Here is a 576716-nt window from a genome sequence, read left to right on the forward strand (position 1 = left end):
GATATGGTGGGAACTTCAGGGCAAGCCATTACTGGGGAAGGAGGGTTCCCTATATTAGAGGGATCCCCCCTTCCGGCCCTGTGAGTTCCACTCCAAGGCCAGATGGTGTGAGTAGTCAGGACCCTGGTCTCCGGTTGCTGTTGCTAAATGCCAGATCTGTGGTTCATAAAGCTCCCCTCGTCCAGGACCTAATTATAGACGAGGGGGCAGATCTGGCATGTATTACTGAAACCTGGCTGGGCCCGGAGGGAGGAGTCCCCCTCACAGAAATGTGCCCAGAGGGTTTTCAGGTGCTTCATCAACCGCGATCCCAGAGAAGGGGCGGAGGAGTGGCCATTGTTATCCGACAGTCTTTAGTTCCTCGTAGGATCCCTGCTCCAGAGCTTGTCGGGTGTGAGTCCTTGCTGGTGAAGTTGGACCTTGCAGGTCAAGTGGGCTTGTTATTGACGTACCTGCCTCCCAACAGTGTGACAACAGCCCTCCCCTTGCTCCTCGAGTCAGTAGCCAAGCTAGCAGTTGAGTTCCCCAGACTTATGATACTGGGGAACTTCAACTTGCCTTTGCTCGGTGAACACTCTGATGGAGCACAGGAGTTCATGGCTTCCATGACAGCCATGGGCTTGACCCAAGTAATCCAGGGTCCGACTCACTCAGCGGGTCACACACTCGACCTCGTATTTCTCTCGGAGCAGTGGAGTTGTGATCTTGGTTTGAGAGGTAGTGAGATCTTGCCCCTGTCATGGTCAGACCACTTCCTACTGAGGCTTGACTTTCGGAGACCAATCCCCCGCTGTAGGGAGGAGGAACCGATTAGGTGGTTCCACCCCAGGCGTCTTATGGATCCTCAGGGTTTCCAGACAGTGCTTGGCGTTATGTCTGATACTCTCCCCCACAGTCCGGTGGAGACCTTAGTTGCTACTTGGAACTCGGTAGCGTCTGAGGCTCTCCACCGGATTGCGCCTTTATGGCCGATCCGCAGCAGTGGATCCAGGAGGGCCCCTTGGTTTACCGAGGACCTCCGGGAGATGAAGCGCCAAAAGAGACGCCTAGAGCGCCGCTGGAGGACCAGTAAATCCGAGTCAGACCGAGCACTTTTGAAAACCTGCATCGGAGCATATCTATCGGCAATACGGACAGCTAAGAACAATCACATTGCCGCTCTGATAGCGTCCGCTGAGTCACGCCCTGCCGCCTTGTTTAGGGTGACCCGCTCCCTCCTAAATACGAGGGTTGCGGATAACCCCTTGCAAGGTAGAGCAGAGGAATATGTCCAGTTCCTCGCGGACAAAGTCGCTCGGCTTCGGATGGACCTGGACTCCAATTGCGCAGAGCCAGCCGGGGTACTGGGGGAAGGTCTTGAACAACATCTCTGGACTGACTTTCAACCTGTTGCTCCTGATGAAGTGGACAAGGCCATCAGAGTGGTGAGTACTGCCACTTGTGTACTGGACCCATGTCCCTCCTGGCTGGTCGCGAACAGCAAGGAGGTGACGCGGAGCTGGATCCAGGCGATGGTGAATGCTTCTCTTCAGGAGGGCTTCTTCCCACCGACACTGAAGATAGCGGTGGTGAGACCCCTCCTGAAGAAGCCATCGTTGGACCCAGCTAGTTTGAACAACTACCGGCCAGTCTCCAACCTCCCTTTCATTGGGAAGGTTGTTGAGAAAGTGGTAGCCTCTCAACTCCAATGGTCCTTGGAGGAAACCGATTATCTGGACGCCTTTCAGTCGGGATTCAGGCCTGGCTACAGCACGGAAACCGCTTTGGTCGCACTGACCGATGATCTCTGGAGAGCCAGGGATGGAGGTTATTCCTCCATCCTAGTGCTCCTTGACCTCTCAGCGGCCTTCGATACCATGGTATCCTTCTGTGACGGTTACGAGAGGTGGGAGTGGGCGGCACCATTTTTCGGTGGTTCTCCTCCTACCTCTCGGACAGGTCGCAGTCGGTGTTAGTTGGGGAGAGAGGTCGAACCCTAGGCCCCTGAAATATGGGGTCCCTCAGGGTTCGGTCCTATCCCCCCTTCTGTTCAATATCTACATGAAGCCACTGGGTGAGATCATTCGACGGCACGGGATAAAATACCATCAATATGCGGATGATACTCAGTTGTATCTGTCTGCCCCGTGCCAACTCAGTGAAGCGGTTTGACATGATGTGCCAGTGCTGGAGGCTGTCAGGGTCTGGATGGGAGTTAACAAGCTTGTACTCAATCCAGACAAAACCGAGTGGCTGTTGTGTTTCCCTCCCAAGAATTTGGCCAGTATTCCATCACTCAGGCTGGGGGGTGAAAATTTACGCCCCTCAGACAGGGCGCACAACTTGGGAGTCCTCCTGGACCCACAGCTGACCTTAGAACATCACCTGTCGGCTGTGACCAGGGGGGCATTTGCCCAGGTTCGCCTGGTGCACCAGTTGCGCCCCTACCTGAACCAGGAGGCACTCGCGACAGTCACTCATGCCCTTGTGACCTCAAGACTGGACTACTGCAATGCGCTCTACATGGGGCAGCCTTTGAAGAGTATTCGGAGACTACAACTCGTCCTGAATGCAGCCGCGCGAGCGATTGTGGGTGCACCTCGGTACACCCACACTACACCTATCCTCCGCGAGCTGCACTGGTTACCGATCGGTCTCCGGATACGCTTCAAAGTGCTAGTCGTAACTTATAAAGCCCTTCATGGTATTGGACCTGGGTACTTGAGAGACCGCCTTCTGCCAATTACCTCCCACAGACCCATTAGATCGCACAGAGTCGGCCTCCTCCGGGTTCCATCTACCAGCCAATGCCATCTGGCTACTACCCGGGGGAGGGCCTTCTCTGTTGCATCTCCGGCCCTTTGGAATGAACTCCCCGCGGAGATTCAGACCCTCACCCCTCTCCAGGCCTTCCGGAAAGCCGTCAAAACCTGGCTGTGCCGGCAGGCCTGGGGTTGATGAGTTCCCCTCCCCTCTCGACTTGTATGGCCGTATGACTCTTGTGTATTTTAATTATATGTATTGTGTTTGTATCCCCTTTCCCCTTTTGAGTTGTTCGCCACCCTGAGTCCCTCCCGGAGAAGGGTGGCATACAAATAAATTAAATCTGAAATCTGAAATCTGAAATCATCATCATCCTCATCAGTGGATTTCTGAATATTTCTTCTTTGCTTTATTTTCCTTATCAAAGAGACTGATTAATCAGTCATGTCTTTTGTCTCCTAGTTTACATTTCACCCTTACTAAGTCAGTGATAGTTTGCTCTGAAACTTTTTTTTAAGTATCGAGGGCAGAGGAAAAGATACGTGTGTTGGACTTATATTGTGTTGGGAATGTTTTGCAAATCAAACTGGTTATGGTATGAACAATTTACTATAATCTGAAAATAATAAAAAATGTAACAAGATAACCACGAATATGTTACTTTTTTGCAGGGTTGTGATGTGTTTTTCATATCTGGGGAATCTATTCCATTGTGTTTCACTTTATTGGACATTGTGCCTATTGATTTTAGAGTCATCAAGATTAATTACATATATTCCAAAAAGGGGGGATTTATTTTAAAAGTATTTGGAGGAAAGGAAACGGAAGGGAAGGGGAAGGGAGAAGAGAGAAGAGAGAAGGGAAAAGGGAAAAGAAAAAAGGAAAGGAAGAAAAATTGCTAGCTAACCATGGCATTATATATACACTACTTTACTCTTATGCCTATTCATCTCAGAAGATCTAAGGCCATATGTTACATAAAATAGGGTAGGGCAATTTCTATCAATTTCTCATCATGGTTCAGATGATAACAAAGAAACCTAGAGTTTCTTTATCTAACTGAAAATATATTGAGTTGCTAATACATTTTGCTCTTCAGAATTTTTACTTTTCAACCCAACTTCTCTTCATCTCAATGTTTGAGTTTTCTTCCTAGAGGAAAATTAAATATGAAACAGTGTTGCTTGCCTGAAGCAGAAACTTTGTTAGAAATTGTAGAGGCTAATGACACTCAGCTGTTTGAATTCCAACGGGTTTAAAGCAGTGCAGTACCCCTGAAATTTAGAGCCACACTAATAAATGTAAACCAAACAACCAATACTTCAAGACTCAACTTAAGTTTCTTTATTTGAATTATTCATTAGAAGCTAACTATCAAGCATTTTTTGACATGCCACTTATCATAGACTATGATGTAAAGGACAACAGTGAATATTTGTCACAAGATAACTATGTTTTCACAAAGTTTTCTTATATGCCTGGAGACATATAATCTTCTTGAAATTAATATAATTTTAGAATAAAATACTGTACCAGAAAATGTTTTTAAGCTCTAACATGTTCAAAAGTACATATATAAATACCTTTTATGCTCATACTCAGTGTACTTCTTTATTACTATCTATTCTGTAGAGATTGAGTTTGGTTAACAACCACATACTTACAATGGAAATGTCAGTCCCAATTGTGGTGGTAAGCCAAGGACTATCTGAAGTATGTAAATAAATATATACATTCACTCACATTTTGGAAGATATTTTTGTATTGTTGTCCCATTTAAATGTGGTAATTTAAAATCCTCAACAGAATCTAAATATCCTAAATAAGGTCACTATGATATGAATCCAAACTGATTGCAGACTGATATGAGCTGATCCTGTCTATTGGCTTTGACAAATTAGACAGTAGTTCTTAGTTTATGAAGGCTAGTATAAATAATAATTAATTAAATAATAATGAAAGATAAATAAAATTAATGCTCAAAAACAAAAAATCTTAAGAATTTTGTTGTGCTTTTATCTGATTTAGGATGTTTATGCTTTCAACATAAATCAGGAAAAAAAGCTTCAGTTCTCATGAGTATAAACATAGAACCAATTTTGTTGTGTACGTGATGTACAATGACAATAAAGACTACACTAACCCCACCTTTGCAGTTCGATAGAATTCTGCCTAAGCCTAAAAAAAATAATCGGCTAAGGACAACATTCTTTTTTGGTTTTCTTCAAAGTTACATGGATGTGCTTTAAGAAGAGTAGAGAGGCTGTTTATTCTTGCTTACTGTATATGTAGCCCCAAATATTTATTATAAATAATTTTGACTCCCAGATTCCTCCTCAGATGTCATCTCAGGAGAAGATGAGATGGCATGTCAAGAACTGAACTGATTGATGGTTCTGAACAGCTGTCCGGAAGAGATTTGTAGGAGGCTTCAGCTAGAGAAAGCTTGCGGAGGCAGATGGTCAGTGAAGAGAAGCAACTGCCTTCTGCAACTCATCCGAAAACACATTGGGCAGGAAAAGGCAGGAGCAGTGGAGGTCAGCCAGACTACTCAATAGGAGAAAGCCAGGGGTGGATTCCTGCCAGTTATAACCTCTTCTATAGAAGAGGTTCCACAAATCTACGGTGCTGTTTAGAACCGTTCCAGCTCCCTCCCCCCGCCCATCCGCATATCATCAAGATGAAGAGCAAGAGGAGGAATTCTGAGAGTTTAAGTCCACAGGTCTTAAAGCTGTCAAGTTTGAACACCCCTGGGATTTTTTTTTCTAAAGGGTTAGAGGTTCAAGGGTCTTGTAACTTGACAGCTTTAAGACTTGCACACTTCAATGCCAGAGTTCCTGAGTCAACATGACTGGAAGAGGAATTCTGGGAGTTGAAGTCCACAAGTCTTAAAGCTGTCAGGTTTGAACACCCCTGTGGTTTTTTTTTCCTAAAGGGTTAGGGGTGCAAGGGTCTTGTAACTTGACAGCTTTAAGACTTGCATGCTTCAAATGCCAGAGTTTCTGAGCCAACATTTTGGTTGCTAAGCAAGAACGTTGTTAAGGGAGTTTCACCACATTTTACAAGTTGGCCACATCCACCCAGTCACATGGCTGGCAAACCACTCCCACCCGGTTACATGGCCAGCAAGCCACTCCCATAAAGCCGGCCACACCTACAGAAGAAGTTCTAAAAATTTTGAAACCCACCACTGGAGAAAGCCCAGCCCATCTTGGTGGGCTGTACTGGATAGCTGGCTATATATCACAGCAGACAGATGGAGGTATTTCTGGGAACAATATTTGTGTTTTCTAGCTATGTGTTTTTGGTCGTCGTGTTTCCTGCTTCACTCTGGATTGACCCCATGTTTGGAACTGATTTGCACCTTGGAGAATCTGGACTTTTTCTGTCTCGTGAGCTCTCTTGTGTGTGGATTTAATTTTGTTTAGTTGGATTATTTTATTTGAGCAACCTTCAATTGCTTTGTGGACTAACCTTGGCCTGCTCTTGGCTGGACTTAACTCGGACATTCTGTGTTTTGGTGAAGGAAACTGCTGGGAAATAGTAATAACCTCACTAAACCACACATATGTGTTTGTGTGTGTGTGTGTGTGTGTGTGAGAGAGAGAGAGAGAGGGAGGGAGCTGTAAACACAAGTCCTATGGAAATGTGATGGCTCAGCAATTAAAAATGCTGAGCTTGTCAAACTAGAAAGCTGACAGTCTGAGTTTGAGACCCGAGTGCCATGAGATGGGGTGAGCTCCTATTATTGCCCATCTAGCAATTCAAAAGCATGCAAATGTGAGTAGATAAATAGGTACCCCTTTGGTGGGAAAGTAACAGCATTCTGTGCACTTTGGTGTGTACTGGCCACATGACCATGAACATGGTCTTTGGACAATGCTGGCTTCCTCAGCTAAGAAATGGAGATGAGCTGGACAGGGCAAACCTTTACTTTACCTTTACAAGTCCTAATCCAAACATTTAGTTTTTCTGCTAATGTCTAACACATCTCTACAATGGCAGTAGATTGCAATAGAATCCTATTGGAATAATAAAGAATTTAAAGTAATTTGGCAGTGAAAACAACAATAGTTTTTGAGCACATGATATAATATCCTATTTCTTGCTGGTTTAATTGTTACCATATTTTCAGCATACAGGAAATATAAGTTCTTCGGCTAAAGCAGTCAGCCTCATTGAAAGCAAATAGAGGTCATCTGGAGCATAACTGAAAGATTTGTCTGGAAGGAAATCTAACATATTTCTATGGCCAGTTTTAAATAGCTATCAAAACACAGAGGCTTCTTTTTCATGTGGCATCTTTCCCACTAATCTGCAAATAAGGGATCTGTCTGATAACAAAAAAGTATTCAAGAATCAACCTCAAGTAGCTTAGAGACTGCTTCTAAAAATAGAAAAATAGTTTCTCTATCACAAATTAATCTCATTTCAAAATTATTTTCAAAATACAGTTTATGCAATGCAAATCCCTGCTCCCAAAATAACCTGTAGTTGTGGTTGTTACGCCCAGTCAAGAGATAAATTACTGTTCAGTGAACTGTTTCAGGATGGCTACGTGAAGTGAAGTTAGGATTAAGGGAATTGATGAAGCATAATATACCATGAAGGAAATAAAAACATTTTATAGAACATATAGGTATTATTAACATGTTTCCTCTGCTTTTTCAAACACAATTATTTTTCTCAGTAGGAAACACTGTTTGAAAGAAAAAAAAAACACAAGTAATTCATATGCTGTGTAATGCATTGACACATGCAAATGTGTGTTGGCATCAAATTTACAGTATGTAATTATTTTCTTTTTAGTTTGCAAAATTTAAATATGGATATTTATTTTTTAAAAGATTTTTGTAAAAAATCTTTAAAAATACTTTTAAAATGCTTTATGCAGGTACTGTTCCAACAGCATATGGGTTTTAAATTAGTATATAAAATTTCCAAGGGCTTTGGTGGATACCTATTTCTTGTATTCTGTGTTTTATATGAGTTTGTAAAATATAATAATACTACCATTAGTTAAAAGTTACCTACACAACATTGCAGATTTTGTAACTGAAAAATCTCTAACAATTTACTGGATAGTATTATTATGAACAAGACTGATATTATATACTGCTGGGATATTAGAATAGTTGGACAATTTGTTGTTGTTACTATTCTCATCAAAAAGATATACCTTTCAGGAATAGATGATGATTAGGAATAAAGTATCATCAATTTACAGGAAGCATAAAATTCTAGACATTTCTTCTTATTCTTTTTTGGAAGATTCCAAGGTAACCTGTCCCAATGTATAGTTGGAAACTTTCCAAAACTTCCAAAAATAATATCTAAAAAATATACATGATTCCTTTTTCTTTAAAATTAACATATTTCACAAATTCAGGTTTATCCCATATTATTTTTAACAAATCTAAGGCAACAAATCATTCTAGAAGTAACGTACTATTCATGCAAAGTAACTTTCAAATGATTATCAGAAAAACTGATACACAAGAAAAACAAAAGTCTAACAGACAGGATCTGTACAGGGCCATATAGCTTAAGTTCCAGGATGCCCAGCATAAAACCTTTCTTGAAGCAATTTCTCTGAACCTTTCTTTTGACAAAAATAACTTTAAAAAATGGTTTATGCTGTGTCACCTATCTTCAATTTAAAGCAAGTAAGCAAGCAAACAAACTTAACTATTTAAAGTTTGTTGAAATAACCATACAGATATATCTTTCACTACTACCTCCTGATGTGTCCCAGCTGCAGCTATTTATTGGCTTAGTCAAGAGCTCTACTATTTTGCTCTAAAATGTCAACTTTGATTCATCCATGGATTCACTAGCTGTCAAACACTGTTAAACAGAACTGGAATCAGTACTCTACTTAGGTTTTCATTAAAACAGAAATAAAATCAGCTCCTTTTGTATGTTGAATTCAGCATTGAATCAGACATCAACTTTGATGGAGTAGATGCTAGTTTAAACCTCAAAATTTCAGAATGGTGACAAATCTTAATTGAATAAAATCTAAAATATTATTATAGGCAATCTGTTCCTCGCATCCAATAAAACTGGCCTTGTTTCAATTGCAGAAAAGTTTTAAAATTTCAGGAAAATCTAAAGAATAAGATATAAATTAATTTCCAGCAATGGTTCTCATTAAACTAGACAGCCTAGTACCTTCCAGATATTTTGAATGTTGACTTTCATAATGTCTTTCTTGCCTATATTGGCTAGGATTATTCTAATACCAACTTTCTCTAATATTTTATTTAGCTTACATGAAATCCTGGTCTGATAACTCTGCCTTCATTATACTGGCTAGTCATTCCTCTGTGTGTGACAGTGCTTTTCCCTGAGAATCCAAGTAAAGGATATGAGTACCTTAAGGCAGAGATAGGACAAAAGTAGATCTTGATCGAGGAGGAGCCAATGTCACGACAATATGGTTGTGTGCTCTCAATGCTCTGAGACCACAGCCAACACTTTTGCCGTTTGGTGGTCCAAATGGACCTAAACCGTCCCGAAGAGATGGTGAACAGGAAGAATACGTCTTGCTGATCTCGAGGATATTGCAAAATCCCTGAAAGAAGCAAGAGAAGTTCTTCAAGCTGGCGACAAAAAATCCAGTCAAGGCTGATGAAGTTGAGGCAGCTCCAAAAGAGAAAGTGAAAGTGTTTCCAACTGGTGAGGAATTTTTATTGTTTTTAAAAAAGAGATTGCCTATAAAAACTTAAAAATCAATTTAAATTGAAGAATAGAAGAACCAAGTGGCGGAATTACATTTGGAATGGTTTTGGACAGTGGTTATCTTACTTTTTAAAGGCTATTTTCATGGATCGAATCTATGCAAACCTTTTGAAATGGATAGATTAAGTTTTCTTCTTCTACCTTCTCTTTGTGACTCTCTGTAATCTATAGACTAAAGTTTTCCTCTTTTATTGCTGTGGGTATTTTTCTAATTCATTTAAAGATTGGACCTCTTTTTCTAACTTGAAATACAAAAAAATATACAAAAAGAAACTCTTTAACAGTGTTTCCACTCAGAGGCTGGGAGGTTTTGTTGATCAGAGCTTTGTGTATTCAAAATGGAATGTTTTTTTTTCCCCCGGATTGTTTTGACTTGGCACCACAAGGTTTTATTGTTTGGCTACAGAGTGATAAGAGCACACAGATGTCCCTTTGAAGTATATTTTCAACCAGAGAAAAGTGAAAATAACATTCTTTGGGAATCTATGCTTTAATTTTATTAACCTTCCAAGCTAGAGCAGCTGTGTTTGTTAGAATGACACAACCTCAAGAGAAAATAGAGGTCTTAACTTTGCAGAATATATTTTCAGAACTACAGAAATTATCAAATATAGTAGAGAAAAAACTGGAATACCTAGAGCACTTAACAAGAAAATATGATGAAAAAATTGAAAATGTTCATCAAATGCAAAACGGGGTGATTGAAACTCAAACAAATGAAGTGGAAAATGAATATAAAGAGACTAAACCTGCTGATACCTATGGTAATTGGTTTGTTCCTGAAAATGGAAAGAATGGAATACTGAAAGAGGAATTAAATGGAGAGGAAATCTATTCCAAAGGTCAGAAGAAGAAGATAAAATTAAAGAATCTATGGACTTAAAGAAAGAAATTCTATTAGCAAAAGCATTGATAACACTGCTGACAATCAAAGACAAGCTGAATAAGGAAACAGAAAGAGGGCATCAAGATTATATGAGAGATCTTATAAGCAAGAAGCTGCTAAGAGAAGTCCACACAAAGCTGATCAAGAAGATGATTAGAGGATTGCTACCACAAATGGCAGAAGATATGGGATTGTTTTGTTATTGGAAAGATACAAGTTGATAGATGGAAGAATATAACTTAAAACTAGTTAAACCTAGTGAAATTTAGTGATAATAGATATAGTTAAATAAATAATTGATAATGATAATAATGTATACAATGTGTAGTGTTATGATAAGTAATAATTGGATATGAATATTGAATGGTACCCATGAAAGGAAGATTAGAAATCCTTTTGGATTATATACAAAGGTTAATAAAAAAGAACTAAGTTAGAGACAGTTAAGTTTTGATTATTAGGGGAAAAATGTTATGATACAGGATATAGTCAAAAAAAGGAGGGATAATGATGACAACCTATATTTTATGATGAAGGACGTTTAAACAATTATTGTCAAATAAAAATGGAGGTATAAGGGTGACATGTATAAATATCTGAGTTAAAATACTTGAGTTAATATGAATTATGCTTGATAACTGTGGAAGAGATGCACGACAGCCTTTTGTAACCAACTGATATACTTTCTACAGTATGTAAAGAAGGAAGATTTTATGGGTTGTGTTTGTTTTGAAAATTAAAAATTAAAAATTAATAAAAAGTAGATCTTGATCAAATCTACTAGTGCAGTATGCATTTGCGTGATTTTCAACAAAAATTTAATGAATCTAGCTTCTAGATATTTAACAGTAGCTGGATATTTAACACGCTCAATATATATTAGAATGAATTTTTGTGAGGAAAGATTATGAGCTTGGTACAATTTTAATTTTAAGGTAGCCCTTCTCTAATATTATATTCAAAATCTGTGGTCTTCCTCTGATTCTTCATTTGTACAAAATATACTGAAAAATTAAAATATATTCTATGGTGCCTCTTATCTTAGTGACACATTTGTTAATGATATGCATCATGAGTGCCAAGATATTGTTGATATTAATGAAAACTATACACATAGTGGAATTTTAGTGAATTTTAGTGAATTTTATTTAGGACACAGGAAATTAAAGCACTGGAATAATCCCTGACTGAATTTGTATTGGCTTCTAAGCATAATGGAATATACAATATCTTGCAAACTCAATGATGTGATTGCTTGCTGTTTCACAATAAAACATTCAGGAGCAATTAGCATGATAGTTACCATTTTCTTCTCCCTTGTATAATTACAAAGAAATTATAAATTATTTCATGAGGTAATTAAAATGAAATTAAAAATATCTTTCAATTTTTCTCAAACATGCAAGACTGTAACTCTAATCTAATTCTATTTTCTACTTCCAGGGAGAAGTTCCCATTGATCTTAACAGAATTTCTGACATGATAACTGTAGGATTATAGAATGAGCATACTATGAACATTACCCAAACTCAGTGAAAAGAAATTGGTGGATTTTATAGATCTCTGTTGTGTATAAAATTGAAATAAGGCAAGCAAATATGTGCACTGAAACATGTGATTTTTCTTGTCATCTGAAAAAATTGCTTGACTTTGCTTGGCCCACTAGTAGTGCCACCCTATCAGTATTAACTTCCTTCCCTGTCTTTACTAGGCCACACTTCTCCAGTCTGAACGAATCTCAATGTCCTTATTGTAGATCTGTGTCAAGGGGATATTACCTACTTTCTCTCTCTACTATTGGCAGATATTTCAATATACCATTGCTGCTGGAGACTTCCGGCAGTGACATCATTGTGCTTAGAGCCGGGTAAGGGAACTCTCCTAACCCCTAACTCTAACCTCTTCGTTTGGGCTCTTTTTTTGAGCACTGCTGATCCCGAAGAGATCAGCAGATCAAAGGGGATACTCTATAGACACTGGGGTGATAAGGCAAATCCCCATGCGGATAGGAGAAACCCCCTAAACGGGCAAAGAAATATCTTACCTTTTGGTTAGGACCTTAGCAATGGCGGCCACATAGAAGGAAGAACAGAGATAGAAGCAGTTGAAGTCGGATGCTTGTTATTATTGCTGACAATCCAGAGAGGAGAGCAACGTGAAACTGGCAGAGAGGGTGTGCTGGAAGAAGAAGTAGCTGGGAAAGAGGCTGTTTCTACAGTACAATTTTGCCGAGAAGGAGCAGAGCAGAGATGCTGTATTAGAACAGACAGGAAGGGACAGCCGGAAGAGCCTAAAGATCAGCCACAGTAAGAATGAAAACCTGACATGGACTTCAGAAGATAAAAGTTGCCGAAAAGAGTTGGAAGGTTCAAAGAAGTGACTGCTTAATAGGTGGGTTGGTAAACGGAGCTCCCTTTTCTTCCTGCTCACCAGTCCTTCTGCTTCTGCGTTGAATTTTTAAGTATTTGATATTTATCTGACTAGGAGCTTGGAACAGAGATCTGTCTGGAAATAGACTTTTACTTCGTGGATATTAACAGTGATACTAAGGAGAGAGTGACACCTAGTGGACTGTAAATTTGAATGGTGAAGCTTGTCGTAAGAGAACATAGAGAGATTAATTATCAGAAGTGAATACTTGTATAACCGATAAAGTTCCTAAACATTTATTGATATAAGATAAGAGTGTGATATATAAATTTATAATATATATTAATCAAATTAATTAAATAGAATACTACTTAGGAATGTTTAAGTATTGAAAGGTGATATCAAGGAAGGTTAATAGTTGAATTGTTGCTGAATATTGGATTATACAATTATTTATATTATTGATATTACTGATAAAGTATAAGCAAGGTTAAAGTTATAGCCAATTGTGGGCAAGGACAAATAGGGGATTAAAAATGGCAACCTCAGTAAAATTAGGGAAAAAGACCATACCCAATGTGAGTTCAGCAACACCCCCCTCCTCAAACCAAAGGTCAATCGAGAGTGTGTGGGGGTTGGAGAAAGCTGAAAAGATGGCAGAATCAGCAGGATCAGTACTAATGATGCAGAACATGCAATCGATGCTCCAATTGATACAGGAGACTTTGACAAAAAGCCAAGAAGAGTCAAGGAAGAATCATAAAGAATTAAAAAATGAAATGGGAGAATTGAAAGGAACTATCAAGAATGTAGATGATAAAGTTGAAAAGATACAGAATGCCTTAGCAATCAATGAACAGAAAATTCAATGTATGGAAGAAAAAAATACAACATTCAGATCAGAAGATGGGAAAGATGGAAATACAATATAGACAACTTAATAAGGAATTAGAATTATCAATAATCCGACTTGAAAAACAAAAAAGTGGCATTCTACCTAAGATTTCAAAACATACCGGAAGAGAGGAGGAAGACATGAAAGAAAAAATGATTAATACCCTCACTGAATTTCTGCGAAAAAAAAAAGAACAGGAAGTGAGAGGGAATATTGATGAGGCTTACAGGGTGAATACTAACTATGCAAGAAGAAACAGGCTCCCGAGAGAAGTGCATGTAAGATTCGCTAAGAAAACTGCTAGAGATGAAGTGTACAATAAACTAGAGAAGAGACGATTACTACAGGGAAAAGAACTGACCACGCTTAAACAGATCCCACGGAGACTTCGGGAACAACGTAGGCAATACCAATTTTTAACAAACGAGTTAAATAAAAATAAAATAATGTACAGATGGTTGGTACCAGAAGGGGTTCTGGTATCTTGGTAAGGAAAAAGATATAAGATAGAGAATTTAGAAGAGGCACACAAATTCTATGAAGAACACTGCAATAGGGAAGGAGAACAAGGAAGCAAAGAGGAACTAGAATGCAGAAGTCAAGAGAAAGAAACATTAGAAGACAGCGGAAGAAGCAGGAGAGAAGAACAGAGACAAGAAAGAGAGAGAGCAGAGAAGGAAGGCGCGAGAGGGAAAAGTCAGATACAAATTAGAAGTAAAAGAAACAATCTCAACTAAAGATGGATCAAGTAATAACAATTATGTCAATAAACTTGAATGGACTGAACGCACACACAAAAAAAGCTCAGATGTTTAATATTCCTAAGAAATTGAATAGACCAGATATGGGTTAATTGGTATAGATGGATGGAGCAAAGAAATAAAAAGCAATGAAAGAATAGAACAACTCTCAAAAATAATAATTATGAGTAAAACAGCTGACATATAGACTGTAGAATGATAGAGAAAAAAGGAAATGATATGAAAAAATGGACTTGTGCAAATAACACCCTCAAGAAAACATAAACTGGATTTGAAAGAGACACCTATACAATAGAAAAAGAAAGGAAGGGAAGAAGGAAGGAAAGGAGGGGAGGAAGGAAGTAGGGAATGGAGGGACGAAGAAAAGGAAAGAAGTGGAGGGTGGAAGAGAGAGAGAGGGAGAAGAAGAAGAGATAGAAGGAGAGGAAGAAGAAGACATGTGGAGGAGAGGTAGGGGAAGAAGAAAGAAGTAAGGAGAGGTGGGGTGGAAGGGAGAGAAAGAGAAGGAGAGGAGGGAGGAAGAGAGAAAAAGAGAACGAGAGAGGGTAAGAAGGAGAAGAAAGAGGGCAGAAGTAGGGGAGAAGTAAGGGAAGGAAGAAGGGGAAAGAGAGAAGGAAGGGAGAGAGAAGGAAGGAGGGAGAAAGAAAAGAAAGAGAAAATAAGGGTGAGATGTGGAGGAGAGTAGGGGAAGAAGAAAGAGGTAAGGAGAGGTGGGTGGGAGGGAGAGAAAGAAAAGGAGAGGAGGGAGGAAGAGAGAGAAAAGAGAAGGAGAGGGGGGTAGGAAGGAGAAGACAGAGGGTAGTAGGAGAGAAGTAAGGGAAGGAAGAAGGGGAAGGAGAAGAGGAAGGAAGGAAGTAGAGAAGGAAGGGAGGGAGAAAAGAAAAGAAAGAGAAAATAAGGTGGTGTCATAGCAGGTGTGAAAGATGGTAAACAATACATTCCAAATTATACCTTATAACCTTTTAAATGGAATAATAATATAAGGATGGCAAAGAAAAAGAATAACTATGTGAATGTATACCTATAACTGTATGTAACAGAATAAATGACAGTAAAAATATAAAGCACAATATAGGTAAATAATACTTGATCATAAGTAGCTAAGTATAAAAAATAAAGAAATGTATATAAAAATGGATAATGAATAACGAGATTATGAACGCAAGATAGAAATGTATAGAAGGAAAACACTAATTGCAAAGAAACCGATTTGGAACTGCTGTATGACATACGATGGAACTTATTGTTCCTATGTTGTTTTTAAGTAATGTGGTTATTTTTGTTAATGTGTTTATTTGTTCTGTTGATGTGCTTATGTGTATAAAATAAAAATTCAAAAAAATATATATACCATTGCTGTTACTTTGTCATATTATTGTTTGTAGTCAATATGTGATCTTCTTGCATCAGATAACTAGGTAATCCATTGTTTTCTTTCAGCTTCCTTGCAAGATGGCATTTCCTGCCTGTTGTCTTCTTAATTCTTTGTAAACATTTGTTCTTATGATTGGTCTTTTACAGCAAGAATTGGTTCCTCTGTCCTCTTCAATTCCCTGTTCTTGGCCATTGACAGGTCTTTTTTCTTATCCAACTACTGCTAGATTTGTTTTTATGCACTGGTTATGTAATAATTTTCCCATGCATATTTTCAGTAAAAGTATAGTATTTAGTAAACCTTCATGGTGTACTACTTTCATTGAATCTTGTTCACTGTCTTTTGGATATTCTTAAAACGCCCACCCCACACTTTTTTTCAATTGTCAGGTGTACTTGTAACATGCCATGCCCACCTGTTGTTGTTGTTGCTATTATTAGTAATTTTGATATTACTATTGTGCTTATAGTGCACTATAATCTTAGTCATGGGATGCTTTAAAATGTACCGTATTTCATCTACTTTCTTCTTTTAAGATAGCAGAAAGTTCTATCTTTGTTATTATCTTACTTATACATCTCCTTACTTTTTCTTGAAAGCTATGTTTTCTGATGGAGGAAAGGAAACATCCTATGGAACAGTTCCTAATATCTTTATTGATGATGTATGTGATTCTTAAAAAACTGAGCACGTGGTGTTTCACAAAAACATAACACCTATACATATCCTCCAGCTACCTCAAAGCAGGCAAATGCAGGAACCCGCACCCAACAACATTAAATTCACTGAAAACTATTTCAGACTGAAGATTAAGACAGATTGAAATAGAATGTCAAATAGATGAATGGGGTTGAAGGTAGGGGTGGGGAATAATACACTTTTAATTTAAATAAATAGTATTTAAAAATTGTATTCTTTTAATAAAAACATTGAACACTGATCCTAAAGACTGATCAACATAACAATAGTAATGCACATATAGTATTACTAGTAGTAATAGTAACACAATAGCAGTACACATTTTGGACTCAAAGTCCCAAAATACAATGAAATAATAAAATGGTTTTGACAGATCAGTAAATTGATCTTCAACTATCATAGGAGAAGAAACTATAGAAGTCATATTGTGCTTCAGCATGTGGAAAGTAACTAAGTTTGACATGGCTGGAGCATTTCTCAAGAAAGAAACAAATAACTGTGACAGGCAAGGGACTGGAATAAGATCCCATAAAGAAACTATTTAGCAAACCTGCTAACAGCTGAGTAGTATGTTAGACAAGGAAGACCTATTCACTTGTGGGTCAAAAGAGGGAGATGTACTGCAGAAGATGACTGCTTTAGAATAACACCATTTTAACAATAATTTGCCTTGAAATTATTAATGCAGGTTAGTTCAAATAAGGGTTAAGACAATTGGAAATCTCTAGATATGTCTAGTTTATGTCCACAATCATTATTTGCTTCAAGATTTTATCTGTCCCATATGAACTCCTGAGTGTACAAGTGAACGTACTTCTTTCAAAAGAGAACAATATAAAAGTAAAACATAAAGCCTCATTTTAAATGCTGGACAGCAAGAAAAAGATGAGCAAAGAAATTAATAGATTAACAAAGCCACGTTTCATACCAATAAAGATCTAGGTTCAGTTTGTTCAATCATTTATATTTCCTTGCACTAATTAACATAGTTCTTTTTTTTAACTGCAGTTGTTTCAAGCATTAACCTGTACTAATGTTAAAATCAAGGCACCACATAATTTTTTAATGACGAAGGAGATGCCATATTACCACTTCAGTAAATAACACTTATTTGAAGTGGAAGAAGAGAACAGATATGGTGTGGCCACACTGACTTTGGGTCTTTTCTTGCAAGTTGTGAATTTGCTGCCAATCAATTTATGATTTAGGAATGATCATAACACAGCGAACATCATCCCCTTACAGTATGTAAATGATGGTTTCTGAGGTATGAGATCCAACCCACCATATAATCCATTCTCTCCAGAAGACTCAGAAGAGGATAGGTTCCACAGATAAGTGGCAGAGAGCATATTTGAAAGCCCCTTGATTAGGGTCTGTTACCAGTGGTGGGTTCCGGATCCCTTTCCAAGCGGTACGGTTGGAATGGGCCCAGTGTCACCCCCCATGGACGCAGTGCACACATGCAGCATACTTGCCTGTGATGCTGCCGCAAGCCTCCACAATGCTCCAGCTGCTCAGCAGAGTGTCGCACAGGCACTATATGTGCCATGCGCATGCACGGAAACACCAAGGCTTAAAGGATAGGTAAGAAGCTCAGGTGGGTGGGCGGGCCCTCCGGAGCACTGTACTGGAATGGTACCCGGTGCTCTGGCAGGCTACGGTACTAATTCATTTTTATTGTAGTGCTACATTGACAGGACTTTACAAGTCTGAAAGTACAATTTCTCCTGCTGTAAACTTATAGTCTATAGTGTACGGAGGGTTTCTCCCGAACCTTTACTGTGGCTCACTGTATAGCTGGGTCACATACTATCTCTTTTCTTATCATCCCCTAAACCAGAGGTGTCAACATCAGAAGATGTTAGCAAATCTGAATAAATGTTTTGGCAAACCACTGAGTATCATTATCACAATTGCTAAGCAAGACACATTTTGCTCAATCTTTAACAGGGAGCTATTTTAGGTGGATGGCGATATTAGTTTACAGTAGCCATAAATCAGAAGGAAGAGTTGGATAGAACTTTTTAAATTTGTCACCATTATTGTAAGGCATGAGCTTTGGTGAACTGAATTTCACTTCAACAGAGCATTTTATAATAATATTGTTAGCTTGATAAGATGTCTACCAGACTTTTTCTGATTTGGGGCTGGGGAAGAAGTAATTGTAAAGAAGGTCACTATGTCAACGCAATAAGACAAAAATATTATGCATTATTATGATTAATGTTTTATTTAAAACTATAATATACAGAATTATAATTTGTTTCAATGTTATTAGATTCTATACTATTCTATGTACCACAGATAACATTATTTGGACTTCTAAAATTGTGATCAGCGTGTGGAGAGAAAAAAGTTTTTTTCTGGATTGACCAAGACAATATTACTATTAGGTATGAAATAGATCACTTAATTGCGACATTCCATAAAGCAGAAGTGTACTGAATTAACTATCTTACTTTTATAGAATTTTACGTTGCCCTGGAAATAGCAGAATAAAGTTCATAGTAGGGATTTAGTTTCTATCACAGATTTGATGATCTCAAAGATGAGAAAATTAAAAAATAACCTAATTCTTAACATCATCCATATGTTGTTCTTTTACACGTGGGAGCTTTTTTGGCTACAGCTGAGTAAAGATGTTTATAAATATCAATCTGATCTAATTTCTCAATCTGTACAACTATGACATCAGATGAAGCAAACAAATTCCCATCTGAAGTCCTCTAATCTACAGTCTCTACTCATTCTCATGCCTAAAGTAGACCAGTACAAAATCAATGTAGAAATTATATTAAAAGTTAGCAAAAAACTAACCAAAGAGACAAATGTAACTAATTCACTGTTAAATTATCAACTCCATACAAGCAAAATTTAAAATTGAGAGTATGTCCTATTTCATGAATCACAGTGGCATCTACTAGAGACATAAACTTTAAATCAATGTTTTTAAAATAAGAAATAATGTCTCTCTGAAAATACTTATCCTATGTTTTCCACATTAAAATAATGTCATCTTTGAATACAGTAAATCACTTCAACTTAAAACATTTTTTCCTCTTCTTTTTTTCTTTTTAATCATTAGCTGTTGGATATATAATTATTTTTAGGATTAAGGGGAAACTCCTTAGGAAACTACAGTGGTACATGCTCCCATCTTTATATCCAAGGTCATGTTGATAGGGATTAGACTAAAGCTCATTCACGGGATTTTAAATATTTACTATGTATCTATTTGCACAAGCTCACTTAGAAGAAGTTAAACACTTGGCTAAATACTGACAGATACTCTTAGTGGTTCATTAAAGAAAAGTAAAGCAGTTGGCAAACAAGTGGAAAGAATTATCAAGTGTTACACCTAGGAGGGGAAAAAAGGAACAGCAATCACCATCCTTGAAATGAGACTAGGTTACATTTATATTGAAGTTTACATGTACAATATGTGAGAATCAATATCACTGCTGTTTCCTTTTTTCATATATTGGGTAGAGATAAGATACTATTCTGATAAAAAAAATTATTTGTAAACATACAGGCACTGAGGCAAATTTAAGCTAATCTACCAATGAGATAAGTATTGTGGGGGGAATTCACATGCAACTAGTATATGCTTAGTGTAAGATGTAGCAGAACTTTCTTATCTTTCAATACTTCAATACATAGCATATCACAGAACATATCCAACTTTGAACAGTGAAGATAGAAGTGCTCTATAGTTGAACCACCTCAGAACCTAAATCTACCAACCACCTTCTCCATTACTTTGAAGACCTGATAATCTGATGGAATTTCCAATTATTGTATCTTTAAACATTAGTGCACAAGGCTTTCTCTCCAATTGCCAATATTTTCTTTTCTTAATTAGTATGTGCTGTTTTGTGTTTAATAAATTCACACATTTTGTATTGTTTCTCCAATATAATTCTATGTACCAAGTATGAGAAAGGGGATGGATGGATGGAGGATGGAAGGAAGAAAGGAAGGAAAGAAGGAAAAAGGGGAAAAGAAAAGGGAAAGGGAAAAAAAAAAAACCAGTAATTGGAATGCATATGTCATCTCCTTTCCTAGGCATCTTAATTATCCATGTCACTTCAGTCCTCCTAGTCAATCTTCTTCATTTGTACCATCTAGTCCTCCAAATACAGTTCTCCTCAGATATAATTCTTATTGTATCACACTTTCTCTAGCTGATTTAACTTGAGCATGGATAAATAATAAAAAAGACTATTACATATCCTATCCTGAAAATATGGTCAATCACTTTCCATGCTGTGAAAAACTCTTGCATAAGGGTGGGGAATGATAGATAAAGACTTAATTCTTCTTCCCATTGGATTTTGTGTTTTCTCGATCAATAACAGAGGTCAATAGTAAGTTAGTCTTTGCAGATTAATGCACTAATAGTATTTACAGACTTTCATTAAATCATGGTTTCAACTTGTTGAGATGAGAACTTCCAGCTTTAATCAAAACCAGAAAGTTGGAAAGTAGGATTTTTTTTAAAAAAAATTCTTCAGTATTCTTTATTACCCACAAGGGCTAATATTAATAACATTTATCTAGCAATTTACCATTTTTATTAATGATTATATTTCCTTGCTCCACATATGTGCACATTAAATAGATCTCGCCTTCACCCATGTCCAGTTTAACAATTTCAAAGCGCATGCAACAGATCACATAGATTGGGCCTCCTCCGTATTCCATCGGCCAGCCAGTGCCGGCTGGCAACCACAAGGAGGAGGGCCTTCTCAGTAGTAGCCCCGACCCTTTGGAACGAACTCCCCGTGGAGATTCGTACCCTCACCACGCCCAGGCCTTCCGCACAGCCTGAAGAACTGGCTAGCCCGTCAGGCCTGGGGACAAGGATAGCCGCCCCTCCCGAATGATGAATGTATGGTTGCTTATTACTTTTATTATATGTGTCTATGTTACTGTTTGTATTCCCTTCCCTGATTTTATGTGAGCCGCCCTGAGTCCCCTCAGGGAAAAGGGTGGCCTACAAATATTAATAAAATCTAAAAATCTAAAATGTAACTGGCTTTCTTTGCTATGTGAATCTGCTCCATCAAAGGAATCAACAATTTTCCTATAATCATAATTTAGTTCTGTTGCAAGTGCAAGAATCTGTGGCTATGAATTGCAAAACAGTTAATTCTGAATGAATGACTTTCCAACTTCTACTTCGAGAAAAAATTTGAAATACAAAATATCATGTTTGAAGGGCTAATTCCATGTTGATTTACATGTATAGAGCTGGTTTATTACTCTTTGCTTGCCTATCCCAAGAGAGGACGATAGGATAAATTGAATTTGCATCTGAGTGTTTATTGTTTTTGTATTGTAATCTAATCTATATCAGATTGTGTAAATTTCTAGAAAGGTTGTGAAAAAACTCCTTCCCTTTGTTTTTCTACAGCAATTTATATGGCGAGAATATGCACTTTTTGGTGATTAATAAATGCATTTTACATTTTTGGAGAAATGTTGCTAAGTGGATGAAATCACATTATATCTGTGACTAATTGTACATTTTTGGGGACTTTTATGATTTCAAGGTTCTGTTTTTTAACTATTATATACCTATAATCTTCTATTGTAATATTTAATTCTTTACCAATTAAAATGGCAGTAAATAGTATCTTACGACCAAAAAAATGGGGCCCAAATTTTGTTTTAAAAAAAAGATAAAAGAAAGAGGAGGGCCAAACAAAAAGACTAACAGCCCATATGTAAATTTATTTATTTAAAGCATTTTTTTTTGTTTAGTCACATATTTTATACCAAACTCTGGGCAGCCCACAAATTAAGATAATATCAATAATAAAATGACATAAATATTAAAACTATTTAAACAATAATATTAAAAACAAAAACATATTATTAAATTAAACCTTCCAATATGAGGCCATCCCAATTTATCTCAGAGCTAAGGTGGTATTTGAGGTCATTAGCACTAATCCAATCCTCTTATTTTTGTTGTTATTAGCTTCAAACTCTCCTGTTTGAATGATGTTATATACACTTTTAATTGGATTTGTTGCATTTGTATTTTTTATGTTTTTAACCCTCTACTTAAATTATACTTAAAATGTTATAAATAAATACTTCTTTAAAAGCCCAAATACATAATATTGTTTCTACTGGTTAAGTTTTCAACTGAAACTTTCTCTGAATTGGTATTCATCATATAATGATTTTTTTTTTCAAAATATTTTTGATTAGGAATAACTATTACTCCAGCAATGCAATAAAATATCTTCATTCAGGTCAGTTTTATTTTATTTATAAATAAAGTTTGATTTTATCATTATAAATAAAGCTGAAAAAAACCTAAATTTTTCTATTATCTATCAAAGATGAGTAGTGATGGAAGCTTAAACCACAAGTTTTATGTGTCTTAATTCCATAAATTAAAGCAACTCAATATCAGAGGGGGGAAAAATCAAAAATAGATCCAACTTTTACACTTTAATTTTGCTTTCTTTTACTATAATCCAAATTTTACACCCTGATATGACAGCTATATTGTGTATGTGTCACTGTGTCTGTTTCAGTAGAAATAGTGATTACATTATGTTCCTTAGTCATCAGCTGCTTGCATACTTCTTCATTTCTCATCAAAGGGTAGAAGTTTAATGGTGGGGAGGGAAAACAGAAGTGTTCACATAACTCATCATTTGCTTTCATATAGAAGGTATAAAGAGAAGCTGCCTTTGCAGTCACATCAACTTAAGTACAGTTCTCATGATTCAGGACCCTTGCTGTAATCAGGTCCTGGAACATGCAGAGTTATATTCACATTCAAGCTAATGTAATTATAGATCTCCTTTTAGACTTTCCACTGGAAGCTGTAGAGAGGTGGGGATAGGGTTATGTGCATAGCTTCATTTTTTTCTTTTGTGAATCATACAATTCAGAGAAATCTTTGAATAGAGCTGCACAAAAGACAAAAAGACATTGATTAGTCCATACCAACCGTATTCTGTCTTGTTCAATAATTCTGTTTTGTCTATATTTGCACTAAACTTGTAACATCATCATAAGATTTAAGATAAAAGTTCTGGAGGGCACTTTTCTGTATTTGAGTGTTCATGAAAAAGAGAAAATTGTAAGATTAGCTCATGAAAATATAGTAGTATAAGGAGTACTGCAACTTGCTCTATTTATAACATACCAGTAGTTATGCTTAACATCCTCCTAATACCTCAGGATGGAATTTGATATCTTATCCACTTCTTTTACTAATCAAAATGTTTCCCCCTTTATTCCCTGTAATTAATTCACAACTTAAAATAAATTCATATTTCTTTGCCCAATCCAGAAATAGCTGCAAATTTAACTGGCACTTATTCATCTGGCAGTTCTTTGCTAATCAGGGATGTCAAAATCAGGGTTTTTAAAAGAGAAGACTGCAGAACGGTGATGTGATGCTGAAGGATGAAAATACTGTGTGCATGGTTCGTGGAAAACAGATGGAAAAGGCTGTCTTTTTAAAACAGATAATTGAAACAGATTAATTGCAAAGCTCAATGTACTGTAAGAAGCAGAAATAAGGAAGGGGAAAAAGGGCTTGGAATAATTCACTGTTTCAGTTTTGATAAAATAGGTCACTCAAGATATTTTTAAATTACCTTTATTTATTTATTTTTAAAAAACTATAAGATTCATATTTTCATATGCAGGTCAAAAGCCTCCACGGAGCTAAATAAACATTTTGTAAACACTTGCAAGAAAATACATTTAATGCTGCAGAGAGAATTCACTGAGCTGTCTAATTAGTTTTTCATTTAATATGAATTCAAATAAGAAGCACTTTGTGGAAACTACAGGGTGCATAAACACATCTACAGCTGCATTCCTGAGAAGGATAGATGTACTGACTGATTCTATATTCAAAACTAAAATCATACCTATAGCTGTATTAATATCATGAAACATTTTTAACAAATAAATTAGGGAGAAATGTAAGCCTTCTTAAGTACCCATATCCAAAGTCCATTTAAATGTTCAAGTGTTAATCTTATCTCCACCTTTTAAATGGTATTGCCTTAGTTGCTCACAAAACAAAAAAATAGTCTTTTCCTCACTGATCTTATTGTATAGAAATAAATAATATTCCAACTTTTACAAATTAGGATTTATAATTGAGATATAGACTCCTGAATTGTTGCATTACTGCATGGTAGAGTTCTATGTGTACTTGACATGGAACAATGTCTGAAGGGAATTTGTTGCTTTTTATGTAATTGTCAAAATTTTAATTCTCTAGTTTAACATTATAACTAGTACTTTGGATACTACATTGGTTTTAGATTTTTTTTTCCCCTGCCATTGTGGCATGTGAATATTGTATAGGAATCTCTATATGGCTTGGCATACCTGTACTTGTAAAAGTGATAGCCCTGGCTGGATTTTGCCCATTATGTGTTCTTATTCTATGATTTCTCAATCATATGCCAGTCCCAAGGCTGGATAAATAGGGAGGGTTAGGAAAGCAGTGGTGAACTACCCTGTACAAAAATTTCACCAGAATGCTTTTTTGACAATAACCCAACATGACTCAGATATAGATATTAATAGTGGAACTTTCAGACTGGATGGTAGCCTGTAAGCAAGGGCTACTTTTTAGTAGTCAGCGATTTTATGAGATTGTTGGAAGAAAGCCTTCAAGGGGCCCAACAATTCATAGTGCCCATGATGACAGAGATTGCTTATGCTGTAAAAGGTTATATCAAAATGGAACATGGAATGTTAGAGGCATGTCCCTTGAGAAACTCCAAAATTATTAGATTGATCATAGACATTCTTGATACCATTGAGTTACACTGGTCAGGCAGTGGTCAGTTCAAATCAGATGAGTTTATGGCTTATTTTTATGGTAATGATATCATCAGACAAAAAGGAGTTTCATTCTGCATAAGCAAACAAGTGGCTAAATGTGTTGAGATCACTGTATCACATATATTTATTTATCCAAATTTGAGGCAAGCCAGTCAACATCACCATACTAAAAATCTATGCTCCAACTGTGACTCAAATGATGATAAAATTGAATTGTTTTAAGTTGAGCTTCAATGTGCTATTAAACAAATTCCCTAAAAAGGATCTTTCGTGTATTAGAGGTGACTTCAATGCAAAACTAAGCCAAGGAGAAATTGCAAGAATAGTAGGCAAGCTTGGACTAAGTGAAAGGAATGAAGCTGGAGATTGCCTAGTGCAATTCTTCCAGGAAAATCATCTTAGCATAATGAATGCATGGTTTTTCAACACAAGCAACATTTACTTGACAGTACCAAATGGAAAGCATCGAAATTAGAAAAACATCATTTTATGCCAATAATGCTGGAAAGGTTCAGTTGAATTTTTAACAACTTCCTGATTGTAGTTACTGATTGTAATTCAGAACATTAGCTGTTAATAACTAAACTGAAGCTCAAACTGTACAAAGTAAAAAAAAAGATACTATCCCCAAAATTCAATATGAGCAGCACCTTATATATGTATGCCATAGAATTTAAGAATAGGCTTGAACCACTGAATCTAGAAGGGGAAGATCCAAATGAACGGTGGCAAGAGATCCAAGATAATATCATTGAAAGTGCTGAAAAATAAGTGTCATGCCAAAAAACAAAGAGAACAAACAAGTGGCTAGCTGATGACACCATCAAAGTAACTGATCAGTGAAGGCCAGCCAAAGCCTATGATAATAAAGATGAAGTTAAAAAGCTAAATCTAATTTGCAATATGAACCCGGGAAAGACAAAAATTGGTAGGAAGAGGAGCAGTGTCACACCTGGAAGAAGGGACATACTAAGGTCATGTTTGCCATAGTGAAAAAATGTGATCCAGCTTTTTAGCACAGAAAGAAACTATTAAAGACTGCAAAGGTAAAGTATAAAGTAGAAGATCAAGAACATGTGGAAGGAATATAGGATTCTACAGGTATAACAGTTTGAATGTGAAAGGAAGGAAATGGAAGTCCAGAAGTTAGCTTTCATGATGGTTGTATCACCTTTGTAGAACTGTATGCCCCCTGCAGTGCATAAAGTATCTAACCTTTAAGATAAGACCATCTTATCCTAGCAGAAGTCAAGCACATAAGGATAATGCTGGACCATCCATAGAATAGGTTGGATGTTCTATGAAACAAGGAATAGAACAATTATATTTGTTTCCTTTTAATTAGGTGTTTTATGTGGGTTTAGCCAGGCCTTTGTAGTATTACATGTTTAAAAAACATCTTGAATTTTGGAAATGTGTGGTATATAATTAATTGTCTAAATAAACAAATACTGAAATGTCAACTGAGGTTTACCCTTGGAAAAATCACATCTGCTTTAAGATGTTGCATACTGCTGTTGCACTAGCACTGTCACATAGTATAATTTTAATGATTCTTGCTTTAATAATAGCTTTGAATTCAAATAATATATTTAAATCTAATACAAATGCAAAATCGCCTAATATCTAATTGAAGAAATTGACATCAACAAAGACTGTAGCTACAAATAGAAATTACAATGGGGAAAAATACTAAAGTGAAGAATGCAAGCTTTCAGAAACTAGGAAATTAGTCAAATCTTCAAATCTTAGAAGGTGGGGGAGTAGACATAAAAAAACAATTCCACCCTATTTTTTACTCAATACCATTAAGCTGTCAAATTTCAGACTTTTCAAACCTCTTATATTGGATCACCTTCTGGAGGATCTTATTCATCCAATTAAAAAGAGAAGGAAATTTCTAAACTGACCTTCAAACCTTCTGCGGAAAATAAGTCAACAAGGCAGATGATAAGAACAAAAATACCATCAGAATACCACCATCTAAAGAAAGATAGGTATCTGGCTCATAAAATAACTTTGGAATATGTTGGTACATGGAAATTGATCTTTAATAATAACAGAGCAAATTAACTGGCACGCAAAGTTCAAGTGGGAGAACACTTTTTCTCATATTCTAGTTTCAGTTTATTTATGGTTTTAAACCTGTAGCATTTCATTTTTAGCTTGCAGTTAGCATGATACTGTACAATGAAGAATTCAAGGCACACAAATCCAAATACCAAAAAGGTTGCCATCATTCAGGTTTAGTTTGCTAAAAACAACCCTATACATACTGAGGTAATCTTGCTCATATAAAAATAAAGCAATATGTTGCTGAACTAACATTTTTCATTATTGCCTAGAACTTTTTAGAATATCTGAAAGGCAACATTAACACATTCCATCACTCTCAATATCCATACATCTATTTAATTTTATAATATTGGGGAGAGGCGATGACAAAAAAATTCACTTACCTTTGTAAGACATTTTTTGCCTAACCTGGGTTTACTAGATGTGTTGTACTGAACTATTGCCAAGTAAAGTTATTAGATGCCATATATATACTTCGTCGAAACATCGCCAAGACATCTCCAATTCTACGCGGGAGAAAACCCAAACAACTAGAGACCTACATACTAACACCCGCGAAAACCTCAGAATTTTATATATTTGTTATATTTATGCTGATAAATAAATAAAGGGAGACTAGTATAGATCTATTTCAAGCTATTTAGCTCTCATCAGCTAGCCACACCCTTGTTGGGAATCGAACCTGCTAAATAGCTTGCCCAAATATGGGAAGAAGTTCACTGCTTCCATTCTCTGTCCATCGGCTCGTCATAAGAGACCATCCAGACAGAAACCCAGTATTTTTACTGTTGCCTTTGTTATATTTGTGTTGTATTTTTTATTTTATTTATTTATTTAAATAAATATTTATTTATTTATCAGCACAAATACAACACATATGTGTGTGTGTGTGTTGTGTGTATATATATATATATACCTTTTAATTGCACATTCCAGAAAGTGTACCTTTCAAATAAAATTAGTATATGGTCATAAAAAGTTATAGAATACGAGAGAGGAAGTTGTAATGATCCACAAAGAATGCTTATATGATAACTTCGGTTCACTGACAAATGCGCGCCCAACAAATGCGCGCCCGACAAATGCGTGTCGACAAAACTGCCACAACAAAAAGGTGACGTTGAAAGCGAACCCACTAAAGTGCATCAACAAATGCGCACTGACAAAAGCGTGCCATCGAAAACAACGCAAAAGCAATGGTAACAACGTTAACAACCCTAAACCTAACCCTTACCCTTACCCTTACCCTAACCCTAACCCTAACCCTAACCCTAACCCTAACCCTAACCCTAACCCTAACCTAAAACCCTAATCACGCTTTTGTGGGGGCGGTTTTGTTGGCGCGCTTTAGTGGGCGTGCTTTCAACATCGCCGTTTTGTCACGGTGGTTTTGTCGGCGCGCATTTGTCGGGCGCACATTTGTCGGGTCAAAGATAACTTCATCTGTTGCATTTCCTGTCTTTAAAAAACACACAAATTTACAGGCATCAAAGAGATGAATCTTATTAATACAACTGGCACTCAACTGCTGCCTTAGTCATAATGACTTCTGTTCTGTGCTGTCACCTTAAGATTTGCTTACTATTTCAGTGAAATGCTGATTTGTCATCTTTATTATGGCAGCTTTGGTCTCTTAGTTAGTTATATGATCTTTCAGTTGATAATTGTGTACTCCAGCATATATGAAGAATTACCCATATTTGGGTTATTTCTGTATTCTCTTCTTATTTCTCTATTCTATTCTATTTTCTGTATCACACCTCTTTAAAAAAATCCATCTCATATTTTTTAAAAAAATCAGATTATTATTATTTCTTTTATTCATTTAAAATGAAACTCAGTCAACTGAACATTTAAAATGCATCACAAATATTGAGTGGCGCTGATGGTTGAAATGGGTTGCTGCCAGCATCCTAGGTATCAACCAAGTACCTTCTTAAGATGTACAATGTTCCGAACAGCACAGTTTTTTGCAGTTCTACTGATGTTATTACAGGATGTATTTTGTAAAATTCTTGGACATGGTATTAAATGGCCCGATGACAATGGGTTTCACTGTTACATGTTTCATCCATAATCGTGTAGTTTCGATGGTTGTGATACTTTGTGATTGTTTTCCAATTCTTTTTCTTAGACTCTGGTATTTCCTGGTACAGATATCAATAAACTGAATGCTTCAGCTCTTAACAACCATGATATCTGGCGTGTTGTGTTCCAAATGACGATTCGTCTGTATTCAAAAGTTCCACAAGATCTTCACCATCTCATTTTTGGTAGCTTTTTCCACTTTATGTTCCCATGACGTTTTGGATACAGGTTAGGGTGTATTTTTTACATAATGACCAGTGGATTAATTTAGCAACTCGATCATGTCTAGCTTTGTAATCAGTTTGTGCTGCATTCACATATTAAGTGTGAAACAGTTTCAACTTTGTCATTGCAAAGTTGGCAATTTGGATTGTCAGTAGATTTTTGTATCTTCGTTTACATGGCATTAGTTAGTAGTGCTTGTTCTTGAATTAAACCTTCCATTTCTTTCTGATTGCTCCTCTCTACCCATGTCATGTGGTTATCACATTTCCCTTCAAAGTTTTTCAAGTGCTGTCCATACAAGATTTGATTTTCCATCCATTTAATCAGTCATCCAGCTGTTCTTGCGTATAGTCTGCCTTTGTTTCTGTTGTTTTTATAATGTTCTCCATTTTCACAGCTTGCAGCATTATTTCTGTACTTTGGTTCACATAATCGTTAAAACTTCATTTTTATTCTTGTACAGTTTGATGGATTTGCAATAGGCCCCTGCCCCATATTCTTCTGGGCAGGTAACCTGTCGATGTCACTTCGTGGATGTAAAGCATGGTACATATTCAAAAGCTTGTGTATTTTACAGTCCAGGTTTTCCAGTTCAGCCACAGTCCAGTTGGTGATTCCAGCTGAGTAGCGTATCACTGCCCATGTATTAATGGCTTTAATTATGTTTCCAGCATTTAGCTTTGATTTTAATATTTTGCGGATCCTCCTGATGTATTCATTTTGATTTGACTCTTTGACTTTTCCATTCAAGATGTTATCTGCTTCCAAAATGCCTAAGTATTTGTAACCATCATCCTTTGCTAATACCAATGCTTCCATTTCTAAGTTCTATTCCTTCTATTTTTTTCCATTTTTCCTTGCTGCATGATAATATAGCACATTTTTCAAGTCCAAAGTTCATTTTGATGTTACTTCTGAACAGTTGAACTATGTTGAGTATTGATTTAAGTTCAATGGGGCTTTTCGCATACATTTTAAAGTTATCCATGTATAGTAGATGGTTTATCTTGCCATGTTGGCTTGAGATTTGGTATCCCAGTTTCTGTTTCATTGGATTATTGTCAGTGGAATTAATGTGATGTTGTGGTGAAATGAGTCCCCCTGGAAGATTCCTCATCTGATGTTAACTTCACCAATGTTATCACCATTTGCTGTTAGAACTGTTTTATATTTCTGCATATTTGCTTTCAAAAATGTACAAATATTTTTGCTGATTCCAAAGTTTTTCAGACAGGTGTTAATCCAGCTGTGGGTAATGAGTTAAATGCCTTCTGGTAATCAATCCATGCCATATTTAATTTTTTTCTTCTTTGTTTTGCATTTTTAGTACCATTTGTCAATGAGCAGCTGATCGTTTGTTTCCTTGTTTTTTTTTATAATTTCCTTTTTGTTCTACTGGATGCAAACTGTTTTCCATTAGATGATTAAATACTGAATTTGACAGTATTCTTGTAAAAAGTTTGAACCTTTTTGGCAGACAAGTAATTGGGCAATAGCTGTTTGGTTCTATGCTCTTTTCTGGATCTTTCATTATCAAGTATGTTCGACCAGCTGTTAACCATTCTTCACTTGTTGCATTTTGAAGCATTTGATCAAATTGAGTAGCCATGCGATGATGGAGGCTGGTCAGGTGTTTTAGCCAGTATCAATGCAGTTCATCCAGGGCAGGTGCACTCCAGTTCTTTACCTTCTTTTGCCACCATGTCAGTTTTTATTACAATATTTTCCATTTGGTTTCATGTTGTTTGTTGTTGAATATCTTTGATCAGGAAGCAGTTTTGTTGTGTTCCACTGGATTTTTCCACAGTTCTTTCCAAAAGTTCAAAGTTTTTTTCTTTACATGGAGAACATTAGTTTGGATTTGATTTTCATCAAGTGACCAGTAGAAAAGGTGTTGGTTTCTTCTGAATTGGACATTTTCATGATATTGTTTTATTTGTCCTTTGTATGTTTTAATTTTCTTTGCTGTTGCTATTACCTATTGTTTAATTCTTCCATGATTTCAGTATTATTTTTTCCTCCAGGTTGTATTTTTTTTATTAAAAAATTTTAAATTTTAATTTGAAACAAGTACAACATCTTTCTTTACATCTATAGAAAGTGTATCAGTTGATCACAAATAAACTTTGGTACATCTCCTCCACAGTCAACAAACATAGCTCATGTTAACTCAAGCATTTTAACTCAGATATTCATACATATCACCATCGTCATATATCCATTTTCATTTGACTGTAATTATTATTTAAAATATTAATAAAAGTAATAATCTTAAACAATACATGCCCACACCAGTGGGAAAAGAAAAAGTCAAAAAAAAAAAAACCAACAACAACAAAAAAACAAAAAAACAAAAAAAAGACAAAAAGGACAAAAGACAAGGCAGGGAAGAAAAAGAAAAAACAAAACAAAAAAAAGGAACATATTATAAAAAAAAAGTATATCAGCTGGTTACAACATGTTTTGGTGCATCTCTTCCATAATTCATATTAATTCAAATATCTTAACTCAAATGTTTACCATATTAACATCATTATACCTCCACTTTTAGTTAACTATAGTTATTTAAACTTCCTCATCCTTAACTATGCCAAAGAATTAATCCATAACACATGCTGACATTTCATTTACTGTTTGTAAAATCCTCTATTAACATCAAATCCTGATATCCTATTTTAGCTGAACATCCATAATATTTAACACAAAAATTCCATCTTTCATGCAATATAATTTATTATCATTCTCCCTTCTTTATGTAGTTATATCGTATATCATAACATTTTCCCCATATTAATTAACATTTAACTGTATATATTTTATTTAGTTTTTTAATAGTGATAATTATTGTGATTAATACCCTTTATATAATCCAAAAATATTTCCAACCTTCCTTTTCATATCCAATTATTATTTATCATATCAACTCCACATTATATACATTACTATCAATATCAATTATTATTCAGCTATATCTATTACAAATAAGAGTAATTAGATTTAGCTAATTTTCAATTGTATTCTTCAGTCTATCAGCCTATGTCTCTCCAATAGCAAAACTTCCTTAGTCCTCTTACCATTCCTAAAACAAATTCCCCAAACATTTTTATAAGCAAGTCCAAACGGAAATATCTTCGCACCTTTTTGCTTAGGGTGCCTCTGATGTAATAACGTTGTCCTTGGCTTGTTCCACTCAATTTGTCTTTGACTTTCAAGGGTGGTGTCGAAAATTCTGCAAATAATGTTTCATAAAGTATAGATTTTTTTAATGCTTCTCATTCCTCCTGCAATCTGTCTTTTGAGATAAGTTTTCTGTATGGCTCCCCTTCTTTCAAACATTGCATCTCTTTCTCTTTCTGCCTCCGAAGTAGAACAGACGCCCGGCGTGTCAGCAAGTGAGAGACTTCCTTTCTGACATTCTTCATTTGGATTTCAGGAGCACTCAAACATTCAACGTTCTGACTCTTTCCTTCATGTTTTAATGTTAAAAACACAAATAGTCCAGGTTTTTTTCAGATTTTTTTTCAGATTTTTCATAAGTATCAAACAACTTCTGAAAAGTGGAAAAATCTTTTGAAATGAATCACTTGAAGCAAGTATAGATGCCATGATGTGACGCAGATGAAATGCAAGTAGGGACACGCTGGGGCTATGCAGTCTTATCTGATCTTAGACCAACACAGCCAAAGCAGTAAAAGTGTCAGGTTATAAGAAGCCAAATTATAGTAAATTGGTTTACAGCCCACTTAAGGAGAGCCTGAGGGAGTGTTGAAGTAAATAAACTTTCCTTTATCCACGTAAACAGCATTCAAACATTTAAGAAATAGGGTAACCACCAGCCATAAATCCATTTAAAAAAACCAATTCGCCGCTAGATTCTTCTGTTCTTTGGTTTCAATTAGCTTAAATTTTAGTGCGGACCGTCTCTCTTTGAATAATAAAATCAGCTTACCAGTTGAATCCACTTATACCATTCTTAGGGGCAACCTGCAGTTTCGGTTAGCATACAGCTAATCCAGAAAGGAATTGGCAGGAGGGGTTAATTCCAAGCCCCCCCAGAGACTTTGCGAACGTCTCTGAGGTCACTGGATCTCCCCTCACCTTTCACTGTCTTCTCTGGGACAGCTAGGGTCCAACAACCCGTCCAAAAATCCTTCGGAATAGGGGAATTTCAGGAATAGCCTGAAACTCCATCTTCTCACTGCTAAGCCCCGCCTTCATCCCTCCAGGTTGTATTTTTTGTGTAAACTATTTTTCAGCTTTTTGTTATTTAGTTTTCTTTTTTTTAAGTACTTCAGATTGCTGACATCCACACACAGTTTTTTTATTTTATTTTCAAGTCAAATTTTCCACTTTGGTGTTCCAGTGGGTTTCTTTTGGCATTTTATAACCCAGTTCTGCAGTTATAAGGCAGCTGTGATATACATTAATTGATTGGTTTCAGGGCAGTTAACAGATTTTTCACTCGTTTGCTTCATGAATGGTAGGTAGCCTATTTCTTTTTCCTTTCTATGTTTTCTTGATGTGGTTTTCAATTTTTTCTTTCAGCATTTTTCTTAGATCACTTATCTCTACACTTTCGAGTTGTTGCACAGGAAGAACTTCATCCTGTATGTTGGATTATTATTATTAATGTACAATTGTATCACAGCGGCCAGTTGTTTCGCCGGATTTGGCATTGGTTACTAGTTGGGCCCCGCCCAGGGGCCTAGGACGTCCTAATGTATTTTCGTAATATGTGTGCAGATCCAAGCAGTGCGGCTTTTTGCATTTGACTGATGGTGATTTTGCCAATTTTTAACTGTTTTAAATGTAATTCCAGTGCTTTTGGAATAGCACCCAGTGTGCCAATTACCACTGGAATTACCACTGCTGGTTTGTGCCATAGTCGTTGAATTTCGATTTTTAAGTCCTGGTATTTTGCTATTTTTTCATTTTCTTCTCGGCGACCCTGCTATCACCTGGTATTGCGATGTCTATGATTGTGACCTTGTTTTTCTCAACCAGTGTGATGTCTGGTGTATCAGACAGTATTTTGTCGGTTTGTATACAGAAATCCCACAAGATCTTGACCATCTGATTTTCGGTGACTTTTTCAGGCTGATGTTCCCACCAGTTTGTTGCTGTTTTAATATTATAATTTTTGCACAAATTCCAATGGATCATTTGTGCTACTGAATTGTGCCGCAATTTATAATCAGTCTGCACGATTTTTTTTACAGCAGCTGAGTATGTGATCAACAGTTTCATCAGCTTCTTTGCAAAGTCTGCATTTGGCATCATCAGAGGATTTTTCAATTTTGGACTTAATGGCAATTTGTGCGGAGAGCTGTTCTGCGCAGCCAGGATTAGTGACTCTGTTTCTTTCTTTAATGTACCTGTTGTTAACCATAACCAAGTTTGTCACTGTCCACTTATCTTTTATTTTTTCCAGAAATTGGCCATGCAGTGCTTTGTTCTGCCAACTCTCCATTCTTGATTTATCACCTTTTCTGTATTCTTGTTTCGTCTGTTAGGCCTTCAGTAGATTTTTTTTCTTTTACTTCGATTAATAGATATTCTTGACTTTCTTTTAAAGAATCAGCCAGTGCATGTTTTTCTTCTTCAACTGTTTGCTTCACTTGCAATAATCCTCTGCACCTGATTTTCGGGGCAGATATAGTCTATCAGTATCACCACGTGGATGTAAACTGTAGTGCATTGTCATTAGTTTCCTGGTTTTTCGATCCAAAAGGTCCAAATCAGGTGTGTCCAGTAAACTATACCAGCTGTGTATCTATAACTGGTATTGCCCAGGTATTTATGGCCTTGATTGTATTTCCACATTCAATTTAGATTTTAAAATTTTCCTAACTCTGTTGGTGTACTCTCGCCTGACAATAGTTTTTACTTCTCCATGCTTGATGTTATCCAACTGCAGAATGCCTAAGTATTTGTCGGCTTCATTTTCTTTGCAATTTAATTAATTGGCCATTGGGCATTTTCAATTCCCTCACATGCAGTGATTTTTCCCCTTTTATGGATACAGTGGCGCATTTTCCATGCCAAACTGCATTGAATATCGGTGCTGAATAATCGGACGTGTTTTGTCAATGATTGGATTTCTATTTCTGACTTTCCATAGAGTTCAAATCATCCATATATAGTAATGTGAATTTTTTTCAGCTTCTTTGGCTGTTTGGTAGCCTAATTTCATTTTTTTTTAAGATTAACTGATAGTGGGATCTATTGCGATGATGAAGAGAAGAGGTGAAAGTGAATCACCCTGGAAAATTCCTTGCTTGATATTAACCATTCCGTAGATCTCATTCCCTACTGCCAACTCTGTTCTCCATTGTTTCATCGCCTTTTCAGTAAAGGATGTAATATTTTTGCTAATGCCAGTTGTTTCTAAGCATTTTATGATCCAACTATTTGGCAGTGAGTCAATGCCTTTTTGTAATCAATCCAGATCATATTCAAGTTCGTTTTCTGTTCATACAATTTTCTAATATCATTTTATCAATTAGAAGCTGATCTTTTGTGCCCCTGCTCCTTCTTTTGTTGCCTTTTTGCTCTACTGGCAAGATGTTGTTTGTTTCAAATAATCCATCATGTTATCTGCAATAATGCCTGTGAGTAATTTGAAGGTTGTGGCAAGCATGTTATTGGTCTGTAGTTTTCAGGTGTTGTTCCTTTAGTTGCATCTTTCTGAATCAAGTATGTTTTTCCAGTTGTCAACCATTCATCAATTTGGCCCTTTTGTAAAATTTCATTCAGTTGCCTGGCCAATATGCATGTAAACTGGTCAGATATTGAGCCAGAAACCATGTAATGGTCCTTTCCAGGTGATGTCCAATTCTTTACTTTTTAACACGATTTTTGACCATCTCAGTTGTTATTTCTAATACTTGCATTTGTTTGTTGCCAATGCTTTTCTCAAGTCATGTATCCACTTTGCTTCCTGTTGTAGTCCTTGCATTTTCCCACAATTCTTTCCAGAATTCAACTGTGGCCTGTTTTTCTGGTTTTTTCACTTTTGGTGTCACCATTACATTAAGACTTTGATAAAAACGCCGTTGTTCTGATCGAAATGCTGATTTTGTTTATATTGGATGATTCGTGCCTCATATCTTTCAATTTTTCTAGCTGTTGCTGTTATCTGCTGTTTTACAATCTCTACAGCTTCATTGATGTTTCTTGTATCCAATCTATATCTTCTGATTAGCCGATCTATCATTTTGTTGTTTTTAAGCCGTTGCTCATGTATGTTCTTTAAGTTACTAGCATCTGCCCTTAATTTTTTGACTTTTTGTTCTAATCGGATTTTCCACTTTGGCTTTGATGCTTTTTCTGTTGTGTGACTATGTACTTAATTTTAATGCCTAGTTCATTAGTGACTATTACAGCTGCGCTGTACATTAACTGGTTGTTCCAAGATGGATCCCGGTTCAATTGTTGAAAACACTGCATTAACCATTTTCATGATAGGGGCCAAAATTTTCTTAGGCACAGTTTTTAGTGATGGTAACGTTGCCTTTCCTCATTAAGCAGAAAATGCTCCATGATCTTATCCTTCAATTCTTTTTGTTTTTGAGTTAGTTCATCAGTGGTTCAGTGATAACTGGTTCTAGTGGTGGTGATGGTTATTTCCTCCCGAGAGCTTCTTCGGGAGTTCTACTATAATGTCTTTAGTTGTGTCTTGAATATCAGTTATTTCCGCTTGTGATATTGTTTTTTGGGTTTTGCAATTTGCCTGAATTTCCTCATGTTCAACTTCACTAAACACTTTATTCCGTATAATAAATCGCCTTTGATCTGCTAGTCGTTGTTCACTAACATTTGAATCTGGATATTGTTGTTTCCCTAATTCATACATTCGCTTTAAATAGCCTCTTTTTTCTGGCTCTGAGTTGTAGTAACAGGCCATTATGGCACGATTTCATCTGCACTATATTTTTGTCGTTTTGTTGGCTGGTCCACTTGTAGCCCACTTGTCGACGGATGTCCAGGGACCCCACATCCGCCGCGGCCCTTGTTAACCCGCGCGATGACTGATGCGGTATGGAATTCTTATTTGTTTTTTCACCATATTGTATGGGTTGGCAGGTTTTTTTTACGGGACCAGATTGCCAACCTGACCTAATCCTCCTCCTTTCTCATCCGGGCTTGGGACGGCAACGGCGGAGTTGTTATTATTATTATTATTGTTGTTGTTGTTGTTGTTGTTGTTGTTGCGGTTCTTGAGGCTCTCTGAGCGTTTGATTGCTTTCTTATAGGCATTCATACATTGCTAGGTAACATCATCAGTACTAGCTAACATATTTCTTCTATTGGTATCTGTGTAAATTATTGTGACAACCAAACTAGAAAATGGTCTTAGAAAGCCATATGAGTACCTATGAGATCTGTGAATGCAAAATCCAGACAATCCATAGCAGCAACAAAGAATTGTAGCTGATATTGTTTTTGTTTGTATCTCTTTGCTGTCATATTATGAATATGTGTAGTTTACAGACTAGATCTGGTAAACTGGTAAGACTGGTTTTAAATATAAATTTATAAGGAAGTCATACTCATTTCCATGTTATGGCCTTGATACAAAAATTATTATTAGAGGTAAAAGATATGAGAATAAGTTTTTAATTCTTTTTTAAAAAAAAACCTTTGAAGACACAAGGCGACACAATGGCTAAATAGTGGCATCCAGGGCAGGATAGAATATGATATGAATTTATCTAATTTGCAGTTTGTGAATTAATGGGAGTCAGAGTATAATTATTATTTTGTCATTTCAAAATTTTGTAAGATCGTTCCGAATTTGAAAAATGCATGTATTACAAAAATAAAGGTAACAAAAATCCATAAAATGTGGCCATAATCAAATATATATTAGAATATTTGCACAAATCACATGTGTTATGTCAGAAAAAATATATACAAAAATATTTCCATTTTTAGGCATACTAAAATGAGTTGCAGAAATGAAATGAATCTATTCCTACTTGGAAAATATATAAAGTAAGGAAAGCAGACTTAATGTTACAGATGAGTTGATATTTAGGAAGGAATGATATGATAGATCTGCCTTTCTGGGAAATGGCCACTTGATTCATTTGTTTATGTATGTACATGGATGAATCAAGGGTATATCTTTCACACTACATTTATTTCCTCACTGTGATCATTATATTGAACATATCTCCAGAGATAACATCATGTTTGTTATTGCACAATGATCCATGAGAGTACTTGTCAGTTACAAAATCTGATTTTCTTTCTCAGAGAAGAAGAATCCCAATAACAATTTTAGCCTCAGTTTTTGTGAAGCATATAGAATAAATTCAGTCAATATATAAACAAACAGGTGTGATCTTTGCTTACCGACTGCCTAGTTTAGTGATTATTTGAAATAATCACAGTGTAAAAATGGCATCTTAGCAAATAATCCTTAGGGCCATCACTGCATCCTATGGTTACATGATCCCCATTTGTCATTTCAGCACATTAAGACCACTGCAGCATCCCATGGTCACATAATTGCTATCTGCATGCTTCCCAGGAACCTTACTAGGTAGCTACATTAATAAATGTAGCATGTTTGAAAGTACAATTCTTCCTCATCTCCATCATAGCCTAAGAAATTAGGAATAATCTCTTCTGCGCCTCCTCTCCCCCTTTCCAGTATGGGCTATGCTGACTCTTACCTGATCATTCCCTAGGAAGTGTTTCTTGGCCCATTCTACCATGATATTCTCCACAAACTATTACATAAGCCAATTTAAGGGAAGTAAAATAATAAGTCACAGTAAGAAAGTTTTGCTCAGTAATCATAGTACCGTAATTTACTTAATAACCCAATAGAAAGTGATGTCATAAGTGGATCACAATTGCATGGTTTTCCCCTTAGCAATTGCATTGTCAGTCCAAATTGTGGTTGATAAATGACGTTTAATTATACAGATAAAATTTAAGAAAATATATTAACTACTTTTAATCTGTTTCTTAGATTTATACCCTGGCTTTCCTTTAGGAGCTCAAGAAAACAAATATAATAAATAAATAATAAATAATATATTCTCTATTTCTGTTTTCCCTCCACACAACCCTATAAAATAGATTGTACTAATAATGAATAAATTAACAAATTAATGTTATAGTAAGGTTTCATTACTGAAGATGGACTGTAATCTGGGTTTTTAACTATTGTACACAGAATAGATATCATTTCATAAATAATTATAATGTGTGCAAGGCTCCGAATAATTAAAAATGACTCTAATTTAATAAATGCATCTTAGAAATGCACTGAGTAAGGAGGTAAAATCAAGACAGGTTTATAATACCCAATGCATTTAAAAATTAATGGATTATTAAAGACATTCATCAAAATATCTTCCACTAGCAATATGTTTACTGGCTTATTTACAGTATATCAGGGCTTAATTGCATTAATTTTAAAAATCTTACATTTCTTATATTTGTCATATACTCTGATTTTAGGAGTTATATGACAAATTTTAGGAACAACTGGATAAAGACAAATGTGACTTCTGATCCTATACAGAAGTTGCTTTGACCAGGGGAAGAATCTTGGTGATTATTGGACACATCTTTGCTGCATCTTAAAGAAATTTTAATTTAGAATATACAGGAGACATCTATCCGTATAGAGCTTTATTGCTGCTTTCCATATCCTTCTACTTTATTAAAGTGGAGTTAAACTAAGGAATATGCTGCTACCAGAGGTGGTGATTAATGATACCAATTAACAGGCAAAGAATATCCAATTATCCAGGCGTTCCAATCTTAGAAATGCCAAGGTTTTCCTCTAGAGAAAAACAAGTGTTCTCTAAAGTATGCATTTTGCCTTAGGAAAAAAGTGACTTACTCAACCTGTCATGCAGTGTTGCTGTTACTGAATGAGTGGGTGGAGATAGATTTCATTTTAAATGAAAGATGGATTACTGTTGTGCTTTTGCTCAGATGCCTCAGGAGATGGCAGCAATGGTCCAACCTTCTAGAGGGTTTTGGGTCTTGTTTGAACTTAGAATATATATATTCCTCCCATAATTGGGGCTTACCAGGGGTTGTAAAAATCTAATAGATACCTTTCACCCTGGCTTCGCTGATAACGGATAAGAGCCTGTGGCCTAATGGCTAAGAAGTCTGCCTAGTATGTAAAAATGCCCAGGTTCAAATCCCAGTAAGGGTATGGCTAGCTGATGAGAGCTAAATAGCTTGAAATAGATCTATACCCTTTATTTATTTATCAGCACAAATAAAAAAACACAAATATAACAAAGGCAACAGTAAAAAACATTGGGTTTCTGTCGTGATGGACTCTTGTGACGAGCCGATTGACAGATGATGGAAGCAGTTAGCTTCTCCTCATAATTGGGGCTTACCAGGGGTTGTAAAAATCTAATATATATATATATATATATATATATATATATATATATATATATATATATATATATATATATATACATACATACATACATACATACATACATACTACATACATACATACATATATTATATATATATATATATATATATATATATATATATATATATATATATAATATATATATATATCCCTCTTCAGTGCAGGTGTGTGTGTCTGTGTGTGTCTGTGTGTGTGAATATAAACACATATGTGTGAAAAAATACACACAGACCACATATTAGAATGAAGAAGGCAGTTTGTCAAATGACTATCACTGCCAAGAAAATTACATTTATGTTTCCATGAAGTCATCAGGAATCAATAGTTTGATTGAAGGCTCACCAATGTCTTCAAGTTCATCCTCTTGCTCTAAGGAGAAGATAAAGATGAAAATATTAGGATGTATAATTAGAGATAGGAAAAAGAATTCAAAGACAATCCCCAAGCTTGGGGGAAGAAATCCTGACTTCAGTATAAATTTTTCTCCAACCCACTTTATTACATTTTTGACTTTCTACTTTTGATATTTACCAAATCAACTAATCTTTCTTTCTTTCTTTCTTTCTTTCTTTCTTTCTTTCTTTCTTTTCTTCTTTCTTTCTTTCTTTCTTTCTTCTTTTCTTTCTTTCTTTCTTTCAATTAGTATTAACTTGTCCTCCCTATAACTGAGTTTGTGCCAAAAGTCACACAGCTGGCCTGGTGCCTAAGTAGGGCTAGAAGTCACAGTCTGTCTATTTCTAGCCTGGTGCCTTAACTATTACACCAGATTGGCTCATGTAATACATCTTATTACCTCTATCTGCAATGATATATACATTATTTAGAAGTAAACTTAATGAACTATGCATAATTTTTTCAGACATGTCAATATAGCTGCTTGCCTTGATTGCTTTAATACTTATTCTGGCTTCTAATTGAATGTTAAGGTTGTAAATTATCTAGACCTCCAGACTGAGCTGTATAAGGTTGTAAATTAGGTTTAAATTACTAGACCTCCAGACTGAGCTGTATAAAGTAGACAGATAAAAACAATTTAAACTTAAGAAATATTTAGCACTTGACTGATGTTTAGAATTTACCAGCATTCACATTTTCTGAATACCAATTCCATATCTAATGTATTAATGTCACACATTGTCACACAAACTATGTAGTACTCATGACAGTACACAAATACAACAATAAACACATCAAATCAATCATGTTTATTATATATATATATATATATATATATATTATATATAGATATATATAATATATATATATATATATATATATATATATATATAATTATCAGCATAAATATAACAAATATAACAAAAAGGCAACAGTTAAAAAATATTGGGTTTCTGTCTGGATGGTCTCTTGTGACGAGCCTAATGACAGAGAGTGGAAGTGTGACCTTCCTCCCATACTTGGGCATACCAGGGGTTGTGACTTTAAGTAATACCTCCCACCTGGCTGGCTGATAAGGAGTCGTTCTCTGTAGCTCAAATGGTTAACTCCCTGCTGGGAGGCAATGGAGCACAGGTTCGATTCCCAACTTGGGTATGGCTAGCTGATGAGAGCTAAATAGCTTGAAATAGATCTATACTAGTCTCCCTTTATTTATTTATCAGCATAAATATAACAAATATAACAAAAAAGGCAACAGTAAAATATTGGGTTTCTGTCTGGATGTTCTCTTGTGACGAGCCTAATGACAGAGAGTGGAAGTGTGACCTTCCTCCCATACTTGGGCATACCAGGGGTTGTGACTTTAATTATAATATATATTATATATATTATATATATATATATATATATATATATATATATATATATATATATATATGTAAAGTCACAACCCCTGGTATGCCCAATATGGGAGGAAGATCACACTTCCATTCTCTCTCCTCGGCTCATCACAAGAGACCATCCAGACAGAAACCCAATATTATATATTAGCATAGCACATGTTCGATTCCGAGCAAGGGTATGGCTAACTGATGAGAGCTAAATAGCTTGAAATAGATCTCTACTAGTCTCCCTTTATTTATTTCAGCACAAATATAACATATATATATATATATATATATATATATATATATATATATATAATATATATATATATATATATATATTATATAGTATATATGTATATATGTCACTTGTGTTGGAGGCACCTTTGGTGGCCTGAGCACTCTTCAATGAAAAAAGTTTCCCGAGCTTTGTTTTTGGATGTGACAGCTTCCTGCAACCCTCTCCCAGTCAAAACAGGGCTCAAGAGCCTGGTTGTTTTTTTTCTGGCAGAGGTACTGCAAGCTGGTCTTTCACTGTTTCCAGGGCAGCCTGTGGGCCAGTTCTAAGTACCCCGTGGGGCAGATCTGTCACTGGGCCTTGGGTTTGACACCTCTATTTTAGAGATTGACCATGTAAGATATCTATCATGTCATGTCCTGCTTTGAACTTATTGAGTGTACTGTGTCCACTGAAGTAGATAAGCCTTTAATCAGGCTTATCTATATTATATTTAATCATATATAAATCCAGCAGGATTTATATTATGTTCTCAGGTTGAATGACTTATCAATTTTAGAGCAACTCATATTTAATTCTTAGCAGCCACAGTGTATAAGAGTATATAAAAGAACCCTGATGTCACAGTGGTTAGACTGCAGTATTGGCAGACAAACTATGTCCAAGAGTTTGATCCCAACTCTGGTTGACTCAGCCTGGTTGGTAAAATTACTGGCCACAAGAAAGGTTTATCTTCAAAATGTGGTAGCATTCCACATCGCATAAAACAAAATATGTTTTTTTAAAAAAAATCTTCCTATGTTTCTGTATCACTGTTTGTATCTTTCTCTTCATCCCATGAAGGAGCAAGCTATATCTCAGGAGAAAAAAAATATGTGTCAGCTTATATTATACTGTACACACCAAGCATGTTCATTTTACAACAGGACAAAGATACATATTGAGATTAAAAATGTATCTATCTCACTCAAATACTAGGAAACCAATAATTGATAAATGTCCCATTTTTCATCGAAAGTCATCTAAAGAAGAAGCATCTTGCCTAGATTTTAATTTTTTAAATTTTTTAATAAATTTTATTCATAAACACTGTCAGGATAAACCATTCACAAATAAAAAAGACCAAGAAGGAAGAGTGGTGTTAAACATTGACATACAAGCTAACAAAAATAATGATATGGTAACAATAGTAACAATATAACCAAAAAGCTTGTAGCTAAATTCTTCTTATATTAAAGTATTATCATTATTTACTTTCTTATTTTCAGTACTAACATTTATGATATTACTTTTTTCCCTACCTCTTGCTTCCATCATCATAGAATTTATTCTAAATCATATAATGTTCTGTATCATCTTGATCTTTAATTTTAAAAGTTAATCTAACTTTCAGCACAGTCTTTTTTTTTTTCAGAATTACAGCCTCCTCTAGTGGGGTATTCACATTTTTCCAATATTTAGTATATATGATCCTTGCTGCTGTCAGTATGTGTAAAACTAAGTATGCGGTCCCTTTATCATAGCCCTCTGGTAGTATACTTAGGAGACATGTTTCTGGTTTCAACTCAATATTCTGTTTGATTATAATTTCCTGCCAGTTTTACATTTTCTCCCAATATTCTCTTGCTTTACTACATATTGATTTACCATATATGGCAATAGGTTTCTGGGGTCTGACTGCTTTCCAACACTTAGCAGATAGGTTACTAAACATTTTTGCCAGTCTTGCAGGTGGCATATGCCACCGGTAAAACATTTTATAAAGTTTTTCTTTGTAAGCCGAAGCCATAGTCAATTTGTAGTCCTAAAGTTTTTGCTATTTCTCTGATTCTATATTATAACCAAAAGAAATTGCACAAACAATCATCATTTCTTTAATCTTGCTTAGATTTTTATAATGGCACATACACAAATATTTTTTTCTGTAAATTCCTCATTGTAAGTATAAATAAGTGCAACTACTTCGAATTAAGAAAGAAGTGGAAATAGATCAAAGAATGCAATGCAAGACATATCCATTAGATTCTTTTTGAAAGGTCATCCTTTACAGAAGTACTAACATCACTCAGAAAATGAAGCTACAAGGCAAGCATCTTTCTTTATGAACTTGCCTAAAGGTAACACTGATGTGAAAAGGCAGATGGTATTCATCACTATAAAAGATTTAAATACATTGAGATTCATTGATATACTCATATTGAACTCTTAATTGAACATTAAATTCTTGCAGCTATAGAGAAATTCTATTTTAACTTTTTAGCTGTTCAAGTGAAAGGAATGAAAATATCCCATTGAGGAACATATCTGAACTGGAAATTGCATATTATTCTTTATTGCTAAAGACTGATCAGACCTTTAATCAAATATATGAAGTTAAATTATAACTCTCACAAATTGAATTCTAGTTCACCTCCATTTGTTTCTGTTTCCTTCCTATATTTTAGCCTGTAGTTTATATATCCCCTTAAATCTTTACCGGCCAAACCATTCATCTGAACTAAGTTGAAATCAATGGAGTTCACTCTCCAAAATAATATATCTTATGACTTACGCTGCAGACCAGCTTCAATACATCAGCTTTGTGTGCTGCAATTAAGTATACTAGTTCCAAAATGTAGAATGTTTAACTTGTAATTCAATATATATTATATATATATATATATTATATATAATTATATATATATATTATATATAATATGTGTGTGTGTGTGTGTGTGTGTGTGTGTGTGTGTGTGTGTGTGTGTGTGTGTGTGTGTGAGAGAGAGAGAGAGAGATATACAAAAATCACTATATGATCTTTAGTATGCAATAGAGATGGTATTAAATGTTCATTAATTTGTGGAATGTTGTATGGCATTTTAGAATTTCCTGTTTAATTTTTTTAAGTTTTTATCATTGATAGAATTTCAAGAGATTGTTTCCATAATCAACAGTTTTTTTTAAGAAAACGCGTTAAATGGCAGAATGTCATGTTACAAAAATTTCTAACCCCTACAGAAATAAGCACAGCAGCTGAAATCAAATATATACAGCAATATATGGGAAATAATTGTTAAAAATGTTTGTAAAACATATTCAAAGCTTAACTCACTTTTCATATGAAAAATAATTGGTTTTAATGTATTTTACTTATTTGTCTATTGATCAAACTCTTTTCACCATTATTTCTCTATTTTTTACACAAGAAAAACTGAATATCTTGAAAATTCTGGATGAGTTATTAGGAATCAACTAACATTTTTTTCTCTGGCTTTCCAAAAAGGTATCAATTGATCATTAAAAAAAAATTATATCCATGAGACTTACTTTGTAGCTAAAACAATAGCTATAGAAATCTAACAGAGTAGAGGGAAATTGGCTATGAATTTAGTCTTTAGTCTTTGAATACTTCTCTTCTATATTTTTTGAAGTTTGCTTGTATTATTTAATATGTCATGGGGATTTTTCCCCTTCCCTATTCATGCTTAAAATCAAAATCAGATTTGTATTGTTGAAAACATGGAGCTAATGGATTCCTATAGAGGAAACACCTGTTACTAGTAAAGAATTAAGGAGATGTTCCATACCCCTGAAAGTGAATAAAGAGCTCAAGGCACTACTTAGACAAAAATACCTTCAACTAAATTCAACAAAGACCATCAATCACAGCAGAAAACCTTGATGAAATATTTTCATTACATTGTGAACAACAATAGGCATCTTCTGGGGATGAAAAAAGAAGAAAGAATCCTTGGGATATTTTGACTGATTAATTACACAAATAGATTGCCTCTTTAGTAACAAAGTGGTTGAAAACAAAATTACAAAAAACAAACAAAACCCCAAACTTCTTTGCATCTCACAAAGTATGAAAGTAATCCTTTGCATTTAAATAGCAAAGATTGACTTTCTTCATACTGAGAATACTGCAAACTTCAAGGATTATATGTGGAATTGTGTGTGTGTGTGTGTGTGTGTGTGTGTGTTTGTGTGTGTGTATTTTCTTGATGAGGTTTTTCTTTCTTCTACTCAGTTATATCATTTTTTTTATCCTACTCTATCTCTCTTATGCAGCACCATACCATGGTCAACTTAATGTTACTGTATGTCTTCCTTCAGGATAAACTCTGGAAGAAAATAAAGGTCCAAGTTGGAGAACTGCATACAGAAAATCACTTCTTGAAACAGTAAAGCTTTTCTTTTATTTTGTTAAGGGGAAATAATTCATGCCCACTTCTCAGCTACAAAAAGTACTTCTTAAATAGAAATCATCATCTTGATTTTAGCCATTGTCTATCCATTGCAGGATGAAGGTCTCTTCAGCATGCTTCCAACCAATACAGTTCTGAGCTTTCTTTTGCCAATTGGGCCTACAATACTGGCTGAAAATAGAAGTATATGCTATTTAGTTTCTAGTACTTAGAATGCTGTAAAAGCAGAGAATACAAGTAACCAAAAGTTGCCAAAATGAATTGCTCCTGAGTGAGGGTCACTTAATGAAAATTCCAAAAATATTTCACACGGTTGGTAACAAAAAAAAACCATACATAACATTAGAATCAATTTGTTTCCTGGATGATGAGGCAAATCTATCCATCAGAAAAATCTTACCCTCAAAATTTGAGATGACATGTTGTTTGGCTTTACGAGAGATGCAGCCAAGTTCTAACCAAATAATGATATTTGAAGTTTAGCAAGTTAATCAAACTTAATCAAACTGGACATGCACAGAGATATTCGTATATATACATATGTATATGTATGCATGAAGATCAACTTGACTTAAAGGACAGTTAATCAACATTATAAATATTCTTAACATATTATTGGGGACTGTAAAAAACACAATGAAAAACAAATTGTGTTCAAACTTGACAGCTTTAATACTTCTATAGAAGAGGTTAGAACTGGCAGAACCCACCCTGTTTGAGAGGGACTTTGATCCACTGAGACGCAGTCTGTTGTAGCGTTTAGAATAACAAAAACAAGCAATTTCATATCTACATTTCACCAAGTGTAGTGTAATTTATAGAATTATGAGAAAATTAGATCAGGAAATGAAATACATATTTAGTTTTCCATAGCAAATATGGAAGTCTTAACCATAACAATTTAATTTTTCAGTTGGAAGGTATGGGTAGCAGTAAGACTACAGTCTCATAATGAGGATAATGAAAATATGTATAGCAGAAAACAATCATACCACAGAAACACTGTCTCCTCTCTTCGAGCACAAAAGCATAAGCGAAAAGAAAAAAAATGAAGCAATTTCTTAAGTATCCAGAGGAAGAAACCACTAATATACATTATATAAACTCATGAACTTACTGGTACACATTAAGTTCTAATAGAAAAATATGTAGCTCAGGGATAAACTATGGAGTCCTTGATGCTCCCTGAGCTTGGTTGTTTGTTTGCAGATGTTTCATTCCCCAACTAGGTAACATCATGAATGTGAGGACTGCAAATCCCACAACTGCTTGCATTGATGTTACCTAGTTGGGTTATGAAATGTCTGCAAATGAACAATCAAGTTCAGAATAAGAGGCTTCACATTAGCTTCTCTCTCGACCAGAAATAGGCATTTCTTTATTCTAATCTGGATGGGTAATCATAAACCATACTGGGAATTATAATTCAACAACAAATAGAGGGTGTACATTATATTATACATTACAGTAACATTTCTTTATATTTCAGTACTTTTTTAGTCAAATGCCAATCTTTTTCTCTGGTGGCCTACCAGGGACCCTATGCTGGGGAATGGGACCAAAACAAAGATAAGATCAAGATAAAACCTAAATTAATTTCATCTATATACATTAATGTATAATAAAATAAATACAATGAATGTGATTGTTTTTATGTATATACTATTTTTCCTATTTTTGTTACATTAAAAGTTATAATTTGCAGACTTTGTTGAGTATAAGGGGGTTTCAGATTAGAAAATACTTATAGGCTTACTTACAAGGCCATTCATTTATTTAAATGAAAGTTTTCCAGGCATATTATTGAGGGAAGTCAATAAAAATGAAATTCTTCTCCTAAATGATACACAGAAGTTCCTTCTCCATCTCCTTTCAGTAGAATAAGAAAATTGCAGTGTAAATTATTTTTTTTCAGTACTTAATTAAAAATCATGTAAACAATGGCAGCTGAGAATTGAAAATAGATTTTCTGTAGATATATTAAGAGCGTAGTCATCTAAGCCATCACCTGATAAATGCCTCACACTGCAATAACATTGGCATAAGAATGTGGAAATATCTTTGTTTTAAGGATAAATTAAAGAAACATTTGAATAAATGTTAAAGAAATCAACCAACATAACATCTTTTTTTTTGCATAAGTAGTATGTAAAATGAAATTTCATCCAGTGCAAACAAAATAACAAATTGTCTTGAAGTTTTACTAGAGTGGGTTTTTCAATGTATATCAATAAAATTTGCTTAGTTATATGCATTCATTTATATTTCATCTATTTTTAAACCACCTGTTGCCCATCAAAGAACAAATGTATAAAATTAACATTTAAATTAAGGTTGGATTAAAAAATTAAAAAATATATAGAATAATGACATAGTAAGCTTTAAAAGGGTAAAAATTCCAAGATAGACATTTAACACTGGTTATTACCGTGGTGCGGGCCCTCTTAGGGCTAGCTAGGCTCACAGCTGCATGTTCTCTGTGCCTTTCACACAAAGCCACAGAGCCAACTTTAGATCCCTTTTCAGAAGGCCAAGAGAGGGGTGCCTTCTCACCTCTGGGGCAGCAACAGAGAAGGGTCTGTTTCTAGACTGCACCAGATGACATTTCTTGCCTGACAGGATCTGCAACATAACTTCCCTGTCTGAATGAGTGAGAAGGGTTGATGGGATAGGGCAAAGCCATTCTGTAGGTCCTATGCCATGTAGAGCTTTATAGGTAATGACCACCTCCTTGAATTAGACCATAAGCAGAACAACAACCAATGCAACTCACAGATCAGATATTATTTCATATTTATAGCTACCGTATTTTTCGGAGTATAAGACACAACAAGGTTTTGAAGAGACAAATTTTTTTAAAAAGGTTTTTGCACTCTGCAAACCACCCCAAAATGGCCCATTTCCCCCCCAAAAAAGGCATGAATAGCCTTTAAGGGGCTTGCAAAGTGCTCCTGGGGTGTGTGTCCAAACGAGCAAAAACCGGCCGGCTTTTCACAAAAACAGGGCCCTTTTTTGTCAAAACAATTGCATGCATAGCCTTTAGGAGGCTTATAAGGGTACTCCGGAGGACAGGGAGGGGGCAAAATTGAGCAAAAACCAGTCTGTTTTTCACTCATTTCTGCCCTCCCCAGCCCCCAGGAGCTCTCTGAAAGCCTTGTACAGGCTCTGCACGGCTATTTTGGTGAAGGGATTGGGCTTTGGGGGGCAAAACATGCTGTATTCAGTGTATAAGACGCACCCAGATTTTCAGCCTCTTTTTTGAGGGAAAAAGGTGCGTCTTATACTCCAAAAATACTGTAACTTCTCTTCTATGCTAGAAAAACTAAAGTAAAAAAAAGGAAATTCACCTGGGTAAAGATCAGGGGTGAAATCCAGGTTCTGGAGAACCGTAGCAGAAATTTTGAGTAGTCAGAGAACCGGCAAATCCACCCTCTGGCTGGTCCCAGAATGGGGTGAGACTGGAGATTTTACAATATCCTTCCCCTAGCCATGCCCACCAAACCATGCCCACCAAGCCACGCCCACAGAACAGTAGTAAAATAATTTGAATTTTACCACTGGTAAAGATAATTACTCAGATAAATTTCGATAAGGCATTTTTACCTAGGTACTATTTACTTATGTCCGCTCACTTCAGAAATAATGTCAAGAAAACTGCAGGGTTTGTCCAGGTAGACAAACAGGAGTCAACATTGATTTGAAGCATGCCTACACATCCCTCCCCCCATTTATTGTATCTAATTTATTCAGAAATCTTACCCATTGAATTAATTAATTGGATGTTCAAGTTAATATGTATAGGAATGCAGCCTTAGAATGTAAGAATATTGTACTATAAATTGCACTTGGAAATAAGCAAAGAAAACCTTAGTGCACCACCTGTTACTTGTAGCAGTGTTTAAATATTTATATAGCATTTGAAATATTTCATTCTTGAGACGATGTTCAACAGCAGTCCACATGATATCAATTACGGTGATCTCAGATTCAGTGATCAGAGCACAGACAACTTGGGCAGATAATACTTATGCAAGATTTTTTATAGCTGATGTCAACCCAAATAATGAAAATTGTTTCAAGATAAAACATACTCAGAGACTATTTCCCAGCTCTTAGCACATAACAGTCTAGGTGCATTTGGAGACTATTAGAAAGGAAAAGTCAGAGACAAGGCAGAAGAAATGGATTGACATTTATTTATATAGAATCTGATCAGTGGTGGGTTTCAAAAATTGTTCAAACCTACTCTGTGGGTGTGCCATCCTTTGTGGGAGTGGCTTGCTGCCCATGTGACCAAATGGGAGTGGCTTGCCGCCCATGTGACCGGATATGAAGATGCTGACAACACTTGTCAGAACCACTTAAATTACCTCCACACAGCACTGGCATGCATAAGAATATGATGTAACTTGTTTTTTTAAAAAGACATCTTTGGTTTGCGTTAAAACAACTTCAACACATGCAATGTTCTGATTGCACCACAAATGCAGTAGTCATCCTTACCTTTCACAGAGGCACTGAGTTTTTATAAATATGAGCATGATAGTGTAGAATAATCATATCCAAGGACCAGTGGTGGTTTCAAAAATTTTTGGAACCTCTTCTGTAGTTGTGGCCTGCTTTCCAGGTCCACTGGGTGGAGCCTCTTCTAACCGGTTCGGTAGATTTGACGAACCGGTTCTACCGAATAGGTGCGAACTGGTAGGAACCCACCTCTGAATCTGATGTACAATATATTTAAGACAATAGATTTGTGGATCAGTCACACAAATAGCATCACAGGATATAATAATAATGCCTTTGCAAAATAATATATTTGCCCCCAGCTTTTTAATATTTTTTTCTAGAAATCACTATAAATACTGCTAAAACCTAATTAACATCTGCCATGACATGATTTCATTCATATTAGGAACTTCTCTATGACACAGTTCTTAAAACAAAATTATATATTTAAAGAGCATAACTTACCTTTGAAATGTGGGAGTTACCTAATTAAACATCTGTTGTTTTCATTATGTCAGCTACTCTTTGATTCCATATTTTAGTCTTACTTATACTTGCACAATTTAAATATTTCATTAGATAAGACTATTTTGATTTAAGCAGTAGTCAGGAATTAGGTGACTTGCCCCAGGCATGTCATTAAGACATAAATTGTCTTGATATAATGAATAATTTAGTTTTAAATCCAGAATACTCTGTTAACTACTCAGTGGTGTCTTAAGGTATCAATGCCTACCATCCATATAGATTGTTCTTTATAATACCTTTGCAGCTACAAGAATATGTAGGAAGAATGCTAACACAATGATACTTAAAATGTTGAAGATTAGCATTTCCTCTGTTACAATCAAATCACTTGATTTTTATAGGTGTCCTTATCCAGATTGCATGCAGACAACAAAGATCTAGATTTTCATTTAGAGCTTAAATAAAGAAAAGAGAGAAAGAGAGATTAGCTTTTATATTTTCAAATCATTCTTTTCCAATTGGTTAGTGTTCAGTTACATTCATTAATATCATGACCCATGGAAATAGATTCAGTTATTTTACAGAATAAGCCCAATGAAAAGAGCTTTTTGGTAAATGCTTTAATAACTGATGCAGAATTGAGCAACATGGATAAATATTAAAACTAATGATTAATGGCAGATAATAAGTGTTCCCTCTCTGCCTGATCAGGTTGAAACCACTGAAGAAAAGTCCCTTAAAAAAAGTAGGTCTTATGCCATAAAGACCTTTATATGTGATAGCCAACACCTTGAATTGCACCTTAGTGTTTTATCAGAGATTTGACAAAGAGGAATTGGATAATGGTAGAGTGGTCAGCACATAGAACTTTGTCCCAAAGGTGCTTTTTCAAGAGGCAACTGGACTTTCTGGGATTATATTTTATAGAACTTTATATTTCCACGTAACAGTTGTCATCTGTGTAGAATAGAATGATCTTTCTCATCTTTAATTCAAAACCTTCATATGGTGACATTGTTACCAGGTATAAACAAATACACCTTAACCTTGAAGATCTCAGACTTGGCGAGATTCCTTTATCTTAAACCTCAGTGGTCTCATTTTTAGGAGGAATAGGCAAAACCTCTCAAAATATCATGAGGTTTATTTTCTTCATCACTAAAAATACAGTGAGATAAAGCCATTGGAAGCAGTAGTGGGTTCCGGCAGCTGCTATTGCCGGTACGCTCAGGGATGTGCCGCGTTTGTGCTTGATGCACACTGTGGGTGCATTCCACATTAAACAAAATTGCTGTCTGCTTGTGCAGAAGCCAAAACAAGATGGTGGCACCTATGGCACCACCCAGAGAACCGGTTCGGAGGCATGGCAGGCCTGGGTCACTGCAGTTCCAGCAATCCAGGCCATCAAGCTACTACGGTTCAGCCAAACTGGTCCGAACCAGTAGGAACCTACCACTGATTGAATAATTGTGATTAGAATCTATATAGTTAGTTAAAACCCTAGATGGTACAAGACTAGACTGCTTGTGGGATTGGTTCTCTCTGATTGTTTATGCTCAGCCCATCAGAACCAACAGGATGAATATGTTTCAGGTCCTGTCTGTCAAGCTTGTTAAACCCAGTAATCATACCTTCCTCGATACTCTGATGTATTACCCTTTTGTACATAGTCTGTGCTCTTAAGCATTGGGAAAAGGAAGTAAGCAAGCTTTGTTGGTTAACTTTTTTGCGGGGGGGGGGGGGGGATTTGTAATTATACATTATTTGGATTATTTGCATGTTTAAAGCCCTTTGGGGGAATGCATTTGTTTTAATTCTTTTCATTCTGCCAGAGTCATTTCTCAAAGATGGATCACTAATAAATTGTATAAATAAGCAAAGCCCGGATGGATAATAAATTCAGTGTTGCCATTGTTATTTAGTTGATTATTTAAACAAACTCATTTTGATTGAGGCAAAACTATATATTTTAGTTTCATCAGTTCACTGAGAAAAATGAAATTGCAGCTGCTAGAAAAAAGTGCATTTGTGAAATCTACAGCATCTTGTTATCAAATATATTCAGAGCACAGTTCAGACTTTAAAACCATTTCCTACATCTATATCTATTGAAGAAGTTTTAACAATGACCCAAATGTATCTGTGAATCTAAGTCAGCAATGCAAATAATCTGTTCCAATTAAAAGAAATTTACTAATATATAATCTAGGTACTCCAGAGAATTGATCTTGTAATTGATATAAAATACATTCCAATTATTTCAGTTGGAAAATTGGTCAGAGGTATAAAAATGCAGATCAAAAAAAAAAGAAAACTACAAAGCTTCATTATTTTCAAAAGGATGATGAAAGTATGAGAATGATCCTCGTTGGATCAATTTGAATACAGAACTGTTCCCTGGAGACAAAAGAGAAGGTTGAAGAGATTACTTTAGATTACTTTCCCCAAGAATTCTGCTGGACTGTCTAGATAGTCAATTGACAGTATAAGCAGCATTGATTATGGTCACAAAGGTCTCTAAATGGATAACTATAACTATAAATAACTATAGCACTAAAAACACCAGAATAATTTTTCATGTCCTGTCATCTTCTGATCAAATAAACTATAGCACCGAAGTCTTTGGAAATGTCCATTCTTATCCAGCACACATGGTCCTTTGGTTAAGAGAAACAGAAGTGTAGCCTTTTAGAGTTTATCTATGGAATGGAAGCTATGGCACTTTCTGGGAAGGAGAGAAGGAAACACTGGTGCTTCTTTCTCAATCTTCCTGGTTTTTTACTGGACAAATGTGAGAGGATAAAAGACAGAGTTCTGGAATTCGAACACATTCATTTCTGATTGAGTAAGAATGTGATGCTGCTGAAATAGAATAGGTGAATGAATATCCAAGTGATAATCTTGAGATATACCATGTAATGTAAAGGTAAATATTTCTTTCGTACATATGTGCTAGTCATTCCCGACTCTAGGAAGCGGTGCTCATCTCAGTTTCAAAACCGAAGAGCCAGCGCTGTCCGAAGATGTCTCTGTGGTCATGTGGCCAGCATGACTAAATGCCAAAGGCATTTGGAATGCTGTTATCCACCAAAGGTTCCTATTTTTTTCCACTTGCACTTTTACATGCTTTCGACTGCTAGGTTGGCAGAAGCTGGGACAAGTAATGGGAGCTCACTCTGTTATGTGGTGCTAGGGATTCGAACCGCTGAACTGCTGACCTTTCTAATCGACAAGCTCAGACCTAGCAATAAAAAAAGCTGGAATATATTTTGATTCCCTATTCCAGGGGTGTCAAACTCAAGGCCCACGGTCTAGATCTGACCTATGGGATGCTTAGATTCAGCCCAGGGACAGGCCTGGAAACAACAAAGGACCGGCCTGAACTACTTCTGCTAGCAAAAATGGACCTTGGGGCAGCAGGCAATCCCCCATGCCCCATGTTCGGCCGCGATGGCCTCCTGCAGTATTTCTCAACATAATATTATAATATTTAAACATGAAATTTTAGAAGGGGACTCTTTTAGAATAGGATATTCCTTGATTCTATTATTTTTTCATCTTCTAACTACCATTTTCCATAGTGAGAGTAAAGTAGGTAACATGACTGTTAGAATCTAAGCACCATAACTGAAATCCAGTATTTTTACAGTATACTCAAACAGCATCTCAAGTATACTCAAGCCCCCCTTGAGACACCTCACCCTTCCTTCTCTGTTTGGAGCATCGGAAGTGTAAGTGCTGCCTCTCAAGCTACTTTCTCCCAAGTGCCAGGCTTGGCTGATAACAATGGGGGCACTGGCCAGGAACCCAGGTTGCAGATCTGCCTCCATCTCAGTTCAGCTCCCCTCCCTCCTCCCTCCCTCCCTCCCTCCCTCCCTCCTCTCCCCTCCTCCCTTCTTTCCCTTTTGGGACATTCAATTTTTTACCGTTCTTAAATTATTTTAATTGCCATCTATTTAGGAACGGCATTTTTTAGCTGGTTTGCTGGGTGTATGAGTGTATGAATGTGAGAGAAAATGTGCCCACTTTTAATTTAATTTATTGTATTTTAACAATTATTGTGTGTCTGAAGAGAGTATTTGATTGGTGAATATGGTAGGACCGGGAGTGCGACCTGGAGTCCCCTCCACTGAATGCAGAAGCAGAAGTGGATGGGGGCCCAGACTCACCTCTCGTCCTGGTGTGAATGGAACACGTGGCCTGCCGGGAAGAATGGGGGCCATGGGGGGGTCTATGGGGATGGGGGGATGTCGGAGCATTTCGGTTATGACTGGGAGGGGCAGATATGGTGGGAGCTGTAGGGCAAGCCATTACTGGGGAAGAAGGACTCGCTACATTACAGCAATTGCTTGTTCCGGCCCCCCAGGCTCAACTCGAGGACCTGGTGTCAGAGGAGTACAAGGCCCTGGTCTTAGGTTGTTGTTGCTAAATGCCAGGTCAGTTGTGAACAAAGCCCCCCTCGTCCAGGATTTAATATTAGACGAGGAGGCAGAGCTGGCATGTATAATTGAAACCTGGCTGGGCCAAGAGGGAGGAGTCCCCCTCTCAGAAATGTGTCCAGTTGGGTTTCAGGTGCTCCATCAACCATGACACCAGTTAAGGGGTGGGGGAATAGTAGTTATCGTCCGAAGGTCATTAGTTCCTCGCAGGATCCCTGCCCCAGAGATTGTGGGGTGTGAGTCTCTCCTCTTGAAGTTGGACCTAAGGGTTCAATTGGGCTTGCTATTGATGTACCTGCCTCCCAGCTGCGTCACGTCAGCCCTGCCTGTGCTGCTAGAGGCAGTAGCCAGGTTGGCGGTGGAGTTCCCCAGACTAATAGTACTGTGGGACTTTAATCTGCCGTCTCTTGGTGAACACTCAGATGGGGCATAGGAGTTCATGGCTTCCATGACAACCATGGACTTGACCCAGGTAGTTCAGGGTCCGACTCATAGAACGGGACACAGGCTTGACCTTGTATTTCTCTTGGGGCAGTGGAGATGTGATCTTGAGTTAAGGGGAATAGAGACCTTGCCCTTGTCATGGTCAGATCACTCCTTGCTGAGGCTTGACTTCAGGACGCTACTCCCCCATTGCAGGGAGGTGGAGGTGATTAAGTGGTTCTGCCCCAGGCGCCTGATGGACCTGGAGGGATTTCAGAGGGAGCTTGGAGAGATACCTGACTCCCTTGTCAGCAATCCGGCCGAGTCTTTGGTCACTGCCTGGAACATTGTGGCGGCTGGAGCATTGGATCCGATTGTGCCTTTGAGGCCTCTCCATGGCAGTGGATCCAGGAGGGCACCTTGGTTTACCGAGGAACTCTGGGAGATGAAGCACCAAAAGAGCGACGTTGGAGGGCTAGTAACTCTGAGTCTGATTAAGAGCATTTATTAGGACTTATCTAGTGGCGATACAGGCGGCAAAATGTACGCATTTTTCCACTCTTATTGTGTCCGCGGAATCTCACCCAGCCATCCTGTTTAGGATGACACGCTACCTCCTGAAAGATGAGGAGGTGGGGGAACCCTTGCAGGGAAGAGCTGAGGAGTTCGTTCAGTTTCTATCGGATAAAATCACTCAGATTCAGACAGACCTGGACTCTGCTTGGGCAGTACCAGCCGAGATGCCGAGGGCTAGTCTTAATCAGAATTTTTGGGATGAGTTTGAAATTGTCACCCCTGAGGAAGTGCACAAGGCCATGGGAGCGATGAGTGCCTCTACCTGTTTACTGGACCCGTGCCCCTCCTGGCTGGTTTCGACCAGCAGAGAGGTGACATAAAGCTGGCTCCAGACGATTACCAATGCATCTTTGCAGGAGGGGTTTTTCCCGCAACCATTAAAGGAAGCAGTGGTAAGACCCCTCCTCAAGAAGCCTTCCCTGGACCCAGCTATTTTGAAAAACTATTGTCCTGTCTCCAACCTTCCTTTTTTAGGGAATGTTGTTGAGAACTCCAATGGACCGTGAATGAAACAGATTATCTAGACTCTTTTCAGTCTGGTTTCAGGCCTGGGTACAGCATGGAAACCGCTTTGGTCATCCTGACCGATGATCTCTGGCGGGCCAGGGATAGAGGATATTCCTCTATCCTGGTGCTTCTTGACCTCTCAGCGGCCTTCGATACCATCAACCATGGTATCCTTCTGTGACACCTGGAGGAGGTGGGAGTGAGAGGCACCATTTTACAGTGGTTCTCCTCTTATCTCTCTGACAGGTCGCAGTCGGTATTGGTTGGGGGGCAAAGGTCGACCCCTAGACCCCTCAAATGTGGTTTGCCACAGGGTTCAGTTTTGTCCCCCCTCCTATTTAACATCTACATGAAGCCACTGGGTGAGATCATGCAGCAGCATGGGGTAAAGTACCACCAATATGAGGATGATACTCAATTGTATCTTTCGGCCCCATGCCAGCTCAGTGTAGCGGTGGACGTGATGTGCCGATGCCTGGAGGCTGTTAGGATCTGGATGGGGGTGAACAAACTTGTGCTCAATCCAGATAAGACTGAATGGCTTTGGATGTTGCCCCCGAAGAACTGCTTGGACAGTCCATCCTTAACCCTGGGAGTTGAAAATTTACGCCCCTCAGAGAGGGCTCGCAATTTGGGAGTCCTCCTGGAATAGCAGTTGAAACTGGAACATCATCTGTCAGCTGTGACCAGGGGGGCTTTTGCCCAAGTTCATCTGGTGCACCAATTGCGGCCCTATTTGGATCGGGAGGCACTTCAAATGGTCACTCACACCCTTGTGACCTCGAGGCTGGATTATTGCAACACGCTCTACATGGGGCTACCCTTGAAAAGTGTTTGGAAACTGCAGTTAGTTCAGAATGCAGCCGTGCGAGCGATATTGGGTGTGCCGAGGTACACCCACGTTACACCTGTCCTCCGTGAGCTGCACTGGCTACCAATTGGTCTCCGGACTCAATTCAAGGTGTTGGTTATCATCTTTAAAGCCCTCATGGCTTAGAGCCAGAGTACCTTCGAGACCGCCTGCTGCCACATACCTCCCAGCGACCAGTAAGATCCCACAGATTGGGCCTCCTTCAGATGCCGTCAGTCAGACAGTGTCGGCTGGCGGGTCCTCGGAGGAGAGCCTTCTCTGTGGCTGCTCCAACTCTCTGGAAGCAGCTACCCCCGGAGATCCGGACCATACCGACTCTCATGGCCTTCAAGAAAGCTGTAAAAACTTGGCTGTTCCGGCAGACCTGGGGCTGTTGACCTCACTGTTGAGGTCCAGCCCCGATTAGAATGAATGTTGCTGTTTTTAAACTGTTTCTTTTCTTGTTATTCTTGTTTTTTTCTCTTATTTTTTGTAAGCCGCCTGGAGTCCTTCAGGATTGGGAGGCATATAAATATATTTAATTTAAAAAAATCACAATTAGAAAGAAAGTGCTCTGCAACATTGTGTAGGTATTATGACACAGTCTAAACCAAATCATTCCTTGTATAACTACATTGTGGATATAAGTCTATCTTACTTACTTATAATACACATTGACATTTCCAATTCTTTATCATTTATTATGTAAAAGTCTTGTGAGATCAATTTAAAAATACAAGTTTCTACTATTAAAGAAAAAAAACCCTGTTAACTTTGGGATAGGATTTGCAAAGGGGGAGGGATTTGCCAATTTAATATTTTACAGCAGTATTCAAGTAGATTTGACTAAGGAGGATAATCCATTTATACTTCTAATGCTAGCAGAACTCTTAAACCTGGATGCAGAATGTACTTTGGGAAGTATACTTCTTTTTTGTGGGAAAGTTCATGAAAGCTTATCTCCTGAAGCAGACACACAAGGTCAGCATCTGCTTATTATTAGGACTCCTTTATATTCCATGAGAGACTAAAAGTAAACCCTGAAGACATTTCTTCCTAGACTTTCAATTTTATATTAAAGTACTGAACTGAGGTTCCTGTACAAGCATACATTAAACAAGAGGAGAACTTTAAAGATGACACGAGAGACAATAGGATTGGAAAATTGTAGTGATGTTGCTAAAGAAATAATTTGTATGACACATTGGGAATTACAGATACTTGGACATTAATATTTATACTTAATAGTTACAAAACATTTAAAAGGCTAAAACATGGAGACTTTAATATTATAAGCTCTAAAGAAGTTCAAATATGCTAGATCTATGTTGATGAGTAGATGTATCTTGAATGTTGTCATTCTTCAGATCTCTCTGCTCAACATTATGTGATTAAATACATAATAGTCATTAAATGTTCATTTCATATTTTTCAAGATTCCTACAATTCTGAAATGACAGTATATTTGTGTTTAGTTTGAAGGGACCTATCATAATCACTAAAAGTTTTTCAGGAAGCAAAACATTTGAAAAAAATGGTTGTCTAGTATTATAATAATATTCAGCACATAGGAGCAACAGGCTAGGAAATGCAGTTGCTTTTAATTTACCTCTTGTATCCAACCTGTGGAGGTTCCAGGTAATCTGATTATCTAATAAAAAGGAAGCATGGTTTTTAAAATAGATGTCATGAGTCAAAATATTATATAAATGCAGAATTCAAGGTTAAAAGACAAGAACTTGAAGTTAAAGGATTGTAGTTAAAAAGGTTGACAATAGTTTTTGTAGATGTTTTTGAGAGGCTTCATAAGTAGTTTCAGGAGACTGAGAGTTGAATGTCTTTACAATAAGGTAGCATTATACACTTCCATGTCTCCTTTGAGTAGTGATTTCCACCCACTGAGTGATAAAATGAAAAATAAACGCAAGATAAAATGAATCTATTCAGAGGCGATTCAGAGGTGGATTGCTCCCAGTTCAGTCCAATTCGGCTGAACCAGTAGTGGAATTCAGGCCTGGGTCCAAGAACCAGCAGCGACTCAGGCCTGCTATGACCCCGAACTGGTTCCCTCACTGCCCCTGGGCTGCCGCCATTTTGGTTTTTGTGAGTGTGTTTCAGAACAATTGGCTATTATTATGAATAATAGGATAATTGAGAAATAGCAATATATATGTTAAATATGCACTGATATTTTATTCAGAACAAAAAAATCCCCAAATCACCAGGATATTTTTATGTATTTTTTTAACTTGGTTTCTGCTTTTCATCAATTGCTGAGATAGTAATATAAAAGTTCCTATAATTTTATATTCAATTTGCAATTAAATAAGGAACCATGGTGGCACAGTATTGCAGGCTAATTCTGATGGCTGCCAGGGGTTTCATCCTTACTGGCTCAAGGTTGATTCAGCCTTCCATCCTTCCAAGGTTGGTAAAATGAGGACCCAAATTGTTGGGGACAATACACTGACTCTGTAAACCACTTAGAGCTGTAAAGCACTGTGAAGTGGTACATAAGCCTAAGTGCTATTGCTCTTGGTATCAAGATTCAAAAAATGAAATTTGGTATAACAACCATATTATTCTTAATAATATCCAGTTCCACCCTAATCCTCAGCACTACATACATATGAATAGACGGGATATGGCAAACAAATTGTTTGATAATGTTTTTTATATCAAAGGTGGTCAAATGTCTTCTCTAATGCCTACATAGATTGTACAACATGTAATAGACAGTCCAATAAAATCAGAATTCAACTGTGGATTGTCTGCAAATTAATTTGATAGCAGTTCTAAAGAGTTTTAATGAAAGGTCAGTAAAAGAATTAGTGTAATATAGAATAAGGCTATCAATGATAATAAAAGCCAGAAATAAATCACATTGTTGAATGTTGATAGGTAAAATATAGTAACAATGCTCATTAACTGTGCTGTAGTGTAGGCATACCGTAAGAAATAATGCCAGTTATTCTATTATGTTTCATTTACCATTAATTAACTTGATTCTGCTTTATGTCTTCCTTTGATTCTTTCTCTTGTTTCAATGCATACATGAAAAGGAATGAATTGCAACTGTTGCAATACAATTTCTTAGAATAATATTTCAGAATTTCATCTCTGTATTTCTCTCTATGTGCTCTCTTGAAAGCCATAAGTTCAAAAATTCAACACCCTCACTGCTGGCTTTGATATTTCACTTACAGATGTCGATAACAAAATAAAGCAAAGTGGCCGACCCTGTCCTTTCCCAAGTCTTCTCGTGGGTCTTGAGGGGCTGGCCTATGGGCAGGGTCTCCAAGGAGTTCCGCCCCTTTAAAACTGCCAGTTGGAGCTGTCCATCCACAGCGGGTGTTTGCTTTGGGGGGATAGAGTCATCATTCCTCCCCTCCACTGCTAGGTGCTTGACCGCCTCCATGGGGACCACCCGGGCATAGCTTGCATGAAGGCGTTAGCTCACAGCTATGTCTGTTGGCCCCACATGGATGAGGAAATAGCAGCCCTGTGCCAGTTGTCCCACCAAACCCCGCCCACAGTACTGCCCCAGGACTGGGAGGTTCCTAGGGGACCCTGGTTGAAGCTCCACTTAGACTTTGCAGCTCCATTCCATGGGCAGATGTTCCTGGTGGTCGTGGACGCTTACTCCCACTGGGTGGAACTTATTGTCAGCCTCTGCTTTGCTGTTGCTTCGGCTGCCATGAAACGGGGAGGGAGAGCATGGTATTTGGGAGAGGTTACTCATTGTGCTGGAGGAAGGTTCTGGAGCTCAGCTGCCTGTCGGACTACGCATGCGTAGGAGATTCCCGCCAGGACTAACGGCACCGACATTCCATCTTCATGATGCCTGTTGAAGTTATCTCACACCTGACACTTGGGAGAATTATGATTGGACTGTAACTGTGATGCCAAGGGGTGGGGAATGGGCTATTCTATATATCAATCGCTTTCGCGCCTAAATAATCAGACTTCGCTTCGCTATGCCTTTAATCATTTATAATTAGTAAAAGTACACTTGATTTCTACTCATGGAGTCTCGTGGTCTTCTTTCCTAATTATCTAATGGAGAGGATCTGACAGTAAGCGAAGTCTCACTCACACCCCACCAGGAGATTTCAACCTTCCGTGGGGGGTGTACTTACAAGAAGGAACGAGGAAGATGTCTTTGCGAGCAAGCGATGAAGAGATTGAAAGGGAAACTGCAGACCCATCATTACCTGGGAGAATGGCTGGCCTAGGAATAGTGGACCCTGCGATTCCCCCTGGGGCAAAAAGAGGACAGCGAAAGTTGGGATGCTAGAGTTACTAGGAGAAAACAAAGGGTGAAGCCAGCCAAATTGGAAGAAACCTTGCCCGAACAGAAACCCCGAGAAAGAGACCAAACGGAAGACTTTGAACAAAGGTACTCTATGCAAAAATTTAGGGAGGGTGAAGAGGCCGAGGGAGGATGGGAGCAAACTAACCCAGAAACAGCTTCTCCCCCCCCCCCAGCCAGGGCGGCTGCCAGAGCAGGGGGGGCCCCCCAGAAGATGCAGAATGGCAAAAGTCCCTCCCTTACCTGTAAAATATGATGGGAATTCCAAGAAACTGGGTCTCTTTGTTATACAAATTTATAACTATATAGAAATTTATGGGCCCAATTTAGAAACAGATGAAATGAAAGTGCGAATGGTGTTACTTGCTTTGGAGGAAGAGGCGGCCGAATGGATGATCAGCTTGCACCAAAGCAATTCCCCCCTCCTGAGGAATTTTGATCCTTTTATGACTGCGTTTAAAAGATGATTTGATGACCCTCTAATTGAGAAATGTGGGAAGATGAAATTTATGGCCCTCAGGCAGGGAGATAGACCGGTCACTCAATATATTCAGGAGTTTCAACAGCTTGCTTGTTATATGAGAGGCTGGTCTCAGGATGCCCTTTTGGACCAGTTTGCATTAGGATTAAATTAGGACATTTACCAACAATGTGTTAACAGACACCTTCCCAAGCGCGTTACAGCTTGGTATGAAAATGCAGCAGACGTTGAGCTCGATTTGATTAGACTTCAACGTGCGAGAGAGGAGACAGCAGGAAGATGGCCCCCCACAGCTCAAAACCCCCCTTTCCGAATCAGGAGTGAGAGAAAGGGAAGCTCCACCGGCAAGGGCAAGCCGCTCACATGCTTCCGTTGTGGGAGGGGCGGCCACCGCACCACAGAGTGCCGCGCTAAACTTCCTACAACCGCCCCTCCCCCTGCCAAGAGGGAAGGGAAGACGAGCAGGGCCCCAGAGAAGAAGAAGAAGAAAGAGGCTGCCTTTGCTGCTGATATCACCCCCCCCCCCCGCACTTCAGACAGGAGATGGAGGAAGAAGCTGACGTCACCGCCAGCTCCTCTGATGACTCGGATGACGACACCTTGCCTCGCTGGGTGAGTTCAAATAAAGGCCCCATGTTGATCCCAATAGAATTAAGAGTACCACCCGATGGGGTGTCAGAACAGCTTCCTGCCCTCCTTGACTCAGGCTGTTCGAGATGTATGATCAACCCTGCAATGGTGGAAAAACTAGGCCTGAAATTAAGAACTTTGAAAACCCCTATTGTGTTTTGCCAAATCGATGGGTCCATTGCAGGGTTGGCCCAGCCCATTTCTATACTGAACTCCTAGAGATGAAAATGGGCACCCACGTAGAATTGATCTCTTTTATTGTGGCTCCTGGAATGGACAGACCCCTGATTTTGGGCCTCCCCTGGCTTCGTAAATGGAACCCTCGGATTAATTGGAGGGAGGGATGGCTGCGCATTCGCACCAGCACAGCTCCAGACGGGGAGGGCGATTCCCCAGAGCCTGCTGCCTCCAGCCCCGCATTGGCCGCCAGGGGCCAGGAGAGAATTCAGGGGGAAGAAAAGATTCCAAAAGAGTATTGGGACCTGAAAGGAGTTTTTAGTGAAAAATCTTCAGATAAGCTTCCGCCACACAGACCTACTGATTGCTCCATCGATATATTGCCCGGGGTTAAGCTTCCAAAGCCCCAAATATATTCAATGTCCGCTAGAGAGATGGAGGAAATGAGAAAATTCATTGATAAAAACTTGGAAAGGGGTTTCATCGAGCCAGCACGACCCAAGGTAGCTGCACCCGTATTGTTCAGAGAAAAGAAAGATGGCTCCCTGAGATTATGTGTTAATTTCAAAAACCTGAACTGTATCTCTGCTCAAAACCTGTACCCGTTACCGTTGATGAAGGACATGTTGGCCCAATTGGGAAAGGGCCGCATTTTCACTAAATTGGACCTCAGAGAAGCGTACTATAGAGTCCGCATAAAGGAGGGGGATGAGTGGAAGACTGCTTTCAATTGCCCCCTCGGTTGTTTCCAGTTCCGGGTGATGCCCTTTGGCCTGCAGGGGGCGCCTGCAGTTTTCATGCAATTAATTAATGACATCTTGCATGACCATCTTTACAAAGGCATTATCGTATATTTGGACGATATCCTTATTTACACTCAGACTTATGACGAAAACGTCACGTTGGTCCGCACTGTCCTGAAAAAGCTCCGGGCCGCTGAACTGTATGCCAAGTTGTCCAAGTGTGAATTTCACCAGGAGAAGATTGACTACCTGGGGTATCGTATCTCCCCCGCTGGTATTGAGATGGACCCGGCTAAGGTGAAGGCAGTCACTGAGTGGGAGGTGCCCCGTACACACAGACAATTGCAGAAATTTTTGGGTTTTGCCAATTTCTATCGTCAGTTCATCCCTTCTTTTGCCAAAATTGCGCTTCCCATCACTAACTTGTTGAAGTCCAAAGGTGAGCCTAAACCTAAGCCTAGCAAGCCGCTGGATTGGACCATGGAGTGTCAGGCTGCTTTTGAGAAGTTGAAACGTCTCTTTGCGGCGGAACCAGTTCTGAAGCATCCGGACATGGACAAGGCTTTCGTCGTCCAAGCTGATGCCAGCGACGTGGCTGTTGGGGCCGTTTTGCTTCAAGCCAACGACCAAGGTAATTTGCAACCATGCGCTTAAGCTCACGGACACAGAAAGATGTTGGGCAATCTGGGAGAAAGAAGCATTTGCAGTACGCTGGGCCTTGGCCACATGGCGCCACTTTCTAGAGGGCGCTAAGCACCCGTTTGAGGTGTGGACTGACCATAAAAACTTAGAGGCTTTGAGGACTCCAAGATGCCTCTCCCCTAAGCAGATGCGCTGGGCTCAGCATTTCAATCGTTTCAATTTCACACTCAAGTACATCCCAGGAGGGAAGAACTTCATGGCTGACGCTTTGTTCAGACTCCCTCAGTACAACTGCTCTAAGCTGAGGATTGTTCAGCCCGTAGTTCCCGCATCCAGCCTTGCTGCTCCGGTTGTCATTCGGCAGCAGGCGCACTCGAAAGTAGAAGTGCCTCAAGATTTCCTTTCTGACCTCAAACGGGCCCTTCCCCAGGATGACTGGTTCCAGCAGCATCAGGGTGAATGCACAATGAGGGACGATTTACCGTGGATTGGGGCTAAGCTTTACGTCCCCGCCTCTCTTCGTCTCATTGTTCTCCAACGGGCTCACGATTCCAAGTTGGCGGGTCCCTTTGGATTTGTGAAGATGCTGCATTTGGTGAAGAGGCAGTTTTGGTGGCCCTCTTTGAAAAAAGACATTGAACTTTATGTTGCCAGTTGTCCAGTCTTTGCAGCCTCTAAATGTCCACCAGGGAAACCGCAAGGCCTACTCCAATCTGTAGCCCGCCCTGTCGCCCCTTGGAAGGAAATTTCTATGGACTTTATTGTCGAACTTCCTGAGAGCCAGGGGCACACCGTCATATGGGTGGTTACTGACTTATTTTCAAAACAAGTTCATTTTATTCCGTGCCACAAGATTCCTTCTGCGAAGGCACTTGCTAAGCTCTTCATTTCTCACATTTACCGTTTGCATGGGGTGCCTGATCTCATCATTTCCGATAGAGGTGTCCAGTTCACTTCTGTTTTCTGGAAGGAATTTCTTAAGCGCATTGGCTCCGCCCAGGGTCTAAGCTCCGCCCACCACCCTCAGACTAATGGGGCTTGCGAGAGGACTAATTCTGTTCTGGAAGAATATTTACGTTGTTTCATCAATTATCAGCAGGATGATTGGGTGGACTTGTTGCTGCACGCTGAAGTGGCCTATAATAATTCTGTCCATAGCAGCACTGGATTCACTCCTTTTTGTGTCGTTTTTGGTCAGGACTTTGTTCCTATTCCTGAACTTCCCCTTGAGCAGCCACAAGTTTCTTCCGTCTCTGAATGGAGCGAGCGATTGAGCCATGTTTGGCCTTTGGCTCTTAGTACTTTGGATGCTGCGCATCATGCTCATAAGAAACAGGCTGATAAGAAGCGTGCGCAACCTTACCAGTACAGAGTGGGTGACCAGGTTTATTTGTCCACGAAATTCCTTCAAACTACACAAAAGTCTAAGAAATTGGGGCCTAAGTACATGGGTTTTCCAGGCCTGAACGCCTTTTTCCAGAGGACGGCCGGATGTCAGCCTCTGCTTTGCTGTTGCTTCAGCTGCCATGAATTGGGGAGGGAGAGCATGGTATTTGGGAGGGGTTACTCATTGTACTGGAGGAAGGTTCTGGAGCTCAGCTGCCTGTTGGACTACGCATGCATAGGAGATTCCCGCCAGGACTAATGGCACCAACATTCCATCTTCGTGATGCCTGTTGAAGTTATCTCACACCTGACACTTGGGAGAATTATGATTGGACTGTAACTGTGATGCCAAGGGGTGAGGAATGGGCTATTCTATATATCAATCGCTTTTGCGCCTAAATAATCAGACTTCGCTTCGCTATGCCTTTAATCATTTATAATTAATAAAAGTACACTTGATTTCTACTCATGGAGTCTCGTGGTCTTCTTTCCTAATTATCTAATGGAGAGGATCTGACACTTATTCTCATGTCTTCCACTACCACAGAAAGCACTTTGCGGGCCTTGTGGTGCCTTTTCGGAACTCATGGGCTGCCGGACATTGTTGTGTCCAACAATGGGCTGCAGTTTGCGTCTACAGCCTTCCAGGAGTTCCTGGCCATGCAGGGGATCTGCCACGCACCTACCCCCCTTACCATCCTGTTTGCAATGGCCGGGCGGAACGAGCTGTCTGCTTGGCCAAAGAGGCATTGGACAGGATGGATCGGGGTAACTGGTCAGCAAGGGTGGCTGCTTACCTCCTAGGTCAGCATTCCACCCCTTGCCGAATAAATAAAATAAAAGTCCTGCTGAACTGCTGATGGGCTGGTGCCTGCGAACCACCCTGGACAGACTGCACCCACTCTACTCAGGGCAACAGCCTAGCAACCTGGGGGCTCCTCCCCACACTTTTTGGGAAGGGGACCTTGTCTGGGCTCAGAATTTTACTGGGGATTCGAAGTGGGTGCCTGCCACCATCACTGCAGTAACCTGCTCTTACAGGGTCGCCCTCACAGATGGCACCGAGTGGAGGCGCCATGTGGATCAGTTGAGGTGTCGCCTTCCACCCGAGGCCTGCACTCAATCTGGCCTGTCGAGCCTGGCTGCTGTTGGCCAGCAGCTGGCCCCAGTTCCACCACGGCCCGCAATTCCTCCATCGAATGCGGCATCATTTGAGGCCTTCCTTACCCTGCTACCGCCTTCTGGCAGCCGTACCAAGTTCCATCTCCATCCGTCAACACTCCTCCTGGGTTTCTCCACCATGAGGCCTTTGCCCAATCAGGCTTCGCCTATCCTGCCACTGCCTTTCAGCAGCCACAATCTGGTTCGCCTCCATCTGATGCACCCCCTCGCCCAGTCCTACCTTTTCTGCAGGATCCGCCTTCAGGGGTAGGCCAGGATGATGTTGCCTGGAGCTACACTCCCTTCAGGGAGGAGCTACCACAGGGACCTCTTACCCCATCAATGACGCTGTTGCAACTGAGGTGTTCTGGGTGGGTCCGATGCTGGCCCATCTACTTAAGCGATTACGCATGCGCAACCTTCACTCATGCACCCTCACTAGGGGGGAAGGAGTGCTAAGTCCTCGACTTGCGACCAGTCCTAAAGTCAACAGCTGGCAACAGCTTAGCCACGCCTGATTGGCTAAGACACTGCTGGCTGACCGCGAGCTGCCAGAGGCACTCCTATTGGTCGCCCTGCTTGACAGCTCCCGTATAAATAGCTGTCAAGCAGGGCGAGGTGCTGAACTCTCTCTGTATATAATTAACTGTTGCTATTACACAATAAATAGCTGTTCGCTTATCTCAGCCACCTCATGCCTCATCTGTTCCTTTGAACTTCAACACAAAGCAGCATCCAAGAGTCTGCAAAGGAAGGAATTCAACTAGATTTCAAAAGAGAATATACTCCTATATATGATGCCACAGAAGCAAATCCCCCCAAATTCAGTGCTAGTGTTTATCTGCAACTGTATCCTAAGAAGCAGTTATATCGGCTGTTTTTATACAGTGTACATCCTTCATGGTATTTTCAGTTGCACGGTTCAGTAGGAAGCAGAAAGTGATCATTTTCATCCTAATTGGGGTTCTTTAGTCATGAATGTTATTCTATTTTGTTCTATAATGTCTTAATGTAATATATTACACCATATTGTGATATTCAAATGCACATTTACATTTATAGGGAAGTCATCTAAGGAGATTATGCACTGTAAATGCCCTCCTCTTCAAAAGGATACGGTGGATGGTGAAAGTCATGACAATTCCCATACATGAGAGCATGAAATAATATACTGTAACATCTATATTTGTTTGCTCTGAATGCTTAATGGAAAATGGACAAAATAATAATAAGAGCAATGTAACAACAATAGCCTATCCCAGGTGCTTGGGAAAGACTCAATAAGTGAATAAAAATTCCAAATCCAGTATAAATATCTGGCTGGCTACACAATGAATCACAATAATACTTTAATTTACACAAAGTAGAAATACCTGCAAATAACAGTAGAATGACTGTGGCAAAAGAAAGCAAATATATTACCATACTAATATGTGCCTCGTGCAATCCCAAAACATCTGGAGCATCACTTGAATATCATTGGCATTGATAAAATCAACACCAGTCAATTGCAAAAGGTGTTTTACATTTGGCAACAATATCTTTATATCATCAAACAACTGCCTATCCTAGGTTCTTGCTAGGTGGATAAAAATGCCAAATTTGTCTAAATATCTGGATTACTCTGCAACCAACCTTTTTCATAATTCTGATAGATTCTATGAAAAAAGGATATCTTGCATTTTACATGCTTTATTAAGCTATGGCTTATTCATGTTTTTTACTCTTTCTTATTATCCAAATTGGGATAAAATATCTTAAAAAGCCACTCTACTTTTACATGATTTATCAAGGATCACTTTCCAAAAGCACATAGTTTATTGGCCATAGGGAATGGTCAAGGGTAAAATGATGGGTAAAATATCTCTAAGGTTTTCATCAGTCTTTTGTTTCTTATACCTATGTCTCACCTGCCAGACCTCCAAAATATTGAAGTACTGTAAAGCCCAATATTTTAGCCCCAGCCACCCAGAAAAACAATGACAGCAAGTCATATCATAACACTGGCATATGTAGCTCAGTATATCACCAGTATATCGTCCTTTTACTTTCAGTCAGATTTTATAAATGAATAGTGAATTCATTTAATGAATATTGACAAACCTTTTGTCGAAGTACAGTATCTAAGAGGCAAAACTAATGGTTGGCAAAATTACCAATGATGTTTAAGAGATATAAAAAAGTCAGAGAGCAAAGGGGAAGAAATGAAATGTTAAAAATTAAAGGAATGATGTGAGTGAATGCTGACTCTTATAAACATATTTCAACATTATTATTATTATTTTTCTTTGCTTTAAATAGCTTTCTTAAATTTTAAAATGAAAAGATAAAAACTAACAGAAAATAACAATCAAGAAAAGTGGGGGAAAAGAGTAAAGGTAAAGAGAGAAGACAAGTGCAACAAAATGAAAAATAGAGAAGCAAGCAAGCAAGCAAGCAAGCTAGATAGAAAGAAAGAAAGATAGATAGATAGATAGATAGATAGATAGATAGATAGATAGATAGATAGATAGATATAGATATAGAGATAGAGATATAAAACACTTCATGTAATTAACATACAAACACCATATTTTCCCCAACAACCATTTGCACCAAATGCATGTATGTGTGCTGGAAAACTATCATTTGAATAGCTTTGATGGAATCTAGGAGTTATCTACATGGACTATTCACTTATGAACTCCAACAGGGCTTGTGTTTGGCTTTTGTGTGTGTTTCTATATTTGTATATTATCTTATTTTAATACTGACTATCTCTGTTGTAATAATGTTTTTCATATTTATGTGTAAGCCAAGGGGAGGGGAAAATATTGTGCTGGTTCAGAATTATGGGAATATAAACCAATAAAATTTAGGTGTGCCCAAACAGAGAAGACAGCTTTAATGGATGGTAAATCTTTTCATCTTTCCCATCCACTGATCTTATTTTCTGACTCATTGAGTATAATGGGAATATAAGCAAATCTACATTTTCATATATAATTCACAGCACATAGTAGATAACACTATGCTATCTTTTATATAGTAGAATCAGGTTTTTAGCCTCAGTGAGGGTTGTTAAATCTCTGAACTTAAGAAAGGATCTACAATATGTTTTTTATTCTAATATTCAGAGGATTACAAATTTTCATAGTGGCTTTTCTCCTTAAATAAATAATGTGAAAATCAGCATTTCTGATTCTTTTTGTTCTCCTGATACTTAAAATAATGCTTGCCCATTCATGCATAAAGTTTCCACTTTAATAGAGTAAAAAGAGTTTTCCAAGATGCATATTGGTGGCCCTGGTGGTTCTTTTTTCCACTGAAGGCATGAAACAATACTTCTTTAACTTTCTCTTGCATTTTTCTGACTTTTTATGCAATGTGGTTTATGCAATGTGGCAATGATCAGCCATTTTTTTTTCAGTCACAAAAACTCTTTAAAAAGTTGCCTGAAATGATGTAGGGTCTCCTGCTTAAACTTGGGGTTCACTAGAAGACCTCCAAGTTCCTTTCCAACTCTATTCTGTAACAAGCATAATTGGTTTTATAGAATTAGAAGCCCTTCACTTATGTTAGCTGTATAACTTTTTCTCTGTGTGTGCATGTTCTATCTTTTCAGATTCAACAAAATGCTTGCTTACTATTCCCCAAGAAAGCAGAAGGAACAGTATCTGTTCTGAAAGAATTACCGGCAGCTGGCAATTCAGTCTCCAATATGATGCACATGAAAGATAAAATGGTCAGGTAATCAAAGATGCTTCTTTTGTGAAAATCCACAGGAGCAGTGTTCAAATAATCCCAAGAAAGATAAAGCACCTATTACCAGAACAGAGTGTAAGTCGCTCTAAGCAAGGCTTTGCTATTTTGAATGACTGATACCATCTGGAAACAGAAGATCGACAAGCCAGAAGACAGTTCAAGATAACATTAGGGCACCTGAGATTCACTGTGGGTATTTATCAGTGTCTCGGTGTACAACGAATAGCACATACTACAAGTGTTTTGAAGTGTAAAGGATTCTCCTTCAGTAAGGTGACCAGACGTCCCGCATCTGGGGGACAAGCACGCCTTCCCATAATTTTTCCCACGTCCCTGGCCGTTCTCAAAAAAACCCGCTTTATTTTGGCACTCGCACCTCGCTCGCTCCCCCGCCCATCAGCTGCTAGCTCGCTCGCTCGCTTGTTCCGTTCTACACTAAAAATCTAAGCCAGCACAGCCTGCCGCTTACTGATTGGCCTGGACTCCAGCCAATCAGTGAGCTGGCTGGGATGGAAAACTTTTCCATCCCAGCCAGCTCACTGATTGGCTGGAGTCCACTTAGCTTAGCACGCCGCGCGAGTCTCCATTTCATTTCATCTTTGCCGTTTGCTTGCTGCTTAACTGGTGAGTAACGGTACTGGTGGGAATCGGGAGGCTTCACCGCTTCGGGTGGGCAGTGGCAGCCTTTAGCAAGGGAAGGACTTCCCTTGCGAAGGCCTTCCCTAGGGAGGCCGCGGTCTGGCTTCCCCCCCACCCTGCCTCCTCCACTAGCCTTTGTCCCTCCACAGTAGGGCAGCTGGGGGGAGGAGACGGCCCTCCTCTCCTTCTCCCCCTTTGCGGAGTTTCCCTGTGTCTCCCAGGTCGCGCCTGTCCCCTCTCAAAAGCATTTGGCTCCCTGTGTGCGAGAAAGGTGCCCGCTCGCCAGCCCGCCCACCCTTGGGCTCCGGGGGCAGCACCTTCCCAGTGCCGCCGCTGCCGCGCTGGTTCCTTTGTGCCCTGCGGAGTTTCCCTGTGTCTCCCAGGTCGCGTCCGTCCTGTGTGCGAGAAAGGCACCCGCTCGCCAGCCTGCCCACCCTTGGGTTCCGGGGGCAGCACCTTCCCAGCACCGCCGCTGCCGCGCTGGTTCCTTCGTGCCCTGCGGAGTTTCCCTGTGTCTCCCAGGTCGCGCCCATTCTGTGTGCGAGAAAAGCGCCCGATCGCCAGCCTGCCCACCCTTGGGCTCCGGGGGCAGCACATTCCCAGCGCCGCCGCTGCCGCGCTGGTTCCTTCGCACCCTGCGGAGTTTCCCTGTGTCTCCCAGGTCGCACCCATCATGTGTGCGAGAAACTCCGCAGGGCGCGAAGGAACCAGCGTGGCAGCGGCAGCCCTGGGTAGGTGCTGCCCCCGGAGCTCAAGGGTGGGCGGGCTGGCAAGCGGGCACCTTTCCCTGTGTCTCCCAGGTCGCGCCCGTCCTGTGTGCGAGAAAGGCGCCGGCTCACCAGCCCACCCACCCTTGGGCTCTGGGGGCAGCACCTTCCCAGCGCCACCGCTGGCTGCTGGCCAGCAGTGGCCGAAGCAGGTGGAGGGAGAGCGAGTGCAGGTTTTGGCGAGGCAGCCGCGGGAAGGACCAAGGGAGGAGGAGAGGACGGGGCTGCTTGGGAACGGAGAGGACCCGGGCACGGAGGGAAAGAGCAGCGTGTGCCACACCCAGCCCCGCTGCGTCTCTTCCCTGCAGTGGCGCGCCAGGCTGATCGGGTGCTTCATCAGGTCTGGAGTGCTGCTGGCCATCGCCCAGTTGCCGCCGCCGCCTCCCCTTCCTCCCTCCCTCCCCCTCGGACTCCTCTTCCCACCCCTGCCATCTCGGATTTGAAGGGCCGGGAGAGCGAGAGAGCGAGAGAACTGGGGAATCTCTCGAGGCTCACCGGAGCACTGCTCCTTTCCCAGAGTGAGGGCGGCGCGGGGAAGATGATCCGCTGGAGGAACCTTCCGAAGTGGCCCTTATTTCGCGCTAAACGGCTGAGCCAAGGTGGCGCGGTGGTTAAATGCAGCACTGCAGGCTGACTGCTAGATCAGCAGTTCAGCGGTTCAAATCTCACCGGCTCAGGGTTGACTCAGCCTTCCATCCTTCCGAGGTGGGTAAAATGAGGACCCGGATTGTTGTTGGGGGCAATATGCTGACTCTGTAAACCGCTTAGAGAGGGCTGAAAGCCCTATGAAGCGGTATATAAGTCCACTGTTATTGCTATTATTATTATTATTATTATTATTATTATTATTGCTATTCCACGCCCGGCGTTGGGGCACCGAGACAAAGCGCCCGAGGAGAGAGAAGGAAAGAAGGGGGGAGAGAAAAGGGGGTGCCCGAGCCCTTTCCCCACATCCCTATGCAGCGGGGAAAGAGAGGTCGCTCCTGGTGAAACATCGCCGCCGCGCTCGCTGCTTCTGCCGCAGCGACACCGAGGCCGAGACGGGATTCAGGGTTTTGACAGATGCCCGTTTCCCCCCCGCGCAGCTCCCTCCGGCTGGAGAGCCATGTAGATCCCTTGTAGGGGGAGAGGAGGGAGGGGAGGGGAAGAGGCTCTGCGGGTGGGGGGGGAAGGGGAGGAAAATGGGGGACGCTACAGAGGTCAAGGAGATGAAGAAGACCTATCCTCCGCGAGCTGCACTGGTTACCGATCAGTCTCCGAATACGCTTCAAGGTGCTAGTCGTAACTTATAAAGCCCTTCATGGTATTGGATCTGGGTACTTGAGAGACCGCCTGCTGCCAATTACCTCCCACAGACCCATTAGATCTCACAGGGCTGGCCTCCTCTGGGTGCCATCTACCAGCCAATGCCACCTGGCTATTACCCAGGGGAGGGCCTTCTCTGTGGCAGCTCTGGCCCTCTGGAATGAACTCCCCACAGGGATTTGGACCCTCACCTCTCTCCAGGCCTTCCGAAAATCTGTCAAAACCTGGCTTTGCCGGCAGGCCTGGGGGTGATGAGTTCCCTCCCCTCTCGACATGTATGGTTGTGCAACTGTTGTCTACTTTTATTATTTGTATTTTGTCTTTTTATGTTCCCCTTTTTTTCCCCCTTGAATTGTTCGCCGCCCTGAGTCCTCCCGGAGAAGGGCAGCATACAAATAATACAATACAATACAATACAATACAATACCTTCATTGTGCCAGCCATCAAACCCTTTGATCACTACGATTTCGCCGCCGCTTCCTCCTCTTCTTCTTCCCTGTCTGCGGTTCCAATTGCAGTTGCAAGGAGTGGAAAGGAGAGGAAGGAAGGAGGGAGGGAGGGGGGAAGGAAAAGAAGAAGGGAGGGGGGAGAAGATGGAAGGAGAAAAGATGGATGGAAGGAGAAAGAATGGAAGGAGAAGGAGGAAGATGGAAGAAGAATGGAAGAAAAAGAAGAAGGGAGGGAGAAAAGAGGGAAGGAGGTAGGAAGAAAAGGGGTGGAGAGGGAAGAGAGGGAAAGAGCAGAAAGACAAAGAGGATGAAGTTGATAGGCAAGAGGAAGGAGGAAGGAAGGAAGGAAGAAAAATGGAGGGAGAGAGGAAAGAAGAAAAGATGGAACTAGAAAGGAAATAAGGGAGGGAGGGAGGAAAGGAGAAGACAGGGAAAGAGCAGAAAGACAGAAAAGGTGAAGGTAGATAGGCAGAAGGAAGGAAGAAGGAAGAAATAGGAAGGAGGGAAGGTGAAAGGATGGAAGGAGGAAGGAACAGAAGCGAAGAGGAAGAGAGAAATGGAAAGAGCAGAAAGACAGAGAAGGTAGATAGGCAAAAGAAATGAAGCTGAAAGAATTGAAGGTGGAAGGAAGAGAAAAGGAGGAAGGGAGTGAGTGAGGAAAGAAGAGAGGATGGAAGGAGAAAGGAAGGAAAGAGAGGGAAAGAGCAGAAGATGGATAAGGTGAAGGTAGATAAGCAAGAGGAAGGAAGGAAGAAGTGAGGTGTCTTGAGGAGGGGGAAAACATTTAGTGACCAAAGTTACAATGGCATTGAAAAAAGTGACTGATGACCATTTTTCACACTTAGCGACTGTTGTGACCATTTTTCACACTTAGCGACCGTTGCAGCATCCTCATGGTCACGTGATCCAAATTTTGTTTTGCAACAGATTCGTATTTATGCTGGTTTCAGTGTCCTGGGGTGACCTTTTGACAAAATATAATTTTTTTAATCAAGCCCCCCCCCCCCCCGCGGTCAATGGTGTCCCTCTTTACCAATCTGAAAATCTGGTCACCTTATCCTTCAGTCTCATACATTTTGAGATTACCCAAATGTACTTCACATAGAAATGAAACAGAGTCAACATGATTATAAGATTTAATGAAGGAAAGTAACCAAACTGTAATTTCAGTTTAAAAAATCAGTATGCATTGTTTGATCAAATGTTTTCTAGATTTTTCTGAAGCAGAAAAATATAGTTGTATGTGTATTGTTTCTTTTGTGAGCTGCTTAATACAAACATTATTTGCTAACTTTGTGTTTGTGGTAGATAGGGTTAGCTAGTGAGTGAACAAATATTAGACTGGATTTGTTTTGTTTTGTAGCTTAATGCCTGCTAGATAGCATGTTAAACCAGCCATATAGGTTTTACAATATATGAAAAGGACTATGGATAAGAATGTCTCCCTACCTTCTTTCTATATTTTCTCATTACTACTGTAACCCTCCTCCCCATTATTATAATTACTATTACTTTGATGCTACAATGATCAAAACAAAGAGAATAGGTAGTTCCTTTAGTTCTATGTTCTACTGCAGACACATAGTAACACTGTAGCAAGAAATAATGGTTGATTCACCATTAAAGTAATATATAAGCATCCATTGCAATGCTGTAGTTTTATTCCAAAGTGTTTACATTACAGCTTAGGAAGCTGTAAATCATAGGAAGCATTACAGTTTCGGAAGCATACAAATTTGGAAGTGGAAGTTACTTGCTGGGAGTGCAAGAACTATGGGTGGCCCAGACTGGCAATGGAGAAATGAGAAACTAGTTGACCACTATCTGAAATGCTTCTAACAAAGCCCTGACAATGGCGACTCTTACAATAATACTGCTTTAGCTTTTTTCAGCCTACTTTTATAATGAATAGTACTTCAAAGCAGAGCTTACCAGGAATATTATGCATCCTCTAATTGCATTTATGATATTGGTAATTCTTCAGAAAGATGCCATAAAATCATCTAGAAGTGCTCAATAATGAATGCAGTTACAGTTGGAGCGGGAGAATGTGATGTGGTACTTGCTTTGCTCACTCTTCAGCAGGTCAAGTATAAAAGGGCAATAAATATTTCCAAGCATCTTGGTGGAGTTTCACAATAAGCTATTGTTTTCTGGGAACAGTGTAAGTAGACTTGCTGTGCATAATGAGACTCTAGCATTGTCAGGATATTAATTTATATGAATAATGAATGGCAGGAATATAGTAGCAGTAAAGAGGAGACTTCATAGTGAGACCATGGAAGCTGAAAGGCAATCCTTCTCTAATTAAGTTAAGATAGGGTTTTTTAGATAGATAGATAGATAGATAGATAGATAGATAGATAGATAGATAGATAGATGGATGATAGATAGATAGATAGATAGATAGATAGATAGATAGATAGATAGATAGATAGATAGATAGATAGATAGATAGATTATAAATACTATACACATATGCACAAAAATACCCCAAGCACAAATTATAACAGTTTTTTCCAAACTTATCAGCTTGTATTTTATTTTTCAGATGATGAAGTAGATGAAGCCAGATGGAACCTTATAACTATATTCAAATGTATATAAATGTATACTATATCTGCAGTTTGAGTATTTTAGTATTCATGAAAACTTTTCATAACAAAGGACTAAATTACTGAGCCACACATACTGTGATGATCTGAGACGTGGCACAAAAGCAACATAGCCAGATAACAGATCTAACTTCCCTTTATTGTTCCAACTTTGCCGCAAACGTCTTCACATTTCCTACAAGTCCTGGAGCAAACTCTCACATACACCTTCAACAGCCTCTGCATGCGAGTAGTCCAGTAAGCAAGGTGAACAAAACAGTAACAGGGCCAGCAGTCCAGTAAGCAAGGTTTGCAAAGCAGTAATCAAAGCAAGAAGTCCAGTTAGCAAGGTTAGCAAAACAGTAACCAAAGACAGAAGTTCAGTGAAGCAGGCAAACCGGGCAAGCCCCACAAGACAGAGCACAGTAATCTCCAGACATTGACAAGTGTACACGAGGCTCCACAGATTCAACATTTGTTCCTGACAAATGCCCCTCCACCTGCATCTCCTTACATCTCAGTCCCCAGGTGTGCCTTGTGAAGGGAGACAGTGTGTGTGTGTGTCAGTGACGTGCAGTGAAGTTTATGGCTGGTGAGGCACTTGACACAAATTTTTTTAGACTTGTGGACTTCAACTCCCAGAATTCCACAGCCAGGAATGCTCAGTTCTGATTTAAAGCGACAGCATTTGTTTTTTCCTTTGTGAAATAAGTTTCCTTCTTACTTTTTCTTCTCCCTTCCCCTCCTTCCTCCCTCTCTCCCTCCCTCCCCCTCTCAAACACACACAGACACAGACACACACTTGGATTGGAGGGAGTCAAGGAGACCACAGGAGGAGGCAGGAAACCAGTCAAAGAGCCATACTGGAGCACACACACACTTTCCCCCAGCCCCAGAAGGATCCAGCCCAGCTTCACTGATTACAGGTTTGAAAAGACAATGTGCCTCTGCCTGCAATCAAACTACACTTGGGGAGGGAGACCACTTCCCTCCAGTCTTTGCCCAAAGCCCCACACCAGAAGGATGAAGTTTGAATTCCTCCCCCTCCCTCCGACCCAAACGTACCTTTTCCAGCTGTTTCAGGGAGGATTTGAACTCTGCTCTTGCCTGCCATCATGAAAAGAAAAAAAATGTAAAAGGAAAAAGGAGAGAGCTGATGTCAGGCTGAGCTAGATGTTGCCAGAGTCACTGTGGATGACTCTGCTTAACTGTTTAAAAAAGCCTCTAAAAAAGTGCCCTCTACAGGAGGAGGCAGGAGAACCACGTGCCTCATCTATGTCAGGAATTTTTTGGCTTTTAATCCTTGCTTAACTCTGCTCGAGTGATCATAAAACGCCTAAAGTCAGACTAGATGAGGCACGTCGTTCTCCTGCCTCCTCCTGTAGAGGGTGCTTTTTTAGAGGCTATTTTAATCAGTTAAGCACTAAGCAGAGTCATCCACAGTGACTCTGGCAGCAACTAGCAGCTGGGTGGAGATGCCAGTGTGGCTGAAGAAGATTGGGCCATGTGATGGATTTATGGGTGTGGGGATAAGATCATGAACTTTCAACTGGGTGGAATCCCAGGAAGTTTTCAGAATTGGGATTTTTCACAGATGTGCCAACATGTCTGACTTATTAAACTGGAACTTTAAGGGTAGCTCTGCCTTGGACTCTGATTTAATTCTGCATGATATTTGGAATGCTGACACGGGCTTCTCTCATTAGGTTGTAGGCACACTGATTCCTGCAGCTGCGTTTCGCCTAGAAACTTGCTGTCCTGGCAATCCAAAGGGGACATTCGCCTAGCGGCAACTCTCTCAGGCAACTTTCTCTCTTGCCACGCAAGAACCTCCCACTCCAGCCTCCTCTCCTTACTACATTAAGATCCCCGGGCTTCCCATTCTTGCTAGAAGCATGCAAACCACGTGAGCAAGCAGGCGTGCGAGGCCCCCAATGATCTGATGGGAGCTGGGAGGAGGCAAACTGTGCCCAGCCATCCTTACTCCCTCCTGGCTAAGGGTGGGAGCATCTGAGATGCCGCTGGGAGACTATCCCCTTTAGGTTGCGGGGACAGCAAGTTTCAAGGCAAAATAGCTGCTGGAATCACCTCATTTCCAATTTGGAGGGGGAGAAATCCATCTTTCTCCTCCCTCTCCATGGAACCCCCCCAATTGGTAAGAGGCCGCTGTGAAAGACATAGGAGCATGCCCTGTGTGGCTTGTTCAAACAGCAGAAAAAGAAACAAGAGGGGAGTTCGGCTGTTTGAAAAGCCCCATGTGGAACTCCATGCGCTTCCGCCCTACCAGTTCTCTTCCTCCTCCACCTCCTTCCATCTGAATGAGGAAGGTCAGGACTGAAGAACTGGATCGAGTCTCCCCCTTTCAACTCACTCCCACCCCCGCCTCCCATTAGAAAGCCTAGGCAGAAAGAAAAGAACAGTTCCCAATCAGACAGTGCCAAGTTGGCCGCAAGATGGTTGCAGGCCAGACTTTGGACGGCTCCTCTCAGAAGAGGTGCTGGCTTTCCTAGAGCAAACTTCTTGTGCCTTCGTGGGGCTGCTTAAGAGGTGTTGGATGCCGCTGATTCTCTAGGAAGCTTATCTGTCTGACTCTCACCACACATTCATTCCCCTGCCCACCTGCCACTCTGCACTTTGCCAAATATACATTCTTTCTTGGAGTGGTGGGTGGGTGAACGAATGCATGGTGAGGGTTGGACAGATAAGCTTCCAGAGGCTCGGTGGCATCCAATCACCTGATCCTATTGCATGTCTTAGTTCAAACAGGGGGGACATGTCAAGCAATTGTATAAGAATGAAGGGCCTGCTGGAAAACACATTAAGGCTAATAGGCCATTTGTTATTTTCCAATTGGTGCTGTGTCACGCACTCCTTTGGGCCACATCTACAGCCATCTCAATTAGGGGGGATCCATGGAGAGGGAGGAAAAATGAATTTACCCCCCCCCCCAAATTGGAAACAAGGTGGCTGTCAAAGACAAGGCAGTGCGCCCTACATGGGTTGTTCAAACAATAGAAGAAGGAAGAGGAGAGAAATTCGACTGTTTGAAAAGCCCCATGTGGAACTCCCCTCCTGTACCTTCTTCTGCTGTTTGAACAAGTCACATGGGCAGTGCTCCCTTGTCTTTCACAGCCACCTCGTTTCCAATTTGGGGGATCCATGGAGAGGGAGGAAAACGAGGCAGCTGTCAAAGACAAGGGAGCATGCCCCGCATGGCTTGTTCAAACAGCAGAAGAAGGAACAGGAGGGGAGGCTTCACTGGACAAGCCCATGGGCACGCACTGCTCTCTCCACTGACAGCCGCCTTATTTCCAATGAAGGGGGTCAGGAATCCATGTGATTTCCTCCCTCTGCATGGATTCCCCACCACCTTCATTGGAAACGAGGTGGTTATCAGAGAAAAGAAGGCAGCACATGACACGTGGGCTTGTCGGGTGGCTCTGGAAGAACCAGTATGCTAAGGTATGCTAAATTTCACCAACCAGTATGCCCATACCAGTCCGTACTGGTTGAAACCCACCCCTGATACATACATACATACATACATACATACATACATACATACATACATACATAATACATACATACACTGTATTTTTCAGACTGTAAGATGCAACAGAGTATAAGACGCACAATGCTTTTGAAGAAGTAATTTTTTTAAAAAAGTTTTTGCACTCTGCATACCTTCCAAACCATATGCATGCCTGTTTATTTACAAGGGGGGGGGGGAGATGCAGAGCTTTGGGAGGCTTATAGAGAGTCCTTGAGGTTGGGGGGGGGCTAAAAATGAGCAAAAATAGGCTGTTTTTTGCTCATTGTTTTCCCTCCCCAGCCCCCAGGAACACTTTGCAAGCCTCCCAAACCCTCTGCATTTCCATTTTTGCAAAGGGGGCAGAGTTTCAGTAGGGCAAAAGTGCTCTATTCAGTGCAGAAGGTCCACCCAGACTTTCACCCCCTTTTTGGGGGTAAAAAGGTGCATCTTATACTCTGGAAAATATGGTGTATGTATGTACGTGCATATGTTTCTATGTGTGTGTGTGTCTCTCTCTCTATGTGTGTGTATGTATGTATGTATGTATGTATGTATGTATGTATGTATGTAGGTAGATAGATAGATAGATAGATAGATAGACAGACAGACAGACAGACAGACAGACAGACAGACAGACAGACAGACAGACAGACAGACAGACAGACAGACATTGAATCATAAAATTCTATTCTGATAGAGGGTAGAAGTGTGGTTTTTTTTGCAACATTTGATAAGAGTAGTACTGGAAGGTATCTGTAAATTCAAATGTGAAAGCTAACTACATAATATGTTATTTCATCTGTGCTTATTCTTCCTAGATTTATAATTTACTTGTTTATTTCTTTACTATTTAGTTTTATCTCTCTTTTTATTTACAAAATGCACAAATCCTGCTTAGATAACTAAGCAAGAAAATGGAAAATAACATACAAAGTAAAAATATATGGAATTTATGCAGTTGGTATTTTAAAAATTTGAGACACATGCTTGGATTGACATATATACTACACCAATACATTTTAAAAAATTAGATTCTTGGGAACTGGATATAAATGAAGAGAACAGCAGCTAAACAACTGGTAGCTGTGACTTCACATAGTATGAACAAATGATAATATTCTTAAGAATATTGTTTTGTGATATGTAAAGGTTTTCATCCTTCTTGGATTATCATTATCATTTCATCATAACTTTTTTTCCCCATTTTGTTATTCAATAACAAAAACAAAAGTCTAGCATACTCCTTTCTCAATAAAAGCTTCGTGTTTATGCATGTTTTCTTGCTTTCATAATGAAATTCTGTCAGTTGTTAGATTAGTGGTGACATCACTTTGTTCTTAGGAGTTATGATTTATTTCTGATTTCTTTTCCGTTACCTCTATATTTCTGAGAATTCATTTAGGCTGTAATTCTATTCTCACTTTTATGTGAGATTAATTTAAAATAATTTCTTCTGTATAGTCATTTATAGGGTTATACCATCAATATGGTTTTATAGAAACTTGACAGACTGAAGACAGAAAGTGAAATGAAAATTATCTCAGTTTGCAATAAAATGCTGCACTCATTTCATAACATTAAATTCAGAAACAGAAAATTCAGCAAAAGGAATACAAGATTAAGATTGATATAGGGCAAGTTTCAATCACTTCTTCAAAGACATTTTTTCTGGAGAGGAAAATAAAACTGAATACAAGTTTAGCTAGTACAAAAAACATTTTGAAGAAATTTCAAGAAAACATAATAAAAAACAAGGTAATCTTTTCTACGGTAACTACCTCTAACAATGAGGTAAAAAAGTAGAAGTACAACTAATTAAGCTTTTCTAATAATAACAGGAGGAAAATAAATTAATTTCATGCTGGAAAAATATCAATTATGTCAAACAATTTTTCTCAAAATATATTGGTTAATGTTTAGAAATGAAAGACAGATCAATTCTTGGTCAATATTAGAATCTGTGTCTCCAGTGATGGTACCAATTTCAGTAGGAACTAGGTTGTAGTCAGCAACTTTTATAGGTAATGATTTCAAGTTATAGTAGGCATACTATTTCATGCTTTCTAGAACAAAGTGGCCACATTGGGTTGTTGTTATGGTTTTTTTTATTGGTGAGCAGAACAGTGAGACTATTCTGATGGCCAAAAATGCAAAGGATCCACCACTCTAGTAATAAAATCAAGGATTATCACAATGAAAACAATGGCACTAAAGCTAAATATAAATAACATTGATTGAATGTTAATAGGTACAGTAACAAGTCTTAACATTGACAATGAAAATATGGTAGAGATATAGTTCCTGCTTTTTAGAATGAGCTATCAGCAAGAAAGGGGTGCAATGGCTCAGCAGTTACAGATTGTCAGATAGAAAATTGACAGCATTGCTTGAAGACCCAAGTGGTGTGTGATGGAGTGAGCTCCCATTACTTGTCCCACCTCCGGCAAATCTAACAGTTTGAAAGGTTGCAAATGCAAGTAGATAAATAGGTATCACTTCAGTGGAAAGTGTCTTCAGACAATGCTGGGTCTCTTGGCTAAGAAACGGAAATAAGCACCACTATCTAGTGGGACATGAATGTAAAGTAAAAACATTTACCTTTTATCAACAGGAAAGGGGAAAAAATGTCAACCACAGACAATCATTTGATAGAACAGCAATGCTTAGTAAGAATATTGAGATGCTGTGATGTGTTAGCACCTACAAAATCAGAACAAAGTAAGCAATTGTATTGTCTGTAATATTCTATGAAAGTCTAAGTTCAAATTGGAAGAGGCAGGATATAAAAAGTTTTGACACTTTCAAACTTTGTATTGGAGAAGATGCCTGAGAACACCATGGATAGTCTAGGAAAGAAAACTGACATATGAAAAATCAAACAAATCCCACAGTTTTTATTGGAGGTTGAATAACCAGGTTATTCTATTTTGGACATATTGCGTGAAGATCTAGTTCTCTATGGAAGAGTAGAAGGAAAGAGAAGCGAATATTAGCAGCAGGATAGATGGAATCAGTTAAAGAGGCAATGTAACTTTTAATTGTTTTAAATCTAAGTAAGTATCTAATCTAATCTTCTGAATCTAATCTAATCTTCTGAATATCCAGCCTCCTCCAACAGTAAGCCCCAGGGCCCCTGGACTCGCTGCCTTAGCCCCAGTCGCATTGACCATCACCACCCGCCACTGCCCCTGGAATACCATCTCGGACAGTACTTGTTTAATTCCGTTCATCACGGTGCCTTGGACTCTGGACGAGTGGGGGTACTCACAGCATGTAGGGAGGCTCTCTGCCACCTTCAACCGCACCCCTCAACCGCCCCGGACTTTTTGGACCTTTTTGGACCTTTCCAGGCCTACAGGAGAGGGGGAAGACGAGACACCCTCCTATGTGCCTCCTGTGGACCATTGCTGGGTTTCAACCATTTTAGCCATCTCAAACACTAAGAACTACTTGCACAACTTCTAAGACCGCGCGAACTGCTCTTGTATGTTGAATGCTTGTGGTATGTATGCTAGTGAATGATTCTACTCTTAACAAATTTTTAACTTTTTTGCTCTGTTTTACTGTAATTTATGCTTTTATTGCTATAGTGGGGCATGCATGCTGGGAATGACTGTTTAGTATATATGAGGGGACCAAGAGTGCGGCCTGGTGCCCCCCCCACTGAATGCAGAAGCAGAAGTGGGTGGGGGCCTGGACCCATCTCTCGGCCTGGAGTGCATGTGGTAAATGGCCTGCCGAGGAGATCTAGATCCCTTTCAGTCGGGTTTCAGGCCTGGTTACTCCACCGAAACTGCTTTGGTCGCGCTGACCATGACCTCTGGCAGGCCAGGGAGAGAGGACATTCCTCTATCCTGGTGCTTCTTGACCTCTCAGTGGCCTTTGATACCATCGACCATGGTGTCCTTCTGCGACGCCTGGGAGAGATGGGAGTGGGAGGCACCGTTTTATGGTGGTTCTCCTCTTACCTCTCGGATAGGTCGCAGTAGGTGTTGGTTGGAGGACAGAGGTCGACCCCTAGGCCCCTAAAGTATGGGGTGCCTCAGGGCTCGGTCCTGTCCCCCCATCTACATGGAGCCGCTGGGTGAGATCATTCGTCGGCACGGGATTAAATACCACCAATACGCAGACGATACCCAGTTGTATCTGTCCGCCCCATGCCAACTCAGCGAAGTGGTAGAAGTGATGTGCCAGTGCCTGGAGGCTGTCAGGGTCTGGATGGGAATAAACAAACTGGCACTCAATCCAGACAAGACCGAGTGGCTATTGATGTTGCCCCCCAAGAATGGACCAGATATTCCATCTCTCAGCCTGGGGGGAGAAACTCTTCACCCCTCAGAGAGGGTCCACAACTTGGGTGTCCTCCTGGATTCTCAGCTGACATTAGAATACCACCTGTCGGCTGTGACCAGGGGGGCTTTTGCCCAGGTTCGCCTGGTGCACCAGTTGCAGCCCTACCTGGACCGGGAGGCACTTCAAATGGTCACTCATGCTCTTGTCACCTCTAGGCTTGATTACTGTAATGCGCTTTACTTGGGGCCGCCCCTGAAGAATGTTCGGAGACTACAATTGGCGGCCGCATGAGCGATATCGGGTGTACCTAGGTACACCCATGTTGCACCTATCCTCCGTGAGCTGCACTGGCTTCCCATCGGTCTCTGAATGTGCTTCAAGGTGCTGGCCATTACCTTTAAAGCCCTACATGGCTTGGGACCTGGATATCTACGAGACCGCCTCCTGCCATATACCTCCCAACGACCCATAAGATCTCACAGGTTGGGCTTCCTCCAGCTACCGTCGATTGGGCAATGCCGGTTGGCGACTACTTGAGGGAGGTCTTTTTCTGTAGCTGCTCCGGCCCTGTGGAATGATCTACCCACAGAGATCTGGACCCTTCCCACTCTCTCGGCCTTCCGGAAAGCCATTAAAACCTGGCTGTTCCAGCAGGCCTGGGGCTGTTGACCCCAAAATACAGTCCAGCCCCATTTAGAACGGAGTGCATGGTGTGTTATTTTAAATCTATCTTTTCTTTCCCTATATATATTTTTTTATTTCTGTATTGTAAGCCGCCCGGAGTCCTACGGGATTGGGTGGCATATAAATGTTATTAAACTTGCAAACTTGCAAACTAATTAAATGTTTACCTTTTAACCTCAGGACACAGTTGTTATTGCTATAAATAAGCATATACTAAAGCGATTTCAACATTAAATTTTTACTAAAAATTCTTTTACCTGTGGAACTGAAAAAAATAATATTGTTTTCCTATTTAAGTATAGGTGCCTAATATTGGGCCAGACTCTGAGTTACCTTCATTCAGGATCGGAACAAAACATATTTTTCTTTCATTGTTTTATTAATTTGATAAGATCTTCACAGAAGAAATGTAGCATGGGTTTTGTTAAAAATACAATGGATTATAATACAGTGGATTATATATATATAGCCCAGGTTCAAATCCCAGTAAGGGTATGGCTAGCTGATGAGAGCTAAATAGCTTGAAATAGATCTATACTAGTCTCCCTTTATTTATTTATCAGCACAAATAAAAAAACACAAATATAACAAAGGCAACAGTAAAAATATTGGGTTTCTGTTGTGATGGACTCTTGTGACGAGCCGATTGACAGATGATGGAAGCATTTAGCTTCCTCCCATAATTGGGGCTTACCAGGGGTTGTAAAAATCATATATATATATATATATATATATATATATATATATATATATATATATATATATATATATATTCATTCAATAGGAAACAGTTTGAAACTTGGAGTCATTTATATACATAATTTGAAAACTGCAATATTTTTAAGTATTTTTATAGTGCTGGAGTAGCTACCATGTTTACCTGTGGATTTTAAATTCTAATTTATGACACAGAATGTCATTATTCTCTATAATAGTTACTGAAGAATATTGCCAGGGTAGTGGCAGATATTTATTTAGGTTTATTTATTTAGACCTCAGTTATAACTCTGCTTCCTTGGGGATAAAACTGATATCTTAGATAAGTAATTTGAGAGTATCCAGATTGCTGGAGAAATCTTTTTTTCACTGTTCGTTTTACTGAGAAAAGTGAAATTTTAACCTAGGCCCCAAATCTATGTGTTATTTGGCTCACCTCATGAATCTCAGTCGTGAATTTATATAGGACAGAATTTTTAAAGAAGTAGATTTTGTATCAAGTGTTTCCTTTTGCAAAAATTAGATAATGCTTTTCCATCTTCTCTGTCAAAATGCATTTTGCTTGACCTTTTTCTAATTTTCTAATTCTATTCTGCTTCTATCCTTCCAAATATATTTAAAAAAATTTCTTATTTACTCTTACTAAAGATTTTGTTTACTTATATTTCCTTCTTTCTATTTTATCTGTTCTGACTTCTTTGGATTTTCTCTGTTTCTCCTCTACCATGTACCTTCCTCCTTTCTGCATTCTGATTTCTTTCGTTGTTTGTTTGTCATTTCTACTCACTAATTTTTTCCAGTCTGTCCCATATTTCTTTTTTTGTGTTTCTTATCCCAATGACTCAAATCCCAATGAAGCTCCAAGAGCAGAGATGCCAGGAAAAGACCTTTTCATCAATGAATAAGGTCAACAACAACAAACCCATCTAGATTTCAATCTCTGTCCAGGAGAAATAGGAATAGTAGAACAAATATGAGATGGCCACTACTTCTTTGTCCTACCTAATTAATGTTTCTCCTGATATCTGAGCATAATATTTCCTCTGGTATTTGAATACTCTACAGTTGATAGAAAACAATCAGTCGCTAATCAATATTAGGATCTGTAGGAAGATCTGGAAAATACAGTTTAACCTATGCATATATACTTCCATATGGAATTCCTCACAATTTAAGGGAAATTTATAATCTGAAGCAGGAGATAAGGGACAATCCATTCTTATTCCTTTAACATTAGCAAAATAAATGCATATTTTATTCTTTCCCAAATGACAAATATAATATTATATATTTCTTGTGTAATAATTATCAAATAACATTTCCTACATTAGCAAAATGAAGCTGTTATATTTCATTACAAAATTTAACTTGAAATATAAACTTACTTGCAGAAAATATAAAGTTATATCTTACTTAATGTTATAGAAAACTTGAAAATGTATTTTTAAGGGGCAGTGAGGTTAATAGCATTTTCTATGTGACTGTGATCTCTTTCATGTAATGTGACTGACCAGTGGGTTATATACTAAAAAGTAGGAATAACAATGTTTTGGAAAATGGGAATGATAATGAATTAGGGTTAAGGGAAGGATTAAAAATTATAACTACAAATAAAGTAAAGCCTTTTTCACTACATCAATGGTAAGAGCAACTTTTTTAAACTACGTCTCTTTGCTTGAGAAACTACTGAAATTAAGAGCATAACAGCATGTAGGAAAGAGAAATATGACAATATTCCCATCTTAAAACATTGAAAAGTTCCTGATGAACTGTGATGCAAAGGTAAATCTATCAGGCTCTCAGATTTTCTATCTTCACTCTTTTCTCACTTCAGTTTTCTTTTTTTGTATACCTTAACATTGCTAACAAAACATGAGTGACCCCAGCTTGTAAAACATTACAGTCCCACAAACAAAATGTCAGTACAGTTTAATAAATTGCAGAGAAGAGGATTTGTGAGTTAAATATCATGGTAAGTTTGACAATGAGTTAAGACGGTCAGGTAATTTGAAAGATGGTGATATAAAAAATTACCAGATATAAACTTTATAGAAAAGACAGAGAAAAGCACACAAACTGTAGTTGTGACTAGAGCAACAATACAGATGATAGATAGATAGATAGATAGATAGATAGATAGATAGATAGATAGGTAGGTAGGTAGGTAGGTAGGTAGGTAGGTAGGTAGGTAGGTAGGTAGGTAGGTAGGCAGGCAGGCAGGCAGGCAGGCAGGCAGGCAGGCAGGCAGGCAGGCAGGCAGGCGGATAGATTTTTTAAGGTTCTTATACCGTGTTCCAATGTCAAAGGATTCTAAATGGCTTACCGTGTTAAAAAAAGAAGAAAATAATAGTATTACAATAATAATAGTTACACCTAGGAATTTCCAAAAGGTGCTTTTTCCAAAAGAAACTGGACTTTCTTGTTTTTGAAAACATTTCACTTTTCATTCAAAAAGCTTTTTCAGTTCTAACTATCTGAAAAAGCTTATTGGATGAGAAATAAAACATTTTCAAAGAAAAAAAACAAGAAAGTTTAATTGCATTTTTGGGGGGAAAACACCCCTGGGACAACAATGACCTGGATAATTGAGAATCTTAATGGGCCTAAATGCAGAATAGTATGAGAAAGTTAAAAATAGCATAGAACACAAAGATAAAATCCCAATAAAACACAATATAGTGGGTTTCATAATTCAGTAATATTTAACTATCATTTGACTTAAATACATTCAAATAAAGCAGCTATAACTTATTTGGGGAATTGCAGCATGGTGGGGGCTACTGTGGAGAAAAAAATATTTCATAGGGTAGGGGCCTACCAAAAGAAATAGGAACATGAGCTTGAGTGCACAACTGATTGTCACATATAAACACATACTGTTTTTAGCTGTAGTAGTCAAAGGCAATTTGAATTATTAGTATTATTTTTTAAAAAAGACTGAATAGATGAATGGAAAGTCAAACCAATACTGATGGCTATTAGCTATTGCACCATATAGATATGAACCAAAAGTATCATATATACATACATATATGCCAGAGGTAGATTGCTCCTGGTTGGGCCCGGATCGGGCAACCAGTAGTAGCAGCAGTGGGAGCACACCCAAACAGTAGTAAAAAAATTGGCAACCTACCAATGATATATAAATATATGTTATTACAGTTATATTATACATATTACAAATTCATTTCAATTTCTCAATAAATCTTTTATCTGGGGGACTATATTTGTAAAAGTAGATTTTTAATTAAAAATATTCTAAACTATAAAAAACAAAATAAAAACCTGAAAGTTTTTCTTTTTAGATTAAAGTTATAGAAGGACATTCTGGCAAATGAAATCTTGACATTGTCTTAGTACATTTTTATATCTAGAATAGCACAGTGTCCTGCTGCAAATTGAAGAAGTCTCAGGAAATTCTATAATAAATTGGAATATGGAGAAAGTATCTTATAATGTCAACACATTTGCAGCTTAAGAGTCTCCACTTAACTTATGCACTATGCCTAGCATGTAGGGAATGAAATGAATGGCTGGAATGAAAATATATTTCTAGACAATTCAGTATTCATATAGGGAAAAAAACATTCCTTAATAATATTAGATTGAATGGAAATAAACCCCATCTCACCTATAAATATTTATATGTGATTCTTTCATTTACAAGGCAGTGAACTAATAAGTACATGAGAATAAGTCCTTTTTGTAACTGGAGTACAAAAGTAGTCTATAGAACTGGTGATTAGATTTCATACATTTTCATGTGTTTGAGTGTGATCCTACCCCACTACATCTAGTTCTAGCTCTGATTTTCAGATGCCATGTTGTTTAGCAATCTTTATTGTTATATTTATTATTTATTCTTATTTGTAGCTGCTAGCGAGAAGTTCCCCGAGGATGGGCTCCAGCACGAGTCCGAAAGCTCGGAAGACAAAACCTCTGGAGCTGATGACTGACCCAGATGGGAATCTTACAACATTCTTTATTGTCAAATCTTGCAAAAGAATGCAATCATTTTTAAGTAGATCTTCCATCTGCTTAAATATCAGTTTCTGTCCACTGATACAGTCATATTCAATGTAATTCATGGTTCTTTTTATTTATTCTTAAGGCCATTTCTCCAACTATTTAAGTCATATTATAAATAAGATTAACTTTTAAAAAAAATCAGAATATAAAATAATGAAACAATGTTGAAAAAAATATGCACCAGGACACTCAGCTTAGGGATTTGTCAGCAAACCTTGACCTTTCAGGCTGATCTGCTTTTAAGAACATTGTGGACAATCCTGAAGCTGCCTAGTTCAACACATCACCTGCACTGAAGGCAGGAACCTTTCTATCTGAGAAGTAAATCTCCACTTTAATTCTTTGACATAAATGAGGATTATTCTCCATAAAACTTTCTTGTACAAATTTTCATGGCCCTGCTCCTTCCCTACCCCAGCCTTCTCTCTTACCACAAATATTTCAGCAGTCCTGGGAAAGTCCCATTAATGATTTTGCTTTGGGAGTCAAATCTGGGACTTAGTTCATGCTAAAGGTAAAGATAAAGGTTCCCCCGCAAATGCTTGCTAGTCGTTTCCAGCTCAAGGGGTGGGGTTCATCTCCATTTCTAAGCCAAAGCGCCAGCACTATCTGAAGACATCTCCATGGTCATGTGGCCAGCATGACTCAATGCTGAGGGTGCACGGAGTGCTGTTAACTTCCATCAAAATGGTCCCTATTTTTCTACTTGCATTACTTGTTCCAGAATCTGGGACAAATAATGGGAGCTCACCTTATTATGCGGTGCCAGGGATTCAAATTGCTGAACTGCTGACCTTCTGATTGACAAGCTCAGCATCTTAGCCACTGAGCCACTGTGTCATGCTAACATTGATTAACTTTTCTGTGACTATAGTATGTGGTATGATCTCAAACTATTTTTTTTAATTCTGTGTAATGCACAAACCTAGAAATAGGATAATATAATAATCAAGCTGAACAAGTTCTGTTCAGACAAAATGTATCAAAAAATCCACGTGATTAAAATGACTTGTCACTTTAGGTACTTGTAGAAAGTCAAATTCTAATTCTGAAGTAATAATGGAATTTCAGGCAGTATCACTGTAGCCTTGGTGTTGATGGAATATGTGCGTGATATAGTTTTGGATTGAAAAATCTTTATATGTTCTCATGAAAATGGAAATAAATGGGTTTAACATCATAGAACCTGTATATAGTTTTGGAAAAACATATTACCAGAATGTGCCACAGTCTTCAAAGAATGCATAATGGATCTTGACAGAATGACATTCTTTTCTTCTTTGCACCGGCAGAAATACATATGACCTGACAGCAAACCATAAAGAGAATAGAGTTTATATTTTCATGAATATGTATATAACCAAATTCTGCATGATAGAAAGTCTGTGAATAAATTGCTAAACCATGCTGAAATAAAATTAACTTAAGATAACACAAAATTAAAGAAGATAATTATCACAATGAAACTGAGTGGGCACTGATAGTATTACAAAGTCAAATGATGAAAAGTAATGTCAAGTAGCTATTTTATTTGTTAACTGAGTGATCTATAATTGTGTAGCTTCCATATCCCAATACATTCAGATCAGTTTACACTGTAGATTAATAGGGTAAAATAATTCTCAATCTGAAAGAGATAATCTAAAACAATGAAAGAAAAAAACAAATGGTTAAAAGAAGAATAAAATAAACAATAAAAATATTATAATTACATAAGCATATCATGTACACAAAGTCCAGATAGCATTGTGTAACATTGTGTAAAGTGGACAGTTGTGGAAAAAACTAAAGTTTAGTTCATTCTAACTAAGCTAAAGACAGGATCATCACTGGGAAAAAAACAGTTTGCTGATATGAAAACTATTAAACATATTCTGCAAGATTGCTTACAATATGAATTGTTTTGATTCTTAGAAGTTCTGCATGAAACAATGCCAGCGGCGATTGCCTGGATAACTGAATTGGACATCCAGTTATGACGCCACTGCCATAGACCCACAGAATTTTACTTATAATTACATAGACTGTGTACATATTTTACTGCTTTTATGTCATGTTCTCATCATACAATTAATAATAATAACAATCACTGCCTTAACTTTTTGTAATAAGCAGATAGAATTATTGGTATAGAAGTCCATAAAGAGAACATGGAAGAAATTGTTGGATAGACAACTGATTGGCAATATGGAGAACTTGTCACCCTATACAGCAAGAGTATGTTTGATAGCATGGACCTAATCCATATAGCTTTATTCTACAATAAAATATTGTACTATCTTGTATATTTACTATCTAGTTTTGAAAATCCATCCTTGCAGAGGGATGTGTGATAACTGAAGAAGGCAGAAAGCTACTGCTGCTCATATTATAGAAGATAGAGTAGGCAGAATTTGGTAGAAAACACATCATATTTAGCAGAAATATACAGCAACAATGTGGAAACAATTGCTCAAAACTTGACATAACCTGTCAATTGTTGACAAGTTGACGAGTCCCTGGCAATTATTGTTCATTTCCTGCTCAGAGACTAGGCCTCTGCTTTAAAATAAGTTCCCAGACAAATCACATATTAGTTTAAGGTGACCACATTTTCAGATTGGTAAAGAGGGACACCTTTGACTGGGGGGGGGGGGCTTGATTAAAAATTTTATACGGAGCAACAAAAATTTTCATACAACGCAAAAATAGTATTGTAATATTTTTTTTATTTCAACATAACTACAATTTACAAATATAAATTGTAACTGTTGCCAAACATCAAAATTTTGATCACATGACCATGAGGATGCTGCAACAGTCGCTAAGTGTGAAAATGGTCGCTAAGTGTGAAAAATGGTCATCAGTCACTTTTTTCAATGCCATTGTAACTTTGGTCACTATACCACCTTTCTTGCCCCAGTTCTTAAGTGAATAACTGCAGCTGGTATTTTGTATTTTGGATAGAATCTTTTTTAAAATAGTCTAAGACAATTTAAAAAAAGATTCTATCCAAAATACAAAATACCAGCTGCAGTTATTCACTTAAGAACTGTGGCAAGAAAGGTGATATAATGGGCTTAGTGGCCAAGGTTACAATGGCATTGAAAAAAGTGACTGATGGCCATTTTTCACACTTAGCGACCATTTTCACACTTAGCGAACGTTGCAGCATCCTCATGGTCACGCGATCAAAATTTTGATGTTTGGCAACAGATTCATATTTATGATGATTTCAGTGTCCTGGGGTCATATAATCACCTTTTGACAAAGTCAAATGGGGAAACCAGATTCACTTATGTTACTAACTTATCAGCTGCAGTTATTCACTTAAGAACTGTGGCAAGAAAGGTGATATAATGGGCTTAGTGACCAAAGTTACAATGGCATTGAAAAAAGTGACTGATGACCATTTTTCACACTTAGCGACCATTTTCACACTTAGCGACCATTGCAGCATCTTCATGGTCACGTGATCAAAATTTTGATGTTTGGCAACAGTTACAATTTATATTTGTAAATTGTAGTTATGTTGAAAAAAAATATATTCCAATACTATTTTTGCGTTGTATGAAAATTTTTGTTGCTCCGTATAAAATTTTTAATCAAGCCCCCACCCCCAGTCAAAGGTGTCCCTCTTTACTGAAAATCTGGTCACCTTGCTTTTTAGGATGCTGTATTCAGTGTATAAGACGCACCCAGATTTTCAGCCTCTTTTTTGAGGGAAAAAGGTGCGTCTTATACTCTGAAAAATACAGTAAGCTGCTGATAACTAAAAATCACTAAAAATAATACCATTAATAAAACTGCTCCCTTTCAAATAAAACAGTATAATAGATGTCTCTGTTACAGGTAAGTGACTCCACAAAGGTTGAGTTTGTCTCCAGACTTATTTCTCCTTTTATATCAGAACAGTAGGATACTAATTACTTAAAGCTATAAATATATTATTTGGTCCCATAAAACAAACTGTAAAGTGCTTTGAGCATTTTGTATTCCCGCAGATAAAAAAATAGTATTATCAATGTTCTGCCATATCTTAGAGAAAATCAGCATCTATTACTTCTTAAGATGCAGTCCACGCAGACATCCACCAAAGGGAAATTATTATTATTTAAATAAACTCTTTAAGAACTTATGGGGAAAAAACAACAAAGTCAACAAGTAATCTTGCATTCTATACCCTGATTTAACTGCACATGTAACACCAAGCAATAACGGGTTAAATTCCACAAAAATCCATGTATAGCATAACAGCAGAATATACTACTTGAGATGCTCAACTAACAAACAATGCAACACAACATTTTCATTTTCAAGTTCAACACTCAAAATTGCAGTAACCCATCTGATGGAAATGTATCTTTTTTCTTATAGCAACCTACCCCCCCCCCAAAAAAAAACAGTGCACCACAGAACAGAATTCATTATTATATCACAATCTATAAACTCTATTTTTCCCTTGAATTGAAAAAGTTTTGTATAACATAATACAAATCAATTTAAATTGATTTGTATTTATAGCTTTACTGGGAAGAAGACCTGCTATGATCTTATACATAATTATCCATGAACAAGACACACAAACCTAATGGGATTTCTTTCTCGCTCCCTGTGTTAAACATAAACATATAAGGTATTGGATCTGAACATTGTTTTAGTCAAAGGATCTGAACATTTGTATTTGTTGTTCATGGTGATAATGATCGCAATGAATTATTTGGCAATATGTTACATTTAAGGTTCCACCATGTAGACTACACAGGCAGAATAAATATTCATAATATCAACGATTAGGGATATAAATTGAAAAGTAATTGTTAATTAAAAGTTAATTGAAAAAAGACTGCCTTATCTAAAAGTTATGTCTTCATTTCAACTGAAGAAGGAGAATGGAGTGACTTCTGATTAGACATGAATACTGTAGCATCTGATACCATAAAACAAGGTTGCTTTCTGATCATATTTCATCTTGCCATGAAATTCAGGAGTATCTACACCGGATCACTCTTAAGCAACTCAATATATTTTTTTGGATTATGTATTTATGTATTTATTTACTATATTTCTATATTACCCTACATGTTTTGGAGAAACACTTTCACATTCCTGGCATAGACCTGCATAACATTATCCACCTAAGGGGAACTAAAATCTCATGTACCAGAGTACTTCCATGACTGCATCTATTCAGTAGTTTTAAATCCACCCCATCACATCTGATAAAGTAGCCATGCTCCACTACTCTCAATAAAGCAGTATCATTTGACAGTCCCCATAAACATGCCTTCTTTTCCACCTTCCCAGTGGAAAAGATTTCCTCCTTCCTTGGTTATTGGGATTAAAGTAGTACCATAAACATAGCAGGTCTAGTAGGGGTTGCAGTATCACATATCAATTTTACTGAACCTCAATACAAATGGCTTTTTAATGGTTTTTTGTTTTGTTTTTATCTTGTTCATTATATACATTAATAGTTACTATTAACGTAAAACAGACTTTTGTTGCAAGAGAAGTAGAGGATGAGATTTTTATTGGTATTATAAAGAAAGAAAAGTACCAGAATAAAATATCCTTCTTTTATGCCGAGATTCCACTAAACATTTATTTTTTTCATTCATACTCATAAACATTATATTCTGGAAATATTAAAAACAATGTGTATGTTTATTTTGTTGATGCTTAGAAATCTGGCAAATAAAAACTGAATGCTTTATTTTAAATTACTTTGATCTGGTTCAAAACATTGAAATAAGATTGTAAAGATAATGAAAACAAATAGAAATAGTTAATAATCTTGTTTTAGTATGCTTTTTTATTATGTTACCTTGCAAGGTAAATAAATCTATGAATGATTTAATTTTGTTATATTGAGCATAAGATTGAGTCCTTCTATAATTAAAAAAAATGGGTTTGATAAACCATAAACATATTTTATTCTTCAAAAGAACCATTGATCATTACATTTGCTTATTTTTCAAACCTATTTATCATTTAGATGAAAGACAGTGAATGATAGATATTAAAAAAAAATCCGTCACTGGGTTGAAATTTTTAAACAAATTTATAAAAAGGTTAGTTCATTTCTATGATCTATAGTTTCATTCTCTAGTGCCCTCTGGTGACAAATATATTTTAAAATCACTGGAAATTATTGCCCATTTCAATAACTAAAATAAACTGAATAGTGAATCTGTAATGGAAAGTGTGGATGACCTTGGAGAAGAAGGGGAAGAAATATTGCCTTGGAAACAATCAAACAAGACAGGCAATAATACCCACAGACTTAACAGTGAGGCAAAGAAATTTAGAAGATCAAGCAGTTAAAAAGGGCAGCAAGAAGTTTGTACTTTCAAACTTACAAGATTCTCTCAATGTAGCTTTACAATATGGTAGAATTAGTTCATTAAATCAGGTATCCTTCTTGGTTTACTTGGAAAGACTGACAGAATAATGGCACTCTGATTACACACAGGATAACTAAAAGTTTTTGTGTATGTGAGTATGAAATGGATGATAGATGGAGCGGGAATAGTAATAGAAATAGAGAGAGAGAGAGAAAGAGAAAATATATCAAATCCAAATGCAAATTGATTCACCATTTTTAAAAATATTATATTTTAGTAAATTCCTTACATTCACTGTTTTTTAAAAAACCTAAATAAGTTTTATGGGTATTTTTCAGAGGTGATATGCAGCCGGTTTGGGTCAATTCACTCCAACCAGTAGTGGAAATCAGCTCTATGCTGTCCTATTTAGGCACATTTCCAAGCCAAAGCACATGCGCGGAAGGCCAAGCACATGCATAGACAGGGCATGTGCACACATTTGTGAACTAGTAAGGAAAGTAAGTGAATACCACCCCTGGTATTTTTCCAATCATCTGAGTTCAGTTCAGAATATGTGTGAAAAAATAGCTAAAATTCTGCACTCTTTCCCCAGTGTTCTACCTATTTACCCATTCAAAACTGTCCTAGAGGATCCACAGTACTTAAGAACAGATTGTTTTGATATAAGGACTATATAGGAGAGAATAAATCCACATTTTTGTATGCTGCTGCAAAAAATAAATACTTGCACATAACCCATTAAAAATTCAAACTAAAATTAGCATATATTTTATTTGTCAGATTTATACAGCTGCTCATCTCATATAAAGTGACTCTGGGTGACATGCAATAAAACTGGAAATTAAAACATTCTATAAAACCGGTTAAAATGAGTAATGAACATAAATAAAGCAAGATCACAAGAGGGAAAATATTACATGTAATCCAACTAGGCTTCCTATTACCAGGGGATTCATAATATTTATATTTATGCTTGAGCTATTGGCAAAATGCAAGATATGTCTTAATTACTAAAGTTATCAGTATTTTGGTGATCTTTATTCTTTATTCACATATTTCTCATATGGAAAAGTAAAATATGGAAATTCATAAAGTGTTGTGAGAAATATTGATACATTTTGCATATTTAATATGATAGTATTTTCCCGTTTAATCTCTTTGAATTTGAAACCAAGGTAGCCAAATTTCATATTTTTCCGCATATTACTAGGATTTCAAAAAAAATACAGTAAAAGTAATGTTAATGTCAGGCCTGCAGCCGGTTCCTTTTAGGATCTTTGGCCTGCCACACTCTCTATTATTTTACTGTGCTTTTTCATTAATGGGGAATTGGGATGGGGAATAGTAAGGAGTAGAATGTGTTGTTGTCAAAATAAAAAAAAATCCTTCTAGAAACCAAGGTCATCCTTTGTCTCTACACCTCTGAGCCTGACCAGAACTGGATGGGTGGAACTACCAGTGTGGCAGTGGAAGATTGGACCATGTGATGGACTTGTGGATGTGGGGGCAAGTTCATGAACTTTCAATTGGGTGGGGCAACCTAGGAAGCTTTCAGATTCGGGTTTTCCACAGATGTGTCAACATGTCTCTCTTAATAAATTGGAAGTTTGATGAAAGCTCTGCCTTGGCCTCTGATTTAATTTTGGATTATATTTGGAACACTGACATTAACGCGAATCTCCCTTAAAATAAATCACCAGCAACTTTGGCAGGGTGTGCTGGTGAGGGCTCAGCGTAAAATATCAGTGAAAAATTAAGATAGAGCCTTTTGAGAAAGAAGCTAATGATGAGTTGGTTCTCTGCAAATCTTCCAGACTGCAGAGGAATTTGTGGGAGAGGAAATTTGAAGATTTATAGCATCTAGAAAGATATAGCCAGAGGAGGGTGGAAAGACTAATTCTACACATGACTGGAGGGGGCAAGGACAATCACCCAGTAGCTGACAAGATGGTTGGAGCCTCCAGACCAACTTGTACAGCCAAACGTGAGTGAAAGTTCCCCCTCATTCCCCAGCAATTATACTGGACTGGAGATAATTACTCCCTCCATACAGTGACAAATGAAATGACCCATTACCCTGCAGTTGATCCCCTATCAACATGGGGAATTCAACCCAGCCAGCAGGAAGAGATTTGGCCAACATCTCTCACTAGTCAGCCATCGATGTTTGGCCTGCAGCCTGTAAATCAAGCACCACCAAATTGGGCTTTCTTCCCAGGTCATGGATGGGAGAGAAGTCTGTGGCTGCCTGCTTGGCGCCAACATGGGGAATTCAACCAAGCCAGCAACTGATGTTTGGGCTGCAACCTGTGAATCAAGCAACCACAGAATGGGCTTTCTTCCAGGTCATGGATGGGCGAGATGCCAGTGGGCACCTGCTCTCCCTCAGCAGATGGCACCATGTCAGATTGGGCAGTGGCCAACCCAGGGATTGACAACCCCCCCCCACCGAGTCCAGTCTCACCTGCAATACCCCAACAGGTTCTTACCCCACCTTCCAACAGAGAAATGTTCTCAACAATGGAAGAAGGGATGAATGAGGGGGAAGCTGCAGGATGGATAGCGGAACAATGTGATGAGGCAGTTCCTAAGTTTAGAGGTGCAACTGGGATCCTTCCCTCATGGGGGCCAATACAATGCCACTGTTGCTGTCAACTTGGCCACAAAGCATCAGAGTGCTTGGCTCCAGCTCCAATATCACAAACATGTGCACCAACCACCAGTGCGGTAAAAAGAAGGCCCCAGATGCCACCAGAAAAGAGTCACCTGGATCAACAACCTCAGAAAACTGATCCCCAACCTAAGGTGATGAAGAGTCCACCCAATGGGGAAACTTTGGAAGAAGAGAATAGTGTAGATGATCCAATGGTGAGTACACCCATCCGTCCTTTTGCCTTCCAAGACATCAGCTTGAACGACAAAGGGCTTGTCCATCTCTGGATGCTTCAGCACTGGCTCCTCGGCAAAAAGTCATTTCAACTCTCAAAAGCAGCTTGACACTCCATGGTCCAATTCAACGGCTTGCTAGGCTTGGGTTTCAGCCCACCTTTGGACTTCAACAAATTAGTGATGGGAAGTGCAATTTTGGCAAAAGAAGGGATGAACTGACAATAGAAATTGACAAAACCTAAAAATTTCTGTAATTGTTTACGTGTACGGGGCGCCTCCCACTCAGTGACTGCCTTGACCTTAGCGGGGTCCATCTCCACACCTGTGTGGGAGATGCGATACCCAAGGTAGTCTATTTTCTCCTGGTGAAATTCACATTTGGACAACTTGGCATAAAGTTCCGCGGCTTGGAGTTTCTTCAGGACAGTGCGGACCAACTTGATGTGTTCGTCATATGTTTGTGTGTAAATAAGGATATCATCCAAATATACGATAACACCTTTGTAGAGGTGGTCATGCAAAACCTCATTAATTAATTGCATGAAAACTGCAGGAGCCCCCTGCAGGCCAAAGGGCATTACACGGAACTGGAAGCAACCCAGGGGGCAGTTGAAAGCAGTCTTCCACTCATCCCCCTCCTTTATTCGGACCCTATAGTATGCCTCCCATAAGTCCAGTTTAGTAAAAATGCGGCCTTTCCCCAGTTGGGCCAGCATGTCCTTCATCAAGGCAAAGGGTAGAGATTGTGAGAAGAGATTGAATTAAGGTTCTTAAAGTTCACGCACAAACGAAGAGAGCCATCTTTCTTCTCTCTGAATAGTACAGGGGCTGCTACCTTGGGTCTGGCTGGTTCAATGAAACCCCTTTGCAAGTTCTTGTCAATAAACTTCCTCATTTCCTCCATCTCCCTGGGTGACATAGAATATATTTGGGGTTTTGGAACCCAAAATGGGGTTGGAAGGGGAAGTTGAAGCAGTTGTGGACACCAGCTGCACTCGATGCTTAATCAGCATGTCAATTGTAAAGCAACTAGGCATATGCACAAGACCTCTAGCATGTCCCATTTGGGTTGAGAAGGTAAATGGAATGCTAATTGGGGGGGGGGGCTTACCATGATAATGACTGAACTGGTAAAGTTACAAGTAGGCTGCCACTATGAACTTCTCAGATTCATTGTGGTTCCAAAAATTCTGGAATTAATTATCTTGGGGCTTGCATGGCTTGACAAGTGGTTGCCTATGATAAAGTGGGAAGACGGTGGTAGGAAATTGATGATCACATTTGGGCCACTACCAATGGTGGAGCCAAAGGGCCACCCAGGGACAAGTGAACCCAAGAGCCCAGAATCTGCAGCACCTGCAGCAGAGACAAAATCCTTAGGTATCCAACAAGTACCAAAAACCTTGTTGGTGGATGTTTTGTCGAGAAAGCCGCAGTACGACAGTGAGAAGGGAGAAGTTGTTCACCCTATCCTTTCTTCCTCCCACTAAAAGGCAGCCCAGGTCACCACCTGAAGCCTGGATAAGCTGATAAATAGTGATTAAATCGACGCTTCCAGCAGACCGGGGCTCAATAATAACAAGGTTATCCTAACAATGAAAGATGGATTAGTGTGGAAGGGGTCCAAACTGTATATCCCCGTGGGGTTGAGATTGCAAATTCTACAGAAAATCATGATGCAAAACTAGGAGGCCACTTTGGATTTGTAAAAATGCTCCGCCTTGCCAGGCATCAATTCTGGTGGCCAAAGATGAAATCGGAGGTGGAAGATTATGTGAAAAGCTGTGCTACTTGTTCAATGATGAAAACACGGCCAGGGAAGCCCCCTGAATTACTTCAACAAGTGGCCAGCCCTAACTGACCATGGGAAGAGATCACAATGGACTTCATCATCGAACTCCCAGACAGGAGTGGATATAGAGTAATCTGGACAGTTATTGATTTGGTTTCCAAGCAGGCACACTTCATCACTTGTTGAGAGTTGCCGTCCACAAAGAAATTAGCAAAAATGTTTCTGAAACACAATTATCACCTGCAAGGGATGAATTTGAATTTGAATTTATTGCATTTATATGCTGCCCTTTTCCCCGAAGGGGACTCAGGGCCGCTCACAATCCAAGTCAGGGAAGGGGGTACAGATAAGGGATAAAAAAGACAAACAGAACAATACACAATTTAAAAGCACACAACAACCATACCATTCGAGGGGGGGCAAAAGCTCTTTAGCCCCAGGCCTGTTGGAACAGCCAGGTTTTAAGGGCTTTGCGGAAGGCCTGGAGGGTGGTGAGGGTTCGAATCTCCACAGGGAGCTCGTTCCAGAGGGTCGGAGCAGCCACAGAGAAGGCTCTCCTCCGGGTAGTCGCCAGTCGGCATTGGCCGGCGGATGGGATTCGGAGGAGGCCTAATCTGTGGGATCTAATCGGTCTATTGGAGGTAATTGGCAGTAGGCGGTCTCTCAAGTACCCAGGTCCAATACTATGAAGGGCTTTATAAGTGACGACTAGCGCCTTGAAGCGTATCCGAAGACCAATAGGCAGCCAGTGCAGCTCGCGGAGGATAGGTGTTACGTGGGTGAAACGAGGTGCACCCACGATCGCTCGCGCGGCTGCATTCTGAACAAGCTGAAGTCTCCAAATGCTCTTCAAGGGCTGCCCCATGTAGAGCGCGTTGCAGTAGTCCAGTCTAGAGGTCACAAGAGCACGAGTGACTGTTGTGAGGGCCTCCCGGTTCAGGTAGGGACGCAACTGGTGCACCAGGCGAACCTGGGCAAATGCCCCCCTGGTCACAGCTGACAAGTGGTGTTCGAAAGTCAGCTGTGGGTCCAGGAGGACTCCCAAATTGCGAACCCTGTCTGAGGGGCGTACTGTTTGACCCCCCAGCCTGAGAGATGGAAAACTTGGCCAATTAGTAGGAGGGAAACACACCAGCCACTCGGTCTTATCCGGATTGAGTACAAGCTTGTTAATCCCCATCCAGACCCTAACAGCCTCGAGGCACTGGCACATCACGTCAACCGCTTCACTGAGTTGGCACGGGGCGGACAGATACAACTGTGTATCGTCTGCATACTGATGGTATTTTATCCCGTGCCGTCGAATGATCTCACCCAGCGGCTTCATGTAGATATTAAACAGGAGGGGGGACAGGACCGAACCCTGCGGCACCCCATAATTCAGGGGCCTAGGGCTCGATCTCTGCCCTCCGACCAACACTGACTGCTACCTGTCCGAGAGGTAAGAGGAGAACCACCGTAGAACAGTGCCTCCCACCCCCACCTCCCGCAGTTGTCGCAGAAGGATACCATGGTTGATGGTATCGAAGGCTGCTGAGAGGTCAAGGAGCACTAGGACGGAGCCATGACCTCCATCCCTGGCTCTCCAGAGATCATCGGTCAGTGCGACCAAAGCGGTTTCTGTGCTGTAGCCAGGCCTAAATCCTGACTGGAAGGGATCTAGATAATCGGTTTCCTCCAAGGACCACCGGAGCTGAAAGGCCACCACTTTCTCAACAACCTTCCCCACGAAGGGGAGGTTGGAGACTGGACGATAGTTGTTTAAAATGGCTGGATCCAAAGATGGCTTCTTCAGAAGGGGTCTCACCACCGCCGCCTTTAAAGCAGGGGGAAAGAACCCCTCCTGAAGGGAGGCGGTAACAACCGCCTGGATCCAGCCCCATGTCACCTCCCTGCTGTTAGCAACCAGCCAGGAGGGGCACGGGTCCAGCACACATGTGGAGGCACTTACGGCTCCCATGGCCTTGTCCACGTCCTCAGGGGTAACAGCTTGAAAATCAATCCAGTGATGTCGATCCAGATTCTCCCTTAGTGCCTCGGCTGGCTCTGCGCAATTGGAGTCCAGGTCCGTCCGAAGCTGAGCAACTTTATCCGCGAGGAATTGGACGTAGTCCTCAGCTCTGCCTTGCAAAGGATCGCTCATATCCCTCCTGTTTAGGAGGGAACGGGTTATCCTGAACAAGGCGGCTGGGCGTGACTCAGCGGAAGCTATCAGAGAGGCAATGTGTGTTCTTTTTGTCGTCCTGATTGCCCGAAGGTAGACTCTGATGCTGGATGTTAAAAGCGCTCGGTCTGACTCAGACTTACTGGATCTCCATCGTTGCTCTAGGCGTCTCTTTCGGCGCTTCATCTCCCGGAGTTCCTCAGTAAACCAAGGAGCCCTCCTGGATCCACTGCCTTGGATCGGCCGTAAAGGCGCAATCCGGTTAAGAGCCTCTGCCGCTGCTGAATTCCAGGCAGCAACCAGAGTCTCCGCCGGACTGCGGGCGAGGGTATCAGGAACAACACCAAGCTCCGTCTGAAAGCCCAAAGGGTCCATAAGGCACCTGGGGTGGAACCACTTAATTGGTTCCTCCTCCCTACAGTGGGGGTTTGGTCTCCGAAAGTCAAGCCTCAGTAGGTAGTGGTCCGACCATGACAGGGGTAAGATCTCGCTACCCCTCAAACCAAGATCACAACTCCACAGCTCCGAGAGGAATACGAGGTCGAGCGTGTGACCTGCCGAGTGAGTCAGGCCCCAAATTACTTGGGTCAAGCCCACGGCTGTCATGGAAGCCATGAACTCCTGCGCTCCATCAGAGTGTTCACCGAGCGAAGGCAAATTGAAATCCCCCAGAACCATAAGCCTGGGGAACTCAATTGCCAGCTCAGCTACTGACTCGAGGAGCGAGGGGAGGGCTGCTGCAACGCTGTTGGGAGGCAGGTACGTTAACAGCAAGCCCACTTGACCCTTGAGGTCCAACTTCACCAAGGGTGCCCAAGAGGATCATTTTAGACCGTGGAGTCCAGTTTGCAGCCAGGTTCTGGAGAGCATTCCTGAGATCTATTGGGTCCACACAAGGACTGAACTCAGCGGTTCATCCCAGCATGAACCACACAGCAGAGAGGGCCAATGCGATGGTGGAACAATACATCAGGTGTTATGTGGACTATCAGCAAGACAATTGGTCAGACTTGCTACCCTTCACCGAAGTGATGTACAACAACGCAGTCCACAACAGCATGGGATTAATGGCTTTCCAAATTACCAGTGGCATGGAATTTGTTCCCATGCCTGAGCTGCCTAGAGAACCTCCCTCCTCCGTGTGTCTGACAGAATGGATGGACACACTTAAAAAAGGATGGGAAAATACGAAGAAAGCTGTAGCAGATGCGGCAGTAGCCTACAAGAAGCAATCTGATAAACATTGCTCGCTCCAATCCCCCTTTCATGTGGGGGACAAAGTTTTTGTATCTACCAAATATATAAAATTAAGAATGCCTATCAAGAAATTGGTACCAAAATTTCTAGGTCCATTCCCAATAATGAAGATAATTAACCCAGTTACAGTTCAACTCAGTCTACCCAAAAGTCTAGGGAAAATTGAAGCTTGTTGAAGCCAGTAATAGAGTCCAGTATAAGACCATCCACCAAAGCTTACCTTCCTTCTGTAGTGATAGAGGGGGAAACACTTTATGAGGGGGGAGAATTTGTAGACTCCAGGCTGCATAGGGGTTGCTTACAGTATTTAGTGCATTGGTAGGGGTACTCTTTATCTGAAGCTACTTGGCTAAAAAGCTGGAACCTAAAAGTGGAGAAGTTAGTAAAACAATTCCATGATAAGTTTCCTGAGAAGCCAAAGGCTCCCCCTGGGAGCGGGGAGAGGTGTTAATTCTGTTACATTAATCCCTATGTTATTATCTTTTCAGGAAACATTTTTCTTCTGAGGAGAGGCCGCCTGTCAGGCCTGCAGCCAGTTCCTTTTAGGATCTTTGGCCTGCCATACTCTCTATTATTTTACTGTGTGTTTTCATTAGTTGGGAATTGGGAGGGGGAATAGTAAGGAGTAGAATGTGTTGTTGTCAAAATAAAAAAAAATCATTCTAGAAACCAAGGTCATCCTTTGTCTCTACACCTCTGAGCCTGACCAGAACTGGATGGATGGAACTGCCAGCGTGGCAGTGGAAGATTGGACTTGTGGATATGGGGGAAAGATCATGAACTTTCAACTGGGTGGGGAAACCCAGGAAGCTTTCAGATTCGGGTTTTCCACAGATGTACCCACATGTCTCTCTTAATAAATTGGAAGTTTGAGGAAAGCTCTGCCTTGGACTCTGATTTAATTTTGGAGGATATTTGGAATGCTGACAATTAATATATGCTAAAAGTAGTTCAAACACATTTGTATAATCTGTACTATGACATATATTAGGTGAAAATAAATAAATAAATAAGAATATATTCCTTATCATTTTGCTAAAAAACAAGGTTTTTGAGAGACACCTTTTGTCCAATTACATCTAATCTTTACATCTGGTTCCACTGTTGTCTATTTGAATGCAGGAAAAGAGCATTTTCTGTCATGGCTGAACATTATCCCTTACCTGGAAGTCAGATTGGCTCTGAACTTTGTGCAAGACTCTGTGCAAGACTCTGAACATACAGTTTTGCTAACAAAAACGGATCTTGGGAACAATGGCTGCATTGATTGTTGATGTTGAATGGCAACTATCTTGACTATGAGTTTGATTGTACGAGTTTTTTAAAAAGGGTATATGTGTATATGTGTGTGTAAAAATTATATTGTAAAGCCTTTTAACACTGTTTTAATTGTTGGTCGCTGTCCAGATTAAGATTGAAGACTGTATACATTTGAATAATAAGTAAGTAAGCAAGTAATCAATGAAAATAATACAATCATACAATTTCTATAGAATAATTTCATTTTGTGAAACTACAAAAATAATTTAAGATCAGGATAAATTTATTTGTTAGCCAAAGCAAGTTGTTGCTTTAATTTAATTTGTTTAGTAAAAGGCGAAAGATTTATACGATCTGAAGAGAAACCAGACATCCTGAACCATCTGGACCCAAAGAAAGACCACAAGAAGGACAAGATAGACAGCAAACCACACAACTACCAGATAAGATGGATCATCTTTCTCTCCTAGAAGCGCAAGGAGCTATGGAACAAAGACCAAGCCGTATGATTACCAGACGAATGGAGCAACAAGCCAAAACACAACAACTTCAACAATCACCTGCTATCGGTCAAGAAGCTACAGTAACCAGTCCAGAAGCAGTGGGAGGAGCCAGGCCAAAGGTTAAACAGGCTATGCAGGCGGCTCTAAAAAAGCTTTAGCAAAGATGACAATTAAGATTCTAACATGGAATGTCAATGGATTGAACTCTCCACAGAAGAGAAAGAAAATATTTCACTATCTTAAAAAGTTCAAGAATGATATAATCTATTTGCAAGAAACCCATATTAAATCAACCGATCAAAAATATTTGATTAACCCAAGACTTGGTCAACACTTTGTAGCTTCTGCTATGGAAAAGAAAAATGGTATAGTTATATACTTAAGAAAAGATATGAAAGCTGAATTAATTGAAGCAGACCCCCATGGAAGATACATCGCGTTAGATTTGATCTTAGAAGGAAAAAAGACATTGATTTGGGGAATTTATGCTCCTAATCAACAACAAGATGGATTTTATAGTAATCTTCATGCTAAATTAGTACAGTGGGATTATAGGTCTTGCATACTATTGGGTGACTGGAATGGTGTTATAGATACCAAGAGAGATAAGAAAGTTTCTCGCCCAAACACTCAGATCCGAGCAAAGTTACCTAAATCCTTTTTCGATATGATGGATGACTTTGAACTGAGAGATATCTGGCGAGAAAGAAATGCAGAAGAATATGATTTTATCTTCTTTTCTGATAGGCATCAATCCTTTTCTAGGATTGAGTTTATATTAATTACTAATGATTTGCTTTCCAGGGTGAAGAAGACAAAGATTGCGGCTAGAGTTTTTTCGGATCATAACCCAGTTTGGATGGAGTTGGGAGGGGTGGTACAGGAAAGAAGGTCTTGGAGATTGAATGAAAACTTATTTAGATATGAGAAGTATATCAATGATTGTAAAAAATTGCTAACAGAATACTTTGTTTTTAATATGAATAAGGGTACACCTATGGAATTCGTATGGGATGCAAGCAAAGCGTATATGAGAGGAGTGTTGATAAATATAAATAAATCACATAGACATAAACAAGGGGTAAAACAAACGGAATTGGAAGATGAAATTAGGAGGAAAGAGCTAGAGTTAACATTAAACCCAGGGGATACAAAGGTTAAGGAAGCAATTACTATATTAAAGGCTCAATTCAATATGTTGATTTCATATCAGGTAGCGACTAGTTTATCATACGCAAAACACAATACTTTCTGCAATGCAAATAAACCTGGCAGATGGTTAGCATCAGATTAGGAAAAAATGGAATTCTTGAAACATATCTAAATTGATCTACAGAGGGAAGGAGGTGTTCCAACAGGATGAGATTCAAAAAGCATTCCGGGAATTTTTTATAGAGTTGTATAAGGGGTCTAGATATAGAGAGATATTTAGATAAAGAGAAAATACCCTTAGTTAAAGAAGAGCACAGGCAAAAATTGAATCAACCAATAACCTCGGGGGAAATTTTACAGGTAATTAAGCAGTTAAAGGCAGGGAAGGCACCAGGCACAGATGGCTTGACAGCAGCTTACTATAAAAATCTACAGTTAGAAATGGTAGAACCTCTTAGAGAATTATTTAATAAGATTCAAATGGAAGGTAAGGTGCCTCCATCTTGGAAGACAGCTTTTATATCTCTGATACCCAAAGCAGATCAAGATATTACTCAACCAAAAAACTATAGACCTATCTCATTACTTAATGTAGATTATAAAATCTTTACTAAAATACTAGCAAACAGGTTAATGTTGGTTATTCAACAATTGATACACACTGACCAAACAGGTTTTATTCAAGGGAGACAAATGAAAAGTAATGTAAGATTAATTATTAATGCATTAGAATATTTGGGAAAGAACAATCAAATTCCTGCTGCGTGCATATTTTTGGATGCTGAGAAAGCCTTTGATTGAGTTAATTGGCAATTCTTGTTGAAGACATTGCAAAAAATGCAAATAGGAGAAAGTTTTTTACAATCAATCAAAGCAATATATCAACAACAAACGGCTCAAATCATAGTTAATGGAAGTTTAGCAGACTCTTTTCAAATTGGAAAAGGTACAAGACAGGGCTGTCCCTTGTCCCCACTATTGTTTATTGTAACTTTGGAAGTATTGTTGAATAAAATATGGGGCTTGGAGGGTCTTAAAGGAATTAAGATTAGGCAGCAAGAATACAGAGTGCGTGCTTTTGCGGATGATCTGGTTATAATATTGAATCAACCGCAGGAATCTAGTATGATCCTAATGAATACGATTAATCAATATGGTCAAGTGTCTGGTTTTAGAATAAATTTAGGGAAAACAAAAATATTAGCCATAAATATGAATACTAAACAAAAGGAAGAATTAGGAGGAATGTTAGGATGTGAGATAGTCAAAAAGGTCAAATATCTCGGAGTTAATATCTCAATCTCAAATGGGAAATTATATAAGTATAATTATGAACCACTCTGGCATAGTATACAGATAGAGATGAAAAAATGGGATAAGTTGCACTTATCTTTGTTGGGAAGAATAGCGGCAGTGAAAAATGAATATCTTACCAAAATTTTTATTTCTTTTCCAAATGTTACCTATACTTAAAAAAGATGTGAATCTTTTAGAATGGCAGAAGGGTATCAATAAATTTGTATGGGCAGGAAAGAAGCTGAGAGTAAAGCTGAAAATAATGCAAGATGTACGTGAGAGGGGAGGTTTGAAACTACCCAATCTAAAACTATATTATGATGCAGTGGTATTATCCGTAATCAGTGATTGGATCGATTTAACCAATGATAGGATACTGAATATTGAGGGACATGACTTGGTATATGGTTGGCATGCTTACCTGTTATTTAACAAAAAACTGGACAAAAATTTTAAAAGTCATATTTTAAGAAATGCTTTATTGCGGCTCTGGAAAAAATATCAACATAAACTAAATGACAAGATACCCATGTGGGCAATTCCTAGACATGCAATTGAAAATATGAATATAGCACAAAAACAGGATAGAATTACTTACAGACAGCTTCTCACCCTGGAAAGGGGGATATTACAACTAAAATCCTTAGAGGTATTAAAAGAGGAGAAGTTATTTCAAACATGGTTCCAGTATGGGCAATTACAGGCCAGGTGGAAAATAGACCAAAAATTGGTTTTATCCTAGTTGAGGATAATCTATTTAAACAAATAAGAGATCACAGCTTAATGCATATAAAGAGGATATATAATGTATTAATACAGATGGATTCGGAAACAGAATTAGTTAAAGACTGCATGATAAAGTGGGCTCAAAATATTGAAGAACCAATAATGTTGGATACATGGGAAAGAATTTGGGTAAGAAATGTGAAATTTACACAAGCCCAAAACCTGAGAGAAAATTTCTACAAGATGTTCTATAGATGGCATTTAGATCCTAAAAAATTGGCCTCGATGTATTCGAATTTACAACCCAGATGTTGGAGATGTGGTTCTCTTGATGTTACATATTTTCATATATGGTGGACTTGCCAAAAGGTTAAGGCATTTTGGATAAAAATATGGTGGATTATACAAAATATTCTAAAAAAAAGGATAAAATTTACTCCACAGTTATTTTTGTTAGGTATAATTACCGATTGTACAGTGGTAGAGGTTAATCTGATTTTGCATTTAATAACGGCAGCAAGACTATTGGTGGCGCAACACTGGAAGAAGGAAGATTTGCCTACAATCCAAGAATGGACACTGAAAGTCACAAATTTAGCTGAGATGGCGAAAATATCTGCATATCTTAAAGAACATTCAAATGAGAGATACAAATGAGACTGGAAAAAATGGATCGATTATATACAAAATAAATATGAAACTAAGAAATTTCAGATAGCCTATGCTTAAGACTAGGAATGATTTGAACTGTTTAAAGTTAATTTAGCAAGGAGGAGCTAAGTCCAATGTAAAGAGGTTATTAATTTATTACTTCTATTTCTTATCAATATATCTTAGACTGTGGTTGTTAAATATCTATACCGTGTACGGGTTCTGGGAAGTCGGGGGGGGGAGGTTGTGGGGGGGAGGGGGGATTATTCCAGGTTTGATTTCAAAGTAGTATGATTGCACATGTATATTGTTTTCTCTTACAACATGATATTCTCTATGTAGTAATATACCTGTGATTATATGTTATGGAAATGAAAATAAATATTCTTAAGAAAATTTGTTTAGTACCCAATTTGTAAGTAAATTTGTACTGCAACTTCTTCATTAAACACTGCGATATTTGCTGAAATTTAGTATACATATTCCAGATGTAAAATGATGCTGAAAAGTCAATATACTAGTTCAGTTTCCACACTGTTTTTTTCCTTAGAAAATATCTGATATGTAATGCACTGTGACTGAGCTCGATCACCTTAGTTCAATTCAAAATTGGGTGTGTATGGTGGAGGTGGGGGATTAAGCTGAAAACAGATTGTAATGTATTTTATGCTGTGACACCTATTATGTTTTATAGAGTTTTTTAACACAAAAATAATAGCTTTCTTAGAAATGTGTGAACCCTGTGCATAGTAGAGCATATGTACTGTATATATTATTTTAGAAAAAATATTTCAGAAGAAAAACACCATCAAGGATTGTTTTAAAATAATTTTTTAACCTAGAAAACCAATCCTGTCCCTATGAAGCTGTTCTTGATCATTCTTTTTTTTCTTTGACCCAAAACTAAAAGATCACTGAGCAATTTGCCCAAATACTCTTTTAACCATATCTTCTTTTAGACTTTAGAGGCACTAATTTACAAAAGGGAAACAAGAGCACCATCATAAAAAGAAGATTAAGGAACAAAATAAACATGCTAACCAATCCTTTATCTACGTATAGGTTTATGATCTATTTTGTCTTATTGTGCCCATTCTCTGTCAGTTATACAATGATTTGAATCAGGGGTGGGTTGCTGCCGGTATTACTGCTGGTTCTCTCTATGCATGCTCACAATTGCCTATGCACAATTGCCTATGCTCATGCACAAAACATTAAAAAATGCCAAAAAAAAACAACAAAAAACAACCCACGCCGCGATGACCGGGGAATCGGTTCGAAGGTGTGGCCAGCTGGATCACTGCCAGTTCTGCAACCCAAGCCAACATTCCACTACTGGTTTGCCCAAACTGGTGCGAACCATTAGCAACCCACCTCTGGTTTGAATTATTTTACCAACCATGCATCTGTGGCTTTAGCACTTAAGAAGTATATACTTTACTGGCTTGCACAAAATCCCCATAATCCCCAGCAAATAATAAACAATTTTCAATTTTCTCTAATAAACAGACCAATCAATGTGAAAATCTCAGATTTCCTATAAATCTAAAAGTTAAAATATGTTTTATAAAAAATACATGACTTTCCTAGAAATGCATACTGAAAATATTATATTATTCTGCCGTTTGGCAGATATTTTTTCCCCTCTGTTTTCATGCTGTAATTCAAATGGTTTGGGAAGAAGAAAAAGTCTAACCAATCCATGATGGCCATATTCATATGTAAACGTCTGGGAAATTAACAATAAGCTTAGATGTGTTTAGAGGCCTTCTGGCCAGCTGGAATCTGTTGATATGCTCTTTGTATAAAGCCACTGCTGAGATGCAGTGAGAGAGAGGGAGAATCAACTAAAACTTGCCTATGGAGGTTCTCAGACATTCAGGTCGTTATTATCCCAAACATGTTTTTTCAAAAGGCAACTAGACTGTTTTTCCTTGAAGACATTTTGATTCTGTTCCAAGCAGTGACATGCGGTGAAGCTTATGGCTGGTGAGGCAAAAAGAAAGAAAGTGGCTTTTGACCCCCCCAAAATAGAGGCGTCCCGGGCCCCGCAGCTATGTCCGACCCAGCTGCGGGGTACCTCTATGTCAGACAGAAGCGGTGGGATGCTTTCTTTTGGCTTTTGTCTGCCCGCAGGGCCAACACTTCCACCTTGCAGGGGCTGGAGCCACAGGCCACCAGGAGTACGTCCCGCCCGCAGCAGAAGAGCGCCGGTTCCTGCCCAGGCTGGAGCGAGAGCCGCGGAGGTGAAAGGCGAAGAGGGGTGGGGGTGTTCCAACAGGCTCCCTCCCCTTTTGGCACACTGCAAGCCAGGCCCACAGCGGCAAGAGGCTCCACTCAGCTTCTATTCCCCCCTCTGCTCCAGAGAAGCTGACCACGGGCAAGTCTCCTCAGCCCTGGTTCCCTCTCCAAGCAGCCCCAGTAGGAAACGGGCCAGCCCTGCTTCCATACCCGGACTTTCCAGCAGTAGAGGACCGGCATTCCACTCCCTCTTCCAAGCCCTGAGTGGCCAGCCTTTCACCTCCGCAGCTCTCGCTCCAGCCTTGTCCGGGCTCCTCCTCGGCAGGCCTGCCGCAGCTCTGGAAGAAAGTGGCAGGAACCGAGGCTGGCCACTCGGGGCCTGGAAGGGGGAGCAGCATGTGGGTCCTCTGCTGCCAGAAAGTCTGGGGAGGGAAGCGAGGCTGGCCCATTTTCTCCCAGGGCTGCTTGCAGAGGGAACCGGGGCTGCGGAGACTCACCCGCGGCCAGCTTCTCTGGAGCAGAGGGGGGGATAGAAGCAGAGCTGAGCCTCTTGCCGCTGCGGGCCTGGCTTGCAGAGTGCCAAAATGGGAGGGGGCCTCTTGGAACACCCCCCCACCCCTCTTCGCCTTTCCCCTCCGCGGCTCTCGCTCCAGCCTTGTCTGGGCTGTGGGCTCCTCATTTGAAGAAGTCAGCTTCTTTTTACCACTTTAAATATTCTTCAGGGATTCAGGGAACTATTTCTGTTTCAACTAGTGAACCAACCAAATAATACATACATGTTGCAGTGAAGAGCGAGCCTCCTCCTTCTCTCCCACTCCTCTCTCCTCTGAAGCGCGCCCTCCGAAATAACCCGCCCAACATAAGCGTGCTGAACTGCCAACAAGGCATGATTCGCTGCTCCCAGATCAGGAGGCGGGAGAATCAGTGCCTCCTATGCATACAATTTTTTTTTTGCTTTTTAACCCTTTCTTAACTTTTAAAATGCGAAAAATTCCTTATGCAAAAGAGGCCCCGAGTTCTCTCGCCTCCTCCTATAGTTAACACTAAGCAAAGACTCCAAGTCACTGTGACTTGGAATCTGGTAGCAACTACTGCACGTCCCTGGTTCCAAGAAGCTTCTTCAGTTCTGACTGAATGGTAGAGAATGGAATAATTTGTATTCCTTGCATCATATTCCTCTGGTCTCTCTCTCTCTCTCTCTCCTCTCTCTCTCTCTCCTCTCTCCTCTCTCTCTCTCTCTCTCTCTCTCTCTCTCAGAGTCATTAAGGCTACTTGAAGGTTTATCTGTGACCTCAGCGTAACCTGAATGTTTGCATAATATAGGGCCTCAACGCTTCTTAGAAAAAGTGCTAACAACTAGATGACTGCAAGAAATATAAATCCTTTCATCCTCAACCGTTCAGTCAAAACTGAATAAACTTTTTGGATGAGAAGCAAAATGTCTCCAAGAAAAACAAAATCCAGTTGCCTTTTGAAAAAGCAGCTTTGGATCAGCTAAAACCTATTTCCCCCCTTTATTAAATGAAAGTCTTGTGAGTTGCAAGGATTGTAGGAACACATTTCTTGGCCAAACATTGGACTCTTATAAAAATTTAATGGATAAATTTATGTACACAAATATGGTTCCAAGCTGCACACTTGTTTCATTCCTTTGACAATTGTAATTGGGTTGACGATCTGACCAATTGCCTACATCTAATTTCAAGTCTTGCATTATTGTACAGATTTTTCAAGAAGTGTTCAACGGTTGAGAAATGATTTGTAATGTAATTTGCCTAAATCCTATTAATGTTGCTATAACACATACTGCCTGAAAGGGTGTTGTCTAATCTTAAGATATTTGTTATAACAAACAAGACTTATCCTTTCCCCCATTACACACACACACACACACACACACACACACACACACACACAAGACTAACCACCCTTTGTACTAGACAAGGTATGGTTAAACAAGAGTAATCATTGTCTAAATGAAAATTATTAGTCATCTAGGTTTCCTACATTAGCAATATATCAACGTTACTAACTAAGTCTATTAAAAGGACATCTGTGCTATGTAACAGAATCAATGACAAAGTACATTTTGCTGTTGCTTGTCAATCAATAGGGGTTATATCATTAACATCACCTTTGTTGATTATTTTAAATTCCTAGGTGGGACTGTATTAGAAACTTCCTTCCTTTTGAAGCTTTGTCTATTGTGTTACAGGATTTAATGATTATACTGTCTCAGGGTCAGTAGAATTAATACTGAATAATTCCCTGATCAGTACACTCTTGATTTCTTACACTAAGAATTTGCAAAAGGCAAGATGTAGTGTACAAGATGTATGATCTCTATTTGTTGGTCCCATTCTAATGAACAAGTTGAATTAAAGATACTAACAATTACAGAAATAAATCCAGAAATGAGTCCATAATCATCCTTGTGAAAAAACTTAATTAGTCATATTGATTGTTGAGTGTTACAATTTGTGATTGATTATCAGTGGAGAGTCAAAGTCTTCCTAATTTTGCAGACAAAATTTAGTACAGAGATACTACATTGAATAAAATCAATTTTACCTTTAAAAAAATGGTATTTCGCATATATTTTATTGGATGAGGTGTTATGCAATAGATCCGTGAGTCCATATAGAGCATGCGTCCTCAAACTATGGTCCGTAGGCCGCATGTGGCTGGCTAAAGCCATTAATCAGCCCATGCAGGACCACGAGGCTGTCCCGCTCACATTGCACCACCCACCCTTTGGTCTAGCACAAGACTTACTTTCACAAGTCCCTACAGCTGGAACTGAAAGGTAAGGCAAACAATTTTGTCCTGCAGAAATGTTTTGGTGAGGGAGGAGTGAAAAACAGGGCAAACAGACATCCCAGGAGGCCAACAAATTGGTGAAAATGGTCCATTTTTGCCCAAAAGGCAAGACATTTTCCCCTGTTTTTGGCCTGCAGAATGCTTCTGGAAGTGGGGGTGAAAAACAGAGTGCACAGACACTCCAGGAAGCCAACAAATGGATGAAAATGGCTGGTTTTTCATCTCTCCCATTTCCAGAAGATAGATGAAGAGAGAGAGATAGACAGAGAGAGAGGGAGGGAGGGAGGGAGAGGGAGACAAAGACAGACAGACAGACAGACAGACAGACAGAGACAGAGAGCGAGGGAGAGGGAGAGGGAGAGATAGAAAGAGAGAGAGAGATAGAGAGAGATTTCTCAAGCTCCTTGGGGCTGAGAGGAATTGCTGAAAACTGAGTTTCCTGAAGTGGACCACTAGACTCCAAACAACTGAAAAACGATCAAGTAAAAAGAAAAGGCAACCCAAAAAACAACATGTAAACAAAAGCAAATAAAACATTCCCAGGAGCAAAACAAATTAAAGTTTAATTTGTGTGCATTGTTCAATGTATTGTTAAATTGGCCATGCCTGCCCAGTTACATGACCACCTAGCCATACCTTTCTGTTCTGTCCCCCCCTTCACGGCTCGTTAACAAACACAGGCAGGCAACTTAAAAGGAACTTTTCTTTATCAGTTCACAGTTCAAACTGGCTTCGAGCCCAGAAATAACATGAATACAAATCTCCGATAAGAATTCAAAACAAAAGCTCTTACAAACGCTGCAGTTCTTCCACCTTCTGCACGGATCAGGTTTACATGAAACACCAAAGCACTTATCCATGTGTAACAAGCATAAATCACGATTAATCAGCAAGCAATGTTGTACAAACCAAGGGACGCACGAAGGAACGACGTTGACTCCAGCAACTAGGGCGTGGCAGCATCCGTCCTTTTATCTCCAAACCTGCCTCCCACAAGCCCCAGCTGCATACTGAATTCTGTATCCCGAAAAGACTCTCAGCAGAACTGCTGAGTCACAACACTACCCCCACCGCAGGGCCCTTTCCCCGGGGTCCGATGGTCTGGATGACGTGTCCCCAAGATGACCCGCACCCATTTCCCTTGGTGCATTTTTCATGAATCCCAAACCTCTGGAAGCATAGCCCCCTTGAATCGGAACTCTTTAGGTATCCGGTGGCCACCATGTTTCCTTCCGCCCTTCCTGGTGTCGACACCCCATCCAGGGTCATCCACCCTCCACAAGGTCAATCCACCAACCCACCTACTGTCAGAGGTTGATGGCAGCTCTACCGACTGTGGCCGAGCCTTCACTCCCTATCTAGGGTCCTCCACCCTCTGCAAGGCCGACCCACCAACCCACTTTACGTTGGAGGTTGACGGCAGCTCTACCAACTTCGGCTGAGCCTTAACTCCCTGTTTAGGGTTCTCCACCTCCTCCAAGGCCAACTCATATGCCCCCTCGCTGTCAGAATCCGGCGGCAGCTCCAGCGACTCCTGCCGAGCCACCACGCAATCCCCTCCCACAGAGCCCTTCCCCCGGTTCCTACGATCAGGGTGTGGCCCAGAAGGGTTGGTGACGGCCTTCCCAGAACACGGTCTAAGACACTGATACTCCGCTGGGAACCCAGAAACAAAGTCCAGTGCTGCGGGGACTGGAGTCGACAAAGGCTGGAATCTCGGCGGAGTTCTTGTAGACCTGGCCCAATGACACTGGGCACATGACTTCACGCACCTCCGTACGTCATTTTTCGGATGGGGCCACCAATATTGATGGGAGGCCAGGCGCAATGTCCGAACAAACCCCCAATGCCTTGCTGCAGACGTGCAATGAATCTGTACGAGCACCAGTCGACAGATGTGCCCTCCGGGAACATAGAGACAGCCCTGACACTTCAAAAGATCCCCTTCCAAAGTCCATGGGGACGCCAGCCCCACTTCCGCCTTTTGTCGCTCCACCCAGTCATCACCCCCCTGCGCATCCCATACCAGAGCCTGCATGCTCATGGGATGACAAACGGCAGTGCAGGAAGCAATGGGTAGAACAGTCCGAGGTGGAAGCGAGTTCGCAGGGTCAGTGTTCTTTACTTTACTCAGCAGGGCATCCGCCCTGGGACTCCACACCCCCCGAACACACGCTATCTTGTGTGAACAGGGTATCATGGCCACACCAACGTGCTGATTGTCTGACTTGATCATGCATTGCTGAGGGATGGCTACAGTCCGCGCAACCCTCCTGTTCTTCTTGGGGCAGCTCCCTGCCAAGTGTCCAAGATCCCCGCAGTAAAAACACAATCCCTCCGCACGTCTTCTGTCCATCTCTGTCCGTGACACCCGAGGTCGGACAGCACCCAACTCCATGCGCTCCTCCCAATCCACTGCAGTCTCTTGCTGAACTGGCATGCTGGTGGTTTCCTGGAATACCCAGTGAGGCCTTCGCCTCTGCAGCCGGCCATCTATCTGGAGACACAGGTGGACCAACGCGTCCAACGTCGGTGGCCTGTCCACCCTCGCCAATTCATCCTGCAAAGCCTCAGACAATTCATCTTGGAATGAGACCATTAAAGCTGGTTCATTCCATGTGGAATCTTGGCTACATAGCCTGAATTCAGACACATATTCTTGCAATGACCCAGTTCCCTGCTGCAGTGATTTCAAACTTCTGGCAGCTGTTTCCCCTTTGATCGGATCTTCAAACATCCATTTGAAATGCTGGCAGAAGCTCTGGAAGTCATCCAACAGAGGGCTCTGTTGCACTAACAGGGGCGTGGCCCAATGGGCAGCCATGCCTGAGAGCAAGCTGATAATGAATCCCACCTTCGTCCGGTCAGTGGGAAAATCCTCCGCTCTCAGGCTCAGGAACAGCTGGCATTGTCCCAGAAACGCATAAACATAGCTAGATGCCCCTCATATGTATCTGGCATGGCTACTGGGCACTTCCTCCTTGGCTGGGGTGTGTGTGTGTTGCAGCTCTCTGCAACTGCTGAATTTGGTCCGATAATATTGCTATTTGCTGCGCCATTAATCTACTTTCTGCCATGAGCTGCTCCATAATGACTGAGATTAAAGCTTGTCAGGCTGGAGTCAATCTGTTCTGTCCCCCCCCTTCACAGCTCGTTAACAAACACAGGCAGGCAACTTAAAAGGAACTTTTCTTTATCAGTTCACAGTCCAAACTGGCTTCGAGCCCAGAAATAACATGAATACAAATCTCCGATAAGAATTCAAAACAAAAGCTCTTACAAACGCTGCAGTTCTTCCACCTTCTGCACGGATCAGGTTTACATGAAACACCAAAGCACTTATCCAAGTGTAACAAGCATAAATCACGATTAATCAGCAAGCAATGTTGTACAAACCAAGGCATGCACGAAGGAACGACGTTGACTCCAGCAACTAGGGTGTGGCAGCATCCGTCCTTTTATCTCCAAACCTGCCTCCCACAAGCCCCAGCTGCATACTGAATTTTGTATCCCGAAAAGACTCTCAGCAGAACTGCTGAGTCCCAACACCTTTCCAGCTGGTCCAGCCCTGCAACAGACTGAGGGACTATAAATTGGCTCCGGTTTAAAAAAGTTTGAGGACTCCTGATACATAGAGTACAGTAGAACATGAGCTGTATTTTCAATAACTCCTTGTTCATAGGGACACAGTTTGTATGGAATAGTTTTATATCAGCCCTCTAAAACTGCTGTAGGAAGTACATTGCAGTGTGCTAAAGTTAAAGTTAATTTGGGAACAGTTATGTAAATATCTTATCACTTTGAAAAGAGGAGTTTGACTGTTTAAAAAAAATGTTCTTAGGAAGAGCAGACTGATCTTGTTGGGGTCCCAGGTCTTGGATATATTTGTGATGGTCGCAAATATCTGTAGCTCAGGTTTAGGATGAGGATGGAGGTTCCTTCTCCGAACTTGTAGGTTGGTTTCTGAACATTTCATTACCAGTCTAAGTAACATATTAATAGGAGCAATAGGAATTTAGGGGTTGTCAGTATCAGTGTTCCTCTGTTTGGAAACCCTTATAAACAGAGGAACACAGACACTGACATCCCTCAAACTCCACTGAAGATGCTACCTAGCCTGGTAATGAAACATTTGGAAACCAACCCACAAAGTTAGAGAATAAACCTCCATCCTTTGATACATTGTTTAAATGTACTAAGTACCCATTTGTATGCCATCATTAGCAGTGCTTCCCTGAAGAAGTAAAATATACCATTCTCCCATATAACCTACATCTGTATTACCAATATATCTCCTATTCTTTTCACCCCTTCCTTTCACCTCACCTGAGTTCAAATCCTATATCAGTCTATTAGCTTTATGCCTTTAGATTTAAATTTTTGCCTTTAATGTAATTTATTAGATGGGAATGCTGCAAGTATATTATTGATTTCTTATCACCAGGAACAAACAGGGCTCTCATCTTATAAATGTTTGATGGCCATTGTAAAGTGGGCCTAACTCCTCCTTATATGTTTTTTGAGAGTCTGAGAGAATTCTTGAAGTTTTTCCATTCCTTTTATCATATATATCAGGTGTGTCAAACTCGATTTCACTGAGGGCCGCATCAGGGTTGTGTTTGACCTCAGGGAGCTGGGATGGGTGTGGCCAGTGTGGGCATAGCCAGGTTGATGTCACTTGTGTCAGCGGTGCCTGTGGTGGTCCAAGCACTTTGCCAGTGAAAATGGTATGCTGAGTTCCATTTTCAGCTGTGACGGCTTCCTGCAACACTCTGCCAGTGAAAACAGAACTGGCAGATGCATTGCAAGCCAGCCCTTTGCTGTTTCCAGATTGGCCACTCAGCTAGATATAAGCACCCCGTGGGCCTTGAGTTTGACACCCCTGATATATATGCATATACGTGTATGTGCCCCCCTCTCTCAAACACACACACATTCATGTTTTTAAATTGTCTAACCTATGTTCCAAAAAAACTATTTTTGTAGCTAGGAAATTATGTTGGCTACATTTGCAGTTTGTGGTTTATCTCTTCAATGCTGACTATTAGATATACAAGTTATTTTATTTTGTTTATCTTATTGTATTGCAATAATGCACAAGTGACCTTTCATTTTTTCTTCCCAGTTATTAGATGACAATTGGAATGTTCAGCCTCATGGCCCCACTGTTGTGTGATTGGGTAATTATTTACTAACCAGAAAGAGAAATTGGAGAGTAGAAGAAAAGCCATGGAGTGTGGAACCTTTTTAAAGATAAAAGAAGAAAAATTAAACCTATCCTAATGGGACTTTTTTTCCTTTTATCAAACTCAAAGCAAAACTTTGTTCTCTTTCTTTTTTGTTCATTCTGCTTTAACTTTGCTTTCCATCTTTGCAAGAGTACAGCTAAAGCAGAGTCAATAACTGGCATACCTAAATATATGCTTTCCAAAAAGAGTTGTCTTTAGTAGTTAAACCAATATATTAAAAGAATGTGTGGTTAAAAAATAATCAGACCTATCTATACTTATGTACAGAAAAGTAAGATTTATGAGCACCACTTTAATATGCCTGTTAAATATTTTTTGATTTTTAACAACATTTTCTTCTATTATTATATCATCTTTACAGATAGTTCTTGACTTGCAACAGTTCATTTAGTGACTGTTCAAAGTTATAATAGCCCTGGAAAGAGTGACTTATGACCATTTTTCATCCTTATAACCAATGCAACATTCCTATGGTCACATGATCAAAATTCAGCTTAGCAAGTAGTTCATATTTACAACAGTTGCAGTGTCCTGGGGTCATGTGATCACCCTTTGAGACCTTCTAAGAAGCAAAGTCTATGGGGAATTCAGTTTCACTTAACAACTATGATACTAATTTAAGAAATGCCTTTTTCAATTCCTCTTGTGTAATTTCCTTATCAAGCATCTCTCTCATCTCCTCCGACAAGGCTGGAAGTTTCTGTTCTATTAAGTATTTTCTAATGTCTTGTTCACTAATTTCATCCGGTTCATATAGTTTCTTGTAGTAATTCTGTACAATCTTTTTCTTTTCCCTTATTTCTTGTTTCAAATTCCTCTCCTCGTCCCTCAGTTGTTTAATAGTTTTTTTTGCATTGTCTTTTCTTATTTTGTGAGCCAACCATCTTCCAGTTTTATTTGCATGTTCAAAGTAGTTCTGCTTCATTCTCTTAATGTTTCGGGCTACTTCTTCTTGAGAAATCAGATTTATTTGATGTTTAATTAAATCTCCTTTTTCCCTGTATTTGATATTGTCTGGCTCTTTCTGAATCAACAGTTCTATCTCTCTCAATTCTTTTTTCAATGTGTTGAGTTTTTCCCTATGCATTTTGTTTCTTCTTGCTATATAAGCTATTGATGTTCCCCTCACGACTGCCTTCTCGTATCCCAGACGTTTTGTGTTGATGTCTGCTCTTTACAGTTTTCTTGGAAAAAGTATCCCAATTCTTTTTCTATTGATTGTACAAATTGTTTCTCTTGTAATATGTTCTGATTTAACGTCCACCGAGATTTTATCTTTGTCTTTCCTTTCCATTGCCATAGAACTGGATGATGGTCGGCCCACTTGTTTGTTAATATTTCAATATTTACTGTATCCATAAGTAGTACTAGGTTTGACCAAACCATATCAATGCATGACCAAGAATTATGTGGTTGAGAGTAAAACGTGTACTGTTGTATCTTATCATTCATTGTTCGTCAGACATCATAGAGATCTAATTCCTTCACCATATTTGTATAGGCGGTCGGTAATTTCCTTCTGGTGTTTTTCTTATGTGTACCCTTATAATCAATTTTACTGTCTACTTCTGCGTTAAAGTCCCCTAAAATACATATATTTTGCCAATTTATTTCATTTATCCTCTTATGTAAATTTACATAAAATCTTTCTTGTTTTTGGTTTGGGGCATAAATTCCTACTAGTAAGATTTTTTCCTCATCATTCGTTATCTCCACCATTAATATTCTACCCTCTTTATCTACATATTTTAATTTTGGGTTTAACCATTCTTTTATATACATCACAATTCCTCTTTTTCTTCGTTTTAAAACTGTTTTATTTCATTTTCATTTTCATTTTATACAATCACTTATATACTGTGCATAGAAAAAAATATCAATAAATCTTCCACCATGGAAAACCAACATAACACTTCGATCCCCCATACACCCTTTCTTCTCCCCCTCCAACTTTCATTTCTCCCCTCCAACATTCCCCTCTTCTACTTCCCTTCCCCCTCAGACATCTCCCCTTCCCTCCATCTCACCCTCCTTACATTCCCCTCTCACTCCCTCTTTACTTCTCCCTCTTCTTTCCCTCTACTCCTCACTTTGGTGTATCTCTACAATTCATTAATCTATTCAGTTTATATTTTGCACTAAAATTAAGAAAAATAAAAAAAAGAGAAAAGAAAAGAGAAAAAGAAAAAAAGAAAAGAGAGCAACAGTATACAAGTGCATTCTTATTGTTCTGAAAATTGAAACTGTATTTCCACCCTCCCCCCTCCCCCCGGTAGACCCCCCTCCCTAACCCCCTTTCGACTTCCCAGGTCCCATACCCGGCATAATTCTTTATCAAGCACTGGAGTATATTAAAACCAACTAACTTTAAAGTTAAAAGATGAAAGATAAAGGAAAAACAAAAAAAGAGAAATAGTAAAAGAAATAAAAAGAAAAACAAGACACACACACAAAAAAGGAAAAACAGGAAAAATCAACAAACCCACTACATTAACTCAGCTTCCCATCATCTTTAAATCTTAAACAATGTACCTCATTCCTAATTTCAGTTATTTTATTACTTGCAGGATTTCAAACTATATTGGAACCAAGCAAGTTACTCAAATGGAATTCTCCAACTAAGGGCCTTATCACTTTATCTATATATCCAAACCTTTAATTTATCTCTTTTTTATCCAAATATCCAAACCTTTCTGTAAAGCCATTTAAAGACTCAAGTGCTTCTTTCATTTTTCATTTCCAACACCTCCCATCCTGCCCTTACCCACATCCACATATGAATTTTATACCTTCCATCCTGCCTTTACCCGTGTCCACATATATATTTTATCCTCACCCATTACTCCTCTCATATTTACTCCACCTTCCTGGAGACTCTCCAACTAATCTTTCTTAACCTTATATTCAAATAGCAATTTATACAAAAATCAGCTTACATTCTGACTCATAGTAATCTAATTGAACTTTCACTACTCTTCCATCTACCCCGCACCTCCAGACTCCATTCATCCCAAACCACAATTCAAGAAAATCACGATCTCCGCTCTCCTCGCCCCGAAAGATAATTCATGCGCAATTTAAATTAGAGTTCAAACGAGTCTTATATAGGTCCCATACAATATATGTCCAAAATCAGCACCGCTTCTTTCAGTCTCAATATCTCATCATCGATATACAGCTTTGCCATTTTATACCAGACAGGAATCATGAAATTTTATTCAAACTAAAAATTTAAAAAGTATTTTAAAGGCATCGCTGGATCTTTATTCTTTACTCTTCTGCCCTTCCGGAAGAGGAAAGCAACACCCTCCGCCTTGTAGCCACGTGTCCTGCTGCTTGTCTTCTCCTTCTCCTTGTCTTTCTCCAAGTCCGGATGATTCAGGAAGTCCCGCCCTCAGGATCTTGTAATAAAAATCTCGGGCTTCACAAACAGAATTAAGACGATGTTTTTGATTCTCAAATGTGACTGTAATACCAGTTGGCACTTCCCATTTATAATGTATCTGAGAATTTCTGAGTTCTTCAGTTAAGAAAGTGTAGTCTCTCCTTGCTCTTAATATTTGAGATGGTATTTCTTTAAAAACAATCAAGTCCTGTCCATCAATTCTCAGCTTATTATTGTAGAGCTTCTGTATTATCGCATTTCTGGATTCCCTTGTGGTGAAATATATAATTATGTCCTTCGGAAGCTGTCGCTGTTTTGCTACACACGAGTTCTGGCGATAAATTTTTTGAATCTGCCAATCAAAGTTAAGTCCCGGACTTCCCACCAATCGACTGAGAGCCTCAAAAAAGGTCTGTTTCAAATTCTCCTGTTCCTTTTCACGCAATCCTCTAACTCTTATTGCAAACGCAGTCTTATTATAATTTATCATGACAAGTTGTTTTTGAGCATTTTCAATTTCCTGTTGTAACGTTTGAATTTTAGATGTCAAATTAGAGTTTGTTTCTTCCAAAAGTTCCGATTTATCCTCCATTCCAGCAATATAGTCTGTCATAACTGTCATAATTCCGATCATATCCTCCTTTATTTGAGCAATTTTGGCATCAAATTTATCATATAAGTCCGATATAAGTTGATTGATTTCCTGTCTGAAATTTTTAAGGGTGTCAAAAAGAAATTCTTGCGTTAACAAGTCTCCAGTAGAGGGCGTAGGAGGCAAGGGCAGCGACTTTATAGCAATTTCTTGAGATGTGTTGTTAAGGAGGCGCTTGGACTGCTTCGATTTGGGAGCCATTATAAAGAAAAAAACGAACAAACAAACAAGCCAACAAGCAAAGTCTCTGCTCCCCTCAGTTTTAGATGGGATACTATTTGTAAACTTTTAACAGTTAATAAGGAGAAGTCTTCAGGAGAGTAGGGCTGATTGAGTATGTCACATATCAAACGCAGAAGCTATAAAATCGCCATCTTGTAACGCAGCTAGACAAAGAAGCCTTTTACAAAATTGAAGCTGGTATTTTGACTAGTAATAAAAAAGATTTCTCAGGGATGGTCCCCGCTCAAATTGATTTTAAATAGCTTAGCTTTGTCCTGAGGTGGGGGGGGCAACCTGCCTAGGGCTGCAAAAAAAAAAACAGCTGAGAAGAACTGGCTGGAGTAAAAGCTCAGCTATTGTTGAACCTCTTCTCCGTTCACAGCGGGGGAAAAAAAGCTGTGAATTACAAAGAGATCCTAATGACTGAACTTCTCCCTGCCCCTTTCTGCCAGAAAGGGGAGATATCTATAGATCTTATAAGATATACAGACCAGAACTCTGAGGGGAGCCCCCGTTGAGCTCCCAATGGCGACAGCTCCTCCCCCGGAAGTCCCCTCTTTTTCTTGTTTGTGCTGACGAACAGAATACTTTTCCTAATTTGGGGCATTTCAACAAATTATTGTATTTCTCTTTTATGTGGGTTTCCTGAAGACAGATTACACCTAACTTTCGTTTTAATAAGTCCAACAGTACACGTTTTCTTTTTAATGTTATGTTAAGACCATTTATATTTGCTGATAGTATATTCGTTTCCTATTCCTCCGATTCTTTACATGTTGTTTGCTTTAAGGGCACCTTTAGATCTTGTCTCAATTGGCGACCTTGATCTTCATTCTTCTCTGACATGTCTCTCTCGTTCTCTGACCTCTCTCGTCTCTCGCTCCTCCAGTTGGGATTCAGTTATAGTGTCTTCTTGTCTTCTACTTGAGGTTCCTTCTTTACTAAACCTCTCTTTGTCTGCAGTTAAGAATTCCTGAAATTCTTGAGCTTTCTCCAAAGTATCTATCCGGTATTTCTTTTCCCTCCATGTTACTAGCATTCCTTCTGGAAGGAGCCATCGAAACGGGATTCTATGTCTATTTAATTGTGAAGAGAGGAAGTTATATTTTCTTCTTTTCTCTCTAACTCTCCAGGGGATCTGCTTCAGAATAAGAATTTCTTTGCTTTTATATGTTAATGAATCTCCTCTTATTGTGTTTAAGATATCCTCTCTCAATTGTCTTCTTAGAACCCTCACATGGATCTCCCTTGGGAGTCGATGACATCTTGTGAAACTTGTGTTAATTCTGTAAACTTCGTCCAATTCATTGATGATCTCGTTTTTAGGTCTGTCAAGTACTAGTCCCAAGATTTCTGCAATCAGTTCCCGTAGATTTTCATCTCTCGCTTCTTCTACATTTTGTAGTCTCAAATAAAATGCTGATCTCTCTAATTCTAGGTGGATGATAGCCTCCTCCAGATTTTTATTTATGGATTCCAGTCTGTCCTCTGTCTTATCTATTCTTTTTTCTGTTATTTCCGTTCTCCTCTTAACTTCTTTTATTTCCTGTTCATTTCTTGACAAAGCTGCTTGGACAGCCCCTACTCGCTCTTCAATCCTCCCCATATTGTTTTTGACTTCACTCATTTTGTTTTTTACTCCCTCCAGGCCTTTGGTAATGTTTTCATTCATCTTCAAAATTGCTTCCTGTAGAGAGTCCATCATTACCTCCTGGCCTTGTGAGGTTGAGGCTGTCTTATCTTCCGTCAGCCTGCTCTCAGGCGACCTTGCCCTCACCGGAGTGGATAGAAAAGTTTGTTTTTTTGCTTCCTTTAGTTAAGGTTGCTATTCCTGTTGCCATTAGTATTAATTTAATTCAGCTATCCCCCTTTGATCTGTAGTTCCAGTACCTTCTAATTGCTGCTAAAGTATTTATACAATTCTATTACGTTAATCTATAATCTTTTTAAATATCTTATACTTAATTAATTAATTAATCAATGAGTTAAATATCTAGTCAATAGTGTTAATAATATATCAGTTACCCAAATCTCAATATATTGTTCAACAATTAATCAAGCAATCAGTTGAAATTTGATCTACCAGAGAATAATTAGTTATTAATCCATTAATAAAGTTGATCCACTATGATGAACACCCAAGAAAAAAAAGATAGTTAATTTAGAGCAGTACTATACAGTAGAACAGTTCTATAGTATCTAAGAGGAGTCCACTAGGGAGGGAGAGTACATTTCAATGTGGAGAGCCAAAAGACAGGAGAGGTCAGAGCTCAAGATAGTCGTTTCAAAGCTCACCCATCAATCACTTCTTGTTGTCAGTGAAATAAAGAAAGAGGCAGGGAGAAAGATGACTCTTTTTTCCCCCTCACCACTCAGTTTTCGCTTTCAAGATGTCTCCCCTCTGTTGTCTCTATCAGTATGTCTCGGCATCCGCCTCACCAGAGTTTTAAAGATAATTCAAACCCTTGTGTCTCGAAAATCTTCTTCCCCTTTTTTTCCACGAGGAGGGCAAATCCAACCGTATTTCTTTCTCTTCACCGTCTCGCCCACTGTTAATCCTCCAAACTTAAATATTCAAAAACTCAGTCCTTCTCTGTCCAATCTGCCGATCAGCTCTCTTAAATCTTTCCCTGTCAGTCTTTATTCGCCGCTTCAACCCAATGCACCAACTTACGTATCTGTGCTTAGATTATATAGTTTATTCAAATTTAGTCTCTTAAATCAAGGTCTTTTGTTTACCATCTTCCACAATCCGATATGTTTCCTGCAGTTGTCTTTCCCTTCCTTATTAAGGGCTGGCAGTCACGTCCTCTGGTCGGCCATTAATCAGCCGACCTCCTTTGCACTCGATCGCCTTTCTCCCTCCACTGCTCCGATGCTTCCCCTCTCCACTGGTCCTCGTACCTCGAAAAGACCTTGCCTGCTATGGCCACAATCGTGCAAAAGGCCGGGTGAACCGAGCAGAGGATCTGTCGGCAGCTCGCACCGGCGTGATGCCAAACTGGAAGCCTCCCATTTTCTAGGCCATCCAAAAACAAAAAAACAATAAAACACCCGGTCTGGATGGGCTTCCATCAGAAATCTATAAAAAATTCCAAAACACTTTAGAAGACAAACTATTAGAATTATTTAATGAGGTACTACAAAAAGGTAAGATCCCAAAACCCTGGGGAGAAGCTTTCATTACCCTAATACCAAAAGAAGAGGTGGATAACAGTAAAATTCAAAACTATAGACCTATATCCTTGCTAAACGCGGATTACAAAATTTTTATATCAATTTTGGTGGAAAGATTAAAAATAATATTAAATCAAAACATTCATTCGGACCAAAACGGTTTTCTCCCTAAAAGACACATTCGGAATAACACAAGAATAATAATTAACACTCTGGAATTCTATGAAACAAGATCTGAGAAACAATTAGCATTAATTTTTGTCAATGCACAGAAAGCATTCGATAATTTAGACTGGAATTTTTTAATCACACAACTAAAAATGATGAAATTCGGCGACAAATTTATTAAGATTATAGAAACCAGATACTCACAGCAATTGGCAAATATTATAATTAATGGAGAATTAACAGAGAGGGTACAAATCGGAAAGGGTGTCAGACAAGGTTGTCCGCTTTCCCCATTATTATTTATTATGTCGTTAGAGGTACTCCTAAACCAGATAAGATTAAATCAGGAAATTAGGGGTTTGACCATAAAAAAAGAACAATATAAAACACAGGCCTTCGCGGATGACATGGTCTTTATTGTTGAAGACTCTCTAACCTCAGGACCGAAATTAATGAAAGACATTGAGGACTTTGGGCGTGTGGCTGGACTAAAAATAAATAAGGAAAAAACAAAAATGATTATAAAAAACTTTCCCCAAAAACAGATAGAAGAACTAGAAAAAGCAATGGAAATTAAGGTAACCAAAAAGGTCAAATACTTAGGGATTTGGCTATCTGCGAAATGTTCTTCTATAAAAGAAGATAACTATAATAAATTATTACGAAACATTCAAAAAGATTTAAAAAATTGGTCGAAGTTACAAATATCGTTGATGGGAAGAATCTCAGTAATTAAGATGAATGTCTTGCCAAAAATACTTTATTTATTTCAAACGGCACCGGTTAAATTAGGAGAAAAATTGACTTGGATAAAACGGTACAAAACTTTGTGTGGAACGGCAAAAAGCCTAGAATTAAATATAAATATCATCAAGATAAAAGAACACAAGGTGGAATGTGTCTACCAGAATGGAAGACATACCACCAAGCAGCAACAACAATGTGGATAAAGGAGTGGGTAATATTAACCAATAAAAGAATCCTAACTATAGAAGGTTACGACTTGCAATGGGGGTGGCACAATTATTTATGGTGTGAGGGAAACAAAGTCCACAACTACTTTAAAAGACATCATCTAAGAGGGGTACTGATAAATGATTGGCTTGAAACTAGAAGGAAATTCTATATCCAACTACCCAAATGGATATCCCCGACGGAAGCCCTGATATACCCAAATCTGATAAACTTCGACAAAAATGTAATTTATAAACAATTGTTAGACAACCAAAATAGACTAAACTCCAGGGAAAACCTGGCTGAAAAGGGAATAAATATTGATTGGTGGCCATACTTTCAAATACAAAATAAGTATAAAACAGATCTAGCACAATTTGGCTTTCAGGACAGGGACCAGGAATTGGATAAAATTTTAATAGGACCAGACGAGAAATTAATCTCGAAAATATATAACTGTTTGCTAATTCGAAAAATGGAAACAGAAAGAGTGAAATAAGTTATAGTAACCTGGGCCCAGAATATTGGCCACACAATTAAGTTAGATGATTGGGAAAGGGTATGGGAGTGGAACCTGAAATTAACGATGTTGATGGCCTACAAAGAAAATGTATATAAAATGTTCTACCGCTGGCATCTCTCTCCAACAAGACTGGCAAAAATTTCCACAAAATCATCAGCCAAATGCTGGAAATGCAAAATAACACTACCACATGTGGTGGATGTGTCCGGTGGCTAAGATATATTGGAAGCGAATACTAAGGTGGCTAAATGAAATTATGTCAACTAAATTAAACCTCAATCCGGAATTTTTCTATTAGGCATAATAGATCCAAAAATAATCAAAACTAATCAATATTTACTCGTCCATATCTTGACGGCGGCAAGAATCGCATATGCGCAGTGCTGGAAGAAAGAAAATGCCCCCACTAGTACAATGGTTATGAATAAAATTTTAGAAATAGCGGAAATGAATTGATTGACAATGCTGATTAACAAAAAAGAAGACACAGACTTCTACAAAGTCTGGGAGAAATTATACGAATGGTTTGATAAGAAAGACAATGAGAATTAAGATATAAAATGAGATATTTGATTAACTTAAAATGACTTAAGTAACAATTTAAATATACAATATACAATGACTAAGTAACAAATGAGATAAGAAATGTATTAGAGGTGAGAATTCACCTACAAGTAATATCAATAGACTACAGTGTTGAAAAAACTTTGATGATCTGATAGGAAAAATCCGTTATAAATATCTGCATAGAATTAGTAACCTAGTTTTATACTAGGCAAGGTGAGATGAACTATGTATACATATGTATGAATCTTTGCTGTTTGCGCTGTAAATATGTAATGAGTTCTATCTCTTTTTTTTTGTATTTTGTAAATCTTGCCTTTTTTATAACCTTCAATAAAAAATAAAAATTTTTTTAACAAATGCAATAATTCATTTGGCAAGAAAAATTATAACATGGGGTAAAGTCACTTAACAAATGTTTTATTAGCTACACAAATTTTCGGCTCAGTTGTGGTCACAGAATTACCTATAAAGGGAATCATCTGTGAAATAAACAAAATAAAATGGGAATACAGTATTTTTGTTCTGCAAATGGTGATCATCAATAAATACATTTGGTAATGATTTATCCAAATCAGCCATATATACTACCGCTGTAAATTTGCCTCATATTCTGACAATAATCACATTTCATCTTAATAGCATTTCCCCCCTGTGTGCTTCATTGGAATTCACACAACTGTTCAGGTCAGCTGGCAGAAATATTTCTGTATCAGAAAGAATGTCATTGTCCATAATCTGATTCATTATTTCCCTTTTCTTTTTCTCCAAAGAAACACTATGGTTTATAGCCACAACATAGAGAAAAACATTTCAATTTTCTTTTCTACAATCCCAACATCTGTCACTTGCTTTCATGCCAAATATCAATGTTCTTATAATCAATGCCCAATATGTTTGGAAAAAATTGTGTCACACCCTGGGAAATATATGGTGAGATTTTAAAATATTGACTATTTACTTTCTTATCTCACTTACATATTTACAGAAAATACCTTACCATAAACAGAGGATTTATAAAATGGCAATATTTCAAATATTTAAGATTTCTATACAGATATGGGTTTACTCTTCTACAGTCTTTGGTATTTAAGTCTTGGTGCAAACAATATAGTCTCAAAGCATTTTTTAAATACTTCCAGACTTTTCTTCATCTGTCACTAATTCTTGCTAAATTCAAATTAAACTTATTAAATTTAAGGGTTAGGGCTAGGTAGGTAGGAATTGGTGCAGTCAACTTACATTAGATTGGTGCAGTCAACTTACATTAATTGTTACCATATTTTTCGGAGTGTAAGATGCACCTTTTTCCCTCAAAAAAGAGGCTGAAAATCTGGGTGTGTCTTATACACTGAATACAACATTTTTTGCCTCCAGAAACCCCACCCCTTCACCAAAATGACCATGCATAGCCATTAGGAGGCTTTTTAAATTTGCCTCCTCAAAATCTTGGTGCATCTTATACTCCAGTGCATCTTATACTATGAAAAATACGGTGTATTTTATCACATGTCTCATTACAATTTTTGCTTTGATTGATCAACATCTGTGATTCCCATATATTTCTATTTTAATCTCTGAGTAGTTAGTTTACTTTATTGATTAGCCCTTGGGCCATATCAAATTGCAGAGTCCAGACACAAATTATTACTAAAATCTGATAAAAACAATTTAGAATGAAATTAGAATAAACTATGATTTAAAATGAAATTGGAATAAATGTGATTTAAAATGAAATTGGAATAAAACATAATAATTCAATATACATATAAATAAAATCTCAAAATATATTATAAAGGCGATTTAGGTGATTAGGTAGTTATTGTTTTTACTGGTACACTGTAACCATCTACTTTTCCTCCCCTAACATAGTTGTAGGAGAGAGACAAGGACTTTTCTATTAATTGAAAAGAAACAAGGGCATGCTTTCTGAAGTATTTTACTATGTTACTACCTTAATCACAAGCTGACATCAAAAGTGCCTTTTAAAAATGTTACTCGGTGTTTATTAAAGATACAAAACAGCAAAACAACAAAGCTGTCAAACCTGTTGTCAGGCATAACAGTAAATCTTGACTGTTCATACTCCATACTCAAGAACCTACTTAATGCAGAAGCTCACACAACCCAGGTTACTTTACTCTTACTTTATTGAGACAAATTTATTTATTTATTTAGCGTATGGCAAATACATGGACTTATACTAGTTCAAATGTTAACGTCCAGTCCACCCATCCATTCACGGACAGGTAGTTATGTTGAAGAAAATCAGACATTGAGCCAGTGTAAGCTCTTGATAAATGTTCAGACACAATGTGGTGGATATTTTATTGAAGAGCACCACAGTCACACTGAGGGGTAGAGACAAGACCCTTCTTAAACAATGTCGTGGCAGATACCATGTTAGGTACGGATCCTGTTCAGAGTTGACCAATGCTGGTGAGGTAGGTCAAAACCTGTTACCTTTTGTATAGGGTCATCTACATAACTGCCTGTATCTGGGTGTTCAGCAGCCCATTTGGTATTCCACTGTGTTGATGTCAAAGTTGTTAGACAGCTGTTGAGTGAGTGCCAGAAAAGGCTTCCTAGATTTAAGCCTGCCAATTGATAGATGAGGAAGATCTCATGCACAGGAAGAAGTAAGTTTTTCATAATTTTGTTGTACTCCTTCACTACTCCTTCACCTTTGTAGGGCTGGTGGTGAAATATGGTTCAAGAAGGGGGGCCAGCAAGTAGGAGTAGATTTTATGCAACTGCTTATGATCCTCATAAGGATCCATTTAGTCTAGCATCAATCTTGCTGGTATGGCAGCTATTAAACCAAACGGGGACGCACATAAAGATTCTGAGTTCAGAGATGACACAGAAAGTCTGCTAACCCCATTACATAGAATTCAGAACATTTATGTCTGTCTGCTCCAGGATTTACATTTCAGTCTTTTCTTCCATCCTTTCTGAACCAACAGAAATGTTTTTCATGATCTTGATATTGGAGGCATGTGTTTATGTTTATATAATCATGCTTAGGAACCACTGATTCACTGTCTTTCCAGCGTCATTCCATATAGGTCCCACATAAAGCAGAGAATAAGATCAGGAAAATTAACTTTGTGATAGATTTTGAGCACATAAACAATAAGTAATGTCCATTGATCTATTAAATTTATTATAGCCACCCAATCCAATGAACTCTCTTCTATTTGTTTTCAAGTCTTGGAGGTGTTATAAGTCACAAGGATTTAACCACATGGAATTTCTGGATTGCTGATTCGAGATTGTTAGAGGCACCGTGTATCTCAACTCAAGTGATGTAAAAATTCTGCTATATTAACAAATATGAGTGTTCGCAAAGGTTTTGTAGCACATAGGATTTTTAATCCATAGAAGAAATAATCATCTCTCCATTATTATTTATAACTGTAATTCAGGGGTGTCAAACTGGTGTTCCATGGGGCAGATGCATAATGTGCAGGCCATGCCCACCCCAGCTCTGCGAAGGGAAAAACATTGTGATATGTCACATGATGGCAATGTGATGCCGCACATTTGACACCCAGGCAGTAAATACTTCAGTATAAAATGACCTATCCAATTTCCCCAGATGTTGGGAAATAGCCAGCCAGCCAGGGAGAAAGGATCAAGTAGGGAAGTAGCCTTGAGTCATTGCACAGCCCATAAAAGATCCAGGACAAATCTCTTTTCCCCCAACAACTTCCATGGAACCTTATTTATATGTTCCTAAGGAAAGACAAGCAGTCTGGGGTGATTTCTATATTATAGGCAAGTAAAGTAGTTAGCTTGAACTTTACGTGTGTAGATCTAGTTCAGTGGTGGGTTCCTACCGGTTTGGATCAGTTCAGCCGAACTGGTAGTGATTTGGCAGCCTGGATCGCTGGAACTGGCAGCGTCCCAGACCTACCATGCTTCCCGGACTGGTTGCCCAGGTCGGTGGCACCATCTTGTTTTTCAGTTCAGCATATGCGTAGAACAATTTTAATTGCAATGTGCATGCATGCCCACCGCACATGAAGTGTGCATGCACTCGTGAACTGCGCACATGAGGTAACAGGCAGTAGTGCCTTCTAGAACCCATCCCTGATCTAGTTGAATGTACTTGACACAATCTTGCTCATACCTTTAGATATATACAACCAGTATATCACTGATGCAAAGTTGAAATTATGATATAAAATGAAGAAAAATGTACAATAAAAATATTTTTAAAAAGAAATATATCATTATTGTTTGCCTTGCTTCTTTTCCTTTTAATGAATGATTAAATATATACTTCTTTGGGAATTATTCTGCGAATGGGTGATTCTAATAATGTATACATATTTTTTGTGTTTTTGGCTTAGGACTGGGAACCTATGAAGCTTGTTTCAGAGATAAGAGTTTGGCATTTTAACCCAAATCAAGGAGATTTGTTGCTCTTGTCAGTCACAGAATAACATTCTGGGTAAGAGCTTGGTTGGTGTCCCTTGACACCCAGACACTCAACTCACAAGTCAACCAGAAAGCATCAGTTTCTACATTTTACACATGAGTAGAAGCTGTCCAGAGTCCAAATGAGTAATTTCATGATCTTTCTTTTTTCAGAAATTCTGCAAATTCTGCCAGGCAGAATTTACCAAGCTCACTATAATGTCATCTATATTCCTTTAGGTATAAATAGCTTGCCATCAACGTGCATTGGAAGTTGCAACTTTTTTATGATTGCCTTTCTTACCTCCCCTCCCCCCTTTTTCTTTTTCTCTATACGTTCAAATCTTTGTTGTTTGTTTTTACTATTTATTAAAAACTTTGGTAAGTTTTAAAACTTTCACAAACATACAAAAGCACCATGCCTATGTCTTTATTTCCCAAATAGTCCTATTGCTTTAAAATTTGTAAAGTAATGCATGACAATGAATAATGTTTATAAAAACTAATTTCACAACAGTATGAGAAGGAAACTGTAAAACTGAAAAGAAAATTATTTCATCTATATTTGTAAGGGATACTAATTATGCTCTGCATATTAAATCAAGTCCATCCAGGGAGATGTTTAGTTAATTAATTTAATTAATTAACAGCCAGAAGAAGGAGCCATAGTTATCAAGAGATAATTGTACCCTTGGGACATGTTTTTGCACTAACAAGCATTCTTTTAAGCTAAGAAGACCTAAAATGGTTTATAAGAAGGTTGCACAACTTTTGTTGAATCTCACACCTTATATAGGCCACCATTTTTTCCTCATCTTCTTTCAAAAATTGATCTAAAGAAAATGCATGACATACACTTAACAAAGGAATTCTGGACAGCATAAATACATAATTCAACCAGTTAGATAGGGAGTATTGTATACAATTTGTGAATAATATAAAAATAAATTGAAAGCAAACTTGTAAATTTGCTTCTCAATAACAGTATTATGAAATTGCATTTAAATTAGTTTTATATTCATTCCATTTGCTCAGCAATAACTTCTTATAAATTTGGGCTAAAATATAGGAATAAATTTTGTCAATGGTGGAAGAGAGATAAATCACCAAAGAAGGGTACATATCTGAAATTATAGTCATGAATCAGGCTAAATTAATTATTGCCTGTATCTTGATAAAGGAAAAAAGGAGGATTCAGGGAATACAGTATATGTCATCAAGAAACTTAGGTCATAAAAATATTTATTTATTAATTTAGCAAATTTATATAGCCATCCATCTCATAAAATATAACTCTGGAAAGTACAGTACATACAAATAATGAAAACCACAAAACATTTAAATATGAATAAAACAGAAAAAAAATGAAAACATAAGATGTAAAACCCCAAGAAAGCAAGAGAATAATTGCCATTTGGCATCACACCACTATCTTGCTAGCTCCTTCTATGGTTTTGAATACTTTCCATGAAGTGAGCTGGGATTGGGGGAATGATGTTTCCAGGCTGCAGAAGAAAAGGCATGTCATCTGGGTGCCACCAAATGGAACTACTTAGTAGATAGAATTCACAGCATACTTTTCATGTTCTAACTGATGGACCAGTAGATTTAACCAGGGAGACATAATTCATAAATTACGTGGATCCATATCTTGTAGGTCTTTAAGGGATAAAACCAGTATTGTGCACTGTACCTGAGACCAAATTGAAATACAATGAGGCTCATGAACAAGAATGTAATATGCATACACAAAATTGTGCATGCATTTACATGCTGCACTAGTTGAACCTTCTTAATACTCTTCAAAAGTAGTCCTGTATAGAGCACATTAAATTGGTCCATTTTAAAGGTAATCATAGCATAAATAACTTGAGTAGAGCCTCATGATCCAGAAAAGAACACAATAGCATACAATAGTAAATTGTTCAAATACACTCCTAGCCACAGCTGCTACCTGCTCTTCAAGCAGGAGTGATGAATCTTCAAGGATCCCTATGTTTTCTAGGACAGTGTCACCCCATTCAGCACCAAAGATGGTAAAAATTCAAAAGCCCCTAAATCCAGAGTCACTCAGTCTTTTCAGAATTTAGCTATAGCCTGCCATTCCCCCATATAAACCTTTAAGTTTCCAGGCACTGGGACACAATATCAACTATATTGTTCAGTTCATTAAGGGAAGATCACTGGTGGGATTCACTTATCTTCGCTACAGGTTTCAAATGTGAGCACATTATACATGTGCAGAAGGTTATGCATTATGTTGGGGTGGTTGGGCAAAGCCTCCAGCAGCAGCCGCTACCAGTTTGTCCAAACCAGTAAGAACCAGCAGAATACCACCACTGGTGAAGATAGATGTACCTGGTTATCATCAGCATACTGATGATACTTCATCCTGTGACAGTAGATGACCTTCATGTAGCTATTAAATAGAAGTAGAGATAGTACTAAGCCCTGTGATACCCAGACCTCTCACACTTAATCAACCCCAAATGCTATCGGCATCAGAAAAGGAAAGCAGATAAGCACAATATTGTACTGCCCACTTCTAATCTAGGGAGTCAGTCCAGAGGGATATCACAGCTGATGGCATTGAAAGCTATCAGGAGGTAAAGAAGAAACAGAAAAGATGCACCACTCCTATCCTCTAACCAATTCTTCTCTGTTCCATGATCAGGCCCAAATCCTGTCTGAAAATGATCCAGATAATCTACTTCATCCAGGGTTTATTGAAGCTCATGCCCAACCAACTTTTTTACAATTCTCTCTTTAAAATGGAAGGAAACAATCAAATGAAAATTGTTGAGATTATATCCAATGAAGGCCTCTTAAGATGAGGACAAATTTCTGGGGAAGCAATAGCATACTGAAGATTTCTCTGCTTTCAGTAGAGCTAATGAGCACAGTAGAAAAAAGAGCTGGCAAATGTATCAGGGCCTTGAAATTTATCTCTGAATTAAAGGAAGGACCTGGGATAGGCCACAACTGGCATGTATTTATGAGAGTTGTAGTGTCCTGGGGTCAAGTGATGACCTTTTGCAACGTTCTGACAAGCAAAGTCAATGGGGAAGCTAGATTTACTTAACAACCATGTTATTAACTTAACAACTGCAGTGATTCATTTAACAAATGTAACAAGAAAAATTATTAATGGGAGAAACACTCACTTAGCAACTGTCTTGCTTAGCAACATAAATTTTGGACTCAGTTATGGTCATAAGTCAAGGACTATCTGTAACGATCCATTTAGTTTGATAGTTGTTCTCACAATAGTCAACCAAATGCACAAAAAAGCCAAATAATCTTGCAGCCGATGGCCTTCAGATGTGGAAAGAGAAAGAGAGTGAGAGAATGAGAGAGAGAAAGAGAGAGAGAGAGAGAGAGGGAGAGGGAGAGAGAGAGAGAATAATTATGGGCATTTATAATTAGCATGTGGAGCATATTCTACAAAAACAATGTACAGCCAGATTACAAATAGAATACCACAGTTTCTACATTTGTTGAGTTATTGTTCTTTGCTAGGCTAATTCCTACCTATATAGTCAAACATACTCTTTAAGGGTTGGAACCAGTGGTGAGATTCAGCTGGTTCAGACTGGTTCAGGCAAACTGGTACCTCCGACAATCAACTGGGATGTTAACCTGTTCACTCTGATGATCAAGTTGGCATGCTCACCCACCCCTGCATTTTACTTACCTATATCCTCTCAGCTGATTCGTGCGGTAGAGTGGATTGCCACGCCTCAGCTGTGTTATTCCCCAGAAGTAACATGGAAAGTAAGTTTTGCTAAAACTGCTGACGTGTGCGAAGCACGCAATCACCGAACCAGTTGTTAAACTGGCAGGATGCCACGACTGGTTGGAATCCCAGATTCAATGCTAATATGCTGGCTAGAAAGGCTAGAAAGACAGTAACTAAATACCTGTAGAAAATAGAATATGGGAAGGACTAGATAGTATCTTCCCTGTGCTGAAGCAGTTAAACTGTGAGGTTAGAACTAGAGAAAGTCAGATTTAAATCCCCAGTTTGGAAGGTCATTGAGATTTCTTTGGGTTAGTCAGTTTCTTCACAATCTGAATTGTTATGAGGATAAAATTGGAAATGTGTGAACCATATATGCTGCTTTGATCTACTTCAAGAATGGTTGGGATATTCATATGATAAATAATAAGACAGCTTAATATATATAGTTTGTAGGATTATTACAAATGTAAATTAAAAAGTCAGGAGAATGATTTAAACATTTGAAATATATTACGTTTGAAGTTTCTCCTGGTGCTTCAGTTTATCTCTTTATTAGCTGCTTCAATTTATATTATTTTAAGGGAAATGTTTTACTCCAACAATCAAATGTACTCATTCCAATAATTCCAGTAATCCTTACTCCTTCCTCATCTACAGCTTCACTGTCTTTTCTTTAGTACTGTTGCTTGTCCTTAACATATCTATCTACTTGAATATATATTCATTTTGTAAAATTAACACATTAAAGCTTTACATCAATCATATAGCAAAAATGAAATATATCTTTCATTTTCCATCATTTTATAAAGACAAAATCTCATAATTTCATTTTTAAGTAACTAGAGTCTGAATGAATGCAATTTAACAAACAATTTATACAATTTACTATTAGCTTTTCATCATGATGAATCCTGAACAGTGTCTCTTTCTCTCCCTCTTTTCCTCCTCATTTCTTTTTCTGACAGCATACCTTTGAATTTTATTTAAATAAAATCTGCCCTATGCTACTTTTGAAGATATCCATTTTTAACAGGATAGCCTTTTCCGATATGTAATTTAAGGAGAAAAGGATCAAACTTAGTACTATTCCCTTTGATATATGTGCTATGCTTTCTGGAAACTACATATTCAAAATAATAACATGAAGCAAACCTAATATGTATGCACATGTAGGCATGAAAGTTTCTTCCCAATGGAAAATAGGTTCAATTGAGTATTCAAATGTATAAGAAAGATAAGAAATTTCACTTTCATAATCCTTCCACAGCCTGGCCAGGAAAGGTCAGCAGAATACAATTAGCCTTCAGGGTTTTGGAATCTCATACAATTAGAGTTCTAGAAAGAAACCCACATAACCATACAGCTAGCCAGAATTACGCTTTCACTTCCAACTTTCTGACATAGAAAGGTTTAATGCTAAAAGGAAAAAAGGACTGGCATAGATGCTGCATTTTATCTTGCCTTCATACATTTTGGTAGTAATAACTGCTCTAGGGAAGGAGTCCTGAAGAAAGGGAAGAAATACCAAGAAGCCTACTCAGTTGGACTCTTCTATCCCCATCCTGAAAGCCAAGTGCCCTGTGGGGAAATTCTAGAAATGTTTTGGTATTTAAGTAAATAAATATACAATGCAGAGGTGGTATTCAGCAGGTTCTGAATTTTCTGGAGAACCAGTAGCAAAATTTTTGAGTAGGTGGAGAACTGGTAAATGCCATCTCTGACTGGCCCTGCCCCCATCTATTCTCTGCCTCCTGAGTCCCAGCTGATCAGGAGGAAATGGGGATTTTGCAGTAACCTTCCCCTGAATGGGGTAGGAATGAAGATTTTACAGTAACAATTTCATGCCATGGCCACCAAACCACGCCCACCAAATCATGCCTAAATTACCCACATGCATGCCCACATAGGGTAAGATAGGTAGGAAAGTAGGGACTTGAGATAGATGATAGATAGATAGATAGATAGATAGATAGATAGATAGATAGATAGAGATAGATAGATAGATAGATAGATAGATAGATAGATAGATAGATAGATAGAGATAGATGATGATGGATGGATGGATGGATGGATAGATAGATAGATAGATAGATAGATAGATAGATAGATAGATAGAGTACATTATGTACTTTTATAAGATAAAGGTTCCCCTCGAACATATGTGCTAGTCATTACCAACTCTAGATTGGCAGAATCTGGGACAAATAACAGGAGCTCACTCTGTTATGCGGTGCTAGGAATTCAAACCACCGGACTGCTGACCTTTCTGATCGACAAACTCACTGAACCATCACGTCCCTTCAATGTACATTTCTAATACATTATAATTGCTGGAGGGTTGCATATAGTCCTTCAATATGTTTTTTCTCTCTATTTCGCAGCAGCTCTAGAGTGCTTTTTTTGCATTGCAATTTTTAAAGTAGTTTTCCTGAAACATTTTTTAAAAATATATAAAACATTAAGATTTAATAAGTAAATTAGTAAATTATCTTGCCTTCAGCTATCCAGAAAAACTACCAAATCTACTCTATGTTGTCTATCACTTTTCAATTATATGACTGCTGAAGCCTTTCTTTCCAAAGGCTTCACAAAAGGCATTTGTTTCATTTGAATATTAATAAGCAACTCATCACATTTTTATTTGATATGATAAGAATAGGAATTACAAAAAGCAAAATGTACTAAGGAAGACTAGGCTAATAAATTATTTGCTTTAGTATGCAGCCTGCAAACCCAAGCTGTAAATGCACATGCTTTTGTTGGACTGTTTTGCCATACCAAACAGCTATTTGAATCTGAAAATAATTATATCATTAGCTATTCATATTTATTTATACATGAAATGGAAATGTGATGCTATGATAAATAAACTAGCTTTTCATTTTCTACCAAATTGTGCAAAGCAATTCTATGGATGAATAAATTATACTTGAAGTGACTACAAAAACTTAGGAATACTGGAAATAACATTTGATTGACGAAAATACCACTCCCCTCACACTCTACTCTTATTGTCTTTATAACACAGCTAGACTGAAAGTTTTCTTTGTATGGTATTTCTTTATCAGATATTTATTCATCTATGTGTTGAAACATGGAAAGCAAGGTTAGTTTTACAAACTCTCTTAATCAAGGTAGCCTATTCTTAAAATAATTAAATAAATGTTATTTTGTAACAGTATTTGATTGCCTCAAATTCAAATTCAGTTTTGACCAACAGGCTTCTAAAATATAGTTTATTTAAATTTTATTTAAATTTTGCTGCTATCATAATTTTCCTCTTGTATAAACAAGAAAAAATGTTATTTGCTGTACATTTACCTATACAATACTTACATATGGTAATAAGAATTTTTTCTCCAGATTAAATTTATAATTGTTTGAAAGTTAATAGGATGATTCTGAACTAGATGCTGTTTTTCAACTGTTTTCAACTCTGTTTTTCAACTGTTTTACTAATTTCAAAGCTATGTTTGAGAGATAATGTCACTGACCCATTGAATTCAACGTTGCATAAAATGAGTCTATTGTCTAATATTGCTTTGGCATTAAGGACCATTGTATTAATATAACTCCCCAAATGGTATGTTTAATCTTTTAATTGATGTTACAACAGTAATATAAACAAAGTATAAAAAAAGAATCCCAAAACTGGCATTTTTGCAGGAATTAGAATCAGCATATGCACTTTTATTCCATTTCTTTATCTCCCATATCAATATGTTCTGAGTCAGTGGGGAGAATCCAGAAGTGTAAACTTCCAATATAACAACATTATTATAGTTAAAATTAAATTCAAATTGGAATACATAATCACAATTATACTATTCCAGTTCAAGTCAATGGGCTTACCCAATGGTCAAACAAATACATTTCATCTTTCTCCACTTATTTCTCACCCCTTAATTTATTTGGAATCTTTGATAGCTGCATAAATGTGATCAAGTTTGGAGTTGTAAATTTTCTTTGAAATACCACTTGGCAAATTATATTGAAAACTGTCACAGGTTATACTTATGAGTAAGAAAGATAATATTTGTAGTGACTCATATAACTATATTTTAAGAATAGCTGAAGGGAACCAAAAGGTAAAGTGCTTCCTCTAAAGTGATAATTCACATAGTAATTCTTTTTCCATTTTAAAATCTCAACCAGATAGTCTTCTTAACCTTATAGTTACATATAGACGATACCAATAAATGCCTATCAGACCAAATTGATTAGTCAGTACTATTCTGTCCATAAAACCACTGTTCAGAGTTATATGCAAACCTCATAAAATTAAAGAATTGTACTTACTTCTGTCTCTTTCATAGCTTGCTGAACTTAGTTTGGTTGCTATCTGAAATTTTCTATTGCTAATTGTGCAGTGCCTTCACAGAGCAAACAGATCACATGCACAATTATACTGTAGTTTCAGTTCTTGTTCTGTAACATAGTTTATCTATTTTAAAAAAATAACAATCCAAATAAATGATTATTCACACCAAAATGATATTAAATCATATTTATTTTATATAATTCTAGGGGTTTTATATTTAATTTGTTGCTTTGAAATGATTTATAATGATTAGTATAAATGTAATATACTATTAATTCAACATTGCAGAAAGGTAGAGTGGTAGAGTATTTTCTAGTATTTGTATCCATCAGTAGTAATAATTTCAGTTTTTTATTTCTTTTTTAAATTTCATTTTCCATTTTCTTTTTTACAAATTGTGTGTGTGTGTGTGTTTATATATGTATATAATTGCTTTCTACCATCTAAAGGTTGTAATAAATATTCCCACAATATATTTCGAGTGAGTCTTTTTATTCTATAGTTTTCTATTCTAAATTTTCTAATTTATCTTAATGGCTTTGCTCTCTCTGTAAGTATGTTTTCAGCAGAATTTAAAAAATCCACTTATTTATGTTTGAGTCCATCAGGACATTCCCAAGTTATATGGAATATCTTATTTTTAAAACATATTAGATTCCTGGCTGTCCACAAGCCTATATAAGATTATATTACTATACCATAGAAGATGTAAACATTTATTTATTGCATTTATGCACTGTTTCACTCCTGATCTACAGAAGGAAGGAAGGAAGGAAGGAAGGAAGGAAGGAAGGAAGGAAGGAAGGAAGGAAGGAAGGAAGGTTTACTACTATTATTAACATCTCCTCTCTAAAAGCAATTGGTGGAAAGAAAAATGAGGTCGTCTTTATGCATATTGAAAATAAAAGCATCAAAATGCTTTGGATGAAATACTTTACACTTATGACAAGAAGTCCATCTGAGAAAATGTTATCTTTCCTGAGACATGAAGCATGCTTTCTTGTACATACACAAGTCATAATAACATCTGTCTACATCTTTGCACATGGTAGATAAAGTATATTAAGATTGAAGTGTATCCTTACAATAATGGGCACTGAACTTAGAAACCAAATAATATGAAGACTACAGATGGAAAAATTGTTTTTACTAACACAGTACTTAACTTTTTTTTTCATTTTCAGACACCAGACTTGTTCTTTATCCAGCATCAAAAATAATATATCCATTATTTGATATATAGACACTTGTGGTATACTAAAAAGACAGAAACAAATACAGTTTTCACATTTTTCAGACTGAGGCTCAGGGAGATTTCATGAAATATCAAAAGAAAAGAACATGTTTAAATTTCATTATTATTCAATTCACTTCTTCATGAAGATATAGCTAAGGCAATACTTAGGATCAAGAAAATAAAATAGATCTGGGGATAGCTGCAACATTTTAGAGAAAACATCTAAAGGTTATAGGATTCATTCAACCATCAAATAAGCCTTAGTATCATAAAATATTAGCAAAAGAAAAAAAGAGCTTACAAAGGTTTGAGTTAAAGAATAGGAGTTGAAGAAAAAGTACTCAGATGTCAAAACGGCAATTCCTACAGGTAGAAGAAATCCATTTCTTTGTCAGATAAATAATTGTCTGGTTCATATCAGTAACTGATTTGTAAACATATAATGGGAAAACTGCCAATGTGAAGACATTGTGAAATCTTCATTTTGATGTAGTGAGTTTTCATCTTGATAGCACCCCTTATCCTGCAAAAATGGAAGAATGGGAAATAAAGGGGAAATCCTGAATATGCTCAAAACAGTGTGGGTTCCTCTCCCTGTTGCTACCGGTACGCTGCACATGGGGCCAGGCTTCCTGGTCATGCACGCATGCTGCACATGCATGTACACTCCACCGCCCCTGTTACACCCAGCTGCTTGTTGGAGGTTGCAAAGGTGCTCCACACTGTTTGTGCGTGCTCAATTGGCCGGTTGCTTTAAAAACAGGTATGGAATGCCAGGGGCGGGGGGGAGGCAAACGAGCCACCGTACCGGTACAGTGGCCACTGCTCCTGGCTACTACTGGTACGGCCATACCAGCTGGGACCCACCACTGGCTTAGAAGGAATGGAATGCAGAGAAGGGAATGGCATGGAATGAGGCATCTGAAATCCACATGGAAACAAAATACAGCAGCCTTTTTTGAAATGTGCCTCTTGTTTTAATAATATAGTTATTTTTAACATATAGAGCAAGAATAGAACAAAAATAAAAGGAGTTTTTTTCTTTTTATTTGTTTTGAAATTATTATTATTTGCAATCTAAAAACAAGATCTTGAGGTGGAAAAAAATGAAACTTTGATTTTAGGTTTTATTGATTAGACAGATTTGTTATTATAGAAATGGCTAGTTTCTATTATTATGTAAATATAAAAAGTAAAAAGTTAATGCCTTATTTTACTGCATCAAAGGAGTCAGAAGTCAATGGGTTTTTTTTCTTTTGCCCTTGCTTTCTCCTCACTATCTACTTTCCTTTTTACTTTATTATTTCCCTAATATTTGCTTTTGTATTCTTTTTTTTGTCATGAACTAATCAACTAATAGCACTATGTAAAAAATAAAAAAATAAAACCAAGATCCCAAACTTAATCTACATAAATAAGGCAGTTTTAATAGAATAATTCATTAAGTTTATCTCTTGATTTAAAAAAAGGAAGCATTGTATCTCCTGTGAGTTTCCCCATCGACTATGCCAGCAGAAAGTTGTAAGGGATCCTTGCTTAATAACCTGTGATTTTTAATTAATGACAGCAAAAGGACTTCTGGGATTGCTGTCACTAAGCGATGAAGTCATATTACGTCACGCTTTTCAACTGCATCATTCTGAAATTTGTCTGTCTTTAATTTGGAAGTATTAGATCCTGATTTACAAGTTACATCACAACACTGAAAACGTCTAAGGAGACAAAACAGCAGTTTCTAAGGACTTTCTCAACCTGCATCCAATCATATCAACAACTTCATCTTTTCTGCCATGTCATTGTCTTCTTCTAACTTACAGCCCATTCTTGACAGATCTTATAGTTATCCATTTCTCTTTCCCATATTACAATTTTCCCCTTTCATCTTGCAACAAGACTGATAGCCATGAGAAATGTTTTGCAATCTTTTTATCAGTATGCCATTATCATTTTCTACTTGTTGGATGGACAGTGTTGCCCTGTGGCCATGAGGAGTAGCCCAGCCTCAGAGGCTCTTGGAGCACCTTCTTTATAGCAAGTTGTAATAGATGTTTCCTACTTCTTTTCTTCTTCTTGTGTATTTGCTTTCATCTGACTAATACACTTGGAAGGATCTCTTATACAAGGTATAACAACCCAATGAGGACAGCCCATGATGATGCAGCAATTATTGCCTTCAGTTGGCATTTCATGCCACCAACTTTGTTTGTTGATGTAGCCATACCCTTACTGGGATTAAAACCTGGGCTGCTTTTACATATTAGCCAGCACTCCACACACACCCCACCAAGATTTATAGAAAGACGGCAGCTCTGACCACGCTTTAAGCTGAAAACACCAGCCAAAAGATGGTGAGTGAGACCTCGCCGAAATGTGTGTGTGTGTGTGTGTGCACATATGTATATACATACACATACACATACACATACACACACACACACACACACACACACACACAAAATAACTGCTGCACAGGCATGGGCCTTCTAAATCATACTATCTTGTAAGGCATTTTATCAACTTTCCTCCTGTTCCATTATCCAAAATTAGGCAGAATGCAAAAATCAATTCTGGCACTGAAGAGCAGCAAAATAATTCATAAGATGATCATCCACATTTTTGCAGCCTAATTTTGTAACTCTAAAAATTTAGATTCTGCTTCGTCCAGATTGACAGCCATTAGTAAAAGAATAAAAATAAAAGCTTCCATCAAACTTTTATTTTGTTGTTTAAAGTTTGAGACAACAGGAAATGCTCAGTGATTTACCCAAAAGGCCCCGATAAATCTTCAATTCTAGAGGTAGATGGAATTGGTCTAAAATTACTGATCTAACGAAGTCTCTAGAAACTTGTACTGCTAAAAGTAACCATTTATTTGTAGTGCTTATAGTTAAACTTATGGACTGAGGAAAAATGATTGGCAGCTTCCAGTTCTGGCAAAAAAACTGATTTGTGAAGCAATTGCAAGTGTTAATCCCAGCTTTAATATTTCTAATTAATTAACCTTGGCTATAGCAACTGTAAACCACAAACCAAAGGATTAGTTTGAATTATCAGGGAATAAAATAAATCCATTATTTAAATGGAAAGAAGTATTTGGAAACAGTTGCTGTAAATCCACCAAAGCTTTAAATAATATTTAAACAAGAAAGCACATGTTAAATATCCTATTTGATTCCTCTAAGAAGCCCACCACAATTGTAATTAGAGAAAATAACTTTAGGTATTTTAGTAGTTACTTTGAGTTGCATGCATCCAAATCTCATGGATATAGACCTTGTCATGTGTTGAAACAGCAGGATAACTCAGTGCATATGAGTTTTACAGAGGTCCTATTGCCTATAGAAAGAATATACCAGGCATTTATTATTTAACTGCATTTAAATACATTATGTAAAAAATGTTTCTTTGATCCAAACTCTCCATACATGCTTGATTAACACCAACAACATGCCAAAATAGTAAATCTATTAATCATAATGCCTGAAGATAACAGAGGTTTTGATGCAGCACATCTGGAGGGTTCAGACAATGAACCATTACTTGATAACACCAAGTCCTTTTAATGCAGCTTCTTATTTCTTCAATAGTCAGTTAGATATCTGTGAGAAATCTAAAATACATGCAACAGCATTTTTGATCCTGAGAGCCTCTCGAGTAACATTATCTTTGAAATTTAAAGTTATATATAGTCAACGTGATTTGTAGCCAAGAACAATCTTTTTCTTCATGTACCTGCATGTGTAATTCATACATTTGCTTTTCTACTCTTCATCAGTATGCAGGGACTGCTGAACTATGTATGGATCTGCATACACTTTGCCACACATTATTTATTTTAATGACTTAATGCTAGAAAAAAAGTAAAAGCTTTCCACAAAATTGTCACAATCACAAATACAAAAACTGCAAATCTAATAATCATAAACAGATTATTGTACATATCAAATAGAGACACAGGAAAAGAATAATAAGGTCTGGGATTCTAAATATCTCAGCTGGCCCGTCAAATCAGATTCTGTGCATCTGCTAGCACTCAAACCATTTTAAAACAGCAAGTAATAGATTTTCACTTAAATTACATTAACTACATTTATGGACAGCTAACCTAACTAATTGAAGAGGCCACATTCAAGTAATTTAATGTACTTCTTTTCTAATATGATAGTCACCATCACATGAAATTTTCTATATTAATGTTCTTAATTAACTGCTGCTTTATGCACTCTGCTATTTAATTCAACCTTAGACTACTACATAAATTAGGTGTCCATGCACATACAGTATGCTATTCATAATCAAATATGTTAACATTAAGAAATAGTTCCCATATAAATATATAGATTTTTGTTAAGGCAATACAGTGTGTGTGTGTGTGTGTGTGTGTGTGTGTGTGTGTGTGAGAGAGAGAGAGAGAGAGAGAGAGAGAGAGAGGGAGAGAGAGAGAGAGAGAGAGAGAGAGAGAGAGAGAGAGAGAGATATGTTCATGAAAGAATATATAACAGTTAAATATTGTTACCTCCCATATAAAATGTGTGCCACAGTTGGAGCACACATAAACAAGTGCTATTTATATGATATGTATAGACTACCCCAATTATGAAACTGTAACTAAGATTTTAGAAAAGTTGGGGGGGGGATAACAAAAATAAAGATGCTATACAAAAAAGAACACTAATTGTCAGCCTCTGCTTTGCTGCTGCTTTGGCTGCCATTGAAATGGGGAGGGGGGCATGGTATTTGGGAGGGGAATACTAATTGTGCTGGAGGAAGATTCTGGAGTTTCTGCTGCCTGTCTTACTGCTCATGCGGAGGAGGTTTCCCGACAAGGCCAATGGCACTGACATTCCATCTGGGTGATGCCTTTTGAAGTTATCTCACACCTGACACTTGGGAGAATTATGTTTGGACTGTAACTGGGATGCCAAGGGGAGGGGAATGAGTTATTCTATATATCATTTGCTTTCACGCCTAAATAATCAGTCTTTCACTTTGCTACGCTTCTAATCATTTATAATTATTAAAAGTACACTTGATTTCTATCAATGGAGTCTCATGGTTTTCTTTCCTAATTATTCAATGGAGGAGTGCTGACAGTAAGCGAAAGACTCACTCACACCCCACCAGGAGTTTTCAACCTACCGTGGGGGGGGGGTGTACTCACAAGAAGGACGGAGAAAATGTCATTGCAAGCAAGCGATGATGAGGAGATTGAAAGAGAAACTGCAGAACCAACTTTACCTGAAAGGCTAGCTGGCCCAGGATAGAGAAGCCTGCGGTTCGGCCCCGATGGACTTTGGGAGTGGGGCAAAAAGAGGATTATGAGGATTATGAGAATTTGGATGCAGGAGTCACCAGACGGAAAGAAAGGAAAAACCCAGCAAACTGGGAAGAAACTATGACCGAGTGGAGGTCCCGAGAGAGAGCGATGGAAAGAGAGCAAATGGAAGAATTTGCACAAAGGTACTCCTTGCATAAATTTAGGGAGGGTGAAGAGACCGAGGGGGGATGGGAGCAAGCAAACCCAGAAACAGTCTCCCCCGCCCAGCCAGGGCTGCTGCCAGAATAGGGGGGGTCCCCCAGAAGACGCAGAAGTGCAAAAGTCCCTCCCTTACCAGTAAAATATAACTGTGATATGAAGAGGTTGGGTCCTTTCGTCATGCAGATTTGCAACTACATGGAAAAATATGGCCAAGGTTTAGAATCAGATGAGATGAAAGTGCGAATAGTTTCACTTTCTTTGGAGGAAAAAGCGGCTGTTTGGATGGTGAGCTTACACCAATGTAATTCCCCTGTCCTGAGGAATTTTAATGACTTTATAGCTGCACTTAAGAGGAGGTTTGATGACCCGCTGATTGAGAAACGAGGGAAGGTGAATTTTATGGCCCTAAAACAGGGAAATAAGCCAGTGGCTGAAGAGGTTCAGGATCAATTTGCATTGGGATTAAATGAGGACATTTACCAACAATGCGTTAACAGACACCTTCCTAAGCGAGTTGTTGCTGGCTAAGAAAATACAGCAGATGTTGACCTAGACTTGATTAGAATTCAACGTGTGAAAGGGGAAAAAGCAGAGAGCTCACACCCCCCCCCCAGCTCAAAGGGCCCCATTCCGCATCAGGGGTGAAGGGAAGGGAAGCTCCGCCGGCAAAGACAAGCCTTTCATGTGCCTCCATTGTGGAAAAGGAGGCCATCGAGCCATGGATTGCTGCATTAAACTTCCTCCGCCCGCCCAACCCCCTGCCAAGAGGAAAGGGAAGGCAAGCAAGGCCCCGGGGAAGGAGAAGGGAACTGCGTTCGCTGCTGAAAATACCCCCCAGTATTTCCAGCCGGAGGTGGAGGAGGGAGCGGACGTGACCACCAGCTCCTCTGATGACTCCGATGACAATGGCTTGCCTCAGTGTGTGAGTTCACATAAAGGCCCCATGTTGATCTCAATTGAGTTAAGGGTGCCATCTGGTTGGGAGACAGAGCAGCTTTCCGCTCTACTCGATTCGGGCTGTTCTAGATGTATGATTAATCCTGCAATGGTTGAGAAACTGGGCTTGAAATTGAGGACTTTGAAAACCCCTATTGTTTTTTGCCAAATCGATGGATTATTCCCAGAAGGAAGACTCTGGACCTGGGCTGCGGGTGGACAGATGATGGCAGCACTGTGTGTCCGCTCTGAACCCCCACAGGACCCTCTGACCAACAAAGTTATAGAAAAAGAGGAGGGTTATAAGACACTTCCCCATATATTCTTTTTGAACTATAACTGGCCCCCAGCCACTTCAACTCTGAACATTAAGAGCCAATCTCTGCCATCTGAACTCGCACCTTAAAATTTTAATCAATTGCGCAATTTTTAATTTCCTTCTTTTCTCTCATCTTTTTCTTCTTTCTTTGCATGGGATATGTATGAGATATGTATGAGATGAATGAATGTCCCACTTTTATTATTATATTGTTGTAAATTTTTTGTGTTTTAAATCTTGACGTGGGGATTGTTTGGGGGAGTGCATGGGTATGTATGATTCGGAGGACCTGCCGGGAGATGTGGGGGCCATGGGGGTGGTTGGGGGGACCAGAGACACGGGAGAGGGTCGGGGTATTACGGTCGTAACAGGGAGGGGCAGATACGGCGGGGACTTTAGGGCAGGCCATTACCGGGGAAGGAGGGTTCGCTATATTACAGAGATCCCTCCTTCCGGCCCTTTAAGTCCCACTCCGAGACCAGATGGCGCAAGTAGTCAGGACCCTGGTCTCAGGCTGTTGTCGCTAAATGCCAGGTCTGTAGTACATAAAGCTCCTCTCGTCCGGGACTTAATTTTAGACGAGAGGGCAGACCTGGCATGTATTACTGAAACCTGGCTGGGCCCAGAGGGAGGAGTCCCCCTTGTAGAGCTGTGCCCAGAAGGATTTCAGGTGCTACATCAGCCGAGAGCCCAGGGAAGGGGTGGGGGTGTGGCCATTGTTATCCGGGAGTCGTTAGTTCCTCGTAGGGTCCCTGCTCCGGAGCTTGTCGGGTGTGAGTCTCTGCTGATAAAGTTGGACCTTAAGGGTCAAGTGGGCTTGCTGTTAACGTACCTGCCTCCCAACAGCGTTGCAGCAGCCCTCCCCTCGCTCCTCGAGTCAGTAGCCGAGCTGGCAGTTGAGTTCCCTAGGTTGATGGTCCTGGGGGACTTTAATTTGCCATCGCTCGGTGAAAACTCTGATGGGGCGCAGGAGTTCATGGCTTCCATGACAGCCATGGGCTTGACCCAAGTAATTCAGGGCCCAACCCATTCGGCGGGGCACATGCTCGACCTCGTATTTCTCTCGGAGTAGTGGATTTGTGATCTTGGTCTGAGGGGTAATGACATCATACCCCTGTCGTGGTCAGACCACTGCCTACTGAGGCTCGACTTCCGGAGACCAAACCCCCACTGTAGGGAGGAGGAACCGACCAGGTGGTTCCGCCCCAGGCGACTTATGGAACCGTTAAGGTTCCAGACGGAGCTTGGGGTTATTCCTGACACTTTCGCCCACAGTCCGGTAGAGACTCTGGTTGCTGCTTGGCACTCAGCAGCATCGGAGGCTCTCGACCGGATTGCGCCACTGCGGCCCCTCCGAGGCAGCGGATCCCGGAGACCTCCTTGGTTCACCGAGGAACTCCGGGAGATGAAGCGCCGGAGGAGACGCCTAGAGCACCGATGGAGGTCCGATAAGTCCGAATCGAGCCGAGCAATGGTAACCACCTGCACCAAGGAATACACCAGGGCACTTAGGGCAGCTAAAAGATCCCACATAGCCACCTTGGTTGCGTCCGCTGAGTCCCGCCCAGCCGCCCTGTTTAGGATAACCCGCTCCCTACTGAATAAAAGGGAAGCGGGGGAACCCTTGCAGGGCAGAGCTGAGGATTATGCCCAATTCTTAGCGGACAAAATTGCTCGGTTTCGGTCGGACTTGGACTCCTCCCCCGCAGTTCCAGCCGAGGCACAGGAGGATCAGGTAGAACATCTCTGGGTTGAGTTTCAGGATGTTACCCCCGGGGATGTGGACAAGGCCATGAGGGCTGTAAGTGCCTCCACCTGTGTACTGGATCCGTGTCCCTCATGGCTGGTTACTAACAGCAGTGAGGTGACACGAGGCTGGATCCAGGCGGTTGTTACCGCCTCTCTCCGGGAGGGGAACTTCCCCGCCTCACTGAAAGCGGCGGTGGTGAGACCCCTCCTAAAGAAACCATCTCTGGATCCAGCTGTTCTTAATAACTATCGCCCAGTCTCCAACCTTCCCTTCCTTGGGAAGGTTGTTGAGAAGGTGGTGGCCTTCCAGCTCCAACGGTCCTTGGAGGAAGCAAACTATCTTGACCCCTTCCAGTCAGGCTTCAGACCCGGTTACAGCACTGAAACCGCTTTGGTCGCATTGACCGATGATCTCTGGAGAGCCAGAGATGGAGGACATTCCTCCATCCTGGTCCTCCTAGACCTCTCAGCGGCTTTCGATACCATCGACCATGGTATCCTTCTGCGACGACTGCGGGAGGTGGGAGTGGGAGGCACCGTGTTGCGGTGGTTCTCTTCCTACCTCTCGGACAGGTCGCAGTCGGTGTTAGTGGGGGGGCAGAGATCGTCCCCTAGGCCCCTAACATATGGGGTGCCTCAGGGCTCGGTCTTATCCCCCCTACTATTCAACATCTACATGAAACCGCTGGGAGAGATCATCCGCAGGCACGGGATCAGATACCATCAATATGCGGACGATACTCAACTGTATCTGTCCGCCCCGTGCCAACTCAATGAAGCGGCTGACGTGATGAACCGAGGCCTCGAAGCCGTTATGGACTGGATGAGGGTTAACAAGCTTGTACTCAACCCAGAAAAGACCGAGTGGCTGTTGTGCTTCCCTCCCAAAGATTCGATCAATATTCCATCAATCAGGCTGGGGGGTCAAACTCTATACCCCTCAGAGAGGGTTCGCAACTTGGGAGTCCTCCTGGACCCACAGCTGTCGTTTGACCACCACTTGACGGCTGTGACCAGGGGGGCATTCGCCCAGGTTCGCCTGGTGCGCCAGTTGCGGCCCTACCTGAATCGGGAGGCTCTCACAACAGTCACCCGGGCCCTTGTGACCTCTAGGCTGGAATACTGCAATGTGCTCTACATGGGGCTGCCCTTGAAGAGCATCCGGCGACTTCAGCTAGTACAGAACGCGGCCGCGCGAGTGATTGTGGGTGCACCTCGGTTCACCCACATAACACCTATCCTCTGCGAGCTGCGCTGGCTACCTGTCGATCTCCGGATGCGCTTCAAGGTGCTATTAGTCACCCATAAAGCCCTTTATGGCAGTGGATCTGGATACTTGAGAGACCGCCTTCTGCCAATTACCTCCCTGCGACCAATAAGATCCCATAGATTAGGCCTCCTCCGTATTCCATCGGCCAGCCAGTGTCGGCTGGCAACTACAAGGAGGAGGGCCTTCTCAGTAGTAGCCCCGACCCTTTGGAACGAACTCCCCGTGGAGATTCGTACCCTCTCCACCGTCCAGGCCTTCCGCATAGCCCTTAAGAACTGGCTAGCCCGTCAGGCCTGGGGACAAGGTTAGCCGCCCCTCCCGAATGAAGAATGTATGTTGTTGAATATTTTATTATATGTTTCTCTGTTAATGTTTGTCTTCCCCCTCCCTTGATTTTATGTGAGCCGCCCTGAGTCCCCTCAGGGAAAAGGGCGGCCTACAAATATTAATAAAATACAAAAAATACAAAAATGCAGGGGGAGGCCAGGCCCATTTCTACACTGAACCTCTAGAGATGAAAATGGGCACCCATGTGGAATTGATCTCTTTTATTGTGGCACCTGGGATGGACAGACCCCTTACTTTGGGACTCCCCTGGCTTCGTAAATGGAACCCTTGCATTAACTGGAGGGAGGGGTGGCTCTGCATCCAGACCAGCACAGCCCCAGATGGGGATGCCAACGCCCCTGAGCCTGGTGACTCCAGCCCCGCATTGGCCGCCAGGGGCCAGGAGAAAATTGAGGGGGAGGAAAAGATTCCGAAAGAATATTAAAGGGGTTTTTTAGTGAAAAATCTTTGGATAAGCTTCCACCCAACAGGAGCACTGACTGCTCCATCGAAATTTTGCCTGGAGTTCCGCTTCCAAAACTCCAAATTTACTCTATGTCGCCCAGAGAGATGGAGGAAATGAGGAAGTTTATTGACAAAAACTTACAAAGGGGTTTCATTGAACCAGCCAGACCCAAGGTGGCGGCCCCTGTACTATTCAGGGAGAAGAAAGATGGCTCTCTGCGCTTATGTGTGAACTTTAAGAACCTTAATTCAATTTCTTCTCATAACCTCTACCCTTTGCCTCTGATGAAGGACATGCTGGCCCAACTGGGAAAAGGCCGCATTTTTACTAAACTGGACTTAAGGGAGGCATACTATAGAGTCCGAATAAAGGAGGGAGATGAGTGGAAGACTGCTTTCAACTGCCCCCTGGGTTGCTTCCAGTTCCATGTAATGCCTTTTGGCCTGCAGGGGGCACCTGCAGTTTTCATGCAACTAATTAATGAGATTTTGCATGACCACCTTTACAAAGGCGTTATCGTATATTTAGATCATATCCTTATTTACACACAAACATATGAAGAACACGTCAAGTTGGTCCTCACTGTCCTGAAGAAACTCCAAGCCGCGGAACTTTATGCCAAGTTATCCAAATGTGAATTTCACCAGGAGAAGATAGACTACCTTGGGTATCGCATCTCACCCGCAGGGGTGGAAATGGACCCCGCTAAGGTCAAGGCGGTCACTGAGTGGGAGGCGCCCCGCACACGGAGGCAATTGCAGAAATTTTTGGGTTTTGCTAATTTTTACCATCAGTTCATCCCTTCTTTTGCCAAAATTGCACTTCCCATCACTAATTTGTTGGAAGTCCAAAGGTGGGCCGAAACCTAAACCTAGCAAACTGTTGAATTGGACCATGGAGTGTCAAGCTGCGTTTGAAAAGTTGAAGAGACTTTTTGCCGAAAAGCCAGTTCTGAAGCATCCAGATATGGACAAGCCTTTTGTCATTCAAGCTGATGCAAGCGATGTGGCAGTGGGGGCCGTTTTGCTTCAGACTAATGACCAAGGTAATCTACAACCTTGTGCCTACACCTCTCGTAAACTCACAGAGATGGAGAGACGTTGGGCGATCTGGGAGAAAGAAGCATTTGCTGTACGTTGGGCTTTGGCCACATGGTGCCACTTCCTGGAGGGCGCTAAGCACCCGTTTGAGGTGTGCACTGACCATAAGAACTTGGAAGCTTTGAGGACTCCCAGAGGACTCTCCCCTAAGCAGATGCGCTGGGCTCAGCATTTCAATCGTTTTAATTTCACACTTAAGTACATCCCGGGGGGGGGGGATTTCATGGCTGATGCTTTGTCCAGATTCCCTCAGTACAACTGCTCTAAGCTTAGTATTGTTCAACCCGTAGTTCCTGCATCCAGCCTCGCTGCTCCTGTTGTTACTAGGCAACAGACACGGACTAAGATGGACGTGTCTCAAGATTTCCTTTCCGACCTCAAAAAGGCCCTTCCTCAGGATGAATGGTTCCAGCAGCATCAAGGTGAATGCACAATGAGAGACGATTTGCCTTGGATTGGAGCGAAACTTTACGTCCCTGCCTCTCTTTGTCTTGTGGTTCTCCAACGGACACATGATTCCAAGTTGGAGGGGCACTTCGGTTTTGTGAAGACGCTGCATCTTGTGAAATGACAGTTTTGGTGGCCATCTTTGAAGAAGGACATTGAACTTTATGTTGCCAGCTGTCCTGTTGGCGCAGCCTCTAAACGCCCGCCGGGGAAACCACAGTGTTTACTCCAGGCTGTAGCTCACCCTGTCGCCCCCTGGAAGGAGATTTCTATGGATTTCATTGTCGAACTTCCTGAAAGCCAGGGGCACACGGTCATACAGACTTGTTTTCCAAGCAAGTTCATTTCATACCTTGCCCTAAGATCCCTTCTGCGAAGGCGCTCGCTAAACTTTTCATTTCTCACGTTTACCGTTTGCATGGTGTGCCTGACCGCATAATTTCTGATAGCGGCGTCCAATTCACCTCCGTCTTCTGGAAAGAATTTCTTAAACGCATTGGCTCCACCCAAGGTCTAAACTCCGCCCACCACCCTCAGACTAATGGGGCTTGCGAGAGGACTAATTCTGGTCTAGAACAATATTTACGTTGTTTCATCAATTACCAGCAAGATGATTGGGTGGACTTGTTGCCGCACGCGGAAGTGGCTTATAATAATTCTGTACATAGCAGCACTGGATTCACCCCTTTTCGGGTTGTGTTTGGCCAGGACTTTGTTCCTATTCCCGAAGTTCCTCTAGAGCTACCACAGGTCTCATCTATCTCCGACTGGAGTGAGCGGTTGCGGCATATTTGGCCTTTGGCACTTCACACTTTGGATGCTGCGCACCGTGCGAATAAGAAACAGGCTGATAAGAAACGTTCTCAACCTTATCAGTACAAGGTGGGTGACCAAGTTTATCTATCCACAAAGTTCCTTCAAACTACACAGAAATCAAAGAAGTTGGGGCCTAAGTATGCAGCCCCGTTTCCCATAATCAAGGTCATCAATCCTGTTTTGGTTCGCTTACAGCTACCCAAGCACCTCAACCGTGTATATCCTGTTTTCCACATTAATCTCATTAAACCTGTTCGTTTTTCATCTTTACGTCCGCCAGTGGATCCGCCACCTGCCCCCCTACTGATTGATGGTGAGCAGCATTTTGAGGTTCGGGAAATATTGGACCTTCGTAGACGGCGGAATCGCCTTCAGTAGCTAGTGGCTTGGAAGCATTTTCCTCAGTCTCATGCTGAGTGGGTGGACAAGTCCCATCTCTGGGCCCCCCAACTACTCCGCCAGTTCTATTCTGCTTATCCGGACAAGCCCTAGCTGACTCTCCTTCCTGACTTTCTCTTCCCCCCTATTTTTCTTTTTCTGTTTTTGTTGTTTGTCTGTTTGTGTTTTGTCGTTTTCCAGGCCTGACCACCTTTTTCCAGAGGAGGGCCGGGTGTCAGCCTCTGCTTTGCTGCTGCTTCGGCTGCCATTGAAATGGGGAGGGGGGCATGGTATTTGGGAGGGGAATACTAATTGTGCTGGAGGAAGATTCTGCAGTTTCTGCTGCCTGTCTTACTGCGCATGCGGAGGAGGTTTCCCGCCAAGGCCAACGGCACCGACATTCCATCTGGGTGATGCCTTTCAAAGTTATCTCACACCTGACACTTGGGAGAATTATGATTGGACTGTAACTGGGATGCCAAGGGGAGGGGAATGAGTTATTCTATATATCATTTGCTTTCGCGCCTAAATAATCAGTCTTTCGCTTTGCTACGCTTCTAATCATTTATAATTAGTAAAAGTACACTTGATTTCTATCAATGGAGTCTCGTGGTTTTCTTTCCTAATTATTCAATGGAGGAGTGCTGACACTAATCTTCAGTCAATTTAGGTGGGTGGAATAAAATTAATAAGCATGATAGAATGCCCTTTTTGTGGGGAATGTAAAGAGAAAATAATATGTATCTTCAGAAGAAGCCTACTCCAAAGTGCAGAAGCCACTTGCCCATCTGACCCTAACCTTTTCATGTGTGTGTTTATTGGGCAAGACTCCATCAAACTTTATTAAGATATTCAGATCAGATGTGGAAAATCATTTTGGATAAGACGGTGCCCAAAAACTCTTACTATGCCATTCAGGACTTTATAACGGATAAAGGCATGCTAAATAAAAGCCAAGACAGAATCCTATTTATAATTAGTGTAGCAACTCTAAAGCTGGTATCAATTAAAATGGCTAGGTTATCTCTCCCCACACCCACCCCTGAGGTTTGGCTGCTTCATTCTGGAGGCATTGCAGCTTTAGAGTCATATACAAAAAGCATCCCATAAAGTTGACACCGCGGTTCTCAACCACTTGCAATCAAGTAGACCAATCAGTCAACTATTTGACAATTTAATAGTTTAACTGCTTGACTATTGCTAGGGCATCTTTGTCCCAATATCGGTGTAACTGCTGCATCAGATGGTTTTGTTCCAAGTAACTAGAACATTCAGGAAAAAAAATCCAGTTGCTGCCTTTAGGAAAGGGGAAAAAAGCTAGTTATAAATTCTTCCTGAAACAGAAAAGCCAGAATTGCCGAGAAATGAAAAATTGAGTTTCAAAAGATTCAATCTAGAACAAAAGTTATTACATAAAAAACAACACATATTATGTTTTATTTGTTGTGGTCACTGTGTTGCAAACAGCAAAGAAAAAGATTGCAAGCTTTTGATTCAATGTGCTAAATTATCTAAGCAATGCCCACACAGCATTCTTGAAACTTGAACAAATATTCCAGTCAATCCATTTGTAGTCCTTGACTTATGACCACAACTGAGCCCAAAGGTTTGTTGTTAATAGAGACCATCGTTAAGTGAGTTTTGCTCCATTTTTTCAACTTTCTTGACACAGTTGTTGAATAAATCACTGCAGGTGATCAGTTAGTAACTCAGTTATTAAGTGAATCTAGCTTCCTCGTTGACTTTGCTTGTCAGAAGGTCACAAAAAGTGATCATATGATATTGGGACACTGCAACCATCATAAATAGGAACCAGTTGCCAAACACCTGAATTTTGATCACTTGATACTGAAAAGGTCTTAACTGTGAAAAATGGTCATGCCACATTTTTAGTGCCATTTGTAACTTTGAACAGTCACTAAATAAACTGTGGTAAGTTGAGGACTATCTTTATTATCTTTCTGTTCATTTCTGTCCTTCCCCACCATGGATGTCTGAAACTGTTCACCTACAAATTGTGCTCTGTTCTCACTCATGACTTTGGGACAACTTTTGTTGCAAAAGTTGTTTTTATACATCTATGGAATCTGCAACTATTGGTGCAGTCATTAGATACCTACTTCTGGCCACTTAAATCAGACATCAACTACAATTGGATTGTACTAATAGATCTGAAAAATATATATGATATTTTCCCGGGGAAGCATTGAAGAAGTACTGTTTATGGCATATTTTGGACATGACCAACCTGAACAATTAATTGCAGGTTAGTTTTTGTTTTAGTTTGGATTAACCACCTAAACAAAACCACTTACAAACAAATGCTTTTAGCTTTATTACTCTGAGATGTCCAACATGTATGTAGCTCTTCCAAAGTTCAAGTTTTCAGCTTGGACAATATGATAAACCTCATTCTGCACATCATGCAATCATTGTCAAAATAAGCATTTAGTTGTGCCATGTACTACAACCATTCTGGACTATTGCATTGATATTAGGCAATACTGAGTCTATATTAATTTGACTTCAAATAATCTCAGCTATAATAAGAAGACCGTAAACACAGATAAAATTCTCAAATTCTCTCCAAGTAAACAGGACAATCCATCCATATTTGCATGGTTTGTGTTTTCCTGTATTCCATATGTGTCTTTCAAAGAATAAAGACCAAGTGGTGAATTTGAGCAGTATAAAACTCCTTATGAGAAATAGCTGAAAAGTTAATTCCCTAAACCAATCTCAGTGCTTCTATGCCAGTTGCTCATAATTCCCTGCAGATATTAGTGGGTATGAAGCAAAAATACCCAGTGTTCATTGTTGTCTTTCATGATCCTTAACAGTCAAACACCAAAGCGCTGATCCACAGATTTCCAAACATTTAAGTCGAATCTCTCTTGCTACTTACTTAACTTTAAAGTACAACTTTAAGTTTTTGAATGTATCTACTTTATTCTAAATAATTCTGAAATGTTGCTCAAATTCATGCTGTGACATAATTGATATTGCCAAGCCAGTGTTCAGTTATATTAATATAGAGTACCTTTGCCATTCATTAATAGTGTGAGATGTCTTCTTATTTCACTTACTTGGCTATAGATTTCGAGGTTAGTGATCCCTATTTGCCCTAAGCAAAGGCTCTCTGAATTATTCCACTCTATTGCATTTTCTGTAGATTTTCTTTTAAATGTGCTGTTAATAGATCATGTTCAAAAGAACCATTCATCCATCATTTTGCTGTTGTAGTCCTCCTGCATGCTAGCTTTGCAGGAAAAGGAAAGCTAGAAACAGGACTGTTTTTGCTCATTACTCAAAATTCCTATGTAGCTTATTAACAAAAGGTTAATAGCAATAGCACTTAGACTTATATACTATTTCTAAGTGCTTTACAGCACTCTCTAAGCGGTCAACATATTTGGATCCGGCATCAATCTGGATCCTCATTTTACCCACTCAGAAGTATGGAAGTCTGAGTCAATCTTAAGCTCATCAGAATCAAACTGCTGGCAGTCGACAGAGTTAGCCTGCAATATGTCATTCTAGCTACTGCACCACCAGGGCTCTAATGGGGAAAGCCCTAATGTAGACATTAAGCACATGAACAGATTTAGACAGAAGCCTTGAGGCTTTACCCTGATTTAAGCCAAGAGTTAAAAGGTAAAACACACTTCAGGCAATTTCCTATTTTATATTGTAGAAAATTCACGTACAATGTTGTATACAGTTAACTCTGCATGTAGATTAACAGGGAGTGCTCTTACAGTGGGTACTAACTATTCTATGTATTGAAGAAACTAAAAAAGAAAGCAAGTAAAAACAACAAACTTATGCTTTGAAGAATATTGTTTACTGTGTGATGTATTTACTAAATTCCATTGTCCTCAATAATCATCTCTAGTTAGGACTGAGAAAAGGTGTAGCCACACCTTAACATGAAAATGCATTGGGCTGAAATGTGGGAACCTCTGCCACAATGATAGCACATTTTATATTCATCTTTAGCTTTCTTTTTGTATACGATTGATTCACGTTTGCTTTTATTCCTGCTTGGAAAGTACATATAGCAGCAAATTCCATAAAAACAGCAATTTCCAATGTTTCCTTAGATATTAAATCTGATTTTGTGAATGAAAAAAAATCTTTCAGATATTTTATCTGAAAGATAATGGCTCTCTCAATTTATATTTTATTCTTTGTCAAATCTGTGATGTTCAGATGCAGTAGCTCTTTAAATTCTGCAATAAGGCTGCAATGAATCTGTTCAATTCTTTTTCTCTGTGTGTGTCTCTTTCTGTGTGTGGCCCAGCTGATAAAATTTGAAATACTGTGAAATCAGTAATTTTGTGGCATCAAAATATATTCTGTTCTTTACTACTTCTACAAAGTTGAATTTTCAGGATACTTGTGAGTTAGTTAAGCTTTTTAATAAACCAGGAACTTAATTTTTCTGGGAGTCATTTTATATGACTCAATTTTTTTTAGCATTCTTGATATATGCTAATCATCTTTGGTACTATAAGCCTCATTAATCTTCTCAATATAATTCTTTTCTCCTGTTGTGGTATCCCCCTGTTTTTGTTTTGTTTTTTAGTGTATGTTCAAACTTTTGTTCTTTCTTTATTTTGTTGCTTTTATTTTCAATTCCTAAAGGTAAAGTAAAGATTGAGAGGTTTCCTTCTTTTTAATGAGTCACAGTGTTGTAACTTTTTAAGTAATGAAATATATGGCTTTAATGTCCAGAATTAGGTATATTAAAAAGCTCACAAGCAAGAGTGTTATTTTAGCCACAGTCAAGGACTCATTACAAGTTTTTATTATATACTAAAATAAAATAAGAGTAAGGTTCTACATTTAGGCAAGAAAAACGAAATGCACAAGTACAGTATAGATGGTACCTTGCCCAATAATAGTAACTGTGAGAGGGATCTTGGAGGCCTAGTGGACAACCATTTAAATATGAGCCAACAGTGTGCAGCTGCCAAAAAAGCCAACACAGTTGTAGGCTACATAAACAGACGGATAGAATCAAGATCACGTCAAGTGTTACTACCACTTTATAATGCCGTGGTAAGGAATACTGCATTCAGTTTTGTTTGCCACAATGTAGAAAAGATGCGGAGATTCTAGAAAGAGTGCAGAGAAGAGCAACAAAGATGATTAGGGGACTGGAGACTAAAACATATGAAGAACGGTTGCAGGAACTGGGTATGTCTAGTTTAATTAAAAGAAGGATTAGGGGAGACATTATAGCAGTGTTCTAATATCTCAGGGGTTGCCACAAAGAAGAGAAAGTCAAACTATTCTCCAAGGCAGCTGAGTGTAGAACAAGAAGCAATGGGTGGAAACTAATCAAGGAGAGAAGCAACTTAGAACTGAGGAGAAATGTCTTGACAGTTAGAACAATTAATCAGCTTGCCTCCAGAAGTTGTGAATGCCCCAACACTGGAAGTCTTTAAGAAGATGCTGGATAGCCATTTGTCTGAAACGGTATAGGGTTTTCTGCCTAGGCAGGGGGTTGGACTAGAAGACCTCCAAGGTCCTTTCCAACTCTACTATTGTATGTACCTGCGTGTTCCAATTATGTACAGTTATGTGCAGATATGATTATATAATAAAAACATGTATATCTATTGAGGTATTCTGTAATATATTTCAATTGTGTCCCATTATTCATATATATTGTGTGACTCGACAAATGCCCGCACAACAAAACCGCGCCGACAAAACCACGGCGCTAAAACTGCGACGTCATCAATGCGACGTCATCAACACGGCGACATCAGTGCTCTGACAGAAGCGTGATTTAAGTTAAGGTAAGGGTTAGGTTTAGGTTTAGGTTTAGGTTTAAGTTTAGGTTTAGGCTTAGGGTTAGGGTTAGGGTTAGGGTTAGGGTTAGGGTTAGGGTTAGGGTTAGGTTTACAGTGTGCTTCTGTTGCCGTGCTGTTGTTGCCGTGCTTCAGCGCTCATTCGTCGGCGCACTTTAGAACTCGTGGTTTTGTCACCGCAGTTTTGTCACCACAGTTTATTCAGGCACACTTTTGTCATTCGCCCTTTTGTCGGTGAACCATCTATTGTGATTAGAAAATAAATGGATTTTGTTTCTTCTGTACTGATTCTAAAACTAAAACTATTGGGATATACAGTCTATACCAGTTTATACAAAAAGACAAATAATTCCCAGTTCAAAACTAATAAAATAAGTATAATTATTATGTAGACCTTGGCTCTAAAATAACTTTGGCACCGCATACCAGCTTAGATCCTCAAATAATGATAATCCTGATTCAATCAAATAAAATTGTCTAGAATTGTACTTTTAGGTTGCCACTAACATATATATAGCAAGTCTTTTTACATTCTCCCATTGTTTAAAATATACCAGGAAATGAGCATTGGCACTTTTTTCTTTTTATTTTAAGATCAAAGTGAGTGGTTGAGAGAAAGAGGTCATAAAGAAAAATCAGTACAACAATTCTTTCAATGGTTTTCCCAATCTCAGCAGATGTATGCCTCAAGAGTAAGAATAATCACATAATCAGGGGTGGGCTGCTAGGGGTTCGCCCGGGTTTGGGAGAATCCATAGTTAATATCATGGCCACTTCAGAGAATCTCCAAATTCCACCTCTGGCTAGCCACACCCACTCAATCCCTCCCCTCAGAAGTCTCCACCCAGTCTGTTTGGATATGAGGTAAGTGCAGGGCCCATGTGGAGGCTCAGGGAGAGGGAAAATGGGCCTCCCAAATGTTCCAGAAGACCAGAAACGGGGCCATTTCTGACCATCAGAGGGCCACTGGAGCTGGGGGAGGCAGTTTTCACCCTCCCGAGGATCAAGGAAAGCCTCCAGAGCCTGGGGTAGGCTAAAACACCCCCTCTGCAGTGGTTCAGGAGGCCAATGCTCATCCAGAAATCATGGCCACTCTTACCCAGCAACTGGAAAGAGAACCTGTTGCTGAAATTTTTGAAGCCCATCCTTGCAAATAATCATTAACTATTCATCCAGAATTCATTTGCTGTAATTAAAATAATATCAAAAATAATCAACAATAAGGACCACCTTAGACACTTTCCTTACTCAAAGGAAAAATGGAAAACAATACTTTCTTGCTAACAGGATAAAGAATTTCTGGTGAACAGAAAGGCAAATATGAACATGACTTGTCAACAAACCTTTATGTTCATGATTACATCTTTAACCATAAATTAAGATGCCTGCAGTTCACAGAGGAAACTAAACATAGAATTTATATTTTTTCTATAGAGTGTGGTTTTTAATATACATACATACATGTCCCAAAGATTTAAAGTGCTCAATATTAAGAAATATTAGAGATGATAAATAAATACTTCAGAAGGTCGAGAAGAATGAAATTAATTTAAACGCACCCTTGTGTGCTAATGGAAAAGTATTTTTGTTGAGGAAGGTATGTATTCTAATACTGGAATAGTAGATTTAGATATGTTAGAGAGCAGGACTATTATGGCTCCTTAATAGCATACTTTATATCTTCTCCCTGTAATACATAATATCATGCATGGTATTTTCTTTGTTATACATTCTGTTCGTGGTAAAGCTAAAGCAATCTAAAGATACTGATCCTTTTAAGATGTAGTCAACACAGGTGTTACATTTCTCAGCTGGCATGAGATGCCATGAAATTTCTGTATATCTGTCATCTTGTCTGTTATTTCTTTTGCAGTCTGTCAGGAAAACATCAGCTTGTTCTTTTCTATTTGCTCAGGTGCAAATAGAAGTCTTTCTCCCCTCATAACTGTCAAGGGAAGCAGTCCACACAGTGCTAGCTATTTACACTGGAGTAGCATTGTTCAGGAAAGGAACATCCAGATGTGTAAATACTCATAATATTCACAATAGAAATAAATAAAAGTTGATATGGAATTACTCTTGCCAATTTTCCTGTGATATTTACTACAAATGTGATGAGGCAAACTCTGGAGTTCCTGGAGATCCAAATAAAAATAAAAAGCTCTTGTAATCCACTGATAAATAAGTATACAGGAACTACTATCAAAATTCAGGCAATGTTTCTGGTGTTCTACACAATAAAATAAATGTATCTAGTTCAACCGTTGTCCTAGTTAATGGGGCTTGGTTGGTAGTAGCATGTATATATTCTTGCATATGGATTGATGATATAATCATACTGTTTAATTTGTTAGATATTTTTAGATGCAAACTATGAGTATAAATCCAGTGTAGAATAATTTCTGATGAGACATTTACCCTGCTATTAATGAGAAGTAAGAAGAAAATAAAAGCTGGGAGAGAAACAAAACCTAATAAAAACTAGAGAGATATAGAGTAGAAGTGCAAAAAAATAGAGAAAATGTAAAGGAAAGGAGGAGGGATAGAAGGAAGGAAAGAAGAAGGAGGAAAGAAGGAAGGAAGGACAAAAGAAATTTAATTTAATTTATCTGGCTCTTTAATGATCCTTCTGTTACAAAATACCCAGAAAGATTTTGTGTTATACAAACTATATGGAGAAACTAGCAACTGTATCTTCAAGTAAATTTGAATATTTGAATATTTCATACAGAATTTTTTTGGAGGGGGTATGTGGAGGAGAGTAATCCAAATTCTAGCAAGGCACACTGTAATTGAAAGATAAAATCTGCAAAATGCTACAAAAGTCAATTTGATATCTTGATAATTTGGGGGCAATCCTAGCTATACTTGTGTAGCATAAAAATAGAAGAAAAAAGGAAAAAAATCTGAAGGCTGCCACAGACAGGAAAACATCCAAAGAGTTGTGACAATGCAAGTTTTCTACATGCTGATAGGAAGAGCCAAATAAATGAAAGTGATTATTATTTAGGCAGGAACAGAACTTGAATACAATGGAATAGAAATCAGTGTGTCAGCATGTTTTGAAAGTACTTATTTAGTCAGGCATCATCATTCTCACCATGTCTATTCTGCCTGTGACAGCCTTTTCAGCAGATGAAGAACATAATTCTGTAGCACAGAGTTGATTGGTTCTTTATTGCCCAACAGCAAATTCCATCAACAGACTCCTTTTAAAAAATGTTTAGATTTGACTACCTGTATTTTAAAAAAATTAACCCTGTCCAGGATCCTCCACATCCTCCATAGCCGACTCATAGGGCCCCTCACTGTCAGAGTCTGGTAGCAGCTCCAACGGCTCCTGCTGGGCCACAACAGATTTCTAAACTAAATTATAAAGTTACTGTATTTTTCAGAGTATAAGACTCACCAAGATTTTGAAGAGGCAAATGGAAAAAAAGTTTTTGCACTCTGCAGACCTCCCCAAAATGGGTCATTTTACATGAAAATGGGCCCATTTTTTAAAAAGGGACATGTATAGCCTTTATGAGGCTTGTAGAGTGCGCCTGGGGTGTGCCCCCCTCAAAAAATGAGCAAGAAATGGTCCATTTGTTTGTGAAAATGGCCCATTTTTTGTCAAAAAAGGGCATGCATAGCCATTGGAGGCTTATAGAGTGCTCCTGGGGGCTGTGGGGGACAAAATATAGAGTGATCCTGGGGGCTGGGGAGGTCAGAAATGAGCAAAAAAACGGGCCATTTTCTGCTCAATTCTGCCCTCTCCAGCCCCCAGGAGCAGTCTGAAAGCCTCCTAAAGGCTATGCATGGCCATTTTGGTGAAGGGGACAGGATTTAAGGAGGCAAAAAATGCTGCATTCAGTGTATAAGATGCACCCAGATTTTCACCCTCTTTTTGAGGGAAAAAGTGCATCTTATACTCCGAAAAATACGGTATATCTTCTACCATGATTATTTTTAAAAAGTGACATAAATAAAAGCTCACTTTTTATTAACTTTTTTAACCCACTATTTTTTCTCTGCCACTTCTCCAGTTGTCATTCCTTCAGGTCCTATCCCAGATACACCCAACTATTGCAGCTCTCGACTATCAGAAATGGAAAGGGTTTATGCAGCTGATTTCCAAATGTTACCTTCACTGTAAAAATATCTTATCCAGTCATTGTAGAGATCCAGAGAGATCAGGAACCATCAATCTAACCAGATTATGCCTTCTTCCCATAATAATCACCAGCCTCTAATCCATCGCTGCCAATATTTCACTATTAAATTATCCGTAAACTTCTATGTGCTCTGGGAATACTACTGTCCCTGTAGCCCTAAATTTCCTTAGCGAATCTTCCTGATTCAGTTTAACCTCATTCTAGCCCAATTCCATTCAACTTTTAACTTTCTATTAATATTCAATGTCCATTTTTACATGCATTTTAATATCACTCACCTTATGAAGTACTACACAGAAAAGAGATGTTTGGAATGTAAATGGGTTACCTATTGAAATTTATTGATACTTGAAAAAGCGGGATTTAAGATAAGACAAGAAAGTAACTAGTAATTGAAGGATTTGCTTGTGATTGGTTTAATTATTGTAGAATTTTTGAGTAAAATAACATTATTATGCTGTTTTTATTTGTGATAGTTTAATTTAAAAATACAGATGGGCATACTGTAATCTTATGGAATTTCATAGGTTTAAAATCATCGTTTTGAAAAAGACATGCATCCTAATTCTTAACCCTCCCTCTCCAATCTACAGAATTGTATGACATTGCATCATAATTTATCCTTGTCCTCTTGAAAGCTGCTAATGAAGTGAAATGGAAATAGGGCAAAGATGAAAACGTAATGTGTTGATGTCACAAAAAATTCTGATTTTGCTAAAGGATTGGTAGCTGGCAAGTTCAACATGAAATTGCTACCTTTAACAGGCTTCTTTTGTTTCTTATTTTATATTGTTCCCACATAAGGCAGTGGGATTTTAACAGTAGAAATAAGTTCAATGTTAAAGCAAAAAAGAAATTCTTCTATATCTTATCACTGGTACTCTCTTCTGTTAGAATCATATCTGGGGAAATTTGTTGTCTATTGGTTTCCAATGTCCAAGAAATAATCAAACTAATGGGAGCCACAGTTAAATAATATGTTTGCTTCAGTATATGTCACTGTTCTAATGTGTACATGAAAGAAACTGTCAAACTCCCAGCACAAAGGATTATTAAATGGATGCAACTTTCTTCTGAGCCTGTAATATACCACAGAAATAGAGGGAATGGATTCCAGATTAAACAGAAAACTGACAGCCTCCAGTTTTTGTAGAGTTCATGAAAGGTAGTTTTTCTTTAAAATAAAAATCAAGACATATACTAACTTCAGTCTCTAAGTTTTCCTGAATAAATCGAAAAGTTTATTCATAAGTGAATTTTCATCTGTAGAATGTATTAAAGGAAATATTTCATATTTTTCAATACAATTTTTAACTATCACCAATTAGTTATATTTCCTTCTACAAACAGAAATATTTCTCATGGCATTCATTCTCTATTATGTATGTGCTAAATATTTATATTTCTACTCAGTCATCTTTTAATGTCGGATGTAGAGTTGGCTTGATTTCCATGACTTTGTTTAACAATTAGGAAAACTTAATTGTTTTCTCTCTTTAAATAATTTCTCAGCAAGGATCTGTAAATATGTGAGTTCTGATTCTTAAATCCCCATTTAATACAAGGGACAGAAAAAGAGATGTGATATAAAATATTAGGTTTTCCTTAAATCAGATTTAATCAGAGATGGGTTAATGTGAACCATAACTCAATTTTATACATTTACTTTTTCCTGTATCATTATTATGTTTTCATTAGTGTAGTTGCTCCTTTGATTTATAAATATGTTTTATAAAGCATACATGATACAGTGGTTAAATACTTATCTTCTTTAAGTAAGGACTTTGGACCAATTATTCTATTCCCATCCTCAACATATCTCAAAGACATGCTGTAGAAAAATGGAAGAAGGCAATTACAGACTTCCTAAACAAAAGGCAAGATATGCATGTAACCAATAAATTTTTGTTACTGTTTTGAAGTACAAAAATGTCAGTATATGAATGAACACATTTGGAATTCTGAAAGTTTTATTACAGGTGTTCTCATAAAATGGCTATTATGAAAGTTTCCACTTTCAGAATATGGCACAGCCTATACCAAAATATCTATTTGCCATTTTTATCCTTTTCTTTTTTCCCTCACCCCACTGCCCAAACTTTCCTCCCACTTTTTTGGTGGCCATTCTTTAATACAAATCACTGGGCCTCTAACACCCACCATTTTTATTTCTAAAAATGCTTTCGAGACTGCATAAGTCTTAGAGGGAAAACATTTTGCTTCGTGCCAGTTCCTCATTTATTTTTTAAAAATATAAACTAAGAATGAATGAAGTAGAGAAGGAAGCCTAGCATGCACCAAAGAAATTCATGTGCAGTACATTTCGATGTCTCAGTTAATCTCATAAACTTCTCTATCCTGTATTGGAGTCATATATTTTAGTACAACTTTTTATTCATTTATTCAAGATGTGGCTTGTATTAAAGGGAAACATTTTCTATTTTAGGAGAAAAGTCATAACCTCCTTATGTCACATCTCCTAGTTAATACCATTGTCTGTTGGTTAATTACATTTTACCCATTACAAAATAATAATAAGTGATCCTAGTAATTTATAAAAAAAAAACCTGGTGCATAATGCAAAAGAGTTGCAACAAGGAAAATATGTAGTGAAATAAAATTGTAGATTTTAATTTTAACTGAATATTAACAGAAGAGTATTTCAAAAGACAAATGTAGGCAAATTTAAATTTTAAATTGTATCATACAGTAAGTGCTTGTCATGGATAATGAAATCGATAATATTCCTCAATAGTAGAATGTCAGTACTTGAAACTGCCCTAGCTAATTATCTTCAGAGATATTTACATCACAGGGACACAAAGAAAAATAAAAGTTTAAAAGGGAATATTATTAGACCAACTTTGATAAAAAGCATGGAATTCTGTGATGAAAATAATAAATAATACCATTACTCAGTCTCAGTTAAAACTTTAAAATTTAAAAGATATTAATATACAAATTAAATCTCTATCCTTTATAAACAATGCATTAAATTCTGCTAATGTAAAAATGTATTGTTTTTAAATATTCTGGAATTGTTGTTGCTTTTAAGGTTCTAGTGTAACTGCCAGGAGTTGTTCACAGGCAGTATATGAATAAAGAGAGAGAGGGAGGGAGGGAGGGAGGGAGGGAGGGAGGGAGAGAGAGAGAGAGAGAGAGAGAGAGAGAGAGAGAGAGAGAGAGAGAGAGAGAGAGAGAGAATACAAATCATTTGGCTCTGCTTCTCAAAACCGTGATAGTCAAAGAGTGCTTACTTAGAAGCCATTTCTGCCAGAATGCTTAATAATATAGGGAATTGCAAAGTTCTATGCTACAATGGTGACCTTTTAAATTAATAATGTAATAATTATATAGCTGAAGTCTAGGTGAAGTAATCATTGCATTAAAAGTAAATGATTCCATATATTTAAAAAAAAACATTTTCCCAATAATCCAAATATGCACATAATTCATTTCTGTGGTCGCTAACCATGTAAGCTTATATTTATATTTTTCTTCTTGTCTACCAATTTCAAGGTCAATAAAGTCCATGAATGTAACATCTGTTGGGAGTTTAGAATAAAGCTACATTACAGCAAACTAAAAAAAACAACAAGATACTCTCTCCTTCGTAATGTTAACTTTTTATTCACCACGGTATTGCTACAGACATTATGCTGTCTTCTCTGTGGCAGCACATGCCCTATGGATCAGCAAATATTTGGATGGTCCTGACCCTATTAGCCCTTCATAAGGTATTGGAGTCCTGGTTTTTTCTTGACACCTTTGGTTCAGAATGTTTGATAACTTTTGCTGCTCCTTACCTATTTTGGGTGATTGGTGTCATTGCTTTATCTTTGGGCACTGTGAGTTGTAAGATGTGATTCATGTTTTAATCCATGTACAACATCCAAGGCCACTATTTTGATATAGGTGACCATATAAATAATTTAAATAAATACATGAATTCTACCTACACCCGAAAAGATTTTCATTACAGAAGGAAATTCGGAATTATTATTTGGAAAACTATCTTCTGAGTTACAGAACATAAGATTATATTCAAAGACAGGAAGTGTCATCCAGGAAAAGTAATCCTTCAGATGAAATGGTCTTAACAGAACTGTGAAATGTTTTAAAGTTCAGCATTTTGAACAAAGGTCTAACCAAGAAAGATTTGTTTTTGTTTTTCTACTGAGAAAATCAAATGGATACTCATCAAATGGATCAACTGATACTAGAAAATAAGCCATTAGGTAAGAATTTATTTAATATTGTTTAGGTAACAGTGTATTGAGAGCATTGGTGGGCTACTGCATGGTTGTGCAGGTTTGGGCGAACCCTTAGCTTTGGTCACTGGCTGGATCCACCCACCCACTCTTCTGCTGAGCTGTCCATTTATAACTAACTTTCTGGCTTGTTCCCTCCACCCTCGCTACCCAGCTGAATTTCGCGCTGTCCCTGCTTTATTCACCTGAGCTGCCTGAGTTGATTACCTGCTTCTTTGAAGCTCCATTTCACTCCCAAAGGGGTACATTCGAGAGAAGCTAGTGCATATGCTCAGAACTTACGCTTGTGAACGTAAGTGCAGACCACCTCTGATTGAGATTCAATTTTGTGTAATAGTTAAGGCACCAGACTGGAAACCAGAAGACTGTGGGTTGCAATTCTGCCTTAGGCCAAAAACCAGTTGGATAATCTTAAACCAGTCACTTTCTCACAGCTCTAGGAAAGAGTCAATATCCATGGAAAACTATTTCTGAAAAATCTTTCCAAGAGAACTGCAGGAACGTGTCCAGGCAGTGTCTGAAAATTGGACGACTGAATGGAAGGGCGAAAAAAAGAATGCATTAATTTTTTGTGGAAGAGCAAAGGGCAAAACCGCGTATCAGTGATCCTTATGATGGGTTTGGATTAAAGCCAAAAGGGTTTTCAGTTATTTATGTGCTCAGAAGAAAATGAAAAATTCAGCCATTCAAAGATATATACTGTTGGTACTCTTGAACCAAAATAAACTTAATGCTCCCAAAGCGGAAATGTCAAGACTGAATATTGACATTCTAGAAATTAGTGAACTGAAATGGACTGGAATGACCACATCAGAGGAACATCACATCTTCTCCAGTGAATTGTGTTAGAAATGGAGTTAGATTAAAGAAAAAAACAATTGTCTCAGTTCATGGGAGATTGTGAGAAAGCAGGCATGAGGTGTTTGAAGATTTATTTTAGAAGAAGTAACTCAGTTCAGATGTCAGAGAAGTGGGGAAAAGCACTTCAAAGAGACTCTTCCTTAATAACTGACAATAACAGAGGCTGGTAATTTAGTCTTAGAGTTTTAAAGATTTTGTACTTACTCCATACAAGCATTAAAGATACCTTGCTAAAAATGTGTGGTTCCTTGATCTTGTCAGTTATGCAGGGGCTGACAGGCGTATAAAATGAAGCATGAAGTAAACCAATAGAGTTCTGACAAGAACATTTAATATTTATGGCATGTATACCTTCTTCCAACAACAGATAAGAGTCATCAACACCAAAGCCAAATTGATTGTGCATTTTTCAATAGAGAAGTCCTATTTTCTCAGCAAAACTAAAGTCTGCTTCTGACTATAGTTCAGATCATGAACCATTTATTGCATAATTACAACTTTAATTAAAAAAAATAATCAGGACAAGATACATCCTTAATCATACATGCAGTGAAAGTAGAAAAAAATCATTGAATTTGACTTCTAAAGAATTTTGGATTTACATTAGGGATATCATTAAAATTAATAAAAATATTTAAAAATGCAAAATGAAGTAAAATGGCTGAGTTAAGGTGCTGAAAATATAAAACCAAAAAGAAAAAAGAAAACACAGAAGAATGTGAGACCAAGTAATATTGTGTGCTATAAAAAGGAAACAAGAGTTACATCTGAATAAGCAATCCAAAGAATTTGAGATAAGAATCTAATTGAAAGGATAAAATATGTATTTTAGGAAAGTAGAAAAATTAAAAAAAATGTGTTTAATTGCAAAGATGAACATTACAAAATATAAAACAAGGTCTGTTGAATGAATGAAGAAGATATAAAAAGGATTGAAAACTAGAGCCAGGCATTCTGAAAAGTTAAATGAGTTTTGGATAATATCAACAATAAAGCTTCAAGTGTAAGGGCTGTGCACTGTATGCTGTAGATGACTCCTGTTATTTAGAATGTTTTGGAGTGCTTTAGTTGTGCTAGGTTAATGCCACGTGGTTGAAATTGTCTGTTAATGTTTTCTGATATTTTTGATGTTATCCTTTTCACAGCTTATATTGGTTGTGCTATATTTCAGTGGTCAGGCATTTTTTAAAATAAAACTAGTTGATAATCCAGTGTTGCCCGTAATTTCTAATGTTGGATTTTCCCCATTACCAGAGGGAGCCCCCTTGTGTACTACTGTGAAGCCATTGCCATGGTAATTAATGGTAACTAATGGTAACTAACAAAACTAATAAACAACAAACAACAACAAACAACTCCACTGTGCTGTATAATACATTTTACAGCAGTATAGTAGAAGCCTGAACACACACCCCGAAGGGTGTTAGGGATGTCTTACCCCCACAGTATTTTTTCCAGAGAGTAAGTCATCTGTGTATCAGGTTTGATTGATATATACATACACACACACAGAGAGACACACACACACATATAGGTAGGTAGGTTTTGCTGTATTCAGGTTTTTTCCCGTGTAAGATTGAGAGTATCTTGGTGATGTTTCGATGAGGTCCCACTCGTCATCTTCAGGCTGGTGTCTTCAGCCTCGTGCCTGTGCGAACAAAGCGTGATTGGAGCTGCCGTCCCTCTATAAATAAATATATTATATATAATATATAATATCTTTATGGTGTAGAACTCAACAACTCATAACCCACCTCATATTTTTCCTACAATAACTACATTGAGAGGTGGGTTGATCTGAGTGTGAATGGCTCAAAGTCACCCAGTTGTCAACCCTTAATAGACTAGAACTCATAGTGTCTCAGTTTCTAGTTTAACAACTTAAGCAAGTTACCTCTCAGTAGTATAATTAGTGTACTGAATCACTCAAATATTTTTAAAAGATATGCAGCTATGGCAAGATGTTGATGAAAAAGATAAGAAAATTCTAAGCAATTAAAATACATCCCTATATGTTTAAACAAGTTGCTTCTTTTCAGTACTAGTTTTAGTATGTATTCTTATTAAACATTTCTGCCCTCCTTTGGGCAGGTTTTTTTCCCCATAGTTACAAGAATTGATACTTCTTATGGAGTGAGGTCTCTTGTGGCATATATTTGCTGGAACACACACACAACCATTTATACATATCTTCTCATCTTCTCTCTAAAGTCTATTTCTCTCTCTCTCTCTCTCTCTCTCTCTCTCTCTCTATATATATATATATATATATATATGTGTGTGTGTGTGTGTGTGTGTGTGTGTGTGTGTGTGTGTGTGTGTGTGTGTGTTGTATTTGTGCTGATAAGTAAATAAAGGGAGACTTTATCAGCACAAATACAACACCAATGTAACAAAGGCAACAGTAAAAATATTGGGTTTCTGTCGTGATGGTCTCTTGTGATGAGCCGATCAACAGAGAATGGAAGCAGTTAGCTTCCTCCCATGTTTGGGCATACCAGGGGTTGTGACACTAAATACATACATACATACATACATACATACATACATACATACATACATATATATATATATATATATATATATATATATATATAGAGAGAGAGAGAGAGAGAGAGAGAGAAATAGACTTTAGACAAGATGATTTGAAGCCTTTTGAATCAGAGCTTCCCCTCCTTTTTTGTGAAGTGTTTAGATGAGACAAAAATCAAGGTAGCTCTTTCAAAATCCAATTCTTTTGAATGACACTGCAATTGTACTTTAAACGTTAAGTGTTGGTCAATATTTAAACCCAGGTTTTATCTGAAAGCAATATTTTGAAATTTTACAGCAACTAAAAACTTCCAGACCTGCAAACTCTAGATTCAGAAAATATAAGAATCATAGAATTATCCACATAGATCAGAAAGCAAATAAAGAAATCTTGAAATAATCTAATTTAATCTAAAATTATATTACAAAGACTTGGAAATACACTTGTGATGTGGAAAGCTTCAATATTAAAATCTTTCCTTGGACCAATTTCTTTGTAATGGTTAAGAATTTTGGTCATAGGTTCCGGGGGGCGTGGCCTGTTGCCGAGGAGGGCTCCACCGAACTCCTCAGAGATCTGGTCTGTATATCTAAATAAGATCATAGATAGCACCCCTTTCTGGCTAAGAAAGGGGCAGGGAGAATAGCCCCGTAGGTTAGGATCTAATCGTAAACCACAGCCTTTTTTCTTTTTTTGGCTGTGGAAAGAGATTAGTTCCGGCCGAAGCGGAGCTCTTATCTCCAGCCATTTCTTCTCAGCTGCCTTTTTTTTTTGGCAGCCCCAGACAGGCTAGCCCCCCCCCCAGGACAAGACAAAGTTTTTTTCAAGCTAGAATTGATACGGGCGGGTCCCACCCCTGTGAGATTTATGTTTTCAGTACTATCGTAAATACCAGCACCATTCGTCTTAGAGACTTCTTTGTCTAATTAGACCTCAAAATGGCGATTTCTCTCCGTGGATGATTGATATACTTAGCCGGTGTTATCTTCCTGCAGACTGCTCCTTAAGAAAATAAATTTTTCTTCTTTGGAAATAGAGGGGAGCGAAGCTCTGCTTACTTGCTTATTTATTATGCCATCCAAATCAAAGAAGCGTCTTGCTACAAAAGAATTTAAAGAATTTTCATTGGAAACACAGCCTTTGTCTCCTATGTCTTCTGCTGGGGAACTTTTAACACAGGAATATCTCCTTAAAATGCTTAACGCTTTTAAGAAAGAAATCAGGGAATTTGTATTGGAATTATTTGATGATTTACAATCTAAAGTTAATCAAATGAAGGCGAATACTTTTGCAGCTGTGTCTGCCCTGTCAGATTACTCTGCTGAAATAGAAAACAAATTGGAAAGTCTGGAGAAGGCTAATTTTAATTTGACTACCAATATTCAAATTTTACAAGAAAAAATTAGAAATAACGAAGAACAGCTTATGATACTAAATTTTAATAGGAAGGCATTTGCAATTAGAGTCAGAGGATTCCGTGAAAAGAAGCAAGAGAATTTAAAACAGACCTTTGCTGAAGCCTTCAGCCACGCGCTGGGAAGCCCGGGACTTAACTTTGATTGGCAGATTCGGAAAATCTATCGCCAGAACTCATTGATAGCGGAACAGCGACAGCTCCCGAGGGACATAATTATATATTTCTCTACAAAAGAATCTAGAAACGCGATTGTGCAAAATTTTCATAATAACAGGCTCCGAATTGATGACCAGGACCTGATTGTCTTCAAAGAGATTCCTTTCCAGATGTTGAGAGCAAGAAGGGACTACGCCTTTTTAACTAAAGAGCTTAGGAGTCAACAGATTCGATACAGATGGGAGGCCCCTGCCGGCATCACGGTTACACTTGAGAATCAAAGATTTCGTCTTAACTCTGTTTCGGAGGCTCAAGATTTCTATTGTAGGATTCTGAAGGCGGGACTTCCTGACGCGCTCGGAAGAGAGGAGAGACAAGCGGAAGGAGAAAGCAAACGGCTGGCCATGCGGCTGCAAGATGGAGGGGGCAGCCCCTCCTCCCTCGGAGAAGCAGAAGAACGCAGATCGAGAATTTAGATACTTCAAAAGACTTCCTAAAGTTGAGGACTGAATGGGGGTTTGAGACCTCTCTCCGGTAGAAAAAGTGGACTAAATTTTATCAGAAGGGAAAGCTGGACGAAACTACTTTGAGCTAGATTCTAAAGTAACGTTAGCATAAATTTGATAGTGGTTAAAAGAATGCGGAATGATTTATGTTGTTTAAACTTTGTTAGATGGGACTATTTTAAAATAGAAGGTTAACTGACTCTTGCTGAAAGTATTATTTGAAAATGATCCATGCTATTTAACTTTTATTTGAAGGGAAAGTTGGTTGTTATAGTTCTGAGTTACTTTTTAAATAAACGCTAGTATAAATTTGATAGTGGTAAATATTAGACAAGCAAGAGATGAGGGTAAAATGTATGTGGAATGAATTACGTTATTTGTGGTAAATACCAGACAAGCAAGGGAAGAGGGCAAAATTTACGTTGTTTAAAGCTTATTAGAACAGGAAGCCGCTTGGGATTATCTTAAGATAACTGTAAAAAGAATGCGGAATGATTTATGTTGTTTAAACTTTGTTAGAAGGGACTACCTTAAAATAGAAGGTTAACTGACTCTTGTTGAAAGTATTACTGGAATATGTGGAATGATTCATGCTACAAATCGCTCTGAGCTATATTTTAAACAAATGTTAGTATAAATTTGATAGTGGTAAATATCAGACAAGTGGGGGATGAGAGTAAAATGCATGTGGAATGAACTAAGTTATTTAAATTCTACTAGAAGGGGAAGTCGGTTGGAATTATCTTAAGATAGAAATTGATTCCTGTGTAAAGTAATATCTGATCTATGTTGCTTAACTTTACTAAGAAGGGGAAATCTGGTTAGATTATTTTGAATTACGGTTTGAAAAAGGGGTAAAGAAAGATCATTCACGTTGTTTAAATTTTACTAGAAGGGAAAGTTTGATTACTTGTCTGTAAAGTTATATTTGAATATATGGCAGGAACTATGCTGCTTAAATCTTATTGGAAGGGATCATGAGGTTTAGGAAGGGAACGGGAGAGTCTACAGAAGATCGGGGTAAATAGCAAAGAAGTAAGAGACGAGAATAAAATATAGATAGAATGATTTATACTATTTAAGCATAGATAAAGATGGGGGGCTGAGATCAACACAAAGAGTGGTTTCTTTTTTTTTCTTTTTTATATATTACTTTTATTTTTTAATCCATATGTATACAAGATATTTTAGATAGAAGGTAGTGCCAGGTGTGGGCCCTGGGAAGCCGGGAGGATTAGGGATGGGGATTGTGGGGGGTGGGGTGGGGGGGGGGTTAACATAATCTTAATAAGAACAAGAATGTATTTATATACGGTGGTTCCTTTTTTTTTTATTATTATTATTATCTTTTTTTTTTCCTTGGTTCATTTTACATTTATTAGATCAAACAACACTCGAATAAAGGCATACACCAAGGAGGGAGGTAGAGGGAAGGAAGAGGGAGGAGTAAGGAAGGAGTAAGGGGAATGTAAGGAGTATGTAAGGAGGGTGTCTGGGGAGTAAGGGGAGAAGGAAGGTTTGAGGGGAAAGGGAAGTAGGAGGGGAGTGTTAGAGGGAGAAAGGAAAGTTGGAGGGGGTAGATGGGGTGTATGGAGGATGCAAGGGTTAGGTGGGGTTGTGAATGATGAGTTGTGTTTCCTTTTTATTTGTTCGTTTTATTCCTTTTTTCCTTTTTTTTTTCTTCTTTTCTTATAGTAAATACCCTGTGTATAAATGATTGCAAATGGAATGTGAAAATTGAAAATTGAATAAAATATTTTACGAAATTAAAAAAAAAAAAAAAAAAAAAAAAAGAATTTTGGTCATAAATGTGAGCCAGTTGCCAAGCACCTGAAACACAATCCTGTTGTTGCAGCAGATTGAGGTTTGCAATCTACTTATGAAAGACAAGGACTCGAGACCACGAAGGTGCGAGAGAAACAGGTTTATTGATGCATTGAGTTCAGCATGTTAACACACCAAAATCTGAACTGCCTGGGCTCTGCCCAGGATGCTACTTTTATGCCGTGTTCCACACTGTGCATTCTCAAGGCGTTTCCATACATGAGACAAACATGACATTTCGAAAAGGAGAAGTTCATTTTGGAATGTTACAAACAGAGAAGTACATAGGAAAAATACAAAAAGAGAAGTTCTTATAATGTCTTAAGCTATCAGCTGTTTCACCTCTGTTCTATCTTACACCCACACCTGGCTTCCTGTGCTCCTCCTTTACAGCGTCTTGCCACACTGTTCCAGCACTATTTTTAATACTTAGGAGGAAGTTGGAGAGAAAGTTCACTCAAGCTAAAGATCAAGCTAATATGAAGTCATAGTTTTCAGCCTATTAGGACCACCTAACCTGGCCAGCCACTGGTGGGTTTACCTGTGCACCCCCTCCTGCATCACTGTGATCAAGGTTATTGAGAGGGGAGCAGTCATAACTTAAAAACCAGGTTGCAACTATTTTTATAAAGTCTGTCACAAGTTTCAGTGGTTGTTAAGTGAATGATCATAAGTCAAAGACTACCTATGCATTACAAAAATCTTCTCCACACTTATAATCTGCAATTAAAATATTCAGAGGATTCTAGCAAGACACTGCACAGATAAACTGCTGTTACTTTCCAGTTTTTTGGGAAAATTTATATCTTAGTGAATAAAGGCAAGATACTTTTACAGTTTTAGACATTTTCTCAATGATTTGTTGTTCAAAGTGGTTTACCAATATGCCAATGCTCGCTTTATAAATTTGAAACTTAAACATGTGAATTAAAAAGAAAAATTTCCTTTCTAACATACTGTATTTTCTGTTTTTGGAAAGAATTTTTATTTTCCTGTATACTTTCTTAATGTTCATAGTGAGACCATCAACAGACCTTGAATATCTATGTCTTTTCTTGCCTGTTTAATGTAACAGTCACTATTTTCCTTGTAATTAAGTCCTAAATGATATATTCTCTAGAAGTTCTTACATCAATGATCTTTGATTCACAACCTGCATTCCTCATAAACTGCAAGGATGCTAATCACAAGTATGTTTACAATTTTGCCTGTTCAAAGTGGGAAGCAAGGTCAAACTGTTGGAATAACAATTAACTTGATTGGCATTGACACTTTTCAGTGGCTAAGTACATTCTACATTAGAAAATTTCCTGATGCAAGGATTCAATAACCTTATATGTATTCCTTGTCTATTAAAAAAAAGATGATCAAGGTCATAGACACAATATGATACTCATATCTGCAACAATATACTGTATAACATCTTTTTTTTGCATTCGTCTTAACAGCAAGAGACCAGTGACTCACTATAACTTGTTAGATTTGACAATGGAATTTTTAGATCTCTCCAAATACTGGCATATTCTTAGGCAGTTTTTCTCCAGAGCTTTAAGAATATAGGGGAGACATCCTTGAAGTTATTCAAATATCTATGCAGAATGTTTTTAGATACAATAGTTGCTATTTGCAGAAATAGAAAAAGTTTGTCAAACTTGAATTGGATTATTACATTATGAAACAGTACATTTTAAAAACTCTTATAATTTTAAGGATATTGGGATGCAAAAGATTCCAATGAATGTATATTTATCAATACTTTTAAAATGTTGATGTACAGTGCATTCTAAAAGTATTCAGACTCTCTTCATTTTTGACAATTTTGTTATGTGGCAACCTGATTCTACAGTGGTTGAAATTCATTTTTTTTTCTCCTAACGTTAATCTTTGCTCAGTTCCCCATAACAACGGTGAAAATATAATTTTATTATTCAGTGTACAAATATTAAAAAGATGTAAAAAAACAATTGTTGTCTTTTTAATAGAAATGTTTTTAAAAACAAAACTATTACCAAAATAATCAGGAAATATTTCCAGTGAAGATATTTAAATTGTTTAATTAATAAAAATAGTTAGTATCCTATTCTAAGAGTTTGAGTGACTTCTTTGTCTACAAAAAAATGGAAGTTGGATTCTGCCACAAATCTTTACCAGTAAAATATCACAGAGGGTTGTAACAAGGTAATTCGGACAAGGCTGTATATTCTCTACTTATTTATTCAACCTGTATGTTGAATATATATTAAAGGAGATTGGATTGAAAAAAAGGTGAATGCAGTTTTAAAACTGGAGGAAGAATCATCAAAAATGTTGTCAGTGTTCCGGAAGAAGGCGGGGCTTAGCAGTGAGAAGATGGAGTTTCAGGCTACTCTTGAAATTCCTCTATACCGAAGGATTTTTGGACGGGTTCTTTGAACTCTAGCTGTCCCGGAGACGACAGTGAAGGTGAGGAGAGACCCAGGACCTCAGAGACACCCGCAAGTCTCTGGGGGGGGGTATTAACTCCTCGTGCCAATTCCTTTCTGGATTAGCTGCGTGCTAACTGAAACTGCAGGTTGCCCCTAAGAATGGTAGAAGTGATGTCATCTGGTAAGCTGATTCTATTATCCAAGAGAGACTGTTCGCGTTAAAAACTTAAGCTAACCTAAACCAAAGAATAGGAAAATTTAGCGGCGAATTGGCTTTTTTTAATGGATTTATGGCTGGTGGTTACTTTACTTCTTAAATGCTTCAAGAAACTCCTCGACATCCTCCCCCCTCTGACTCTCCCTAAGTGGATCGTAAAATTTATTTTCTACTAATTAGCCCGTCACGATTTGACATTTTTATTACTTTATTACTTGGCTCTGTTTACGATCAGATAAGATTGCACAGCCTGCAAGAGAATAAGAAAAGTGCTTCGAAGTCTGTGGGGGGGGAAAAAAAGAGCTTGCAATTTTTAACTGCGACACATCATGGCGTCTCAAAATACCTCTAAGATTTCATTTCAGATTCTTTTTTCCGCATGTAAAGGGCTTTTTGACTCTTATCAAAGGCTGGAAAGAAAATTGGATCATCTGATTTTAAAATATGAAGTAAAAACTGAGATCGTTGAATGTTTAAATGTTCCTGAAATACAAATGGAAAATGTGAGAAATGGTGTCTGGTCTATCTCAGAGGAAGAAAGGAGGGGGGGAGCTATAAAGAAGACTCATTTAAAGAGACAGAGTGCAGGAGGAATGGAAAATCCACCCTTGAGAATCAAAGTTAATTTGGAAAATTTTACAAGCCCAGGACAACATTATTATTTCATCACTGACATTCAGAGTCCAAAGGTGCGAAATTATCTTTGTCTGGATTTGCTTATGAAAACATTTGGTAAATTTATCCAACGCGTGGCAATTGGTTTAAGAAGATTTTGCTATTGGAGAGACACTGGCTGACAGATGGACACTGGAGAGATGGACACTGGAGAGATGGACACAGATGGACATTGGAGAGACACTGGCTGACAGATGGAAGAACGTAATTTAAAATTAGCTAAATCTGATTACCTTAATGTGTAATAGATATAGCTGAATAATGACTGATATGGATAGTAATATATATAATTTGGAACTGGCTGATAGATTGAAGAATACAATTGAAAACTAGCTAAACCTAATTGCTTTTTTTTGTAACAGATATAGTTGAATAATAATTGATATTGATAGTAATGTATATAATGTGGAGTTGATATGATAACTAACAATTGGATATGAGAAAACATCTTTAGATCATACATAAAGAGTATTAACTACAATAATTATCACTATTAAAAAAACTAAATAAAAAACATACAATCAAATGTTAATCAATACTGGGAAAATGTTATGATATATGATATAATTAAATATTATGGATGTCCAGCTAAAATAGGACATGAGGATTTGATGATAATAGAGGATTCTACAAATAAGTAAATGAATTGTCAGCATGTGTTATGGATTAATTCTTTAGCATAGCTAAGGATGAAGGACGTTTAAATAACCATAGGTAATTAAAATTGGAGGTATAATGATGTTGATATGGTAAATATCCGAGTTAAGATATTTGAATTAATATGAGCTAATGGAAGAGAAGCACCAAAGCATGTTGTAACCAGTTGATATACTTCTTTTTTTTTCATAATAGATACCTGTATTTTGTTTTGTTTTCCTGCCTTGTCTCTTGTCGTTTTTGTCTTTTTTTGTATTATTTTTATTTTTTATTTTTTATTTTAATTTTTATTTTTTATTTGCCCCTTTTTTTTATTTTTTATTTTCCCACCGGTGTGGTCAGGTATTGTTCAAGATTATTACTTTTATTAATATTTCTAAATAATAATTACAGTTAAATGAAAATGGATATATAATAATGCTTGAGTTAATATGAGTTATGTTGGTTGACTGTGGAGGAGATGTACCAAAACTTATCTGTAATTGATTGATACATTTTCTACAGATGTAAAGAAAGATGCTGTACCTGTTTTAAATTAAAATTAAAAAACATTTATTTTAAAAAAAAATGTTGTCAGTGTTCCAATAGCAAAATGTGAAAAGGATCTGCAAGATCTAATAATAAAAGTCAACAAACATAGTGAAAAATGTCTCTAAAATTAAAAATAATGAAGACTATATTAATGACAACAGGTATAACAACCATCCTTAGAAATGATAGTGAAGATACCAAAGTATCTATTAATAATGATCATTAACTATAAGAGGAGACAAAAAATATGCCACAGAATTATTAAAATTAAAATGCTATGATACAGTATGTCTATAATCTAAAAAGATATCTAAAAAGATCAGAATCATGCAAGCAAAGGTATTCTTTGTGATACCATAGGGAAGCAAATTGATGCATTTATATCTCGTGCAGAGGTGGGTTGCTACCCGTTCACACTAGTTCAGGTGAACCGAAAGTGGTATTTCGGCCTGGCTCGCCCGAACCAGTTCTCCGGTCTCTGCTGCCATTACTAGCAAGGTTTTTATTAGTCTTTAATGGTTCTTGCGCATGCGGAGAACCATTTACATTATACTGCATATGTGCAAGGATGTGTGCAAGCAATGCACAGCTGCCTTGTGTGCCAGCAAAGCAAGCAGTGCAAACCAGCAGCAACCCACCCCTAATGTTGGAGGAGACTTACAAGAATCCTGTGACAGTCAAGAAAACTAAGAAATGGATCATTGAAAAACATCACTTCAAAGCTGTGATCTGAGGCAGAAAGACTCACTACTTCAGATACGTATACCAAAACAGGTTCTAATAGACATGGACAAAAAAGAATAGGAAGATGATCAGAAACAAGGTGAATAAATTCAAATACAGCGCAAAAAGTATGTCATTGGAAGACATGAAAAACAGGTTGTGACATAGAGGAACATCATCATGGAGAATATTCATGGTATGTGATCACTAAAATTGGTAATGGTTTAATAGCATATATCATATAATATACATTTTATAAGAATATGGCAAATCTACTTGCTGTCTCTGTTTATTTTCTCTACAATATCAATACTTTGCAAAAGCCTTGCAGCTCTCATGATGCTTAATAGCAATTAACATGCAAGCAGAGCTATTAAGATGCAGACCCCAACCATGTTGGCTTTTCACAAACCTTTATAAACTTGTTCCAATCAGAAAAACATTCAATTATTAACAGAAAGGAATGGTCAACTATTATAATAGTTTTAAAACCAATAATATTAATTAAATAATAAGTGGAATTTTATGCACTTTAGTGTATTAATTTAGAAATAGTTTATTTTTATCCACACTACGAATGTTGAATAATGAATAGTAATAAAACTATTTGTCATTTTTTTAAAAAAAACTATTTATTAAAATATTTGGCAAAACATCAATTTTCATGAATACTAAACACTGAATTTAATTCACAAATCGGTCAATTGTGCCTACAGTTAAGTGTGTGTTAAGTATTACACATGCAAATAAATATTTGTGACATGGGTGTAAATTGACAGTGCTAGTAAAATGCAAAACACAACAGGATCACTATTTCAGAAAAATTATTTGAACTTTAGACCAGCAAATTTTGCTTTAAATCAACTTCATAAAAGAATATATTCAAGCCAATTTTAAATTTTAAATTCTTATGATGCCATTGATACAGTATACAGGAACCAGCAGATGGCAAATTCTAAGCATACTAGAATTATACGTCCATTAGATATGGGACTATATGGACCAATAGCCATTCATAGCTCAAGTGCTGATATGATTGTTGAGAGAAATTGCAGCAATTGTTTGGGAGGAGATACAAAGCTGTGCTGAGTTATTGTGATAAGGTAAGGGCTAGTCCAAGAATTGCTATAGCCTACATCAAATGACATAAGATTTAAAGCCATATAAAAATCTTATATTCTTGGTGATATGTGATTCAGAGAAAAACTCAATGAAGTACTCACACAGAATACACTTAAAAGAAAAGGAAATGTATTTATTTTTCCTGCTATTTGGAACTGTGTGGGAAAGAAACATTCCTTTGCCTTCTTTTAATTTATTCCATTTGGATTGTGAAAGATTTTTCAGTTGCCCTTGATTGGGGTCCTTGTAGACTATTGTTCTTCTGTGTAATCCTATTGCTACCTAATCTGTATATAAGTAAAACCCATCTGTTTGTTGATCTAATCTACTGTTTGTTTCTCTGTTTCAGTGTAGTTTTAGTTCTTTCTGTCCCTGAATGCATTTATTTTAATTTCTTTATTTTTTTTACTCCATCTAACCCCCCTCCCCCCACACAAAAACTTGTCAGCATCAAACTACTTGTATATTTTGAGTAAATTATCTTTTGCAACAGTGTGTTTTATTCATAATGGTATTGGTGTACACATCTTAGAGGTGATATGTTTTCAATGAATTGCAGAAGTCTCAAGATCATTTTGCAATTTCTAAATACATTGTGTGGCTTCTTATTATTTCAAATTGTTAAAAATCAGTTACAGAATCAACAGCAAACAAACTGAAAGTCAGTCTCCACTTTCAGTAACCAACAACTCTAACAGAAAATCACCAGCTAGCATTCTCAGCAGCAGTCAGTGGAATATCATCCTTTTTATCAACAATAGCTGGCAAACATTTCTACTAGTATTCATTATGAACAAAGAAGTTGGCATCCTTTATTAAATATTCGCTATGAGCCAGTTTGATGTAATGTTTAAGGCATCAGTTTACAAATCAGAGTACTGTGTATTCTAGTCTTGCCTTAGGCACAAACCTAACCTACTGACTTTGAGCGAGTCATTCTCTTTCAACCCTAAGAATAAGGAACAGCAAGCTACTTCTGATAAATACTCCCAAGAAAATTGTATGGATAGTAATTAGAAATCAAAATCAACTTGAAGGTCATATTTAGGTCTTTAGAATGCATATTAAATTATTTTCCATTTAAAAGCAATCTTTCGGCTTTTGACAAAAATCAGAGAATTCAAACTCATTATTTCAAGATCCATATTTTAAAAAACTTTCAGATTTTTCTAAGCTAGGTTATCAGCTGAGGAACTTCAACTGAATCTTCCAAAATTATTATAAACCGTGGAATTTCAAGCTGGTATCAAACAAAATAGCAGAAGTTAGGTTGCATAAACTGTCAGAAGGCACCTTTAGTACATCAAACTTCAAAGAAAGTTCCACAAAAGTTTTAAAAACAGATTAGAGCTAGCTTGATTATTGTAATGATATTGTAAGAGATTAAATCATATTGTGGGAACACTAATCATAGCTTTAAAGAGGATTGCAGTTTACCCCTTTTTTCCCTATAATTATCAGCCGAAGATAAACAGTTTGGCAATCTGAAGTTAAACAACAACAATTTAGTAAATAAGTAAAAAGTAATAACAATAATAATAAAAACAGGATATTTTCAGTTCATGAAAGAAAATTCAGCAGGAATAGTAGTTAGTAAAAGTGTTTATGGCTTTTCCAGTACCGTGAAATTATCTGCATCAATGATTTTAAAACATATATGCTCGGAATTCTTTTTACAAGCCAAGTTTCTCACTGTACAAAATATATTTTTATAGATCCTTATTATAACATGGGGGAAACGTGAAGTAAAACTTATTTTCCCATTCAGTAATATCATAAGTCTGAATTTCTTTCCATATTGAGAGTATGAGAAAATTCACAATAAGTGAACAACACTTGTCAGCTGTAATTAAAGTGGGTGGTTATATGATAGTCCCCCCCATATTTGACACATTATTTAAAGAAAATAGATTGATCCTTATAAAATTCTTTTTAAGTTCTTCCAACAGAGATATTTATTGTAAACTACATACAACCTGGCATTTGTATAGATAACAGATATGTTAATGTTTCTCATCTTTATAAATAAGACATAACATAGTTTCTTGGTTATTCAGGGCAGGAAGGGGTGGGAAGATGATAAAACAACATTCAAAAGCTTCCGGTTGGGCGGGGCCTGAGGGGGTTGTTGTTTTTAAAAGCTCCGGATTCTTGGCTGCGTTAAACTGTCTAAACAATATCCATCAACTGTTTGGCAGTTTGATTACCTCTTCTCCGGGCAAAGAAGAAGAAGGCGAGCAAGCTATATTTGGGCAGCGCTCCAACTAACCCCCCCAGAACATAAATCTGGGATGGGAAGTGGGAGCCGCCTGGCAACATAGTATTTCTCTGCGTCAAGAACCTCTTCTGCCTTTTTTGCAGAACAAAGGCATACGCTCACCCTCAGCACAAAGACTGATTTATTACTGATTTCAAAGTGGGTGGAACTAATACTGGTGAACTTCTAATTGTATGTATAAATCTTTAACTCCATTTTAAAAAAGAATTCCTTCTGACAATTTACTTGCTAGAAATACACATAAAATGGCGCCAAACAGCTCTGTAGGAGGGGTCAGGCTCTGTTGACATTTTTACGGAGCTCAGAACATTTAAAGATCAAGAAGTGATTTATTACCAAACTAAATAGTAATTGCTGGATAAGCGGCTTGCCTGGATTTACTAATTGGGTAGAGAAGATTAAATCTGGAATGGCTTCTAAGCAGCAAAAGTCCCCCCCCCCCAACACGTCGAAAAGCGCAGGAAATTCGCCTGTTCCTGGAACTAAATTACAGTCACTACTCCCCCCTACTCCTGCAGGGGAGCCCCTGACCCGAGAAATTTTGCAAAAAGAATTAGTTGAGGCTTTAAAAAATCATGCAGCTGCGATGGAAATTAAAATAAAGGAAGAGATATCTGCTGCTCATAAAGAATTGTCAGAAGAGCTTATGAATTCGGTTCAGATTCGGAACCAGCAAACTAGAGACGATATTCTTGTGGCTTTTAACTGCCTATCAGGCTGTATCTCGGGAATTGAAGATAGATTAGAAGATCTTAGTTATTCTAATATTAATCTGGTAACGAAAATGGGTGCGGTTCAACAAAAGGTTGGCAATGCAGAAAATGAAATTATAATGTTGCAGTATAGACAGATGGAATTTGCCTTAAGGATAAGAGGCCTTCAAGAGAAAAATCAAGAAAATTTGAAGCAGATCTTCTCAGAAGCCTTTGATCAATTGATGGGAAGGCCAGGAGGGAATTTTGAATGGCAAATTGACAAGATATATCGTGTTAACTCCTGGATTGCCAGACAAAAGCAACTCCCAAGAGACATTGTGGTGTATTTTACTATGAGAGACATGAGGAATTTGATACTGCAAGAGTCTTACAAAACTAAAGCTTCAAATTGGGGGCCAGGAGGTGACTGTTTTGAAGGAAATACCACCTAAAATGTTGAGATCAAGAAAAGACTATGTCTTCTTAGTCGATGAGCTCAAAAATCGTCAGCTACAGTTCAGATGGGAGGCTCCAGCTGGACTTGCAGTCACCTATCAGGGGCAAAGATATCGTCTTAACTCAGTATGGAAGGCTCGAGATTTTTACAATAATATATTGAAGGCAGTACCTCCTCCCCCTCCTGGACCCAGATAAAGAGAACAAGGACAGGATAGACAGCAAGCCACTCAAGGATCAACAAAGCTGGACCAACTTCCTCTTTCAGAGTTACAAGGAGCAAAGGAGCAAAGACAAACCCGCGTGATCACCAGGCGAATGGAACAAGAATGGAACTAAAAAAGCAATAAGCCTCACAACAAACACATGTTACCATCCAAGAAGCTACAGGTCTTAGTTCAAAAGCAGTGGGTGGAGCCAGGCAGAAAACCAAACTTCAGGATTTCCAGATGGCTCTTTAAAAGCTTCAGGGAGCTAAAGATGACAACTAAGTTCTTAACCTGGAACGTTAATGGTTTAAATTCCCCACAGAAAAGGAAGAAAATAAATCACTATCTGAAACAATTTAGGAATGACATAATTTGCCTGCAAGAGACTCAAATTAGATCAACTGATCAGAAATACTTGATTAATACAAGACTTGGACAACACTTTATAGCTTCTGCTCCAGAGAAGAAAAATGGTATAGTTATTTACTCAAGAAAGGACATGAAAGCCGAATTAATTGAAGCAGACTCCCAAGGAAGATATATTGCAATAGAACTGGTATTAGAAGGGAAAAGGATACTTCTATTGGGAATATATGCTCCCAATCAACAACAAGATAAATTTTATAAAATGCTCCATACTAAGTGAGTACATTGGGACTATAGATCTTGCATATTATTGGGTGACTGGAATGGTGTTATGGATACCAAGAAAGACAAGAAGGGTCTCTGGCAAAATATCCAAATGCGAGCGAAACTACCTAAATCCTTTTTCGACATGATGGACGATTTTGAATTGAGAAATATCTGGTGAGAAAGGAATGTAGAAGAATACGACGTCACATTTTTTTCTGATAGACACCAATCCTTTTCCAGGATTGACTTTATACTAACAACCAATGATTTGCTTTCTAGGGTAAAGAAGACGAAGATATGCTCAAGAGCCTTATCAGATCATAATCTGGTTTGGATGGAGTTGGAATTTGGGACACAAGCAAGAAGGACTTGGAGATTGAACGAAAACTTATTTAGATATGAAAAAAATATTAATGAATGTAAAAAATTGTTAAGATAATACTTTGTTTTTAATATGAATAAGGGTACATCTATGGAATGGTATGGATGCAAGTAAAGCGTATATGAGAGAAGTTCTGATAAATTTAAATAGGTTACATAGACATAAACAGGGGGAAAAGAGAATGGAACTAGAAGAAGAAATTAGGAAGAGAGAACAGGAGTTAATAGTAAAACCAGGAGACAAAAAGATTAAAGAAGCAATTACCTTATTAAGAGAGCAACTTACTATGCTGATGTCAGACCAGGTGGCTACTAATTTGCTATATGCAAAACATAACACTTTCTGTAATGCAAATAAATCTGATAGATGGTTAGCATATTTGATTAGGAAAAAACAGAAATCTCGCAATATATCGAAATTACATTATAAAGGGAAGGAAGTGTGTCAACAGGATGAGATCCAAAAGGCCTTTCATGAAATTTTTACAGGATTGTATATGAATGATAAAATACAAGTTTTAGATATAGATAGATACCTGGATAAAGAAAAAATACCTATAGTTAAAGACGAGCAGAGGGAGAGATTGAATCAACCAATAACTTCGGGGGAAATTCTCCAGGTAATTAAACAGCAAAAGGTAGGAAAAGCACCGGGTACAGACGGCCTGACATCAGCTTATTACAAAAATTTACAATTAGAAATGGCAGAACCTCTCAAGGAACTATTCAATAAGATCCAAATGGAAGGGAAGGTACCTACATCTTGGAAGACAGCTTTTAAATCCCTGATATCAAAAGAGGATCAAAATTTTACTCAACCAAAAATTACAAACCTATATCATTACTTAATATAGATTATAAAATTTTTACTAAAATACTAGTGAATAGGTTAATGTTGGTTATTCAGCAATTGATTCATAATGATCAAACAGGTTTTATTCAAGGGAGACAAATGAGAAGTAATGTAAGACAAATTGTTAATATACTGGAATATTTGGGAAAGAATAACCAATCCCTGCTGCGCTTATATTTCTAGATGCCGAGAAAGCCTTTGATCGAGTGAATTGGCAATTTTTATTGAAAATAATGCAAAAAATACAAATAGGAAAGCATTTTTTACAATCAATTAAAGCAATATATCAGGAACAAACAGCTCAAATCATAGTCAATGGAAGTTTAACAGATTCATTTAAAATTGAAAAAGGTACAAGGCAGGGTTGTCCCTTATCCCCATTATTGTTTATCATAACTTTGGAACTATTGTTGAATAAAATACGGGGTCCAGATGATTTACAGGGAGTCAAGATTAGGCATCAAGAATATAGAGTACGTGCCTTTGCGGATGACTTGGTTATAACATTAACCCAACCACAGGAATCTAGTAAGGTTTTAATGAATATGATTAATCAATATGGCCAAGTGTCCGGATTTAAAATGAATTTAGGGAAAACAAAAATGCTAATTACAAATATGAACACTAAACAAAGGGAAGAATTAGAAGGAATGACAGGATGTGAAATAGTTAAAAAGGTCAAATATTTAGGAGTCTATATTTCAACCTCAAATATAAGTATATAAGTATAATTATGAACCACTATGGCGTAGCATAGAGACAGAGATGAAAAATTGGGAAAAATTACAATTTTCTTTGCTGGGAAGAATAGCAGCAGTGAAAATGAATATTCTACCTAAATTTTTATTTCTTTTTCAAATGATACCAATACTTTAAAAAGATGTGAATTTGCTAGAAGGGCATTAATACATTTGTATGGGCAGGGAAGAAGCCGAGAATAAAAATAAAAATAATGCAAGATGTGCGTGCGAGAGGAGGTTTGAAATTACCCAATTTAAAACTATATTATGAAGCAGTAGTTTTATCGGTAATTAGCGACTGGATTAACTTAACAGATGATAGAATACTTAATATCGAAGGGCATGATTTGGTATATGGATGGCATGCTTACTTGCTATATAACAAAAAGGTAGATAAGAACTTTAAGAGTCATATTTTAAGGAATGCTCTACTGCGGGTCTGGAAAAAATATCAATAAAATTAAATGATAAGATACCCATGTGGGCAATTCCTAGACACGCAATAGAAAACATAAATATAGTACAAAAACAGGATGTAATTACTTACAGACAGCTTCTTACCTTAGAAAGAGGTGTACTACAATTAAATCCCTTGAATGTACTAAAAGAGATTAGATTAGATTAGATTAGATTACTTTATTTATATGCCGCCCTTTTCCCTGAGGGGACTCAGGGCGGCTCACAATTCAAGGGGAGGGAAGGACAGACAAGTTACAAACATGAAGACAATACATCGTTAAAAAGCGCAACAGTCATACTATTCGAGTGGGGTTGAAGTCTTTAGCCCCAGGCCTGTCAGGACAGCCAGGTTTTAAGGGCTACGCGGAAGGTCTGGAGGGTGGTGAGGGTACGAATCTCCATGGGGAGTTCGTTCCAAAGGGTCGGAGCAGCCACCGAGAAGGCTCTCCTCCGGGTAGTTGCCAGTTGACATTGGCCGGCTGATGGGATTTGGAGGAGGCCTAATCTATGGGATCTTATTGGCCTAGTGGAGGTAATTGGCAGTAGGCGGTCTCTCAAGTACCCAGATCCAATACCATGAAGGGCTTTGTAGGTGACAACTAGCACCTTGAAGCACACCCGGAGATCAACAGGCAGCCAGTGCAGCTCGTGGAGGATAGGTGTTACGTGGGTGAAACGAGGTGCACCCACGATCACTCGCGTGGCTGCTGAAGCCGCCGAATACTCTTCAAGGGCAGCCCCATGTAGAGCACATTGCAGTACTCCAGCCTAGAGGTCACAAGGGCATGAGTGACTGTTGTGAGGGCCTCCCGGTTCAGGTAGGGATGCAACTGGTGCACCAGGTGAACCTGGGCAAATGCCCCCCTGGTCACAGCTGACAAATGATGTTCAAAAGTCAGCTGTGGATCCAGGAGGACTCCCAAGTTGCGTACCCTATCTGAGGGGCATAGTATTTGACCCCCCAGCCTGAGAGATGGAACACTTGGCCAATTAGTGGGAGGGAAGCACAGCAGCCACTCAGTCTTATCTGGATTGAGAACAAGCTTGTTAACCCCCATCCAGTCTCTAACAGCTTCAAGGCCCTGGCTCATCACGTCCATCGCTTCATTGAGTTGGCACAGGGCGGACAGATACAATTGTGTATCGTCCGCATACTGGTGGTATTTTATCCCATGCCGTCGAATGATCTCGCCCAGCGGTTTCATGTAGATATTAAAAAGAAGGGGGGACAGGACCGAACCCTGCGGCACCCCATATGTTAGGGGCCTAGGGGTCAATCTCTGCCCTCCGATTAACACCGACTGCGACCTGTCCGAGAGGTAAGAGGAGAACCACCGTAAGACAGTGCCTCCCACCCCCACCTCCCGCAGTCGTCGCAGAAGGATACCATGGTCGATGGTATCGAAAGCCGCAGAGAGGTCAAGGAGTACCAGGATGGAGGCATGGCCTCCATCCCTGGCTCTCCAGAGATCATCGGTCAATGCGACCAAAGCGGTTTCTGTGCTGTAGCCAGGCCTGAAGCCTGACTGGAATGGATCAAGATAACTGGCTTCCTCCAAGGACCGCTGGAACTGAAAGGCCACCACCTTCTCAACGACCTTCCCCACAAAGGGGAGGTTGGAGACTGGACGATAGTTGTTTAGAACGGCTGGATCCAAAGATGGTTTCTTCAGGAGGGGTCTCACCACCGCCGCCTTTAAAGCGGGGGGAAAGACCCCCTCCCGTAGGGAGGTGGCAACAACCGCCTGGATCCAGCCCCGTGTCACCTCCCTGCTGTTAACAACCAGCCAGGAGGGGCACGGGTCCAGCACGCATGTGGAGGCACCTACAGCTCTCATAGCCTTGTCCACGTCCTCAGGGGTAACAGCTTGAAAATCAATGCAGCGATGACCTACCAGATTATCCCTTAGTGCCTCGGCTGGTTCTGCAGGATTGGAGTCCAGGTCCGCCCGAAACCGAGCAACTTTATCTGCGAGGAATTGGACATAAAGGTAATTCAAACATGGTTTCAGTATGGGCAGTTACAGGCCAGATGGAAAAGAGAGCAAAAAATCGCTTTCATGCAAGACAAGGATAATTTACTAAAACAAATCAAAGTTCAATGCATATAAAGAGACTATATAATGCATTAATAGAAATGGATTCGGAAACAGAATTAGTTAAAGACTGTATGATAAAGTGGGCCCAAAATTTTGAAGAACCAATAATGTTGGATACATGGGAAAAGATCTGGGTAAGAAATGTAAAGTTTACACAAGCCCAAAATTTGAGAGAAAACTTTTATAAGATGTTTTATAGATGGCATCTAGATCCTAAAAAACTGGCCTCTATGTATCCGAATTTACAAGCTAAATGCTGGAGATGTGATTGTGCTGATGCTAGTTACTTTCATATATGGTGGACTTGTAAAAAGGTTAAAGCATTTTGGATAAAAATATGGTGGATTATACAAAATGTTCTTTAAAAAAGGATAAAGTTTACCCCTTAGTTATTTTTGTTAGGTATAATTACTGATTGTACAGTTCTAGAGAGTAACCTGATTTTGCATTTAATAACCGCAGCTAGATTGTTGGTGGCGCAATACTGGAAGAAGGAAGATTTGCCTACTATTCAAGAATGGACACTGAAAGTAACAAACCTAGCTGAGATGGCTAAAATATCTGCATATCTCAAGGATCATTCAAACGAGAGATATAAACTGTAGTGGAGAAGATGGATTGACTATACTCAAAATAAATATGAGACTAAGAAATTTCAGATAGCTTATGACTAAAGAAACAAGGAATGATATAAGTTGTTTAGAGCAAGCCTAGCAAGGAGGGGTTAAAGCTCAAATGAAAGATGATATTAACTTTTTTTAAAGTTTATTTTAGAATGTTTTTGTTAAAGATTTATACCTTGTATTGGTTCTGGGAAGTCGGGGGGGGGAAGGTTGGGGCGGGGGTTTGGGGGAGGAGGGAAGTAAATATTTGTAAAAGTTTTTTTTTCCAAAATTTTCATTAAAAAAGTGTCTGAGAAAAAAAAAGCAACATTCAAAGAAATCAGCAAATTTTTGGAGCAAAAAAGGAGAATATAATCATTTGTTTTAGTCTTAGTGGTTTAGTTGCCGTTACTTATCATTTTCCATATTTCAAGCTAATAAAATTGAATAATATGCCAATGGTATGTAAAACATTGAAAGTCCTTGAAGGCTATGGGACTTCCCTTTAATAGTTCCCATCATTATTAAGTAAGTCAAAAGACTTAACCTACACTTCAAAATATCCTATTTGCTTTCCTCAGCCTCTTTATTTGTTTGTTTGGTTTTTTTTTTTTGTTTAATATGAACAATGAATTTTGGATGTATTTGGTATGTGTGTCAAGGAGAATAGTAAGCAAAGTGATTATTCTTATTTACAACAGTTCTTGCTTCATCAAATTTACTAACTTGGGGATAAAGGGAGCGAACTTGATCTTGAATTCATTGCTTTTAAAACAAACAAGTGAAAAAGGAAGAGCTTATTTTTACCCCATTTGAAAGTTTTTTACTTTAAAATGAAGTTTAAATTGTTTATAGAATAAGTTTAAATTCTCTATAGAATCTTTGCTGATTGTTTGATCTGGCTAAAAGAGTAGTGAACTTCTAGAATGAGAGGCTATTTGATCTAGAAGGTTATGAATTAAGATTTGGATGGCATGATTATTTATGGTATGATAAGATTAATGAAAATGTTGATTTTTAATAACTGGTTTGTTAGATGTTATTATCTTATTGTACTGCACCAAAGGGAGTTGGATGTAAATACTTTTTCTTTATTTTTCCTTTCTTTTCTATACTCCCCTTTCCTTTTCCCTACCCTAGTTTTCCTATTATTTGCTTTTGTACTTTGGATTTTGTATTATAAACTAATAAAAAAATATTTGCTGGATAATTTCAAGCTGCTATACTTGTATTATGTCAGCCTCTGCTTTGCTGTTGCTTCAGCTGCCATGAAACTGGGAGGGAGGGCATGGTATTTGGGAGGGGTTACTAATTGTGCTGGAGGAAGGTTCTGGAGCTCAGCTGCCTGTCGGACTATGCATGCGTAGGAGATTCCCGCCAAGACTAACGGCACCGACATTCCATCTTCATGATGCCTTTTGAAGTTATCTCACACCTGACACTTGGGAGAATTATGATTGGACTGTAACTGTGATGCCAAGGGGTGGGGAATGGGTTATTCTATATACCAATCGCTTTCGCGCCTAAATAATCAGTCTTCGCTTCATTATGCCTTTAATCATTTATAATTAGTAAAAGTACACTTGATTTCTACCCACGGAGTCTCGTGGTCTTCTTTCCTAATTATCTAATGGAGAGGTTCTGACATATTGTCTTTTTATCCTTGTCTCAGATTTTAAAGAGAAAGGTAAGAAGCTACTACAGTGAAACTGTTTTGAATATCTGTCTGAAATATGATAATATTACATACCCCTAGGGAATCTATCAACTTTGATATTTTCACCCCAATCTAGGAGGAAAAATAAAACAGGCTGTATTTTGATGCTTTCCTACAAAACTTAATAATATTAAAATCTTGAATCCTGAAGTGGTTCAGGTACAGCAACGCCGCCTGAGATTTGGATGCTTCCAAGCTTGTTTATATTCCATAAGGTCTGGAGCACCTGTGTGATTTTTTTTCAGCTATTATGTCACAGTATTGAGGAGCTTGTCTTGTAATTGTGTTGGGAATTGAGCAGAGGTGGGTGTTCCGGTTCAGCCTAGTTCGGCTGAACCATTAGTGGTGATTTGGCCTGGGTTGTAGAACCGGCAGTGATGCAGGCTGCCCATGCCCCTGAACCAGTTCCCCCATCTCTTCTGCCATTGTGGGCATGTTTCTGTGCATCTGCAGAACAATTTACAGTCAACTGCGCATGCGTGAGCAATGCGCAACATGAGCAAAATGAACCAAACCGGAAAAAGTGCATGCACACTGAACCGGTACTAACTGGTACAGGAACTCAACCCTGGAATAGAATCACAATTGTGGTTTGGCCTTGGTTTTACTGTTTTATATTTTTTCGTTTTATGTTTCTCTTTGTTCTGTTTTTTTAATCCTGTGCCTGTAGTTACAACAATCACAAGCTGAATGATCATAAATAAATGTTTAAATAAAGAGAAGTTGGGCAACTGGGAATGTCTGGCCTTGAGATGAAAAGAATGGAAGTGGGTGGGAAAGATTCAGTATAATGACATTCTTCAAATATTTGAAAATATATCACACAAGATCCATTTCTTTTTTTCCAGAGTATAAGCATACAATAATGGATTTAAATTATAGGAATTATGCAGTATTTAATGTAATTTCAGTAGCGAACTAAAAAAGAACACCAAATAAAACATAACTGCCCCCCAAAAAAGATTCCTAACAGGAAGAGGAGTTTAACAATGATCTGGTTATTCATAGAAGTGGTGAATTTCTTTAGACTGGATGAGTTCAAGAAATGCTATTTCTCCAGAATGTTTTAATGTAGTTTCCTTTCCTTAAAAGTTACATTATTATAGTACTGATTTGTAGCAGGGTTTTTTTGTAATGTCTTCTGTGCATTTACATGACATTGCAGTTACCTTATTATTCCCACTAACTGACCACACTAAACTACAAATAATTCATGAATATATCTTTAAAAGGAGCATAGTACTCCACTGGTAAATGCCTGTTTAAGACTGGTGTGCTAAGCAACCAAATGAAAGTCCTGTACAAATAAAGACTGGGAAAAAAACTTGAGTATATTTTGAACCATTTCCTCATTGATTTTTTAAATTGTGTTTATTATCAAATCCATCGCACCCTTTAAACCCTTGCTGTCTGAATAACTGTTTTGCTAATTCCTTCCTATCCTAGTGCTTTTAAACTGATAACGTCTTGTTCTCTTAAGTGAGTTTCTTTTTAAAAAGATGGTCAGCTTTTTTTTTCTTTCCAATTATTTTTATGTGCATGTAACCTTCAAGCAAGTTACATTCCACATTACAAAGTTCATTATTGCTTTTACCATCAATTCCTTCTCTAATATCTTACCATTTAATATAGAGTATTTTGCTTTCTTGCCAATTTTGAATGTAGCCCTCAGAACATTACTAACATTTCTGAAATTGGCAATAGGCACAAAAGATGAGAATCTCTATGAAAGCAACAAAATATAAATAAAAATCAGGGAATATTTTATACTTAAAAAGAGGAAGCACATTTCTTAAAACATTTATACAATATTATTTGGGATTAATTATAATGTATCTTTTGTCTGTACAATATGTTGATGAACTGTATCTCAAAGCAGTTAAGAAATATATTTCTATCTAAAAATATTGAGAGACATTATATTTGCTATTTTCACTTGATGTTTATAAACACTTGTAATCTTTTCAGGTTAAAAAGAATGTGTCCACAGATTAATATTCTAATAAGCATCCTTGGGAAGTAAGTATGATAAGTAAGTAAGTAAGTAAGTAAGTAAGTAAGTAAGTAAGTAGGGAGGGAGGGAGGAAGGGAAGGAAGGAAGGAAGGAAGGAAGGAAGGAAGGAAGGAAGGAAGGAAGGAAGGAAGGAAGGAAGGAAGGAAGGAAGGAAATTAATTAATTTTATGAATATGGAGAAAAGTTTCTCCAATTAACTCTCTTTCCCACTATTGACTTTTTGTCTGATGACTGTGGCCAATGAATGAAACAATGGGTCATGATATACTTTATGGAAATATGTTGTTCATACAATTTCTTAAAGGACTGCATGGATGGTATGTATAGATCAGTGTTTTCCAACCTTTTTTGTGCAAAGGCACACTTTTTTCATGAAAAAAATCACGAGGCACACCACCATTAGAAAATGTTAAAAATTTTTAACTCTGTGCCTATATTGACTATATATAAAGTATTTTTCCCACGGCACACCTTACACTATGTCACGGCACACTAGTGTGCCGCGGCACAGTGGTTGAAAAACACTGGTATAGATGTTTGCATGCAACCATTATTTTAGAATTGATCTTGGCTATATAAACCATTGATGGTACACTTTGTTAAGGGTTTCTATGGGATAGAAAAATAAGATTGTACATTCTCTTTATTCATAATTATTACAACTTTCAGTCCATACTTGGTTGTAAATCAAAACAAAATATAATATGCAATGCTTTCATATTTGGCTAACAAATATATCATTTAAAATATATGAATCTAATGGGACTCTATTCACCATTATGATGATGGAATAGGATAAACTTGAAAGGTTGGTTGAATTAGAATAATGAATGGAAAAATGAAGCCTTGTTTAAGGTTTAGAAAAAATTAGAATTTCTTTCTTTCTTCCTTCTTTCTTTCTTCTTTCTTTCTTCTTTCTTTCTTTCTTTTTTCTATAGCTATCACAATTTTTTTTACAGAGGAAAGAAAATGCTATGCATTTATCTGGAGTAATTATATTATTGAGGAAGGTGCTGTGCTCTTCTTATAGTAAACTTCTTATAGTTACTTACTTATTTTATATATCTAACTCTACAAAGCAACTCATCAATGATATTCAAATAATCATCAGCGAGATTCAAATAATGATATTTTTCTTGTTTGAATTGCTGTTTTATCTCTTTACCTATAAAGAAAAGACCAAATACTTAGCAATACTTTATGATGCAATAAATATATTACCAATAATCATATTTTAATTAATAATTTATAAACTTAATTTTAACTTTAAAATAAACATGGAGTTGAAAAAGTGTTCTACTGCAGTTGTACTTCTGAGCAGCTAAATTTGTTCTTAGTTTTACTAGGGGATGTGTAGCCTTAAGAAAAGACAATTGACAGGGGGCAGGATGGCACTTTTCAATTATCCAAAAGACTGTCACACAGAAAAAGGTCAAGATCTGTTCTCCTTTCTGAGTACAGAACATGAAATAATGGATTTAAGTTACAGAAAGGCAGATTTTGATTTTTTTTTGAAAAGCATCTTTATAACAGTAAAATAAGTCTGACATTAGAGCAAATTACTCAGGGAGATGGAGGCTTCCTTTCACTGTATATATTCAAGCAGATGGTTGGAGAACCATCTTTCCTGAATCCTTCTTTATATAGAGTATGGACTTAATGGTTAAATGGCTTTTTTCCATTTTGCAATTGATGAAAATTGCTTCAAAATTGTCTGTTTTAGATAACTAGTAAATATTACCCAACAAGACATATACAATTTAATTTGATGATTTGCTGTCTTGTTTAAAAGCTGGACACTAGAAGACTGTTGTATTTAGGCAAGTGAAAAAATGCAAGCTGATAAGATGTAAAATATTATAACAAAAAAATTACTGAAGCAGAATTTTGAAGAATGGTCAGAAATTAATATTCACAGTATCAAATAATGGCAACAATATTTTTCTATTAACAGAATATGCCCAAAATATGATACTGAAGAAATAACAGATGTAGAATAAGTTTTATCTGATAAGGTACAGAAGATGTTGAAAATGGATTTACAATCAGCAAGCCAAAAGAATGACTTAGAAAAGAATGATTTACTTGATTGACAAAAGAAACTAGCTGAGTTTTAACATTCAAAAGGGAAATATGAACAAATCTGGAAAAGTTTTTTTTCTATTAGATTTACAAAATAAGTTAGTTAAATCCTTGAAGAAATTCATGCAATGGGATAAAGAAGAAATGAATAGAAATCAAAACCTACAAACAGTATTTAAATAAATACTTCCATACCCATCTTCTCTCCTCATCTCTTTAAATTTAATTTGCATTACAATAAGCTATTATAATCAAAACTATATACAATTATATAAAATATGTCTATCACTTTAATAAATTGTTTCTTTCTATTTAAAATTATAACTAAAAATCTATTGAGGTATAGCAATTTCACTTTTCATCAGATGTATTAGATTGCATTTGTAGTTGGGACAATGGTATCAACTGCTAAAAGCAGTTTTGTGCTGACACTGTGCTAACTCTACCTCTTTTACACATGTGAAAGAGAAGCATCTCAACAACATAATGCTGCTTTTATCATTTTGGTAAAAACTTCAAAACCAGTCAGCTTCCTAGGCAGACCAGACAGGAAACATAACCAGATGGATTCATTCAACTTTATTCTAAGGCTGCATTAACAGAAATTTGTAAGTCTAATAGTACAAATCCACAACTATCTCTTTTACAGTAGCTCTTTTATAAGGTAGCAAGTTCCTTTCGAAGGAATACCTTCAATACCTTCATGGTATTGGACCTGGGTACTTGAGAGACCGCCTACTGCCAATTACCTCCACTAGACCAATTAGATCCCACAGACTAGGCCTCCTCCGAATTCCATCCGCCGGCCAGTGTCGACTGGCGACTACCCGGAGGAGAGCCTTCTCTGTGGCTGCTCCGACCCTCTGGAACGAACTCCCCTTGGAGATTCATACCCTCACCACCCTCCAGGCCTTCCGCATAGCCCTTAAAACCTGGCTGTTCCGACAGGCCTGGGGCTAAAGATTCGCTGCCCCTATCTCGAATGGTATGATTGTTGTGCTTTTAACTATGTATAGTTTTGTGTTCTTGTTAAACTGTTTGTATCCCCCCTTCCCTTTTTGAGTTGTGAGCCGCCCTGAGTCCCCTTAGGGAAAAGGGCGGCATACAAATGAAATAAAACTCTAAACTCTAAACTCTAAACTTTTTTCCTACTTCACTTCATAAATAGGATAATGTAAATACCTATATTTTATCAGCGAATGTTACTGCACAGAAATTATTGCCATCTATATTTGCTTTTAAAAGAAAGTTGATTCCCTTTAGATATATTATTACTATTAAAGAATGGAATTTTGTGTGTGTATAAGTATTTAGTTCAGGAATTACTGGGATATTTTCTTATGAGGATTAGAAAGCTTTTTTCATTCCATATGGTAATGGAAAGAAAAAAAACATTGAAGACAAGAATTCCTTAAACTTACACTATTATCCAATGTATCATTTATATTATAATATTTATTTGTATAAACAGAGGTGTAGAATCAAAATCGCATGTACTAGTACTGCTTGAGAAAACCTTAATAAGAGCACACCTGGAATACATCTGCATCCATTTTTGGTCATCACATTACAAAAAAGATGTTGAGACTTTGGAAAAAGTGCACAGAAGAACAACTAAGATGATAAAATGTCTGGATACTAAAACATATGAAGAACAGTTGCAGAATTTGGGTATGCTTGTCTAGAGAAAAGGGGTGTGTGCGTGTGTGTTTGTGTGTGTGTGTGTGTGTGTGTGTGTGTGTGTCATGATAGCATTATTCCATATTTGAGGGGCTGCCATAAAAGAAGATGGGGTCAATTTATTTTCAAAAGCACCAGAAGGCAGGACAAAGAAACAATGGATGGAATTAATCAAAGAGAGAAGCAACCTTGAATTAAGGAGAAACTTCCTAACAGTGAGAACAAACTTGCTTTCAGCTTGCCTTCAAAAGTTATGGATGCTTCATCACTGGAAGTTTTAAGAAGAGACTGGACAGCCACTTGTCTGAAATGGTATATGGTCTTCTGCTTGAGTATGCAACTGGACTAGAAGGCCACCAAGGTCCCTTCAAGCCCTACTTTGTATTAAAAGATTGAAAATACACAATGAGCATAGTATATCCTATATAAATGTGACTGGAAATAAGGTGAACTTTGTAAGAGCAAGAGAATGACACTTAAAGTTTTAACAAGTATTAACTCCAAATATATGAAGGTTTAAATCAGAGATGAGATCCATTGGTCTCATGCACTCATTTTGTAGTTATGAACATCTCAGAATCACATAACTGAAAATTCACAAGTAAAATATCAGTTTTGGAGTTCACAATTTTTGGACTTTAAATTCTCCTTTGAAGGAAAAATGAAGTTACAATAACAACAGTAATAATTTCCCACCACAGTTTTGAGTATAATCTATATTCACTCTGCATCTTTATTCTTGATCATTATCCTACCTCCTTAGAGAAAGTGGTGTGTTCTGAATGTGGAGAAAAATTAGACTTTAGTTTGTGTACATCCAAATTCACTTATGGATTATTTTTCAAAAAGGAAAAATCAAGCTATGTAAGACACTGATTCCTTTATTGTCGTCGTCGATGTCATCATCATCATCATTTTTTCTAAGGGAAAAAAGAAGGATGTGCTTAGAGATTGTCACTTATAATTCAGTCTTCTCCTGCCACTTGCCAGTTGTCTGGATAGAAGGTTTTAGAGACAAAAGAAAAAAAGATGGCTGCTAAATAAAAATGTTAACCATTTCTCTGCTTCAGAGAACCCACTTCAGGGTATAGATAATATAGGTAAGGTGAGATTGCTTTGGTGAGGCCTGATGAGTGTATAAAACTAGAAAAAAATATTTCCCACATTCATTGGTCTCATTATAAAGCATTATAAATTATATATTCAGGCCCAGTGAAGTGGACTATCATGAAAGCTTATGCTATGTGAAATTGGTAATTTTTTAAGTTGTCTTAAGACTCACTGGTTTTGCTACAAATTTGTTTGGCTAGCTTTCTGAAAATATTTTATGATTTCACACTAGTTTTGAAAGTTTGAGTTCATGTAAACTTTACTGCTATGTTAAAATCCACCTTGCACATTCTATTTCCCTCTTCTTATTTTTCCTTTGCAAAAATGTTTCTGTTTTTCTGCTTTCTGCTTGGAATATTTGAATACTTCTTTCAAATTTCTCTGGATATGGCTTTTTGAAGCTACTTTATTGTTGGAAAGAGCAGAGGGTGCTAATACTATTTTGGTTGCTTTATGTTACTTTTCTTTCCATGATTCTAAAGCCTAGCTAGCTGTTTATCTTTGTCAATCTGAAAATGCCCAGCAGAAGGAGTTCCTTCATTATATAGTTCCTGCTGTGTTATATATTCCCCTGGGATGTAACTGAACCAAAGGAAGCAGAGCAGGCATCAAAGGTCCCGGCAATGATTTTGCAATGAAATATGTGATCTTTATCAAGTCTTTTGTAATCACACAACTAAGAGCAAGAGGTCCAGATTTAGCCAATGAAAATGTCATTGAATTCTTTTTTTTGACAAATTTCATAGGAAACTTTTGTTTTATTAAATTGAATGAAAAGTATGAAAAATATAATAAAGATTGTTTAAAAAAAATGTTTGAAGGTGTGGTTCCATTTTGTTCTGTTTTGCATGGTACTAGGAAGAAGAATGAAGTCTACAAAGTGAAAGGAAGGAAAATGGTTGCTCATATAACGTATTTCATCTATTGCCAACTATAATAAAGATGTATTAAATATGTATTATATTATCTGAGAATATTAAAATGATTTGCTACAAGAAAAAAATGACCCATACAACCAGGTGCTAAGCTCAACCAGGTTCAGTTCAGGATCCCTTTGTTACATTTAGTATTAATGTATTTAGCTGAAGGAAGATTGCTGTCTTTCTGGTTTTAATTGACAGTTCAAAATATATGTACATTTGCAGGTTAACAATTGGATGGTTTCTTTTAAAAAATACATCCCAATTTTGAATTTTGTTCTTGTCATTTCAGCCTGTTTAAGAAATATTTTATATTTAAACAGCTCCACGAGGAACACCTGTATGAAAGTAAATATGAACAATAGTTATGATTGTACTAATAGTTATGATTGTATTAATATGATTGTACTAAGGAATTCCATTTGCTGTAAATAGGTGTAGGTAATATGTGCATTAACAGTATTAACTGTTAGGGTTAATGTTAGGGTCCCTAAAGTTATTAGTTCAGATAGTTCAGACTGACTTTTTTTGAAAATTATTTTTATTCTACTTTCAATTAACTGAACATTTCAAAATGTAACAAAATTCTGACAATGGAAAGTACAGTGAAGTTCTGAAGGATATATGTTTGCAATCGGTTGGTACTTGCATATAAGCAATAATGAGGCAATTGGGTTAGTCAATTTTGCCCAACTCTAGGAAGAAGGCAATGGCAGACTGCTTCCAAATATTTTACCTGGATAAATGCATGGACTATGTGTCACTAGAGTTCAAGACTGGCTCTAAGGTAACCCACTCTTTTAAAAAAAATGCATCATCTCTTATAGATGCAAATAAAAAAGCAACTGGTTATAACTATAGTGATGCCATTTTTATCTGTATTTTTTTTCCCATAACCATTAGTCCCACTAGGTTGACCAGACCAGACAATCAACTCCACAAAAAGGCTAAACCTACTTTGGTTGAGTTTTGCTATAACACAATCTGACAAGTTGATAGTGCTGTGTTCTGAACCCGCCCCCCTGCTCGTTCAGAAACTACAGCCAAACAAAACCTCAAAGGAAATATTTTTATCAGTCCCGGCTTTTGCTGGCTGCGAGCCCAAAATAAACACAGATATATTCTCTGGCAAAAAGTTAAACAGCAAATGCAAAAACAAACTCTTACAGCAAACCACTTCTCCAAGTTGGTTTCTCTGAATCATGAACATGAATGGGGAACCTTGACTAGAACAGGAACAGAACGAATGAACGAACATTGACTTCTGCAACTAGGGCGTGGCACCATCAGTCTTTTATCCACAGGAGAAGATCCTTAACGAGCCACAGCTGCTCGTTATCCTCTCCTGTGAGCAATCTGAAACCACTCACAGGAGGTTTCTGTGTCAGAGTCTGATAGCAGCTCCAAAGGCTCCTACCGAACCACAACACTATCCCTCACCGCAAGGCCCTTCCCCTGGGTCTGATGGTGCAGATGCGGTTGGGATGGGTTGTCCATAAGATAGGCCCGCAATCATTTCCTGTGTTTTTTCCTTTGTTCCTTACGCTGAGCAACCCTCAGCATGTGTGCCTCCTTATATAACTCCCAAATACCTTCAGGAACATTCCCCTTGATCCAATGCTCCCCCGGTATCTGGTGGCCACCACGTCTCTTCCCGCCCTGCGTGGCATCGACACCCTGTCCAGGGTCCTCCACCCTCCCCAAGGTCGACCCACCAGCCCCCATGCTGTCGGATTCTGGTGGCAACTCTAACAGCTCCAGCCGAGCCCTAACACCCTGTCCAGGGTTCTCCACCTCCTCCAAGGCCAACACACCAGCCCCCGTACTGTCAGATTCTGGCAGCAGCTCTAGCAGCTCTTGCCTGGCCACAACACCTTGTCCAGGGACCTCCACCTCCTCCAAGGCCAACTCATAAGACCCCTTTCCATCGGAGTCTGGCAGCAGCTCCACTGACTCCTGCCAGGCCACCACACTATCCCCCACCGCAGGGCCCATCCCCCGGTTCCGAAACTCAGGATGCGGCCCAGAAGGGTTGGTGACGGCCTCCACAGAACACAGTCCAAGACACTGGTGCCCTGCCAGGATCCTAGAAATGAAGTCCTGTGCTGCGGGGACCGGGGTTGGCAAGGGCTGGAATCTTGGCAAAGCACTCCTCGCAGACCTGGCCCATTGGCACTGGACACATGACTCCACGCATTTCTGCAGGTCATTTCTTAAGCGGGGCCACCAAAACATATGGGATACCAAGCGCAATGTCCGGAAAAAACACCAATGTGTCACTGCAGAAGCGCCATGAACCTGAGAGAGCACCCGACTACGGATGTGCCCTGCGGGAACATAGAGCCAGCCCCGATACTTCAAAAGATTCCCCTCCAAAGTCCATGGGGAAGCTGGCCCTACTTCTGTCTTTCGTCGCTCCACCCATTCGTCACACCGCTGCGCATCCTGTGTCAGAGACTGTATGCCCACGGGATGATAAACTGCAGTGCAGGATGCGACAGGTAGAACAGTCCAGGGTGGAAGCAAGTCCGCAGGGTCAGAGTTCTCTGATTTCCTAGGCAGGGCATCCACCCTTGGATTCCACACACCACGAACGCACGCTACATTGTGCGAGCGGGGTATCAAAGCCACAAACACGCTGGTTGTCTGACATGATAGTTCGTTGCTGAAGGATGGCCGCAGTCCGTGCAACCCTTCTATTCTTCTTGGGGCAACTCCCCACCAGGTGTCCAGGATCCCCACAGTAGAAACACAACCCCTCAGTACATCGTCTGTCCATCTCTGTACATGACACTCAAGGTCTGACAGCACCCAACTCCATGGGCTCCTCCCATTCCATTGCAGTCTCTTGGTGAACCAGCATGCTAGTGGTCTCCTGGAATGCATGGCAAGGCCTCCGCCTCTGCAGCCAGGCGTTCTATCCGGAGGCACAAGTGACCAACACGTTGAACGTCGGTGGCCTGTCCACCCTCGCCAGTTCATCTTACAAGGCATCAGACAACTCATCTTGGAAAGTGTCCATCAGAGCTGGTTCATTCCACGCTGAATCCTGGCTACACAGCCTGAATTCACTGACATAGTCTTGCAATGAACCATTCCCCTGCTGCAGTGACTTAAGAAATCTGGTTGCTGTTTCCCCCTTAATAGGATCCTCAAACATACGCTTAAAGTATTGACAAAAACCCTGGAAGTCATCCAACAACGGGCTCGGCTGGGTTAACAAGGGGGTTAGCCCAATGGACAGCTGTGCCTGAGAGTAAACTAATAATAAATCCCACCTTCTTCTGGTCAGTGGGAAAGTCCTCCGCTCTCAAACTCAGGAACAGCTGGCATTGCCCCAGAAATGCTGCAAACATGGCTTGATTTCCATCAAACTTATCCAGCATAGCCACTGGGCACTTCCTCCTTGGCTGGTTTTTTTTTTTTTTTGCAGCTCTCTGCATCTGAAAAATTTGATCAGCCAATACTGTTATTTGCTGGGCCAGCCTGGCATTCTCAGCGTAAAGCTGCTCCATAATTATATGAATGGAGGTTTGTCTGGGCAGAAGTCAAACTGTTCTGACCCCCACCTTGCTCATTCAGAAACTACAGCCAAACAGAACTTCAAAGGAAATATTTTTATCAGTCCCGGCTTTTGCTGGCTGTGAGCCCAAAATAAACACAGATAAATTCTCTGGCAAAAAGTTAAACAGCAAATGCAAAAACAAACTCTTACAGCAAACCACTTCTCCAAGTTGGTTTCTCTGAATCATGAACATGAATGGGGAACCTTGACTAGAACAGGAACAGAACGAATGAACGAACATTGACTTCTGCAACTAGGCGTGGCACCATCAGTCTTTTATCCACAGGAGGAAATCCTTAACGAGCCACAGCTGCTTGTTATCCTCTCCTGTGAGCATCCTGAAACCACTCACAGGAGGTTTCTGTGTCAGAGTCTGATAGCAGCTCCAAAGGCTCCTACCGAGCCACAACAGTGCTGTATCTCTCCCTCCTTCTCCTGTTTATTTGGCGAAGGGAAGAATTTGATATATGCTTCCAAACTACTGTTCTCATCTTTACAAAAGTTTCAGGCCCTTTTATCTAAGTGAATTCCTGCATATCTCCATCAAATCCATCTTCCTTGGATAATTGATATAAGTGATAAACTATATAGCATTAGTGATTTTAAATTTCCTAGTTAGCTGAGTAACTTAGAAATATTAGGAGAGGTTGTGGGACAAGTAACATATAATTCCAGTAACCTTTCATGACCATGTTTGTTTGAAGTGACTTCTATATCACTGTACCTTCTCTAAGGCTCTTGAGAACACTTAAATAATAAAATTTCTTAACAAGTATTCTTTTCTATTAAATGGAGAATATGCTTTATTTTGCTTCTGTAATTTAATGTTTGCAATGAAGACATTATTAAACCACTGTAGATTCTGTTTCTGCATGATAAAGATAAAGATCCATAGATGTGGAATTAATATTCAAGGCAGCAAAATCCAAAGGATTTCTATACCTCCCTACCAAAGCAATAAACATAATTAAATCATGGGATGTTTCCAACGTTTTTGGTCCATAACCATTTGAAAAAATTAGTGAAGCATCAGTATTACTTTAAATTAATTTTCTGGAGTATGTATGTAAGTATGTATTAATAATAGAGTATAAAAGATGTAGTACAAATTAATGTAGCAATAAAATAATCATGATGGGTATGAACTACACCAAAAATGTAGTAGTTAAATACATATTGCATTAAGTACATTTGGCAATTATTTTGCATTGCTATATGGGGTACTAGCTGCAAATGACCATTATGATTGAAATGAGATGGGGGTTTCTTTTCACAACATCCCCCATGAACTTGCAAATGTGATTCAGTTTCCCCACTTTATATAATCATGTCATATCCCAAGAAATTATTCCTGCCCCCAGACAAAGTTTTTTCTAATCTGTTCTTTGCTGAAAAAGAGAGATTTATGGTGCATTATTAACAATGACAAAATGAAATTGACCAGAGGCAGTGTTCTAGGCCCCTGCAATTGATTAAAGCATACCTTATAAAGAAATTGCATCAAAGTAATTGGACAATATGTGCCCAATACGATCAATGTTCTTTGGCTGGCTAACAAGAGACAATGATTATTTCCAGCATTGCTACCTGGTCTAAATTGTTTTTTCTTAATAATGAAATTATTATCCTTATACAATCAAACTGATTATGTACACAATTCACCTTACATAGCTCCAAATCCTGACCGAAATCAGAAACTCTAGAATTTCCAGTTCTACAATTAAAAATTGTTGTAAAGGTATTACTTTTCTATTGTTCTCTATTTCTCCGCTTGTAAAGTTAGAACCAAATGATTTGGGTTGACTATTTCTCTTCAGTGTTGTGTTCCTTTTTACCAGGCCTTTTTACCTTTTGGTTAAGTACAGGCATAGTATTACATGTACTATGTATTGTAAACATGAGTGCAATGAGTTCAACTTAATTTCATTACTTTTCATGAAAAAGCAATCCGAGATGAAATATTAACTCCATCTGTGGCCAAATAATTTGTATCATTAAACTTCTTTATGTTCTACACTGAGCTCTTATATCAAGAATGTTTTTCAAAATAGGTTCAAAATACAGAACTGACCTTAATAGTTAAAATATATTATTTTTTAGATCCTAATATTGAAAATCTGGGTAGGCAAATTGTGTTAAAGAGCAACATGTTATGAAATAATCTCTCCTCCCCCTTGGAGATATGTTTACCCAAACCCTGTATATGGCCACAATTTGCTCCTAAAACAAGCCCAGCCAGTTAACAGAACAAGTTTTGTCCCAATTCTATCAACTGTATTAGAACAACCACTTTGGGTATTTTGGATTACAATGTGATCTGTGATGTAATCTGATATGATTGTGACATGATACGATTTCTTGAGTTATTCTTATATCTATTATAACTATTAATAAAATCCATTAATATAGGATTTATTTTAAATTGTATCTGTTAGTGTTAATCTGCCTATTCCTATAAATAGCTGTTATGTAAAGAGAGGAGAGGAGAGAAGGGAAGGGAAAGGGAAAGGAGAGGAGACAGGAGAGGGGGACGGAAGAGGAAAGAAGAGGAAAAGAGATCACAAGTTGACTTTTTTTCCCCTGTTACCTTTAATGCTACAAAAGCCTCGTCAGAAATGATACTTTGGATTGTGTTTTCTCTTTATAGTGATTTCACCTACCAATTTTCTTCTCTCAGAACTGCACAATAGTTTTTAATCTTAATTTCTTAAATCAAACATGATATTTTTTTGGTCATATTTTCCCTTGGACACTTTGTTCTTCTAAACCAGCTACAGTTTAATCTCTGCTTTTCAATCCATTCCCTAATCTGATATCATTTATTTGCCATTTTCTCTTGGGCATTCTCTAAGGAACTATTTTCTTTTTCTTTATATCACACAATTATTGTATCATTACATGCTGTGAAACATTTTTTCCTCACTTACCTATATCATGCCGCTCCCCTTCCCTTCAGTAGGCTATTTGCTCTTTTTTTTTTCCTTGGGCCATTGTCTGCTTTGCATCATTGCTTCTACCAGCTTGATTTCCTGTCTCTCAGCTATCCTTTGTATTGGGGATTCTTTGCATCTCTGCAGCCCCTCCACAAATCTGCCACTGCATTTCCCCTCCTAATATTAGGTTTCAATTGCAGGCAGCCTAACATTTTCCTTCAAGAATGAATTGTTTTCTTCTGTGAACAAAAAAGTTACACGTATTTTGGAAAGTAATATAAATGTTAAATAGATAAGAAAAAAATGGTAATCTAAACTGTTTTCATGAATGGTAAAATTTTCAATGCTCCAAATAAATGTCATCATATGCATATTTTATATAAATCTAGTACAAATCTGACATGTTTAAGCTGGGTAATCATTTCACAATTGAATGAACTGCTTGTGCAATTTTCAAATGACACAAGTATTACATTAAATTGATAAAACCACAACAATGCCTACCATCTATAATTATATATTATAATTAAAGTTTAAATGAATTTAAAGTTTAAATGAGTTTAAAGAGCTATCATAAATATCTTATGAACTTGAATATACTAAAATTTATTAATTTTAACAACTTTTTCAAGGTCTGCAAGTATATGTTGAAATAGGACTATGAATTAACGGGAACTACAAAGCAGGCATAAACTAGGGAACATCAGGAAGTTTTTATTTATGTGACACAAACTGTAATGTAATCAATTCATATCCAGCATTTTAACAGAGTTCAGTTGATGTATAATGGTACTCTGCTGTATACCAAAGAGTTATATGAAGGCTAAAGCATAGGAAGGCTAAAACATATGAAGAACAGTTGCAGGAACGGCTATTTCTAGTTTAATGATAAGGATGACTAGGGGAGACACGATAGCAGTGTTCCAATATCTCAGGGGCTGCCACAAAGAAGAGGCAGTCAAGCTGTTCTCCAAAGCATCTGAGGGCAAGACAAGAAGCAATGGATGGAAACTAATCAAGGAGAGAAGCAATTTAGAACTAAAGAGAAATTTCCTGACAGAACAATTAATCAGTGGAACAACTTGTCTCCAGAAGTTGTGAATGTTCCAAAACTGGAAGTTTTTAAGAAGAGGTTGGATAACTATTTATCTAAAATGGTGGAGGGTTTCCTGCCTAAGCAGGGGATTGGACTAGAAGACCTCCAAGGTCCCTTCCAACTTTGTTATTCTATTCTATAAAATATTGGGATTTGGTCACATAAAATGCTTAGTAGAAAGGCAGAGAACTTTGAACGTTAGTGACAATAAGTAAGTTTATATGAACCAGCTCTCTGTAATTCCTTAGAGAGATCAACATCAGGTTCATGTGTCCAATTTGATGCTTATCTAAATGGTCCAGTAGCAGATAATGAATAATAATAATAAAACAACCAAGAATGCCAAGGTTGCGTATGAAGCAGGAAATTTAGCCACTACAGAAGCAGTTTTAGAGTTGGAAGGCAAACATTTTATGCTACCATTTTATTGTTCTTTCAGGGGGAAAAAACAACCACATATATGATGGCTATAATGTATCCCTCTTTGGATGGGTTTTTAAGTTATGTATGTTCATAAAGCAAAAGGATGTAACTGCACAATGGAAGATTTTTATTGAGAAGTTAAGAAGCTTTTTCAACCTCCTTCAGCTTTCCACAGTTTAGTATTATAAATGCGTTAGATCCCCATGGAAACAGAAATACTAATGGTCTACTTGGTTTACTTCTCCTTCAGGTCCTCTCCACCCTAACCAGAAAATGTCCACTGTGATGAATTTGGACCCAGGCTGGCAGGTTTATGTTTTCCTGCACACACCAAGTGCTTGCCTGGACCTATTTCTGGATCTTAAGATTTGATATCTGCTTTTTAGTCTCTTTTAGACAGTCACTGGATTCTTCTAAAGTGATTTAGCTGATTTTAGACACAAGGTGGCTGTTATTCCTTTCCCTTCCTTTGCTTTGTTCCTCTGGCCTCTAAAATCTTGATGTCAGCCTCTGCTTTGCTGCTGCTTCGGCTTGCCATTGAAACAGGGAGGGGGGGCATGGTATTTGGGAGGGGATTACTAATTGTGCTGGAGGAAGATTCTGGAGTTTCTGCTGCCTGGTCTTACTGCGCATGCGGAGGAGGTTCCCGCCAAGGCCAGCGGCACCAACATTCCATCTTGGTGATGCCTTTCGAAGTTATCTCGCACCCTGACACTTGGAAGAATTATGATTGGACTATAACTGGGATGCCAAGGGGTGGGGAATGGGTTATTCTATATATCATTTGCTTTCGCGCCTAAATAATCAGTCTTTGCTTTGCTACACTTCTAATCATTTATAGTTAGTAAAAGTACACTTGATTTCTATCAATGGAGTCTCATGGTTTTCTTTCCTGATTATTCAATGGGGGAGTGCTGACATTAAGCAAAGACTCACTCACACCCCACCAGGAGTTTTCAACCTAACGTGGGGGGTGTACTCACAAGAGGAACAGAGAAAATGTCATTGCAATGTGAGCGATGATGAGGAGACTGGAAGAGAAAACTGCAGAACTATCTTTACCTGAAAGGCTAGCTGGCCTAAGGGTAGAAGAGCCTGCGGTTTGGCCCCGTTGGACTTTAGGAGTGGGGCAAAAAAGAGGATTCGGAGAATTTGGATGCAGGAGTTACCAGAAGGAGACAAAAGAAAAAAACCAGTGGACTGGGAAGAAGCTATGACCGAGCGGAGGTCCCGAGAGAGAGCGAAGGAAAGAGAGCAAATGGAAGAATTTGAACAAAGGTACTCCATGCATAAATTTAGGGAGGGTGAAGAGGCTGAGGGGGATGGGAGCAAACAAACACAGAAACAGTCTCCCCCCCCAGCCAGGGCTGCTGCCAGAGTAGGGGGGGCAGAAGACGCAGAATGGCAAAAGTCCCTCCCTTACCAGTAAATATAACAGTGATGCCAGGGCCCTGGGTCTTTTTGTTATTCAGATTTGGAACTATATGGAACTTTATGGGCCTGATTTAGAAACAGATGAGATTAAAGTGCGAATGGTTTTACTTTCTTTGGAAGGAAAAGCGGCCGATTGGATGGTCAGCTTACACCAATGTAACTCCCCTCTCCTGAGGAATTTTGATGTCTTTATGACTGCTCTAAAGAGGAGATTTGATGATCCGCTGATTGAGAAACGAGGGAAGGTGAAATTTATGGCCCTAAAGCAGGGAGATAGACCAGTGGCTGAATATATTCAGGAGTTTCAACAGCTTTCATTGTATAAGAGGGGTTGGTCTGAAGAGGTGCTCCTGGATCAGTTTGCATTGGGATTAAATGAGGACATTTACCAACAATGAGTTAACAGACACCTTCCCAAGTGAGTTGTTGCTTGGTATGAAAATGCAGCAGACGTTGAGCTAGACTTGATTAGACTTCAACGTGCAAAAGAGGAAAAAGCAGAGAGATCGCCTCCCCCCAGCTCAAAGGGCCCCATTGCGCATCAGGGTGAAGGGAAGGGAAGCTCGGCCGGCAAGGCCAAGCCTTTCATGTGCTTCCGTTGTGGGAAAGTAGGCCATCGAGCCATGGATTGCCGTGTTAAACTTCCTCCAACCGCCCCCACCCCCTACCAAGAGGGAAGGGAAGACTAGCAAGGCCCCGGGGAGGAAGAAGGAGGCTGCCTTCGCTGCTGAAAATACCCCCCAGCGGTTTCCGGCAGGAGGCGAAGGAGGAAGCGGATGTGACCACCAGCTCCTCTGATGACTCCGATGACGATGCCTCGCCACTTTGGGTGAGTTCAAATAAAGGCCCCATGTTGATCCCAATTGAGTTAAGGGTGCCACCTGCTGGGGAGACAGAGCGGCTTTCTGCCCTCCTCAATTCGGGCTGTTCTAGATGTATGATTAATCCTGCAATGGTTGAGAAACTGGGCTTGAAATTGAGGACTTTGAAGACCCCTATTGTTTTTTGCCAAATCGATGGATCCATTGCAGGGGGGGCAGCCCATTTCTACACTGAACCTCTAGAGATGAAAATGGGCACCCATGTAGAATTGATCTCTTTTATTGTGGCACCTGGATGGACAGACCCCTTATTTTGGGACTCCCCTGGCTTCGTAAATGGAACCCTCGCGTTAACTGGAGGGAGGGGTGGCTGCGTATTCGGACTAGCACAGCCCCAGATGGGGATGCCGACGCCCCTGAGCCTGCTGGCTCCAGCCCCGCATTGGCCGCCAGGGGCCAGGAGAAAATTGAGGGGGAAGAAAAGATTCCAAAAGAGTATTGGGACCTAAAGGGTTTTTTTAGTGAAAAATCTTCAGATAAACTTCCACCCCACAGACCCACTGATTGCTCCATTGAAATTTTGCCTGGAGTGCCGCTTCCAAAACCCCAAATATATTCTATGTCGCCCAGAGAAATGGAGGAAATGAGGAAGTTTATTGACAAAAACTTGCAAAGGGGTTTCATTGAACCAGCCAGACCCAAGGTAGCAGCCCCTGTACTATTCAGGGGAAAAAAAGATGGCTCTCTCGTTTGTGTGTGAACTTTAAGAACCTTACTTCAATCTCTTTTCATAATCTCTACCCTTTGCCTCTGATGAAGGACATGCTGGCCCAACTGGGGAAAGGCCGCATTTTTACTAAACTGGACTTAAGGAAGGCATAATATAGGGTCCGAATAAGGGAGGGGGATGAGTGGAAGACTGCTTTCAACTGCCCCCTGGGTTGCTTCCAGTTCCGTGTAATGCCCTTTGGCCTGCAGGGGGCACCTGCAGTTTTCATGCAATTAATTAATGAGATTTTGCATGACCACCTTTACAAAGGTGTTATCGTATATTTAGATGATATCCTTATTTACATACAAAGATATGAAGAACACGTCAAGTTGGTCCACACTGTCCTGAAGAAACTCCGAGCCGCGGAACTTTATGCCAAGTTATCCAAATGTGAATTTCACCAGGAGAAGATAGACTACCTTGGGTATCGTATCTTCCCCGCAGGTGTGGAGATGGACCCCGGTAAGGTCAAGGCGGTCACTGAGTGGGAGGCGCCCGTACACGTAGACAATTACAGAAAATTTTAGGTTTGCCAATTTCTATCATCAGTTCATCCCTTCTTTTGCCAAAATTGCACTTCCCATCACTAATTTGTTGAAGTCCAAAGGTGGGCCCAAACCTAAACTAGCAAGCCGTTGAATTGGACCATGGAGTGTCAAGCTGCTTTTGAAAAGTTGAAAAGACTTTTCACCGAGGAGCCAGTTCTGAAGCATCCGGAGATGGACAAGCCCTTTTTTGTTCAGGCTGATGCCAGCGACAAGGAGGCGGGGGCCGTCTTGCTTCACACTAACGACCAAGGTAATTTACAACTGTGTGCCTACACCTCCCATAAACTCACAGACACGGAGAGACGTTGGGCAATCTGGGAGAAAGAAGCATTTGCTGTACGTTGGGCTTTGGCCACATGGCGCCACTTCCTGGAGGGTGCTAAGCACCCGTTTGAGGTGTGGACTGACCATAAGAACTTGGAGGCTTTGAGGACTCCCAGGCGGCTCTCCCCTAAGTACATGCGCTGGGCTCAGCATTCAATCGTTTTAATTTCACACTTAAGCACATCCCGGGAGGGAAGAATTTCATGGCTGATGCTTTGTCTAGACTCCCTCAATACAACTGCTCTAAGCTCAGTGTCGTCCAGCCCGTGGTTCCCACATCCAGCCTTGCTGCTTCTGTTGTTACTAGGCAACAGACACGCTCTAAGGTAGACGTGTCACAAGATTTTCTTTCTGATCTGGGGAAGAAGGCGGGGCTTAGCAGTGAGAAGATGGAGTTTCAGGCTATTCCTGAAATTCCCCTATTCTGAAGGAATTTTGGACGGGTCATCGGACCCTAGCTGTCCCGGAGAAGACAGTGAAAGGTGAGGGGAGATCCAGTGACCTCAGAGACGTTCGCAAAGTCTCTGGGGGGATTGGAATTAACCCCTCCTGCCAACTCCTTTCTGGATTAGCTGTATGCTAACTGAAACTGCAGGTTGCCCCTAAGAATGGTCTAAGTGGATTCAACTGGTAAGCTGATTTTATTACTCAAAGAGAGACGGTCCGCACTAAAACTTAAGCTAATTGAAACCAAAGAACAGAAGAATCTAGCGGCAAATTGTTGTTGTTTTTTTAATGGATTTATGGCCGGTGGTTACCCTATTTCTTAAACGCTTTAAGGAATTCTTTAACATTCCCCCCCTGACTCTTTCTAAGTGGGTTGTAAAACTAACCTATTACTAATTGGCCCTGCACGATCTGACACTTTTATTGCTTGGCTGTGTTGGTCTAAGATCAGATAAGATCGCACAGCTCCCAGCGTGTTTTTACTTGCAAGTACCTTAGAGTCTCTAACTGCGACACAACATGGCGTCGAATTATATTCCTAAGGGCTCATTTCAGATACTTTTTCTGCATTTCGGAAAGCTGTTTGATTCATATCAACGATTTGAAAAAAAATTAGATTATTTGACATTAAAATATGAAGGAAAAGGTGAGAACGTGGAATGTTTGAATGTTCCTGAAATACAAATGGAAAATGTGAGAAATGGCGTCTGGTTATCTTGGAGGAAGAAAGGAATGCTATGCTGGAAAGGGGAGGAGCTATAAAGAAGATTTATTTTAAGAGACAAAGCGTAGGAGAAATGAGAATTCCACCCTTGAGAATTAAGTCAATTTGAAAAGTTTAATAAGCCTGGACAACATTATTATCTCATCAGAGACATCCGAGCAAAAAGGTGCGGAGATATCCCTGTTTGGACTTGCTTATAAAACATTTGGTAAATCTATTCAATGAATGGCAATAGGACGGAGAAGGTTTTGTTATTGGAGAGACATAGGCTGACAGATGGAAGAATACAACTTAAAATTAGCTAAATCTAATTACTCTTATTTGTATAGATATAGCTGAATAATAATTGATATTGATAGTAATGTAGTATAATGTGGAGTTGATATGATAAATAATAATTGGATATGAGAAAGGAAGGTTGGAAATACTTTTGGGCTATATATAAAGGTTATTAATCACAATAATTATTACTACTAAAAAACTAAATAAAATATATACAGTTAATGTTAATTAATATGGGGAAAATGTTATGATATACGATATAACTACATAAAGAGGGAGAATGATAATAAATTATATTGCATGAAAGATGGAATTTTTTGTGTTAAATATTATGGATGTTCAGCTAAAATAGGATATCAGGATTTGATGTTAATAGAGGATTTTACAAACAAGTAAATGGAATGTCAGCATGTGGTTATGGATTAACTCTGGCATAGTTAAGGTTGAAGGATGTTTAAATAACTGTAGTTAACTAAAAGTGGAGGTATAATGATGTCAATATGGTAAACATTTGAGTTAAGATATTTGAATTAATATGAATTAATGGAAGAGATGCACCAAAACATGTTGTAACCAGCTGATATACTTTTTTTTAAATAATATATACCTGTGTTTTTTGTTTCTTTTTTTAGTTTTTTGTTTTTTCTTCCCTGCCTTGTCCTTTGTTCTTTTTGTCTTTTTTGTTGTTGTTGTTGTTTTTTTTTTCTTTTTTCTTTTCCCACTGGTGTGGGCATGTATTGTTTAAGAGTATTATTATTACCAATATTTTAAATAATAATTACAGTCAAATGAAAATGGATATATGACGATGGTGATATGTATGAATATCTGAGTTAAAATGCTTGAGTTAACATGAGTTATGTTTGTTGACTGTGGAGGAGATGTACCAAAGTTTATTTGTGACCGACTGATACACTTTCTATAGCACTGTAAAGAAAGATGTTGGTACTTGTTTTAAATTGAAATTAAAAAAAAAATTAATAAAAAAAAAGATTTTCTTTCTGATCTCAAGAAGGCCCTGCCTCAGGATGATTGGTTCCAGCAGCATCAAGCTGAATTCACAATGAGGGACGATTTGCCATGGATTGGAGTGAAACTTTACGTCCCTGCCTCTCTTCGTCTCGTTGTTCTCCAACGGGCTCATGATTCCAAGTTGGCGGGTCACTTTGGATTGTAAAGACACTGCATCTGGTGAAACGGCAGTTTTGGTGGCCATCTTTGAAGAAGGACATTGAACTTTAAGTTGCCAGCTGCCCTGTTTGTGTGGCTGCTAATGCCCGCTGGGGAAACTACAGGGTTTGCGCCAGACTGTAGCTCGCCCTGTCGCCCCCTGGAAGGAGATTTCTATGGACTTCATTGTCGAACTTCCTGAGAGCCAGGGGCACACTGTCATATGGGTGGTTACTGACTTGTTTTCCAAGCAAGTTCATTTTATACCTTGCCCTAAGATTCCTTCTGCGAAGGCACTCGCTAAACTTTTCATTTCTCACGTTTACCGTTTGCATGGCATGCCTGATCGCATCATTTCTTATAGAGGCGTACAATTCACTTCCGTCTTCTGGGAAGAATTTCTTAAGCGCATTGGCTCTGCCCAGGGTCTAAGCTCCGCCCACCACCCTCAGACTAATGGGGCTTACAAGAGGGCTAATTCTGTTCTAGAACAATATTTACATTGTTTCATCAATTACCAGCAAGATGATTGGGTGGACTTGTTGCCACACGCGGAAGTGGCTTATTATAATTCTGTACATAGCAGCACTGGGTTCACCCCTTTTCAAGTTGTGTTTGGCCAGGACTTTACTCCTATTCCCGAAGTTCCTCTTGAGCAGCCACAGGTTTCATCCATCTCCGAGTGGAGTGAGTGGTTGCGGCATATTTGGCCTTTGGCACTTCGTACTTTGGATGCTGCGCATCGCGCGCATAAGAAACAGGCTGATAAGAAACGTGCTCAACCTTATCAGTACAAGGTGGGTGACCAAGTTTATCTATCCACAAAGTTCCTTCAAACTACGCAGAAATCAAAGAGGGTTGGGGCCTAAGTATGTGGGCCCGTTTCCCATAATCAAGGTCATCAATCCTGTTTCGGTTCGCTTACAGCTACCCAAGCACCTCAACCGTGTATATCCTGTGTTCCACATTAATCTCATTAAACCTGTTCGTTTTTCATCTTTACGTCCGCCAGTGGATCTGCCACCTGCCCCCCTATTGATTGATGGTGAACAGCATTTTGAGGTTCGGGAAATATTGGACTCTCGAAGATGGCGAAATCGCCTTCAGTACCTGGTAGCTTGGAAGCATTTTCCTCCGTCTCATGCCGAGTGGGTGGACAAGTCCCATCTCCGGGCCCCCCAACTGCTCCCCCAGTTCTATTCTGCTTATCCTGACAAGCCCTAGTTGACTCTCCTTCCTGACTTTCTCTCCCCCCCCCCCTATTTTCTTTTTCTGTTTTTGTTGTTCGTCTGTTCGTTTGTGTTTTGTCATTTTCCAGGCCTGACCGCCTTTTTCTGGAGGAGGGCCGGATGTCAGCCTCTGCTTTGCTGCTGCTTCGGCTGCCATTGAAACGGGGAGGGGGGCATGGTATTTGGGAGGGGATTACTAATTGTGCTGGAGGAAGATTCTGGAGTTTCTGCTGCCTGTCTTACTGCGCATGCAGAGGAGGTTCCTGCCAAGGCCAATGGCACCAACATTTCATCTTGGTGATGCCTTTCAAAGTTATCTCGCACCTGACACTTGGAAGAATTATGATTGGACTATAACTGGGATGCCAAGGGGTGGGGAATGGGTTATTCTATATATCATTTGTTTTCGCGCCTAAATAATCAGTCTTCACTTTGCTACGCTTCTAATCATTTATAATTAGTAAAAGTACACTTGATTTCTATCAATGGAGTCTCGTGGTTTTCTTTCCTGATTATTCAGTGGAGGAGTGCTGACAATTGGTCTTTGTTCACATCTATTTCCATGCCTCCAAATCTCAAATTCTTTTTTTAAACTGTGATACCTTTTTCTACCTTGGTTTTCTGATGATTAGCTTTGATATTCTGGCTATTTGAATCAATTCCAGGGACGTTCAATTGGATGTGGGCAGAAAACAGAGTAGGGCTTCTTAGCAACTCATGGCAGATATCTGTCTCCATGCTGATGTGGGAGAAATGAAGGATTTTGATTTAGGCCAGATGGGGCTGAAATTTTTTTTTTGGAGCTGGCACATTGAGCAGTTATATCCTCTCACTTAACTTGACTCACTTATTTTCTAGGGTAAAATATCCATAAATTGAGTTGCATCAACCCAGGTTCTTGGAAGTCAGGATATGCTAGTATTCAACATAAGAGACAAATGGAACACTGGTGTATGGGCTATACTGTTTTGTTGCTATGGCTTCCTTGTGTCTTTGAACACTGTGAGTCCTTCTACTTTGCTTCAACTACAGAGATGAACAAATAATGATTCTATTTGAGACTATTTCTACTTAAATGGGTTACATCATTAAAGTGATCCCGTTACCTCAGATGACAATGTTTGAGTGTTATTTCATCTTTTACATCTTTTATGAAAAGGTTCAACCACATTCAGATATCTCTAAAGAAAGACTGGAAAGTCAGGATGAATTTGCCTGCTTCATTGTAAAGGAAACATCGCTAACAGACTTATAGCCTGACGAGACACTAATTGATGTTTTAGTTGATGTGATAAATGGGACTTTGTTAGCAACTCTATAATTATCCCTGCCTGCTCATATATTATATTAAATGTAGAGATATTTAGATCTTCACATTATTGCATTCTACCAGTATGAAATATTAGAATTTTCTTTATAGTAAACAGCCTCCTCATTAACATTGAATCCTATACCAAAATTTGACATACAGCAGCAAGCCTATAGTTGAATTATCTAAATCAATATCCTCTCATTCGCAGGCACAAAGATTTTATGATTTTGAAAGCATTAAAGTGTATGTTTTTTAATGGTTTGGTAGTTAATGCTATAGTAAAAATGTTAGAGGACAACTATAATGACAAAACACCCTGGGATAAAAAAAAAGTCAATTATTTCATTTTATTGCTATTGAGTATACCCACTGAAAAATACTATAGAGCATCAGGCTTTTTCATCACGTATTAAATTTCTTTTAAAAGAATGCAGCAGCTTCCCTTTTAAAGAATACTTTACTGGTTGAGAAAATAAATCTGTCTGGAATAGATTAAAACATGGGTTGGATGGAATTGTATATAGCAAGATTGAAATGGTAATATTAAAGTAACTACTTATAGTATTGACAAAGTGGGAATACAGAAAGAGTTAATATCATTTTAATTCAGATTTATTAGGGTGACATTAAAAAGATGGTATCCTTTTAGAGCATACTTCTAAAATTATCATCTAATCATATGCAAAATTATTTAGAATAAGGTCCTATTGTGCTTACTAAGTCTTCTGTGGATGGATTGCATTACTGTACTGATTTCTGAATTTGCAAAATAAATTCTCTCTCTCCACAGCAGTTTAGGGACCTAAACCTTTTTCTGTCTTTAATGTGAGATAACCATTTCACTGATGACCTAATGGAAATTAAATTTTACTTCTCAATTTCATTCTTGAACACAGTTGTTTATAATTTGGGAAGTAGATAAGTAAAAGCTTCCAGGAACATTCAGCTTGCCGAGATTGGCTTTCCTTTCATAGCTACTTTCATCACAAAACCAAATTTCATATTGCATTTGATTTCTTTATTTTGTTTATTATAGCGTTTTGTTTTAATTTTGGATTCTGCTATGCTTTCTGTTCTTGATCATTAGAAAAAAATATAAATCTTATCCTTTCTATTTCTGATTCAACATTTTTTTGATGTTTTGTAAAGCTTTGTTGATGGTGTTGATATTTGAGAAATAGTGCCTTACTCTATATCAGGGGTGTCCAACTTGATCACATTGCGGGCTGGGTCATGATGTATCACAATGTATTTTGCCTTTGCGGGACGCAAGTTTGACAGGCTTGCTCTATATAATGGAATCATATCTTGTTTATGTTTGGTAAGATGAATCCAACAAGCAGCATTTTAGAAAATGGATGTCTAATTTCAGCCTTATTGATCTGGATGTTTGATAAATTACCAGGGCACAGTATACTTTTTGTTGCCGTATTCCTATTGTTTTTTTTTTTGACCAAATACATCAATTTCATTATTAACATGCACAGTTGCTATGAAAGCAGTTAGTTTCTTATGGTTTAAGAACTTTGAAAAAAGCAGACATTGTTACAAACAAATGCTGTAACTGATGTGAATTCACTTCCCATGTGTTAAAAACCTTTTAAAATAGGTTTTGAAAGTAACAGGTGAATCCTTCAACAAGTCATTTCCTTTGAAAGGGTTCATTGTGAAAATGATTATTTCCTCTTCAATCCCACTTGTCCTCAGAACAATATAATTTCTAAATAGATATTGACTGAAAGAGGCGCATCACAAAAACTACAGCATCCCTTACATTTATCATTTCTGGCCAGGATTACTTGGAGTTTTGCCTCTAATATTTGAGATGGACTTTATCTAGTTAGGTTACAGAACTCTTTCTTTAGCTTCTATCAAAGAATAGGTTGTACCTATTAACTGGATGTTATATCAGATAACAATATAATTAATTTTATATACTTGATATGCAGCACTCCTCAACATATGACCACAATTGGAACCAGAATATCTGTTACTAAAACAGCTGTTAAGTTAATTGCAACCAATGTAATGACCTTTTTTGTTATTGTTGTTAAGCAAATCACTGCAATTGTTAACTGAATCATGTGGTTATATGAATCTGACTTCTCCCATTGACTTTGCTTGCTAGAAGACATCTGGGAAGGTTACAAATGCTAATGACATTGCACTGTTGTAAATAATGGTGGTTCCTGAATTTTGATTATGTGACAGTAGGGATACTGTAACAGTTCTAAGGGTGAATACTGCTTGTAAGTCACTTTGAACAGTCCCTAAATGAATCATTGTAATTCAAGAAATATCAGTATGTAAATGATCCCAAAATGCTGGTTTCAAATGTCAAACTGTCCCAAATAACTGCAAACCAGCAGAGTGTCTTGATGTTGCTTTGTTTAGACTGCAGCAACACAATGTTCTCTTTTGGAAAACAGAACATCTGTAAGCAAGCACTTTATCAAGTCAGTTGCAAACCATCATCAGCACAACATTTCTATGTAACTTATTAGTATCAAACAATGTTTGTCAAAAAGTATAAATAGTACCATAGTCAGACGCTATTATCCAAAAATTATTGTTTTTCTGCTCGTTTCCTTTTCCATATTCCTTATGCATCTTATTCCCTGATTATTTGTTTTTCTCTAAGTACATTGTTATTTATTTTTAAATAGATTTATGTTGCCTGTTCTCTCTCTTGATCTCTAAATAGCTTCTAGGTAAAGGTAAATATTCCCTTTGTAGATATTTGCTAGTTGTTCCCACTCCTAGGGGGCAGTGCTCATCTCTGTTTCAAAGCCGAAGAGCCAGCGCTGCCCGAAGACATCTCTGTGATCATGTGTCAGGCATGACTAAACACAAAAGGTGCACGTAACACTGTTATCTTCCCACTAAGGTAGTTCCTATTTTTATAGTGCTTTCAAACTGCTAGGTTCGCAGAAGCTGGAAGAAGTAACAGGAGCTCACTCTGTTACACAGTTCTAGGGATTCGAACTGCCGAACTGCCAACCTTTCTATTGACAAGCTGAGCCTCTTAGTCACTGAGCCAGCACATCCCCAAATAGCTTCTATGTTCTTCTATATGCCCTTTAAGACAGTTATTAAGAGGTTTCCTATGCTGATGCTGCCATTACTGAAGTCATTAATCATTTCTGTGTTACAAATGACATATATCTATTGAAAAAGATTTTTATATGATAAAGAGCTCTTGATAGCACATAGAGAATTAAATATGAATATGATTTCCATAAGTGGGTAGTTTAGATAATAACACCCTTTGGAAAATAATGTATGGTATAAACAGTTAACAACAGTTGTATCATCTTCATTAGAGTTTCCTTGATGGTTCTTTCCCCCCCCCCCTTTGAAGTTATATCTGGATGGATAGAATTGATAGAATTTGAAGGTATTTTGTGATTCATCACAAACTGCTGAATATATTCACTTCATTGGTGCATCTAATCTTAGACTCTTGCATGAATTCTCAGTTCCAGTCTGAAAAGCTGGATGAGGAAATCAGATGAAACAAATTCTTTAATCTTCCTGCCTGGTTCATATTATTCTATGCCACAGAAATGAAGAATGAATTTACCATGGGATTATGGTTGAAAGAGAACAGATATGAGGGTTGTGCTTGAAAAACAGAGGGAAATAAAAATAACCTGAATAAAATTTCCCTTTACAGTTCCTCATATCTCTAAAACCAAATTTTAATATACAGAAATAAGAAAACAAACCACAAATGCACAATCATTTCTGCATTGTCACCTCTGTAATCCAATTGTTGAATTTATTTTAAATTCCATGTACATCCAATGAAAGGTATTTTCTTCTTAATATTTATGGATGATATCATTCATTTTGGAAGTTATAATTGATTATGAATATTTTTTGTCAGTCTTCCAGATACTGAAGAATAATTCAAAATTTCAGTAAACTATCCAGAAGAACAATACCCATAAAACCTGAAAAGAGGATGTAATGACTATACTTTATTCTTGCTTTCTTTCAATATAAATAGGATAATTGGGACTATATTTATTTATTTATTAAAAAAATATTTTACAGCATTTGAACATATGCACACATGTGTTATAAACACAAACTTCTTCCATAGCCCAAGTTATTGTGTATTTAGTAGCTGTATGGAAAGCAGAAATTATGTTGAGGTGTTGTTGTTTTTTTAGTAAGTTGAACCATCAACTTTGGTTACTTCATGCCCTGCAGAGTATAAAAGTATAAAAGTCATATTAGAAAAATTATTTCTGTATAAACAAATTTAAATATAAAGACCAAATGACATATGATAAGACCAAAAGATAAATGTGTGAGTGCTTAAAATGTTGCATATCTATATCAGGCTTCATAAAGACAGACACAAGATTAGGATAGATAACATGGGTCTAAGGGAAATTTTTCACTGAGTATCATTAAAAGCAGCAAGTTACACGTTAATATCTAATCTTGTGTAATCTGAAAAGTTTAGAAAGCTTGGTTAGTAATTGAATCCGAGATGAGATTTCAAATTCCAGGACTGTAGACTAGAGTAGATGTTTTAAAATGAAAAAAAAAACGACTATTTTACTAATTGTAAAAACAGAAAAACCATAACAGCAATAAATTTGAAAATACCATGAAATAGAATATGTTGTGCACTTGTAAAAAGCGCATATTATATGGTAATAGGTATTATATATGCTAATGATGTCACACATAAATTCTATTGTCACCCATATGAGTCTTCCTAATCTTGGGTCCTCTATTTGGAACTTTGACAGTTCTGCATGGTCCTTATCTGTCCTAATACTACACTCTTCTGGACCAGAAAACTATGATGTTGTTCTGGGATCTGCTATACTCACTGTGCCAACTTAGGAGTCACAGTCCTAAGTGCTCCTACTGTCACTGGTACCGCTTTGGATTTTAATTCCATATACAATAACACTTAGACTTATACACTGCTTCATAGTACTTTACAGCCCACTCTAAGTGGTTTACAGAGTCAGCATATTGCCCCCATCAATCTGGGTCCTCAGTTTACCAACCTCAGATGAATGGAAGGCAAAGTCAAAATTGAGCTGCTCAGGATCAAACTGTCGACACTCAACAGAGTTTAGTCTGCAATACTGAATTCTAACCACTGTGTCACCCCAGGTCTAGATATCCTCTCTAGTTCCTCCTTGAGGCCATGGTACTTCTCCAGTTCCTTGTACTCCTTCTTCCTGATGTTGCTGTTAATTGGCACTGCTACATCCATCACCACCGATCTCTTCTGGTCTTTGTCTACCAGCATGATGTCTGGTTGATTGGCTAATAACTGCATATTTATTTATTTATTTATTTACTTATTTTTGGTCAACAAGTACAAGGAAACAAGTATGAAAACACATGAAAAAAGGCACAAATAAATGGATATAAAATAAGCAAAACATAACCATAAACACATAAAAAGAGTACATATAAATGGGACAGTAGGACAGGGACGGTAGGGATGCTGGTGAGCTTATTCATGCTCCTTTAGAAACCTCTTAGGAAGGTCCATGGTAGACAGCTTAAGGTAAAAGATATGGAAATAAAAGAACTAACAACAGGATCAGGTAGGGTGTTCCACACATTTACTACTCTATTGCTGAATTCATTTTTCCTGCAATCAAGATTAGAACGTATTACATTTAGTTTGTATCTATTGATAGCCCTTGTGTTATTGCAGTTGAAGTAAAATAGTCATTAACAGGTAGGACATTATGGCAGATTATCTTGTGCACTAAGATCAGGTCATAACATAGAGTTCAAACGTGTAGTTCAAGGTTATCCAGGCCTAAAATTTCAAGCCTGGTGGTATATGAATTTTATTACAAGCAGAGGAGTTGAGTACTCTTCTTGTAAACACCTCTGGACCCTCTCTAATGTTTTAATGTTTGAAATGCAGTATGGGTTCCAGGCAGATGAGCAGTATTCAAGTATAGGTCTGGCAAAGGTTTTGTATGCTCTAATTAGCAGCATAGCATTACCAGAGAGAAAACTGCATAAAATAAGGTTCACAACTCTGAATGTCTCTTTGGCATGTTATTACAGTGAGCTCTGGGGCTTAGGTCTTTCGAAATATGTACTCCTAGGTCTTTGACAGACTGTGGCTCATCTTTTAGATCGTTTCTGCCCAGGTTATATGTGATGTTTCTGGTTTTTATTGCCAATGTGTAGGACTGAGCATTTGTTAGCAGAGATTTGGAGTTGCCAATGTTTAACCATTCAGATATTAATCTAGGTCATTTTGTAGAGTAGTAGAATTGCCTGTGGTGTTAAATAGTTTTACATTGTCGGCAAAGAGGACACAGCTGCTTATAATAAGATCACAAAAGTCATTTATGTAAGTAGAAAGAGTGTTGGTCCTAGACAGAAAGAGTGTTGGTTCCTTGGGGAACACCACTGTTAACTGGTGTAGGATTAGATACAGCATTTCTAATTTTGACTACTTGTTGCCTATTTGATAGGAATGCAACTATCCACTTGTGCAAAGATCCAGAAATGCCATAAGAACTTAGTTTTAAGAGGAAGTTTGTCATGCACCACTGACTCAAAGGCTTTGCAGAAGTCTATGTAGATTGCATCTATTGCTTTATCCTGGTAGAGTTGAGAGGTCCAAATGTTTTGCAGTGTATGAGTTGCAGATTACAGGACAATTTTCCTGAAACCAAATTGCTTATTAGAGAGTAGGTTGTTTATCTCTAAGTGGAGGGTGATGGATTGATTTATGATGGTTTCCATGACTTTACAGGTGACGCAGCAAAGGGAGATTGGTCTGTAATTCTCAACAGGGCTGAGGTCTCCTTTTTTGAAGATAGGTATGACTGTTGCTAATGACCATAGGTCAGGCAAGGAGTTCATTCTAAAAGATACTTCATAGATGATGCTTAGAAGTTCAGCTAAGGCGGTGGAGAACTTTTTTAGAAAGTAGGCACATATTCCATCTGGGCCAATAGAAAGAGATGGCTTGAAGTTGTATAGTGCCCTTTTGATGGTATCTTCAGTAAAATCAATGTAGATTGGATAATTGTAATTGATTGTGGTATGAGTAGGAAATGAGGGAGAGATGCCATTGTTGTTTACAAAGACTGAACTGAAAAATGTTGAAGAGTTTGGTCTTAACAGTATTATCGTTACAATCTTCACCATTTTTCCCTTTTAGAGGTGGGATGGTTTTTGAGTGTTTAAGTTTGGTGTTAAGTATAGAAGACTCGGTTGGATTTCGTGTGTAACAGCACATTCTCCTGTTTGCAGTGGTAATGGTACATTCTGTTTTTATTTGGTGGCATAAGGTTTTGTATCAGTTTTTGAAGTTAGCTCCATAGCCACTTTTATTTTTCTGCCAAATGGATTTTTTTTTATTGGACTTTCCTTATTAATATTGGTAATTTGTTCTTTTGGCCTTGGGTGTTACAAAAGGTACATATAGATTAATGACTCTTTGGACTTCAAGTAGAAAGTGAAATAATAGTCTTCAGCAGTGTTGCATTCATTGAATAGGATTTGCCAATCTAGAAATGAGAGGTTGGCAGCTATGAGACGTACTTTGCTTTTTAAAGTTGTATTTAGGAGTCCTATTATGAGATTCTTTATATGAATGTAAATTTAGACAAAAGTCAATCATGCTATGATCACTGTTGGAAAAAGGCTCTTTGATATGAAGGCTATAAGTTATGTTAAACTGTTGCAGTTTTTTGCCCGGATCTGTTCTACAGGATCTTAGTCCTCTTATTCTCCCTTATTATCTCCTAAGATAGATGATAGATAGATAGATAGATAGATAGATAGATAGATAGATAGATAGATAGATAGATAGATAGATAGATAGATAGATACACGGATGGATGGATGGATGGATGGATGGACGGACGGACGGACATGGTTGGTTGATTGGTAGAGAACTTTTAAAATATTAAGAAACAAGTTTAAATGAAACCACATTTTTAAATTAGGCATAATTCCATTGTTTATTATGACAGTTACAATGATAAAGTTTGAACAACACTGAAAAAAGATATAATACTGACAATATCAGACTGGCATCTTAAACTTGGAAAATACAAGGTAATGATGAAATTAATTGTGTGTATACAAACATATACATAAACATAATAGAATTTTGTCTAAATTCAGACAAGAATGGTCTCACTGTATGTCTGTATATGTGTAGGTGTGTACATACCCCTCCACACAAATGTGTGTGTTATTCACACATTTTCCCAAAGACAGTTCAAGAGTTCTCTATTCATTTTTTTTCTCCTTTTAAATTTTTTTCAGAATGACTAGGCTCTGCTAATGTCTCTCTGACTTCAGTTAGATTTCCATTCACTAATATAAAATACCATTTTACAGGATGCTATTCTTTGAGATCAGCCAATCTAATTTTGAGTACCTTAACCATATTCTCTGACTCCTTGGTAATGAAATCATGAAAGTTAATAACTATATGATGGTTTTACAATTTTGCTTGAGCATGGCAGAGAGAAACAAATTGGTGGATAGGGGATAGCATGACTACTCAATAAACCTTGATTGAAAGATGCTGTAAAACTTTAGCATGAGTTTCTTTTATTCCAATTGTTCATATGAAAAAGATATTTAACTTTTTATTGAATTATGTATTTTTATGTTATATCAACTGCAATATGTGACTTTAGGCACAATTTCATTTTTGCACAAGAGGGTGTTTTTAGCTCTTTAGAAGTCAGTATCTGTATTTAATACTTCAATTTTATAACAGATGAGTCAAATTGATAAAATATTTGAAGGTACATACCATATACTGTATATGGATAGGATTGAGATGGGATTTTGCTTTAGATTTTGTCAATTCTGTTTCAGCCGATTATATGTTTCATACAGGAATTGGACTTTGATCTGTACTTCAAAATATTAGGAAACTAGATAGATATTTATGTATATTAACACCACTTAAAAGAAGAGTGCACTTACAAAAGGCATACCAGCGGCCATAATAGTGGAGGCATACATATAGTCCAGGGTTAAAGCCTGCATGAACTTTATGTAAACATGGGTGAAATGCCATTCATAGTTTTCTGGATGGGATAACAGACAGATTTGGTATGGAATTTGGAGTTCTCCTGGATTTGTGGCTTTTGGTGGAACAGCAAAATGTCTATGGAGATTATCAATCATGGTTATCCCAAAGGTGATTTTTCAAGTGGATTTTCTGGTTTTATCTGAAGATATTTCACTTCTCATCCAAGAAGCTATAATTGGATGGTGACTAGCTGTCTGCAAGGAATATAAATCCTTCTACCAAGACCCCACCATTCAGTCAGAGCTGAAGAAGCTTGTTGGATGAAAATTGAACCATCAAACAAAAACCAGAAAGTTAAGTTGCCTCTTGAAAAAGCACTTTTGTGATGGAACAGCAAGTGGCAACTATGGCCAGGAGGACTTTGTACATATTTATCTTGTGCATCAATTGGGCACATTGCTGAACTGGAAGGCCTTGGTCATAATCATTCATGCCAGAAGTCATGTCCCATTTGGATTACTGCAACATGCTCTACGTATGGGTGCTCTTGAACTGATCCAGAATAGAGTGGCATAAGGCAGTGATGGTTAACCTTTTTGCCATCACTTGCCAAAAGTGGGAGGAGTGTGGGGCAGTCATGTGTGTGCAGGCCCACACCCATAATTCTATGCGCCCCTCCCCCACATGCTTAACTTACAACATCAAGCAATTTAAATGAAGAAAGAAATCAGAAGTGAATACATCAAGAAAATGAAAAGGATCTTAAAATCAATGGAGAAAACACCATCATGGTAATTAATATCAGGCAATTTCAGTCATTAAATACACAGTTGGAATAGTGGCTGAACTGAAACCCTAGATAAGAAAACCAGAAAAGTAATGACACTATTATATGCTATTCATCCTAATAGCAATGTTGACAGACCCACTGTCAGCACCTCTCCATTAGATAATTAGGAAAGAAGACCACGAGACTCCTTGTGTAGAAATCAAGTGTACTTTACTAATTAATTATTAAAGGCATAGCGAAGCGAAATCTGAATATTTAGGCGCGAAAGTGATTGATATATAGAATAGCCCATTCCCCTCCCCTTGGCATCACAGTTACAGTCCAATCATAATTCTCTCAAGTGTCAGGTGTGAGATAACTTCAAAAGGCATCACGAAGATGGAATGTCGGTGCCGTTAGTCCTGGCGGGAATCTCCCACGCATGCGTAGTCCGACAGGCAGCTGAGCTCCAGAACCTTCCTCCAGCACAATGAGTAACCCCTCCCAAATACCATGCCCTCCCTCCCCATTTCATGGCAGCTGAAGCAACAGCAAAGCAGAGGCTGACATCTGGCCGTCCCCCGGAAAAAGGCATTCAGGCCTGGAAAACGAGAAAACACAAACAAACAGACAAACAACAAAAAACAGAAGAGAAAAAGAGGGGGGGGAAGTCAAGGCTTGTCAGGATAAGCAGAATAAAACTGTCGAAGCAGTCGGGGGCACGAACATGGGACTTGTCCACCCATTCGGTATGAGATGGAGGAAAATGCTTCCAAGCCACTAGGTACTGTATTCGATTCCGCCGCCGCCGAGAGTCCAATATCTTACGAACTTCAAAATGTTGTTCACCATCAACCAACAGGGGGGCAGGCGGAGGGTCCACAGGTGGACGTAAAGAAGAAACACGAACAGGCTTAATGAGGTTAATGTGGAACACAGGATAAACATGGTTGAGATGCTTGGGCAGCTGCAAACGAACTGAAACAGGATTGATGATCTTGATGATGGGAAACGGGCCCACGTACTTAGGCCCCAATTTCTTCGACTTCTGTGTAGTTTGAAGGAACTTCGTGGACAAATAAACCAGGTCACCCTCTCTGTGCTGGTAAGGTTGTGCACGCTTCTTATCAGCCTGTTTCTTATGAGCACGATGCACAGCATCCAAAGTACTAAGAGCCAAAGGCCAAACATGGCTCAAACGTTCGCTCCAATCAGCGATGGAAGAAACTTGTGGCTGTTCACAGGGAAGTTCAGGAATAGGGACAAAATCCTGACCAAAAACAACACGAAAAGGAGTGAAACCAGTGCTGCTATGGACAGAATTATTATAGGCCACTTCAGCGTGTGGCAGCAGGTCCACCCAATCATCTTGCTGATAATTGATGAAACAATGTAAATATTGTTCCAGAACAGAATTAGTCCTCTCGCAAGCCCCATTAGTCTGAGGATGGTGGGTGAAGCTTAGTCCCTGGGCGGAGCCAATGCGTTTAAGAAATTCCTTCCAGAAAACAGAAGTGAACTGGACACCTCTATCGGAAATGATGCGATCAGGCACCCCATGCAAATGGTAAATGTGCGAAATGAAGAGTTTAGCCAGTGCCTTTGCAGAAAGAATTTTGTGGCATGGGACGAAATGAACTTGTTTTGAAAATAAGTCAGTAACCACCCAAATGACGGTGTGCCCCTGGCTCTCGGGAAGTTCGACAATGAAGTCCATAGAAATTTCCTTCCAAGGGGCGACAGGGCGAGCTATGGATTGAAGTAGGCCTTGCGGTTTTCCAGGTGGCCGTTTAGTGGCCGCGCAGACCGGACAACTGGCAACATAAAGTTCAATGTCCTTTTTCAAAGAGGGCCACCAAAACTGCCTCTTCACCAGATGCAATGTCTTTACAAACCCAAAGTGACCCGCCAACTTAGAGTCGTGAGCCCATTGGAGGACAACGAGACAAAGAGAGACTGGGACGTAAAGCTTAGCTCTGAGCCACAGTAAATCATCCCTCATAGTGCACTCACACTGATGCTTCTGGAACCAGTCATCCTGGGGAAGGGCCCGTCTGAGGTCAGAAAGGAAATCCTGAGGAACCTCTTTCGCGCGCGCCTGCTGTCGAGTGACCACCGGAGCTGCAAGGCTGGATGCGGGAACGACAGGCTGAACAATACTCAGTTTAGAGCAGTTGTATTGAGGGAGTCTGGACAAAGCATCTGCCATGAAATTCTTCCCTCCCGGGATGTACTTGAGTGTAAAATTGAAACGGTTGAAATGCTGAGCCCAGCGCATCTGCTTAGGGGAGAGGCGGCGTGGAGTCCTCAAAGCCTCTAAATTTTTGTGATCAGTCCACATTTCAATCCACCCTGAATTGTGAGCCGCCCTGAGTCCCCTCAGGGAAAAGGGCAGCATACAAATAAAGTAAAATCCAAATCCAAATCAAAGGGGTGTTTAGCGCCCTCCAGAAAGTGGCGCCACGTGGCCAAGGCCCAGCGTACTGCAAATGCTTCTTTCTCCCAGATCGCCCATGTCTTTCAGTGTCTGTGAGCTTGCGGGAGGTGTAAGCGCAAGGTTGCAAATTACCTTGGTCATTGGCTTGAAGCAAGACGGCCCCAACAGCCACGTCGCTGGCATCAGCTTGGACGATGAAAGGCTTGTCCATGTCCGGATGCTTCAGAACCGGTTCCGCTGCAAAGAGGCGTTTCAATTTCTCGAAAGCAGCTTGACACTCCATGGTCCAATCCAGTGGTTTGTTAGGCTTAGGTTTGGGCCCACCTTTGGACTTCAACAAGTTAGTGATAGGAAGCGCAATCTTGGCAAAAGAAGGAATGAACTGACGATAGAAATTTGCAAAACCCAAAAACTTTTGTAATTGCCTGCGTGTATGGGGCACCTCCCACTCAGTGACCGCCTTCACCTTTCCAGGGTCCATCTCAATGCCAGCGGGGGAGATGCGATACCCTAGGTAGTCAATCTTCGCCTGGTGAAATTCACACTTGGACAATTTGGCATACAGTTCAGTGGCCCTGAGCTTTTTCAAGACAGTGCGGACCAATGTGACGTGTTCGTCATAAGTCTGAGTGTAAATAAGGATATCGTCTAAATATACGATAACGCCCTTGTAAAGGTGGTGATGCAAGATTTCATTAATTAATTGCATGAAAACTGCAGGCACCCCCTGCAGGCCAAAGGGCATCACCCGGAACTGGAAGCAGCCGAGGGAGCAGTTGAAAGCAGTCTTCCACTCATCCCCCTCCTTTATGCGGACTCTATAGTACGCTTCTCTGAGGTCCAGTTTAGTGAAAATACGGCCCTTCCCCAATTGGGCTAACATGTCCTTCATTAGCGGCAACGGGTAGAGGTTCTGGGCAGAGATACCGTTTAGGTTCTTGAAATTAACACATAATCTCAGGGAGCCATCCTTCTTCTCTCTGAATAATATGGGTGCAGCTACTTTGGGTCGTGCCGGCTCAATGAAACCCCTTTCCAAGTTCTTATCAATGAATTTTCTCATTTCCCCCATCTCTCTAGGGGACATGGAATATATTTGGGGCTTTGGGAGCTTGACACCGGGCAAAATATCGATGGAGCAATCAGTAGGTCTGTGGGGTGGAAGTTTATCTGAAGATTTTTCACTAAAAAACTCCCCTCAGGTCCCAATACACTTTTGGAATCTTTTCCTCTCCTTCAATTCTCTCCTGACCTCTGGCGGCCAAAGCGGGGCTGCAGCCAGCAGTCTCCGGGGAAACGCCCTCCCCATCTGGAGGTGTGCTTGTGTGAATGCGCAGCCATCCCTCCCTCCAATTAATGCGAAGGTTCCATTTTCGAAGCCAGGGGAGGCCTAAAATGAGGGGCCTGTCCATTCCAGGAGCCACAATAAAAGAGATTAATTTTATGTGGGTGCCCATTTTCATTTCTAGAGGTTCCGTATAGAAGTGGGCTGGGCCACCCCCAGCTATGGAACCATCTATTTGGCAAAAGACAATAGGGGTTTTCAAAGTCCTTAATTTGAGGCCCAGTTTCTCCACCATTGCAGGATTGATCATACATCGGGAACAACCTGAGTCAAGGAGGGCGGGAAGCTGCTCTGACACCCCATCGGGCGGTACCCTTAATTCTATTGGGATCAGCGTGGGGCCTTTGTTTGAACTCACCCAGCGAGGCGAGGCATCGTCATCGGAGTCATCAGAGGAGCTGGTGGAGGCGTCAGCTTCTTCCTCCACATTCTGCATGAACCGCGGGGGGGGGGATGGTGTCAGCAGCGAAAGCAGCTTCTTTCTTCTTTCTGTCTGGGGCCTTGCTTGTCTTCCCTTCCCTCTTGGCAGGGGGTGGGGCGGTCGTGGGGAGTTTAGTGCAGCATTCTGGAGCGCGGTGGCCCCCCTCCCACAATGGAAACATGTGAACGGTTTGGCTTTGCCTGTGGAGCCTCCCTTTCCTTCACTTCTGGCTCGGAAAGGGGGCTTCTGAGTTGGGGGGTATTTTTGTGCTCTCTCCCTCTCTCTCTCATCTCTTGCACGTTGAAGTCTAATCAAATCAAGCTCAATGTCTGCTGCATTTTCATACCAAACTGTAACACGCTTGGGAAGGTGACGATTAACACATTGTTGATAGATGACCTCATTTAATCCTAACGCAAATTGGTCCAAAAGCGCCTCCTGAGACCACCCTCTCATATAAGCAGAGAGTTGTTGAAACTCCTGAATATACTGAGTCACCGGTCTATCCCCCTGCCTGAGGGTCATAAATTTCAACTTTCCCCGTTTCTCAGTCAGGGGGTCATCAAACCTTCTCTTAAACACAGTCATAAAAGCATCAAAATCCCTCAGGAGGGGGGAATTGCTTTGGTGTAGACTTAAGCACCATTCGGCTGCCTCTTCTTCCAAAGCAAGCAACACCATTCGTACTTTTATGTCATCCGATTCTAAATCGGGTCCATAAACTTCCATAAAGTTATAAACTTGCATAATGAAGAGGCCCAGTTTTTTTGGATTCCCGTCATATTTCACAGTTAAGGGAGGGACTTTCGCCATTCTGCGTCTTCTGGGGGGGCCCCCAGCTCTGGCAACTGTCCTGGCTGGGGGGGGGAGAAGCGGTTTCTGGGTTAGTTTGCTCCCATCCCCCCACTGCCTCTTCACCCTCCCTGAATTTTTGCATAGAGTACCTTTGTTCAAAGTCTTCCGTTTGCTCTCTTTCTCGGGGTTTTCGTTCGGGCAAGATTTGTCCCATCTCAAGTGGCTTCGCCTCTTGTTTTCTCCTGGTAACTCCAGCATCCCAGCTTTTGCTGTCCTCCTTTTGCCCCAGAGTCAAAGACCATCGAGGGGGAATCACAGGGTCCGCTATTCCTAACCCAGCCATTCTCTCAGGTAATAATGGGCCAGCGGTTTCCTTTTCAATTTCTTCATCGCTTGCTTGCAAAGACATCGTCCTCGTTTCTTCTTGTAAGTACACCCCCCACGGAAGGTTGAAATCTCCTGGTGGGGTGCGAGTGAGATTTCGCTTACTGTCAGCACCTCTCCATTAGATAATTAGGAAAGAAGACCACGATACTCCATGTGTAGAAATCAAGTGTACTTTTACTAATTATAAATGATTAAAGGCATAGCGAAGCGAAATCTGAATATTTAGGCGCGAAAGCGATTGATATATAGAATAGCCCATTCCCCTCCCCTTGGCATCAAAGTTACAGTCCAATCATAATTCTCTCAAGTGTCAGGTGTGAGATAACTTCAAAAGGCATCACGAAGATGGAATGTCGGTGCCGTTAGTCCTGGCGGGAATCTCCCACACATGCGTAGTCCGACCAGCAGCTGAACTCCAGAACCTTCCTCCAGCACAATGAGTAACCCCTCCCAAATACCATGCCCTCCCTCCCCATTTCATGGCAGCTGAAGCAACAGCAAAGCAGAGGCTGACACCCACTTACCAAAGAAAATAGATGGACTTGGAATGTTGTAAGTGCATCTGTCAGTTAAAGAAGGAAAAAAGAAGAATAGCCAAAGGACAGTGAAGAAGATGCAATAAAACTAGTATGCCAGAAAGGCCTACTGGTTACCGGAGAGACCAAGAAGACCCACAAAAAAGGAAAAGTGAAGAACAAAAAAGGGGAAAGGGAAAACAAAGGATTACAGGAGTAGTACACTAAAAAATGTATGGAAAACAGATAATGGCAAAATCTGGTAATGGTCAAGTTGAAGAAAGAGACACAGGAAGTAGCCTTAAGAACAAATGCACACAAAGCCAGAATTGAGAAGACAGCAACACATAGCAAGTGCCATCTCTGCAAAGAAGCTAAAGAAACAGTGCATAGCCCAGTTAGCTACCACAAAAAGATTGCACAGACTGACTACAAACAACGGCATGAAAAGAAGCAATAATGATGCATTAGAAAATCTTCAAGAATTACCATTTCACTGCAAGGAGGGACTGGTGAGGCCATAAAATAGAGAAAGTCATAGAAAATGAATATGCTAATTGCTCCGGGACTTTAGAATTGAAACAATTGGCATCTGGCATATAACAGCCCAGACTTAACAACTGTCTATAAGAAAGATTAAAAAAAAGGCTGGATAGTGTATGTAGCAGTATCTGGAGACAGCAGAATAGAAGAGAAAGAATTACAGAAAATAATATAATACCTGAAAATAGAAATAGAATGACTCTGGCATAAGAGAGTCAAAGTAGTACAATTATAATACAGTAGGTGCCTTTGGTATAATCCCCAACCAAATGGGGCATAACTTGAATTCCTTTGACATTGACAAATTCATCATCAGTCAATTGGAAAAGGCTGTTTTACTCATAGCAATTTCTATCCTGCAACGATAAGTTTGACACATCAAAGACCCACACCTGCCAAAACCAGGACCTTGGGAAGAACTTGATAAGTTAATAAGAGTGCCAAATCTAGTATAAACATATGCTTAGCTGTGCAAGAAACCAATACTATTAATAATATACAAAGTATAAAATAAAATCCTAATAAAAATGAAAAACAAAAACAAAGCATATGGTCATATCTTAAATTTTATATAGTTGTATCAGTCTGTAGGAGGGACACAAAAGAATATTATATGAAAATGGCATATTATCAATCAATCTAGGAAGCTCAAAATAAAAAATAATAATTGCTGTAGATAACGCTTTTAACTACAAAAATAATTTAATGATAGGGATCTGCTGTTAATTTTGTTATTAAACTTCTGTTATTAAATTGCCTTTAAAGTCCAGTTGTTGGGTAGCAGAAGTGAGAATGTTACTGCAGTTAGGTCTTCTCAGATGACTTTCTATAAAAATGCAATTGTCTATCCTGAAAGAAAATATCAGATTATCATAGGTGTATTTAATTATTAAGAGCTAGCAAGATTATTCATAGAATGGGGGGAAAGTACTTAAGTCATTTATCTAAACTTCTAAAATGGTATAGCTGTTAAATATATTTAGCAACAGTAACTTATTAAAGACTTAATTATATAGAGATTTCAAAAGCCGAAATTATACACCACTCTACAAAATGGCAAAACTGCTTCTTATTAGCATGTAAAGCTTTAATGCATTAAAAATTTATGTAGCAAAAAAGCCATCCTGTAATAGAAGCTTCAAGTAACAGTATATTGCAACAAATGGCATTATTTGACAATGCAATTGTATGAATTATTTTAAATAAATTCAGAAAGGAATATGGAATGAAAAATAATGTTATAATTATAGAAAATAGAGGAATTTTTAATACGGCACTTTTTCTTTTCTGTTCTAAGGAGCATGTTCAATCCTCACCAGCCAAACGTGAGACACACACGATATATTCATAATTTAAAACTTTTATGTTTTTTACCATCACATTTTTTTCTGTTGCAACAATCCACACTGACAACAAGGTGACAATTTTCCATAACCAATTAAATGTAGATGGGATAACAGAGTGCACTAAGAGGTATATACATTGACAAATGAAAATTGAGTTTTTAATAATAAACACATTGGAGAAAGTTATTCTAAGAACTGGAGACTGAAATGAAGGCCATTTTACAGGGATTTCAAAAATTTACATATTAATGAGACTCTTTTCCAAGGCCTGATATGCTGTGTTTTCTGGTTATCTTCCTCCAAGCCCTGACAATAATAATATTCTTTTAAATAGATGCTATCCAAGTACTAATATTACTATAGGAACTTCAGAGATGATAAGATCCATCAAATGGCTTGTAGGCTTTACAGTTCTGGGGATTTCGTGATGCTATGTGAGTGGTATTTTGCTTTTATATATATAGATATGCTTATAGGTATAATGTCCCTATAGATCCAGGTTAAATATACAGCACTTGTTCAAAAATATATGTAATTCTAACAACCATTTTGAATTAATTGAGTGAAGTAATCATCAGCACTAGGAATAAAGAATACTGCAGAAGCTATTGTTATAAATTTTAAAAGAAATATATAAAATTGAAGTTGCATTATCTTTGTTGTACAAATCCAGATAATTCTTACGCATTTGTGCAGCTGCAATAAGACATATTGGCCTGACCAGATTACTTGCATCAGGTTCCTGTTATAGGTACTTTTTCAAGACATTTATTTGCATAAATTGGTTTCTATTTTAAAAATGTAATGTGAGCTGAGTAGGGCTTCAGGGCTTCAGGGCTTCAGAGGGGATATTGATTTGGTATGAATTGCTTAAAGTAATACCCATTATACCACAAATTTGTAAATTCTCTAGCTTTAGATTCTCTCCAATGGTCATTACACTGTTTCCCAGAACTGGTTGGAATTTGAAAACATCATACTTCTTGTGAGTGAATTATTCATGTCAAATATCAAAGAGATTTCCTAAAGGCAGCATGTGTGGATAAGTATGTGAACCAAACATTTTTAAAAAAAAAATTGATTAAGGAGATCTTTCAATCTAACTTCTTCAATCATTGTGAAAAAAGAAGAAACTGCTAAAAAGCCATATGCTTGTTTTCTTGATAAAACTATATTATATAAAAGGGGGGAAGATATTGAACAAATAGAAAAATATTTGATAGATACTTAAAAACAATAAAATTAACCAAACCATACCATACCAACAAAGGGGAATACATATATTACAATTAGATTTTTTTTTAAATGTGTATCATGTTGATAGAAAACCATTTCAAAAACAGAAAGTAAATACATGTATTCATTCTTGAATTTTACATCTAATTGTTTCTTTCCAAATATGCAAATCTATTTTTTTAGGTAGATTCTGATCCTGACAAATTTGAAACTCTCATAAATATATTCACAATATTTATTAAATATAAAAAAGAACTTCCCAAACAGTGGGGAAATTCATTTTTTTCCCTACCAGTTCTGTGGGTGTGGCTTGGTGGGCATAGCTTGGTGGGGTCATGTGACTGAGTGGGCATTACCAACTTGATGTCACTCATGCAACCCACCAAGCCACACCAACAGAACCAACAGAAAAGTTCAGCGGCCAAGTCCATCTCATATTTGCTCTGTTTGTATGAGCCTGAGAAGGAGGAGAGAAGCAGCCATGTTGAATACTGTGGCAGAGAGAAGACAAATTTTGTCCTTCCCTTCACAGTGGAGTTGCTCATAAGGCATTCACCAGCTGCAGTCTGTCTCTTTATGGTTCTCCCCTCCCTCCTGGGATCATAACTTAAAGACTGTGGTGAGCAGCTGCCTTCTGAGCAACTCCACTGTGACGCCGTCCCAGCAGCTGCTGCCATTCTTTGAGGGACAGCATCACAACAAAGCTGCTCAGAAGGCTGTCAAAAATGACTATTGCCAGATGTAGGCATCTTGGCATGAAAGGCTTGCCACCGTGGTGTGAAGGTAGGTAAGCAAAACAGGCAGCAAGGGGGTGGTGGCTATGGAACTGGAAAATGGTGCATTCTCTGACCTGCCTGAGGTGGGCAGTGAGTGGGTGGCAGCTCCAGGGCCTCAGGAAATTGCACATCCCTGGGTCCTGGCCCCAACCCAAGGTGAAGGGCAAGCAGGCGGCATGCATTGCTTATCTTTGGTGATCTCAGCAGAGCTGGCAAGGTGATTAGCTGGGCCATATGACTAAAGCAACATATATAGGGTGTGGATGGTGGGCGGGGGAAGTGGTGAGCAGCTGAAAAGGGTAAGCAGTGAGAATCCAAAAGGGGTGAGCAGTGCATGGCTGGAAGGGGCGAGTGGCCGGAAGGGGGCGAGCGGTGACCAGGTGACTGGGCTGGCATGGGCAGGTCCAGTCAGAGGTGATATTTATCAGTTTGGTGAACCAATTCAAATCACCATTACTGGTTCACCTGAACTGGTCTGAACTGGTCGAATACTGACCCTGCTGCCACAGAATCACATTCACATATTTAAACCTAACTTTTCTTCTTAAAAAACTCTAACAATAACAAGATTATTAAAGAAAAATAGGAAAAGTGTTGAGCTACTCTCTCCTCAAATGCATTTCTTCTCTAGCATAAACTGAGAATTATTCAATCCTTCTTAAATATCTGATAAGATTCCAATAAACATTAAAATTATAGATGGATTAACAAATTTTAAGCTCATAAATATATTTAAATTTCTTTAAATTTTAAGATTATTAATTTATTAAAATAAGATACTTCAAATCTATTTCAATTTTCTGCAAATTGACAATTTCTATTAATAATTATATTTAGTTGTCTAAAGTGAGCTCTAAGTTTACACCCATCTAAGACACTTCATAGAAGAAATATAAAGTATATAAAATTTAAAAGGTAAAGATGGAATAAAAATCAGTGTGGAACTTTATTAAAAGATGAAGAATGGCTTTCAGGGTGCTAATCAGTCTCATTGCTGAAAAAATCCTATGTGTGCTTCAAGTAAGGTTGCAGAGCCATGTTGTTGGGCTTTTTTTTACACCTTTCTGGAAAGCCAGGCTGACTTCATATCTATGGAAGGAAAGTATGTTTCGTAGGTGGAGGCAATGACAGAGAAAGCTCTCTTCCTGGACACTATCAGTTGGAATTCTTTTACAGTTTGACTTCCTAACATCCCTCCCTGTCTGGAAATAAACTGAATATAATGGACTGAAGATGATTCTGCAGGTAACTTGACCTCATGCCATTAAAGTCTTTAAAAGTCATAACCTGCATCTGGAGTTGAACCAAACTGGTACCCAATGCAGAAAAATTGTTACATGGGCTGTTCTTTGAGCACCCATTATTTGCCCAGGCAGCCACTTTCTGTACCAGCTACCAGCTAAAGCTTCTGGATAGTTTTCAATAGTAGCCTCATGTTGAGCACATTTTAACACTCCAAACAGAGATGACCAAGGCATTAGTGATTGAACAGAAAGCATACTAGCCAGGAAAGAGCACAATTGTTGCACTGTGATTATCACAATTATGCATTTATATTCATTCTGGCACCATAATGGTTTGTTCTGGGGCCCGCTTTCTTCTTGGCATTTTTGACTCTATCCTTTACTAGACTTGTAGCATTTTTATTTATATCTTATACACTTTTACAACAATTACATTCTCTAAATATGAAATGTCCTATTAAAGTGCTGGAATCAAGCTATCGAAAGTTAGTTTTACATTACTTCCATTTCAATTTAGGTTGGTAGATAAAAACAGTTACTTTATGAATTGTTTTTATAGCCACCAAAGTACTGAGCAGTTTTAATGAGCAAATCAGATGTGCTTCATTTATTAAATGTAACCAACTATATACAAAATTAAACATATCAAACACAGTTAAAAAATAAACAAATAAACATATCTGGATACTTAGAAAGAGGAGAAAATTGTTTGTGTGTGTGTATGTGATGGTCTGATCATCTGTTAATTTATTGCTATATCTAATGATAGAAAGTTCCACTGTTTAATTTTATTTTGTATAAAAAAATACCTTCGGTTTATTGATACTGAGCCTCTCTAAATTAATTTAAGTAGATAAGCCAGATTCTAAAAGAGGCATATTTTTTTCTCTTGTTATATCTTCCATTCCATGAAATAATTTATATATGCATATCATACACAAAGCTAAAAAAAATATACACTGCAGGGATAATTTAATAATTTTGGTTATCTTTGGAGCAAGCTACAAGTGTCCATTTGAGATGTGTTGACCAAAAGGGTCATATTATATTCCAAATATGCTTAAATGTGATTATATTGAGCTAAATTCCACTCCTAATGATTGCTGGAATAACTTCACTTTGTTCTAAAACTTTCAACTGAAATGACATTTCCATTAGAGTATCTAACATGACTATAAGATTATTTTCTGGTCACTCCTATTCCATGTGAAGATATATTACTTGCTCCAACATACATCACGTTGCACTATGCTTTCAGAGAATAAAAAGGATGAGTACCGGCTTTGGTCCTCTCTAGTAACCTAGACCGTAAGTTTTCAACAATGCAATTCAATGTCCTAAATCCATCTCTGGACATATTGGATAATAGTTTTGTGTACTGAAAAATGAATACACTTTCTATACTGCTTCTTTAAAGTCCAACTTTCTGTTCCAAAGAGTTTCACAAGAAAAAGCATGGTTAACATAATCTTTGCAGCTATAGATGGTCGCAGAATATCTTTTCCAATGCCTTAACTAGTACCTAACAAAGATAGTCTATAAAAATGATGGTGAACCTATGGCACGTGTGCCCAAAGTGGCACATGGAGCCATATTGTCTGGCATGCACGACATCACTCATTCCTCTTCCAGGTTTCCGGCGCACATGCACGTGTGATGATAGCTGGTTTTTGTGTGTGCAGTAGAGCCGGAAACTGGAAGAACTTGTCTTCCATTAATCCAGTGTGAGCATGCATGCTGGCCAGCTGATCATCGCACGTGCATGTGTGCCAGAAACCAGAAGACTAGCCGACAGGCGAGCATGCACATGCCAAAAACCAGAAGTTTATTTTCTGGCGCATGTATGCCCCATGGACAGCTGTTCTTCTAGGATATATCCAGAAGAGCATGTGCACTCCCTTTTCGGCACTCAGTGCCAAAAAGGTTCTCCATGACTGGCCTCTAACATATTTCACGGTTTCGGTTTCCTTTATTGTTGATAGGCAATCCCAAAGGCAAAAATAAAAAAAATAAAAAAGCCACAATTACAATAACTTTAATAGTGGATGCACCAGGAATCCTAAAATGTTCAGCCTGTGCTACATAAAATCCTCTACTAATAGAAAATTTTCATTATTAGTTCAAGACTGTATGCTTTACTTATTATTTTCATTTTCTTAATATTCAGACCTGGTCATATTTTTACTGTATTCCATGACTTTCTCTACTACAGATTGCAGAACATTTTTAGCTATCAGAACAGGGTCATCAACATAGTGCAGGTTATTTTTTCCTCTCCAATTTTAAAACTATATTTCTCTTTTTTCAATCAAGTTTTTCTCAGTATATTCCGCCTATAAATTGAATTAATAAGTGGAAAGTATATGCAGATAAATATACTTAAAACAATTAAATATCCACTCACTTCTTTGCCAAACTGGAGCCAGTCATTTTATTGTAGTAGAGAGACAATTATCCCAGGAAGTTAGTCATTATTTTTGGCATATTATGATTGCCAACTGCAGTTGTATTCAAGTCAGACAACTTGTAAAGAATTCAATGGTAAATTCAATTATTTCTAAGTATTCAGTTGAGTGTAAAGTTTCTATTATTTAAATGTGCACATCTGTTAATTGAATGCAGGCTTTAATGTCAAACAGTATGTGATATCAATTATTACAAATAGCAAAGAGTTTAGATACATTTTTAACATGAGACTGTATTAAAACAAAAAATTGTCAGAATGTATAAAATAATAAAGTGTAAGTGAATAACATGATAAACTAGGGATAAGATTTTTATTTAGATAATACAAAAACAGGCAAGTATGATATTGCATTTATTCTTCACATTTTTAAAAGTATAAAGTCGAGAAGGATTAATGTACAATTTCCCACCAAACTATTTATTGCTACCACAAATGTTTCCATTTGAGACTGATTTTTTTCCTTATTAAAATATGTGAGATTTTTTTTTAAAAAAAGTTGATTTTCCCCCTCTCCCAAAACTATATGTGTCTTGGGATTATACATCAAGGCTTTCAAGAAATCATAAAGTTCAAGGAATCAAGGTTGTTAATTTCAAAGGGAGCCCTCAGTATTTTCACCATAATTTGCAGACTCAGAGAATGCCTTTCTGGTCCCCAGAATAGACACAGCGATCTCCACAGATTCGTCAAAACTGAAAGTCACCATTAAGCTCAAAACTATGGCATTCATCGGGTCACAATTTAAGATATCAATACCATACAGATATTTCCTGCAACAAAGTAGGCTCAGGTAGAAAAGTTTGAACTTTGGGGTCTGTAGTCTATAGTTCTTTGACTTGGCAGACCTGGTTTGCTGTAGAAACTCACTTTGAAAGTGTCCCTGTCATTAGTTGACTTCCTGAGGACCTTTGATCAGGTCTGATCAATATGTATCATCACACATTGTGATGTCGTACATCACAAAAGAAGAAATCATTCCAAGTTAGCATCTGTAACAAAACAAGTTCTAGTATTCCACATTAAGAACTGTCTACACAATATATTAGGAGAATCAATATAGTAACAGTTGAAGTCTGTTACCTTCATTTAAACCCTAAAAATCAATAGAAATTACACTAAACTATTGCTCAGAACAAGGAAACAAACAAACAAAAATAGCAGCTGCACATAGAAACACATACACACACACAAATACATACACTGGTTTTAACACATTTATATTAACATACAAGAAACCAGAATATTCTTTAGGAAAAATATGCATTTTAAACGGGTTTCCCATTGAATTGTAAAGAGTGTCTTGAGGCAGGAAGTAGAATACGTAACCACGATACTTTTTAAAGACTTTCTCATTTTTGGAAGAAAAAAATCTCTCAATGTGTCATCCTCAGAGAACAAGATGTAATGAACATAAAACACACATAGGGATGCGTTTACATATTGTCAGTGATAAAAATGATAATCACTTCAAGACAAAGCAGAATGATAGATGAAAGAAACCAATGGAACATAGCCTGGGGAACCTCCTGGGGCCAGTCAGAGAGCAGAGATACACCTGCTGTATTTGCATTGAATAAAGCCCTAACTCTGTTCAGTAATGAATGTTGAAGTTTCCCCAATGAATCCACTCTATTTGGAAGTACTGCATAAATTTTCAATTTGTCTCTCTCTCTGTGTATACAAGCACACATAGGATGCATATTTTATCTGTTTTAGAAAAAAAACTTCCCAGTACCTATATTTTAATTTATTCATAGAGATATGCAACATTTGGTGTAGAAAATGTTTCATTCAATTTGATCCAAGTGAACTTGTTTTACAAATTCATGAATGCAATGTTCCTGGATTAGTTTATAAACAAGATGCAGCAGGCTGTTGTGTGAAGGGCTGGTCTTTCAATTTACAACCATTTCGGCAGTGGTATGAATTGCTTTGTTTTGCAATTCCACCTTGGATTTCATTTGGATTTCAGTTAAATTCTGAAGAAAGATTTTATAAGGAAAGTCTCATTGAACTTTTTCAGAATCAGTGCTACTATCATTGCTACATGAGAAGTGTTGCCCTTAAAATAGTTGATCTTTTTTCTCTTTGAAAATCTAAGAGAAACTGCCTAACCACTATCTCTGTAGATAAACTGTATAGAGAATTCTAAAAGACATTTTTAGCTCTGCTGTATATACATGTTATATTTGAATGATCAGAGAAGAAAATAAAATGTCTTATTTTCTCTGTATTTAGTATATATGTTCACAATGTCTCTTCCTCCTACATACATGTAGATGTCCATTCTCCTACACACAGACACATATGTACATGTCTTTTCATGTCCCTTGCCTAAAGCTAGAGGATAAAAGACGGCAATAGTGTAGAAAAGCTCCTTTCATGCTATTTGCTTTCTCCGAATCTGAGTGACTTTGTCCAACAGAAACTGAACAAATTCCTCAGCTCTTCCCTGTAAGGGTTCCCGTGCATCCCTCCCTTTCAGGAGGGAGCGGGTTATCCTAAACAGGGCGGCCGGGCAAGATTCTGCGGACGCAATAAGAGCGGAAAAATGAGTACATTTTGCCCTCCGTATCGCCACTAAGTAAGTCCTAATAAAGGCTCTTAGTTGTGTTCGGTCCAATTCAGAGTTACTAGCCCTCTAGCATCGCTCTAGGCGTCTCTTTTGGTGCTTCATCTCCCGGAGTTCCTTGGTAAACCAAGGGGCCCTCCTGGATGCACTGCTGCGGAGAGGCCGCAAAGGCGCAATCCGGTCTAGTGCCTCAGCCGCTGCTGTATTCCAAGCAGCGACCAAGGACTCTGTCGGATTGTGGGCAAGGGAGTCAGGTATCTCTCCATGCTCCGTCTGAAATGCCGATGGGTCTATCAGGTGCCTGGGGTGGAACCATTTAATCGGCTCCACCTCCCTGCAGTGGGGGAGTAGTTTCCGAAAATCAAGCCTCAGTAGGAAGTGATCTGACCATGTCAAGGGTGAGATCTCTATGCCCTTCAGTTCCAGTTCACGTCTCCACTGCCCCGAGAGAAACACGAGGTCGGGCTTGTGTCCCGCTGTATGAGTCGGACCCTGAATTACCTGGGTCAAGTCCATGGTTGTCATGGAAGCCATGAACTCCTGCGCCCCATCTGAGCATTCACCGAGAGATGGCAGGTTGAAGTCCCCCAGCAGTATCAGTCTGGGGAATTCAACCGCCAGTCCGGCTACTGACTCTAGAAGCGCAGGCAGGGCTGTTGTAACGCAGCTGGGAGGTAGGTACATTAGAAACAAGCCCACTTGACCCCCTAGATCCAGCTTCACCAGAAGGGACTCACACCCGACGGTCTCCGGAGCAGGGATCCCACAAGGGACTAATGACTCTCGGATGATAGCTGCCACTCCCCCACCCCTTCTTTGGTGTCATGGTTGGTGGAGCACCTGAAACCCTTCTGGGCACATTTCCGAGAGGGGGACTCCTCCCTCGTGGCCCAGCCAGGTCTCAGTAATACATGCCAGGTCTGCCCCCTTGTCTAATATTAAGTCCCGGACGAGGGGAGCTTTATGAACCGCAGACCTGGCATTTAGCAACAACAACCTGAGACCAGGGCCCTGACATCTCTTGCCACCTGGTCCTTGAGTTGAGCTATCGGGGCCGGAACGAGGGATCTCTGTGACATAGCGAACCCTCCTTCCCCGGTAATGGCTAGCCCTGTAGCTCCCATCGTACCTGCCTCTCCCAAATGTAACCAGGATGCTCTGGCCCGTCCCCATTCCTGTGGACCCCTCCTCCCCTCCCACGGCCCCCGTTCTCCCTGGCAGGCCATTCATACCATGCACTCTGGGACGAGAGGCAGATCCGGGCCCCCATCCACTTCTGCTTCTGCACTCAGTGGAGGGGGCTCCAGGCCGCGTTCTCAGTCCCCTCATATATACCAAACAGCCATTCTCCACATGCCTACCCCACTATAACATTAAAAACATATAGGTACAATAAAACAGGGTGTAAAAATTAAATTAATTAAAAAAGTGGGATCATTCATCTACATGCATACAACAGACATTCCACATACAAAGAAGGTTCATGCAGGTATTAATAATTGTGCAGGTGACTCTTAGAGTTCAAAATAGCTGAGAACAGCGGTGGTATACAGGAGAGTGTTTCGTCTTCCCCCCTCACCTGTAGACCTGGAAAGATATAACAGATGGGTCCAAAGTCTGGGGTGATTGAGGCAGATCAAAGAAGAGGGGGGGGTACATCAGTTTAAAAAATGTTAAGTCCCCACCCGTATTTCCGCCATCTTCCATTGCTCCTTCCATTGAACAAATGCACCAACGATCAAACTGTAGGTGTCACCGACATGTCAGAGGGCCTCCACACTCGCTGTAAGTGCCCCCACCTATCCAAAGTCCATGGCGCCGTAATAAGGTGAATTGAGCGGGTGCTATCCGAGATGGTACTCCAGATGGTACTCCAGGGGCAGTGGGTCGAAAGGCATCGCAACTGCCGAGAATCGCTGGAAAACGCTGCCGTCATCAGTGTGGTGTTGCCATCTTCACTGCCAAAGAGCATAGGTTACGCGAAAGTCGCTGAAGGTTGCATGGTCCGGGGCCGCCCGAAAGTGGCAACCCCTCCCAGATGTCTGGTCTCCTCGGGTCCCCTGAATTGCAGTCATCCCCAGGGACCCTTTTCCAAATGGTTACAAAGTTAATTCTAGGAGTTTCCAGCGCTTTTCGCCTGATTAATTTAGAGCGAAAAGCCTGGCAGCCATTCTAATCTTGCACATGCGCAGATTGTGTTCCCTGCTACTAGAAAAAAAAAAGAAATATAGAAAACCAGAAAGTTTGGTTCTTTCTTCTTATCTTCTTATAAATTCTTCTTATCCATTTTCATGCCTACACACAAAAAAATTGAAGTATCAATTTACTATTATTTTAGTTACTAATAGTACATTCAAAGAAACAACATTTTGTTTTTATTTTCAGTCTGTAGAACCCTTAGGCGGAATGAAGGATTCCAAATATTTTCAAAATTGTTATTAATGAGTCCTGTTTTCAGGAAAGGAAAATGAGTGGGATTTTTTAACTGACATAATACTAAAGTAAAAGCCTTTGAAAGTAAGTATTGATCTCCAAATCACAATAGAGGATAGAGAAGGATCATGTGTGTTATTTTGCACTTGCTTGTACAAACAACATCATTTCTCCTTTCCCCATACTTCCATTTTTTTTACCCTCTAACAAAATGTTTGTTTTTGTTATCTTGAACAACTAGTAATTACAGCCTGCTCCCTAGATTTCTTTTAGTACACATTGATCCATTAGCTTTGACAAAAACATTGCATCTGGTAACATTCACTTTCCTCCAACATTGACAGTATGAGCTTGCTACACTCACCTACAAGTCACCACATTAAAAAACAAAGCCAAAGAAGTTTCTGCCCAGAAGATTGTCTCATTGGCAGGCTGATGATTGATGTCACTAGCAATGCAATTCAATAAGATAGAAGAGTAGGTAGAATTTTTGGGATGACTTCCTTCTTTAGACATTCTTATATACTTCTGTTTCCTATGCCATGCTGTATTAACGAAAGATCCTAATTCCTGTCTCATGCAAGTAATTTAACAATTTATAGTCATTCAATGGACATTACCCCTTTTTCCTCCAGGGCAATTCTCCTATTATTCAAATTGCATTCCACGGCTCCATGAGAGACCAAGGTTTTTAAAAAAAGGTTTGCTCAACACAACTATTGGTATCCATAGCAATTTTCTAAGGCACCACAGAAATATAAGGCTTGGCAAAACTCCAGTGCTTCAAGGAAGACAATGAAAGATAATTCCTATCTCCTTCATCAGGGATGCTAGGATTTTTTTTTCTTTAATTAACAAATTCTATAGTCTGAAAAAGTTTGAAAATTCCCAATTGATATTCATTAAGTCAAGTTCTCCGTTTCTGCACCTATCCTTTCTGACATTTCAGACACTCCAGGCAAATATTATAACAATTTTATTTGCATTGCTTACAAAAGTTTTTCTAGGCCACTGATATTTGCTTTTTTCTATTTGAATAAGCAACCATAAGTCCTTTTGTAGGTCTTTGAGAGTGGAAAATTCTAATTAGGTGACAACAGTGCTAGGATTTATTAATGGTATGAAGAAGAAGAATGAATTAGGTTTAGCAGGAAAACCTAATTCATTCATTCCTTGACCAGGAAAAAAAATGCAATTCCTTTCTTTATTAGCAATATAACCAGGATAGAAAGGTATTCATTTTTTTAGGACAGATTGGGATTTTTTTCGTATTACTTTTTGCAAGAACCATTCAGCTTCCCATCTCTCTTTTGATTCTCATCTGAATTGTTTGTGATCTAATTGCACTATAATTTTGAAATTAACTCTCTCTTTACTATCAATAATGTTGCCTCGGCTAAGTGCTTACTCTAGTTGCTGCTAAATTCTGCAAAAGTTAATCAAGGACTTTTATTAAAACTTAGTTGGCAACCACTCATGGCAAACACAATCACAATAATGTCTTTTGTCTCCTTGGATTATATTTTTCCTCTGGATATCAGTACTGAATAGAATCCCACAATACCTTGTCTTTTTCTTACTTCTTTGGTCTCTTTACTTGCAAGCCATTTTTCTCTTGCTTTTCAATTTAATTCCAACTGTTTTCTCCCAGTTCCTTAATTCATCTCTTTAGTTTATTTCAAAATTCTTTTTTTTTAATTGTTTTTATTTTTTGTTACACAGACAACAATGGGAAAGGGAGAGGATGGGGAAAAAAAGAGTGGGGGGGAGGGGAAACCCATCTTCACATACAATATGTCGTTTAATCACAGGTGCATCCCTACTAAGTTTATACATCCCGTATCTCTCTATTGTATATTTAATAAGCACCACAATAAGCTAGGGTTTTTTTTAAAAAAAAGGGTGGGGGGGGAGGCCAAAAAGGACAAAAAAAGGTCCAAGAAGGAAAGGGAAAAAAAAACAAAAAAACCATCATCACATGCAGCATGTCGTTTGATTACGGTTGTTTTAACATCTACATCTTCAAATAATGTTTACCATCTCAGATATTTCCTCTAATGTAACTAAAGGTCTCATTTCCTTCTACCATATATATTCAGTTAACATTAGCATTGTTTCCCCCAGAGAATATACTTCTATTCATTGTTAATCTTGCATTTCATACCTTCAAACAGAGATCTTATTCCTTCATTGTTCAACAAGGCATCGCTGCCTATATATACCAGTTTCATTTGTTCCCCTATTAGAATTGCCTTATCAGCAGCGAAATATCATTATAATAAGTTCTTAACCTTATACATTATATCACCAGACCTTATATTAGTACTTCCTTATATCATTGTTGAATTATTTCACATCATAATTATCATCATAGACTTTTTCCAATTAAAGCATAAGTGTATCATTTTTCATTTCCAAAATTTTGTTTTTTTTCCCTTAGCCATTGATAAAACAAGTCCCATATCTTATAAAATTGTTCATCCTCTTGCTCTCTAATTTCAAATGTCAATTTACTCATTTCGGCACAGTCCATTATTTTCGAATGATTTCTTCCTCTTTTGGTATTGTTTCATTTTTCCAGTTTTTTGCAAATACAATTCTGGCTGCTGTTAACACATTTACAATCAAATATTTTAAGTCTTTGTTGTAGGTTCTGGTAAAATTCCCAATAAAAGACCTCTGGTTTAAAGTCTATTTGTTTGTGTATCATTTTCTCCAACCACATGTGGATTTTAGTCCAGTATCTTTTGGCTTCAGTGCAAGTCCACCACATGTGGTAGTATGAGCCAGGTATCTGGTGACATTTCCAACACTTTTCTGATTTATTCTTGAACATTCTTGCGATTCTGGTCGGGGGTAGATGCCACCTGTAAAACATCTTATACAAGTTTTCTCTATATGCAGTAGACATTGTCATTTTATAATTTTGAGACCACAATTTCTGCCAATTCTCTAAATCAATCCCATACTTAAATTTTTCCCCCCAAGCAATCATAGTTTCTTTAACTTGTTCTTCGTGCAATTTAAATTCCAATAAATATCCATATAGTTTTTTAATTACTTTTTCATCGGTACCTGTTAGAATTTTGTCTAGCTCAGTCATTTTATTATAGAGACCTTTAGTTTTTCTATCTTCATTATATCTAGATTGTATCTGTACATATGAATACCAGTTCATTACCATCCCTTCTTGCTTCAACTCTTGACTAGATTTGAGCTCACCCTCTGTATTCAATAATTCTATATATCTAACTGTTTGTTCCTTTTTATGTATTATCGGATACGAGAATGCTCAATTGTTGATGTCCAGACTGGAATTTTTAAATAATGTAATTTTTTAATCTTTTCCCAATTTAACAACAACGCCTCCCTTATATAATGTCTTCTAAAATAACCATGTGGTTTAGTTCCCTTATACCATAAGAAAGCGTGCCATCCCAACAGCAAATCGTAACCTTCTACGTTCAATAATCTAGAGTTTTTTAATGATATCCACTCCTTAATCCACATCAGGTTTGCTGCCTGATAGTATAGCTCCCAATCGGGTAAACCAAAACCTCCTCTTGATCTAACATCTTGTAGTAATTTAAGCTTTATTCTAGCTTTTTTCCCTTGCCAAATAAATTTCAAAACTATTTTATTTAAGTCTAGAAAAAAACCCTTACCCAGTCTAATTGGGATTGTCTGAAACAGATATAGAATTCTAGGTAGAATGTTCATTTTAATTGTGGAAATTCTTCCCATCATTGATAAATGCAAGTTTTCCCATTTCTCCAAATCGATTGCTATTTGTCGTTTTAATCTGGTATAATTATCCTCTTTAAGAGTGCTACATCTAGGTGATAAATGTATCCCCAAATATTTAATCTTACTTGTGTTTTGAATCTGCAACATTTCTGACAACTGTTCCTTTTGTGTAGCTGGGATATTCTTTGTCATGATCTTTGTTTTATCTTTGTTTATTTTCAAGCCTGCTACTTCTCCATATTCCTCTATTCTTTCTAACAATTTGGGTGCGGTTTCTAATGGATCTTCAAGAATGAAAACTAAGTCGTCTGCGAACGCTTGCAGTTTATACTCTTCTCTCTTAATTTTCATTCCTCTTATTTCTTCTTCTTCTCTGATCTTTCTATTTAAGACCTCTAGTGTTAGGACAAAGAGTAGCGGTGATAGTGGGCAGCCTTGTCTTGTACCTCTCTTTATTTCAATCGGTTCTGTTAGTTCTCCATTTACCATTATCTTTGCTGCTTGTTCTGGTATATCGTTCGTATACTTTGAGTGAATTTCTTGCCAAAGTTCATCTGCTCCAGTTGCAAAAAACATAAACTGCCAATTCACATTATCAAAGGCCTTCTGCGCGTCGAGGAACATCAGTGCCAATTGTTTTTCTGGGTGGGCCTCATAGTATTCCAAGGTATTCAAATTATTCTCATATTGTCTTTGATTTGTCTTTTAGGTAAAAAGCCATTTTGATCTGAATGGATGAAGCCATTTAAGTATTTTTTAAGTCTCTCAGCTAGTATAGATGCAAATAGCTTGTAGTCTGAGTTTAATAAAGAAATTGGTCTATAATTCTTGATTTGTGTTAAATCAATCTCTTCCTTGGGTAGTAATGTGATATACGCTTCTGACCATGACTTCGGTATTTGGTTCTCAGTCATCACTTCATTCATGACTTGTAAGAGTGGGAGGGTCAATATTTCTTCAAATGTTCTCTAGAATTCCACGGGTAGGCCATCTGGTCCTGGGGCTTTCCCATTATTTTGTTTTTTAAGTGCCTCTGTTAGTTCCATCATTGTTATTTTTCTTTCTAACATTGTTCTAGTTCATCTGGTACCTGGGGGAGATTGGCATCTTGTAGATGCTTTTGACTCGTCCCTCCTCCACCTTCTCTTGTTCATAAAGTTTAACGTAGTAGTCATGTATAATATATTTTTTTTCGGTATTTCCATATTGAATTTCTCCTTGTTTATCTCTTAGTTGAAGTATTTTCTTTGTTTCTCTCTCTCTTTTTCATCTTATATGCTAACCACCTGCCTGGTTTGTTCGCATTTTCAAAATAATTCTGTTTGGCACCTCTAATTTTTTGTGCCAGTTCTTCCTTTTCTAATAGGTCCATTTTGTGTTTAATTATGTCCATTTTTATTTAACATCTTTTTTTGTGGTGCTCTCTGTAGGTCTCTTTCAAGTATTTTATAGTCATTGTCTAAAGCTTTATGCATTTGTCTTTTTTTTTAGTTTCTCTTCCTTGTGTAATCTATTGTCAAACCTCTGATAACAGCCTTCATTGTGTCCAGAGATTCTGCAACGACGTATCTTCTTTCCTATTTTCTTTAAAAAAAAGGACTAGCTCTTTTTTCCATTTTTTGTACAAACTCTTTTTCTTTCAATATAGTGTTATTTAGTGTCCATCTAGATCTTGCCCTTTGGCCTTTCCATTTAATTAAAATTGGATTGTGGTCCGCCCAGGTACTTGCTTCAATCTCAATTTCTTTTATGTTGGAGCTCAGCTCCGCTGAGACCCGTATCATATCTATTCTAGAGAATGAAGAATGTCTATTTGAGTAGAAGGTATATTGTTCTTTTTTAGCGTTTCTTTCTCTCCATATATCTTTTAAATTTAGTTCATCTGTCATCCTAAAAAAAAGATTTCGGCAGAGGCTTCCTATTTAATTTTTTTGTTTTATGTGTTTTATAGTCCATATTTTGATTCACAATGCCATTAAAGTCTCCCATCATACAAATATCAGCATAGTCTAGTTCCAAAACTTTTTTGTGTAGTTTTTTGTAGAATTCATCTTGTTTTTCATTGGGGGCGTAGATTCCAATTAGGAGTGTCTTTTTGGTATCCATAATTTCCACCATCAAAATTCTTCCCTCTTCCTCTGCGTATACTACTTTTGTTGGGATGTTGCCTTTAATATAGAAGACCACTCCTCTTTTCTTACAATTTGCCAATGATGAAAACATTTTCCCAAGCTTTGGTTGGGTTAGTAAATGTTCATATTTCTTTTGAATATGTACTTCTTGCAGACAAATTATGTCAAGTTGTAATTTCTCTAATTTATGGAATACTTTCTTCCTTTTAGTTACCGAATTGAGTCCATTAATGTTAATTGTAATCATTTTTCTTTCTTCCATGTTTATACTTTATATACAGGGTTTATCGCTCTAGTGGATCTAGGTTCTCATTTTTCTTTGCGGCTCCCATTCCCTGTCTCCCCTTCTTTCTCACTTCCACCTACTGCTCCTTCTATTTTTTCGGTCGCGGTTACAGGTGGTTCCAGTATTTGTATCACTGCATCGTCTTTCCCAGCTTCTCTCCGCCGTTTCTCTAAAGTATTCTTCGTAGAAAGCTTCTGCCTTCTCAGTTGTATCTATCCTGTGTCTTTGTCCTTGCCAAGTACATAATAACCTTCCGGTATGAGCCATCTGTAGTTAACACCTTTTTTATCAATACTTTGGTCAGAAATTGATATTCTCTTCTCCTCTCTCTCACCTCTCTTGGAATTTGTTTGAGTACTACAATCTCCTTACCTTTATATTCTAATTTTCTATCTCTCATTTTCTGTAAGATTTGTGATTTAATTGTTTTCTTAGTAAATCTTACATGCACTTCCCTTGGAAGAGCATTTCTCATTGCATATCTTGTGTATACTCTAAAAGTCTCATCAATTGTTTCTTTTATTGGTCCTGGGACATCCCCAGAACATCTATCAAAATATTTGAAATTATCTGAACTAATCCTCTCCTTTTTCTTCTTCTATGTTTTGAAATCTTAAAAAAAAATTCAGACCTGTCCATCTCCCATCTTATATTCCACTGCTCTCTCTTTCTACATCACTTAGTCTGATCTCTAGCTTTTCAGTTTTCTTCTCTCCTTCTTGAATCTTATTTTCAATTTTTTGAATCCTATTTTCATATTTCAGCATCCAGTTGTGTATACTTTCTACTTTTCCTTCCATATTATCAACTTTTTGCACTATGCTTTGGTTTTGTTGTTCCATTGCCTCCATTTTTTTTACAAGGGTATCGTTTCCTGCTTGCATTTTCTGCATCATTTGTATAAGTGTTTCAAAGTTGGCTTCCTTCTCTTTTTCCTGATGGGACATCGTCTGTGTTGTCCTCTGGCCTCCCGCAGGTGAGGGGGCAGGGGTTGATGTAAAGCCAGAGGCAGCTGCTTTTCTACTCATAGTCAATTAGTATTAGAGGGTGGAGGGTTATAAGTATGGTGGATTAAGTACGTAAAGTACACAGAGGAGAGGGGGGGAGATAAGAAAGGGGGGAAAGGAGAAAGGGAAGGAAAAGAGAGAAGGGAGAGGAAAGGAAGGAAAGAAGAGGAAACTTTTTTTTTGTTTCAAAGATGAAATGCAGTAGAATGCAATAAGAAATATATATATAAATAAGAGAATATGAAATAGTAAAAAAGAAAAGGAAGACACCCCCCCTCCAAAAAGGGGAGAAGGGGTGCTTCAGTTACAAGTGAGAAAAGAAAGAAGCAAAAAAAATGTAAATAGTCAAGAGGTGATCCAAAGGTTAAAAAGAATAATCAAAACAAAAAAGAAAAAAAAATGTAAAAGATCAAAAGGTCGATGGTGATGATCAAAAAAGAAAAAACTCAATGTCGATGTCTCCACAGCTGGTAATATGAGAATGGTGTTGGGAGATGAAAGGATGCCAACAAGCTAAAACAAATGATTTTTTCCAGACTCTTTCCCCCCCACCCCTAAGATAAGAGTCTCTCCAAGGTCACTCTCAGCTTTGCTGTTTTATCTCACAGGTTCCCAGCTGCGTAAACACGTAAATCAAATGCATTACAGGGGGGATTTTAATAACAAAGTTCGAGTCCACAAGATGGCAGTGTTGGCTTGTAGTTTGTAGTTTACAGCTTGTTTTAGTCCGTTCCGTCGCGTTTGTTAATTACTAATTGTTAAAAAAAAACATCAAAAGGGCTAAAAGGCAACGAAGGAAAAAAAAAAACCAGATCTTCAAAGCACTTTAAGTTTAAGATTTAGTGCCCCATTAGATTCGAAGTTAAAGGTATCGACAACAAAGAGAAGGAACGCAAAAAGCCCATTCAAATTACAAGAAAGTCCAGCCCGGCTTCCAGGAATTAAAAAAAAGGAACAGAAAAATAAACTTCCAAGTGGCAAACATTTATCACCGCCGCTTTTCTCACTTATCAGCCTTATTTTAAACTAAGTTTCCAAATTTAGAGTGTTCTCTTTCCAACAAGAAAAAAGGATTTAAAACTCACATCAAACGACATGTTCATATTCAGCTCTCTCTCTGGGCCTTTGCAGTTGCAGTCGGCATCAAGCCGATCCAGAAGTCACTGGATTAGGAAGGCTTTCCTTAGGTTCCCAGAGATTTTGCGAACATCTCTGGGACCACTGGAGTTCCTCCCACGTCACTGTCTCTACGGGACAGCTTAGATTCAAACGAATCCTCCAAAAAAGACTCCGGTATAGATGGTCATTCAGGAAATGCCTGAAAGTCCGTCTTCTCACTGCTAAGCCCCGCCTTCTCCCTCAGTTTATTTCAAAATTCTGATGAATAAGTGGCATAGACAGACAGAGGACTTTATCTGTAGGATTTTAGTGTTATGATGTAACAATTAGCCAATAGTTCCGTTTTATTTCACACATTCAGCACTTTTAACAATACCCCTAATCCAAGAAACTAACAAATATGTGAATGTAAAACTTACCTTTATGTGCAAACCAAGCTAACCAGATGATATATCCATTTAGAACAAATTTATTCATATTTAAAATATTAATTCAAATTTTGGAAATGAAGAACCCCATGTGAACTTATTTTTTCTTGCTAATTGTCAAGCCAAGTATAGTATAGTTGTACATATATCTGTGTATGATTCTCATTCAAAATCTCACAAGCTCAAAAAAGCAAATAATTCACTAGATTCACTTTCCAATTTATTGATCTTTACATATCACTGAATAAGTTACTCTCAGATTTAGCATGTATAAACATAATGCTTCTTTTTATGCTTATCTATCCATAAATGTATTTTTACAAATTTGCCCACTGCATTTTATTGTTGTTCATTTCCCCCAGCTGTGTGAAAATCACTAATCATTTTACAGGCTTCCAGAATGACCTCTTTAGAATGCCTGACTGGAATTAGAACTAGATTTGTGGGGGGAAAGTGAGCTGTTTGGATATTGCACCAGAGAGCACTGTACTTTTAATCCTCCTCTTTCCATTTTAATTCCTGAAGTGTTTGAATTGACATCTGATTATTTATTAATGTAGGTAACCAAATAACAGCATGAAATTGATGGCTTTTATACTCACAATTCCCAAACTTGGTCCTTCTCAATTATTAAACACAGTTGATTGACAGACTGCTGCTAAAAATAAATATTTTGGGACAAGAAATAAATATGACGAGAATGTTGGCTGTTGCATGAAAATCATACTAAACTTCTAGAAGAATAAATAAAATGGAATGCCAAATTAAACAATTCTGTTCAATATTCATTTATTTACTTTACTTACCATATTCCCACCCCACCAAAATCCAATCTATTGGCTGCTTACATAGATGGCAAAAATCAAGTAAAAACATCCAAAGTATTAAAAAAAAACAGTCAAACACTACCTAACATTAACTTTTATTCTTTATAAACTTTAAAATGAAGATAAATCAAGTGAAGTGGTCCAGAACAACTCTGCCTTTAATTTTTAAAATGTCCCAAAGAGGGGAAAAGTCTAATCTCTATATAGAGATTGATCATGGAAAATCAGCATCTTCTGACTTCAGCTACCCCTCCAGTTCTCTAAAAATGTCAAATGATTAACAGTTTATTTCCGTTTGACATAATGGTTTGGCAATAATGATTGAAGCAGGTGATCCTGTAGATATCCAAGCAAGAAATTATAAATTAAATTGTACCTGGAAAATAATTGGAAGCCAATGATAAATCAATAAAATCAGTGTTATATGCTCCCAATGATGTAAACTAGAAATTATCTGGGCTATTATATTTTTAACCAATTGTGGTTTTGAATCAGCTTTAAGAAATCCCCAAATAGCTCACATCTCATTTATCTAGCTAGGTGATGATAAGGGCATGAATTACTATAGCTAGATCTAGGTAGGTCACAACTGACACAACAAATGAAGGTAAGCATAGGTCCCTTTGGTCATATTCTACCTGATATTCCAGCAGAAGGACATCCAAATCACAAAACTGCTTTCTGAAAAGTAGTGCTTATCCATCCAAAAACAATTATTGTAGCTACAGAGAACACCAATATACCCACAACACACACTTACTAGGGTTCAAAACTTCAGTCTGTTTTCTCCCAAGACCCAGACAACTTGTAGGCCCCATGAAAGGACATCAAACCACATTTACCTCACAGCTTTGGATAGCAATGTATAGCATATGTTCATGGAAAACCTTTCACAGAAAATTAAAATATGTATATAATAAATTACTTTGTACATTAGTCAATTTGAAGTATTCATGGAGCAAAGTTTATTCCTCTTTATCAACATTGGGGCTATATTGAAATGTTATATGCATGCTCTTCTGGGCTACAGACAGCTTATTTGACAGTCGGAAAGAGAGGAAGGTTATGTTTATAAATACCAAACACTTTTTATAAGCATGTTTGTTTTCCTATTTCACATTTATTGTATATTACAAGTGTAGGGCAATGTATAATAAAAATGTTAAGAACATAACAACTATGGTTTCATTTACCTGTGATAAAATGGCAATCTAGAGAATAGTTCAAACAATGGTACAAGTATTAAAAATGACATTTAAAAAAGGCTTGCAAAAATGAATAGAAGGGATTTTACACCTATGCTTATACAAAGCCCTGAATATGGTGCACTGTCCTTTTGTTAGCTCTACCATTTATGTATGATTATTTAAAAATCCTTTTTTCCCTTACATCTATGAGAGTATAAGAAATCCAGCTACAATGCTAGATTCAATCTAAGTCTATTTAAAGATAGTAAAAAATGGCCAAGTTTTAATAGATTGGGCAAATATTTAATGATTTGGGTATAACTGGGACTGGAAACAGAATCAGCTTCACAGAAACAACAGTAGAAAACATTTCAGAGTTCAGGGCACAAGCCATTGCTCAATCTTTCAGGAAGCACTCAAAGCCATCACATTTATATGATTACATGTGGTGAATTTGGGAAAGGAAAATATCTGGAAAATGGTTAATTTTGAGTAACTAGAAAAAAGAATATGCCTCATTGACTGCAACATTTCATTTTCAAGCAATCATCAGAGATTCAGGGAGTTGAGAGTAGATAGCCATAAGGCTACCTCCCATTCCATTTTTAACTGGAAAATGTCAAAATAGTGTCAAATGAATTCCATAATTTAGTTGCCAAATTTTAGCATTTGAACTTGGCAATTTGAGAGATCCAGGAATGGATTTTTGGTAGGGAATTGTGGCTTGTATGACAAAGAGATCCCAACCATTTGGGAGGCAGAAGTTGAGTGCTATGGTCAATAAGTTAAATTTTAAAGCAAGTGCTTCTGTGCTTAGGGATGCTTATTATACCTAAGACAGGTACTGAATCTAAATGTTTAATTTTCTTTATTTTGTAATTTTATTCAAATTGATTAAAATTAAGTTGATTATCCCCCAAGATATGGATGTAGTCAGTTTTTTATTATTTGTATTATTGTTTTAGCACGAATATGTAATAAGAGTTACTTAGTGATGAGGTGGAATACATACCTACATAATATAAATAATGGTCATTTCTAAGTTATATGTTTCCTTACTTCCAATTAAGTATGCTTAGGATTGCAAGTGAAGAAGCAAATTCAATTTTTTAATTATGATAGAGCTGTGGTGTAACAATATTTCAAATATAGAGTTAAGTAAATTAAAATTATTTTTATCATGATTGATAAGAAACTTTTAGGATTAGGGGAGAGGGGTTGAGCAGGTGTTTACTTGTTTGAAATATATCCTAGCATTACTTAGCTTTTGGCCATGTCTTAAATATACCACTCATTTGAGTCACTTGTATCTTTATCCTTCTCTCATTTTTCTAAACCTCAACATTTTTTTTAGTTTCATCCTGTCATTTACAAAATGCATCTTTTTCACTTATACAGAAGTTATCCCATGTATGAGTGTGTTGTATGTTTATATAGAGAGTTTTGCACACCCATGTAGGAAATGATCATTGAAAGTTATTAATGCATGAGGCTTTTTTAATTAAAGCACTGTAACATTCACTGATTATTTCAAGAAAATCCATTGTAAAGTAGGGTGATTTAGCATTAGGCCTGTATGATCGGGATTACCTTTGCCTTGATGAGATTAACCAACATTATGTAGGTAACATTTTTTCTAACTGGGATGACAAGGATGTGACTGTTAATATCAACCTGAAACATCATCCAGCAGGTTCCAAAACTAGGAAATATTTCTGTGTATATGCTGTACTTATACAGAAATCTATTTTGGTTTTTGGAATTACTATGGAGGAGATCTAAGATGTAAGGACATTCATTCCAGTAAATACCCTTATCTCTTTGCACATTTTATATTTATTTTATTTCATAAATTGTTTTTATTATGTAATATGCATACTTTACATATAATTAGTTTGAAAAATGCAATAATTGTTTACTTACTAACATTTATCCATCTTGATGTCACAAAATGTATTCAAAAGTTCATTTTTTTTAAAGTATGTGTTCTCTATTTTTCTCATTTTCTATGGACATAAGCATAGAAACAAAACATGTCATTTTGAAATATTTAATAATAAACTGAGAAAATTCATCCAAAATGTTAGATCTTATTTTTTTTCTTGGCCCAATCTAATTCTGGGGAAATATATTCTTGAAAAAGTTAATTCACCATGATTTTATGTCTGCTTTGGTTATCCCTCAGATCATTTACTCAACCAAAGTCTAAGACTTTCTAAATAAAATCAATATTTTTTTAATCTTCCTCAGTGACATATGGTTGGCAAAGAACAAAGCATTGGGCTTTGATGTGTATCCATGTTTTGAGAAAATCTTCACAGGTACACCATGGGTCTCAGATGTTCTTAAAGATCTAAGACAACAGAACCTTTCTCCAAACCATCAAAGTTTGAAGAGCAAGATAACAGATGTTTATTCCTTTCATTTAATATTTCAGGCAGCTGTGTAATTTCACTATGTTGTTTTGTTCATTTCTTTTTGCTCCCTTCTAAAATTTAAAAGCTAAGCTGAATTTAAGGTCAAAACTAATGACAGATTGAACCAGTCTGACAGCTGTTTAAATGTTTGTGACATTTGTCTCATGTGTTGGAACTTCAATCTTTCTTTATAATCCTGGATGACATGCAAAGAATGTTGTTTTTTCACTTATTTTAACAATATATCTCTGAAGTACTATGAAGTCATGAAAGTTCCATGTTGCTGTTAATCTGCATATTGTTTTTATAATTTAAATTGTATTATTTATTAATAATTGATTACTCCAGTTCAAATAAGCATAATGTTACATATTCATTAGTTGGGTAATGAATGCTTCAATAGAAGCTAGCAACAGCCCTGCTGCTCCCTGATTGGTTGGGACGCAGCAGAGGCTGTTGCTGGCCTCAGATCCTACTTGATTGGCCGGGGTACTGACGTCAGCGGTTGCTGCCCAGTCCCCGGCCGCTGATTGGTTAAATAAGTAATATAAATACCTTGGCGCGCGGTTGCCGCATTTGAATCGCTGTCACTTCGTTCCGTTGTTATAATAAACCTGTTCTCGTTGCAACCTTGGCATCTGCGTCGTTCCTGCCTCGAACCACAAAACTGGCAGCAACCGCTGACGTCAGTACCCCGGCCAATCAAGTAGGATCTGAGGCCAGCAACAGCCTCTGCTGCGTCCCAACCAATCAGGGAGCAGCAGGGCTGTTGCTAGCTTCTATTGAAGCATTCATTACCCAACTAATGAATATGTAACATTAACCAACTAATGAATATGTAACACCCCTTCCCCCCAGATCTGCGCATGCTCCCTGGTGGAGCATGCGTAGTCGCTTAAATAGGCGGGACGGCACCAGACCCACCCAGATCTCCTCAGTTCTACAGCAGTCGTCGTCGGAGGTGGACCTGCTCGTAGTAGCTCCTCCCCGAAGGGAGTGCAGCTCCGAGGGACGCCATCTTGGTACGACCCAGAAGGCGGGCTCAACAACGCAGGTAGGCCTGGCCGGGGTGGCGCGTCCCCAGCTGTAGGATAGTTCATTGGAGGAGAGTCTCGGGGGGTAGGAGTGTAAGGCGGTGACTCTGCGATGGCGGCTTGAGCAGTCTGTTGCGCTCCTCGATAGGAGGAGCTTGGGTAGGCTGGGTCTGGTGAAGAGAAGGCCCGTTGTCGCAACTCATCGGATTGAGCATTGTTACTGTCTGACGGTGGATAGGCGAGGCCTGGATGTGCAAAGGCCTCTGATGGCAACCCCGGTTGTGCAGTGTTGTGTTGTCCTGAGGAGTCCGGGTTGCCGAGCTCTGTTGGGAGGCGCCTCCTCAATTGATCCAAGTGGCGCCTCCACTCGGATCCATTGGCCAGTCCGACCCTGAAAGAACAGGGGCCGGTCAGGGCGGTTACAACAGCTGGGACCCACCGGGGCTCCCCAGAGAAAGACCGGGCCCACACCAAATCCCCCTGTCTAAAGGAACGGGACGGGAGGACCCCCAGGTTGCACGGCTGGTCCCCCGAATAGAGCGGATGGAGTCTATCCAGGGGGGTCCACAGGCGCCGGCCCATCAAGAGCTCCGCGGGGCTTTTGTTGGTCGTTGGGCAGGGGTTGGAATGTTGGCTTAGCAAGTAAGCCGCCACCCTCGACTGCCAGTCGCCCCGGTCCATGCGGCCCAGTGCCTCCTTGGCTGAGCGGACCGCCCGCTCTGCCCGGCCATTACTGGCCGGGTGATACGGGGCTGTGGGCGCATGCCGGATTCCTTGCTCGGCCAGAAATTCCTGAAACGTGGTGGCTGTAAACTGCGGCCCGTTATCCGAAACGACTATGTCCAGCAACCCGTGGGTTGCAAATAATTTACATAGGGCCCGGACCGTACTCTCAGCCATGGTGGAGGTCATTAGCACCAGTTCCACCCACCTAGAGTAGGCGTCCACCACAATTAGGAAATTCTGGCCGTGGAAGGGACCAGCGAAGTCTACGTGGAGGCGCGACCACGGGCCTCTCAGAGCCTCCCACTCACGAGCAGGCCCGGCTGGGGGGTTAGGCCTAGAAAGTTGGCAGGTGGAGCAGCGGCCTACGTAGGCCGCTATCTCTGTGTCCAACAAAGGCCACCAGACATAGCTGCGGGCTAAAGCCTTCATCTGCGCTATGCCTGGGTGATCCTTGTGGAGCAGAGGCAGAACTTGTGGCTGAACTGCAGCAGGGATCACAACCCGATCCCCCCAAACGAGACACCCCCCATGGAGGGAGAGCTCCGCTTGCCGAGCTTGGGCTGGAAGCCCTCCGCCACCTTGTCTGCGGGCCTTAGTGTAGGCCGCGACATCCGCAGCTGAAATAGGTAGGCCGGAAGACGCTATGGAAAGAACCGAGAGGGCTGGGACGGGGGCGGTGTCAGTCTCCGGCAGGGGGCAACGGCTAAGGGCATCTGCATGCCCTAGCTGCTTGCCCGGACGGTATTGCAGCGTATAGGAATACGCCGCAAGGAATTCCGTCCAACGTGTCATGCGGGGGGAGAGAATGGGAGGGGTCGGCTTGTTGCCTGCCAAAAGCCCAAGGAGAGGCTTATGGTCAGTGACAAGGGTAAAATGCTGACTGTAGAGGTAGTCGTGGAACCTCTTAATCCCGGACACTGCAGCCAGAGCCTCCTTGTCTATCTGGCTGTAGTTGCGCTCCGCCGAGGAGAGTGTCCGAGAGTAAAAGGCGACAGGGGCCTCCGAGCCATTTGGGAGGACATGGCTCAGGACCGCCCCTAGACCGTACGGGGAGGCATCACACGCTAACGTCAGAGGCATCCTGTCATTATATTGAATCAGGACGGCCGATGACGTCAGCGTCTCTTTGACAGCCGTGAACGCATGCGCTTTGCGGCTCTCCCAGGGCCAGGCCACAGATCGGTTGAGCAACCGATGCAGCGGCTCGACTAGTGACGCCTTATGCGGAATGAATGGCGCATAGAAGTTTAGTAGCCCTAGGAACGCCTGCAGCTCCGCCTTGGAGGTGGGTGCAGGGGCGTTCCTAATGGCTGCGACCTTAGAAGGCGTGGGGTGGATGCCTTGGGCATCAATCAGGAAGCCCAAGAATTCCACCTTAGGAACAGCAAACAAACATTTGCTGCGCTTAAGTTTTAAACCCGCGCCCCTGAAACGTTGGAGGACCTTCCGTAGTATCTCGATGAGTTCTGAGCGGCTGGAAGCAGCGATCAGAACATCATCGAAATACGGAACTACGCCAGGAAGCCCATGGAGCAACTGCTCCATGAGGCTTTGGAAGATCCCCGGGGCCACGGAAACGCCGAATTGTAGGCGGCGGCAACGAAAAGCCCCACGATGGGTGACGATGGTTTGGGCAGCCGCCGCATCATCATCCACCGGGAGCTGTTGGTAGGCCTGCGCCATATCCAGTTTGGCGAATGTGCAACCCTGCCCCAGGGAATGGAGCAGGTGTTGCACTACAGGGACTGGATAGGGGTTTGCCTGAAGGGCCAGGTTGATCGTCGACTTGTAGTCGGTGCAGATCCTCACCGACCTGTCCGGTTTGACTGGGAGGACAATGGGAGTCTCCCAGCGAGAGTGGTCTACATGCTCGATGACTCCCTGCGCCAGGAGCTTGTCAAGCTCGGCGTCAACCTTGGCCCTTAAGGCAAAAGGCACCCTGCGGGCCTTAAGCCGAATTGGCGCAACCTGGGGATCGAGGCTAAGGGAGATGGGGGTGCCTTTATAACAGCCCAGCTGGCCGTCAAAAACGTCGGTGAATTCGGCTAGGACGTCCTCCAGGGAGGAGGAGACCACCTGGTGCACCCCCCCTATAGACAACCCCAGGGGAGGTAACCAATCTAGACCCAAGAGGGCTGGAAGGGAGTTTTTGACAACTAGAATAGGCAGTTTTCCCCTAAAAGAGCCGTACTTTACAGAAATAAGGAAGGACCCAAGGGTGGGAATTAGGTTCCCTTGGTAGTCCTGCAGGGTCGTTTTGGCAGGCAACAGCTGGGTTGGGGAGACTTTGGGGCAGAGACGGGAGAACACGGCCCAGGAGAGTAAAGAGCGGGACGAGCTGGAGTCCACCTCCATCTTGCAAGGCTGACCTACGAGCTGGACCGAGGCCGCGACCTTCCGGGCGCCGGCGGAAGCTTGGCTGACAGTGCCCTCAGATGTTGGCGGCAGGCAGATAGTGTAGCAGTCGTCAGCCCGCCGAGCGGGCCGCGGTGCTTGGCGGCGCGGCTGCGCTTGGGGCTGGACAGCGGCTTGCAGGAAGGATGGGGCAGGCAGAGAGGCCCGGCACACTCGAGCGAGGTGACCCTGCTTGCCGCAACAGCGGCAGGTCGTGTTGCGGAAAGGGCAAGCTGTGCGGGCATGGCGGCCGCCACAGCCGAGGCATGTAGTACTGGCAGCAGGAGGTGCAGCTGACTGTGGTTGAGGTTTGCGTTTTGGCTGTGCCCTTAGCTGCCCCACGATTTCATCAGAAGGGTCCTCTGGGGGCGGCATCTCATCTACCAGGCTCGTTTGCGAAGGCTGGCCGGCAGACGTCTGGTCAGGAGAAGCTAGTTGTAAGCGCTCGATATCGGCCGTGGATTGCTCAGAGAGTTCGGCTGCTCTGGCAGTCTCCACGGCCTGGAGCAAAGTGATGTCTTGATGGCGGAACATTCGGCTCCGCAGGTTGACATCCCGCACTCCACAGACAAACTGCTCCACCAAGTTTTCTTCCAAATTGGTGAAATCGCACTGAGCCACCGTTGTTCGGAGCGATTCTAGGAATTGGCTTATAGATTCGTAAGGCTTCTGCACACAGTGGCGGAAGGCGGAGCGACGTGAGATTTTTGATGGGGTTGGGGCGTAATGGCCTTTTAGTTTCGCCATCAGGTTGTCCCACCCCAGCTTGTAGGCTGGCCTCAGGGAGGCCAGGGCTCTGGCTGAGGCAAACATCGCGGGCCCGCAGCAGGACAGGAAAAAGCTACATTTTTCCTCTTTGGGTTGGCCGTGGTTCTTGGACGCAATGAGGTAACACTCAAAGCATTCCATAAAGCCTTCCCAAGTCTCTCCAGCCGAGCCGAAAGGAGCGAAAGGTGGTAGTGCTGATGCCATGGTGGCAGTAGTTAGCACGGAGCGGGAAAAAACGTAGAATTTTCTCCAATGGCTTCACCAGCGCTTGCGTGCCTGCGGAACTCGCGGCTAGGCAGCTGGCTTAGTGTCTTCTCGTGTTTCACCTAGGCACTACGGGAATCGCTGAATCCCACCCTCGTCGCCAGTTTTGTGGTTCGAGGCAGGAACGACGCAGATGCCAAGGTTGCAACGAGAACAGGTTTATTATAACAACGGAACGAAGTGACAGCGATTCAAATGCGGCAACCGTGCGCCAAGGTATTTATATTACTTATTTAACCAATCAGCGGCCGGGGACTGGGCAGCAACCGCTGACGTCAGTACCCCGGCCAATCGAGTAGGATCTGAGGCCAGCAACAGCCTCTGCTGCGTCCCAACCAATCAGGGAGCAGCAGGCCTGTTGCTAGCTTCTATTGAAGCATTCATTACCCAACTAATGAATATGTAACATTAACCAACTAATGAATATGTAACACATAACTTATTTAATAATTGATTCATTATGACATATTATAGCAATAGTGTCCTAGCAACCCACAAATTGTGTATTAGAAGGCTTATAGAAGTTGTGCTGAACCAATGAAGGAAGTGTCTTTTTTCACAATAAAAGTTTTTTTTAAAATGTCTTGCTAAACATCAAGAAATTCATAACCTCTACCATTTGCTTCTTTGGGCTGGCCAGCTTGTGGCATGTCCTGCTGGCAAGGTTAACCTCTTGCAGAAAAGACATATCCTATGCTCATTCTATTACTTTTTAAGTATGCCACTCACATTGAGAAGTATGTACAATTTGTTCAGATTCTAGAAACTGCTTGGATGTGCAATGAAACATCTCAAACCAACCACAACAACTGAAAATTAGTTCAGTTGCCATAATTCAATCTTTAGACAACTTTATCTGAATGTTTGAGAATCTTCATTGACATCTATGATGCACAGTTTCTAACAACAGGCATTCTGTCTCTGAGTCAGAAAATAAAAGAAATCTCAGAACAAAGCAAGATATATAAGTAACAAAAAGAAAAAAATATATTTTCTGGAGCAAGAGATAAGATGAATGAAAGAGGAAAGACAGGATTTAATGTGCAAAAGATTAGACTGTACTTGAGGACTAAGATATTGTGCTGCTTAATCTTACCATTGAGAAGAATAAGAATTAAAAAATAGAAGAACTTTCAAGAAAAATCAAACTTTTGTGTGAGAAGAGCACAAAATAAATCTAAAATCTTCCTTCTTTTTCCTTCATTTTTCAAGGAAGACTAAATATTGTATGAAAACAAAGTTACATAAACAGCAGAAGAAACATGCACCCTTATGGGAAGTTTTCATAAAGCTTTGAAATTTCTGGATCTCTGTTAAATCTCAATGGAATGATTCAAAAGCATCAAATTCAATTCATAACTTTGAATCCATCTGAAGATGTTGTTTGAAGCAGTGATTCAACTCAATTTCACTCAAATCAAATAAACTCTTGAAAACTTCACATGGCCATACCATGTATTTATTTTTGGAATTATATACATAGTATTTTTGTTAATAATTTTGGAATGCTATAATTTCCAGATATTTCTCTTATTGATGAGATTGGGGTAAATCTTTTTGGAGTTCCCTTTTTCAAGAAATTGTTTCCATTGGATCAAAGCCCAGATTGCTCCCTCCCCCATCACATAACCTTGTCAGTGATAGCAGCAACATTTATTTCATGCTAGGAAAATTGCTACTGACAGACCAGATGTTAAAAGAAATAAATTCTATCCAATTGGAAACACATGCAGATCTGGAATGGGATTCTATAGAGACATCATAGATGTCTCTATAGATATTTTAAAAATATTGGAAATAAATTCAATTTTGCTGGCAAGGTTAACCTCTTGCAGAAAAGACATATCCTATGCTCATTCTATTACTTATTATAATTAGCAAATTATTTGCTAAAACAATGTATACATAGATATTCTAAAGCATGTTGCTTTCAGCTGAATTATCATAAACCGTGTCAAAAATTGCAAGCATGTTTATTAAAAAAAACTACACAATTTGGCCTCATTTATTGTCAATAGAAGTTCTTAAAACAGAACAGGAAAAATAAATTATAGAAAATATTTTAGCATAAATGGAAATAGAAGTAAATGATACTGTATATTGAAACAAATATAACATCTTTCTAATATTCAGTCAACAGCAGCTCTTTGCGTCCCCAAAAGTTTTTAAAATTTCAGTTTTATAATTTTCATAAGAGAGGCTAGTTTGCAGAATATTTAAATATGTTTGGGCTGTTTAATATGCCTGAAAAATAAATGTCCACACTGCAATAAGCTGAGTCCATACATGCTGACAGTAATTAAAAAAGGGTTAATAAATAAGGAAAATATCCACAAAGCCAGAAGCCATTGTGCTTTTTTGCCTATTTTTGTTCTCAACAGTACAGTGGTTTTCATTTTATTTGTGTCATATCAAATTGCCACCTTGTTGATTGAACCATTTGGGAAAATTATTCTCTCTCTCTCTCTCTCCTCTCTCTCTCTCTCTCTCTCTCTCTCTCTCTCTCTCTCTCCCTCTCCCTCTCCCTCTCCCCCTCCCTCCCTCCCTCCCTCTCCTTCCCTCCCTCCCTCTCTCCCTCTCTCCCCGTTTGTGTGTTTGTGTATTTGTGTGTATGTGTGTGTGTATGCTTCTATAGGATGTAGTGCATGTAGTGTATGAGGGTGTTTTTTTTTACTGACAACAGCAATGTCAAGTAAGACATTGTCAACTAAGACATATTTTGTGATACTGCTAAGTGTCAGAGAGGAAGAAGATAAATTACACTGAATTACAATCTAACAGAATAAATAATAATCTCACTATCAGCACCAGTTTCTCATGTTTTTCTGTGACTCAACATATCTCTGTGTGTCTTTTTGTCTTTTTAACTCCAAACAAAATTCACATGACAAATTAATTCATGTATATACACAGGAAAATAGTATGATTGTTCAAAAGCAAAGAAATCTACTAGCATGTTTGGGCTTTTCAAATCTAAATATTATTTATTTCCTATGTATAATTTTGTGGGAGAGGTGAAGGGGTGAGGGGCTGAAAAAACAAATTATGTTATAAAATATACCTAGAGCAAAAAGAAAAAGGCAGCTTCCTTTAAAGAGACTGAAATTCACGAGAAATTTCCATACTGGATAGATAAAACATTTTTAAGGAGTTATAAGGAGTTTTGACATAATATAGTTTCCCTTTTCCTTTATTTCCTTGATAAGATGTAGTAATTCACACTGAGAATCATTCTTGTTCCCAAACATTATATAGACAGTGACAGTTCGGTATCATGCTAACAGAGTTTATAGGCTTTAAAGCACAGCGTTTATGTTGATTTTGCTTTTCTTTGCTTGGCATAAAGTTTAATCATCTTTAGCCTTAGAACACATGTATTATGGGAACACGCAGCTGTGAAAGTAACTATCCAATTTTAGGAGAATTACAGAAGCAAATTCTAAAGCAGAAACCATAGAAATGTAGCCCCACATCATCCCAAAATGTTTCCATTTTTTCCTGCCTGACTTCTTGCTTTATGCCCTAGTACTTCCTGCCGCCATCCATTCTGCATTATTCCCGTCATTTGGTGACTTTTTCTTTAATTCTGCCCATGCTATCATTCTTTTTTCCTGCCATACAGTCCCTGTATATCTTCCTTCGATCCCAATTACATCCTACTGCATTTTCTATTCATCTCCCTTTTCCTTTTCTTCTGACTTTGTCTTGCTAGTCCCTGCTATGTTCCTTTTGCTTCCCAATGTCATATTTACAGCAAGAAAAGCCTTTAGTATGAACTTACTGGTCAATTTCAGGCAGCACTGCCAGTTAGCCAGAGCTTCTAATCAACTAATTAAGATCACAGAGCTGAGTTTGTTATCTTGTGGCTAGCCCTTTTTAGGCAAGTGCTGTGCTGTGGAGAAAAGCAATTCAGTCCACCTTGTGAGAAGGCAAAAGAAAAGTGGGGGAGGGGAGTAAATGTGTCAGGCACATTAAAAATTGTTTAAATGAGCTGGCATATCTCCCTCCCTCCTTATCTCCCCTCCCCCCATTCCTCCTTCCCTCTCTCCCTCTCTCCTTAATGACCACATTGGTTAATAACCATTTCACTGAAACCAATTGCAGTCATTGAACAAAGTATGTTTATTTCCTCATTTATTTCACTGCTTTCTACCATTCTTTTCTTGCTTTTCATAATGTTTGCCTAAAATTTGCCTTTATTTTTTGCCCCACTGAATTCCTGTTTTCCTCCTTGCCAGTCCTTTTGTTTCTCAATTCCGACCTATCACAACTATGCTATCTTAGGACTGAACTCTCTTTTTGCTCTCTATTTATTTTCACTGCTGTAGGATCTCTATTTTCTCTGTACTCTCAGTTCCTGCCACACCCCTTTGATGTCCTACCATATACTGGTAGTCCTTGACTTACTACCACAATTTTGTAATGAGCCTACATTTCTTTTGTTAAGTGAGAAATCTATTAAGTGAGTTTTGCCCCATTTTATTACCTTTCCTGCCACATATGTTAAGTAAATGAATGCAATGGATAAGTTGGTAACCCTGTTGTTAAGTGAATCTGGCTTCCCTATTGACTTTGCTTGTGAGAAGGTCACATGATCTTGGAACACTGCAAAGATCATAAATATGAAGCAGTTGCCAAGCATCTGAATTTTGATCATATGGTCATGTGTATGCTGAAAATATTGTAAAACAGTCATAAGTCACATTTTTCAGTACCATTGTAACTTTGAACGTTAACTAAATGAACTGTTGTAAGTGAAGGACTACGTGTACCATACTGCACACTACACTAATACTCATACCACCCAGTCATTCTCTTTTGCTTCCCTCTGTTTCCCCTCCCTTCTGTCATTACCCTTTCCCACCATTCCTTACCCCATTCTGCCTTCTGTGTTGTTTGAGATCATGTCATTTCTTTGCACTTATCAGCTTTCTTTTAACCATTAGGGCCAGTCGTAGGAATAAAATTTGGTGAAGGATCTCCTATGGCTTGTTATTAACTTACTGTTTGATAATGCGTTCATGGAATTAGGTGGCAAAGGATCTTTCTTTTGTGCTTACACAAATTGCTCTTCAAGAATACAGAAAAATAGAATTGAAAGGGACCTTTGAAGTCTTCTAGTCCAGCGACCTGCTCAAGCATTCTACACAAATGTCTGTCCATCTCTTTTTAAAAACCTCTAGTGATGAAGTAAGCACAACTTCAGGAAGCAAGCCAGTCTGCTAGTTAATTATTCTCATCGTCAGAAAATTTCTACTTAGTTCTAGTTTGGATATCTCTTTGATAACGCTATCTGTTACTTCTTGTCCTGTCTTCATGTGCTTTGGAGAATAGGTTGACCCTTCTTTTATGTGACAGTTGCACAAATTCTGGAAGACTGGTATCATATCAGCTCTAGTCCTTCTCTTCATTATGCTATATATATATAAGGTGACCAGATTTTAACATTGGTAAAGAGGGACACCATTGACCGGGCGGAGGGGTGGGGATGTTCTTGATTAAAATTTTTTAAAAAATCTGGACTTTTTAAAAATGCCGCAGGACACAGGACAAATTGTTCAAAAGCGGGACTGTCCCACCAAAAGCGGGATGTCTGGTCACCTTAATTTAGATGCCCCTCAAAGGCAAAACTCAGGGAGCTGAATTCTGCAGGGGGAGAAGTAAAGGGGGTGATTTGAGAAGCAACCCAAAGCACCTCTGTCTAAATTTGCATCAGGCAAGCAGTAACATTTTCATAAACCATGATCAGAGGAGCAGTTGATCCTATGGAGAGACTCCTCCTGCATTCAGTCCCAGGCCTACAAGTGGAAGTAGCCCTTCCTTCCTTCCTCCTTTCACCTTCCTTCCTTCCCTCCCTCTTTCTTCCTTCTAGCTTTCCTCCCTTTCCATCCTTTCTCCTTCCTTCCTTCCTCTTGCTTATCTACCTTCTGTCTTTCTGCTCTTTAGATCTCTCTTCCCCTTCCCTTCCTTCCTTCTTCCATCCTTTCACCTTCCCTCCTTCCTCCCTTTCTTCTTTATTTTTCTGTTCTTCTCTTCCTTTCTTCTTCCATTATTTTCTTCTTTCCTCCCTCCCTCCCTTCTTTTTCCTTCCTCCTTCCATCCTTCCTTCTTCCTTCCTTCCTCTTGCTTATCTACCTTCAGCTTATCTGTCTTCTGCTCTTCTTCTCTTCCTTCCTTTCTCCTTCCATCCTCTCTTCTTTCCTCACTCACTCCCTTCCTCCTTTTCTCTTCCTTCCTCCTTCCATTCTTTCAGCTTCCTTTCTTTTGCCTATCTACCTTCTCTGTCTTTCTGCTCTTTCCATTTCTCTCTTCCCCTTCGCTTCTGTTCCTTCTTCCTTCCATCCTTTCACCTTCCCTCCTTCCTATTTCTTCCTTCTTCCTTCCTTCTGCCTATCTACCTTCACCTTCTCTGTCTTTCTGCTCTTTCCCTGTCTTCCCCTTTCCTCCCTCCCTCCCTTCTTTCCTTTCTAGTTCCATCTTTTCTTCTTTCCTCTCTCCTTCCCTTTTTCTTCCTTCCTTCCTCCTTCCTCTTGCCTACCAACTTCATCCTCTTTGTCTTCTCTTTTCCTCTCTTCCCCTTCTCTTCCTACCTCCTTCCTTCTTTTCTCCCTCCTTTCCTCTTTTTCTTCCTTCCTTTCTTCTTCCATCTTCTTCCTTCTCCTTCCTCCTTCTTCCTTCTATTCTTTCTCCTTCCTTCCATCTTTTCTCCTTTCATCTTCTTCCCCCTCCCTTTTTCTTTTCCTTCCCTCCTCCCTCCTTCTTTCCTCTCCTTCCCACTCTCTCCTTGGGAGGGGACAAAACCCAAGGGCTAATAGGGTTGGGGGTGGGGGGGCAGCAGAGACCAAATAAAGTCAGAAGATCTTATTAAAACTTTCCTATTTGTTGGATCGCATTGCTGCGAACATATAAACCAAATCAGGGGAACATTTTGCAACTGAGGGTGCTGCAAGGAAAGGGGGGAGGGAGGTGGCCCTGCCATTTCCCCAGTTTTGCAAGGAATGAGAAATGGTGCTTTAATCCAAAGCAAAGGATGACTGCAATTGGAACCGCAGACAGGGAAAGAAAGAAAGATCCACCTGTGCATGGTTGTGAGAACATAGGTAAAAGAAAAAAAAAAGGCACAGTGTCCCTCCGCCCTCTGAATAGGACTCAGCGTTACTCGGATTTGAATACAAGCACATGGAGCCGGGTGGGGAGATAAGCACCTTCATTTGCATTCTCTGCGACCATGATGCTTTGCAAGGAACAATCCCCGGGGTTCCCCATGACTTTTTGCAGATTTTTCCTTTCGTGCTTAAAAAAAATTGGGACTTTTTAAAAACTCCGCAGGACGCGGGACAAATTGTTCAAAAGAGGGACTGTACTGCCAAAAGTGGGACGTCTGGTCACCTTATATACTTGCAACCTGGTCATCATATGTTTTAGCTCCAGCTTTCAATCATCTTTGTTGCTCTTCTCTGCACTCCTTCTACATTCTTTTGTATCTTTTTGTATTCTAGCGACCAAAACTGTAAGTAGTATTCCAAGTGTGGTTTGTCAAAGCAGTATAACTATTACCAACATTTTACATAAACCTGATGCTATCCTTCAGGCTTTTTTGGCAGCTGCAGTTGACACATGTTTAAGTGGTCGTGCAATAGGCTTCTTAAATCCTTCTCACAGTTACTTTTGTTGAGCCCAGTACCATCTATTCTATGACTGTACATTTGGTTTTTCTTGTCGAAGTGTAAAACTTTACTTTTTTCACCACTGAATTGCCTTTTGTCAGAGAGGGTCCAGTTCAAGAAATGATGTTTTTCTATCATCATATATTTCAATTAGCTTTTGCTGTAAATACAACGAATGTCCATTCATATATACTGAAGCTAGGCTAAGCACATGTGTCTGTATTAGTTAAAACTCTATATTAGAAACAAAGAACCTTCTTCTTTCTTCTATTCTCATTCTATATATCAATGAGATGTTCTACTGCTTTTTGTTATTGCTTGCTTTTTTAAAAAAAATGTCAGGATTTTTTCAGCACTTTGTGTATCTTTAGGAGCATAACATCTTATTGAAGCTCCTGCTGAATTCAAATCATACATTTGTACATTTGAACACTTTCTGTAAGTCATGAATTTGTAGGTGTGCCTTTTTATTTAAGTGTAAATATTGATGTGTAGAAGTGAAGAGTGTTGTTGGTGAAGATTCACACCTCCCACTTGGAAGGTTGAGAAATCAATTCTAGGTAGCAGCAGGTGTTTCTCTTCTAGAGTGCAAAAAACATATTTGCTGTGAACACTGCATGGCAGCAGGAAGGGCATCCGGCTGATAAAAGCTAAGCTCCATTGAGTTGTCCAAACTCTACCTGAATTAAAAGATAATAAGATTCTAAAAAAAGAGTTTTTACTGATGTATATGAGTGTATATTTGTATGTGCATAAATTTAGTATTTTAGTATTTATTAATACTTATAGGCCGCCCTTTTCCCTGAGGGGACTCAGGGCGGCTTACATAAAATGAGGGGGGGGTATACAGACAATAGACACAAACAATACATAGAAGTAAAATAATAAGCAACATTCATTCATCATTCGGGTGGGGGCAGGTTATCTTTGTCCCCAGGCCTGGCGGGCTAGCCAGGTCTTAAGGGCTGTGCGGAAGGTCTGGACGGTGGTGAGGGTACGAATCTCCATGGGGAGATCGTTCCAAAGGGTCGGAGCTACTACTGAAAAGGATCTCCTCCGTGTAGTTGCCAGTCGGCACTGACTGGCAGATGGAACTCGGAGGAGGCCTAATCTATGTGATCTAATTGGTCGCAGGGAGGTGATTGGCAGGAGGCGGTCTCTCAAGTACGCAGATCCACTACCATGAAGGGCTTTATGAGTGACAAGTAGCACCTTGAAGCGCACCCGGAGATCAACAGGTAGCCAGCGCAGCTCGCGGAGGATAGGTGTTATGTGGGTGAACCGAGGTGCACCCACGATCACTCGCGCGGCTGCGTTCTGGACTAGCTGAAGTCGCCGGATGCTCTTCAAGGGCAGCCCCATGTAGAGCACATTGCAGTATTCCAGCCTAGAGGTCACAAGGGCCCGAGTGACTGTTGTGAGGGCCTCACGGTTCAGGTAGGGTCGCAACTGGCGCACCAGGCAAACCTGGGCGAATGCCCCCCCTGGTCACAGCCGTCAGATGATGGTCGAAAGTCAGCTGTGGATCCAGGAGGACTCCCAAGTTGTGAACCCTCTCTGAGGGGTATAAAATTTGACCCCCCAGCCTGAGCGATGGAACACTGATCAAATTATTGGGAGGAAAACACAACAGCCACTCGGTCTTCTCCGGGTTGAGTACAAGCTTGTTAGCCCTCATCCAGTCCATAACGGCCTCAAGACCCCGGTTCATCACGTCCACCGCTTCATTGAGTTGGCACGGGGCGGACAGATACAACTGAGTATCGTCCGCGTATTGATGATATCTTATCCCGTGCCTCCGAATGATCTCACCCAGCGGTTTCATGTAAATGTTAAATAGTAGGGGGGATAAGACCGAACCCTGCGGCACCCCATATGCTAGGGGCCTAGGGGTCGATCTCTGCCCCCCCACTAACACCGACTGCGACCTGTCCGAGAGGTAGGAGGAGAACCACCGTAACACAGTGCCTCCCACCCCCACCTCCCGCAGTCGTCGCAGAAGGATACCATGGTCGATGGTATCGAAAGCCGCTGAGAGGTCGAGGAGAACTAGGATGGAGGCATGGCCTCCATCTCTGGCTCTCCAAAGATCATCGGTCAATGCGACCAAAGTGGTTTCTGTGCTGTAACCAGGTCTGAAGCCTGACTGGAAGGGGTCGAGATAGCCTGCTTCCTCCAAGGACCGTTGAAGCTGGAAGGCCACCACCTTCTCAACAACCTTCCCAACAAAAGGGAGGTTGGAGACTGGACGGTAGTTGTTAAGGACAGCTGGATCCAAAGATGGCTTCTTCAGGAGGGGTCTCACCACCGCCGCTTTAAGTGCGGCGGGGAAGTGCCCCTCCCGAAGAGAGGCGCTAACAACCGCCTGGATCCAGCCTCGTGTCACCTCACTGCTGTTAGCAACCAGCCATGAGGGACACGGGTCCAGTACACAGGTGGAGGCACTCACAGCTCTCATGGCCTTGTCCACATCCCCAGGAGCAACATCCTGAAACTCAACCCAGAGGTGGTCTACCAATTCATCCTCTTGTGCCTCGGCTGGAACTGCTGGGATGGAGTCCAAATCCGACCGAAACCGAGCAATTTTGTCCGCTAAGAATTGGGCATAATCCTCAGCTCTACCCTGCAGGGATTCCCCCGTATCCCTCCTATTTAGGAGGGAACGGGTTATCCTAAACAGGGCAGCTGGGCGGGACTCAGCAGACGCAACCAAGGTGGCAATATGAGATCTTTTTGCTGCCCTAAGTGCCCTGATGTACTCCTTGGTGCTGGTTGTTAGGATTGCTCGGTTCGATTCGGATTTATCAGACCTCCATAGGTGCTCTAGGTGTCTCCTCCGGCGCTTCATCTCCCGGAGGTCCTCAGTGAACCAAGGAGGCCTCCGGGATCCGCCGCCTCGGAGGGGCCGTAGTGGCGCAATCCGGTCAAGGGTCTCCGATGCTGCCGAGTGCCAGGCAGCAACCAGAGTCTCCACCGGACTGTGGGCGAGAGTATCAGGAATAACCCCAAGCTCCGTCTGGAACCTCAGAGGCTCCATAAGTCGCCTGGGGTGGAACCACCTGGTTGGTTCCTCCTCCCTACAGTGGGGGTTTGGTCTCCGAAAGTCAAGCCTCAGTAGGCAGTGGTCTGACCATGACAGGGGTATGATCTCATTACCCCTCAGACCAAGATCACAAGTCCACTGCTCTGAGAGAAATACGAGGTCGAGCATGTGACCCGCTGAGTGAGTTGGGCCCCGAATTACCTGGGTCAAGCCCATGGCCGTCATGGAAGCCATGAACTCCTGCGCCCCATCAGAGTGTTCACCAAGCGAAGGCAAATTGAAGTCCCCCAAGACCATGAGTCTAGGGAATTCAATTGCTAGCTCGGCTACTGACTCGAGGAGCGAGGGGAGGGCTGCTGCAACGCTGTTGGGAGGCAGGTACGTTAACAGCAGGCCCACTTGACCCTTGAGGTCCAACTTTACCAACAGAGACTCACACCCGACAAGCTCTGGAGCAGGGATCCTACGAGGTGCTAACGACTCCCGGATAACGATAGCCACACCCCCACCCCTTCCCTGGGCTCTCGGCTGGTGCAGCACCTGAAATCCCTCTGGGCACATCTCTACGAGGGGGACTCCTCCCTCCGGGCCCAGCCAGGTTTCAGTAATACATGCCAGGTCTGCCCTCTCATCTAAAATTAAGTCCCGGACGAGGGGAGCCTTGTGAACCACAGACCTGGCATTTAGCGACAGCAGCCTGAGACCAGGGTCCTGATTACTCGCGCCATCTGGCCTCAGAGTGGGACTCATAGGGCTGGAAGGAGGGATCTCTGTAACGTAGCGAACCCTCCTTCCCCGGTAATGGCCAGCCCTAAAGTCTCCGCCATATCTGCCCCTCCCTGTTACGACCGTAATGCTCCGGCCCTCTCCAGTGTCTCTGGTCCCCCCAGCCACCCCAGTGCCCCCCGCATTCCCCGGCAGGTCCTCCGAATCATACATACTCATTCACTCACCCAGGCAGTCCCCACGTGGTAATTAAAAACACAAAAAATACAACAATGATAAGTAGTAAAAAGTGGGAGCATTCACTCAATCACATACATATCCCATGCATATCCCATACAAAAAGAAAGAAGAAAAGAAGAAAGAAAAGAGAAGAAAAGGTAAAATTGCGCAGTTGTTAAAAATGCAAGTTCAGGTAACGTAACTGGCTCTCAGCGTTCGAGATGGTTAGAGTAACTGGAGTCCAACTGTAGTCCAAATAGGATATATAGGGGAGTATCTCGTATCCCCCTCTTCTTCTGTGGGTCTGAAAAGGTCCAACAAGTCCGGAACAGTCAAAGATGGCAAAGGGCTTTCTTGCACAGGCACTGTCCAAAGCAATGCCCCAAGGGTAATAGCAGATGGTAATGGTGGCAATAATCAGGGCCAGATGGAGGCGTGCCAGTGAGCCTAGGAATCCAAAGGCCGTGACAAAAGGAGGCCAGATGTTAAAATGCCACAATAGAGGATAGTCAAGTGCCAGGCAGAAAGCACAGAAGGAAACCTCATAGCAGTGGGGACAGGTAAAGAAGGAGTCACAACTGAAGGGCCACCTAACCAACCAAGAGCGGAGAAGGGAGGGGGCAATGGCGGAATGAAAATGGGGCCGAATAGGGAGGAGAGCCATCCGGAGGGACTGATGCGGCACTAGACAAGACCAGCCGCCCAGCTTCATGCTAGAACTATTTAATTATGTTTGGAACATTTCAGCTATTTTGCATATTTGTAAAATCGTGTTTCATTAACAACTGTTGCTCTGCAGGCAAGCAGGTTCTATGGCTAACTAGGGTAAGGTTTTCAAATATCTCTTTGGTATGTTTAAATTTTCCATTCATTACAAATGTATGCTTAAAAACAAAATTCAGAAAAAGATTTTTAAAAATTGTGGGTTTGGGGTTTTTTTAAACGAAACATCCTTTCTAAAAATACTGATACTGGTTTAAGCATGGTAGTCCTCTTTATGAGATGAAAAATGGAGCTTGTAGTGTTAATTGAAACTCCAGCCTATCCTCACAAGGGAGGGGGGGAGAAGTAACGTCTAGCTTCCTTTTGGTTTGCATGCGTCTATTAAAATAGATGGAATGGAAAAAAGGTAGCAAAAAAAATGATGAAGGTAAAATTGGCGAGAAACCTATCACCAATTCTGTTCTTCTCCAATATAGCCTGTTGATGTGAAAAGAGCTTTTATTCCCTTCAACCAATAAACTGTGGAAAATGATAGTGCTAGAGGAGTGTAACTAGTGTTATTTTCCTAATAGTTTTTCTGAGGCTGAGAAGATTTTCAAGCAGATACATTTGTACATTTCATTATTTCCAGATTACACATGAGTATTTCGAACTTTTAAAATCTATGTTTGAATTGTCGCATTCTTTCATCTGCTCCTAAAATGCAGCAACATATACAACAAATATGAATAATATTTGTAAATGGGGTATTGCTTTCTTGGGAAACATTTTTGTTTTCATTTTAGTGCCTATACCCTTTGTTACCTGTTGCTATTTCATCAGCCATCTGTTCTTGAAACATCTTTTCTTATTCCTCTCATACTAATCTGTTTACTCTCTATGAATTCCTATAACAAATAGCATTGAACATATGCCCAGGTCCTTCTTTTTAATTTCAGTGTTCCTTATAGCATGCTATATCATGTTGACTATCTGCAGAATTTACTTTAGGAAGATTCCAAGGATTGGGTTTACTAAGTGGGAACTTTTTCAAAAAAAGCAATCCCATAACTTTTTACAAATGAATTTTGCAACCCAGCTGAATTTCAAAAGAACTTCTCTGGAAAGTTGATGCTCAGAAATTAATGTCAAAAGTCCTATTAGGCATCAGGCTTAGACATATGGTTTCCTGACTGTGACCATATTGCAATATGCTAAATAGCTTTAACCACATTAATTAATGAACAACATATTAGTATATTAATACACTATATAATCATCAGTGTGTAGTGTCAATAATTATGTTATGCCAAGGCATAGTGATACTGTGTATTTTATGCCATCTATTCCTGTGAGTGGATATGATTAAGAATATGTAAGATTCATTCCAAGAAGGGCAAAAGACCCAAAGGTCTGTACAATATTTTAGCTTGTATAGACTATGGAAAAGTACAGAGTGAAGTGATTGAAGAAGGTACCGTGAGTTATGGTTCCCAAACTAACAGATGTTTCATGCATATGTATGAAGCAATGTGCTCTGGTGGAAAAGTATAAAAAAAGTTTGCAAAGACTGTGAATCTGGCCCACTTTAAATGGAATGGTAAAACTTGTTGGAAAATGTACAAATGTACTATAGTGATTGAAATCCACCATTTACTGTAGGGTAAGCTTTCTGTGTTAATATGCTAGTGTAAAATCTTTGAGAACTCAAAACTAGTCAGACAAGAAGAATTTGGGTAAGGCAAATATGCATATGCATGTGTATATGAATGAATGCCACTTTTAGTTCATAAAGTGACTTATAAGACTTGCAAACTTCAATTTGTTTCTATGGAGCTGAGGCTCTAGTTAATTAAAAATTAATTAGTATTGAACATATGGCCCTTGATGTGATACCATAGCCTATAGTTAATATTAACAATGAAAACATACAAAAGTAATTATTACATATACAAGAAAATCTTATAGTAGCAAAAGAAAATAACTATAAGGAATTCTGATTCCTGGATGACCTAGAAATGCAACAAATACATTAGTTTAATGTTATAAAAAGAAGCTCTGAAGCTATCATTTTTCAAACAAAGAAAAATTGGGGTCGATTGAAAAGAGGAAGCATGCTTAATTTTTTTCTTCCCCAGTTATTTGTCCACTTCAAAATGTTCCTACCATGCTGTGTTCCTCAGTATCCTTCAAAGACAAATAATGGAATTCAAATGACAGGATTAGAAATTGAAATGTGTCCATAATAAAATATCACCTCTTGGTACAATTAGAGCAAAGTAATTAACAGTAGAAAATTTACTTTTTAAGAAAGAAAAAGAGAGAAGATGGAAAACTTATACTGCATGCAAAGGGACAGGAAGTAGTTTCAGAAGTCATTTATTTTCAGATTCTATCTGTTAAAATTGCTGCCCTGGTTCAATTTTAAAAATCACAGGGTAGCAAAAATCTGTTTTCATTTTTATCTGATCAATTTAGACAGGAATATTTCTTTTAAAAATCTGACTCTATCATCTATCTATCTCAATCATTTATCTGCCTGTATCTATCTCTATCATTTATTATTGGTGCTCTCTGAGCTTGCTTGTTTTCTTTCAGATGTTTCATTACCCAAACTAGGTAATATCATCTGTGCTAGTAAGACCTCAATTTATATTCAGTATCAGTGTTGATTGGATTAGTCTTTATGATTCTTTGGTTTCTCTGCCATCTGTTGACTGCTGGAGAGGAAATGGTTTGGTCTTTTTGTTCCCCTTTTGCCTTGTTGATTCTCTTTTGCACACTATGTAGATCAGTGGTAGTCAACCTGGTCCCTACCACCCACTAGAGGGTGTTCCAGCTTTTATGGTGGGCAGTAGGGGTTTGCTGTAACTCTGCTTTATAAATTATATAAAGTAAAGTTACTTCCCTACTTTATAAATCACCATACTGTGGAACTGGTAGGCGGTTAGAAAATTTTACTACTAACAGAGATACAAAAGTGGGTGGCAGATATAAAAAGGTTGTTTATGTCTATATGCCTGTTCATGGCCAATTTGTCACAGATGCATTCTTCTAGTCTTCTGCCTATTTATCTTATGTAGTGGCTGTTGCAGTCTTTACACCACATGTTTTTGCTTCTTTAATTTACTTAAGATATTTTGATGGACTTTAAGTCAGTTTGTGTGCTACACTGGTGTCATGTGGTTGTAATAGTCTATTGGTAGTTTCTGAGAAGTTTTTGATTGTTGGTAAAGTCAAGGTAAAGGTTTCCCCTGTCCATTTTTCTGACTCCAGGGGGCATTGCCCAATTCCGTTTCTTAGCTGAGGAGCCAGCATTATCTGAAAACTTTTCCATGGGCATGTGGCATGACTATATGACAAGTCACACAAAACTCTGTTACCTTCCCACCAAAGTGGTATCTATTGATTTACTTGCATTTGCATGCTTTCAATCTGCTAGGTGGGCAGGAGTTGGAGCAAGTAATGGGAACTCACCCTGCCATGCAGTACTTGGGTCTCAAGCTCAAACTGTCAGCTTTCTAGTTACAAGCACAGCATCTTTAACCACCGACCCATCACAGCCCAAAGGTAAAGTTAAAAGTTTCCCATTAGTCATTTCCAACTCGAGGGGTGGTGCTCATCTTCGTTTCTTATCTGACAGAATCAGTTTGCCAATGATTATTGGTAATGTTATCCTTTTCATAGTTTGTGTTGGTTATGCTATATTGGATTGAGTGGTCAGGTACTTTATGACGACACCTTTACCATAATAAGAAACAGAACATCTATAAAACCATCAACAGCATTTTCAGAGGAATCCAATTCACAAGGAAGAAAACAACATGCTACCTTTCCTGGGTATTCTCATCATAGATTGCAATGCAAAGTAGAAACACAAGTCCCATGAAAAACCATCCATACCAACCAAGTGCTCCACTACCAAAGTAATAACCCAACCTAATAACATTATTCAGATGAGCACAAACACAATGCAGCAATCCTGAACATCAGAAAAAGGAAACAGATCATCTATACATTATTTTCAAACAAAATGGATAGTCATGCAACTTCATCAAAAAGTTACTTCATTATTATATTTGCTCAGAGGTGGGTTAGCCATGAATGCTTTTTGTGTTCATGTCTATAAAACCTATACACCAAGTATTTTAAAATAAAAAGAATTATTTTCAATCACAACCATTCCAATTTATTTATATTGGAATACATTGTTACTTTGTCATAGAATAATACGACAGTGATATTACAATTCATGTCAATTAAGAATTATTGATTGTGTATTATGAAACCAGAGCAGTACAATTAGCAAATTCCTATGTATTTTAATATTCTGGAACGTTTGATTTGAGAATTTGAAATTATAGTTATAATTTCTATAATTTAATTGTAGAATTTATATAAATTCTCTGTATATAAATTTATATTTATTATAATTATATAATGGCACAGTGGTTAGAAAACAGTACTGCTGACTGCCAGCTGACTGCAGTTTGGCAGTTCGAGTCTCACCAGCTCAAAGTTGACTCAGCCTTTCATCCTTCTGAGGTCAGTAAAATGAGGACCCAGATTGTTGGGGATAATATGTTGTAAACCATCTGCAGAGAGGGCTGTAAACCACTGTGAAGTTGTATATGTCTAAGTGCTATTACTATTTCTATTGCTATTTTACTGTAATCCCACTTTTTATTCCTTTTTCTAAAAAAAAATCACCTCTTATAATGAGACTATTAATTCCTATTGAATAGAACACTGAATAAAACTCCACAAACACTTCAACTGAATTTTATAAGATATTCTTTAATATACACTGTAAACTGTTCTGAACCCCCGTCCTGTGAATAAACCAGAACACAGGTTTGGCTGTTTGCCACTGTTTAATTACTGAGATAACAAATCCTTTGGCTGAGGACCCAGGCAACTCACGTTCAATACAGTAGCTCTGCAGCAACCCAGATAGTTCAAATGAAGCAACACAGATAGTCCAAACGAACAGACATGGCTAGAATACACAGATAGATTTTCTTAACTACTAATTCGAATGATTGTTTCCTGAAAATGACCCCTCCCAATGCCTCACCTATAATCTCTCTTGGGAGGGGCCAATCAACAACCACCTGTGCTTAATCATCTTCTGTGAGTCTGCGTACGGAGTTGCTGCTTCCGTTTCTCAGCCCTTCTCAATCTAGCATCAGGGACAAACTGCCTTTGATCCTCGCCACTGCTCAATGCTTCAGGTGCCTCCTGGTGACCAACCAGCCTCTCTGGTCCCTGCTCTGAGTCTGAACCCTGCCTAGGGTCCTCCACATCGTCCAGGGCAGACTCATATGGTTCCTCGCTATCCGAGTCTATCAGCAGCTCAACCGGATCCTGCTGGGCCACAACAGTAAACTATGTCCAAAATATCCTTTATAAATAAATGCAGTCTTTAGTTAAACACTAATTAGTGTATATCATAATTAACTGTCACCTAATATATTTACTTAAAGATAACTCCTTAAAAACTCAATTACTTTAACAGGCCATTTTGTGTTTAATAAACTAATAAGAATGATTCTTTTTTCATAATTGTTCCAGTAATAAGCTAGCTGCTGTTTAATCCCTTATATTAAACATTTGCAATTAATAAGTGTTATTATCTCAGTTGTGCTTTCATTTAGTAAAATACAATCAAAATCACTTTAGATCATATTTCATTGCATAGTTTAGCTATCTTTAATGAAGTGGTATGAGAGATTTTCAACAGGTATAAAGCTTTTTATAATGCCTAAATCAAGGATACAAAAATAACTGTTAACATCTTGGAAATGTTTTATATGATCATCATTCTGAAATATAAATGGTAATGATTCAAAAAATAATTAACTTCTGAGAAAACTATTTAATTAAAGCATCAAATAATTACCATTTTCAATGATAATCCCTATCATAAAACAACATCTTTGCATTATACTTTCAATTATGGCTAATCAGAATACACACAAGAAATCTTTACCTTTACTTTTCCTTTTCCACTTTCCTTTTTTTCTGCATAGTCAAAGCACAGCTATCAGTTTACCCACATAGTTATCAAAGCACAAAGCAAAATTTCAAAATTAAAAATTCATGATACACAACATGAAGAACCCTACTAGATTAGGTCAATAGATAATCTAATCTAGCATTCTGTATTACACATAACCCAGTAAACATGAGGATCTTTGTTTCATCATCTACAATTAAGGTATTCTGCCTGTGATTTAAAAAAAATCAATTTATCCAATAGCAATTAACAAATTCCAGTTAAACTTTGTCATGTATAAATAAATAGTTTTGCTATCTTTGATTCTGTTAATGCTGTCCATCTTTTGCCAAGTCTACCTCTTGAGAATATGTATAGAAATCTGTACAAGAGCTTTCATCCCCTTAAATAGATTATGAAATTTAAGATAGATTAACCTCATAGCTTCCCTTTCTTTAGTTTTGGCAATGCAGCATCTTTCTCACTTGCCTGCTTTCAGAAGATGAAAGCTAAGATAGCAATAACTTTGGGTTTCTATGCCAAAATTAGTTTATAAGAAATATATCAGATTTTGCATTCTAGAAAAATTCAATGATATGCCAATTTAATCTTAGGTAATTTACTTTGGTTAATTTGATCATCATAGTTGCCAAAATTAGCTTTACAAATGATAGCTTTTGAACACATAAAGTATTGATATACAGGAGAGTTATTTTCCAAGTAAGACAGGTAGCTTCAATCTTCTATGTAGCCTCATGTCCCATTTGGTTTTGGTTGCAAATTGAAGCACCACCTTCATCTCCATAGTTAAGGATGAGTCAATCTGTTATTTTTTATTTAAGTTTCTATTTTTGTTAACTATAAGAAGACTCATTAGCATCATCTATAGGTGTGTGTATGTCTATGTATGCGTGAACATTCTGGAGTTTCTGGAGAAGAAATAAGAAACTGAAATGGTTCCACAAAGAGTTGGTAAGTAGTCTGGTGCTTTCCTCTCTAGACAAGGAGAGGACATCAGATCACCCACAAATGTTCCAGGCAGATGCTGCTCATGAGGGTTCCACAAGATAGAGGTCTCTGAAGTGTGCAGAGCTTTGAGAAATGAGAGGATTAACATCTTGTTAAAACCACAGAGGGCGCCTTTGAAAAGACATTAAGTGTGCATACTTGCTTTACTAATCACTTTTTGAAATTGCTTCTTAACTGTCTTTCAGCTATTAAGAACCTCTGGATCCACATGTTTTTCAGTCCTGGCTGAGTTTCCCTCAATCCCCAGTGAAAGAAATTTAACTACAAGTTTAAGAACTTGAAAAACTGGAATAAAAAGCAAAAAGGTTGTTAAAACTTTAATTTAATAAAGTTACAAATGGACAAAAGTCCCAGATAAATTTGAAACATTTGAGTTAATTATAAATAAACCTTCCCATGGGGCGATACTTTTGTTTTCATTTAAAAAAAAACTTTAAAAATTGAACTAGAAATTACAATTAAAATCAAAACCATCTTTTTAGTTTATATTAGTTTTTACTATTGTAATTAAATCATTAATAAGACTGCAGTATATCTTTAAAAATGCATAAACTAGTTGTATACACACTTTCACCAATAAACATACTTTTATAAATAACTTCTGAGTTGTGAATAATACTGTAATACACTGAAAATGTGGGGTAAAATGCATTGCCATTCAATGTGAAAGTATGAAAAGTAGATACCAAAAAAGGCCAGATCAGAATAGTGGGAAAAAACAGTTTAAGAACCTTTTTGTCATATTATGACTTTTATTTTGTTTCTTTAAATGTATTTAGAGTTTATAATTTTCTTCAGTAATAATTCATTTAGAGATTCTGAACTAAACATCACAAAGTTATTATTTTTAGCTTTGTGACCAATGGTATTCCTAAATTTATTTAAGCCACAACTTTAATCTGCTCTAATTTTTATTCTTTTGTTTCATTTTCTATCCTTATAGTAACTATCTAAGTAAAAGATACTTTCTAAATAATATTACGTACAATATATTGCTAAATAGATTAGAATAGGTTGGAGTTATTTCATACTGTAGCTTTGACCTTTATTGAATCATGAATATGAGACATACCAGGGACGTGCAGTCACTAGAGGCAAGGGAGGCGGAGCCTCACCAGTCTCCTCAGGAAAAAGAAAGAAATTTAAATATTTTTTTTTAAATAATTAAAGCCAAGATAGTTGCTACCAGATTCCAGCTCACAGTGGCTTAGTGTCTGCTTAGTGTTAACCAAAGGAGGAGGCGAGAGAACTTGGGGCCTCTTTTCCATAAGGAATTTTTCGCCTTCTAAAAGTTAATAAAGAGTTAAAAGGCAAAGAAGTTCAGATGGAAAAGAGGCACTAATTCTCCCGCCTCCTGATTTGGAAGCAGCCAATCGTGTCTTCTTGAGCACGCTTACGTTGGGCGGGGCGTGCTTCAGAGGAGAGAGGAGTGGGAGAGAAGGAGGAGGCTGCCTCTTTGCTGCAGACCTGGGCGCTTGGCGGCTCCCGCGATGCAAAGTGCCCCACCATCCCCGATGCTGCTGCCCGATGCCCCGGCCTGCTTCTCCAGGCTCCGCCGCTGGAAGTCCCGGATCGCCTCTGGGGGAAGGCTGGGTGAGAAGCGGAGCGAAGCTTCTCTGCGGCCTCCCGGCGCTGCGCAGAGGCTCTCACAGGAGCACGTGTCAGCGGCCGGCGGCCTGGAGCAGCCCCGGCTGTGAGACAAGGGAGCGCTTAAAGCAGCCGCTGCTGCCACCACCACCACCCCTCCTTCACCCGGCGGGGCGGTGGTGGCGGCAGCGGCAGCGGCAGCGGCTACTTTAAGCGCTCCCTTGTCTCACAGCCGGGGCCACTCCGGGCCACCGGCTGCTGGCACGCGCTCCTGTGAGAGCCTCTGCGTAGTGCCGGGAGGCCGCGGAGAAGCTTCGCTCCATTTTTCACTCAGTCTTCCCCCAGAGGCGATCCGGGACTTCCAGCGGCGGAGCTTGGAGAAGCAGCGGACGCAGGCCGGGACAGCAGGGGGGGCAGCGGGGCACTTTGCATCACGGGAGCCACCAAGCGCCTTTGCTGCAGACCTGGGCGCTTGGTTGCTCCCGCGATGCAAATCCCCCCCCCGCCGAGGCCGACTGCTGCCCTGCTGAGCCTCACCAGGTATCAACCTCACCGCACGTCACTGAGACATACATAATATTAATGCTTAAAATATCTATCTTATCTATCTGTACATTGAGAAGACTGCATTATATTTGTTATAGGTAATAGTTAGTATGCTGGTTAAAATTGATTTTGGATAATGGCTTTGTAATCCTGGATGACATAAAAATGACAGTAGAGTTCAAGCAGTAAAATAGCCTTTCTTGTTACAGTGAGATAATATGTGGAATGTTATTATATCATATAAATAAAGTAAATTATAAATATTAAGTTGTTTAATCTGCGAAGCAATCTAAGCATTATCTTTCATCAATAAAGCTAAGTGGATATGGTTGCAGAAAGAATAATTAAATTAATGCACTGTCTCACAGAATTTCTTTAGACTGATGAGAGTTAAGTTTGCCTTTCATTATACAGTTAAATTCTTCAGGGATTTATCCCATATTCAAGCTATGTTAAGCTTCACCAAATATACCTGCTAAGAGATAATGGCAAGCTACTTTTCAAAAAGTCAATATATTCATTTCTTTTTTAAATCTACACTTGTAAAATGATAATTATTTGATCAAACCATTTCAACTACAACAGCATTGTATTTTTTTAACTATTTGTTTATTTCCATCCATAGGCAGTCCATATCAAATATGATTCTGACCAGTTACTAATTACATTATAGTAATTCAACAGATAATATATTTGTTATGATTGTCCACTCCAATAGATTCTGGGTGACTTAAAAAGTTCAAACACATAGTTAAAACATATATAATGTGTCACTACAATATCAATATACAAATATAATTTTAAAATGAAGGTTTAAAATAGTATGCAAAAATCAAAATATCAACTAATTAAAGTTTGATCATATCTTCTGTACTATTAATATGGACTTTTATAGACACATGGATGATGGTAGCATGACTGAGCTTAACTTTGTTTGCTGATTAAATGAACACGAAAATTATTAGTTTGAAGGGATGCCTGAAAAATCCAGTCTAATTCTCTCAAACTAACAAAAAACCTAACAAACACACAATAAACAAAAAGAGATCTTCTTTCATTTATTTTTCAATGATTGTAGTAGTTATACTAATTATAATGGGGGGAAAAGATTTTATTATAAATGTAGTGGACCAGCCAACAAAATGACAAAAATATAGTGCAGATGAAAATTGTGCCCTAATGGCCTTTTATTACAACTCAGAGCCAGAAAAAAGAGGCTATTTAACGAATTATGGAAACAACAATATCCAGATTCAAATGTTAGTGAACAACGACTAGCAGATCAAAGGCGATTTATTATACGGAATAAAGTGTTTAATGAAGTTGAACTTGAGGAAATTCAGGCAATTTGCAAAAATAAAAAAACAACATCACAAGCGGAAACAACCAATGCTTAAGAAACAACTAAAGACATTGTAGTAGAACTCCCAGAAGAAGATGTCGGGGAGGAAATAACAACACTACCACCAGAACCAGATATCATTTAACCAACTGATGAACTAACTCAAAAACAAAAAGAATTGAAGGACAAGATCAGGGAGCCTTTTCTGTCTAATTAGGAAAGGCAACGTATACCATCATTAAAAACTGTGCCTAAGAAAATTTTGGCCCCTATTATGAAAACGGTTAATGCAGTGCTTTCAACAATCAAACCGGGATCCATCTTGGAAAAGAATCAGTTAATGTACAGTGCAGCTGTAATAGTCACTAAAGAACTAGGCATTAAAATCAAAGCACCTAGTCACACAATGGAAAAAGCATCAAAGCCAAAGTGGAAAATCCGATTAGAACAAAAAGTCAAAAAATTAAGGGCAGATGCTAGCAACTTAAAGAACACACATGAGCAACGGCTTAAAAACAGCAAAATCAGAGATCAGCTAATCAGAAGATATAGATTGGATACAAGAAACATCAATGAAGCTGTAGAGATTGTAAAACAGCAGATAACAACAACAGCTAGAAAAATTGAAAGATATGAGGCACGAATCATCCAATATAAACAAAATCAGCAATTTCGATCAGACCAACGGCGTTTTTATCAAAGTCTTAATGTGAATGGTGACACCAAAAGTGAAAAACCAGAAAAACAGGCCACAGTTGAATTCCTGAAAGAACTGTGGGAAAATGCAAAGGACTACAATAAGGAAGCAAAGTGGATACATGACTTTGAGAAAAGCATTGGCAACAAGCAAATGCAAGTGTTAGAAATAACAACTGAGATGGTCAAAAATCGAGTAAAAAAAGTAAAGAATTGGACATCACCTGGAAATGACTACTTGCCTGGTTTCTGGCTCAAATATCTGACCGGTTTACATGCAATATTGGCCAGGCAACTGAATGGTTGACAACTGGAAAAACATACTTGATTCAGAAGGATGCAACTAAACGAACAATACCTGAAAACTACAGACCAATAACATGCTTGCCAACAACCTTCAAATTACTCACAGGCATTATTGCAGATAACATTATGGATTATTTGGAAACAAATAACATCTTGCCAGTAGAGCAAAAAGGCAACAAAAGAAGGAGCAGGGGCACAAAAGATCAGCTCCTAATTGATAAAATGATATTAGAAAATTGTAAGAACAGAAAAACGAACTTGAATATGGTCTGGATTGATTACAAAAAGGCATTTGACTCACATTTGATACACAGCTGGTATAGTTAACAGGACACAAGCTGATTTGGACATTTTGGACCGAAAAACCAGGAAACTAATGACAATGCACTACAGTTTACATCCACCTGGTGATACTGATAGACTATATCTGCCCCGAAAATCAGGTGGCAGAGGATTAATACAAGTGAAGCAAACAGTTGAAGAAGAAAAACATGCACTGGCTGATTATTTAAAAGAAAGTCAAGAACATCTATTAATTAAAGTAAAGAACAAAAATCTATTGAAGGTCCAACAGATTAAACAAGAATACAGAAAAGATGTGATAAAATCAAGAATGGAGAGTTGGCAGAACAAAGCACTGCATGGCCAATTTCTGGAAAAAATAAAAGATAAAGTGGACAGTGAAAAAACTTGGTTATGGTTAACAGTAGGTACATTAAGGAAAGAAACAGAGTCACTAATCCTGGCTGCGCAAGAACAAGCTATCCGTACAAATGCCATTAAGGCCAAAATCGAAAAATCCTCTGATGATGCCAAATGCAGACTTTGCAAAGAAGCTGATGAAACTGTTGATCACATACTCAGCTGCTGTAAAAAAATCGCGCAGACTGATTATAAATTGCGGCACAATTCACTAGCACAAATGATCCATTGGAATTTGTGCAAAAATTATAATATTAAAACAGCAACAAACTGGTGGGAACATCAGCCTGAAAAAGTCGCCGAAAATCAGATGGTCAAGCTCTTGTGGGATTTTCACATACAAACGAACAAAATACTGGCGCATAATACACCAGACATCACACTGGTTGAGAAAAATAAGGTTACAATCATAGACATCGCAATACCAGGTGATAGCAGCGTGGACAAGAAGGAATATGAAAAAACCGCGAAATACCAGGACTTAAAAATCGAAATTCAACGATTATGGCACAAACCAGCAGTGGTAATTCCAGTGGTAATTGGCACATTGGGTGCTATTCCATTTAAAACAGTTAAAAATTGACAAAATCACCATCAATCAAATGCAAAAAGCCGCACTGCTTGGATCTGCACGCATATTACGAAAATACGTAACGCGTCCTAGGTCCCTGGGTGGGGTCCAACTAGATATCAATGCCAAATCTGGCAAAACAACTTGCCGCTGTGATACAATTCTGTTGTTGCAATAATAATAATAATAATAATAATAATAATAATAATTGTACATACACTGTATTACCGCTAAAAGTATGGAGAAGCTTAAATTATAACACCAAAGATATACATTTCTTGTCAGCACCAAGGTGAGCTGACATCTTTCCCAATTCTTCTAGCCAGCAACACAACCTTTGGAAGAGAAATTGTGGCTGGATGCTGGATCCAAGCAGGCATAATTTCTCCAGAACAAATGAGAAATCATTGAGATCTAACACATGATTCTGGACAGCCACTTCTCATGGACCATGAAAATTCCCCTTTTTACTGTTGATTTACAGATGGAGTGGCTGGAAATCAAGACTACATTTCTCACACGCTTGCAAACCAGCATTTAAGAATATTATACTTGACCACTTGATATTATTATTATTATTATTTTAAGTTTTATGTGTATTGGAGAGATTAAGAACCTTTGGACTGGCAAAGTTTTACTGTATTCATTGGATATGTTTCTTAAATCTCAAATTTATATGCTGAAGGATGCCAATGGACTGATTCAAAAGAAACTAAAGGAGGAAGATAGGAGTATACAAAAATTATGCGGTACAGATATAGCTTAGAAGATGTTCCTTATTTACAAAACCTCAAAAAATACAAGGTAAAGATCAGCACTCCCATCATTACCATGTTGGAAGGCAACAGTCCTGTTGAAATATGAGTAAAAGAAGAATAGGTAAAAGTTCTAAGTAGGTTATATCAGGAATCGAGATAATGACACAGTTGTCAACATATTGGAAATGATTAACTTATGTTGCAAAATTTTAAAAAAGTGATTTAACAGGGTGCATCTCTCATATAATATCTTTAATTTTACATGCAGGTAGAATAATGTTTAGGATCATGCAATGCAGGCTAAAGCAGTGGCTAACCTTTTCCGGACTGAGTGCCCAAAGTGCACATGCACAAATGTACGCATGAGCTTATGTGTCCCTGGACTCCCCAAAATGAAATATGTATGCATGCCCATGCATGCACCCCACACATGCATGCGCCCAGCCCCATGCATGCCCAGCCCCCACATGCATCCCGTGCATGTGCAGCAGAGACCCAGCAATCACCTGGCTGGTGGTAGGCGTGTGCACAAGAATGGCAGAGCTGAACTGGGGCAATGGCTCCCGTGTTCACAGAGAGGACGCTGCATGTCACCTGTGGCACATGTGCCATAGGTTCACCATCATGGGGTTAGAGCATGGACAAAGAGATGCCAAACATTCAAGCTATCTTTAGAAAGGGTCAAGGGACATAAGACATTATTGATGATGTAGCTGGATAACTAAGAATGCGAAAGAAATCAATAAGTGCTTCATTAACTATAGAAAGAATTACAGAAAATTGTAGGTTTTCTTTATATATAAAAGTATTGCTGTTTGGTTCACAGTAAAAATTCAGTTAGCGTTCTATGGACACCAATGTATATTTCTGAATTTGTCTTGGATTAAATTGTTAAGAATTAATATTTTTAATTATTTTTTAATTGTTAGTAAACAGTGTATGGATTACATTTGGATAATTGTTATGTATTCTGTTTTCTTTTTATCATTCTTATATATCAAGAAACAGCATTACTTCTCCTGGGAGAAGTAGAAAACCATGAAAATTTCTATCAATTCCTGCACAGTGCTTTAGGTTATTTTTTCCCCTTAGAAATATAACTTCTAAGGACAATAATAGAGAGAGAGACTTGACAGTAATGGACAATACCAACAAAGGTAATTCACTTTTCAAAGTAATCCTTGAAAAGGTAGCTTGCTATCTAATTTTTTGCTTGCAGAGGAAATGCACTAGTAGCTTCAATCATAAAAGAACAGAAAGTGCAAAAAAAATTCTATCTTTCAGGAGAATAAAAATTCTAGTCCTCTTCATTCTTTTAAAAAAAATAGATTTCCTTGGGTCTATTGCCCAAACTTTCTGAGTACTAGTTCAGTTTTCCTGAGTGTATAATATTGATTTATATTGAAGAAATAATTACTTCTCACAACAGTGGCTTAGGATTCCTTGTAAGCAGGTTATTTTCATATTCACAGCTGCTTTGTTTTATTAATGGAAGTGTTGCTTCTACATGCGCAACAGACATATTGGGCAGGGGTGGGTTGCTGCCAGAATTACTGCCAGTTTGGCATGCAAAAAAAATTTGCGCATGCATTTGCACATAAAAAGGTCTGTGAATGCGCAAAATGTTTAAAAAATAAAAAATACATTTCTTCAAAGAAAGTTGTTCTGTGCATGTGCAGAGCCGAAAATCAAGATGGCACCACTGTAGGAGAACCAGTTTGAGGGCGTAGCAGGCATGGGTCACTACTGGTTCCAGTGAACCAGGATGCCAAGTTACTACTGGTTTGGCCGAACTGGTCCAAACCAGTAGGAACCCACCTTTGATACCGGGCAACTTTTATAATGGTGGCACCAAGATGTCTAGAAAACCTGGCTGCCTTAAAATTAAGAGTTATACTGGGCTCCAGGGACATGCAGTCAGGGGAGGCAGGGGAGGTGGGGCCTCAACAGTCTCATGAAGAAAAGAAAAGAATTTTTAAAATAATTAAAGGCCAAGGTAGTTGCTGCCAGACTCCAAGTCACAGTGACTCTGAGTCTGCTTAGTGCTAACTGTAGGGGGAGGCAAGAGAACTATGGGCCTCCTTTGCATAAGGAAATTTTCGCCTTTTAAGAGTTAAGCAAGAGTTAAGGCGAACAATTCTGTATGCAAAGCAGGCACGTCATTCTCCCGCCTCCTGATCTGAGAGCAGCAAATCATGCCTTGGCAGCCTTGCCTAAGTAAATTGCTTTTTTATTTAATTTTTTACACTTTCATCATGGTGGGTGGACAAGAGGAGAGTTGAAATCCATAGCTGGAAAAGGTATGTGGATCGGACAGAGGGAGGGGGGGATTCAAAATTATTTGTAATGTAAGTAATTGTAATTTGTTTTTATTTTGTGTGTGTGTGTGTTTTTGTGTGTGTGTGTGTGTTTACCCGCCTCTGCTGGCGCGCGGGCTGGCACATTTTACTTTATTTTATTTTTTAAAGCCTGCCACCTCACATGCACTTTAAAGTGCCAGCATGCCGCCCGGCCACAAACCAGGACATGTTTCGCTGTATGGCAGGCCGAGGTGGCATGCACTTTAAAGTGCCGGCATGCCTTCCAGGCCAGCCATTCAGCGGGAATGGCTGGCCCAGAAGGCATGCAGGCACTTTAAAGTGCCAGCATGACTGTCAGCCATACAGCGGGCTTTTTCTCTGCTTTAAGGGGGCTTTGAGAGGGAAGGGGGAGGCTCTGCTTGGCTTTCCCCCCTCTCCTCAGGTGCAGCTGGGATGAGGAGTGGATGGCGCATGCGCGTGCACTATTCTGGCTGGTGGGGCAGGAGGCAAAATCCTGCCCTCTTGCCTCACCGGCAGTGAACCTCACCGCATGTCACTGCTGGGCTCTAATCAACATTCTTCATGAAATAGTTTACAAATAGCTTGAACCCACTCTAACATTTCCAAAATTGCCAACAATTAGATCATGTTTGATCACTGACATTCCTAGGCTTATAATCTGTGTCACAATATTAACTGGGAAGCCATGTTCCTTACAATAATTATAGGCAAGACTGAAAATTATCTGGTGAACTCCTCTGGTAAGGATTATATATTTTGACTCTTGACTGAAATATTGCCAAATGATCAGTCGCTAACATAACATATCATAGTCACAAGCACTAACATGTTCCTTCCAAACATCCTGATAGTCAGGGTAAGGGTTGATTTAAAGATTGAAAGTGGTGATTTGAACACATTTCCATTGATTGAAAGGCTGCATAATTTTAGTTTCCTGTGAAAGTGAGAAGCTGCTGCAAAATTGCCATCCTGCAAAACTCCAAGAATCATTAAAGTGAGGCTGAGCTTTATATTTTAAAACTTCTTCATTGGTAAAGACATCCTCCCTGGATAGCTGATTGCATTTAAAAATCAAATACAGCTAAACAAAATTGAAGAGAGTGAAGTTTATGCTTGCAGGGTGAGTTTTAACACTTTTTCCTGATGCTGAAACAGGCTGGTAAGTCAGTCCATGATGCTGCCAGAATGGAGTGAGCTATAACAATCCAGTTAAAGTGAAATAATACCTACTTAAGAAATTTCTGCAAAATTGGTACATTTGTTATTAGAATATATGTGACATTTTATACTGATATTACAAAGTTCCAGGAATCAGGAATTAATGACAGAATTTACAGAAACTTTTAGCATTACAATATTTCAGCTTACACTTCAATAATTGTTAATGTTTTTAAAATGCTTTCATATTTATTATACTGATTTGTAGCAGGAATGAGTCCAATGCAGTAAATATCTTGGAATGGAGCTTTCATACTGTGTGGATGTTGATGGATCAGACATATAAACATGCAAGAGTTTTCTGTTTACTTCCTTGCCCCTTGCCCCAAAAAGCAACACTTAGAGGGTGAATTCTAAATATTATGATCTATTCAACCTATTTTTGGACTTTCTCTACACTTTTATTGTCTTTCTAATTTTGATATAGTTGGAAAATGTTCCCATGCAGACCTGGAGCTTCCTTTGGCTCATCCCTGATTTATAGTCTTTGCTTTGTGCCTATCTGCCTATCTGATTTCCTTTCTTGATTATAAAAAACATTGATGTGGTCCTGTTTGTTTTCCTCCAGTAACCTTTGAAAGATGGAAAATGTAGATTAAAAAAGAAATAGGCATTATCTAATATTATTTGAAAATTTAAAAATAATTAGAGTTAAAGTTTAAAAAGTGCTATGCATAGGGTGACCAGACGTCCCGCATCTGGCGGGACAGGCACGATTTTTCATCATTTTTCCCGCGTCCCGCCCACTTCTCAAAAAACCCCGCTTTATTTTGGCGCTCGCTGGCTCCCCCGCCCATCATCAGCTGCTGCTAGCTCGCTCGTTCCGTTCCCCCATCTATTCTATCTACACTAAACATCTAAGCCAGCCCAGCCTGCCGCTCACTGATTGGCCTGGACTCCAGCCAATCAGTGAGCTGGCTGGGATGGAAAACGTGGCGTGCTTAAAGTTTTCCATCCCAGCCAGCTGGAGTCCGCTTAGCACGCCTCATGAGTCCCCCGCCCATCCGTTGCCGCTCGCATGGGCGGGGTAGCGTAGCGAGTGAGCGGGGAGCGAGCTCGCCTTTCCAGCTCCACTTCCGGACAAGCCGTGGGAAAGCCTCTGCGAAAAGAGCCACCTGGGGCCGCCGCTTCTTCTCCGAACTCAGAGTAAGTGACGGGCGGGGCGAGTGAGAGGGGGGGATGGTGGTGGGATCGCCGCCCGCTGCACTGCAGCTGACTCACCCCGGGCCGGGCGGGCTGGGAGGCTCTGGGCGTCAGGGCAGGAAGAGCGCAGAGGAAAGCAGAGCGGCACTCGACGCGACTCTGCTATTTCTGCTGGAGGAGCCCCTAGATAGGGAAGGTGGGTGGCGAGGCGGAGCAAGGGAGCGCAAGCAGCAGACCCCGGGCTCATATGCAGAGGGAGCTCTCCAGGCACAGGAGCGCTGGAAAAGTGCTCCGCTCATGCACCCACCAGGACGGAGCATGCTCGCTCGCTCGCTCCAGCCCTGCCTGCCGGCACAACTTTGAAGTACTGGCTTGCCGCTTGCCTTCCACGTCAGCCTGCGCGGAAGGCAATCCAGTCCTTTCAAAGTCATGCCGGCAGTTTAGAATTCGCCCGCCATTCAGCGAATGATGTTTCTCTGAATGGCGGCCGAGGGGCACGCTAAAGTGCTGGCATGACTTTGAAGGGCTGGCTTGCCGCTTGCCTTCCACGTCAGCCCGCGCGGAAGGCAATCCAGCCCTTTCAAAGTCATGCCGGCAGTTTAGAACTCGCCCGCCATTCAGTGAAACATCTTTCGCTGAATGATGGCTGACGGGCACGCTAAAGTGCCGGCATGAGTTTGAAGGGCTGGCTTGCTGCTTGCCTTCCACGTCAGCCCGACGAGCCATGTAGATCCCTTCTTATTTTCCTTCCCCCCTCCCTCCTTCCTTCTTCTCCTTCCCACTCCTTGCAACTGGCGGCAGCGAAATTGTAGTGATCCGAAGGGTTTGATGGCTGGCACAATGAAGGTCTTCTTCATCTCCTTTACCTCCGCAGTGTCCCCCATTTTTCTCCCCTCCCCCACCCGCGGAGCCTCTTCTCCTCCCCTCCCCCTACAAGGGATCTGCAATCCACGCAGGAAGTTTGGGGGCAGGGGGTTGCATTTTTTCCCTGGCTTCTCCGAGCTTCGTTCCTCCCACTTCCACTCCTTCAGCTGGAGACAATTACACACACCCCCCCAAAGAATCCTAGGCACACAAACAAGCAGCTTCCCCACCGTGGGCTTTGTTCTTAACCGACAGCGGGCAAAGGGAATAGAGAGAGGCAGCGATGAGGCTACCTTTTGCAGGGAGAGCAGGAGCTTGGCCAACTGTGGAAAGGTGCCCTTGGGCTGGGATCCAAGGTGCGCTTAACTAGGCGAGGAACTTGTGTGGACCCGCCGGGGTGTGGGAACTGAGAAAAAGAATAGACAGGGGACACGTGTGGAGAAGAACAAGTGTGCTGAGTCCTAAGACACTGGCGATCTGGGGCTGCTGTAAGCAGGTGCTGGGCTTCGGGGGAGGGGGGATGTGCAACCCCCCCTCCTCTAATGCTTCCGGCTCTTCTAAAGAAGGGGGTCGGGGGGGTTGTGCAGACCCTCCTCCATATTCCCGCATCTCCTTGCAGGAACCCCCAATGGCCAGTGTCTTAGGACTCCAAATCCCATCGCAGGAATCCCCACTCGCCAAGATCGTAGGACTCCAAGTCCCATCCCATCTGCTTCTAGATCTCCCTCGCAAGCTTCAGCAGCCCCGAAGACAGCTCGGCACGCTGCTTGTTTGTGTGCCTGGGATTCTTTGGAGTGTGTGTGTATAATTGTCAGCTCCTCTCCATTAATTAATTAGGAAAGAAAGACCACGAAACTCCATGTGTAGAAATCAAGTGTACTTTTACTAATTAAGAATGGTTAAAGGCAAAGCGTAGCGAAGTCTGATTATTTAGGTGCGAAAGCAATTGATATATAGAATAGCCCATTCCCCACCCCTTGGCATCATAGTCCCAGTCCAATCATAATTCTTTCAAGTGTCAGGTGTGAGATAACTTCAAAAGGCATCACGAAGATGGAATGTCGATGCCGTTAGTCCTGGCGGGAAACACCCACGCATGCGTAGTCCGATAGTCGGTGAACTCCAGAACCTTCCTCCAGCACAATGAGTAACCCCTCCCAAATACATGCCCTCCCTCCCCGTTTCATGGCAGCTGAAGCGACAGCAAAGCAGAAGCTGACATCCGGCCGTCCCCCGGAAAAAGGCGATCAGGCCTAGAAAACGAGAAAGCACAAACAAACAGACGAACAACAAAAGAAGAGAGATGGGGGGGGAAGAGAAAATTAAGGCTTGTCAGGATAAGCAGCATAAAACTTCTGAAGTAGCCGGGGGGCACGAACATGGGACTTGTCAACCCATTCCGTATGCGAGGGAGGAAAATGTTTCCAAGCCACCAAGTATTGAATGCGATTACGCCGCCTGCGGGAGTCCAGTATTTCACGAACTTCAAAGTGCCGTTCACCATCAATCAACAAGGGAGCAGGTGGAGGATCATCAGGCGGACGTAAAGTTGAAACATGAACAGGCTTAATGAGGTTAACGTGGAACACGGGATGAACACGGTTGAGATGCTTAGGCAGCTGCAAACGAACGGAAACAGGATTGATGATCTTGATAATGGGGAAAGGACCAACATACTTAGGCCCCAACTTTTTGGATTTTTGTGTGGTCTGAAGGAACTTTGTGGACAAGTAGACCAGGTCACCCTCCTTGTACTGATAAGGCTGCGTACACTTCCTATCAGCTTGTTTCTTATGAGCGTGATGTGCAGCATCCAAAGTAGCAAGAGCTAAAGGCCAAACACGGCTCAGACGCTCACTCCAGTCAGCGACGGAAGAAACGAGGCAACTCAGGAATAGGAACAAAATCCTGACCAAAAACAACCCGGAAAGGGGTAAAACCAGTGCTGCTATGAACAGAATTGTTGCAGGCCACCTCAGCGTGCAAGTCAACCCAATTATCCTGCTGATAATTGATGAAACAACGTAAATATTGTTCCAAAACAGAATTGGTCCTTTCACAGGCCCCATTAGTCTGAGGATGGTGGGCGGAGCTAAGGCCCTGGGCGGAGCCAATGCATTTAAGAAATTCCTTCCAGAAAGTTGAGGTGAATTGGACACCTCTATCAGAAATAATGCAATCAGGCACTCCATGCAAACGGTAAATGTGGGAAATGAAGAGTTTAGCAAGAGCCTTAGCAGAAGGAATTTTGTGGCAAGGTACAAAATGAACTTGTTTCGAAAATAAGTCCGTAACGACCCAAATGACGGTGTGCCCTTGGGTCTCGGGAAGTTTGACAATGAAGTCCATCGAAATTTCCTTCCAAGGGGCAACAGGCCGTGCCACAGATTGGAGCAGTCGTTGTGGCTTTCCAGGTGGCCTTTTAGCGGCAGCACAAACCGGACAACTAGCAACATACAGTTCAATGTCCTTTTTCAAAGAGGGCCACCAGAATTGCCTCTTGACTAGATGTAAAGTTTTGACGAAACCAAAATGACCCGCCAACTTGGAATCGTGAGCTTGTTGGAGGACGACGAGACGAAGAGAGGCGGGGACATAAAGCTTGGCTCCGATCCACGGTAAATCATCCCTCATCGTGCACTCATCTAGATGCTTCTGGAACCAGTCATCCTGGGGAAGAGCGCGTTTGAGGTCAGAGAGAAAATCTTGAGGCACCTCCACTTTCGAGCATGCTTGTTGGCAAGTGACCACCGGAGCCACCAGGCTGGAAGTGGGAACAACAGGCTGAACAATGCTCAGTTTAGAGCAGTTGTATTGAGGGAGTCTGGACAAAGCGTCCGCCATGAAATTCCCCCCCCCCCGGGATGTATTTGAGTGTGAAATTGAAATGGTTGAAATGTTGGGCCCAACCCATCTGTTTAGGGGATAGATGGCGCGGGGTCCTCAAAGCCTCCAAATTCTTGTGGTCAGTCCACACCTCAAAAGGGTGTTTAGCGCCTTCCAGGAAATGACGCCACGTGGTCAGGGCCCATCGCACTGCAAACGCCTCCTTCTCCCAAACGGCCCAACATCTCTCAGTGTCCGTGAGCTTGCGGGAGGTGTAAGCGCAAGGTTGTAAGTTACCTTGGTCATTGGCTTGCAGTAAGACGGCCCCAACGGCGACGTCACTGGCATCAGCTTGGACTACGAAAGGCTTGTCCATGTCGGGATGCTTCAGGACCAGCTCCGCAGCAAAAAGGCGTTTCAGCTTTTCGAAAGCAGCTTGGCATTCCATGGTCCAATCCAGTGGCTTGCTAGGCTTAGGTTTAGGTCCACCTTTGGACTTCAGCAAATTTGTGATAGGAAGTGCAATCTTGGCAAAAGAAGGAATGAACTGACGGTAGAAGTTAGCAAAACCCAAAAACTTTTGCAACTGTCTGCGAGTTCGGGGCGCGTCCCACTCAGTGACCGCCTTCACTTTCCCAGGGTCCATCTCAATGCTGGTGGGAGAGATGCGATACCCTAGGTAGTCAATCTTAGCCTGGTGAAATTCACACTTGGACAATTTGGCATAAAGTTCAGCGGCCCTGAGTTTTTTCAAGACAGTGCGCACTAGAACGACGTGTTCGTCATATGTGTGAGTATAGATAAGGATATCGTCTAAATATACGATAACGCCTTTGTAAAGGTGGTCATGCAAGATCTCATTAATTAATTGCATGAAAACTGCTGGCGCCCCCTGTAGACCAAAAGGCATCACCCGGAACTGGAAGCAACCAAGAGGGCAGTTGAATGCAGTTTTCCATTCATCTCCTTCCTTTATACGGACCCTATAGTATGCTTCCCTGAGGTCCAGTTTAGTGAAAATGCGGCCTTTGCCCAATTGGGCCAACATGTCCTTCATCAATGGTAGCGGGTAGAGATCATACCCCTGTCGTGGTCAGACCACTGCCTACTGAGGCTTGACTTTCGGAGACCAAACCTCCACTGTAGGGAGGAGGAACCGACCAGGTGGTTCCGCCCCAGGAGACTTATGGACCCCTTGAGGTTCCAGACGGAGCTTGGGGTTATTCCTGATTCTCTCGCCCACAGTCCGGTGGAGACCCTGGTTGCTGCCTGGAACTCGGCAGCGTCGGAGTCTCTTGACCGGATTGCGCCACTACGGCCGCTCCAAGGCAGTGGATCCAGGAGGCCTCCTTGGTTTACCGAGGAACTCCGGGAGAGGAAGCGCCGGAAGAGACGCCTAGAGCACCTATGGAGGTCCAACAAATCCGAATTGAGCCGAGCACTTCTAACATCGTGCATCAAGGAATACATCAGGGCAGTTAGGACGGCAAAAAGAGCTTATATTGCCACCTTGATCGCCTCCGCTGAGTCGCGCCCAGCCGCCCTGTTTAGGATAACCCGTTCCCTCCTAAATAGGAGGGTTACGGAGGATCCCCTGCAGGGTAGGGCTGAGGACTACGTCCAGTTCTTAGCGGACAAAGTTGCTCGGTTTCGGTCGGAGTTGGACTCCGATTCTGCAGATCCAGCCGAGGCACAAGGGGATAATCTGGTAGACCACCCCTGGGTTGAGTTTCAGGATGTTGCCCCTGGGGACGTGGACAAGGCCATGAGAGCTGTGAGTGCCTCCACATGTGTACTGGACCTGTGCCCCTCCTGGCTGGTTGCTAACAGCAGGGAGGTGACACGGGGCTGGATCCAGGCAGTTGTTACTGCCTCCCTTCGGGAGGGGGTCTTTCCCCCCGCACTTAAAGAGGTGGTGGTGAGACCTCTCCTGAAGAAACCATCTTTGGATCCAGCCGTTCTTAACAATTATTGTCCAGTCTCCAACCTGGGAGGGAGCCGAGGTGGCGCAGTGGTTAAATGCAGCACTGCAGGCTACTTCAGCTTACTGCAGTTCTGCAGTTCGGCTGTTCAAATCTCACCAGCTCAGGGTTGACTCAGCCTTCCATCCTTCCGAGGTGGGTAAAATGAGGACCCGGATTGTTGTTGGGGGCAATATGCCGACTCTGTAAACCGCTTAGAGAGGGCTGAAAGCCCTATGAAGCGGTATATAAGTCTAACTGCTATTGCTATTGCTATAACCTCCCCTTTGTGGGGAAGGTTGTTGAGAAGGTGATGGCCTTTCAGCTCCAGCGGTCCTTGGAGGAAGCTAGCTATCTTGACCCATTCCAGTCTGGCTTCAGGCCTGGCTACAGCACAGAAACCGCTTTGGTCGCATTGACCGATGACCTCTGGAGAGCCAGGGACGGAGGCTACGCCTCCATCCTGGTTCTCCTTGACCTCTCAGCGGCTTTCAATACCATCGACCATGGTATCCTTCTGCGACGACTGCGGGAGGTGGGGGTGGGAGGCACTGTTTTGCGGTGGTTCTCCTCTTACCTCTCGGACAGGTTGCAGTCGGTGTTAGTTGGAGGGCAGAGATCGACCCCTAGGCCCCTAACATATGGGGTGCCGCAGGGTTCGGTCCTGTCCCCCCTACTTTTCAACATCTACATGAAACCGCTGGGCGAGATCATTTGGCGGCATGGGATAAAATACCACCAGTATGCGGACGATACCCAGTTGTATCTGTCTGCCTCGTGCCAACTCAATGAAGCGGTGGAAGTGATGAACCAGGGACTTGAAGCTGTTAGTGACTGGATGAGGGCTAACAAACTCGTGCTCAACCCAGATAAGACGGAGTGGCTGTTGTGTTTCCCTCCCACCAATTTGGCTAGTATTCCATCTCTCGGGCTGGGGGGATCAAACACTATGCCCCTCAGACAGGGTCCGTAACTTGGGAGTCCTCCTGGACCCACAGCTGACTTTCGAACATCACTTGTCAGCTGTGACCAGGGGGGCATTTGCCCAGGTTCGCCTGGTCCACCAGTTGCGCCCCTACCTGAACCGGGAGGCTCTCACAACAGTCACTCGTGCCCTTGTGACCTCTAGGCTGGAATACTGCAATGTGCTCTACATGGGGCTGCCCTTGAAGAGTATTCGACGACTTCAGCTAGTCCAGAATGCGGCCGCGCGAGCGATTGTGGGTGCACCTCGTTTCACCCACATAACACCTATCCTCCGCGAGCTGCACTGGCTACCTGTCGATCTCCGGGTGCGCTTCAAGGTGCTACTTGCCACCCATAAAGCCCTCCATGGTAGTGGATCTGGATACTTGAGAGACCACCTACTGCCAATTACCTCCACACGACCTATTAGATCTCACCGGTTAGGCCTCCTCCGAGTCCCATCTGCCGGTCAATGTCGACTGGCAACTACGCGGAGGAGAGCCTTCTCGGTGGCAGCTCCGACCCTGTGGAACGATCTCCCCGTGGAAATTCGTACCCTCACCACCCTCCAGACCTTCCGCACAGCCCTCAGAACCTGGCTATCCCGTCAGGCCTGGGGTTAAGACTACAACCCGCCCGAATAGTATGAATGTTGTGTTTTAATTATGTATTTGTCTTATATGTTAAAAGTTTGTCTCCCCCCACCTTTTTAAGTTGTAAGCCGCCCTGAGTCCCCCCAGGGAAAAGGGCGGCATATAAATAAATTTTAAATAAATAAATAAAAAAAATTTTGGGCTGAGATACCATTAAGATTTTTAAAATTAACACACAGTCTCAGGGAGCCATCTTTCTTTTCATGGAACAACACAGGCGCAGCGACTTTAGGGCATGCAGGCTCAATGAACCCCCGTTCCAAATTTTTATCGATGAATTTTCTCATCTCTTCCATCTCCCTAGGTGACATGGAGTATATTTGGGGCTTTGGGAGCTTCACCCCAGGTAAAATGTCAATTGAGCAATCAGTGGGCCTGTGGGGCGGAAGTTTATCTGAAGACTTCTCACTAAAAACTCCTCTCAGGTCCCAATACACTTTCGGAATTTTTTCCTCTCCTTCAATCCTCTCCTGCCCTCTGGCGGCCAAATCCGAACTGCAGCTAACAGGCTCTGAAGAAATGCCCTCCCCTTTCGGAGGTGTTTTCGTGCGAATGCGTAACCAACCTTCCCTCCAATTTATGCGAGGGTTCCATTTTCAAAGCCAAGGGAGGCCCAAAATGAGTGGCCTGTCCATCCCAGGAGCCACAATAAAAGAGATTAGTTCAGTGTGGGAGCCCATTTTCATCTCTAGGGGTTCAGTAAAGAAATGGGCGGGTCCCCCCCCTGCTATGGACCCATCTATCTGGCAAAAAACAATAGGGGTTTTCAAAGTCCTCAATTTGAGGCCCAGTTTCTCCACCATAGCAGGATTGATCATTGAGCGGGAACAGCCTGAGTCAAGGAGGGCAGGAAGGCTTTCTGACCCCCCCCCCCCATCGGGCAGAACTCTCAACTCTATCGGGATTAGCATGGGATTTGAGATTTGAGATTTGAGTTTATTTATATGCCGCCCTTTTCCCTGGGGGGACTCAGGGTGGCTTACAACTTGAAAAGGGGGGGGGGAAACAAACATTTAACACGTAGGACAGTACGTCATTAAAAAACACAACATTCATACCATTCAGGTGGGTTACAGTCTTTAGCCCCAGGCCTGACGGGATAGCCAGATTTTGAGGGCTGTGCGGAAGGTCTGGAGGGTGGTGAGGGTACGAATCTCCACGGGGAGATCGTTCCATAGGGTCAGAGCTGCCACCGAGAAGGCTCTCCTCTGCGTGGTTGCCAATCGACATTGACCGGCAGATGGGACTCGGAGGAGGCCTAATCTATGGGATCTAATAGGTCGAGTGGAGGTGGGGCCCTTGTTTGAACTCACCCAGGGAGGCGAGGCGTCATCATCGGAGTCATCAGAGGAGCTGGTGGAGACATCAGCTTCTCCCTCCAGGCCTGGCTGAATTGCGGGGGGGGGGGGTGGAATCCACAGCGAACGCGGCTTCCTTTTTCTTCTTGTCTGGGGCCTTGCTGGATCTCCCCTCTCGCTTGGCAGGGGCCGGGGCGGTTGTTGGTAGCTTAGCGCGGCATTCTGGCGCGCGATGGCCTCCCTTCCCACAACGAAAGCAGGTAACCAGTTTGGCTTTTCCAGAGGGGCCTCCCCTCCCTTCGCTTCTCACTTCGAAAGGGGTTTTGCGGTGAGGGGGGGAAGATCTCGCTGCTTTCTCTCTTTGCTTCTCCCTCTCCTCCTTTGCACATCGGAGTCTAATTAAATCCAGTTCAATGTCAGCTGCATTTTCAAACCAACTAGTGAGGCAGTTGGGAAGGTGGCGATTAACACATTGTTGATAAATATCTTCATCCAAGCCCAAAGCAAATTTATCTAAAAGGGCTTCTTCACTCCATCCTGTCATATAATTACAAAGGTGTTGAAACTCTTGAATGTACTGAGTCACCGGCCTGTCTCCCTGCGTGAGGGTCATAAATTTCAGTTTGCCCCGTTTCTCAGTCAGGGGGTCATCAAAACGTCTCTTGAACGCTTCCATAAACGCATTAAAATTCCTCAGGAGGGGGGAATTTGTCCGGTGTAACCCTCCCCACCAATCAGCAGCCTCGTCTTCTAAAGCAAGCAAAATCATGCGAACCCTCATGGCATCTGACTCAAAATCGGGCCCATAAATTTCCATGTAGTTATAAACTTGCATGATGAAAAACCCCAGCTTCTTAGGATTTCCATCATACTTTACAGTTAAGGGGGGGACTTTAGCCATTCTGCGTCTTCTGGGGGGTGGGGCCCCTGGCCTGGCAGCACCCCTGGCTGGGGGGGGGTGAAGCTGCCCGTGGGTTTTCTTGCTCCCACCCCCTCTCGGCCTCTTCTCCCTCCCCGAATTTTTGCCCAGAGTACCTCTGTTCCAAGTAATCAGGTTGACCTCTTTCCTGGGGTCTTCGTTCGGCCCCTGGTTCGAACGGTCTTTCCTGATGTTTCCTTCTGGTAACAGCCGCATCCAAGTTCGCACCATCTTCTTTTTGTCCCACTGACAAGGACCAACGGGGGGGGGGGCTCTCAGGGCTCGTTATTTCCAGCTGGGCCATCTCCTCGGGTAATAATAGTTCAGTGGGTGCTTTTTCCATTTCTCCATCGCTGGCTTGCGAAGACATTTTCTCTGTTTCGTCTTCTTGTAGTTTCACCCCCCACGGAAGGTTGAATTCTCCTGGTAGGGTGTTTATGAGACTTCGCTATCTGTAAGCTCCTCTCCATTAATTAATAAAGAAAGAAAGACCACGAGACTCCATGTGTAGAAATCAAGTGTACTTTTACTAATTAAGAATGGTTAAAGGCAAAGCGTAGCGAAGTCTGATTATTTAGGTGCGAAAGCAATTGATATATAGAATAGCCCATTCTCCACCCCTTGGCATCATAGTCCCAGTCCAATCATAATTCCTTCAAGTGTCAGGTGTGAGATAACTTCAAAAGGCATCACGAAGATGGAATGTCGGTGCCGTTAGTCCTGGCGGGAAACACCCACGCATGCGTAGCCCGATAGTCGGTGAACTCCAGAACCTTCCTCCAGCACAATGAGTAACCCCTCCCAAATACCATGCCCTCCCTCCCCGTTTCATGGCAGCTGAAGCGACAGCAAAGCAGAAGCTGACAGTAATTGTCTCCAGCTGAAGGAGCGGAAGCGGGAGGAATGAAGCTCAAAGAAGCCAGGGAAAAGATGCATCCCCACCCCAAACTTCCTGCATGGGTTAAAGTAGAGACTCGGGATGCCTTCATATGGAATCTCCCCCCTTCCTCTCGGCTTTGACCTAGGGAGATCCCAGGCACTCCCGCCACCCAGCTGGAAAGGAGGAAAAATGTGTGGTTGGGGAGAATCAGTGAGCCGGAGAAGGCTGTGGGTGTCTCCGCCATACACTCAGGCGCCAGCCCTGCTGCTGATGCTGCTGCTACTGGGCAGAAGCCCGGCAACTGACAATGGCAATCCGTCTTGCTTTCCCACTCCGCTCCTCTTTCCCAATGCAAAGATAGACGAATGGAGAGATAAGGCAGAAGAAGGGAGGGTAGCCGATGCCTCTGACAAGAGGCACGTCCTCCGCACCCTTAAAATCCCCATTTTCTCCCCACTCCAGGGGTAGGATACTGAAAAATCCCCATTCCCTCCCCCCCTCCAGGGGAAGGATACTATAAAATCCCCATTTCTCTCCCCACTCCAGGGGTCGGATACTGCAAAATCCCCATTCCCTCCCCCCTCCAGGGGTAGGATACTGCAAAATCCCCATTTCCTCTCCCCTCCAGGGGAAGGATACTATAAAATCCCCATTCCGTCCCCACTCCAGGGGTAGGGTACTGCAAAATCCCCATTCCCTCCCCCCTCCAGGGGTAGGATACTGCAAAATCCCCATTCCCTCCCCCTCCAGGGGTAGGATACTGCAAAATCCCCATTTCCCCTCCCCTCTAGGGGTAGGATACTGCAAAATCCCCATTCCCTCCCCCTCCAGGGGTAGAATACTGCAAAATCCCCATTTCCTCTCCCCACTCCAGGGGTAGGATACTGCAAAATCCCCATTCCCTCCCCCCTCCAGGGGAAGGATACTATAAAATCCCCATTCACTCCCCACTCTAGGGGTAGGATACTGCAAAATCCCCATTCCCTCCCCCCCTCCAGGGGTAGGATACTGCAAAATCCCCATTTCTCTCCCTACTCCACGGGTTGGATACTGCAAAATCCCCATTCCCTCCCCCCTCCAGGGGTAGGATACTGCAAAATCCCCATTCCCTCCCCACTCCAGGGGTAGGATACTGCAAAATCCCCATTCCCTCCCCCCTCCAGGGGAAGGATACTATAAAATCCCCATTCCCTCCCCACTCCAGGGGTAGGATACTGCAAAATCCCCATTCCCTCCCCACTCAAGGGGAAGGATACTATAAAATCCCCATTCCCTCCCCACTCTAGGGGTAGGATACTGCAAAATCCCCATTCCCTCCCCCCCTCCAGGGGTAGGATACTGCAAAATCCCCATTTCTCTCCCCCCTCCAGGGGTAGGATACTGCAAAATCCACATTTCCTCTCCCCTCCAGGGGAAGGATACTATAAAATCCCCATTCCGTCCCCACTCCAGGGGTAGGGTACTGCAAAATCCCCATTCCGTCCCCACTCCAGGGGTAGGATACTACAAAATCCCCATTTCCTCTCCCCTCCAGGGGAAGGATACTACAAAATCCCCATTTCCTCTCCCCTCCAGGGGAAGGATACTATAAAATCCCCATTCCCTCCCCACTCCAGGGGTAGGGTACTGCAAAATCCCCATTCCCTCCCCCCTCCAGGGGTAGGATACTGCAAAATCCCCATTTCCCCTCCCCTCTAGAGGTAGGATACTATAAAATCCCCATTCCCTCCCCCTCCAGGGGTAGGATACTGCAAAATCCACATTTCCTCTCCCCTCCAGGGGAAGGATACTATAAAATCCCCATTCCGTCCCCACTCCAGGGGTAGGGTACTGCAAAATCCCCATTCCGTCCCCACTCCAGGGGTAGGATACTGCAAAATCCCCATTCCCTCCCCCCTCCAGGCAAAGGATACTATAAAATCCCCATTCCCTCCCCACTCTAGGGGTAGGATACTGCAAAATCCCCATTTCTCTCCCCACTCCAGGGGTTGGATACTGCAAAATCCCCATTCCCTCCCCCCTCCAGGGGTAGGATACTGAAAAATCCCCATTCCCTCCCCCTCCAGGGGTAGGATACTGCAAAATCCCCATTTCCCCTCCCTTCCAGGGGAAGGATACTATAAAATCCCCATTCCGTCCCCACTCCAGGGGTAGGGTACTGCAAAATCCCCATTCCCTCCCCCATCCAGGGGTAGGATACTGCTAAAATCCCCATTCCCTCCCCCTCCAGGGGTAGGATACTGCAAAATCCCCATTGCCTCCCCCCTCCAGGGGAAGGATACTATAAAATCCCCATTCGCTCCCCACTCTAGGGGTAGGATACTGCAAAATCACCATTCCCTCCCCCCCTCCAGGGGTAGGATACTGCAAAATCACCATTTCTCTCCCTACTCCACGGGTTGGATACTGCAAAATCCCCATTCACTCCCCTCTCCAGGGGTAGGATACTGCAAAATCCCCATTCCCTCCCCACTCCAGGGGTAGGATACTGCAAAATCCCCATTCCCTCCCCCCTCCAGGGGAAGGATACTATAAAATCCCCATTCCCTCCCCACTCAAGGGGTAGGGTACTGCAAAATCCCCATTCCCTCCCCACTCAAGGGGAAGGATACTATAAAATCCCCATTCCCTCCCCACTCTAGGGGTAGGATACTGCAAAATCCCCATTCCCTCCCCCCCTCCAGGGGTAGGATACTGCAAAATCCCCATTCCCTCCCCCCTCCAGGGGAAGGATACTATAAAATCCCCATTCCCTCCCCACTCCAGGGGTAGGGTACTGCAAAATCCCCATTCCCTCCCCACTCAAGGGGAAGGATACTATAAAATCCCCATTCCCTCCCCACTCTAGGGGTAGGATACTGCAAAATCCCCATTTCTCTCCCCACTCCAGGGGTTGGATACTGCAAAATCCCCATTCCCTCCCCCCTCCAGGGGTAGGATACTGAAAAATCCCCATTCCCTCCCCCTCCAGGGGTAGGATACTGCAAAATCACCATTTCCTCCCCACTCAAGGGGAAGGATACTATAAAATCCCCATTCCCTCCCCACTCTAGGGGTAGGATACTGCAAAATCCCCATTCCCTCCCCCCCTCCAGGGGTAGGATACTGCAAAATCCCCATTTCTCTCCCCACTCCAGGGGTCGGATACTGCAAAATCCCCATTCCCTCCCCCCTCCAGGGGTAGGATACTGCAAAATCCCCATTTCCTCTCCCCTCCAGGGGAAGGATACTATAAAATCCCCATTCCGTCCCCACTCCAGGGGTAGGGTACTGCAAAATCCCTATTCCCTCCCCCCTCCAGGGGTAGGATACTGCAAAATCCCCATTCCCTCCCCCTCCAGGGGTAGGATACTGCAAAATCCCCATTTCCCCTCCCCTCTAGGGGTAGGATACTGCAAAATCCCCATTCCCTCCCCCTCCAGGGGTAGAATACTGCAAAATCCCCATTTCCTCTCCCCACTCCAGGGGTAGGATACTGCAAAATCCCCATTCCCTCCCCCCTCCAGGGGAAGGATACTATAAAATCCCCATTCACTCCCCACTCTATGGGTAGGATACTGCAAAATCCCCATTCCCTCCCCCCCTCCAGGGGTAGGATACTGCAAAATCCCCATTTCTCTCCCTACTCCACGGGTTGGATACTGCAAAATCCCCATTCCCTCCAGGGGTAGGATACTGCAAAATCCCCATTCCCTCCCCACTCCAGGGGTAGGATACTGCAAAATCCCCATTCCCTCCCCCCTCCAGGGGAAGGATACTATAAAATCCCCATTCCCTCCCCACTCCAGGGGTAGGGTACTGCAAAATCCCCATTCCCTCCCCACTCAAGGGGAAGGATACTATAAAATCCCCATTCCTTCCCCACTCTAGGGGTAGGATACTGCAAAATCCCCATTCCCTCCCCCCCTGCAGGGGTAGGATACTGCAAAATCCCCATTTCTCTCCCCACTCCAGGGGTCGGATACTGCAAAATCCCCATTCCCTCCCCCCTCCAGGGGTAGGATACTGCAAAATCCCCATTTCCTCTCCCCTCCAGGGGAAGGATACTATAAAATCCCCATTCCGTCCCCACTCCAGGGGTAGGGTACTGCAAAATCCCCATTCCGTCCCCACTCCAGGGGTTGGATACTGCAAAATCCCCATTCCCTCCCCTCTCCAGGGGTAGGATACTGCAAAATCCCCATTTCCCCTCCCCTCTAGAGGTAGGATACTATAAAATCCCCATTCCCTCCCCCTCCAGGGGTAGGATACTGCAAAATCCCCATTCCCTCCCCCCTCCAGGCAAAGGATACTATAAAATCCCCATTCCCTCCCCCCTCCAGGGGTAGGATACTGAAAAATCCCCATTCCCTCCCCCTCCAGGGGTAGGATACTGCAAAATCCCCATTTCCTCTCCCCTCCAGGGGAAGGATACTATAAAATCCCCATTCCGTCCCCACTCCAGGGGTAGGGTACTGCAAAATCCCCATTCCCTCCCCCATCCAGGGGTAGGATACTGCTAAAATCCCCATTCCCTCCCCCTCCAGGGGTAGGATACTGCAAAATCCCCATTCCCTCCCCCCTCCAGGGGAAGGATACTATAAAATCCCCATTCGCTCCCCACTCTAGGGGTAGGATACTGCAAAATCCCCATTCCCTCCCCCCCTCCAGGGGTAGGATACTGCAAAATCCCCATTCCGTCCCCCCTCCAGGGGAAGGATACTATAAAATCCCCATTTGCTCCCCACTCTAGGGGTAGGATACTGCAAAATCCCCATTCCCTCCCCCCCTCCAGGGGTAGGATACTGCAAAATCACCATTTCTCTCCCCACTCCAGGGGTCGGATACTGCAAAATCCCCATTCCGTCCCCACTCCAGGGGTTGGATACTGCAAAATCCCCATTCCCTCCCCCTCCAGGGGTAGGATACTGCAAAATCCCCATTTCCCCTCCCCTCTAGGGGTAGGATACTGCAAAATCCCCATTCCCTCCCCCCTCCAGGGAAAGGATACTATAAAATCCCCATTCCCTCCCCACTCCAGGGGTAGGATACTGCAAAATCCCCATTTCCCCTCCCCTCTAGGGGTAGGATACTGCAAAATCCCCATTTCCCCTCCCCTCTAGGGGTAGGATACTGCAAAATCCCCATTCCCTCCCCCCTCCAGGGGAAGGATACTATAAAATCCCCATTCCCTCCCCACTCTAGGGGTAGGATACTGCAAAATCCCCATTCCCTCCCGCCTCCAGGGGTAGGATACTGCAAAATCCCCATTCCCTCCCACCTCCAGGGGTAGGATACTGCAAAATCCCCATTTCCTCTCCCCTCCAGGGGTAGGGTACTGCAAAATCCCCATTCCCTCCCCCCTCCAGGGGAAGGATACTATAAAATCCCCATTCCCTCCCCACTCCAGGGATAGGATACTGCAAAATCCCCATTCCCTCCCCCCTCCAGGGGTAGGATACTGCAAAATCCCCATTTCTTCTCCCCTCCAGGGGAAGGATACTATAAAATCCCCATTTCCTCCCCACTCCAGGGGAAGGATACTATAAAATCCCCATTTCCTCAATGTGACCACTGTCTGTGATTGGTTCGTTATGGAAGGAGGCAGGAAAGCGCGGGGCAGAGCTCACCCAGCTGTATTTCTTTCGTTAATTTATCCATTTCGGCACAGTCCATAATTTGTCTGTATATTTTTTTCGTATAACATTTTTGATCAAGTCCCCCCCCCCCCCCGGTCAAAGGTGTCCCTCTTTACCAATCTGAAAATCTGGTCACCTTAGCTATGCAGCAATTATAGTTTAAATAGAAAAGAAAAGCAAAATTGTAAGCAGATTTCTCCTAAAATGTAGCTGTACCTACTGTTGGTCAGGAAACAAACTCCACAAAAATTACAGGCATTCTATGAATGATTTCAGATTATCAGAAAAAAATATTGAAAACCTGATAAAATTGTCTCTCCCACCTCCTATAGCAGAGAAATCAAGTTCGGACAATTTAAAGTTTCTTTCTTATTCTGTTGTCTCATTTGTGGCTATGTTGTATTTACATAACCACCCTTGCATTTCTTCTTCAAAAGAACATCCATGTTTCTCTAAAGCTGCAAAGAGAAATTTGAAGCTTCAGGATAGTTTTCTTTAAAAAAATCAATATCTAGAGTGGTGGTTTAAATTACATTTCTAAAAATGGCTAATCTCTCACTGACTCAGAGATAATTATATTCCAATAACTGCATTTCCATTTTGTTTAAGAGGAAACCTGAAAGATAAATTCTGAATGGTGGACTTCAAAATATGAAGCAAAAGAAACATTATGTCATATTACCTTAGACCAATATTTTTATTTCTTATATTTTGATACATCAGTATATTTTCCTACTTTCCAGCTTACTATATTCAATTATTCCAATCAAATCGATACTATCAATTAGTGTTGGATATGTTTAGTTGTCTGACTCTCTGTTTTCCTTCTATTTAAAAGTTATTTGGAAAAAAATCTATACTTCTTGGGTTCCCAAAGACATAGCCTTTTCATTCATTTTGTACTAATGCAAGCTCCCCACTTCTTGTGAGAGTGACAGTATATAAATTTGATTGATAAATAAAATAAATAAATAAATACATTTCCTCAAAAATATTTTTTTCTGGAGATCAAATCGAAATGTTAAATCTAATATTTTCACCAGGGAAGCAGTGGCTCAGTGGCTAAGTCACTGAGCTCATTGATCAGAAAGGTTGGCAGTTCAGTGGTTCAAATCCCTAGTGCCGTGTAATGGAGTGAGCTCCTGTTACTTGTCCCAGTTTCTGCCAACCCAGCAGTTTGAAAGTATGTAAAAATACAAGTAGAAAAATAGGAACCACCTTTGGTGGGAAGGTAACAGTATTCTGTGCGCCTTTGGCATTTAATCATGCCAGCCACATGACACAGAGATGTCTTCAGACAGCGCTGGCTCTTCAGCTTTGAAATGGAGATGAGCATGGCCACCTAGAGTTGGAAACAACTAGCACATATGTGAGAGGGGAACCTTTACCTTTATGTAATATTTTCTATTTATAAATTGCCACTCATCACCAAAGTGACACTGTCTTATGCCACTAAAACATAAAATAAGAAGCTTGTTTTCTTTTCACCATTATAAAATTATTGAGTCCAGCAATTTTTATAAACTTTTTTCCTATATTGGATTTTGTTTAAAATGCAAGAACCATTCCAGCTCATAGTTGATGGGTGACATTTACCTTTCCTCATCTTAAGTATGATAACTTTAATTTGAATTTAAATGATTGAGAAAATGAGTTTTGACCATGTGAATCATACAGAACTGGGATAATTTCATATAGTCCAATGATAAAACTGGAAAGTTAAATTCTTTCTACTGCTACAAATTTTCAGACAAACCAATACAGAGGTACTATTTCATTCCCTCAGCTAATTTTACATTACTGCATTAAAGTTCACACCTAAGAATGTGACAGGTTAAGACAAAGGAAGTACTAAAGGAGCTTTGAAAGGATAATCATTTCATTATTTCACCAGATCCGGAAATTTAGCAGGTATATGATAAAAATGTTGTCTAACAATTAAGCAAGATAAATTTTATTCTTGCCTAGTATTGAAATGTCATATCGATCCCCTGAAGTGCCTGCTTGGGACAGTACTCATATATTATTTCTGTGAAATGCAATCAACTGTTTATCATATACCAAGGACCAAATAGATGTTCTTTGCATTTAACCTACTATGCAAAACAGCCCAAGATAAAATTGCAACAGGAATGCATTTTAACTGGATAAAGGTAAACAAGATAGTTACCTACAGTTTTTAAACTGCTTAAATTACATTTTTAATATTAAGAAAATAGTTAATTAGAGCAAAAAGAATGATCAAATTTCCATTTTTATGCAGATAATTAATTTTCTGAAGCATCTTTGAAATATAGATGCTTAAGCAATTAAAAAGAAAGCATATCCATCTGCTACTATATTATGACAACATTCCCTTAAATAAGAAGTTGATTCCATTTCATTTACTGTTAATGTCAGCCTCTGCTTTGCTTGCTTGCTATCAGCTGCCATAGAAATGGGGAGGGTGGGGACATGGTATTTGGGAAGGGAATTATATGGTACTGGGGGAGTATGTAAAAGGGGTTTTGTTCTCACCATCTTCTGCGCATGCTGATGACTGATGTTTGGTTTTGGTCAAGGCCAACCATCTCGCATACCAACCTGATGAGGCCTTTTGAAGATGCACTCCATATGACACCTTAGGGAATTGCAGATTGGAACTGGACTGGGGTATTTGGAGAGAGGGGCTGGGTAATCATTTGATATATACTTGTACATGCCTTTTGGGCTCAGATCTTGCTTTTCTTTTGCTGCTATCTTTTCATAACCAGTAAAAGTATCTTTAATTCCATGAACAATGGAGTTGGGAGTTTTCTTTCTTGGTTATTGATGGAGGAACGTCTTACATTAAGCAAGATCTCTTTTCGCACTCATCCCGGAACAAACACCTTCCAAGGGGAATGCACATAAATAAAAATATTTTAAAAATTTACTTTTTTTTTTAAGAATCTCCAAAGAATAATGTCCAATCCATGCAGTGACCAGGAGGACATGGGGGATACCAGATCAATTTGCTATATTGCACAATTTTTATAATTTTTATAAATTTGTAATTTTTTTTGTAATTTTTGATTGTATGGAGAGTGCGTGGTATGACTGTGGTTGACTGAATGTTCCCACTTTTACTATGATATTGTTGTTTCCCTTGTTTTAACTTGTTTGTGGGGATTGATTGATTGTATGTGTGTGTATGTGTGGTGGGTCAGGAGGATAGCTGGGTACCTCCAGCACTGAGTGCTCTGGCAGAAGTGTTAGGGGGGCCCAAGCTTAATCCGGCCCTTGGATGTGTGTGTCGAAGGGCCTGCTGGTGAATCCGGCGGCCTGGGGAGAGGGTGGAGGGACCATAGATGCGGGAGTGGGCCGGAACATTGGGGTCATATCAGGGAGGGGCACTAACCCTGTTAGTTCCACTCCAAGGCCAGATGGCGTGAGTAGTCAGGACCCTGGTCTCAGGTTGTTGTTGCTAAATGCCAGGTCTGTGGTTCACAAGGCTCTAGGACCTAATTTTAGATGAGGGGGCAGACCTGGCATGTATTACTGAAACCTGGCTGGGCCCAGAGGGCGGAGTCCCCCTCACTGAAATGTGCCCAGAGGGTTTTCAGGTGCTTCATCAACCGCGACCTCAGAGAAGCGGTGGGGGAGTGGCCATTGTTATCCAAAAGTCTTTAGTTCCTCGTAGGATCCCTGCTCCGGAGCTTGTCGGGTGTGAGTCCTTGCTGGTGAAGATGGGCCTTGTGGGCTTGTTGTTAACGTACCTGCCTCCCAACACTGTGACGACAGCCCTCCCCTCGGTCCTCGAGTCAGTAGCTGAGCTGGCAGTTGAGTTCCCCAGACTTATGATACTGGGGGACTTCAATCTGCCTTCACTCGGCGAACACTCTGATGGAGCGCAGGAGTTCATGGCTTCCATGACAGCCATGGGCTTGACCCAAGTAATCCAGGGCCCGACTCACTCAGCCGGTCACACACTCGACCTCGTATTTCTCTCGGAGCAGTGGAGTTGTGATCTTGGTTTGAGGGGTAGTGAGATCTTGCCCCTGTCATGGTTGGAGCACCTCCTACTGAGGCTCGACTTTCGGAGACCAATCCCCCGCTGTAGGGAGGAGGAGCCGATTAGGTGGTTCCACCCCAGGCGCCTTATGGATCCTCAGGGTTTCCAGATGGCACTTGGTGTTGTGCCTGATACTCTCGCCCGCAGTCCGGTGGAGACCTTAGTTGCTGCTTGGAACTCAGCAGCGTCTGAGGCTCTTCAGCGGATTGCGCCTTTACGGCCGATCCGCAGCAGTGGATCCAGGAGGGCCCCTTGGTTTACCGAGGACCTCCGGGAGATGAAGTGCCAAAAGAGACACCTAGAGCGCCACTGGAGGTCCAGTAAATCCGAGTCAGACCGAGCACTATTAAAAGCTTGCATCGGAGCATACCTTTCAGCAATACGGACAGCTAAGAACACCTTTATTGCCGCTCTGATTGCGTCCGCTGAGTCGCACCTTGCCGCCTTGTTTAGGGTCATCCGCTCCCTCCTGAATGGGAGGGTTGCAGATAACCCCTTACGAGGTAGAGAGGAGGAGTATGTCCAGTTCCTTGCGGACAAAGTTGCTTGGCTTCGGATGGACCTGGACTCCAATTGCGCAGAGCCAGCCAGGGTACCGGGGGAGGATCTTGAGCGACATCTCTGGACTGACTTTCAACTTGTTACTCCTGATGAAGTGGACAAGGCCATGGGAGTGGTGAGTGCCGCCACATGTGCACTGGACCCGTGCCCCTCCTGGCTGGTCGCGAACAGCAAGGAGGTGACGCGGGGCTGGATCCAGGCGATGGTGAATGCCTCCCTTCAGGAGGGCTTCTTTCCTCTGCCGTTGAAGACAGAAGTGGTGAGACCCCTCCTGAAGAAGCCATCTCTGGATCCAGCCATTTTGAATAACTACCATCCAGTCTCCAACCTCCCCTTTGTTGGGAAGGTTGTTGAGAAAGTGGTGGCCTTCCAGCTCCGACGGTGCTTGGATGAAGCTGATTATCTGGATCCCTTTCAGTCTGGATTCAGGCCTGGCTTCAGCACGGAAACCGCTTCGGTCGCACTGACCGATGATCTCTGGAGAGCCAGGGATGGAGTTCATGCCTCCGTCCTAGTGCTTCTTGACCTCTCAGCGGCCTTCGATACCATCGACCATGGTATCCTTCTGCGACGGTTATGAGAGGTGGTTCTCCTCCTACCTCTCGGACAGGTCGCAGTCGGTGTTGGTTGGGGGGCAGAGGTCAACCCCTAGGCCCCTGAAATATGGGGTCCCACAGGGTTAGGTCCTGTCCCCCCTCCTGTTTAACATCTACATGAAGCCGTTGGGTGAGATCATTCGGTGGCATGGGATAAAACACCATCAGTATACCGAGTTGTATCTGTCCGCCCCGTGCCAACTCAGTGAAGCGGTTGACATGATGTGCCAGTGCCTGGAGGCTGTCAGGGTCTGGATGGGGGTTAACAAGCTTGTGCTCAATCCAGACAAGACCGAGTGGCTGTTGTGTTTCCCTCCCAAAAATTTGGCTAGTACTCCATCACTCAGGCTGGGGGGTGAAATTTTACGCCCCTCAGACAGGGTTCGCAATTTGGGAGTCATCTTGGACCCACAGCTGACCTTAGAACATCATTTGTCAGCTGTGACCAGGGGGGCATTTGCCCAGCTTCGCCTGGTGCACCTACCTGAACCGGGAGGCACTCGCAACAGTCACTCATGCCCTCGTGACCTCAAGACTGGACTACTGCAAATCGCTCTACATGGGGCATGAAGAGCATTCGGAGACTTCAGCTCGTCCAGAATGCAGCTGTGCGAGCGATTGTGGGTGCACCTCGGTACACCCACGTTACACCTATCCTCCGCGAGCTGCACTGGTTACCGATTGGTCTCCGGATACACTTCAAGGTGCTAGTCGTCACTTATAAAGCCCTTCATGGTATTGGACCTGGGTACTTGAGAGACCGCCTGCTGCCAATTACCTCCCAAAGACCCATTAGATCACACAGATTAGGCCTCCTCCCAGTTCCGTCTATTAGCCAATGTCATCTGGCCACTACCCGGGGGAGGGCCTTCTCTATGGCGGCTCCGGCCCTTTGGAATGAGCTCCCCACAGAGATTCGGACCCTCACCTCTCTCCAGGCCTTCCGAAAAGCCGTTAAAACCTGGCTGTGTCGGCAGGCCTGGGGTCGATGAGTTCCCTTCCCCTCTCGAATCATGTGGCTGTTGGTTGTTTTAAATGCCCTGTACTTTTTGTTGTAGTTTTTGTGTTTCCCTTCCCCTCCTTGGGTTTGTGCGCTGCCCTGAGTCCCGCTGGGAATAGGGCGGCATATAAATAAAATGAACCTTGAACCTCGAGATCCCCCTATTCCCTGGAAACAGAATAGATGGCTGAACTGGATTTGGAGGAAAGATTTGTCCATCCCAGATGGTCGTTGGGAGTGGGGCAGAGGAGTGATCCTGAGAAGATCCCTGCCAGAGTTACTACCAGCCGACGCCGATGACCAGAGGCTGCGTGGCAGGAAACCGAACAAGAGGACCTCAAGATGACCCATGCTTTGAAACTTCTTCTAGAGGTGTGGGAGAAACGCTATTTCTATGAAAGCCATGGTGAGAGGGAGGCTGAATTTGCTGAGCAAGAAGAGAGATGTGCAGAAGACCTGTCTAACCCTGAGAGGGCCCTGGGGACAGAAAGCAGAGCTGATTGAGATGGGGGAGCCCCAGCCTCAGCAGCAGCAGCTATCTGAGCCCTTCCAAGAGGGGGAGGGCCCCCCGCAGACGCTGAATGCCAAAGGTCTCCCCCTTGGGGTAAAGTACAGAGGAAACCCCAAAGACCTGGGATTTTTCCTGTCCAGGTCTGGAATTACATGCAACAGTATGGAGAGGATTTCCCAACAGAAGAAGCCAAGCCAAGCTGTTACTATGGCATTGGAGAAAAAAGCGGCAGCCTGGATGGTTGCTTTGCATAATGATGACTCCCCCCTGCTGAGGGCTTACGATGTGTTTATGGTTGTCCTGAGGAAGTGCTTTGATGACCCCCTAGCTGATCAGAAGGTGAGAACCAAGATGAAAACTTACTCAGGGAAGAAGGCCACTGGCTGAGTATACCCAAGAGTTTCACTAGCTGTCTGTGCATATGCGGAGATGGTCCGAGGAGGCTTTAATGGAAAGTTATAAGGATGGGCTGAATGAGTACCAAATCTGTGTGAATGGGGGGGGGGGGCACGCAACCTGCAACACTGGTATGAGCTGGCCACAGATTTGGTAATTGACCTGGCCAGGAATAAATACCAGGGGGGCAGAGTTAAAACCAAAAATATCCCACCTACCACCAAAAGAAGCTTCTAGAGGAGGAAAGGTATGGTCTGCAAGCAAGCCCCAGTCTACTGCTTGTTTCCAGTGTGGGAAGGAGGGCCACCAAGCTGCTGCTGCTACTCAAAAATTGGCCCAAAATCCACAGCTGCTGGAGAGAAGAATCAGACTGGCAGCCAGAGAAGCACAAAAAAAAACAAAAACGCTTTGAAAGGGATGGAAGCTGCTGAGGATTTTCCTCCCACCCAAGAGGGAGAAGAGCCCTCCCTTCTTTGGGGAGAAAGTGAAACTGACTCTGATGATGACCACCTGGTAAGTCCCTGCTCAGGCCATTCCAATAGAACTTAAAGTGCCCTTTACTGGAGCCCAAAGGAAAATGATGGCCCTCTTAGACTCTGAATGCACCGGATATGTAATTATCCCAGAAGTGGTGAAGAAAATGGGGTTAAGACTGAAAGTGCCCATTGCCTTTTGCCAATTGGATGGGTCGGTGGCTAGGGAGTGGGGCACCCATTTTACAACTGAACCAGTGGAAATGTGACCCAACATGACACCTTAGGGAGTTGCAGATTGGACACTAAACTGGGGTATTTGAATGGAGGGGGTTGGGTAATCATTTGATATGTACTTGTTCACACCTTTTGGGCTCAGATCTTCCTTTTCTTTTGCTGCTATCTTTTCATAACCAGTAAAAGTATCTTTAATTCCATGAATAATGGAGTTGGGAATTTTTTTTCTTGGTTATCGATGGAGGCACACCTGACAGTTAATTGTGAAGCAAAACCAATTCTATTGCACCAGTTCAGTTGTCAGAGAAAATTAAGACAACAAAATTTAAGTTGCAATGTAAATGAATTAGATTTGTGGCTATTGTGCTTTGTTTCAAATAATATTATGGCAAAGAATTATTTAATTTAAGATCTCTAGAACTCAGAATAGGTACAATACACTGGTACATAATATTTAGCCCAAGCATATTTTTAGGCTGTAAGACCTAGTAATCAAGAAGAATTGCTTCACAAGAAGTCAATATTTAGGATAATAACACAGCTTTCCATCTATGCAACTCTCCATAATTTATTAAACAAAGAAAATGACTGTTTTAATCCAGTTTTCAGATTTGTATGTTTTCCAAGTAAAATACAGATCTATAGTTATATATACCTAACTGAATCATCAAATCTCTCCACTTTGTAGTTTGTAAACTTTGTAAATTATTTCGTAATTGTGAATTGTGATCTGGATTGTAGAATAATGCAGAGCCTCATTGAGTCATCTAGATTTTAGCTATCTTCATGGAAATATTAACATAGTTTTCTTGGCATCATATGAAGTCTCTGGGCATTATAAGCCATTTTGATGAAGAGGAAGGAGGGAGGGAGGGAGGGAGGGAGGGAGGGAGGGAGGGAAGGAAGGAAGGAAGGAAGGAAACTAGAATATGCAATTCTGCTTCTGGGTTTCACCTAGGAATCAGGGGTGCGATTTTTACCGGTTTGGACTTGTTGGGGTGAGCCGGTAGCTCCGATGATCAGCTGGGAGCAAACTGATTCACTTCGACTATCAGATGGGTCCTCCCACCCTGCGCTATACTGACTTATTTCTTCTCAGCTAATTCGCACAGCAGAACAGAGCAGATTGCTGCACCTCAGCTGTGTTACTCCCCAGCACTAACACAGAAGGTAAGTATTTTAAATATGTGCCAGTTGTTAAACCAGTTGTTAAACCAGCAGAATCCCACCACTGCTAGGAATTTGTACTTTAATGCTTACTTAGGAATTCATTACCTTATGTCATTTTTATGAAAGTTTTTTGAAAAAATTTACTGAATAATTCAGAAGCGTTCTTTGTAATTCTTGCAAACATAAGATATTTCTGTGTACAATAGAATTGTTTTCTAAATGTAAGTTTCCTTGATGCATGTTTTACAACATAGTTTCATAACTTTGTTTCTCTAAGCTCTTAGAGAAAAAAGTATCTTTTTTTTTACAAATACAAACAAGCCCCAGTGCATACAACACTTCTGAAAATATACCTTCAGTTTGAAGACATCTTCCAAATATGCTTGCATTTTTAATTGGATAACAGTTGATGCAAGAGTGTCTAGTTGAATGCTGTCAACTATGTAGGAGTATATACAGGTAATTCTTGACTTACAACTCTTTATTTAGTGACCATTCAAAGTCATTGGAAAAGTCACTTATGACCATTTTTCACACTTACAACCATTATAGCATCCCATTATCATGTGTTTTAGATTCAGATGCTTGACAACTAACTCATGTTTATGATAGTTTCAGTGTCCTGGAGTCATGTGATCACCTTTTGTGATCTTCTGACAAGCAAAGTCAATGAAGAAACCAGATTCACTTAACAATGGTGTTACTAATTTAACAGTGATTCAGTTAACAAATGTGACAAGAAAAGTCATAAAAGGGGCAAAGTTCACTTAACAAATCTCTGTCTTAACAACATTTTGGGTTCAATTGTGGTTATAAGTTGAGGACTACCTCTTACTACCAATCTGGTCCACATATGTATAGTGATGTCTTTTGCATTCCAGCATCATGCAAGTCCAGACATAAAAATAAAAAAGCAACTCTACCTTGCCTTACCTTTGATCATATTTCAACTACCTAGCATATTATGTGAATGTTGTTGAATCCATCTATGATTCTGCCATCCACATGACGGAAGTGCTGAAAGATATTAGATCTCTCTTATTTGATCCCTAGGAAACAAAGGCTGTAAAACCTTTGTTTCATTTTCTTACTGGCATTTATATTAAACGATAAGAAGTTTGGTGTGTTTGCTATTACAAAATGATACTTTTTATGCAGAAGTTTAACATTTAGAGTTCAGATATCTTAGATTTTTAATGATAATTTAAAATATCTTTTTCACAATAGCCACATACCAGACACCACTGAGCTGAAATAAATATGCTAAAATATTCCAATTCCAATAAATGCACCCGCAAAGGAACAATCTCTGTGTCCCACCATCACCACCATCACCCCAGGTATGGCGAGCCCCGAATCGGGAGTCAACAGGCAGCACCCCGCTACCAGGACCGCTCCTGGAAGATAGGAGACAGAAGGGTTAGGCACAGCACTCCGACATACATCTCTACCCGGTTTGACAGGAAATCCTAGATAAAAGCCGCTAATTGTAATTTCACTTTACAGATTTTGTATTGTGAAGACTCATTTTGGTTTTCTTTATCTGTAGTATTTTACACATGAGTTTGATTTTATATACTGGGAAATGCTGAATAACCTTTAGGGTTTCATGTAGAACAGTGTTTCTCAACCTTGGTGACTTTAAGATCTGTGGACTTCAACTCCCAGAATTCAATTCCCCAGCCAGTTGGGAAATTCTAGAAGTCACCAAAAGTGAGTAAAAAGTAAGCAGTATGGATGGAGTATTAACTGTGAAGAAGTTAATCTCAGGATATAATGTGCCTGCAGGGTATTTATAATATGATTGAAAATTTTAAAGCATTATCTTATTTCATATTTTTCAACGACAAAAAAATAAGAAGTTTTAGAAAAGTAGCTACAACTTTCATTTCAGATCTGACCAGAGGTGAAATCTCAGTTTATTGATCTGAAATTAATGATGGTACAAAATGGTAAAACATTTCCCAAGCATGTTTCTTTGTTTCATTGTGCATTCTTAGCTTCCTGTTACATTCTTATTATTACAATTAAACAGAGCAATGTCTTTTTCAATCAATGAGTGCAAATTTACTATTTAAATCCCAATGACAGGAAGATAAACTTCCCATCCTACACTATTTTTAAATTTTGTTTTAATATATTTCCTTCTCAGATACCATTAGAAAAATATTAATCTATCACATAACTCTAAATTGTGAGCATTCTTAGATGCTACTATACTAACCCATTCCAAGATCAAGCCACATTCATTTTGTCTTGGTCTCTCTGGTGCAGCATCTCAATGGATCAATTTTTTAAAACTGAATATGGGGATAAGTTTCTGGCCTTGCTACATTCCCCTTTTTGCATAATGGCTAGTCTTCTTCATTCTAAACCTGGCACTTCTTCATTCTAAACCTGGCATTAATTTTCATCTGCATCCTCATGATATTGTAGGAAAGTAGCACTCACCCCTCTCCTAGAAGAATGAAATATTCTAGGAAATATTAAAAAGGCAGAATACTGTGTTTCCCTGGATGAGAAAAGGAGAATTTTGTTTTAAAGACAAAGATATCTCCCTGCATCTCCCTGCCCCCCATTCAGCTCCAGGGTGATGGGATTAAGATATGGCCTTCAGGATAGGATTAGCCCTCTACCTATATCATCACATGGCACCTGGGAAGATTACATCACCCAGCAAGGCTCAACCAAGCCTGGGACACAGGACAGCCTACAGAGTTGCTCCTGCATGTGCTCATGGGATCTGACAACCAATCAGAATACAAGCTCAAATTAAAAAGCCTAGAGAGGGCATAAAATTGAGGCACTCTCAGCATCTTGGCCCTTTTTTTCTTTACCAAACATCTTCAAGGCATGTGATCCTGTCCACCATTAAAACCATCTTTCCAAAAGCCACCATGTTTCCAGTGTCTTTCTCCCCACTTGGAACTGAACCCAGAAGGACATTTCTTCCAACGGTTTAATGGTGTAAAATACTTTTACACTCAAGGTGTAAATGCAGCCATAATATATTTTTCCACCTCAAAAAAGGATAGATTAGGCTTATGTTTTCCATTTATAAACTCTCTTACCTCTTACCCCCTCATAAGCATCAGGGCATCCATAATAACAATAAAGTAAATGAAAAGGCTCTTCTGACAGAATCACAAATCTCAGCTATTAATTTGTAAGTTTTTATCTTTTCTGTATGTTCTTATCAATTTTCTAAAAAAAAATCTATTAACATTAATTTCTTTATGGAAAAGATTCAAAGTTTGTATATTTTTACTTTGATTTTCATTGATAACTTGTATTTTTTAATCTTGTTCTTAACACCATTTTGTAAGTTTAATTTGTAATTTGTAAGTTTACTCATGTGTTTTTTGTTGTACTATGTTGTACTATGTTGTAATAACTTGGTTTTGAGATGCGTGTTACAGAAATTAAAAAATAAAAATATTATGAGGGATTTTTTTGTTTCTTTATTGTTTATTGTTAATTCTGGCAAGTGTGGCCTTTCATATATTTCAATAAATGTGGCTAAGCAAAACTCATTATGAAAAAAAATCATTCATTCATATCTACCTGTAAACATTTAGTGAACCTTCCTATGTTAGTTTTGAAGGTGAGAAATAAGTCATTTTTCTATTGTCAGTTTAGAGATAAGCTATTATGCCTATCCTATACTTTAATTGAAATTCCTTATTATTGTATGTTTATCCCATGTATGGTAGCAAAATATAGAACAGTAAATCTCACTATTCTCAGGAGAAAAATGTATGGAATTGTCAGAGAAACAATTGACTTTTTTCTTTCTTTCTTTCTTCCAATAATTTCTCATACACACTGAAAAATAGGATATTGTCTTGTTAGTACTTATTCTGCTTGTGCAATAGAATCATGCTGCAGATATAAAACAGCACATAAGGGAAAGAAGTGTATCTCATTATTTTTGTTGCTTGTTAATCAATTGTAGGGCATACCCTGTGAAATCTATTCTACCATATTATCTTCATCTCAATCTGTGCTATTTTATTCTGTATTCATATACATTCTAGGAATATACAAATCATTTGATTTCTGTTTTGAAAATAAGTACACTCGCTTATCAATTACTCATTCAGCAATCCTTCAATATTGTGATGATGCTGAATGAATGGTATTTATGACTGGTCCACAAAGTTCCAACTATTGCAGCACCCCCACATCATGTGATCATGATGTTGGCAACTGGCTCTCATTTACTTCACCCAACTCAAAGGAGAAAGGATTGGAGGAATGGGGGAAGAGAAGGTTGCAAGTCACATGTGTAAGTCTCCCTCACCTGGCAACAGTTACCCCCAAGCTGAAAACATGCAAATCAGTGGTGGGTTATGACTGGTATGCCCCGGTACGGGCATACTGGTGCCTGCTGGGAGCACCAGGTACTGTTCCGGTTTGGTGCTGCGGAGGACTCACCTGCCCGCCTACTCTCCTTTTTTTTAGTACAAATCTTTTTTATTTCCATTTCATTCTATACAATCACATGTTTACTGTGCAACCGAGGCATATAACATTGGGTAATAAACACAGCCCTCACTTTTATAGAAAATGCCCCCTACAATACAAACCCAATATACCGCCTTAGCCCACCATACACCCTCTTTCATCCCCCTCCAACTTTCATTCTTCCTTCTCTCATACCCCTCTACACCTACTTCCCCTCCCCCTCTATCTAACCCTAACCCTATCACTCCCTCTCTTAATCCATTCCCTCCCTTCCTTCTCCTCCTCCTCTCTCTCACCCTCTCTACTCTCCTTCTTCTTTCATTCAGCTCCTCCGTTCGGTATACTTCTATTACTTTCCAATATATTCAGTTTGTTCTGTTTTGACACTAACATTAAAAAAACCACAGTATACAAGTGCAATCATGCTTTAAAATTTAACACATATTATATTTCCCCCCTCCCCCCTCCCCCTAGATCCCTGCCTCCCTTCCCTCCCCCCGACTTCCCAGAGCCCATACATGGTATAACTTTTTGACAATCACAGTCTAAAATATCTCTACATTGAACTCAGCTTCTTGCTGTTACCCAAATTTTTAACAATTTAAGTTATTACTAATTTTAAGCATAAGCTATCTGGAATTTCCTAGTCCCGTATTTGCTTTGTATATAATCAATCCATTTTTTCCAGTCTTGTTTATACCTCTCATTTGAATGTTCTTTAAGATATGCTGAAATTTTTGCCATTTCGGCTAAGTTTGTAACCTTCAAAGTCCATTCTTGAATTGTAGGCAGGTCTTTCTTCTTCCAGTATTGCGCCACCAAGAGTCTTGCTGCCGTTATTAAGTACAGAACCAAATTAATCTCTACTGCTACAAAGTCAATACATATACCTAGTAAAAACAGTTTGGGAGTAAATTTTATCCTTTTTTTGAAGATATTTTGCAGGATCCACCAAATTTTTATCCAAAATGCCTTAACATTACGACATGTCCACCATATATGAAAATACGTAGCATCAAAAGAACCACATCTCCAACATTTAGGCTGAACATTTGAATACATAGAAGCAAGCTTTTTGGGATCTAAGTGCCATCTATAAAACATCTTATAAAAATTTTCTCTCAAATTTTGTGCTTGTGTAAATTTTACATTTCTTACCCATATTTTTTCCCATGTGTCCAGCATTATAGGTTCTTCAATATTCTGAGCCCATTTTATCATACAATCTTTAGCCATTTTGGTTTCTGAGTCCATCTGTACTAATACATTATATATCCTCTTTATGTGCATTAAACTTTGATCTCTTATTTGTTTAAACAAGTTATCCTCAGCTATTACAAAACCTATTTTTTGGTCTATTTTCCACCTGGCCTGTAGTTGGCCATACTGAAACCACGTTTGAACTACCTTCTCTTTTTTAAGTACCTCTAAGGATTTTAATTGCAACACCCCTCTTTCTGTAATAAGGAGTTGTCTATAAGTGGTTCTATCGTGTTTTTGTTCTATATTCATATTTTCAATTGCGTGTCTAGGAATTGCCCACATGGGCAATTTGTCATTTAGTTTATGTTGATATTTTTTCCAAACCCGCAATAAGGCATTTCTTAAAATATGATTTTTGAAATTCTTATCCAGTTTTTTGTTAAATAACAAGTAAGCATGCCAACCATATACCAACTCATGTCCCTCAATATTCAATATTCTGTCATTGGTTAAATGGATCCAATCACTAATTGCAGATAAAGCCACTGCATCATAATATAATTTTAAATTTGGTAATTTCAATCCTCCTCTTTCACGTACATCTTGCATTATTTTCATCTTAACCCTCGGCTTCTTTCCTGCCCATACAAATTTGTTGATACCCTTCTGCCATTCTAAAAGGTTCACATCTCTTTTGAGTATTGGTAACATTTGAAACAAAAATAAAAATTTTGGTAAAATATTCATTTTCACTGCCGCTATCCTTCCCAACAAAGATAAATGCAGTTTCTCCCACCTTTTCATCTCCATTTGTATACTATGCCAGAGTGGTTCATAATTATGCTTGTATAATTTCCCATTTGAAGTTAAAATATTAACTCCAAGATATTTGACTTTTTTAACAACCTCACATCCTAACATCACTCCCAATTCTTCCTTCTGTTTGGTATTCATATTCATTGCTAATATTTTGGTTTTTCCTAAATTGATTTTAAATCCAGAGACTTGACCATATTGATTAATCGTATTCATTAAAACCTTACTGGATTCCTGCGGTTGTTTCAGTATTATAACCAAGTCGTCCGCAAAAGCGCGGACTCTGTATTCTTGCTGTCTGATCTTGATCCCTTTTAAAGCCTCCAAGGCCCGTATCTTATTCAGCAATACTTCCAAAGTTATAATAAACAATAGTGGGGACAAAGGACAACCCTGTCTTGTACCTTTTTCTATTTGAAAGGAATCTGTTAAACTTCCATTAACTATAATTTGGGCTTTTTGCTGCTGATATATTGCACCAATTGACCTTAAAAAGCCATCTCCTATCTGCATTTTTTGCAGTATCTTCAACAAGAATTGCCAATTGACTCGATCAAAGGCTTTCTCAGCGTCCAAAAATATGAATGCGGCAGGGATTTGATTATTCTTTCCCAAGTATTCTAAAGCATTAGTAATTAACCTGACATTGCTCTTCATCTGTCTGCCCTGTATAAAACCTGTTTGATCAGTATGTATCAGTTGTTGGATAACCACCATTAACCTATTTGCTAATATTTTGGTAAAATTTTTATAATCTACATTAAGTAATGAAATAGGTCTATAATTTTTCGGCTGAGTAAGATCTTGGTCTTCTTTGGGTATCAACGATATGAACGCTGTCTTCCATGAAGGGGGCACTTTACCTTCCGATTGAATTTTATTAAATAATTCTCTAAGAGGTTCTACCATTTCTAACTGTAAGTTTTTATAGTAAACGGCTGTTAAGCCATCTGTACCTGGTGCTTTCCCTAGCTTTAATTGTTTGATTACCTGCAGGATTTCCCCAGAGGTTATTGGTTGGTTCAACCTATACCTATGTTCTTCGCTGACTAGGGGGCCTAGCGCCTACTCTCCTTACCTGTATTTGACACAACTGGGTCATTTGCACATGCGCACGGAGTGTACGGTACCTGCGTGATGCTCCGCCGAGCAGCTTGAGAGTCGCAGGCGATGGGTACGCATACACGCGCTGTGCATATGCATGTGGTGGATGCCTGGCCCCGTTGCAGCATACTGGTTGCAATAGGATCCGGAACCCACCACTGATGCAAATACGCCATTGCAACTGCCCATACACCCTCCTCCATATTGGTGTCAGTTACCGTAATTAAGCAAGCATTATCTGTATCATAATTTATTTCAGATTTCCTATTCAAGAATCAAAGACAACAAATTGTTTATAATATATTATTGTCCCATAAACTAGCACTGTATCTCAGCTTCAGCTGTCTAGTTAACTGGAAAGGATTATCTTCTGGTAGGAAAAAAGAGTATATTTCAATGTGTCCAAAAGTTGTACATTCCAGGAAGGTAGGCAGGTAGGCAAATACAGTAGTATCAACTTAAGAAGAATTAAAATAACTCAGCCAAGTGAAAATGCTATGAGCTACTGCACAAAGTAAATAAAACAACCAAGCAGAATGATAAGCTAACCTCACCAGCCATAATATTCTTTTACGACTCTTTAAAAATGATGATCAAACTATACCATGAGTACAGGAAGAACATACCATGATTCCCCAAAAATAAGCGCTTGCCTTATTTTTGAGGAGGTCTTATTATTTTTGAGGTTCAGGAAGCAGCAAGTGTGGTTACCTCATGGCTTCTGCTGTGTTGCAATATTTTTGGGGCGGGCTTATTTTCAGGGGAGGGCTTATTTTAGTGCATGTGCTCAAAAGCCTGATTGGGATTATTATCCAGAGAGGTCTTATTTTCAGGGAAACAGGGTAATTCCAGTATATGTCACTCCAATATTTATATTATATTTCTATTTTTATATGAAAATATATACTACAGATTCCCTCATCAGAACTACTTGGGTGTAGTATGTATATTTGTGTGTGGATATGTGTGTGTGTTTTAAATAAAATATAAATTGAAAGTATCAGTTTCCTACACATATTTTATCTACTGTATTATACAAACACTAGGAAGATTTGTGGAGTTTTTCCTCTCTTCTTCTCCCATACTAATTTAACAATTGCTCAAGGTCTTTTGATGTCTACAAATAGCTTATTAACAAAGAATGTATTACACTGCATGTAAATTTTCTTCCAAAAATATATGTTATATTCACACCTGTCACCTGGTCTATTTAACAGCTGTCTGTACTATACTATCATGATATTATCCTGGCAACCCCATCTGTTTCTCATTTAATCTCTATGCTAAACTGACTGATCTGCATTACTTGTTACTTTAGAACTGTTTCATTCATTATTTATTGCTCACAGATGTTGAAAGTAAACAGATGTTTTGCATGTGGCACCTATGTTGCTGGTGGTATTATCAATTCACAGTGTGTAAATAACAGCTATTTTAACATACCACTTCAAGACAACTTTCCAGCTCTTATGACACACTGATTAATGGATTAAAGGCTTAAACATCTGAAGTTCTTATTGAAAACCTGCCATTAATTACTAATTTGCATAGTGACAGTTTACAGCACACATTTATTTGGAGAACAACACTAAGTCCTGAATTATAAGAATCCTTACAATCAAAATGATAATTCCTAAGTGAAACTTCCAACAAAACAAACAATGAATGGCACTATCATTAACTGTTCACATATTTTCAAAGAAGATAGAGAAAGAGGGAGAAGGAGGGAAAGAGAGAGCTAACCTGAAAAGATTTCTAGTAAGATGGAAAGTCAAATGGAATGAATAAATGCCAGTTTCAGCTTTGATAAATCTAAGACAAATTTCAACATCTGGGACCGAATAAATCTCACTTACATAAGCAAAACTGATGTGTTGGAATGGGAATGCTGAAATGCATTATTTACAAAATGGAGGCTGCAGACCCACAAGTATAATCAAAAATAATGTTAAAAGATTGACTTTGCTTGTCAGAGTGTCGCAAAAGGTGATCACATGACTCAGAGACACTTTAGTATTATACATGTATCCTTGACTTATGATCACAAATGAGCCCAAAATTTCTGTTGCTAAATAAGACAGTTGTTAAGTAAATTTTGATACATTTATGACTTTTCTTGCCAAACTTGTTAAGTTAGATGTGATAATGATGACTCAAATAAGCAGGAGATCATTTTCCAAAATGAACAACTTCCTTCCGAAAGGCGAAAGGGTGAACCATGTATCACACATCAATCGCACAAGAAGAGCAAGTTGTCCAAAAAAAGAAGTAACCTTCTGGTTGGTGATTCAATTGTAAGAGATTTAGGAAAGGATATGGAGGTTTTGAAAGAGGTCAGGTGTCTTCCAGTTGCTACTGCTAGCAGAGACAAGATAGTCAAGAATGCAAGTCTGTGATATTGATGCTATTATACATCTTGGCACAAATGATCTGTCCCAAAAAGATGTACTTTCTGTGCAAAATGATTTCCAGAGCTTGGGGTATGAACTTAGTAATATAGAAAAGACTTATTTTTTCAGAGGTTTTACCAGTATATAAGGAACAAAAAGGGAAGGGGCAGCGTGCAGCAGAGTTTAATGTGTGGCTAAAGGAGTGGTGTAAAAGGGGAGGCTTTGGTTTTATTAATCATGATGTCTGCAGCTGGTCCAATGAAAAAGCTGTAAAAAACAGATGGTCTGCACCCATCCAAGAAAAGGTTGGGTTACTTGGCATTAAATTTACAGATTTTCTGGATAAACATTTAAATTGAACAGCGGGGACAGATAATTAATTGATACAGAACATTTCTGTCCCCAGCAGTCTAAAATTCATAGGGTTATCAGTGCATGTAACATAGATGTTTGTGCGGGTAAGATTATTGCTCCTGCTGTCAAGCAAAACCAAGCATTTAATAATGTGTGCCATACCATGTGCACAAATCATACAAATGGCAAGAAATTAGGTGCAGTCAGGCATAACACAGGGTATGTAGACAGTAAACACAGGGTCAATCAAAATGGACTGAAATGTCTATACACCAATGCACAATGTATGAGGAATAAATGGTGAATTAGAAATTCAAGTAAATGAGGGCAGATATAATATTGTTGCCATTACAGAAACTTGGAGGGATGAAACCCACAAATGGAACATACAGCTAGAAGGATTTAAATTATTTAAAAGAAATAGACCAAATAAAAGAGGAGGTGGAGTTGCACTATATATAAGAAATAACTACATCTCTACAGAAATAGAGCACAACAATGATGAAACTAACTTGAATGCATTTGGGTCAATATTAAAGGGGGGGAATGACATTGCCATAGGTCTATACCAATTTTGAAAAATGAGATTATAAAAGCCCAGTCTCTCACAATACCAATGAGGAAGAAAAATAACAGCTCCTAAAAGAAACCAGTGTGGCTGCATAAAGAACTCTCTGACAAATTGAAAGACCAAAAGGATAAATATAAAAAGTGGAAAGTGGGGGACATAACTAAGGCAGAATATCAGCAAATAGCCCGAGCCTGTAAAGATGAAGTGAGGAAAGCTAAGGCTCACAATGAAGAAAGGTTTGCGACAAAAGTAAAAAATAACAAAAAAAGCTTCTTCCAACATGTTAAAAACAAGAAAAAAGTCCATTGCTGGTCCATTGCTGGGAGAAAGTGGCAAGAAGGTGACAAGCAACAGGGAGAAAGCAAAACTATTTAACTCATTTTTTTTGCATCCGTCTTTACACAAAGGGGGGGGGAGTCCATCCTATCAAAAACAGCAACACAAAAATCAGATTAGGAACCTGTTCTGACCCCCACCTTGCCCATTCAGAAACTACAGCCACACACAGCTTGCAAAGGAATGTTTTTATCAGTCCCGGCTCTTGCTGGCTGCGAGCCCAAAATAAACACCAATAAATTCTCTGGCAAAAGTAAACTACAGCAAAACAGGTTTATATAAATCAAATCACTTATCCAAGTGCTTCTTCTCGATGATTGCAAAGAAACAAAGACTGGACTAGGACAGGAACGGAACGGAATGGAACGAACGAACGTTGACTCCTGCAACTAGGGCGTGGCACCATCAGTCTTTTATCTGCAGGAGGAGATCCTAATGAGCCACAGCTGCTCATTATCCTTCCCTGTGAGTCGGCCAGCCATGCATCCCAAAACAACTCACAGGAGGTTTCTGCTGAGTCACAACAAGAACCCAAGTTGAAATAGGGAAAAAAATGGTAAGTGAGCACCTGTCTACTCTAGATGAGTTCAAATCACCAGGACCTAATGGATTGCACCCCAGGGTTCTGAAGGAACTGGCAGAAGAGATCTCAGAACCACTGAACTATATCTTTCAGAGATCCTGGAGCACCGGGCAACTGCCAGAGGACTGGAAAAAAGCTGATGTGGTTCCTATCTTCAAAAATGGGAAAACTACAGACCTACCTGCCTGACCTCAATACCAGGGAAGATTCTGGAAAAGCTAATCAAGCAACAAATTAGCAAACACCTAGAAGTAAATAAAGTAATAGCCAAAAGCCAACGTGGGTTGTCAAAAACAGATCATGCCAGTCTAATCTTATTGCATTCTTCAACAATGTGACAAAATTAGTGGACCAGAGGAATGCCATCGATATAATTTACTTGGACTTCAGTAAGGCATTTAATAAAGTAGACCATAACCTACTACTAGATAAAGTAGAAAAATGTGGGTTATACAGCATCACCACCAGATGGATTCGTAACTGGTTGACCAACTGTACTCAACTTGTAGTCCTCAATGGAACTGCATCTACATGGAGAGAAGTATGCAGTGGAGTACCCCAAGGCTCTCTTTTAGGCCCAGTATTCTTCAACATCTTCATCAATGATTTGGATGAGGGGATAAATGGGGAACCCATCAAATTTGCAGATGACACCAAGCTGGCAGGAATAGCCAACATCCAGAAGACAGGCTTAAGATACAGAAGAATCTTGATAAACGTGAATATTGGGCACTATCTAACAAAAGAAATTCAATGGTGAAAAAGTAAGGTTTTATATTTAGGCAAGAAAAACAAAATGCACAGGTACAGTATAGGTGGTACGTTGTTCAATAGTAGTAACTGTGAGAGGGATCTTGGAATCCTAGTGGACAACCATTTAAATATGAGCCAGCAGTGTGCAGCAGCAGCCAAAAAAGCCAACACAGTTCTAGGTTGTATATACAGAGGGATAGAATCAAGATCACGTGAAGTGTTAATACCACTTAATAATGCCATGGAAAGGCCACACTTGAAATACTGCATCCAGTTTTGGTCACTACAATGTAAAAAATATGTGGAGACTCTAGAAAGAGTGCAGAAGAGCAACAAAGATGATTAGGGGACTGAAGGCTAATGTATAAGAAATGTGATGACATTAGACATAAGTTTATTAGGAAATGTGTGTATGCATGTATACACATTCACACATTGATAATGCTTCACTGTTGGTTGAAATTAGAGTATTAGTTCATATGACATAAAAATATGACATTTAAGAAGTAAGGTTGTACAAAAATGACCAAAAAAATGAAATAGATGAATTCACTAAAGAAAATAGATGGATAATACAAGCAAATATTACTATAATTAATAGTGACTAGTAAGTGAATAACTGCATAAATGGTTATAAAAGTGTGCTTTGTTACTTGGTATTGAGAGTTTGATATGAGGAGAAAGAGAAATTCAAATATTTGAATTAAGTTCAATTAAGAGGGAATAGGTTATCTGTGTAGAAATACCAGAAGTGATGCAGTCAGAACTGAATTAATGCTAAATGAATAAATATTGAATACAAAAGTGACTGATAGTATCTCACAAATATTTTGAAGTTTTTTGGTCATGTATAAAAAATGACAATTTATCTGTAGAACAAGTATATGAAGGAAGAGAGAATGGTGTTAGAGAAAGTAGATAACAAAAAAGTCATGCTTAGATGGAGTAGGTGAGATCCACAGAAAGGGATGGATGAGTTGTTCATCAATGAAGGACAATGAAATGATTTATGGAAGTAATGGAAACAAGGATGGTTTGCAATGACATAAAAGTAAGAGCCAGTGGTGGGTTCAGGATCCTGTTGCAACTGGCACAGCGTGTGCATGTGTACCCACCGCCAGCAACACTCAAGCTGCTCAGCGGAGCGTCACGCAGGTGCCATATGCTCCGTGTGCAAATGGCTGGTTCGGTCAAATACAGGTAAGGAGAGCAAGCGGGTGGGTGGGACCTCCGGAATACTATACCGGAAGGTTACCTGGTGCTCCCAGCAGGCACCGGTATGCCTGTACCGGAGCGTACTGGTCGTAACCCACTACTGGTAAGAACAGATATAAAAAATGATATTGGTGTAAATTTGGGCTGGGCAATTAATTTTCCAAGGGGCCACATGAGTAACTGGACTGTTTTAAAAGGTCTCGCTGCCCTGTCCCCCAATGTCCCACCCCTACCACTCTACTCCCTCCACTGTTGCTGCATCAACACCCCACCCAATGATACAGGCCAGTTGTTGCCTTCAGGACATAAAATGCTAAGCTCTCATGTAGAGTAATTTTAGTGACATTTTTGCTTTTTTTATATCATGTCTTTAATTTCCTTGACATATTATTGCTTATTCTTTTCATGTGTTTTTCATAGCAGTGTTGTTTTAAAGTGAATAATCTGATGGGTATGTTTTTATCCATGTATACACATACCTTCTGAGATACATCTTAGTTCTGATTTGTCTACTTTATACTTAATTAATTCTTACATTACAAAAGAAGCAGGAATTTAGGAAATGAACGGATTAAGATTTCTGATACCTGTTACTGAAAAATTAAATAATCAGGATTTCTGTAAAATATATAAACATTTACCTCAGTAATTATGAATAGTATACCTAAAACAACTTGTTAAATTAATGCCTGGCAGATGTTTTGGGCCACCAAATCCATAATGATTTGCTTAATTTAAATGAAGATGAATTTCCAGTATGCTAGTTTCCCAGTATAATGTTGCAGCTTCTAATCTGGGTTGTTCTCTGGGATCAGAGCTTTTGCCTCCAAGCTTTCAGACTCATGCTGGAGCCCATCTCCAGAAAACTTTTCTCTCAGTATGTGCTATTCTTTGTGTGGTATTTATATTGCCCATGGTAAGTGGCTCTTTAGATGTTGATTGGGAAGTTTTGCTGGCTGGCTTTTAAGTCATTAGCTGTTGTTTGCTTGTGCTACCTAGCCTTTGCCTCCTAAGTAGTAGCCATTACCTTCTAAGTAGCAATAGCAAAGACATTTAGATTTATATACTGCCTCAGAATGCTTTACAGCTCTCTCTAAGCAGTTTACAGAATCAGCAGATTACCCCCAATAATCTGGTTCCTCATTTTACTAACCTCAGAGGGATAAAGGTTGAATCAACCTTCAGCTGCTCAGAATCAAACTCCTGGAGTGAGTAGTGAGTTAGCCTGCAGCACTGTATTCTAACGACTGCATCACCGTGGCTCTTAAAACTTGATAAGCTGGTGGTAAATCAGCACTCCTGTTGACTGACAAGGGGCCTATTTCCCAGGCTTCATTCACTTCCCTGGCTATTTTTAAACACTGCAATAAACAAGGACACACATTCAACTTTGCACAACTAAGATTGTTGGACCAGCAGGCACAAAAACAGCCAGAGAAGTGATTGAAGCCTGCCCCTTGTCAGTCAACAGGAATGCTGATTTACCACCAGCCTAACAAGTTCTTAGAAAGTGAGGACTGGGCAGCACAAGCAAATGACAGTTAATGACTTAAAAAACAGACAGCAACACAGCCCAATCAACACAGTCCAATCAGTTTGGAAGATAAAACTTCTGATCCCAGTGACTAACAGATTGGACCTTGCTTAGCATGCCTTAAGGTAGAAGTGACTGAGCCAAAATATCTTTGAATATGATCCTATGCCTAAACTGGTTTACTGTGTAAGTAAAACATTTTCAGCATTTATTTTCTTACATATGCAATTAAAATTGGAAGGGGACATAGGTACATATGTAAAGCCATATGCAACTTCCCTGTGTGTTCATTTCCCTTTAGCATAGTGCATACAATTGATTGTGTTTACTGAATATATTTGTGCAATATGTGCTATATTGACAAATTGCTGATATCTATGATTAATGTTATATTTGGATTAGTTATATAGGTACATTAATTATGCATAAATAGTTCTTTCACTTTAAACTTTAAGTCTTGAGGTTTTAGTATAAAGATAATATAAAGACTTAGTATAAGATAGTATAAAATTAAAAAATTTTGTAGAAAGATCTATTTCAAACAATTATTGCATACAATTTTGTGGTATCTTTAAATGAAACAGATTTGGAAAATTTAGTCAAGAATCATTATCAGTGACAGATTAATAGGGAAAAAAGTAACCTGCTAAAGGAGATATTATTTCTTCAGAAATTATGCATTCACAGACAGATTCTAATTACCAGAGCACTTTAATCTCAAAATATATACACAAGTGAATTAATGAAATAAAAAGTTTAATGGTCACTTCAAAATATGAAGATTCAGCAGTTTTGTATGTCTTTTGTTTTAAGATACTAATTTATATATTTGTGTTGAAAAGGGTTTTCTTATATTTTAACAGGCTGAAAGCTTCTCAAATGGTAACATTACTACTATGCAGAACATTAATATTAGTAGGTGATATATTGTATAGTGGGACTAGACAATAAAAGGTTGCTAGCACAGAAGAATCAAAATTTCCTGAAATAGATAATTTCCCATAATTATGTCCCTATTTGTAGTTAATTGCCATTATTAACAAGCAATTCTTCAAAGGAGCATGATGTTTGCTTCTCTCTCTCTCTCTCTCTCTCTCTCTCTCTCTCTCTCTCTCTCTCTCTCTCTCTCTCTCTCTCTCTCAAAAATTGTAATAATCAACAGAATCACTTCTCTTCCACCCATTTATTACATTTTAGGAAAAAATGTAAAAATGTGTGTGTGTGTATGTATGTATAAAATTGCATTGTTAATTAAAATATAGTTTATCTTGTATTTTCAAACTCAAGTCTATTCATATAAATATAAAACTTTCTGAAATGCATTAAAAATGCCTTTCTAAAGTCGAGCCATCTATTCTACATCTAGACTACTTATAGACTTTGGACAGCTTTTACTCTGTTTTCATTTTCCCATTCCCCACTCTTACCCGACAAGCACAGGGAAGTCAACATTTTAAATACACTTTATTCCTGACTGAAATGCTGAGAACACGCAGAAAATATTATGAGTTAAAGAGTTCTTCTTGGTTCTAGTGAAGCTCTCTTTTCTTCTATTTTAACTGCTTTTCTTCTTATTGCCACTGAAATATTTATGGTCCAAAAGTGAAAATGTGTCAGTTATGACAATGGAAATTGAAGACAAGCATCTCCTCCTGCCTATCCATTATTTTGTTTTTCTCTATCTTTAAGACTTCAGTTCCAGTTAGCTATTCATTGCTACAGGTATACAGTCTGATTCATATTACTCTTACCTTAATATTTTTTGTAAAATCACCCATTATCTAAGCAATCAGCATTCCTATGAAGGTCCAGTCTGATTGGTTAATTAATTTTACTATTTTTCAGATGCACTTTTATCAAAGAAAAAAAATCTATTTTCTCCACTTATTTTTTTTTATTAAATCACAATCTTAAGCTTTTTGCTTTTGAGTCAAAATTCTTTAATGGATTATTTAAGTCCAAAAAGGCAACTCATGGAATGCCTTTATTTATTCCTGCTAGCTAGAAGATGTATCTTATTTTGTAAGTTAATTTAATTCAAAAGTATTTAAGAAAATCAGGCTTTTGCAGATCAAATAAACAATATGTTGTCAGCAGCCCTGAATATTATAGCAACCACTTGGCTCCCAAACTGCTCAACCTATTAAGTCTCCTCATGAGTAGCCACTATCTAGAGCACAAGTGGGAAATTTCTTGATCTCTTCTTCTCTGGAAAAAATTGCATTGGCTATCATTCACTGCCTGACCACCAATCTTTTCCACTTGCAGAGACATCAAACATGCCATAGGCCCACATCAGTAAGCTCAAATTTTGTATTTATTGCTATTGAAAAATGTGTCTATAATATTTCACTATTCTTTTTCAGTGTATTTGTTTGTAGTATGTGCAAGTCTTTCTTTTATTATTATTTTTAATTTTTAATTTTCAAAACAAACACAACACATAAAATCTTCCTTCTTTACATACTGTAGAAAGAGTATCAGTTGGTTACAAAAGGCTGTCGTGCATCTTTTCCACAGTCATCAAGCATAATTCATATTAAGTCAAGTATTTTAACTCAGATATTTATACATGTCACCCTTCTACCTCCATTTTTATTTGACTATAATTGTTTCAACATCCTTCATCATAAAATATACCAAGATTTAATACATAACCATATACTGGCATTTCATTTAATATTTCTAAAATCCTCCAATAACACTGAATCCTTATGTTCTATTCTAGCTAAACATTCATAATATTTAATAACAAACTTTTCTAATCCTCCTTTCCAAATCACTGTTTGCAATTTTCATCCAGTTTCCTTATGTTGTACACATACATACATACATACATACATACACACACACACACACACACACATATGTTGTCATCATTATCCCTCCTTTATTTGACTATATCCTGTATTATAACATTTTCCCCCTAATAATCAAAACTTAACTGTATCTAACTTAGTTCTTTTTTATTAACCTTTGTATATAATCCAAAAGGATTTCTAATCTTCCTTTCATGGGTACCATTCAATATTAATATCCAATTATTACTTATCATAACACTACACATTGTATACATTATTATCATTATCAATTATTTATTTAACTATATCTATTATCACTAAATTTCACTAAGTTTAACTAATTTTAAGTTATATTCTTCCATCTATCAACCTGTATCTTTCCAATAACAAAACAATCTAATCTCTTCTGCCATTTGTGGTACCAATCTTCTAATCATCTTCTTGATCAGCTTTGTATGGACTTATCCTAGGTGGCGCAGTGGTTAAATGCAGCACTGCAGGCTACTGCTAGATCAGCAGGTCAGCGGTTCAAATCTCACCGGCTCAGGGTTGACTCAGCCTTCCATCCTTCCGAGGTGGGTAAAATGAGGACCCAGATTGTTGGGGGCAATATGCTGACTCTCTGTAAACCGCTTAGAGAGGCCTGAAAGGCCTATGAAGCGGTATATAAGTCTACTGCTATCTTAGCAACTCCTTGCTTATAAAATCTCTCATATAATCTTGATACCCTCTTTCTGTTTCCTTATACAGTTTATCTTTGATTGTCAGCAGTGTTATCAATAATTTTGCTAATAGAATTTCTTTCTTTAAGTCCATAGATTCTTTATTTTATCTTCTTCTATATCTTGACCTTTGGAATAGATTTCCTCTTCATTTAATTCCTATTTCTGTATTCCATTCTTTCCATTTTCAGGAACAAACCAATTACCATAGATATCAGCAGGTTTAGTCTCTTTATATTCATTTTCCACTTTGTTTTTTTGAGTTTCAATCACCCCATTTTGCATTTGATGAACATTTTCAATTTTTTCATCATATTTTCTTGTTATGTGCTCTAGGTATTCCAGTTTTTTCTCTACTATGTTTGATAATTTCTGTAGTTCTGAAAATATATTTTGCAAAGTTAAGACCTCTATTTTCTCTTGAGGTTGTGTCATTCTAACAAACACAGCTGCTCTAGCTTGGAAGGTTAATAAAATTAAAGCATAGATTCCCAAAGAATGTTATTTTCACTTTTCTCTGGTTGAAAATATACTTCAAAGGGACATCTGTGTGCTCTTATCACTCTGTAGCTAAATAATAAAACCTTGTGGTGCCAAGTCAAAGCAATCTGTGAAAGAAAGAAAAAATCCGTTTTGAATACACAAAGCTCCGATCAACAAAACCTCCCAGCCTCTGAGTGGAAACACTGTTAAAGAGTTTCTTTTTGTATATTTTTTTGTATTTCAAATTAGAAAAATACCCACAGCAATAAAAGAGGAAAACTTTAGTCTATAAATTACAGAGAGTCACAAAGAGACGGTAGAAGAAGAAAACTTAATCCATCCATTTCAAAAGGTTTGCATAGATTCGATCCATGAAAATAATATTTAAAAAGTAAGATAACCACTGTCCAAAACCATTCCAAATTTAATTCCACCGCTTGATTCTTCTATTCTTCAATTAAATTTATTTTTGAGTTTTTATAGGCAGTCTCTTTTTTAAAACAATACAAATTCCTCACCAGCTGGAAACACTTTCTCTTTCCGTATCCTTCCAGTTTGGAACTGCCCCGACTTTGTCAGCCTTGGCTTGAAGAACTTCTCTTGCTTCTTTCAGTGATTTTGCGATATCCCCAAGGTCAGCAAGATGTACTCTTCCTGTTCACCATCTCTTTGGGACGGTTTAGGTCCATTTGGACCACCTAGTGGCAAAAGTGTTGGCTGTGGTCTCAGAGCATTGAGACCACACAACCATATTGTCGCAACATTGGCTCCTCCTCAGTGGTATGTGCAACTCTTGATTTTCATATATTGTGCATAAATTTATTATACTGTATTTTAAAAACATGATTTAAATAAGTATCCAATCAGTTTATAGTGGTGGCATATTATATAAAGCAGTTTTGTCCAGTCATTACATGGGGTTGGAAAGTAGATATAGTACTTTGGAAATAATACAGCAAGTTTAATTTAGTTTTCTTTCAAGGGAGAGTTTACATATTATAACTATATGAAATATTTTTTTTACAGAAAATAAAACAAAAGAAAAAGAAAAGAAAAAACCATAAAAATGCAAGTTACAATGGTAAGAAAAAAAGATGAAAACATGTTGCTACATTTTGAAATTGCAGAAGCATCCTCAGGTTTAGCATGGAGTGTTTAACGCCTTGACAGCTCTTATAGAGAATCCAATAGAAGAGAAGAGAATTCTTTATTGGCCAAGTGTGATTGGACATGCAAGGAATTTGTCTTTGGTGCCGAGGTGGCGCAGTGGTTAAATGCAGCACTGCAGGCTACTGCTAGATCAGCAGTTCAGCAGTTCAAATCTCACCGGCTCAGGGTTGACTCAGCCTTCCATCCTTCCGAGGTGGGTAAAATGAGGACCCGGATTGTTGGGGGCAATATGCTGACTCTCTGTAAACCGCTTAGAGAGGGCTGAAAGCCCTATGAAGCGGTATATAAGTCTACTCCTATTGCTATTGCTATTGCTATATGCTCTCAATGTACATAAAAAGACAGGTACATTCATCAAGAATCATAAGGTAGAGCACAATGATCGTTATATGGTACAAATAAGCAATCAGGAAGCAATCAATATTGTAAATCATAAGGATACAAACAACCAAGTTACAGTCCTGCAGTCATAAGTGGGAAGAGATGGGTGATAGAAATGTTGAGAAGATTAATAGCAATAGTAATGCAGCCTTAGTGAATGGTTTGACAGTGGTGAGGGAATTATTTGTTTAACACAGTGATGGCGTTCAGGAAAAAAAATGTTCCTGTGTCTAGATGTCTTGGTGTGCAGTGCTCTATAGCATAGTTTTGAGGGCAGAAATTGAAACAATTTATGTCCAGGATGCAAGCAGTACATACAACAGTTGAGCATGTTTTCATGTCTTCTGTTTGGTATTAATGTAGAAGATTCCTAGGAAATCATTGCTTCACTTTGAATAAAAGTTCTGAGCACCACAAATCATCACAGAGCTACGATAACTTGCAGATTAAACTGCCTTTGCATTTAATTGATTTACTTATGGCAAAAGAGTTATACAACTAAGCAAGGCTAATTAAAGCAACTTTTTGGTACTATTGTTGTTGTTAATAGCTGTGAAGTTGTGTTCGACCCATCACGACCCCATTGTGTCCTTGGGTTTTTCATGGCAAAGATACTAGAGTGGGTTGCCATTTCCTTCTCCAGGTTTTAACATTGAAGAATAGAAGCTTCTTGGGTGGGAGGTGTTATAAACTAGCAGGGAAAATGCCACATAAATGGATGGGAAATTGTTTGTTTTTGTTTTTCCTGATTGGTGGGGAAGCTTTGTTTATAAGTTTTTAAGGCTCAACTTTAAAATGTTTTATCTATCTATCCTCTGTCTGTCTGTCTGTCTGTCTGTCTGTCTGTCTACAATATCTATCTATCTATCATCTTTCTATCTATCTATCTATCTATCTATCTATCTATCTATCTATCTATCTATCTATCTATCTATCATCTATCTATAATTTATGTATAATTAAAAAGAAAAATGCTGCTAATATATTCAGTGGTTTATTGGTTGGAATCCTAGCAGCTGTAAGAAAATAAATTTTAGTTACCGGTTGCTCAGATTTCAGTAGGGCATTATAGAATGGATGTGTAGGACAAGTAAAAGACATTTGGCAGCCAACAGCTAAAAGCAAGATTCTTATCAAATCTTTAATAAGATTTATCAAAGTGGAAAGAAATTAAGATTCAGAAATTCAGTTTCTTAAGGTAGTGACTTCTTTCTAAACTTCTATCTTTACTTGCCTACTTCCCAGGCAGGCACAGTTTCTTATATTTTATATATAACTGCTTCCTAAATCCTTATCAGGCAGAAAACACACCTTCATAACTACTATGGAATTGTGATCTAGTAATTGCCTGTGTCTCCATAGAGAACCAATTGCATAAGCTGAATGATTGTGTTGGATACAAAATTGGACACTCTAGAAACATTATGGAAACAGTCATAATTTCTTTAAGAAACACTGTATGGCACAATAGCTTCCTAATAAACAATAATAGTGAAATTATCTGTAATGAATATTATTCATGTGTACAAAAATACTAAATTTTGAAATATCACATGAAATCCTTCCCTGTTAAAATTTGAGCAATTCTTCATGATAAATGTTTTCTATAAATTATGAATGCAATAAAATTAGTTTGCATTTCCAATTACTTAGCACATTACAAAATATTTCCTATAATTATATAAATCTTTGCACCTGATATTGATTAAAACAGCTAGGCCAATAATCATATCATTAAATTCTTTGCTTATAATAATTCTTTTGATCTGGTAAAATTAACATTATTTCAGCTTCATTTTCTTCCTCAGATCTCAGATTCTTTAATGTGGTTAGCTATATGCTTTAATTTAGCTCTGTCTTATGCTAATGAATATTTCCTCCCCAATCTAGCCAAACATAACTGAGAGCTCAACTTAACTCGTGGTATACTAAATTGGGGTTCAAGATTGACCTTATTTTTAAATGTTAAATTCTGAGTAGAGCATAAATGTTTCTTGACAATATAGTAGATCATGGTTCCATTAAAGAGGTTCCAGCCTAACACTTAAAAATAGTGGTTCAAATGTTTATTACTCTTGAAATAAGATGGGATGGCAAGGCTAAAAAAATGTTTCAGTTGCTTTCTCTTTGGCTTCTCTATCTTTGCATCATTGCATCTCATTGTTACAATCTGCTTCTGCTATCACTCCTAGCTAATTAAAATAATACAGTTACCAGCAAGCTATAATCCTGGCCCAATCAATTTCTACTGTCATAGGAGGCCCATTTCCAAGAACAAGGCTTGTCAACCATTCATATCAAACCTCCTGGCTAAACAAAATCTCAGTGATCACCGAATGCATATGATTCATTGAGTGAAACCAAGTCATTTTGTTATGATTCAAAATCATGCCCAGAAGAGTTCAGTCTTTGCCAGAGTATCATATGCTTTGCAAATGGGTTTAGCACCAAGGTCAGTGATACTTTTTGGAGTATTCAAGCTTGCTAGCTATGGCAAATCCCTAAAACTAAAGCAGCACAGCACAACCCAGTTCCCCCCTCCAAAAAAAGTTTGTATTTTTAATTTGGAGCAGGATGTTTTCTATATTTATTCAGCCAAGTTCTCTATGGATTTTTGCTAGATAATTGGGAAACTGCCATATTTGTCATCTCTAAGTCTATCCTAAAAAAACGTACCAATACAATATTTCAAATTTGTACTGTGATAAATTTCTTGAAGGTATCTAGCTGAAACTTGACTAGATTAAAATTCCTAAAAAATCTACTGTCTCTCTAATTTACATCTGATTCTGCAAAAAAGTTAATCAGATCAAGGAATATTGAAATTTCTCTATTAGAACTGTGAATGTGTCTCTTTTTGAAGTGAATCTCAGTGTGATTCAAATCAGGGCAGGTTCTTGATGAAACACTTGTCAGAATCCTATCTTTGCCTCTTCAAATTTCAAATCTTATGTTTGAATCAATTTAGGCTATTTCACATCAGTTTGCTAGAAATACTAACCTTGAAGTGGATTCTGTATATATAATTTATTGTAAAACCACAGACTTTTTCTCAGATATTTTTTCTACTTTAGTATTTAGGCCAATTTCTAGCACTACAGAGCTCTGGCAACAGTCATTTATTCAGAAGATGAATAATTAAATCCCTACTGATATTGCCAAGAAAACTTACTGTAAGGAAAATAACAAAAGATATCAATTGTCAAATAGAAAGGACAAACCTAGGCTTCATCCTGTTTATAGAATCTATAATATTTATATGGCTTTCAATATTTCTTTAGGACTGCATTGATGATATTGGAATTACAACTACTACTAGTTGGATGAGAAACCTGAATTATATAACAGTTATCATTTTACCTTTCATTTATACTGCACAAATTAGTCGTACAAAAATATTGATATCTATCTAAGGTAATAATTATAATTTCAATACAAAAAACCCAGTAGTTTCTCATTAATGAGAAATATTTTTAGGAAGAAGATCCCAAAGCCATAATTTATTTTATTTACCTTTTCTGTATGAAATATTTAGCATGATTAACTTCAAAGATGGCAAAGAAGATGAAGAACATATGAATAGAATATAAAAACATGCAGACAAAAACTAGTGCTTTCTTCAAATACATCAAATTAGCAATAGCAATAGCAGTTAGACTTATATACCGCTTCATAGGGCTTTCAGCCCTCTCTAAGCGGTTTACAGAGTCAGCATATTGCCCCCAACAACAATCCGGGTCCTCATTTTACCCACCTCGGAAGGATGGAAGGCTGAGTCAACCCTGAGCCGGTGAGATTTGAACAGCCGAACTGCAGAACTGCAGTCAGCTGAAGTAGCCTGCAGTGCTGCATTTAACCACTGCGCCACCTCGGCTCTTCTTGATGATGAATTACTTAGATATTGAAAAACTGTCACAAAGCTAAATGAATGCATTACCTAAGAAAAAAAATGAAACAAAGGAAAATCTATTGGAATTAATCAGGTATTGTATGTCTTCTGTGACAGGTAAGACCTGCAAAGTGGTTTTTCTCTAAGATTATGGCAAGGTTGTCAGATTATTATTATATTAACACAATATAACAAAAAAATCATGGTGCATTCACTAGATCTGGAAAAGTATGTTTAAAAATAACTTGACTTGAAGTACAGATAAATAATAAAGGTAAATCTGCCTTTTTAAGGAGTACTTTTAACAAGATAATGCATCTGATTTTTTCCCCAAGGAACATTGGCTGCCTTAAGTTTGTATTTTACATCTTGCTTTTATTGATCACTATACATTCAAACTAGATTTTCCTTTCAAATTTCTGAAAATAAACAATTACTTGCCTTTATCAAACTGCTAGTATCTTGAATGCTGATTATTTAATGAAGAAATAATAATAGTAATAAAATAACTTCAGTTTTGGCCATCATATAACTTCTGTGTGTACCATCACAGGCATTAAGGACAGTTCTAAGTTTAGCACAATTTGTAAAATGGAAACAAATCCTAAGATTCATACAATATGATGCCCATATTGTTGTTAGTTGCAAAGTCATGTCCGACCCATTGCGACCCCATGGACAATGTTCCTCCAGGCCTTCCTGCCCTCTATCATCCTCTGCAGTCCATTTAAGGTCATGCCTACTGCTTCAGTGACTCCATCTAGCCATCTCATTCTCTGTTGTCCCCTTCTTCTTTTGCCCTCAATCTTTCCCAGCATTAGGCTCTTCTCCAGTGAGTCCTTCCTTCTCATTAGGTGGCCAAAGTATTTGAATTTCATTTTCAGCATCTAGCCTTCTAAAGAGGGTTGATCTCCTCTAGGACTGACTGGTTTGATCATTTTGCAGTCCAAGGGACTCTCAGGAGTCTTCTTCAGCACCATGGTTCAAAGACTCAATTGTCTAGATGCAGAAGTATAAAATTCAATTTATCAGAAATGCAAGGCAAGAAATATAGATTTTTTAAAAAAAAATGGTTTAAGAAAGTATTATTGAATATTCTTGAATATCTAACCAGTACAATTCAGCTTAATCATCAGTACTAAGATTTTAAAAAAAATGATATGGTGAAGTTTCTGAAGTAAGTAGTTCTACTCAATTATAGGATCTTTGTAAATAAGACTAGAGAAGGATAGCTTCTTTTGAAAGAATTTCAAAAATGACAAATTATACACGTGAATATTTTTAAAATTCAGATATGTATAAAATATATATTTACTGATTTACCCAGGTTATACACTATTTAGTTGTTCAAAAAAGAACTGAAATTTATTTTTTTTAATTTAAAAATTTGTTTAAAATTTGTGTTTAAATAGATGAGTATCAACTACATACCCTTTTCCTGAAGAACCTTTAACTGATAGTTGGCAATGATGTATCATATTCATATATACTTTAAAACCAAATCATACAAAATTCAGAAATTATTTCATAAGCAAAGTGAAAATAACATAATTTGAATAATTCAAAATAATTGATTATTTTAAAAAATCAACTTTAAGGATTAAGACTTTATTAATGATTTGACATTATGTTAGCTCAGTTGGAAGAAAATCATATATAATATTACATTTTCACTTATTGAATTTGGGAAAATAATTTACATCCCAAATCACAACAACATAAAATTGTACAAAAGTGCAAAAATGAATAAAATTAGCATGCTAATTTCTCAGCAATGTAATTAAAATCTATATTAAGTATTTTATATTAATATATTAAAAGGGTTGCAATTTATTATTTTGAATCAAAAGTATAAGTAACAGCAATCAATTTCTAACTCAATTTAGTGTGGCACCTATCACCTTGTTCGCATTCTCCATTTGTTTTTGACAAGAGCCGAGGTGGCGCAGTGGTTAAATGCAGCACTGCAGGCTACTTCAGCTGACTGCAGTTCTGCAGTTCGGCTGTTCAAATCTCACCGGCTCAGGGTTGACTCAGCCTTCCATCCTTCCGAGGTGGGTAAAATGAGGACCTGGATTGTTGTTGGGGGCGATATGCTGACTCTGTAAACCGCTTAGAGAGGGCTGAAAGCCCTATGAAGCGGTATATAAGTCTAACTGCTATTGCTATTGCTATTAATTCTTGAACCATTAGCAATCATTGTTAGTCACTGATAATAATGGGATATTATACTGTTGCTTTCAGAGTATAAATTATTTTGGGGGAAAATATTTTATTAGAATTTTCAAATACAAAAATAAAGGACCAATATAAACTATGAAAAATATAAAAAGAAAATGAAATGTTTAGTCTGAAAAGAGAAAAAATAAGGAAAAATGTATATAAAAGATGATTCTTGCATCCTTCTAAAAAAGTAAATTCAGTAATTTACATGCTTATACAACATCTTGTCTAATATTTCAATTAAAAAATATTTTCTTCTCCTACATCAGGAGAAGAAAATACCTTATTATTCAGCCTACCTTATTATTCAGCCCTGATCAGCAAATGTCTATTAAAAGGTACCAGAGATAGTAATAAATGAAGGCAAATATATGTGTCCCAGAATAATGTCACAGGATCCAGTCTTGGTTGGTCAACAGGACCAGACAAAACCTCTGATCCAGATTGGATCCTGCAAATTATAATGAATTATTTAATTTAAAGTAATATTTTTTAGACATAGACATAAAATAACTTTGTTACTTTGAATGTACACTAATCCACATACATTAAAATGAAATTTCATTGCATACAGTTCTCAAAGGATCACCACCTCCAATATACATTACATAAACATGGCTATAAATAAATAAATACAACCTTATGCATATATACACATATATTATATGACCCAGAGAAAGAACACAGTCTAATTCAGATATATACATGTGCATGGCGAGAATAATGAATCTTGTGAGTTTACTAGACAGATGGCATAGGAAACAAAGCTGTTACAGAATCAGGTAGTCCTGCTAGAAATACTTCGAACCTCCTCCTATAGGGGAGCAACAGAAACAGACTGTAAAGTGGGTGTATGGGGGTCTCTAACAATGCTTTGAGTTCTAAGCATATAGTGCTTATAAGCAGTATCCTGAATAACAGGAAGTAAGCTTCCTATAATCTTCTCAGATGTCCTTACCACTCTCTGCATGGACTTTCTATCTGAGGCACTGCTGCCACCAAACCAAACAATGATGCAGTTTGTTAAAATGCTCTCAATTGTGTGTCTGTAAAAAATGGCTAGGAGAGAAGAAGAAAGATGTGCTCTCCTCATCCAACACAGGAAATGCAAATACTGGTTTGTACACTTCTCTAAGTATAATGTATGGAGAGAGCAATTCAGATTGTTAGTTATCTGCAACCCCAAATACATAATACTGTTGACCACCTTTACAGCTGCATTCTTGATACTGAGTGGAGTATGAGTATCTTTCTAAAATCCACAATTATCTTCTTTGTTTTATTAACATTTAAAAACACTTTTATTGCACCTGTCCACCAGAGCTTTCACCTCTCCTCTATAAGCATCTTCATTGTCATCCTGAATAAGATCCACCATTGTTGTGTCATCCGTATACTTCACAATATGATTTGTAGCAGATTTGGCACAGCAGTCACAGGTCATCAAGGTGAACAGTAGTGGACTCAAGACTGTGGGGAACCTGTACTCAAGGAAATGGAAACTTTTCTTCCAGGCTTAGTTTGTTCATCAGATGCTGAGAAATTATTATATTGAAAGCTGAACTAAAATCAATAAACAGCATTTGCACATGAAAATGCTTCTCCTCCAAGTGCGCAAAACTAAGATGAAGCACATAGGAAAGTGCATCATCTACAGAACGGTTCTTCCAATAAGCACACTGTAATGATCCAATGTAGGGGGAAGGGATAAAACCATATGATCCTTTACCAATCTCTAAAAACACTTCATCGGAATAGAAGTGAGTGCAATTGAATGGTAATCACAAAGGCATGTGATTATGTTTGGGGGGGGGCACTGGTACAATGATTGCAGTCTTAAAACATGATGGAACCACGACCTGGTGCAACAAGAGATGGAAGATGTCTGTGATAACAGTGGACAGCTGGTCAGAACACTCCTTAAGTACTTGCCCAGGGATATTATCAGGACCAGTAGGTTTCTGAGTATTGACTTTCCACAAGTCCTTCCAAACATCAGTTATATCAAACTTGAGCACCTACTTATCAGGAAGAGGAACAGCATTCCTTGCTGGAACATTCTTTGTGGCCTCAAATCATCCTAAAAATATGTTTAGCTTGTTTAGAGAATCCATGTCATCCTTACATGTCAGGAAAGCTGCTGTCACTGCCCCTTCATTTAATAACCCAGAAAGAAACCACTCAATTCCATATTTCAGAATTAAGTGTACTTTTACTGGCTACAAACGAAAAGAAGCAAAGCAAAGCTGAATCTGAATAAAAAGGCATGAAAGCAATAGATATCAATACAAGATTCTTTCCCCTTCCCTTGGTACCCCAGTCCATAGTCCAATCATATTTCACCCAACTGTCAGGTGGGAGACATCTTCAAAAATCATCATCAGGATGGAATGCTGGACAGTTGGCCTTGGCGGGAAACTCCCTTCCTTCCACATACGCAAAGAGATGGTGAGAATAACTCCCTAATAAACAGTCTTCCAGTACAGAATGATTCCCTTCCCAAATACCATGCCCCCCTCTCCGTTTCAATGGCAGCCGAAAAGCAGCAGCGAAGCAGAGGCTGACATCTGACCCTCCTCCAGAAAAGGATGGTCATGCCTGCGGAAACGAAAGAACACAAACAAACAAACAAACAAACAACATGACATAGAAGAGAAAAAGGGAAAGGGGGAAATTAGAAATCTGAAGTGAGGTCAGGGTTTAGCTGGGTAAGCAGAGTAGAACTTGCGGAGCAGACGAGGAGCCCGCACATGGGATTTATCAACCCATTCAGTATGAGAAGGGGGGAAATGTTTCCAAGACACAAGATACTGAATACGGTTCCTCCATTTACGAGAGTCCAAAATCTCCCGAACCTCAAAATGTTGCTCACCCTCAACCAGAAGTGGAGCAGGTGGAGGCGGAAAAGGAGCCCTCAATGGAGAAGTACATTCCGGCTTCAGGAGATTAACATGAAAAACAGGATAAACACGGTTGAGATACTTAGGCAATTGGAGATGGACGGAGACAGGGTTGATAACTTTGATAATCGAAAACGGGCCAATGTATTTAGGACCCAATTTTTTAGACTTTTGAGTTGTCTGAAGAAACTTAGTGGATAAATAGACATGATCACCAACTTTATAGTCTCTTGGTTTTTCCCTTTTCCTATCCTCCTGTTTCTTGTGTGCATGGTATGCAGCATCTAGCGCCTGGTACGTTAAAGGCCACATCTCTCAAAGGCGATCACGCCACTCGGAGAGGGATGACACCTGTGGTTTCTCGCGAGGGATCTTGGGGATAGGCACAAAATCATGTCTGTAAACCACCCGGAAGGGTGTAAAACCTGTGCTACTGTGCACTGAGTTGTTGTATGCCACCTCAGCATGAGGTAACAATTCCACCCAATTATCTTGCTGGTAGTTGATGAAGCAGCGAAGATATTGTTCCAGCACAGAATTGGTCCTCTCGCAGGCCCCATTAGTCTGAGGGTGGTGGGCGGAGCTTAACCCCTGGGCAGAGCCAATCAGGTTCAGGAACTCTTTCCAAAACAATGAAGTGAACTGGACCCCCCCTATCAAAAATGATGTGGTCCGTAACCCCATGCAAGCAATAGATATGTGTGATGAACAACTTAGCCAGGGATTTGGCGGACAGGATCTTGGAACAATGAATAAAATGAACTTGCTTGGAGAATAAGTCAGTGACAACCCAAATCAATGTATTCCCCTGACTCTCTGGAAGCTCAACAATGAAATCCATAGAGATCTCCTTCCACGGGGCTTCAGGGGGTTTACCCAGTGGGTGTTTTGCTGCAGCACAAGTGGGGCAACTAGCCACATAGGATTCAATGTCTTTTTTCAATGAAGGCCACCAAAATTGCCTCTTGACAAGGTGTAGGGTTTTGACAAGCCCAAAGTGTCCGGCCATGCGAGAGTCATGAGCACGTTGAAGGACCGTGGGTCTAATGGATGTAGGAACGTACAACTTAGCACCAATCGAAGCACCAATCCAAGCAAGTCCATCTTTCATGGTGCACTCATTCATATGTTGTTGGAACCATTCATCATTTGTAAGAGCCCCCTTGAGGTTTGTGACAAGGTCTTGTGTGACCTCCAACTTAGAGGTCGCCTGACTTCTGGTGATAACAGGAGTGGCCAGACTTCTTGTAGGTATGACAGGCTGGACAACACAGAGTTTTGAACTGTTGTACTGTGGAAGCCTAGACAAAGCATCAGCCATAAAATTTTTCCCACCTGGGATATATTTCAAAGTGAAATTGAATCTATTGAAATGCTGTGCCCACCGCATCTGTTTGGGAGACAGTTTTCTGGGTGTCTTTAACACCTCCGAGTTCTTGTGGTCAGTCCATACTTCAAAAGGGTGTTTTGTGCCCTCTAGAAAGTGACGCCAGGTCATCAAAGCCCATTGAACAGCAAAAGCTTCTTTCTCCCAGATAGCAAGCATCTCTCAGTGTCGGTTAGCTTACAAGAGGTGTAAGCACAGGGTTGTAATTTCCCCTGTGCATTTTCTTGAAGCAGTACAGCCCCCACTGCAACATCACTAGCATCAGCCTGGACCACGAAAGGTGTGTTCATGTCTGGGTGATTGAGGACTGGTTCTTCTGCAAACAGACGTTTCAATTTCTCGAAAGCAGCCTGACATTCCATAGTCCAGTTTAAAGGTTTGCTAGGTTTGGGCTTTGCCCTGCCTCTCGACTTCAGGAGGTTTGTAATTGGCAGAGCGATCTTAGCAAAAGAAGGAATAAATTGATGATAGAAGTTGGCAAACCCCAAGAAGCTCTGTAACTGTTTATGTGTGCGTGGGGCTTCCCATTCGGTGACTGCTTTAACCTTTGCCAGGTCCATCTCTATCCCTTTGTGGGAGATTCAATAGCCCAGGTAATCTACCTTCTCCTGATGAAATTCGCACTTGGATAATTTGGCATATAGTTCTGCTGCACATAGTTTTTTGAGCACTGTGCGAACAAGTTTCACGTGTTCCTCACGTGTTTCCGTGTAAATAAGGATATCATCTAGATAGACCATCACGCCTTTGTAAAGATGGTCATGTAAAACTTCATTAATCAATTGCATGAAAACCACTGGCGCCCCCTGGAGTCCAAATGCCATAACTCAAAATTGGAAACACCAAGAGGGCAATTGAATGCAGTTTTCCACTCATCTCCCTCTTTAATTCTGACCCGATAGTATGCTTCCCGCAGATCCAATTTAGTGAAGATCTTCCCCTTCCCTAGTTGTGCCAGCATGTCCTTCATCAGTGGTAAAGGGTAGAGATTTTGGGCAGAAATGCAGTTAAGATTTTTAAAATTAACACATAGACGGAAGGAGCCATCTTTCTTCTCTCTGAATAATACTGGAGCTGCTACTTTGGGTCTAGCTGGTTCAATGAAACCCCTTTTCAAGTTTTTATCAATGAATTTTCTCATTTCGTCCATCTCCCTAGGGGTCATTGAATAAATTTGGGGTTTGGGGAGTTTCACACCTAGTAGAATATCAATGGTGCAATCGGTGGGGCTGTGAGGGGGCAACTTATCAGAAGATTTCTCACTGAAAACATCTTTCAGGTCCCAGTATTCCTTTGGGATTCTCTCCTCCCCCTCAATTTTTTCTTGCCCTCTGGCCGCTAGTTTGGGGCCTGCCTTATCTGATTACAGGTCCTCCAGTTTTTCCTCAGGGGGTGCGGCTGACTGAATGCACAACCACCCATTTCTCCAATTTATGTGTGGGTTCCATTTACGGAGCCAGGGGAATCCTAATATAAGGGGCCGGTCCATTCCTGGGACCACAATAAAAATTATCATTTCTTGATGGGTCCCCATCCACATTTCAATGGGTTCAGTAGCAAAATGAGCAGGACTTCCCCCACAATAGAGCCATCTAATTGGCAAAATGCAATTGGGATTTTCAAAGTTTTTAGTTTCAACCCCATTTTTTCAACTATTTCTGGGCTTATAATGCAACGTGAGCAATCAGAGTCTAAAAGAGCAAGAAGTTTCTCTTGCGTGCCAGAAGAGGGCACTCTAAGTTCAACTGGGACAAGCATGGGCTCCGAACGGGAACTTACCCAGCGGTTCGTGTCCTCAGAGTCACTGTCATCAGACGAACTGGGGCTTCCACTCCCTCCTTCCTCTGGGTCAAAGCATTGAGAAATCTCCTTCCCCGTCAAAACTGGTTCCTTCTTCCTGCTGGGAGGCTTCTCTGGCTTTTTCTCTCTCTGGGGGTGTGTGAAGCGGTGTGGCTGATCTTGACTCGGCAATTTACAGCACGGTGCCCCTCCTTCCCACAGCGGAAGCAGATGGGAGGCTTGGGTTTGCCTGTAAATCCTCCCCTTCCCCCTTTTTGCATCTTTGGGAGGGGGGATTTGGTGGGAGGTGTGGAATCCTCACTTTCTCCTTCTCCTTTGTAATGAAGTCTGGCTAAATCAATTTCAACATCTGCTGCTGCCTCATACCAAGATTGCAATCGGCAGGGGGCCTCCTGTTTACACATTGCTGGTAAACTTCTTTGTTCAAGCCATCAGTGAAATGGTCTAGCAAGGCCTCTTCAGACCATCCTCTCATATAAGTTGACAGTTCCTGGAATTCTTGCACATACTCAGCCACAGTTCTTTTCCCCTGTCTAAGGGTTGTAAATTTAATTCTAGCCCTACACTCAGTGAGAGGATCATCAAAGCGCTTTCTCAAAGCTGTCATAAACCCGTTAAAGTTTCTTAGGAGAGGGAAATAATTATTATGTAATCAGACCATCAGTCAGCTGCCTTCTTCTCCAGAGCCATTAACACGATTCTTACTTTAGCTTCATCTGAGTTCAGGTCTGGTCCATACATTTGCATATAATTCCAGACCTGAATTAAAAACAACCCAAGTTCTTTAGGATCCCCGGTGTATTTCACACTTAGAGGAGAGACCTTAGCCATCCGGCGTTGGCGAGCCCCCCCCTTCTTGGAATGTCTCTAGCCGCCAGAGGTGGGGTCAGCTCTGGGTCATCTTGTGCACATCCCCCTTCAGCTCCCCCAGCCTCCCTTAAACTAGGCAATGTGTACCTTTTTTCCAGTTCTTCCTCAGGTTCTTTGTCGCCCCCACTCTCTCAAGTCCGGCGTTTTTCCCATGCTCCTTTGAGAAGTTTCATGGCTTGGGCCATCATGAAATCCTCCTCTTCAGGACCCCGCCATTCAGCTGCTGGTTTTTTTGGTCTCCTCACTGTAATCCAGTTAACGGTTTTTCAGTTTCCTCTTTCTGTCCCACTCCCCAAGTCCACCTGGGTTGAACAGTCGGTTCTTCCACTTGCAGGTCAGCCAATAATTCCATTAATGTAGGAGCTGCAGCTGCTCCCATATCCTCCTCTTGATCACTGTTGTAGAGGGACATTTTTTCTTTGGTTGCACCCCCCTCGGAAGGTTTTCGCTCCGGGACGGATGCGAGGTGAGATTCAGCTTAATGTCACTGCCCTTTCATTTAATAACCAAGAAAGAAACCATTCAACTCCATATTTCAGAATTAAGTGTACTTTTACTGGCTACAAACAAAAAGAAGCAAAGGAAAGCTGAATCTGAATAAAAGGGCGCGAAAGCAATAGATATCAACACAAGATTCATTCTCCTCCCCTTGGTACCCCAGTCCATAGTCCAATCATATTCCACCCAACTGTCAGGTGGGAGACATCTTCAAAATCATCATCAGGATGGAATGCTGGACAGTTGGCCTTGGCGGGAAACTCCCTTCCTTCCACATACGCAAAGAGATAAACAGTCTTCCAGTACAGAATGATTCCCTTCCCAAATACCATGCCTCCCTCCCCGTTTCAATGGCAGCCGAAAAGCAGCAGTGAAGCAGAGGCTGACAACTGCCTTATAGTCAGTAATGACCTGAATACCTTTCCACATACATTTCAGGTCCATAGGATCTTGAAAGAAAGTATGACTATAGGCCCGCTTTGCTGTCTTTATAGCATCAAATCAGCTCTTGATATTCTAAATATTCAATGCATATAATGGAGTAATGTGCTTTGTGTGCACAAATTAATGAACCTAAAATTACTTTTCAGACAGTCTTTCATGGGTACATACTCTCAAAATTCATGAATCATTATTATGGAACTTAATTTTCAGATGATGCAAATGAGTTAAACTATTAAAATATATTGTTAGTTATTTCTATGATGTACCAATTAGTACTTAAATGTACCAATTAAGAACTATGCTTAAACTATGAATTTTGGGAATTGTTTTTATTTGTTTAGAAGAAATGGTATGCCATCAAAAAAAATAAACAATAGTTCTAGCATCAGTCAGGTATTCAATTGATGCATTAAAAATTGCAACTAGATAAATAAAAGCACATACACAATGTGTGTGCATGCACCCACACGCGTGCACACACACACACACACACACACACACACACACACACACACACCTTCCTTTTTCTGATTTCCATATAACCTAGAGAAGAGCTATACTAAGGTTTGGTTTAATTTTATTATTTCAATCTATATGATTATGAAAAAGCATTCAGAAAATGCAAGAAGCTTTCCTCTTAAGGAGGCTGGGAAGTTAGTGACAATGGGAGCAAGCCTTTATGAACCACACCATTTTTTACCTAATATAAATTTTCAGACATTCACCTGAAGACCTCAAAAGAACAAGATTGTCGGGCTTCGAGGGGAGGAGCTGCCGCCGTCGGGAGCTCAAAAAAGCTCCTGCCAGGACTCTGGTTCGTATATCTTATAAGATCTATAGATATCTCCCCTTTCTGGCAGAAAGGGGCAGAGAGGAGGTCAGTCGTTAGGATCTCTTTGTAATTCATAGCTTTTTTTTTGCTGTGAATGGAGAAGAGATTCAACATTAGCTGAGCCTTTACTCCGGCCAGTTTTCCGCGCTGCCTTTTTAGCAGCCTAGGCAGATTGCCTCCCCCCCCAGGACAAAGCTAAGCTATTTAAAAGCCAATCCGGGCGGGGACCATTCCCGAGGAATTTTTTCTATTACTATTTAAAATACCAGCTTCAATTTCGCAAAAGGCTCCCTTTCTTTTTTAGCTGCGTCACAAGATGGCGATCTCGTAGCTTTTGTGTTTGATGTGACGTACCTAGTAAGCCCTACCCTCCTGAAGGCTTCTCCGTACTAATTGCTAAAAGATTAACTGAGGGGAGCACAGACTTTGATTTTTGGCTCGCTTGATTGCTTGTCTTTTATTCTTATTCTGGAATGGCTCCCAAACCTAAACAGAAGCGCTTCCTTAATAACATATCTCCAAAAAATGCTATGAAGTCGCTACCCTTGTCTCCTACACCCTCCACGGGAGATTTGCTAACACAAGAATTCCTTCTCAAAACGCTTAATGATTTCAGACAGGAGATTAATCAACTGATATCGGATTTATGTGATCAATTTGATGCTAAAATTGCTCAGGCAAAGCAGGATATGATCGGTGTAATGACAGTCATGACAGATTATATTGCTGAAGCGGAAGACAAATTGGAACTTTTGGAAAAAACTAATCTTAATCTGATATCAAAAATCCAAACGTTAGAACAGGAAATTGAATCTGCCCAAAAAGAACTTGTCATGATAAATTATAACAAGGCTGCCTTTGCTATACGAGTTAGAGGACTGCGTGAAAACCAACAGGAGAATTTGAAACAGACATTCTTTGAGGCTTTCAGTCGTTTGGTGGGAAGTCCGGGACTTAACTTTGATTGGCAGATTCAAAGAATTTACCGCCAGAATTCCTGGGCAGCAAAACAGCGACAGCTTCCGAGGGACATAATAATATACTTTACTACAAGGGAATCTAGAAATGAGATAATACAGAGGCTTTACGGAAAGAGGTTGATAATTGATGGGGAGGACTTGATTGTTTTTAAAGAGATACCATTTCAAATATTAAGAACAAGAAGACAGTACGCTTTCTTAACCGAAGAACTCAGAAATTCTCAGATTCCATACAAATGGGAAGTCCCAGCTGGTATCACAGTTACATTTGGCAACCAAAAACACCGCATTAACTCCGTCGGTGAAGCCCGAAAATTTTACTACGAGACCCTGAAGGCGGGACTTCCTGATTCATCCGGATCTGGGGAGAGGCAAGGAGAAGGAGAAGACAAACAGCGAGACACGTGGCTACAAGGCGGAGGGTGTTGTTTTTCTCTTCCGGAAGAGCAGAAGACTAAAGAATAAAGACTAAGCGATGTTTTTAAAGTTTTATGATTTCTGTCTGGGATAAAATGGAAAAGTGGCATATCGATGATGAGACATGGAGACTGAAAGAAGCGTTGCTGATTGTGGACATATATTGTACAGAAGTTTTATCTGAACTCTAACTCAAATTGTGCATGAACTATTTTTTTAGGCGAGGAGAGCGGAAATTGTGATCTTTTTGAGTTGCGGTTTGGGACGAACGGAGTTGGGAGGTGTGTGGGAGAGGGAAGGGCAGCGAAAGTTTAATTAGATTACCTGGGGCTAGAACGCAAGCTGATGTTTGTTTGAGTTGCTATATCAATATAAAGTTAAGAAAGATTGGTCGGAGAATCTTCAGGAAAGTGGAGTAAACATGGGAGGAGCAATGAATGTGGATAAAATATATATGTGGATATGGATAAAGGCAGGGTGGAAGGTAAAAAAATTTATATGTGGAGGTGGGTAAGGATAGAAAGGGAGGTGTTGGAAATGAAAAATGAAAGAAGTATTTGAGTTTAATGGTGTTATAGAAAGGTTTGGATATTTGGATAAAAAAGAGATAAATTAAAGGTCTGAATAGATAGGCAAAGCAAGGAGACTTTTAGTTGGGGAATTCTAATTGATCAACTTACCTGGCTCTAATACAGTTTGAAACCCTGCAAGTAGCAAAATAATCGAAATTTGGAATGAGTCACATTGTTTAAGATTTACAGATAATGGGAAGCTGTGTTAACGTAGTGGGTTTATTGACCCTTTTTGTTTCTTTCTTCTTTTTGTGTGTGAGTGTGGGTGTTTTTTATTTCTTATTTTCTACTATTTTTTCTTTTTCTTTTTGGCTTTATTTTTATTTTATTTTTTTAATTTTAAAGTTAGCTGGCCTTATTATACTTAAATGCTTGTTAAAGAATTATGCCGGGCATGGGACCTGCGAAGCCGTAAGGGGGTTAGGGAGGGGGGATTATGGGGGGGGAGGGGGGAGGGTGGAATTACAGTTTCAATCCTTAGAACAATAAGAATTCACTTGTGTACTGCGGCTCGTTTTTCTTTTTTTTTCTTATTTTCTTTTTCTACTTTTATTGTAAAAAACAAATTGAATTGTATGGATACACCAAAGTGAGGAGAAGAGGGAAAGAGAAGGGAGAAGTAAAGAGGGAGTGAGAGGGAATGTATGGAGGGTGAAATGGAGGGAGGGGGAGATGTCTGAGGGGGTAGGGAAGTAGAAGAGGGGAATGCTGGAGGGGTGAAAGGAAAGTTGGAGGGGGAGAAGAGAGGGTGTATGGGGGAATGAAGTGTCATGTGGGGGTTTTTTTTTTTTTCCCTTTTTTTCTTTTTTTTTTATGCACAGTATATAAGTGATTGTATAAAATGAATATGAAAATGAAATAAAGATATATATGAAAAAAAAAAAAAAAAAGAACAAGATTGTTTCCTGATTTTCTGGGATACTATAAATAAAATTCAGATTGTGTGGGAGTCAACACAGAAAGGAAAGGGCTTACTGATGCAAATATAACTCCGTAACATATTGAGGGGCATAGAAACAGTAACAGAGGGGATGGTATAGAGCTGACTTTATATTAATTCTAATTTGTATATTCATTGTAGCTACAGCTAAAATGTCAGAAAATAGTAAATAATTCATGATGGTAGTTCATGTGTTTCCATGGGAATGACACAACCATCCTAAGATTTGATCTTAAATATATTTAAAATGTCTAACTTTCCATTACTTTTTGTACACTTATTGTTGCTAAGTCCTCAACCGGGCCTAAAGTCCTTGACTTATGACCGGCCGCAAGTCCTCGACTTACAATTGACAGCAGGCAACAGCTTAGGTGCGCCAGATTGGCTAAAGCGCGGCTGCCTGAGCGTGGGCTGCCTAAAGCATTCCTATTTGTCGCCCTGCTTGACAGCTCTCGTATAAATAGCTGTGAAGCAGGGCGAGGTGCTGAATCATTGTACATAGTTATCAGTTCTGTTTTCCAAATAAATCGCTGTTCACTTACCTCAGCCGCCTCACGCCTCATCTGTTCCTTCAAACTTAACACTGGCGACGAGGATGGGATGCTGATGGTTCCTGCCTGAGCAGCCACTGAAGACAAGGAAGCTTAATTACTTTCCTTCTTTTCAAGAGGAAAACTTGTTTTTTAACCTCATGCTGTAATAGTCATGGCTTCACTCCTGCTGTTCAGACCTTTTGGAACTGCCAGCGAGTCATGGGCTGGCTTTTTGGAATGCTTCGAATGCTTCCTAATAGCAAACAACAATCACAGCCTACCCTCGGACTGCAAGTGTAGCTTCTTCATAAGCTTGTGCAGTCCCGAGATGTTTAATACGGCCAGGGTTCTCGCTTCGCCTTTGGCCATGTACGAACTGAGTTGGGACATGTTAATCAACAAACTTAAGAACCACTATGCCCCTACGCCTTCGAGGATAACTCGCTGCTATGCTTTTCAGCAATGCATTCAGAGAGACTCCAAGACTGTAAACCAATTCTTACAGTCTCTCTGAACAGCAGCTATCCAATGCGAGTTCGTTGACCTAGACGACTCCCTCGTCGAACAGTTTGTCTGTGGGGTTCGAGATCTCTGCCTGAAGCAGAGGTTACTGGCTAGGGCAGAGATCACCTTACAGCAGGTGGTAGAGGAGGCTAGAGCCGCTGAACTGTCATAGCAATTCACAGCTGAGATGCACCGCATCCAGCTGCCTCCTCCTCTGCCACAGAGAACCTGCCTCATCGATGAACTGGTGCCCCTAGACAATCTGAAGGAGGACCAGATAGACCACCTAAGAGCCCTGCCCAGATGACTGCCACCTGAACCGGCCAACCGCTCTGCTTTCACCACCTGTTTGGGTTGCAGGGGCAACCATGCTCGCTCTGTGTGTCCTTTCAAGGCGGCCATTTGCCACAGGTGTAACAAGAAAGGCCATCTGACCCAAGTATGCCACACCACATTACCACCTGCCCCACAACTGGAAGCCCGGCCACCGCTTTACAGCCAGCTGGTGCTGCCGCGCCTCCAACAGACTCACCGCCTGCAGCAGCGGAAGGACGACTGCTTCGCCATCAATAAAAATCTTCCGGACGCCCCTGCAGTGTCGGTCAGCAAGGCATTGGCTGACTCTAAGAAAATCACCATGTCCCTATTGCTGGAAGAATTGCCCTGCACCATGGAGGTTGACTCTGGCTCCTCCCGTTCCCTTCTCTCTTGGGCCACCCTCTCCCACTTGTGCCCAAACGTCACCTGAGACCACCTGACACCACCCAATACTACTCTCAAGGACTACCGGGGGACTCAAATTCCCACCCTGGGTTGTTATTCTGTATGGGTAGATTATGGGGCTTTCCACGGTAAACTCCCCATTCAGGTTGTGGAAAAGCCACTGCCTGCCCTGTTGGGCTTTGACTGGTTCCCCTTGCTGGGCCTGTCCCTCTTAGGGATGCATCAAACCATGGCCACTTCCCCTAGCATTGAAGACGTCATTTCAGACTTCACTGACGTCTTCGACGGTAAGCTGGCGGAATACAAGGGGACCCCTATTTCCCTGAATTTGGACCCCAGGTTGCCCCTATTAGGCTGAAGGGTCACAGGGTGCCTTTTGCCTTGAGGCCAAAGGTTGATGCGGAAATTGACAAACTGTTGGCGCAGGGAGTCCTGGAGCCTGTGGACCACTCCAAGTGGTCCCAGTTAAGACTGATGGGTCTATCAGGATCTGCGCCGACTATAAGTTGACCATCAACCTTGGCCTCCAGGCAAACCCCTATCCAGTCCCTGTGGTGCTCCATTCCTTGGCACAGGGCTGTATCTTTGCCAAACTGGATATGGTGCAGGCCTACCAGCAGCTCCCGGTGGATGATGAGGTGCAGTGGCCCAGACCATTGTCACCCACCGCGGGGCTTTCCGTTGCCGCCACCTTCAATTCAGCATTTCTGTTGCCGTGGTGATCTTCCAGAGCCTCATGGAGCCCTTGTTCCATGGGCTCCCAGGTGTAGTCCCCTACTTCGATGACGTCCTGATCACTGCTCGCAGCTGTTCAGGTCTCATCAAAGTCTTACGGAAGGTCCTCGAGTGTTTCAGGGGCACGGTCTTAAAATTAAAGCACAGCAAGTGCTCATTTGCTGTGCCAAGAGTGGAGTTCCTGGGTTTCTTAATAGATGCCCAGGGCATCCACCCTACCCCCTCCAAAGTCGCTGCTATCAGGAACACCCCCATGCCCACTTCTAAAGCAGAGCTACAGGCGTTTCTTGGCCTCTTGAATTTTTATGCGCCATTTCTACCTCATAAGGCATCACTAGCCGAGCCGCTGCATCGGTTGCTCGACCGATCCGCAGCCTGGTTCTGGGACAGCCGCGAAGTGCATGCATTCGCAGATGTCAAAGCTATGCTTACGTCAGCAGCTATCTTAGTACAGTATAGTGGCAAGCTGACGCTGGCATGTGACGCCTCCCCTTTTGGCCTAGGGGCGGTTCTGAGCCATGTCCTCCCCTATGGCTACAGCCAGATTGACAAGGAGGCTCTGGATGCCGTGTCCGGGATTAAAAAGTTCCATGACTATTTATACGGATGGCATTTTACGCTCTTCTCTGACCACAAGCCACTCCTTGGGCTTCTGGCTGGTGACCGTGCTACCCCTCTCATCCTCTCTCCTCGGATGACCTGTTGGATGGAGTTCCTTGCAGTGTATTCCTATATGCTGCATTACTGTCCGGGCAAGCAGCTAGGGCATGCTGATGCCCTCAGCTGCTGCCCTCTCCCCACTACAGACCCACAACCTGTACCCACCTTATCTGTGCTGTCCATTGCCTCTCTCGACCTACTACTGATTGCCTCGGACATGGCGGCCCACTCTATGGCCGACGCTGTCCTTTCCCAGATCTTCTCATGGGTTTTGAGGGGTTGGCCTATGGACAAGGTCTCTGAGGAGTTCCGCCCCTTTAAAACCCGCCAGTTGGAGCGGTCTATCCACAGCAGGTATTTGCTTTGGGGGATAGGGTCATCATCCCTCCCTCCCTCTGCCACCAGGGGCTTGACTGCCTCCATTGGGACCACCCACGCATAGCTCACATGAAGGCGTTAGCAATGTCTGGTGGCCCTGAATGGATGAGGAGATAGCGACCTGGGTGGGCCATTGGTCCCCATGCCAGTTGTCCCGCCCCACTCCACCTACAGTGCCTGCCCAGGAACCCCTAGGGGACCCTGGTCAAGACTCCACTTAGATTTCGTGGGTCCGTTTCATGGGCAGATGTTCCTGGTGGTCATGGATGCCTATTCCCGCTGGATGGAACTTATTCTATTGTCTTCTACCACCATGGAAAGCACTTTGTGGGCCTTGCGGCACCTCTTCACAACCCATGGGTTGCTGGACATTGTCGTGTCTGACAATGGGCTGCAATTTGCATCCATGGCCTTCCAGGGATCCACCACGCACCTACCGCCCGTACCATCCTGCTTGCAATGGCTGGGCAGAATGTGCTGTCTACTCGGCCAAAGAGGCACTGGACAGGATGGATTGGGGCGACTGGCCGGCAAGGGTGGCTGCTTACCTCTTGGGTCAGCACTCCACCCCTTGCCCTGTTTCCAACAAAAGTCCTGGTGAGCTGCTGATGGGCTGATGCCTGCGAACCACCCTGGACAGACTGCACCCACTCTATACGGGGCAACAGCCTGGCAACCTGGGGGCCCCTTCCGGCACCTTCAGGGAAGGGGACATTGTCTACGCTTGGAATTTTACTGGGGATCCGAAGTGGGTGCCTGCCACCAGCACTGCAGTAACCGGTCCCTGCTCTTACAGGGTCGGCTTCCCAAATGGCAGTGAATGGCGGCGCCATGTGGATCAACTGAGGCTCTGCCTTCCACCCGAGGCCTCCACTCAATCTGGCCATCCGGTCCAGCCGCCATTGTCCAGCAGCTGGTCCCAGTTCCATCACAGCCCATGATTCTAACAGTGAACGTGACTCCATTTGAGGCCTTCGCCCAGTCAGGCCTTCCCTACCCTGCTACCACCTTCCGGCAGCCATTCCAAGTTCCACCTCCTTCCGTGAACGCTCCTCTCAGTTTTCCCCCAACCTGAGGCCTTCACCCAATCAGGCATCGCCTATCCGGCCACCGGTTTCCGACAGCCCCAACCAGGCTCACCTCAATCCGATGCGCCCCCTTGCCTGTACTTACCCTTTTCGCAGGATCTGCCTTCAGGGGTAGGCTGCAATGACGTTGCCTGGAGCTACACTCCCTTCAGGGAGGAGCTACCACAAGGACATCTTACCTCGTTGATGATGCCTCCACAACTGAAGCGTTCTGGGTGGGTCTGACGTCAGCCCGCCTACTTAAGCGATTATGCATGCACTTCGTTCGCGCAAGTACCCTTGCTAGATGGGAAGGAGTGCTAAGTCCTCGACTTGTGACTGGCCACAAGTTCTCGACTTACGATTGACAGCAGGCAACAGCTCAGCCACGCCTGATTGGCTAAGGCGCGGTTGGCTGAGCACGGGCTGCCTGAAGTATTCCTATTCGCCACCCTGCTTGACAGTTCTCGTATAAATAGCTGTCAAGCAGAGTGAGGTGCTGAATCATTGTACATAGTTATCCATTGCTGTTTTCCAAATAAATTGCTGTTCACTTACCTCAGCCGCCTCATGCCTCATCTGTTCCTTCAAACTTAACAATTGTTATGTGGAATAATGTATAAATTGACACTTTTCACTTTTCATATCAATATTATCTAAACAGTATCTTGAAAATGAAGAGATAGATAATTTTTAAAAATGCATATTTGTTATTTTTAATAAGTACTTTAAAAGAAATGCATTTAAGATTATGCATTTTGAAAAGAAAACAGACAAATTTGTTTATACTGATAATTATAGGAATTTAAAAAAAAACAATTAAAGAAGGGCATATGAGACTGGCTAAGATCAACCAATTCATTCAGGTCTACATAAATAGTGAGAAGTATGCAAGTACTTCTGGCATATAGGTATAAGCATTAAATAAGCTGGTTTAAGACAATATGCATGATTATCAGCTACTTAGGAGATTTCATTCTATGCTAGATCATGGTAAACATGCTGTGATAAAACTAGTGAATACTATTTAAGAATGCTTCTGTTATGTGACTATAGTCATAAATATAAAATGATTCAGTAATTTTAAATAATAGAACAGAATAGAATAGGATTTATCATTACAATTAGGCTTTTATAGTCTCTTCAATTAAGTCACTACAAATAGAAGACCTGAGCAATTTATGCACGTTGAGAATACGAGCTTAAATTTTAAAGTACTATATAGCCTTTTAAAAACAAAACATGAAAAATGAAAATAGTAAAAGTTCCAATGGTAGCTGCTGGAAATGCCATATTTCTTTTAAAATTCTCTGAGTTGGGGGACACTATTTATGATAGTATATGAATACATCAGTGGTGGGTTCCTACCGGTTCGGACAGGTTCAGTCAAACTGGTAGTGGCTTGGTAGCCTGTGTTGCTGGAACCGGCAGCAACCCAGGCCTGCCATGCCCCTGAACTGGTTCTCTGAATTTTATCAACTACTGGGGGGGGGGGGGGAGTTGGTGCTGTACTTCATAGGAAAGGGATAATCCAGTCATTCTGACTCAAGGGGACAGTGCACATCCCTGTTTCTGAGTCATGGCCAGCATAACCATATACCAAGGTGAATGGAATTCTGTTATCTTTCCACCAAAGTGTGAGAATTGCAGTAGAAATATAAGTAGTATCCTGTTCACATAAATGATCAAGAGATTTCTTAATAATATAATAGCAGAGTCGGAAGGGACCTTGGAGATCTTCTAGGCCAACCCTCTGCCTAGGCAGGAAACCTTATACCGTTCCAGACAAATGGCTATCCAACATCTTCTTAAAGATTTCCAGTGTTGCGGCATTCACAACTTCTGGAGGCAAGCTGTTCCACTGATTAATTGTTCTAACTGTCAGGAAATTTCTCCACAGTTCTAAGTTGCTTCTCTCCCTGATTAGTTTCCACCCATTGCTTCTTGTTCTGCACTCAAGTGCATTAAAGAATAGTTTGACTCCCTCTTCTTTGTGGCAACCCCTGAGATATTGGAACACTGCTATCATGTCTCCACTAGTCCTTCTTTTCATTAAACAAGACATACCCAGTTCCTGCAACCGTTCTTCATATGTTTTAGCCTCCAGTCCCCTAATCATCTTTGTTGCTCTTCTCTGCACTCCTTCTAGAGTCTCCACATCTTTTTTACATTGTGTTGACCAAAATTGGATGCAGTATTCCAAGTGTGGCCTTTCCAAGGCATTATAAAGTAGTATTAACACTTCATGTGATCTTGATTCTATCCCTCTTTTTATACAACCTAGAACTGTGTTGGCTTTTTTGGCTGCTGCTGCACACTGCTGGCTCATATTTAAATGGTTGTCCACTAGGATTCCAAGATCCCTCTCACAGTTTCTATTATTGAGCAAGGTACCTGTACCTGTGCATTTTGTTTTTCTTGCCTAAATATAGAACCTTACTTTTTCACCATTGAATTTCTTTTGTTAGATAGTGCCCAATATTCACATTTATCAAGATTCTTCTGTATCTTAAGCCTGTCTTCTGGATGTTGGCTATTCCTGCCAGCTTGGTGTCATCTGCAAATTTGATGGGTTCCCCATTTATCCCCTCATCCAAATCATTGATGAAGATGTTGAAGAATACTGGGCCTAAAACAGAGCCTTGAGGTACTCCACTGCATACTTCCCTCCATGTAGATGCAGTTCCATTGAGGACTACAAGTTGAGTACAGTTGGTCAACCAGTTACGAATCCATCTGGTGGTAATGCTGTATAAACCACATTTTTCTACTTTATCTAGTAGTAGGTTATGGTCTACTTTATTAAATGCCTTACTGAAGCCCAAGTAAATTATATCGATGGCATTCCTCTGGTCCACTAATTTTGTCACATTGTTGAAGAATGCAATAAGATTAGACTGGCATGATCTGTTTTTGACAACCCACGTTGGCTTTTGGCTATTACTTTGTTTACTTCTAGGTGTTTGCTAATTTGTTGCTTGATTAGCTTTTCCAGAATCTTCCCTGGTATTGAGGTCAGGCAGGTAGGTCTGTAGTTTTCCCATTTTTGAAGATGGGAACCACATCAGCTTTTTTCCAGGCCTCTGGCAGTTCCCTGGTGCTCCAGGATCTCTGAAAAATATAGTTCAGCGGTTCTGAGATCCATCTGGTCCTGGTGATTTGAACTCATCTAGGGTAGACAGGTGCTCATTTACCATTTTCTTCCCTATTTCAACTTATGTTCCTAATCTGATTTTTGTGATGCTATTTTTGATAGGTTGGACTGTTTTTTCGAGGCACAAGGGAATAATCTGATAGACCATCGCTGGGTTGAGTTTCAGGATGTTGCCCCGGGCGATGTGGACAAGGCCATGAGAGCTGTGAGTGCCTCCACTTGCGTACTGGACCCGTGTCCCTCCTGGCTGGTTGCTAACAGCAGGGAGGTGACACGGGGCTGGATCCAGGCGGTTGTTACCGCCTCCCTTTGGGAGGGGGTCTTTCCCTCCGCACTTAAAGCGGTGGTGGTGAGACCCCTCCTGAAGAAACCATCCTTGGATCCAGCCGTTCTTAATAATTATCGTCCAGTCTCCAACCTCCCCTTTGTGGGGAAGGTTGTTGAGAAGGTGGTGGCCTTCCAGCTCCAGCGGTCCTTGGAGGAAGCTAGTTATCTCGACCCATTCCAGTCCGGCTTCAGGCCTGGTTACAGCACAGAAACCGCTTTGGTCGCATTGACCGATGACCTCTGGAGAGCCAGGGATGGAGGCCACGCCTCCATCCTGGTTCTCCTTGACCTCTCAGCGGCTTTCGATACCATCGACCATGGTATCCTTCTGCGATGACTGCGGGAGGTGGGGGTAGGAGGCACTGTTTTGCAGTGGTTCTTCTCTTACCTCTCGGACAGGTCGCAGTCAGTGTTAGTTGGAGGGCAGAGATCGACCCCTAGGCCCCTAACATATGGGGTGCCGCAGGGTTCGGTCTTATCCCCCCTACTATTTAACATCTACATGAAACCGCTGGGCGAGATCATTCGGCGGCACGGGATAAGATACCATCAATATGCGGATGATACCCAGTTGTATCTGTCCGCCCCGTGCCAACTCAATGAAGCAGTGGACATGATGAACCGGGGCCTTGAAGCTGTTAGGGACTGGATGAGGGCTAACAAGCTTGTGCTCAACCCGGATAAGACCGAGTGGCTGTTGTGTTTCCCTCCCACTAATTTGGCAAGTGTTCCATCTCTCAGGCTGGGGGTCAAACATTACACCCCTCAGACAGGGTTCGCAACTTGGGAGTCCTCCTGGACCCACAGCTGACCTTTGACCACCATTTGTCAGCTGTGACCAGGGGGGCATTTGCCCAGGTTCGCCTGGTGCGCCAGTTGCGACCCTACCTGAACCGGGAGGCCCTCACAACAGTCACTCGTGCCCTTGTGACCTCTAGGCTGGAATACTGCAATGTGCTCTACATGGGGCTGCCCTTGAAGAGCATCCGGCGACTTCAGCTAGTCCAGAATGCGGCTGCGCGAGCGATTGTGGGTGCACCTCGGTTCACCCACATAACACCTATCCTCCGCGAGCTGCACTGGCTACCTGTCGATCTCCGGGTGCACTTCAAGGTGCTACTTGCCACCCATAAAGCCCTTCATGGTATGGATCTGGATACTTGAGAGACCGCCTCCTGCCAATTACCTCCTCATGACCAATTAGATCACATAGATTAGGCCTCCTCCGGATTCCATCTGCCAGTCAGTGTCGACTGGCAACCACGCGGAGGAGAGCCTTCTCAGTAGTAGCTCCAACCCTTTGGAACGATCTCCCCGTGGAGATTTGTACCCTCACCACCCTCCAGACCTTCCGCGCAGCCCTTAAAATCTGGCTATCCCGTCAGGCCTGGGGCTAAAGATTGTAATCCATCCCCACCCGAATGGTATGAATGTTGTGTTCTTTTAATTATGTATTGTGCTTATGTGTCATTGTTTGTATCCCCTTTCCCTACGAGTTGTAAGCCGCCCTGAGTCCCCCCAGGGAAAAGGGCGGCCTATAAATAAACTTTTCCAATTCCAATTCCAATTTCCAATTTTTCCCCTTTGTGTAAAGATGGATGCAAAAAATGAGTTAAACAGTTCTGCTTTCTTCTTGTTGCTTGTCACCCACTTGCCACTTTCTCCCAGCAATGGACCAATTGTTTCCTTAACTTTTTTCTTGTTTTTAATATGTTGGAAGAAGTTTTTTTTTTTTTTTTTTTTTACTTCTGTCGCAAGCCTTTTTTCATTGTGAGCCTTAGCTTTCCTCACTTCATCTTTACAGGCTTGGGCTATTTGCTGATATTCTGCCTTAGTTATGTCCCCCTCTTTCCACTTTTTATACTTATCCTTTTTGTCTTTCAATTTGTCAGAGAATTCTTTATGCAGCCATGCTGGTTTCTTTTGGGAGCTGTTATTTTTCTTCTTCACTGGTATTGTGCTAGACTGGACTTTTATAATCTCATTTTTTCAAAATTTCCCAAGCTTCTTGAGTTGTTTTCCCCTTGAAGATTCTCATCCATGGAATCCTTCCCAAACTCTCTTTAGTTTTACTGAAATTCGTCTCTTAAAGTCCAAGACTCTAGTTTGACTTTGTTCTACTACTTGTGTTTGCATAATGTTGAATTCCAATTTTGCATGATTGCTTGCACCCAAGGTTCCTGTAGCTTTAACACCTTCTATCATTTCCTCCTAAGTCCAATATGGGAGATCCCCTTGTTCCCTTATCTACTTTTTGGGAAACAAAGTTGTGTGCTAGGTTTGTTAGGAACCTGTTGGATCTTCCACTTGGTGCAGAGTTTGTTTTCCAGTTGATGTCAGGGTAGTTAAAATCCCCCATTACTATTGTGATGTGCTTCCTACATACCTTAGTTATCTGACTAGCAAAGAGTTCATCTACTTCCTCTGCTTGGTTGGGTGGCCTGTAGTATAGACCTATGGCAATGTCATTCCCCCTGCCCCCACTTTAATATTGACCCAAATGCATTCAAGATAGTTCTCAACATTGTTGTGCTCTATTTCTGTAGAGATGTAGTTATTTCTTATATGTAGTGCAACTCCACCTCCTCTTTTAATTGGTCTATTTCTTTTAAATAATTTAAATCCTTCTAGCTGTATGTTCCATTTGTGGGTTTCATCCCACCAAGTTTCTGTAATGGCAACAATATCGTATCTGCCCTTATTTACTTCAATTTCTAATTCACCCTATTTATTCCTCATACTCTGAGCATTATTGTATAGACATTTGAGTCCATTTTGATTGACCCACTCCATCTAGTCATCTTTACTTGACAACACATAATCTCATATAAGCAGTTAACCAAGTAATTCCAAGTATTACAAAGCCTGTAAGTCACCATAACCTCGATCTCTGTTTTGTGCCATTTTTTTCTTTTTTCTGAATGGGTCAGACAAAATATCTTCATGTGATTTGTTATGTGTAAGTTAAATGTGGTTATAACTATGGACAGGGGAAAAGGAAGGGGAAGCATGACAATCTTCAGAGACAAACATTAAGACAGATACTTAAAGTAATCCAATTTTTATAGACTACATAGCCAAGGTGGCGCAGTGGTTAAATGCAGCACTGCAGGCTACTTCAGCTGACTGCAGTTCTGCAGTTCGGCTGTTCAAATCTCACCGGCTCAGGGTTGACTCAGCCTTCCATCCTTCCGAGGTGGGTAAAATGAGGACCCGGATTGTTGTTGGGGGCAATATGCTGACTCTGTAAACCGCTTAGAGAGGGCTGAAAGCCCTATGAAGCGGTATATAAGTCTAACTGCTATTGCTATATATTGGAAAAGAGGGGATAGACTCTTTATACACTTCATTGCAATTATCATTATCAATAGAAATAGTTCAACTTCCATTAAGAGCATTCATAATACAATAAGATTCACATTAACCTGAAGACAGCCAAGACCATTGGGGACTATATATGAATGCTTCATGATATATTAGCTACAATATATTTATTAATTGTATTTGAAGTTTTCATGACGCTATTCCATATTAATGTAAAATGTATTATGCAAGTGGAGTCTCTCTATATTTCTTCAATTATATCTATGGTGCTGAAATAAACATAGCCCGTGTGTATACACATGTATTCGCATCATAAAGCTGCATAGGGTAGCATATATCCCCTTCACTATTTTTTTACCCACAAAAATTACCCTGTGGTGTAAGTTGACCTGCCAGACAGTGTATAACCCAAACTCTTTTCATAAGTTTTTATGGGAAAAACAGTCTTGATCCTAATTCTTTGCATGTTCTTGCCCCTGTCTTAATGATTTGCTTATCTTTAGGAGACATTCCATATGCTAACAAAAACTCATTGTTTGGAATGAGTTATGTATTCAAGACTTTAAGTAGAAAATACAAAAACACAGATACACATCATTTAACATGAAAGTGGAGATAGGTTACAGAGGAGAATGGCTAACTCCAAACAATTAACATATCATTATAGGTTCCACCACAAAACCGTGCTCGACTAAACCGCGTCCGACTAAACCACATAGCTGACGTCATCAACAGGGCGACAACAGCGCAGAGACAGAAGCACGCTGTAAACCCTAAACCTAAAATTAACCCCTAAACCTAAACCTAACCCCCCTAAACTTAATCCTAAACCTAACCCTTAACCTAACCCTAAACCTAAGCCTTAACCTATCCCTAAACCTAATCCTAACCCTTAACCTAACCCTAACCCTTAACCTAACCCTAAACCTAACCCTAACCCTAACCCTTAACCTAACCCTAAAGCTAACCCTAAAGCTAACCCTTACCTTAAGTTGAATCGGCTTGCTTTCAAAGCGCTATTTAAAGCACCCTTCTTTCTCTGCGCTGGCTGTTGTCGCCCTGTTGATGACGTCAGTGACGCAGTTTAATTGGGCGTGGCTTAGTCGAGTGCGGTTTTGACGGGTCACAATCATTATATAATTAGAAATACTTGATAGAAACATAGATTTTATTGTATTTCAGAACTGATTTAATAAACAGTTGACTTTGATAACTGATTTCTCAGCAAGATAAAATAATAAACCTAATCTTATTCACCATGTTGTTGTATTGTAGATAAATAGCAAAGACTTTTTAAATATCCCATTAGTCTATTCATAATAGCCAATGAAAATAGATATAATGTGACAAGTCAGTGAAATGTTGGAAATGTCAACAAGCAACAAGTTCATATTATCATATGTGGTGGATATGTGCAGAAGCAAGGAAATATTCGACTAAAATAAGAGCATGGTCAGAGAAAATGTTACAAGAAATAGAATTTAGACCAAAGGCATTTTTATTGGGTATTGTCCCAGAGAAATATAAGAAAGAGGATACCTATTTGATTATATATGAAATTACAGCAGCGAGAATTTATTTGCCCAAAATTGGATATAAAATAGGTTAACAAAAAAAGAAGAGATATTTAAAAAAATTACATTGTGCAAAGATGAACAGGTTGACATTGAAAAGGGAGCGAAGAGGAGAGAACGAGAGGAAGAGGAGGGAAGGAAGAAAGAGGCAAGGAGAGGAGGGTGAAAGGGAGAGAAAGAAAAGGAGAGAGGGTAGGAAGGGGAAGAGGAAGAGTAGGAGGAGGGGAGAGGTAAGGAAAGAAGGAAGTGGAAGGAGAGGAAAAATGAAAAAAGCAGACAAGGGATGGAGGGAGAAAAGCAGGGGTGGGTTGCTGCCGGTCCTCGGCGGTTCTTGCGAGCTGGTTCATGACTGGACCCAGAAGTAAGCCTGACCCGCTCCCAGCCCTGTATACCCATCCCAGCCAGATGGTATTTTGTCCCTTCTGTCTCCCCGTTGCTCAGAAAAGCAACTTCGGGAAGGTCCTTTGCTAGCAGGCAGGTTCTAGGACGCCTGCCACCACCAAAGGACCTTCCCAGAGTTGCTTTTCTGAGCAACGGGGAGACAGAAGGGACAAAGTGCCATCCATTTTCCCCGTGCCAAGGGGGCAGCAGGAAGATTAGGACAGGGATCTCCTCTCAGATCCAGCCTGGGAGAGAAGCAGCAGAGAAAGGTAAACCAGCATTTTATATTTTATTTGCTTTCGGCCTGAGCGGGGTGGGGAAGGCTGGAGAACTCTTTCTGAAGAGGGGGTTTGGGAACTGGGCGGGCGAGATTGGAGCAGGCAGGGAGGGAGCACACTTGCTCCCCTTTCCCATGGCCCGCCTTTCCCCACAGAGCCTGTGGATGTGGCTGCTGGTTATACAGGTGGTCTGGAGGGAAGCCCCGAACCTCCTGGCATGGACCTGGCATTTGAGATCCGCGTTTCCAAAGCATAGCATTATTTCACTCCTCTCCCGTTTTCTAGGGGGGTGGAGCTATGAGAAGCGGGTGGTGGCCAATTGGGGAATATTTGTGTCGCAGGGAGATCTGCCCTTCCCTTGCTTAACATCTCGGCATTTTTCGTATCGGGGCAGGCTGAAAGAGGGAGTAAGTGAAGACCTTTTCCGGATTGCTGGTGGTGGAGGTGCGGGCCCATCGCCCCCGCTCAGCAAAGCAAGTCTGGGGAAGTCCTTTGCACCGGCTAGAAAAGGTCTTCACTCACTCCCTCTTGCAGCACGCCCCGATGCGAAAAATGCTGAGATCAGCACACTTGGGGCTGCTGCTGCTCCAACATCCAGGGAGGCTCCACTGGTCTGGAACCCATCCATGGGGGGAGGGATCCCCTTCGTGTTACTCATCTTCCCGGATGTGCTGGTAAGGGGATAGAAAAGATTTTTCTCCAGTCTCAGGTTTCAGCTTCTTGGCTTCAGTATCTCTTACAAGCTTCTTTTGTTGAGCCTCTAATTAAGGATCTTTTTTATGTCTTAGGAAAGATCACCTGGTTAAAAAGAAGGAAGAGGCTCCGCTGGTCCGGAGCCCATATGCAGGTTGGGAGGGAGAGACAGACAGAAAGACAGACAGACAGAGACACAGAGATACACACACAGAGAGAGTGAGTGATTAAGTGAGTGAGTGAGTGAGTGAGTGAGAGACAGACAGACAGACAGACAGACACACATATACACACAGAATGACAGAGAGAGAGGAAGGGAGGGGAGAGAGATAGAGAGAGAGGTGGGAGGGAGAGAGACAGAGAGAGACACACACAGAGTGAGTGATTAAGTGAGTGAGTGAGTGAGTGAGAGACAGACAGACAGACACACACACACACACACACACATACACACAGAGTGACAGAGAGAGAAGAAGGGAGTAGAGAGAGATAGAGAGAGAAGGAGGGAGAGAGAAAGAGAGAGACATACACAGAGTGAGGGAGAGACAGACAGACAGACACACAAACACAGAGTGACAGATGGGGGAGGGTGGAGAGAGAGACAGCGAGATACAGAGAGTCAGAGAGACAGACACACAGAGAGAATGACAGAGAGAGACAGAGAGAGACAGAGAGAGAAGGAGGGGGAGAGAGACAGATCCACACGGAGACAGACAGACAGACACAGAGAGAGAGAAAGAGAAAGAGGGAAAAAGAAAGGAAGAAAGAAAAAAGAAAAAAGAAAAGAAAGTGGGCGAGAGAGAGGAAAGAAAGAAAGAAAGAAAGAAAGGAAGAAAGAAAGAGAACGTATGACCACAATTGAGCCCAAAATTTTGGTTGCTAAGCAAGAGTGTTGTTAAGTGAGTTTCATCACATTTTCCAAGTTGGCCACTCCTACTCGGTCACATGGCCGGCAAGCCACTCCCATCCAGCCACATGGCCAGCAAGCCACTCCCACAAAGGAGGCCACACCCACAGAGTAGGTTCCAAAAATTTTTGAAACTCACCACTGGAGAAAAGAAAGGGAAAATAAGGTGGTGTTACAACAGGCAGAAGGGATGGTAAATAAAGCAACCCAAGCTCTATATTATAACCTATTAAATGGAAAGAAGAATAACAAAATATGTGAATGTATACTTACAATGGTATGTAAGAGAATAAAAAATTTAAAAAGTTTTATTAAAAAAAGAAAATATATATCATGTGATTCTGTATCATAAACAGACAATATGAACATTGTTTCAGCTTGAACAGCTCTTCAAAGCTTTCTAACATTTCAAAGGTCTCTTGTTAACAAAATAACCTTTGAGTTAACAAATAACCTTTAAACACTAAGATGATCTGAACTACAACCAATTTTAAGATTATCAGATTTTTTTCTTGATTGTGCCCCTAAACCCCTGAAGCTTTTACAAGTGCAGATCCAGAAGCACAAAGTATATTAGGAAAAATATCTGGAATAGTAGTAAGAAGGGACACTACATGTAGAAGTTGGCTCACGAATAGATTTTGATTTCAGGAAATCTAAGTTTGACAAGAATTTCTGATTCTACTTCACACCAGCAGACTCAATGGATATCCCAGCCTCAGTAAACAGGAATCCCTACTTGTGAAGACTCTGACCCCTTCTTTTCCTTATATAAGCAAGTCCAACAGCTCTATTCAGTGCCTGACAAATAATCTAGATTCCAACCAGACAGGAAGAGTCTGGGATAATATGTTTACACAAGGCTTGATAGGGGGATTTCAAGCACTTCCTCACTCTCTTCTCTTTATCACCATTGTCTACATTGCTTCACCTACTTCTCCAACCTCCACACCTGCCTTTGGGCACAGCAGCCTTTAAACCTAGCAGGCACTTAAAGTCAGGAGCTGTGACTTACTTAGAAAAAGTTGGTGCTTTCTTTATGAGGAAAAAGATAAACCAATGTCTTCAGACTTTAAACGCTGCTATCTCTTATTGTCCAGACAGATTCCCTCTGAGATGAATTGTTATCAAGATGGATGCCTTTGTGTATTCTCAGGATTCAGGTACAAGTTCATGATTATTATTTTGTTCTGTTTGTGTTGATTGCATTTAAGCATACTTATATTTATGTTGCTTGAAGATTCTGAAAATGTATTCTTTATTTGCTCATTTATTTTATAGAGGATGAAGAGTTTACTTTGTCAAGCTATCATCAATTATGTAAATAGTATAATACCCCTATTTTTCTCCTAATACTGAGATAGTATTTGATCAAACTGTACCTGCTGATAATTAAATGAACCCTTTCTGGCTGTGGTAACAATAGAAATGATGCATAGATGTTTCTTTTGCCTACGGGAACATTTCAAAGCAATATAAAGTGCCTTACTGCTTTTTGCTTCAACTAAGAGAATCAAATTGGCTCTGTGGTATGATGGACCACAAAATAAATACAAAGCTGAACCATCTTGCATGGGCCAAGTGAATTAAACTTTACTGAAATTATGTTGTGACTGTTTTTAATTAATAGTTACTTTTACAATTTGTACAATATTTTAATCAGAAATGTTAAAAAAAATACATACTAGTATTTTGAATCTGAGTTTTAAAATATACTAGGAAACCTATGTCTCATTATGCCAAAAATATTTCCTTACTTAAACAGAGAAATAGAAGCAGGAACAATTTTTCATCTTCCTTCCAGCTTCCCCACTGTGTTTCCTTGTGGAAATCTGGCAGAGAGCATCAGAAATTTCTCTTCCCTTCCTTTCCCAGCAAGCAAATAAGTGGCTGCTGCTGTGTGAGAAGGAGTGAAGGACTGCGAGACTAGCTGGGAAACTGTCACAGAACATTGAAAATGAAGTTCATGTGAACGCAGCAGCAGCCCAGCATGTATTTGTATTGTTTAATCCATTGCGTACTTCTGTATGTTAAGACTACTGAGTTTATTACAGTTTATAAAATACAAAGAACCAGGATGCTTATCAGTTTTGTTAATATAATTCCCTTGCATATTTTTTATTCTGTCTAAAATGCTTTTACAATATTAGTACAAAACATTTTGATCAGTTTTCATAATGCTACAAATGGATTGTGCAAATGAGCAGTAAGTAATCCCTTTATATTAAGGTGACCAGATTTTCAGATTGGTAAAGAGGGACACCTTTGACCGGGGGGGGGGGGTTTGATTAAAAAATTTATACGGAGCAACAAAAATTTTCATACAACGCAAAAATAGTATTGTAATATTTTTTTTATTTCAACATAACTACAATTTACAAATATAAATTGTAACTGTTGGCAAACATCAAAATTTTGATCACATGACCATGAGAATGCTGCAACAGTCGCTAAGTGTGAAAATGGTCGCTAAGTGTGAAAAATGGTCATCAGTCACTTTTTTCAATGCCATTGTAACTTTGGCCACTAAGCCCATTATACCACCTTTCTTGCCACAGTTCTTAAGTGAATAACTGCAGCTGATAAGTTAGTAACATAAGTGAATCTGGTTTCCCCATTTGACTTTGTCAAAAGGTCACAAAAAGCAATTACATGACCCCAGGACACTGAAACCATCATAAATACGAATCTGTTGCCAAACATCAAAATTTTGATTGCGTGACCATGAGGATGCTGCAACAGTCGCTAAGTGTGAAAATGGTCGCTAAGTGTGAAAAATTGTCATCAGTCACTTTTTTCAATGCCATTGTAACTCTGGTCACTAAACAGCCATGTTCCTGACTTAACAACCACCATGATTCACTTAACGTGGCAATAAAAGGTCGCAAAATGAGGCAAAAATCATTTAACAAACGTCTCCCTTAGCAACAGAAATTGGGGGATCAATCCTGGTCGTAAGTCGAGGATTACCAGTAGCCAATTGCAAAAGGCAACTTTACTTGGAACAGGTGAGATTGTGCCCGGATCCCTTTCATGCCAACATCCCATCCTGTTCTTGGGGAGAACTCCACAGGCGGACAAAAGCCCCCAAACCCCTCTCAACCTCCAGCTGACTCTGCCATCCGCCATAACCACACATGCCCCTCAAAGGCAAAACTCAAGGGGCTGAATTCTACAGGGGGAGGAGTAAAGGGGGGATTTGAGGGGCAGCCCAAAGCACCATCTGTCTAAATTTGCATCAGGCAGGCAGTAACATTTTCATACACCATGATCAGAGGAGCAGCTGATCCTATGGAGAGACTCCTCCTGCATTCAGTCCCAGGCCTACAAGTGGAAGTACCCCTTCCTTCCTTCCTTCCTTCCTTCCTTCCTCCTTTCACCTTCCTTCTTTCCTTCCCTCCCTCCCTCTTTCTTCCTTCTAGCCTTCCTTCCTTTCCATTCTTTCTCCTTCCTTCATTCCTCTTGCCTATCTTCCTTCTGTCTTTCTGCTCTTTAGATCTCTCTTCCTCCTTCCTTCCTCTTTCCATCCTTTCACCAAAAATCAGGATGTATATTAGCATCAGCATCATTCTGCTGAAAATGCCAGATTCTGTGGTACTTCTGGATGAGATTTAGAAAATTACAGAGACATGAGGAATCATTATATAATTTCACTTGGCAAAACTCTGATATAAATAATAGCAACAAAATGTAAGGTTTTTTAATTTTAAAACTCTAGCAAAACATAGATTTATTTCCAGTTTAGTTAATTAATGTCATTATAAAAAGGAATGCAATTGATTAAATAAAAATGACTTTTTCTTTTATTAAGAATACTTATTCTACATTAAACTAGAAAATATTGCATACGCCCTTCAACAAGCTTGTTACAAGTTTTCAGGAATGCATGCATTCTTGAAACTGATACCATGTAATGTTAAAAAGCAGATGGCTAACTAAGTACACTAAAAACCATGTTTAATTATTTGCTACTTGAGGCCAATAGCAATGATGAAGAAATTTCTGTCATCCTCAGTGACAATATTTTTAGGGCCAAAAAATAAAACTCTGAGAGGAGAGCCAGCCTGCAGACAGCAATCACAAGGCAGAATGTAGCTGAGAGAATGGGTGCGGGGGTTGGGAGAAGGCATGGGACGGGCTCCCAGCAACGGCTGCTTGGATTTGCCATTTGAGAGAGAGAGAGGGAGGGGGGAGGGGGAGAATGCGAGTGTGTGTATCCCTCCTTCCTTCAGCCCAACACTCTCGCTGGCATTCCGGCCAGACGAGAGGGACTGCAGAGGGTCTAGGGCAGCGAGTCATTCGATGGGAAACTTGCCTCTTGGAAGGAATGACCCGGCTTGGCTGCCGCTTTCAACGACTGAACGGAGAAGCGAAGAGGCAGGAGAGACTAAGCGGGAGCCAAGCCGGGTCATTCCTTCCAAGAGGCAAGTTTCCCATCGAATGACTCGCTCCCTAGACCCTCTGCAGTCCCTCTCGTCTGGCCAGAATGCCAGCAAGAGTGTTGGGCTGAAGGAAGAAGGGATACACACACTTGCGTTCTCCCCCTCCCTCCCTCTCTCTCAAATGGCAAATCTGAGCAGCCGCTGCTGGGAGCCCGTCCCATGCCTTCTCCCAACCCCCGCACCCCTTCTCTCAGCTACAAAAGCAGGCCTTTTTCCATTTCAAGGAGCTGCCGCTTCTTCCACCGCCTCCTCCCCCCCACCTCTTAGAAGTCCAGCCAGCTGCCCGCCAAGCTCTCCGCGGAGACTCACCCAGAGTTTTCCCTGCGATTTGCCTGGTGAGGGGAGGCGGCAGGTTGATGTACACCAAATCCACAGTATAATAAATACAAGTATAATAAATACCTTCCTCCTCCTTCTCCTCGCTGCGATCTGGATGCCCGATGCGTCTTCCTTTCCTCCGCATTCGACCCTTTCGTGTGGAGCCTCAAGATTATGAGCAATGCAGGGTTGCTACGTTAAGGGCGCCCGGTCCCAACTGGGAACTGCTGCTGCTGCGGCACCCAATCCCTGGCTGGCTCTGCTCCCGGCTGTGGGCCCCTGCCCTGCCGCGTCCAGCATGATGTGGCATCCCAAGAGGAGCTCCCCCCCACCTAGCTGCATTGCGCACATGCGCGGGGATCCAAGGAATCCTGCCAGATTACTTGAATCCCTGCGCGTGTGCGCAACGCAGCTAGGCGGGCTCCGCTTGGGATGACCTGGATATGGAGGGCATATCCGGGTCATCCCAAGCAGAGCTCCCCCCCCCGCCTAGCTGCATTGCGCACACGTGCGGGGATTCATGGTATCCAGCCGGATTACTTGAATCCCTGCGCGTGTGTGCCACGCAGCTAGGCGCGGGGAGCTCCGGGTCGTGCACATTTGGGATTACTTGGCCAGGGAGGGGCAGAGGCAGCGAGCCAGGCGGGCAACCCGCTTACTGTTGAATACACGCTGGATGCGGCAGGACAGGGGCCCGCGGCTGGGAGCGGCTTCTGGCAGCTCCCAGGCGGCGATCCCACCACCATCCGCTTGCAGCTCTTCCCGCCCGAACGCCCAAAGCCTCCCAGCCTGCCCGGGGTGAGTCAGCTGCAGTGCAGCCGGTGGTGGGCAGGAAGGCTTCTGGCGGCTCCCGGGCGGCGATCCCACCGCCATCCACCCGCTCACTTGCTACGCTACCCCGCCCATGCGAGCACAGTGGATGGGCGGGGGAGCGAGCGATCGAAGAAGGCGCCAAAATTAAGCGGGATCTTTTGGGAACGGCCCGGGACACGGAAAATTATGAGAAAGCATGCCTGTCCCGCCAAATGCGGGACGTCTGGTCACCTTACTTTATATGCCATTCTTTTTATTTCATTCCTTCCTATTATGTTTTTCATTTAGATTTTTATTTCAGACAAATATTTGTAGGATATATATGTGCAAGTGTATGGGTGAAACTTTGCATATACAAACTCAAAATATTTTTTCCTTAAGAAAACCTCAACTGGATGACCTGAAATTTATAATGTCCCTTTTTCTGCCTTTTAGAATTCCTGAGAATTCCTATGTTTTATCCCCAAATTTAATTGCATAAATAGATCTTTCAATTTTTTTAAAAAAATATAAAACTTTAAAAATGACAGATAGAGTTTCTAAATGTATCTTTATTTATTGAAATCTCTATATAACTGTGTATCATATTATTTCTGTAGCTGAATCTAATAAAGTTTCAATTTTTTGATTGCATGAGAAATACATTTTCTCTGTGTTTGTAATGACTAAAACTGATAGGGTCAGTATTATAAAGAAAATCCACAACTGACTTGCCAGTGGCATAAATCCACATTGTTGTCCCAGAAAAATGCTGGGTTCATCAGCTGGGTTCATCAGGAAAAAGGGCAATTGGGAAATTGTTTTACCAAGTAAGTAAACTGAATTTTACAAGTTACAAACTGTTTTTTAAACAATTTATAATCAGAATTCATGATAACATTTGTAAATGCAATCTTATTGGTAAGTGCAGGTAAGGATATGTTCAAAAGTGAGTTCTGTTGTTGAAATAAAATAGGACTTATTCTAAATAGGACTTTATTCTAAAAACATCTTGTTTGAATTTTCTTTGATAAGTGGGGTGGTGGTGATGGGAGGCAACTAGGGAGGAAAAACTTAGACTTGGTGATTTGGCCATACAATTTTCAGTTCTGGTTATTACTGTAATTCACTTGACTTTTAGTAAAATATACATTTCTTAATAAATGGAATTAAGGATCGTTGTTACTTAGAAGTTAAAGCTAAGGCAGGTCTGACAAGTATATAATGACTATACCAAACTCTTTGCAAGTTACATTCTTCTGGTAATATTCAAGTTTCTTCAGGAAGAGAATTGAATCCAGATTTACATGTATTGAGTGTATGTTTTATTTAAATACATAGGACTTATATTTACTGCTTTATAGCCCAATGGAATCTTAATGTGCTTCTGGGACAGAATTGGGATGAAGCCCAATTTACTTTATGTTGTCAGAAAGTGTAAAGATTTTCTGCTTTCAGAGCATACTAATGACCAGCAGACATTAGAGATAAAACAGCATTTGCCAGATCTGTTTTGAACAGCAGCCAGGATAAAGAAAGAGAAAATTTACACCATATTGTATCACTTCTGACACAGAGTTAGCCCAAAGCAGAGTCCTAAGCCATTCCAATGCACTGATATCAGTGGGATCTAAAACATAAAAAAATAACAAAAATTAATTTAAATTAATAATTAATGTTACTTTCTAAGAAACCTAGTCAATGTTGTGCTTGTGTTCAGCCATCAGAACTACTACAACATCCATTGTTTTGTATATCTATTTTATATAGTATACTCCCACATACAATGCCTTCATTTTTTTCAAAAGGAATTAAACAGAATCTTTTAAAAATTATAAAAGATGGTAAATAATGAACAGTTCTGAAAAACAATACTCACACATAATTTGTACCTGTCAATAAATGTCAAGATTCTTCTCGCACATATATGCTAGTCGTTGCCGACTCTAGGGAGCGGTGCCATCTCCATCTCAAAGCCAAAGAGCCAGAACTGTCCGAAAACATCTCCGTGGTCATGTGGCCACATGACTAAGCACCAAAGGTGTACAGAACACTGTTATCTTCCTCCTAAAATGGTCCCTATTTTTCTACTTGAATTTTTACATGCTTTTGAACTGCTAGGTTGGCAGAAGCTGGGACAAGTAATGGGAGCTCACTGAGTTATGCAGCGCTAGGGATTCGAACCATTGAACTGCCGACCTTTCCGATCAACAAGCTCAGTGTCTTAGCCACAGAACCACCACATCCCGGTAACTGTCAATAGAAGGAACTATATTATAGGAAGCAGTTTTGTTTTATACAGTGCAACTATGAAGGTATCAAATTATGAACTCAGCCGAAATACAGGAAGAGGTTTTACAGATGATTCGTTCATGTATGAAGTGTCCTAATTTGCTAAAATCTTGAAACCTGGCAGGAATTTCCCAGTGTTTGAATACTAACTATTTTCTGCAACTTGTGATATTTTAAGCTTTTTGAAATTGGCAATGCCTATTAAAAGCTTACAGAATATATTGGTTCTTGTGCCACTTTTTTTAAATTTACACATTCTTTTTTGAATCATGGTTTTTTGGGGAGCTTCTCCATAATTTATAAGAAGCAACCATAATACTATAGAAAATTGAAAATGTTGTATATACTATTTATCCAAAATAAAATCCATATGATAAAAAGATGTCCACCGCAGGACAATCCCTAAAACAAGATCAATCATTATATTTCCACAGCTAAGACTAAATCAGTATCAGTCCAAATGTTTCATCTTCATTGGATTTGAAAACTAATAGAAAAACATATTTGCCTTTCTGAAGTTATTGAAATTGATTTGTTTATTATATTTATAAATTAAGTATTATATAACCACATTAATTTGCTAATCTAGCTTTAAATTCTATAGTATCAGTTCATTGGAGAAAGTTGCTTTAAAATATGAAAGTCAAGAGCACAAATTTTATATTAATTTTATACATTAAAAACAGTTTAATACCAACATTAGGTTAAATAGATTTTTTCCTCTTAAATTTTTAAGTCTTATATAATCCATTTTATTAGTCAATTCTGAAAGATATTGAACAAACTTGTGTGAATGAAAAGAATAGTTGGTAACAAATAGTTTCACATGACTATTTTCCAAAATACTATTAAAAAAGAGAAAATATATGTTATATATTTGTTTTTCTGACAGAATGAGAAGAATAAATATTTATGTAAAAGCAAAATTTCATAGAACACATATTTTAAATGTGCTTTTGTGCCTATCTATAACAAAGTTTTTCAATAAATGAAGAAAAAAAGCAATAACAAGTTAAATTGCTCTAATACATAAAATTCCATATTTTTTCTTTTTTGAGTCATAAAATGATTAAATTTTAAATTAATGAAATTTTACAACACTAGGAAATATCTGAATTATTTTATTTATTTTTTAAACTTTTAGTGCAAAGGTAAGGCAAGAAATGATATTTGTTCTTATTGAATGCAGGGAAATTTTGTTGATAGTTGAGGTTAGGAAGAAGTTTTAATAATTTATTTAAACCAGTGGTGGGATTCACTTACCTTCCCTACCAGTTTTCAAATGTGAGTATGTGCGCACATGTGCACGTTTTGCTCGCTCATGTTGCATCTGTGCATGCACACTGCCTTCTACGCATGTGCAATGCTCACACATTACATCGGGTATGCGGAGCCTCCCGCAGCCACTGCTACCAGTTCACCCAAACAGGAGAGAACTGGCTGAATACCACCTTTAATTTAAACCTACTTACGTTAAAAGAAACCATAGTCTTTTAAACTGTCATATCGATAAAACAGATTTAAAAATACAGTAGTCATGAAAAGAAATGGAAATCACTGGTGAGAGGTTTTTTTGTCACTGGATAAATAATTTCTGATTTCATTAATCAGGTTAGGAATCAGTATTCACATTTAGTTAGTGTACAGTTTGTCTTTATATATTGTATCTTAAAGAGACAGTGATTATAAATTGAAACAAGGATCCCTATTCCTATTTAAGCAGTAGGAGAAAATTAAACTTTCCCAATTGTAGTGGTTTTTATCTAGTTAATAATGTTGCGTCTGAGATTCTGTTGTTGTCGTATTCCTTGAATAACCTACTGTAAACTTCAAATTCCAACTAAACATTTTTCTAGACTACTATCCCATTTCTCCTCAGTTTTCCTGCTCATGAAAAGTATCATTATCTATCATTATATTTGTTCCAGAAAAGTCTTACTGTTAGGGTGTCGTTTTCTGAAGATTTCAAAGTCTCTAAGTATTTTCTCTCTGTCTATGTATTTCTCTCACAGAAACTAAAACCTGTTTTTTAAAAACAAAATCAAATGGCAAATATAATACAAATTAAAACACAAGTTTTCCTTTAAAAAATCAGAGCTCACTTTTTATTATGTTTAAACATGATTCGTTCAATGTATTTTGTAAGACAGATGTAATACAAAAGAGGGGCTAATTGCAAATAAAGCCAAAAGAAAAAAAAGAAAGAAGAAAAAGGTCGAGGTCAGTAATAGAGAAATAATATATTTGAAAAGGAAAAAAAATCCTGGTGCAGGTCAGCAAGGGGAATCAAATAAATCCCTCTGATTCATGCAGAGCCATGCATTAAGCACTTGAGATTTGAAAGGAAAAGATTTGAAGACTTTTCCCCTTTCCTGCACAGATAATTGCCTTTAATAGCTAAGTTGCTATTTTGGCTTCAGAATATCAGCTTTCCAAATTAGTTGAGTTCTGAAGGTCCTCTGGAGCATAAAATATCTGATTAAACACTTTCTAAAGTTCATCCTATGGGTAAAAGTAAAAATTCCATTACTTTAAAAGGAAGAGTCATATCAGATTCATCAAAATAGTAATACTAGGAGGGAACTGGAATAAGTGGAGGCAGCTTCCTCTATAATAAATAGTTATCAAGGAATTCTATTTATTTAAAAAGGGTTATGATGTTGCACAATAATAAAATGAATCATAACATTATTATATGCTGCCTTAAATCCAAATAATGTTATATTAATTTCAAAGTTACTGGTACTACAAAACCAGTATTTTAAAGACCTTGTTCCTTTTCCTCCATCTCTTTCTCTTCTGTCACCCACCCTGATCAGATATTATGATAGGTTTGCTCTCATATAGATGTTACCATGTTTCCTCTAAGACAGAGCCTTATTTTCTTTTGACCCCTGAAGTATGGTGTTGGGTGGACTTATTGTTTTAGGGGTGCAGGAGAAAGTGAGCGTGGTCACCTCACTGTTGCAACAACGCCACACAGCCATTCACCCCTGAGATTGTGCCCACTTCCTCCTGTCCCCATGACAGGCTCTTCGGGAGCCCACTCACAAGAGAGCACCCAGGAAAGAGTGTCTTCCGCAAGCTGGGCCACAACCATAAAGTGGGAAGCGCACTCCCAGAGTGGCCACTGCCGGAAGATTCTGCCCCGGCTCCCAGAAGACTCAGCAGCAGACTACCGGAGTTTGGAAGTTGCAGAATAAGCTATCCTCAGTGCTTGGATGGTGGTGGCGGTGTCCCTGGGCCTGCAGGGAGAGCTGGCCCAAGTCATGGTGAGGCTGGGAGGCACGTGAGTGGGCATGGAACAGGCACTTGTGCAACCTGTCTCTCTAGCCTGGTAGATGCTACTCACTGACCCAGCGGTATCCTGAAGGTGCCAAGCCACACAAGCACCTGTCCCCTCCGGCTCCCACAGCTCAGTGGCTGGAGGGGCGGGTTGTCCAATGGGCTTATTTTCAGGGGAGGGCATATTTTCAGGAAAACATGGTAGCTATTCATTGAATGGGAAAATAAAGTAGGTGGGATGGGTGTGCATAATTTGTACATTGTCCAATTCAATATTTTCTGTGGATTCATCTGTGTTGTGCTGTTTAGAATCTTAGTGGGCTGGAAGAAGCAACACTGTATAAAAACAGTAGGAAATGAGTGCTATGTGTTCCCTATTGCTCATCAAATGTCTTGAGATGGGGACAGTAGGAGAGGAGGGAAAATAGGATGCAGGAATCAACATATGTCTGCTGAAATCAAAATTTTATTATTGGACAGCCCGTGCATTGGAAAAAGAATTATATAAACTTGTTTTCACTACAACCTCTGTATCTACATGTGTGGTTCTGGGTAATGAGGTATTTTTTATGAATCATCAATATAGTTCAACTTTATATTGTTTCCTTCATTCCCTCCTCCACAATTATAGCCCCCTTTAGTTGTAAACATTTGCTAATTTTTATGTAGCTACTCTATTATTTTAATCTATCCCACAAATCATTTATTAACTGGTTCCAAGTTTTTAACTTAGAAATTGTAAACAATGTATTTATCATCTTGCCTACCTTCATCTGATCCTTAAGAATCTCTTCATCTGACCCATTCAGATGGCTAGAGATACATACTAGGCCATGTCCCCAAAATATCAAACACTGACAGAACAAGGCTGTATTCCAGGAATGTAAAAGTCAAGGCCTGCAGGCCAGAGCTGGCCAGCCTGCAATGTCAGATCCTGCATGTGGGGCTGTCCTGGTCTACCCAATGTGAAGAGGAAAGATTGGGTCAGCGTGGCTTTGGCCCAGTCTACCCAATGGGAAGAGGAAACATGCCAGCAGTTTTGGGAGCAGTGTCGAGCTTGTCATGCCCACCCAGTTGGCCACACCCATCCATCCATCCAGCCACACCCACCCAGTCAGCCACCCATACCCAAGGTCAACCACAGCTCTGATGTGGCCCTCAATGAAATAGAGTTTGATGCCCCTACTCTATTGTGTTGCAATATAGTTAGTGGAATCTGAGGTAGAAATTATTTTCCAATATCAAAATTCAGTATAATCTGAAAATGCATAATTACATGTATTTAGCATGTTTATCATATTATAATGTTCTACTTTTTAATGGTAAAAAGAAAACAAAATATAAAAGGCCAACAAACAACCAAAAACTCATGTAGACTTTTAATAAACCTGATTTTATGTGAGTGAAACTCAAAGGTTCCTTAAAAAAGGCTATAGTCTTATTTTGAACCAGTTCATTAAAGTTATTTCTTTGGATAGTGATTTGGCAATATATAAATTTAATAAATATGTAAAAATAAATAAATCAACAAGGACAGCTGAAAGAGTAACTCTTTCTGTGATTCTCCCCTTCTAAATCTGATTGTCACCTTTACAACCCCGAGCAGGAATGGATAGAAAGAGAATTTCCTCTCCCTTAGGACTGAGTTGCATACTTAAATCTTCTAAAAGAAAGTTCTCCATGGGTTTTTTTGTCATCACTAATTATGCTCTGGCCCCAGTTGAGATAGCAATGGGCTTCCAGGTGTGTTTGTTTGTTTGTTGGGACAGAACAAATACTGCCTTTATGAAAAATGAGGCACTTATCTTAGATACCAGATTTAGGATAAGATTGAACCCCAAATTGTTATTGTGGTTATTATTATTACTATGAGTAGTAGTTATTGTAGTAATGTTTTTACCCCCTCTTGAGAGTTACTGCCAAAATATTTTTGGCAAGCATTCATACTGAACTTTGATTTGAAATGGAATCAATACTTGTTCTTTGACCTCAGAAAAACAAAAGAGTGAACAAATAATTGTGATAGGAGATAAGTGTTACAGTAACTCAAACATGCTCACAAAAGCTATTTTTATAATGTATTTGAACCCACTTCTTATGAAAGGAGGAAAGTGTTATTTTTTTAGTTGTTTTACTCGTGAAGAAGTATGAGGAAATTGGTTGCTTATGGTTTAAAATGAATGCTTCAAGGTCAGTGTCCATATTCTGATATTACTGCTTTTTAAAATCAAATGCTACTTATCATTCACAATAATTTCAGGTATTGTACAAAATAAAAATACAATATAAACATATAAAGTAATATAAGGTTAAAGTAATGGATGGATTGAATGAGATTAAAATATGATGACAAGAATAAAATCAAAAATAGTTTCCTATATTTAATACATTGTTATATTTAATATATTACTGAAAAGCAAGCTGTCATCAATGGAACAGTCTATTTATTTTAAATACATAGATGTTCAAGACATATATGTTCTTTCTTGTACTCACAGTAAGATCATTACCTGAAAAATTCAGACAGCCATTAGATGACAGCAAAAAGTTAAAAATAATCTGTTTATACAACCCAGATCTGGTAGATCATTTCATAGAACTTGATTTAACAACAGATTACAGGTAAATGAAGCAAGAAAAAGTAGGAAAAATATTTTAAATAGCCACTCTTTCACACAATGCCAATTTGACAAATTCACTTGATAGTAAATCTTACAATATATTTAAGTCATTAAGAAACAAAACACAGCAGAAACTGAAGCATTACAATTGAAAGAGACATTTGCTATTCCTACAAGACAAAGTAGGCAAAAAGTTCTTCAACAATTAATTAGTTTATTGCCTGAGGCTGAAAGAAGTGGAAATTTAAAATACACTTGACAGAACCAAGTTTCAAGCTTAAAGTAAAGAAGGTGAAAAATAATGGGTTCATTCCGAAACAGTCTTTTACAAATCTGTAAAGAACTTATTATGTTCACAAAATGGATACTGATCACTAAAAAAATGAGGAAAGGTAGATATATTGCTAATTTGTACTACTCCTTTAACCATCTTTTCTATCAAGCCCCTTGGCCCTATAATACATTACATAATTTTAGACTTCAGACTTAATAGGCTCTCATCTCATAATAGTAATAATTATTCCAAGATGAAAAGCTAACCTAATTGGGATGATAGCCTGAATTATTTTCATTCAGTTCATTACACTAAATACAGACTAAAAGAGTTTGCCCAAGCACATCAGTATCTAGAAGTATGGAGCACAACCAGAACTGGTTACACCTAGAAGGGAGACTTGTAATTCTGTTGTTCTACCAATTAAAAGATCATATGATGAGAACTGTATACAGAAATACTTTAGAACTGTATTCAGAAATACTTTAGATTTATCCCACTGGCTTGTGTTTGTAACTGTTCCAATATTTGCAGAATGAATCCTATTTAAGATTAATTAAGGTCAATATAATCTTCACCTGCATTCAGGAACTTTACATATATTCTACATATTCACATAAAAATTATGTACATTTTTTCTGAAGACAAGTCTAATGTTCATTCTGCTAACTAGAATCTGCTTACATGAATATAGGTTTATTACCTAAAAAGACATGAATGTAAAGAAAAATTCTGCCATGTTAAATTAGTTTTGAATATTTCTGAGGTCAAATTATTCAAACTGGTCAACAACTGAATTATTATATCAGTATAACAACAATACTGCTTACAATACTTGTAAGACAATCCTCCAGGAACTTATGTACAGAACTTTCTTCGGGAAATGGTTTGGATATATCAATACTGGATAAAAATTGCCTCAAGGAGAGACTTAATCCAAGAGAATTTTTTTAAATTCTTAAAGAAGATTGATCTTCTGGGAGAAAATATCAAAATACCTATGTCAGAATGTTCAATATGTTACAAAATAATAAAAAGTCTCTTGCATTCTCTACAACTGTTCATCAGTATGGATATAAACAAAGCCAGAAAAAAAGTTGCATTTTATCACACATAAAACTGATTACAACTGACTACAATTAACAAACTTTATTTGGTGAGGTGTTATATAACTCCCATATTGTACTATGGTTGTATAAAGGGAAAAATATTATAGGTGACCCATCTCATATATGTTTGGTATATACTAACTTTTAGGAGCTCTTTTTTGTTTTGTATTACTTCTTACTTTTGCAACATTGAATTGTTTAAGTTACGAATCCATATCCTTTATTGACTGCTTACCTTACCTAAACAAACACACTTTACAAAATGTATTCACGTGTATAATAATCATATATAAGAAAAGATATATTGAGAAGCATCACAGCAACACTTTCCTGACCTGCATGTGTTAATGATAATATCTGCATAGTAACCTTATATATCCAATTGTCTCTATTTGTAAAGGCTGGATTTCAGCTCAGTAGTGCAATGTTGTTTCTTCAAGAGGAATAAGACAACTTGCCATGGCCAACTCCACCATAGCCAACTCACTGTGGCACAACTTGCCACAGGACAATTCAACAAATACAAAAGTTAAATTAATTTCATTGGAATTTTATTATTTTTAATAATAAAATTTAAAAAGTCAATCCAGAAATAAAATTATTACAATAATTGTGATAAAAATGTGATCACCAATAATAAAAGTAATTGAATGAAATAATTAATACAGCATTGAATTGTCTTGCAGCAAGTTGTCCAATGATGAGTTGGCTGTGGCAAGTTGCCCTAGACCCTTCTTTGAGATATATCCCATATATAATGTACACCTTAGAGTACAATTTATAAGTAGTCAATAAAGGTAATTTTACAATCTCTTACATAACAATAATACAGATGGATAGATACAAATATATTGGTACTATCGAGACATAAATACTCAGCCTAACTTTTACTTCCTTCAATTAAAATAATATGACCATATCATATTCCTAACTTTTTTCTTTCAATACAGAATTTAAAAAAAAAACATTAATACATTACTTTGCATCATTCACACCACTCAATTTTACATAGTACTAACCCTGATTGTAATCCTGATCAGACTTTCCTTTTCTTTGCACTTCACTTCTAAGCATATTTAGCTGAAAACATGTCCTTTTGATTTCAATGTAGAATCCCTCTCCCTCTCTCTCTCCCCCGCCCTCCCTCCCTCCCCCCTCCTCTCTCTCTCTCTTTCCCTGGCTATCTCTCCCTGGCTCTCTTTCTTTTTCTCTTTCTTCTTTGTTTACAGACTTGAAAAGATATTAAAACTCCAAACGTGTGAATACAATATTCTTTCAATAAATAATGTATTATATTATCAGTGAATGTTTAATCAACCTAACAGGAAATAATTTCCCATTTCAAACCAGAACTAAAGAGTGTAAAATATGTAGCAACTTCTTCTGAAGCATATACAAATTATAATGAGCATTAATATTTCTCTACTTTTCTATTGTCTGAATATAATAAATATTTAGCACACTGAAAAAAAGAACTTAATATAAGATAAGGGACATGTGTAAAGCTGAAATGAACAAAGATTTACAGGATCAGGGAAAGCAATAAAGCTGTATTCAGTTCCAAATAAAAAAAAACAGGTACATAGTGTTAGCCACTAAGGTAATACCTATTAAAAAATACTACTTGCAATGTTTTAGATAAGCATCTTTTTCAAATAACAAGAGAATTAGCTCCATAGAGAATAAGATTACAGCTTGTTGGTTGTTTGTAGCAGTTTTATACTAAACAATTCAGGTGTTTGAATCAATATCTAATGGCATGAATGTATGTACTTGCAGTTTGCCCTCTCTGCTCTGACCTTTGGTGTTGTCAGAAAAGATTTGGAGTTATAATGTCATCTAAATGTAATTATATGTTTTGAGAGACTGGGAATCTTGTGCAGAATGCTAGGTAATATAAACCATGTACACTTAAGAAATACAAATCCTTTACAGGCCTTCATTGCATGTTTATGTCAAGAAAGGAGTACTGTAAAAATAGTGCATAGTTTCTTATATTTCATTTTATCATTACATACAGTATTTTAAAATTGAATAGGGTGTGGGTGATCATAAACCACACCCTGTGTTCTAGTCAGGAACGTGCAGTCAGGAGAGGCAGGGGAGACAGAGCCTCACCACTGTCATCATGAAAAGAAAAAAAATGTAAAAGGAAAAAGGCTGAGCTAGTTGCTGCCAGAATCACCATGGATGACTCTGCTTAGTGCTTAACTGTTTAAAAAAGCCTGTAAAAAAGTGCCTTCTACAGGAGGCGGCAGGAGAATGAGGTGCCTCATCTAGTCTGACTTTATGATCACTCGAGCAGAGCTAAGCAAGGGTTAAAAGCCGAAAAATTCCTGACGTAGATGAGGCACGTCGTTCTCCTGCCTCCGGTAGAAGGCGTTTTTTTAGAGGCTTTTTTTTTTCAATTTTATTTTATTTTTTGTTACATAGACAACATAATCACATAACAATAGAAAAAGAAAGGCAAAGGGAAAAGAAAAAAAACCCACACACAAAAAAAAGGAAAAAAAAACCCCATCATCCCATACAATATGTCATTTGATTACAGGTGCATCCCTACTACGTTTCCCCCCATACACACACCCCGTATCTCTCTGTTGTATATTTAATAGACACCACAATAGCCTAGGGTTTAAAAAAAAAAGGGAAAAACGACAAAAAAGAAAAAAAAACCATCATCACATGCAGCATGTCGTTTGGTTACAAGTGTTTTAACATCTGCATCTTCAAATAATATTTACCATCTCAAATATTTCATCTAATATAACTAAAGGCCTCATTTTCATTCTACAATATATATTCAGTTAACATTAGCATTATTTTTCCCCAGAAAGTATACTTATATTTATTGTTAACCTTGCATTTCATACCTTCAAACAGAGATCTTATTCCTTCATTTTTCAACAAAGCATTGCTGCCTATATATACCAGTTTTCATTTGTTCCCCTATTAGAATTGCTTATCAGCAGCGAAATATCATTATAATAAGTTCTTAACCTTATACAGGGCGGGGCATAACCTTTTCCTAGGGGGTCACAGCAACACTTGTAATAACAACACAAATAATTCATACACCATTCGAAAGCCCATCAAAAACTGAGTTTATTGACACGATTTAATAGTCAGTATGACCACCATTAGCCCTTCGAACAGCATTCAAACGAGGTGGATAAGAACACAACAAATCTTCAAACAGTTCCGTTCGATTTTCCAGATTTTTCAACACAGTTTCCAAATTCATTCTCAAAGTTTCAACCGAATATCGATTTTGACCTTGCTCCTGAATCATCAGAGCTTCCACTTCATCCTTAATTATGGCCCCAATGTTCTCTGCCGGATTGAGATCTGGCGAATTTCCCGGCCAGACGTCATTGCCCCAAAATTCGACATTGTTTTCCTTTAACAATTGCTGAGTCGCATTTGCACGCATGCAAGGAGCTTTGTCATGAAGAAAGACAGCCTCACCAACCACCAAGACATTGTCTGGATCACTGAGAAATGGAATGACATTCTCCAATAAAATTTTCTCACGGAAATAACTGCCATCCCAGGATTCCCCTTTATCCTTCAAAACCCAATGCAGTTTCTTGGCTGTGAAAATGATGAAAATCCCGATGCAAGTCGGATTGCGAACGATTTGTCGATATTGTTCATGTTTGGCGATGTCGTCGACGTCTTTAGCCCAAATTCGATCGTTCTGGAAATTCGGTTTTCGAATGGCATAAACGAAGAATTCGTCAGATGGCGCCAAATGAAGAAAATCTTCCTCGGTCCATTCAGACAACCAATCGCACAACCAATGCCAATCTTGAACGTGTGTTTGAGTTTTCAATGGTTTGCAAATGATGTGGAATGGCTTCAAACCTTCTCGTTCTCGATATCGGCCGATTGTCCTTTGATCAACTCGTTTTCCACGAATTTGAAGGATTTCTTGGGCCACTTTTCGGTTTCCTTTTCGTTGTTTGCGACTGCCAGTTGCAATGATGGCTTTGCTTTCTTGGGACAGTTGCAGAGGACGCCCTTCTCCAAATTTTGTGAAACATTCTTGGGCTGTTTTGTTCCAATTATCAGTAACCCAATCCGGATGACATTTCAATTTGTTTGCAATCCATTTTCGATTGATAAACGTCGCTCCAGCATCGCGAGCCTCTCGAAAGGCAATGCATTTTATTCTGTCAATGATCCTTTGTTCTTCCGAATCGAATTTTCCAGCCATTCTTAAAGCAAATTTAACATTTAATAGCTCATTCAATTCAGTTTTTTATGGGCTTTAAAATGAGGTGTCGCGGAAGTTGTAAACTGCTGTCGATCTTGCTGTGACCCCCTAGGAAAAGGTTATGCCCCGCCCTGTACATTATATCACCAGACCTTATATTAATTCTTCATTGTGTCATTGTTAGATTATTTCACAGCATAATTATATCATCATTTACTTTCTTCAATTAAGGCATAAGTATATCATTTTTCATTTCCAAAGTTTTTTTTCCCCCTAGCCACCGATAAAACAAATTCCATATCTTATAAAATTGTTCATCCTCTTGCTCTCTAATTTCAAATGTCAATTTACTCATTTCAGCACAGTCCATTATTTTTCGGATAACTTCTTCCTGTTTTGGTATTGTTTCGTTTTTCCAGTTTTTTGCAAATACAATTCTGGCTGCTGTTAACACATTTACAATCAAATATTTTAAGTCTTTGTTGTGGGTTTCTGGTATGATCCCCAATAAAAAGACCTCTGGTTTAAAGTCTATTTGTTTGTGTGTCATTTTCTCCAACCACATGTGGATTTTAGTCCAGTATCTTTTAGCTTCAGTGCAAGTCCACCACATGTGGTAGTATGAGCCAGGTATCTGGTGACATTTCCAACACTTTTCTGATTTATTCTTGAACATTCTTGCGATTCTGGTCGGGGGTAGGTGCCACCTGTAAAACATCTTATACAAGTTTTCTCTATATGCAGTAGACATTGTCATTTTGTAATTTTGAGACCACAATTTCTGCCAATTCTCTAAGTCAATCCCATACCTAAAGTTTTTTCCCCAGGCTATCATAGTTTCTTTAACTTGTTCTTCATGCAATTTAAACTCCAATAAATATCCATACAGTTTTTTAATTACTTTTTCATCAGTGCCTGTTAAAATTTTGTCTAACTCAGTCATTTTATTATAAAGACCTTTAGTTTTTCTGTCTTCATTATATCTAGATTGTATCTGTAAATATGAATACCAGTTCATTTCCATCCCTTCTTGTTTCAACTCTTAAATAGATTTGAGCTCACCCTCTGTATTCAATAATTCTATATATCTAACAGTTTGTTCCTTTTTATATATTATTGGATATGAAAATGCTTCAATTGTTGATATCCAGACTGGAATTTTCAAATAGTGTAGTCTTTTAACCTTTTCCCAGTTTAACAACAACGCCTCCCTTATATAATGTCTTCTAAAGTAACCATGTGATTTAGTACCCTTTAGAGGCTTTTTTAAACAGTTAAGCAGAGTCATCCACACAGTGACTCTGGCAGCAACTAGCTCAGCCTACCTCAGCTATTGCCTTTTTCCTTTTACATTTTTTTTTCTTTTCATGATGGCTGGCAAGAGCAGAGTTGAAATCCTCTGTGAAACTGGAAAAGGTACGTGTACGTGTGGGTCGGAGGGAGGGAGAGGAATTCAAACTTCATCCTCCTGGTGCAACTTTGTGTGTTTGTGTGTGTGTGTGTGTGTGTGTGTGTGTGTTTGAGAGAGGGAGGAGGGAACATATTGAGACAGTTCTTTAGTTTATGCACTATGTAACACTCTAATACTATGCCTTTGGGTCTTCAGAAATTTTAATTATCCAATCATAAGCAAAAACAATGTTTTCAGTAGAATGAATTTCCACTTCTACTTACACCTGCCAGCCAAAATGCTGCTAGTGGTATTGCTAACATGGGCTGAGGAGGAAAACCTAAATTTTCTGAATCCTGGTCCAACTTTGTGTGTGTGTGTGTGTGTGTGTGTGTGTGTGTGTGTTTGAGAGAGGGGGGAGGGAGGGAGAGTGGGAGGAAGGGGGGAAGGGAGAAGAAAAAGAAAAAAAAGAAGGAAACTTATTTAGCAAATAAGTTTAGAAAAACAAATGCTGTCGCTTTAAATCGGAACTGAGTATGCTTGTCTGTGGAATTCTGGGAGTTGAAGTCCACAAGTCTAAAAAAAATGCTGCCTCACCAGCCATAAACCTCACCGCACGTCACTGGTTCTAGTTGACAACTGTGTGTCAAATCTAAGATGAAATTGATTCACTAAAAATAAGTTTGGAAGTTCTATATTTGTATGTGTATGATATAAATGTGAAAAACCTCTAATTCCTGCACAGGTTATTGGCATCAATATCACTAGATCCTATTTTATGTGTAATCAATAATAATTTTCCAAATAACAAATGCTGTCCAGTAAGCCCATAAAGTTACATTTAAATAAATGTGCCTCTAATCAATTTACAATTTTATTTTGTTTTGTATGATGCAAAACCTGTTTCCCACTTCCTTTTTTTCAAGTTCAACAGTACAGCTACTGAACATAATATAAGATTAAAGTATAAAATTCATATATCAAATGTCTCATTATTAATTAATTTTATAATCAATAATACTGCAATTCTAGCCTTCCTTTGCTGCTATGCATGTTTATTTTATTTCTGTTGTTGATTTTTGCATTATATACCATAGGTTTGAGCCAGGTTTTGACATAGTTTATCCAAAATTTTCAGTGTCCTGGAATGATAACTTATGTTGGGAAAAGGACAAGGGAAATAAAAGTATTATTTGCCTGGACTAGTCAATATCTTTCCATTCTGTTGATTACAATGACCTCAGTAAATTTGAAGTCTCTATTTTTGATGGTTTTAATCCTAGCTCATATGGGTTGCTGTGACGAGTGATTTTTTATATATGATAAATAAATAACTCAATTTTATATATAACTTGATTAAAGTTGTAATAATAAACATGTGTTTGAATGAGAATAAATTGAAATCCAATAGTAACAAATAGATGTGCTCTTTGTAGCTCGATTAGCATTCAGGGAACTAGTGTTCAATTGTTTTTAGATATGTCTCACTGCATTTTTTTTTTTTTTTTAATTGGAAATTTATATGCCGCCCTTTTCCCTGAGGGGACTCAGGGCGGCTTACAACAGTGAAGGGAAGGGAGTGCAAGACAAGACTTAAAAAGAAAAGAATCGTGATTAAAAGAAAATTGATCATAAAAAACACAACATTCACTCAACATTCGGGCGGGGTGAGAGTAATCCTATCCCCAGGCCTGACGGGATAGCCAGTTCTTAAGGGCTGTGCGGAAGGCCTGGACTGTGGTGAGGGTACGGATCTCCACGGGGAGGTTGTTCCATAATGTCGGAGCAGCAACTGAGAAGGCTCTCCTCCGCGTAGTCGCCAGTCGGCACTGACTGGCGGATGGAATTCGGAGGAGGCCTACTCTGTGCGATCTGATGGGACGCAGGGAGGTAATTGGCAGGAGGCGGTCTCTCAAATAGTCAGATCCACTACCATGGAGCGCTTTATAGGTGGTAAGTAAGACCTTGAAGTGCACCCGACGATCAACACAGTGGCTCCATCTAAACACCAATAATATGTAAACTATTATATCTAGATTCAATAAACTTCCAGATTAAATCACATTATAAGGTTACTGTTATGGGAAATGAAATTTAGTCAAAAGGAAAGGTAGAATTACCCCAAAATCAGTGAGCTAAAATTTTGAGATAAATGTGATTAATTGGGAGAGATAAGGAAAAGCTTTAATTGTTATAGAAAATGAAAAAGCTCTTCTGTCCAAAGCTGCCACTTTCTCATTAAGCAAGAACCAAGAGGTTTAGGATGACCCCCCCAAATTATATGCAAATAAGTTCTGCCTTGAAAAGCAAAACTCCATCATGAAATTATGTTAGAAAATTCCTGGAAATGGAATAATAGAAGATCCCATTTCAGCCAGTTACATAAGACCTGCCCAGACAGAATCCAACTCCAAACAAAATGAAGAATTTTATCCATCAGACATCTGGAATATTATTCATTGTAGCACTTCAGGTGTTCTTTGTGAAATTATTTCTATAAAGGAATCTGGGTTACTAAAAAGAGCTATTAGTCAGCCATTTTCATGTAAGATAAAAGCAGAAAATTACTCATGGCTACAGTTTAGACATTTCTTTTGTTGATTTATCTTTCAAACTTCTTCAGAGAACCAAGGAACACCTCCAGCAACCCTTAGTACATAGTAAAAGGCCACTCAGATATAATTCTACCAAGGTCACTGCCATCACTTCACTCTAGAAATCAACTTTGCCTACATTGGGCCGGCATCAAATTGATGATCTAAATTAAGTTGTTTAATATAAATGTGATAACCTGTCACCTGTTTGGTCATTCTTTCATAAATATTTATAACTAGAGAAACAGAATGATCACATGAGGGCAAAAAATCAGTGGAAGTTGGAACAACTTCCTATCAAGTTCCCCTTTCCTCCCTTCCCAGCAGGCAAATAAGTACCTCTTTCCTTGCCTAGACTGGCCTGGCCTTTGTGTTAGATAGGGTGAATGGATGAGGCAGACTCAGGCTTCAGCAACAAACAGCTCTTTATTAAGAGACAACTATGTACAATCCAGCAAAGACACTGTCTAGCAGCAGCCCTTTTATAGGGAGCTATCAGATCTATTTGTCCAATCACATTCAAGTATTGTTCCTGCAGGAACAGAGGACCTGAGTGGAAACTACCATACTGTTTGTCAGTATGTAACACTTCTCCCCTCTTAGTTGAGTTCATCCAGCTTGTAACGTACTCACACAGGTAGGTGGGTTTTCTGGTGGCTCACCCAGACCTGCGCAGTTCAGTTGGTGCTGGATTTTTGGTCAGATTGGATGGACCTGTTGTCTCTCTAGCTTTGTCTGGTGGGAGCTCCTGGAACTTTCCACAGGGCACAGCTGGAGTTTCTGGAACATTCTTGCGATTCTGGTCGGGGGTAGGTGCCACCTGTAAAACATCTTATACAAGTTTTCTCTATATGCAGTAGACATTGTCATTTTGTAATTTGGCTGTAGTTCCACTTGACGGGGTTCTTGAGTAGTAGGCGATGGGTACCTCAGCTCCATTTGGCATGCGATGGCTGAAAATGGCCCCGAAGCCACAAGGGGAAGTGTCAAAAGTCAGCACAAGTGGCAGAGTCTGGTTGTACTGGACCAGGAACATGACTGTTGACAGCAGTCTTTTCACTGCAGCAAATGCAGCAGCTTTAGCTCTGCCCCAGGTCCATTTCGTCTGTTTGCTGAGGAGCCAATGCAAAGGCTCAGTAACCATAGCTTTATGTTTAAGAAAGACTCTGTAGAAGTTAAACAGCCCGAGGAACAGCTGTAGCTTGGTCTGATTGGAAAGTCTGGGGACATCCTAGATTGCTTTAATTTTTTTGTTTATAGGGTAAATCCTAGAGCCATCAATCAGGTACCCCAGAAATTCTACCCTAGGAACATTAATTTAACATTTTTCTCTTTTTCCCTTTTTTGCTAATTCTAGTCAAAACAGCCCTTAGTCTTTTCAAAAGTTGCTCCTTATTTGCAGCCAATACCAAAATGTCATCAAAATAGGGATGACTCCTGGTATCCCCTGCAAAAGCCGTTCCATGATGCTTTGAACTGTCCAGGGACAATACTAATGCCAAATTGTATCCTGGTGCATTTAAAGGCACCCCTATATGTCACAGTGGTTTGGGCCTCCACCATGGCGCCATCTACAGGCAACTGCTGGTATGTGTGTGCCATATCTAATTTAGCAAACACCTTTCCCGGCCCAAGGGAATGTAGTAGGTGCTGTACAATGGGCCCAGGATAAGCTCTTTGTTGTAAAGTTTTATTTATTGTGCACTTTTAGTCTGTGTAGATGCAGACAGACCCATCAGGCTTGACTGGAGTTACTATAGGGGTCTCCCAGTGTGTGTGATCAACTGGCTCTAGCATTCCCTGGCCAATTAATTTGTCCAATTCAAGATCAATTTTGGGGTGGAGAGCGAAAGGGATTCTCCTGGGCTTTAGCCTAATAGGGACTATGTTGGGGTGCAAATTAAAAGAGATTGTATTTCCCACATACTTGCCACATACTTGCCTAGACTGGTGCCGAAGACATCCTCAAACTCCTTAAGGAGCTCTTCAGTGCTGTCATCGTGAACAGTGTTGATTCCGGTCACTCCCAGGCCCAGGAATTCGAACCAGTCTAAGCTTAAGAGGCTCTGCAGGGCTCCACTGACCATCACCACAGGAAGCAGTCCGTTGAAGGACATGAATTGCACTTGGAAAGTGCCTTGGCCCAGAACCGGGATTCAGTTTTTCTAAGCTCAGGCATAAGTCTCGAACCCTCAGCTTGTGCCTCCTCAAGTTGGGGACAGCCTTCTTTAGCGTGGCCCAAGACATGATGGTCAGTGATGACCCGGTGTCAATCTCCATGAAGCATGGAGATCCCTCAAGGAGGATAATGATTCTCAGCTTTTTGTTCCCCGGGATGCTTGCTTGACTGATGGTGGTCTGGAAGGTTGCATCGGCTTCTTCCCCAGGCTGCTTTGGACCTGTTTGCCATAAGCCTTGTCTTGGCAGTCTCGGGTGTGCAGGTTGGCCCTTCAGTTGCTTTGGGGTTGCAGGGAATTCACTTCTGCAGACCCTGATGATGTGGCCCTTTCATTTGCAGCGCTGGCAGATGGCATCCCAAAAGTGGCAGGCAGATTGCTGGTGGTTGCCTCCATAGCTGGCACAAGGTGGGAAATGCATTTCAAATTTTCATGCCAATTCTTTGCAATCAGTGCACATGCGATAGATTTCGTCCTCGCTATGTGAGGCCTCTGGCTCTGTAGTGTTGCAATGCACTTCTGCAGTTTTGCGCGCACTTTTTGGACTGCTCTGCCTTTGTAGCATCTCCATCGAATTGGCTGAAGATTTGGTAGCCCTGGCTTCGTCCAGGGTGATCTGCAGAGTGGGGTTTCTCTTGGCGAGCAACCTCCTCTGTAAAATTAATGTCCTGAACACCGCAAATGATTCTGTCCAGCAATAGTTTATCTAAATCCCTGAATTCGCAGTAGGTCACAGCCTTTCCAAGTATGGCAAAATATTAGTTTATTGTTTCTCCTTCCTTCTGGTTGAGGAGGTTGAATTCGTGCCTCTGCACGTATTTAGATGGTCTGGGAGCATAGTGAGTCCACAGTGTCTGTTGTAGGATTAACCAGGCGACTGACTGGATCAGCATTGGTTCGGACAAGTCTTTAGCAGTCTCGAACACATCTGGTCCTCAGTAGCTCAGGAACATTGCTTTCTTCCAGCCTTCAGACAGGCCTAAAAGGTTGTTGGCTTCGAGGAAGCATTCGTACCTTATCATATATGAGTCCAAGTGCTCGGTGGCTGGGTCGTACAGAGCTGGTGGGGTGTGCTAGTCATCTTGTCTTGGCAAGCAGGTTTGAATTTGCCACTTTAATATAGCTGCTCGATATGCTGTGCTTCGCTCTGGGCTGGATTAACTTGCTGTATTTGCTCTTTTTGGTGCCTTGTTGCCTTCTGATCCCACCCTCATTGCCAGTGTTAGATAGGGTGAAAGAATGAGGCAGACTCAGACCTCAGCTCTTTATTAAGTGACAACTATGTACAATCCAGAAAAGACTCAGAAAAGCAGCCCTTTAAAGGGAACAGTCAGACCTCTCAACCAATCACATTCAGGTATTGTTCCTGTCAGAACAGACAACCTGAGTGGAAACTACCATACTGTTTGTCAGTATGTAACACCTTTTTTTCTTAACTTTCTTTCTCCTTAACTTTCTCCCTGCAAATGTCCCACAAGCAAAGGCTTTCATAACAATCAGGAAAAAAGGCACATAGGAACATCAGCAATCATATCAGTTCCTTTTGTGTTTTCTATTAACTTGTAAGGAATAGGGAATATTTAAAAAAAAGGATCACGAGACTGTCTGTGTAGAAGTATGTAGCAGCACTGAACAGCAGAAGTGCAGGGGTGCTAAAGCAGCAACGTTTTCTCCAGATTTCATTCCCTCAGAGGAATGAGTTCTGGCATTCCGTAAATTAGCCCATTTAAGGTACCTTTGTTGACAAAGTTTTCCCCTATGTTTCACCCAGTTGAAGGCTATAAAATATCAAAACGTATGAAAATTTTGATAGTATAGAGATGACAGTGTGTTAAAAGAGAATTATAACTCAAATCAACTGTAGTCACATATGCTGCTATTCTTCTTTTCCACATCAATAACTCTATTCACAGTATCCAAGTGTGTTCTAAGGATTAAAGTGTTAACATTTTTTCCCTTTCCAGTTGTGATCTTCTCAAGGGGGTAATGTTCAAGGCAGCCTGTTTTGCCTGAGACATGTTGCTGTCATCATGTAGCCAGCATGAAAATAGGGAATGTGGTAACCTTCCTGCTGAAGTGGTACCTATTTAGGTACTCGCATTTACATCTTTTGAACTGCTAGATTGTCAGGTGCTGGGCTAGTAAAGGAGCTCGCCCTGTTATGCAGTGCTTGGGTCTTGAAACCAGGCTGTCAGTTTTCCAGTTGACAGACTCAATATCTTAATTGCTGAGCCATTAAGGCCTGAAAAGAGTGTATTCTCGTTAACCCAAAGTCTCGTTATATTACTCTTAGCTAATAAAATTATTGAGGGCCCAAATACTGATAAAAGAATTTCATAATTATCTTAGTTGTTTATTTTCTTAAGGTGGGAAAAGAAACAGATTTCTGTAGGCAATGTATTGTTATGAGAGAAATATCAAGACATATTCTTTACCTTAATATAAAATTCTCTATATAGCAATATTTTGTATACTTATCTATGTGCCTATCTTCTCACATAACAAACCTCTTTCTTCCTGTATTTTTCATCATTACTAAAGCTTTTCTATTCTTTCTCTTCTCTACTGCGGCTTCTACTGTTCCTTCTTTATTCATGTGAATCTAGGCAGATGCAACTGCCATAGCCACAGTGTTGTGTTTTGTTTCCAGTCATAGGAGTTATGACTGTGGGCTTCAGGGAATTGTGCTGGAATCATCAGCAATGGCTTACTATGATGCTATGGCAGGGCAAAAAAGTGGATATGTCAAGTTTTTGTTTTGCTGTGATATTTTATGACTTCTCTCAAATACCCATTTTTCATCACAGAGTAAGTCCTGGAAAGTGTGGAACAGACATTATGATGCTCCATTTATAATGCATAAATTTGATTCAGTTTGTCCAGGTATGACAAACACAAAAGAAATTAGATGAAGTGGTTTATAGACATAATAAAGCAAGGACCGAAAGGTTTGGAGACATAATGATATTAGTGTAAACTAACTTGGTTTTTTCATGATTTTATCTCCTGCTTTTAATTTCTGTGGATTATGTCTTATTCTGTGGTCACCATAACCTTGCTGTACCCACAGAATAAAGTGAAATGTATGTATGCATTTCAGTGATGTTTCTTATACTGTCTTATTTCAAAAGCATCAAAAATTTCACACAAATAGTTAATATTTTAATTTTAAAATTATCTAACTACTGAATTAGCAACTATGGTTTAATTGCAATCTCTTGCATGATTAATAGGTTAGTTTTCAATCCTTAATTGTATCATGCAGTCAGTTAAATATGGCCTTTTTGTCAAACTATTTTAATTTCCTGAGAGATCCTGTTTCATATGAGTTGCATTATTTTAACACCTCATGTCATTATTTCTAATTTTCATATCTATTTGATTAATGATTTACTTGATCCATCTTATGCGCTAGAAGTCACAAGTCTTTATTTCATCAAGCAGAATTTTCCAGATGGGGAAAGCATGCTGATGTGTTGTGGAACAAAGAAGCTCACTGATGAGATTTACAGGGTAAATCAGACCATAAGTAGCATATATTACATCCGCTGAACTCTTTTGGCTGATTTAAATTATGCCACTGTGATTTAAAATAGTATTTGTTGTTCTGTCAATTGCTTGCCTGTACATACTGGAAGGAAAGTGTGACTGATAGTGTGGATTCAACTTATCTGGCTGTGTAACTTTATATTCAGAAGACTGTAGTCATCTTTTTATCAACTTGCTAGAAGCAAGTTGGATAAGTGGATTAAGCAGACCCACTTTTGATTAAAATTCACTAAAATAAGCTATACAATAGTTACTATTCCTTAATTGCTTTTAAAATATCTGCATATTTGCAGAACATCTTTCTATGATTTGGAGTAGTACAGAATAGCTGTAGCCCATGGAATGTAGTAAAGCTTTGAGTACTGCTTATAAGCTACTTGGTAAAGTTGTTAACAATAGAAAAGGGAGTGGTAATCTTCAGTGGGATTTTTGAAACAATTCTAGAGGGCTTTAACAAGCACCATAGAAATACAATCTGCAGTTTTATTCAAAAAAGAGAAAATTAATTTATTTGTTGGGTGGGGAACACTCAACTATTGCAGTTTGCTAGTAAAGGACAATGGTAGAATTTTTGCTTTTCCAGATCATTGAGAAAACATTTAACTTTATCCAGAAAGAGTTTTCAAACCCCTAGTAACTTTGGAAAGTCCACGTACTATTATATTGATGTGGATGGATTTTAGAATAAATTTTAAATTTCCCTCTCTCTCTTCTATGTATGTATGTACAATATGTACAGTATATACAAACACACACACACTTTAAAAATACATGAATATGAACTGCAGATATAAATGTATGTTTTTGTTTTTTCCCCCCTTTGGCTTTATTTTATCCATTTCTTCTCTTCCTTACTACAGAATAAAGCTGTAGAGCTTTATTGTTCCAGCATTATGCAGCATGTCTGCATTTGTTTTAATTAAAACATTTTAACTACTTAAGTTAAACAAATAGACATTTGAAACAACATCTCCAATAAAGGGACCAATATTCAGAGATATGCACAGCTGAACTACAATTATTTCCTGTAGAAAGTTTAATTTAATCTCAACAAATATCTTTTAATTTCACTGCTTTTATTCCTAATGTGCTTTTATTTATGACTGTGAAGCTGTTATATCTTTTTATTATTGTCAGGCAAACCCATGGTAGCTGAAGGAAATGATATACATTTGGTCTATTTCTGAATTTTTTTCTTAATAACTATAACAATAACTTTGGAGTTCTGCAGCAGCTTTGCTATTGTGTTTGATTCTTATGGCAGTAGCATTTTTTGTAATACATTCTGTATAAATATTGGGAGAATAATAGCTGCTCGAAAGGTTATATGACCATAATAATGAACTGTAGATATGATGAACTGCAATGTTTGCAGGGATTATCTGTGTGGACTCTGCTGTTATAATCTTATCTCTAGTGTCTCTTATGACTCTCACTGAAAGTATTTAACACTCACGGCAGAACTCTGATTTGGTTTATGTCGCTGGAAATTTTCTCAGGGATTTAAATAAAATCTTATTCCCATATATTTATTTATGTATTTATACATTCATACATGCAATTTAGAGATCACCTGACCATACATAATTCCAGATTATACTTTAAATGAAAGAAACAATATAATAAATGGATCAATTGTTTCAGAAACAAAAACATACAAACAAAATATTCCCCCATGCCTCAAGGTCTTAAACAATGAACTTCAAATGACTTTCTGAATATCATCAGCCTGGGAGCCATATAGATCTCTGCAGTTGATCTGTGACATGAATATTCATCTGAAAGGCCTTATGATTCAGGAATGGGTACTGTATCAATCTGTGAAAAGGCATTCTTCCCACAAGAAAGAGGTCTACAGTTGCTCAATCTTGTCATGATTGAGCCTAAATGTTATCCAACTATCTTTTCCCTCAAATCGTCCTTGAAAAAGGTCAGGTTGGAAACTAGGTAAAATTGCCCCAAATGATTGGATTGAATTATGTCTTTTTGAGGAGGGGGCACACTAGTGCCTCACCCTCCCCCCCAAAAAAGAAACTGTAATATCACTGAATTGATTCAATCACAGTTCACCTCCTAGACAGCTTCAGTAACTCAGAACACACTGGGATCTAATAGGCAGGTGCTTAAATTCACAGTCTGAATAGCTTTGTATACTGATTAGGAATCACAGGGTCAGATTTGCTTCAGACAACTTCCAAAGAATCTGTCCCACTTTGAATCAAAATCTGAGCAGATCCAACAGACTTTGTCTATGAGACAGCTTGCATGGTCTTTTTAGTGACCTTGTATCAAAGTTAGTTCATTGCATAAAGATCCAACAACCTGATAAAATGAATGAGTGTTGAGGTCTGGCTATTAGGACTGTTCTAAAATAGAGGTTCCAGCAACCCTGATTGTAACCCACTTTCATATTCCAACTGTACGTATCCCTGAACCTCACAATTTCAATGTTCCTGTCAGTCTTCTCTCATTCATTCCAATTTTGTTATCCTTAGATCCCCCTCTTCCAGTACTTGTATTTATTACTGAACCTCTATTCACATTTCCCAATAACACCCCCCCCACACACACATAATTACAAGTATGATGATCTATGGATGAGTCAGTTAAAATTGGAGTCAACAACCATGGGAAGGATAATTTTTGTGGGCTTCTTTTTTAATTTTTTTCTTTTACTATTTCTTTTCCCTTCTCTTTAGGTTTTGTTTGTGTTAGAATTTAATATTACAATCAAAACTCTTAATAAAATTTAATGTTGAAAAGTGTGTGTGTGTGAGAGGGGGGGGAGAGAGAGGTGTTTTCTTAGAAGCCATTTTGCATAGCAACCATTTTTATTTCCAATTTAGGAAACTTTGGTGGTCATCTCAGGGATTTTAAAGGATGGAATAAATTGCTTAAGCTTCTGCAAGATTTAAAATATGATTGTACAAACACCAAGGGTACAGTGAGTTGGAGCCCACATGAACAGCAGCTCCTAGGATCTCCTTGCTCTGCTCCCATCTTCATACCTTCAATTACCCCCTCCCTGAGATAAATGTGTCTGGTTATGTGTCATTTATAGACATACAGAAATATAAAAATGGGGGAAGAGGGACTTGTTGCTACACTCCCTTTTTTCTATGGCTGTTCCCAAGTTAGTAACATCACAGTAAAGAACAGTATTAGCAGTTCTACCACCTGCTTCAGTACTTGTTCTCAACATTTGAGGAAGGGTGACTGAGACAGTAAGAAGAGACCTGCTTTCCACATGATTACCTTAACAAACATTGTCAATGTACAGTTTTCAGGATAGAAACTATTGAAGACTAGGTCGAACATAGGCGTCGGAGTCACTGAGGTACTTTAACAGGCTTTATTTAACAGAGAACACAAGCTCAGAACAAAAGCAGCAACTTCAGCACGTTGCCCGCTTGACAGCTATTTATACAGAAGCTGTCAAGCAGGGCAGCCAATAGAAACCCTTTAAAATCCCACTTTCAGCCTGGCACATCTAAACTAAAAGGGACGAGCCTTTGGTTGCTAGGCTGTCACTTGTAAGTCGAGGATCTGTGGCTGGTCATAAGTCGAGGACCTAAGACCACTGTTCCCTCTAATTTTTTTTCAGTGTGAGCGGAAAAGTACAGTGTGTGAGCGGCACAGTTTCATGCCTGAGCACCTAAGAGAGCCACAGTTTGAACTGCTGTCGCGTCTGCTGGACATTTGCGCAACATTCCAAGCGTCAAGCGCCAATTGCGAGCGAGGTTTCAGCCCGATGAATGCCAGACATGAAAAGTGCCACTCAAAGACTATACTTTTCCGCTCACCCTGAAAAAAAAAAGGCTCTCTGCTCAGCTTTTACATTGTTAGACTGGCTAGAGAGAGACATGGCACCAACAGGGTCCTGGGTCCTGGCATTTTGCAGGCAACCTGTCCTCTCACATTCTTTGGAATGCAACCCATCACATGTGAATTAGATTTTGCCAATTATCCTATTAAAAGATAATCCTATTCTAAAATACGACTAACTCAATATTAAAAACTGTAAATATTTGATGCTGATAAATAATAGCAGTAATTGTTATTTAGTATGAGTAAAATCAGTATTGATATATCAATATAATATCTATCAAAATTGACAATAAACACTAAAATAACAATACAAATATATAATGTGAAATATAAATGTAATAAATATAATATATAAATGCAACATAAATGTAATAAAATAATTTATCATGAAACTCTCCCCCTTTAAAGTAGTAAGATCAATTAAATAGTCTAGCAAGTTTGGACAATATGCTATATGTTATGTTACTTAAGAATATATATACCTCAGAGTCAGATACAACATCCACATCATTTCCAACTGAGTCAATAAAATCATATGCCATGCCAAAACTATTTTAAATAAAGATATGAAATTAATCAAGTATTGCATTTATTTTTCAAAATGAATGTACATTTTTTTATAATTTAAGTTTTGTACCCTATCTTTTCTAACGTTAACTTTAAAAAGATGTTACATCAGACTACAATACAAGTAATTAAATGAAGACTAAAATAAGTGTTTTGGCATATTGAGCTTTTTATATTTCTTTCTAATATTTCTTCCTTAGTTGAGAACTTCCTCCTCAGCTTACTTACGCATTAACTGTTTGTTGCTTTTATGGTTTATTCATTCACTGCTCCATCTTCAGTTTTTTTCACAGGGGCAGGGCTTCCTTCCTTCCTTCCTTCCCTCCCTCCCTCCACTCCTTTGGCCACCAATTTTGATCCAATTCTCTCTCTCTCTCTCTCTCTCTCTCTCTCTCTCTCTCTCTCTCTCTCTCTCACACACACACACACACACACACACACACACACACACACGTTCTTTGGGGGGGGGGTTGAATTACTCCGCCTCACTGCGCAAAGTCGGCTCAGCATGTGTTCAGCCCCCACTTACGCCGAATCAAATCCGCGGCCGGCGGGACCAAGGCAGGGGTTGCATTTCAAAGCCGCCAGTCCTCTTGCTTCTCCTTCACCAGCAAAGCTCCCGCTGGCTTCCCGGCCCATGGCTTTGGCGTCTCTCCCTCCACGCGGAGCACCTGAGCTGGCTCCCGCGTTATCCCTCCCCCTTCCTCCTCTGCCGTGCTTTTGAGGCCGCGGGAGCTAGTAGCAAAGCGGCGGAGGCTCGGCCGCTTTCCTACTAGCTCCCGCGGCCTCAAAAGCACGGCAGAGGAGGAAGGGGGAGGGATAACGTGAGAGCCAGCTCAGGTGCTCCGCGTGGAGGGAGAGGCACCAAAGCCATGGGCCGGGAAGCCAGCGGGAGCTTTGCTGGTGAAGGAGAAGAAGCAAGAGGACTGGCGGCTCATCAAAACAAGTCTGGGGAGGTCCTTTGCGGGCGGCCAGTTCTAGCCGCCTGCAAAGGACTTCCCCACGTTTGCTTTGGTAGAAATCTCTGCGCGGCAGTTAGAAACCTCTGCGCGGGGATTTCTTTTTATGTGCGCGGCCGCGCAGGCGCGCACCTTAGAGGGAACAGTGCCTAAGACCGGTCGCAAGTCGAGGACTTCACACTGCTTCCCCCCAAGCATGCACAAAGGTGGTGAATGCATAATCTAACAAGTAAGCGGGATGCCTCCAGATCCGCCCAGAATGCCCCAGTTGCAGCTCATCAGCAGAGGAGGTAGGATATCCCCATAGTAGCTCTTCCCCAGCAGGAGTGGAGATCCAAGTAATGTCATGCAGGCCCAACCCAAGAGGCAGGCCCAGCTCTACAGGTAAGTCCTGCAGCAGTGGCGATGTGGCTTGAGGTGTAGTTCTTTCAGGCTGCCAGAAGGCGATGGCTGGTTGCGGGATATCACAGGATAAGCCTGACTGAGGAAAGGCCTCAGTTGGAAGGCGATACCTCAATTGATTGATGTGGCGCTGCCATTCTCACCCATCTCATAGGACAACCCAATAGGAACAGAGGCCCATTAATACAGTTACAGTGGTTGGCACCCACTTAGGGTCCCCTGTAAAATTTCAGGTGAAAATGAGGTCCCCCTCCCTAAATTGGCATGTAGCCATTTCTAGGGTTCAGCCTTTGAGTTCGTATAGTAGGGGTGCAGCCGATCCAGGGAGTCTGCAGGGACCTGCCCATTAGCAGGTCTGCTGGACTTTTATTTGTAGTGGAGCACTGAGTGGAATGCTGCCTCAGGCTGTCATCTTGTCTGGCCATCCTTCTTGGCCCATCCGCCCAGGGCTTCCTTGGCCAAGCGAACAGCCCATTCAGCCCCGTCATTGCAAGCAGGATGGTATGGGTAGATAAGGGCATGGCAGATTCCTAGGCCAGCTAGGAACCCCTGGAGCCCTGTGGCCGTAAACTGGGGTCCATTATCAGACACCAAGGTGTCAGGCAACCCTTGAGTGGCAAACAGTCATCGAAGACCACGGATAGTGGCCTCAGGGGTGGAGGACTGCATAAGAAGCAATTCTACTGACTTAGAATAAGCGTTCACTACCACGAGGATGCGGTGGACATGGAAGGGCCTGCGAAATCCACATGCAGCCTGGACCAGGGGCCTCTAGGCATCTCCCAGTCTCTGACCGGTGTGGGGGGGCAGTTGAGATTCCTGGCAGCAGTGGCAGCTAGTTACCCACCTTCTGATGGCCTCATCTTGGGCCACCAGACATAGCTGCAGCCGAGGGCCTTCATGTGAGCTATGGCTGGGTGGCCCAAATGGAGGCAGTCAAGCACCTGGGCTCACAGGGTGGGGAGAATCACCATCCTATCCCCCCAGAGGAGGCACCCACCCTGGAGTGAGAGCTGCAGTTGGTGATACTTGTAAGGTCTGAGACCTTGCCTAAGGGCCACCCCTGCGCACCCAGTTAATGACTTGGGAGAGGAGGAGGTCAGCCTTGGAATGGTGGGTGACATCCATAGCAGATGTTGGTAGGTCAAGGTCCTCAATGGACAAGACCATGGGGCCTGGGGCAGGGTTGTGGCCATCTGAAGGGAAGACACAGAGGCTGAGGGCATCAGCATGCCCCAACTGCTTTCCAGGCCTATATTGCAAAGAGTACTGGTAGGCCACCCTAAATTCAGTCCTCCGAGACATGTATGGTGACAAGATGGTAGGGGTGGGGCATTCACTGGCCAAAAGCCCAAGGAGAGGCTTGTGGTCAGTGAGCAAGGTGAAGTGGAAGCCGTACAGGTATTCACAGAATCTTTTGATCCCGGATACTTCAGCCAGAGTCTTCTTGTTGATCTGATTGCAGTTTCTCTCCATTGCAAAGAGAGTCCGGGACTAAAAGGCAATGTAAGTCGAGGACCCAAGACAGGTCATAAGTTGAGGACTTATGGTCGGTCGTAGGTCAAGGACCTAAGACCGGTTGCAAGTCGAGGACTTCACAGAAATGCTGGACACAATGTTTTTATTATTGTTGTGTTTATATAATCACATTAACAGGCTTTTTATTTCTTTATTTTTCTTTGTTTCTTTCTCCATTTTTAATGCTTTTTTTTTTCAGTTCAAATAAGAGTCTCTCCACCTTTTCAAATATTCTGTTCTTTGACAAATCTGCTTACAAGGAGGAATTGCAGCAATATAATTTGGACCAAGAGAAACATAATTTGAGTGAAGATGGAAATATGCACGTGGTTTTCCAGGGCCTGAAGCTAAGGTTACCTCTTTCTCTGGCTCACTGTCTCATCCCCCCATATATTCTTTTGCTAGAATCCCTGAACATTTTCTCCTTCAAATTAAGTCTGGCTCTTCTTTAATGTCTTGATTGATGTTTTGCTTTCTTTTACTTTTTCTGTATAACTCTTAGTGATTAATGTTAATGTTTGAAACAAGAATACTTTCTTACAAAAAACATGAGTCATCTTCATTAGCAGCATTGCAAAGACCTATTATCCTCCTATTATCTAGATGTATACTGATCTATCTCTGACTATATACAATTTATAATGCTTCTGAAAATAAATAAATCTACTTTCACAATGGCCATTCCTCTCATTCATCGTAGATGCTTGTGGCAATTGCATTGGACATTTTTAAAATTAACAGGTTTAAACATTTCTAAAGATTAAACATTCAGCTCAGAAAAATCTAGCCACCAGCTCTTCCATTCAGTCTGAGTTCAGGTGCATTATTTCTAAACTTCTAAACTGTTTAAAAGTTATATTCTCTCTTAAGTTTGATTTCAGTTAAGGACAATGCTTTTGAGGACACATTTCGCCAGGAAAGCATCACTAAGGACCAAGCAAAATGTGGTTGCTATAGAGTTCAGCAATTTATAGACTTCATGGCAACTATGAGTTTTCTCCAGATTATTTCTTGCCTGTTGCATGAGAGTAAGTATACATTAAAAGAAATCTTCATCTCAGAGCAATTAAATGTTGATAGGAATATGGAGAAGGTGGCATAATTTGAAGCTGTGATGCTGGAGTGGTTAGGATGCAGTATTTCATGCTAACTCACTGCTTACTGCCAGGAGTTCGATCCTGTTCGGCTGAAGGTTGACTCAGCCTTCTAACCTTCCAAGAACCCAAATTGTTGGGGAAAATATACTGATTCTTTAAACCACTTAGAGAGGACTGTGAAGTACTATGAAACAGTATATATGTCTAAGTGCTATTGCTATAATAAAAACAATAAAAACATATTAAAAAATCTGAATGGACATTAGATGTTTCTATCTCATGTTTCTAACCCATTAACTTTCTAAAATCTTCATTTGAGTGGATTTTTGCTTTGTTTTTTCCAAAAGGTAAGCTTTACTTTTTAATTCTTAAATTTACATTGGAGCTTCTTTTATCAAGGAAATTTCCTCATGGCATGCTAAAACTTGACATTTGGAAGGTTCTTAATTCCAAAGAATTTAGTAACAAGCTGTTTCCTAAAGTAGTTAAGAGAGGAAGTAAGCAAATCCAGCAATTCCTAGCCCTAACCCTTTCAAAGGCACTGACTCATAAATTAAGGATTATTATTAGCCCAGCTTCCACCTTCAGAAAAGGATTCTGAGCAACCAATCCATTCATTGGCTCCCGTTTCTCCACAATTGTTGGCAGCTGTGCTTAGTCAGCTATGCATCTCCAAAACTTTCTTTTTCAATTGAGATTTTGTTGAGGATTATTATTGATTGTTTGGCAATTTTTTAGAAATGTATAGTTTATTTATCACTAGCCATAGATAGGTAAAGGTAAAGGTTCCCCTCACACTTATGTGCTAGTCACTCCCGACTCTAGGAGGCGGTGCTCATTTCTGTTTCAAAGCTGAAGACCCAGAGCCATGGTCAATGGACCTAGAGACCCCAGAGTGTGATGGAATCGATCAAGTGTCTTTTTTAATTGATTGTCAGATAGATTGTTGTCACTAGGAGGGTTATTGTTTTTTATTGGATTTTTATCTTGTAAACTGCTTGGAATCACTGGGAGTGAGTTCGGAATCCATATAAATTTTCAGCCTACACCCCAAAATACAATTCACTATGGAAATAGAAGCAAACAACCAACTTCCCTTTCCAGACATCCTAATTACAAAAAACCCAATGGCTCCCTAGGACACACCATCTACTGAAAAACACACACACACACACACCAACCACTATTTAAACGCACAATCCCATCACCACCTTGCACAGATCAACTCTGTAGCCAAGACCCTCATCTCTAGAACCAAATGCCTAGCCAACAAAGATCACCTGAAAACTGAATTACACACTCTCACAAATGTATTAATCTCCAACAGATTCTAAAGAAACACAATTACCAACCTAATCCAAAAGGAGAGGTTCCACCACAAAACCGCGCTCGACTAAACCGCGTCCAACTAAACTGCGTCGCTGATGTCATCAAAAGGGCGACAACAGCGCGGAGACAGAAGCACGCTGTAAACCCTAAACCTAAAATTAACCCCTAAACCTAAACCTAACCCCCCCTAAACCTAATCCTAATCCTAAGCCTCCTAAACCTAACCCTTAACCTAACCCTAAACCTAATCCTAACCCTTAACCTAACCCTAAACCTAACCCTAACCCTTAACCTAACCCTAAACCTAACCCTAACCCTTAACCTAACCCTAACCCTTAACCTAACCCTAAACCTAACCCTAAAGCTAACCCTAAACCTAACCTTTACCTTAAGTTGAATCGGCTTGCTTTCAAAGCGCTATTTAAAGCGCCCTTCTTTCTCCGCACTGGCTGTTGTCGCCCTGTTGATGATGTCAGCGATGCGGTTTAATCAGGTGCAGCTTAGTCGAGCGCGGTTTTGACGGGTCACAAAAAGGAGATATGCCCCAAGAACCGAGACACAGAACAGGACAATGGCATTGCCCTCCTCCCTTACATCAAAGGCACCAGAGATAAAATCAGCAAAATTCTCCACAAACACAATATCAAGACAGCCTTCAACACTGACCAAAAAATAGCCAACATCTTAAGAAACCCCAAAGACAAAATCCAGCTAGAAAACCAAGGAGTCTGTTAAATACCATGCAAAATCTGCCCTGCAACATACATAGGACAAACAAACAGGAGAATAAATGCACGCATCGCAGAACACAAGAACCACCAGCCGCGATCCCAGGAAAGAGGTGGGGGAGTGGCCATCATCATCCGAAGGTCATTAGTTCCTCGTAGGATCCCTGCTCCGGAGCTTGTCAGGTGTGAGTCCCTGTTGGTGAAGTTGGACCTTGAGGGTCAAGTGGGCTTGTTGTTAACGTACTACCTCCCAACAGCGTTGCAACAGCCCTCCCCTTGCTCCTCGAGTTAGTAGCCGAGCTGGCGGTAGAGTTCCCCAGGCTTATGGTGCTGGGTGATTTCAACCTGCCTTCGCTCAGTGAACACTCTGATGGGGCACAGGAGTTCTTGGCTTCCATGATAGCCATGGACTTGACCCAAGTAATTCGGGGTCTGACTCACTCAGCGGGTCACATGCTTGACCTCGTATTCCCCTTGGAGCAGTGGAGGCATGATCTAGATTTGAAGGGCATTAAGATCTTGCCCTTGTCATGGTTTGATCACTTCCTATTGAGGCTTGACTTTCGGAAGCCAATCCCCCGCTGTAGGGAGGGGGAACTGATTAGGTGGTTCCGCCCCAGATGCCTGATGGACCCTATGGGTTTTCAGACGGCGCTTGGAGAAATACCTGTCGCTCTCACCCACAATCAGGTAGAGTCGCTGCGTGGAATACAGCGGCGGCGGGGGCTCTAAACTGGATTGCGCCTTTATGGCCTCTCCAAGGCAGTGGATCCAGGAGGGTTTACTGAGGAACTCCGGGAGATGAAGCGCCAAAATAGACATCTAGAGCACCGCTGGAGAGCTAGTACCTCTGAATCTAACCGAGCACTGATGAGAGCCTATATCAGGACCTATCTCGTGGCAATACGGGCGGCGAAATGTGTGCATTTTTCCGCTCTTATTGCATCCGCTGAATCGTGCCCAGCCACCTTGTTTAGAATAGCCTGCTCCTTCTTGAAAGGGAGGGATGTGGACGACCCTTTGCAGGGTAGAGCTGAGGAATTTGTTCAGTTTCTAATGGATAAAGTCGCTCAGATTCGGACGGATCTAGACTCCAATTGCATGGTACCAGCCAAGGTACCGGGGGAAGGTCTTGAGCGGATTTTATGGAGCGATTTTCAACTTGTCACTCCTGAGGAAGTGGACAAGGCCATCGGAGCGGTGAGTGCCTCCACTTGTATACTGGACCCATGCCCCTCCTGGCTGGTTTCGACCAGCAGGGAGGTGACACGTGGCTGGCTCCAGATGATACTTAACACCTCTCTTCGGGAGTGATCCTTCCCGCACCTTCTAAAGGATGCGGTGGTGAGACCCCTCCTGAAGAAACCTTCTCTGGACCCAGCCATTTTGAGTAACTATTGTCCAGTCTCCAACCTCCCCTTCGTAGGGAAGGTTGTTGAGAAAGTGGTGGCCTTTCAACTCCGACGGACCTTGGATGAAACCGATTATCTGGATTCCTTTCAGTCAGGTTTCAGGCCTGGCTACAGCATGGAAACTGCTTTGGTTGTGCTGATCGATGATCTCTGGCGAGCCAGGGATAGGGGTCACCCCTCTATCCTTGTGCTCCTTGACCTCTCAGTGGCCTTCGATACCATCGACCATGGTATCCTTCTGCGATGGTTGCGAGAGGTGGGAGTGGGAGGCACCGTTCATCGGTGGTTCTTCTCCTACCTCTCGGACAGGTCGCCGGCAGTGTTGGTCAGAGGGCAGAGATCGACCCCTAGGCCCCTCAATTATGGGGTGCCGCAGGGTTCGGTCCTGTCCCCCCTCCTATTTAACATCTACATGAAGCCGCTGGGTGAGATCATATGACGTCACGGGATTAAATACCACCAGCACGTGGACGATACGCAACTGTATCTGTCCGCCCCGTGACAACTCAGTGAAGCGGTAGAAGTGATGCGCCAGTGCTTGGAGGCTGTTAGGGTCTGGATGGGAACGAACAAGCTTGCACTCAATCCTGACAAGACTGAGTGGCTATTGATGCTCCCTCCCAAAGATGGTCCAGATAGTCCATCTCTTAGCCTGGGGGGTGAAATTATACACCCCTCAGAGAGAGTTCACAATTTGGGAGTCCTCCTGGATCCCCAGCTGATGTTAGAACATCACTTGTCGGCTGTGATCAGGAGGGCCTTCACCCAGATTCGCCTGGTGCACCAGTTGCGACCCTATCTGGACTGGGAGGCTCTTCGGATGGTCACTCATGACCTCATCACCTCAAGACTGGATTACTGTAACACGCTCTACATGGGGCTGCCCTTGAAGAGTGTTCGAAGAATCCAGTTAGTCCAGAACACAGCCATGTGAGCGATTGTGGGTGTACCTAGGTACAGCCACGTTACACCTATCCTCCGCGAGCTGCACTGGCTTCCCATTGGTCTCTGGACACCCTTCAAAGTGCTAGTCGTTACTTTTAAAGCCCTACATGGTATCGGACCTGGCTACTCGAGAGACCGCCTCCTGCCAATTACCTCCCTGAGGCCTATAAGATCGCACAGATTAGGCCTCCTCCGGATTCCATCTGCCGGTCAATGTCGGCTGGCGACCCCCCGGGGGAGGGCCTTCTCTGTTGCTGCTCTGGCCCTATGGAACAATCTCCCCATTGAGATCTGGACCCTTACTACCCTTCCGGCCTTCCGTAAAGCAACCAAGACCTGGCTGTTCCGGCAGGCCTGGGGCTGTTGAATTTGTCCAGCCCTATCCTAAGTTGTGAATGTTGTGATCTTTTAATGTTGTCTTGTTTGTGTATGTCCCCCCTCCTATTTAACATCTACATGAAGCCGCTGGGTGACGGCACAGGATTAAATACCACCAGTACACGGACGATACACAACTGTATCTGTCCGCCCTGTGCCAACTCAGTGAAGCGGTAGAAGTGATGTGCCAGTGCTTGGAGGCTGTTTTTGTTTTGTAATTTTGTTGCATAGTTTATTCTTTTTTTAATGATAGCACAATATATTATTTTAGTCAGCACCTACTGTATAATGCATTAAAAAGGTTGTCCTATAGTTCAAATTTTGGGATCAAGGTTTTATTAAATAGATATGTCCTTCCTTCCTTCCTTCCTTCCTTCCTTCCTTCCTTCCTTCCTTCCTTCCTTCCTTCCTTCCTCTATAATATAGCAATAATAATAATAATAATAATAATAATAATAATAACAGTAGACTTATATACCGCTTCATAGGGCTTTCAGCCCTCTCTAAGCGGTTTACAGAGTCAGCATATTGCCCCCAACAACAATCCGGGTCCTCATTTTACCCACCTCGGAAGGATGGAAGGCTGAGTCAACCCTGAGCCGGTGAGATTTGAACCGCTGAACTGCTGATCTAGCAGTCAGCCTGCAGTGCTGCATTTAACCACCGCGCCACCTTGGCTCATATAAAAACAATTTGGAAACCGTAAGTACAGGGGGAGATTATACGGTTGATTACTATTAACAATTTAGCTAAAATACAATTACTGAATAAAATAATATATAGTATAGTGCTGGGAAACAGAAGAATGGGAAAGAAAGAACCAAAGGAAAAAAAATCTGCAAATAGAATGACTGTGGCAAAATAAAGCAAAGATAGTGCCAATAGTAATAGATGCTTTAGGTGAATCTAATAGGTACAATTTCAAAACATATGGAGGTCCACCATCTACATTGACACAATCAACATCAGTCAATTGCAAAAGGAAGCTTTACCTGAACTGGCTATATGCTGTGATTAAACCTTTAACACCAGGAAACAGGAAACAATAACATCTTCCTTCTCCAGTCCTTTAGTTTAGTAGATGGATAGAAGTGTCATAGCCAGTCTGGCTGACTGTAACCAACAAGAATAATAATCATTTTTGTAAAAGTGTAATAACTGGAAAAGACCAAAATTAATCATGGGAGGAGGAGGGGCAGGAGAAGGAAGGGGGAGGACAAGGAGAACAATACCAATTCATAGGAATACTTGAACATTGTTGAAAAAATGTTAAAAACACAAGATGAGAAAAAATTATATGATGGAGAATATTTCATAAAAACACTAGTTTATTCCTGAATATATATATATAAAAGACTTGGCAGTCCTAGCCCACAGGTAGACAAATTAAGAAAGACAAGGGGGAAATGTAGACATCAGTTTTTAACATCACAAAATACCTAGGGCTATGCAGTGCTTCCAAGTCAAAGAAAAAACTGCTTTGGAGTTGCCAGAATCACTCATGTATCACTTTTCAGCAACTCCCTGAGCGGTTGTATCTTTTATTGGGGGTTGTCCCTTCCTCCCACAGATTTCAAAATATAGTCCTGATTTTTTTTTCTTGTGGTACTGTCAAGTCTTCAGCAGCTGAGACATGTAAGATACAATGGGTACTTGGCTTTGGGATTTTCTTTTTTCTTCTAGTAGGGTAACAGAACCTTGAAAGCCTGTTAAATCAATTTTCCTGCTGAACTTGTGTTTGGTATAATTAAGTTAGACTTGTCCTGAGTAACCTCATCATAATTTCCACCTCCCAGGCTGAGGTGTCTGCTTTGTCCTGGTTCCTGCTCAGGTTTTCCAGAGTTTGTTAGATATTCCCTCACAATTATAGCCTGAGAGAATAGCCAAATTGTACATCTGAGATGTGGTCCTAGAAGCTGAGTGCTTTACCGAGAAGAACTGAATATATTGCCAATAGCCATCAGAATTATTACAGTCTGAAACACTAATACTTCCAAACCAAACAGTAATGTAATATATGATAGGATGTGTTCAATTGTCCCTCAGTAGAAAGTGGTAAGGACAGAGGAAGGAAGGTTTGCTCTTCTCATACAACACAGAAAATGCAGCTGCTGCTGTGCTCACTTCACAGTATTTCACTGTTGATTGACCAAGCTGCACTTGTTAGCTTCACATCCAGAAACCTGATACTACTAATCAATTCCATAGTTGAATCATTAATACACATTATTGGCATGCATAGAATCTCATTATGCCTGATGTGGTGTAGCAGGCAGAAATCATGTATAGACGTAGTTCCACAGTAGCCTGGTCCCATGCTGTGCAGAGCTTTAAAGGTAATAACTAGCGCCTTTAATTTCACACAGAAGATTACTAGAATACAGTGCAAGTTACTGTATATATCAGTGGTATTATAAAGGCATATGATAGTGCATTCAAAACTATAAGTCTCACTGCATTGTAAACCATCTGGAGTTTCCAAATCCTCTTCAAGAACAGCACCATGTAGAGTGAATTGGGATGCGGCTAAGGGCATTAATAATTATGAACTGTACTTTATTATCTAACAATGGCTACAACTGGCACGCAATATATATTTATGCAAAAGTGTCTCATCTGCAGTTTAGGGCGGTCTATTTCCTTTGTATTCAGAACTTCTGAACACACACACACACACACACACACACACACAATAAGCAGAGTGTGGTCGCTTGGAGGTATTTACGGCACGTGAGAAGGCTCACACACTTGTTAAGGACATTCCAACCCTCCCCTTTCCATCTTGATCCGCCCCTGCTACTTGCTACCTTTGGACCTTTGGACCTGGCTTATAGGAGAAGTCAGATTTTCTCCTACTTACCACTCATTGCCATTGCCAGTTCTCAATTGTTCCGCCTTTTTCCGGACTCTTAGACTTATATTGCACACTATTTAAGATCTGAGATCTGTGCAACTGTTTTTGTATGAGGAGTGTGTGTGTGTGCGCATGTTAATGAATGAGTCCACTTTTTATTAATTTTTAACTTACTCCCTGCTTTTATTGTACCTATTGTTTTTATTGTCATAGTGGGGCATGTATGTTAGTATGGTTGCTTGGTGCATATGAGGGGATTGAGTGTGCAGCCTAGGGCCCCCCGCCGAGTGCAGAAGCAGAAGTGGACGGGGGCCCGAACATGCCTCTCATCCCGGAGTGTTTGGGGTGAATGGCCTGCCGAGTAATGTGGGGCGCATGGGTTGGGTAGAGGGGCCTACAGATAGGGGGCTGAGCTGGAGCATCCCGGTTACATTTGGGAGAGGCAGGTATGACGGGAGCTTCAGGGCTGGCCATTACCGGGGAAGGAGGGCTCGCTACATCACAGTGATTCCTCGTTCCGGCCCCGATAGCTCATCTCAAAGACCATGTGGCAAGAATGATAGCAATAGCAATAGCAGTTAGACTTATATACTGCTTCATACGGCTTTCAGCCCTCTCTAAGCAGTTTACAGAGTCAGCATATCGCCCCCACAGTCTGGGTCCTCATTTCACCCACCTCGGAAGGATGGAAGGCTGAGTCAACCTTGAGCTGGTGAGATTAGAACCGCTGAACTGCAGATAACAGTCAGCTGAAGTGGCCTGCAGTACTGCACCCTAACCACTGCGCCACCTCGGCTCTGTGATCAGGGCCCTGGTCTCAGGTTGTTGTTGCTAAATGCCAGATCTGTGATTCACAAGGCTCCCCTCGTCCGGGACCTGATATTAGATGAGGGGGCTGTTGCGGGGTTAGGACTAGGGTCAGGGTTAGGGCTAGGGTTAGGGTTAGGGTTAAGGTTAGGATTAGGGTTAGGGTTGGGATTGGGATTAGGCCCAGGGTTAGGATTGGGATTAGGGTTAGGGTTAGTGCTAGGGTCAGGGTTAGGGCTAGGGTTAGGGTCAAGGTTAGGGCTGGTTAGGGTTAGGGTTAGGGTTAGGGTTAGGGTTTAGGGGTGGGGTTAGGGTTACTAGCCCGATGGTCTGCTGGCTTGCTGACGCCGCCTGAGAACGTTGCGGCTCAGTTGTTGAGAGGGGTTCCCCCACCTCTCTCCTCCCCCCTACCCCGCTGCCTTCGTGGACTCAGGAGGGCTGTGCTCCAACCATTGGAATCCTGGCTGTTTGTTGACCATGACCGGCCTCTCGGCTTCCACTTTTATAACTGTTGCCATCTAGGGCTTTCTTGCCTCCTGGCCATCCCTGCCACTGCCTTCGTCCCTGGACCACCATTGTGGAGTGAGCCGGGACTTTTGATTCTATCTCCGGCTGCCCTGGGACCCCTGCTTGTGCTCCTGTTTATTATTCTGCGTTTCCATCCCGGCAGAAATAGAGGGCAGGGGGCAAAGAGGACGTGTGCAGGGAGTCTGCTTCTTATCTCCCTCCAATTGTTATTAATGTACCACCTGTTTCAGACTCTTGGACCTTGTTCTCCCTGTTGGAGAAGATTGGAACATTAGCCTTCCTCTTCCATACTAGGACGATCTTGTACGAACTCAATTTTGCACTATTGCGCAATTTTTAAATAGTATGGGGAGTGTATGTGGCATGAGTGTGACTGAATGAATGTGCCCACTTTTATTACCTATCATTGCTGTATTTTGTGTTTTTAACTGTTACGTGGGGATTGCTTGGGAGTATGGATGTGTATGTTTGAGTGGGCTGGGACTACAACCTGGTGCCTCCTGCACTGAGTGCTGTTGCAGAAGTGTTAGGGGGGCCCAGGCCCAATCCCAGCCTTAGAATGCTTGAGTTAAACGGCCTACCGAAGAATGTGGTAGCTATGGGGGCGGGTGTGGGGACTACGGACATAGGAGTGGGCCAGAACATTACGGTCATGACGGGGAGGGGCAGGTATGGCGGGAACTTTAGGGCTAGCCATTACCGGGGAAGGAGAGTCTGCTACGTCACAGCGATCCTTCCTTCCGGCCCTATTAGTTCCACTCCAAGACCAGATGGCGTGAGTAGTCAGGGCCCTGGTCTCAGGCTGCTGTTGCTAAATGCCAGGTCTGTGATTCACAAGACTCCCCTCATCTGGGTGGGACCTAATATTAGATGAGGGGGCAGATCTGGCATGTATTACTGAAACCTGGCTGGGCCCGGAGGGAGGAGTCCCCCTCACTGAAATGTGCCCAGAGGGTTTTCAGGTGCTTCATCAGCAGTGACTCCAAGGAAGGGGTGGGGGAGTGACTATCATCATCCGAGGGTCTCTAGTTCCTCGTAGGATCCCTCCTCTGGAGCTTGTCGGGTGTGAGTCCTTACTGGTGAAGTTGGACCTTGGGGTCAAGTGGGCTTGTTGCTAACATACCTTCCTCCCAACAGCGTTGCAACAGCCCTCCCCTCGCTCCTCGAGTCCATAGCCGAGCTGGCGGTTGAGTTCCCTAGGCTTATGATACGGGGGGATTTCAACCTGCCTTCGCTCGGTGATCACTCTGATGGGGCACAGGAGTTCATGGCTTCCATGACAGCCATGGACTTGACCCAAGTAATTCAGGGCACGACTCACTCAGCGGGTCACACACTGGACCTCGTATTCCTCTCGGAGCAGTGGAGATTTGATCTAGATTTGAGGGGTATTGAGATCTTGCCCTTGTCATGGTCTGATCACTTCCTACTGAGGCTTGACTTTCGGAGACCAATCCCCCACTGTAGGGAGGAGGAACCGATTAGGTGGTTCCACCCCAGGCGCCTGATGGACCCTATGAGATTTCAGACGGCGCTTGGTATTATACCTGAAGCTCTCGTCCACATTCCGGTGGAGACCTTGGTTGCTGCTTGGAATTCAGCGGTGGTGGGGGCTCTAAACCAGATTGCTCCTTTACGGCCTCTCTGAGGTAGCGGATCCAGGAGGGCTCCTTGGTTTACCGAGGAAGTCCGGGAGATGAAGCGCCAAAAGAGACATCTAGAGCGCCGCTGGAGGGCCAGTAACTCTGAGTCAGACCGAGCACTGATGAGAGCCTACGTCAGAGCCTATCTTGTGGCAATACGGGCAGCGAAATGTGCGTATTTTGCTGCTCTTATTGCGTCTGCTGAATCATGCCCAGCCGCCTTGTTTAGAATAACCCGCTCCCTCTTGAAAGGGAGGGATACGGATGACCCTTTACAAGGTAGAGCTGAGGAGTTTGTTCAGTTTCTAGCAGATAAAGCCGCTCGGATTCGGACAGACCTGGACTCCAATTGCTCAGAGCCAGCTGAGGTACAGGGGGAAGGTCTTGAGCAAAATTTATGGATTGAGTTTCAACTTGTCATGCCTGAGGAAGTGGACAAGGCCATCAGAGCGGTGAGTGCCTCCACTTGTATACTGGACCTGTGCCCCTCCTGGCTGGTCGCGAACAGCAGGGAGGTGACACGTGGCTGGATCAGGACGATAGTGAACACCTTTCTCCGGGAGGGATCCTTCCCACTCCTTCTAAAGGTGTGGTGGTGAGACCCCTCCTGAAGAAGCCGTCTTGAGCAACTACCGTCCAGTTTCCAATCTCCCCTTTGTTGGGAAGGTTGCTGAGAAAGTGGTGGCCTTTCAACTCCGGCGGTCCTTGGATGAAACCGATTATCTGGATTCCTTTCAGTTGAGTTTCAGGCCTGGCTACAGCACAGAAACTGCTTTGGTCGTGCTGATCGATGATCTCTGGAGAGCCAGGGATAGGGGCCACGCCTCTATCCTAGTGCTCCTTGACCTCTCAGTGGCTTTCGATACCATCGACCATGGTATCCTTCTCCTGCGGTTGCGGGAGGTGGGAGTGGGAGGCACCGTTCTTTGGTGGTTCTCCTCCTACCTCTCAGACAGGTCACAGTCGGTGTTGGTCGGAGGGCAGAGATCGATCCCCAGGCCCCTCAATTATGGGGTGCTGCAGTCCTGTCCCCCCTCCTATTTAATATCTACATGAAGCCGCTGGGTGAGATCATATGTCGGCACGGGATAAAATACCACACGGACGATACTCAGCTGTATCTGTCTGCCTCGTGCCAACTCAGTGAAGTGGTTGAAGTGATGTGTCAGCGCCTGGAGGCTGTCAAAGTCTGGATGGGAATGAACAAGCTTGCACTCAATCCCGACAAGACTGAGTGGCTATTGATGCTCCCTCCCAAAGATTGGCCATGTACTCCATCTCTCAGGTTGGGGGGTGAAATTATACGTCCCTCAGAAAGGGTTCGCAATTTGGGAGTCCTCCTGGACCCACAGCTCACTTTAGAACATCATCTGTCGGCTCCGGACACGCTTCAAGGTGCTCGTTGTTAGTTTTAAAGCCCTGCATGGTATTGGACCTGGGTACTTGTGAGACCACCTCCTGCCAATTACCTCCCTATGACCGATCAGATCCCACAGATTAGGCCTCCCCCGAATTCCATTGGCCAGCCAGTGTCGACTGGCAAATTCCCAGGGGAGGGCCTTCTCTGTGGCTGCTCCGGCCCTCTGGAATGATCTCCCCGCTGAGATCCGGACCCTCACCACCCTTCCGGCTTCCGCAAAGCCACTAAGACCTGGTTGTTCCGGCAGGCCTGGGGCTGATAAATTTCCAGCCCCACTTGAATTGTTGCGACTGTTGCTGTGTTTTAATTTGTCTGTCTTTTGTTTTCCTGTTTGTATCCCCCCTTCCCCTTTGGTTGTTAGCCGCCCTGAGTCTCTCGGGAATAGGGCGGCATACAAATTGAATAAACATCCAAACATCCAAACATCCAATACGCGGACAATACTCAACTGTATCTGTCTGCCCCATGCCAACTCAGCGAAGCTGTGGAAGTGATGTGCCAGTGTCTGGAGGCTGTTAGGGTCTGGATGGGAGTGAACAAGTTGGCACTCAATCCAGACAAGACCGAGTGGCTTTTGATGTTTCCTCCCAAGGATAATCCAGATTTTCCATCTATTAGCCTAGGGGGTGAAAGTTCACACCCCTCAGAGAGGGCTTGCAACTTGGGTGTCCTCCTGGATCCACAGCTGACTTTAGAACATCATCTGTCAGCTGTGACCAGGGGGGCCTTTGCCCAGGTTCATCTGGTACACCAGTTGCGACCCTATCTGGACCAGGAGGCACTTCAAATGGTCACTCATGCCCTCGTCACCTCAAGGCTCGACTACTGCAACACACTCTACATGGGGCTGCCCTTGAAGAGTGTTTGGAGACTGCAGCTGGTCCAGAATGCAGCCGCGCGAGCAATATCAGGGGTACCTCGGTACACCCATGTTACACCTATCCTCCGCGAGCTGCACTGGCTCCCTATTAGTCTCCGGATGCGCTACAAAGTGCTGGTGATTACCTTTACCATGGCACTGGACCTGGATATCTGAGAGACTGTCTCCTGCTACACACCTCCCAACGTCCGATAAGAACTCACAGGTTAGGCCTCCTCCGGGTGCCGTCTGCCAGACAATGCCGGCTGGCGACCACTCAGGGGAGAGCCTTTTCTGTTGCTGCTCCAGCTCTGTGGAATGAGTTACCAACAGAGATCTGGACCCTCCCCACCCTTGCAGCCTTCCAAAAAGCCACCAAGACCTGGCTGTTCCGGCAGGCCTGCAGTTGCTGACTCAAACCAGGTCAACCCCCAATTAATCCGGATGTATGTTGTGTTTTTAAAATGTTTGTATTGTTTTATGTTCTTTCCCTGTGTGTTATTTTATTTTATTCGTACTTGTAAGCCGTCCTGAGTCCCCCCCGGGATTGGGTGACATATAAACCCATTAAATTGAAATTAAATTGAAAGTGGTGAAATTCAATTATTTTTACTACCAGTTCTGTGTGTGTGGCTTGGTATGAGGTCCTGTGACTGAGTAGGCATGGCTAACTCGATATCACTCATGGCTGCACCCACTCAGTCACATGCCTCCACTACCACAAGCCACACCCACAGAACCTGGTAGGAAAAAAATTTATATATGAGTCCATTCATAGCGGAGATATTGCTTCCTTTATAGTCCCCCTTGGTTCCCTCCCTCCTGGGGGTTGAAGTGCCTTAACGAGACAGGTTGAAGAAGCCCTGTGAATGGAGGGAAAAACTTTCAGATTGTCTCTGCCACATAATTCAACATTAAATTCAGCAAAGACAAACTGAACGTTTCTCCCTCCGTTCACAGTACAGCTGCTGCAGCCTGTCCCTTTAAGAGGGGACCATAAAAGGAGCAGCAGCTCTGATATGAATAGAGGGAAAATGTTCAGATTTTCTCTGCCACAGAATTCAATATTAAATGCAGCAGACACAATCCAAACATTTGTCCCTCAATTCACAGTGGAGTTGCTGCTCCCTTTATACCCCCCACCACCTCTCTTCCTGGGTCTACCTTAAAGGAACAGGCTGCATGGAGAGAGAAATGTTCTGATTGTGGGGGGAAGAAGTGAGTGGTGACCAGGCAACCAGGTGACTGGGCAACTAGGCAACCAGGCAGGTGTGGGCAGGGCCACCAGAGATTTTTACCACTGTTTTGGATAACTGATGCCAATCGGCCCTACCGGTTCGGCTGAACCAGGCCAAACCAGGAGGATTTCACCTCTGACTATATGCATTGATAATTGCATTTAAAAAGACACACAGCTTTATATTTCCACATATATCTTATCTGCCCCATCTTCTCCATTGAACTAGCATTCAATGAACAGATAAGGCATTCAAACTCTGAGTCCTCTGATGACAGATGATACCTATACCTATCATCTGTCATCAGGTACCTATCATCTATCATCCGAGAACTCAGAGTTTGAATGTCTTATCGGCTCATTGAATGCCAGTTCAATGGAGAAGATGGGGAAGGAAGGAAGGAAGGAAGGAAGGAAGGAAGGAAGGAAGGAAGGAAGGAAGGTAGGTAGGTAGGTAGGTAGGAGTAGTGGGTTCCGGACCCTAGCACAGCCAGTGAGCTGCACACAGGGTTGGGCATCCTAGACGGGCACGCGTGCTGTGACACCCATCTGCTTGATGGAGGTCATGCAAGCATTGCATGCTGTACACGCATGCACAATGGTCGCATTATAAATGGCCATGGAACGCAGCAGGGTGGGTGGGCCAAATGAGCCACTGTACTAGTATGGTGGCCACTTCTTCCGGCTACTACCGGTACAGCCATACCAGGCTGTACCACCCAGAACACACCATTGGTAGGTAGGTAGGTAGGTAGGCGATAGATGTTAGAGACAGACAGACTAATTTGACTCAATTCAGAAGGCCAGAATGTCATACTTTAAATATACAATTATAAATAACAAATTTATAGACCATATTACATAATGTTCACTTCTTCATTAAAATAAACTCCAGCTTATTACAGAAAAAGTAAATGTGGTTGATCTCATAAAATAAAAGTTTAATTGAAAAGTTATTTGGAATAATCAACAAAGTCCTATAATGGAAGATTTGGCTTCCGTTGATTTCATTAAAGTAATTCTTAACATAGCCATATTCCTAGCCCCTGCAATCAATGCCTTCAAATCTGGCTCCATGTGTCCATGAGAGAATTGTAATTGCATGTTGTTGATATTTTATACAACCAGATTGTAAGAAATCATTAATTCATGTTAGTACTGAATTAATATTTGAAAAACTAATATCAGCATGTATTTGATCAGATTTCTAGGGAATATCTTATTTGTTGTTGTTTGTTGGACTTGAAATGGTCTCACTCAATAACAATAAATTTAAATTTATTACCCTGATGTTTGTGAGATCTGTAAATTGTTGTGTGAACATTATAACAAGCTTTTAGAATTAAAATCCAAATGATCTAATTTGAGCTTGAAAGTAACTCTTGTGCAAAGCAATGTCTGTTTGACAATGCATTCCATTTGATTTATGACAAGAACACTGTTTGATGCTCAAAAGATAAGAAACAGAATAAATAATTCCTGTATCTTAAAATATAATACATTAAAGTTAAAATTATATTCTGTAACAACATATAAATATAACTCATTTTAAGAGGTGGAATCTTTTAGTTACATTTTTCTTTCCCCCCAAATCATTACCATTTGTTATTCTAAATGTAGTTTACAAATCTTTAAATCAATGTTCTGATTATTATTACTACTAGTGTACATTCTTTTTTATTGACAGGTAACTGACATGAAATAAATAAGTAGTACAGTTTCAAATTTGAATAGAACTTAAAATATTTATTCCAATGTTGCTTTTCATTTTTTTGGGAAAAAATCTATATGAAAGAGCCACACATAGCTCTTTCTCTCAATATAATAATTTCTTACCCAAATAGTGGCATGTCCTATATTTTGATATCACCCTGAGTTTGAAGTGAGATCATCCCAATGTTTCACAATTGGTAAACTATTGAAAATAAGATCTTTATGCAACTGATAGTAATTTATTATTTTATGCTTTTTATTGTGCCTGTTTATATACAGTATATTTATTACTGTAAATTATCAAGTGTCTAGTCATTGTGGAGATTAGTATATCAAATAAATTACAAACACTTTTGGGAGCAATGACTTGATAATATATTACATTTAAAAAAACCTTTCCTTTCTTTTATAATTAGTAAATGTATTAGTAGATCAAGTATCACCCTTGTCTCATTTTGATTTAAAGGATATAAAAATCCTTCAGGATACTATAAACACAAACAAAATAACTGTAAGCTTTCAAAGATTCATTGAAACAAACAAAGCAGAGCAAACAACAGATTAAACAACAATCTAAAGCAATGTTTCTTAATCTTGACAATTCAAGTTGGAGTTGAAAGACAGGTCTAAAGAAATGAAAGTTGAATGAGGATTCCCTGCTGAATTCACTTACCAATATAATATTAATTATGGTAATCAGCAAGGAAGGCCTACACATGTGATCATATAAGGTAAATATCTTTTCCTGCAATTGTCAATATCACCACCACCACCAAAATTTATAAAATAAAATAGAATCCACTCTAAGAGAGACATCACTACTGGATGGACTCCACTATTTGTCCCCTTTCATAAATCTACAGTCATGAGAGGCCCATTTAGAAACAGAATGCATTCATGTGAATGGCATACAAGAGCTAGAAAGAATGATCATGCAGTAAGGAAATTTACATAATAAAGAGCAATAACAATACAAAGAGATTTCTGGAGGAAATTAAATTTAAAGCTACATAAATCAGTGCAAGCAGTGCAAAATGGTTTCACTCTACATAAATTTGTCAAAGTAAATAGTTGTGAGAGAGTGTGTGTGTGAGTGTGTATGTGTGTGTGGACTAAATTTTTTAAAAATGACAAATCAGAATATTAGTTCACTAATAGTTATTGACTTCCGCACTTTCATTGGGAATAGGGAGATGGGAATGTAGGACAATATTGGAGAAGGTGTTTGCTTGATTTCTGTTGGTGGTGTTTATATTTAATAGTTTTTTTCAAGCTAAATATTTGAGCAAGGCTATGTAGGTTCTTACAAGCCTAAATCAAAAAGAATATGGATGTTACCTAGACTTAAAATATGGCAGAAACAATACTATGGGTAAAAAAGCATGAGGAAAAGAGTACTAAAATTAAAGCACATAAATTTATGTCTATATAAAGATGGCAATTAGCTTAGGATCAGCAAAGTTCACAAATAGATGCATAATGGAGGAAAACAAATATCTGAACTAAACCTTTCCAACTATCAAGGCTGATGAAGTCAAGTAAGCCTCCTTGATACCTAAGGTGACCAGATTTTCAGATTGGTAAAGAGGGACACCCTTGACCGGGGGGTGGGGTGGGTGGGGGGACTTGATTAAAAAATTTATACGGAGCAACAAAAATTTTCATACAACGCAAAAATAGTATTGTAATATTTTTTTTTCAACATTACAATTTACAAATATAAATTGTAACTTGGCAAACATCAAAATTTTGATCACGTGACCATGAGGATGCTGCAACGGTCGCTAAGTGTGAAAATGGTTGCTAAGTGTGAAAATGGTAATCAGACACTTTTTTCAATGCCATTGTAACTTTGGTCACTAAATGAACTGTTTGAAAGTTAAGGCTAGCTTGCATTATAATGCCTTATGCTGGCTTACATTTTCAAGAGAGAGAAGCTAAACTCCTTGTTAGAATTGAAATAGAAACGAATAGAGTAGAGTAAAATAGAATAGAATAGTTTATTAGCCAAGTGTGATTGGACACACAAGGAATTTGTCTTTGGTGAATATGCTCTCAGTGTACATAAAGAAAAATAAAATAGTAAGATAGTGGGATCCTTGCTCACCAAGCTCAGAAAACAGCGATCCCACAATCTGCCTGACACCTCCTCTTTCCTCAAGAGGTGGTGGGGTGGGGGATCCTTGCCAACCAAGCTCAGAAACCAGTGATCCCACGATCTGTCCCACACCTCCTCTTTCCTCAAGAGGTGGTGGGGTGGGGGATCCTTGCCAACCAAGCTCAGAAACCAGTGATCCCACGATCTGTCCCACACCTCCTCTTTCCTCAAGAGGTGGTGGGGTGGGGAATCCTTGCCCATCAAGCTCAGAAACCAGTGATCCCACGATCTGTCCCACACCTCCTCTTTCCTCAAGAGGTGGTGGGGTGGGGGATCCTTGCCAACCAAGCTCAGAAAACAGCGATCCCAGGATCTGTCCCACACCCCCTCTTTCCTTAAGAGGTGGTGGGGTGGGGGATCCTTGCCCATCAAGCTCAGAAAACAGTGATCCCAGGATCTGTCCCACACCCCCTCTTTCCTTAAGAGGTGGTGGGGTGGGGGATTCTTGCCCATCAAGCTCAGAAACCAGTGATCCCACGATCTGTCCCACACCTCCTCTTTCCTCAAGAGGTGGTGGGGTGGGGGATCCTTGCCAACCAAGCTCAGAAACCAGTGATCCCACGATCTGTCCCACACCTCCTCTTTCCTCAAGTGGTGGTGGGGTGGGGAATCCTTGCCAACCAAGCTCAGAAACCAGCGATCCCACGATCTGTCCCACATCTCCTCTTTCCTCAAGAGGTGGTGGGGTGGGGGATCCTTGCCAACCAAGCTCAGAAAACAGCGATCCCACGATCTGTCCCACACCCCCTCTTTCCTTAAGAGGTGGTGGGGTGGGGGATTCTTGCCCATCAAGCTCAGAAACCAGTGATCCCACGATCTGTCCCTCACCTCCACTTTCCTCAAGAGGTGGTGGGGTGGGGGATCTTTGCCAATCAAGCTCAGAAACCAGTGATCCCATGATCTGTCCCACACCTCCTCTTTCCCTAAGAGGTGGTGGGGTGGGGAATCCTTGCCCATCAAGGTCAGAAACCAGTGATCCCACGATCTGTCCCACACCTCCTCTTTCCTCAAGAGGTGGTGGGGTGGGGGATCCTTGCCAACCAAGCTCAGAAACCAGTGATCCCACGATCTGTCCCACACCTCCTCTTTTTGCCTCTCTTCCCGGGTGGCACAAGCCCGGGAAGCGAGTGGAAGTTTTCTGCGCGACTGAAACAGAAGCCGCGGCAGGAGAGCGAGGCTGCTGCCAGTCGTTTCACCTCGCACAGAGAACTTCCACTCGGTCACGGAGCTTCTGCCGCCCGTGGTGGCACAGCACAGGGGCTGGCTGTGACGCGAGGAGGTGAAATGAACTCCGCAAAGGGGGAGAAGGAGGAGAGGAGGGCTGTCTCCTCCCCCCAGCACCTCCCGATTCCCACCCGTACCAATTCATAACATGATTACTCACCAGTGAGTAAGCGCAGCTGCAACCCCAAAAGACGAAATGAAATGGAGACTCGCGCAGGCGTGCTCAGCTAATGGAGTCCAGCCAATCAGTGAGCTGGTTGGGATGGAAAATTTTCAGCATGTGGCATGCTGAAAATTTCCCATCCCAGCCAGCTCACTGATTGGCTGGAGTCCAGGCCAATCCAATCAGTGAGCGGCAGGCTGGGCTGGCTTAAATTTGTAGGATAGAATGGAACGATGAGCCAGCCCAGCGAGCTAGCAGCTGATGGGCGGGGGAGCGAGGGAGCTGCGAGCACCAAAAAAAGTGTGTTTTTTAAGGAACCGTGCGGGACGCGGGAAAATTCATGAAAAAGCGTGGCTGTCCCACCAAATGCGGGACGTCTGGTCACCCTATTGATACCTTGCTTAGTATTTGTAGATGCTGGCTCACAGGTCATCTGAAATCAACCCCTGTAATAGTTATTTGTTTGTTTATTTGTTTGTTTATTTGTTTATTATTTTTATATCATTATAATTATGTAGCCATCCATATCACAAAATAGGACTCTGAGCAAAGTACAGTAAAGTAATAAATAAAATAAATAATATTTAAAAGCATCATTTGGTGTTACTATTGATGTAGAACATGTCTGATTGTAAGCAACCCAGATTTTCATAGCTTGGAAGACAGGTACTCTTCTGTTCTACAGTCATATATTTGTAAAAATTTTAACATTCCTGTCTTGCAAAAGTGATATTGAGGTGGTACCTAACACCACATTAATTAAATCAAGAAGATGGTAAATATATAAATATTTTTGGAGGTACAAGAAAGAGGTTGGAACACATAAACTTATGTGATGGGATTGTGATAATGCACAAAAAAGTGGGACATGTTGTTTAGAGAAATTAGAGCACTTTTAAATATAAATTTAGATATGTCACCGAGGATTGCATTACTGTTACTGGTAGATAAACAGGATATAAATGAAACAAAAAAGGAATTGATTGTAAATTTGCTAAGGGCAGCTAGATTAGTTATGGCTAAGTATTGGGGACAAAATGGGATATTTAAAGAAATGAGTGGCATAATGAAATTTTGAGTATGGCAACAAATGATAAATTAACAACAGAAATTAAATTTAAAAAAGGATGATTAAATAAAACAATTATAATGAAATATGGGGGGAGGATTTATAAAAATAGTGTTGGTGGAAGGCAAATGGAATAAACCTACTCAAGAATATATGTTATTTTAGAGGGGATAAGGCCACAATTGGAATATATTTTATACCTTTTAGTTGTTATAGAAGAAGAAATGTAAGGGAAAAAATTGTCTCCGGGGAAGGGGTGCACTGCAATATATGTATGTATGTATGTATGTATGTGTGTGTGTGTGTGTGTGTATACATACACACACTTGTGTGTGTGTGTGTGTGTGTGTGTGTGTGTGTGTTTTCGTAGATTTTCATGGGTGTAGGTATGCTGGACTTGTTGTATTTGGGTCTTTTCCTGTGTAAGATTGAGATTATCTTGGCAATGTTTCTGTGAGGTCTCACTCACCATATTCAGGCTGGTGTTTTCAGTTTAAAGCATGGTCAGAGCTTCCGTCTTTCTCTAAATCTTGGTGGGGGGGTGTGGAGTGCTGGTTTTGTTTCAGTAAGTGGATTGATTAGCTGTGTGGTTGTATCATGATTGGTACATTGGCACTGATTGGCACTGGCTGTGCGTTGTTGTTTTGTGTTGTAAGGGCCTGGGTGGTGGGTGGGGCTCGTTTGTTGACTAGGGCTGGTTTTCAGATGTCTGGTAGGAGGGAAGTATCGTCACGTTTATTCATGTTGTGGGGGTGTTTCTCTATTTTGATAGCTTCCATAATTATTATCTTGTTAAAGTGTTCAGTTTTGGAGATTAATTTGGTTCCTTCAAAATTAATTTCATGTCCTGTAGCTTTAAGGTGCTGGAAAAGGGAGGAAGTTTTTTCTTTTTTTCTAACTGCATTCTTGTGTTCTGCGATGTGTGCATTTATTCTCCTGTTCGCTTGTACTATGTATGTTGCAGGGCAGATTTCAAATTCAAATTCAAATGTAATGAATTTATATGCCACCCAATCCCGAAGGACTCTGGGCGGCTTACAGAATACAACATTAAAAAAAAGGATAAAAATTAAAAATAAGGAAGAAAAGCAGATTAAAAAAGAAACACATCATGCACTCAATCTAGGTGGGGCTGGACCTCATTCATGAGGTCAACAGCCCCAGGCCTGCCAGAATAGCCAGGTTTTAGTAGCCTTTTGGAAGGCCGAGAGAGTGAGAAGGGTCTGGATCTCTGGGGGTAGGTCGTTCCATAGGGTCGGAGCAGCTACAGAGAAGGCCCTCCCCCAAGGAGCCGCCAGCCGACATTGTCTGGTCGACGGCAACCGGAGAAGGCCCATCCTGTGAGATCTTATCATCCGTTGGGAGGTATGTGGCAGAAGATGGTCTCGCAGATATCTGGGTCCTAAGCCATGTAGGGCTTTAAAGATGATAACCAGCACTTTGAAGCATGTTCGGAGACCAATAGGGAGCCAGTGCAGCTTGCGGAGGATAGGTGTAACATGGGTGTATCTCGGTACACCAGATATCGCTCGCGCAGCTGCATTCTGGACCAGTTGTAGTCTCCGAACACTTTTCAGGGGCAGCTCCATGTACAGCGTGTTACAGTAGTCAAGTCTTGAGGTGACGAGGGCGTGAGTGACCATTTGAAGTGCCTCCCGGTCCAGGTAGGGCCACAACTGGTGCACCAGGCAAACCTGGGCAAAAGCCCCCCTAGTCACAGCCGACAAATGATGTTCTAGTGTCAGCTGTGGGTCCAGGAGGACCCCCAAGTTGTGGACCCTCTCTGAGGGGTGTAAAGTTTCACCCCCCAGGCTTAGAGATGGAATATCTGGACTGTTCTTGGGGGGCAACATCCATAGCCACTCGGTGTTGTCAGGGTTGAGTGCAAGCTTGTTCACTCCCATCCAGGCCCTGACAGCTTCCAGGCACTGGCACATCACTTCCACCGCTACACTGAGTTGGCACGAGGTGGAGAGATACAGCTGGGTATCGTCCACATATTGATGGTATTTAATCCCGTGCCGGCGAATGATCTCACCCAGTGGCTTCATGTATATATTAAATAGGAGGGGTGACAGGACCGAGCCCTGTGGCACCCCATATTTAAGGGGCCTAGGGGTCGACCTCTGTCCTCCAACCAACACCGACTGCGACCTGCCCAAGAGGTAAGAGGAGAACCAACGCAAAACGGTGCCTCCCACTCCCACCTCCTCCAGCCTTCGCAGAAGGATGCCAGGGTCGATGGTATTGAAGGCCGCGGAGAGGTCAAGGAGCACCAGGATAGAGGAATGTCCTCTATTCCTGGCCCGCCAGAGATCATCGGTCAGCGCGACCAAAGCGGTTTCAGTGCAGTAACCAGGCCTGAAACCAGACTGAAAGGAATCTAGATAATCTGCTTTATCCAAGGTCCGTCAGAGTTGAAAGGCCATCACCTTCTCAACAACCTTCCGTAAAAAAGGAAGGTTGGAGACTGGGAAAGATCCCTCCTGCAGAGAGGTGTTCGCGATCCTCTGGAGACAGCCTCGTGTTACCTCCCTGCTGGTCGAGACCAGCCAGGAGGGACACGGGTCCAGTAAGCAGGTGGAGGCACTCATCGCTCCCATGGCCTTGTCCACTTCCTCAGGGGTGACAAGCTGGAACTCACTCCAAGAAATCTGATCAAGGCCCTCCCTTGACATCTCCGTTGGTACTGTCCAAGTGGAGTCAAGGTCCATCCGAATCTGAGTGACTTTGTCCAACAGAAACTGAGCAAATTCCTCAGCCCTTCCCTGTAAGGGTTCCCCCGCATCCCTCCCTTTCATTAGGGAGTGGGTTATCCTAAACAGGGCAGCCGGGCGAGATTCTGCGGATGCAATAAGAGCGGAAAAATGAGTACATTTTGCCGCCCGTATCGCTACTAAATAAGTCCTAATAAAGTCTCTTAGTTGTGTTTGGTCGGATTTGGAGTTACTAGCCCTCCAGCATCGCTCTAGGCGTCTCTTATGGCGCTTCATCTCCCGGAGTTCCTCGGTGAACCAAGGTGCCCTCCTGGATCCACTGCTGCAGTAGTGCATGGTATTTCATAGACTCCTTGGTTTTCTAGCTGGATTTTGTCTTTGGGGTTTCTTAAGATGTTGGCTACTTTTTGGTCAGTGTTGAAGGCTGTCTTGATATTGTGTTTGTGGAGAATTTTGCTGATTTTATTTCTGGTGTCTTTGATGTAAGGGAGAAGGGCGATGCCATTGTCCTGTTCTGTGTCTCGGTTCTTGGGGCATGTCTCCTTTTGGATTAGGTTCAGGGGTGGGTTCCTACCAGTCCTTGCTGGTCCTTGCGGATCAGTTGGTCGGTGAACCCGGAAGTAATTAACTTCTGGGAACGCCAGTACTGGTCCTGGCCCCTGTCGCTGAAAAGCGCCTTTGCCGACAAGGCAGCGCAACCTGCACTGCATGTACAGACAGCAAAAGAAAGAACAGGAGAGGAGTTCCAAGCAGGGCTTTTCAAACAGCTGAACTCCTCTCCTGTCCCTTCTTTTGCTGTTTGAACAAGCCGTGGGGGTTGTGCTCCCTTGTCTTTCATAACCAGCTCGTTTCCAATTGGGGTGAGGATCCATGGAGGGGGACGGAAAAAATCGATTTCTTCCCCCCCCTCCCCAAATTAGAAACGAGCTAGCTGTGAAAGAAAAGGGAGCGCAACCCGCACGGAACTCTTCTCCTGTCCCTTCTTTTGCTGTTTGAACAAGCCGGGTTGTACTCCCTTGTCCCGGCTGCCCCGCTGCCCAGGCGTGCCTATGTTTTCCAAGGCATAGAGCGATTCCGGAGCCCAGCTGTCACCCCTGTGGAAAACATAAACACGCACGCACAGCCTGCACAATTACAGCCCCGGAGAGTGGAGACTCTCGGAAGGAAGCCAGAGGCAGCGGGGCAGCCGGGTCCTTCGCCCTCAGAGGGAGGAAGGGCTAGTTGGGAGAGGGGCTTTGGTCCTGCTGCCTCTTGTGGACGAAGCTTTACTGTTCCGCGGCAAAGATTCCGTCCCTCATCCTGGAGCCATTGGTGTTGGGATATTCTGCGGATCCCCCCAGGGAAGAACACCGCTGCCAGGTACTTTTAACCATATATTTTGCTCCCATGTCTGCAGAATGCTGCAAAAAACCATGAATACAGGACAGTTGTTGAGTATTTCACATGTGATTGGAACCCTCAACAAGTGACAACAGTATGTGTGTGTGTGATAGAGACAGACAGACAGACAGAGGCACAGAGAGATAGAGGGAATGAGAGACAGACACAGAAACAGAGGGAAGGAGGAGAGATACACACCCACACACACACACACACACAGAGAGACAGACAGACACAGAGAGAGAATCACATAGAGAGACACAGAGGGAGGGAGGGAGAGAGAGGCAAAGACACACACACACACACACAGACTCACACAGAGAGAGAAAGAAAAGAAAGGAAGAAAGAAATAAATATAAAAAGAAAAAAAGAAAGAAAAAGTGAGAGATGAAAGGAAAAAAGAAAAAAAGGGACAGAGAGACAAAAGGAAGGAAGGAAGGAGAGAGAGAGAGAGAGAGAGAGAGAGAGAACACATGGCCGGCAAGCCTCTCCCACAAAGGAGGCCACACCCACAGAGTAGGTTCAAAAAATTTTTGAAACCCACCACTGATTAGGTTGGTAATTGTATTTCTTTGGAATCCATTGGAAATTAGAAGAATAAATGCATGCATCGCAGAACACAAGAACGCAGTCAGAAAAGAAGAAAAAATTTCCTCCCTCTTCCAGCACCTTAAAGCAACAGGACATGAAATTGACTTTGAAAGAACCAAATTGATGTCCAAAACTGAACACTTCAGTAAGAGAATAATTATGGAAGCCATTGAAGTAGATAAACACCCCCACAACATGAATAAACGTGACAATACCTCCTGCCTACCAGACATCTGAAAACTAGCCCTAGTCAACAAACGAGTCCCAGGCACGAAAACTGACACTGGACCCAGAACAACACAGGACGCAACCACCCATCACCCTCACCAGGCTCAAACCCAAACCCATCCCATAGACCAAATGCAACCACCACCCTGAAGCCAAACCACGCCGGCATCACCAACTGCTGCACCCCTCTCTGACCCCCACACAAAGCAAACTGACACATGCCATGAACACATGGCCAAACCGCAAACTTGGAGCCAAACCAAAGCCCGGGATGCTATACTTCAGCCATCTGCTCAGGACATTACATCACAGAACTCAGGAGGTTACAACACAAAGGCTCAGGATGTTACAATGCAGCCAACCCCCCCAGGAGGTTGCAGCACAGGACTCAGGCTATCACTACAATAGAGCTAAGGATGTCATCACACAACCCATTACCCAGGTCATTACAACAGAAAAGAACAATAGGCACACAGCCAGTACTCAGCCACAAAGGATGTTATGAAACAGCCAACTAATCTGCAAACATCAATTCCATCAACTAATCAAGATGTTACAACACAGCCAACCAATCCGCATACAGCAACAAGGCCATCGCTCCATACACACACACACACACACCAATATTGGGGGTATATATATGTGCAGGTCTTGGCTGGAGCATCGTCGAGGCATCGTGGAGCATTGCGAGTGGTAAGTAGGCATGTGCACGCTGCATGCGTATGTACGTGCACTGCCCATGTTTATGTGGTGGATGCCCAGCCGCGTTGCACCATACTGGTTGCACTGGGATCCAGAACCCACCATGGTTAATGTGCCACAAAAACATTGTCATTATAGCATGACTAGTTATGCAGTAGATCTTTAATTTTGGGAGCAACTTTCTTCTACTGGCTATAACATAATATGATCTAGCTAGTTAGTTTAGAAAATTGGATCAACTCTCCTGCTTTGCCCATAACTAAGTTACCAATTTGTATCATTTAAGATTGCAGTAAAAAATATAAGTTGTTTTGTTTCTGCTAGAGTTACCAAATCCATTTAGAAGGCTGCATGAAACATATGTACAGTTAAAGGGTACATACAATATGTTTATGATTGTGTAGATCAATCCAGTTCCCTATGTTTCATGATTTTGACTGCTATACAAATCTTGGCATACTTAGCGAAATAACTTATATGAATTTTGTTACTTGTCCAATCTTCCTTCTACAAAGGGTTTCTCAACCCTTCACACACAAAAGATGAGGAGCTATTAAAGAGTAAAATAGCAATCTAAGTGGGAGGGAAGATACTCAAAAACAGCAAATATTTAGGAATCTATTGGATTCATTTTATAATGAAGCAATTTGCATAAAATAAATGCAATTCAATAATTGAAAGTAAATTGCATTTTATTGATTTGAAATAGACATTGGGTTCAGTGATTAAAATACTAATCTGTAGAAATCCATACACATCAAAACAAATTTATTAAATGTACATTAATATGTAAGGTGACCAGATTTTCAGATTGGTAAAGAGGGACACCATTGACCGGGGGGGGGTGGGGGGGGGCTTGATTAAAAATTTTATATTTTGTCAAACATGACCCCAGGACACTGAAACCATCATAAATACGAATCTATTGCCAAACATCAAAATTTTGATCACATGACCATGAGGATGCTGCAACAGTCGCTAAGTGTGAAAATGGTCGCTAAGTGTGAAAATGGTCATCAGACACTTTTTTCAATGCCATTGTAACTTTGGTCACTAAATGAACTGTTTGAAAGTTAAGGCTAGCTTGCATTATAATGCCTTATGCTAGCTTACATTTTCAAGAGAAAGAAGCTAAACTCCTTGTTAGAATTGAAATAGAAATGAATAGAGTAAAATAGAATAGAATAGTTTATTAGCCAAGTGTGATTGGACACACAAGGAATTTGTCTTTGGTGAATATGCTCTCAGTGTACATAAAGAAAAATAAAATAGTAAGATAGTGGGATCCTTGCTGCACCTAGCCTTCACTAATCCTCTCACTTTCATAAAAATCAGTAAAAATCACTCATGCTTTTTTCTTTCTATTTATTATTTTGCTATGGCCACATATGAATATATATGACATTCCAAACAGATTTTCTTACTAAACAGCCACCATTCTCATCCATAGGCCACTAAATGCCTCACCAACCTTTTCTGTATTCTTTCATTTCCTTCCATCCATTTTATTTATTTAACACAGAGTAGATTAGGCTGTCAGCCTTAGTCATTCTTCTAACATGACAACAATTCTTACCAACAAGGACGGTATTGGCACATTTTAGCTAATTCAACCTAAACATAACCAAAGCCTATTTCATTTCAAGTATGCTAACTTTATTCTATGCCTTCCCACGCATTACATGGCTTGAACGTTCGCGGATCGCCACCAAATTGCACAGGTGGTTGTTCTACCAGATGGACATCCTTACTTTTTCTCGAAAACGGGAGAGAGGCTGCCTTTCCTAGTCTAGCCCCGTAACAACAACCCTACGAGGTAGGCTGGGTTAAAAAAAAGCGAGTGTCGGGGAATTCTGCGACTGCATCACCTCTTCGCTGCTCTCGCTTCCCAGGGAGCTCCCTTTCCTCTCACCGAGCAGCCCGTTCACGGAACAAAACGGAGAGGCTCAGAGGCGGATACGCCCGGCAGTCGGTGGGGATGGTGCTGAGAGGGGCGTGCGCTGGGAAAGGGAGCTTGCACGGTCCGCCTCTGAGCCTCTCCGCGCAGTCACCCCCTTCCCCGTAACACCCCCCACCCCAAAAAAAAACCACCAGCGCTCCTCCCGCTCCCCCACTCCCCAGGCCTGCAGCGCCTTTTCCTCCCATTCGGCTCCGAGCCACCGTCACGGACCTCTTTTGGCTCCGCTCTAGGCACCGGCCGCTGCGCCGCCGTCCTCCCCTCCATCATTCCCCCTCCTCCCAGAGCACCACCGGAAACATGCCAACCTCAATACAGATGCAAAGGCGTCACATCGCCGCTACCCATGTTCACGAGGCGCCGGGCATTGCAGGGCACAGAGGAAGCCAGCAGACAGACGGGAGACTTGGGGAGGGGGGAAGGAAGAGATCCCGTCCAGGGTAAAAAGAGGGAAAAGCGGAGAGCCTACCCTGGACGGGATCTCTTCCTCCCTCTCCCCCCCGGTCTCTCGTCTGTCTGCTGGATTCCTCTGCACCCTGTGATGCCCATCTGGGTTGGCTTCCTTGGACACTCAGCTGCCACCCCCACCCCCACCTTCCCTCCGACCAACTGTCAGTTTATTCTTCCTGCACGTGAAAGCGCTTTAGTCAGTGGAGTGTGTGCTGGGAGGAATCTCTCTTCTCCTCCCTGCACGGACCCCACGGTGCCTGCATCAGAGCTCGGGCAGGATTCAGGTGAAGGAAAGGACTTTTCTTTTGCCGGCATTAGAGCTCGGGCGAGCAAAAGCAAGTATTTTAATCAGTGGGCTACGTGCAGGGACGAATATATCCCCTCCTCCCTGCATGCATCCACTGAATAAAGTGCTTCCTCTGGCCCGCCTGATCTCTGCTGCGGGCGAAAGGGAGCTGGGAGGACAGGAGATTCCTCCCTGCACGTGAAAGCACTTTAGTCAGTGGAGTTCGTGCTGGGAGGAATCTCTCTTCTCCTCCCTGCACGGACCCCACGGACCCCAATTCCACTTATGGCCTCAGGTCTATTTACCAGTTAGAGGGTCTGGAATTGATCGTTGCCAGTTGGGGGGCACAGAGGAACCCAGCAGACAGATGGGAGACCGGGGGAGGGGGGAGGGAAGAGATCCCATCCAGGGTAAAAAGAGGGAAAAGCGGAGAGCCTACCCTGGACGGGATCTCTTCCTCCCCCACCCCCCGGTCTCCCGTCTGTCTGCTGGGTTCCTCTGCGCCCTGCGATGCCCGTCTGGGTTGGCTTCCTTGGACACTCAGCCTCCACCCCCACCTTCCCTCCGACCAACTGTCAGTTTATTCTTCGCTACAAACAAAACACGGGGAAGCCGGCATCGAGTTTTCGGTGACTCCGAGGTGCGCTAACTGAAATGCGGTCTTCCTTCAGTCTCTGCTTGGAGCCTCTGGGATGATCGTTGGCGGGTGGGGGAAGCGAGGGCGCAGCTGAGCCGGGGAGGCAGAGATGAGAAGTGAGGGCTAAATGCAAAGCGTGCCGAAGAGAGCAAGCGAAGCATCCCCAAAGCGAAGGACGGGCGGGAAGCGCTTGGCCAGTATGTGAGAAGGCAGGCTGGAAGTGGCTGCGGAAGGGAAAAGAGGCGGCCACGGGTATCGGTTCTCCTTGCGGTAGATAAGGGAGGTTCGTAGCAAGGGTCCGCCGGCAGGTAGGCTTGGGAAGGGTGAAGGCCTCAGGTCGGGGAAGCGAGAATTGGCGGGGAGGAAACAGAGATGGCCGAGCCTGGGGAAAGCACCGGGGGAAAAAAAGATCCCGTCCAGGGTAGGCTCTCCGCTTTTCCCTCTTTTTACCCTGGACGGGATCTCTTCCTCCCCCCCGTCTCCCGTCTGTCTGCTGAGTTCCTCTGTGCCCTGTGATGCCTGGTGCCTCGTGAACATGGGTGGTGGCGATGTGACGCCTTTGCAGGTGCCTCAGTTGCCCCTGATCGTGGGCGGATCTCAATTGATGAGGAACTCAATAATCCTGGCACATAAAGCTTTTTTCCCCCCTCGGAAACTGAAGCTCGTTTAAAGAAAAAGGGAAGGGCGGGCAGCTTCACATGAGTGAGTAACTCCAGTGGTGGGAATCGGGAGGCTTCGGGTGGGCGGCGGCGCTTCCCTTGCAAATGAGGATCAGTGCACTCGCCGCCTCCCCCTCCCCCGAGAGGAGCTCTGCAGCGGGACAGACAAATGGAGGGGGAGATCACCCCTTCCTCCTCTGAGCCCCCAAACCCCGTCTTCCCTGGCCTGCACCCCTGCGCCCAGGCTCCTTTGGGTTTGGGGCTAATCCGAATGGGTGGAGCGGGGGATCCCCGGGGCAGAGGCCTCCCGGTGCAACGGTCTTCCGCAGCTCCGGAGCTAACCTTCACCTTCCCTGCCCAGGATTGCAAGGCTGGAGGCCTCGGCAGCAGCCACCCCACCCCCAGCCGGCCAACCCTCGCCCGTACCATGAGTTTACCGGCCAGGTATCCATTGAGCTGGAGGGCAGGCACCGTGGCTTCCTTGCGGCTAGTCTCACTGCTTTCCCCGGGCTCGGCTCCATTTCCTCCCGCCCATTCTCGCTCCCCCGACTGAGGCCTTCGCCCCGCCCAAGCCTACCTGCCAGCGGACCCTTGCTACAAACCTCCCTTATCTACCGCAAGGAGAACCGATACATGTGGCCGCCTCTTTTCCCTTCCGCAGCCACTTCCAGCCTGCCTTCTCACATGCTGGTCAAGCGCTTCCCACCCGTCCTTCGCTTTGGGGATCCTTCGCTTGCTCTCTTCGGCGCGCTTTGCATTTTAGCCCTCACTTCTCATCTCTGCCTCCCCGGCTCAGCTGCACCCTCGCTTCCCCCACCCGCCAATGATCATCCCAGAGGCTGCAAGCAGAGACTGAAGGAAGACCGCATTTCAGTTAGCGCACCTCGGAGTCACCAATGCCGGCTTCCCCGCTGCGACTGGAACGGCAATGAAAGCTCGGCCTTCGCTCCTCCGTCTGGGGCTGCGGCTAACAGGGGCGGCCAAGCGCTTTCCTCAAAAACCCCGCCTTCCACACACACCCGGCTTCCAAAATCCGGGGAGTTGCGGGGAGGGGCGATCTTCTTCCCCTCTCTCAGGTTGCCCGGTTCCCCCCCCAGTTCCTCTCATGAGTAGCTCGCAAGAGAAGGCCTTCCATTCCCTTGCTAAAGGCCGCCGCCACCCACCCGAAGTGGCAAAGCCTCCCGATTTCCACCGGCACCGCAGTTACTCACCAGGGCAGTGCAGCAAAAAGAAACAGCGAAGGCGAAATGAAATGGAGACTCGTGAGAGTCACGACTTGCGCGGCATGCTTAAGCGGACTCCAGCCAATCAGTGAGCTGGCTGGGATGGAAAATTTTAAGCACCCTTGTGCGTGCTTAAAGTTTTCCATCCCAGCCAGCTCACTGATTGGCTGGAGTCCAGGCCAATCAGTGAGCGGCAGGCTGGGCTGGCTTAGATTTTTAGTGTAGATAGAATAGATTGGGGAACGGAACGAGCGAGCTAGCGGCAGCTGATGATGGGCGGGGGAGCCAGCGAGCGCCGAAATAAAGCGGGGGTTTTTGAGAAGCGGGCAGGACGCGGGAAAAACCATGAAAAATCGTGCCTGTCCCACCAAATGCGGGATGTCTGGTCACCCTATTAATATGTGACCTCTGCTATGGAAAAGAAAAATGGCATAGTTGTATACTTAAGAAAAGACATTAAGGCTGAACTAATTGAAGCAGATCCCTTCGGAAGATATATTGCATTAGATTTAATCTTAGAAGGGAAAAAGATGTTACTTTTGGGAATTTATGCTCCTAACCAACAACAAGATGGATTTTATAGAAATCTCCATGCTAAATTAGTACAGTGGGACTTTGAGTCTTGTATATTATTGGGTGACTGGAATGGCGTGATTGACACCAAAAGAGATAAGAAGACATCTCGCCCGAACACCAAATTCCGAGCTAAGTTACCCAAACCCTTTTTTGACATGCTGGACGACTTTGAATTGCGAAACGCTTGGCGTGAGAGGCATGCAGAAGAATATGACTTTACCTTTTTTTCCAACAGACATCAATCTCTTTCAAGGATTGATTTTATGCTAATTACAAATGATTTACTTTGCAGGGTGAAGAAGACAAAGATTATGGCGAGAATTCTTTCAGATCATAATCCAGTCTGGATGGAATTGGGAAGGGTAGCCCAGGCAAGAAGGTCCTGGAGGTTGAATGAAAACTTATTTAGATATGAAAAGTATGTTAATGATTGTAAAAAATTGCTATCGGAATATTTTGTTCTCAATATGAATAAGGGTACATCTATGGAATATGTATGGGATGCAAGCAAAGCGTATATGAGAGGAGTATTAATGAATATAAACAAAATACATAGACACAAACAAGGGCAAAAACGAAAAGAATTGGAAGAGGAAATTAAAGGGAAAGAGTCAGAATTAACATTGAATCCAGGAGATACAAAGATTAGGGAAACAATCGCTATATTAAAATCTCAGTTTGATATGCTGATCTCTGACCAGGTAGCCACCAGTTTATTATATGCTAAACATAATACTTTCTGCAATGCAAATAAACCCGGTAGGTGGTTGGCTTATCAGATTAGAAAAAAAAGGAAAGCTCGAAATGTATCCAAATTGTGTTACAGAGGGAAGGAAGTGTTTCAACAGGAAGAGATTCAAAAGGTATTTCGGGAATTTTTTACAGAGTTGTATAAAGGGGATAAAATTAAGGACGTAGATATAGACAAATACTTAGATAAAGAGAAATTTCCCCTAGTTAGAGAAGAACATAGGCATAAGCTGAATCAACCTATAACCTCTGGGGAAATTCTGCAGGCAATTAAACAATTAAAGTTAGGGAAAGCACCAGGCACAGATGGTTTAACAGCTGTTTATTATAAAAATTTACAGTTAGAAATGGTAGAACCCCTCAGAGAACTATTTAATAAAATTCAATCGGGAGGGAAAGTGCCCCCCTCGTGGAAGACTGCGTTCGTATCGTTGATACCCAAAGAAGACCAAGACCTTACCCAACCAAAAAACTATAGACCTATTTCATTACTCAATGTAGATTATAAAATTTTTACTAAAATATTAGCAAATAGGCTAATAGTGGTAATTCAACAATTGATACATACCGATCAAACTGGTTTTATACAGGGCAGACAGATGAAGAACAACGTTAGATTAATTATTAACCCTTTAGAATACCTGGGAAAGAACAATCAAATCCCAGCCGCATTCATATTTTTGGATGCGGAGAAAGCCTTTGATCGAGTTAATTGGCAATTCCTGCTGAAGACATTGCAAAAAATGCAGATAGGAGATGGCTTTTTACGGTCAATTGGTGCAATATATCAGCAGCAAACAGCCCAGATCATTGTCAATGGAAGTCTGACAGACTCCTTTCAAATTGAAAAAGGTACAAGACAGGGCTGTCCTCTGTCCCCATTATTGTTTATTATAACTTTGGAAATACTGTTGAATAAGATACGGGGCTTGGGCGGTCTAAAAGGGATTAAAATTAGACAGCAAGAATATAGAGTCCGTGCATTTGCGGATGATCTGGTCATAATATTGGAACAACCGCAGGAATCTAGTAGGGTATTATTGAACACGATCAATCAATATGGTCAAGTCTCGGGATTTAAAATAAATCTAGGAAAAACCAAAATATTAGCTATAAATATGACTATCAAACAGAAGGAAGAACTGGGGGCGATGCTAAGATGTGAGGTAGTTAAAAAAGTTAAATATCTTGGAGTTAATATTTTAATCTCAAATGGGAAATTATATAAGCATAATTATGAACCACTTTGGCATAGTATACAGTTGGAGTTGAAAAGGTGGGAAAAACTGCATTTGTCCTTGCTGGGTAGAATAGCGGCAGTAAAAATGAACATTTTACCAAAATTTTTATTTCTTTTTCAAATGTTACCAATATTTAAAAGAGATGCGAATCTTTCAGAATGGCAGAAGGGTATTAACAAATTTGTGTGGGCAGGAAAGAAGCCGAGGGTAAAGATGAAAATAATGCAAGATGCACGTGAAAGAGGAGGATTGAAATTACCTAACTTAAAATTATACTATGATGCAGTGGCATTATCTGCAATTAGTGACTGGATTCATCTAACTAATGACAGAATTTTGAATATCGAGGGATATGACTTGTTATATGGTTGGCATGCTTACCTGTTATTTAACAAAAAAATGGATAAGAAATTTAAAAATCATATCTTAAGAAATGCTTTATTGCGGGTTTGGAAAAAATATCAACATAAACTAAATGATAAAGTGCCCATGTGGGCAATTCCTAGACATGCAATTGAAAATATGAATGTAGAACAAAAACACGATAGAACCACCTATAGACAACTTCTTATCTCAGAAAGAGGGGTGATGCAACTAAAATCTTTAGAGGTACTTAAAGAAGAGAAGGTAGTTCAAACGTGGTTTCAGTATGGTCAACTACAGGCTAGGTGGAAAACAGATCAAAAAATTGGCTTTGTAAAAGTTGAGGATAATTTGTTTAAACAAATAAGAGATCAAAGCTCAATGCATATAAAAAGGATATATAATGTACTAATACAGATGGATTCTGAAACGGAACTGATTAAGGATTGTATGATAAAATGGGCTCAGAATATCGAGGAACCAATAATGCTTGAAACATGGGAAAGAATCTGGGTAAGAAATGTGAAATTTACACAAGCACAAAACTTGAGAGAAAATTTTTATAAGATGTTTTATAGATGGCACCTAGATCCTAAAAAGCTTGCCTCTATGTATCCAAATGTTCAACCTAAATGTTGGAGATGTGGTTTCTGTGATGCTACATATTTTCATATATGGTGGACATGTCGTAATGTCAAGGCATTTTGGATAAAAATATGGTGGATCCTGCAAAACATCCTCAAAAGAAGGATAAAATTCACCCCCCAGTTGTTCTTACTGGGTATATGTATTGACTTTACAGCAGCAGAGACTAATTTGGTTTTGTACTTAATAATGGCAGCAAGACTCTTGGTGGCGCAGTATTGGAAGAAGAAAGATTTACCTACAATTCAAGAATGGACTTTGAAAGTTATGAACTTAGCCGAAATGGCCAAAATTTCAGCATATCTCAAAGAACATTCAAACGAGAGATATAAACGAGACTGGAAAAAATGGATTGATTACATAAAAAGTAAATATGGGACTAAGAAACTCCAGATAGCTTATGCTTAGTATCAGTAACAATTTAAATTGTTTAAAATTTGGGTAACAGTAAGGAGCTGAGTTCAATGTAGAGATATTTTAGACTGATTGTCCAAAAGTTATACCACATATGGTCTTTGGGAAGTCGGGGGGAGGGAAGGGAGGTGGGGATTTAGGGGGAGGGGGGAAATACAATATGTGTTAAATTCCATGATTGCATTTGTATACTGTGGCTTTTCAATGTTAGTGCGAAAATAGAACAAACCGAATATACTGGAAGATAATAGAAATATACCGAAGGAAAGAGTCGAGTGAAAGAAGAAGGAGGGTGGAGAGGGTGAGAGAGAGGAGGAGGAGAAGGGAGGGAGGGAATGGATTAGAGGGAGTGACAGGGTTAGGGTTAGAAAGAAGGGGAGGGGAAGTAGGCGTAGAGGGGTGTGTGAGAAGGAAGAATGAAAGTTGGAGGAGGTTGAAAGAGGGTGTATGGTGGGCCAAGGTGGTATATTGGGTTTGTATTGTAGAGGGCATTTTCTATATAAGTGAAGGCCGTGTTTATTACTCAATGTTATATGCCCTGATCAAGCACAGTAAATATGTGATTGTATAGAATGAAAACATAATAAAATATATATATATCAATAATCCTGGCACATAAAGCTTTTTTCCCCCCTCGGAAACTGAAGCTCGTTTAAAGAAAAAGGGAAGGGCGGGCAGCTTCACATGAGTGAGTAACTCCAGCGGTGGGAATCGGGAGGCTTCGGGTGGGCGGCGGCGCTTCCCTTGCAAATGGGGATCAGTGCACTCGCCGCCTCCCCCTCCCCCGAGAGGAGCTCTGCAGCGGGACAGACAAATGGAGGGGGAGATCACCCCTTCCTCCTCCGAGCCCCCAAACCCCGTCTTCCCTGGCCTGCACCCCTGCACCCAGGCTCCTTTGGGTTTGGGGCTAATCCGAATGGGTGGAGCGGGGGATCCCCGGGGCAGAGGCCTCCCGGTGCAACGGTCTTCCGCAGCTCCGGAGCTAACCTTCGCCTTCCCTGCCCAGGATTGCAAGGCTGGAGGCCTCAGCAGCAGCCACCCCACCCCCAGCCGGCCAACCCTCGCCCGTACCATGAGTTTACCGGCCAGGTATCCATTGAGCTGGAGGGCAGGCACCGTGGCTTCCTTGCGGCTAGTTTCGCTGCTTTCCCCGGGCTCGGCTCCATTTCCTCCCGCCCATTCTCGCTCCCCCGACTGAGGCCTTCGCCCCGCCCAAGCCTACCTGCCAGCGGACCCTTGCTACGAACCTCCCTTATCTACCGCAAGGAGAACCGATACATGTGGCCGCCTCTTTTCCCTTCCGCAGCCACTTCCAGCCTGCCTTCTCACATGCTGGTCAAGCGCTTCCCACCCGTCCTTCGCTTTGGGGATCCTTCGCTTGCTCTCTTCGGCGCGCTTTGCATTTTAGCCCTCACTTCTCATCTCTGCCTCCCCGGCTCAGCTGCGCCCTCGCTTCCCCCACCCGCCAATGATCATCCCAGAGGCTGCAAGCAGAGACTGAAGGAAGACCGCATTTCAGTTAGCGCACCTCGGAGTCACCAATGCCGGCTTCCCCGCTGCGACTGGAATGGCAATGAAAGCTCGGCCTTCGCTCCTCCGTCTGGGGCTGCGGCTAACAGGGACGGCCAAGCGCTTTCCTCAAAAACCCCGCCTTCCACACACACCCGGCTTCCAAAATCCGGGGAGTTGCGGGGAGGGGCGATCTTCTTCCCCTCTCTCAGGTTGCCCGGTTCCCCCCCCAGTTCCTCTCATGAGTAGCTCGCAAGAGAAGGCCTTCCCTTCCCTTGCTAAAGGCCGCCGCCACCCACCCGAAGCGGCAAAGCCTCCCGATTTCCACCGGCACCGCAGTTACTCACCAGGGCAGTGCAGCAAAAACAAACAGCGAAGGCGAACTGAAATGGAGACTCGTGAGAGTCACGACTCGCACGGCATGCTTAAGCGGACTCCAGCCAATCAGTGAGCTGGCTGGGATGGAAAATTTTAAGCACCCTTGTGCGTGCTTAAAGTTTTCCATCCCAGCCAGCTCACTGATTGGCTGGAGTCCAGGCCAATCAGTGAGCGGCAGGCTGGGCTGGCTTAGATTTTTAGTGTAGATAGAATAGATTGGGGAACGGAATGAGCGAGCTAGCAGCAGCTGATGATGGGCGGGGGAGCCAGTGAGCGCCAAAATAAAGCGGGGGTTTTTGAGAAGCGGGCGGGACGCGGGAAAAACCATGAAAAATCGTGCCTGTCCCACCAAATGCGGGATGTCTGGTCACCCTATTAATATGTAAGGTCACATGCCAAAACTTGTATTATGTCAACACATTTTTTTATTCTAAACATCTATAACTAATTCATAAGAATAGCTTTAGGGTTCCTTATTCTGTTCCATTTTATAAACTGTTACCAGAAAATTGTACTGTGTGCTTCTATTTATTTAAAGTACATCACAGAGTTGAATTTACAAGCAAAATAGTTGAAGGAAAGCCTTTGGGGAATGTAGTAAATTAAAAATGAAAGCACAATGAGTTGAATACAGAATTTATAAGAAGAATAAGACACTCTCATAAAGGAGCGCGCTTTTCAAGATATATATAAATCAAGCACAAATTCTGTAAATACTTCCATGATGAACAAATAGTAATTGAATTCAGAACTAAGCCATATTAATGCAAGACATGTTACAGCTTATATAAGAAGTTACAGAATAAATGTGTATTTACAGAAGAAATATATGAACTTCAGCATAGAATTCTTCTGCTCTAGGAAAAATATCTAAATCTCAAAGCTTTTTTTTAACTATGGTATTAATTAGTTCCTTCACCAGATAATCAGTCAGACTATGTCTGAATTCTATCTATGTTGGGCCAGATGAATAAATATCATTATGAAGGGAATTGTAATGAAGTTATTTTCTGAAACATGTAAGTGATTGATTATATTTATTAATAAATTGATTGAGCTATGGTCTCAAAAATGTGTTAGAAGATCTGACTTTTAGAGTTTAGACTTTTATTGGGATTTATATGCCGCCCTTTTCCCTGAGGGGACTCAGGGCGGCTTACAACCACAAGGGAGGGGGGTGCAGTGTCAAAAACAGAACAGTATGTGAACAAAGAAAACATAGTAAAAACACAACTTTCATTCAGCAATCAAACACTCGGGCGGGTAAATTGGGAACCTATCCCCAGGCCTGCTGGGAGAGCCAGATCTTGAGGGCTGCGCGGAAGGTCTGGATAGTGGTGAGGGTACGGATCTCAACGGGGAGGTCGTTCCACAGGGTCGGAGCTGCAACAGAAAAGGCTCTCCTCCGTGTGGTTGCCAGTCGGCATTGACTGGCAGATGGAATTCGGAGGAGGCCCAGTCTGTGCGATCTAATTGGTCGATTTAGGGAGGTAATCGGCAGAAGGCGGTCTCTCAAGTACCCAGATCCACTACCATGGAGTGCTTTAAAGATGGTCATCAGTACCCTGAAGCGCACCCGGAGACCAACAGGTAGCCAGTGCAGCTCGCGGAGGACAGGTGTAACGTGGGCGAACCGCGGTGCGCCCACTATCACTCGCGCGGCTGCATTCTGGACTAGCTGTAGCCGCCGGATGCACTTCAAGGGCAACCCCATGTAGAGCCCATTGCAGTATTCCAGCCTTGAGATCACAAGGGCTCGAGTGACTGTTGTGAGAGCCTCCCGGTCTAGGTAGGGCCGCAACTGGCGGACCAGGCGAACCTGGGCAAATGCCCCCCTGGTCACAGCTGACAGCTGGTGGTCAAAAGTCAGCTGTGGGTCCAGGAGGACTCCTAAGTTGCGGACCCTGTCTGAGGGGTATAAAATTTGACCCCCAGCCTAAGCGTTGGTGTATTAGCCAAATTATTGGGAGGGAAGCACAACAGCCACTCGGTCTTGTCCGGGTTGAGTACCAGTTTGTTAGCACTCATCCAGTTCCTAACGGCCTCCAGACCCTGGTTCATCACGTCCACCGCTTCATTGAGTTGGCACGGGGCGGACAGATACAGTTGCGTATCGTCCGCATATTGGTGGTATTTTATCCCGTGCCTCCGAATGATCTCACCCAGCGGTTTCATGTATATGTTAAATAGTAGGGGGGATAAGACCGAACCCTGCGGCACCCCACATGTTAGGGGCCTCAGGGACGATCTCTGCCCCCCGACCAACACCGACTGCGACCTGTCCGAGAGGTAGGAGGAGAACCACCGTAAAACAGTGCCTCCCACTCCCACCTCCCGCAGACGTCGCAGAAGGATACCATGGTCGATGGTATCGAAAGCCGCTGAGAGGTCAAGGAGAACCAGGATGGACGCATAGCCTCCATCTCTGGCCCTCCAGAGATCATCGGTCAATGCGACCAAAGTGGTTTCTGTGCTGTAACCAGGTCTGAAGCCGGACTGGAAGGGGTCAAGATAACTAGCTTCCTCCAAGGCCCGTTGAAGCTGGAAGGCCACCACCTTCTCAACAACCTTCCCGATAAAGGGGAGGTTGGAGACAGGACGAAAGTTGTTTAAAATGGCTGGATCTAAAGATGGTTTCTTCAGGAGGGGTCTCACCACCGCCGTTTTAAGTACGGCAGGGAAGTGCCCCTCCCGAAGGGAGGCGGTCACAACCGCCTGGATCCAGCCATGTGTCACCTCCCTGCTGTTGGCAACCAGCCAGGAGGGACACGGGTCCAGAATACAAGTGGAGGCATTTACAGCTCGAATGGCCTTGTCCACATCCCCAGAGGCAACATCCTGGAACTCAACCCAGAGATGGTGTGGCAAGTGGTCCTCCTGTGTCTCGGCTGGATCTACTGCGGTGGAGTCCAAGTCCGATCGAAGCCGAGCTACTTTGTCCGCCAAGAATTGAGCATAGTCCTCAGCTCTACCCTGCAAGGGGTCTCCCGCATCCCTCCTATTAAGGAGGGAGCGGGTTATCCTAAACAGGGCGGCTGGGCGTGACTCGGCGGACGCAACCAAGGCAGAGATGTATGATCTTTTTGCAGTTCTTAGTGCTCGGACATAGTCCTTGGTGCAGATAGTTAAAAGTGCTCGGTTCGACTCGGACTTATCGGACCTCCACAGGTGCTCTAGGCATCTCCTCCGGCGTTTCTTCTCCCGGAGCTCCTCGGTAAACCAAGGAGGCCTCCGGGATCCACTGACCCGGAGGGGCCGTAGTGGCGCAATCCGGTCAAGAGACTCCGACGCCGCCGAATACCAAGCGGCGGCCAGAGTCTCCGCCGAACTGTGGGCGAGAGTATCAGGAATAACCCCAAGCTCCGTCTGGAACCTCAACGGGTCCATAAGTCGCCTGGGGCGGAACCACCTGGTCGGTTCCTCCTCCCTACGGTGGGGGTTTGGCCTCCGGAAGTCAAGCCTCAGTAGGCAGTGGTCTGACCACGACAGGGGTATGATCTCATTACCCCTCAGACCAAGATCACACATCCACTGCTCCGAGAGGAATACGAGGTCGAGCATGTGACCCGCTGCATGGGTTGGGCCCCGAATTACTTGGGTCAAGCCCATGGCTGTCATGGAAGCCATGAACTCCTGCGCCCCATCAGAGCGTTCACCGAGCGATGGCAAATTGAAATCCCCCAGAACTATAAGCCTGGGGAACTCAACTGCCAGCTCGGCTACTGACTCGAGGAGCGAGGGGAGGGATGCTGCAACGCAGTTGGGAGGCAGGTACGTTAGCAGCAAACCCACTTGACCCTTGAGGTCCAACTTTATCAGCAGGGACTCACACCCGACAAGCTCCGGAGCAGGGACCCTACGAGGTAACAGAGACTCCCGGATTACAATAGAATAAATGAAAAAGTAATTTTAATTCAGCATTTAGTTTTGTAGATTTACACAAAATTAAGCAGAAATGTGTCTTAGCTGGTATTTGTAAACATCTTATTTTATAATTTATTTATTTTTAAATAATATAAATAATCTTAACTTTGTATGTCTGTGTGCCACATGAAGTCATTCTTCCTTAAATTTATTTAAACAAATTATCTGTATTTTAGGATAAGGAATAAGCAAGTTGATTCATAGTGATTTACAAATCATGTCGGGCAGGTCAGATATATCCATTTTAATGTTTTCTGTATTAATATTCTGTTTTGTTTGCATTTGAAGAAAAACATTTATTTTTTTTATTTTTTAAAAAAAGTTTTTATTTTACACAAATAAACACATCAACAAAAACAAACACATGACTTAAGACAATATAGGAACAAAAAGTTCCATTATATATCATACAGCAGTTCAGTATCGGTTTCTTTGCAATTAGTGTTTTCCCTTTCTATACCTTTCTATCTTACATTCATGGTCTCTTTATTCGTTATCCATTTTTATGTACAATTCTATATTTATTTATGCTTAGCTATTTATAACCAAATATTGTTTATCTATAATGTACTATATATGCTTACAATCATTTATTCTCTTACATACAATCCTAGGTATACATTCACATGGTTATTCTTTTTCTTTGCCAATCTTATACTATTGTTATTCCATTTAAGAGATTATAGGATACAGTTTGGATTGTATTGTTTACCATCCCTAGCGTCTGTTATGACACCACCTTATTTTCTCTTTCTTTTCTATCCTCTCTCCCTTCCTTCTCTACTTCCTTCTTTCCTCCTCTCTTTCCCCTTCTTTCTTCCCTTACCTCTCCCCTACTCTTACCCTCTCTCTTCCTCTTCCTACCCTCTCTCCTTCTCTTTTTCTCCCTTCCTCCCTCCTCTCCTTTTCTTTCTCTCCCTTCCACCCACCTTTCCTTATCTCTTTCTTCTTCCCTTACCTCTCCTCCACTCTTCCTTTCCTACTATCTCTCCTTCTCTTTCTCTCCCTTCCATCCTCCTCTCCTTTCCCTTCCTTCTTCCCTCCTTTCTCTACTTCCTTCCTCCTCTCCTCTCCTTCCTTCTTCCCTCCCTTTCTTTTTCTATTATTATAGGTGTCTCTTTCAAATCTCAATTTATGTTTTCTTGGGGATGGTATTTCCACAAACTCATATAATTTCATATCATTTCCTTTTTTCTCTTTCGTTCTATAGTCTATATGCCAGCTATCGTCCTGAATTAATTTCACCATTCTTAACCTTCTTATTTTATTAAACATCTGGGCTCTTTTTTTGTGTGTGCATTCAGTCCATTCAAATTTATCAAGATAACTGTTTCTTGATCCATCTTTAACTGGGGTTGTTTTTTTTTACTTCTGGTTTGTATCTGACTTTTCCCTCTCGTGCATTCCTTCTCTGCTCTCTCTCTTTCTTGCCTCTGTTCTTCTCTCCTGTTTCTTTCGTTATGTTCTGATTTTTCTTCCTCTTGACCTCCACTTTCCAATTCCTCCTTGCTTCCTTGTTCTATTTCCCTCTTACGGTATTCTTCATAGAATTTCTGTGCATCTTCTATATTCTCTATCTTATATCTTTTTCCTTGCCAAGATACTAGAACCCCTTCTGGTACCAACCATCTGTACATTATTCTGTTTTTATTTAACTGGTTTGTTAAGAATTGATACTGCCTGCATTGTTCCCGAATTCTTCGTGGAATCTGAGCGTGATCAACTCTTTTCCCTGTAGAGTAATTGTCTCTTCTCTGTTTTTTTTGTACACTTCATCTCTCGTTATTTTTTTTAGCAAATCTTACATGCACTTCTCTCGGGAGTCCATGTCTTCTGGCATAATTAGTATGTACCCTATAAGCTTCATCAATGTCTCCTCTCAATTCTTGTTCTTTTTTTTTAAGAGATTCAGTGAGAATTTTAATTACTTTTCATTTCACGTCTTCCTCCTTCTCTTCCGGTATGTTTTGGAATCTTAGGTAGAATGCAGCTCTTTCATTTTCCAGTCGGATTATTGATAGTTCTAATTCTTTATTAAGTTGTTTATATTCCAATTCCATTTTTCCCATCTTCTGGTCTGATTGTTCTTTTTTTTCCCCCCATACACTGGATTTTCTGTTCATTAATTGTTAAGGCCTTCTGTATCTTTTCAATTTTATCATCTACAATCTTAATAGTTCCTTTCAATTCTCCCATTTCATTTTTCATTTCTTCATGTTTCCTCCTTGTTTCTTCATGATTAGAAGTTGTCACTTCTTGGCTTTTTGCCAGTATCTCTTGTATCATCTGGAGGATTGATTGCAGACTCTGCATCGTTGGAGCTGGTCCTGCTGTTTCGGCCATCTTTTCACCTTTCTCCAACCCCAACACACTCTTGATTGATCTTTGATTTGATTTGAGGAGGGGGGGTGTTGCTGAGATCACATTGGGTGTAGTTTTTTTCACTAATTTTACTGAAGTTGCCATTTTTTATCCCTATTTATCCTTGCCCACAATTGCGTATAAGTTTTATTTTTACTTTTACTTCTACTTTGTCAGTAATATCTATGATATAAATAATTGTATATTTCAATATTCAACAATAATTAACTGTCCTTAATATCACTTTTCAATCCCTAAACATTCCTATGTAGTATTCTATCCTATTTGATTATTTGGTTTTTGGTCTTTACTTAATATATATCATAGATTTATATATTACACTATTATCTTATACCAATAAATGTCTCTCAATTTTATCAATTATACAAGCATTCAATCCTAGTAATTAGTCTGTGTGTGTGTGTGTGTGTATATGTATGTATGTATGTGTGTGTGTGTGTGTGTGTATATATATATATATATATATATATATATATATATATATATATATATATATATATATATATATATATATATATATATTGTCACGCCCCACTCCACTCCATAATTAGGAAAGAAGACTAAGAGACTCCATGGGTTGGAAATCCAAAGTACTTTTACTAATTATAAATGGTAAGCGAGCAGTAGTGAAGCAAGATCTGAATAATATGGCGCGAAAGCAATTGATATATAGGAAAACCCGTTCCCCCCCCTTAGGATCAAAGCTCCAGTCCAATCATAAGTCCTTCAAATGTCAGGTGTGAGATAACTTCAAAAAGACAGGCCGAAGATGGAATGTGTAGGCCGTTGATGCAGGCGGGAAACACGTACGCATGCGTAATCCCAACGACTGGTACATCCTAGAACATTCCTCCAGCACATCAATTAAATCCCTCCCACATACACGCCCCCCCTCCCCGTTTCATGGCAGCTGAAGCAACAGCAAAGCAGAAGCTGACATCCGGCCGTCCCCCGGAAAAAGGCTGTCAGGCCTGGAAGAAAAAACAAACAAAACAGACAAATAACAAAACAAATGAAAAAGGGAGGGGAGAGAAGTCAAGGCTTGTCGGGATAAGAAGCATAAAATTTTTGGAGTAAGCGGGGCGCACGAACGTGGGACTTATCAACCCATTCCGTGTGGGAGGGGGAAAAATGTTTCCAAGCCACAAGGTATTGGATGCGATTACGGTGCCGTGAATGTCACGAATTTCAAAATGATGTTCCCCATCCACAAGTAACGGAGCAGGCGGAGGGTCATCTGTGGGCCTTAGGTTGGACACCCAAACTGGTTTGATGAGGTTAATGTGGAACACTGGGTGGATACGGTTGAGATGCTTGGGCAATTGCAAACGAACAGAAACAGGATTGATAACTTTCACAATTGGGAAAGGGCCAACATACTTGGGACCCAATTTCTTCGATTTTTGTGTAGTATGCAAGAATTTCGTGGACAAATACACTAAATCTCCAACGTGGTACTCATAGGGCTGAGAGCATTTCTTATCAGCCTGCTTCTTATGAGCCTTATGGGCAGCGTCCAAGGTGGAAAGAGTCAGGGGCCAAAGGCGACTGAGACGTTCACTCCAGTCTGCAACGGAAGGAACCTGAGGCTGGGCCGTAGGCAGTTCGGGAATAGGAACAAAATCCTGGCCGTAAACGACCCGGAAAGGGGTGAAGCCCGTACTGGAGTGAACCGAATTGTTATAGGCCACTTCAGCATGTGGTAACAAGTCAACCCAATCGTCCTGTTGATAATTGATAAAACAACGTAAATATTGTTCAAGGACGGAATTAGTACGTTCACAGCCGCCATTAGTCTGAGGATGGTAGGCGGAGCTAAGGTCTTGGGCGGAACCAATGCGTGCGAGGAACTCCTTCCAAAATTTAGATGTGAATTGGACTCCACGATCGGAGATAATACGGTCGGGAACCCCATGTAACCGGTAGATGTGGGAAAGAAATAATTTAGCCAACGCCTTGGCGGAAGGAATTTTGTGGCAAGGCACGAAATGAACTTGCTTGGAAAACAAATCAGTGACCACCCAGATGACGGTGTGCCCCTGGCTCTCGGGGAGCTCAACAATAAAGTCCATAGAAATCTCCTTCCAAGGTGCAACCGGGCGGGCGACAGACTGTAGAAGTCCCTGCGGTTTCCCCGGCGGCTTTTTGGCAGCAGCGCAAACTGGGCAACTGGCCACATAAAGTTCAATGTCCTTTTTTAAAGAAGGCCACCAGAATTGTCTCTTCACGAGGTGCAAAGTCTTGACGAACCCAAAATGACCCGCCATCCTGGAGTCATGAGCGCGACGAAGGACGACAAGTCGTAGGGAAGCGGGGACGTATAATTTAGCACCTATCCACGGTAGATCGTCCCTCATGGTGCACTCGTCCCGATGGGTCAGGAACCAGTCGTCTTGAGGAAGAGCCGCTTTGAGGTCAGAAAGTAGATCGTGAGGCACTTCCTCCTGAGCTTTGGTCTGTTGACGTGTGAGTACCGGAGCTGCCAAGAGCGGTTGGACGATACTCAGCTTGGAACAATTATACTGAGGTAATCGGGACAAAGCATCGGCCATGAAGTTCTTTCCGCCCGGGATATACTTTAGAGTGAAATTGAAACGGTTAAAATATTGGGCCCAACGCATCTGTTTGGGGGAGAGACGACGAGGTGTGCGTAACGCTTCCAAGTTCTTGTGGTCAGTCCACACCTCAAATGGGTGTTTAGAGCCTTCGAGGAAATGGCGCCAAGTAGCGAGGGCCCAACGGACCGCAAAAGCCTCTTTCTCCCAAACCGCCCAGCGCCGCTCTGTGTCAGTGAGTTTACGTGAGGTGTACGCGCAAGGCTGTAAGTTACCTTGGTCATTGGCTTGTAGCAGAACGGCCCCAACGGCGACATCACTGGCATCCGCCTGCACGACGAAAGGCTGGTCGAGATCAGGATGTTTAAGAACCGGTTCAGCGGCAAAAAGGCGTTTAAGTTTTTCGAAGGCCGCCTGGCATTCCATGGTCCAGTCCAAAGGCTTATTGGGTTTAGGCTTCGGGTCGCCTTTAGTCTTGAGTAAATTAGTAATAGGGAGAGCAATGTTGGCAAAAGAGGGAATAAATTGACGGTAGAAATTAGCGAAACCCAAAAATTTTTGTAACTGTTTACGAGTTTTGGGTGCGTCCCACTCAGTGACCGCCTTCACTTTTTCAGGGTCCATTTCAACGCCATCAGAGGAGATACGGTAGCCCAGATAGTCAATAGTCGTTTGGTGAAACTCGCACTTAGACAATTTGGCATACAGGTTGGCAGCACGGAGTTTTTTCAAAACAGTGCGCACCAGATTGACGTGGTGGTCGTAAGAGCGAGTATAAATGAGGATATCGTCCAGATATACGATAACGCCCTTATAGAGATGATCGTGCAGGATCTCATTAATAAATTGCATGAACACAGCAGGAGCCCCCTGTAGGCCAAAAGGCATAACTCGGAACTGGAAACAACCAAGAGGGCAGTTGAATGCGGTCTTCCATTCGTCCCCTTCCTTAATGCGTACTCTATAGTAAGCTTCTCGCAGGTCCAATTTTGTGAAGATGCGGCCCTTCCCCAGTTGCGCTAACAAGTCCTTCATCAATGGCAGTGGGTAGAGGTTTTGAGTACAGATCGCGTTAAGGTTGCGAAAGTCACAGCATAAACGAAGAGACCCATCTTTCTTTTCACGAAATAGTACAGGGGCAGCCACTTTGGGTCGAGCCGGTTCAATGAACCCACGTTTCAAATTTTTGTCAATGAAAGAACGCATCTCCTCCATTTCCCTGGGTGACATGGAGTAAATGCGGGGTTTTGGGAGTTTGACCCCGGGTAAAATGTCAATGGAGCAATCAGTAGGCCTGTGGGGGGGTAGAATGTCCGAAGATTGCTCGCTGAAGACATCCTTAAGATCCAAATATTCTTTCGGGATTTTGTCCTCTCCTGCAATCCTCTCCTGCCCTCTAGCGGCTACTTCAGGAACGTTAGTGACGTCAGGTTGGTCCGGAGAGCCCTCCCCCACTGGAGGCACCTTCGAGCGAACACGCAAGCGGCCTGTCCGCCAATTTATGTGAGGGTTCCACTTTCGGAGCCATGGGATGCCCAAAATGAGTGGCCTGTCCATGCCAGGCGCGACCACAAAAGAGATTAATTCAGTATGCGTACCCATCCTCATTTCCAAAGGCTCAGTAAAAAAATGGGCGGGCCCCCCCCCGCAATCGATCCATCTATTTGGCAAAACACAATTGGGGTTTTCAAAGTGCGCAATTTGATGCCCAATTTTTCTACCATGGCGGGATTGATCATGGATCGGGAACAGCCGGAATCAAGTAAAGCTAGGAGGGTGGCAGGGGTCCCCTCAGGAGGAACTTTTAATTCAATAGGGATGAGAAGGGGCCCTTTGTTTGAACTCACCCAGTGAGGCGATGTGTCGTCATCAGAGTCCTCAGAAGAAGAGGAGTTAGCATCTGCGTCATCCTTTAATGGCTGGGCAAAAGGAGGGGGGTTGGTTTCCCCAGCGAACGCTGTCTCCTTCTTCTTCTTTTCAGAGCCTCTGGCAGGCTTGTCATCACGTCTGGGAGGGGGTTGGGCAGAGAGAGGCAGTTTAGCCCGACATTCGGGGGCGGTGTGCCCAAGCTTGCCACAACGAAAGCATGTTAACGGTCTGGAGGAGCCAGAAGGGGGCCCTCTCGCGTCGCCTCGTCGTTTGGAAAACGATTGCGTAGTAGGAGGGGGGAGGGACCTGGCAGCCCTCTCTTTCCGCTTCCTTCTTTCTTCTGTGGCATAACGCAGACGGATTAAGTCAAGCTCGGCGTCTGCAGCATGCTCAAACCACGTGATTAAGCGTCTTGGCAGGTTACGATTGACACATTGTTGATAAATGTCTGCGTTCAACCCTTCAGCAAATCTGTCCAGAAGGGCGTCCTCCCCCCATCCTCTCATGTATTGTGAGAGACACTGAAATTCCTGGATGTATTGGGCGACAGGTCTATCGTCTTGGTCGAAGGTTAAAAACTTCAATTTGTTCCGCTTCTCAGTTAATGGGTCATCAAAACGTTGGCGGAAAGCCTCCATAAAACGGTTGAAATTCCCCAAGAGGGGAGAGCCAGACATGTGCAAAGCAGTCGACCATGTAGCCGCCTCACCATCCAAAGATAAAAGAATCATTCTGACCCTTAAAGTGTCAGATTCAAAGTCCCGGCCATAAATTTCCATGTAGTTAAACACCTGCATAAGAAAGGAGGGAAGGCTAGTAGAATCCCCCTTAAAACGTACAGGCAAGGGAGGGATTTTAGCCATTCGATGTCTTCGGGGGGGAGGCTGGGGGGGAGGTCCTCTTTGATCAGCGAAACCTCTAGCCGCAGGGGGAGACACGGGCCGAGGGGGGGGTGGGGGAGAATCCTGGCGTGGGTAACGTTGCCAGTTTCCCCAGTCTCTTGCCTCCTCCCCCCTTCTCTCTTCCAAAAATGTTTGACCCCAATAATCAGGTAATTCACTCCGCTGGGGTTTTCTCATCGGGCCCCGGTGCTGATAGCCTCTCCATTCTCCTTCATCGCCCCCTCTGCTTTCCCCACAGTACCTTTGGCTCCAATAGTCAGGGACTTCACTCGCCTGAAGTTTTCTCACAGCACCTGGCTCCAGCGAAGTTTGTGGAGGTGGTCTTTGGGTGAGCCCAGCATTCCAGCTTGTCTCTATCTCTCTTTGCCCCGCTGAAATTGACCAACGGGGTGGGGGGGAAGGTTCAGGCTGACTGGAAATTTGCAGTTGAAATAAATCTTCGTGCAAAGGTCGGTCAGACGGGCTGGGCTGGTGTAAAGAAAGGTCGGGAGGTCCTAGTTCACTGGAATCCCCTCCAGCTGCGCCCTCCTCCTCTCTGGTCGGAGAAGACATTCTTTCCCTTCTCGGTAGACGTAAATCTCCTGGAAAGGGATATATTCAGATCTTGCTTCTTGTCACGCCCCACTCCACTCCATAATTAGGAAAGAAGACTAAGAGACTCCATGGGTTGGAAATCCAAAGTACTTTTACTAATTATAAATGGTAAGCGAGCAGTAGTGAAGCAAGATCTGAATAATATGGCGCGAAAGCAATTGATATATAGGAAAACCCGTTCCCCCCCCTTAGGATCAAAGCTCCAGTCCAATCATAAGTCCTTCAAATGTCAGGTGTGAGATAACTTCAAAAAGACAGGCCGAAGATGGAATGTGTAGGCCGTTGATGCAGGCGGGAAACACGTACGCATGCGTAATCCCAACGACTGGTACATCCTAGAACATTCCTCCAGCACATCAATTAAATCCCTCCCACATACACGCCCCCCCTCCCCGTTTCATGGCAGCTGAAGCAACAGCAAAGCAGAAGCTGACATATATATATATATATATATATATATATATATATATATATATATATATATATATATGTTTTCTGAGGTTTTCACGGGTGTTAGTATGTAGGTCTCTAGTTATTCGGGTTTTCTCCCGCATAAAATTGGAGATGTCTTGGTGATGTTTCGACGAAGTCTCATTCGTCATCTTCAGGTTCGGTGCTTCCAGGAGCAATGTGAGATCTCGGCTGTTTCTTCCTTTTAACTGCCAGTGGGGGTTTGAACTGATTGGGTGGAGCTTGGCTGTGTCCTGATTGGGTGGAGGTATGTCCTGATTGGGTGGGGGTGTGTTCTGATTGGTTGGGGGTTTGTGTTTCATGTAGGGATAGGAGGGGTTTAAAGAGGCTTATTGTGCATTTGCAGTCTGGCTTCTGGTCATGCCTCCTCATCAGTGTGGGTTTTTGTCTGCTTTATTTGTGGATGTTTGGTGGTGATATCCTGTGTGGCTCTTGTGAGTGTGGGCCTGGTGTCATTCATCATGTTAGGGACTCGTTTATCAATAAGGGCAGGCTTCCAAATGGCTGGCAGGCGGGAGGTATCGTCCCGCCTATTCATGCTATGTGGGCGTTTTTCTATCTCAATGGCTTCTCTGATTATTCTGTTGTTAAAATGTTCAGCCTTGGCGATAGTTCTAGTCTTATTAAAATTAATTTTATGTCCTGTGGCTTTAAGGTGTTGGACCAGGGAAGAAGTTGGTTCCTCTTTTCTGATTGCGTTTTGGTGTTCTTCAATGCGTGCACTTATTCTTCTGTTGGTTTGTCCAATGTATGTGGTGGGGCAGGTGGTGCATGGGATTTCATATACTCCTTGATTTTCTAACTCAATTTTGTCTTTGGGGTTTCTTAGGATGGTGGATATTTTTCAGTTTGTGCAGAATGCTGTCTTGCATCTCCAATTTTACGCGGGAGAAAACCCGAATAACTAGAGACATACATAAATACATACATGTATGTATGTATGTATGTATGTATGTATGTATGTATATCAGCTTATGTCATCAGAAATTTTCTTACATCAGATTTCAGGGTTCGGATTTACAGTCCACTAGGTGTCACCCTTTCCTCAGTCTCACTGTTAATATCCACAAAGCAAAGTTCTCTTTCCAATACAGTTCTCTATCTATTGTCTCTGTCACTGTTCCAAGCTCATAGGCAAATAAATGTCAAATACTTATAAATTCAACAAGCAGCAGAAGGAAGGGAACTCAGTGTACCAACCCGACTGTTAAACAATCTCTTCTTTGAGCTTTCCAAATCTTTTCGGCAAATATTATTTTCCACTCCACTCCTGTTGTCCATGTCGGATTTTCGTTCTCACTCTGGCTAATTCCTTTAGCCTCTTCCAGCTGTCCCTTCCGTCCCAGTGCCTCAGCATCTCTGCTCCAGTTCTTTTCTGCAAAATTGAGCTGCAAAAACAGACTCTCTCCCAGCGCCTTCTTCTTTCCAGCTCACCCTCTCTGCCAGTTTCACATTGCCTTCCTATTTGGGTTGTCAGCAATAGTAACAAGTATCCTATTTCCACTGCTTCTCTGTCTATTCGCTTCCTTCTTATGTGGTCGCCATTGTTCTGGTCCTAACCAAATGGCAGGATAGTTCCTTGTCCGTTTAGGGTGTTTCTCCTATCTGCAGGAGGATTTGCCTTATCACCCCAGTGTCTACAGAGTATCCCCATTAATCTGTTGGCCCCTTCAGGATCAACAGTGCTCGAAAATGGGCCTAAACAAAGAAATTAGAGTTAGAGGTTAGGAGAGCTTCCTTCCCTCCACTCTAAGCATGGTGACATCACCACAGAAAGTCCCCAAAACATTTAACTAAGATCATAACAAAGGGAATTAAATTTTCAACAATCAGCCATGGAAAGTAGAAATAACAGTCCTAAATCCAGACTAAAACTAATGATTAAAATGTATAAGACAGCAATTGAAAGAATTGGAAATTACATATTGCTAGCTATTACTAGCAGGTTAAAGAGAGTCCAATATTTAACAGTCCAATGTTACTATTGCCAGAACACTTTGAGGTATTCTTCTCAACCAGCTATATAAAAAGCTATCTCTATGGCCCATCTCTGCAATCACTTCAAAGAGCCTTAGGGGAGAAAAAATAAAAACATCTGGGGGCAGCTGTCAGTAGAGTACTGCTACTCCTAAACTACATGCCAAAAGATAAGTGTTTTTTCTTCTCTTTTAAAAGAACAGTTGAAGTCAGGAGCTGATTTCTATATTAATATACAAATATTCCTAAATACTTGTATGTATTTAGGAATATTACTAAGTTAAATAGTATGCAATGAAACTTAGAAGCCTTGTTAATTGAATTAAGATACTTTTCTGGATGTGTATGCCTTTCATAAAACATATTTCAAATTTAAAAAGGGTGGAAAGATAAGCCAATTTATGACAGATAATAGCAAAATAAATAGTTAAAATGCTTTGTATTATCAGATATTTAATATGTGCAGATAAATCATAGCCAAATACAATACCTAGCACAATAGTCCTAACCACGTCCTATAGATCTTCAGTAAGCTGAGTTGTCTAGAAAGAACAGAATTGTAGTATGTAACAGCTGTCTGATTGAGGTTCACTTCCTCCAGCATAAAACAAAAAAAATGATAGAAATATATGGGATATTTACTTTCTTTTTTAGATGGTATGAAATATTTCTCTACTTCTTATATTCAACTACATGTGAATATTCGCCGGGCAGATCCACCGGGCAGATCAATGGAGAAAACAGCTATGCAGTTACAAAAGATAATTGGACCCAGCTGGTTATAAATAGGCTCCTCTCAAGATTGTATTTAAGGAGGAACTCAGGGAGAAGTCTGATTTGCAGGATTCAACTTCATTCTTAATGCTGGAGAAGCTGTTATCTTTCTCTGTCAAACTCTGAGTTGCTGCCAAGGTTCTTATCTGTTTGTTATGCTTGAGCTTTCAGTCACCGAGATTTATGTTTCCTGCTAATAAAGTTCTGTAGAATTCCAGTTAAGCTTGTCTCATTACTGGACGGAGGAGGGGTCAGAACAGAAAACTATGTTGGGACATTTCATCTTGGAAAAAATCTATGTATGTGGTTACTAAAAATTGAGACTGACCTTATTTTCAACCATTCCTTATTATCAACCATATTTTTGTCAGATAGGAGAACAGTGATAAATTAAATCCTGTTTAATTGAAATTATTATAGGACTACCGTAAGTATTGGAGTTGAAAGATAAGCAAGCACCTCTATCTTTTAATTTTGTTATGCCATATGATCAACTCCAAATTGTCCTGGAGTGTTTTTCAATAAATGGAAACATAGTTTCTCATAATTCTCATATTGTGTTTCTTGATAAAATGTAATTGTTCAATATTTTTTCTGTGATTTTTTTGACATTAAAGTCTATTCATAATTATAAGAATTGTTATACTGAAGAAACAGACCTTTTCTCTAGTTCTTAAAAGATTATTGCACATTATTTTTTAAAATGTCTGAGTTCCCACAATATGCTAAAAACAGAATAATAATTCTAATCACATGGCACAGTGATTATTTTGCAAACATATTCTGGTTTGTTGAAAACTCTAATTATGGAAATATGAGGTTCCCAGTATCCCACCATCACAGCTCATTGTTATATGCCCACATGTGCACACACACACACACACACACACACACATGTGATCTTGAACTGGAGCTTTTTTTAGGGTTATCTTGATGCTTGTCTCCAGAATTGTATCTATTTGAATTATTTTCTGATAAGCCATTCCATTTTCACAAACCATATTCCCACTGGACCTCTGCCAGATTTGGAAGCAGCTCTGGTTCCTATCAAAGAATGCCATGAAATTGTATGGCAGATTGGTGGGTAGCGATTTTGTAGTACTTTGATTTGAATTCAGAAAAATCAAGGGTCTAGAATTTTGAATGGGAAGCATATAAAATTTATATCCTAGATGAAATTATTGTTTCTGCATCACATAAAAATAATATTAAGTACGAGATCTCATATTATCATTCCAATGTTGATGCAAATGATATATGCAGGATATTCCATTAGTTGGTCAAAATTGGTTACCCATCCACTTAAGGAATATTAATTCTCTATTTGTATCAAATCCATTTAATATTAGGTATGTGTATATTGAAATGCATATCTTTCATATGTATCTTCCTTTATGCTGACACTGCCTTCATTCTTTTTTTTTTTAATTTCAGGTTGGGCTTTGATAGAGCATTCAAGGCTCTACCAACATTTTTCCATGACAAAAGTCCCTTGAACTTAATTACACTAAAACAAGTGTGATAATATTCACCATGAAACAAACCAAGTGCCATTCTAATTGGAAAAATCAATGATATGTAATTTCCAACTATTTATATATCTATTTTCAATCTTTCACCATTTGCAAACAATGAATCTGAGAAGCTACTACTGTATAGTTGCCCAAATGACTTTCAATGCTATAATTAGATTGTAGAGCTATAAGAGTAATGACTTTATCACTGCATCATTAAAAGTATTTCTACCCAAAACCTAGTGCCTTCTAGTGTGCCTACAAAGATCAAGCACCATTAGAAGCAATCCAATCAAAATTGCTTCATGTTCCTCAATATGAATTAAATAGCTTTCCTGGCTGGAAATGGATTGGACTTCTGATGAGATCCACACTAGTATATATCACTTGAAGCGTATTATCTGAAATGAATTCTTTGCCCTGTCTATCCTTGCTGACATGTTTATTTCCTCTTGAGAAAAAGGTGCAGCATTTCAGCCTTTCTCTGGGGCAGAAAAAATGGTTAAAGAGAGGTCAACAGATGGTCCTTGGACCTATAGAATGATAGATTGCAAACTTCAAACTATTGTTATCATGGCAGATTTTGTCCTAATATTATAGCAACATAATGCAGTTCAAAACTCTACTCTTTTTTCCCCCATCAAGTTTTTTTATTTTATAACATAAAAATTCAATTTTCAATTAAACAGTGTGTTCTCTGGGTACAAATAGTTTTAGGAAATAGTAATCAAAATATTTACACAGTGATGATGATGATGATGATGATGATGATGATGATGATGATGATGATTACTTAACCATTTCAACATACCTCCCTTATATCATTGGTCCTTTCCTTACATTTTCCTGTTTCTAACTCCTGTTTTTATCAGCTAACCATTGATAAAATAAATCCCAGGTCAAAAAGTATTCAGTTTCTTTTCCTTAATTATAAGTGTTAGCCTATCAATTTCTGCACATTCTAATATTTTTTAATCTCATTTTCATCTTTTGGGATCTCTTAACTTTTCCATTGTTGTACAAATACAATCATAGCTGCAGTCAGTACATGTAGAATCACATATGCATTCCCTATTATACTTATCCGGTAAAATGTTCAACAAGAATATTTCTGGTTTTAAAACTTTACTCTTGAAGGTGCTGTTGACATCCCAAATTCTGATCCTAACTGTCTCAAGGAAACAGCCAATAGTGGTTGGTAAAAAATAAGATAATGAATCAAAGTTATTGTTCATTTCAATGTTTTAAATCAAATATCTACTTACTACCTCCCTTATATGGATGAAAATTGTTTTTCAAGGAAGTAGAAAAATCTACGGTATGAAATACTTCTCAGCCAAAGATTCCATATTAAATGTTATGATGTTGAACAAGGTTAGAGTTTTGTTCAATTAATTTCTTATTTCCTAGTAAACACATACTCAGTTTTAAGCATCAATGAGACTTACTTCCAGGGGAAGAGGGTATATGACAGCATTATGAAAGAGATATCATTCATGCCACTTTTATTGCATAAGTTTTAATAGTTTGGAGATGAAGTTCAAAGTGAAAAACTGTTTCTATGATTTTTCATAAAATAAGAGTAAAATATGCTGATATTACAGCTTTATAAGTTTTTAAGCACATTTTGAAGATTTGATAATATTATTTTCCGATATATTGCTCAAATAAATAGGAAGAGGAAAAGAAAATATTGAAAAGTACTATAGCATGGGATCATTAAAAACTAAACAAAATAATTCAATTACTACCCCTGGCTGGTATTCAGATGTGAAATAATTACAGATATGTTTCTGTCATTTTAACTCATTTTTACAGGAACCACATAGTTATTGGCAAGCTTCTTTGGTGTATGTAGTTTAAGAAAGTGTATCCAATAATACACTTTTATTGAGATTCCCATCAATATAAATAGATTTGAGATCATAATCATGGGGACATAGGTTTCAGATTCCATTTCCTTCTGCATTCACTTTTATAAAATAACGTCATATATATTTTATAGCAAAATAACAGTACAATTATATTTTCAATGAACATTAAGGCTAGTTTCTTAGTTTCTCAGTGACAGATGGCAGTACTTATCATTTTTTTCAGTATAAATGAAATATAATATATTATATTAATATAAATGAATAGTCTTGAAATATCAAAACTAAATAAACACTTGAAAGTCATTTTTTTAAAGTCATAACAATTTTATTATAATTATTTTATTCTATGATTTGTGATGAGTATAAAATAGTTTAAATTCTGGCTGTTTAAAGTTCTGCTGTTAAAATGAACAAACAAAAATTAATATATTTTCAGGTTACAGTGGGAAGTCCTCCTTTTTCTTTTCTGCTCACAATATTATTTTTATAAATTCCAATTGCAAAGTCAGCACTGGAAGACAGATATACTTACTACTCAGCAATCAAGTAACATCTAAATAATTACTCAATTTGTTCTTTGTATTTCAGTGTCACTTCCTAATATTATCGCAGTATAAGCTATTTATCTTTGCTAAGTTGAAGCTTTTTAAAAAATTCTTCCAGTAAGAGTTATACATTGATTAAGCACTGTTAGATAAATTGATAATCTATGACCATAGGTTACAATGAGCATAGATTAAAAGCAGTCTCTGCACATACAATGCTTAGAATTAAAAGCAGTCTGCACATACAAACAGACACATAAATATTGTCAAATCTGAAGCTAATGAAAGTGTTCCAAAAAAAAATTAATAAAAATATTAACCAGCAAATTCAGTTAGGCAAAGTCTGAAAAGGAAAATTTGGAGGAAGCAGTTTAAAATTACATAGAATTTTTAAGTAAAATATAAGAAGGCAATATGCTTTCTCTTTAAACTCCTTAGAGAGGGTTGTGAAGTTGTATGAAGTTGTATATAACTCCAAGCGCTATTGCTATTGCTTGTGACACCCTATTTCACTAGAGGAAGGAGACAAATGGAATTGTTTCTTGCTCCTTTCTTACTCAACTTTTATATTAATATTACTGTAGTGACCATGAAGTCATAAAGTTCTTCACCTCACTAGATGGAATATTTCAATGTTAATGTATGCCAATGACATAGCTCTTAATTCCTATGCCAGAGTTGGCCTTAGACAATTATCAGCCGATTATTAAGAAAAAGAAAAACTGAGGATGAAAGATAGTAAAACAAAAGAAAATATTCAAGGTTGACTTAGGCTTCCAGTCTTCCTAGGCTGGTAATATGCAAATAATGACTAAATTAAAAACCATCCAGAGAGTGCTATAAAGCACTATGGGTGGTATATAATCCTAAATGTTATTGCTATGATACTAAAATACAAAAACAGATGTTTTTAGTAAAATCAATTAATGTCCAACCAAAAGAGTAACATCCTTCTTTTAAATATTCAGGCATCACCTTTCATAAACCCTTTATGTGGAAAACATATTTAATTGCTCTTAGTGGTTATAATACAGTATTGCAGGCTAATTCTACCAGCTGCCAGCAGTTTGATTCTCACTGGCTCAAGGTTGACTCAGCCTTCCATCATTCTAAGGTCAGTAAAATGAAATAGATATGCTGACTATGTAAACCACTTAGAGAGGGCTATGAAGTTGTATATAAGTGTTATTGCTATTAGTCTGATTTTTTCCCCCGTTCTAAAGGAGGAGATTTGCAGCCCTGCACTTACTTTTTTCCAGGGCAAAATAATATTCCAAATACTATAAAGGATTGAATTCTCAGGTAGGTGGGTGGGGAGAGATTATTGCCAAATTGGAAGTCCAAAAGAACTTCATAGGAAGATTTTGGGCTCCAATGAGGATACCCCTATGCTTATCTAAAGATGAAAGCAGGGCTACCTTCCATCATTGACAAAAGATGCCTTGTATTGTGCTTAATAGAAAACTATAAAGTCTTTGATAATCCTGCTCTGCCAAGTTTCATTATAGAGTTGGGAATCAATGGATCCTTCTGAAGAACACTTGATTTTTCATCATTAAATTCAATAATGCATTTTTCTGTTGCTAGATATTTAGATATTCTGAAGTTTTAGCTTTTTAAAGCTCTTGCTGTAATGCACTTTACATGGGGCTGCCCTTGAAAAGTGTTCGAAGACTTCAGTTAGTCCAGAATGCAGCTGCGCGAGCGATCGTGGGTGCACCTAGGTACACCCACGTTACACCTATCCTCCACGAGTTGCACTGGCTGCCCATTGGTCTCCGGACTCGCTTCAAGGTGCTAGTTGTTACTTATAAAGCCCTACATGGCATCGGACCTGGGTACCTGAGAGACCACCTCCTGCCAATTACCTCCCAAAGACCAATTTGATCGCACAGGCTTGGCCTTCTCCGGGTTCCATCTGCCAGCCAATGCCAGCTGGCGACCCCCCAGGGGAGAGCCTTCTCTGTTGCTGCTCCGGCCCTCTGGAACGAGCTCCCCATTGAGATCCGGACTCTTACTACCCTCCCGGCCTTCCGTAAAGCTACTAAGTCCTGGCTGTTCTGGCAGGCTGGGGGCTGTTAAAGCACCCAGCCCTGTCTTAATTGTGGCTGTTGTGGATTTTAAAATTGTTTGTATTGTCTTATTTATTCCCTCCCCTGTTTATTGTGAGCCACCCGGAGTCCTTCGGGAGTGGGCGGCATACAAAACCAATAAACCTTAAAACCTTAAACCTTGCTATAACTCATTTGACCAAATCCCTCCCACAGAAATATACAATGTGTCGAGATTTTATTTATTTATGCAAAAAGTTAAATTAAAAAAAGTTCTGTGAAGTTTCACTATCTTTATTCTCTTTCTATTTTTAATAGGCTACTGATGCATATTAGAATTTAATTACACCAATTAGTATTACCACATCAGACATATGATGTGCCTTCAATTAAGAAGTACCTAATGGATATTAGTACAGTTTAGCTTTATAATTAAAGTTCCAAGAACAGCACAAATTAGCATTATGATTACAAAATATTATAACACTAAGAACATTAAAATTACATATTTTTAGAATGACCTTGTAAGCTAATGCTTCTTTTGAAAAAGGAAGAATGGGTATCTTGATTGTATATTATATACCTGGTGTTGGGACAAAAAGATGAAATTAGCATTCTGTTCTTAAATCCTGAAAGCACTTGAAAATTGTTTTGTGTCCTGGTATAATTGATGTTTTTATATATGAAACTGTGTAAAATACTCATGACACTGCACAATGTAGTCTTAGCTAATAACACAGAGTGTACATAGACTGCCTGAGCTGATTTAAGGGCATGAAATAGAATTTTACAAATACTTCAAACATTCATAAATGGATATAACTAGTAGTAGTCTGATGAAGCTTGACTGATCTGGAAATGGAACAAGAATAAGGTGGGATTGAGGTTAATAATTTTATATTTCAATTTTAAGACCATGCAACTCTGCCACAACTCTTGCAGCCCAAAAGTGTCATCTTTAATAGTTCCATTGTCCACTATGAAAAAAATAAATACAAATATTTATCTTGTTTTTAAATGATGAAATTTAATGGAGAACTACAGGTTTAAGAAAAGATGAAGCATAACTAATTGGTGCAGAAACATTCTATTTCTTTCTGCCCATTTTATGTCAGTGGTTTTATTGTTTTAGAATTGAATATAATGATGTGCAATAGTTATTGTTGTGTACAGGTTACAAACAATCTCTATGGTCACTAATGTCCTGTTATTACTCAAATTTTAATTCACATTCAAGATAGAAAGATGTTGTTTGTCATATGGAAGGGACAAGTGGGCATATAAGTAGGTATGTAAGCATTTTCAAGTTCCCCAAATACCTTCTTTTCTGGATAATGAAAAGCCTTGTTCTTTTAAAAACTGAAAGCAAAATTCCAGGGAATCAAAGTGGTGCTTGACCTGACCAAAGTAGTAAAGGGTGTATTACCTCACAACAGTTCTAATAAACTGATTAGGAATTACACTAATCCACCTAAGAGAAATACTTTTTGAAAGTATTTAAGAATATTCTATTAGATTTTTGATCTTTACATATGTGTATCCACTAGTTAAACATTACTGCCTTCTGTCCTTATTGTTCTGCACAATTACAGTGCAGTCATTCTTGGTAAAATTTGGCTGAAGAAGATTTATCTTTTACTTTGACAAGGCCTAATAAGATGAAGTAAGTCAAAATAGTCAAAACAAGTCAAAATAGGCAAGTAAGAAAATACCTATCCACCTGGATGAATGCAGGTCATCTGGACCAGATGGCATTCATCCCAGGGTTCTGAAAGAGCTGGCAGACATAATATCAGAACCACTGAATATAATCTTTTAAAGCTCCTGTAGCATAGGGGAAATACCAGAAGACTGGCAAAGACTTGTTGTGGTTCTAATCTACCGAAAGAGGAGGAAATAAAAAGAAATATATGGGAAAATCTTGGAAATGATAATTGAATGGCAGATTTGTGAGTACCTAGAAATGAATGAGATGATTACTAGAACACAAGTGTTTATTAAAAACAGATCATAACAAAAATATCATTCCATTTTTTGATAAAGTGACTAAATTAGTGGATCAGGGAAATGCTGTGGAATTATTCTACCTGGATTTCAGTAAGACATTTCACAAAACAAACCATACCATATTCATTGATAAGTCAGAACAATGTGGAATAGGTAGCACCACAATCAGATGGTGGTTGTGTACCAATCACACCCAATGTGTACTTCTCAATTGAACTACTGTACATCTACATGGAGGGAAGTACGCAGTGGAGTACTTCTAGGTTCTGTCTTGTGCCAAGTATTGTTCAACAACTTAATAAATGATCTAGATGAAAAGACAAGAGGAGAAATTTGCTGACAATACCAATCTGTGGAGAGTTGCTAACACTTTAGAAGATAGACTCAAGTTTCAGAAGGATCTTGACAGACTTGAATATTGGACCTATCCAAAAAGATGCATTTCAATGGTGAGAAAAGTAAGGTCCTGCACTTGGGCAGGAAAAACCAAATGCATAGGTTTAGATTTAACTATAAGAGGGATTTAGAGGTCCTAGTGGACCACTTGAGTATGAGCCAGCAGTGTGTTTCAGCTGACAAAAAAAATGCATCCTGGGCTGTGTCAACAGAAGAATAGCATCTATATCATGAGAAGAGATAATAGCAATAGCACTTAGACTTAATATAACACTTCACAGTACTTTTACAGTCCTCTCTAAGCAGTTTGCAAAGTCAATACACTGACCCCAACAATCTGGGTCCTCATTTTACTGACCTCAGAAGGATGGAAGGCTGAGTCAACCTTGAGCCTGGTGAGATTTGAACTGTCAAATTGCAGTCAGTCAGCAGAAGTAGCCTGCAGTACTGCATTCTAACCACTGAACCACCTCAGCACCTAATACCGCTTTATTCCATGCAAGTAAAGCCACACTTGGAATATTGTGTCCAGTTCTGGTCACCATGAGATGCTGATACTCTGGAAAGTGTACAGAGAAGAGCAACAAAGATTATAAGAGGTCTGAAGGGTAAATTGTATGATGAATGGTTGAGGGATATCTAGCCGATGGAAGAGAAAGATTAGGGATGACATGATAGCATTCTTCCAGTACTTGAGGGGCTGTCACAGAGAAGAAAAAATCAAATTATTCTCCAAAGTATCAAAGCGCAGAACAAGAAGTAATGGGTGCAAGCTTATTATAGAGAGGCCTAACGTTGAATTAAGGAGAAATTTCCTAGTGAGAACAATTAATCAATGAAATAGCTTGCTTCCCAAGCTCCATCACTGGAAGAATAGATTAGAAACCATTTGAGCGGAATGGTCTAAGATCTCCTGCCTTGAGCAGGATACTGCACTAGAAGATCCCCTCTCTTCCATCCCTATGATTCTATGTTCTATGAAATCTAATTTGGCAGCAGAGTCCTGTAAGTCTTGCTGATTACAGTGGGCCAATACCATCTTGTGGTCTGTTATGAACATTGCATGTCTTGTTGTAAAGATCTGTTTAAAGATAAACCTCATTTCTATTTCCCTTTTTAAACAAATAAAATAATAAATAAAGGGTTTTTTTAAAAGAAAAAAAAAGAAAAAAATGTTATTTTCCAAAGTGGAATTAAAAGTTGAAGCCTTCAGTCACACCCTTATATACCAGAGGGCCAGGGAATTCTATTATATTCTGTGTATTTATTATTGTTCTTTTTCCTATATAACTTTTTGTGTGTCATAAAGCAGCATAGTTGGGGGAAGATGACAAATGATATGGGTCTTCATAACATCCAATGAGAGTCATCACATGATGAAGACAGGTATTTTGGAAGAGGGACTTTGAACTTCCAGCCTTTCACTCTGATGATCCAGTTGTACTACAGTCTTTAATATATAGATGTTTTCATTACCCATGTTAAATTTTAGATACACTTGTTGAGATTTTATTTAAAGGGGAGAGGTTGTAGATTAGAAACAATAATATCATGATGATTATTATGGTGTGATATACTAGAACAAAGATCTTTTTATTATTCAATAAATTGTCACCGCTAAGCTCAAAAGAAAAGATACAAAACACAGATGAAAAAAAATTGAAAATCTGGAAATATTCCACCTATCAATGTAGATAAGATTAAATTAATGGATCAACATAATTGTCTCAGTATAGGCAGTATCTAAATTTTACACATGGGCCATAAAAAAGGAAACAACCGCTATAGACATCAGCATCCATATTTTTTCTCCAACCAAAATTTCTGTCTCAAATAGTAACAGGTTCTGATCTTTTACAATATTGTACATTCTGTGACTTGCCATTATTGTCATTCCCTTTCATATTTAGGGGGGATTATTCAAGTGGTAGGATTGGTATGGTGTGTGATTTTTAATTACCTTTTAGGATTCCAAGACAAAGGAAGTTGAGAAGCTGAACAGAATCCAAAAATTTAAGCAGTATACTCAAATTTACTTTCATTATAGTTTCATAACTGTTGGGTGCAGTCAAAAAGTAAGGTAGTAGTGTGAAGTCACCTACCAATTTTATATTGCATGGAGAACCTGAATCAAACTCATTTCAGTCCCTATCTAATGCTACATATTGCTCTGTTTTTGCCTGTCTTTCTGGCTAAGATTATTATTTTGTGCGTAGTCTCCCATTTCCAACACAATACAGATAACCACAGTTGGTTAATGGATCAACATTATATCTGGGTTACAATACACTTGGTAATGAAATCTAGTAATACAAAGCTTTGTTGCTCACAGTTCAAAGCTAAAATGCTTATCTTAATTACAATTGATACACACTTTTTCATCTGACATTATAAGCACATTAAATTAATATGATGGTCTGCAATTTATCACAATTATTAAAGAAGAAAAATCCAAGAATCAGTTAATCATTAGTCATGGTAAAACAAATAAATGGAGTGTGCAATCTCTTCAATGTCCCATAGGAATATTAATTTTAATTTTAATGAGATCACAACATAGGATAAATGATTATTTATAAAATAAAGCGAACATAGACTGGTATATGATATCTTTGCCATTATATAGAACAGAGCAAAATATAAATTGTAGCAGTTCTCATAGCATCAGAATATACTTTTCATTCTATCAAAGATGCAAAAGTAAGTCTTTGAATCTATGTAAAAAATAAAGCAACAATGTTCTTTATTCTATAATTATTTTTAGTGATTGTATGTGTTATACATGCATATGTAATGTAAATGTTCATTCCCATTACAATCCCCTACTGATGTGCAGGATTATTACAATAATGCAATGAATACATTTGAAAGTTAATTTTGATTGGTTTTTAAAAGGCTTTTCAATATTTTAAATGTTGCAGATGCATTTACAAAAGGAAAAGGAAAATAGGAGGCATAAATCCTGATAACCAAGAAGGACATATCAGTGAAATTTATTCACAACTCTGTGCTGATTGAATACCCAGACCCTGGAAGAAGAGATGCATGAGGATATCCTTAGAAAGCAGAAGTGCCCCCTTACTCTGCTGAGGGAGCAAAGGAGAGAATATCAATTCCTGGCGACACAACTGATTAAACGACATATACTATTTAGGTGGTTGGTACCTGAAGGGATGTTGGTAACCTGGCAGGAGAAAAGGATTAAAGTTGACAATCTGGATAAGGCACAGGATTTATATGAGCAACTAATAGGCCCAGAAGAGGAACATAGTAGTAAAAAGGGATGGAATATAGAAGCCAGGAAGAACGACAACAGAGAATAAGGGAAGAACAGGGACAGGGTAGTAGGGAGGAGGAAGAACAACAGAGAAAGAAGGAAGAGAGACCAAAAACAAGGAGCCAAAAAAGAAAGTAGAGTTAATAAAAAAACAAAGACAGGTAGAGAATTAGGAGGATGGAAGAAGAAATTCAACTATTGTCAGTAAATATTAATGGTTTAAATTCGCCAACAAAAAGAAAGCACATCTGGGTAAAATTAACAAAACAAAAGGCAGATATAATATGCTTACAGGAAACACACATTAAAAAACAAGATATAAAATACTTGGAATGTCCTAAATTAGGAAAATTATATGTAGCATCAGCAGAAGAAAAGAGAAAAGGATAGCGATATATGTTAAAGATGGGATAAAGACAAATCTAATTTATGCAGACCCAAAGGAAAGAATATTAATGATAGAGATATGGATAAATCAAAAATCAATACTACTGGTAGCAATATACTCCCCAAACGAAAATCAGAAGGACTTTTATAAAAAATTAGAGAAATTGGAGTGAGGAATATCTGCATAATAGGAGATTATAATGCCATAGTAGACAGTAAAAAAGATTACATAAGCAACAAAAAAACTAAAAATAAAAAAGTATTACCAACAACCTGTTTTGAGATGATGGAGGAATTAAACTTGATAGATATTTGGAGAAAAATGAAACAATTTACTTTTTATTCCAACCCACACCAATCTTGGTCACGGATTGATATGGCACAGATGAATGGAGAAATTGGGGCAGAAATACATACAATTGAAATATTGTACCAAATACGTGGGCAGATCACAACCCCATTAAAATAATCTGGAAAGGGGAAAAAAGACTAGGCAAAGATGGATGTTAAATCTGCAAATATTAAAAGAAAATGAATTTATTCAAAAATATAGAAACGAATTGGCATTATTCCTTAAGGAAAACACAAAAGAACAAACATCTATACAAAATTTATGGGACACCATGAAAGCTTATTCCCGTGGAATTATTATAATGTATTCAGCAAAAAGAAATAAAGAAAAATGGGCACAACAGAAGATATTAGAGGAGGAAATCAAAAATTTAGAAATAGAATTACAAAATAAGCCACAAAGTGACAAAATTAGAAATGATTGGATGTTAGCAAAAAATAAATTAAATATATTAGACCAGGAAGAAATGGTAAAGGGCATAAAACTGACAAAACAAAACTTCTTTGAGCAAGCAAATAAACCGGAGAGGTGGCTGTCATATAGATTAAGAAAAGAAAGAGAAAAAAGATTAATATATCAACTTCAAGAGGAAACTGGTAAACTACAACATACAATAGAAGGGAAGAAAAAGATTGCATACAAGTACTTTGAGAATCTGTATAAAGGAGAACAAGTAGATGGAAAACAAATAAAAGAATATTTAAATGGAGAAGAAACCCCGACAATAGCAGAAGGTATGAAAGAAATGTTGTCAAAAAAAATAACAAAACTAGAATTGAAACAGGCGATTCAGAAACAGAAAAATAATAAAACGCCAGGCCCAGATGGATTCCCAGCAGAATGGTACAAAATAATAGATGAATTGAACGAATTGATAGAACCCTTGATGCTGGAGATGTATAATGAGGCACTGATGAAAGCAAAAATACCGGACTCATGGAGGGAAGCACATATTATATTAATATTTAAAGAAGGTGCAGATAAAAAACAGATTCAAAACTATAGGCCAATCTCGTTGTTGAATGCCGACTATAAAATCTTCACAACAATAATAGTGGAGAGATTGAAAAAACTATTAAATGGCCATATACATCCAGACCAAAATGGATTTCTCCCAACAAGACAAATCAGGAATAACACTAGAATAATAGCAAATATTTTAGAGTACTATGAGGTGCATCCAGAGAAACAAGTGGCACTCGTCTTTCTGGATGCACAGAAGGCATTTGACAATTTAAATTGAATTCATGATACAACAAATTAAGAATATGAAATTAGGGGACCAATTTGAAAGATTAATCAAAACAATATATTTCACCCAAAAGGCAAATATATTACTAAATGGGGAAAGTACAGAGACCTTTAAAATAATGAAAGGAGTAAGGCAGGGATGCCCACTATCACCTCTGCTCTTCATCCTGATGCTTGAAAGTCTTTTAATAAGAATTAGACAAAATTCAGAGATAAGAGGAACTAAAATTAAAAAAGAGGAATATAAAATCCAGGCCTTTGCAAATGATTTGGTATTCATTATAGAAGACCCACTAGAAACAGGAAATAGCTTAATGCGAGAACTAGGAAAATATGGAGATGTAGCAGGGTTAAAGATTAATAGAGAAAAGACTAAAATGATAACTAAAAATTTGAAGGAAGAACAAAATAAAGAATTAGAAAGAATAATAGGACTGCAAGTGACAAAGAAAGTTAAATATCTTGGAATATGGCTAACTGCAAAGTGCTCAACTATAAAAGAAAATAATTACACAAAATTAGTGCAACAAATAAAAAAAGATCTAGAACTATGGGGGAAACTACAACTAACATTACTAAGGAAAATAGCAGCGATAAAAATGAATGTACTACCCAGACTATTATACCTATTTCAAACAATCCCCATAAAATTAGGAAATTTTTTTTTACTGAAATGAATAAGATTATATTAAAATTTATATGACAAGGGAAGAAAGCCAGGATAAAGTTGAAAGCTCTACAGGATGACAGAAGCAGAGGTGGTATGGGACTTCTGGACTGGGAGCTTTATTACAAAGCAGCAGCACTAACATGGATCAGGGACTGGATAAATTTAAAAAATAAAAGAATACTGACATTAGAGGGCCATGATTTGCAAATGGGATGGCATTTTTTCCTATGGGAAGAGGGTAAAAAGAAACAAAAATACTTTCACAGACACTATATTAGAGATGCACAGATACAGGTCTGGAATAAAATTAGAGGAAAACATTACATGAAAATACCAACATGGCTTTCCACTATAGAAGCCATGACACACCCCAATACACTAGATCTATTGAAAATGGTTAGATATAGTGAAATGTTAGACAGCCAAGGGAATTTGAAAACAAATCCAGAATTAAAGGAGCAAAATATAAATATAGATTGGTGGCCATATCTCCAGGTTACAACATAGATCTAGTGGATTAGGAAAGAATTTGGAACATAAACTATAAACTAACACGATCAGCAGCACTTAAAGAAAATATATACAAAATGTTTTATTGTTGGCATTTATCACCAACAAGATTGGCAAAAATGTACCTGAACATGAAGCCGACCTGTTGGAAGTGTAAAAAAAAGTACCTATTATCACATATGATGGACCTGCCCGGAAACACAAAAATATTGGACAAAAATTTGGAAATGGGTGCAAGAAATTATAGAACAGATAAAATACAAACCCGAAATCTTTCTACTGGGAATAATCAAAGGGAAATTTACAAAGAAAATTAAGTACATATTAACACATCTGTTAACTACAGCTAGAATAGCATTTGCCCAATGCTGGAAACAAAATAATACACCCTCGGATGAATTAGTGATAAAAAACCTTTGGATTGTGCAGAGATGGACAAATTAACACTGAAATTAAAAGATAAAGAAGAGTCAGAATATCATAAAATTTGGAACAATTGGTACAAATGGCTGCAAAACAGGAACAAAATTAATTAAGCCAAAAAACAATATATATAAATATATATAGAACTGTGTATAAAGTGTGTAAATATAGAAGCAAAATATTATATACATGTACAGGTATGATGACATAACAATGTTGATGTAATGACTGTAAGGTGTTGTAGAAGGGAAAAATAATAAAAAAATCTGTCAAAAAAAAAGAAAAGAAAGCAGAAGTGCCCACTTTTCTAACAGAAATAATCAGAAAATGATTGCTATCATATAACAACATGTAAAGATCAAAAAGAAAAATAAGCCATGGTATCTCCTCTGCCCTGCAAATAAGCTAGGTAGGTTTAAAATGCTGCAGTAGCATGGCACAATATTTCCTTTAGTTCTCTATTACACCATGGAATACATCCTTTCTTTCAAGAGGCACATCCAAGCAAAACATTACTAACCAAGGTTTTACCTTTACATAAACAATCCTAGATCTATGTTTATTAAGTCTTTTGATGTCCAGAAGCCAACTTTTTAAGCACTGCACTATATGTCATGCTACATTTTTGTGTTGTTGTGCCAACTATCCTTGAAGCTGCTCTGTAAAGTTGTTACCTCAATTACAGGCTTGGGCTAATGTTGAGTGGTGGATCCCTAGCTACTCTTATTTGGCAGGAAGGATTTGTTTTGTCCAGAAAGAATGATTTCAACTAACATGTTTAAATCAATAACCATCTGTGAACTTATGCTTTTCAATGTCATTTATTGATTGGAAAAACTATTATTAGAAGTGTTATGATTTTGGCTTGTTGTTGTTGTTAATTGCAATGTCATGTCCAATCCATCACGGTCCCGTGGACAATGTTCGTCCAGGCCTTCCTGTTCTCTACCATCCTCTGGAGTCCATTTAAGATCATGCCTACTGCTTCAGTGACTCTATCCAACTACCTCATTCTCTGTCGTCCCCTTCTTCTTTTGCCCTCAGTCTTTCCCAGCATTAGGCTCTTCTCCAGTGAGTCCTTCCTTCTCATTAGATGGCCAAAGTATTCATGTTTCATATTCAGGATCTGGCCTTCTAAGGAACAGTCAGGTTGATCTCCTCTAGGACTGACCAGTTTGATCGTCCCGCAGTCCAAGAGACTCACAAGAGTCTTCTCCAACATCATACTTCAAAGGCTTCAATTTTTTGGCGTTTAGCCTTTCTTATCGTCCAACTTTCACAGCCATACATTGCAACTTGAAAAAAAACCATAGCCTTGACTATGTACACTTTTGTAGTCAGGATGATGTCTCTGCTTTTTAGTATGCTGTCCAGATTTGCCCTAGCTTTCCCCCCCAGGAGCAAGCGTCTTTTAATTTCTTGGCTGCAGTCCCAGTCTGCGGTGATCCTGGAGCCCAGGAAAGTAAAATCTGTCACTACCTCCATTTCTTCCCCATCTATTTGGAAGGAGTTGAGAGGGCCGGATTTTTGGCTGCTATAGAAAAATACAACTCTTCTACATATTCACCTCAAAAAAGGCATAGATAAGTTATGCAATATAAGATCTTTAACTCATATATAACTGTTGTGGCCCGGCAGGAGCTGTTAGAGCTGCTGCCAGACTCTGACAGCGAGGAGTCTTATGAGTTGGCCTTGGAGGAGGTGGAGGACCCTGGATAGGGTGTCGACTCTGAGCAGAGCGAGGAGAGACCGGTTGGCCACCAGGTGGCAGCAGAGCATTGGATCAATGTGGCACGACATAACCGCGAACATCAAAAGCGCGCCGACAACACCGCAGCACTAAAACCGCGATGTCAAAAGCGCGCCGACAACAGCGCACCGACAGAAGCGCGATTTAACTTAAGGTAAGGTTTAGGGTTAGGTTTAGGGTTAGGTTTAGGGTTAGGTTTAGGGTTAGGTTTAGGGTTAGGTTTAGGGTTAGGTTTAGGGTTAGGGTTAGGGTTAGGGTTAGGGTTAGGGTTAGGGTTAGGGTTAGGGTTAGGTTTAGGGTTAGGTTTAGGGTTAGGTTTAGGGTTATGTTACAGCGCGCTTCTGTTGGCACGCTGTTTTGATGGTGCGGTTTTGTCACCGCGCTTTAGTCACACGCGCTTTTGTCGTACGCGCATTTGTGGTGGAACCTTGGATCAAAGGGAATGTTCCTGAAAGTATTTGGGAATTGTATCAAGAGGCAAGCAGGCTTACATCTACTAAAGGTCTAAAGGACAAAGGAGGAAATACATGAGATGATTACGAGCAGCTGTTGCTCATTGGGATCCTTGCCTGAGTATAAAGAGACTGCTAGTGCCACGTCCTGGTTGCAGAAGTCAACGTTTTCATTCACGTTCATGAATTGACTTAAACCAACTTGGGGAAGTGGGAAGCCTGTTTGCATTGCCTAGGTTTGTGAGACTTACAGCCAGCATGTTTATCTGTGTTTATTTTGGGCTTGCAACCAGCAAGAGCCAGGACTGATAAAAAACATTCCTTTGAACGTTCTGTTTGGCTTTCGTTTCTGAACGGTCAAGGTGGGGGTCAGAACAGATTGACTTCTGCCCAGACAAACCTCCATTCATATAATTATGGAGCAGCTTTGTGCTGAGAACATCCAGCTGGCTCAGCAGATTGCAGTATTGGCTGATCAAATTTCTGAGCTGCAGCCCCCCACCCCCATCCACAGAGGAAGTGCCCAGTGGCTATGCCGGATAAGTATGATGTGCAGTTAAAAAAAAGAAGCAATAAACAACTCATAACACTTCTATCCCACATACACCCTTCCTTCTACCCCTCCAACTTTCATTTCTCCCTTCCAACAATCCCCTCTTCTACTTCCCCTCCCCCTCAGCCATTCCTTTCTCCCCTTCCCACCATCTCACCCTCCTTACATTCCCTTCTCACTCCCTCTTAATTCCCCCCTCTTCTTTCCCTCTACACCTCGCTTCGGTGTATTTCTAGTATTCATTGGTCTATTTGTTTTGTACTAAAACAAAAGAAAAATAAAAGGAAAAGAAAGAAGAAAAGAAAAAAAAGAAAAAAAAAGCAACAGTATCCAAGTGCATTCATTGTTCTGAAAATTGAGTCTATATTTCCACCCTCCCACCCACCCCCTGAACCCCCCTCCCTGACCCCCTTCCGACTTCCCAGGTCCCATTCCCGGCATCGTTCTTTATCAAGCAAAGTCTGGAGTATATTGAAACCAAATAGATTAGAAGTTACAAAATAATAATAATAATAATAAAATAAAGAACAAAAAAAGAAAAGAATAATAAAAAGAAAAAAGAAAGGGGGGAAACCCCCCCCCCAAGAAAGAGAAGTCAATATACTCTCTAACATTAAACTCAGCTTCTCATTATTTTTAAAATCTTAAACAATGTCTTTACCTGCTTCCGCATATAAATTCTAAACCTCCCATCCTGCCTTTACCCGTGTCCGCATATATATTTTATCCTCATCCATTGCTCCTCTCATATTTACTCCACCCTCATGTAGACTCTCCAGATAATCTTTCTTAACCTTGTATTCAAATAACAATTTATACAAAAATCAGCTTACATTCTGGATCAAGGTAATCTAATTGAACTTTCACTACCCTTCCATCTACCCCATGCCACCCGACTCCATTCATCCCAAACCACAATACAAGAAAACTATGATCTCCGCTCTCCTCGCCCCAAAGAATAGATCATGCGCAGTTTAAATTAAGATTCAAACAAGTCTTATATAAGTCCCATACAATATATGTCCGAATTCAGCACCGCTTCTTTCAGTCTCAATATCTCTTCATCGGTATACAGCTTTGTCATTTTATACCAGACAGGAGTCCTGAAATTTTATTTAAATTAAAGATTTAAGAAGTATTTTAAAGGCATAGCTGGATCTTTATTCTTTACTCTTCTGCCCTTCCGGAAGGGGAAAGCAACACCCTCCGCCTTGTAGCCACGTGTCCCGCTGCTTATCTTCTCCTTCTCCTTGTCTTTCTCCAAGTCCGGGTGAATCAGGAAGTCCCGCCTTCAGAGTTTTGTAGTAAAAATCTCGGGCTTCGCAAACAGAATTGAGACGATATTTTTGGTTCTCAAATGTGACTGTGATACCAGATGGCACTTCCCATTTATATTGTATCTGAGAATCTCTGAGTTTTTCAGTTAAGAAAGTGTAGTCTCTCCTTGCTCTTAATATTTGAGATGGTATTTCTTTAAAAACAATCAAGTCCTGTCCATCGATTCGCAGCCTGTTATTGTAGAACTTCTGTATTATCGCATTTCTGGATTCTCTTGTGGTGAAATATATAATTATGTCCCTTGGAAGCTGTTGTTGTTTTGCTCCACACGAGTTCTGGTGATAAATTTTTTGAATCTGCCAATCAAAGTTAAATCCCGGACTTCCCACTGAACGTCTGAAAGCCTCAAAAAAGGTCTGTTTCAAATTCTCCTGTTCCTTTTCACGTAATCCTCTGACTCTTATTGCAAACGCAGTCTTATTGTAATTTATCATAACGAGTTGTTTTTGAGCATTTTCAACTTCCTGTTGTAACGTTTGAATTTTAGATGTCAAATTAGAATTAGTTTTTTCCAAAAGTTCCAATTTGTCCTCCATTTCAGAAACATAATCTGTCATAACAGTCATAACTCTGATCGTATCTTCCCTTGTTTGAGCAATCTTGGCGTCCAGTTTATCATATAAGTCCGATAAAAGTTGTTTAATTTCCTGTCTGAACTCTTTAAGGGTTTCAAAAAGAAATTCTTGCGTTAAGAGATCTCCAGTAGAGGGCGTGGGAGGCAAGGGCAGCGATTTTGTAACAATTTCTTGAGATGTATTATTAAGGAAACGCTTAGACTGCTTCGATTTGGGAGCCATTATAAAAAACGCACAAACAAATAAGCAAACAAACAAAGTCTCTGCTCCCCTCGGTTTTAAATGGGATACTATTTATAGACTTTTAACAGTTAATAAGGAGAAGTCTTCAGGAGAATAGAGCTGATTGAGTGTGTCATATATCAAACGCAGAAGCTATAAAATTGCCATCTTGTAACGCAGCTGGATAAGAAAGCCTTTTACAAAATTGAAGCTGGTATTTTGAATAGTAATAAGAAAAAAATTTACAACTTCAAGTTAATATTTGGTTTTGAGGCCATTTCAAAATTTATCTGCCTGCAGTTAATAAAACTCTATTGCCTGAATATGCAGCTTTAAGTAAAGAGGCTGAGTTCCCCTTTTATTTTGAAGTTAAGGCTTGGCAAAACTTTCAGTGAGTAAACATTGTAACAAGACCGTTCAGCAGATTCATCACCATTTAACTTCCAGATAAGCAAAGTTAATGAAGGAGTAAAATTTTTGTAGAAATGAAACTAATTAAAAAGCTTCTGCTGGCCTATTGTGAAACCAAAACATATGATAAGCAATCTCTTTTGTTTTGAATTCTTGTGAATTCTTGTGAGAATTAACAAAAAGTGTTCATTATTACCGGAGAAACCAGCCTGCTCGGCGCCATTTTAAAAGCCTCTAAGTAAATAATTTTTCGGAGGAGAAAAAGAAAAGAAGCTAAAATGTTGATAAACAGTTATTGTCCACGGAAAGGGATTCAGCTCATGATAAGATTAAATCAAACAAAACTTTGAACTGAGTGGGGGAGACCTACTTTGTCCTGCACAAGGCAGTTTGAAATTCCCAGCACGGACAGCCGTTCTGCCTTGGGCTAGCCCCCCTTTCCCTGCAAGCACAAAAGCTGCAAAAATCAAAGAGCATTTGCCAGCAAAACAATTTCTTCTTTCCTTCTTGCCTGAAGGATAAGAAAACCTGATAAGACGTCAGATGGAAGATCCTCTAAACAGGTACGTAGCCAGGAATTCGGAGGCAGCTGATTTTTTTTTGCTGCCACCACCAGCAGGCTCCTCCCAGGAAGTCCCATTGGGCTACACTCTTGTTAACCCAGCCTAGCCCTTTGTTGGATGACTTCCAGGGTTTTTGTCAGTATTTTAGGCTAATGTTTGAGGATCCCATTAAGGGGGAAACAGCAACCAGACATCTTAAGTCACTGCAGCAGGGGAGTGGTTCATTACATGATTATGTGAGTGAATTCCGGCTGCGTAGCCAGGATTCAGCGTGGAATGAACCAGCACTTATGGACATTTTTCAAGACGGGTTGTCTGATGCCTTACAGGATGAACTGGCGAGGGTGGACAAGCTACCGATATTCGACGTGTTGGTCCACTTGTGCCTCTGGATAGATGCCTGGCTGCAGAGGCGGAGGCCTCAACGTGCATTCCAGGAGATCACTAGCGTGCCGGTTCCTCAAGAGACTGTAGTTGAATGGGAGGAGCCCATGGAGTTGGGTGCTGTCAGACCCCAAGTGATACGCACAGAGATGAACAGACGACGTGCTGAGGGGTTGTGTTTTTACTGTGGGGATCTAGGACATCTGGCTGGGAGTTGTCCCAAGAAGAGTAGGAGGGTTGCGCGGCCTGCGGCCTTCCCTCAGCAACGAATGATGGTGTTGGGAAACCAGCACATTTGTGCAGCTCTGGTACCCTGCTCACACAAGGTAACGTGCATCCATGGTGTGTGGAATCAAAGGGCAGATGCCCTGTCCAGGAAACCAGACAACTCTGACCCTGCGGACTCACTTCAACCCCGGACTGTTCTACCTGTCGCATCCTGCGCTGCAGTTCATCATCCCATGAGCATACGGTCTCTGATACGGGATGCGCAGCGGGTTGACGAATGAGTGGAGCAACGAAAGGCGGAAGTAGAGCCGGCTTCCTTGTGGACTTTGGAGGGGAATCTCCTGAAGTATTGGGACTGGCTCTATGTTCCCGCAGGGCCCATCTGTAGACGGGTGCTTTCTCAGTTTCATGACGCTCCCGCAGCAAGACATTGTGGGTTTTTCCGGACATTGCGCCTGGTCTCCCGTATGTTTTGGTGGCCCCGGTTACGAAATGACGTCCAGAAGTGCGTGGTGTCATGTGTCCAGTGTCAAAAGGCCAGGTCTGCGAAGAGGGCTTCTCCAAGATTATTGCAACCCTTGCCAACCCCGGTCCCTGCAGCACAGGACTTCATTTCTGGGATCCCGGTGGGCCACCAGTGTCTTGGACCGTGTCCCAAGGAGGCCATCATCAACTCTTCTGGGCCGCATCCCGAATGTCAGACCCGGGGTACGGGCCCTGCGGTGGGGGATAGTGTTGTGGCCCGGCAGGAGCCGTTAGAGCTGCCGCCAGACTCCGACAGCGAGGGGTCTTATGAGTTGGCCTTGGAGGAGGTGGAGGACCCTGGACAGGGTGTTGACTCCGAGCAGGGCGAGGAGAGACTGGTTGGCCACCAGGTGACGGCAGAGCATTGGATCAAAGGGAATATTCCTGAAAGTATTTGGGAGTTGTATCAAGAAGCAAGCAGGCTTAGGTCTACTCAGCGTAAAGGGCAAAGGAGGAAATACAGGACATGATTGCGAGCAGCTGTTGCTCATTGGGATCCTCACCTGAGTATAAAGAGACTGCTGGTGCCACGCCCTGGTTGCAGAAGTCAATGTTCTCATTCTCGTTCACATTCATCAATTGACTTAAACCAACTTGGGGAAGTGGGAAGCCTGTTTGCATTGCCTAGGTTTGTGAGACTTAAATCAACTTGGAGAAGTGGGAAGCCAGTTTGCATTGTCTAGGTTAGTGGGACTTACTGCCAGGATGTTTATCTGTGTTTATTTTGGGCTCGCAGCCAGCAAGAGCCGGGACTGATAAATAACATTCCTTTGAACGTTCTGTTTGCCTTTCGTTTCTGAACGGATAAGGTGGGGATCAGAACATATAACTATCTTAAGCTTTAATAAAGATAAAGCAGAGTTTAGATCAACAGGACTGGATATAAATATCCAAGCCAACATCCAAGTTCCATTATATTTTTATGACTTATTTACACATCAGTAATATGTATAAGCAGGCATGTTCTCTTTCTTTGTTCCTTTTTTCCTTCCTTCCTTCCTTCCTTCCTTCCTTCCTTCCTTCCTTCCTTCCTTCCTTCCTTCCTCATTCATTTACTTCTTTCCTGGAAAAAAAGGAACTGCATGCATTTTGGTGAGATGTTCTTATGAGCTTGGCTTTAAAAAAAAAAGAATAGTTTTGCTTCTCTAAGCATATTAACACAGCAATGGTTAGCCAATTATTTAATCTTGTTTTAGTACTTTGAAAAGGTATTGTATTATCAAAATGACTTCCATTACTTATGTGAGCTTTTCCATGACAAACCCAAGGGAATCAGCTTACAACAGAGATAATAGAAATAGAATAAAAAATGAAGCTGTCATTTTACTGGTTGTTTTCAGCTGACATATTTATGGAAAGCTAGTCGAAAATACAGTTGCTTGCCTGACATATCATAAGCCAAGCTCATTTGTATTTTCTGAATTAGGTACTTTGTCCTAGAATGCTTGGCACTGACATTTTCAATACTAATTCTTCCCAGTGACCTTTTTGCAGGGCCCGTTCAATCATCATGCCAAATTTTCATGATGCAATATTGAAAAAAAATACCTGTGGAATTATTTTGAAATAAAAGAACATATGAAATTTACAGTCTTAAAATAGCTTTAATGCTCCTTCAACTTTCAAAGCAACAATCCCAGCCCCTCAATAAAAAATCCATCTTGGTATAATATCTAAAATAAAAACCCTGCCTTCACTGCTTCCTCCAAAATTGCACAACTCTTTTGCACCTAAAGTTCATCCTGAATATGCCTAGTAGGGCTGTGTAGCACTTCACATTTTGCCATATGCAGCAGCTGTGTTATCTTGGGAAAATATTCTGCTGTTTTAATTGTTGTCCCAGAAAACTGGTTCCGCCTGGTGTGCAACACTCAATAAACCAGACACCAAGGTGGATATTTGCAAAGCTTTATTCTGCGCAGAAGAAAGTATGTAGAGGATCATTCCCAATAGTTATCTGCAAAGGCCACTTCTACAGTAGTACAAATTTATAGATATTTCTCCATAAGCCCACTTATGCTTATAAGCAAATCCCTCTTAGGTTGTCTATGTACTTGCCAATTTTTGTTAATATTGCTTACCTTGCATTTGCAATGGGTAGCACAGTCTTCAGCACATTTGCTCCTAATTTCTGGTAACAGACAGTTGCATTGCATATAAGCAACATGGAGCAGCAAAAAAATGTACAAGACACCATTCCTGTAATCAACCTATTTTCATTATCAAGTGGACTTGAGTAATGACTATAGATTACACAGATATATAAGGGATGGCATGAATCTCTTCCATACTGCAACTGTCACAGACATACCAACAAGTATATTTACTTGGTATCACTGGGTAATAACATTCACTAATTCTGTAACAAGTCAGCTGAGTAAACAAATTGCTTAATCTGTGTTTAAATACATTCAGTAATGTTTGTTTAAATTAATTCAGTAAAGACACATAAGGGAAAATGTTAGAAGGACTAGAACAAATATAAACTGCCAAATATGACAGTTTATGTCTGGGTTAGTTAAACTTACTGGAGAAGCTTGGACAATTAACCAATGAACTCCAATTCTGAAGAAGAATTTTGAAATGGCCTCTTTGTGGAAGGTTTTCACAAGGGCACACTGATATATGCATTCCAGTTTTTTTTAAGGTTATTGTCTTTTTTTAAAGGATTATCTAACAACAAGGTATACATTCATATAAAATATATATCTTTATTCAAGAGAAAGACCTCATTGACAATGAAAAGTTGGTATTATGCTGGTTTTTGCAGGTATGTAGTAAAAGATAAAGAAGAATCATTTTGCTTTTTTTGCTTAAAATGTGATTTGACAGGTTTTGGGCATTTGTATTTCTGACTTATGTGCAACATAAAACTGATATAAAATAAGAAATGAGCATAGGGTAATTTCAGATCTGAACATTCTTGCATTTCTAGTAAAAGCTATTGCTGAATTAATGAACAATGAACAGTTGGAGAGAGGCAGTAAGATAGCTCTCAGTCCTAGGAGAATTTGGGGAGAAAGTGTTCTTTGTATATTTTTAATGATAAGACTGTAGGACTTTGAAGAAGTGTTTATTGTATACTTGATACAATTACATTTTAATACAGTTTCCCTCATAATATCTATGTAAAGTACATTGCATTACATTGTAGGATCCAAGAATTGGTTTATATTATTAAATTAGTACATGCCTTACAAATTACTCTCTAATTGCAAATTACTCACTAATCCATAAACTGAATTTAAAATATTTAATAAGGCAATTGAACAGGAGTTATCTGATGTAATTAAAATGTATGTGACCAGATTTTCTACTACAGCTGCTGAAGGTGACACAATTTTGACTTACTTTACTTTGGTACCCATCCCATGATTGCAGGGGGGGGAAAATCATCCATGCCATTTCTTGATTTATTTAAATGTCTATTTGCCCAAATAATGATTTTAGCTATATTTTGAATATGAATTACTAGTGTTCATAGTGATATGTGATGTAGACTCTTTTGGAAAACTGTACATACATTTTCAAGTCAAAGTAATATCGTACAATTATTTTGTATCAAATTATGTGATTTCAGAAATCCTACATCATTTTTTTATTTATTAGAATATTTATATCTTATTCCATATTCTGGACTATTGACCCATACAGGTCAAACTACATGAACTTAGTTTGGACTTTTAAATATCTCATGAAAACATGTGCCATAACCGCACTTGGACATATTTATTTATTTATTTATTTATTTATTTATTTATTTATTTATTTATTTGCAGCCCAGGTGATTCTGGGCAGCTTACAGTATTAAAAAAGAATAAAACCATGAAAGACATGATGATGATGATGATGATGATGAGGATGATGATGATGATGATATTATTATTATTAATAATAATAATAATAATAACTTCACCGTTGCTGGTCCCAAGCCCGGATGAGAAAGGAGGAGGGTTGGGGTCAGGGGGGCAACCTGGTCCCATAAAAAAACCCGTCAACCCATACAATATGGTGAAAGAAACGAATAAAAACTCTATATCGCATTGGTCATTGCACGGGTTAACAAGGGCCGCGGCAGATGTTGGGGTCCCTGGACATCCGTCGACAAGTGGGCTACAAGTGGACCAGCCAACAAAACGAGAAAAATATAGTGCAGATGAAAACCGTGCCATAATGGCCTGTTACTACAACTCAGAGCCAGAAAAAAGAGGTTATTTAAAACGAATGTATGAATTATGGAAACAACAATATCCAGATTCAAATGTTAGTGAACAATGACTAGCAGATCAAAGGCGATTTATTATATGGAATAAAGTGTTTAGTGAAGTTGAACTTGAGGAAATTCAGGCAAATTGCAAAACCAAAAAAAACCAATATCACAAGCGGAAATAACTGATATTCAAGACACAACTAAAGACATTATAGTAGAACTCCCAGAAGAAGCTCTCGGGGAGGAAATAACACCACCACCACTAGAACCAGTTATCACTGAACCAACGAACGAGCTCCCCGTGGAGATTCGGACCCTCACCACCCTTCAGGCCTTCCGGACAGCCGTTAAGGCCTGGCTGTCCCAGTAAGCCTGGGGTTGAGTTCCCCCCCACTCGAATTTGCTGTGCTTGCTGTGCTTTTTTAAATTGTTGTATCACTGTCCTGTTTGTCTTACTTTCTGTATTTGTTTTTCCCCTTCCCCTGGTTTTTGTTCAGCCGCCATGATTCCCTTCGGGGAATAGGGCGGCTTACAAATCGAATAAATACCAAATACCAAATACCAACTGATGAACTAACTCAAAAACAAAAAGAATTGAAGGATAAGATCATGGAGCATTTTCTGCTTAATGAGGAAAGGCAACGTTTACCATCACTAAAAACTGTGCCTAAGAAAATTTTGGAACCTATCATGAAAATGGTTAATGCAGTGTTTTCAACAATTAAATCGGGATCCATCTTGGAAACGAACCAGTTAATGTACAGCGCAGCTGTAATAGTCACTAATGAACTAGGCATTAAAATCAAAGTACCTAGTTACACAACAGAAAAAGCATCAAAGCCAAAGTGGAAAATCCGATTAGAACAAAAAGTCAAAAAATTAAGGGCAGATGCTAGTAACTTAAAGAACATACATGAGCAACGGCTTAAAAACAACAAAATGATAGATCGGCTAATCAGAAGATATAGATTGGATACAAGAAACATCAATGAAGCTGTAGAGATTGTAAAACAGCAGATAACAGCAACAGCTAGAAAAATTGAAAGATATGAGGCACGATTCATCCAATATAAACAAAATCAGCAATTTCAATCAGACCAATGGTGTTTTTTTTAAAGTCTTAATGTGAATGGTGACACCAAAAGTGAAAAACCAGAAAAGCAGGCCACAGTTGAATTCTGGAAAGAATTGTGGGAAAATGCAAAGGACTACAATAAGGAAGCAAAGTGGATACATGACTTTGAGAAAAGCATTGGCAACAAACAAATGCATGTATTAGAAATAACAACTGAGATGGTCAAAAATCGAGTTAAAAAGGTAAAGAATTTGACATCACCTGGAAAGGACCAATTACATGGTTTCTGGCTCAAATATCTGACCAGTTTACATGCAATATTGGCCAGGCAACTGAATGAAATTTTACAAAAGGGCCAAATTGATAACTGGTTGACAACTGGAAAAACATACTTGATTCAGAAAGATGCAACTAAAGGAACAACACCTGAAAACTACAGACCAATAACATGCTTGCCAACAACCTTCAAATTACTCACAGGCATTATTGCAGATAACATGATGGATTATTTGGAAACAAACAACACCTTGCCAGTAGAGCAAAAAGGCAACAAAAGAAGGAGCAGGGGCACAAAAGATCAGCTCCTAATTAATAAAATGATATTAGAAAATTGTAAGAACAGAAAAACAAACTTGAATATGGTCTGGATTGATTACAAAAAGGCATTTGACTCATTGCCACATAGTTGGATCATAAAATGCTTAGAAACAACTGGCATTAGCAAAAATATTACATCCTTAACTGAAAAGGCGATGAAACAATGGACAACTGAGTTGCCAATAGGGAATGAGATCTACGGAATGGTTAATATCAAGCGAGGAATTTTCCAGGGTGATTCACTTTCACCTCTTCTCTTCATCATCGCAATGATCCCACTATCAGTAATCTTTAAAAAAAAATGAAATTAGGCTACCAAACAGCCAAAGAAGCTGAAAATTTTTTGCATCTACTATATATGGATGATTTGAAACTCTATGGAAAGTCAGAAATAGAAATCCAATCATTGAGAAACACAGCCCGAGTATTCAGCACCGATATTTCGATGCAGTTTGGCATGGAAAAATACGCCACTGTATCCATAAAAAGGGGCAAAATCACTGCATGTGAGGGAATTGAAATGCCCAATGGCCAACTAATTAAATGCAACGAAAATGAAGCCTACAAATACTTAGGCATTCTGCAGTTGGATAACATCAAGCATGGAGAAGTAAAAACTATTGTCAGGCGAGAGTACAGCAACAAAGTTAGGAAAATTTTGAAATCTAAATTGAATGGTGGAAATACAATCAAGGCCATAAATACCTGGGCAATACCAGTTATAAGATACACAGCTGGTATAGTTAACTGAACACAAGCTGATTTGAACATTTTGGACCGAAAAACCAGGAAACTAATGACAATGCACTACAGTTTACATCCACATGGTGATACTGATAGATTATACCTGCCCCGAAAATCGGGTGGCAGAGGATTATTACAAGTGAAGCAAACAGTTGAAGAAGAAAAACATGCACTGGCTGATTATTTAAAAGAAAGTCAAGAACATCTATTAATCGAAGTAAAGAACAAAAATCTACTGAAGGCCCAACAGATGAAACAAGAATACAGAAAAGATGTGATAAAATCAAGAATGGAGAGTTGGCAGAACAAAGCACTGCATGGCCAATTTCTGGAAAAAATAAAAGATAAAGTGGACAGTGAACAAACTTGGTTATGGTTAACAACAGGTACATTAAAGAAAGAAACAGAGTCACTAATCCTGGCTGCGCAAGAACAAGCTATCCGCACAAATGCCATTAAGGCCAAAATCGAAAAATCCTTTGATGATGCCAAATGCAGACTTTGCAAAGAAGCTGATGAAACTGTTGATCACATATTCAGCTGCTGTAAAAAAATTGTGCAGACTGATTATAAATTGTGGCACAATTCAGTAGCACAAATGATCCATTGGAATTTGTGCAAAAATTATAATATTAAAACAGCAACAAACTGGTGGGAACATCAGCCTGAAAAAGTCACAGAAAATCAGATGGTCAAGATCTTGTGGGATTTCCGTATACAAACCAACAAAATACTGGCGCATAATACACCAGACATCACACTGGTTGAGAAAAATAAGGTCACAATCATAGACATCGCAATACCAGGTGATAGCAGGGTCGCCGAGAAAGAACATGAAAAAATCGCAAGATACCAGGACTTAAAAATTGAAATTCAACAACTATGGCACAAACCAGCAGTGATAATTCCAGTGGTAATTGGCACACTGGGTGCTATTCCAAAAGCACTGGAATTACATTTAAAACAGTTAAAAATTGACAAAATCACCATCAGTCAAATGCAAAAAGCCGCACTGCTTGGATCTGCACGCATATTACGAAAATACGTTATGACGTCCTAGGCCCCTGGGTGGGGCCCGACTAGTAACCAATGCCAAATCCGGCGAAACAACTGGCCACTGTGATACAATTGTATAATAATAATAGTGATGTTGAGTGATTATATCTACCAAGAGGGTGGTTGAGGACTCCTACAAGTAAAACAGACTGTGGAAGAAGAAAAACACAGCTTGAATGATTACATCCAGAAAAGTGAGGAACCACTTTTGATTAAGGAAGTAAATAAAGGAGGCTTTTTAAAGACAAGTAACTCAAAAGCCGAATATAAGAAAGAAGTAATTGAGAAGCGAGCTGAAAATTGTAAAAAAACAAAGCTATGCATAGCCAATACTTGGAAAGTATTGAAGGCAAAGCTGACCAAAAGCTAACTTGGAACTGGTTAAGATCAGGAACACTGAAAAAGAAACAGAAGGCTTTATTTTGGCAGCTCAAGAACAAGTCTTAGCCACAAACTGCATGAAAGCAAAAATTCAACATGTTACCACCACCAGCAAATGTCGCCTCTATAATGAGAAAGACGAGACAGTCGACCACTTGATCAGTGGGTGCAGCAAAATTTCACAGACTACCTACAACGCCATGACCGCATTGCTAAGATCATTCACTGGAAATTGTGCCAAAAGTTTGCATTTGAGTACAGCAAAAACCACTGGGAACATCAGGTTCATAAGGTTTTAGAGAATGGGAAAGACAAGATCTTATGGGACTTCTGAATTCAGACTGATAGCACTTGGTCCACAACACACCTGACATAACAATAGTTGAAAAGAAAACAAGTATGGTTCATTGACATTGCAATACGTGGAGATGCACGAATTGAAGATAAAGAAGCAAGAAAAATTCACAAACTACCGGGATTTGCAAATTAAAGTTGAGTGACTGTGGAAAAAGAAATCGTATGTTGTCCCGGTTGTAATTGGAGCCCTTGGAGCAATACCTAAAGGGCTACCTCGCTATTTGGAAATTTTAAATTTATCAGACTTGAACATTCTGATTCTACAAAAAACCACCCTACTTGGAACAGCTTATATCGTCTGCTGTTACCTTAACAGTTCCTAGGTCCTTGGTTAGGACTTGAGCTGTTGGGCTACCAACCAGCCCCAAAGGCTGTGAATCTCACCAAAGATTAACATCATCATCATTATCATCAGCCACAAACTGCATGAAGGCAAAAATTCAACATGTTACCACCAACAGCAAATGTCACCTCTGTAATGAGAAATATGAGACAGTCGACCACTTGATTTCATTTTTTTTTTTCATTTTACTTTATTTGTATGCCGGCCTTTTCCCTGAAAGCAACTCAGGGCGGCTCACAACTCAAGGGAGGGGAAAAACAAACAAAGTTACAAAACATGAAGACCATACACAATTAAAAAGCACAACAATCATACCATTCGAAGTGGGGGCTGCAAGTCTTTAGCCCCAGGCCTGTCGGAACAGCCAGGTTTTAAGGGCTATGCGAAAGGCCTGGAGGGTGGTGAGGGTACGAATCTCCACGGGGAGTTCGTTCCAGAGGGTCGGAGCAGCCACAGAGAAGGCCCTCCTCTGGGTAGTCGCCAGTCGACACTGGCCGGCTGATGGAATTCGGAGGAGGCCTAGTCTGTGGGATCTTATTGGTCTAGTGGAGGTAATTGGCAGTAGGCGGTCTCTCAAGTACCCAGACCCAATACCATGAAGGGCTTTGTAGGTGACGACTAGCACCTTGAAGCGTACCCGGAGATCAACAGGCATCCAGTGCAGCTCGCGGAGGATAGGTGTAACGTGGGTGAATCGAGGCGCACCCACGATCGCTCGCGCGGCTGCATTCTGGACAAGCTGAAGTCGCTGAATACTCTTCAAGGGCAGCCCCATGTAGAGCACGTTGCAGTACTCCAGCCTAGAGGTCACAAGGGCACGAGTGACTGTTGTGAGAGCCTCCCGGTTCAGGTAGGGTCGCAACTGGCGCACCAGGCGAACCTGGGCAAATGCCCCCCTGGTCACAGCTGACAAATGGTGTTCAAAAGTCAGCTGTGGGTCCAGGAGGACTCCCAAGTTGTGGACCCTATCTGAGGGGCGTACTATTTGACACCCCAGCCTGAGAGATGGAACACTTGGCCAATTAGTGGGAGGGAAGCACAGCAGCCACTCGGTCTTATCTGGATTGAGTACAAGCTTGTTAACCCCCATCCAGTCCCTAACAGCCTCGAGGCCCTGGCTCATCATGTCCATCGCTTCATTGAGTTGGCACGGGGCGGACAGATACATCTGTGTATCATCCGCATACTGGTGGTATTTTATCCCGTGCCGTCGAATGATCTCACCCAGCGGTTTCATGTAGATATTAAAGAGGAGGGGGGACAGGACCGAACCCTGCGGCACCCCATACGTTAGGGGCCTAGGGGTCGATCTCTGCCCTCCGACCAACACCGACTGCGACCTGTCCGAGAGGTAAGAGGTGAACCACCGTAAGACAGTGCCTCCCACCCCATCAGTGGGTGCAGCAAAATTTCACAAACTGACTACCTACAATGCCATGACCGCATTGCTAAGATTATTCACTGGAAATTGTGCCAAAAGTTTGAGTACCGCAAACACCACTGGGAACATCAGGTTCAGAAGGTTTTAGAGAATGAGAAAGTCAAGATCTTGTGGGACTTCAGAATCCACAATTGACATGTCCACATGAATGGCCACATGAATACTCTAAATAAATAAGTACAATTCTAAAATTACTGAGATTACAAATTAAAATTTTGATATGTTGCAAAAGAAAAATAAAGAACAGAAAAGGAAAAACAGTGGATGAAATAGTAAATATAATAAGTGAAACTAAATGAAAATAGTACATGCAAGGATGAAAATATGGATGATAAATGCAATTGGCTGGTCAGAAAATATATTATCACCAAGCAGGATACTACAGAGAAGGAAAAAAATATTATTGCAGTATTATGCTCAAACCAGCCCATTTCTCTGTTGGGTTTACGGATTACTCTCTAAAGAGCAGATTTATCATAGAGCAAACTTTCTTAAAAGTTTTGTTCATCTGATAATGAAGATAAATAATTTTTTCCTTTGAAAACAAGAAATACAAATACTACTGATATATGTGAACAAATTTAAAAACTGGTATACTTATATGATAATTATATAACCCTGATAATTCAAAAATAATAAAACAGTATGGAAGATTTTGTTGAATTAGAATTAGATTTGGATTTGGATTTATTGGATTTATATGCTGCCCTTCTCCCAAGGACTCAGGGTGGCATTAAAAAAACGCATATTACAAAAGTTTTAAAAAAATTAAATAGAATATCTCAAACAAACCCAACTAGGATTAACAATAACATTTTTTTTTAAAAAAAGATTAAAATTAACAATGATCAATAATTTATTTTGTTTTGTTTAGGCCAGGCTGGCTTGCTGGAAAAGCCAACTTTTTAGGGCATGTCGGAAGGACCGGAGGTCAGGGATTATATGAAGCTCTGGGGCAGCTCATTCCAGAGGGAAGGCTCTCCCACAAAGAAGGCTTTCCCCCTGGGGGTCGCTAGCTGACACTGTCTGGCCGACGGCACCCTGAGGAGGCCAACTCTGTGGGATTGCACTGGACGGTGGAAGGCTACCGGTGGCAGTAGGTGGTCTCGCAGGTATCCTGAATATCTGCGGCCTGCACTGGTTGCTGGTTGTATTCCGGGTGCGATTCAAGGTACTAATTATGACCTTTAAAGCGCTCCATGGCTTACCATGGAGCGCTTTAAAGGTCATAATTAGTACCTTGAATCGCACCCGGAATACAACCAGCAACCAGTGCAGGCCGCAGATATTCAGTTGCAAAAATAGGCTTCATCTTCTCTACTAAATATGGTATACATTTGGCCACTGAGTGTTTTTTCATAGTTGATGATTAAAGTATACGTTAACAATGTGTTACAATTGTGTATTATAATAAGAGACTGTAATAATTTAATCTCACTATGAAATTAATCCTATTGCTCATAAAATAATAAAACAGATATATAGGTGATGAGTGAGTTCCATCTCAATGCTGTGGTGAGATTGAATGTTTTGATACATCCAAGTAAAATGTTTTTCTGAAGCAGAGTTAGCTAGTGTTGCTTCATGCTCCTTACTAATTACTATGGAGGCAAAGATATAAACACATATTTTCTTTTGAGGAAAATGGCCTGAAATACCTTGAAGTTCAGTGGTGTTTAAAATGATGCTAAATTTTTTTTTGCCCTTTAGTTGATATTTATAGCAACCCAAATTACTTGCCCACCTCTGCAAGTAATTTTGGACAGTAGACATTGTAAGGTTTAAAATCAACCAACAGAATGCCAAATACCTGCAAGACAAAAACAAACTTTATGTATCCCTACAAATAAGGTTCATGTACTTGAAAAAGAAAAGAAAATCCACAACCATTTTAATAAAATCATTGATTTTAGCCTTCACAGCTTCTACGGTAATAAAAAGTATAACATGTACTTAACCAACATCCAGTATTACTTATTTCACTTAAATTCTGCTAAATCCCTCTCATGAGAAAAGAAAGCACAAGAAGCAATTTCTAAAGCTACTGTTATGCGCCTGATTTCTTTAACTTTACAGGATTTCAACTTTCTTAAATAGCCTGTGTATTGTTTGTTTTCCTGATGCAAAGTCATTTTTTATGTTTTACCAAAATTACAGTGTGTCATATAGAATCCATACTTTAAGCCAGATTAAACACATGAGAAGGGATGGTAAATAATCATCCTTACTTGCTTATTGCTTGTTTGCCTGCTTATATAGGTGTGAATGAGCTCCATCTCAATGCTGCAGTGAGGTTGAATGTTTTGACACATACAAGTAAAGTGTCTTGCTGAAGCAGAGCTAGTGTTGCTTCATGAATCCTTACTACTTACTATGGAGGGAAAGACATTTGTTCGATTCTTTCTTGGTACCTTCATAAATTCATAAACCAAGTGGAAAGTGTTAGAACCGCAGAAGAACCAGTCTGAGGTAACCGTAAGTTAACAGCTTTATTACAGGCAAGAACGAAGAACAGAAGTAGACTGGCACTGCGATGCCAGCAACAATTGAGATCACCATTGGAGCACCCAACACCATGCCCAGCTGCCATAGGAGCTTCCGGGTTCGAAACCAGGGCTTCTTTCCCCAAAAGGTGCAGCCAGAAGGACTGAGGAAATGCACATCCATGATTTCTTGCATGCAGAACCAGCAGAAAAGGCAGCCACAGACAGTGCAGTTCATACGGTTACAGCTCCCATCGTTGATATTCATGATGAAGGCACCACAGCGGGGACAGACCTTGATGGTGTCGGGGTTGTGAGCTGCTTCCTCTTTCCAGATCAATTGTGTGGAGAGTTCCACAGCTCCCAAAGGGCTCTGCTGCTTCCACTCCTGCCAGGCCTGCTCACAGGAGGAATTGGGGTGCCAGGGATGCCGGCAAAGCTGGGTATGGTGTTGGGTGCTCCAATGGTGATCTCAATTGTTGCTGGCATTGCAGTGCCGGTCTACTTCTGTTCTTCGTTCTTGCCTGTAATAAATCTGTTAACTTACGGTTACCTCAGATGCCTCAGACTGGTTTTTCTGCGGTTCTAACAGAAAGAACTTTAGACTTTAAAATAACATGAGGCAGGAATACTGAAAGATTCATCTTTCAATGCAGATGACTTTCAGCACTTAGCTTTAAAAGCTTTTTCTAAAAGAAAAAAAACAACCCACTATTTTTTCCCTCAGTTTTTTTCCAGAGAAGCTCATCTTTAATAAATTCATGTAAAATATGCACAACATGGCAGATAAGCCTTTCCACACTTAGAAAACCTTGCACATATATTTAAAAATGACAGAGAAAAAATAGTTGAGGCATCAAAATGTTGATAATTCAAAACATATTAACAAATATCCTAACAGATTATCTGGTATTCTTTCAGGAAGCATAACACCCTGAAATTGGAAAATAATGATCTTAACATTTTGGTTCTTTTTTCTAATTTTTTTAATGCATTCATATAGAAGAAAATGATCCATACTTCTACCAATTTTTAATTATAGAAGCTATTTAAAATATTATTCCAAATTATTGTAAAATTATAAATATAATTTATCACACACACACACACACACACACACACACACACACACGGTGTTAAAAATTAGGAAAATAAAGCTGATCAGATTTATGAACAATTAATATTTTGCTATTTTGCCACCAAATTGAATAAACCAGAAATGCCATCAATTTGTCATTGGAGATAACATGATTTAAAACCAGTGAAAATGAGACTGTAGAACCAGAACTGTCTTTTATGTTATTTTAAAATCCAGGAGATTGTACATATAATATTATTAAGTTTGTCAATATATTAGACAACTGAATAAAATAAGGATTAGATGATGTAACCTAAAATGAGACAGCTAAAAAATTTTATGCAGCTTAATCAAAAAAGAGAATTTAAAATTAAAATACATTCAAGAAAAGATTATCAAGATGGAAGGGGATTTTTGTGTATTATTGAAAAATGTAAAGAAAAATATTATTCCTTCGCTAATCTAATTCAATTTCGCTAAACACAATAATGTAGTTATTTGCTAGTCATTATGGTTGGAGGGGGAACACTCTTAGCTGAGAGAATTCTGAATGAAGTCATCATGAAATATTTGAATACCTATGTACTTACTATTTTGACAGTTTGAAATAATTTCATGACAAACATTTTATTTTTAGCAATTATCTGGCACTACTGCAAATAGTATAATATACTCGTCTGTATACTGAAAATTGAACCTGCACAGTGCAGATTAATGTTGTTTTTTCCAAAACAATTTAACATCATTTCAAACTGAAGTAAGGAAAAGTTTTAAAAAAGAATCTGAGCAAAAGAAAAAATATCCAGATTTACCTTTACACAAATGTACATTTATTTATTGGTAACTGTATTTTTCTCTGTAAAAGGTGCCTACTTTTTTTTTAATGAACATGAATTGACCAGAACTATCATCAAAATTACTTTATAGCAGCTTATATTTGATTCACTCTGAGAAGTAATATCTCCTTTGAACACTCTCCAAATACTCTTGTCTTCTACTTAACTTCATTAAAATAAAATTAAGGGTGTTAAATGCTTAATCTTTTTTCATTTCTTAAGGTACAGAATAGATGAGGTTTGTCATAAAAGTAGGTAAAACGCAGTCACCTTGCTATTATAAAAACCTGAATAAATGCTTTAGATAAATGAAAAATCCTAAATCAAATATTATTTTGTCTTTGCTTTTTTTCTGATCTCTGAACAACACCGCATAAACCTTTTTGGAGAAGGAATACAATAGGCCTTCAAGTAGAATATCAAGAAGTACGCTCTAAAATAAGAATACATTGTATATTTAATTGTGGACTTTTGCTAATAGACAAGAAGATAAATTGACATTTCAGTAGTATGTTTGTGGTCAATTAATTTATCAATCAGCTAGGTTTCTTGCCAACATTCAGACAAATGACATGATTAATAGCATTTTCATTTTTATTAGATGTTCTAGCTTTTGCTATGCAAGTAAATACATATTTACTTTTATAATTGTATGTAATACTGTAAAATATTGTTTTAATTGCTTCAAATTATTTTTTAAATTATCACTTGTCGAGTGTAAAATTGGTTGAGTGGGGGATTCCATATGATTGAGAGCTGAAATGAAACATACAGATATCAAAATACTAACACGTCTTTATTGTCATTTTCCACTCCACATTTCATTATAGCTAGGTAGCTGGGAACAGAAAATCAATAAGAGTTTGTTAAACCATGTTCATGTCTTTAGTAACAAAAGAGTGGAAAAGAAGAAATGCAAGTGAAAAACAAGCGGATGATTTTACTTGGACTTCAAAAAATCTGTGAAAGAATCATCAATGTTATACAGATCAAATGAAGCTTACAATACAAAGAGCAATGTGACTTGAGAGAAGTTTGGTCTATTTCAATAGCAGAAAAATAGAAACTTAATTATCTAAAATATAATAATCACTTCCAAAAGTGGAAATGGAATGATAGTAGGCACAAAAGTATTTCAAGAATAGTTTAATGGTTCAACATCAATTTAAAAAAAACCAGAAATTTAGGACACAATAGTGGTTTTAATAGTAGGGATCAAAAACTATAAGTATTGTGTCACATTTTATTTTCCAATGGCAACTAGTATTACAGAATATAACACAATAAAATTGTTCACCTTTTAGAATTCTAATTCAATTTTTCATTAAATACAGGATGAAAGATGACCAAATCTGCAATCATAATATATAGGGACTAATTCTTACATTTGGGAGAAAGATGATACAAATTTATTCAAGTTATAGTTTTTAGCATATTTTTGATGACTACATGGAGACATTCAGATTGTTTTCCTGGCAACAGTATGGAAGTGGTTTGTCACTGTCTTCTTCCATAATGCAATCTAATCTGTAGCTCTAGATTTATTGCTGGTCTTCCATTTAAGTACTAACTAGCATCCTTTTTCAATACCTAAGCCAGGAATACATCAATTAAAGTATATTTCTCTTTTTATGCTGAATATCAAAATTTTGTGTATTTATTCAGATATTGAAAAGAATGCCTGTCAAATGCTTTAGGGTAAATGATCCCTATGCAGTTGACAGGCATTCTTCTCAGTATCTGAATCTGTACTATTTCTAAATTCAAAATAATTAAAATAAGCAAAAGAAAAATGTTTAGAAAGTAAGCCTTTTTCCCAAGTAAATCTTTTTCTAAGCATTTGCAACCTTGAATCCTCTAGTTTGCCAAACTGTTATCTTTCTTCTGGATAACAAGGCCTTGGCTCAGTTTGAATTGTTCAGTCTCCAAGGTTAATTTCAATGTGGAGCTGTAATAAGGTGACCAGACGTCCCGCTTTTGGCGGGACACCCCCGCTTTTTGATGCATTTTCCCGCGTCCCGCCCGCTTTTTTAAAAGGCACGCTTTTTTTGGCGCTCGCAGCTCCCGCCCATCAGCTGCTGGGCTGGCTCATCGTTCTGTTCTATGCTACCACCTACAAATTTAAGCCAGCCCAGCCTGCCGCTCACTGATTTGATTGGCTGGACTTCAGCCAATCAGTGAGCTGGCCAACCAGCTCACTGATTGGCTGGACTCCTTAGCTGAGGACGCATGCGTGAGTCTCCATTTTATTTCGTCTTTGTTTTGGGCAGCTGCGCTTACTCACTGGTGGTGAGTAAATCATGTTTTGTATTGTCTAATTTGGTACCGTGGGAATCGGGAGGCGCTGGGCTGGGGGAAGGAGACAGCCCCCTTGCGGAGTTCGCAGCCAGCCCCTGTGCTGCGCTGGAACGGGCGGCAAAACCTCTGGAACCACGTGGAAGTTCTCGGGCGGCTGCTCCCAGCTCTCCTGCCCCGGAGGGAGCAGCCGCCTGAGAACTTCCACATGGTTCAGGGGCTTCAGGGGACATCTCGATATCTAACCGTTAAGGGAGGAAGGCGAGAGCAGCTGGAAGCCAAGAAAAATTGAGAGAGAGGGAATCGGGAGGCGCTGGGGGGAGGAGACAGCCCCCTTCCCTTTGGCTTTGCGGAGTTCACAGCCAGCCCCTGTGGTTCCATCCAGAGCTTTGCCGCCCGTGCCAGCGGCAAAAGCTCTGGAACCACGTGGAAGTTCTCGGGCGGCTGCTCCCTCGCTCTCCTTTGCTGCCCGTTCCAGCGCAGCACAGCCTGTGCTTCCTTCCGACCTTCCCGCAAATGTGCCGCGCTCTCCAGAAGGGCTAGGACGGGTCCGGCGGCTAAGCAACGCGCGGCCTTCGCCGGGACTGACAGCCGCGGCGAAAGTAGCCCCCGCCGACCGCCCTCGCTTTTGTCTGCTGGGTAGTCAAGGCGGCGGCGGCGGAGGAGGAAGCAGCCCGGCGTCGCTGCTCACCGCACGCTCCCTCGCTCGCGGCCAGGCTTTGGTGCTGCCTTTCCCGCTCTGTGCGTGCTGCCCAGACCTCTCTTCCTTCCGTGGAGTCCGTTCGTGAATCAATGGGATTCGCCGCGGAAGGAAGAGAGGTCGGGGGAGCGGCGCCGCCAGCAGAGAACGTCCCCTCGCTTCTGGGCCTCCCCGCTGCTGTCCCGACCTCTCTTCCTTCCGTGGAGTCCGTTCGTGAATCAATGGGATTCGCCGCGGAAGGAAGAGAGGTCGGGGGAGCGGCGGACGCCAGCAGAGAACGTCCTCTGGCTTCTGGGCCTCCCCGCTGCTGTCCCGACCTCTCTTCCTTCCGTGGAGTCCGTTCGTGAATCAATGGGATTCGCCGCGGAAGGAAGAGAGGTCGGGGGAGCGGCGGACGCCAGCAGAGAACGTCCTCTGGAAACAGACAAGGGAATGAAGGAAAAAAATATTGGAAGGATTGAAAGAACAAGGTTTTCCTTGTATGGGATTGATAGTGTCATTCTTAAATTTATTCCCCAAAATTTTTCCCATTTGTCTAGTTCAATGTTATAGCCAAAGTTCTGTGCCCATTTTATCATTGGTTCTTTTACAGTTTCCAATTTCCTCTTCCATTTGATACTTCAAGAGGAATTTGTATATTTTCCCTATCATCTTTCTGTCCAGACTTTGAATAATTTTATTCAATTTGTGTGGTTCTGTTTCAATACCATATATTTTAGTGTCTTTATTGTATTTAGTTTTAATTTGGAGGTAGGTTAGCCAGTCACCTTTCATATTCTGATCTGCCAATTCTTCAATTGTTTTTAAATTTCCCTGTCTGTCAATTAGATCTCTGTATCTTAGAATTTTGTTCCAATCTGTAAAATTTGGGTGTGTCGTTCTTTCTGTTGGTGATAGCCAATTTGGGGTTTTCACATAGTGGATTTTTTTTGATTTTGAGCCATTGTTGCAGTAAAGTTCTAATTAAATGATTTTGAAAGTATTTGTGCGTTTTATGTTTGTCATTCATTCCATAAGAAATTATGCCAGCCTGCCTGCAGGTCATGGCCTTCTAAGATCAGAATTCTTTTATTCTTTAACTCAATCCAATCCTTCATCATTGTCATTGTTACTGCAGTTGCGTATATATAGGCTCCCTGTGTGCTTCCATCCATCCCTACGAAGATCTGCTGACTCTGCCTGCCTGCTGGTAAGTGAGCTGGGTTTTTTCTTTTATTTTTTTAATGTATTTTAAAATAATATTTTATTTATTGTGTATATGATTTTTAAAAATAGTGTTATTCTGTGTTGATTCTTTTTTTAAATTGTCTTAAACTATTTAAAAAAAGATTCTATCCAAAATAAATTGAAACAAGCCATTTTTAAAATTTCTATGCACAATACTTTGAAATGGACTCAGGAGTCATGATTGACACTGAGTGAATTTGCACTTTTAATAATCAGGAAGATACAATGGCATTGAAAAAAGTGACTGATGACCATTTTTCACACTTAGCGACCGTTGCGACCATTTTTCACACTTAGCGACCGTTTGCAGCATCCTCATGGTCACGTGATCAAATTTTGTTTGGCAACAGATTCGTATTTATGCTGGTTTCAGTGTCCTGGGGTGACCTTTTGACAAAAAAAAAATTTTTTAATCAAGCCCCCCCCCTCCCCCCGGTCAAGGGCGTCCCTCTTTTCCAATCTGAAAATCTGGTCACCTTAAGCTGTAAATAGATTAATGCATGTGTTCAAATAAAGAAAACATTTATGGAAACATCACCATATGGACCGTATTTAAGCAGATGATGTGATTAGCATAATGTCCAATGAACTGCAGCAGCAAAGGGTTTTGGAACAGGAGGTAACTTTCTGGACTTTACCCTGGCATCTTGTATCACAAAAAAATAAAAATAAAAAATTGGCAGCCTCTTAGTGTGTGACCAGCATTTTATCACCTAACATGATCAAAATTGCCATCTGTAATGCTGAACAGGTGTCCTTTCACAGCAAAATGGTTTCTCAGTCTAGAGAAAGTTGAATTAAACATTAAAAAAAACCTGGAAAATTACTAATGAAGTCTGAAGTGGTAATTTTGCATAACAAGCTGCTTAAACAGAGAAATAAGCAGGCTTATAACATTTCAAGTGTGATCCAGATGTGGCGGTGAATAATCTTAAACTATTTCAGAACCAAATTTATTAAAATTGAGTTTTAAATCCTATCTCTGAGTTTAGTTTAATATTCCTTTCTCTCTTGCTTTCATTTTTTTTCCTTTTTGCCATTTAACATTTTGCAAAGCTTCCATTAAATGGGTAAAAGGAAAAGACTTTGCAAATTGCTGGTATTTTTAGTTATAGCCACATCAGATTGCTAAATTATATAGAATTGCATGAAGCATTGTCTTGACATTTGATAAGTCGAAGCTGTTGATATGAACAATGAGATGCACTTGCAGATGTTAAAGGATAATAAAATGATAGAGAAACAATTTTATTTCTTAATTGGATGAAAAATATCCCAGAAACTAATCTTTTAGAGCTTTCTGCAATCTGAAGATTATATCATGTCAAGAGGTTAGTTTTCCTCTTTACATTTCTCATCTTTCCTTTCCTTTCCTTTCCTTCCCTTCCCTTCCCTTCCTTTCCTGCTGTTCTAGTAGTACTTGGATACAGATGTACAATATGTACATATATGTACTGAAAATGAACAAATGGAGAACACATAATATCAATATATACTCACAGGAAAATACAAGTTATATTTTTTTAAAAAAACATATATAACAAATACTACAATTTTACCAGTCATTGGATAATCCTTTGGCAGTACTTGCTTACCTAAAGAGATAAACAGAATGACCATGGGAGGGCAAAAAAACAGTGGTAATGGATGACTACTGGTTGGTTTCCACATTGCCTTTGCTTCTGGGAAGCTGGCAGGAAACATCAGAAATCATGTTTACATGACTATAGCTGACCAGGGTAGGCAGTGCTGATTACAGGTTTGGAAATGCAATTAGTCTAAAGATCCTTGACATTTCAATTCCATAGGAGTAATGAGTTCCAGATTTTGGACATATCTTTTTTAAATGAATGCATCTGCACACCTTGATTCAAAAACTTTTGTCCCGTGATGCACTATTTCAGCTAACTGAAGGTTACAGAGAATTCTGAGAGTTTTAATAGTATATAGTTATCAAGAATGTATGGTTACATTATACAATTCAGTGAAATAGTAATCTACAGAATATACTACCAAAGTTATCCTGGTTATGTGTCTGAGGTTTTTTCCCTCCAATTAGCCCAAACAGTGAGTTTGGGCTAATATACTGAATCAAGGTACCTCAAATCTGCTACTTAAGGACCCATTATTCCTATGGAATTGAAATATCCATGATGCCCATACCACTGTTATTCATAAACATTTGTCTACTAAAGCATAGTCATGATTTCTGATATCCTGCCAGCTTTCAACAAGAAAAGTCAATGGGGACCATACAATGAAGTCAAAAGTAGTTTAAATTCCTGATTGTTACATTATACAGTAACAATTTTTGAATCAAGTCCACTAACAAAGAAGATGTAAAAATCTGGAATCCATTACTCCTTTGGAATTGAAATTTCGAGGATCTTCAAACCAGTTATATTCACAAATCTGTGAATGGTTTGCTGTCATTACGGCATTACCACAGTCATATATGACACATATATTCTTCTTATGTGGTGATTAACCATTGGAGTAATAAAATATCACTTGCCTAGGAGGAAATCATAGCCAACAGATGATATTAATTCCATTGGAAAATATGAAGGAAGAGGAGGGAACAAAAATCAGATGAGGCCATGACACCAGGACTCCTGCATGACTCCACAAACAAACAGTCAAGAAAAACACAATACAATACAATACAATACAATACAACACAATACAATACAATACAATACAATACAATAGCAGAGTTGGAAGTGACCTTGGAGGTGTACTATTCTAACCTCCTGCCTAGGCAGGAAACCCTATACCATTCCAGACAAATGACTATCCAACATCTTCTTAAAGACTTCCAGTGTTGGGGTATTCACAACCTCTGGAGGCAAGCTGTTCCACTGATTAATTGTTCTAACTATCAGGAAATTTCTCCTCAGTTCTAAGTTGCTTCTCTCCTTGATTAATTTCTACCCATTGCTTCTTGTTCTACATTCAGATGCCTTGGAGAATAGTTTGACTCCCTCTTCTTTGTGGCAACCCCTGAAATATTGGAACACTGCTATCATGTCTCCCCTAGTCCTTCTTTTCATTAAACTAGACATACCCAGTTTCTAAAACCGTTCTTCATATGTTTTAGTCTCCAGTCCCCTAATCATCTTTGTTGCTCTTCTCTACACTCTTTCTAGAGTCTCCACATCTTTTCTAAATCGTGGCGACCAACACTGAATGCAGTATTCCAAGTGTGGCCTTATCAAGGCATTATAAAGTGGTATTAACACTTCACATGATCTTGATTTTATCCCTTTGTTTATGTAGCCTAGAACTGTGTTGGCTTTTTTGGCAGCTGCTGCACACTGCTGGCTCATATTTAAATGGTTGTCCACTAGGACTCCAAGATCCCTCTCACAGTTACTACTATTGAGCAAGGTACCATCTATACTGCACCTGTGCATTTCATTTTTCTTGCCTAAATGTAGAACCTTACTCTTTTCACCATTAAAATTCATTTTATTAGATAGTGCCCAATGTTCAAGTTTATCAAGATCTTTCTGTATCTTAAGCCTGTCTTCTGGAGTGTTGGCTATTCCCTCCTCCAAATCATTGATGAAGATGCTGAAGAGTACTGGGCCTAAAACAGAGCCTTGTGGTACTCCACTGCATACTTCCCTCCATGTAGATGCAGTTCCACATACATTGAGTGTGCCAGTTACAATCCATCTGGTGGTGATGCTGTCCAGCCCACATTCCTCTACTTTATGTAGTAGTAGGTATGGTCTACCTTATCAAATGCTTTACTGAAGTCCAAGTAAACTATATAGAGGTATTCCTCTGGTCCACTAATTTTGTCACTTTGTCAAAGAATGCAATAAGATTAGTCTGGCATGATCTGTTTTTGACAAACCCATGTTGGCTTTTGGCTATTACTTTGTTTACTTCTAGGTGTTCACTAATTCGTTGCTTGATTATCTTTTCCAGAATCTTTCCTGGTATTGAGGTCAGGCTGATAGATCTATAGTTTATTGGATCTATTTTTTTTTCTTTTTTTGAAGATGGGAACCACATCAGCTCTTTTCCAGTCCTCTGGCAGTTCCCTGGTGCTCCAGGATTTCTGAAAGATATAGTTCAGTGGTTCCGAGATCTCATCTACCAGTTCTTTCAGAACCCTGGGGTGTAATCCATCTGGTCCTGGTGATATGAACTCGTCTAGGGTAGACAGGTGCTCACTTACCATTTTCTTCCCTATTTCAATTTGTGTTCCTAATCTGATTTTTGTGGTGCTGTTTTTGGTAGGTTGGACTGTTTTATCCCTTTGTATAAAGACAGATGCAAAAAATGAGTTAACTAGTTCTGCTTTCTCCCTGTTGCTTGTCACCTTCTTGCCACTTTCTCCCAGCAATGGACCAATTGCTTCCTTAACCCTTTTCTTGTTTTTAACATCTTGGAAGAAGCCTTTTTTTGTTTTTTGTTTTACTTTTGTGGCAAGCCTTTCTTCATAGTGAGCCTTGGCTTTCGTCACTTCATTTTTCTAGGCTCGGGCTATTTGCTGATATTCTGCCTTAGTTATGTCCCCTTCTTTCCACTTTTTATACTTAACTTTTTTGTCTTTCAATTTGTCAGAGAGTTCTTTATTCAGCCATGGTGGTTTCTTTTGGGAGCTGTTATTTTTCTTCTTCATTGGTATTGTGCTAGACTGAGCTTTCATAATCTCAGAGTCTTGGATTTTAAGAGAGTTAATTTCAATAACCTTAGAGAGATCTTGGGAAGAATTCCATGGATGAGAATCCTCAACAGGAAAACAACTCAAGAAGCTTGGGAAATTTTGAAAAATGATATGAGGGAAGGAGAGATGCATGAGGAGAGGCATCCATGTCTTCAGAATGACAACAGATTCATAAAAACAAGAAAGGAAGGAAATACACATGTCTAGGATCAGAGATAAAGAATATATAGCAAAATATATGAAGAAATTGAGAAGGAAATAGATGTAGGTCTCCAGAACGACAACAAAAGGCATAGAATAAGGACAGAAGAAGAGACAGAGGAGGACAGGGACAAGAATTATGGCAAACAGTAGTTTAAGGATGACCCAATGGTAATAAGTTGTCTAGTAAAAAAAATCTTAATTCTTAATTGCCTGGTTAATCAACATTTCCATTATTTAATATTCTGCTTCTGTTGTCATTTCTCTTTCTTTTCATTAGTCATTAATATTGTCTTTTTTATACATTATTCAGAGAGCCTCAAGCAGAACATTTTTGTATCATCAGGTATCTGATTTATTGGATAGACTAGTAACTGAATATGGAATCTTTTCACTACATAATATATACTTTATAAAGTTATTTTTTTCTTTTTTTAATGATGTCTTTGAGTGTTTGCATTGGCACAACATCATTATAGTTTTATTGTAGTATTTGGTCTTTTTAATGGGTTTAAATTTCTGAGAATTCTCACTACACTTAATTTTCCAGGCCTGAACCACAGGAAAGTTATAAAATAAACATATTCAAAGTATCTTATTTATCTATGGTATTTTTTTCGAAAATTCAATGCCATAACTTTTTAAACTCCAGGGGGCTAGTGAGATTCCATGCTGTTTTTTCTACTAAATAATGGCAGGTTACTATTGCAAATATTATCTTAGTAGCAAATACAGATTCAACTACAGTATCTAAGAACATCAAAAGAATTTTATATTGACATGTATATCATGTTTAATACATATTTTTAATAAGAAAACTATAAAAGAAGGAAATAAATTATAGTTCTACTATTTTTAATCTGCTGTCTTTTAAAAAAATGTTTATTTTTACAATTTCATGCAGTGTTCCATAGACTGACCTTTTCATTCTGGTACTTGTTGCCTAAAAAGTGAAGCTAATTTTGATATTACACATTGAATACATATCTTTAGAATATGTACAAGCAAACACAGTAGACCTCAAAGTAAAATAAAATGACACTTGAGAAAGACTATAAAAAAGCTTCTGAAACTTTAACATGAAAAGGTCAACCAGAGTCTTTTATTTTATTGCAGCACAGTACAGTAACTAAAATATATGAAGAAGTTGGATGAGTTCTGCAGTGGAACTGAATATCAAAAAACTTCTAGTTTGCAATACAAATAAAGATGGTATGTGTGTCTGAGGATTGCCAGTAATGGGCGGGGGAATATCATTGAAATTCAATATAAGCTGTGAATTAATTTGAAAATCACAATTGGGGAATAAGGAACCAGCAGAGGCATGATTTAAAGATGGATCCCTCTTTCTAATAATTGATACAATTTTTATTTAGCATTGATAATTATTACTGAAACTTCAGTATTCTTAGAGCGGATTAGTTTCATGTCTTAAAGCAAGGATGTAAAATTGGTGGCCTGTAGGGTGAATTTGTCACATGCAGGCCTTGCCCACCCCAGCTCCATGAAGCGAAAAAATGTCATGAAATGTTACAAGAATGTGAGGCTGCGAGTTTGACACCCGTGTCTTAAAGGTAAAATATGCACCAAATGCCTCTAATGTAGGTAAGCATACACACAGTTAACATTTCTCATTTTAATATAGCATTTCAAATAGATTTATTGGAGCAGTCAAGCTCAGGATTGCTGTACAAACTTAATAGTTGGGTTGTTCAGGTTTCGGAAAATCGGAACCAAGATACTGCTCTTGGTTCTGATCAAGTTCTTTAGCAGACATTTTGCTCTGTGTCCCAGCAAGGTTTCTCATTGCACAATCCAGTTGATGATTGGAAGTTCTTAGAAGGTGTTGATTTATTGGTTCCTAGCTAGGGTGTTGTCTGTATTTTGATTGGTCTGACTTATCTACTTGCTGTATGTAGCCTTCTGTCAAATCCTGTTGCTTCTTTTTGTTGAAATAGTATATCATCATCCTCTTGTCAGCTGAGATATAGACACTTGTTGCCCTGATCTGTTGACAGTTTGTTCAATTGCTAACAAATTTGCAAATTTGCCAGATTGGTTTCAGGAAGGAACAAAAACAGCCATCAATATTACAATAGCAAACTGTTCATCTTTACTTTCATAAAGTATCCATAGTAAACCTTTCAGGGAAGCTAAATGGAAACTTCTTCCATAGAAAAATCAGTTAGTAAGAACATGAATTTTCTTGGCAAACTTATTTTAACTTTGCTCACTAAGTAAGGACATCCTTTGGAACATGGTTGTCATATTATTCCATCTTGGCTTTCTTAGGAAATCATCAACTCAACTTCCGACCATAGGCAAGCAGCACTTTTAATACATTTCTTTGCAACTGGCAATTGTTTGTATGTGTATTAAGTTTTTTATTTTTCCATTTTCATAACATATAATCACATGTATACTCCTACATAAAAAATTATACATAGATAGTCATTATTCTTTTAACCACCACCACCCCCTGGCCTATTTTTGGCCGAGATGTAGACCTGGTTACAATTCCCAGCTATTCTTGTATGTGTGTGTGTGTGTGTGTGTGTGTGTGTGTGTGTGTATGTATGTATGTATGTATGTATGTATGTATATATATATATATATATATATATATATATATATATATACACACACACACACACACACACACACACACACACACACACACACACACAGACACATATATATATATATATACCTCTCCCTGGCGTAAGGTGATAAGGAGGAGGACCTGTGGCTCAATGGTTAAGACATCTGCCTAAGATGTAATACAGCACAGGTTCGAATCCCAGTAAGGGTATGGCTAGCTGATGAGAGCTAAATAGCTTGAAATAGATCTATACTAGTCTCCCTTTATTTATTTATCAGCACAAATACAACATAAATGTAAAAAGGCAACAGTAAAACATTGGGCTTTCTATCTGGATGGTCTCTTGTGACGAGCCGATGGACAGAGAATGGAAGCAGTTAGCTTCCTCCCATAATTGGGGCATACCAGGGGTTGTGACACTATATATATATATACATACATACATACACACACACACACATACACACACATACATATATACATCATTACACGTCCCCAATTTGTGATTCTGCCTTTAAATCTCAATAGTTTCTCATTGTAGATATATTTCATGTTCCCTCTCCATTTTTCCATATCTTGGATTAGATTACCCTTAATTGTCTATAAATAGCAATACTTGCTGTTCAATGTTCATTACAATTCCCTTAATCTACTATATAGAATAACAAATGGTACACATCTCACTTTATTCATCATCTTAAAGGTTCTACATATATCCACGTTTCATATATTTTAACCTGGAAATTATTGAAGTTATAATATTTTTACTTCTCAGGACACTCAAGCTCTCTAATCACTTTCCCCTTTACTCTCTCTTAAACTACACTGGCAAATTCCAAAGTACATCACCTGTACTGTTTGTGACAGTGATGTGCGGTGAGGTTTATGGCTAGTGAGGCAAGTGGGCAAAAGCGGGACGCCTCTATGTCGGACATAGCGCTGGGGCGGCGGGGCAGCTTTTGCCTGCTTTCAAGAGGCAAACGCCGCTCTGCCGCTAACTTTACTCCAGTCATGTAGTGTGTTGATTGTGGTAAAACATTCAATGTTAACAGAAGTATCATCAGCTAAATAAGAAATGTAGAAGAATCTATTCCAAAACACTTGAAGGAACTTCAACTATTTGCTTAAACAAATTAACAAAAAATCATGTCTTCTTTGCGGGATATTGGAAAGATTCCTGACAGCAAGTTAATGTGTCTTAAAGCTTCATGGTGACGTCCTCTTTTCCATATATCAAGTAGTGAAATAATCTTTCATTTGCCTAGGGCTGAATAAGATGTATGAACATGTACTAAGGCAAAGGGGCTTCATTTTGTTATAAAATATAAATCAAGGGACATATTGGTTTGGCTCAATCAACTAATCTATGATTTGTTTTTGGCTTAACCAATTGTGATCTATAAATCCATAGTTTAGAACTGATCATGATGTGTAAACAAGATGTGTTACATTAGTATATTATGCTAAGTAACTTCACATATTTTTTCCATTTTTTTATTCAAGGGATAAAATACAACCTCACAGAAAATAACCAAGAACAGAACAAAACTAAAGAGGACAAAATTGTTTGGGGGAGGGGGCATGATTTTGTTCCTTGATTTGGCAGATATGCCATTTTAGCAAAAGTTTCAGAATCCACTCCTTAAACCTAAATCATAGTTTGCCGGTTGCCTGAAGAAATATCATCTGTTACTGAGATGGATTAGAACTAGTTAAACACCAAGTCTTCCTTGAAATGTAGGGAAACCAAGTTTCTTAAGCGTTTTGAAGCAAATATCATTTAAAGGTCTTACTTAACTCCAAGTGATCTTTTGCATATTGGGGAAGTAAGCAGGCTAAAAACAATTCAGCCTTTTATTTCCTATCAATTCTGGCGCAATGCGATGGTTTAAACCCCCGCCCCCCACACACACCAATAGCGCAGAGGCTGAGGAAAATGAGAGCGGAGAATCAAGCTGCTCATTTTTCCGCAACCTGGCAGGGCAGAGGGAACGAGGCGAGACAGCCTCAGGTGACAGCCCTTTGGAGGCATAGCTTCTTGGGCCGAGCCCAGGTGTGTATGTAACAAAGCCCGTGGTAATGTGGTTGCCACTGCAGCACCGGCTGCCTGGTAACCGGGTCCTGCCCCTTTAAGCCGCCGGAGGGTGGGACGAAGGCAAAGAAATCCTTTCCACCCCAACCTCCAGCCAGTTCCTCTGGCGCTCCCGTGGGTCGCTGGGTCATGGAGCCGTCGCCCTTTCCTTTTCCTTCTTTCGCGTGCTCACTCCCCATCCCAAGCAGGAGGCAGAGGGGAAGGAGTCTCTGGTGGCTGCAGCAGCAGCAGCAGCAGAAGTGGCGGCGGTGGCTGGAGCACAAATCCAGGCAGCCGTCTCTGGCTCTCCCTTCCCCGAGCATGTCCTGTTGCTGCTGGCACTGCTTTTGGTTAATCTGGCTGGGCGGCGGGGCTCTTGCCATCGCTGCTGCTGCTGCTGCCACCACCAGCACCACCACCACTGGAGAGCTCACTGTTCCGAGCCGTGCTCATGAGTATGGCCGGGTCCAGGGTGGCGAAAATGCACTTTAAAGTGCCAGCGTGCCTCCCGGCCATAAACCAGGAGATGTTTCGCTCTATGGCGGGCCGAGGCAGCATGCACTTTAAAGTGCTGGCGTGCCTTCCGGGCCGGCCATTCAGCAGTACCTTTCACGTGTTCACTCCCCATCCATTGCGGGAGGCAGAGGGGAGGGAGTCTCTGGTGGCTGCTGCTTCAGCAGCAGCAGAAGGGGCAGCGGCGGCTGGAGCACAAATCCGGCTCTGGCTCTCCCTTCCCTGAGCATGTCCCGTTGCTGCTGGTGCTGCTTCTGGTGAATCCAGCTGGGCGGCAGGGCTCTTACCATCGCTGCTGTTGCTGCTGCCGCCGCTGGCACCACCACCACCAGAGAGCTCACCGTTCCGAGCCACGCTCATGAGCGTGGCTGGGCCCGGGGTGGCGGCATGCACTTTAAAGTGTCACCGTGCCTCCCGGCCATAAAGCAGGACATGTTTTGCTCTATGGCGGGCCGAGGCGGCATGGCTTTAAAAAATAATAAATAAATAAATAATAAAAAATAAAAATGTGCCAACCTGCACTCCAGCAGAGGCGGGTAAAACACACACACACACACACACACACACACACACACACAAATTACTTATAATAAAACAAATTACAATTACTTACAAATACTTTTGAATTCCCCCCCCTGCTGTGTCAGAGGATTTCAACTCTCCTTTCGTCCGCCATGATGAAAATGTAAAAAATGTAAAAAGAAAAAGGCAAGACCTGCTGCTCCCAGAGCAGTAGGCGAGAGAACCACGTGCCTCCTTTGCATAAGGAATTTTTCGCCTTTTAACCCTTGCTTAACTCTGCTCAAGTAATCATAAAGCTAGAGTAAAGGAGGCCCGTGATTCTCTTGCCTCCCCCTGCAGTTAATCACTAAGCAGAGTCATCCACTGTGACTCTGGCAGCGACTACCTCTGCCTTTTTCCTTTTAATTTTGTTTTTCTTTTCATCATGACAGTGGTGAGGCCCTGCCTCCCCTGCCACCCCTGACTGCATGTCACTGGTTTGTGAACCCACTTCATTCACACTGGTCAGCCTGTGACACCAGTTTTCTCCTTCTAGATTAAAATAAAAACCAAACTTTGTGACTTATCTTAATTTCAGTCTAGGGAAGAAGGTTTATACATTTCTGCATTATTTCTAAACTGATAGGCATCTTGCATCAATAACAATATAGGCCCACATAATAAAGACAAGGGAGAAGAGAAGCAAGCCTACTCAGTGGGCAGCTATTTTGGGTGGATAATAAGGTTAGCATAAAACAGCAACCTACATATTTCTAGATATTTAGTTCATTCTCATGTTATTCTACTTTTAATAATGAAAAAGAACATTGAGTGACATGTTTTGTCTCATGAGCTATAGGTAATTGCGGCCTGATTTTAGCTACAGTTTTTTTTAAAAAAAATTCCTAATTGTTATTTAAATAAACTAGTATTCTGGCATTATAATATAATTAAGTTATTCTAGATGCAGGGCATAAATCTTCCCAGGTTTCCTCTGATTAAAAATCATTTGATGCATAATCTCCTTCATAGATATCAATTTTTGTATTTTACTCTTAGAAATTACAGCACCTGAAATATAACTCTTTATGATCTTGAATCTAGCAACAAAGGGCAAGCTAGCTGGGTAAAAAGAATAATATTCATTCTTGAGGTAACTTGGTGTTAAGCTAATATCACTAAAAGCCATGCTGGGAGCTTCAATCACAGAAGATGGAAGAATGCTGGACAGAGCTGCTGAAATAACTTTTGCCTTTTGTTGCGGCATGTACCAGCAAGCAATACGCTTCACAAAGATCATTTGTACCACAATACTATTTCACAAGTTGAGATGGTTCACAGCAGGAAAACATTTCCTCATATTACTTTTCATCAAAGGGAGCTTAGAGTTTTTTGCCCATCTGAATAGCATCATTAGATTACTAATTTACACCTTGGTAAAAAGGGTCAAAGTATTCTTTTTTTTTATTATGTGATGTTAGAATTGTAAAGGAACATTTTAATAAGTGCTGTAATTCATATATGATCTTCCATCACCCAGTGCTTTTTGAATTAGATAGCTTGTGAATTAAAAAGAAAAAGAAAAACATAAAAATCCAGCACATGGGATATTTACAGGAGTTAAGTGCTTCAAATATTAAATAAATCACATTTCCCCTAATCCCAATAAAATAATTTTTCTGCTTCATATAAACATGGAATTTTGGTTTAAAGCTGCAGTCCTACACAAACTTATCTGTTAGCAATTACATAGGCACCTACCGGTATGTAATGTTGACAGAATATAGTTTGCACAATTGTCATGGTAGTGTTAAACTGGATTTAACCCATTTACTATGCCAGGGTAACCCTCAATATACTGATGCCATTGTATTGCCACATCATAGGATACTCAATTAGAGAACCCCACATTTGCTATAATCATGAATGAAGCTTTCCTAATATTAGGAAAACCAGATTTATGAAGAATTCTATAACACAATGAACTCATAAAGCATATTTTACAAATAAAAAGATAGCTACAAAAGACCTTTTCAGCTCATGCATTTAATAAAATAAGGACAGTTCCCTGCTCCAAATTTTTCACAATAAAGTAACATTGGCAGATTTTTTTTGGCTAGAAATGTTCATATCATTACAATATTAAATAGAAACAGGTTTATTCCTGATAGAATCTGTGGCAGCTTTAAATTACATTCATTACTGCGTAAAATTCACTCTTTTTGCCTACAGGATTTATCAGGCTCTATAGGTAACCTGAAATCTGTGTAAGGCCAACAGGTTTCCTCATTTTGGTGGGTAATAAGCAGCTGCCACTTCTTCTGCCTTATATATTTCCCAGAAACACAGCTGGTTAAAAAACACCTACTCACTTAGAAAATATAAATAAAATTACAATATGACTATATTTATAGACTATCTTCCCATGTATTTCAGATCTCCCCGTATTATGAATTATTTGTGTGATTGTGAATAATTCTACCATCTTGTAAGTAAATCTATTTACTAGATGTTTTCTGTGCAGTACAATTTGATCAATACAGTCTGTTAAGAATCACCTCACAGTCACCTTTGATTCATTCTGTTAAATGGATCGTATAAAATTACTACCTGTAGTTGCCTTTCAAGAGAGTGATTAAGGCAATCCAGTTCAACTGTTGAACCAACCTTTTAAATTATTTTCAAAGTCTTGGAAGTTTCCCAAGTGAAGCTATGGCTTTAAATACCGATTAAGTATTAATGTGACTTTTTATAGGGATACTGTGTAATGGTGTGCTATCCCAGAGAATCTGATAGGGGAAAAACATTTTCCTGTCCTTTTAAAAATATATTTTGTTGATATTTCATCTCTGACTTACAACTATTGAGTATATGATTTATTTTGTAAGTGTTCAATATCTAGAAGAAATGTTTTATAGATCTTACCACATTGCTGTGAACATTGTATGTGTGCATCACACACTCAAACACATGCTCATAAGTAAACCTAGGCTTTAAGACAATTTCTCAAATACATTAGTTATATCAATAGAAAGTGATTGAGGTAGACTGAACTGCTTTCTTCATAAATACTATAGGAGCCTGATGCATAAAGAAAACTGTTATTTAAGGTCTTTAGGAATATCACAATCAAAGGGAACCTGTATCTTTTCTTTGGCATACCATTCACACCCCAAGGTTAATTTGAAAGACCTATATAAATTATGATTTCAGAGATTTCAATAGCTTCTGTTGCACAGATTATATTGGTCTTCATATTAATCTTATTTTCATATTTCCTGGATTTTTGAAGTGGAAATTCTGAATAAACCTAAGTCCTATAAACCTCATAGTTTTTCTTTCTCCTTAAATCTGCCCCCCCCCTTAGCAACAGTATTCTGCTGGATGTTGTTTTACATTTATCTTACCCCTATAAATACATACAAGAGGTTCTTGAAGTCAATTGAGATTGAGAACGTAGTCTTTTTATAATAAAAGTTCTTCTTAACCATCCAGCTTGAGGCATAGGGAAATTATCTACTAGAGCCAGTGTTGCTAAGTGCTGAGCAGTTCTGTGGACTTTACCTCTTTCACTTTACTTGCAATTTAAAGGAAAATCAGTACTAGATATTGTAAGAAGTGCCATTAAGCTATTTCTGACTACCACATTTGAAGTCTGATTTTTTCCCTATTGTATACCATTTAAAGTATGTAACTGTAAATTTCTAAAGCAATGCAATGAATTTTCTGTTTCTTTTAAAGGAAATGTTATCCCTTCTGGAAATACCCAACAAAATCAAGAGAAGTCACAATCAAGAGGAGAAAAGATACATTTAGGATCTTAGGCACTCTTATCATAGTGTACTATTGAGAAACATGTTCCAATTCACAACTGCCATCCAATTAACATTCACATTAAGCAAGCAATTGATTTAAGGGATCAGTTTTGAAGGGAGGAGAAGGGTGGGGGAGTACCAATTTTCCTCACTGCTTCAACCTTAAACCCTCAAAGCTTTAACCTTAAACTGTGTATGGTGGACCTCATCCCATTCCTAAGAGGTCCGTAAAGGGGGCATGCATAAGCACACCAGTGTGCCTACCATCCCTGTCCTACTGTCACCATTTATTGGTATTCATTTCTTTCATTCATGTCCATGTTTATATTAATACCTGCTATCTTGTACATGTTTGACAAACTAATAAATACAAATACAAACATCAGAAATTGACTATTTATACTTACCTGGACTTTTTCTGTCAAGTTCTTACATTTTTCCATTCATTTTTTTTCCTTTATGAACGAAGGAATTTAAATGCTGCCATCTAATATTTCTAATATCCTGTCCTACATAGTTTTAACAGTAATATGTTCATGACAGAATATCACCTTTTCAAACACTTTCTTTATTTTATAGAGGGGAAATGAAGCCTTGAGGGATGTCCAAATGATGTATGGGCAAACCAGCTAAGAGAAGCCTCCAAAGTTAGGCTTTCCCATTTCTGCTCTCATGCCATGATTGGTAGATACTTTCCTTGATAGCTGGTAAAATGCTGGAGGACAGCTGCAGAGACAGAGGAAAATGGGAAAACCAATCATTTTGTCTAAAATCTACACATTTGCCTGCATTGTTTGTGCTGATTCAGCTATGTATGGAAGCATCATCTCAGCATGAACTAAGCTTTCCTTTTCCTACTTCCAATTGAAGACTAAAATACTCCTTGCCTCATTGTCTTTGATATTCCTAAAATGTTAGGAAAATACGTGCTTTAGTTCTGGAGATATTAAGAAGGAATTGACAGTCAGGGTTAGCCCAATTTACAATTTAGAATGTAGGAATAGATAGAAGATCCAGCTAAAACAAAGCAATCAGTATATGGGATATACCAAATTTTAAAAGGCACTAAATAACTCATTATGAAAATAAGAATGAACAATGATTCTTTTGTTTCCCCATCAGTTAGCTAACAGCCTTTTTTTTCTTCAGATGGATGACACCTATCTTTTGTTTTGTTGGAAAAGCCCATAGGAAACACTAGCTTTTCATTAGGAGGAACTGAAGAAGTATCCTTCTCCCACCTAGTTATTATATCTGTTTTAATCACTTGATAGCCAATCATCTCATAACCCTCGTGAACACATTAACTCAAAGTGTTTTTGTTTTGTTTTGTTCTGCCACTGCAATTTCTCTCTCTCTTTCTCTCTCCCTCCCTCCCCCCTCTCTCTTGTGTGTGTGTGTTTGCAAGGTGGGAAAAATGATGATGATACAAACATGTAATGGGTGTTGAAAATTTAGAATAATTAATAAAATTAATAAAAAGAACATAAGCCACCAGATGTTGTTATCATTGAAATGAACCATGGTTGATTTATAGATGTAATCATTTGAAGAAGCAGTAATGTTTTGCAAACAGAAATTGCAAAAAAGATCTGTAAAATGTTGACCGAGGAACAAACTGTTTTGGGGCACTGGATGTAATAATACAAGGACTCAGAAATAATTTGATTGCCTAAATTTGAAACAACTTACAACAGCCCAACTATAAAGATCAGGAGTGTTGGGCATTTCATACACAATCATTTTTATGATTCTGAAGTCTGGGGTAGTCTCCAATCATTAAGAAGAAAACCAACCAGCAGGGCCATGATTCAGTATCAGTGGAATAAAACAACAGTTTAAACACCAAACATTTGTATCAAGCATATAGGCTGTGTTGCCATAATACAACAATTTAAGTCAAAGGAAGTTTGGAAACTTGAGGAAACCTGTTCTTAACATGTGATCTGAAGCAGACTGTACTTAACTATAACAAACAGTATTCATTAATATAGCAAGTTATATGAATTCAGAAATTCTGTATTTTTAATCTGAGTTTAGTGTCTAGTGTATTATGTGACCTTATAATATTGAAGCATTAATGGATCTGAAAAAAACTTGAAATGCTGAGAGAAGGGCAGAAGTGCAACAATTTATATAAAGAAGTGGTATTTTTATTTTGTTTTCGCTATGGATAAAAAAATAAATCATGCAGCAGTTTCAACAGTGTTTTTTCCTCAAAAACATGCTAACCATATGTACTTTAAAGAAAATCTTAATGAAGCTAATTTTGTCATTTTAGATAATTTGTTCTTTGCACAGAAAGTAATAGTGAACAGTTGGCATTCTATATCAGATAAGTTAACCTGCAAAGTGAAAGGAAAGAATAGAATGCCTAATTCTAGCAGAGTTTGGGAGGTCCGGGTGATAAGTAGTATTTGAAGAGGGTCTTCAGTAATCAATCACCTACTACTTCCTGCATGGTGTCTTGCTTCTTTATTAATGTCATTAGGGTGTGTCATCACTAGTTAATATCAACATAATTGCCATTTTTGGCGAACCTTCAAATAGAAGCAAATCCCTAGCAGAGGTACTTTTAGTACAGGGGCACCTCCCTCTTCCTTCTCCTGGCATATATCTGGATAAACCATGAAGAAGTATTCTGAAAGGACCTTTATTTCAAGAAAAAGAAAATGATGGCAGCAATAGATTTAATCATGACAGAAAACTGTTTCTAAACTATTACATTTTCTGTAAGAATGTTGGGTGTTTTTTTCCTCTATCAGTTTATCCTTCTATCCTTCCATCCTTAGAGCAAGCATATTTTTATAGTAAATTTAAATATTCAAGAGGAATGAAATTGTGTTATGCTGGATTAAAATAAGTACCTGATTTCTCTCTATAGTGTTCCCATGTTTTTGTTTGTTAGATTTATAACATTCCTTTCCATAAAGAGGGCAAGGTGGCACACATAGCATCTCTTCCATTTCACGAATATGCACATGAATATATAAATGTATCAGTAATTCTGTGAGGGGGTTGAGTGTGAAAGAGTGCCTGCCAAAAGTTGTTTCCATAGATAAGACAGAAGAAAAACTGTCTTTCTTCGTCTATTACAACACTTTGTTTAATATTCTACGCTGACTATATAAAGTTCAATATCTTGACAAAATCTGAGAAAATATTCATCAGTTTTAATAAAATGCAGTATTTACTTAATGATTACTTGTTCATATGATCACACACATATAGGTGTATATTCACTCATATATGTTGTGTACAGAGTTTTGTATTACAAGCTTATATAATTATGGGATAGTTCATAGCCCTTCTCTAGTCAAAAGTCACAATTATGTGGTGAATTTTAAACTAAAAAACACTTGGATAACATTTTCAATTCATTAAGATAAACTTAAATAGTGAAAAATACAGCCCACTAATAATATGTAGAATTTCAAAAGTCTGGATTCAATTTGGTGTTCAGTTTGGAAATCATCGTTGAGTAATAATTTATTCTGTATGTAGTCATCTGAAAAGCAGAATACTGAAGATTATAATTAATTTATATAAAGCATTATTAACCATTTCCCCTAAATAATTCATCCATGCAAAAATTGTTCCCTATTTAAAGTATCTTACATATTATTTCAAGAAGAAAATATATTTAGATTTTGATATATTTACCTTCGAGAACAGAATTTCTTTAATTGTGAGGACAGCCTGAGCGCCTTTGTCTATAATTTGCTCTAAAGTTGCAAAGTAGCGCATGATCATGTGGTTGAATACAATAAAACAATAAATTTGAGAAAAAATAACTTTCGGTTAGATTCAGCAAGGTTTTATATTTTCTACTCTAAAATTCTGGTGCATTGTTTCATTGAAAAAATACTAAAAAATAATAAGAGGCTTGAAATGCTTTTAGTTGGCTAGCAATCAGTATACTTAACGTGAAAAGGCAAAGTAAATCTAATCTGAATTTATGTGAACATTTTGAAATTAAAATTCTTTGGATAGGTATCTAAAAGTATCTCTTTGTTCCAGCAGTTGTGAAGGTATAGTTTTACAACTTAAAGAATTTCAGTAGGCAGAACATAATACCATACTTCTGGAAAAAAAAATTGGAATAGATGAATGTGAACAAAATATTCATGAAAAAATGGTTTTTTTTTCCTTTTCTCCTTGTATTAGAGAAATAGCAGATGAATGTGTGGTAGTGAAAATATGTCTTATTTTAATGTGATGTTTATATCTTTTAACACAGCTGCAGGCCTGCAAGTACAATGAATTAACCAAACCACTTAAGAAATACATTTGTTTGTGAACCATTCTTAAAATGAAAGGTTCATTTTTACAAGCTATTATCTACCACACAAAGAGGAGAGGGAGGGAGGGAGGGAGGGAGGGAGGGAGGGAGAGAGAGAGAGAGAGAGAGAGAGAGAGAGAGAGAATAATTATGGCAGTGTTTAACAAGGATGAATTTGAATTTTCAAATTGCATTGTGCCATGCTTTCAGATATTTGAAGAAAGGTTATAAACTTTATGAATTGTGTTTCTTTCAGGAAAATCAAGCAGAAGACAAAAGAAATTGGTTATAGATTAATACTTGCATTAATGCAACAAAGGAACAAAGGAATCATTTATATTATAATCAATGGCCCAAATGTTACAGAAGAACAGAGTGATTGTTGCTTGCATTTTTTTTCAGATATATTTCATGTGTTCCTTAATATGTCTAAGAATATTTAACCTGCTCCCATTCAAATTTAAATAGAGTTTAGAATAGAATTAATTTTACCCAAAAATGAATCAATGCTAATGTGATGTGAGTTGTATTTAGGAGTGGTATGCACTTACTTTCCCTACTGATTCGCAAATTTGAGTGTGCATATGTGCTTGGCCTTCCGCGCATGTGCGTTGATTGTGCGCACAGCTTGCACACATGCATGTATCTTGAAAATGTGCCTAACTAGGATGGCATAGAGCCGGGATGACTGGGCAGGCCCACCATCCACGATTTCCACTACCAGTTTGGGCAAACTGGCCTGAACCGGTTGAATACCACTTCTGGTTTTACTGAATAATGAAGTAAACATTGTTATAGTAGAGTCAAATTTGATCTCCTTTCAGGTTTACCAATATCTACCAGTTAATTCAAATTAATCCTTGGACCATCTACCGAAGTCTGGCACTTCCCTTTCATGTGGTGTATTTTTTTCTAAAACAATTTCAGTTTTGCACGGACTGATACTGGTTTTAGCTCTGAATTCAACCAACTTCAACCAAGATTTCTTGAAAAACCTCTGCTATCCAGTCTTTTTCAATGACTTCACTCTCTCTGATCTCTGATTTCAAACATGTAGTATAAGCTGAACAAAACCAGTTTTCCTCCTCCCCAGGGACCTGTTTAATTTCCTTTTCCCCATGTTTCAGAGACCACTTGAGCATTTTACATCTTCAATTGAAGTGACCCCTAATGTTGCACATTTTATGCATATATACATAGATGTTTTTGTGTGTTGCTGTGTTGCCATGTGTATGTGCAGAATACACACATGTATGTATGTATGTATTTTACATCTGTATGTACTGTATGTGTGTACATCGATGGATATCTATCTATCTATCTATCTTTGCTTTTTTGCTTTTGCCTTTATTTGTATGCCGCCCTTTTCCCTAAGGGAACTCAGGGCGGCTCACAATTCAAAAGGGAAGGGGAAACAACAAACAATAAACAATACAGCATATTAAAAGAGAAAAACGCAACAATCACACAATTCGAGTGGGGCTATAATCTTAGCCCCAGGCCAGCCGGGACAGCCAGATCTTTACAGCAGCACGGAAGGATTGGAGGGTGGTGAGGGTCCGAATCTCCATGGGGAGTTCGTTCCAAAGGGACGGAGCAGCCACCGAGAAGGCCCTCCTCTGGGTAGTTGCCAGTTTGCACTGGCTAGAAGATGGGATTCGGAGGAGGCCTAATCGATGCGATCGAATCGGTCTGGTGGAGGTAATTGGCAGTAGGCGGTCTCTCAAGTACCCAGGCCCACTACCATGAAGGGCTTTATAGGTGATAAGTAGCACCTTGAAGCGCACCCGGAGATCAACAGGTAGCCAGCGCAGCTCGCGGAGGATAGGTGTTACATGGGTGAACCGAGGTGCACCCACTATCGCTCGCACGGCCGCGTTCTGGACTAGCTGAAGTCGCCGAATGCTCTTCAAGGGCAGCCCTCTATCTATCTATCTATCTATCTATCTATCTATCTATCTATCTATCTATCTATCTATCTATCTATCTATCTATCTATCTATCTATCTATCTATCTATCTTATATACACACAAATACTTACTTCAAAGGATAAAAATCTAGAAACAATAGGTGGATAATATGTTTATTAGGCCAATCAAAATTCATAAAATAGTGTGTAAGTCTTCTTATTGAAAAGGCTTAAAATCCATTTAGTACAAGTAAAGCTACTAGTAACCTTGGGGGGAAAATCAGGAAAAATATCCTTTTTATAGTGCATCCCTGCTGGCAAAAAATAATTTGCTAAAGTGCAGTGTTTGCAAGTTAAGAGAATATGGATTTGCCTCATTCAATGCTTTGTGTATTTTGCTCCTTTCATATGTCAAAAAGGACATACTTTCTCAACACTTTTACTTTTTGAATGTTTGGCATCTTCATAGATAATATCTCCTAGCAGAAAATTTGGTTTGCAGCATTAACCTTACCTGTGCTGGAAAGTATTGAATAATAAATAAACTATGAAAATAAGGAATGCATTTCTATATTTTTATCAAAAAGTCTTTCATTCAATTTTTTTAAAGTATTTAGACAAAAAGAATTGTTTCCGCTAAGTATCATTCTGGAACTTTAAAAATGCTTTATAATAATTATACAATCATATTATACAAACATTCTAATTGAAGTATACATTTGAGATTTAGTAATTGTATTTCCTAATGATCGTAAAAGCATGTATAGTTTTCCATTTCATTATCATGGTCTATATCTTGTTTCACCATGGCTTCATTAATTGAAAAGTTATACAGGTAGTTCTCAACTTATGATTGTAAAGGAGCCTGCCCATTATGGCTGTAAATTGTGATGCTCATAAACCAATTTCAAAACCCTTTTTTGTGGTGGTATTTAAGCGAAACATGAAATAAACTCCTGATTCTAAGCAAACCCATTGTTTTCTATGGGGTTTGTTTGCTGAAAATCCAAAATAAACACCAATTTTGGGCAAAAAATTCATAAATTGTATCAATGTAACCACAGGATGCTATGAATGGCATAAATTTTTTCCCATAGGAGCTCTGAGGAAATTCATCATTCAAATACTGCTAAGAAAAGGCAGTAATTAATACATGTATATATCTGAATGTAAAGATATGCAGCTGAAATTATATAAAATAATGAAATGCTAATTTTCTTTTGGGTGCTCTCTTGGTAAGGAAAATAGTTGGCAAAGAACATAGAATCTACATTCTAAATATTTTTGTTGCTCTTTTTCCATACAAATTTCACATTCTTTGCTGCAAAACACTGATTTATTACTCTGATGGATTATAGCACATTCATTTATTACTTATAGGCAAGGTTTCTGTTTTGACATATATTTTTGAATGTATTTATGTTGTGCTGTTTTATTTTTGCTCTCAGCAGAAAAATTACTGGCAGGAGTTCATTACACCCATGTGGAGAGTGGGACAGCATTGTAAAATTATAATCATTCTTACAACCAAGGGTCAAAAGCTTGCAGTGACATAGCCAATCCCTCTGATCTTTTGGAATTTAAAGTTAAGATTCTATAAGTATTCTAAAAAAATACTATTGTGAGAAAATCTTTTTTAGCATACTGTTACAACTGTATTTTTGAAAATACACAAAGTACAACATATGAGTTTGATCAGGTCAATTGTTTGCTTAAATCAATAGTTTGCTTAGGACAATGTTATAAGAATTCCCCATTACCCTAGATCTAATGTGCATCTAGTTAATGTTTAGTAGAGACTATATCAGAACAAATAAAATACATTGTGAATATTTGCTTAATGTAGAAACCATTGTTGGTGCCCAAAGAATTTACAGATAATTGTTTACAAAACTAGTGATGCAAGAAACTACATTGATTTTGGTTTTCAGGATGAAATCTTTATATTTGTATTGCTAGTAAACGTGTCCTAAATATAGTAATTATTTTCTCAAAACATGTGAGAGATTGATGTAGAAGGGTAATAGGGTTATGAATAGTATTTTGTTGCAGATATCTTATGAAATTAGATTAAATGCACAGAATATGGAACAATTGACTGAAAATAAATCAGATATCATCTATAAAAAACTAGACTACAATTTTTATCGGAAATATATAGTTAACAAAATTTTATATGAAATAATTAGCTAGATTTTTATAGAGATAAATCAAGAGCTCATTTTTGCTAACATAAGCCTTTGGTTGATAATAATTACATAAACAGATTGATTCATGGACTATTCCATACATGCCAAAAATGTTGGCACATGTAATCAGTAAAGGTCAGGTTAATAGGCCTTTAAAATACATTAAGAAAATGGATATATTGTCTACTTGATATACATAGAAAGAACATTAGCTTGAATTAGAATATAAATCATGAGAAACTAAATAAAAGTTAAAGAATTTCTATTAATTTTATGTAGGAGAAAAGCAGGCAGAACTGAGGAGCAAAGTTAAGCATGCCATCAAGTTAGAGTTGCTGTGTTCCCATAAACCAGGGTACCAAACATGTGTCATCACATTATGTTTTGTGCCTTTTCCGTCTTCATGGGGGTGGGCGTGGCCATTGCGTGACACATCTGTCCATGGGACATGAGTTTGACATGCCTGCCATAAACACTCTAAGTTAGGCATCCTCAAACTACAACCCACAGGCTAGATACAGCCCACCAATGCAAAGTATCCAGGCCATGGAGCGGTGGGCCCATGGAGTGGTGGGATGAAGCACTTCTAAAGAAGTGCTTTGAAAGTCTGTAAAAGTCTTTAAAAACAGCCTTTCAGATGTTTTTCAGAGTCATGTGTTCCATTAAAAGTCTTTAAAAGTCATTAAAAGTCTCCATGTCTCCTAGCTTTTTCAAAATCAGCTGAAGTTGGCTAACACTAATTCAAATTCATGTATGTATGTATGTGTGTGTGTGTGTGTATGTGTGTGTGTGTGTGTGTCTGTGTGTGTGTGTGTGTTTTCTGAGGTTTTCGCGGGTGTTAGTATGTAGGTCTTTGGTTATTCTCGCGGGAGAAAACCCAAATAACCAAAGACCGACCTACCTACCTACACACACACACACGCACGCACACACACACACACACACACACACACAGTATGTATATATATATGTAGTACATCTAACAAATTGGTTGCTGAACAATTTTGGTAGATTTTCATGTGTTTATATTCAGAAGTGGGGCAAAAAGCAAATCAGTTTGTGAATTCTCCTCCAGGCTTAAAAGACCTTTAGCCCTGAAATCCCAAATAAGCAGGCCCACATTTCCCATTGAATTAGTAGTATATTTATGTTGATTAAAATTGTTCTTCATTTTAAATATTGTATTATTTAAGGTTTTTTGCACTACAAATGAAAAAAATGTGCAGTGTTCATAAAAAATTGTTCATCTATTTTCCAAACTATAGTCCGCCACTGAACAATCTGAGGGTGAATTATCCCTCCTAAATTCACCATTGGAGGCTGGATGTATCTGTTGATTCTCGCCTTCTTCCACCTGCTTCCAATGTTTCTCAATGCCCATCTTGGGGTTTTTAGTTGCAGTCTTAATTGGTGCAGTTTTCAGTCTGGTTTATTGTATGGTCATTTGAAACATATGATCAAGAGGTATTTTGAAGGAAATCCTGTTTGTTTTAATGGCTTATTTTAATGGCCTATTTTATGGAGCCTGAATCTGCTGTTGTAATGAAGTTAGGCAAGTGGCAAGAAAGTTTGCACTGTTTTTCCCTTGGGGTGGGGGATCTTAAATAAAAAGATTCCTTGGGTTGAACAAGTACAGCAAGGAGAAAGGCAAAATAGACTGCTAAATTGTCCATGCCCACCCAGTCACATGATCACCCAGCCATGTCCACCCAGTCACATGACCTAGCCCTGCCCATTCAACTGCTCTGACAGTGTGAATCAGCCCCCTGTTCAAAAAGTTTGAGGACCTCTGCTTTAAGTCCAACCCTCCTGAATTCTGTTGAGCCTTATCTGGTGCCAATTAATGTTGAACTTTAGTTGGTCAGATTCTGGTGTATAGGTTTGACTAAGTCTTTTATGCTGCATCCTTACAAATGGTCCTAATACTCCACACATCACATTTTTATAGATTCTAATTTTTAATTTCCTTCAGAAAACAAATGTTACTGTATTTTGTGTTCAACCTCTTAGTTTGTTAGATGATTTTGTAATCAAATTACATAGTAAATATCATCATAATTGACAATTTATTACCATGCCTTAATCATAGAAGTTTTATTAGTCAAACCATATAAATGTTTCCAATATATTTTCATATTTAAATATTCAGAGACTAAATATAATTAGCTTTTGCCTACATACTTTCTTACTATAAATTCTTGTCTTATCAACTCTTTGCACTTGCTAAAAATGTTGTTTTTTTGAAAAAAAATATAAAATCATAAAAAGTTATCTATTTTTAGCCCTCTAGTTAAACTCAGTGCAAATATCCACTAAAAGACCCTTGGCAGGTGGCCATCAAGCCAGTCTGAGAATTTCCAAAGAGGGAGATGTGTTACTGAACTCTAATGATCTGTGAAACATTTTTCTTTAAGAAGATAGCCCAGTAAAAAGTCTTTCCTCCAATGTAAGGGTAAGGTGATCAGGATTAAGGAGCAAGTATTTTTTTTCTTTAGCACTGGAGATTTGCTTATCCCCCTCCTCACTATCATGTCATTAGGATGTTAAAACAGCTAGGTATTTAATCTTAAGGATTTCTTAATATTTCTTACAGTTTGGAATGAAGCATGCTCCCCAAAATATTGTAAATAACTGCTGTACTTCTCAGAAATAGCCTGAAATAAGGTGTTAAAAGACTGAATAATTTGAAATTGCTGAACCTGCAGTATTTATCTAATAGTTTCTCTAGTGGGTGCCTGAGTTTGCCAAGATTATTGTAAATAGGCAAGCATCAATAAATCTACTTTTCTGATTAACTACCTGTGTCATTCTGGTTCCTTGCACCTGACATAGATCTCATTTCCTTTTACTAATCTGGCATTGTGTATAGGGGCAGTGGAGACGTGATCTGAAATTGGAGGGCATTGAGATCTCGCCCCTGATATGGTCAGATCACTTCCTACTGAGGCTGGACTTTCGGAAACCACTCCCCCACTGCAGGGAGGTGGTGCCGATTAAGTGGTTCTGCCCCAGGTGCCTGATGGACCCTTTAGGATTTCAAACGGAGCTTGGGGATATACCTGACTCCCTTGCCCGCAGCCCGACAGAGTCCTTTGTCGCTGCTTGGAATATAGCGGCCGCTGGGGCTCTTGACCGGATTGCGCCTATGCGGCCTCTCTGCGGCAGTGGATCCAGGAGGGCTCCTTGGTTTACCGAGGAACTCCGGGAGATGAAGTGCCAAAAGAGATGCCTAGAGCGACGCTGGAGGGCTAGTAACTCCGAATCTGACCGAGCACTGCTAACAGCCTATATTAGGACTTATCTCGTGGCGATACGGCCGGCAAAATGTGCTCATTTTCCCGCTCTTATGGCGTCCGCAGAATCTCGCCCGGCCGCCCTGTTTAAGATTACCCGCTCCCTTCTGAAGGGGAGGGATGCGGAGGAACCCTTGCAGGGAAGAGCTGAGGAATTTGTTCAGTTTCTGTCGGACAAAGCCGCCCAGATTTGGATGGACCTGGACTCCACTTGGGCAGTTCCTGCCAAGATGCTGGAGGTGGGCCTTGATCAGATTTCTTGGATTGAGTTCCAACCAGTTACTCCTGAGGAAGTGCATAAGGCCATGGGAGCAGTAAGTGCCTCCACCTACCTACTGGACCTGTGTCCCTCCTGGCTGGTTTCTGCCAGCAAGGAGGTTACACGAGGCTGGTTCCAGAGAATTATTAACACCTCTCTACAGGAGGGATCTTTCCTGCAGCCCCTAAAGGATGCGGTGGTGAGACCCCTCCTTAAGAAACCTTCTCTGGATCCAGCTATTCTTAAAAACTATCGTCCAGTCTCCAACCTACCCTTTGTTGGGAAGGTTGTTGAGAAGGTGGTGGCCTTTAAACTCCGACGGTCCTTGGATGAAGCTGACTATCTTGATTCCTTCCAGTTGAGTTTCAGGCCTGGTTACTCCACCGAAACTGCTTTGGTCGTGCTGACCAATAATCTCTGGCGGGCCAGGGATAGAGAATTTTCCTCTATCCTGGTGCTTCTTGACCTTTCAGTGGCCTTTGATACCATCGACCATGGTATCCTTCTGCGAAGACTGGGGGAGGTGGGAGTGGGAGGCACCATTTTACGATGGTTCTCCTCTTACCTCTCTGACAGGTCACAGTCGGTGTTGGTTTGGAGGACAGAGGTCAACCCCTAGGCCCCTTAAATATGGGGTGCCGCAGGGCTCGGTCCTTTCCCCCCTCCTATTTAACATCTACATGAAGCCGCTGGGTGAGATCATTCACCGGCATGGGATCAAGTACCACCAATATGTGAACGATACTCAATTGTATCTGTCCGCCCCGTGCCAACTCAGCGAAGCGGTGGAAGTGATGTGCCAGTGCCTGGAGGCTGTTAGGGTCTGGATGGGAGTAAACAAGTTGGCACTCAATCCAGACAAGACCGAGTGGCTTTTGATGTTTCCTCCCAAGGATAGTCTAGATTTTCCATCTATTAGCCTGGGGGTGTGTGAAAGTTTATACTCCTCAGAGAGGGCCCGCAACTTGGGTGTCCTCCTGGATCCGGAGCTGACTTTAGAACATCATTTGTCGGCTGTGACCACGGGGGCTTTTGCCCAGGTTCTCCTGGTGCACCAGTTGCGACTCTATCTGGACCAGGAGGTACTTCAAATGGTCACTCATGCCCTCGTCACCTCAAGGCTTGATTACTGCAATGCACTCTACATGGAGCTGCCCTTGAGGAGTGTTCGGAGACTGCAGTTGGTCCAGAATGCAGCCGCGCGAGCGATATCGGGTGTACCTCGGTACACCCATGTTACACCTATCCTCCGCGAGCTGCACTGGCTCCCTATTAGTCTCCAGGCGCGCTACAAAGTGCTGGTGATTACCTTTAAAGCCCTACATGGCATTGGACCTGGATATCTGAGAGACCATCTCCTGCTACACACCTCCCAACATCCGATAAGAACCCACAGGCTAGGCCTCCTCCAGGTGCCGTCGACTGGTCAATGCCGACTGGCGACCACTCAGGGAAGAGCCTTTTCTGTAGCTGCTCCGGCTCTGTGGAACGAGCTACCAGCAGAGATCCAGACTCTTCCCACCCTCGTGGCCTTTCCAAAAAGCCACCAAAACCTGGCTGTTCCGACAGGCCTGGGGTTGCTGATTTTCAAATCAGGTTCAACCCCCAGTTAAACCAAATGTATGTTGTGTTTTTTAAACTGTTTGTATTGTTTGTATTCTTCCCCTATGTGTTATTTTATTTCATTTCGTATTTGTAAGCCGCCCGGAGTCCCCCGGGATTGGGCGGCATATAAACTCATTAAATTGCGAATTGCGAATTGCGAATTATAGTGAATTGGGAAATATCACATTTAGCTCTAGATGTATGACTTAATTTAAGCCACATTTGGATGCAGATATGTAAAATACAAGCAAAACAAATCCTTCACTACAACAAAGATGATATGCTGTATTTTAATAAGAAAATCCTATACTTTATGCTTTTTAAATGAATTGTTTATTATTATGTATGTGCTCGTATCACCCAGTGACAAAGAGAAGGCTTCCACAAAATTATATGGTTGCCCTAGTTATCATTAACCAAAAGTACCATCTTTCGCTGATGGTTTGTATTTGTATTATTATGATAGCCTTTGTTTTGGGAAAGCAAGAAGCATTAGTACCCCCTAAGCTTTGGTACCCTAGATTAGTGCCTATTTGGCTTTAGTCTAAAGCCAGATCAGGATTGGGTTACTATTAATATTTTTGAAGGTCCTGGGTTTCTTTCTCCCTTTCTAAATCTTTAACAATGTATTGTCAATGTTTTAACAATAAATCAGGTTCAAAAATACAATTCATTATCCATTTTACTGTTACATCAGCCAGCCAAATACATCACCCAGCCTTTCCAGGAAATGAAAAGTAGATCTGGGATGCTAATTATTTACTTTGCAGCTCACTTATACATAGTTAATAGTCAAAATCCTAACTGAGGTATGAAACACAGATGGTCCAATTAAGCATAAGTGCTGTAGGCCTCAATCTGTCTCAAGCCAAGAGTTCAAAAGGGGAAAAACACTTCAAGTAGATGTCCTATTGGGGTATCCCAAATATTTAAAAAAAAATTACCTGTGCATGCAAACATCATAGGAAGTATTCTCACATCAGAATGTCAACAATCTCTAGCTGGTAGTATACAGAGCATGATCTCCTTGGCAGATAAGGTAAGATTGGTAGAAGCAATTGGTTTATTGGGTTTATTATCATTTATTATAAGTTGCTGGGTTCTCATTTGTATACATGAAATACGATATTCAGTTGCTTTACCCAATCCATAGAGCCAAATTATTCATAATTGATACTTTTATCTGTTTTAACGGATGAAGGTTAAGGTTAAGGTTAGGTTTAGCATTAGATGCCATTATTGCTTGTCTAACAAACTGTAGTTAAAATTTAAAGAATTAATGTAATGTGAATATAGTCTTGTTAAAAAGAGCAGTGCAAAGGGATAGGACTTTGCTGCTACTGCTAGACCATCCTTATTCTGTATCTACCGTTACCGAATATTGTATCTATTATTTTTTATATCCTACCATTCATCTGAGACTTCAAGTTTGCATGCATGGTGAGTTCACTGTATTTCATAGACAAAACAACAATTATGTGAGCTTATAGTCTAAGAACTCTATGATTGAGTATAATCTTGAATATGGATGCCCCAAGTAAAGGTCTAGTACTTTAATCATTGCAGTACTATCATGATGCTTCTGGGGGATAATATAGAGTACAGAAAATCAATTTTGATTTCTTTTCTCTCTTATTGAAGGACTGATTTATTACACAAGCATATACATTTCTTTTTTAAAAAATATGAGAATATTTGTTTCTATATTTTTTATATTCTTCTCTTATTTATATCTATGTCTTATTTCTATATAATACCTCTATTTACATGTCTTATTTCTAACCTACTACTTATTTTGATGGTCAGTTTTTGGTCAAGCTCTGCTGTTACTGTGTTATTGCATTGCAGTTAGGAGCAAACTTGATTCTTTTGAGAAAACAGCATTAATCTTCTTCTCTGGTGTATTTTCTTAGGCTGGTGAACAGTGCTATGAGCCTTTGTTTAGGAATCTCCAGAGCTTCAGATGGAATCAAACTCTTATATTTTTAGTAGACATATTTAATCTCCATACCATTCTGCACTTCCGCCAACTGATGTGCTGATGTGATCAAGTTGCCTTGATATTAGCATCCAACCTCATTTTCTGATGGCCAGTGCTGGTGGTGGTGTGCATTGTTCTTCTTTTAATCATATCTGAAATGGTACAGAGTTTCCTGCCTAAGCAGGGAGTTGGACTAGAAGACCTCCAAGGTTCCTTCCAACTCCGTTATTTTATTCTATTCTGTATAGCAAAGAATCTACAGGATTACAGTGGATGTAGCATATGCCAGTTCATTGAGTTATAGTAGAGATTGTCATGACGACTCTATTGACATCTTTTAGCATACTACCAGATGATACTTCTCCACTGAGTTCTTGTAATTAGTCTCAAGTGTTGATAGTTATCTATGATCTTATACCTCTTGTCCGTTAGTATGCTCTGTAATACAGGAGGTTATAGTGACATTGCAGCTTCAGGTATTGGATGCACATCCAGTTCTTCTTCAAGGTCTTATTGAGTCCAGGATTTATAGTTTGTCTATCTCAAGTTGTGAAAACAGTTTCTTTTCACTATGTTGAAGTAATGGGTACCTAGCTGGATACCTTTCTTGGCTAGAGTGGATGAAGGTCTTCTGTCCATCTATAGTTTCCTCATATGATCCATATTTTCCTCTCATTAGATGTACTGTTATAATACCATTCCATCAGTTCCAGGTTCTCTTGTCACATCTTCATGTGGTTTGTGAGTTAAGGATCTGGTTTACTTGTAGGAAAACAAAAAATAACAGGTTATTTTATCATAAATTTAACTTGGTGTTTTCAGAAAATTATAAAAGCAGTATATAAAAGGTAGTTCTTTTTTTTCCAAAGAGAAGCATCTTTTAGGCAGAATCTTCAATAGTGTTCAACTGAACCTAATCACTATCTTATTTTATGGCTTAAAGTTGGCAGACTAAAGTTTTAAATCCTGGAGCTGAAAAGCTAACATTTTTTTCTAGACTTTTTGACAATATCAGGAGTTGTTAAAATGAAAAGACAGGTCTACAAAGCTTGCTATTTTCTATTATTTCTATTATTTCTATTTTCTAATGACAGAATTGACAACATGTTTAAATCTGCCTAATTATTTCTAAAAATATATATATTGTGAAATAGGCTTCTGCTTTCTTCCTAATCTCTGCTTGATAATTTCTTCTGAATTTCTGTTTGTGGTCTTTTAACTCATTATTGTTGGCGATAAATTGGTACTATCTGTCTTGTTATTTTTTTATTTTATTTCTAACCCATTCTGAGACTACTCTAGCTGCACACAATGTCCAATCAGAAAATACCCCCATGGGAGATATTCATTTGTTATATTTTAACGTATGGAAGGCAAGGAAGACTGAGAGCAACAAAAAGATAATTATAATGAACACTAGAATATTCATGCCTAATTCTATTGCCTCGTAATTAATAATAAAAGGAAAATATGTTCAATTTCATTTTAATTCTTTTTAACTTAAAAAAAAATAAAAATCTTTCATCAGTTGAATGATAGTAGAAAGATTAGGTATAAAAATAAGCATAAAATGTCCACATGGTACTAATGTGAACAGAGCTTGTTACACCAAGCTTATGATAAAATGCATTTGTCACACAGCTACCCAACCAGCAATTGTCATGAAGAATTCACTTCACCATTCAGTTTGTTGCAAGTGTTTGAAGATGAACCTTTAAAATCTAATTATTTAATGTAACACGACTCCTAACCCCGAATTGTAAATTAGGCTTAATTATTTCAATATGATTCAGACAGTAGACTCTGCTGTGATTGGTGTATGGTGACTCAGATGCAGTTAGCGGTGATTAGAGATTAATCAGATGGATGTGTCTGATGCTGTGCATCATTCAAACATTTAATGTTCAAGTATCATTCTTCCACTAATGCATTGTGTGGAGTTCAGGCAAGGTCAGAGAAAACCAATGATTCAAATGCTCAGGAAACAAAACATCCACGGATGATTGAGAGCTGAAGGCTGACACAGAGTTTCAAAGCAAATATGACCCAGAACCTAAGCAGCATGATTGCTTGAGGAATTTACTTTTGTAATTGATATTAAGAGAAATAGGGCTTAATTGAGAAGGCTATCTCAAAGATTATTTTTTTACTAGATTAAACATTGACTTTCTGGCTAACCTTCAACCTGTTGCTTCTCTCTGTGCTTTATTTTCATAGGCCCCACTAACATTATGATGCTGATTAAACAAGCTGAATGTTTTGAGCTTTTGAAGGGTTACTTTATTCTGATAATCATACGAAAGACCATTTTCTAATATTGCAAAAATCAGCAAGGTTATGCATTTCTTCCTAAATTACAAGGAAATTTTGTAGCAGTAAAAGCTTTTGCTTTTTTTAAAAAAAAATTAACTTATTTTGTTATTTCATATATAAATGCATATCTTCTGCAATATGTTCTTGTTTTTCTTTCTTTTCTTGATGCAGAAAAGTTTCTCAACGTAGAAATAATGGTTTATTGAGAAGAAAAATTAATTGTTAAAAGGTAAAGGTTCCCCTTGCACATATGTTCTAGTCATTATCTAGATCCCTTTCAGTCTGGTTTCAGGCCTGGTTACTGCACTGAAACCACTTTGGTTGCACTGACTGATGACCTCTGGCGAGCCAGCGATAGAGGACATCCTCTATCCTGGTGCTTCAGCGGCCTTCGATACCATCGACCATGGTATCCTTCTGCGGTGGCTGGAAGAGGTGGGAGTGGAAGGCACCGTTTTACGGTGGTTCTCCTCTTACCTCTCTGGCAGGTCGCAGTCGGTGTTGGTCGGAGGACAGAGGTCGACCCCTAGGCCCCTTAAATACGGGGTGCCGCAGGGCTCGGTCCTGTCCCCCCTCCTATTTAACATCTACATGAAGCCGCTGGGTGAGATCATTCGCCGGTACGGGATTAAATACTACCAGTACGCGGACGATACCAAGTTGTATCTGTCCATCCCATGCCAACTCAGTGAAGCGGTGGAAGTAATGTGCCAGTGCCTGGAAGCTGTCAGGGTCTGGATGGGAATGAACAAGCTTGCCCTCAACCCTGACAAGACCAAGTGGCTATGGATGTTGCCCCCAAAGACAGTCCAGATATCTCACCTTTAAACCTGGGGGCTGCAATCTTTCACCCCTCAGAGAACGCCCGCAACTTGGGTGTTCTCCTGGATCTGCAGCTGACACTAGAACATCATTTGTCAGCTGTGACCAGGTGAGCTTTTGCCCAGATTCGCCTGGTGCACCAATTGCGGCCCTACCTGGACCGGGAGGCACTCCAAATGGTCACTCATGCCCTCGTCACCTCAAGACTCGACTACTGTAACGTGCTCTACATGGGGCTGCCCTTGAAAAGTGTTCGGAGACTACAATTGGTCCACAATGCAGCCGCGCGAGCGATACTGGGTGTACCTAGATACATCCATGTTACACCTATCCTCCGTGAGCTGCACTGGCTCCCTATTGGTCTCCGAACAAGCTTCAAGGTTATCACCTTTAAAGCCTTACATGGCTTAGGACTCGGATATCTCCATGACCGCCTCCTGCTATATACCTCCCAGCGTCCAATAAGATCTCACAGGATGGGCCTTCTCCGGGTGCTGTCGACCACACCAGTGACGTGCGGTCAGCTTTAGCCCTGGTGAGGCACTTTTTAGACTTGTGGACTTCAACTCCCAGAATTCCACGACAGCATTTTCCCCCCTTGCAAAATAAGTTTTCCCATTCTTTTTCTTCTCCCTCCCCCTCCTTCTTCCCTCTCTCCCTCCCCCCTCTCTCAGACAGACACACGCACACAGAGAACTTGGATCCCTCTCTTACACACTCTCAAACACAAACACAGAAGTTGGATTGGATATATTTTCCAAAGGCTTGAAAGCATCTCCTCTGCCATACCCCCCCTTCCCCTGCTGCCTTCCGATCAAACTTTTTGAATTCCTCCCCCCTCCCCACACACGCACCTTTTCCAGCTGTTTCAGAGACGATTTCTGCTTCTGCATGCCCTGCCCTGCCCTCATGAAAGGTCAAAGCTCTGAGTCAGACTGAGCTAGTTGCTCCCAGAGAACTCTAAAAAGCCTCTAAAAATGCCCTCTACAGGAGGTGAGAGAATACGTACCTCATTTGCATAAGGAATTTTTTGCTTGTTAACCCTTGCATAACTCGTAAAAGGCGAAAAATTGTTTATGCACAGGAGGCCCCTATTTCTCTGGCCTCCTCCTATGGTTAAAGCCAAGGTGGCGCAGTGGTTAAATGCAGCACTGCAGGCTACTGCTAGATCAGCAGTTCAGCGGTTCAAATCCCACCGGCTCAGGGTTGACTCAGCCTTCCATCCTTCCGAGGTGGGTAAAATGAGGACCCAGATTGTTGGGGGCAATATGCTGACTCTCTGTAAACCGCTTAGAGAGGGCTGAAAGCCCTATGAAGCGGTATATAAGTCTACTGCTATTGCTATTGCTATTAACACAAAGCACTGTTCCAAGTCACTGTGAATCTGGTAGCAACTACCTTGGCTTTAATTATTTTAAAAAAAATTCTTTAAAATTCTTTCCTTTTCCTGACTGGTGAGGCCACGCCTCCCTGCCTCCAGTGACTGCACGTCCCTGGACCACACAATGTTGTCTGATGGCTCCTCAAGGGAGAGCCTTCTATGTAGCTGCTCTGGCCCTATGGAACGATCTACCCCCTGAGATCCGGATCCTCCCCACTCTCTCGGTCTTCAGAAAGTCTATTAAGACCTGGCTGTTCCGGCAGGCCTGGGGCTGCTGATCTTTGACTGAACTTCAGCCCCACCAAGATTGAGTGCATGTTGTGTTCTTTTAATTCATTTTATCTTGTATTTTAAATTCTTTTTAATGTTTTTAAATTGTTTTTATGTAAGCCGCCCGGAGTCCTTCGGGATTGGGCGGCATAGAAATCCATTAAAACCTTAAACCTTAAAACCTCATTCCCGACTCTAGGGGGCAGTGTTCATCCCCATTATAAAACCGAAAAGCCAGCGCTGTCCAAAGACATCTCCTTGGTCATGTGGCCAACATGACTAAATTAGGGTGACCAGACGTCCCGCATTTGGCGGGACAGGCACACCTTCTCATAATTTTTCCTGCGTCCTGGGCCATTCCCAAAAGATCCCGCTTAATTTTGGTGCCTTCTTTGACTAGCTCCCCTGCCCATCTGCTGCCGCTCGCATGGGCGGGGTAGCGTAGCGAATGAGCGGGCGGATGGGCGGGGGAGTGAGCTCGCCTTTCCAGCCCCACTTCCGGACAAGCCGTGGGAAAGCCTCCGCGAAAAGAGCCACCTGGGGCTGCCGCTTCTTCTCCGAACTCAGAGTAAGTGATGGGCAGGGCGAGTGAACGGGCGGATGGTGGTGGGAACACCGCCTGCTGCACTGCAGCTGACTTGCCTCAGGCTGGGTGGGCTGGGAGGCTTTGGGCGCCTGGGCGGGAAGAGCGCGGAGGAAGGCAGAGCGGCGCTCGATGCGACTCTGCTACTTCTGCTGGAGGAGCCCCTAGATAGGGAAGGCAGGTGGCGGGGCGGAGCGCAAGCGGCGGATCCCGGGCTCATATGCAGACGGAGCTCTCCAGGCACAGGAGCGCTGGAAAAGTGCTCCGCTCATGCACCCACCGGGACGGAGCATGCTCGCTCGCTCGCTCCAGCCCTGCCTGCCAGCACGCTAAAGTGCCGGCATGACTTTGAAGTGCTGGCTTGCCGCTTGCCTTCCACGTCGGCCCACGCGGAAGGCAATCCAGCACTTCAAAGTCATGCCGGCAGTTTAGAACTCAGCCGCCATTCAGCAAAATATGTTTCACTGAATGGCGGCTGAGGGGCACGCTAAAGTGCCGGCATGACTTTGAAGTGCTGGTTTGCCGCTTGCCTTCCATGTCGGCCCGCGCGGAAGGCAATCCAGCACTTCAAAGTCATGCCGGCAGTTTAGAACTCGGCCGCCATTCAGCAAAACATGTTTCGCTGAATGGCAGCTGAGGGGCATGCTAAAGTGCCGGCATGACTTTGAAGTGCTGGCTTGCCGCGTTTCCCCGGAGCACTTGGGCTCCTTCTCTGGGCAGAGTTGGAGCCTCTCCTCCTCCTCCTCCCAACGGAGGGGCGCCCTAAAAAAGAAAAAGAAAGGAGCCAAGCCGTTCCAGAGATGTGAAGGGAAGCTCCGGGCGAGAAAGCGGCTTTCAAAGCTCCGTCGAGCCCCGCGTGTGGATTTGTTTATTATTTGCTCATGGATCCGGATCCGGGCCACCTGTTCCTCCGGGGGCAGCCTGAGCCTTTGAGCGGCGAGCGGAGCTTTCTCCTGAAACGGCGCTGCTGCTCCCCTTTGGCACTTTGCTCTGGGAGAAAAATGGAGCATGACAGACTTTCCAGAGCGGATCAGAAGCTGATCCGGGAGAGCTGGCAGAAAGTGAGCAACAGCCCCCTGGAGCACGGTGTCGTCCTGTTCACCAGGTAGGGCAAGATAGGTTGCCAGACCAGAGGGCGTAGGTGAGAACTTTTGAATGAGAGAGAGAGAGGGGTGGGGTGGGTGTTGTGGTCGCCTGGTCAGGTTTGAGGCTGGACGTTTTAAACATCGGAAGTAGCCCACCATCCTCAGGAAACTTAATTCAAAGCTCCCTCCGCCAGGAATGTACCCTCATGGATTGAACAGTCACAGACTTATGGCTAAAGCCTTGGTTTCCTTCCCATTTCCCTTCTTTAACCTAACCCCTCCCTGTATTGGTTTGGCTTCGGGTGGGGAGGGCAGGAGAGGGAGGTAAACATTTGTAAAAGTTTTTTCCCCTCAAGTTTTCAATTAAAAAAAAATAGGACGCGATGCATTGCCACTTTAAAAGGAAGTGCATGATAAAGAGGAGGAGGAGGAGGAGGAAGAGAAGTTGACTTGCAAAGAACTTCTTGTCCCCCTTCTGAAGTCCCACCGCAGCTGCGGTGAAGGTTTGGGTTAAGGCGGAAGCGGAAACCCCCTCCCCCCACCCCGTGGATTTCCTTCTTCCCATCATCTTCCCCCCCCGCAGTTCTTTCCTCTCCATCTCCCGGTGGAAGCGGCGGGCCTTTGGGCAAACTTGGGAGGGCAACCCTTCAACTTGCTGGCTTTCAGCACCACCGGCTCTCCAGCAGCTTGCAAAAGAGCCAAGGCAGAGGGGCAAAGCGGCTGAAAGGATGGGGCATAGTAGCGTGCTCAGCGCCACTGCCCCCCCCCACTCTTTTCTGGCAGGCCGCCGGCCTGCCTGGCAGCACGCTGCCTTGCGCGATCCTAAAACGCGGAGCGGCTTGGACTTACGTGCTCGGGCTGAAGGGCGCGAAGGTCCTCTGGCCAGCCTCGCTGCCGCCGCTCCGCCAGCAAGTTCATGGAGGCCCCAGCAGGCAGTCCAGCTCTGTCCGTGCTGAAGCTCACTGGGCCACTACTCACCCCCCCGGCACTCCACCCCCTCTTCTCCGTAGCAAATCCTCTTAGTTGAGCCACGGAAAAATGGAGTGCGACTGACTTTCCAGCGTGGATCAGAAGCTGATCCGGGAGAGCTGGCAGAACGTGAGGAACAGCCCCCTGTAGCACGGCATCGTCCTGTTCACCAGGTAGGGCAAGATAGGTTGCCAGACCAGAGGGCGTAGGTGAGAACTCTTGAACGAGAGAGAAAGAGGGGTGGGGTGGGGGTTGTGGTCACCTGGTCAAGTTTGAGGCTGGGCGTTTTAAACATCGGAAGTAGCCCACCATCCTCAGTGAACTTAATTCAAAGCTCCCTCCACCAGGAATGTACCCTTGTGGATTGGCCAGCTGCTGACTTGGGGCTAAAGCCTTGGTTTCCTTCCCATTTCCCTTCTTTAACCTAACCCCTCCCTCCCCCGCCTCTAAATGCCGTTTTAGGGCATCTGCTCCCTGCTCAGTGCCCTCCAGATGTGCTGGATTACAGCTCCTCTCATCATCATTTCTAATAAATTGCTGCGCTGGAGAGGATGGGAATCGAGAGGTGGTGCTCTGAATAAAGGCTATTTGGGAGCACCACATGGGGCTTTGGTTGCTGGACAAAGGTTAAAAACCAGGCTAGTCTTCTCCTCTCTTAGCTAGCTGGGAGCAGGCTCCCTGTTCTATTTTCCCCATTTCTTGATTCTTGAGTGTCTCTTGTCCTCATTCAAATAATTCTCTATTGCTCTCTATGGGAAGCTAGCAAAACAAAACAAAAAGTCTGGGGAGAAAAACAGAAACTGTTCTTCACATTTCCCATGCATTTGTGAGTTTGCTCCATTGGTTGATTTTAGAGCAGGATGCACAGTGGAGAGAACTCTGCCTGGCTAAATTCATATTCATGACAGCAGAATCTTCAAACGTTAAGAGAAAGGAGGTAGCTGGTTTTAACCAACTTAGAGCTTTAAGACAGAAGAGATTCCATTTCCATGCTGTGTTCTTAAACTGAGAAACCTACAAACACAAAATGTAGGGACTCATCTTTGGTCCAGTGGTAAATTTATGGAGGATGTGAGGCTCCAGGAGTATGTCCAGTATGGCGCTTACAAAAAAAATGGTGCAGAAGGGGAAATCAGCAGCAGGGGGGGGGGGAGAATGTGAATATTTTGGTCAGAAGGGTTTGTGACCAGAGGTTCTACTGTATAACATCTTCACTTAAGACTTAAGATTCACTTAAGATCTAACATCTTCACTTAAGATTCACTTAAGAACTGTGGCAAGAAAGGTGGTATAGTGACCAAAGTTACAATGGCATTGAAAAAAGTGACTGATGACCATTTTTCACAGTTAGCGACCATTTTCACACTTAGCGACCGTTGCAGCATCCTCATGGTCACGTGATCAAAATTTTGATGTTTGGCAACATTCATATTTATGATGGTTTCAGTGTCCTGGGGTCATGCAATTGCCTTTTGTGACCTTTTGACAAAATATACAATTTTTAATCAACCCCCCCCCCCCCGCAGTCAATGGTGTCCCTCTTTACCAATCTGAAAATCTGGTCACCTTAGACTAAATGCCAAAAGTGCACAGAACACCGTTCCTATTTTTCTACTTGCATTTTTACATGCTTTCAAACTGCTAGTTTGGCAGAAGCTGGGATAAGTAATGGGAGCTTACTCCTTTACGCAGCACTAGGGATTCGAACCACTGAACTGCCAACCTTTCTTATCGACAATCTCAGTGTCTTAGCCACTGAGATACCATGTCCCTTAATTAATTGTTACCTTAAGTTATTTTTTCCAAATCTTTTATTCTAATATTTTCAAATATATAAACAAGATGGTAGAAGTATAACTATCAAGCTTATTTATTATAATTTTATTTTTAATAAGAAAATATTTTAAAAGAAACATGGGAACATTTTTTAAAGAAATTGAACTGTAGCAGATAAAAAGATAGGGACAATTAAGAGTAATTAAAATTTATTTTAAGGAACCAACTCACTATATAGAAAAGGCTTTTTGATATTTTCCATCTTTTTGCCCTGGAAAAGGTCTCTTGTTTCTTATGCTGCCTCCAGGCCTAGTTTTCATCTTAAAAAAAAACCCAAAACCAAGAGTCATATTTTATTTTTAATCAAGTCTTTTTAATGAAAAATATCAAAGATTTGGGAGTTTAACTGAGGGGTGAATTATTTTACAATTTAGATTATTTAACAATTTAGGCTATAGATGGATGTGCCTTTTCCTTTATTGATGTTATTTTTAAAGATTCTGGTTACTGCAGTTATTTAAAAGTATCTATTTTTTATTTTGGATTTTGATTGTGTTCTGACTTAGATAAAAAATGATATACAATACTATTGTAGCTTTGTCAAGTTTCTCAAGAATATGAAATGTTACAAAATGGTAATATGATCCAATAACCAATTCATGTGGTCTAAAGTTACATAATGATTTCCTTGTTTAGATGCCTTTATAAGATGTTGTTAAGAATGTATAAGCTGCCACAGGGTTTTAGCAAATAGTGCATAGAAATACTATGGAGATATGCAACTAATATGTAATGTATAGCAATGTATACAACAATGTGGAAAAATGTTTAAAAGAATCTAAGATTAATTAATTATTAGGGAGACTATATTTCAAAACTGGAAAAATTTGGTAGGCAAACTTAGACTTTGGTTGAAAATCTAAGTTGAAGTATGAGATTTACTAACTGCTATGATTGCACAATGTTTGTGTCAGTTGATGTTTTAGCTGTGTATTTATTGATAGATAACCTTTATTTTCATCTTTTACTGTGCACATACTGGCACACATTAAAAATGAAATTCTGTTGCCTGTTCTCAAAAGTGTACCCATACATTTTATCCATACACTCATGCTATATACATATGAATGCACACAAACATAAATACATATACTGTATATATTAATTATTTTCCATCTTGAATACATATTGGAAAGAGGAAGCTTAAGATTTCACAAGACTGATACTATATGGAACAAAACTGACCAAATCTGGATGTTCTGCTTCTGATACCACAAAGCCTCCTCTCAAAAGGTAATAAGATCATGAAAAGGATGTATAGTGTCCCAGACAATACTGCGGATCCTGGTCAAGCATCACTTATATGCTATGTCCTGGATAGATGGAAGTGAACTGACAATAATCTTCTCTGCTATGCTTACAATCTCTGCATCCCCTTCCTGTCTGAAGCAGTAATGTTTCTAAACCAGACTGTAATGCAATATGATAGGATGCTCTCAATTGTCCCTCTATAGAAAGGGATAAGCTCAGGGGAAGGAAGATGTATTTTTGTCATGTGATTAAGAAAATGCAGGCACCACTATGCCCTCTTCACCAGTGTCTTGCTGTTGAGTGACCAAGCTAGCCTACCCATTAGCTGCACACCCAGAAATTTGATGTTGCTAACCACCTCCACAGGTGAATCATTAATACTTAGAGGTATATGGCTGTGCCTGCATTTCTGAAATCAACAATGATCTCTTTAGTTTTTCCAATGTTTAAAACGGCTGTTTTTATTACATCAGTTCATCAAATTCTCTATCTCCTTACGGTAAGCACTCTATGATCCTGAATAAGGCCCCTTGTATCATCCACATATTTCACAATATAGTTGGTGACAAATATCGCACAACAGTCATGGGTCAACAGGCTGAAAAATAATGAAGGCAGGCCTGAGAACTTGTGCTCAAGAAAATAATGTTAGAAAGATTAGTTCCAGATAGCACCTAACAATAAAAAAAGAAAGAATCCAGTTGCACAAAGAAGTATTAAAGCCTAAAAGACCCAGATTGTCTATTAGATGCTGAGGAACAATTGATTAAATACCAGACTGAAGTCTACAAATAGCATTCACAGCATTTCTTTTCTCTAAGTGTGCTAAACTCAGATGGAGAGCAGAAGAAACAGCATTCTCTGTGGTGCGATTTGGACAGTAAGTAGATTGAAGCGAGTCAAATATCGGAGGGAGGCTAGATATAATAATGTATTGTATCAGCCTCTCAAAACATTTATTAATGATGGATGTCAATGCAACCGGAAGGTAATCATCGAGACCTGTAATTGTAGACTTTTTTGGCAAAATTACTGTCTTAAAACATGATGGGACCGCTGCCTGCTGCAATGAAAGTTTTAAAATTTCAATAACAAGTCAACTCAGATGCGCCTTTCCTAAGAACATGCCCAAGGTTATTATCAGGGTCTGTGGCCTTCCAAATGTTAACTTTCTGCAGCATCCTTCGGACTGAGGTAACACCAAAGCTAAGTGCTTGGTCATTGGGATGGGGCACAGATTTCCTTGCAGGGGTGCTAACTGATGCTTTGAATCTTCCAAAAAAATGTGTTCAGCTCATTTAAAAACTCTGTCGCCCTTGCAACTCAATGGAGCCACCTTATAATCTGTAATGGGCCTGGATTCCTTGCCACATACAGTATGTCTGGAGTTTGTCAGGTCCTGAAAAAAGTTTTGAAGTTTCTGACAATGGGCTTCCTTTGCTCTTTTTATGGCACTTTTCAAATTAGCTCTGGTTGTTCTAAGTGTTCTAAACCAGCATATCACTGAATTTAAAAGCCACATTCCGGGGCTTTCAACATCTTGCAAACCTCATATGTCAGGTTTTGACATGGTTTTTAATGATTTTTCATTAGTCACAACAATATTTTTTTAAGGACACAAATATCCCCAATGCACTTTTGAATATATGCAGACACAGAGGTTGCATACTCCTCTATGTTTATATATTGTTTATCTGATGCTGCTTGTTTATATTTGTCAGTAAACTAAGTAGAACAAAAGCACTAATATTTCAGAGGTACTAAAATGATATTTGCATTAAGATATTGAAGATGGATGCCACATTCAAATTCCCATGTACTCCAAAATACTTTAGAACTTAAATCTGAAGTGCCCCACAACCCTGCTTAATAATATTAATAATTAATTATTAGCCATCATTTTTGATACTTTCTGGTATATTGTTATAGTATATATGTTAAACTCTTTAAAAAAACTATAAAGTAAATATATAAAGGATAAGATGTTCTATTTTATTGAATGCTCACTACAGTATCCATTAATGTCTTGCTTTATATTGTATGTGATGGATGTGAACAAACTGGCCTGCCTAAAGTCTGTTTGTAAAGTAAAAACACATTAGTTTTGCTAGTAGAATTGAAGAGGCAATAAATATATTCCATTACCAATAAAATTGTTCATTTTTTCAGCTCATATCATTCAAATACTTTATGCCGCTGTAAATATTTTACTATCATATCGTTAATAAGTTGTTAATAAAAATAGAAATCATAATACTTCCATTTGATATATAATGATATATAATGGTCTTTTTCAGTGGAATTCAGTAGTTGCAGACATAACTATAATAGTGTCAGTGCACTCCACCTGAAGCACAAATAATGAGTCAGTCAGTCTGGAGCAGCAAAAAACTATGTAAAAAATAAATTTAATATCATAACAAATATACAATACAAGGATTGCTATGGAATGTTCACATTTGGTTTTAAATGTTTAATTGCATATCCTTGCCTATGCTGTATGTATTTTTATTTTATATATTTATCTAAAAGCTAACATGTTGATTTCTTGCTGTATATTTATCATTTAATATGAGCACTACAACAGCTAATTTGTGATTAAGACGTCAGGCTAAAAACTGGGAGTTCATGTGTTCTAATCCACCCTTAGGCACAAAGTCAGCTGGGTGACCTTGTGCCTGCCATCTTCTCTCAGCCCTTTGAAGGAGGCAATAGCAAATTACTTCTGAAAAATCTTGTCAAAAAAACAGCAGGACTTCCCGAAACAGTCTAAAAGAATCAGACACAACTGAACAGAAAGAAAAATAAATAAATACAATGAACATTGAACATAATATGTTAGTAAAGTTAGAGAAGAAGGAAAGATTGTTGACAATGAACAAAAAGAATGTTACAAATGATGCAACATCCAAAAACATATTACCTCTATATCCGAACATCATTGACACAAGGAAGTCTTTTTCTTCCACAAATTGGAAAGGACTTTGTTCAATTACAATTTGTCTTTCTGTAGGAGGTAAATTTATGCCTTTGTATAATAGAAATTTCCATGGCTGTAGCTGAACTACTATAATGTGGGGTGTGTGATCAAGTGTTGGGGTTAGTCAAAAGAAGCTCAGATTCAATTGTTTATTTACTATGAAACTTGAAGTGGAGTCTTATTTTAGGCTATTCTCATTTTGTCAACTGACTTCACAGGGGTAAAATAACAGAATCTTTCCCTTTTTGTTCCCTCCCTCTTACATACTAATGAGTCAGGGAGGAGTCAGCCTGAGTATTCAATGCTTTTTCACTTTCCAGGAACGAAGAACGACTTTCATCCTTTTTGTTCACATAATACAATAAATAATAATGTTTCTAATAGGAAGAACACAAACATACATACCTGTATACAACCCTGTTCTGAGCCCCTGGCCTGTGAATAAACCAGAGCACAGGCTTGGCTGTTTGCCACTGTTTAATTTACTGTGATAACGAATCCTTTGGTTGAGGGCCCAGGCAACTCACATTCAATAGAGTAGCTCTGCAGCAACCCAGATAATTCAAATGAAGCAACGCAGATAGTCCAAACAAATAGACACGGCTAGAATACACAGATAGATTTTCTTAACTACTAATTTGAACAGTTGTTTCCTGCAAATGTCCCCTCCCAATGCATCACTTATAATCTCTCTTGGGAGGGGCCAATCTACAACCACCTGTGCTTAATCATCTTCTATGAGTCTGCCTACGGAGCCCTTCTCAATCTAGCATCAGGGACAAACTGCCTTTGATCCTCCCCACTGCTCCCTGCCTCAGGTGCCTCCTGGTGGCCAACCAGCCTCTCTCAGGCACCTCCTGGTGGCCAACCATTCCCTGTTCTGAGTCTGAACCCTGCCCAGGGTCCTCCACATCGTCCAGGGCAGACTCATATGGGTCCTCACTATCCGAGTCCATCAGCAGCTCAACCCGATCCTGCTGGACACAACACAACACTAACCCTAACATATTTAGAATAATATGAGCATAAAAAACATATGTTTAGTTACCATATGAGCCTTTTACTATGAGCACTAGTATAGCCCTTTTTTGTAGTTTGGCATTGAATTTGGTCTTTATTATTTATTAAAGGTTATGTCAGATGCTACTTCATTTAATAATCAGGAAAGAAACCACTAAACTTCCTTTGCTTGAAATTAAGTGTACTTTTACTAATTACAAACGAATAGTAATGAAGCAAAGCTGAATCTGGTTAATTAGGCGCAAAAGCAAAGAATATCATGTATAGTTCAATCCCCTCCCCTTGGCACCCAAGTCCATAGTCCAATTATAATTCACCCAACTGTCAGGTGGGAGATATCTTCAAAAAACATCACCAGGATGGAATGCTGGACAGTTAACCTTGGCGGGAAACTCCCTTCCTCCGCATGCGCAATGAGATGGTCAGGCCAGTGTCTAGAATCTTCCTCCAGCACATAATGATTCCCTTCCCACATACCATGCCCCCCTCCCCGTTTCAATGGCAGCCGAAGCAGCAGCAAAGCAGAGGCTGACAGGTTATATCTCTATTTGATTGTAATTTGTTCTAGGTGCAATGATGAGATCAAAGTTATTTGTTATGTTTATTAATATTTATGTAATAATACTTGTATCTATTGAAAAACTAGTGTGCCTTTGGAAATAGAACTTAATATATAAGCAATAGCAATAACAAACATACTTTTTAGTCTTGCATTAATTTTGTATGTGTGTATATGTGTGTGTATAAACACATACATGCACACCTACACAGATATACCTGGAATATTGTCAACACTACGTTAACACTACAGTTTTTAATTTAAGGGTGGTGCTTTAATGCTAAATCTATTCCACAATAGACGGTCTCTTTTAACTTCCAATAGTTTTGGATTTGTGCTCTTATTCAGATGATAGCAAGTATGGCAACAAGATTAAATTGCAACATTTCTGGTAAAAGTTATAAAACTACTATTGGGCTATGTATTGCATTGCATTGCATTCAATACTGACTTTCTAAATCATACATTAAATTCCGCAAAATGATTTGAAACTACTCTAATCTATCATAATCCAGATTAGCATCATGTGTTTTAAGCACAAAAAAAGAAATAAGCACTGTATCTATGACTAGGACAATGTATTTCATCCACTAAACATAACACATGTATAAAAATTATGTTATCTTAAAAATGTCTTGCGTGGTCTATTGTGTTGTGTGTATGGTGTGGTGTGGTGTGATGTGGTATGATGTATGGTGTATGGCATGGCATGGCATGGCAGGGCATGGCATAGTATGGTAATATATTAAATAGAGAGTAATAGCAACAAGCTATGCAAAAAGCAAAGTTCCCGGGGAGTATAATTCCCAATGACAACTAAAAATGTGATGAATGCAACAGAACATTGATTGATCACAATCCCATAATTTATTTTCTAGTATCCTTCTTCATGGAACTTGTTTAATTGAACTCAGTATTTCTGGATTTAGAGTGTTGTTAACTTTTGTGATATATAACATATATTAATATGCAGTAAAAGAATATGTATGTGTAATATAAAATATTTAAATAAATGAGTATAGACTGATACAGCATCTAAAATTATTTCTTCAGTATAAATAGATAAATCATAATAAATTAATGAAATGATAATTACATGTGAAAAATAGTGCAGTTTCTTTGTCAGAGTAATATATATATAAGAAAAACTGAATGAGAAACACAAATGTTGTAAATATAGCTATAAATTATCAGTTCAAAAACTTTATACTTATACACTGTCACTTTGAATTTTGTACTCCGTAAAAGTTAATGCTTTTATTCACAGAATGTACCACATTAGCTTTTGCCACTACATATTCACAGCAATCAATCATATTGGAAACTGTGGCACTGGAGTGGAACATTTTTTTTCATGCAATTTTCTGCTTTAATGAAGAATCTCACATTACAAGCTGGTTTATAGGTTTTGAAGCTTTATGGTAATACCATGAAATTTATTAAATATGATATAAATATATGTATTTCTCCTTCCTCCTCTCATTTTAAATAAAAACAATTTACTGACAAACTTGTAATTGGGTAGCCTATGTTATGGTTCAAATTTACTTTAGCTGGTTGGCTTAATAACCTCATTATGTCTCCACCCCCACCAAAAGTTGCAAGTTATTTTCAAAAGGATGCAACTGTAGTGAAAAAAAGACAATCAGCAATAAGTTCCATTTAACTATGAAATTACTTAGCTTTCAAGATCTGGATTTCCTGATACATTGTTTCTCTTTGTCTTTGTTTTTGTTTAGTTTTAATCAGTGAAATTATATATATTCATGTATGTGGTTTATTTCTAATTTATAGGAGTGAAAATCGTGGTTTGGTGACTTGACTAGTGTTTTACAAGTTCAAAAACCTAGGTAATAAATAAAAGTCTTATAATATTTTTAATAAAATTACAGAGATCTATAACTTACTGGTAAATTCAGCACTGACTTTCTAAATCATACAGTAGGTTCCATAAATGATTTGATACTACTCTAATCTATCATAATCCAGTGTAGAGTCATGTGTTATAAGCACAAAACCAGAAATATGCAAGTATCTATGGCTAGAACAATTTCATTCATGCGCTAAACATATATGTATAACAATAACATTTATCTTTAAAAATTATCTATAAGTGCTTGAAAAAATTATTCCCGGATTAGTGACTTAGAAATGCCTGTTGCCCAAATTGTCATGCAAAAGTCGGTTTCATTTGCACTACAGAGTTCAAGATCCTTCTGGATTACTTTGCATATGTATAAATGTAATTCATATGAAATATTTTCTGGCAACACCTCTCTTTCCATTTCCAGTTAGAAAAGATGTTACTTCACATGTATATGGAATTAGTTTCTGCCTTTGCTGTAACTGTCTTTTTATTACTGTGTTCAAGAAAACAAATGAACAAGAAGGGAAGCAGATGCTCCATAGGAGTTTCTTTTCATTAGTTGGAACCAATGTAAAAACAAAATTCACGGATGATGTTATGTAATTTGGATAAAGAAATATCTGCAAGAAAACAACCAAGCTCAACCTTGACCTACAGATATTCTCCTTTGTTTAAAGCCCTACATGGCATCGGACCTGGGTACCTGAGAGACCGCCTCCTGCCGATTACCTCTCTCAGACCAATTAGATCACACAGGTTGGGTCTCCTCCGGATTCCATCTGCCAGCCAATGTTGGCTGGCGACTCCCCGGGGGAGAGCCTTCTCTGTTGCAGCTCCGGCCCTCTGGAACGAGCTCCCTGTTGAGATCCGGACCCTTACTACCCTCCCGGCCTTCTGCAAAGCCACCAAGCCCTGGCTGTTCCAGCAGGCTGGGGGGAGCTGAGAAGCATTTACTTCCACGGAAATTGTGAATGGTGGTTTTGTTTTTAATATGTTGTCTTTGTTTCGTTCCCCCCTTTCCCTTGTCTTTTGTGAGCTTCCCGGAGTCCTCCGGGAGTGGGCGGCATACAAACAAACAAACAAATAAATAAAGAATATAGAAAGGAAAGGCCAAACTGACTCCTATGGTGGTAGGAGCACTCAGGGCTGTTACTCCTAAACTGGAAGCAGGGACGTGCACTCATTAGAGGCAGGGGAGGCGGGGTCTCACCAGTCTCCTCAGGAAAAGGAAGGAATTTTAAGGATTTTTTCTAAAATAATTAAGGCCAAGCTAGTTGCTACCAGACTTCAACTCACAGTGATTTGGAGTATACATAGTGTTTAAGTATAGGAGGAGGCCAGAGAACTCGGGGCCTCCTTTGCATAAGGATTTTTTTTGCCTTTTAAGGGTTAAAAAGCAAAAAAATAGTATGCAAATGAGGCCCATAGTTCTCGGGCCTCCTCCTGCAGAGGACACGTGGTGGCTCTAGGAGCCACTATCCTAGCCTGCCTGGCCCTGGAGCCTGGCTAGACCGAATCTGGAATTTTGGCATAGCTGGAAGGTATGTTGGTCAGAGGAAGGGGGCAGGGGGGAGGAATTCAATTTATTTGTAATTTAAGTAATTGTCATTTGTTTTTATTGTCTGTGTGTGTGTATGTGTGTGTGTGTTTCTTAACTTCACTCAAACAAACTCTCTCTCAATTTGAGAGAGAGTTTGCTTAAGAAGAGAGGGAAGGAACAGACACAGGGAGGGGAGCCTTGTTTGTTTTGAGAAGAGAGGGGCAATAGTGATTCTGAGAATTACACTGACAATATTTTTTGGAATATAATGGGAGATTACATTTTCTCTTCTGCTTCTTATAATGATTTTAAGAAGTTCTCCAGCAAGTTCTTTTGCAGTTAAGTGGTTTGCAAATGGACGGAGCTCTGGGAGAAAGCGGCAGGAGCGGAATGCTGTCCTCTATTGCCGGAAAGTCCGGGGAGGGAAGCGGGGCTCGTGGAGACTCGCTCGCAGCCGGCTTCTCTGGAGCGGAGGGGGGGCGATAGAAGCGGAGCGGATCCTCTTGCCGCTGCGGGCCTGGCTTGCGGAGTGCCAAAAGCGGCAAGAGGATCCGCTCTGCTTCTATCGCCCCCCCTCCGCTCCAGAGAAGCCGGCTGTGAGCGAGTCTCCACGAGCCCCGCTTCCCTCCCCGGACTTTCCGGCAATAGAGGACAGCATTCCACTCCCGCCGCTTTTTCCCAGAGCTCTGGCAGGCCTTGCGGAGTGCCAAAAGGGGAGGGGGCCTCTTGGAACACCCCCCACCCCTCTTTGCCGTTTCCTCCTGGGGCTGCTGGGAGACGGAACCAGGGCTGCAAACACCCCCCCTCTTTGCCTTTCACCTCCGCGGCTCTCGCTCCAGCCTGCTGCAGGGGGGGGGGAGCTGTTTTCTTTCTTTTTGCCTCACCAGCCAGAAGCTTCATCGCACGTCACTGACTGGAAGAATGGCTCCAACAGACCCTAGGAACAATATCAGTGCTGTTTGATCAGAAGAGTTAAGATATTGTTTAGAACCCTCAAACTCTCAGGCCTCTCAGAGATGACCAGACATTGAGGAAAATACATACCACCCCCAAGGGATAAAAATCTAGAAACCATAGATTATTAGAGCCAATCAACATGTATAAAATGATGTGTAAATCTTGTTATTGAAAATACGCAGGTTTTCCATTTAGTACAACTAAAGCTACTAAAAATTTGGAAAAAGAAATCCATCCATGGAAGGATGAAAGTAATTTTTACATACCATTCAGAGATATTGTTTAAATTTTCTAAAACAAGTCATTCTATCAATTGTCAACTAGTGTTGTATCAAATTTCCCACCAATTTAGGAATATTGGAATAATCTGATCTTTGCCAAGGTCCACAGCATCAATTTTATAATCTCTGAATAGATTGATGAGCCTGTATGTTTCACGTGCCCTTTTTAAAAACTGATACAAAAGATTGAATCAATTTTCCAAATTGCACTCAGTTCCATATTCATAATTGATGCAATGGTCAAAGTAAATAAGTAAATAAGTAAAACAAATTGAATGAACAATTTGAATGGGTTGTAATCCATCAGCACACCTGCAATAGACAAATTGTCACCCCTCAGATTTTAACATAGGATATTTCAGATTTCCAATGAACCAGCATTGTTATTTAGTTCCTCTAGAGAAGAAGGATATATAGGCACTTTTCTACCATATAGACCAGGGGCATCATCCGCATCTCATATTTTTCCTCTTCCCTAAACCGGGTGTGTGGGCATGGCCAGCGTGTGACACATCTGGCCTGTGGGCCACGAGTTTAACAGCCCTGATCTAGACTCTATCTGTAATTCACAAATCAGCCAGGACTAGTTTTTCGGATGTCTTAGTTATCAAACAATGAGCAGCAAAGTTTCAAGAGTAATAATTAAATTAAAAAATAACAGAAAACCAAAGGTTTTATCCTAAAGCATATACTGAAACAATTTTACAATTCACAGCTGAATTAAAACTTCTGGGTGATTTTCCATTTTATCTTTTTCCACAAAAAATACTAGTGTAAAAATGAGTTAACCTAAAAGATTTTTTTAGCAAGAAAGTTATAAAAATATATTTAATAATCAAAACAAATTATATTTCAATGTACACCTGTGTTCTACATTCTCAGCCTCAAATCACTTAAAAATTTATGTAGCCTTCTTGTTTCCTTTGGAAACAGATAAACTAATTTAGACCAAACTCAGAAAAACTTGTTTTTCAAAAGATACCTGTAAATTGGACATCCTCCTACCCAATATCCTCCTAGCAAATTACTGCCTTCTAACAGCTGATAAAATGCTTTAGGGAAGCACAGTTTGAAAATAAATAAATTAATATATATCAAAGCAGCTCTGCTGCATTTTTTTTCCTAATTCCAACCTTAGAATTGAACTGACTTTCAAGGAGAATGTTTGAATTTTTAATACAAATGCAAATGTCCAAATTAGTCCAGCTGGAGTAAGAGATGTTTATGAGTCTTTAGATACTGCTACATTTCACCATATGAAGTAGACAGCTAATTAAGCAAACTCCTCCGTGTGGGTATCACTGGGCTTCCATAATGTACATTTTGAAAAGACAAGTTCCAACTTGCAGTTATATTGCCTTCATCTCACAACTCTTTTATGATCAAAGTTCCCATTAGGGCAATTTGCCTAAGCAGTAGAGAAAAGGACTACTTTGTCACAAAATAGTTTCTACTAAACAGATGTAAAATGTCATTTTAATTTTTTTCTCCATATATACTGTACAAACTATATAATAATTATAGTAGACTAGTTGTCAGGTGCTGCTTCATTTAATAATCAGGAAAGAAACCACTCAACTCCATTCTTAGAATTAAGTGTACTTTTACTAATTACAAATGATGAGTAGCAAAGCAAAGCTGAGTCTGAGTAAATTGGCGCAAAAGCAATGGATATCATGTATAATCCAATCCCCTCCCCTTGACACTAGTATTTTATTAAAGAAAGTTCTGTGTCTGATTTCATGAAAAATGCAGATACTAGGCATTATTCCATATAGATCAATTAAATACAAACAATGCATTCATAAAATGGTAACATTCTAATAAAGAAGAACATTGTAGCTCAGGGTTGAAATGAGGGTGCTCAGCTTGGTTGTTTTCTTGCAGAAGTTTCTTTACCCAACCTAGGTAACATCATCAGTGGAGTGGACATGCTGTTAATTTACATTCTAGAGGTCTGCCCTGTCAGTGCTGGTGAAGATAGTCTTAGACGTTTTTCAGTTGGGCTGTTTATTTTTTTCAGTTGGGCTGTTTATTTTGTTTGGCAGTTATTGATTGGGATATTGTTTACTTGATTATTAGTCTGATGTTAATCTTGCAGTTAACCTATGCTCTATGGGTTCTAATTGCTGGTGGACAGATGTTAAGGTCTTTTGTTTCCTTTTTGGCTTGTTGAGTATCTCTTTTGCATAGTCTATAGGTATTGTTTATGTCTATGTGTCTATGGCTAATTTGTCAGAATGCCAGGCTTCTAGAAATTCCATAGCATTTTTAGACTTGGCTTGGTCTAGGATGGTCACACTTTCCCAATTGAAATTATGCTTAAGTCTGTCCATAGGTTGTGAAATTAAAAAATTGTTTTCATGTCTTCTGACTGCTAGTTGGTGTGGATGTGTTCTGGCAGCCCTTGGTCTGTTTGTCCTATGTAATGGTTGTTGCAATCATTATGCTGTATGTTGCAAATTACTCCTGTTTATTTCTTCTAGGGGTCTTCCTCTTTGGTAATTTGGCCTTTTCAAAGAGGAACAGCGGTGAATGCGAAGTTAGCAGACTCCCCCTGGAGACTAATCCAAGTTTCTGGATGAGATCAGCCTTGAAGAAAGAATTCTATTCAACCATTGAATAGAATTTCCAATTATTTTGGATTGGATTTTACAAAGCAGAAAAGAAATTCTATTGCTTTATAAATGGATTGAAGAGAAACTCATTCAATGACAAGTAAATTTGCTATTTCAAAGAGGATTTATTCTTATTCTTAAAGAATCAACCAAAAGTAGGGTTTTTTTTTATTATGAGGTTTGACGATATGATGAATCCATGAAAGGCTGCATTTACAGGCCAGAGTATGGTAGCTCCAATTTGCCCTACTGGAAATTTTATTTGGGCTTGTGAAGTCCTAGAGCTTTTTAACTCTTTGCTGGAAACAAACGTTGCCACTCAAGAGAATAAACTCCTTTAAAGATAATTGAGATGGATTTTAAGGTTGACTTAAAAATTACAACTTATGGAAGAGATAGAAATTCTAGATTTATAAATGTAATTGGAGGACTATTTAAATTTGAAAAGACTTACAAATAATGTATCAAAAGATAGTAACAGGTACGAATAACGAAACCCATACAGGTAGAGTTTAAAATAGCTAGTTTATTGTTCTCTACCAATAATACAGGAAACTCCTCAGACTGGGCGTTTTTGCCTTAAAAAGACCAGATAGTGGTGTAATTAAGGTTAGATTAATTAGATTAATGTCAGGTACAAAAAAAAATAAGGACTGCACATTAAGTTCCAGTTAAGAAGTTTTATTGCTCAAGTCTACATACAAGAATCTTGTCAAATAACAATTAGCATTAAATTAGCCATAGTTAAGAATCAATTGAATTCAACTTTGGACTTGAATCAGTTATGTCAACACAATGACTCCAGACTGATTCCTCTCTTGATTCCCTCCCCCAGGCTCTGCCTTTTTTTCTCCTACAATTTCGCTACCAATAATTAGGAAATGTTTAATCTCATACTATTTTTTTATGAAAATTATGTATATTAAAATATCAACTGCCTTTCAATGTCTAATCATGATATATTTTTAAAAAACTGTAATATTATATGAACCTAAAAGGGAAGAGCTAGGCATAACTGCTAGGAGGAAATATAAAAAAATGGTTGTCTGCAAAAATTGTTTGCAGACTGACCACTATGTAACTTGAAAAAAGCACTCAGCAGTAATAATGTAAGTTATAGTAAATGAAGAATGATTCATATGGATAATAAAAGTTCAACATCATTTCAGTGATCCATAGGTAAAGCATACATTTTTAGTCTTTTAATGGCAAATAAATAGTATTTCTTTGTTCAAGAAATAATATAGTGAATTCATTGGCATAATAAGTCCTACAATGAATTGATGACGATTCCACAGTGAATTTGAACAGCCATAAATGAATTTATCTGAAGAAAATTCTAATTCTGAGAAAGGTAGAAAGAATGAGAAGAAGAACAGCCAGGTGAATAAACACAGTGACAATGAGAGCACCATTGGAAGCCCTGAAGGACCAACTTAGGGACACATTGTCATGAAGAAAATGTAACTATATGACTGCTAAGAATCAATACTAACTTGATAGAACATAATTAATAACATATGAATTGCATGAAAGACAAACCTGTAGGATAGCAGGGATTTTTTTTGTCATTAAGAATGAAAACAAATAATTATGCAAGACAACTGTTGTTAGAACTTCTGTTTTATGTCTGTTATATATTTCAAATCTTTATTTCCTTATTCATCAAACCCAGACTTTAGCCTTCTAAATTGTTTCACTTGATAAATTTCAGTTTCTACATATTTTGACCTCCAATAAACTCTTGACTTAACAAACCATATCTCAGCAATTATCTCCATCCAATTCATCACAATCAGTTTATTTTAGCAGCCATTGAATAAGGTTGTTGTAAGATTTGATTCTATAAGTTCATATAAAAATATGTATAGCTAAATAGCCTTCTTACAAATAACTGACTTCTCTTATTCCGAGGCTAAGTATACAAATTGCTAGAGAACAATTGATGTAGGTTTTTGTTTTTATAACCTGTTATACATTTTCTAAAAATAGCTGTTCATTTTTGGTGAAAAATAACAGGTTGGATTAAATCCTTATCAACAAATCATAATTTGCTAGAAAGAACAATAAAACTAACTAATTCATATATTTATGAGATGTATTTGTCCAAGTTTGGAAATAAAAAAGATACAAAGAAAGGACAAATATACTCACTACTCAGAACTCATTCCAGAAATAGCACAGACCAAATTGTTGGTTTTGCTAAGGCTTCCACATCAGGCTTATATTGTGGAATCGCACTGCCTTATTCAGAGATCACAGATCTTTATGTGGTTTCATTACTACTATAGTTTTCAATTTGTAACATTGTGTTCTCTTTTCTCTGCCTTTTTCATACTACAGAAAATTAATAGGAAAAAAATGGACTTACTGCAAAATACCTTTTCCCTGAGAATATTGGAAAGCTTCTGTCTAGGAACCTTCTAAATTATTAAAAATCCAACAAAGCATTATTTCTCCTGATTTCTAAAATCTAAGATATCAATATTTTCTTAGTGCCCACCAAATTCTTAATCCTCCTTAACGTTACTGTTGTTTAATTTTTTTCAGCTACCTTTAAAAGTGGCTGGCCCAGTACTTTGTTTTTTTATATATTGCAGTTGGCCATATCTACAATTAAGTGAGTGTTTCTATACCTGAGTCTGTCTATAAAATGCTCCTAAAGCTGAAAACATCCCATTTGTTTCAAAAGGTTGCAGACCTTTAATCTAAAGATTTACTTTTTTATAATTAACCTTTTTGTTTTTAGGAAAAGTACATTACTGAAGCAAGACAAACTGAGGAAATTATACCTAGAAATCTGTGAACTCTGAACACCTACCACATAATGAAAAGCATAATCTAACTGGTCAAGCTTGTGAAGAGATTTGAATCACTGTTTAACACAACCTTCAGAATGCTATAGAAAGGAGCTCTTTTACCATGACTTAATCAGGTCGAATATATTTTAACCATTCTACAAGATGATTATCTAACATACTAGTTTGGGAGTTTGCATAATCTCGACAATCTGTATTTTATTTTATGCTTTTCATTTATTTTAAAAAATAGCATCTTTCTTTTTTTAAAAAAAAAGTTGTTCATTGGCATTGCAAGAATTCATTGCTAAATGATATTACCTCTTAGTAATAAAGTTTAATTGTACAATTTTATTTCTTTCTTTCTTTAAAATTCTCCTAAATTGGCCAACAATTAAAAAATTGGCAGGAAAATGTTATCAATTTCTTCATACTCATTTGCCTTCAAGTACTCTATGGAGAAAAAAACCCCATGAAATAGGTAAACATTAACTGAGCTAAAGCAAATGCACAAACATCTATCACTTCTCTACAGCCAAATCCCTTTAAAATATATAAGGTTAGCATTTTCTATAGAAGGTGTCTGCACTGTCTATTATTATTTTTCTCTCTCCATTCAGGGGGTGCCCACTCATACAAACTGCTGATTGTCTGCAACCTTTCTTGACCTAAAGAGCAATCTCTCCTCTGATATACCACGATGTAAGGCTTTCCTATTTCATACAAGTGATAAGGTTACAGAATAAAATGCTTGTATCTGGATGTACATTGGATCCTTTGTAAGATTGCAGTGCCCCATTTGTGATAAAGTTACATTTGTAAAATGTTCATCCTTGGAAATACATCTGGATCCTTCTTTCAGATTGTGGTGCCTGATTTAGTAAGTGATACTTATGTTGAAGCCAAGAAACTTTTATTAAGAGATATTATATAAGATAAACCATTTCTATTCATCTCCAATTTTGTCCATCCAGTATAATAAAATCAATCAGATGTTAAGAATTGCTAATCTCAAAGAAAAGAAAACTGTGTAAAATATTCAGACTTTAAAGAACACTTTAAGGTATGACAGAATGAACAACTATTGGGTTTATTTTTTAAAATTATATTTCACAAAATTATTGTATTTACAATGGTAAAACAAAGAGATTATTTGTGGTTTTTCATTCAAATTTCAGGATTATTCCGATGGAAAATCTTCATATAAATATGATGGCTCATGTGTAACAGTTTGCTTTTGATTGTGAGCCTCTTAAAGGTACAGAATAGTAAAATTAGAACTAATCAATACTGCAAATTTCAATGCTCCAAGAACCTTTAAGTTTTACAACTTCAGGACTATGTCATAGAATTCTCAGCCCATATCTAATTTTCAAAGATGTCTAACAATGTGTGTTGTGTAACTTGGTTGGATGGAGTTTTTACAATGGCATTCTTCAGCTTGTATAAATGTAGCCAAGGTGAGCCAAGGTGGCGCAGTGGTTAAATGCAGCACTGCAGGCTACTGCTAGATCAGCAGGTCAGCGGTTCAAATCTCACCGGCTCAGGGTTGACTCAGCCTTCCATCCTTCCGAGGTGGGTAAAATGAGGACCCAGATTGTTGGGGGCAATATGCTGACTCTCTGTAAACCGCTTAGAGAGGCCTGGAAGGCCTATGAAGCGGTATATAAGTCTACTGCTATTGCTATTGCTATATAGCCAACTAATACACTTTTAAGTATTAATGGAGCGCCAGTGCTCTGTGATCTGATGTGTTATGTCAACATTCTATAAAGATTATTGAATCCTATCCCTAGCACAGAGGAATACATGAAGGGGTGGATTTTTTCTCTTTACCAAATGAGGCTTGCAAACAAACAAACAAACACACACATACATACACACACACACACACACACACACACATGCAGTGTAGAGACAAGCCCACTCTAAATTCAGCAAGTTTGACTTGCTGAATGCTCCAAATTAAAGCAGCACACAGAACAGTAATCAGGCGAACTCTGAGGCTCAGTGATTATAGCAGATTTGTCAATCAGTCCAGGTTCAAAGTCCAGGTTGCAAGGTTCACAAGTCAAGGTACATAGAGTAGGAGTTAGCACATGGTTGTTGTCAATGGAGCTTGTGCCTTTTGTTCTATTTACAGAGAAAGAAGCCCAGTGTATCATTCATTTAGCTAGATGGGATTCCTTTCACACAAGTAGTCTCACAGAGTAACTTTACTCTTTGAAGAGTTTTTCAAAGCTCTTACATTGGGAGTAGGCAGAAATTCTGCATTCTCATTTTCAAAGAGCACTATCTGCTGCTTGCCGTTTTGTCCGACTTCCTTTGCCTGCTCAGGGGACAGATTGTTTGGTGATGCTGGAGCTGACTGCTCTTCATCTGTCAGCATTTGCTGGTTCTAGCATCTTTGAGGGGAGGGGAGAGGAGGGGATCTCATCTTTGGCCCCCACTTTGACTTTGAAAGTGAGCCTACTATGGTATAACAAGGATTTTCTGTATGTTACGATACGTACAGTGGGAGGAGTGAATGCTTCCCTCTCTTGATTAAATAGTTTTATTAAATATTACCGTTAAACATATAAAAATAATACACAGTACAAACAATACAAAATAATAAATAGAAAGTGCAGTGGGTATAAAGAAAAAAATAGAAAAAATAATATAACGAGAAAAGGGAAATATAAAGAAGTGAACTTACTTTGTAACAAAAAGTATGAACAGTTTTAACAAGGTATCATCTTCTCTTAAAATATAAGAAATGTTCATCTTATTCCATATCAAATTTCTTGTATATAAACAAATCTATGAAACCTCATCATTCACTCTTGGTATTACAAGTTCATTAATGGTTACAAAAAATGACAGCTTATTTATTGTAACCTTGACTAAATAAACCCAATTTATTTTTCTTCTTTTTAACCTTTAACAATCTTAATCTTTAATCCCTTCAAATAATGCCTTAGATGCCCTAATGCCCTAGAGCTTGTTTCCTTTTCCTTTTTTCTTTGCTCCGGCTTACAAAATCCTTCAGAATTTTAACATCTGTCTTTTATAAATTCAATATGAGAAAGTTATCAAAGTCAGTCTTTTGGTTTGCCATTTATATGTCCTTTTGAATGATTACGGCATCATTCAGTTTTCATTTGTACTTACAGTGTAACATTGTTTTTAATATCATTCTTGTACCTTGTCATTTTTAACTCAATTTTCATATCAGTTCAGTCTTATTTGGTAAACTCTTTCCTCTTCCTTAATATCTGAACAAATCTGTCTATAAGGGCAGACATTTTCAATTGCTCACCATTCCTCCATTGCTAATCCAGTGTTTTGTCCACTCTGCAAATTAGTCCAATTTAAGAATTCTCTTTAATTCTAATAGTTGATTCCTTGAACTTTCCATTTATCATGTTTTCTTTTAATAATTCAAAACCTAAGCACTTTTCCATGGGAAACCTACATGCTATAATTATAAAACTTATTGATCAGAAAGTTCTTAGTATTTGAAAAACACTAAGGAAGCAATTTTCAAAAGTGATCAAGAAATTTAGCTTGGCGCAATTTGGGGGCATAAGGAAACATTGTGGCTGTAAATTTTATGGAAGTGTTGTTGCTCATCTCCCAAGTTGACTGAAACCTTAATTCCTGCAGTTTAGTCATAATTATAAGATGTCCAAAGTACAAGTCAATGATCTCACTATCTTCTCAATCTCTGGAGAAACACAGTCAGCCAATCTGGCTATTGATCTTGCTATAGGTGTCAATAGTTTGTCATGAATTTTCACTGGAGGTTCTGGCACTCTATTGGTTAAACCATCATAAATTTATAAAAAAAGATATTTTTCCTGAATCTACCTCTGCATATTATTAAATTTTATTCATTTGTAAATCTAGCGATTTGATAAGACACACAGCAGGATATATTACAATGAAAGCAAATCTTTTAAAATAAGCTTGATCTATGAATTTTATATTATTTCATCAACCCTTTTTCTTTCAACACATTCACATTTGAGCACATTCAGTTGGCTACCACTTCATAACATTATGCAAAAGGAGATTCAGACCGATGTCCTTTTATAAGAAAGAGCATCTAAAATTTCTTCTTCAAGTATAGAACTATTTCAATAAAATAATGATTCATGTGACAATTTTACAAAACACCTTTGTTTCTTTACAATTTCAAGTGCATTGTGGTTAAAAACATTAAAAAACATAATATATGGCAAATACAGTATTCACAGTGTTTAGTAACCAGTGGAAAATCTGAACCATGAAAAAATCTAAGGAAAGCAAATCCAACTCCGATAAAGTATGAGTTGCACATAATTCCGTCATGCATGAATAGTCAGAATCCTATAACTGGGCAACAAAAAGTACCCACAAAAGTCTTCCGACTTCTGTGACAAAGTGAATGTTTTTTTTATATATAGATATAATCATACTTATATCCAGATACTGATTACATTTAAGTTAATCTAATATCAAGTTAATTTGCAAATTAAATTTTGCAGGAATATAAACACTAAACTCTACGTTGTATGCTGCATTTAAATTTACCAGATCTCAAACGTATTATTTCTGACCTGGTAATTACTTTGGAGATGTGTGTGTGGGGGGGTGGGGTGTAAGAGTGACAGAGAAAGAGAGAGAGAGGGAGGGAGGGAGGGAGGGAGGGAGACTATATGTGTAACTGTGTCTGTGTGGATGCCTACATAATAAACTACTGCACACACATATTCATGCATGAAGATGTATATGTGTTTGTGTATAGAAATCTATCAATACCATATATACTATACATGTTTCTCTTCAAATACAGTGTACAGAACATTTTTACTCAAAATAGAAGACTTATTACAACTATTTCAAGAAGAAAACATTTTTATCTTCAAAAACCTCTTTCTGTCATCTTGAACCTGGAAAAGTGGATCAAATTAATCTGGGGAGAGGGATGGAAAAGACTTGGGAATATATACTGATTTTTCTTCCATTATAATGCTCCCATAAATCATAATCATCATATACCAAGCCTATGTGTCCTTGATTTTTGCTTGGTAGAATCTAATCTTATAACCCAAACTTTCTGAGAAGGAACATTTTTCTTACTTTTTTCCTGGCTTATGAATTTTCTTCTGCTTCTTCTATTTTTTATTTTTTTTTTCCTATTTACTTCCAATGTAAATGGCATCTGAAGGTCAGCAGATAAGCTGATAAATAGAAAGAGTTCTATGAAAGTTGGGTCTTCTTAAAAACTTGCTATCAATTTAACCCTATAGTTTTTATAATAGCTTAATGTTAGTGCCTATAATAATTTACTTTCCAATTCAAAAAATGAGTAGCAGACATGTAGAAATTAATCTGTTTTGAAAATGTTTACGTTTTTTTTACAGGCTGTTTATTTTGTTTATTTTTCCAACCAACTGGATATTTTATTTTCAGATTTCAAAACTCTCTTAAATTTGCAATTGTCACATACAAATTGGTCAGGATAGATTTGAACCTTTTAATCATGTTTAAGTGTCCATATCGGAGAGACACAGGGAGTTTAAAAGATCAGTAGCAGATAGGTAGATAGAGGTTTAAAAAATCGTATAGAATATCGTGATGCTATTTATTATGAAAATTAACTACCGTATTTTATGAAGTATAAGATGCACCAAGGTTTTGAAGAGGCAAATTAAAAAAAAAAGTAGGTAGATAGATAGAGGGATAGAGAGGGAGAGAAAGAAAAAGAAAGAAATACAGTAGGTAGGTAGGGAGAGTGTGTGTGTGTAGAGATAGAGAGAGAAATACAGTAGGGAGAGGAAGAATAGATAGGTAGGTAGATAGAGTGGGAGGGGGAGAGAGAGAGAGAGAAATACAGTAGGTAGGTAGGGAGAGAAATAATAGGTAAGAAGGTAGATGTTTCCAGGTGTATTTATCCATGTGCTGGAGAAATCACTGACAATCTGCAGCACCTAAGACTTGTTTCTGCTGGCACAGCACTTGATCAATGTAATTCTTATCAATCAGTTAAAGAGCTTTCCAAAAGGGGAAAAAAAGTTTTTGCAATCTGCAAACCTCCCAAAAATGACCTGTATTTCATGAAAATGGGCCAATTTGTTTTTTCAAAAAAGGTATGAATAGCCTTGGGGGGGGGGGGGCTGAGTGGTGGGGTGGATAAAAATGACCAAAAAAATGGCCCGTTAGATTTAAAGTTGAAATTACTGTTATTTATCATATGCAAAATAAAAAGTTGTAATATCTGATAATTGAACCTAAAAGTGGATTTGAAATTAATTAATCAAGTGTATTTTCAAAAATGTTTCATAATGGAGCATCTTTTTTGGTGATGTTAGAAATTTGAGTCTGGGTTAACTCATATGATTTAGTCTAATTTTGGTTTCTTTGGAATGAAATAATATTATTCCACTTGCCCACCATATGGCATTAAGTTTCAGCAGCTCTGGCAGGATATAAGCTGATTGGGAAATTTGGTTAGGCAATAATTTGCAAAATGAGTGGTTGGTTTGGCAAAGTGTATAGGGACATAGTAACCCTCCATATGAAAGTCTTAGAAATGGGCATAAAACATTTGTTTGATGTGCTGGTTTGCCTGTATCTTTTACGAATGAAGGCAAATATATTATGTGTCCAAGGATAAAGTTGCAGGATCCAATCTGAGTCAGTCACTGGGATGAGAGGTTTATTCTTCCAAGCTTTCACATATATTTTGGAGAGAAAAATCCCCTGAGGATAGGCTCCAACAAAGTCCAAAGATTGGACAAATAAACCTTACTCAGATTGGATTCTGCATACAAAATGTGATCATATGTGCTCATTAATTTATGCCCCAACTAAAATGTGACCTAGGGAATAAAGGTTCATACATTATGATCTCATCAATGTTGATCTGCTTTTGAGAATAAAGTGGTACTAAATAAATGTTGATTTAAATTATTTTAAGTTAGCTGAATTGTAATAAAAATGCTGTTGTCCCATGGGTAGAAAAAGGAAGAGAAGTAATGTTCAGAATTAAGCTGATATCCATTAACATGACCAGACCATTTTTGGCTCTGCATCCCCTTTCCCTCTAACCGCGGAATTTTTAACCTTTTAACTGGTATGGTGAGTGCATGGGATTTGTCTGTGATTGAATGAATGGCCCACTTTTATTACCTTATTGCTGCTGTATTTTTATTTGTTTTAATTATTACGTGGGGATTGTCTGAGTGAGTAAATGGGTATGTATGATTCGGAGGGCCTGTCTGGGAATGCGGGAGCCGTAGGGATGGTTGAGGGAACCACGGACACGGGAGTGGGCCAGAGCATTACGGTCGTAACGGGGAGGGGCAGATATGGTGGGGACTTTAGGGCTGGCCATTACCGGGGAAGGAGGGTTCGCTACGTCACAGAGATCCCTCCTTCCGGCCCTATGAGTTCCACTCCGAGGCCAGATGGCACGAGTAATCGGGACCCTGGTCACAGGCTGTTGTCGCTAAATGCCAGGTCTGTGGTTCACAAGGCTCCCCTCGTCCGGGACTTAATTTTAGATGAGAGGGCAGACCTGGCATGTATTACTGAAACCTGGCTGGGCCCAGAGGGAGGAGTCCCCCTTGTAGAGATGTGCCCAGAAGGATTTCAGGTGCTTCATCAGCCGAGAGCCCAGGGAAGGGGTGGGGGTGTGGCTATTGTTATCCGGGAGTCTTTAGCACCTCGTAGGATCCCTGCTCCGGAGCTTGTCGGGTGTGAGTCTCTGCTGGTAAAGTTGGACCTCAAGGGTCAAGTGGGTTTGCTGTTAATGTACCTGCCTCCCAACAGCGTTGCAGCAGCCCTCCCCTCGCTCCTCGAGTCGGTAGCCGAGCTAGCAATTGAGTTCCCCAGACTTATGGTCCTGGGGGATTTCAATTTGCCTTCGCTCGGTGAACACTATGATGGGGCGCAGGAGTTCATGGCTTCCATGACAGCCAATTACCTGGGCTTGACCCAGGTAATTCGGGGCCCAACCCACTCAGCGGGTCACATGCTCGACCTCGTATTCCTCTCGGAGCAGTGGACTTGTGATCTTGGTCTGAGGGGTAATGAGATCATACCCCTGTCGTGGTCAGACCACTGCCTACTGAGGCTTGACTTCCGGAGACCAAACCCCCACTGTAGGGAGGAGGAACCGACCAGGTGGTTCCGCCCCAGGCGACTTATGGACCCCTTGAGGTTCCAGACGGAGCTTGGGGTTATTCCCGATACTCTCGCCCACAGTCCGGTGGAGACTCTGGTTGCTGCCTGGCACTCGGAAGCATCGGAGTCCCTTGACCGGATTGCGCCACTATGGCCGCTCCGAGGTGGTGGATCCCGGAGGCCTCCTTGGTTTACCGAGGAACTCCGGGAGATGAAACGCTGGAGGAGACGCCTAGAGCACCTATGGAGGTCCGATAAATCCGAATCGAACCGAGCACTCTTAACAACTTGCACCAAGGAATACATCAGGGCTCTTAGGACAACAAAAAGATCGTATATTGCCACCTTGGTTGCGTCCGCTGAGTCTCATCCAGCCGCCCTGTTTAGGATAATCCGTTCCCTCCTAAACAGGAGGGATACGGGGGACCCCTTGCAGGGTAGGGCTGAAGATTATGTCCAGTTCTTAGCGGACAAAGTTGCTCGGTTTCGGTCGGATTTGGACTCCACCCCTGCAGATCCAGCCGAGGCACAAGAGGATAATTCGACAGACCATCGCTGGGTTGAGTTTCAGGATGTTGCCCCCGGGGACGTGGACAAGGCCATGAGAGCTGTGAGTGCCTCCACCTGTGTACTGGACCCGTGTCCCTCCTGGCTGGTTGCCAACAGCGGAGAGGTGACACGGGGCTGGATCCAGGCGGTTGTCACCGCCTCCCTTCGGGAGGGGCTCTTCCCCTCCGCACTTAAAGCGGCGGTGGTGAGACCCCTCCTGAAGAAACCATCTTTGGATCCAGCCGTTCTTAACAATTATCGTCCAGTCTCCAACCTCCCCTTTGTTGGGAAGGTTGTTGAGAAGGTGGTGGCCTCCCAGCTTCAGCGGTCCTTGGAGGAAGCAAGTTACCTTGACCCATTCCAGTCCGGCTTCAGGCCTGGTTACAGCACAGAAACCGCTTTGGTCGCATTGACCGATGATCTCTGGAGAGCCAGGGATGGAGGCCATGCCTCCATCTTGGTTCTCCTTGACCTCTCAGTGGCTTTCGATACCATCGACCATGGTATCCTTCTGCGACGACTGCGGGAGGTGGGGGTGGGAGGCACTGTTTTGCAGTGGTTCTCTTACCTCTCGGACAGGTCGCAGTCGGTGTTGATTGGGGGGCAGAGATCGACCCCTAGGCCCCTAACATATGGGGTGCCGCAGGGGCCGGTCTTGTCCCCCCTACTATTTAACATCTACATGAAACCGCTGGGCGAGATCATTCGGAGGCACGGGATAAGATACCACCAATACGCGGACGATATGCAGTTGTATTTGTCCGCCCCGTGCCAACTCAATGAAGCGGTGGACGTGATGAACCGGGGTCTTGAAGCCGTTAGGGACTGGATGAGGACTAACAAGCTTGTACTCAACCCGGAGAAGACCGAGTAGCTGTTGTGTTTCCCTCCCAATAATTTGGCTAGTGTTCCATCACTCAGGCTGGGGGGCCAAATATTATACCCCTCAGACAGGGTTTGCAACTTGGGAGTCCTCCTGGACCCACAGCTGACCTTCGATCACCATCTGTCGGCTGTGACCAGGGGGGCATTTGCCCAGGTTCACCTGGTACGCCAGTTGCGACCCTACCTGAACCGGGAGGCCCTCACAACAGTCACTCGTGCCCTTGTGACCTCTAGGCTGGAATACTGCAACGTGCTCTACATGGGGCTGCCCTTGAAGAGCATCCGGCGACTTCAGCTAGTCCAGAATGCGGCCGCGCGAGTGATTGTGGGTGCTCCTCGGTTCGCCCACATAACACCTATCCTCTGCGAGCTGCGCTGGCTACCTGTTGATCTCCGGGTGCGCTTCAAGGTGCTACTTACCACCCATAAAGCCCTTCATGGTAGTGGATCTGGGTACTTGAGAGACCGCCTCCTGCCAATTACCTCCTCACGACCGATTAGATCACACAGATTAGGCCTCCTCCGAGTTCCATCTGCCAGCCAGTGCCGACTGGCAACTACGCGGAGGAGAGCCTTTTCAGTAGTAGCTCCGACCCTTTGGAACGACCTCCCCATGGAGATTCGTACCCTCACCACCCTCCAGACCTTCCGCACAGCCCTTAAGATCTGGCTATCCCGCCAGGCCTGGGGTTAAAGATTAGGATCCGTCCCCATCCGAATGATGAATGAATGTTGCTTCTATTTTTAATTATGTACTGTCTGTATATGTCATTACGTGTATCCCCTCCCAATAGGTTGTAAGCCGCCCTGAGTCCCCTCAGGGAAAAGGGCGGCCTATAAATAAAAGCAATCTAAATCTAAATCCCTTGGAAAAGCTTTGGTGTACTGAGAATAATAATAATCTATATCACTGTTGCTAACTAAACAGGTTTCTTGCCTAAATACAACATCAAATTTTCATTAATATTTGCTAAAGAAACAATCTGAGCTTTGGTAGCCATCCAACTATGTTCCGTGTACATAAGAAAGGATAAATGAATATGTTTGTCAGGAAAATAATCAGCATTCCCAGAGAAGGATTAGGCAGATTGAATAGAATGGGGATCTCAAGAGTAGAATGACAAGGTAAAACAAGGGTTATGGTCATTTAAATTTGACTGTAGAGTCAGCAATCAAATTATTGTGAAGAGTGTAAGAGCCTCGAAGGAAAACTGCATCATGTCCTAGAACGCTTGAAAATCTCTGAGATTGTGAAGTATCTGTCAGGCTTGGAAGCCATCTTTGTATAGTGCAGTTATCTTCAAGCTTTTTGAACACCATTTTTATGTAAATAAAATGATACAATATTAATCAATTTTCTTTATATTTTACAAGAACACACAGCTTTTATATGTGATCTTGTACAATTTGTTATTAAACATAGATGTGATATATTTAAATTATTTACAGAATTTAACAAATTACTTCCTACAGAGGTTTTTTAGTTATATTGTTTATTTTTGTTTACTGTGATATTGTATCTTAACCACTAGATTATCATTTGGATAGGTGTATATTACTATGCTTACATTTCTTTTTGTTCATTTGTTTTGTTTTGCATTGCAAAAAATGCATTAAAATGCTTTGAAACAATTAGGAGTGCAGCAGGACTAGTAGAAGTGATAGTATAAAATATCATGGCAGAATATGAACTGGTCACCAGAGACTAAAAGAACAAGATGTTCAGCATAAGGAAGAAAAGAACAATCTTTTGGCTATTCAGAAACTGACCTTTTTCTTTGGAGCCATTGCTCAGCTCTGTATTCACTATAAAACTCTTTGCAAGCACAAGTTGGAAAGATGTACCAGCAGCTGTCTTGATTGTTTAGGCAGCTGCTCCAATTAAGCTACAATTCTATAATAATTTGCTTTGTGAGGATCTGTACTGCATATAAGCAGAAGGAGTGATCGTCAGCCATTTTTGAGATTTTAAAGGAGGCCTGGCTGTTAAAAAAAATCACTGAGATAGTTGTGCTCACCAGTACTGTATTTAACATTCTAGTAATAACAACCTATATATTTCAATTCTTTTTCCTCCTAGCCTATTGCTGCAGGTGCAGAATCTGCTTTTTGGATCCTTGAACTCCACTTTTCAAAGTTAGCTGTGTCTCCAGGGTGCAGGCCTGCAGCTTGCATATCTTTGTTGATGGTGTCTTGCCATTTCTGTTTTGGATGCATGCGAGGTCACCAGCCATTGACTTCTACTTGGCTATGGTGGAAGGTGCTGCTCTCTGGACATGTCCATACCAGCAGAGTCGGCCTTCTTTCATCTTTTCTATAATTGGTGCTACACCAAAATGTTATTGAATGGTGTCATTTGTGATATGGTCAAAAAGGAAGATATTCAATATCCAAGGGAGCATTCGCATTTCCATGGCATGAAGATAACTATCAGTCCCTGTTGTTGCTGCCCAGCATTCAGTGCCATGCAGTGCAACAGGACAGATTGTTGTCTTGTAAATCTTAGATTTAATCCATATAGTTTGATTACTCTCAGTAAATGTATTTCAAATGGTATACAAGAAGATCATGCAATGCTTGTACATACATATGTTTAGGTTTCTGGTCAATTAAATGCACATATTGTTATACATGTA

Source organism: Thamnophis elegans, chromosome 9 (assembly GCF_009769535.1).
Source record: "Thamnophis elegans isolate rThaEle1 chromosome 9, rThaEle1.pri, whole genome shotgun sequence".
NCBI classification, from domain to species: Eukaryota; Metazoa; Chordata; class Lepidosauria; order Squamata; family Colubridae; genus Thamnophis; species Thamnophis elegans.